The sequence below is a fragment of the Chaetodon auriga genome, chromosome 20 (genome assembly GCF_051107435.1).
Source record: "Chaetodon auriga isolate fChaAug3 chromosome 20, fChaAug3.hap1, whole genome shotgun sequence".
Classification (NCBI taxonomy): domain Eukaryota; kingdom Metazoa; phylum Chordata; class Actinopteri; order Chaetodontiformes; family Chaetodontidae; genus Chaetodon; species Chaetodon auriga.
The window spans coordinates 12,215,881-12,754,141 of NC_135093.1; the positions used below are offsets into that span (position 1 = coordinate 12,215,881).

The window sequence follows — 538,261 nt, forward strand, 5'->3', positions numbered from 1 at the left end:
TGATAATTGTGTTTTCATGCCGTCTTGATGAGTCCGCCACACTCACGTTGAAGAGGGAGCAAAGCACTGCTGCGCCTTGCACCGAGTTGCACTCATCCTCCTCATCATCAGCTAAATTTTTAAAACAGTTAGTTACACATGTTAGAGTTCCCATTGCCGAGAGGAAACAACAGCTCTGCACAGAGGATGGCTGTTTACGCTTACAAAGTCTTTCAGACTGCAGCTCATTTCCTCGTTTTCCTCGTGTCACAGTGTGATACTAAACAAATAGAGGTCTGGTCTGGTCAGTTTGAGGTTTGTGAACACAAGTATGGAGAGAGCGGGGATGTGTATCTTATGTGCTCTTATGATACGATGATATAATACATGAATGCATGAACCTCTTACGATAAATAAATACAGTTCACTATCTAATCACTGGTTTAGATCAAAGTCAGTCTGTTCATCTGTTCAAGTTTCATGGAAATCCATTTATATCTTCCTCGAGTGTCCTGCTGACAGGCAAACTGGACACATAATAAACCCTCGTTAGTTTAAGAAAGTATGAAAAACACAGTTTAGGACATGCACACATGCACACACACACACACACACACACACACACACACACACACACACACACACACACACACACGCACAAGGACATGGCATGTCCTCAAGCATTATTAGCAGTGGTCCTGGATATTTATCCTATTATGTGCACAGCCACGCTCTCTGTTGACGCTACCAGTGTGTTGTAGTCATTATCTGTGTAAAGAGGCTTGTTTTTCATTCACTCTGGTTGAGCTTTAAGTGATGCTGATGAAAACAGAGAACAGATTTAAATGTAATTCACCACAGATTGCTGCACTATGGAAATCACACCCCGCTGTCTCAAACAAACTTAGCAGGAGGTGTCACATGGAACTGATGATACCTTTTTCATTGCTGTAAATTCAACACGTGACATTTAAAGCCGCTATATTTCATGTTTTCATGGCAGCAGTGTGTCAAATGACAATGATATATGAATTATCAGCTGAATCTGCAGCTCCCCTCAGCTTTACTGTGCTTTAACATGGTTTAGCTCATTGTTAAGCGGTCTGACCCTCGTTACTGTTCAGGTTCGCTCTCAGTAATAGGACGCTCTGTGCAGCTATTTTCAGTGATAAAGGCCTAAAAATGCTGCTGTACATTACATGAATGGCACCAATAGGCAGACAGGATGCAGTGAGCAACCAGCTGGTGAACGTAGTGGAGCATTTAGCAGCTAAAGAGCCAGATGTTTCCCTCAGGAGTTGGTAGAGACCAAAAACTAAGCTAAAAAAGAGCGAACATTGGATGCCGCTGCCCACAAGTGGCCAAAAAACAGTTATCGCAGGTTAAAAAGGGGAGTAATTCTAAAATAAGAGCAGACAGTGGTCCATATTAAACAAAGAGCATATACATTTTCATACATTTCTACAAAGGGCAGGTGAGGCCCAAAGAAGTTTGCTATGCAGCTCCTGTAGTCCAGTTGTAATGATAACTCTGCAGATATATAAGTTTGTAGCCCTTATTTCAATACAGTGTTTTGGCAGTGTGCAAATAATCACTCTGGGGCAATGGTTAAATAATTTGTTGAGTTTATTTGGTCTTCTTCAAACTCCACTCAGGAGGGATTTGAAGATGAAAACAAGGGGGAGCTTTGAATCGGAGTGGATCCCCCTCCAGCCTCTTTCTAAAACATCACTTCAATTTGAAACACTTGCTTGGTGTAGTAAATTGGCATTCGCCTCGCTGTGGCATGCACAAACATTCATTCATCAATCTGTCCCCTCTCACATTCCCCCTCTTCATCTGTCTCTCTCAGTCACCTCCCTTTCCACTCCCATTTCCTTGTCTCCGCTTCTCCCCGCCTTCGTGCTCCCCTTTTGCCACTTCCCCCCCCCTCTGTCCGTTTCTCTCCGTGGCACTACACCACCTACTCCCATGAACACATCTGCGTCATTCTCCCCTTGCAATTACGTCAGACCTACTTAAGGATCCTTAGGGGGGAGAGTCGTTTTTGTAATGCGCCCTCATCTATAAAGACGAGTATGTGAAGTGTGGCGGGAAGAAAGGGGAATTGATTGGGCTAAAGTGATAGGAGAGAGAGGAAGTTATAGAGGGTGAAGATGGATGGCTTTGAGAGAGTGGGCACGAAGGAAATGTAAAGGAGAGAAAAAGTGGGAGAGGAGAAAAACGAGGTGCAGAGATGAGTGTTGGGAGGATGGCTGTACTTGAACATGCTGCATTATACCATATATTAGTGTACACTCTGTAGATATACAATAGTATATGATGTACATGCATCTGCTCCCTGACTGTGCATCTGGGCAAAAGTACAGTGCTGAAACGCATAGTTACTCCAGTGAAAATCAAGTTTTTAACCTTGTTACCTTGTCCATGGGTTGTTTGACACATGGACTTAAAGGCGCCCCTGTACAGTTCGCTCTTTTCGCTTTTCTATGAACACAGATGAGCTCTTAATGGTTTAATCAATGCCAGGAGAGGAGCGTTAACAGCGAGTATCTGCTCACTACCAAGTGCTGTCTGATATTTCTCATCCAACACTGTGTGATTCCAATTTATTTTGCAGAGCAAGGTGGGAAGTTTCTGACAGCTGGTGTGCTGAAAGCAAACAAACAAAGGATAAGGAATGAATCAGGCTTTACTGCATGTAGCCGATACCCACAATCAAGTATCTGGATCGAGCCTGGTGGACTCGTGGTTAAGATGCACAATATATGACCACAATATCCCTGGTTTTAGTCCAGTATTGCATATCAAGCTCCTCTCTCTCTTCTACTGCTTCCTGTTTGCCTGCATACTGTCAACTGTCATATACAGTCAAAACAGTATATCCTGGATGGGCCGCAATCCTGATTCAACCTGGGATATCCCTACTTAAAAGAGATTTTTAGGAAGGCCAACAATCTTTTTAGCTCGGCTTTGATGCAAGTTCAAAGTGGGAATGGAACGGCTCACAAGACGTGACATACTCGAAATCCTTTATTGAAGCCCAGAGGGGAAATTCAGATGCTGCAGCAGCACAAGTCCAGAAATAAGCACAGACGAAAAGAGAAAGTAAAGAAGTAAACAATCAGAAGCACATAAAACAAAAAACAGAAACTGGTACAGGTTTTAAAAACAAGACTAAAAACATTTTATTACAGAAAATGTAAAGTGGAGACATTTCTCTTTTAGTAGAAAAGGCACTCTTTGTATAATTAGAACTAATTAAATCAGTCACAGCTATACTTATAGCAATGGGAAATGTGTTGTTTGGATGGTTTAGGACAGAGTAGGAACACATGGAAGCAAGTTATATGCTTTCATTGCTATTTGCTATTAGTTTGCATTATGTCATTTTTTGGTTTTCTTCTTTTTTTTGTTTGCTTTGTGAATATTTGGACACGTGTGCCATGTGTGTCTATGCAGTTTATGGCTGTCGGTTGTTGACATTGTGCTCATTTGAAAATATAATGCTCCTTCGTGCACTCTCTACAACTTAATTTACCCCACCCTAATCCTCCTCATAAGCCTTTTGTGCTTTGATTCAACAGGCTGCCAAAACATTACGGAAATCCTGGAAGTTGATGACATGAGATGGACATCAAATAAGCAGCGTTTGGGGCAGTGGCAGAGGAGAAGCTCAACGCTGACACTGAAGGCTGCTCTGTTATTATTGCTCTGGGACTTATCCCTCATTAATCGCCTCTCGCTTATCTCCAAAAGACAATGAGCTTTCAGAAATGGAAGTGATGGAGAAAGCAGGGAAGCTGTGGCCTGGAGAAATGGCTAATACCAAAATCGTTTTAGAGGGGCTCGAAAAGTATTTTTGTGAAAGCCTGACACATACGTTTAGCATAAACTTAAATGCAGTGTTGTGGTCGCATCCAGGTCTCTGCAGAGATGTCAAACTGCCGGGTCCCTGGCAGTCGTATGCCGCTGAAGGTCTTACATCATCATCAGCGTCAGAGATGCCCAAGTCTGGAATGCTAAAGATGGATCACATCTAAACTGGCAGTTATTAAAAGAAGACCAAAAATACTCTGCCCTGCACACTTGCCAGGAAAGCTAAACAGGGAATCGGAAATTCAGTTAACCGCGGTTAAAAAAAGGGACTCAGTGAGGTGAATTTGTCAGTTCAGCGTGATCCGCTGCGCTTTAGATTTGTGACTCAAACGACTACGTAAACATTTCTCCTCGTCTGCTTTTCAGTGTTCCGTTGTTTGGCTGCATAAATTGAATATCTTGTCTTTATCTTGGAATAATATCCAGCCTTGTTCATGTCTCCCTCAGTCTGTGCTCTTTATGCTATGCTCTTTATTAAAAAGCTGTGGCTTACAGGGGAAGTGCCATCTGTCCTTGGCAGGCTTGATCTTGGCGCCGTTTCTGACGAGCTACTATAAATACAGCCAGGACATATGTGATGGAAACACGTACCTCTGTGGAGACTGACGTGATTGTGACATGTGTCATTTCAAATGTGGTCAATATTGACTGCACATGTTACGTTCCATATGAAAATGCAGCCTGTGGTGCTGAGAAATCGAACAGATGAATCTAATTGATTTTGTCAGTTTAAGTGACAAAAGATGATGGTGATTAAGAGATAATCCAGCAGATGAGCACGCAATAACAGACACCACTCTCTAAAATAGAGCTGTGTATGTACTTAACACGACATCCCCCTCCCAACACACACACACACACACACACACACACACACACACAGTCCCAGACACACTGCTCCTCCCTCAGGATCATCAGATCTTCATCTGCAGCTCAGTGTTATTCTTCTGGACGATTGATTTCCCTGATGCACTGAGCAGCCTCCTCCCTCAGCGCCGGAGTGTGTGTGTGTGTGTGTGTGTGTGTGTGTGTCTGTATCTGCATGTTGGAGCAGCAAGCTGAGGCCAGCTGTGCGTCCCTGGGTCTCTGTCCCTCTTCACTGTGCCTGTCTGACCCATTTTCCTCAGCTCACTGAGGCCGCTGGGACAGCAGACAGACCACATGTGAAGAGGAAACTGATGATCGTGAGAATGTAAATGGTTCAGGGGGAACAGCTGACTACGTCTGTATCAACCGTTGTAGGAGGTAGTAGTTTTGTTGCGATTGCACAGATGTTTATGCTGCAATCCATTGTACTTTGGACATTGTAACTTGGGAAAAAAATCCTTCGGTGCAGAAAAGTGCAATGGAAAGGTCATTCCAGCCGCTATTCCAAGTCAGAAACTCAGGTTAGAGTTTTTGCTCTCCACCCTCAGGGGGGCAGCGATGAGGCTATTACTTGGCGCAACTGAATGAGGCAAAGAAGTCACTGCACTTGCTCAGACATGTAACTGTCCAGTCCGTACAGGAAGCCAAGTTTTTTTCTATGCATATGTAAAAATGTGGTCCTAGGGTTTAATTGGTTGGAGTTTAGGGTTAGACCTGTCAGTCAGGCTTTAGGACCTCACCTGTGCACATGTGCAGTACTGATTGGGCAGGATGTTGAGGTCAGGTAGTGACAGAATAATTGCCAAAAATGGAGATTTACACTTCATCAGAAGTGTAATTCTTAGTTTTAGAAAAAGATTTCAAGGATGAGGACCAACTGGTTGGTTTGGCAGCTGCTTGTCTGGTTAAGACTGGTGCACAGCCGATTCACTAAGCTCTTCAAGAGGAAGCAAATAGGGCTTGGCTGGGATATGCTTCTCTGGGCTGAGCAGAGGTGAACTTGCACAGGCTGTTCACACGGGCTCGTGCAACTGTTTCTTCTATACTTGTATGGATTTTGAGAATGACATTTATGCGTGTTTTTTTCTTTTGTGTCACAAACTGGGTCAGCCAATCAGCTTTCTTAATTTCATATGACGTATTGCATTTGCAAGTTGTGCACTTTTGCTCCTCTGCAAGCCTCTGCAGCCAGGATAATGCAGGCCATCGCCAAGCCTGTACAAGGTCCAGGTCACGGCAAGACGCAGCAGAGCAGAAAACTAGACTCCTCATTGTTTACAGCACTGGAGTCTGAGACGAGGCTTATCTCTCTATTGTTTGTGATCAGCACAAAGGATATCAAGACACAGCTCAGGTCAGACAGTCTGTGATATCAGGTTAAAATCTCTTGTCTTTGCCAATGACAGTGCCGTTCTTTGAGCTCATGGTGGTGAAGAGAGAACTGAACCACAAAGCAGAGCTCTCAATTTCCAAATCTAGTCTTTTTTCACCGTCCTCTACGGACATAAGGTGGTCAGTGCATGTGGTAAGGATGGACCAGACTGTCCTTTGGGAGCAGTGGTGCAAACAGAAGGGAGGACACCTTGAACACGATGGGGGACTACATGCTCCACGCGGCCTGGGAGCATTCGGGAGCCCCCAGGAGGAGCTGAACAATGATGCTGGGGAAAAGGATGCCTGGGTGGCTCTGATCACCCAGTTGCCACGGCAACCCAGCACCGGATAAGAAATGGATGGATGGATGCGTGGATGGATGGATTAGTAGGAGTGTCCAAGAATTTTGCCCTGAGGGGAACAAAATTAGGGCTGAAAACTAAAACGGCAAAATGACAAGATAACGCTGCAGAATGCTGACTTTGATGAAGTCAGTGTAAGAAACATCCACATCAGTGTTGTCACTGGCATTGAAAAGTCCACATTCTTCAAAGAATAATACACATGTCCCTTCTTAAGACACCCACAGTCATGCACATAAGCACTTATGCAAACAGGCAATCATATACACAGCAAGCGGCCTGTGTTCCCCGAAGAACTTTGCCTTTTTAGCAAAGCCTTGAATAAATAAACAGCGGCGCCATGCAGCATGACGTGTCAGAATAGACTCGGAGAGGACGGGTTTGTTTAACAAAACATGAACAGCATGAAAGCAATTCAGCAAACTAATGTCGAGCACTTTGCTGAATATATTTTGAGAAATATAGGTTGGGAAAAAAAACGACTTATATGAGCAGAGTTAACGTTTACTGCAGGCAGGGATATAAACAAATGAAGTCGTGACGCGAGTTCATTTCTACGTCTCGAGATAAACGCCTGCGTAGAAACAACAGCACAGAAAATGGTCGTCGCAGCACTGAAAGGCCAGCGCACATTAAAATGAACAACAAACATGGCTAAAAGATCAGCATGACTAATACACAATTATCCAAAGCTTGTGTGTGCCCATGAGATTAACAATGACACACACACATCCCAGTGAGACCGCGGAGAACACACATGATAATCACCTTTTAAAATTGGGGGTGTACTTTTGTGCCTTCATTGATGAGGCTGGTGGACAGCGAAGAAATGAGACCCAGTCCGTCTCACACTCTAATGAGGACCTGGTGGCGAACTCAACAACCTTCTACATGATTAAATTTGTACAACTCATTAGGCAGCAGCGATTGAACACGTAGACGTGTAAACGGCGAGGCTCGTCTGTCTGTGACCTTGCAGGCTGGGAACACACCGGGCCTCCGTGCACAGAAAAGCACCCTTTAACACTCTTAAATCTGATCATTTTCAGCACAGCTGGCGGCAGCCGTTCCCAGCAGCAGCTGTGAACAATATTCCCAAGGTGGTGACCAATCAGGACTCCTGTCATCAGAGCGGCAGAGTTAGACTTAACAATCGATTCATTTCTGCTGACAGCCTGAAGCCTGGGGCGAGAGTCGCACTCAAGGAACAGCGGTCTAACCTTCAGCTTTCCAAGGAAAAGAAATACTTTGGTGTTCATGGATGATTTAAATGCTGAAAAATAGAATTACATCTTTGAGTCCATACGTGTTATGTCATACTTTGATCGTATGCAGCCTTTCACAGCATATCAATACAGTCTTTTCCAACAGCAAATCAATAAATAATTACATTATGACACAGAGTATTCTCCTCAGCACTGCCTTATTTCCATTCATGCCCTCACAAGTGTTTTAAAAGAGAGAGCTGTGCGACGGGATTGCATGTGTTGTTGCTGTGAAACAAAAGCTTCCTCTTAATGTTGTAACGATGGCAGAAGGCGAGAAGGATCCAGCAGGATTTATCCACAACAACAAATAGTGACGCACGAAAAAGGGAATTTTAAAAAAATACTCCCTCGGTGGCAGCTTATATGTGCATACAGTGTGTTTAAATGTCTGAGTATGTTTGTGTATTTATCTACAAAAAAAAAACTCCATGCATGCAAAGAAGCACTGGCAGCCATTGATATCTATTGATCACACTGTACTTTCAAGTGAGCTGGCATATCTACTCGACTGTCAAAACGTCTCTGGATGAAAACAATGACAACTGTGGGAAAAACAAAGTGACTAGGCATGGAGGAGAAGCCGCTAAATGAAAGGAGACGCGTCGATGTGATTAATCCCGCTGCCAAGTCAACCAGCTCGCCTTCAGCTCAGGGTAAAAACACAAAAGGCAAAGAACGTTGTCTTCATTTGTTTTGGAGGTTTTTTCTGTTCTGAGGTATTCATCACTAGCGAGGCAGTCAAAAATAGCTCGCTCATGTTGCAAATGGAGAGATGGAAGAGCGAAAAAAGGGCACTTCGGGGAGAGAGAAGGCTTTCCAGGCTAATTGTGTGAGCTTCTGACACACAGTGTATCACCACGCACGGCGCTGTGTCTGTAGACTTCGTGCCAGCAGAAAGTCTCCTGTTGGCAGCTGCGAGGGAATGAACTGTGTATAAAATGAAAATACCCTGGTATTTTTTTTAAAAGTGACATGGCAGATACCTCAGTGCACTTCTGTTATAAGGCGTATCTGTTAGGTTAGGTCAGTCCATACGTGTGGATTTGGAGCGACATCTCAAAGCGGACTCAGTAACAAAGTGGCACTCAATATTGTTTGTGCTGTGTGACTTACAAAGTGTGATGTATTATCTTACATAATTTCCCCCAATCCCATTCTGGAAAACCATTAAAAATTAATGAACCCTCAGAAACGGTTGCTCTCCAGACCATAAATTCCATTTTTAATTATTGTGACGCATTCAGGCAGGAAGATTCCCAGAACTGCGTGTGGCTGAACTGCACAAGATATGAAAGCAGTTCCAGGAGGAAGAGATAGCGGAGGTGATGGTGCGCAATTACAGCCAAAGGCCACAGCCATGCTCATTTATGGCTGCTCATGCTGTGGGGGAAAAAATGTGCCTTTGTTGTTTGAGAAATCAGATTTTTACGTGAGTCTGTTGTCCATGTCTTGTCCAAACAATGTCAGTTATTTGATATACGGACTGAATTCACTGGATAAATGACACAAATGAAGAGAAACAGTTCAATTATCATCCACTTACATCTCATTTTGGGCATCTTGTCTTGTCTTAGCCGTCAGTTACTCTAAACACAATGCAGACGTGTTTTTTCTTACAGCTGCTGTGCTTTGGACACATACTCAACAAGTACAATTTTTGAGGTACTTGTACTTGAGTATTAGTAGTGCATTGTTGAAATATTTTACTTTCTACTACACTCCATCTATTTTACAGCTTTATTTACTACTTTGCAGATTCGGATTAGTAATATAACACGGAAATCAAGTAACAAGTTACTCTCCAATCAGTGCAACGCGGTTTGTACAGAGACAGACGGTAGTTAGCTTTACATGATCATGCAAATGCTCCACAGACAGTCTTGTTTTCTCACAAATCTGTGACAAGACACAATCATCACATGGTTTTATTCTCCTGGCCTGATTCTCAGCATAACAGCTGCTAATAGATGTGGATCTCAGTCCTGTATTTTCATGCATTTTGTCCCAGGAGACACGCGCTGGGCTTGCTCTTTCCCTGTTTTTAATGATGAATAGGAATGAGAGGGTAAAGAGGTAAAAAAAAACTCAGAATGTTATCGTGCAAGACAGACTAATAAAGTATATTTTCAAGGAAGTGAGTCATACTTTGCATATTCTAGTCCTGATATGGCCTTTAGCCTTACACTGTAATGACCAGGCTTTCTTTTATAACACCTGGCATTATCGAATCCGTTCATTATTCATGAAGTTATATATCTGCTATTATGAATAATTTCAGAAGGTAAGAAGACACAGTATAACTGTTGCAGAAAAGTATAAAAAACAACAATGCTGCCATTGACGAGTGTATGTAAAGAAATCCTAGACTGTGCTGCAACTTTCTCGGGGGATTTAATTTACGATCGCCAACATTCAATTACAGTCTTTGATTCAAAATGAGATTAAATGAAAACAAACAGTATAATTATAATCATTATCAAACATATTTCACAGTTTTTAAAATAAGCGGTTTAAGAATAAATGCTTTTAATTCATTGTTGTTTTACATAGCCCCCTTCTCATCCAGGGGTACTAGTACCCCAGGGGCTACTTCTTCTGCCATTGCCAGGGGGTGACTTTGAAGATTTAATTACATGAAAAGGAATTAGCAAGCAAGCCAGTGGAGAAGTTTGAAGAGTTAGTTAGAAGAAATGAATAAATGGCTGAAACAGATAGAAGCAATGGATAAAGATAGAGTGAAAAATGTAATGGATGACCAGAAATAAGTCAAAGTCATAGAAAACGGTTCCAGCGTCTGCCACGAGGACAATGGCTGCAACTTCACGACACAATATGCTTGTGTATTGTTACATATAAAAGTGTTAAATTCCATCCAGTATAATTAAATTAACACCTTTTAAATGCTGAAGGGGTGAGTTCATGCAATAGAGGGACATCTGGAAAACAGGTTGGAGACCAGTGCTCTAAAATATCTACAGTTTTACATGAGCTGTTTTCTTGGTGATTTAGGAAACAAGTCCTCAGTCTTATGATAAGAAGCAATATATTAATCAGTATTGTCATTGCCATGGGAATGTTCACTTGGTGGCCCTGCTACAATTTTTTTTTAAAGAACTCGCCGGCTTTCAGCAAACACACTTATTCAGGTGCACCTCTATGCTACTTTTTTTTGGCCCACTTTCCTCCATTTTGTGGATATATTTGTCTGGGTGAAAAGTGGGCCAGAACCTTCCCATGAGCCTCCACATGTAGACAGGAATGAGATTTATTACCCAGAATGCCCCACAGGGGAGCACTGTCCCCTGCCCTGTCTAGGCAGAATCGATGAAACACGGAGGGGAGAGGAGAGGAGTGGAAAAGAGCAAGAGGAAGAGGAGAAGGAACAGCTATTTTGGATCGCAGCACACCCGGGAGATAGAGGGAACATTTCAAAAAGAAAAGAAAATGCAGAGAAAAGGAGGAAAGGGCCAAGCAAGAGGGCAGAAGGTCCTCAGGTTCTTTCACACTTATAGCTACATGAAGTAGAGAGAAGCCATACCTGTTGTTTTCACCGTTTTGAAAGTTTCAGCCCTGAGCATGAAGTCACACCTACTCATCCCCCCACTCACAAGGTGCACATGCAGAGCGGTGAGCAGCTCAGCCAAGGAAAGTTTCATTTTAAGTGGCTATAATCGATATGTATATATTAACAATGCATGAACACGTGTGTGTGGAAGGGGTCGATTGGTGTGATGAATCCACAGAGAATTACAGCCTGACTCTGCAGCTTCCCTCAGCTCCGTGGAATATTAAAGCATCTTCGTGCTTGTTGTTTTGGTTTTCTGGCCCATAGCTGTACTGCTTTGGTTCACTCTCAGTGCTTTCATAGCATTGTTTCGGGCTGCACCAGGCAGCTGTTTTCAGTGGTGAAGCTCTTAAAGCCCACTGTACACTACCGGCTGAGGCAGGAATTAGCAACTAGCTGGTGATTAATAACAAGATGTTTCCCTCAGGAGTTGGTAGAGACCAAAAACAGAGCTAGAAGGCAAGTAAATATTGAACTTACATTCATCAGGTGATAAGACACATGACTCCAAATGATTCACAACTTGTATCTACGGGCCTCAAGTGGCCCAAAAAAAACAGTTATTGCTGGTTTGAAGAAAAATCTGAGAGCAGAGAAAAAGACAGTTAATAGGACATTTGTTGCTTTAAGACTCGAGAGTGAGCAGCCAATCATTGGCCAGCAGAAGGCGCTGCTTCCTGAATTTTGCCTGACATGAATAAGACCAGCTAACCAACAACTTGGCGAGTAGCAAGCTCACAGAGAACTTTTAATTAAAGGGTTTCTACTGCGGGTTAGTGTTCATTAGTTTCAGCTTCAGCAAGTTATCTTCTGTTCTGTCATCACATTTATCAAGTAGAAGTGTAATTAGCCCGAGTGCTAAGATAATGTAACCTAAGTTGTGTCAGCCCATTCCCGTTTGGACTGAGGATGGCAGAAACACATATAACATTGTTCAACATATAATAGTATTACACAGTTCATAGATTGTTGTTCGATATTAATGTTGATGGAGACAGCATGTAAGTGAAACCTGTGCAGAAAGAATACAGTTCAAAGGAAGCTGCACTGAGGAGACTGACCAGTGACAAAAGTTGCAGAAGTACCAGTTATTTTTATTACCTGTACATATTAATATATGTAGGTCATCTGACCTTAGTGAGTAAATAAAGGAGCCTCTCATGGCACCAAGGCCTGGTGACTGGAGCCGCTCTCTGTAAAGGTTTGGACCAGACTCTCTGCAGTTTTCTGGCAGATCCAATCAGCACACAACACATTCACTATTTTCACAAAGCCGAAGAGCGATTCTGCGTGCTACGAGAAAGACGAGCAAAAATGATTCCATTCATCTTGTCCTCTGTTATTGAACCGCTGTGCCACACCGTGGCCTAGGTATGAATCTTCGCTTTTCAAGTCGCATGTTAAGTGTCACAACAACATATGGATCCTCAATAATTCTCAATCATCATGTCAGCTAGATCACACGTCGCTGTTTGGTCATAAATCCTGACACTCGAGCTTTTCTTAGGCTTCAGTTTAATGATCGTCCTCTCATCCATCAGTTATTGATAATCTATCTGCAGACTCCACTGTGCAATTTACTGTGGTGTCACAAAAGCAATTTACAGACAGGCATCAAACCACTGAACTCTTCAAGGGCCTCTTTTTTAACGATGTATATTTTTCTAGAAACTATTTGTGGCATTAAAAATCTACACGCACTGCCGTCTTTCCACAAATTATATGTCAACATACTTATAATAATACCCTGATAAGTTTACAGAACCTATTGTGAACGCACAAAGGCAGCTCGTCTCAATGTGACTTCCAGCCATTGTTGACACAACTCATTGACAGCTTCTCAGAGATGGTGAAAGCGGCTCCCGGCTCCTCTGTTTGTTCCTGTCATCTCTCATAGACTCATTCAACAACCACTCAGAGTCCTCACAAGCCGCTGTACCAAACAGCAGTGACAGATGGTTAGCACGTGTTTGTGTACATACAGCACATATGTAGGTCAGGTACACCGCGGTCGCCGGTTGCCATGGGAACTGGGTATCAAACATGACTGCAATCTCTCGGAGAAATCGACTTGTGGCTGAGCTCCTGCTCTCACACCTCTCATCCCCTCTCAGCGGTTAACCCTTTCGGATTATCCCGCAGATTATGTGGGGATGCTGAGCGGAGAAAGTTAGCGTCGTCAAAACATGCTGCTGATGAGAAGGGAGATGAGGCATCACTTTAGATCAATAATCCAACACACATCTGGTCCGCCAGAAGCACACTGCCGTTGCCTTTGCTGCCATTAACCTAAATGTACTGTAGAAAATCCTAATTCCACATCACGGCCTGGAATATCATCTCCACCTCACCTCACACTTGGTGCCTGATCGCGAGTGCCTGTACATGACCTTGGGGATTCACAGGGAACACAAAGGGATTCTCCCTGCCTGTCTGTGCCTGTCTCCCTTCATCACACACACACACACACATTATCCACACACACACACACACACACACACACACAATCATGCACTCTGTATGGTAAGTGCACGTGATTGGATGCAGTGAGCTGGTTATGCATGTTGCATGCTGATGAGGTTCTTTGGGCGCTTTCTTGAAAAAAAAGAAAAGAGAGAGAGAAGCGGTAGAAAGCTTCCTCTGTGCCTGCAAGACAGAGAGGAAGGAAAGGGGAGAGGGGGGGTGGGTGGGGGGGGGTGGAGAAAACAGACCTTCCCACATTATTCATCAAAGTCAAACCCTGCCCTCACCTCCTGGTTAGCCCGTGCACGTGCGCCCAATCAGGTATCGACACACATAGGTGCAAATATTTCTACACAGTCACACGTGGCTCTCTGTGATGCATTGCCGCCCTTTCTCGTCACTCAGTTCGCTGTCAGTACACCTTTGAGAACTGTAGTGTACCAACTCTCCTGTTAACATGGCCTCTCCCTCCACCGCATTGTCCCGTGCCTTCCCGCAGTGTGTATACGGAAACCAGCTTTGTCCTCACAGCGTCCCAGTTTTTATGTCTGTCCAGACTAATGAGGTGAAAAATTAGCTTGAGGCACACCAGGGAAGCTTTTAGGGTCAGCAGCATGCAAAGAGATTTTTTGGTGTGAGATAGCTGCAGATAGGGCACGGCGTATTTATACACAGGACGGACAAAAGATCACACAAAAGGCCATTGATGACGTCTGTAATGTCAGGCCAGATTGCCGAGGCCCAGGTCATCCAAGGAAGCAGGAAAACAGCCAAATATTCCATGTTTTTACTTATTGTCAACAAACCACATTAACAGAACAAAACCAACAATTAATTGATCCTACTAACGAGTATTTTCTGTCTAGCTGAAGCCTGATATTGCTTATTTCTTTGTCCCATAGACTTCAACTGTTGTCAATTCAAAACACATGAATTTGCCACACTGTTGCACTGGGTGACAGCTTCTTTAATAGCATTGAAATGGACACTGTAGTTTTATTTGAGGCAGTCCCACAAGTCTGCTGCTTCTGTTGCTGTAAGTTCTCACTAGTGCACCAAATTGTATTAATCCGCTGCTGCAAATAGGCCCCAGTTTGAGCTGCGTTTGCTAGAAACTGCAGTGCCCGGATGCTTCCTGAAGCAGTATTTGTTTTACTACTAAAGACATGTCTTTAGTACAAATAAATGGGCTTTGGGTGAGTGTCACAGAAATATCATCTTGTTTTGTTCTTCTTATGGGATTTGTTGACAATACAGAGAAGTAGAGTAAATGCTAACCTTATATTTTAATTCTGAGGCCTTCAGGAGAATGGATGCCAGCGGCGAGCTGAACTGTGTACATCTATAGCAGGCCCTGAGCTTTTTGCTGTCAGTTAGAAACCCCGCCCCTTTTAAATGTTACCTATTGACGAACTGGCTCGACATGTAAAATGACAAAGGTTTAAGAAAAACAACCTGAGACGAACCGCTGAAGGAAATGTGCTGTTGTTCAAATAAAAGCCACCAAAAATGAAGTGTCAAGCTCTTAGTGTGGCAGCAGCGGTTTCTATTCTGTATTTGTATTGAAAGTCCAAATTTTCCTGAGGTTAATCATTTTGCATCCGAGCAGAACTTCACGCCCCAGTGTGGGTGGAAATATTCTAATATTGCAATAGTGCAGTGTGATATGCTCAGATTTTGGGCTGCAGGTGGTCTTTCATGTGGAGTCTGGGCTAGGATGTGGTTTCATTTGACCGCGCCCGCTCCACTATTTGATCTGTCTAGAAGTTGGTCCCATATTCCCAGTGGGTGAAAATATCCTCCCAAGCCTGCCACTGCTGCTCCTGAAATTCATCTGATGATTGAGTCAGCGGCGATGCTGGCTGTCTTCACTTCCGACAAAATGACTCACATCACATCCAATCCCTGTCACACTCTGCGCTGCAATCAAACAGGTGACATGACGGCACATTTCGTCTGATGTGGAATGTGCATCCTGCTGTATTTTTGCACCGCTGGCATTTTGTATTCCTTTGAGTGGCGTCATAGGATAGGCTAAACTAAAGAAAACAGTGGGACAAGGGTCTGTTCAGCCAGAAACTGAACTGTCATTAACCCCTATCTGCATGAAGTGCTATCAGTTCATTTAATGTATTACACTGAATTGGTATAATAAAGCGATGTCGCTGATGATTAATAGTCTGTCAAATGAGATTAAATTCACCTTCTCCTCAGTTACTTATAAATATTAAATGAAACTCCAGTTGACTCACTAATGATTCCTGTGGACAGATGAGCCTGTATTAAACTTTCAAATTAATGTAGTTGTTCTCCTATGTTGTACTGAGTTTACCGTCTTTCCACACTATCTGCCGGGAAGAGTATTTTCCACCACATGCTGGGACGAGCGATGAATCAGATGCAACAACATCTAAGTGGTGAGTCATCAAAACAAACCAGCCAAATGAATTAGATGTACCTTGTCAATGGCTTGTTGACTCTTGAAGAGCGAGGAGCGTTTTGACAGGAATTCAATTGAGATGTTCAGATACCTGCTCGCACTGCAGAGCCAGCCTCGTGCACACGCCGTACACAAAATGTGTGCATCATTAACATTTCAGCTGACCTTTTTTCTGTGACAGAATGTACCCAGTCACGTCAAACAGCACCACACAAACACCGGCGAGCGCCACACATTCGCCAGAACATGAGAGAAAGAGCTTCTTGTACAGGCGGAAAAGCTTATCAACACGTCCACCTCAGGGAATCTCACTTATTGGAGGCATTTTTGTGTTATTTTCCCCAGCTGACAATTTAATGTTGTCCACAAGCCACAGATAAAACAGACCCCCATGCTTATAGGGCCATCTTGTGGTGTTACGAGGCACTGCAGTCAAAGTCAAGTCAATAGAGGCTGTGTTGCTTTGCATTGAAAAAACAGTAGTAGGCTGATAATGATGTAGCAAAACAACACATATGCCTGTCTTCAAAATGGGCTCAAGATGAAATCTCCATTTCATGAAGAACATGAGACTGCAGATTTGAAATGCAAGGCTGAAACCTGCAAGTTTAAAAGCTCTTTTACACACAACCACAAATTCAAAAGCAACAATAGTATGTTTGACATACAGTAAGAAAGGAAAAAGCATGTAAAAGCCATGTAGAAACATGATAAAAACTTGAAAACGGCAAAGCGCGACTCATTAAAGACGTCTGTAAATGTAAAACAATCCTACTGTAGTCAGATTAACTTCCTCAGGCAGGCGGTGATAAAACACTGCAGACATCAGGGTACCATCTGCTCAAAAGGTCACAGAAATATCTCACCGCTCGACCAATCCTGGCTTTCACAGCCATCAGAAAAACCTCAAAATCCTTTCAAACAGTCTGTATGAAGATGTCACAGGGAACACATGCCATCTTGTCTTTGATATTAGCAGTCTGTGCTATAAATAACCCCTGAAACGGAGTAGAAAGCTTTTTCATTCACATGAAGGTCCAAGTGAAACATTTTCAGTTCCTTTCACGAAGCAGCCCACATCCCCTCTTTTTAGTGACCGAGGAACTTTATCTGTCACAGCGTTTGAATACTGATCCTAATTCAGTTATCTGAATGAACAATCATCTGCAGAAAATATAATTCAATAAGCACATGAAATGAGTGAAAACCTCTCCTCACTCCCTTTTAATGCATCAGCACAGACTTCATAACCTGAGCCCACAATATAGTGCTGATACTGACTAAATCAGCTACTTTTTAAACCAAATATAAAGCTCTCAATAGTAGGACCATATTCTGGAGGATATTCAGAAGATATTCAGACACAATAGACTTTGAGAAAGAAAGAAAGAAAGAAAGAAAGAAAGAAAGAAAGAAAGAAAGAAAGAAAGAAAGAAAGAACATACAAGGAATCTGACTTTCTGCTCTTTCATCATATCGTAGAGTCCCCGTCCAGAGACGATTCATGTGGTTCCACTGGGAGCAGAAACGATACTGTGTACATACTGACTCTGCAATACAGTGCGACAATGTCCCTGACATCAGGTTCACCGTGGTCAGTTTTTCTCATTGTGTCTGAGATGAAGGCACTGGAAGCTCAACGGCAACACGTGACACGAATCCGAGCAGACGTCTGCAGGAGGAGCGAGGCTGAGAGAGCTTCACAGCAGCTTTGTCGCGGTGTTTGTTCAAGTGTTGGGAACATGCTGAAACTTTTGGTACATTCTTCTAATTCTCAAGAGAGGTATAAATCGACACGCTTAAGATATAGCTTAAGATATAAGATATCTTCCAGGAAATGTGTTAGAAGCCCTGAAAAAAGTCTCCAAACACTAAGTCAATAGATAAGCGCTAAGCCTCTGCTTTGCTTTCTGATATCCTACCACTTTTCTTGGTGAGTACAATGTTACTAGAACAGACAGAATGAATGGCCTGGGCTACAAAAATGAAACCCGAGTTGTGACGACATTCAGACACCTTTTTTCTATTTGCTAGAACGGAAAAAGAATTTCACAGTTTTTTTCACAGTCAGATGAGGTGTGCTTCGTACTCAGCGACAGTTATCTGTAACTTCAGATACTCGTTACTTTACAGATTCAGATCAATGCTACAAAACCAACCAATGAATTCTGGTGTGTTATTATGGATAAAGACTACTCAGCAGTTTATATACAATAAAAATAAAGCACACCTTTACCAGCTGCAACACTACAGTAATGCACATATTGATGCATCAATAATTGTGATTCAATAATATACATTTTTTTTTATTGTTTTTTAATTGGTGTAGTAAAATTTGCAAAATCATACTTGTACCCTGTGGTATTTCGACTTTTACTTGAGTAAAACATGAGTATGCAACTTCCACTGCTGCTATATTGTGCTGTATTAAACCAGTCGAAGCATATAAGACATATTCATATATATTTGTTTTTGTGGGTTACTTTTTTAAAGCGCACATGAACTTTACAAAATTCCATGTGCTTTGTATTTTGATGCATTTACAGACAAATATATATAATAGAATATAAGCGAAAGATAAGGGGTGAAAGAAAACTTTTTAAAAGAAAAATCACTCTGAAAACCCAAAATAAAGTGTGGTCAAAGCTAACCTGCTGTGGGCGGGACTTGGGCTGAACCCGCTCTCCCTTCATCCACAAAGCGGGGTCAGGGGCCCCCTTCAGGTCTACAGAGGGCTTTCTGGGATGAACTCAGGGCCATGGGATTATGGAGCTGTGCAGAAAAGCAGAAATTAGCAGTTTTACAGTATAATTAGGCACATTTAGTGCAGCGGGGGGTGACACTTTACCCACCTTTCTGTTGCTGGTGTAACTGGTTTTATCCTCAGCTGTGGATGTCTGAATGGTGGACTGAGCCGTGAAAAAAAAAGGGAGAGAGAGAGAGAGAGAGAGAGAGAGAGAGAGAGAGAGAGAGAGAGAGAGAGAGAGAGAGAGAGAGAGAGCGCTTCCCTGGCAGGCATCATCCCCCTCAGCCAGTCTGACCGCCCACAGTCCGGGGGGAGAAAGAAAGTGCTGCTTTGTGAATGAAGGGAGCGGCAGAGGGCAGAAAACAAACTTTAACAAAATCATTTCCGATTGTAAGACCCAGCCGAGAGGCTTCAGCGACGCAGACGAGCAGCGAGGAAACGCGGTGAGTCCCGAAGCCTTTCGGAGCGCGAGGCTCCGACAGAAAGCACACTGACAGCTTTTTTTTTTTTTTCTTTTCGACGGAAAGATGCATGCATAGCAGCTTAACCGTGACCGGAATAGCTGTCGTGAGATGGGAGGTGATTCCAGGGCAGAATTGAACTCCACAGACTCTTTGTCTTCTTCTAAAGTCCTAAAAACACTGTCTTGCAAAACTAACGCAGCGTCTTAAAGACTCATTTTCAGAGCTAACGTCGAAGATGGGACGCCTTGGGATGAACTGGGATTGATGAATTGCAGCGTGTTTTTTTTTTTTCATTTGGATCTTTAGAAATGTCCCAGCTGCACTTTATTTAACGCGATCTGCCCATTCAGTCGTCTGTTCATTTCACCGCTTCATGCAAACTTTCCATCTGCTTGCCAGTGTGTTTCGCAACATGACATGACTCATGCAGAAGACGTTCATTGCCAGTGTCACCATGAAAAAAAAAAAAAAATAGGCTCATAGAAGACTCATTCATGATATTATGGGGTTTCTCCTCCAAGGGAGTCTGGTCTGGAAGTAGTAAACATAAGGTTTGATCACAGCGCTGTGAGCAGCTTCTGATGCAGTAGCCCATTGCTGATGTTGGTGTTGTCCTATAAATAAAGTAAACCTCAGTGTTAACTCTCAGTCAGTTGTGTTATTTCACTGAGGAATGCAGCTGGTGGTGTTTTTTTTTTTCTTTGCAGAGTCCAGTTGGAAGCTGTGGATCATGGTGGTCAGTGTGGCCTGGCTCTGTCTGCTGGTGGTGGTCAGCGGTGACCCCTGCCTCATCATCAGCGAGATCAACGCCGACAACCCGAGACTGGACACCACTGAGTTTGTGGAGCTGTATCACACCAGCGGGCAGCGGGCTTCGCTGGATGGCTACACCCTTGTGTTCTACAATGGGAATGGAAACGTAGCCTATAAGGTGCTGGACCTGAAAGGCCACAGCACAGACGACAGAGGGTTCTTCCTGGTGGGCTCGGTGGACATGTTGCCCAAACCGGCCATCCTCCTGCCTCCCAACACGGTCCAGAACGGCCCAGACGCCATCGTCCTCTACCACACGTCTGCTGCTCGCTACAGCGAGAAGATGAACGTGTCGGCCCTCGGGCTGGTGGACGCCGTGGTGTACATGACTCGCCGCACTGGGGGCGCAGAGTTCCTCGCCGAAACTCTGACACCAGGGGAGCCGGCCTTCGTGGAGGATGAAACAGCCCTCGAGGGGGACGAGTCGATTGAGAGGTGCCTGCTGTCCGAAGACCGCTGGGGCTTCCAGGTGTCCTCGCCCTCTCCGGGTCAGAGGAACAACTGCACCCCTCCCGCCGCCCCAGCAACCATTCCTGTCATCACTGAGCTGAAGCTGGGGGGAGGCCAGGTGGACGGGTTTGTGGAGCTAACAGAGGCTCCAGCTGCGGGTCCTCTGGTGCTGGTTGTGCTGGATGGGAAAACGGACCGGGTCAGTGTGAGCGTGGACGTGAGCGTAACCAACTCCAGGAATGGTCTGATCTCCATGACCATAGAGAAGAGCTACATGAAAGGTGGGTGTGCTGCTGTGATGTTGCTCTAATTGGATGATGCAGTTTAGCCAAAAACTATGCATGGAAGCTGGATTCTTTCAGGATTTTCATTCATTCATTCACTTTCGTTTTGTTGTAAAGTCCTTGTTCCTGTTATGCTTTCTTCCCAGGAGACGAGTCCGGGGCTGTGGCTATTTACAGTGGCAGAGCCTCAGACTTCCCCGTGGGCAGTCCGCTGAGCCAGATACAGCCACTAGATGCATTTGTGTTTGCGGGACCTGGAAACAAGCCTAGCGCCAACCTCACAGAGACTCTCATCCCAGGCAGGCAGCCCTACCAACTCAGCAACAGGCAAGACACCATAAAAGACACAAGAGAGATTCCCACTGATTTCAAATGAGCAGAGCCCCCGCAGTTTCACTACAGCACGTACAGGAGGCGGAAAGAATCCACCGCAGTTTGACGAGGCTCGTGATTCATTTCGATGTGGCTGCCAGATGTGTTTGTAATGTTCAGCCATTATTTTCGAGGCTACAGTTGTTGTGAAACACGTTCTGTGAAACTTGGGGCCAGCTTGTGACCGCTGTTCCTCTTTGCTAATTTATTCTGTTTGCCGCGTGTCATCGCTGTACAAGAATAGTTACTCCTCGGCTCTCGCTCACTCACTCGCTGTGACTCAAAGACACTTCAGCAGATGTTTGTGTAACAGCAGTCGATTTGAGCAAGCACTTGGCGACAGCGGCGAGGAAGAACGTCCTTGTAACTTAAAGCCTAACTTAAGATAATGGTGTGGTGTCTGTGTTGTCACCTTTTCAGGTGACGGTAAAGATTTGTCACCTGCCCGCTCTTTGTTGGCATCAACCGACCGCATATTTTGCAGATCATCTTAATCTGTGCTTCACTGTCACTTTTGAGATATCCAAAACACTTCCATATGATTGTGTTGCCTTTTTTCGTCAACAGTGTCCTCAGCTTTGGAGGACGACATGAGTTCACTTTAAGCACTTCAGCATTGGCTGTGTAAAACAAACCGGGTGTGGGTTAAGAGCTGGCAGCGAAATATGAATGTGTCATCCACCACTAACCCATCGTAATATTACAACCCTTCAAAATAAAGGTAGATTTGTGAGGGTTGTTTCTTAATGACTTCATTATTTTGTCAGTTTGAGAGAGGGAGGCTTCTATCTGAGCCGCTGTGGTGTGGCCACCTGGGCCAGAGATCCTGGTGTCTTCTGGGAGGCCCCGCAAACTCCAGGACAGCCCAACCAGTGCCCCTGGCCAAAGATCTGCCCTCACAGCATTGGTGAGTGTTTGAATGGATGCGCTTCATGACTTGAATTTCTATGAGATGCTCAGCATTATCAAGATGTGTGTTTTTGATAGAGCTTATGAGATTCAGTCACCTCTGAGGAGAAGGGAAGGGCATTTCAGTCCACTTTTTGTGCATATTTTTGGTCTTGGGTAATATGTTAAACAGCAAAAACATGTTGCTGCTTTTTCTCTGCAGTTTAGTAAGGAAGGGAGTAGCTAACACACGTGTGACTGACAGGTAGTTGTAAGTCTTGCCTGTTGATTGGAGCTATTATTATCCAGCCAAATATTAAAACATATCCGTTTGTTAAAGCTGCCTGCTTATTGCTTAAAGTTTGTACCAACTCTTCAGTTTGCCTCAATGCTAAAAACAGCAGTAATTGACATTATTCTTGGTCTTCATTCAAAGAAATAAGCATGGCATTAGTTAGCGAGGCCATGTTGTACAGAGAAATCTTCGCTGTTTCTGGGTGAATTAATGTTAATGTGACTTATAAAAGGGAAGTTTAAAAGGGCAACGAGAATGCTGAGCTTTCAGGTTTCATCAGGAGTCACCAAAAACACCATCATGTTTAGGAAAGAAGTTAAAACACACACAAAAAACCAAGGGAACCATTTACTGTGTACTGTTGTCAGAATGTGAGCGCAGTCAGCTGATAGTTCAGCTCAGCTACCATCAGTAATCCATGCAAACACACATTATTAGAGTGTAAAGCATTAATCAAACCAATAACTAACCGCTTTCAACGAATATCAGACAACTTTTTTCGTATGGGAAATGAGAGGCAAACGGTTTAAAAAATTACGATTTTTTCACTAAATATGGGCTGGTTGGTGGATCAGATACACGCTGAATTAACCCTCAACTCATAACGTGTCGATCGAGAGTTTGCTGCATCCGTTCATGCATTTTAAGGCAGGGCGCATAGCTGGAACGCCACAGGAAACTGAATGTTACTGAATGCTGTGCAGATAAACGGCAAGTCAGACATCACAGCAGCTTGTAAACTCTATGTATGCTCATAGTTAGCTAACATTATGCTTGTAAGCTAAAAAACACATGTATTAATACTTACACCGTGCAGTATTTAGCTGCTTGTGCTTATCACCTCTATCCACAACTTTGGGCACAACCGCCAGTTAGCTGTGTGGTAAAAGTGGCGTTACAGCCACACCGCGGGGCACATATCGTCGTTTAACTAGAAGATGTGATTTCGAATATCACGCTTGACAAATTGATGCTGTCAGCGAGATGTGGAGATGTGAAGAGACCCTGTGAGGACAGAATATAATACATGGCTGTGACTTAATGATGTGTGAGAACAAGATCATTACATCAGGGCCGTGACTTTAAATGTGTGAGAGCAAGATAATGTGTGGCCGTGAGAGCATTAGGAGTCAGAGAGAGATTGGTAATTCAGCTTCTCTGAATGGATGAACATCTTAAATGCTGACAGCATGCTGACCTCAGGAAAGGTATTGATTTTATCATTAATCGGCGGACGAACTGGGAAACAAAGCAACACCACTAGAACAATTAATGCCAATTTAAGAGCTGGTGGGGGATTTTTCTTCCAAGAAGGAACCTCTATTAAGAGCAAAGAAAGGCGAAAGCAAGCCTCAAAGCAGCTACTTAATGCACGTTTGTGTCTCAGGATCCATATGTCACTGGGTTACACTCGGATAAGACAACCCTTCAAATTAGTCAAACGCACTTGGGAGAGAAAACAAAAGACTGTAGCAGCAGCACTTCAGTCAGAGACACGTCAAGAAAGTCAGATTTTGTGCGAAAGAATCAATAACACCAACGCGTCAGTCACAGAAGTGGGACATTGGCGGGAGGAGGTGGAGGGAGCTGCAGCAGGAAGCGGCGCTGGCATGAGGGAACCGGCAGAGTAATGGTGAGAACTGACAGCCTTATAAAGGCCCCTTAGTGCAATTGTATGAATGTGATTGGTCAGCTGGTCGCCGAAAAAAGGATGATGCATCAATGAGCCAGTGATAGTGGTGACACCGATCAGCTGATGTGAGCATTTCAGTGCTCTGCCTGAAAAAACACAAAGGCCCATTTAAGCCAGTTGTGCAGGGACACAGTTTTCCCAGGCAATGAGGTTTTTACCGACATTATGGGTGCGCTCGCTTTAGGTTTCACCTCCGAACGCAGGGGTTTAGATCCTCTGGCTGGTCATGTGACTGCTCGTTTCTTGCTCCTTTGGGCTTACAATTACATTAGTGAGTACAATGTTATAATGCGAAAATGTAAGAATAAGACCCAGCTGGGATTATGCATTGAGTTTCAGCACCTCTGTCAGGGGACAGCGCCCAAAAGCGTCTCCACATAAATGGCAGTAAAGAAGCCCATGCTGCTCTTCTAATTTTTATATGATACAGTCAAGTGAAGAGCTAAAAGTTTAGATCCCAGGTTTAAACATCCAGTGAGGTTTCACTGTCCCTATCCAGGGACGTCAGATGGCATTTGACCTGAGAATGGACGACAGGCCAGTGTCTGTAAAGTTCTTTAATTAACACTTAATTTGCTTTGTTAAATCCACACAAAAACCAAACTGAAGTAAAGTCAAACTACTCCTTTAACAGCAGCTGATTAATACCTTCCTTCTTGCTTTAGTGATTCCGGGAGGTACAGATTCACCTCCTCACCTCCCACCCTGGGGGAACAGTGACTTCCTGATCAATGAGCTGAACACAGACACACCTGGTGCAGCTGAGGACGGCGAGTACATCGAGCTTTGGCACCCATCGGGACGCCGTGTCTCCCTGCAGGGCATCTGGATACTACTGTTCAGTGCTCACAACAACAAACCCTACAGGGAGATCAGCCTAAGTGGACACTTCACCACCTCTAAGGGCTACTTTCTGCTGGGTAGTGACAGGCTGGTTCCAGCTCCATCGCTCCGTCTGCCCCCAAATACCATCCAGAACGGACCAGATGCTGTGGCGCTCTATCGCAGCCCTTTTGGCCCTCCATCGGCCACCCAGAGGGGGATCCCCACCAAAGGCCTGCTGGATGCCGTGGTGTACCGGCAGAGAGGATCAGATCAGGAGGCGCAGGAGCTGAGTAAAGCTCTGACCCCAGGACAGCTGCCTCTGCTGGAGGATCCAGAGGTTCTGCCTGGTGACGAGGCCCTCAGCCGCTGTCGAGGCCTTTATCCCTATGACCTGTCTGCTTTTTCAGTGAGTACAGAGAGTGAAGCTGAAAGGGAAGCTAGTCAGACCACTGTGAATCTCAAAAATGGCAGAAACATGATGCTGGTGATTGCCTGCAGTTGTGTATTTGCACAGCTAACCAAGTAAACTCTGTGCTTCCCAAAAGTTGAATGAGTCATTCAAATATTGATCTAGTTTTTATTGTTTTTAAGCAGATGCATAACAAAATATGATGCTTTCAGGCTGTTAAAATCCTAAATGTATGAAATGTATCACTACAGGTGGCTCCACCCACCCCTCTGAGAGAGAACAGCTGCCCCCGCCCCCCTCCAGCCCCTGAGGGTGTGGTCATCAGTGAGGTGGCTAGTGGCCATTGGACCAATCACAGCCAGCAGAGAGCATTTGTGGAGCTGCACGGGCCCCCCATGACAGACCTGAGGGGCCTGGTGCTCACTGTGTTTGACCAGGAGCGCAGTGGGACCGTCATTGCCCTCCCTCTGACCAGATCGATTGACCAGGATGGATTTTACATCATCGGAAATGTCACTGGAGCAGGTGAGGACAGTGGGAGACCTTGTTGTTCCAGGATAGATGATAGGCTCTCTCTGCATCCTTTTCCTTGTTTTCTACCTCTTCCCACCATCTGTCACTGTACTTCTTCACCTCCTCTCTCTCCTGCATAGATCAGACTTTCCCGGAGGGCTCCACAGTGCCGGTACGAGGAGCGGTGGTCCTGTGCTATGACCTGTTCAGTGTCTGTAGAGCTGGCACCGCTCTGACCAACTCCAGTCTCAGAGATGTGCTGGTCTTCAGTGAAAACCAGCAGCTGCTTTCCTCACTGTCCACCACTAGAGGGAGACAAGTGATTCCAGCTCTTAGGTAAACACAGAATCACTGAGGACTAAGGTCTGAAACCCAATTAAAGCTATAATCTGGCTGTTGGAAATGTTGTGCAAAGGCCTCTAGCTAATAATTTGAATTGGGTCAAGGCCACCGACCAACTAAGACATTGGTTAAAGCACCTGTTTTTCCTGTGTTATTATGACAGTTGGTTCTTTTTACCAGGGAGGATTACTAATGCAGGGTTTGCTGCACTGCTAGTAACACAGTTTTAGCTGAGAAGGCTGCAAGATCATAGTTATCGGCTCATAGCCTTTAGTTATTGCCAGTGGACCTCCATTAACATTATTATGCAAATGCCACATATTTATAACTCAGGACCTGTCAGACTCCGCTCAGCATATTGGCTCAGGCTTGTTTACTGCACATGTGCTTTACGTTAGTTCATTAAAGCAGTATGAAGCAGAGTCGGGGAAAAAAAACAAAAGAGTGTTATTCCAGGTGGGAATTGTTGGAGGTAAATGGTTCAATCAGCAACAATTTGCTTCTGACAGTCATCTACTAGGTGTCACCTATTGACGGCAGCACTCTTGCTGCAGTCTGCTGCACGGGAGAACTCATAGTGGCTTTGTCAGCATAGTCATATAGTCAGTGGAATCAGTAAGATGACGATCGCAAAATTTAAAAAAAGAGACATCTCTAAGTATAACCCCACACACTGACAGTCTGTTGTGTTTTATGTCATTCTAGAGAGAGTTGCTTTTATGACGTTTTCATTCTCATTGCTACTGTATGTATACTGTGTGTGTATTTTTCTTGCATGCATGTGCAGGTCAGTGGAAGACGGTCCTGTCTCGCTCAGCCGGTGTTCATGCTGTGAGGTGAGGAGCCCCTCCTCCTGGACGAGCTCCTCGCCCACACCTCACAGCACCAACCTCTGTCCGAGCTCCGCCTTCTCGAGTCACATTGACCTCTGCCTCGGGCCCTTGTCCAGTGACTGGCAGGAGCAGTCAGGAGGTGAGGCATTGTAACTGAACACTACTGAAGTGCATAAAAACTGAATGAAATATGGTCTAAAGATAGAGGATGTCATGTGTTGCACAATTTAAAGTAAATATGCCTTCAGAGAAGCTGACGTCCTCCTCCCTGTTCATGCCAGACTGCAGTGGTCTGATCCAGGGGAAGAGAGTGGCTGAGGTGGCCGACTACCTGGAGCAGAAGTGTCACTGCGGTATCTCTGCTTTGTATCTCCAAGGTGAGGCACTTTCACTCAGTTTCAGTTGAAAGCCTAACATCTGGCCGAGAAGTTGCATGCTCGCTGAAGGCATTTCAGTGAGAAATTACGAGAAGATTACGGACCGCTGACTCGGGGGAGCACTTCATTGCTAACAACACAGTGGTGTAGGTCACTGTGTGCATTAAAGCAGAGACCAGATGATTTGATTATGGTGCAGGAAGCTGAGTCTGGGTTTATTTTTAGTGAGAAGGTGCTTTTGACTTACGAAAGCAGCTCTAATGTAACACATATCTGAGTAATGAATCCACCATCGTTACGATGAAATTACTCAAGATCAGCAGCAATGCAAAGCAAGCCCCCTGGAAGTTTATCTTCAGAGGAGGAAATCATTTCATGATAAACAGGCTCAGGTGTGCCTATTTCCTTGTCATTATCAATCCTGCGTCCCTCATACGCACTTATTTTCATGATTTGTGCTCTATAAATGTAAACCACATCTCCTGTTTACAGAATGTATATATATCTACTAAGCTGCAGCACATCCTGAACACTTTCATTCATTGATAATGAAGCATTTCGCTGTGTGTTCACATTTAAGGAGCCAACTTTTCATGCGTGTCTGGGTGGCTGCGAGTGTGGGGCAACATCCAGGCGCTGTCGGACCATCAGAAGGCCCTCATCATCCAGACATCGCACATGAATCCTTCATCTGCTCAGGGAGACGTCTGCTCTGCTCCAACCACGGACCGTTATACAAACACAGGTTAGCAGCGCCTTGACTGCATTACAGTAGCTCCCCGGCACAATGAAGCGTCCGTGCTGCAGATGCTGGGTGTTGTCTACATGTAAAAATTAAAAAAAAAAAAAATCAGATACTAATCAGCTATATTAGTGACAGATTCTCATCAGCTAACAGACACTAATCAGCTAAATCAGTGAATTAATCGAGTGTAGGCTGCTGGAAAAATCCAGCCTCTTCAACCAGCTTAAAAGAATCCCCTCGTGTCTAAATGATCTCATATATTGTAGATTTGATATATAAGAAAGTCTGTGTGTAGACGTGTTGTCCTGGTTACAAGAGACCGCTCCATACTAGGCATGAAAGTGACACCTGGTCGCAGCACATACAGGGCTTAAGTCTAAACTGTGCTCAAGTCATAACCAGTCTGTGACCAGAACCTTAAGGTGGTTGTAACACTCAGTTCTGCGGCTGAAGTGTTAAACCTACGCCTGCACACTGCTGGCGCACCCTGGTGTTTACACGTGTTTGTGTTAGGGTTACCTAGTGCCATTTTCATTGAGTTATTTTCAGCCAATGGCAAAATAACTCTCCCCCTAAAAGCAAAGCAGGACAGAGCAGAAGCACTGGTCATTGGGGTGTGAATTGCCATGTTGTGTCTAAACATGTCAGCTTGTTCAGAGAGTGTGACTGATTTTTTTATCTGACCCTCTCCCAGCATCTACCCTGGGCCTACAGATAGGACTCATAGTAGCAGTGCTCCTGCTGCTGGGACTAGGAGCTGCCCTGTTCACATATTTCTACAGGAGGAGGTGAGGAGTCTTATTATTTGCATATTCTCCTTTTCTGTTGTGCCTTTTTCTTTTCGGGTTGCACACATCTAAATTCTTAGAGGAGGAAATGGAAACCTGCAGGATCCACCTTCAGGCCCTCACTGATTTGTACATCTGTTCTAGGTGGAAGCTGTAGTGTGATCGAGACGGATTGTGTGTGCGTGTTTGTAAATGTTGTCTCTGCTCACAGGCGTCCTCTGGACTATTACACCATGGAGCTGAGCGAACACGCAGAGGGCCTGTCAGACCTATAATCCAGGCTTTGAATCGCCGCGTTTGCTCGTGTGCGTTGGAGGACTTCAGCAGAGAGAGCGAGAGTCGGGGGTCATCGGAAGTCAATTTTACTTTTACTGATCGTGCGGTTGTTTTGAAACGAGTGCCGCCGCAAGTGTCCTTCTCTGTGTCTGTGGGAGATCACCGATGAAATGACTCGTCGTTGTCTGTTAAGAGTGCGTTTGCATGGCAGCGATGACACTTACGACATCAAATCAGGCAACCCATGAGTTGAATTTTAAAAAGCGTAAAGATAATAACATATTTTTGTAAAGGTCAGCGTGCAGCCTTTGCCTGTGAACAGTGCTGGTTACTACTTTTAAAGGAAAAGGAAGAGAAAAGGGAGGATTTTGCTTTTAAATACTTGAGTCCTAAATGGTCATTTTTGTTGACTTGTTCATGTTACTGTGGAAGAAGCCTTTCAATTCTGAAACGTAAACACCCATGCCTTCAACTTACGCAGGAAGCTCTGTCAGTTTAATGACCTTCATCACATTCTCAGCCGGTACTATGGTGTTTTAACTTTATAACCAAGATAATATTTGTCAAGCTCACATTTATGCTTCAACGTGGTCGACTTCCTGCTTTGTAACAGTCCATTTTAGACTCTTGTCACTCAAGGGCTTGATTGTCTTTTTAAATGTGAATGTCTTTAGCTAACTTGTGATGAGTGTCTGTAACCACTTCCGTGTGCTTACTGAAAGCAAACTGTTTACATTTTCTTGATCTGGAAATTAGAAGAAGGGACGTGATGTGGGAAACATTTATTGGATGAAGAGTTTTTGTTTTAGGAAATGAGAGACTGCTTGGTGTTAAGAAAATCCTTTTTTGTGGCTCAGAAACCTCTACTGTGCCTTTACTTGCGTGTTATTTGATCAGCTGATTCCTCGTTTATTTGAGGGAACGTACAGCCATCTCTGCTGCAGCCATAAGTGTAAATACTATGGATATGATGTTAGTATTCTCAGGGGGGGAGCAGTTATCGCAAATCTGAAATGATAACTTATTGTAGAAATGCAGAAACTCACAGGGGTCAGAGCAAAAACGTCATAGTTTGAGCTTAATTTGAAAAATGCCATGAAATACACGTCCAAGCTTGGATATGCTCCATTTTTAATATAGTTGATCTGCCGCTTACCTCGTAATGTTGCCTTACTCACCTGTTCATCAGGACTTCACTGTTTGTTTGCTTTAATGACCTTGGTAAGGAGATTTCCCTTCCTCAGCGCCAATTTCCTCAATATTGACAATTATTAATACACATCTGTCCAGCGAAATTAACCATATCAAGGCAGATTCGTTTTTTCTAAATTAAGGCCTTTTTTTTAGCTTTTAAAATGAGCCAAAATGATATTTTCCTCCCTTGAAATGATGTTATATAATGTTCAGAAAATGTATTTTATTGTGAAATTCTATATCAGCTGCCCAAGCAATGCATTGGCATGCAAATGTGAGATATTTTTGTCCTGAGGAAGCGAGACAATGCTGAAAATACAATTTAATGTAACTCTTCTGTTCACAGCACTTGTTCAACATTCATCCCTATATATACTGTATATCCAAGGCACTGACAACAATCACAAGAAGTGGACAAGGATTACAAATAGTCTAGTTGGACAAATAGTCTCAGTTGCTCACAGATCAGGCACAGCAGCATTTAAACCCAATACGACTGTAAGAGAAGCCAGACACGGTCAAATCTTTTCACGGAGACACTGAAAGTCTGCGTACATGCAGCAAATATTCATGGCGTACAGCAGAAGATGTCACAGAAAACACTGGAAAGAAAACTTTGAATCATCTGCATCCCAGGTCATAATCTAAAAGCTGTCTTTCCAGTGTCCACTGTTTTATTTTTCCTTCCAATGTCATGCACATGTAGCAGGTTTGAAATAAAAATACTTCCACAAATGTGCAATCAAGTTTCACCGTTGTTTTTCAGCCTGCTGTGTGTCTTGCTCTGTCACTGCTCTCACCACTTTCTGTCTCTCTCTCGGGTACATTCATATTCATATGCAATCATCTTTGTGCTGGGTCGTGCCTACCTACCATGTATAATAATAAAAGTAATATATATGAGATGAGAATCCGATCTTTTGTACTTTCTAATGAGAAACTCTTGATTAGTTCACGTGTCTCCTGTCTGCGGTAGTCTTTGCTGACGCGTTTGCAACCTGCAGCTCTTTGCATTTCCCTTTGACAAGCTGTAACCTCAGTAATCATGTCATTACCCTCTTTGCAGCTCTAATTTCTGCAGCAACTGCATAGTTGATTGGTAGCTCTAAATAGAAGCGACTGAAGTGGGGTTAAACATTCAGGCCTTGGACGATGTCACATTGTAAGCACAATGGCAAGTTTTTTCCCCCCTCCTTTTTGCTGTTCAACCTGCTAACCGCAACACAGGAAAGCAGATTAGACAGACAGGAAGGAGCCGCACCATGAAACTTCTCCGGCAGCAGTACCGAGTCGCAATGAAGCTGCTTTGTGTTTGTGGCTCATTTCATTTTGCTCGTCTTCAGCTAGATTTCACTCCTTAGAGATTCCTCCAATTCTCATTTGAAATTGTCCTGCACCCGCTTTCGTGAGAATTATGGGGTTTCCGTATAAAACATCAGCACGGACACCTTTTTACATCCTTTGATGCCGGGAGACAGCTTCCAGAGAGCCCCTGGTGAGTCACCTGAGTTGTGTGGACTGCTTAAACTTTTGAGAGTAACTGTAACTGTAGGCATAGACTTTAGCTTTCCATCATGGCCTTCAATCCATATCTGCTCCAGGCCAATGATAATGGAATAAAAAATAGATCTTAAACAGATTTTCACACACTTTGCCATAAACTACTGTATTTCTGGCGTACACTGGCACCTCATGATTAACATGTTTTATGTAACATACAACTATACTGACTATATTTCTTTGCACAGTGTGCTGCTTGCAAGCTTGCATCATGCAAATGACAGTGCCTTTTCTGTCTGTGCTTGTTGCCGATGATGATAATGTATAATTTTACAGTCTTGCGTTTGCCAGTTTAACACAGTGGCAGCTGTTTCACAATCTCCCCAGCACAATTTCTACAATGTAATCAGCATGTTATCAAGTGGTACTGGCCATTAAGAGTGGCAGTAAACTTAAGCTGTCTCAATCTGAGATCTGGGTTTTTGAATTGGCTTCCTTTGAGAGAAATTACGTGATCAGCAACAAACCGCACAGGAAGACACTTGTCATTTCCCGTTTGTCTCAGTGAAACTCAAACATCATTTACATTTATTTTGCAGCACTTTTGCTGATACGCTGTAATGTGAAATCATGAATCAAATAGCCTGCTTGTTTGTCTTTTAATGGCTAAAAAGAGCCTGTTCCAGAGTCTGGGTGTGTGAGCTAAATAAAGCATTACTGTAAGCTTCAGGAACCTGCAACAAGCTCCCGGACAGTGTGGGGAGGTCATGTCAAGGCTGTGAAATAGTTTAAGCACCTTAAAGGCCCTGCACACTCATGGTCACTCTCCCCAAGGTGTTTTCACTTATTTTACCTGAGCAAAAGCCCAGTGAGCCAAATTAATTGAAAACACGTTTGCAGCTGTGCATGACCCTTAAAGTTATAGTAAAACCAGTGCTGGCACCATCTTGGCAGTGCCTGACCCCGTCAAACTCCCAGCTTATCCAAAACTGGGCAAACAGGTAGAGCATGGGTGGAGCTGGAGGGGAGCTGCGCCCACAAAGGAGACAGGAAGTGCAGCTTAAAATGGGTCATGTTGTTCAAGAGCATCTTCAGTCTTTGCTTGCGTGATGTTACATCTATCCAAGTGAAACAATTTCATTAAAAGAGTGATTTAAATGAAATCCTTCAGCTGTGATTGGATCATTCCACAGTGGGTGTGGCTAAGTAAGTTCAACATGATGCAGAGCGAGTTATGGAGATGCAGATCAACGTCACCCACACTCCCTTCACTACTGTTGTTAGATCAGAGAAGACAGAACATTAAATGAATGATTATGTTTCTCCGGAACTGCTGGATGCTGCCAGAAAATCAGTTATTGCAGGTGTGATTGTAGCGAGTGGCAGAATGGACGTTTTTCTGGCATCCAGCTCTGTTTTTGGCAAGAAAGCCAGATTCTAATTTAGACATTTGACAAAAACTCAAGTAATGCTGGAGTAACTTTCTCAAAAACATCAAGGTCGTTGGCAGGTTGTTACTGCCATCAGTGATGCTTTTTAAAGGCTGTACTAAGGTTGATTTCTCTCTTTTTCGTTACATCTGTTGTTATCTCAGTTTAGAATCTAAAGTGTTTTTGAGTCAATAGGTGTAATTGCAACAAATATGCTGTGACGTTACGTCTCCATTACATTTAGCTCATGAGAAAAGAGAACTTTCAGACGGATGTCAAATGTCTTCCTGAACCTGATGGCTGTAACCACAATGCTGAGCTGAGTGTTGTGTAACATGCTGGTTAAAAGTAGTGGTCACATGTAATAAATGAATATCGGTTTGCAGTGCACATGCAGAAAGCTACACAATCATATGTTAATCAAACCTGCTTCACTTATCAGTGAAAACTTCTGACCAAATTATTCATATACTTTTCAACAGAAGTACTCAGTAATGCATGACTTGATACACAATAGAGTAAATTGATACTTGCATCAATAATCAGACAGTGTGAAGAGTCACAGCCTCTCGTGCTCAGTCTATGGAAGTTAATGATGCTGTTTTGTGTTGTGTAGACACAAATAGGGACGTCTGAGGGCAGAAATTAGCAAACTCTCTCATGGAGAGGAAGGCACATTACGATTCTATCCTGGACCGAAACCAACGCATCATGTGGCAGGACGACTGCTACGTGGATCTTCAATCTGCCCACTGCTCCGTCTCTTCACAAGCAGAAACAGAAGGTAAGTTTCCTTTAATGAATTCATTGTGTCTCTCATGCTGTCCACAACTCCTCTAGTCTTTTTTTGGCTGGGTTTTGAGCAGACAAGCATGTAGGAGCATACCCAGAGACAGCAATGTCTAGTGCTGACAGTTAGATGAAGACAATCAGTAGTCAATACCTCACTATGTATCTATCTATCTATCTATCTATCATTAAAGGGATTTTACATGAAGTAGCCAAAACATGATCCCCAGTTTTAGGTCAGCCTTCAGTTCTGATTAACCCTCAGCTAATGTGACATTATCATCCATGTTGTCCACATCGTATTGCCTCATATTCACATTCTTGCTGTTCTTATCACAAAACCACAGAGGTGAGATTTCAGCCTTATCAGTAAAGTAACAGGAGCTGTGATTAATTAAATGAGATCAAAGGACAGCCTATCCTTCGCAGCTTCAATCAAATGACAAGAACGTGTATTTGATGAGTGAAGGTATTGTTTGTGACTGTCGCCTAGTAACTATTAATCACAATATGACATACCACCCATCACATCCGCTTACAAGTTTCCTGGGGGAAACCCTGATACTGCTCAGTGACAGCTTAGAGGTGTTAGAAAAATTATTTTGATCTTTCTGAAGAATTAAGAAGCAGACAATGGCAGAGGTGCTTGTGAAGTTCTTTTGGAAACACTTACCTGGACGTTTACCAGACTGTGTGGTAAGGAGTGCTTTTTTGTTCTACTCAGAGACAATAGAGTTTATCTTTGTTATATATCCAGAGGAGATTTTGTGGCTGTTGATGTCGCCTTAGACAAAGCAAATGCTCCTGGCAGATTCTCATTTTTCAGGTTTTTATAGCTTTAAATTCAAGAGTCTGAATGCGTGTTTGATTTCAGTTGGATTGACTGTGAAAAAGTGCAGAGTGAAGTTAAGGCTGGGGAGAGATGCTGGCAATCTCTTTTTTCGGAGATGCCATCACCACAAACGCTGATGATAATTGTTGTTCGTGGTAATTGTTGCAGGGAGTTTAAAATAAGCTGGAATTGATCTGTCATTATTGTGATGGGGTGTTACATGTCCCAGACTGTGGGAAAATCTTGAACTTGTTTGTGTTAATATATCGAACGGTAAAATATGTCACCTAAATGTTTCCAGCAACGTTCAAACCCAGAGAAATCTGTAATTTTATTCCAGGTAACGGTTATTTTGTCGTCTGTGAGTGATGACACAGAAAACACAAGATGATCATGAACATCAGAGAGTGAGGAAGGAAGTCACTGAGCATGGCTAAATGTAACATACATTATTAGTCTGTGAATATTTCTGTCTGAGTCACATCAGATTTTTATCAGTAATGGTGGCTGTTAAACAATGAAAATAACAACTCTCTTGACAGACATTACATACTGTCTGTTGTGCAGTATGTCAAGTGTTTTGTCTTTCATATCTCAGTGTGGTTTAAGGCAAATGCACAAATGCAATTCATTATGCAACAAAAACAAGTCTCACTTTGTCCACGAAGCAGCATGGACCCTCAGGATATAACAGAATACATTTTATTGCAAAAATTATTGTCCTTTGGTGTACATAATGAAAATGACTGGCATCAGTCCCTGAATAAATTGCTATCAGTTTATAGTTTTCAATTTATCAGGGATCAACAAAGGATTTTTTTTCTGTACTCCGTAATAAAGTCTGACAAAAAGACAAAAACGAAGAGATGCAACCTGTTTTTCTCATATGGCAACATGTTTTCCTACTGTTGTAGGAAGGGTTATTCTAGCTCAAGAAACTGTCTTTATTAATTCATCTCATTAATCATTCCTTGCTTTTCATCTTGGTTTAGATCTTGGCTGGATCCAAAAGCATCAAGTCCAGCTGCAGCGTTTCAGTACATCCTCCTTCCTGGAGGTGATGTTAACGCACCTGAGAAAGGTGGATGTGCTGAGCTCAGCTGAGGAAACCAGCATCAAGGAAGGGGGCCGGCTGCAGGACCAGGTTAACATGCTCACAACTGTTGTCACTGGCAAGGGCACTCAAGGGTCTGATGTCCTGAGGGGCTTCATAGAGAGTTCAGATTTTCCAGTGGCCCAGCTCATCATAAACCATGGTAAGGGTAAGGTGCTTGAAATGGGATTTGCTCTTTGTGTTGGCCATTCTTTCAAAGAGTGCAGATCATCTAGCAATAGCTGGGACCGTTGTTGGAGCTTCTTGGTAATCATAAAATAACAAATTTTCATAGCACTGACAATAACCTGTGCCAATTTCCTTTTCTGCAGATTCCATGGTGAAGGAGCATAAGGAGGTGCTGTTACGGCGGTATGAGCAGTACAGAGAACGAGATTCCGTCAGCTGCCCCAAGCTGAACATCTCCTCTAGAACTTTACTTCTGGTCGAAGGACTTTCTGACCTCCAGCAAAAGGAGCATGACTTAATGCAGGTGGGGGTGACTCAAGGAAGGAAAAGAAGTCATCTCAGACAGCTGGCACTGGCCAAACTCTTTGAGCCCCTGACCCGGGTCAGTTTACCTCCCAGGGTGTCCCTCACGATCGGGGTGGCAGGTATTGGCAAGACGACCTGGGTCCGACACTTCATCAGACAGTGGAGCCAAGGGGCCATCTGTACAGACGTGAGCTTTGTCTTGCCTTTCACTTTTTGCGAGCTGAACTCAATGGAGAAACTCTCTGCAGAGAGGCTGGTGAAAATGGCTTTTCCTCATTTAACAGACCCCAGTCTGATCCTGAGCGGCTCCTGTCGTACACTGCTCATACTTGATGGTTTGGACGAATTCCGCTGCACTTTAAATTTTTCAGATGCAGCTCCTTGCAATGACCCAAAGAAAGAAGTGTCCATTGATGACCTAGTTACTAACATCATCCGGGGGAATCTGCTCCCTGATGTGGCAGTGTGGGTGACTTCCAGGCCAGGAGTGGCCTCACTCATCCCTGGGGGGTTGGTTGACAGGGTGACAGAGATCCCAGGATTCTGCCCGAAGGACATCCAGCTCTTCCTGAACCACCACTTCTCTGAGAGGGACTTTGCTAGTAAAATATTGGCACATTTGGAGTCTCATAAAATCTTAATGGTGATGTGCTACATACCATGCATTTGCTGGATAGTAGCTGATACTCTGGTGTACATCATGCAGAGTGGAACACAAGAGAGCCTTCCAAAGACTTGTACTGAGCTGTACGCTCACTTTTGCTCCATGAAGGCAGAAGTGGGTGAACCAAGAGGCAGGGAGCCTGTAAAAATGGAGCACCTTCAGGCGAGCAATCGAAAACTGCTGGGGAACCTTGGACGACTGGCATTTTATGGGCTCCTCAAACACAAGTACACCTTCAGTGAGCAGGACCTCAGGGCCTATGGGATAGATTTACTATTAACTCAGTGCAGTCTTGGTACTGGAGTTCTTGTTCGGGAGGAGTCAGCCATATACACAACATACCGCTTCACTCATTTGACTCTCCAGGAGTTTCTTGCAGCTACTTTCTACCATGTCTCCTCCAAGCGGGCCATCTTTGACTTATTCTCAGAGAGCACTATGTCTTGGCCCAAGATTGGTTTCCAGAACCACTTCAGAAGTGCCTTTCAGCACTCGCAACAAGCCGAAGACGGTCATTTGGATGTGTTTGTGCGCTTCCTAACGGGCCTGCTGTCCTCAGTGGCACTGAAACCTCTTGCTGGGCTTCTGGTCATTGGGAAGGATGATGGCAATCAGAAGGCATGGGCAGGAGGGTTCTTACAAGGCCTCCTGGACAGCGGAGGTGCTGTGGTGTCCCTACGTGCAGTCAACTTGGCATATTGTTTACAGGAGCTGCAACATACAGAGCTGTTGCGAAGTGTAGAGGAAGATTTACAGCTTGGTAGCCTAGCAAAGAAGTTAACACGGGCTCACTGTGTTGTGCTGGGCTACCTGCTGCATGTATCTCCAGAGTGCTGTGAACAGACCAACCTAACAGGCTCTCTGAACTACACAACAGTGAAATGTCTGCTCCCACAGCTGCTGTACTGCAGCCACCTCAGGTCAGCTACCTGAAGCACCATTTTCTAATCAACTAAAACTCAGGAGAAAGATTGATGGATGGCACTGATAACTTATCTATTCCACAGATTGGAGAATAATAACTTCAAAGACGATGTCATGGAATTGCTGGGAAGTCTCCTGAGTGCCAAAGACTGCCATATCCAAAAGATAAGGTGAGATCACACTTGAACAAAGAACATTTTACTATCTAATAGTTCTGAACCACTGTATCCAATGAACTTGCCTGATTGCTCACATAAATGATGACACTTTAATGTTTTTAATTTAAGTTAGTCTCAGTATTGTTGATTAGAATAGACACTTATCATTACCCCTTATCATGTGATTGTGGGATTGGTGCAGCGATGATGATGACTGTGATTATCATTAATATTTTGTACCATATGATTATAACCTCTTTCATTTATCCTCTCAGTTTGGCAGAGAATGCCATCAGCAACAAAGGCGCCAAAGCTCTGAGTCGAGCCCTCCTGGTGAACCGGACACTAATTTCTCTAAAGTGAGAACTCTCATTTGAATACTTTCTGGCTTGGTTTGCACTTACCTCCAAATCACTGAATTGCTGCAGTTGTTATATTACTGTATATCATCTAACGGCCTGTTTATTACTTAGTCTCCGGAACAACAACATCGGCTCTAAAGGTGCAAAGTTCCTGGCAGAGGCTCTGAAAATGAACCAAGTCCTGGTATCAATCAAGTGAGTATAATTGCCATAGATTCTGGTTTATGCAGACAATGATCCTACAGAATCTCAGTGCAGCACTCTGAGTTGGTGTAGCTGCTCATTTTCCCTCACCACTCATCAGCTTCCAGAACAATGCCATCGAGGAAGAAGGTGCTCAAGCGCTTGCAGAGGTACTGCAGTGCAACCGCAAACTGATGTCTCTCAAGTGAGTTTTGGCTGCCTTTTACTAGTGTTTTCTGCAGTCCTGTGTATAGTGTATGTGTCTGTTCATGCTCTATGATGTGGAGTGACCAGTTTCTCTTTTTTCATGTATGTAATGATTCAGCATACAGAAGAACACCATTGGAGCAGGAGGAGCCAAATGGATTGCAAATGCACTGAAAACAAACCGGACTCTCATGAAGCTGATGTAATCTTATTATTAATATCTTCATTCACCATACTAATCTTGAAATATTATCTTACTGCACTTTACATACTATGAAGCTGGTTTTAACATTTAGCACAGTGGATAAAGCAAAAATAATTCAGTTCAATTTCAATTCAATTCATTACTCCTTTATTAGTCCCGCGAGGGAAAATTCCAAATAACAAATAACTTTGTTTAGAGCCTGTAATAAGGACACATGCTGATGATCGAGAGTGATGATTTTACTCTTTCATAACATATCCAGTCTACTTTTGTTCTTGTCTGCAGTCTTTGCAGCAATCAGCTTGGGGACAAGGGAACAGTCGCTCTGGCGGAGGCTTTGACAGTCAACCACACGCTGCTCTCGCTTGAGTCAGTACCTCTGCACAGGAGTGCATTGTAGCCTCCTCATTCTCCATGACCTTCTATTCAAAAGTCTACTGCTAATGCATTTTGATATGACAGTAGCATTTAACCTTTGTTTTGCCAGACTCCAGAGCAACTCAATCAGCAACAGAGGGATGACAGCGTTAACCAAAGCACTTAGGCTGAATCGTGGCCTTGTCTCCTTGAAGTGAGTATTTAGCTTGATGCTTCTTCAGGTAGCTTTTTTTCTAACAAACCAAGGCTGATGTCATTCAGGACTTGATCCTACAACAACGCACCTGTAGTCAAACAGGTGGCGTTATACTTTGGGTAAGACACCATAGTAATACTGGGGCTCTACTCACTGCATGCTGCATTTAAGTAATTACTAGCCAAATACGATGAGCCATATATGGACATAAGACCTCCTTGGAATTGAGATTTTTGGTCCTGTCTTTTATGTTGTTTTTTTTAATCTGGTTAGTTTAAGGGAGAACTCAATCGGTGTGGAGGGAGCAAAGAACATGGCCCATGCCCTCCATGAGAACAACTCTCTGCAAGACCTCGAGTGAGTCACCTCATTAATATGAGTCATGTAATGCCCCACAGAGGTATGGAAATATCCAGCTGTTCGGAAAATGTCACCCCCTCTGACTATGGAATGCAGCTGACGGCTATTAAAATGTGGTGCCATTCAAATTTTACAATTCAAAGAAGAAGTAGTACTCTCTCTTTAGTCTGTGGGATTGTCTGCGAAATATTAACTGTGCATATGTGTGTGTCTTTGAATGTATGTATGTTCGTATTTCAGTCTCACAGCCAACCTGTTGCATGATGAAGGGGTTCAAGCTATAGCCGGCGCAATCAAGTTCAATCAAGGCCTCACTTCTTTGCAGTAAGTGAGGCTTGTAAAGCAAACGCAAGCACACAAATAGATCAGGCATCAACAGCTTCATTTGCTTTGAATAAAATGTTCCTGAGCGTCACGATAATGGTCCATGAATTGAATCAATCAAGCAGAGCGCTCTACTCTCCAAGCTCTCTTCAATGCAAACAAGTTATGCAATCACACCGTATTATCTGTAATGTTTCTTTACATTTATTCGTGCATGGGACATACAGAAAATGACATATGTCATTGTTGACCTTAATGTGCCTCTCTTTCTCTTTCTGCAGTCTCCAGTGGAATTTCATCAAGTCCTCTGCCACTAAAGCTCTGGCCCACGCACTCCTTTCCAATGCCACAATGCAGCTCTTGGAGTAAGGCCAATAGTTCAGACATCTACCATCGACCTCCTCACTTCACACACCTCTTATTCCACGTTCTCTTTTCTCTGTAATTAAATGAATCCCTCCAAAATTTCAACGCTGTATTCTGTCGAGGAAGTCTGGGCTGACATTACTGTAAGCAACCGATGAGACACAGGATTTTATTGACTGATCGTGGTCCTATTTGCTGCTCAACAATTTTGAGAAATTCCAGTCACAGGGTGTTTTTGTTATGTCTAATTGCCTCTGTGCCTATATGTGTTTGTGTTTTGTTGCAGTCTGCAGGAGAATGCCATTGGGAATGAAGGTGTCATTTTTCTTGCTGAAGCCCTGAAAACCAACGCGTCTCTGCGCACACTGTGGTTGGCATTAGAATTGTTGATCAAGTTGTGATTGGCCAAAATCTTTCTATGTTTGTCAGTTTGCTATTTCTGTTATTATAGAAATTATTATTACACGTGTTTACTGTTTTGTGTTCCTTCTCTTCAGTCTCCAGGGCGTCTCAGCGGGCACAAGTGGCGCCATTGCAATGGCTAAAGCTCTGATGACCAACCAAACCCTGCAAACATTAGAGTGAGTCTAAGCTCTAAATGTTCCCTTGTTAATTGGCATTCAGCCACTGTGTAATAATAGTATTTCAAACCAGCAGAACTCAATCTTCCTCCTCACAGGAGCTGATTGTGTTAACTGGCCATCATTTGGCTCAAATGATACCACTCAGGACTCTTGGGTTGATGAGATGATGAGCACTATTCCTCCTGGTGAAGCTCATTTCCATCTATTACTCTGTCTGAAAAACCACTCTTGTTTGTCTGCGTTACAGACTTTATTGGTCCCACGTTTTGGATTTGGAACTTGTCTATTTAAGCCTGACAATGCCAGCACCCAGTTGAACTGGTCTGACTGTGGTCTGGCACAGCTCACATCCTTTTGTGAGAGATTTTGTTTTATTACATAGTAGCTAACATCTCTGGTTGTATTAAACCACTGTGGGTAATGTTGGAAATCAATTTGCAGAGCTGTTTTCTGAATTTTGATATGATTCTTGAACCAGTGTGATGAAGTATAGTGGTTTTTCAGGTATTTAATTTCTTGGATTAACCAAAAATCTGCATTCTTGTGTGGTTATTTTATCTATAAACACCTTTATTGTTTATATATATTTCTCTGTATGTCTGTACTACGCTTTAAATCATCATCAAGAGTCATTCTCAGCCCAAAAAGATATTTTTGTTTATGGAAAGTTCAATTTAATAGAAATTAAAATGTGTTTCAGTCTGCAGATAATTTAGAATCAGGCAAAAAGGACTACAAATAATGCAACTTCTTTTGACAGAACAGCACAGTCGAAAAACAAACCAACCTAATAGCACAGCACTGAAGAGCAGGCTTGAAATATGGACAGAAAACTTTGCGTCATGTCTCAGATTTTCAAAAACGGCGACATCAATCAGAAAATGCATTGTGAGGTGACAGCTGACAGAACAGAGGATGAGGAGGGGTGAGACTTCAGCCCTTCATGAACCTCTCCATTTTGAGCACAAGGCAGCTCATTGTAAACTATCATTTTCCCAGACCCCGCTGAAGGAGCAATTTTAAGATTGCATCCTGTGTTGCACAACACTTAAAGGAAGTGACATAAAGCAAAAGAAATATCTGGTTCAGATGTCTTTTGTCCCTAAAGTCCACAAACTAAAATAGAAATAATCCAATAAAACATCTTGTACTTCTCTTTCATTGTTGCTGTCAGCATCACAACATGCTCTGCCATTTATGTACAACCAATGTTGTTGTGTTTTGCACATTTTCCACTGTTTCAGTCTACGTGGGAACACTGTAGGGATGGAGGGAGCCAAAGCTCTGGCCAACGCACTGAAAAGCAACAGAAGCCTCAAGTCGCTGAAGTAAGTCCTGCCGAGAGTTTATCATGATCCACATGAAGCAAAATTTTAGTATTTGTCCAGTTAGGAAGCATTAAGCCTGCCATTGCCATTGTCAGCCAGGACACCCCAATCACTGCTCTAGTTTGTTTCCTACAGTCTATTTCACCTACTTTGCCATGAAAAACATATTTTAAGACACTTTTTAAAAGCATTTTTGGGGGAATTCAGGTTGTAGTTTATTAGATTGTGCTAATGTCAATTGAAATGTATTTCTTTTGATTAAGATTAGATTATGTCTATATATCTAAATTCTTGGACATCTGACTCTGTGTGCACCATCAGTCTGCAGGAGAACTCTCTGGGTATGGATGGAGCCATATTCATTGCAACAGCCTTAAAGGGAAACCACCAGTTGACATACATCAAGTGAGTTTTCTTTTTCACACCTCTCTCTTCACTGTAATGTGTGTGAGGGCAGCATTTCACGGAGAACTACGTGCTGTCATTCTGCTCATATTTCAAACTGACATCTGTGGCTGCAGTTTGCAGGGAAATGGCATTGGACAGTCTGGAGCAAAGGTCATATCTGATGCTATACGAGCCAATGCGCCCAGCTGCATGGTCGACATCTGACAAGATAAAGGCAGCACCTGCTGAGGAAGGTTACATATGCAGCACAGAAATAACAGCAGGCAGTGTTATCAGAAGTACATGTTAATGATGTTATTTAACTAAACTCTAGCCGTATATTGATACTTGGATATCTCTATGTAAGCGTTATACTAGTTGCATTGTATTTTTAGACTGATATTTTCATATTTATTGTGACGTCATTATTGAGGTAAAAGATAAGCTGTCCTAATTGAGATGTCATTCTGTACGTTTGCTCTATTTGCACAAATGAATGCGGGTGTGTGGAAATAAAATGGATTCTGCCATTCACGCAGCAGTTTTATTCCACAGTCATTTACACTCCTGCTGTGCTGACGGTATAAGATTCATAGTGAAAACATTATTTCATGAGAACTCAATATCTTTGAGGTCATTCTTTGTGTTTATGTGTTATAAATGCGAACATATATTTTATTCTATCTTATGTAGCCGCAAAGAAGCTACAAACAGTTAAACATGGATGCGTCAGACGTACGCGTGACTGTGCCAGGATGTACAACCTGTAAACATAATGCTTCTGGTTACAGCTGCCTCACATGCATACAAAAAAAAACTATATATATATAATAAAACAAATTGCCTTAGAGTGACAGCACAGAACAGCAGAGTGAGTGGGTATAATAATTACTGTACTTTGCTATAAGTGCAAAACATCAGCAGTGGCAGAAACATACATGCAGACCATCACTGCAAGGCCTCTAATTAATATATGTTTTGCCCACTGTTAGCACGGGATGGACAAAATACAGCAATCAGTCATATCACATATCCAGGCTGCAACAATGTCTCACCCCTCTGTCAAATTTCAGCTGTCTAATAAATCTACAATAAATCAAAAATCCATTTCTGGTATTTTTCCTGCTGAGCTCTCAGGAAGGAGACGTCAATAAACTCACAGAGCACCTCCCTGAGGCAGCTTTTTGAAAATAGCCATGATGATGGTAATTCTAGCTTCTTTGCTTTTTGCTGTCAGTTGAAGAGATAATGTGTGACTTCATACAGCTGAATATCCTTTAACAAGCCCAGATTTGGAATGTAAAGCAGCATCAATAGACCCCATTATTCCATTATTTCTCACTCATTTTGCCAACCCTCTCATTTTTCCTGAGATTCCCTGTATCATGTCCTTCTTTCCCACTGTCCTTTGTGTTTGATAAATTCCCCTCAGGTACAACAGGTTGCAGTATGTAGAACATTAACCTTTACTAAAAAGGGTAAAAGTTTGTGCAAGTATTTCACTGAATATGAGGAGGGTAACCCATACCAAAGAGCAACATCAGTCAAAGTCATGCCTATCATAAAATATGCCTCATGGATTTAAGTGTATCACCAAGTGACCTATCTGTTAAATACAAGTATGCCCAAGATTTACACCGTCTCCCATCCATTTTCATCATCACTCTCTCCTTCCAATTGACTCTCTTGTCAGCAGCCTCTCAAAATCACAACACAAATAGAGGTTTTCTTTACAAATAAACATGTCTTGCCCTAAATCTACATCGGGAATTGTAATAACACTGAAATGCAATGCAGGTTTCAAATAACAATTTAATGTCCTTTCATTCTGTTTAAAAATCTATTCTGCTGCTGTCAAGCATCAATCCTGGCTCTCATCAGTCCTGCCACTTTGTTCTCAACTCTCTTCTCATTCAGCCAGCATCTGTTTTTTCCCACTCTTAGCCTCCAGGCTAGACTCATCAGATGCAACGTTATCCTCATGTTACCTAAAGTCTCCACATATTCTTCAACACCGAAAAATAGTCACTATTAATATGCAGAGAGGACGGCACAGCCTCTTTTCAGCTCTTTCCGGTTCTTAAAGACAATTAAAAAAAAAGTTCAACTGAGGTCGGGCTCTGAGAAATGAAATCACAGAAACAGACTGCAGGATGAACAGGTTGAAATATAAACTAGAATGAAGACATAAATGACAAAACATCTATTGAGGGGCTGTGCTCTGGCTTTCCTCAGCCCTATTACTCTTGTGGCAAAGGAGTGATTTCTTGAGGAGGACAGTAAACAAAGATAGAAGGGGAACCTATCCATGATTTTATTACCACTGCGATTCTTTCACATTTACTGCACAAAACACAAACATCTAAAAACCTGTCAATCAAAAGGACCTAACTATGAAGCTTGAAAAAAGGGAGAGGAAACTAGAGAGCAAGTGAGATCCGGTTGTGCTGTACCATTTCAGGAGCTCACTGAGGATATATGTAAATTTGAGTAAGCTCACCTCCTTTCAATAGCATTTGAAATTCTAACACTGAAGTCAAAGTTTGGCAAGGTTCTTCTCGGGAACCAAGCTGTTAAGGGGCTAAGCTAGTGAACCTAGGTGCAGACACAGTCACAGAGTCAGATAAGAGATTTAAGGTAATTTATTACATAAGGAATGAGATGTGAGCCAGGGCCAAGCCAAGCAGAGAGACCAAAGAGTGAATAGCAGAGACGAGCTGGTTCACAATGGAATCCAGGAAGCTTCTGGACTGAACAGGAGTCCGATGCATTGGAGCAGGGCAGACAAGACAAAGGAGCAGGAGACAGGGTCCAGAGCAGAGCAGACGGAACTGCAGGGAGGCCAGAGATAGGGTTAGTTGGGTTAATAGGCAATGACCAAATGCAAACTAGAAAAAGGGGCTTTAAGCACAGACTGAGAGCAGGAGCCTTTGGAAGTCTGTGAGTTTTGATTACAGGATAGGATGCAGCTGAAGAGGGAGCACCTGTCTCCACTCAGGCAATCACATACCATACAGACTCCCAGGGGAGAGAGATAGTCCAAGGGAGACAGGAGGTTTAACATCTAAATCCTTATTCATTTAACCATCCATTTGATTACTTTATTAGTTTGTATACTCAGTCTGACAAGTTTAAGAACAGTTTCTTAAGGGTGCAAGGTGACACTGCATGATGCTCTTGTCTCCTTGTACTTTAGTCCAGGTACGAGATGCTCGCATATGCATGTTGGCGCTTCTTGAACTGGTAACTTTGTGTGAGGGATTGTTTGCAAACGAGATCGCATTGTGCCTCATCCCAATCCAGCTCCTGCAGCTCCTGCAGCACAGTTATAACCATCTTGACATACATTTGGCATAAATGTGTTTGAATTACACCACGTGGATTGTATATAGTGATAACAAAGAGGGCATTACTCCTGGATGAATGGGGTGTTTTTCCCCCCTCTATAAATAATTCTACTTCAATTATAGATTATATAATGATTTCCATGCAGGAACTTGAATTCTTAAGATTCTTTGATTTACAGTAAAAGCCTGAGTCGAACATAAACCCACTTTTAAAAAAGGATTGAGGTTTGAATGACATATCCATTTATGAATTAAATGCGTCCTTTTGCTCATTTAAAGCGTGCATTTAGAGGCAGCCTTTTCCCACTTGTGCTTTAGAGGAAGAATGACACGTGACAAAATCTATAACCCTTTATCAATCGCTCATTTTATGGGATTCAAAGAGAGCGTGAACGCAGCACCTGATCATTTTAGAGGACACTAATAGCTAAAGCACGCTGTTTGTTGTGAGGAGATGCTTGTTATTAAATTTGGTCATCATACACACACTGTAATGACTATAATGAAAGGCATTTCGTGCTGGGCAGCGTCACAGCCACATAAAGCACTCTGCGCAGCTCCAGGTGCAGATGCGCTCAGGACGGAGCGTCTCCACACCGCAGCGCCGACAGCAGCTTTCTCCATTTCAAAGGACCGTGTATCTGTAAGTGGCATGCAAATATTTTGTTTTATGTGATTTCAGTAGTAACATACTAGAACTGTTTTAAGCGTAAAATGCCCCAAAATCAAGGGGGTCTTGCAAAAAAAAAAAAAAAAAAACATTTCAGCCAGCAGTTTAAGAGAAATATTAAACCTCAACATTCTGCAAGAAAGAAAGTGAAAGTTAACGATTAATGTTACGATGTGAGAGGGTTTTGTTTTTTTTTTTTTTTCGGTTAATGCATATACCTTGTGATGGCCAATAAAAATATTTTTCCGCTCATTTTCCCGATTTGACTCAAGCAATATGGATCAGAAAAAAACGTGCTTGTACATAACATAAAAGGTCATAGTCATTGACTTTATAGGCGACTTCTGGGCAGGAAGGGTTTTGAAGTGCTGCAAAACTGAGTCAGTTAAAAGCATGTAAGCTTGCTATGTGCGGATTTTCTATTGTGGCTTTCATACCTGATCAGACAACAAAGTTTCGACTGTTTTTGACCTTCGTTCACACTTGTGAGCTTGAGGTTGAGTTGTTTGGGATCTGAACTTTTGAGGATAAATCTGTTCTTGAGTGGAGTTTCGGAGGGATACCCCACCCTTGAAACTTTAGGTGTCAGATATAAAGGGGTGTGGAAAAGGAGGTTGTGTAAAGCCCTCAAATTGTTCATGACAAGCAGATTTAAAAAAATAAATAAATAAATAAGTGACATTATGCTCCCTGCCATCATGTCAAACAGAGCAGGGGAGAGCTCCACATGGGGCAGCTCCAGGATTTACAAGAAATTAAACCCAACATGCTCTCATTCCTTGAGCTGCCACAGGCACTGACTGTCAAATGCCACCAACCAGGAGAGAGAAAGCAAATCTGTGCTGGCGGGCTGTTGACACACAGACACAGGCTGTGCTGAGCCTGAGGTGCGGCTGCCACAGACGACCTGGACTTCTGAGCCCACTTTGCTAATAAACCACTTCCACTATAGCAGGACCTTATCTGGGGACACAGCACCACTATAGGCCACACTGCCAGCTGTAATATTTAAATGGGACAAACAGAAAAAAAAAAAATCCATGTCCTATGGGTAATTTACCCTCGCTCATGGTCAAAAACTACACTGCTCAAAAAAATAAGGGAACACTTAATCATCACAGTGTAACACCAAGTCAGCTAAACTTCAGTGAAATAAATCTGTCCTGTCAGGAAGCACAAGTGATTGAATGAAATGAAAGTGACAACAGGTGCAATGGAGAGGCAAAAGCAATACAACGCACAAAAAGGAAATGGTTTTGCTTGTGATGGCCGCAGCTCTGTCCTTCCTGACTGACTCTGAGTTTTGAGTTCTGTTCATGTCCTTGTCACTACTGACAGCATGAGGTGGTACCTTCAGCCCATTCTGGTTGCACAGGTAGTCCAGCTCCTCCAGGATGGCACATCCATATGTGCGGTCGCACAGTCTCAAGAGCATGGAGGAGAAACCAGGAGACCGGCTGTTACACAAGGAGAGCTGGAGAGGGCTGTAGAAGGGCCTCTGCTGGTCAGCAGGACCGGTATCTGCTCCTCTGTGCGAGGAGGAACAGGAGGAGCACTGCCAGGGCCCTAGAAAATGACCTCCAACAGGCTGCTAGTGTGCATGTTTCTGACCAAACTGTCAGAAACAGACTCCATGTCATAGTCAATGGTACCCTGACTGCAATCAGGTACTGGGATGAAATCCTCAGAGTGACTGTCAGACCTTACGCTGGTGCAGTGGGCTCAGGGTCCCTCCTGGTGCAGGACAATGCCCGGCCTCATGTGGCCAGAGTGAGTAGGCAGTTCCTGGATGACAAAGGCAATTGATGCCATTGACTGGCCTTCAAGTGGCCCTGACCTAAATCCAACTGAGTATCTATGGGACGTTATGTATCAGTGCATCAGACGCAGACTGCCACAGACTGTCCAGGAGCTCATATTTAGCATTTTCATAGTTTACAGATTCTCAAATAGGGAATTTAAATGATAATGATGAATAAATAAACTGATTCTCAGCTTAGTGCATGGCCCCATCAGCGATACAAGGTGTATGTGTGGTCATGAGATAGGAAAAAAGGAAAGGTCAGACAAAATTAGAACAGGCTTTTCATGTTTCATGCTATTAGAGAAGTTTCATGAAAGCCAGTGAAGTGGCCAGAAAATGTCAAGATGTAAGAGTTTGTGAAAGAAGCTTAGTGCTTTCGATAGGAAACCTAATTGAGAGTAGAAAATGGACGGTAATTCATAACTTCAGGACACGATAGATTGCTGGGCAGCAGGCACCAATTTAACTTATATTTGAAGTCTTTCTTCAAGATAGATATACAGGAAGCAGTACCACAATCTACAACAATTTAAGCTTTTATGGGTCCAAAGGCTCCAGTCCAATTTGAAATTCTTGCAACAACACGTGTTTTTGAAGTTTTATAGACAATGCTGATCAATTGATGGATGGATACACACTCCCAAAAATGTCTTTCAGCTACAGATGACAAAGGCTAGCACATGATTTACATACAGAATTGTTTTTGGGGTTTTTTTTCTCTTCTCAGCCATCCTGATCAGACAGAACAAGTCTACAGTCATGAACAGGACACACATAATGACTGTGATCTGCCTGCTCTTTCTCAAAATGCCTAAGGTTAGTTTTCAATGGCTTTTGAAGTAATTCAGCTTTAGAACTTTTTGTCTTCAGACATTTGTTTTCCCAGCCAAAGGAGGTTTTTCTGAAGTATTTTCTATGTCAACGTCCTTACAGATAGAGATGGCCAGTGGGAAAGTCCTAGAGACGACTTATCAAAAGTGGGTCCAGTATAAAGAAGAATGTGCCAGAATGATGGAAAATGAGCCGCCCCTTCAAGGTATGGAGAAGCTCCGTTCAAGTCATCATGCACAGGTGAATAGGACAAGATGTGGAAAATCTTTCCAGTGTGTCATTGTTTGCCTTTCTTGCAGGCTTGTTCTGTAACAGGACATTTGACAGATACGCCTGCTGGCCGGATACTCCTGCCAGCTCTGTGGTCAACATCTCATGCCCTTTCTACCTGCCCTGGTATGACAAAGGTAAATCACACTTTTAGTGAGTCTGACTTTGGCAGAACAACAAAGTGAAATCCGAATGTGCTCCTGGGCACTGTCTTCTGCCCAGTGTTTGTTGCTATTGGTTTCAACCCTATGTGACCTTAATTAAGAATGAGAAGGTAATGACCGTTTCTCCTGCAGTGTCCGTGGGTGTTGTGCGTCGGCGGTGTGGCTCTGATGGCCTCTGGGACAGAGAGGACAGCGGACAGGTGTGGAGGGACATGACCCAGTGTGAGGAGGAAAAAGAGGTCACATCTCAGGAGGTAAGGCGACCGAAATGTCTCCAGCTCGAGGGTTAATTTGCTGCAGCCGTGAGCGCTTCTCATTGTTCAAGCATTTGCATTGAGTGTATTCTCTATTGAGTGAGAGTTTGTTTTATTTAGCATTCATGGCACTGCTGGGTTGTTTCTTGCCAGGCACAGGCCATCATCAAACATCAGGTAACCAATACAGGAAGGAGAACATGGAGGAAATCTGACTACCTCCACCAATGTGTGTATTTGTCTTCACAGCTGTGGTTCAAGCAACTGATGGTGAGCTTCAGGATGTTGTACACTGTCGGCTACTCCGTGTCCCTCTTCACACTCGTAACAGCACTTATTATTCTCCTGAGCTTTAGGTAAGCTGTCAGATCTGATAAGACGGTGCAGCATCAGTTCGAAATACAAATGAGATAGCAGACAATTGCCAAAATCATCATTATCATGTATTGGGGGGAAAAAATAAGAAAAAAATCTGTGCATATTATGTGCTTTTGCAGGTCAGTTAAAAAAAGAAGGAACCCATTGAAATTAAGAAAAGAGTTTCATGGAAAAAAAACACATATTTAAAGTGTTGATATACAAAATTCAAATTTTTGGTACTTAAATGTCCCCTGACAGGAAACTACATTGCACCAGGAACTACATTCATGCCAACCTCTTCCTGTCCCTCATCTTGCGAGCTGTGTCCGTCATTGTTAAGGACACCATGCTGGAACGCCACTGGGGACGAGAGATCAGGAAACAGACCGACGTGAGAGAGATGCTCACTCACCAGGTAGATCTGAAATCTAGTAATGATGGTTTGGTTGTAGAGTACCACTGAAAGTGCAGATACATGGAAACACATTCAGATACTGCGGTGAGGCGAGTTTAAACATGAGCCTTATGTATTTTTTTTTTTATGTCCATTTCATCTATAGGCTGCTATTGGCTGCAGGGTAGCACAGGTACTGATGCAGTACTGTGTCCTGGCCAATCACTTTTGGTTCTTCGGAGAGGCAATTTATTTGTACTCTGTGCTTATTGCCTCAGTGTTCATCGACAACAACAAATACTTACCGTACATCTGTCTCGGCTGGGGTAAGTTCCATCTATCTTTCTGGGACTCATCCCCTTGAATTGTAGGAGACAACTCCCCTTTTCCATTCTTTAAAACTGAATTCCACTTTACACCAAAGAGCAACTAACTACAGAGATGCATAAGAGCTCACATTTAAAAAGCAGACACATTTCAACAGTGGAAGCTGTAACTGCAACCTCAGTGTAGTTTTCATAGATGGATGCAATGGAAGCAAAAGTTTCACTTCAATCTTTAATGTCCTTATCTTAGGAACTCCACTTCTGTTTGTGGTTCCCTGGGTAGTGATGAAGCTACTTAAAGAAAACAAAGAGTAAGTGTGTGTAGCATCCCCCCATGTGCCTGATCACTTCATGTGTAGACCCCCTGACCCCACTCATCAAGATTAGACAGTGGAGAAATGGTAACACATGCCTTGTCTTCTCAGGTGTTGGGCTGTGAATGAGAACATGAACTACTGGTGGATAATTCGTTTCCCGATTCTTTTTGCTTCACTAGTAAGGATCATTTGACATTTTAGTATGATATGTATGATATATATATATATATATATGATACAGCAGTTGGTATTTTTGATTTTCTGATCAACAGATCAACTTTCTGATTTTCATGAAGATCCTGAAGGTCATTCTGTCCAAATTACGAGCCAACAACCACAGTGGATACCCTGATTACAAACTGCGGCAAGTTGTCTTTTGCTAATTCCATGACTCTGGGTGTTGCAGAAAAGCAGCGATGGATTGTTCGTAGGACGGGGAAACAAAAATACGTAGCAAGAAAAATAAATGCTGATGTATGTATGGATGGATGGATGGTGTGATTTCACAAATTGCTCTGCTGTTTGATTTGTCCTCCTAGGCTTGCCAAGGCAACCCTTACTCTCATCCCTCTGTTTGGGATTCATGAGATCATATTCATTTTTGCTACAGATGAACAGACAACAGGTGTTCTGCGCTACATTAAAGTCTTCTTCACCCTTTTTCTCAATTCATTTCAGGTAAGCTCTGTTGGACCAGAGAGTGACTGCTTGCTATCGCTGATATGTCTGACTCTGTTAAAATAATGGAAGTGTTTAGACATTATCTAATGTGTTCCTGTACGGCAAATAAAGTACACAATGCTTCAACTAAAAAGGATATTTCTTGTGGCCTCTCTGCAGGGCTTTCTTGTGGCTGTACTCTACTGCTATGCCAATAAAGAGGTTTGTTTCATCTCATATTCTCATTTGTACCAGTCACAGTATCTGATAGACAACTCCAAGAAATTGGAAAATGATGGGTGAATGTGTATTCATCTTCCTAAGGAGCCCATGTTGGGTTGTCAGGTGGGGACTTGCACTTGGGCAGATCATCTAAGGATGCATCAGAATAAAATAAAAGGCAAAATTTAATATTTTAGCCAGTCATTTCTGACCAGGGGTCTGATTTCCCACATCTAAGTATGCTGTTACTTTGTTTGCTGGGTTTTTTTTTTTTTAGATTGGCTAATTGTTCTGATCGACAACACGGTGAATGACTTTTCAGTTTCAGTTCAGTTTTCAAGAATCAGACTGGAAAATGTCACACATTGGGTGCATGAAATGACACATGAACTGTGAAATGGCTCACCTCCACTCCACACTGCAGGTGAGAACAGAGCTGAAGAGGAAATTGCGCAGCTGGAGGATAGAGGCTGAGATTGCATGCTGTGGACAGTGACTAGCCGTCCTTGATTCTCGAGTAGACACTTTATCCATTGCCACAGTGCCGGAGCGCAATAAATCATCTGCCACAACAATGAGGGCAATGCCTGACGGTTCACCCACTCCTGAGAGTTCACTGATTTTTAGACCACAAGTTCAGCCAACTTCACCACAGCCTGATAATTCTTTGCTGCACTGTCCATCAGTAGTAGACAGAGACAACACTCTGCAGCAGGAGCATCAGAATGACACTGGACAATCCTCTGTAGCAATGCAGGTGTCTTTTGTAATTCATCTACAAGATCCTGTGGAGTTACTCCCTCATGCTATAGATTCAGACTGAATTCTTTCATTCGCTGTGCATATGAACAGTAGCCTACATGTGGTTTACTGTGAACATGTAAATTTGTGAATAAACAATTGTTATGTAAGTTGTAAAATTGTGTATGTAATACAAATGGACTATAAAAATTAAAAGATATTTCATTATATTGACTCTCTTAATGTGTGGTGTCTTGCAGAACTGGGAATGCATTGTCTAACAAAGTGGTGCGTGGGGTGATCACTAGCCTGATAATGAGAGATGGGCCGAATGACAGGATAGTCAACAGGAAGTCAAATCCTGGAAAAAGTTGTAAATTTCAAACTGTAAAGTTAATCTACACTAGAGCTATATGTAGTGTCTTTTTTACAACATGTATTTGGTGGTAATTTAAAACCTTTTTGGACTTATATTCCAAAATCGCACAGTTGGCACAGTGTCCGTTTTGCTACATGAACTTCATTACCCAGAAGCACCAAAGACAGCAACGCACAGACGTCACGAGCGTCGTGCTGTCGTTGACAACGGCGGAGGCTGGAGCGGGAAGGGTATAACTGCTAATTCCAAAATCATTGTTTACTTGGTATCCGGGAGAACTGGAGAAGCCCTCGCATTTTTTATGATATGAAGCGAAAAGTGTTATCGTTTGGACATCAGGGAAACGTAAAAAGGAGCTTCCCCAGTCATTTATAGCGGTCTGTTTGCAAGCAAACATCTCTAAATGTACACTAGCTGCTCGAGTTTTTACAAGTTGCAGCAAGACTGAGACATCAACAGGTGAATCAATGGCCTCCAAAGGTAAAACGAACTGAAGCTTTTCATTGCAGTTGCTTGGCACGTCAAATTATTCAACCATAACGTTACAGCCTGTGAGCTAGTAACTTAGCCATAACTTGATAGAACAGCTAATGCTGTTATAATGAACTTACCGTGAAGAGTTACTGAACAATGTTTTGACTTCTAAGGTTGGCAGCATCCTTATGTCAACATCTTCAAACATGTCCGACTTGAAGACTGGAAAAAGTCTGCAAAAGAGGGGGATGTGTCAACATATTCGGTAACTTTGCTTCACACGATAGTTGTGATATTTAAAGCTATCAATCCTGCTGCATAGTCCTCTTATGTGCCATTCATCAGTGTATGCTTAGTGTGTCCATACAGTTATATTTTGTCTGAATCCTAACCAACTTTCAAGCTTACACAGGGTGATTAATTTTGTCTGGAGTGTAACTTTTATCTAAGTATTCAGACCAGAGTTAGCTTACTTTATGTCCTGTTTTCATGTTACCTCCAGAACAAGATGCTTAAGTGTTCAGTGTTCCAGATCAGGGGTCCTGTTCCTGCCAACAGTTACATCCTGGTACCCAAAAACAGCAACCAGTCTCTGGGGCTGACAGGACGTTACTTCTACCTTCTCTTCAGGCCCACCCCTGGCAAATACTTTGTGGTCCACCTCGATGTCTGTGCTGAGGTATGGAACCAGAAATTATTGAATGATCCTGTTTCTTTTGAAAAACAGATCTGTTCAAAATAAAACTCCTGTCGCTTATGTGTTGTATGTGGCAAACAAAGGATGACATTTTCATTCCCTCTCTCTGTGTGCTGTGATGTAGGAGGACCAGGTGGTCCGTATCTCCTTTTCCAACATGCTCAAAGAGTTCAAGTCCACATCTACTTGGCTTCAGTTTCCTTTCCTGTGTGGAGCTGCAAAGGATTCAGTCTATGAAAGCACGTCAAAGTCCGCAAGGCATGGTAAAATGCATGCACACACATGCAACACAGTTACGTAGACATGAGCCATTGTTTGTATGCATTTCTTTGGATAGTTCATTGTAATTTTGTATAGAATGGAAATAATCTCTTGCTACAGTATTGTCTGGATTTATGTTTTTGTGCTCCAGGTTTGGTAGGCCCAGCTCCCACTTCTGTGCGTTGGACCTGTCTGATGCTGGATCTGCAGTACACACTCTCTTTCTACCTGAACCGCTGCTACAGTCACCTGAAGAGCGTCAAGCTTTGTGCCAACATGTCAGTGAAAAACATGTTTACCAGCGATCTGCTGCTAGATCCAGGTGAGACTCCGTTCACTAAGTTTAATTTCTCTCCAAAGCTAAAGCAGCCTTTTCTTTTCCTTTTGACGGCCCGACAGCCATTAACTGTTAGACTTAAATTTGTTATGCTTGAGCAGATTTTCCAATTAAAACAGTGTTTACCAGATAATGGAAACCCTGTTCGTGAGAACTGTCCAGCAGGCTGCTGTCAAAGCTGGCTTGACTGCCCTGCCTAGTTTGACTTTTAGCTCATCCTTCTGTTTTTTTTTTCTCTTTGTGCAATTTTCTTTCAACTGGATGGTCTAACTCTCAACAGGAGTTTCCTTCAGTGAAGCCAAACTGAAGGGTCTGGCCTCCTCTCAGGGGACAGGTCCTATGCCGAGAGACATGTCATTTCCTGTGCCCAAAGGAGGCTCCTGGCATGACCTCTATGATTACATTCGGTATGGTAACCTCTCCTAGGAACATGTACATCAATGGAATTTGTGCTTAAAGAAAAATGGTCAGATCAGCCTCTTATTCTCGCTGACTACTTTGTACCAACATTGTCATCTGTCACACAGGGAGAAATCCATGCGCAAAGTCACTGAAAAATCTAATAAATCATTGCATAGCTTTTGTAGAGTATCGGGTTCCTTTACTTAAAACATCAGTTGTGTAGAATAACATCTGCACTTTATATTATTGCTGATTTCAGAAAACTACTGCTACCTGCTTTATCACAGTGTACTGCTATGCAATCATCTTGTTCTGCTCCAACAGGTTTCCCTCAGAGGGAACAAAATTACCCTTTGACTCCATTCAAAAAGACAGCCCCAAGCCTGAAGCTGGTAAGTCATTATTCAACTTTTTATTGCCCTTGTATGTACATACTCTCTGGATCTGACTCATATTTCTTGATTTCCCTTAAAACATTTATATATGAATAGATGTATGTATGTATATATATGTGTTAATTATTTATTTATTCAAGTAAATTGGAGCCATTGGAGCTTTAAGGAATATCTGTATTATTGGACAAATGCATGGGATCAGGGCTATGTTTTTGCATTTTCTTTTAGCCTGTTCACTTCTATGTGTTCCTAAATGGAATGTATTGCAAATGACTGACTTTCATATCTGTTTCTTTCCCAGGATGTGTCTCTAACCAAAGAAGCCCTGTTAAAGAGGTGCCTAGCTGTGTCAGCAAACCAGTTCAGGACCGTGTGTCTCTCATCCAGCAGATCACCACACCAAAATCAGTAAGACTGATAACATTTAGTGCCTTTTAAATCAAGTCTCTGTGATTGTGGTGAAGCTTAGACCATATATTGCAAATCTAATTTTCTTGAAGGCTACTATTTTATCTGTTTTCTCTTTCTGTCTCCTCAGTTCCCAAGGAATCGAATCCCCTTGGTGACCAACATACCAGAGCTGGGTGTAGTGTCCACTCACCACAAGGATGACTGGCTTTGCCATAATGACGACCAGCATCTGCAGGAATCAGCGTGCTCCACTTCACACCGGCTCACATTCAGGCCCCCCTGCGGCACTGATGACAGGGGAGTTCACGTGTACATGCAACCCGAGCATGGCTTTTGCAAACTTGGGGAGGAGAATGAAGACGAGGTGAAGCATCACGTGGACTAGATTGTACCTTCAATCAGAGTTACAAGCATATTAAACCATTATATACTTCATCAACGTCTCTTTTTGTACAGTGTTCAGTACAATATATTGCTCATGATTCCTTGTGTACAGTGTTATGGCAGCATTGGAAACATTGTTGATCTCGTTATATTCTCAGGTTGTTTGTACTCCTGTTCCACATCCTGTCCATCTGTTATCATCTAAAGAGACTAGACAGCAGGTAAGAGAGGAATACTGTGGAGAGTGAAACAAAACCAGCTGAGACATCATTTCTATAAGAGCTCATTATACATCTTTGCCTTTGTTTTTTTTTTTTGTTTTTTTTATCCTTCTCTCCTTGTTTGCAGCTGCTTCCAGACCCCATTCTCAGGCTCAACCGAATCATCGGCTTTGGAGGAGCCACTACGAAATGTGTATGTATATGCTCATTTGGAGTGAAGCCCTTCTCAGACTGGCTTCTTACATACATTTTGATTTTGAAAGTCAGGAATAAAATGTGTCAGATCAACGACTGATAGAGGTCTAACTGTATTTTGTTACACTATAGGCCCTGTGGACCAAATCGGGTGATGCAGTGGTGTATCCATGTCACGCAATTATCGTCTCTTTGAAAATATCCTCTAGGCAGCAGAGATTCTTCATCGGCCACACTGATAAGGTAACTGAGCTGTGAAATGTTGTACTACCTCTACAGCTGAATCTCGTCCAATGTCCAGGATCGCACAGGTGATTGTGGTAGCACCCTACATAAGCCACTTTCAGCTAATTCCTGGAGTTCTAATACAGCTGCATTCAGTAAAGAGAGAATTTTTGTGACATCTATCCACTTGTTCTCTCTCTAGATATCTGCACTGGCTTTTAATGGCAACACAACACTGCTGGCCTCAGCACAAACTGGCAACCACAGTGTAGTGCGAGTATGGAACTATCACAAAGGACACTGCCTGGCCATGTTCAGGATTCATGCTCATTCACTGTCCTCTCTTAGGTAACTCACACACTTGCATTCACATATACACAGTGACTGTATCTTCCATGTACGGTGAGGTGCAAGCTTCTGTCGAACACTGCTCGCTAACACTAATTCTAGGTCTCTTTTGTTCTCTTTCCATGTCAAAGCTTCTCATATGGTGGTGGTATTCTTTGTGGAGTGGGTAAAGACAGCCACAGTAAAACGGTAAGTGCCACAAAGGCAGATTTTTCCCATATGAAAATTCAATGGCTTACTTTCTATTTTGTCTTTAAAGGCACTTACCACGAGCTGCACTCAGAATCTGAAGAGAGAGAGCCATTGGTATCATTAGATTCACGTTAAGAAATACTTAGTAACACTTTAGATCATGACTACTAATGTACTGGACTGCTAATTTTGAATGAAATGTTATAAATTGCTCTCCTTGAGTCTATGACTCTGTGGGCTGACTGTGATTCTCTCTTTCATAGATGGTGGTGGTGTGGAACACTCTGAATGTTAATAAAGGTGGAGAGGTGACCATCTTGGCCAAAGCACACACAGATGTGGACATCCACACCATGAAGGTTGCTCCCTTTGATGAGACAAGGTACCATTCCTTCACTATGTCAGTATTTTTGATTGTGTATTTGATTATCTTCTTTGACAGTTCTAGGTGCAGGAACAGGTTGAAGATCTAACACTCATGCCAGCTTCTTAGTAAATTAGAACTCCAAGATCACAGGTTAATCTGTGAGTGTGCTGGTTTCAGGATGGTGTCATGTGGTCGGGATAATATTCGACTTTGGCGAGTTCGGAATGGTACGCTGCGCTCCTGCCCAGTCAACCTGGGTGAGTACCACTCAATGGACTTCACCGATGTCTCCTTTGAGGAGGGGAACTCTTCCAACCCGTGTCTTGATGATCAAACGCTGTGAGTGAGCAAACCAGTCACTGTTTTTTACGCATCATACTGTTTCACTGAAAAGCCTTTTAGATAAATGTTCTGTTTTCCCTCTGTGGTTGTCCTCCCATAGATTTGCCAGCAGTCGGAGTGGCTATATCTTTGAGATTGACTACAGCAGGGTTGTTATCAGAAATGTCAGGAGGCTGTTGCCTGCACAGCAGCAGCATGCAAACCGCAGGGAGAAGTGGACTTTTAACACAGGTGAGTCAATCAGAGAGAGAAAGTTTTTATTGTTTTGTAGTTGAAAGCAGTTGTCCTGCAGAGGGTAGAAGACTTTGTAAAGAGCCTGTCAGGATATCAAGGTGTGTGTGTCTGTGTGTGTCTGTGTGTGTGTGTGTGTGTGTGTGTGTGTGTGTCTGTGTGTGCGTGCCCATCCTAGGTCCAGGCATTGCCATCAACAGCATCAGTGTGTGCTCATCATTCTGTGCCACGGGCTCTGAAGATGGCTTCCTGCGGCTCTGGCCCCTTGATTTTTCCGCTGTCTTCCTGGAGGCTGGTAGGCACAGGGGATCATGGCATAGCATTAAGCTGCAGCAAACTAACAGAAGCAGGCAGTTTCCACTGCACAGGCAGCAATATATTCTTTAGTTCATGTTGGTTTACATTTTCTAGTTTGTCAGGTTGACCTTGCCAATAAACGCAATTAAACTGGAAGTTAGGAGTTTCACACCATGTTGGAATATTTATTCATGTGTCACAGTGAATTAATCGCAGTCTTCAAAAGCTTGTGGAAATATGTATTTTAGCATGTTAAGCATAAACGTAATCAACATCATTTCATTTGTCATTCACCTCTGCAGAGGGCAGCAACGTAACAAGTCTTTAAACTGTAAACAGACTTGATTTTCAACTTTTAATGTTGCCTGAGAATAAAGCATCTTTCTCTGCTGGAGCACCAACATGAATTTTGCTACATTTTGGTAGTACAAGCCCGGTTGTTGTTGCTTGTTGTTTTAAAATAATAGAAAAGTAATGATAATGATCATGATTTCCAGAACATGAGGGACCTGTGAGCCTGGTGTCAGTCTCATCAGACAGCCTTCAGGTCGTGGCAGGCACCTCTACTGGTAACCTGGGTTTCCTTGATGTGAGCAGCCGTGGTTACAACACTCTGATGAGGTCACATACAGACACTGTCCTCGGCTTCAGTGTGGACGGCGTCCGTCGCCATCTCACGACAGCCTCTTCTGACGGCACAGTGCGCATTTGGAATATGGATTCCTTGCATCAGGTCAGTTGTCACATTTATCTTCAGTCAACAATAAAATACATTTTGAAGATGTTATTATTTTACAACCCCAACTCCCTGGTGGCAAACTAAACCACAAAGCAAATATTTCACTGTGTTCATTACAATTGGCTTATTTAGTGTTTAACTAAATGTCTGCTCTTGTCTCCTGTGCTTAGTTGTATGATTTTGTGTCAGAGGACAGCCCCTGCTCCGTGGCCTTCCATCCCAGTGAGCAGATCTTCTCTTGCGGCTTCAGCTCTGGCATCGTCAGGATCTTTGACATCTCCAGTGCCAAGATGCTGGCTGAACACAGGTATGTTTGAACCAGTCTGGCATGGTCGGACCTATCTCAGGGCTATGTTAGCTCTGGAGAAAGGTCTGGCTGCACCCATTGTCAGAATGCAGCAAAGGTGCCCTTGCAAAATACTGTCAGGTGTGCCAGGTAGTGATAACTGTAAACCTACTTTGGAGGGTAAAGACACACATTTGCAATTCTAATTCAATATGAATAACACATACAATTTTGACTGCACTTTCAAATGAAAATGTGGAAAGTTCTCATGTGGTTTGATGTGCTAAACCTCATATTACTTTTGCGGTGTGGGTTTTGGTGCATTTTAAAAAGCTTTTAGAGTGCATCCTCTGAAGAGAGAGTGATGACTGTTTTCATGTTCTCGTTTCTCTGTGTGTTTGTTTGTATTTACATATACATGTATATTATAGGCAGCACAGAGGGGAAGTGGTGGGTCTTGCCTTCTCTCCGGATGGGGAGTTCATGTACAGTGCCGACTCCCAGGGCTCTCTGGCACTTTACAACGCCTCTGATGAAGACCACAATGTGATCAGAGTTGTGTGTAGGTACACTCACACATAAACACACCTCAGGTTAATTTCAGCACAGCATATGGTACACTTATCACTCAGAAAGGTGAACTTAAATCAACGTAATCATAAAGTAAAACATTCATACAGACACAGTGTCAAGTTTTACGAGCCAGCTATTACACAGATTCTGTGAAATTAATAATAATAATGCATTCACTTACTTGTATATTGTTTATTAGCAATCAGTATAGTTGATTACTCAATAGTATACCATGCAGTCACATTCAGCATCAGTGCTGTTTCATTCATGCTGCACCGCCTGATTGGTTAGGTAATGTGGTGGCCCGAGGCACTGAGCGCGCTCCAGACGCCCTCACAGTGAGCAGTGACAGCCGCTGCCTGGCTTTTGTTGGTCCCTCGGAGTTCATTGTCACCGTCGCTGACTCACGGTCCCTGGATGAGGTATCTTGCACAACATCACCTTTCAGCACCATTTGTTCTATTGCTCAGATAAATTAAGATCAGATTTCACTTATAGGTTGTGAAGCAGTGGTGAGGCTGCATTGCTCTTTGGTTATGCGGGATTGTCTTTTTATTTTTGGAGTTTTCCAAAAATACAGAAGATGTTACCACAATAAGCCCATTCTGACCACAGATATATTCACTGTATCACCTGAGTGTCGGTGGTCATGTCGGTCAAGGTTCTTGTGTTTCTTTCTAGTTGCTCCATGTAGATGTGAGTATTTTGGACGTGGATAGCTCCCGTCTTGATTCTGCACTGAAGGTCTGCTTCTCTCCGGCTTCCACCGAGCACTTGTTGGTCGCCACGTCCGCTAACAAGATCCTCTGGGTCAGCACCAAGACGGGCCGTCTGCTCCGAGAGGTAACACCGCTGAACTTAAACACCTGAGATGACAATGTTAAGTACTAAGAATCAGGAAAAGACTTCCTGACACTCATTTCATTATAGTGTCCTATGACAGTCCTATATTTGGTTGACAATCGTGTTCTTGAAGTGGAGGAGTCAGGATTGTGGGTGTAGATACTTTGTAAATTAGGGAGAGCATGCATAGGCCATTCCAAAGGTCACATTCTATCTTATGACAGACTGTGGCTATAATTGCATTCAGAGGAAAAAGTAGTTGAATTTTTAGAGCAGTTAGATTCTTTTTTTCAACCATACGGTGGAGTGTTTGTTTCTGACTGGATTTCTGTCCCCCTGACAGCTGTCTAAGGCGCACAAACACCAGTGCTCGTCCCTGGCTGTGAGCGAGGACAGTCGATTCCTGCTGACGGCAGGACACAACGCCGTCAAAGTGTGGGATTATAACATGCAGCTCGATGTTAACTCACAGGTAGAATTCATATCTTTTAGAATGAGTACTTCAAACTGAGTACTTTAGTGAGAAGTAATAACAATAGGTGGTAAAACGTTGCATTCATCACGAGCATAGAAAGCATGTTGTTTTCATTAACTTAGCAGAGCTTAGTTTACGTGTCAGTCGTAATTGAAAATGTGTTTCTCTGTACCAGATGTTCATAGGCCACAGTCAACCCATCCGGCAGGTGAGCTTCACCCCTGATCAACTGGGCGTAGTCTCAGTGGGAGACGCCATATTCCTTTGGGACTTCCTGGCACATCCTGTTGACTCTTTGACTGACAGCCGGTAATAATCCCCATTGCATGCTTGAATCTTCTTATTTTTTTGTGTAACATTTTAACACAGTTTTGTTTGTAAATGTCCACTGTCTTCAATCACAGTTCACCTCTCAGATTAAGAGATTACATCTCAGATCCTAAATCAGGTAAATTTCCTAGTCATGCTACAATAATACAAGATGCACCTGATTCAAATGTTCTTACTTATTACAAATAAGTTGGTGGGCTTGTGTTTTCATCTGACAGTTCAACCAGACGCTGAATTAAGTGGAGCTCAGTTGTCCAGTGGGATGCCTCGACGGCCAGTGCCCCTCCCCTCCTCATCGCCACCACAACTGAAAGTCAGTGCTCTTGACCAAGTTGACCAGGAGAGTGAGTTCTCGCCTTCATTTTTAGCCTCAGACACCAAGGTTGTGAATGTATTTGCTGCTAATGGCCGTAACATGTTCAATGGACCCAGGGACCTGATGATGTAGGTTTATTGTAACTCCTTTTCACGTTTTCTCTCCTGCAGTTTTGGGCTCTTTGTCTATTTGTGATGACACTCCGACCATTCCAACTGTTCCAGTCCCAGCCACTGGTTCAGATCCTTCCTCTGACTCCAGACCTGCCGTCTCCTTCCTCAAAGTCACACAGCTGGACAGCAGCTCTCCAATGAATACCGCTCATATGGACATTGGTAAGTGCCCCACTGCATTGTTCAGTGTTAACAGAGAGCAGAGTTTCTTTGGTTTTGTTTTTTTTTTTTCTTCGTCATGGTATTTCTTATGTTGTTCTGTCATTAGTTGCGTTGAAGGGGAAGAAGCCAGTACGTCCTGATTGCTACAGGCACTTTATCCCACGATTCAAGACCTCCACTCTTGATCAGGTAAAGAGCACCGTGGTTGATGATAAACAAGTGACTGAGTGTATTAGTGTGTTTGCTGATGTTTTCTGTGATCCAGGCTGCTAAGGCTCCCCAACCAGGAGAAGGGTGCATAAAGCTGAAAGCAGTGATTGGCTACAATGGCAATGGCCGTGGCAACATGGTGTGGAGCCCTGACCAAGGTTAGCGTCATGTACTGAAGTGAAAGAAAAACAAAAACTTTGTGTAAATATTGTTTGGGAACACTGACAGTAGAAAGTGTTTGCTGTCAAAAACCAGTGAAGTATGTATGTATATATGTATTACAGAAAAATAGTGACTAAAGCTAGGCTGAATAGTTTTGCATTTGGTTTCTGTTGCAGGTTTGTTTGCATACTCGTGTGGCTGCGTGGTGGTGGTGGAGTACCTTCATACAGGAAGTCAGAGACACTTACAGGGCCACAGCGAGGAGATCTCTTGTCTTGCAGTCACAAATGATGCCCAGGTACTTCAGTTATATAGCTGTCTATGAGATGTGTCAGCATCTTTTTCAGCAGTGTGGATGGAGCTGGCGATGTTGCTGTACCAGCCGTGTTTAAGTTTACTCTCTTAAATTTACTAAATTTAGTCTTGCGTATCAACATTAATTCTGTCATGTGGTCAAACCACAAAAAGGAAGAGCAGCTGCCGTGTGCCATATGTTCTCAGAAAGCACATGTCTGTACACTCAGATTATTCCTCAGAGAACAACGCAAATTGAACGTGCTTTGAGAGAACAGGCATGCTGTGTTGAAGTTTCTAGAAGTGACAGATCATTGCTGCACTGGCAGGAAACTTTGTTGTCTCTGTAGCAATCACGGGTCTTTGCATGTGTCCAAAGCACCAGTGATTGCATTTCACAGCAAAGCTCCTTATGTGTTTCTGTGTAATTTCAAATTCCATGAAAACTCACATAGTACATATTATTGACATTGACGCCATGGAGGAGTGTCGCAGCAGGTGGTGAGCACAATTTGTCCGTGTCCAAGAGGCAATATTAAATCAAGACAGACTGAACTGGCTTCAGCGACTCAGCTCAGCGGGGGAAGAAGTCCAGTAGTTCAGCTGGTTGGTTAGTCACCGCAGGAAATTGCTACTGCAGAATGAAAATGAACTCAGTCCAGTCGTTTGACCAGCAAGAGCTATAGAAGGAATGTTCTAGTCTTGACAGTAGTCCATTCTCACAAGGTCCGTGTCGCTTGGTTACACACTTGATTGTAGTGCTTGGTTTGTCAGCGCTGTGTTAGCACTGCGCGTTCAGCTCTTGTCTTGGGAGGGTGTCAGCACTCAGTGTTTTCTTAGAATAGAAACTGGCTTTAAGTGAGGCTATGGAAACGCTTCTGAGGTTTCAAAGATCCATGAAAATCGACACAAATTATAAACGGCGTGAATGTCTTTGTGCAACACAGTCAATAAACACACATCTATTTTTTACTTAGCCGTTGGTTTGTTTATTAATCAAGCATCTAATTTATTTTCCTTCTATCCCTCTCTTATACTCCAACATCACTGTTTAAAATAGATAACACACCATCTGAACTCGCCGCCCTGTCCCTCGTGGCTGGAGCTGCATTCTCGTGGTTCTCTCTGGAACATGCGACATGGGGAAGGAAGGCTTTTGATTATCAATCCCTAACAAACTGACCCCCTTATAATTATTATTGTTGTTGTTGTTGTTGTTGTCTCTGATGAACTCATAAATTAAAATGAAGGTGCTGCTCTGTGTCTGTGTGTCCTTTTGTCCAGACTGTGGCATCAGCATCTGGTGGCAGTCATGGTAACAGGAGCCTCATCTGCATTTGGGATGTCCACAATGGGACTTGTCGTAATACCATCTCGCACCACAGGGGAGCAGTGCAGAGTCTGGCTTTCTCCAGGGACGATCGATTCCTTCTCTCTGCTGGTCAGTCAAATTTGAGTTGGATAGCATCCATCAGTCATGAGCATTTACTGGAAACTTGATGTTTTGCACAACTTGACATAATTAATTCAAATACAGAAAATCCTGCGACTCCAGCCAATGAGTGCTGACCGCTGATTCTTCCCAACACCCCATAGGAGACTTTTCTGACCCAGAGGTGGCTCTGTGGAGCAGTAAGACCTTCCAGCTGCTGTCCAGTGTGAGTGTGTCAGGACCGATCCATGATGCCGCCTTCAGCCCCTCAGCAGCCAGCCAGCTGGCCTGTGTGGGAAGCCAAGGAGTTTACTTCTGCCTCATCCACATGCATGGCTTGGACGTAGACCTCAAGGTAAAGTCCCACAGAAAACCACATATTTTTTTTTTAAAGGATGTAAAAACAAGACCCGCTATGCTGGTTTAAAACATGAGCAAAACTCTGCTGTGAGATATGCTTTGGTACACAAGGAGTAACCGCTCTAACGACCTTGTAGGTCCAGAGGGTGAGAGCACCAGCAGAGGTGGGTGATGTGGAGCTGACGGCGCTGTGCTACCACATGGACTCCTTTCTGTTCACCGCCACCAATCGAGGCCATGTTTGCGTTTGGGACGTTAACACACAGCACTGCTTCATGACCTGGGAAGCTGATGAGGGCGAGATCGGTACAAACGGACCCTTATTATATTCTAAACACCTAGTTTAGTGTTTTCTTTTGTTAAATGCTCTTAATGGTTCATATAGGAAAAAAACATTATTTACTTCTAGTTGTATCAAATTAAGGAGATGCTTTTTATTTCAGTTGGTAAAATTATCTAAATTATTTTGAGCCGTGTATTTTTTATTGTTTAAACATGTATTTTTTTCCATGGGTAATAATTGAGCTGATGTGGTTTCTTGGTGTAGGAGTGCTGCTGTGTCGAGGGAATCGTCTTTTGACAGGCAGCAACACCCGCTGGTTGCGACTGTGGGAGGTAGAAGCTGTGCAGGGTGTGAAGCCTCAGGAAAAGGCCTGCAATGTGGAAAACAGGTCTGTTGCTCAACCTCCTATTATTCTTCTGGTGCCTTGTCGAGGCAGTCTCCTCCTTCTCTGGATTTACTTTATGTGATGTGTACATACATGCCATCCTGAGTCCATTTGCCCAGAGGAACACAGTGGCACACCTGTGTATATGTATTTATGCTTTAGGTATTTCCTGTTTTCATCCTGCACTACATAATCATGGATAAATGAAGCTTTATGATGCTTTTTCACTCCTGCTAAGCTTGACTCAAAGCACATGAAGAATGAAAATAATGGTTCTCTCATCCTCAAGTTGCATTGTTTTTGGTTCCTCATGTCTGTCCTTCAGTGGGACCACGGTGTTGTTGGAGCAGGAGATGATGCTGGATGGGACAACGGTCAGTGCGGCATTTGATATCACAGTGGACATGGGCATCGTTGGCACCACAGCGGGAACCCTCTGGTACATCAACTGGTCAGACAACAGCAGCATTCGACTGGTCAGCGGCCACAAAACCAAGGTACCAATGTGAGCTCTGGGACATGAAAAGTCACCATCCTGTGTCTCCAAAAGGGGCTGGGACTAATGTTCATTCAAAGAAATGAATCAAGATTTTTTTTTTCTTAAGCCCAAGTTCCTACACTGCAGGAAACCCTGCTTCACAGGCATGCTTCAATGAAACATCATTGATTTCCTTTCTTTGATCAGGCTTTCATGAGAGTGTGAAAGACCAAATGCCCAGTGAGAAACTGTCTTAATGGCCTGTCATTCACACATCAGAAGCCATCTGCAGGGAAGAGGAGTATTTCATGTTAAATGTAGTTTGCAGCTCTTTAGGACGGAGTATTAGAACCAGGCAATTAAGACGATTACAGCAAAGTAAAGAAACAGCAGGGAAGCAATTAACCATTACTGATGACATTTCAGTGAACTGAAGGCAAAGCCGCCACCACAATTGCAAATTTGCTGTTTGACTTTCCACTTACACTATGTCAGCAAGATGAAAATATATATATATTCTTCAATACTATAAAGACGCTGGCTCTTGCCATTTAATTCACCGTCATAAGTCGAATAATTGTTTGGGGGGGGGGTTTTGCCATTAGAGCTCCTGGACTGTGAACCTCACTTGAGCAGTAAAGACTCACTAATTATTATGATTGTAATTCTAGAATCACTTTTGACATTATGTTTTTTCAGATTCGTATTTGCTATATATTATTTTCTATATCACTGGTTTAATATCCTCCTTAATTCATTGTCCTTCATTTTTTGCCCTTGTATTTGAAATATTTGTGTATTTTTTAAATTTCTTTTTGAAACTCTGTATGTAATTTTTTTATAGCCCAAGTTACTTGTAATGGCATTGACGAGTGAGGGATCACCATTAAACAATTTACATGTGTTTTTAATCTGATCTGAAACTCTTGGAGGCTTCATTCTCTGTGTCTGCTTCTCTCTCCTGTTCAGGTAATCGATGTGGTGTTTAGCTCTGATGAGAGACATTTTGCCACCTGCAGTGAGGACGGCAGCGTGAGGGTGTGGTCGACCCCCAGCAACGAGCTGGTGGTGCAATTCCAAGTGCTCAACCAGGTGAGGGCATGCACAAATATTTGAAACGAACAGGTCAGTCAGATTTTGTTTCTGGGGACACCTTGGTGGAACATCTTGGACGTCTGTAAATGAAGAAGAAGTCATAGTTTATCAGGGAATTTTACAAATTATGCAAACATAACAAAATAAATTTTACAACAATGAGAATATTTATTTTTAAATGAAAAAAAAACAGCAGCAAACATACAAGGAATAATGTTTTTTCATCAGGAGTGCGTTTCCTGTTCTATTTGCAGGCAAGTGGTGGGTGTTAAGGTGACGTAAGTGGGTATCACAGCCACTGTGCACCATGACCTGCACACACCCTGCTGATAATACCCCCTCCTGTTTTTTCTGTGTGTCAGGCCTGTGGCTGTGTATGCTGGAGCCCCTCTTCCAGGAAGGACAGTGCATATGTGGCTGCAGGATACAGCGACGGGACCCTGAGGATCTTCCAGCTCGCCTCCTCAGAGATGGAGATGAAGCTGCATCCCCATCACGTGGCTGTCACTGCCGTCCAGTACTCTGCTAACGGTGAGAGAGGACAGCAGTGCCAAAGACGTCTGTATTCACAATAACTGTGCTGCTTTCCCTGCATGGTGAACCATTTTGCCTGAGTCTTTCTTGTCTCTGTCTACTTGTTTGATCAAATAAGTTCTTATTGTCATGGTCAAAATGTAACAGAGCAGTGTATAAAGAGTCGAGTAATCAGGAGAACATCCATGATCAAGCGTATGTGCTGGCATTAGGGATGCTACGTATCATCCTGTTTGGCCCTCTAACTGTTTTCGCCCACCCACCCCCGCACCCCTGCAGGTCACGTGATCCTTTCAGCGGGAAAGAATGGTCTAGTAGCTGTCAGCAGCCCTGTGAATGGAGCGACTATCCGTGTCATCAGGGACCACAAAGGAGCGCCGATTACCACCATCCAGTGTGTGAATGAACAGGTCAGCTCCCTGAATCAGACTGAAGCTTTAACAGAGCTTAACACGGCAGCAGAAAACACAGAGGGAGGCTAGCACTGCCCCAATAAGGATCATTTACAGTGATTGGCTGCAAAATATGATCCTATTGCAATAGTAATCACTTATCAAGCAAACATTCTGGACAGTAATTTCTCCTGAAGTGTGAATGAATTGGTCTTTTGAATCTTTATTCCTGATTAGTCCAGTCCTTTTCAAATGCACTTCATTTACCTAACACGTCATCATTATATAATGTTGGTTGGGAACAAAGTGGCACTCTCAGTGCTGTTGACAGCTTTTCTTCCTGCCCCTCGTACAAAGAGTGGCCTGGCATTTCCTTTCATCTGCCCTTCGCGGCTACAGCATACAAGGGTATCGATCTTGTGTGATGCTGCTAAAGGAAGGGGGGGGGGAGTGCTCTCTGAATTTCTTCTCTTGGTTCTCGTGACATTTTATGACATTTTTTTTACATCAGTACATGTCTTAAGCTGTTTCATCATCTTATCCTCAGTGTAAGAAGTTCGGACTGGAAGGAAACGAGGTGTGGTTGGCCGCCAGTGCTGACAGACGTGTCAGTGTGTGGGCTGCCGATTGGTTGAAGGACACGTGTGATCTGCTGGACTGGCTGACATTTCCTGCTCCGGCCTATGTTGGGGTACCTTCTGCATTTTAAGTAACAGCACATGGCCGTGACTAGAAATGTCACTCCAAACGTTGAGTGCTGCTGTGTGCCACTTTGTTATTAAGGCTCATTGATACTCGATCTCCCTCTTCTGAAATGCATAGTATGTAATTTCTGCCGCTCTCTCAGTCAAAGTAATGAAAATAAAAGCCGTAGTTTGATGACATCGTGAAGTCATGTCATGATGTCATATTATAAAGACAAAGACATATTGGAAATGCATTCCACATAACTGTTGGCCCTCAAGGGTACACACATGCATATTAATGCATATTGCATATTAAGCTCAGTCCATATTTCACCATTACACATCTGATATTGTATTTTATTCTGTGCTATAGGATGACAGCCCACCTCCAAGCCTGGCTGCCTTCTGCCCTGCAGACCCCAGCTTGGTGGTCTACACCGGCTACGGAGTAGAGAGGGAGCTGTCCTTCTACAGCCTGGCTAAAAAACAGGTACCGCAGCGCCCCCTGCTTCACTCCTCTACCTCTGTGTTGTGGTTTTTCCTGCTGGCAGAATATCCACAAACCTGTGTGTATTCTGATACAATATGTCGCTTGTTGTTTCGACCACAGATCATAAAAAAGATTGCCCTTCCCCACTGGGCCACCTGCTTTAGCCTCTGCTGTAAGAGTCCCCTCATAGCTGTGGGATCAAAAGGTAAACTCTCATCTTATTTTTAATGTTTCTCCATGTGGTTCCAGTGAGGAAATTGAATTTCAATAGTGAAGTAAGTTCGGTGCATGTTTTTAATTAATTTCTTATTATGTTTCTAATCTCTTATCAGAGGGAGTGTTGAAGCTGATCAAGTCAACCAGCGGCAGGTTCCAGGACTTCATGCAGCACAGTGACTCATTGCAGACTTGCCATTTCTCTCCCTCTGGGACGCTTCTCTTCACTGTAGCTTATAATGAGATCCTGCTGTGGGAGGTGCAGGGCTTCTGAAGGCCTCCAGTCTGTTTATAACTTCAAACCTTGTGGGTTTGTCACCTTTCACAAGTGCCTAGTGTGTGTTGTTACTTTATGCAATTTTGTTGTTCCATATATGCGTTTTTATCAATCACATATTTGTAGAGTTTTATGTGAATAGTTTTAAGTACAGATATTTTTAATATGTTGAAGGGATTGTTTTGCATGTTCAGTCACTTGTAATGCTTTATTATTTTAGATTTTCTTACTCTGAGTTAGATTGTGTATGAATACCGATCCGTGATTAACTGTGACTGTCATGTCTACTGCTTTCCAGTGGGTGACAGAATTATGTTTTGCGGGCTGCTCTGGGATTGGGATGGGGTTTAAATAAAAAGCAGCATGTAAAATTACTCTCTGTCATGTGCAGTGAGTCCAAAATGCCAGCATGGTGCACACCTACATGCTTCTTACAGCTGCAAAGACATTTGTATTTATACTGTGTCTTTCCACCAGAATGATGGAGGTCAGATGCAGAATTCAGAACATTTGAAAATACTGCATGAATACTTTAGACAGGTCATGTGTATGCTTGTATTTGTCTGTTCACTCTTTTGACCTCCTCACACCACTCCACCACCAACGGTGTGCATATGGCTGCTCGAACCCCTTTTGAATTACACACAAATTATGCAAATGTTTCAAGAAGCATTCATCCTTATAGTGCTGTATCTTAAAGATACAGACAGAGGAACATAATTTGATCACTAAATAGTGTATTACTGTACATGTACATGATAATGCTAGCGTTATTAGAAGGCTCACCTCAATGTAATGAAGGAGGTTTATTAATAATTGCTGATGCATTAGATCTCTGTCTTTTCAAAATGCAATTTTTTAAACATAGAAACAGTTAATATAATTGTCTTGTTTTAAAAGCTGGTGTTGCAGTAAATTATTAACCAAGGGTGTTGCTGTTAATAGTTTATGACAATTTGGGGCAGAGGTAGAAAGCAGAATTCATGTACAATTTTGATTTCATCGTACTGCAAAGCTTGTTTTCAGTTCATGACACCTAATGCAGATATTTTTCAGGTTGAAATAGTGTTATTTGACGGGCGCTGTGGAACGTTGAGAACAGACAGCGAAGCATACGTGGGCAGCAGGATGTTCGTTCGGCCAGCAGAGGGCGCGTTTTCACCGTCTCCTCTGTGAACCGGAATGATATGGTTTCACCTTGGGTGCATGTCGCTGTGGAGAGGCACACAATTTATTTTAGCTAGAGTTTTCCCATTCAAATGAAAGATAAATGTCTCTGTAGTATTGCAGCGTGTTTGACTGTTCTTCAAACAGAGAGGAAACATGAAACAAGACGTCAGGATACTTTTACTGGGGGAGCGTAAGTCACTCGCACTGACAGCCGACCATAAGCTAAAAGACTAGCAAACATTAGCTGTTGTAGCTAACTTAACGTTACTAAGTTGCAGTTGAATTTGCCTCGGTTGCTCCTGGTGGCATGGTGCTGATAACAGTCTTAAAAGAAAAATGTATTTCTCTACACTAATTTTGTTATATCCGATAATGTGGTTTCTTTTCTACGAAGTGCACACTTTCTAAATGTTAATTTCCGCAATGCTAAGTTAGCTTAGAGTAACTTTGCGGACAAGTTGTGAACGTTTAGTAGGTTAGCTAGCTGCCATGGAGAAGTCAGTAAAGTTTCATTGGCTAAATGATCAGCTGTCGTCCACGGACAGCCACAGTACACATTACGCAGATGTATTTTTAATTATCAGTTATTTTATAAGCTCTCCGTTATTTAGAGAGCCGTTAATTAGCTCGCTGAATTGTTAACGCTGCTGCCAGGCAGTTGGTTCATGAACTACTGTTAGTTAACGTTAACGTTAGAGCAGTTAGCTAGCCTAATTAGCGTTAACGTTACCGAGTTTAAGTATGATTTAGAATGACTTTTCATGTCAACGTGCTTTATTGAAAGAGATTTTTTCCATTAGCGTAACGTAACTGTATGTAGAGGTTAACGGCTTAGTATAATGTCAGGCTTCCTGTGCATAATCTAGTTATATCAGTGACATTTAGGCTTAATACTGTCTGTTGAAATCAGGGGCTAAAATCTCCGCTGTGGATGAAAACATAAAGAATAGTCAGCTAACTTGCGAGTACTTTTTACAGTTGTAGTTTCAGCACAAAACCCACAATGGATCCTTGACGTTTACTCTAGCACGTCCTCTCATCCTCCTCATGTCCTCTTCTCCAACAGCCAAAGTGGGGAAGACATCACTCATCATGTCTTTGGTTGGTGAGGAGTTCCCAGAAGAGGTGAGTGTCAATACAGCCATTCATCACTGTTTTTGCTTAAAAGTCCTTCTGCTGCAGGAAGGCTGGAGGAAATCAAGAATCCTCCCATCTGCCTCTTACAGCCTCTGTTTGCCACTGTTGCTCTGCAGTTGTTACTTGGCAAACTGGTTCATTGCTGTTAATGGAAAGAAAACAAGTTGTTTAATGCTGTCTGTTCTTTGTGTGCAGGCTAATTAAGTGCCCATTTTCCTTCACAGTTTACTCTGTAATATGTACGGTATAACTCTTCCTACAGTTCTATTCATTTTAATGTGGTGTTAATGACAAATACATTTTGCACTAGTGAAAATTGCTCTAGCATTTCAGCTAACAGCTTACTTTTGTGTACTACAACCATAATTGTGTCCATGTTTGATAAAAAATAGAAAATGTGTGCTTGTGTTACGGGAAGCTGTAGCCAGATTAAGTGATGGTTGAGTTCATCTGTGATCTGCAATCTCTGACAGGTTCCCCCCAGAGCTGAAGAGATCACCATCCCTGCTGACGTGACTCCAGAGAAGGTCCCCACACACATAGTGGACTATTCAGGTAACATTACCTTAAAGCTAACATGCAGCACAACTGTTTTTCAGTCCACAATTTAATGTGTGCCTGTGTGCACTTTGTTGGGTCTGAATGGCATGACCTTGAGATTTGTTTATGTTTGTTTTTAACCCCAACAGAAAAGGAACAAAGTGATGAAGTCCTTAGAGATGAGATCATCAAGGCAAGTACACCACACAGCGCCGATGAAAATACTGAACAATTGTTGACTTTCTTTGCTTTTGTCATGTTTAGATTTTTAATGTTATATCCTGAAATTAAGTATTATCCCTCTAGGATTTTGTTGAAAGGCATACCAGGTTGATTGAGTTCTGTGGATTCTGTTTTTGGTGTCATGCCCTCATCTGTTTTTTCTCCAACCCACACAGGCTAACGTGGTGTGTGTAGTGTATGATGTCACCAACGAGGACACCATAGACAAGGTGGTTTACATTGTCTCATACTGTACAAGCATTCCACATGCTGTATATCACATTTACTTAATGCATTTAAAATACCAAACAAATGTATTTTTTCTTGTTTTTCAGATCAGAACGAAGTGGATACCTCTAGTTAATGGAGATGCAGAGAAAGGGAACAAGTATGTATCAGCTGTTTGCACTCCTCCCTCCTATTTGCACATAATGTGCAGACTTGATAATCTAGGAATTTGAGCCTGTTCTTCCGTTTCACCAAGTCCACATGAATTAGACATAAGAGCATCAGCAAATTCCCAGCATGTGGGAGTGTGAGTGCACGCAGTTCACACACTATTGAAAGTCAGCTGATTTTCATTATATCTTGCATTGCAGGATTGTGATGTCATTTTATACACAAACACATCTTGATAATGTTGAATTGAGAGTTGTCCTGTCTCCATAAATTACACTAGAGTTCCCATCATCCTTGTGGGAAACAAGTCTGATCTGCGCTGTGGGAGCTCAATGGAAACCATCCTTCCCATCATGAACCAGTTCTCTGAGATTGAGACATGTGTTGAGGTGAGGCTGAACTCCTAATCACTGCAGTCTGTGCACACCTGCCAACCTAACTGTTGAGACACACACACACACACACACACACACACACACACCCACACCCACACCCTTGCTGTGTTTCACACAAATATTTACACGTGCCTACTTTATCTGGCTTTTATATTGCTTGAATAATTGTATCTGAAATATTTTCTCTGCTGTTTGTGTCTTTCAAGTGTTCTGCAAAGAACCTCAAAAACATTTCAGAGCTGTTCTACTATGCACAGAAGGCAGTTCTTCACCCCACTGCACCCCTTTACGACCCTGAGGATAAACAGGTCAGCTGTTTTTGGAATTGGGATGGCAACTGTGCAGCCTATCCTTCTGTCCCAGTCCACTTATTTACACATGTACATACAAATGATTGGTTGAATAATGCTGCAATTTTTTTCCTTCCAATATTTTTCCCCAGCTAAAACCGTTGTGTGTCCGAGCCCTTACCAGAATATTCTACATTTCTGACCAGGACAACGACCGTATCCTCAGCGACGCTGAACTCAACTGCTTTCAGGTGCCACTTAAAATCACTTTATGTCCTTTTAGTTATTATTTGAAATGATGTGTTTTGCATGTAATAAAAAAAAATCTGTCCACCTTCATGTGCAGAAATCTTGTTTTGGGAATCCTCTGGCACCTCAAGCTTTAGAGGATGTGAAGACAGTAGTTTGGAAGAACACCAGCGATGGTGTCCAGGACAACGGCCTGACCCTAAATGGTAAAAATCAGTCATGAATGAGAACATGCAACTTTAAACTGTGGCCACGCTCTATTAATGACCAAGTATTCTTTCTCTTACTTTCAGGTTTCTTATTCCTTAATACATTATTTATCCAGAGGGGCCGACATGAGACCACGTGGACTATCCTCAGGAAATTTGGTTATGATGACAACCTTGAGCTGACCGATGATTACCTTTACCCTGAGTAAGTATCTGATAACTATAGTATTACAACAGGTTTTATTGCAGTAATATTGTGGAGTAAACATCCCTGTCCCTGTATTCTACATAGTCGTCTATCCCAGTCTTGCTGTATTTCTCCCATGTTTTTATTTGACTGTGTTATGTTTGTACACAGTAGTCAGGAATGCCCAGGTATCTCGACATCCAATCATTGCTTTTCTGTTGTCAGACTACGAGTTTCCGTTGGCTGCACCACAGAGCTCAATCATTTAGGTCACCAGTTCCTCCAGCAGCTGTTTGACAAGTACGATGAAGTGAGTAAGAATCCTAGCTGTGTCCCTCTGGACAGTAAATTTCCTGCAGTCGCTGGTTTTCTACATGACATTTTCAATACTATTTTCCTTGTTTTGAGGTGAACTGTTTTCCCTCTTAGGACAAAGACTCTGCACTGTCACCGACAGAGCTTAGGAACCTGTTTTGCGTCTGTCCGTACATGCCATGGGGTGCAGAGGTCTACATGACTGTCCCAACCACGGAGGACGGCTACATATCTAAACAAGGCTACCTTTGTCAGTGGACGTAAGTATTTCACTTGACTGTGAATGATTTTGTTGTTGTAAGCATGCACTGGTTTTACACTTTGTGCACTTTATGGTTGGCAGCGTGCACTCTGCACTATTCAAAGGTCACATGTATGTCAATCCCTTCACACGCAGGCTTTCCGCATATCTTGACATCCACCGTTGCCTGGAGCACCTAGGATACCTAGGCTACCCTATCCTCACTGAGCAGGAGTCACAGACCACCGCAATCACAGGTGTGTGTGCATGCTTGTGAGAGATTGACTGTAGACTGTCCCAACAAACTGCATGTAAATTAGCCATCTTCCTATGGAACATGGGAGACCACTATACTGTACATCCTGTTTGAAATCTTAATTCCGAGTCTCATACTTAAGCACTGTTCTGTAGGAGGATTACTTGACTTAATCCTGTCCACTGTAGCCTAATGGATTTATAGATTGAATAGTGACTTTGAATTGCATGTGTCGACACATTTCTGCTTCAAGTATAATTCACTGTCCGCATATGATACACATTTTGTTCTTGTGAGCATTAATGAAGATCATAATGATTACCGCTTTAAATTAGTGGCTGTACATGGTACCCAGATGTACTGTATGTAGCAGTCATTTGTCAGGAAAGCTTGGACAAGAGTGTGTGAAGTAATATGTTTGCTGTTAATCACACACATACAGTCTCTGCATGTCTTATGACTGTTAGTCTTGTTTTCTCTGACTTTAAAGCTGTGATGTCATGCTGCCTAACAAACAGGGTTACACATAACACAGGTGTTGTGTTCACCTGCATTATATTCTAAGCCTAGTTCTTATGCTTTATGGAAATCCTGTAACTGCCACTAGAGGTCATTTTATCTAAGGTTGAAGTTACTTAGTATGTAGACTAATTTAACTTCATGTAAAATCAGCGTAATGCAGTTAAGGATCCTTCATGTAAAATGTCTTTTATAGCTTTAATACATTTTAGGATTTTTTTTTTTTTACAAACTGGGTTAATTTTCATGTGTTTTGCCGTCAATCCTATCTTTATTCACAAGCTTTATTGATGAGATCTTAGATGCAGCAGCTACAAATTCTCAAGGATAAACAGGTCGCACATGCAATGTTTGTTCTGGGCTGGACTGTAGCCTGTATGTTCAGATGTGTGACCACGACAAACTAAATACTGATGCAACAGGAGAGAACAGATTCATTTGTTGCCCTGTAGAAGAACTGAGGCGACAGCTGCTGTGGCAGGTTGACTTTCTCAGCTTTGGCCTTTGTGATGACGATGTTGGCCAAATGATGAGACCACAAACGATGTCTGTTGTACTGAAAATCAAAGACTATTTAGATTTTTCCAATTGGTGATGTAGGCCAGGGGATTAGCTGTGTCCTTGTGGCTAAGCTAGTCAAACTCAAACTGATATATTGGTAGGCCTGTGTGTTTGTGCTTCTTGTTTATAATTTGTCTTTCTGCTTGATTGTGCGAGCAGTAACACGAGAGAAAGAGGTGGACCTGGAGAAGTGCCAGACACAGCGGTCAGTGTTTCTCTGCAAGGTGATCGGACCGCGGGGGACGGGCAAGACAGCCTTTCTCCAGGCCTTTGTGGGCCGCAACGTTGTGGTATGACACCATCTGCTAGTCTGGAGCTGAAAATATTGAAATTTGCATTATTCAACTGTGATGAATTTGTACTAGTCTGCAGCATCACCATTGATAATGCTAAGTAGTCGCTGTTTTCCTGTCGGTGCCCCCCTCTCCCCACCAGAATAAAGCAAATTCCAGCAGTGCCTTCTCGCCCTATGCCATAAACACTGTCCAAGTCAGCAACCAGGAGAAGTACCTTATTGTAAGTAGCTCCCATCCTGATCTTAACGCTGACCCTTAACCTCTGACCCTGACCAAAGCCTGAGCACCACACTCTTCTCCTTTCTTTCAGCTCAATGAGGTGGATGTGGAGGTGGAGTTCCTGAAGGCATCGGATGCCTCCTGCGATGTTGCGTGTCTCATGTACGACACCAGTGATCCACATTCCTTCGACTACTGCGCAAGTATATACAAGGTCAGTCACAGCAAAGGTTACAGGAGCATTTCAAGGATAACGCTGGTGTTCTTTTATTATGCTTTTTAGTTTGTTGCATTCACAAACATGCCCCATCCACTTAACCAAAGAGCTCCCCCCTTGGAAAGATACACCACTTGGATAAAGCCTTAAGTGTTTGAGGGTACTCATAAAGACGAAAAACAATAGAAGAGGGACAATGTTGTGGCTTTTCAAAATAGCTGTGCTTTTCCCAGAATTCAAGGATAATCTTCTGGAAATACAAAGTAATCAGGATTGTCTATACGCCTAAATTTATTTGTCAGAAGAATTATAAAGGCATTAAACCACCTCTTCCCAAAAAGAAATTAAATTGAGGTTTAAATGAACCCTGGCGTGTTTACCCGGTTAGTGCGGTTCGTTTGGGCTGCTGTGAAAGCTGTCAATCAAACCCTGCCGCAGACCAAACAATCGGACCGGGACTCTTTAGAGGAGGTGGTCTCGGCCCGATCCCAAACGAACTCTGAAGGGGTTCGTTTGTGGTGGGAACGTGATCTGATCCAACAAGTATGCGTACTCCGCAAGTTTGAGCAAAACAGCTCCGATGTGCTTTGCATAGTGGGCTGCAGATGAGCCATTTTAACAGTTGCTTGCAGCTAGCCAGAGAATGAAGAGGCCGGCCCCAGACTGCTGCAGTGTCGTGCTTGTGTTTGACCAGCTTCTCCCTGTGTTTACCTCCTTGCACATCTGACCAATGAGCCAAGTGAATGTTGTCATGTGGTCTGTAGTGCTGCATTGTGGCTCACTTGGATTTTTCTCTGTGTGAAAAGTAGAAACTCATGAGCTGATTGAGACCAGAGCAAACAAGCTATAGGTGTGAAAAGGCTCCATGTAAACAGCCACTGTTTTTACCTGCTTACTGTCAGACACTTAAGTTTTCACTCTTGATCCCATTTCTCACTTAGCAACACTACATGGAGAGCAACATCCCATGTGTGCTGGTTGCCTCCAAGGTGGACCTTCCTGAGGTCAAGCAGTTCCACGGGATGACTCCAGCAGAGTTCTGTTATAAACACCGACTGCCTCCACCGCTGCCCTTCTCCAGCCTGCTCCTCAACTCCACCAGCAAGGACATCTCCACCAGGCTCGCCTGGGCAGCAATGTACCCGTACGTTCTGTTTAGACTAACTCCAGCTCTTAAGTCAAATCAGATATCGCTGTAAAGCTGGAAAATATAAAGATCAGTTACAGGGGATGTTTGAAACATTGTGTGATTAAGAGGCATATTTGGAGATGTTAGAAAAGCTAGATGTTTGATTTGCTTGTGGCATTAGCTGTGTGCTGCTTTGTGTGATGGATCTTTAATGATTTTTTTCTTCCTCTGATCTCCAGACACCTGAATGGTTCAGACATGAGCAGCACATCATTCTGGCTGAGAGTGGCGTTGGGCTCGGCTGTGGTTGCAGTTCTGGGTTTTGCCATCTACAGAGCTGTTGCCAGACTGAAATGATCAGCAACCAGCTGAGCTTTTTTTTTTTTTTTTTTTTTTCCCCCCCGACACTTCCATCCATCCATAAAGACCAAACCTCCAAGACTAGATCCAGAACCACCGCAGTCTCAAGTTGACCGAGTCTGCAGTTTTTTAGTTTTCACCCCAAAACCTCCCAGGAAAGTCTTCCTGTCTGACCTTTCTCAGTGACTGACTTCTTCACTTTGTCCTCCCCTCGGAGTCAGTTGATCGCAATAGTCCAAAGGCAGTTGGAAGCTAGTGATCATATTATTCCCCATGCTGCGGTGCCCAGCTTTTTCTGCCTTATACTGTCCAAGCAGGCTGAGCAGGAGTTGTCAGCCTGTCAGCGCTCGGTGCGTTGAAATATGAAAAACAGTTCGTGTTCTAACAGGTGCTTTATCAAAGGGGAGGAAGTGCATCAAATCTATTGCTTTCACATCAATTATCTGTCAGGCGTTAATGGTGAGCTTGGAGAGTTTTTATGCACATGCAGTGTTTCTTAAGCGTTATACAGAAAAATGCCAAATTGACTAGACTGAAGAACCAAAGGGCAGCACATGAAGTATTTTTAAGTAGAGCCCGATTGGCTGCCACTGAATCTCTTGCTGGATCTCCTCAGTGAACACTTTCTTTTTGACCATGCCACCACAGAGACGACATGTTCATAATGGATTTGCCAAATAACTCCAGCAGCAGTAAGTTGTCGCAGCATGTTATTTGCCCCATAGGCATGATATTTAGCCTAAGAATGAAACATTTGAATGTCTTAGCAGTACAGCGTCACTGATCAGCTGCAGCAGGGAGCGATGTGCATGAAGAAAAATGGCGGTTTATGCCTTGGCAAATATTTTCTCCCATAAAAGAAGCCTGAGCAAACCTTAAAAATGGTAACAAAATATGAAAGAAAAATCTGGTCAAATCTGTCTCTGCTTCCACTCAGTTTCACTCTGTTCATATTGAAATTGAATTAATCTTAATTGAAGCTGAAATAGATGGGTAATCATGCTTTTTTTCTATTGACATACGCCTGACACTGCATACACTTTGACCTTGTTACAGACCTAATCTGCCATTGTAATGTTTTTCAACACGAGTCCGTCACGTTCATGTCTGTTTGGCTTCATCTGGCTGGGGACCTGCTGTTTTTTGCAGAATACACTTGTGTGACTTTTAAAATGTGGCTGTTTTCTTACTTGAAAGTGAACTGATTTAGATGCTTAATAAAAGACCAGACCAGACTCAGTGGGGACCTTTGCCCGAAAGACATTGTGACTGTTGGGATGAAAGATATGTTGCGAATGCATTATATTATAATTTTCTCTGTCTGTAATCTGTCGTATTTAAAGTGTGTATGACTCAACTGAAGCAGTGTTCCAGATGCCGTATCATCTCAATCCAAAATGTTTGTTGCTGAAAGTAATGGGTTGCAAAGGCAGCGGTCTGCTGTCCTGTCAGTGTTGATGTTGGACCACCAATTACTGACTACCCTTCTGCAAGTAGTGTCTCCAAATGCAAGAACAGTGCGAGTCTAGATGCTCTGCTTTGACCGTTCAGCCTGAAGCTGTGTAACAAGGTTAGTTTGATGATTTCACATCTGTCTTTAAAAGATTAGAATGAACAACATTGTGCAGAAGGCAAGTTGGGTGAAATCTTGATTTTCATCAGTTTCACTCCAGCTGTCTCAGTCCCGACTGAAGGGAAGAGGAGTCGCCTGTTCCTGCGAGACACCACAAGATGGCAGTGTTGCATGGCAGGTGAGAGGCAGGACAAGCGGGCACTGGGCGTGTCTGCAAAGTCGCCCCCTCACTGCTCGGTGGATACACTTGAGGAAAAGTGGATGTTGGGAATTTGAGTAGTAATATGCGTTAGGCTTGAACAATCGAGGGAGAAAAAAAAAAAAACTAAAGCTAAAATAACCTTTATGTGCTGCATTCAGGGGAGTTTTTAATTGCACACGGAGATGATTAGTCCAGCTTTGCTGAACACTAAATTATTTTTTTCCAAAAAAAAAACAAAACAAAACAAAACATCTCTTGGCCTTGTTTACCACCGTCCAGTGTATTTCTCGACACTTCCTGAATAGAATCTCTGGTATGCACTTCACATCACTCAGGTGTCCTCCCTTGTCTGCCCCCGTGACTGGGTGTCGAAGGAGTCCTAAGGTAATTCAGAGAGCACTACTGTAGTTATTCTTACTACCTGATGTTGATTCCACACGTTGCTTTTCATGTGACTCCTGTCGACTCCAACTTACATTAGAACCTGCAGTCCACCCAGGTCACTATTTTTTTTTTTTGTTACATGTATCTCACATGCATGTTGCTGCATCGGAATATCTTCCTTCTCATTGGAGCTTTCATGTGTGGGCTTTGTGTGCAACATCTTGGTGCACAATAGATGGAATTTCATGCCGCGGACTAAAGAGACTTATGTGTGTATGTGTATATATAGAGCCATATATATATTTTAAAATAGAGGAAGCAGTGTTATTGTTCTGTTTAATAAATTACATTATGCCTATTCGTCTTCAATATACAATAGAATTCCCCCCGGCCACTTTTATCCAAACCTTTTTGCGCACGCGTAAAATGCGCGCAATAAGTTGACAAGTACATTTGGTAGAAGATGACAAAGGTTTATTGGATTGCAGTAGAAACAGTCTTTTTAAAAGTGAATGAACGCGGTGAGATGTTTGTATACTGAGTCGTCTAAACGTGAGGAAATGTACAGAATGGGGCTTGAACGACAACTATAGAGCCTTTAGGAAAATCTTGCTGACGTCCACTGCCTCTGGTCTGTACATTGTGAAGGCTCGACAATGCCCACTGTGGACACATTTGTATTTTCAGTATGACCCCCGTGCAGTTAACAATAACTATTCAATAGTTCAACTGTATATACATTTTTTTTGTCTTCTTTTCAGCAAGACCCTAGACTAGCCTATTTGTATCCAAGGATCAGACAGAAATGAACAGAATTATTAATGGCAAATAAAAATGCTCACAAGTACTTCTACAGCATCTAGAGGCAATAGTGCAATGGAGAGAAAACTACTGGTAAAAACAGCATAAGTTTGCATGAGACCTTACAAAAATAATACATATACGAAAACATTTCCTTCAGTATTTACAGTGACTTTGTCTCTGATATTGTCCTTTCACTTCTTTCGGGCTGCTTTGGCTGCCTTCTTTGCTGGTTTTGCTTTGGGCTTGGTTGCCTTCTTTGCTGGTCTTGGCTTGGGCTTGGCTGCCTTGTTTTTCTTTACTACTGCCCTTTTGGTTTTCGTCGGGGTCGCCTTTTTCGCGGCCTTTTTCACTTTCTTTGCAGCAGTCTTCTTGGGCTTCTCCTGCGGTTTGGGCACCTTCCTGGGCTTGGCCGCCTTCTTGGGTTTGGTGGTCTTCACCGCCTTCTTTGGTTTGGGAGATGCCGCTGCCTTGCTTGGTTTTTTGGAGTCCTCTGGTTTGGTCAGCCTGAAGGATCCGGACGCGCCGATGCCTTTGATTTGGCGCAGAGTCCCGGCTGCCACCAGCCTCTTCAGGGCCAATTTAACCTGTACATCGACATTGTCGCCCACCTTGTAGTTCTTCTTCACGTACTTCTGGATGGACTGACGGGACGCTCCGCTCCGGCTGGCGTCGTTCACGATTGCCGCTTTAATCATGTCCGAGTATTTGGGATGAGAAGCTGGTTTCTTGGGCTTGGTGTTCTTTTTGGCTTTGGCTGGAGCTGCCGACGTCTCTGCCATGGTGACTTTTCTTGTGAGTTAGTTGACAAAAAAAAGTCCAGGAGGTGTAATTTCACCCGGCTCAGCTGGTCCACCGGAGCGTCAGAAACAGCGAAATATAAGCACGTCCAGATGTAAAGCTTTGCCCGACAAAGTCCGGGTCTGCGAACAATGCCACACTTCACTGTAGTAGTAAAAATGTTTTTCTTATTGTCCACGCAAAGTAGTGCGTCAGTACACCGTATCGCATAAGTGTCTTATTCCACAGGCGCTTCAGTGAGCTTATGAAGCCTTCCTGCGGACGTGATTGAGAACACCAACTGCCAGCAGCTGATCTAGCGGACTCCATGGAACTGGCGCCGTCCCGTTTGTGTTTCTTCATCCTCCAACTCCCGACAAATATAAAAGCTACGGCGGAGAACTGATCCACAAAACATTATGGGCTGGTAGCAGAGACATTGGGCTTCACGGGGACACACTTGTTTTCCTTCACCCGCGTCGGCGAGCAACTTTTATTCCAGGAAAACCGGCTGGAAGTAACGGGTGCTGTGAACAATTTTGCACAATTCGCGTTAAATTGACCCAAACAGACGGGACCTGGGGCAAAATCATCCAATGCATATGGAAATCGAATCTATGCTTAAACGGATGCACGCGGTTCGGTCGGCGTAGGACTCCATTTTTGCTTTTAATACATCGATACATTTTCCCAACTAACACAGTCCGGCCATTGACTTTGAGTGACGTGGTCGAGATTATTTAGTGTTAAACCTCCTATAAATTAAATGTCACAATATCTAAGTTACAGGTGACACTTGGGACGGTAATGTGGGTTTATATGGGTTGGAATAGGGCGGATGGCTTCGCTGTGTTTGCTGCTTTTTGGACAGAATTGCTTATAACTGTCACTATGGCAGTCGCCACTCGAGCTCCATTGTCAGGAAAGTTGCCAACACCTCCAAAGATCAGGGATTCTGATACCGCATCATAAAATCGATGACCACATATCGGGTAGGGGTCTAAGTGGCTGTTGTGTAACCAGGTGTGAGTCCAGCTGCAAGGGGGACTGCAGCCGACACCAAAGTCCTTCAGTATAAGGCGCAGTGATGGCTTTCTTTTGTTCAGGAACTGGCGCATCAGTCCACAGTCAATAACAGGTTTGACATTTGGCTCTCCTCATTTTTATGGGGGTCTGCGGTGCCGGTCCCAAGCCTCAATAAGCTCCCAAATAACAAACTTTGCTATAATTCTCCTCCATTATTTCTTATTTTAATATCAGGTCTAATGTCCCTCCCTGCAACGCCATTTTGATTCCTATATGAAAGTCACACACTGGAATAGTGTTTTTCTCCGACTTTTGTGGCATGCTCATCTGACTTATTAGACACTATTTTGTGGAGAAAAACCTAATTTCCGTCCTCATGCACATCACACTCCATCCACTGCCTGCGGTGCAAGACAACCAGGCAGCCTGTCAGAGAGGTGGTCCTCCACAGTGCAAACCACACTGGGATACTGACCGTTTTAAAGCCCCGAAGTGTCCACTGTTGTTCAAATAACATGAAGCCCAGTCACCTTAATATCTCACGTGTGTGCTTTGTATATTATAGCCGATAAATAACGTGAATAGTGGTAATTAAGTTGAATTTAGTGAGGGACAGATCAGCGCCTCTGTCCCTCTGCCTCCACCTGTGTCCTCACACTGAGTTGATGACTGTTTGGTGTTTTTTGGTGTGTTTTAACTAGAGGGTGGGTGGGTTAGTGGGGTGAGTGAGCAAGGAGGGATTGAATGGGTGAAAACGAGGTGGGAGGGGGAGAGAGTGAACGAGTGACTTTTTTTTTTCCACGTGGCTCAGCTGAACTAAAAGAGGGAGGGGGAAGATGAGAGGATGAGTTACATTACATAGCACAAGTGCATGAAAGAGGGAGGTGGGGGGGAGTAAATGGATGACAGGGTGAATCCAGCGGGGAAGGAGAGCTGGAATGACTGCGTGAATAAAAGATGTGTTTGGCGCAGCTGAGTGAGTGGGTGAAGGAGGGAGGTGCGCTGCTTACAGGAGTACTGTAGAAATTCACAGTAATGGCTCTGATAATGTGAACATGCCTATTGTTTGCCACTCCTGTTCGGGCCATGTGTAGCGGGGATAGCTTTCGGCATGTTTTGGGTTTTCTTTTTTCTAGGTGTTTGTTTGTTTTTTTGCGCGGGGCGGTGCAGGGGCACTGGTGCGTTGTTTTTTGTCACCCGATTGTCCGGACTGATGCGTTATTGTCTTGTGCCCCGTTTAGGAAGCGGTGCTGAAAAGCAGCAGCCAAACACAGGCTTCTCCCCCGGTTAGACCACTCCCTTCATCCACCGACAGAGGGACGTCCTCCGCACTCACTGGGCCTCCCGAGCCCGGCTCAACGCACCGTCTCAAAGTAATGAGCAGTATGATGAGATGTAACTTAATCACCAGGCCGTTTTATTAAGCTGCTCTGCTGTGCTTTCCTATTGCATAGGCGGCTCATAATTGGGCCTAATTTATAGTCATCCAATGACTGGGCTTGGATTGTGGCTGCCAGTATTAGAGCAGCTCTACTGTGTTTGTTTGTTTGTTTGTTTGTTTATTTAAGGATTGGTGTGTTTGTAGTGTGGACAGAGCTCAGAGGATTAGTTGATTTATCAATTAGTGTATGGACATAAAATTACTCGGGAGCTATTTTGTTGATTTATTAATCATCTAACAAGTTGTTAGAAATTAGAATGGGCATTTTCTACTATTTTCGGATGTTTAGACAAAGCGGTTAATCAAGAAAATGCGATTTATTGTTATTGTTATTATGATTTTGATCATTCAAAAGTACAGCAAATGCCTTAATGGAGTAGTATTGGTTCAAGTGTGATATTCCTTATGCCATTTTTGCTTCTATATACAGCCATTCACTTCTGTTGCCAACACACAGTTCTTAGTGCTTCCCAGTTTTATGTTTAGTCATGCCAATGTCTGAGGTGCAAATATATTCAGGTTACATAATGCTTAACCCAGTGCTGGTTTATTTGTCAGAAGAGAGTCGAGTGGGAGGCATATTACACATGAATTTACCAAAGACAGCTACACCATCGTGTCAGGAGTGTTTTAGCGTTGCGCCTCTAAATTTATCTGATGCCAGTTTGTAATTTTAGCTTCCTAAAACCCTCTCAAGTCTCGTCCTGCCTCTGACCCAAGGCATTCTGGGTAACATCACCCACCATTTCACGACTGAAGGCCTCAGTGTGCTCCATATCAGCCCTGTGGATCAGTTGTCAAAAGGTCCAACACTAACCAACACATGATCACATTGTGCTCTGTTAAAAGCATTCTTTCCGAGTAGCTTTGATTTGAAGACTGTGCAGTCGTTTACTTTGGCTTCAAAAGTCAGATAAGGTTAAATCAGATCAGATCTTTCTTTTTTTTTAATTCACTCAGGTAAGAAAGGAAGGTCTGGAGACAGGTTGTAGATCAGATCATTTCAATTTTTGCTATGAGTCCTCTGGGTTTCTGTACACTTTTACAGTCACATCTCACACTTGTATGGAATTCTTCATACTAACTAAAATCCCAGAAGCTAGAGCGCTCTTAAACGAAATGCACGAGTCAAAAGTCTTTCAACATTACTATGAATTAGTATGCATTAGTTTGCATTTTACTCCCACGCATGCTGTACGTTTTTGTGATGGCTCTGTGGTGAACTGTTGATGTATCCAAACAAGCAGATCAAGACGCAACACTGCTCTCTGACTGCAATTATACAACGATTTGATTTCATCTTTGGGCAGAGTTTGGGACTGTGAGCAGTGTCGTTGTTTCAAGGGTGTAGATTTGTTAGATCTATTGATTTGGTTGTGTGCTGTAAATAGCTGCTGTACTGTTTGAATGTAAGAGCAATGTTTTCTTTGTTTTTCCACAGTCACACTTTCAGAGGATTTTACTTCAGTTCTGGAAACACCTGATAACAGCGCCTCCCAAACTGCTTAAAAACTACACATTTTCTTAGTTTTAGCAACTTCTCCAACATTATTCCCATAGAATACACCAAATTTCATACAATACAGGAAATTTGTTTTTAAATATCAGTTGCATTTTCCATATTTGTACTTCAGTATCATCAGTTCATGCATGCGTAGTTTTAGAGAGCCACTTGAGCCCTTGAGCTGTACATCGTTTAGCTTAGCTGCCCATTACGCTTACGTCTTGTGATTAGACCTGCACTCAACTAACGCCGTGCCGCGTTGAGACAACACAAAGTGAGAACAAGACATTGACACACTTGCACTCTTAAGACACTCGTCCGCGGGCCCACTGGAGTGTGCTCTGTAGCGGCAGGGTTTGTGTGCGTCTGCGGTTTTGACAGTTGTGACAACACTTGGATGTGTGAGCAGGTGTCAGTGGCCAAGTGCTGCGCTGACTGCTGCACGCTCTTTGTCAATGTCTTAACTATTCCCTGCTCCTGAAAAAACCCTCCCTCATCTCAGTATGTAGTGCAGGTAATTATTTCCACAATGTCAGCTGCCAAAGCGCCTCTCACATGACAGGCTGGACGCAGTGTGTCAGAGCACCTGTGGGCTGTCAGTCAAACCAGCGGTGATGAGTCTAACAGAAGCCATTGTCCCTAATGCTACCAGATGACACAGCAGATAGAACAGATATGGGGTCGGGGGTTATACATAATAACATCAGTTATTCCATTTGTATTAATGTTAGAAATAAATGCACAGTTGTAAAACTCCCTTTCTGATGATGTAGCCTCTCTGTTACATACGTGACACATTGACCACAAGCTATCACACCTGATTTGACGCTGATTCGTCGCCGTTCAAGAATGCTACATTTAGCCCTAATCCTGACTTTAACCCTTGCCCCTTTAATACTTAGTGGCGTAGGTGGAGTACATGAGTAACACAAGCTGCTGCAGCAGGCTGACACTGAACCAGCCATTTATTATGTGTCGAAATCAGTATGATTCTGATATTTCTTTTTTAAAAAATGCAATTATTCAACTGTACTTGGTCTTCAGGAACCAGTGATAAATGTCATGAATAGGCTTTTCCTTCTTTTACTGTGTTCTGTCATGTCAAAACTACACTAAAAATACCAAACAATGATTGAAATGAAATGTTTACGTTCAATTTTTGCAAAATTTAAAGCGCAGGCTGAAGTATACTCATACTGTATAGGAGTGACCTCAGGTTGGAGCTGCTGTTACCAACAGAGGGCAGTAGCAGCTTATATGCAAGTATTTAATTGTGTTATTTGCATTAGATACAATCTTAGGCCTGGTTTAAACGCAATTAACGCTGCTGCACAAAGTGAGACTATAATTGGGTCAGACAGTCATGTGTGGACCATATTAGATAGTAATGAAATTGGAAATAATAGAATAAATGTAGGCAAATGGGAATGGTCCGTCAGCACTTTATGGATGTGGTTTCTTTACGTGGATGTCGGCCAACAGGGCTGCCCTCAGTTCAGGATGCAGCTGCAGCTTTAGACACCAGAGGTCTCTTTCCACACTTTTATCACAAGGAGCTGCTCAGAAAGTCTGTGCTCAACTGGAGGTAGAAGCGGCACTGTGGCATCAAAAATAGAGCTTGATGTTTGGGAGGCAGATCTGATCCCCCCCTCGTGTGTGAGATGTGACTAGAAATTGTGGCAGAAATTCAAATACAGCCCTCGTTCTCTTCCCTTTCTCCTTTTTAATTCTCTCCCCTTTTCAACCTCCTCCCACTAACTCTCTCCTTTCCCTTGCTCTCTTCTTCCCTTTTATGTCCCCAAGAGATGTTCTAAGTGGAGCAGTTTGGACTAAAAGTGTGTCATTCAGTGACCTGATTCATTTTTCTGCCGTTTTTCATCACGCGGGTGATTCCCTCTATTGCACAATCACTGCTGCTTGACATTCGGCTGCTCGAGTGTGAAGCTCCATCTATTTTAATTCAAACAATTAGTTGAGGCTAACAGGTTCCAGAAACCCCCCAGAACAACCTGTCTTCTTAATTTCTAAAAGGTTAGTGTTGGCATTAATTGTAATTTACACACTAGCACCGGTCTGTATGAACACTGTCATCCCTTAAACTCTCCATCCTGTGCTCAGGCTTTGCAGGTGGAGGTTCTTTCTCTCTTGTCTTTTCACTGTGTAAACTCACATTTGTTCATTTCCTGCTCCTGCTTATTGTTTTTTCAGGGCGGTAGATGGCAGGAGTATTGGACAGTGCTCCACCTCACTGGGATGTCCACACAGCACCATCCTGTTTGCCACTGGTCCACCTCCACAACCAGTTCAATTAAGAGTTCATGAGGTAATTTCTGGTTATTGCTTTCTGGAGCACAACTTCGATTTTTCTGCGACAGGAACAAATTCAGCAAGGTACACAAACACTTCACTTGTTTATTTTTTTTTTTAGTGTATAAAGTACATTTTCTGGTAATCAATTTAAACCTATTGTTATCTGTTATAATATAAAGTTAAATATAATGACAATATCTGCATTTAATAGTACAGTATCAGCATGTGAAAAGAATCAGTGAAAAAACAAACAGGGAACTGTACAAATAGAGATTTAGTAACTTGATTTTGACTTTAATTAAGTGGTAACAGGCTGTATTTTTGAAAGATTTACTGTGACGCAGACATGTGACAGCTACCAGTTTCACAACTCCCAGATGTTGTTATATTGCAGCCTTGTGCAGTCTTTTTTCAGTGCTGAAACTGACACTGTAATAACAAGCTAAATTGGATACACCACAGAGCCTTATTTTATTGACATCTAAAAGTCTTGACTGAGCAACAGGGCTGAATTTCATTTAGCAGGTCCAACCCATCTAGACTGTAAAGTTGGAGGAGCTCATTGTGCACATAAACAAATCCCTACAGTACACACATACAGATAGATAGATAGATAGATAGATAGATAGATAGATAGATAGATACTTGATTCATCCCCAAGGGAAATTCACAACAGCACGACTGCTTTACAAATCAGCATGCTTGCACCCCTCATGCTAAAATCCCGGCACAGCCTGTGTATAATTAAGACTCGCTGAATTCAGACCTTAAGACTTGCATTTACACAGTAGCTCCCTCTTACCATCAATTTCACTGACAGATAGATGACTGTCCACACACACCAATGAACAAACACCTGCCTCATGGACCTCGAGGTCATTAAGTTAGTGAAAGTGCAGACTGGTGGTCTAATTAATGCCCCTTTCCGCGTCCCTGAAAGGCCTTGTTATTCTCTCCCCTGCTCTCACACAGAGGCTAAACCAGAGTTTCGTCTGCTGCTCTCAGGCCTTGTTAAAGAGGGGCAGGCTGCCTGGGTCCGCCCTGCCGTCTGCATCCATCCACCAGCGGTGAATAGAACATGAAGGGTTTAGTCAGGTTCACGAGAGACCATTCATTTGGGGGCCGCTTCAGACACCGGAGACCGTATTGCACCGGAGGCTTATCTCGTGCTGTCAGTCATCTGGATAATGCCACTTGGGGGCAGCGTAATGGAAACAATGAGACTGGCATGACCCTTGGCAGGGCTGTGAGCTCAGTTGGCATCTTGTGCTTGTATTCGGGAACGCAGTTTACCGCCATTTTTGCTCCATCGAGGCCATTTCCATTTTACAGCGTGTGATTGAATGGGGCTATATTTACACTGACCTTCTTTATACCAGAGCCACAACTGTTGTTCTGATGTTCTCATTCATACAGTAACTCTCTCTTTCCTGCTTTATTTTCTTGCTGAACTGGATTTTAAAGTTCACGGTCCTCGTCTGTCATTGTTTGGGAGTCCTTTGAGGTTACCAAGGCAACAGCTGAATCCAGTTTCACTCTGGCTGTTCTTTCAGTCTGTCTCGCTAACTGCAGTTTGCGAATCCTCCAGCACTGACCTTATAATTAGATTTGTCTTATTCATGCGCACAACCACTGAGTATTGGAGACCAATTCATTCCGAGCATTGATTAGTAGTTGAACAAAGAACCCCGTGGAGTGACTTCAGCCCTTGCTCACACAGAAGGGAATCCTGTTGTTGCTATAGACTTGGACGGTCATTATTAAGGTTTTGTTGAAACAAGAGTGTCAGGTGGACATAATGGAAGGTGACAAAGGGAAAGTCTGGGAGCTCTGCCATGTTCAAGGTGGCCTCGGCCCAATCAATTAAATACAGCAGTTACCCGTGGCTTCATATAGTCAGCAGCCCCAGTCTGAGCCAATAAAGAAGACACATTGCTGTAATGAGTGGGTCCAGATATTTTTTAACATTTTTCTCACATTTAGAAGGATTTATAAGCCTTCCTGCCAGCAAGAAAGTCCAAACATCTGGTGCAATTATGGTACTTAAACAGGCAGAGGCACTGTTTGTCACCAAGCCAGAGGCTGAGTTACACTGTTGGTGGTAAATCTCACAGCGAACAGTGCAGGACAAGAAACACCCCAGCTTCAACCACGATGTGCGCTGAAGGCACCGCCCCCCCCCCCCCCCCCCCCAATCACCTCAGGGGCATTTAAGTCTGTTTCTCCTTTATTTACGAGTTAAGATTTATGTCTCCCTGTCGCTTCCTCCCCCTCGTCGCCATTGTCCTGAGGAGGAGGGGTCACTGCGGATTTGTGCGGAAAGAAAACACCTTTTTAACGAGGATTTCAATGAACTCAAGCGCAGCCTCTGCCTGCCGCCCACATGAGCAGTAACAAGTTCCTTTTCATCACTCGCATGTTCTGACCCTCTTGCTCTGCTCCCTGCATGCCCGTCTCGTTATTATGCACCAGATTAACATAAAAAGAGCCTTTGTGCTGGCATTACTTGTAATGAACTATTGTATTGAGGGTTCTGGTCTTGCGTTATTGTTGTGGTGGTATTCATTTGAGCTCACTGGAGGATCAGTGAGCCATCCAAACAGTTTAATTCAATTTTATGTTTGTACATGTGTGTCAGGGGTGTGGAGTGTGCTTGATTGTGCAGCAGTGCATACAACGCGCTGATGTGCCAGTGCTTATAATTAGCACAGAGATGTAAAGGGCTGCAGAGCAGTCTGGATTTTTCTTTCAGGTGCTATTGATATCCTGAGTAGTTTAATATTGTCTGACCTGCCGTTCGTTTCCATTGGGTTTTGCAACTCGAAAACTAACACAAGCATCACATGGTTGATTTCACCATACACTTGTGTATTAGTGGCTTTTGTCTTGTTTACAGTCTGTGTGTCTGTAAGTAATAGACAAGACATATGTGTGTGTGTGTGTGTGTGTGTGTGTGTGTGTGTGTGTGTGTGTTAGTAGTGGAGGGGGGTCTGTGCTAGTAGTAAGCGCAAAGCCGCAGTGGAGCCCATCCCCTGCTCCCTCCTTGAGACACCTTACTTGTAGTGAGGAGAGGAGCCGCAGCCCACGGCCACTCCTTCCCCTTCTCCGATTGGACAGCAGAGGCCACCTCCCTCCCCTGCCTCATTGGTATGCAGGCGGCGCAGTGTGTGTGTGTGTGTGTGTGTGTGTGTGTGTGTGTGTGTGTGTGTGTGTGTGTGTGTGTGTGAGGAGAGGGAAGGGGGAGAGAGAGAGAGAGAGAGAGGTTGCAGTCAGTGCAATGGGATAGAGGAGAGCGAGGAGGAGGAGGAGGAGAGTGAATGAGAGCTGCTGGATCTGCCTCGCCTGCGTGCCTGCCCGTCGTCTGCCGAAGCTGGGCTCACCGCCGCGCCACGCTGCACTGGCACAGAGCAGAGTCACGGCCCGTTTACGCCACCGTCCGCACTCACAGCACCAACACGGAGCCACACGGCGCTGGCGCTCACCCCAGCAACACCACCAGCCAGGAAAACCAGGGGCCGAGCTCACCGGGCTTTCTCCATCACCGGGGGGTGGGGGGGACGCAGCAGCTACGAAGGGGCCTGACGCTACAATTTAGGCACCAGCTGCTACCTCAACCACATCCCCCTCCACTTTATCCCATCCTTACCAACGCCACCACCACTCCTCTCTTGCTCCTCCCTATGCCCTTGTCCTCGGCGGCTCCTCTCACCTCCCTGGCCAGTATATGGATAGAAGCTCCCTGTTTCAGCTCATACAAGAGCAGGTAAGCGACAGAGGTTTCTATGGTTACGCGCTCGTGGCCACCTCGCCGTCTGTCCAGGGATTGAGACGTGGAGGCTGTGAGCTGGGAGCTGATGTTAGGATTGATAGCGAGGGGCTGTTTGCACGGGCGAAATGAGCGCGTGAGAAGACGCGACGGATGCAAGCATCATGGAGCCATGTGGGCCCCGAGAATGCGAGGTCAGATCATGAGCCACAGCCGGAGGGGGGGCATCATGTCATGGTTTATGGAGAGGAGGGAGGGAGGAGGGGGTGTGTGTGTGTGTGTGTGCAAATAGATGGATGGATGGATGGATATGCTGTATGAATGCATAGATGGATTGATTGATGCCTTCTCCGTTTGAAGAATGAAGATCGTCTGATTCCAGCTGCTGCATTAGCGTTTGCAGCATTCACGCTGTACGTGCGTGAATTTGTCTGTCCGTGAATGTGTGATTTTTTTTTTCACCCTTGTGATTTTACTCCTTTTTTTTTTTTTCCTCTGTTCGTCACATGTCCAACCTTATCATCTCAGGGTCACAAGGACCAAAGATTGCAAGATTATTCAGCTTTAAGGAGGCAGTTCCCGTGAAGTCCAGGTCACGGTTTTCTTGGAGAATAGAAGCTGTTATTTGGCTTTAAACTTTTGTCTTCTTATGCTGAAAACACAGTGTTAGTGGCGACATGTAGGCCAGTGAAAAATGCTTCTCTTGACATCTGGTTTCTTAGAGTCCTCTAACCAAACTGCTGTTTTTGCCGTCCAGTCTATGTTTGAGGAAAGCTTTGGTTTACCATCTCCAAAATTAACAAGCCAAAATGGATCTGAACGCAGATCCTACCCGGAAAGTATGTGTGTGTTCAGCTAGTGCTTCCTGAAGATGTGATCGTGTGTGTGTGTGTGTGTGTTTTTCCAGCTCTGTTTCAAGTCTTAACTCTCGGCTTTCTGATGTATGTTGTGTTTTCATTGATGAGCTGGTGTGTCAGGATTTGTCCTGATTGACAGATAGATTGGGCAATCATTCTGTCCAAGAGGGAGAAATTGATTATCTGCTGCAGGGTTTAGGGGTCACGAGTGGCCCATCAGCAACACATTGATCAACAGACTCTGGAGCCTTTGGGGAGAAGCGTGTGTGTGTGTGTGTGTGTGTGTGTGTGTGTGTGTGTGTGTGTGTGTGTGTGTGTTTGTGTGTCCACAATCAGTTGCATTTTTTATGAATGTGTGTGTGAATGCTTTTCTAACAAGTGGAGGAAGCCCATGTGGGTTGAGTGAGAAGATGCTCTGTGGACACATTGGTGAGTCATTTACTGTATAAGCACTTCAGTGATAACAACTACTTAGTGATAACTCAACAAAACATATTCCTTCACAGACACATTTTAATGCGGTATCAAAGAGGCTGACTCATCTGTGTCAACATCCATTGTCGATGTAGCAGGTCCTTGGGCTGGAGATGAAGCCGATATTTCCTCACTGTAAATGGCTGGTTGCTTTATTGATTGTGAGGTTTACTCCGCCTGTGCCAGTATGTTCATATAGACAGTGTGCAGACCGTGGTCCTATTAAGCTCAAGTCTGGAGCAAATCACTCACACGAGCTGACGACAGGCTTTTTCCACCTTTGGGAGTCCATATGGCGGCCTTTGGTTTGGAAAAGGTCTCTCTAATTAAACTACAATGAAGTGAAATCTGCCAGTGGCTTTTGGACTGTGAAGAGGCAAGCTTGTTTTTAACAAAACCCGCTGCCTGCCTAAATATTAGGCACTCCTTATCCTGGAGAATGTCTGTCTTTTTTTTCTTTTTATTTCCATCTCTCTAGATTTACATCGGCACATTCACACTGGAGGCTTCCCACAATGACCACAGTGTCCCACCAGCCTCTAAGCAAATCCACAAGAGCACACGGAGGTCAAGTGCTTTGCTGAAGGGCATTTCAGGTCTAGTCGTCTGTAAAGGGAATAAATTACTCAGTCACAGTCGCTGCTTAGTTTCTCCACAGTCTAGACTGTTAAACCTGCAACCTTACACCTTTTTTCTAAACATTTCGATTCGAGCTACCACCACTGCCCCAACATTTTGGAGTTTCTCGGAGTCTTGCTCCAGAAGAAAACTGTACATGCTTCAGTTTATATGAGCACTGCAGGTGTAAAGGAGAGGGGGTGTTGCAGCTCTGTCACACTGAACCACATGAAAATGCTGCAGGGGAAGAGAAGGAGAAAGCAACAGCGGCAACATGACTGAGTTTATTAGTCTTTGTCTGCAGGAGGTTGCAATGCTGAGCTCGGGCTATTTCTGGCCAATGCAGGCTCACACATATGCTCATGATCAGAGCACACACACACACGCACACACACAGATAGTCCTACTATTGCAGCACCACTGATAAGGCAACTTGATGGCTGGCAGCACTCAGCCACTGAAGTACGCTATCATTAGTTGGTGAATATGTCCCCATGTGTCATTCAGGTCTTATCTGGCTTATTTATATCTCTCCCATAAGGACTTGGGGTTCTGAATACTATTCTGACATATTTATGTCAAGCAGAGAGAATAAGGCTCTCGTACACTGTCGCCTTTTATCAGGCTGATGCTAATTTGCATTGAGCTGTATTTGAAAATGCCTCCGGCTGTTTGGACTGTATTTAAATGGCAGGAAATGTAGTTAGATGATTGTTTGCATCAAGAAAAAAAAATCTTTGGATGTCTCTCTTCAGTAGTCTCTACCGGAGGAGAGGGTGGTTTAGCTCTTAGCGCCGTCACATCGCAGTGCCACAGTGGTAAAGTTTGAGCATAATGATGCTAGCAGCAGGCCAGAATGTGCACTGTGATAATTACAGAGTCAGTGGCCCAGTTGTTGGTGAACACCAGTGAGTCCTGAGGGCAGCGGAGACAATTCAAAGGATTTTATCTGATGCCATGCAAATATGCTCTGCCCTGTAAATGCCACTGCCCTCTGCAGACACACAGCCCTGTTCAAGCTTGACAGCCTTGTTCACAGAGACCAAAGTGGTCTGTAGTATTGGCTCCGTGCCACCAGGTTAGCGCTGTGTGGCCAAGACCGGGAGCCATACCAGTGCTGCATTCCCTTCTCACACAAGTTCATTTGAAGCTCATTTGCACAAACCAGAATACTTAAATTTCTCTGTATCTGAGCAGGTGGTCATTAATGCAGAGGTGTGTACAAACATGGACGCTTCAAGTCAGCTGGAGCCCTGTGAAAACCGTTCAAAGTAAATCCTGATTTGAAGATTTAGGGCTACTACTGGTCCAAATTAATTGTTTAATCTGTGCAGTTTCAGAAAATAGTGAAAAATGCCCATCACAGTTTTGTGGAGCTCACGATGAGATCTTCAGATTGCTTATTTAATCCCACAGAAAATCTATTTACTATTACAGAAGACAGCAAAAACCGAAAAGCCTGTGAACGTTTGGCTTTTTTTCTTGAAAAACGACTGCAACTATTAATCAGTTATTTACATTGCTGCCAGTTCATTTTCTTTTGATTGACTAATTGATGAATAAACTAAGCTTCAGCTCTGATAAGATTATGTTTACCAGAGGAAAAGCAGGAAGAGTCTGATAAAACAGCTAAAGTTTTGTCATCTTGAGACGGTCACAGTGAATGCATGCAAAGTTTAACAATGGGAATCTTTATGATTTCCACTGTAGTAATTAGCTATAGCTCCTCTATAGAGCGGGCCGCGTCGTGTGTCAGTCTTGTGCAGGTACGACAGGTCTGGCTGCGTCTCACCCGCTGGCTGTGCTTCTGTCTTGGTCAGGTTTTGTGGTTTGCTCCTGGGTTGGAGGCTCTCACTCTTGAACCCCTGTGGAACAGACTGATAAGTCAGTCGTGGGCTGGGGTCAGTCGGAGGCGCTGCGCTGAAGGTAATAGAGGTCTCGGGGGTTAACACTGAGATCATTCCCCTGCAGTCAGCAGTCCACTCCTCCTTGCCCTCCTCCTCCTCCTCCTGGCACTCCTGTATACATTCTCATCCTGTGTCTTGTCCATCTCCTCCCACTTGCTCTTAAACCAGCCAAGTTCACTTGCTCTCTTTCTGCTGTAGCACCTGCACCTTCCATCTGTACCCCCCCCCCCCCCCACCGCCACCACCTCTCTATACATCTAAACGCCGCCTTCGTCTTATTACCACTTTATTCTTTCAGTCTATCTGCATTCTGCTCTTCCTTCCCTCCTTTTGTCGTCTCTTTCTCTCCCCCCTTTTGTGCCATTCCTTCGCCTCTCGAGCGCCAATATGTCGGGGAAAAAAGGGGGTAAAAATGCAAAAAAAAAAGGGATCACACACGGGCAACTAGTAACCATGGAAACGCATGCAGCTTGTCAAAGTGTCGCCCTCACCAGTGTTGGATCGCTTCAATAACTGCTTCCCTCTCAGCGCTTTTTCCCTCCTTCTTGCAACCGTTTTCTCTCTCTGCCTCTCCCCCCATATTCACGCACGTCACCAGCCTGCCCAAGAAAAAAAAAAAAAAAAACAGGCTCTTCTTGCCAGCACTCATTCATCTCAGTGTACCTCATCTCACTAATTGATAACCGTAATTGGATACAAGAACCAATCCCCCACCTCCTTGTATCCTCGGCAGACCGTCTCCCCTGTGTAACGTTCCTCCTGAATAAGGTCAGACTGCGAAGGGAACAGCGTAACAGCGTCGGTGCAGTGTGACAGCTCGGCGTCGGCGCTTGGTTTTTGCGTAAACGTGCACGGCCGTATACGGCATGCCTCTGCGTCTGTGCTGCTGCTGTATGTGCAGTGATGTGCTGACATATGGAGGCTGACAGTAATCAGACGTCCCCAGTGTGGCTCTCTGTTCCCCCTGTCAGCCCAGGCTGAGCCAGGAGCACATTAGAATCTGATCTATCTCCCCTCTGTGGCAAGTGAATTCAGAGCACTGGAGTGTGTCACAGCCCTCTTATAGGAAGGAGAAGAAGAGGACTCACTGCCAGACTGCTGGGTTAGGCAGATGCACAGAATAACAGACAGCAGCGAGGCATTTTTATTCTCCGTGCGTCTCCGTTTCATTTCTGCCTGGCTGTCTCTGTTCTCCTCGCCTCTCTTTTCATACCTTCTCCTCCTTCTACTGCTCCTTTAACTTCATTTTTCATTTCTTTCATTTCATCACCCAACACCGCCCACCTCCCTCTCCCATTTTCCACCTCTTCCTTCCCTGCTGTCTTTTTGTGCTCTCTCTCCCCCCCACCTGTACTCCCCACATGTACCTGGTGCCTTACACATCACAGACGTTGGCCGTATCTGCACCATTTTGCTCTGTGAGTCTCAGGGGGAGAACGGGGCCATGTTTTAACAAACGTCCATGGAAAACACAGTTAAGGGGATTATCTAAAAATAGACCCAGGCCCGTTTTCTTTCCCATGTTGTTTTTTTTTTTTTTCTCCCCAAATTTTCAGTTTCATGTGCTTCGCAGACTGCCTTGACAGGCTCAGGAGCTGAGTTTAGAAATTATGGTGACATGGGTGAGGGACAATGACCAAGAGGCGCAATAGTCAAGTATTGTATGGATTTTAAACAAGTACTATCAGTAAATACTCTCGAGACAATGATGGCTGTGTGTGTACACAATCTTGGTTAATACTGGTTAAAAGCTCTTTCTGCTGTTGAGTCAAAATCCCATCACTGCATCAACCAGCAGTGGGAAAACACTCATTCTGAGTCAAGCATCATCAAAACTAACCCAGTAGTTCCTGCTTCTACTGTGCTCTCTCAGGTGAATAAATACACAAGTTTTCAGGGTAGTGAAAAAAGCAGATTAAGTGGAATTAAATGGATGTTTGTGTTCAACTAAATGACTGTAAAAAAACAACAACCTGCAAACAGTACGAGGGGAGCACAAGCACAGGAAACATGTTCAGACGGAGATTCATACACACACACACACACACACACACACACACACACACTCTCACACCAATGGATTTCCTCTAAGATCTTGCTCCTTAGTTGAGCAGCGGAGCCTTAATCTATGAGCTTCCTGCAGCAGAGACTGACACAGTGCGGCGTAATTTAACGCCACTCTCCTCGTGTGGCCGACCAAACGCCTTTGTCTCATCATGTCAGAGCGGGCCGGGTCCAGACTTAGACGGCGTTCTTCTCATGGACTCATGACATGGGCAGCGATGATCCTGCACGACTGACTCCACTCTGACGCAACATCTGCAAGCTCACTCCTCCTCGGGGCAACGAGAGGCTGTTGGTTTACTATCTGAAACCTAATGAGGCTGTGTTAGCATTCAGGAAACAGTCAAATGTGAAGCAGCAAGGGCTCTTCCCATGTGGTCTCTTTGTACTGCTCCAGTTTGTCCTCGGGCACATTTTCACAAACAATCAGATGCACTAAGGAGATGTGGCGTGAGAAATTAATGCTCCATTGCAGAGCGATTGAATGCATTTAAGAGGAGAAGGTAAGGGAGGAAAATCAAGTAATGAGTAGGTGAAGCCGCTGCCCCCCCCCAAAAAAACCCACATTACATAAACCAAGCAGAGATACACACCCTATACTTTACAAGCCATTTTTAACCAGGCGCTATTTTAGACGACTACATTCAGCCATTTTTATGACGCTCTCCCGCTTAAATCAATTACGAGGAGCAGCTCTGGCACACAGACATCAGCAGTAATAACCCATGGGCCTGTGGATCTCTGTGAGTGAGTGGTGATTATAAAAGCCACACTGACTGCGAGCCGCAAATGTGACCAAGGACGGACTCACACACTCAAACGAAGCATCCAGTCAGAAACAAAGACTGAAAAGACAACCTCGTTTCATGCTGAGGGAAACTGCAGGTCACTATGATTACAACGCCGTGTTGTCTCCCACTGCTCCCAACATCAACAACAACAACAACAACCAACCTGCTCTTTGCATTGACAGACCTGCTCCTTTAATGAGGTTGAATGAGGCTCTTTCTAAGTCTAATTCTGTCAAAGGCATCATAGAGGCAACACAGCTTAATTAATACTGGTGTCACTGTCTGAGTTTATGCCTTCAGCCATGTAGCTCTCATTTGTCTTTGTGAGTATCTATTGTGTCTCTGTGTATACGTCTCAGTGGTCTATTCCTGTTGCGTTCTCCCTCAGGGCAAACTGACACTTCATCTCTGTGGCGCTGCTAATTAAAAAATCACAATGCATAACAGGAACATCTTCAGTACAGCTGTTATCAGCGATACTGTGTTTTATCCCAGCCGTCTGAGAACTTGCTGTTGTTTTTTTTTTTTTTTTCCCCTCAGCTGGACCCAGAGAACACAGGTTTCATCGCAGTGGAGAACTTCACCAGCTTGGTGGAGCACCATGAGCTGCAGCTGGACCCGTCCAAACTGGACATGCTGTTAGCCCTGGTCCAGAGCAATGAAGAGGGACAGGTGTGCTACCAGGAGCTCATCGAGCTGGTGAGTAGAAACCAGATGCACACACACACTCGTATACATATAGCGATGCAGATGAAGTTGCACAGGCCACTTTCAGACAGAGCCAGCGAGCTCTGCAGTGGCGAAAATTGACTCGAGCATTCAGGTCGTCGTCCTGCAAAGGGAGGATCAATCTTCCCAGTTAATGTGTCTGTAAATCCAGACACTTAACCTCGCAGGCCCCGCTACAGCAAGGAGCAGAAAACACCCTCACTAAGCCGAAGGAGCCACAGGGCAGCGAATTTTATTTGTCATAACGGATTCAAACACTATTATGCTCTGAAGAAATTGATACGCTCAATAACGTAACTGCAACAGGAGTGTGAGAACAGCGTGCGCTGTTACTTTCCCTTACCTGAGCGACAGCTGCGGACGTCTTGTTCTCGGGCACTTTTTGTCCTTTGCCTCTGCTTTGAATGTGAGGCCAGGCTCTTCTTTTTCTCCAATCCCCGCCTCTTCACCTATCTGTGTTTACAATTGTGCCTCTATTAGAAATTCATGTGGAGCTATGCATGTGAAAGGCTGATACTCTCAGAGCGTGTGCGTGAACACCTACCCTCAGCTCCCGGCACCTTTCAGGCATAAGCACCGAGATTAATTCACCGCAATGCAATTCCTGGCCAGCGTTCGCGTCCTTAAGCTCCCATCCCCTTCTCCTTCTTTCCCTTTTTATTTATCTGTCTCTTTCGCTCCCCTTGTGTGATGCTGCCCATGGTTTGTAATGAAAGCCACATGAGGCCACTCAGTTTGGAGCGGGTCCCGTTCCTGGAGTCTCTGCCGCTCCAAACCAGTGTAAAGGTGCTGCTCCCACGCTGCATCCCATTTCACCAGCCCTCTTTCTCTCTATCTTCCTCTGCCATTCTTTAAGTGTTGGTCTTTTTCTTTTTTTTTTTTATCCATCTCATTTCAGTGGATTCTCATCTTCAACCCTTCCCTCCTCAAGCCATATAATATTATCCCCCACCTCCCTCCCTCTTTTTGAACCTCCTCCTTGAACTCTCAGATCTCATTTCCTCCTCTTTCATTCTACACTTCTTGTGAGCATATGTTAGGTGGAAAAAAAAAAAAAACATGCCTCGCCTCCGACAGCATCAGGGAGACACTTTTAAAATTGCCCATCAGCCAAATGCAAATTGCCTTCGATTAGCCCAGCATCGGTTGTAGCAGGCAGTAATCTGAGGCAATTTGAGACCGCCCAGCCTCAGACATAAATCGACCCCCAGGTCTGATTTTAAAGATTTACCTGATGCACATATGTGATACCCACACCGTTCTGTTCGTGCACACAATTTGCATATATACAAACGCTTCCAAGCATTCTATCATTAATTAATGCAGCCACCCACTTCCTCTCAGTCTGCCTCATGACTCCCCTCTCCCTGACATACAAACTCAAACCCAGACAGACTCTCATTCATACGCATGAGCGCTGCCACTACAGATTTGCTGACTAATTTAGAGGATATTCCAATGTTAATGTGAGCCCGGCCTCCCGTCGCGCAGCACGTGACGCGCGAGCTCGGCAGGTCTCTGTTCGGTGGGGTGAGCTGCAGGACGCCGCTCGGCGAGTGCCATACATAGCATGACATTTTCAACCAGGTCATCGACCAAATACCTCCGGCCTTCTCTCGCTCCTCCGCCCCTTCCTCTCTGCTGCTCTTTGACTTTTAGAATTTTCACCTGCGTCTTTTCAGTTTCATTTCTTTCCTACTTCCGCTCTTCGCTCGCTGCTTGTTGTCCGACCCTTCTCTTCCTTCCTCTCTGTCTATCTCCATTCACATCTCTGTATCTCCAGCAGATTTATAAGTAGCACTCCACAGTGTGTGACAGATGACAGCCATGTTTTGATTTGCAAAGTTCAGTGCTGCCATTATACAGTATCATAGCCAGGGCCTGAAGTCTGGTGTCTTTAATGTGTGTGTGTGTGTGTGTGTGTGTGTGTGTGTGCGCGCGCGCGCGTTCATTCAATGCCTTTATGAGGCTTTCGGCCCACAAGCTGTTGTGATTTCTCTCAGTTGTGTCTCGGGTGTTTGCAACATCCTTCTGATTTGTTGTTCTACATTCGCTCCATGCAGCCATGAATCCACGGCACTTCTCCCGACCTCAGTGGGTGTAAATGTTTGAATCGCACCGTCAGGCAGCAGCTTCTCTGGGCCTCTGAGTGTGCATGTGTGAGCGCGTGCGTGTGTGCAAGTACAAGACCGTCACTGACATCGCTCATGTTCAACCCATCTTTCATGCAGGGCAGTCTTAGCCAGAGAGCTCCATCAGTTCAGCCAGAGGGGAGAATAAGTAACGCTCTGCTAAAATCTCTCTTGGGGAACCGTACACACACGCACACACACACATTTACTCACTCATACATGTGCACTGACAGAGAGTGTAGGTGTGTATTTGACTTACTAATTCACAAAATCCCACAAAGCAAGACAACCAGTGCACATTTTACACGCGGTGACACGTTTCCGCACAATTACTCACAGACATCTCGTCGATGCAGGAGGCTGAGAGACACCCGAGGTGTCAAAGCTCACACATGGTGGTGGTGGGGGTGGGCATATGTTTATGAATCAAGGGTAAAACCTGAAGTCGGAGATATTCCTATGTGTGTAATTGCACCTATTGATCTCTTTAAAGAGAGTGCTCTGATACTATCATGTACCAGCTGTGTAATTGAAGAAGTGTGTCATTGTTTTCCTTCGGGTGGTAATTTGGCTAATGTTCGATGGAGATCCAAAATGGCTGCCATGGTTAATTACACGGGTAGAGGGTGTATTTTGCAGATTATGGCGGGGGATTCTCTTTGTTCAGGTCGAAGGATTTTTAAGACTGTTGCTTTGTCCCTCATTTGTAGCCGTCTGCCCAAATGTTGCTCTCATATTTTCACTTCGCTCAGGAGGTAAAGTTAAGGAAACGCTTATGTAATATGTATTCAAATGTTCTGCTTTAAACTTGGTGAGTCTTTTGGCACATTTGAAGCAGTATTGGAAGAAAGAGAGCTCTTGCAGACTGCAGAAATTAACTTCAGTTACAGCATCAGCCAGGAGACGCTGTGCAGATAGTCGAAAAACAGTATTTTAAAGTTTTCAAGTCACATTAAGTGCCCACAGTGCATCTGTCTCCAGGGACACAGATGTTACCTATCAACATCACATCCCATAGAGAACTCCATTCAAGGCTTTCTGTTGTAGACGGGTTAGCAGCTAAAAGTGCTGCACTTTGCGTAAGTGTCCTGGAGTGAAGTTTTTCTCTTTTTTTTCTTTTTTTTTTTTTTTTCCCCAGCGTTTTAGCACCGCAATGATTAAAGCATGAAGGAAGGCTGTGGCCACAAACTGCTGAGGGGAAAAAAGGTGGACTCTGGTTTTGACAGGATTTGGGCAAGAAAGAACCTGAGTATCTGGGTCAGGGTAGAATCAGCAGGGGCTGAGATGCGCAGTGATTTAGATTCTGCTGCAAGAGTGCATGAGCGTATGTATGGGGGGGGGGGGGGGGGGGAGCAAGGGAGAGGCAGATTTTGGTCTCCTGAACGTCCTACAAATTACACAGTAAATGGGTATAGTGACACTCTTAGTCTGTTGGTAGTGAATCACAATGTGAACTTGGTTAATAGGTGCAGTTTTCTAATATTCTACTAATGATAAATGATTCATGTGTGTGTCAACGAATGTTACTAAAAGATGGTCACCGCCCTAAACTCCATGGACGTATACATGGATTTTTCCTGCATCTGCATTTCAGACACCTGAATGGTCTTTAAACCACATCTTTTAAAATGTTATTACTAATTAGTATTGAGCTGTGAGCTATTGACCATGTGGTGTGGCTAATTAATCCATCAAGGACAATTGACTAAAGCTGAGAGCAGCATGTACAGTAGGCAACATGCAGCTATCAAGAGGAGGAGGATGGACCCTTACTGTTTGACACACACACACACACACACACACACACACACACACACACACACACACACTGCTGTCAGTTTGGCCCATTCAGTTTTCCCTAAAGGGGAATACTATCTTTATCCTTGTGCTCTTAGCCTCAGCATCAATTAATCCCTGGCAGACGTTGCCTCGTCAGGGAACTTCCACTGTTACTGATTCACGAGTCAGAGGCCCCCCCCACCCCCACCCCCAACCCCCCCATTGTTTTATGTGATGACATGTGATTTTTGGCGCACCTTGCCCCCTCGCTCCCCTTGGCATGTTATCTCAGATTTTTTGGCTGCTCGACTGTGCTTCATTGTCTCCTTCGCCGTCTCGCTCCTGTCGTCGCTTCAAAAGGCTGCTAATGCTCACTTTAGAGGCGGCGGCCCCGCGTGTCGGGGAAGGCGAAGCGGAGTGACAGCTATGCTCAGCCGTGTCTGGTGGGAACAAATTCTCACAGAGGCGGTATGAATGGGAGAGAACACAGTGCAGCGTGGAGAGGTGGCAGGTGTTGTCACCAAGCCAAACACAGTTGAAATAAACTCAGACTTTATTTAGAGAACAAAACCAGCAGAGGAAGAAAACACAATTATATTTACATCCCCCAGCCTCACTCTATTGCACCTCTCTACTGCATATATACACACTCCCTCTTTTTCACTGGGAAGATATTTCAATGAAGACATTTAGGAACACGTCTCTCCTTCACTGTCCATTGGTGACCTCCGGAATCTGTGACTGGAGCTCACCCAGGCAGGCATCTCATCTTCCCTTAATTTCCCCTCTCTGCCTTCTAATGTCCCTCTACTCCTCTTCGTCTGCTTTCACTCCCTGCCTCAAGTATAGCATAATTGCATTTTCCCTGATTTCCATACTAAATATGCTTCCATCCCATCTGTGGGAGAGCCAGCAGCCCAAACTTGACATCGTTCTGGTTATCACAGTGTAACAGGCCTCTCACTCCACAACCACCAGTGTCATAATTACCCACAGTTAGGGTAGTTACCTTGTCCTGCTCTGCTAACTTCCAAAAGGGATTAGCATGTTTTTTTCTGTTTTTTTCTGATTGATTTCTGGTAAAAGGAAAAAAAAATGGTAGCTGCTCTGTTTGTGGAGTGATCTGCTCATTTATTTACAGTCTCTGTCTTTTAGTATATTTAGCTCAGTAACTTTTAGAGCTATTGACCCACAATTTCTTTCACTTTCTCCCCTGCTGTGTCCACATGTACAGTAATTAGTCTACAAGCAGCAGGACTTGGCTAATGAATTACAAATGGTGTACTTTAATGGGGGTTGTACTTCTACAGGCCCCCTTTGCGGTTTCAGTACACTTCATATGAAGCCGCCATATTGGCTGAGATTACCATTATGAGAAAGCTATACGTAAGGTCTGCTGTTGTAGATTCGTACCGGTAACAGCAGCAGCTGCTGCCCACGTGCCCTCTTTCTCTTCCTTCACTGCTTTTCCTGGAAACTAATTTTCATGAAGTGTCACATCACATCATAACACATGAATTCGAGATAATTGCTAGATCAGCCAGTTGTCCTCAAAGGAGCTGTATTGTTTTAGCTACACAGGAGACTCCGGGCATCTGGCATCGCCACTGAGTATTAATTAATCTTTACTTGTGAAGCATGCATGTAAGGAAATACAGATATTGACTCTAAAGGATGTGTGCTGTCGGTCGCTGGTCAGACAGTATTTTCAGTGGTAACTCCGGCGTAAAAAGGACCGTGTCTGTTGTTATCCTGATGGTTCTCTGCCTTGCATGTCAAAATAGTGGCATTAGGATAGTTTTCATCCTAAGCCTCTATTAGAGAACTTATCAAGAGTTGGTCCCGCTGGCCTGCAGGCTGCTGCAGAGCTCCTGCTCACTAAGCAAACCTGGAGCCTGTGATAACATGAACATGCACACACACACACGCACGCAAACATGTGCACACTTTCTCTCTTTCTGTGGAATAGCTCCTTTTAACCAAGATTTGCTTTTCAAGGGCAAAATCACTTCCACAGCCCATTTGTTATGATGTCTGCGCCGCATCGACCCTGCCAGCAGTCACGCTGACATTCTGTCTAAATCAAAACCCACTTATACATTATTTAAGTTCCTCATCAGCCATGAATATTCAGCTGCAGTCTTGTGGCAAAAAAAAAGTGATCACCAGTTGTTTATACATGTAACATGGCTTTGATATTAAATATTGAAGGTTTATTTCTAATGCCAGTTAAATAAAAACGCTCATTACAGATTTATTAAGCAGAAAGTGATGTTTTAACTCCTTGTTTCTGCATTAGTTAGAATTAAATCGGCCATATTTTAGCAAACATCTCCGTCGTGCTCTGTGCTAGCATCTGTCCTTTATCTCTCCGCCACACAGATGGGACTGAAAAGACTGTCAGTGCGTTGAACAAAAGAAGATTTGAGCAGTTTTCAAAATGCTGATTAATGGTTTTGTGTGAGAAACAGTCCTCAGCCATTTTAGCTCCGTTTTGTGATGACTAAGTGATTTCCATTCATCAACACGTGGAACAGAAAGGTTGGAAAACCTCAAAGTCACACATAAATTAAAAAGTTCAAAATAAAGTTAAAAGTACGTACCTACAGAATGCTACAAAGTGCAAAAGAGAAACTTCACTGTTTATTGAAGCTTGTGAAGGCCGTCAGAACAGGAGTGTCGCCACCCTTTCCCCTGACTATATGATGATAAAAGTAGAACTTTCTTAAACCGTCATGCTACCCCTGCTGAAATCAGTGCTTTATGAATGTTAGCTCCCCATCTAGGATGATTAGTCACACTGATGAGCTTCCCTCAGATTATATGAAAAGAAACTGTCTTCCTTTACTGATGTTTGATCCACTTAGCGTGACGAAAGTTACGGATTTAATTGCTAGAATGAAAAATTCAGCAGCAGGCGATGATGAGATCTGCTCAAGGTGTTCTTCAGCTGCTGACAGCGATGCTCATAAAACAACTTGAGACAAGTTTATTGCAAGAGAGACATTAAGTCATCAAGTCGCAAAGAACAAACAGCAAATGAATGCAACCCTGATTCCTTAAAGTCGCAATAAACTAGTCTGTCAGCTGAAAGAAATTGTCTCTCATCTATTCTTTAAGCAGTACTTTGACATTTTGGGAAATATGCTTATTTGCTCTCTTGCTGAGAGACAGATGAGATTAATACCGCTCTGCCAAGTGTCTATCAATCTGTCTGGTAAATATAAGACTCCAGCTTGCTTGGTTTAGCCTACTTAGCTTAGCATACAGACTGGAAACAGCGAGCTCGGCTCTCTCCAAAGGCTGTCCTCCTGAGAGTGCTACATCCATGTCTTTTGACCTTTTCTTCAGATGAGCAGTAAACGCTCCAGCAGTTTCAGACGGGCCATCGCCAATGGCCGCCGCACGCTGCAGAGGGAGATCCTGCTGGATGAGACGGGGCTGGGTCTGTACAAACGTTTTGTCCGCTATGTGGCCTACGAGATCCTGCCCTGCGAGACGGACCGGCGCTGGTACTTCCACCAGAACCGCCTGTGTCCCCCGCCTGTCTTCATCGCCATCGTCACCATCGTGCAGGTGAGATTTAGGAGGTGATGTCATTGACTTGTCGATACGGAACTGATATGGATTATTCTACTGATGCATCCCGCTGATTCAGATACGCCTGGAACATGTTTGGCCTGCTGTATTTCACTTGAGCATGTGCTACTAACCCACAGCGCGGACTTTAGGCTGTTCTGTTGGCTCAGTTGTTCGCTTCAGACCCACTGAAAAGATTTTCTGCCTTTGATCACACGCTTTTACTGTGAGCTCGATGTGAGCTGGTAACCCATTTGGGAGTCAGGGGCTTAGTGGGTGCATTTAATGCCATTCCTCCGATCTGAAACCCTCAGCCAGCCTGCATGCAGGGATTTTTTTTTTTTTTTCAGACTCTGATTTTGGAAATAGGAAACCAGGTCAGCGAACACCCTGGCCTCCACAGTGGCATTAAATGACCTGTTATGTTCATTTGGAGGGAAAAAAAAAAAAAGAAAGCCACGAACACAAACGCCCTCACGGATCACTGTTGAATGGTTGGGGATTAAGCGGCGAAAATAACCTACAGCTTCTTAACAAAACTTCAACCTTTTCCCTTAAATCATCATAATTCTGAAGAGAGAAAGCCAAGTGCTCTCTTAATGCCTCCAGATGGCACTGAATGGTCTGTAATAACAATGGGGACGTGATAATAACGGTTCACATTCGTTTTAATTCACAGAGACAATGAGTCATTATTCTATGAAAAGAAATTAATGGAATTGAACCAGATGTGCTGTTTTTTTGGGGGTTTTTTTTTTGTTTTGTTTTTTTCTGTGGGCAGTAATTGTCTCCACACGTCTAATAGGCATCAGCTGAGGGATACAGAAAGACGAGAAAACATCATGTGTTGTCCGTAAAGCACAATGGGTTTTGTTTTGCGGCACAATTTCCACCTTTGTACCAGCAGTCTGCAGAGCGAGCCTGTAATGGGTAAATCAGCGAGAACTGACAGTTTGGTGTCACTTCTGTGTCTGTTGCAGATTATCGTGTTCATGTGTTATGGCATCATGCTAAACAAGTGGGTGTTGCAGACCTATCAGCCTGACTTCATGAAGAGCCCCCTGGTCTACCATCCCGGCCACCGCGCACAAGTGTGGCGCTTCTTCAGCTACATGTTCATGCACGTTGGGTACGGACCTCTGCCCACCACTCGCTCATATCTGTCAGACTCGTTCAATTAAGATCCGGTTGGTTGTTGCGGATGTTGCATCCGTAGGAGGAACACATACTTGATGCTGTCATTTGAATCTTTTTCTCTTCCTGTGCTCTGTCCTCAGTTTGGAGCAGCTGGGCTTCAATGCTTTACTGCAGCTGATGATTGGCGTTCCTTTGGAGATGGTCCACGGCATCTTACGAATAAGTCTGCTTTACATGGCGGGAGTGCTGGCCGGTGAGTATGTTAGTGTTATTATGTGAACCAGTGCATCCTAAAGTGGAAGTCTCAAGACATTTTTTCATTTTCAGTTTTTTTAATGATGTTTCACCACAAAAAAAAAAAACAAAGGCGACACTTTATTAACCACATTTTAACATGTCAAATCTGAGGGAATAAGAAATAATAATGCTGCAGCTAAGACTGGTAACACGACAGCTCGACTTAACAAAAGAAATAAAAACAACATATTTTAGACAGTTTTAGATACTCTGCATTGCATTGCTTTCTGTTTTTAGAACATTGTCATGTATTTTTGCCAGTCCTCAGTGAATCTGTAGTCTGTTTTTACAGTCAGTTGCTCTGTGCAATTGGTTTTGTCGCTACCTTCATCATTACTTTCAGCATCAAATGTACCTCCAGTGAGACTGAATAAGTTAGCATCTTGTCCTCAAGCTGACACCCATGAGTAGGCCTGTTTGATGGTTGCAATAAATCCGACCCGGCTGGTGGTCCAGACCTTTGAAAAAAAATACGAGTCACCAAACCGAATGCGGCGGAGTGACTCACTGTGCCCAGGGGTCTGGCTGCTGCACTCAAGTCTTTGTTGACGAGAAACCTCATTAACTTTCATCCTCCTCCAGCCAGTTTGGAGATTGGAAATTTTAAATCCACACTGATTGCTGGATGTGGTTCCTCACTGCGGCTTTTTTTGCCGTTAATGCGTATTTTCAGAAGTCATATCAACACGGCTGCATAAACCTCTTTTCCCTTTCATCTTCACTGGGGAAAAATTCTGTCTTGGATCTCGTAAATCTCTTGCTAACCATTATTTGATTACTGTCAAGAGCAGTAGTCTAATTCATGATCAGTTACATTCATCCATTGTCAGTAACGGGATTTTTAGGCCTTCTTTTCTATGTGAGTGAGAATCCAGACTCTTTATTTTTCTTTTCCCTTCCCCTCTCTGCACATGCAGCAACAAAATGGAGTTAAAGCTGTTAATACTCCTCGTGCTCTGTAAAAGTCAGACCCTCGGTGCCCTATACATGCATGCATACACACTCTTAACACTCATGAATTATTGTAGCTTTGATTTATTTTAGCAATGATGACAGAGGGAGAGCGAGGGAGCGAGCGTGGGACTTAGAGGAGGAAAAGTGGGGGAGTAATGCAGGGCTTCTCTCTGGGGAATTAGCCTAAGTGCAGTTTGAGATGCTGTTTGGAGATTTAAGCTGCAGCCTGAATCAGAAAGGAGGAGAGAGCAGCGAGGAGATGGTGATATTAGTACCCCCAGAGCCTGGAATCGAACTGCATTCATCGCAGTGATCAAAAATTGAATCGGTGTAGTACAAGTTGAAGCTGTGTCTAACTGTCTGGAATGAAATTTGACTTTTACTGCATTTAACTTTCAACGCAGTATAACCGGTGTAAACTGAGTTTCAGCCCTTCAGTCTGACACATGTTCCTCCTGAACAGCGGAGAAGAGCTGAGCTGTCTCATGGTCACAGGCTGATGAACAGCTTTTCTATGTAATTTCACTGTCTGATCCTGGTTTGTGGAACTGAAATTGGAGCTGTGCTGGCACTGAAGTTGTGAAAGTAGCCCATAAGAAAGCAGGTGGTGCACTTGGACTCTTTGTGTGTGTTTTGGAGGAGTCTGTGGGGGTTAATGACACTTCCAGGGTTAATGACAAGCGGTAACCGCCTGTATTTGAGACAAACAGTAACTTTTGACATGCTAAACTAAGATGCCGAACATGATAAACATCATGCTTGCTAAATATCAGCTTGTTAGCATTAACCTTGTGAGCATGGTAGCATGCTGATGTTAGCATTTAGCTCACAGAGTCGCTAACATGGCTGGAGACTCTCAGTCGTGCTGGTTTATTTGGTTGCTGTGGTTGTTTTAACTGAAGCTACAATGTAAATATGCTGTAACTGAGATTTTTATGTTTGCACGTGTTGCGGATTGGTTTACAATGTAATTTCACAGACAGATGGATAGGTAGATATGTGAAATATAAGATCCATTTGTTAGTCAATATACCTCATACAAGCCATATATTTTTCTGTTTGTGTGTGTGGGAGTCCAGACTTTGGTTCCACATGTTGTTTCACTGCGTCACGCTTTCCATTTTGCCAGTTTTCTCCCTGCCTTTGTAAACTTACAATTGCTTGTGGATGTTAGAAATTGCACAACACATTAGACTATTCAGTGAAAATCTTGATTCTTTTTTTTTTTCCACTCGCCCCATTTTGCTGCCCATGGCTGTCTCATGTTTATATTCATGCAGTCTTATTCTAGCTCATGAGCTCAATCATGTCGGCTGTTGCTATCAGCTCTTGAACGCATGTTGCTTCTTATTTTTGTGCGGCAGCCGAGCTTTCAGGTTGTAGCTGCATGCCGTGTGTGCATTTCTGGAGCAACGCGCTGCAGGTATTGTGCCTTCATGTGTGTGCCTTAACACATTGCAAGAATTTCTGCTCCTTCGTGCTTGCTTTCAAAGCCAAAAGTAAGATTTTTTTTTGCTTTTTGATGATGCCTCAAATACTGTAAAAGCATAAAACTGTTCTCACAGATATACATATCTGACATGCATGAACACACACATCTCTGCAGTCATTATCTTGAAGATAACGAGTGTCGCAGTTTAAACGAGGAGACGAATTAGTTTCACAAAATACAAGGTTTGGATCTGGGTAGCTCACATGGGGTTACATACACATCTGTAAACCTTGGCTATGGCCTGATTTTGACTGCATTGTATTGGTCCTGCACTGTAGTGCCCCCTCTGAAAATTAAGTATGACATTGCACAGTCTGTCCTTGGATGTGTGCTGACAAAAGGAACAATTCTGTAATTATTTTCTGACAGTGCTGTTCAGACCCTGGTCCTTGTCCTTCCTCACTTTGCATCCACTCAGTAATCCTTCATGGCTCTGCTGCACGAACAGCAGCTGAAGAGCTCCCCTTGAATTTCATGTTTCCAAATATGAACAGAATTTGAGTCACCATTTGAGCCCAACTCCACGTCTTTTTACTTCTTTCTCTTCCGGCTCTCCTTCCCTCAGCGTCTTTGTGTGCTTCAGGACATCAACAGGTGCCAGAGCACCATGTTTTTCCTGTTCGCCCTGTGTGAGCCTCAGGGTGTCTACCTCCCCTAACACCTTACATTTGAGACAATCCAAATCTTCCGGCAGCCTCTCGTAACAGCAAGCCTGCTCTCTCACCATGTCCCACTCCGCTCAGATATCAGTGTGTTGATGAGGCTTTAGTGTTGACATACTATATTTCTTCTGCTGTTTGCTGCCTGTCAAAGTCGATTCTGCGATCTTCAGTGCAACAAAACAAAGATCTCGAGTGAAGCTTTCACTTTGAATCGTCTGATTTTTGCTGAAATATCAGCAAATTTCTTGTGAAAACAGAATCTGTTGACGGCTTCACTTTTGGTTGTAAAGATGAAGTCGTAGTCAGGCATGAAAGAAATGTGTTTAAGACCGTATTTAGAGAAAAAAGTGTCACGTCCTGCATTTTGGTTGGTGGTGTCATCCAACTCTCTTTTCTGTTTGCTGTCGCAGAAAAATAGTATTTTTCAAAAACATCGTCATTGGATTTTGTTTTGATTTATTTATTTATTTTTGGTTTATTTAATAGGGACACAGACATGCATTGAACATTCACTGAGCCGAATAATTCCACAAATCATGGCATTTAATTTGCTATGCCTCTCCCCAGATGGCCTTTTGTGAAAACAAATATATGCGTCGTGCAATAAGAATACAATAAAAATGCAATAAAAATACATATGCAAATATGCAAAACAGACAAGTAGAAGATGAGAATGATAATAAAAAGTTCCATAAAATAATACAAACTCCTGAGGATAGACACCTCGTCTCACCCCTGACTACGTGCCTTGATTATTCCCTCGCAACTGTTTCAACTTAGAAGTACATTTACTGTGTTTAAGTACAATTTTGAGAGACATTAACACTACTTTATACTTCTACTCCACTACATTTCAGAGGGAAATGTACCGTTTACTTCACTGTATTTATATATACAGCTGTAGTTACAGGGGCTATTATGTATACTGGGTACTTTTGATGCTTTAAGATCAATTTGGTGCTAACTGGGGCCGTGACTAGTGATTATTTTCATCATTGATTAATCTGTCCAAAAATAGTGAAAAAAACCCCTTCAGACCCTCTCATAGGCCAAGGAGACGTCTTCACAATGTGTTTTTCCGCTCAACCCAAACTCCAAAACCCAAACATCTTCAGTTTAAAGTGATATATTGTGAAGAACAAGCAGCAAATCATCTCATTTGACAAGCTGGAAGCAGAGAATATTTTCACAATCCTTCTTCCACCTCCGTCCCTGGATGAATAAAGGTCTAAGAAAAATCCTGTATATGCACCTGAGTCACTGAACTGGAAACCCTGAGAGGTTTCACTGTGTCGCTGAGCACCTTAAGAGCAGCTGGATTGGCTCTCCAACACACGAAGGGGCCGATGGTTGAGTTATGCAGGAGGATTTTCTCCCCGCGTTAGCTAACTGTAATTAACCGTCAGCCGGTGTTCGAGAGCACTGTGCTCACACTGCTTATTGGTGTCCTCAGTCAAGAGGAGGAGGAGACATGTGGCCTGATGGCGTTTGTGTCCTGTTGAGGAACTGTAATGGAAATATGATAAATGACTGCGTGTCAGCATAACCTCATAGTTGCGAGTCAGTTGATGTTGTCATTACATGTAATGTTTAAGCCTTCAGCGGTTGATTAATGTTGTTCTGATGTCAGGCAGCAAGGCGGCGGTGTCAACTTTGTGCTGCGGCCTTGATGCTCGCTGCATTGTTGGTGCTAATTTAGCTCGATGATTGTTTCTGCTTTCTCTCCCGCCAATAAAAGCCCATTCAAAGTCCAAATGACTGGAGGTCTTCAGGCTTATTTTTTGCCTGTGTTACGCTGCTGTTATCAGGTTGCTGTTATATAACTGATTGATGCTTCTTAAAAGTGCACTGCACATATTTAGGCAGAGTAAATATGATTATATATGCTGCCAGTGAATAGACGGCCTTGGTGCGTGGCCAAGAGTGACTTTGTCCATCATCCATTTTGCTGATGTTTGATGTTTGGTCGAGGCACACAAGCTGCAGGTTATTCCAACCTGAGGAATCCCCAAAAGCCCAGACATACAGCTTTGAGATTGAATGTGCAAGATTGAAATCAATAAATTCAAATGAGTGATTGGAAAGAAAAAAAAAAAAGACAATAGAGCTTTACTGCTTTGTTAGATTTCCAATTACAGAGCAGGGGATTATTGTAACAGATTGACATCCAACAATCCATTATCTATAACCATAAGCTTATCCTCTGCAGGCTCATGGGGGGCTGGAGCTGATCACACTGGGCGAGAGCCGCGGTACACCCTGAACAGGTCGGCAGTGACAGATTGACTTGTAGGTTTCATTCACTGTTCTCAGTTTATTTGGTTATTTGTTGTCTGTTAATTTGTGTTCCAGAAGCATGATACTATCGGAATTAGTTTTCTTTAATACACTTGATTGAAAATGCATCACGAGTGGAGTGAACTTTTATTTTTGGCCTTGGTGAGTGCACTTACCATCTTTTTCCAGAGATTTCAACTGCAATTCACTTTTTTTTTTCCTCTCAGCGGACGACTCTCTGCTCCTAAATTGAATTTCTGTTGAAAGCTCCATAATGCTCGGGAAAAACGTGGAAGTGAATGTAAAGTTAAGGTGGTTTGTTGTTGTATTATTAAGCGTGTTAACAGCAAAAACTCTCGACTTGAAAAGCTGATTCACAGTGGTGTTCGACAGTTTGCCTGCGAACAGACAGTTGTGGGGGGGGGGGGGGTAGGGAAAATGGGACTTTTTCTTGGCGCAAACTTGAGCCACATAAACCGATGCTGCCGCACCTTCAGACTGCATCAGCAGCCAAGCTCAGTTAATGAGGGAGAGAGGAAGATAAAAAAAAAAGAAAGACAAGAGGGGGCAGAACAGGAGAGAGGAGGCATCAGAGAACAGACGGCTGGATAAATAACTGTCAGTACCAGAGGGGTGTGACTCAGTCTCTGACTATCCCAATTTGGCTTTGACTCACATCAAGCGCTGGTATAGAGATGTTTAACAACGGGCTGATTTGATCGGCTCGAGGAGAATCTGGGAAGTTTTGTGGAGAGCAGGAGGCGTTTTTAGGACTGTGAGAGCTCTGGAGTCGTCTTTGTTTCGCCCTTGCCAGCCGAATAACAATTACTTCTTGCTCGCTCTTACTTTGGAGGCTCTTTGGTGGCCTGCGTGGCTGCGACCGCTCAACATTGTCAGTACACAAGGCCAGATTTCTGTCTTTTTAGCCCACTTCAGCTGCGGACGCCCGTGTGTACAAACCGTGGTGTTGCATATATCGCTGAAGAGTCTGGGCCTGTGTTTCTGATGTACTCTCCTGGTGCTCAGCTGAACTGAGGAGGCGGGGTGACCTTGGTGCGTTGCAGAGGCTGCCAGCGTGATTATGGTAATTCCCAACCCCCCCATCCCACCCCATAGTCAACTCTTCCGAGGTGACACCAAGCTCACTTCCTCTACTACCACCCCCTGCAGCCTTGCTGATAACAACACCGTGGATGATGAATATTTCTACTGTAATGCAGCCTAATTGAAGGTAGCCCATTTGTGTGGCGCGAGCCCACCGTGTTTATGGGTGTCCATTTGCGTCTGCTGTGTGAAGCCAGTCCAGAACAATAATATTTGTCAGGCACTGCGTTGGAATAAAAGAGGAGGCTTGTTCTGTGCTGAGTTCATATTGCACTTACATTTCAAGGTCCTCCGAAGAAGAAGCCCATCACCCTCGCTCTACCCATCACTGTGGCTTTATAACCTTGAGCACAGGAAGTGATTTCATGCTCTTTTTCATTGAAGAATTTCAGTAATTTCCATCCAAGGTCAGCTATTGTGCTGAAAAGCAGTCGTGAGTGATAACCGCTTCGGTCGTGACAAGAATTCTTTTTCTTTTCTTTTTTTTTTTTTGCGCGTTACAGCTCTTCTTACGGCGTAAACAACTTAACTGTATTTGGACGTAGACTCACTAATCTTTAAATTTCGTCTCTTTGCCTCTTCAGTTATGGGTGTGCTTATATGCCCACACACACACTCTCCCAGATCTGATATGATTATGCCTTTCCACCAACGGTTGGTGCTGTGCTGAGCGGTCTCCTCTCAGCAGCTCTGAGGATATGACTTGTGGAGAATATTGATTTTTCCTGATGCCCCCTGGACTCCGGGGGAGCATAAATATTATCATATTTTTCCCCATGTGGCAAATTTGGACGGGGCAGAAAAGTGTTAGAATAAACAGAATCAATCTCTAAGGAGAGTAAGGGTAAGGTGTGTTTACAGTGGCCATGTTGGCACACAGTGAAACTGATGAATTGAATCCAGGCCAGAGCTCGGCGTTGTTGGCGCTGGTGCTGTTTTTTTTCCTTCCTTTTGTTTTGTTTTGGACAAGAGAGGTCCTGATTTATGTTGTGTTTTGACTATGGATGAATGTCTCCCCCGTTGAAGTTGTTAGTCTAATGATCTGATTTGCCTGCAGCGCAGAGGCGCAGGTGAGTGGTGTTTTGGCGCTTTGAGGATGCTGACAGTTTGGATGCTCCTCCGCAGCTAGATGCCACAGATAAGCAAAACTTCACATCATCTGAGGGGCTTCTTTCCTCCCACCGACGCTCCACCAGGGCACGAGGAGATGGATGGTTGAGATGGATGTTAGATCAGATGAGGACTGATTGCGAGTCATGCTGCTTCACTTAAAGGAAAGCATCAGCCACGGAGATGGTATTTCCCTTATCTCTCCCTCTCATCTCCTTCCCAGGTGGAAAATATCTTTAATAGAGCTCCTCCAGTCTGACAGAACTATTATAGTTGAAATGAGGCTTTGAAACAGACGCCACTTTATTAAATGACATTTGAAGCTATGAGCTTTTCAAATAGACTGTAAAGTAGACAAAAGACCATGTGACAGATGGTCTGCCTCCAGCTGAGTCATCCTGACATTTACTTATTTTTACTTCGGTCACCTGCAAAACTGTCTGCTCATATATCAAAAGCAAAATAAGTTCCCCTCCGAAATCTAATAATATCCCCCCTTTATAGTGCATGAAGCAAGCACAAAAACAATGAATCGATGAGTCTGTTGCTACAGGAATAACTTTTTTGAAAATCAATACGCTATTTAACAAAAATATGAAACATTTGCTGTTTCTGTTTTGTCATTGGTGAAGATTTCCTGCTTTTGTCTCAGTTATATTAATATGGATCTTTGGGTTTAGGACAGACAAAAATGACAGACAGCTATCAAATATCAATATCTGCCTCAAAAATCCAGCATTGATCAGGACCTGAGTTGTCCTCTTGTAATTTAGCAGCACAATATTTAAAAAATGACAAACACACAGAGAATAAAACCCTGTAGTTGTGATCGCACGGTTGCACTCTGAGTGCGTCTGCTGTGTCGCCGTTCTTCATGCACTCACTCTCACACTCTTGCCATCGGTCTCTCTCACTTCTTATTTGTGCTTAGTAAATAAATCTGATCAGGCATTTCCCCAGTTTATTAGCCAACAGAGGCAGCCCTGTGACTACAGGAGTGCTGACTACAGCACATCTCTGTGCAGGGCCACAAGATTTAATGCATACAGGATAGATCTGTCTGAGGCAAGCGTGCACAAATAGAGCAACCCGACCCTAAAAGGCAACAATCCGGCAGTATCAACGGGGAAAGCTTTCCCTTACTGATGCTGTCCTGTGAGCTTTCTATTGAAAGATTTTACCTTTTTATGAAAATGGGCAGTTTCAGTCCTAAAACCTTTGTCTGACAAATTCCTGCATGTCTCATAATGAAGCATGGCAAAATAAATTTGTGTGGTCTGAGTGCTGCGTAGCTTATACCAATAGATGAATAAATGAATGAAAGCACAATGCTGGGTTTCCAGATTTGCTTGTACCCAATACTGACTAAATCACCTGAATAAATAAACACACATTATCCTTTAATTGTCCTCTCCTGAGTAATTTATCAGCTGACCAACAAAGAAATGCAGCTGAATATATATTAATGTTCTCAGACATCCTTTAGGTTCCCAGAAAACACTAATATTTTCATGTTAACAAAGGTCAGATGACCATGTGTAATGAGACGTGGGACGCTCACAGTGACAAACCTACAGAGAAATATCACCTGACTCTGCAGGTTCTCCCCATGTCATTGTTTCGGTTTTCCAACCTGCAATTTAACAGTTCTGGTTCAGTGTCACTCCTCTCATCAGTGTCATTTACAGACACAGCAGGTGAAAAAACTCCTACCTGCGCCTACCTACCTACGGCGCCAAACAACAGACAAAGTCTATAGTTTACTGGTGAACATAGTGGAGCATTTAGCAGCTAAAGCTTGAGATTTGTCCCTTGAGAACTGATGAAAACCAAACAGAGCTAAAAAGAGAGAGAATATTTGATTTACATTCGCCTGAAGCCCATCTCCAAATGAATAATGTTTTTCTGTGTCCGCTAGATGTGTAAATAGTCAACTGCTAGAACGTTCGCCGTATCAACTTTACAAGCTGGGTGAACAGTGAAGACATATTACATATTCAAAGGCACATTATGCCTTTGAATATGTAATATCTATGTAATATGTCTTCACTATGAATGCTTAGTTTGGATAGACAGCATGCGCTAAGCTGAACTAATGTATTCACTCTTATATCCTGTCCCGTGTGTTTAGATATTTTTAAACGTCTATTCGCCAACATTTGATGATGAAGAACCTGCATCAGCCACATATATACAGCATATAGTCAGCCAGTAATCACAGTCAGTACCTACCCACTCATACAAACTCTAGAAAGCAGACAGTGAAAAGTGTCTGGTTTGAAAGTGTTTGTGCAGAGGCATATTTTCCAGAGATTAGAGGATATTTTTTTTATTGCAACATTTACTGTGCTCTGGTGCAGCCTCCGCTGGAGTAGCTACAGAGAGGCACAGCCTCAGGCACTGTCAAACCCTGGCCTTGGATCAGCTTACCATCCCTTGTTTGCACCTTATTCTAGGGAGACTGAAAAATACAAAGTTGACCCATAGCTTAAGGGCAGCCTAGAGTAACACTGTGTAGCACTGGTGTAGCAAGTATGGTTTGACAGAGGCTCAGCTGCACTGGGGATTATACTGCGGTAGATGGAGTATAGTCCTGAGTGTGTAGTTGACTTTTACTCTACACAAAGTACATCATTTTTACTGTCTACACTGCAGTGCACTTGTGGATGTTGCAAGCTCACAGAAAGATTTGAGGATATTGATGATGACTTCGGGATGCTAACAATAAATAATCTGTCCGTGAGATGGAATGTGTCAAGTTAGCGCTGAAATAATCGTACACCTCACGTCTCAGCTGCTGCTGACTGCAAGAATCCTAAATCTTAAATCCCCCTAAGCAGGAGAGCCCACATGACAGGCCTGTTTAATATTCATACTGTATTTGGGAGCCTCTCGCCAAAGCGGAGCGAGCAGGAGGAGAGAGCGGTTTGTTTCCTCCCTGTGGAGCTTGACTCTTCCTCTGAGCCGCAGGTCTCAGGTTGTCTTCTCCTCTTCACCCACAGATGGTGGTGTCACATCCCTGACAAGTGACTCCTGCAAAGAGGTGGTTTTCAGAGATCAGTACCCTTAAAGCAGCTCAAATCAACATGTTTATATTAACAATGGATCAAGGTACTGTGTGTAATGTGAAGGGGGTCGCTGGCAGCGATGAACCCACAGAGGTTATCCCTCGAGCCTGCAGTCCTGTACTTTAACTTCACTCCCACTGCTCTCGTTGCTCACATTCAGCAGTTTTCAGCAACAAAGCTCTGAAAACTCACTCCATAAAGGAAGCCAAACAAATACAGCTGAAGTTAGCAACTAGCTACTGAAGATAGCGGAGCATTTAGCAGCTAAAGAGCCAGATATTTCCCTCAGGAGTTGGCAGAGAGGGAAACAGAGCTAAAAAGAGAGTGAATATTGGATTTAATTCACCAGGAGGCCAAAAACACAGCTCCATGATGAATGCTGATGTTGTTTCTTGTTTGCTGGATGTGTAAATGGGCAAAAAAGCAGAAGGAAAAAAACGTTCACATTGATATCGTTTTGCTAAAGCAGTGAAACAAGTTATTAAAATCATATCGCTTAATTGTATGGAATGTTTAGGAGCGTTAAAAGACAGAGTTTAACCAAAATCACAGCATTACCAAAGCTAAAACTCTAGTTGATATCTCTCATGTCATTCTATCAATATTTCATTAATATATCCCCCGGCTCCGCTGCACTGGAGCCGCAAATGAGCTGCAAAAAAACTTGTGAAGCTCCGGAAAAGACTAAAAGAGAAATTCAGATGTTGACGCTGCTGAAGTTGCTCCACTTCAATTTTTCCGTTACTTTGAAGAGATCAGAGACCACATGCTGTATGCTACAGTGTGTAATTGCAATTTTGTGGAACTACTAAAAATGGGGCACCGTGAATCTCCTCAAATCTTTAGCTGAAGCACCAACCTTCATATGCCCCATAAATCCACGTAAAATAGCCCATAGGTGTCGGAGCGAGGACAGATGAATGAGTCAGGAACGCGCTCTGATTACCATCTGTCTTTCCCTGATCGTCACTGGCACCACGGGCTGACAAGGCGTTCTTTAAGACTATGTTTACTCTGTGCAGTCCCACAGCGCGCACGCACACACACAGAATATGAATGTTACAACATGCATTATAGATCTGAGATCACAACTCCAGCAAACCCCAACTGTGATTAAAAAGAGGCTGTTTTGTTTTATCAGCCCTCTCTGCTTCTCTTATCAGCTCATTTGCATAATTAACAGTGTCTGACGCTGTCCTCGCAAGCGACTGCCACTGTGATTTCTCCTGCTTGGAATTCTGTCCTACTTCATCGTCACTGCAACCCTTAATGCAGCGGCAGGTGCGCTGTAAAGCATTCAGGATTATACCTTCATATACAGTTTGACATGGTTAAAAGCAGCCGCTGACTACTGCACACTACATTATTCCCTGCACTACAATGGAAGTCCAGTCAAATTAAAGCTCATCCTGCAGCTCCTCTCCTGTGCACCACGCTTCATTCACTGAATGTTTCCAGCAACGTTGCCTATTCTATTTCCAAAATACAAAGTGTATAACATTTCAAAATCTTTTCAAAATGCTCTGCTTTCAAAAGCAAATATCAATCTTTCATTTTAACCCCACCAGGGGTAAATAGGTTCAATTTTTCAAAACAAAGCAGCAAATTCTGTGTTTTATGAATTTAAAACACAATATTCTCAATCTCCTAATATGTATAAATAACCATGTGAGTCAGCTGCAGCTTTACCTTGAAATATACTTGTTTCTCAGCCTTTATTCAACCTTTTTATCCGTCGCTGTGTTAAGATGAAAGATGGGTTAAATACGTGACACGTCAACCGCTTTTGTTGTCAGTCCCTGAACCTCAAAGAGCAACAGCGTCGCTGACTTACCATTTTCCTCTGACATTCGATATTCACACCTCATAAAAAACCTGCCGTTCTCCACCAATAGACAAGAATAAAGGTTTGAAACGGCCTTCTTCAGATGCAGATGCTGTGATAGGTAGACGTCCTCATAATGCAAATGTTTTATAGATTCTGAGCTGTGACAGAAAAAGCTTCAAAAGCTGTTCGGTCTCAAGAGTCGAGAAGACGTTTTTGCAAATTTTTCAACAGCCATTTTTGTCAACTACCGCGGTGAAGCCTCAGTAGCTGTTTATGCAAGCTGAGTTGATGCAGCCACAAGGCATGCTGGGTATCAGGCAGACCTAGACTGTGCCACTGTGCAATATATATACGTGGTATAATACTTTGAAATGTTACTGCCAAGAAAACTTCACAAACAGACGTGGGAATGCTTTCCTAACATTTAATACTCACTTTTTGTTTTCCGGGATCTTTCTGACAGATTGATGGTTAAAGACCCTTTTCACAGCTATCGTCCACCCACGCAGGTGTTTTCACTTTACCTGATTAGACCTCTTCTCAAGACTGCGTGGGCGAGCGCAGACTGTGCCTGACTGACAGCTCTCTCATTCTCTCCTTATGGTTTTGCTGCACCTGTCAGGGCGGGACAGGTCGCAGAGTTATTGTGCTAATTATTCTGTAGAGTTTGGTGACATTGCATATTTTCAAACACAGCTCCGCCCAATTTCAGCCCGGCTAGAGGTCTCATTAGTCAGAGTAATTGAAAACGCCTGCGTGCAGCGCGTGCGAGCGCTCACACTGAAAAAGGGAAGTACAAGAGTTCACCAGACAACTGCTGAAAGCGGCTAACTGTTCATTTACAGTATCAGGAGTACATGTGAGGCAGGGATGAGGTTGTAAGTGTGCAGTCACTTTACGACGTCATGATGTTCATGCCTTCATCACCGTCACGGCCGCCGCTGCGCTTTTCATATCATAACTTTTTAAACAGCACTCTTGGCTTCTGTCCATATCTACATATCCCAGATTACATTTGGCTCATGAATATAACACGAAACATCTTCAGAGCACACAAATTGGAAATTATCCTCTTCAGCGGGGTCCGCCCGTGTTCTCCTGGCCTCACTTTGATCAGAGATCATTCTGAGATGGACTTCTTTTAATTGAAGGAAAATCCAATTAGGACATATTCCTTTTCCAGGTCTTTACCATTTTAATATAATTGTTCAGCTGCAAGTTTAGCTGACTGCTTCCATACAGGAAAAGCCGAAGCGATACTGTGCACAACATAGAACACGTGTGTGTGTGTGTGTGTGTGTGTGTGTGTGTGTGCATGTGTGTGTGTGTGTGTGTGTGTGTGTGTGTGTGTGTGTAGATGTAACATGAAAGGGCATGTGAAGGTCAGCTGATGTAGCACAGTCCCTGTGAACAAAGGGGGATTTTTACTCAGAGATATTTCAAAAATGCTCTGAGGAAGGTGACTTGTGCTGCTGTGTGATGAGTAATCTGACTCTCCCTTTGTTTTTCCCCTCTGCTCTAAAATGCTGTCTTTTGCTCTCTCTCTCTTCCTAACACACACACACACACACACACACACACACACACACACACGCACACACTCTTCTCCCTGCAATGCGTGCTCTCCCTCTCTAACGTCTACACTCCTAATCTCTCTCTCTCTCTCTCTCTGTGTCTCTGCAGGCTCGCTGACAGTGTCCATCACCGACATGCGCGCTCCAGTGGTGGGGGGCTCCGGGGGGGTCTACGCTCTGTGCTCAGCGCATCTGGCCAACGTCGTCATGGTAACTGCCGTCATCATCACCATCGCCTCCATTGTTACGTCTGAAAGCGGTTTTCAATAGACGAAATGTCAGCGCCGTCCACATGGCGTGAGACCCAGCCGCCACACACTCCCACCAGCACATGTTAGTTGGAGGTTTTGCCTGCTAGAGTAGGATGACAGCAGTGTGATAAATAGTTTTTATTGCCCAGCGGTTTTTGTTAAAGTGTCATTGAATATTCCCCCGTGAGCTCTTCGGAGAAGCTCTAGCTAATCGTTGCTGATGAGTAGCGTACCCCAAAGGCTTCCTGCAGCATCCCATCGGAACCAAAATCATTTTCTTTCACCGTTCTCGTCATTTGTGTCAATGAATCTGACGCGAACTGCCGTTTCAGACACTTACATCAATTATTCAGACCGTGTTTGTTTGTGTCCACTGAAAAACAAAAGAAAAAAAAGCAGTGAATTCCCTTGAGAGCTTTTTTTTTCCCCCCAGTGTTTATTTGTGCGGGTCTCTGTCACAAGGTTTACATGTGAGATGCCTTCAAGGTTCTCTTCAACTCTCGAGGCGGTGTTCCATCTGACGAATGGCTAATGTTGCTGTTCACTGTGGGCAGTGGAGATGCCTGCAGGGATAGAAATCAAAGCGCGCTGACGGGCCCGAAGCGAAGGCTCTGTAACTGTAACTGTGTGCTCCTGGAAGCTAACAGACAGTTTATTTGGTCTGTTACGCTCGATGCCTGTTTGTTGTTGGGAAATCCTTCAAGGCATGTCTTAGTTCTGCTCTGATGGGGGGTTTTTTTTCTACTTTGTGGCTTTGAAGGAAATCTCGAAACCTTGTCTGGTCTCGACCCACTAAATTCCTTGGCCATCTGCCATTAAGCATCATCATCTGTCTCGCTCAACAGACATTTTAAGGTTCAGTGAAGTTTCAAGCACGGCCGTGGACGTGACTCCCCGGAAGTCAAGCAGCTGTCAGAATACAGTCAGAGTACATTTTGCAACCATGTAGCACACAAATTCAACTTTTGACACTTTAAATCTTCTTTTTTTAAAATTCGTTATATTTCTAAAGAAGAAAGAGCTCTTGCTTTTTCTTTTTTTTTTTTTGAGTCTTCCGAACTGCAAGCGCTCTATCCTTAAGTCTCCGAATGATCCTCTGCGCCTGACATGCACGTCAGATTCCTTCAGCAATTCTCCATTTCACTGTCAGCAGTGTGATAAACAAGATCTGTAACAGACAGAATGGATTGGCTGTCCTTTGCTTAAAGATTGTGAGAGTGGAGGCTGGTCAAAACCTCCCCGTCAGAGAGCGGCAACACCACATCACACCCACCCGAGACCTCCTCCTCTGCACGTGACCCCCATCTTAATCATTTATTTGTCGAAATATCATGACATTACGAGCACCGCTACTCCAACCAATGGCCACAGCAAGTTCTATTTATACTTGCCCCCCCCCCACCCCCATCTTTAATTTTGCATGGCACTCACCATTTCTTTTTCTGCTGAGAAAAGAGGAGAAAACACTGGCCCTGGGTCAGTCATATTCCCACAGGCAGGAACTTAGGGAAGGATGCGATGGTGCAAAGAGTAAATGTGTTAGTCTAAGTCAGGATGCCATTGTTATTTTCCCCCCGAGAATCAAAATGGCCACTTATTGGCCCGTTTTCCCCTTCTGTTAAATTATCTCAGCCCTAATTAATAGAGTGCCACTGGGTTGGAACCAGTAAGTGAAGAGCAGCCAGGTGTATAATGGCGCCTGTGTGTGGTGTTACCGCTGCCTCCTCTCTCATAAGATATGGATTATCTTTCTTTCAGGTCCAAATGTGAGGATGGAAACTGAGGCGTTTCTTCCAGGACTGTTCACATACTTGTGTCTGTCGTGGTTGTGGGTGTCGTGATTGTTTGTGCTGACCAGACATTTTGGCTCTGTGTTGCAGAACTGGGCTGGGATGCGCTGTCCATACAAGCTGCTCCGCATGATACTGGCGCTGGTTTGCAGTAAGTTGTCCAGATTCACTCTCATAGCCCTGCACTTTTGTTCCCACTGTTGCTGCTTATGTTGAATTTATGGTTAAATCGTTAAATAGGGAGTGTTTACAGCCTCATCGTTTCCGGCATGTTTAATGTCCACACACCTTTATCATCAGATTCCTCTTAAAGCTGAGCAGCAGACTTGTTACTCAAGCCATATTTGTGAGCCGCTCAGAGTGAGAGGCTCCATGATTGGACATGTTGCTTTGTTTTCGAAGCTTTTGAGTCATACTACTTGTCCTTTTTCTCCACACGAGGGCCGATACACTGCGACTTTCATTAGTGAGCAATATGTTCCCTCCATCTGTCCCGAGCCTGCCGCCCCCAAACTGAGAGAGCTGCGCGTCTCTGCTGGGATGTGATATTTCTCCTCTGTGTTTTACAAACAGGGAGTATGGCATTTCAAAATAAAATGTGACACGTTGTTTGTGTGAGATACTGTGAAGACTGAATTAACATTTGCTCTGGTTTTATGGAGTATTTATTCAGCTCTGGAGGAGCAGCAACAAACAACGGCAAATAACATTTGGAAGCAATTTTTAGAATAAAGATCCATTTAAATCCTCCTGTGACCTTTCTTTGCCAGCAGAAGTAGACTTTGATAAAACACTTTACTACAATACACTGTATAGCTCATCTTTAGGCATTGGCATAAAGTCAACTGCAGTCCCGGGCCCTGTTTTTTATTCGTGGAAAAGTGAGTAAAACAAATGACTCCTTTTCTTACGAGGATTATGAGATGTGTTCGGATTACAAATGAGAACCTGTAAGTCATTGGAAAGCCAAATAAACTCAAGTAAAAGTTGTAGACCAGAGGAAGAGGAAGCATGGCGTGTTTATCTTTATGATGGGGATTTATCATTGGAACAGTCAAATGTATGAACTGGATATGAATCTTAAGTACACAATGTGTATAGACAGTCAACAAATGGAGACCTTACTCAGAGCACTGGATGTATAATTGACACCATAAAAACAGCTTTATGAACTTACATACTGTGCACACACCTTTAATGTTGTGGAGCACGATGTAGAACACAGGCAACATGAGTAAACATGCACCAGTAAAACTAGATTAGGAGCTCATGAGTCTGTTCCCTGAGTGCATGATGGGAGGCTTCCCTTAACACCTACCTCATTTATTTTCATCACATCATCAGTCAGCCAATCATATAAGTTCTCATCGTGGTTTCACTTCTCCTCATACTCTGCTCTTTTGCTTTCTGGCAGAGAGTAAGATGAGAAGGTTGATTACTCTTTGCATACCTGTATGTTAAATATAAGGCTACAGCCAGCAGACGGTTAGCTTAGCTTAGCTTAGCACAGAGAGTGTGATTTCCTCACAGCTCCAGTCACGAGCAGAGACTGAAGGGAACGTCTTCTGTCCTCCACAGTGAGTTCAGAGGTGGGTCGTGCAGTCTGGCTCCGCTTCTCGCCGCCGCTGCCCTCCTCGGGGCCCCAGCCCAGCTTCATGGCGCACCTGTCCGGGGCTGTGGTCGGTATCAGCATGGGGCTGCTGATCCTGCGCAGCTACGAGGAGAGTCTGCAGAAACAGTGCTCCTGGTGGGTCATTGTCTTCTCCTTCATCACCTTCCTCCTCTTCGCCATCTTCTGGAACATCTTTGCATATGAGCTGCTGGGGGTCCAGATACCACCTCCTCCCTGATGAAGGCCCCCCCCCCCCAGCCCCTCCCTCTCCAGGCCCTCCTCCACATACACACTGACTCCAACCCTGTTCCAAACAAAGGTTCCCCTTTGACCACAGTTAACTTCCCCAATTCCTCTCAAGTTAGACCCAAATGAAATGATATGAGATCATTCGAAACTAAAAATCGACCAAGAATCCTTTTTTACAGATACTTTGCAAATCAAAGAAAATATGTCTCTTTTATTAAAGAGGGATTACAGTAGCAACAAGTACAGGTGAAAGCTCCTCAGATCCATTTTGAGGAGCATCATATCTTTTTATATATATGTTGAAATGTCATCCACATTACCAGCACGAACCTTTCAGCGAGCATTTAGCCGCTGCGCTCTTTTTTTTCGAAGGCCTTTTGAAAGGCCGTTTCATCAGCCATTTCTTTTGAGAGCATCTTTCATACATGTAAAGGCCTCAAGTAAGATGAATCTTATTCATGATGCGTGCCTCCGGTGAAAGGGAATTAAAGGGAGGAAAACAGTGTAGCGTGCTGGCGACAATGCTGACAAAACGCTAAGCAAAACATTCTGTCTGTGGTAAAGTTCAGGATCAGCTGCAGCGGCACCCTTTCAACTAACAGGGTGTCAGTGTTTTTGCTTGAAGACACTTGAGCAGAGCAGACGCCTGACTCCGAGTCCTTTGTATCTGCAACAAATCAGAGCCGGAGGAGAAGATTTAAAGAGGAGTTTAGGGAAGAGCATGTTTATTTCTACGGGCAGCAATTAAAAAAACCAAACACAGAAGCATCAATGATTTTTTTTTTTTTATTTCACAGTCCTGCTGAATCTCACAGGGGTCACTGTGGCTTTTTGCAAAATTGCTGGCACGGTAACAGAAAAACAAAAAAAACCCCAACTTTTTCTTCAAATTGAGCTGCTAAGTAGATGATAAAACATCATTCAAAATGTTTTGCCCACGAGTGCAAATGGATACAAAGCCTAACCCAGAGCAGGTGCAGGAAGAACGGAGGAACACGTTTCAAATGGAGGCATCGCTGTCATCTTCACTTCACGGGGTCTTTAAGAGTAAGACACCAGTTTTTTTTTTTCTATATTATTTCCATGACATTATACCTACACTGTGGATACAGACACATAGTTCACACAACATGGACAAGGCGTGAAAGATGGGAAATGAGAGTGACGACGTGACAGCGGAGGAGAGAAAAAAAGACGAGAAAATGCTGAAGTTTCCTGGATGGTCATCCCCAAAGCGAGTGAACTTCTCCTGCTGCTGTGTCGAACGATAACCACCAACTTGCTAGGCGCACCGTGTAAAATATGCCATGTCATGCTCTGTGGCTCTCGGCGAGACAAGCACACGCACACACACACACACACACACACACATACACACACACACGCGCGCACACACTCACGCACACATTTCTCCTCTTTGTCTTTGAGAGCAGCTACTGCCTGATTCTGTAGGTCAACATGGACGAACCCGAAGAGAAGACAAACACACACACACGCACACACACACACGCACACACACGCACACTGGCCTCTGCCTGTTCTCGCTCTGACAGACTGAACTGGGGAGGGCGTGGATGTGTCATCACCTGACCTCTGACCTTCGTGTCCCAGAGGGCATTGGGGTCTCTCTGTCAGGCCCAGTCTATACCTCAGTTTCTCATTCTTAGGGACTGTATACTTTTGTAAAGGAATGTACCTATACAGAAAAAAAAGAGTGTTATTAAGTTGTCCCCGTTTTTCATTTGATAGTGGATGTGTATATTGTATGTTCATAACCAAGAGTATATTTATTTGTATTTTTTTTTTTCCCCATTTAAGGGGAAAAGAGAAAAGTTTCAAATGGTGCAAAATTAATGCTATGATTGTTGTTCTTCTGAAAACTCCTGTACGGCTTTGATCCTCTGAAAAATAGTCTATGAGGCAGAATCCCCTGGTTTGTTCGATGACCGCCGGCGACTCAAGCTCACTTGGTTTTATAAATCTTTAGTGCTTTACAAAATAAGCCATAGAAAGAACTAATCCGAGAGGGCAAAAGCAGAGACGTTGGCTGATTGGTAGCATCAGTGAAACTTTCTTTTGTTTTGGATTTTTTTGTGCGTGTGTTTCGGCTTTGTGAATATTCGACAGGTGAGGTGAAAGAAGACAAACTGTGCAAGTGACAAGCCTGTGAAACTCTGGACTGTTCGCTGTATTTTCCTGTAGCTGGACTCATTTCTTCAGCTTCCTTTTCGTGGATGCAGCTTCATTTTTGCAAGTGCCCACATCTCCAAACGGTCCCCCGCAGTGGGCAGACGCCTCGCTGCAGCTCCTCTTTCGCAAATAACAAATTATGGACGGGGCTTCTGTCATACATTATCTGCAGAGTGGTTCAAGCTTTTCGGAAAGCCGAGGCGAGGATAGCAATTACATTTACTCATGCTATGTTCCATTTTTCAGTCTTTCAATCAATAATTCATTTGAATGTCCACTGGCTGCCTGGGGAAAAAAAAAAAAATTATGCATTTGCCAATTTTGATAGTTGGTCATAAATACAGTCCTCAGCATTCGCTTCCGCATGAAACTGTCAGTGGTAACAGAAGACTCCATGTTAAATGAGGGAATCTGTATGAAATAGCCAGAATAAGCCATTTTCAGATAGATAAAAAAAAAAGATCAGCCAATACATGGTAGTAATGGATCCTTGATGGAAACTCGTGTGTATACTAGGAAATATTATTGCTTGGGATAGCAAAGATACATTGATGAATAATGCATACATACCCTGTTAGCCTATAATGAAGATAAAGAGGATGCCTGAGAGGAGGTTAATGTGCCTCTTTAACTTAAGATTCATAGGAACCCAGAAGGGTTGTAAAAAGGGCTAGTAAATGGCTATGTTTTTGTAGAACACATTAACTGTGAATATTACCCCTCCTGGAAGTACATGCAGGATTAAAATCGAAGGCTTGTGAATTCTTGTTCCCCGTGAAACTTCCAAAAAAAAAAAAAAAAGACAAAAAAAAAAAAAAGATACTCACTTGTTTTCTTCTCATGCAAAGTGAAATGTCCAGTGTTTAGTTATACAAGTATATAAGTCTCTTCTTCTGTTGGGGGGGCGAAGGGGTCTGCAAGCCAAATCTCCCTGATCCTGAGCCGGCACACCTCCTAAAAAGTCATCCCCCTGTCTGATGAAACGCCTCTCCTGCGCTCAGACAGCTGCTCATCTGAAAGGAGAAGCAGTGACAGAGGCCCTGGTTGGTTCGTTTGAGGGATGTGAGGGACGGCGGAAACAACAAACGGCGCCGGCGCAGCATTCGTGCTTTCCCATCCTGCCGTGCTCATGTCACAGCACCGGTGTCAGGATGATGCATGGCTGTTGTGAGGATACACCAGAGCCCAAAGCCAGGCTGCAAACAGGATATCTTCCTTTAATAAGTGGATCTGACAGGCTGCATGATGTTAATTTAATTGCCGTCTCGGAGTGACATATTTGTTTTCAGCAGTGTGAGGAAGGCGCGGGTGACGGATGACCTATAACATTCATAGTCAGCCGCCTCATTCATACACGGGCCCTTGTTGATGTGACTGCAACATAAGTGCTGTTGATTTCTGTGCTCGTCTGATTCAAAAAAAAAAAAAAAAAAGCAGCATACTTGACATTTCTGACTGCTCTTTCTTATTTCCTGCATTTTGTCATAAGTGGTCTTTTTTTTTTTGGCACTTATTATAATGTAGTTAACGGACATGTTGGCGTGTGCCATATTCTCTACTGCCATAACCATTCTGTGATGCTTTTTTACCTCCCTATGCCAATCCATTGTGCTGTTATGCCCAATGCCTTGTTATAGTATATAAACCCAAGACTGAGCACCAGGCAGAAAGGCTGCTTTGCTCTTAGCTGTATGGTATATTCTACACGATCAGGCACAGGATTAACGAGAGAAAGAAGCCGCAGTGCAAACAAGTGAAGTTGTTAATATATCCAGTAGCTGCTCTGCACTGTTGCTTGCCAACGAGCCGGCCAGGTTGCCTTTTTTTTTTTGTGTTTATTGCTACTTAGATATATCTATGGTCTCACTGCAGGACGGTGCAGGTAAAGCAGGCTACTGTAGCTCCAGAGATGGAACTCACAACAGTCATTGGATGCTCACCAGTGCTTACATTTAAACTGGTAGTGTTTTACTCAAGATGTTGGAACCTGAAATGCTGGTTTAGGAGTTCTAGGGCCCCAAAAGTACACATATTTGACTTGAGTTCCCAAATTATCCTGGATATTGATGTGTTAAACTGGCTAAAACAAGCAAGGTCTAAGGTTAATTAGGAAAACTGGCGGGGGCACAAAGCTACAGTTCAGGCTTAACATGCATCTGTGAATCCCAATGCTTGCAGGTTGTCATCGCTTATCAATTTATCCAGCTATCCATTGCGCTTAAAATTGAAAGTCTGCAGTATTAAACGTTAAATGAGGAATGCTCTGGTTTCCAAGTGGATTCGTGAACACTGGTTTTTGCCTACAAGAGCTATAAACAAGCATAAAGGAGTGTGTAACAGTATTCAGGGTTTCTCTCTGGAGATGAGGGTACGTTTTCTGGTGTGTAACAGAGAGCACTGCTAAAGGTTTCTCAGCTTCTAGCTTTGGTACAGAATCTTCTCGTGTTCACAAATCCTACCCGAGCCACTCAAGGTCATGCAAATATCACAGGTGGTTGAGAATAAAGAAAAAAAGTCGCATCTGTGCTGCTGTGGTAGTTTTTCCTGAGCTGCTTACTTGTATCGATTAAACGGTGCCAAGCTTACGAGGTTCAATCTCTCAGACCAGAAAAGAGGTTGTGCCAACACAGCGTTTACAAAAAGAAAAAGCAGAAGAAGCTATTTTTCTCTCGGTCATGAGGAAACTAAAGGAAAACTAAATTTACAAATGAATAATTTATATCAAAGTCCTCATTAATTATTTCACAATCTATTGTACTTTTTAAATGTTCTGAATGGAACCATTTTATATTGTATATATATGAATATATTTTGTTTTATTTTGTACTGTTCATTGTACTTTGCTTTAATTTAGAAACAATATAAATAAAGAACAATACTGTGGCAAAACGCTGTTTGTTTGTTTGTGTTTAAGCACAGAATCATCATCACTGAGCTGCAGTGATCCTTTGGTCAGTCACTGGTTTTTCATTGACGTCAGCTTCTCAAATGTAAATCAGGTTATTTTTAGTCCTCTGAATGCTGTTGGATTATTGATCAGATAAAAATCTTGGGTTCTGAGCACTGATTGCTGACGTTTTACAGGCCATGCGATTCTAATCAGATTGATTGATCATGAAAATGAATGTCAGTTGCAGGCCTGATCCTCATCGTCACTGTATTTGGAATCCAGGTGCAGAAAGCTGTATGACTGAAATACATCAACTGTAGCATTAGATCATACTTAGTTTCAGATATAATTAAAAATGTGGTTGAAGGCTTTTGCGCATTTGTACACCTCAACCCCGGACTTCTCTAGAAAAAAAAAATTTACTACACAAGTTCATATAAAGGCTTTATTATTTTAGAAAAACAAAAACACTTACCAACATTAACGCAATTTAATGAAAAAAAATTACTGTGCAACAGTCTATTTTTATCTTGTTTTGAGCTTCTTTGCTGGTCTCTGCTCAGCGTCGGCATCAGGCCGCTTCTCCGCCGCACCGCTGGCCTTCACATCAACATCCTTTAGAAGCGGGAGCTGCTGCTGTTCGGCTGTGGTCATCGCCCACAAACACAGCTCCAGCCTGTGGGGCGTCCAGTCCCGCTGGGGACCCGCTGAGGACGAGAGGGGAGGCCATTCTTCAGAATCAAAGCTGATTAATGTGTATGCGATGAAAAGAAAAAGACCTTCATAATGTCAAAGTGAAAATGGGTTTCTCCGAAGTGATCTAAATTAATTAGAAAATGTAAAATACATTAAAGGCTTCTTTATTACTGATGAGGGTCATAAAAGCCACATTCAATCCCTTTGAGTCAATGTTGTAAAACAATAAAATGTGAGATCTTAGAGTATATTGACGATGCAGAATACACATTTATCTACAGCGCTGTAATACCAACGTGGACCATCCTCGCACCCCCATCATTACCTCACCTTTGTTAAGTTTTTCAGCCTTCTCGACCATTTTGCCCAGGAAGAGGACGTAGTGCTTGGCTGTGTACTGGATGGGCTTTAGTCCTGGTACACTCTCCATGGCTTCATCAGACATGAATGCTGTCTGATCTGGAGCTCCTGCAGCCAACACAGCTGGAGCAAAACGGACAGTCAGCCCCAAGCCAAGCTGAAGGTAGCCATGAAGTGAATACTAAGTATTTAGACAGAGCAGGAGGTCCCAGCACCTCCGTCCACCAGTGCAAGGAAATCACTATGTGCTTTATAGGGATCACAGAGACGTTTTATCAGTATGAATTCTTAAGCTTTGATCTATTTGCCTATACGCCGGCGCGGCGCTAACCTGAGGCGGTGGCTGGGCCGACTCCTTTCAGGGAGCTGAGCTCTGCGATCGCTGCCTGCACATCAGGCAGGAGACTGAAGGCCTTTCTGGAACATTTCTCCACAGTGTCCGCACTGTTTGAAGCCACCAGCTGCTGCAGCCTCGGCCTGAACTTCCCTCTCTGCAGAAAAGCACACGGGGCCACTCAAGGACACAGCTGACGCACAGAGTCAGTGATTCTTCATAGCTATACCATAAGTAAAGACGTTTACTGGAGCAGTGTGACAGCATCTTTTGTATGGGCGTGTTAAAGGTCCTTGGGGCGATTAAGACATAGTGTGGAGATGCTACTCACAGTGAGCTTCCACTCCATCAGTTTCACCAGCTCGGACAGAGTGACATGTTTGTCAGGTCGACTTGAAATGAGTGTGGGCAGCTCCTCTTGGTACCTGACCACAAGCGGCTTAGGATCAGTTACCTTTAAGATGACACTCAAAGCCACCATGACTGAACTCAATTCACGTCACACATTTCATACAGTAGGTGTAACCATGTATCTACTTTTTCATATCTACATCTACAAGTGATTAAATCATACATCGACCAAGCTGCATTGTGAAGATGAAGAAACTCTATCCAATGATGAAGGCACTGTGATACAGTTGAAAGGCCCATCAAAAGCAAGTAAGAGGAGCTTGAGTTCGTGAAACTGACATTTTCAAGGTCAAGAATGAACTTTATTTAGAGGAAAATCTATTCTATCACATCCTGGAAGCCAGCAGATTAAATATATTCACTACACAGTGTTTGGACTCTCCCTTATCTGTGAAAGTGACTGTGATGTTGTAACTGTTACCACGAGGCAAAAGGATTTACCACTTGTCGAGGTTCAGCAGCTTTCCAGGTTTCTTGCCTTTGATCTTGCCTTCCACTGCATCCCAGTATTTCTCATACACACTCCTCCATGTGGCTGGATCCTCACAGGCAAACAGGCTACTCATGTCAGCAGAGAGCTCTCACTATCACCTAACAACACAGACCAAACGAAGCTTTTGTTTAACAGGAGCTGAATACCGCACTGTGCCATTAAACGTGTATTATTTTCACACTGCATCGCTTTGACACAACAAATACCGCGCTCACCTTCGACTTAAGGTCAGCTACAACCAGACAGATAGTGAATAAACTCCAATAAACTACTAGATCGTAGTCTTGTGACGATACTTCCGGTTGGACATGCGAAATTCCCGCGAGATGGTAGAGCTAAATACTACTTCCGGTACCGCAAGAAGTGAACAACAGTTTCTGAAGGTTTGTCCCCTGAAATACTTTCTTATTGACTTTTCGTTGACACTGTTACCCGTTAAGAAGCAATATTAAAATATTCCTGTAATTGTTTTACATACTTGTAAAACTTGTGTTGTGCACGTTTCGTCTTTGTAGAAGTGCTCGCTAGCTCGGTTAGCCAGCTAGCATTAGCATCACATTCCAGTCATGTTTATGGTACAGAGAGTGTAGCTTACTGTAGCCCACACAGCAGCAGACAGGTGAACTCCGTGAGGGAGCTAACAGATACACTTAGCTCCAATTTAACCCTGATTTGGAGTGAAACGAACCATCATGAAAGCACGAAATCAAGGTTGTAACTTTAATAAGGTAAGATAATGGATGGTGGGGTTGGTAGTCTATTTTAATAGTGTCACTTGGTGACAAGTCTCTGTCTTTCATCGCCTCAAAATATCTTCACGTGAACACAAGGAGCCATGAATCAATCATTAGCACGAGGTAGGAGGTGTTTAACAAAAGAAACAAGACTGAGGAGACAGAGGTAAACAAACAACGGACATCTCAAAGTATTTGAAACAAAATAATGTGCTGAAAAATGTAAGGCTGTCAGCCATCATATACTGTTGTGTGACTGCTCTGAAAACAAGAGGATGCTTCTCAAGGGGTTGATCCTGATGTAATAAATGTTACTATATGCAGTTAAATATTTCCTCCTGCGTGTTGTTGTAGTTAGATCTCTAGTTTTATTCAGTAAACACAGAGGTCAGTTTGGCACCTTTTTATATACTTTCATTTATACTGAAATGAATTCCTCAGATAATGTGTCTGCCAAAGTTTCAGCATTCATTTCAAGCCTGTGCTGTGTCAGACAGTCAGTGTCAGACAGTCAGTGTTAGATTCCAAGTCTGCGTGACAAAAGCTTACATGGCAGAATATTTCTCATTAAGTTTTTGACTTACTTTCTGATTGTCCTCATACATCTGTCCTAACTATAAACTAAGAGAGTATCGTGTCGTGTCTCGCTCACATGCCAGTCTCTCAACAGCAAGTTGGCTCTGATGGGAGCGCATGAAGAGGACTGTGTCCTGCTGCAGACGTTGACAAGGCCGGTTGTTCTTCACCAAGTAAGTGCTGCAGCCGATTCATTTTCTAAGTATTGAAATAGGTTATTTCTCTGTGCATTGATGTTGATATTTGTTACACCCTGGCACCTCTCCTGCCCCCTACTTCAAGTACTGTATAAATCTAACATCTTATTTTGCTTGAGTGCCACCTTCTGGTGGATTGATGAACTGCCTTAATATCATTTTACTTTGTGCTCTGTTGCCTTTTGTAGCTGTGTTGTAAAGGTGATGCATCTTCTCACTTTTATTGTTCATGAGCTGAAGTAAAATTGCTGTTTATCTGCACCAGGAACATGGAGAAGATGTCGCGGGTTACCACAGCCCTCAGCAGCAGTGCCGTCAGTGGCCGAACTATGTTCTGCCACTTGGACGCTCCGGCCAACGCCATCAGCGTGTGCCGTGATGCCACGCAGGTGGTGGTGGCTGGCCGCAACATCTTCAAGATCTACGCACTGGAGGAGGAGCAGTTTGTGGAGAAGCTGAATCTGCGCGTCGGCCGCAAACCCTCCCTCAACTTCAGCTGTGCGGATGTCATGTGGCACCAGATGGAGGAGAACCTGCTGGCCACGGCTGCCACCAATGGGGCGGTGGTCACCTGGAACCTGGGAAAACCGTCCCGTAATAAGCAGGACCAGCTGTTTACTGAGCACAAGCGCACTGTCAACAAGGTGTGCTTCCACCCCACAGAGGTTTACATGCTATTGAGTGGCTCGCAGGATGGATTCATGAAGTGTTTCGACCTGCGCAAGAAGGAGTCTGTCAGCACTTTCTCAGGTAGAACTTTATTTGATGAGCATAATTAATTTCCGACAAGTGAAAGTTCTGAGTGTTTTGCATCACTTAAACCGTTTCCATGCATGCTTTCACACCATGTGTTTTCACTGTCTTTGGGGATTTTATGTTGAGTCAACATAAAATCACTCATGTGTTGGAGCAGAAGTCTGTTTTTACTCTTAGAATTTAGGAAATAACTGTATCTGTGGTGTCTTCTAGGTCAGTCGGAGAGTGTAAGAGACGTCCAGTTCAGCATGAAGGATTATTTCACTTTTGCTGCGTCCTTTGAAAATGGCAACGTCCAGCTGTGGGACATCAGGCGACCGGACCGCTACGAGCGAATGTTCACGGCCCACACTGGGCCTGTGTTCTGCTGCGACTGGCATCCTGATGACAGGTAAAAGATGGGACTTTGTGACACAAAGCAACTGAGAAATTAAAGGTTTTCCTTTCTAAAGGTGTCTCGGGTCAAGCTGTCACAGACACTCGTTTTTAGTAGTGATTTTGAGTTTTTATTTTTTCATCTGCTAATAGCTTTCTCCTTTTATTTCTGTTTTAGGGGATGGCTGGCCACTGGCGGCAGGGACAAGATGGTGAAAGTGTGGGACATGACCACTAACCGGGCCAAGGAGATCTACTGTGTCCAGACGATCGCCTCGGTGGCACGCGTCAAGTGGCGGCCTGAGAGGAAGTTTCATTTAGCCACCTGTTCCATGATGGTGGATCACAACATCTACGTGTGGGATGTGCGCAGACCTTTTATTCCGTTCGCCACCTTTGAGGAACACAAGGATGTGACCACTGGTATTGTGTGGCGCCATCAGCATGACCCTCATTTCCTGCTCTCTGGCTCTAAGGACAGCACCCTCTACCAACACATGTTCAAGGACGCCACTCGACCCGTGGACAAGGCCAACCCCGAGGGTCTGTGCTTCGGACTGTTCGGTGACTTGGCCTTCGCGGCCAAGGAGAGCCTGATCAGCAGTGACAGGAATGACAGAAAGCCTTACCCTGGAGGCGACCGCCGCTACCCCATCTTTTTCTTCAAAAAGCCCGACCCGACAGAACAGTTTGCCCATGTGTCCAGCGCCCTTAGCGTCTTTGAGACAGACTTGGACAGCAGCCGCATGGACTGGTTTGTTAAGACAGCACAACTCTACCTCCTCAGCGGGAAGCCATTTGCTGAGCTTTGTGATCACAATGCCAAGGTGGCCCAGGAGCTCAAAAGACCTCAGGTCACTGTCAGACAGACCTCTACAAATCTCTACTCAGTGCTGTTTTTGTCTTTTCTTGTTTTTTCTTTCCTAAATAATCCAGCTACTTCTTTCTCCACCTTTATTTATTCATGGGAGTTTGACTGAGAGCAGTTCTCTCAGTTTCAGGAACAGCTAGATAACATTCACACCTGGGAGCTGCCCAGTACAACCACAGTCTGATCTCCCGGCGACTGAGCAGCTCCAATGGAGCCCCTCAGTGGTTTTAATGAGCGAGAGGCAAATGCTGCCTTTCACTCCCCCCACCCAGATTAATCGCACTGGTCCGGGGGATTGGACCGACGAATCAGTCACAAGCTCGCTTCTTCAGCCACCACCACCCACACTGTTGATGTTGGCGGTTTAAATGTGACCTTGACACACTCTGATAGACATATTACAGCACAGCAAGGACACGTACTTATTACTTTCTAGGAAATATAATTAACTGCCATGGGATGCAGTTACCATTTATTTACATGATCTTTACATGAAGCTACCAGTTACTTTCTTGATTAATAAGTCCAAAACCTTAAGATAATGAGCACTATCATACAGAAAATCAGAAAATATTCACATTTGAGGAGCTGGAACAAATGTGTTTCTGTCATTTTTTTGTTTGTTTGTTTCTAATCGATCGGTGATCAGTCGAATAATTGCTTCACCTCTCAAATCTGTTTTTTAAACTTTGAAACAGTAAAATATTGTAATTCATGACCGAGGCAAACTTAATTTTAAGACTTTATTACTACAATTATTTGATTATAAATAAGAAAAAGTAACACCCTGTAAGATCTGTTAACTATAATCTGATACTGAAATTGTAGCCGTGCTCTGCCTCAGGAAAAAGTAATGTGATTACAGTAATCCATCACTTCGTAGCATTACATTACTTCGTGTGTTGTGTGTGTAAAGTAATTGTGTTGGACTGTCTTCTTCTTTTAACACAAAGGTTTCCACAACATGGACCATGTTGAGAATCATGTTCTCTGACCCAGCAAACCTCACAACACCCGGTCCAAACCACAACCTCAGTAAACTGGGCACCTTGCCTTTAATGAACAGGTAAATGAGCTTTTTAGTGTGCCAGCACACACACCAGCAACGCCACCATAACAGCTAAAGCTGATGTACGGTATGCTTTCAGTTTCAACATGAAGGAAATGGGCTCGGGGATGGGCACAGAGAGCAGACTGGAGCGCAGTAAAGGTGAGAGCAGACAGGACAACATCCACCTGGAGCCTGGGAACTCGCACATCAGCAATAATAATGAAGGTGAGAGCGGCCATTAAAAGTCTCAGAAGTCAATTCGGTTGTCCGTATGTTCTTTCTATGATATTTAAGACTTGTATATAAAAAGGCCATTCGTCCAATTTCCCTGTAGAAAATGAGGAGACAGAAGGCAGCGACGGCCAGGCCGAGAACATGTTTGGAGATGCAGAGTTAGATGACGATGACCTCTACTCTGTGGAGCACGACAACCAAACAGGTCAGTCGCAGCCTCGTCTCCATGGGAATTAAAGACGTGCTCACCTCAGTAACTGCTATTTATAATTCAGCGCTCTTTTGTCTTACATTATCTCCTCTCCTGTTGTCATAACAGAAGAGCAGGAGTACACGCTGCCCCAGGAGGCTTTCCAGCTGCGCCACGAGATCATGGACAACCCGTCCGCACCCGAGCATCTTCAGCAGGACAAGGCCGACTCCCCGCACGTCAGCGGCAACGAGGCGGAAGTCACCTGTCTGACCCCCATCGAGTCCTTCTCGCTCATCTCCATTTCCCAGCCGCTGTTCAGCCCACGTCTTCCTGCCAGCTTCTTCTGTCCCATTGTGCGGGAGATGCTGAGCTACTACGCCGAGCAGGGCGACGTGCAGATGGCCGTGTCGGTGCTGATCGTGCTGGGGGACCGGATCCGTAAAGAGATCGACGACCTCACTCAGGTCAGACAGGAAGTAAAATCTAATAAAGTTCTAGCAAAGTTTAGGGATTCTTTTGGCCTTTTGTGTGACCGTAAGTGGTTATTAGCCTCTACTAAAACACCCGAGCCTTAAAAGTCAGTGAAGACATCACAATTTGAGCGGACCAGAAAGGAAACCCTGAACGAGCTGTGTGTTTCCGTTTCAGGAGCACTGGTACATGTCCTACATAGACCTGCTGCAGCGATTCGAGTTGTGGAACGTGTCCAATGAGGTCATCAAGTTGAGCACGTGCAGCGCCATCACCTGCCTGAACCAGGCGTCTACAACCCTGCACATCAACTGCAGCAACTGCAAGCGGCCAATGAGCAACAAGGGCTGGATTTGTGACAGGTACGAACACTGCGCCACCATTTCTCTTTAGAGAGCTGTGCACATGTTAACTTTATTTTTTAAAACTCCATCCAGTTTAACAAAAAACAAGCAAAAACATTATTTGGCAAGTTGTTGCACCGGACCGTACCTTGTTTGGGACCAGTAACTAACTGGTTTCTCCGCTGGCTCCCAGCTGTTGGCGTGTTGTTGTTTCAAGTGCCACCTCTTCACAGGACATGAATATTCATTTCATTGTGACATTAACCCACCTCTGCATCTCCCCTCTAGGTGCCACCAGTGTGCCAGTGTGTGTGCGGTGTGCCATCATGTGGTGAAGGGACTGTTTGTGTGGTGTCAAGGCTGCAGCCACGGTGGACATCTGGAGCACATTATGAACTGGCTCAAGAGCAGCGCCCACTGCCCCGCTGGCTGCGGTCACCTGTGTGAGTACACCTGAGCTCATCACCGCCACCGTTCACACAGCTGGTGCTCTGTGGGAGTGGGAATCGGTCGTCACGCCGGCCTGGATCACACTCACACTCACATACCGAAGACAAATGAGATATCAAAGTGAGATTAGTTGAAGGTCAGAGAGGTTTGTATGTGCTCTCCTGGACAGCCATTCAAGAGCAAACACAATCACGTGTACAGTCGTATTTGTATTTGAATTGGTGAATTTGTATATAAGCAGATGTCCTGATAGATACTCAGAGAATATAACAATATTTTTGTGAACTGACACTCGCTGCATTTTACATTGTTTTTAAACCCTCAGTACAATCCTGAAGGCTGTACAGGAACAATTGTCTGCTCACCTGCAGTGGATTGTTAATGTTTGTACATAATACTTATTTTGAAGGACTGTAGATAATGTTGAATTAATTTATATGAGAAACGGCTCTATTCAAGCAATACATAGTGACACTTGAAGTTGTTCTGGACCAGTGAAGTCTGTTTTGTCAACGACATTCAACAGAGAATAGCTTAACCTCCATTCAGTGTTACGCGGCGTTTCTGGTGAATCACAGTCAGCGGAGTCTGGATTCACTTGAACTTGCACTGAGCTTTATATTAATGTCACAATATCAGAATTGTAAACTTCAGTGCCAGCATTAAAAAAATCTGACTCGATACCTCTTTCGATATAAAAAGAAAAAAGTCCTTAGTGCACAGAACGTGTCATTCAGAACTTGTTTTAACGCGTGCACACAGTGCTGGTACAGACGAGCAGCTAGCTGGAGCTCGCTTCCTGAATGTGAGTGACAGGCCGCTCGCCCGCTGCTCTGACTCATGTGATGCTGCCTGCTTGTGCCTCTTGTGTGGTGGGTTTGTTTCATCTGTTCAGCCTCAGGTAGAAAATTTGATCGTAAACCTGCTCATTATTATTCTTATTTATAGCTCCTGTTCTTTTGATACCATCAAATGTGTAATTAACGGGGTTCGTGCTGTTTTAAATGTGGTCTCGACAACCTTTTGTCATCAACTGCATGTATTCAAACCTGGCAGCTGCCCAGCACGTCCAGCCCTCCACTGTCTGCTGAGCCGTTCCAGTGGAGCAGTCAGGACAAAGAGTTGCTTCAGGGCACTTTAGTGAGAGGAGAGAACACGGCTTACTCGTTTTTCTCCCAGCTGCACTTCACTCTCATGGGCCCAGAAATCCCAACTGGCAACCCGCCAACGTCTCTAGCCTCCAGTCAGAGTAACAGTTATTTGCTTATCGTGGTTTGCGTAGCTCACTGCTGGTGAGATGCACAACAGATAAGTGTAGAAGCCAACAGAGACAACTTCTGTCCAGATAAACCTCAACAGAGCAGCTCTGTCTTGGCGCAAATTTGACTGTTACTAAGAATCCCTGTTACATCGCAGCACTATGTCGCCTGACGGCAACTGGTTGGAGGATTTTACAGCCGAGTTGTCACTTCCTCTGGCAGACCGTCGTGACATGATTTAATTATCACCGAGAGGTGGAGAATATTTTGTCAGTCCAGTCTCTCAACACTGATTGTGTTTATTTGGGGACATTCTGTTTGCCATCCGGTGTGTAAATCAGCCGCAGAGGATCAGTGAGTGATCGTCGTCTGACCCTTGACCCACTCTGGCACACAAAACACGTCACTGGTGCAGTAATCGTCATCTCTGGTAGTTTTCCTGACAGTTCAATCACGAGGGGAGAGCTGTGATGTACGAGTGCGGAGTCTGTGCTCACTTAAAGAGCTGCAGGCGTGAAGCTGGTGTACGTGGATCAGCTGCTAAACCAACAACCATAATGCACCAAGGTTGTTACTGAGCAGCAACTGTCATCACATAGAGGACATCCCAACAATCGGGAGGAGGGGAATCTCTGACAACTGCCCTGCAGAGCAAGAAATAGAATATTGACGACATCGATACAGTCAGACTAATCAGAGCCACCTGATTAGATCAAACATCTGGACAGGCCCATTGATCCAGGAGTGAAGAGCACTCACCTGCTTAAGTCTAAAGAGCACCATACATCCTGTTAGTTTTATTTCAACAAAACTGAGTGTGAAATGTCAGTGATGCACAGGTCTACACTGTAGCCTGAACTTTGTACAAGGTTGTTGTTGTTGTTTTTTAATTTCTACTTTCTGCCTTCTGAATTCATCTCAACACCCCAAATTGGCACAAATAACTCAGATAGACCTCTTAGGTTTGACAACAGAATAAACCATAGACACCTTTTAGTGAAACACCTCCTTTTACTGTTATTTATTTTTATTTTATGTCTTTTTATTTTATTACATTTGTTTGTATGTTTGTTTTTGTCCCCATTTACTGTTTGCATGCTTTTCACCTCTCTGCTAATATAAATATTCAACTGTGGGACTTACAATAAATTTGCAGATATATTTTCGTCAAGCTGTCATGAAATTAGTGTTCTTGTCACATAATTATGTTCGTAAATATATGAAGCAAAATTATTATTAAGGCTAAAAAGCTACAGAGTGAATCCAATAACTAATCACTCCATTGATCCACCGAGTGAAATCTGAAACTGTTTGGTGTTTGTGCTTTAAAAAAGAAGAAAAAAAAAAACTTAATTCTGGATTTTTATCTCTTTATTCATAATTCTGCACCTACACGTGTAAATGTCTACAGCATTACAGTAAAATGGCTTGAAAAGATCTTCCCTGGTGATGATTAACTGACAGGTTTCACACACGTCTCTGGTCTTATAAAATGCATTCAGCTGGACATTTTCAAACACGTGACAGCGAACAAATACCAGAATTCATTCAGACAAAGCAGAACTACTTATTTTAACTTGGACTACTTGGATGAAACATACCTCTTCGGCTGGTGGCGTAATTTAAACCACATTTCATAAAGGAAGAGCGTACAGTCTGTAAGAAACGTTTCACAGTATCACAGCCTCTGATCCACCATCAGTCCCTCCTCCTCCTCCTCCTCCTCCTCCTCTCTGTGCATTCGTACAACCCAGCTACAGGAGTCCAGTCAACACCAGCACAAGCGTGTGAGGGTCAGGTACCCTTCCTGCCTGTTTGTCATTTCCCTGCAGTAGCTGCCGTTGCCCTTGGCCTTGTCCACATCTGGCGAGCTCTGGTCCATCAGCCAATCGCAGAGGAGCAGCAGGTCAGCTGCTTTGCTCCCCGAGCCGCTCTGGTCCGGTAGGGCCGGCCTCGTCTTTGGCCGTCTTTCATTTCGGTGAGATTGTTCAGGGTGGTTCAGTCACCCTCCGTCAAATGATGGTAAAAGCCTCCTCAAAGACAAACAGAAGTTATTGTCTCTTGTCGTTCCGTACGTAGAGCTCTTCAAGCACTTGTCGTGTCCCTCCAGTGTGAGTTGTTATAAATACTCACCTGTAAAGGTTAAGGTCGTTCCCAGCTATCTGAGACTTTTTCGGGGGCACTCAGTCGCCTCAGACTCTGAAGCATGGTTTGCAGGGTCCCCGCTGTGATGGTGAAACAAGCAGGCAGCAGCATTAGACTCCACTGATGACACAAAACCACTTTCATCACTGAGCACGACACCATCTTACCCAGTTGTTCTTCATGGGAATCCATCTTCTTTATTAGCTCTACAACACTGGAGCGTGTCAGGCCCTCGCCGGCTGCAAGCAGAGGTGAAATCATTTGTTTATAGTCACCACATTAAAAGGTGTTATCCAGCACAGGACACCTCAACTCACCATTAACACCAGCGTCGCCCTCCGTTTTGTCTTCCACACCAGCATGAGAGCTGCTGTTCCCATCGGTAGAGAAACAGGAGAGCAGTTCAGTGCAGCGGGCCCTGGACTCGGCCAGTGTGGAGCTCATTTCCTGAGCCATGCGGTGGTTCTCCACCAGCTCAGCGTGGACCCTCCTCCATGCCATCTTGTCCTCCATGAGACATCCCTCCATCACAGTGCGTAGCTCCTTCTCCTGAGACACCTGGCTCTGCAGGCTCTCCACCTCCTCGCAGCGCTGCATAGGGAGAGAGTCAGACGAATGTGTCAGTCAAGAAAAGTCAGAACTGTGGAATATTTTTAAGGAAGTGAGCTTTTCCTCTGTGGTTACCTTGTGTAGCTGAATGGCCATCTCCTGCATCTCAGCCTCAAGCTGGTCAGCGTAAGCCTGTTCCAGAGCATCGCTGGGCGGCCGCGCACTGCTGTGCCACCTCGCGATAGCCGAGGTCATCTTACGCTTGGGTCCAAACAACCTGGAGAGCAAGAACAGATTCAGCATTTCGTCCCATCGGAAAACAGACGCTGTGCGTATGCTGGGTGGAAAGAGGAGCCTGGAGTGTCTTACGTGATCCCTATTTCTTTGAGATCATTTTCAGTCAGCGTGAGAAATATCCGCAGGTCAATGTCTTGCTCCTCAAGTAAGGGGAGATACTTCGAGAAGCCGATCTGTTCCAAGAACTCTGCCAGATCCTACAGGAACAGAAGGTTTTAAGGCTGGTAAACAACCCGAGACAGTCCAGAGGAAACTGGCCATCAGTCTCACACACACACACACACACACACAGACATGCCTTTGGACCAGTGTAGGAGGGTGGAAGACCAACATGTGATCGCATCCCACAGTTCACAGTGCCGCTGGAGTGAGCTGCATCGTTGCTTCCATGGCGACTCTTTCCTTTTGAGTGATGGCCCTTGTTGACTCTGCGAGAGCTGCTCTTTTTGCACTGGTCCGAGTCCTGGTGGTGAGAGGAGAGAGACACGCTGCGTCACTGCAACATCTCAATCAAAGCTGCTGCCTGGCGCCAAAACAGTGGGACGTCTGTGCTCCTGCGTTCACCTCGTTACTCTCCACAGAACCTTCCCAGTTGAGGCCGATCACTTGAGGCAGGCCCTCGCTGCTGCTGCTGCTGCTCCTCATGGTGGGCATGTCATTGTCAAAGAATGGACTGTCATCTGTGGCGGTACCGTATGAAATGAATTGCTTTGGACGTTACTCGTCTTATAAATGATCATACCTGCTGCAGTATTTCCTGTGGTGCATTTCAAGTGTCACAAAACTCTGGTAATCGTGCGCTTCTCACCTCTGCTGCTGTTGCTCTGGCCGTCCAGCTCGTTGATGGGTGAGGTCACGTCACGGTAGCAGATGCTTTCGCTCTGCTCACCAGTATCACGGAATGTCATGTAGCCTGGTGGCACAGCAGGAGGCTCTGTGAGGAGAAAAGCAGTGTGAACAAACAGCCTTCTGTCTCCTGTGCATGACAGCAGTAATACAGACAGAATGAAGCTGTCATAACTGAAAATAAAATGGCCCATTTTGTGACCATTTGCGTGATAAAATCTTTGCTTTGTACACAGAGTAGTCGAGGTCTCAATCAACCTTTGTAATGTACAGACTGATTGTTCCCTTTTTTTGACACATCTGTGTAATTTGACTTAACTACGACCCTGATTCCAAAAAAGTTGGAAAACAAACAAAGAATATGATAATTCTCTAATCCTTTCTGACATAGACTAAATTAAAAACAGTGCAAAGACAATGTATCTAATGTTTTTCCTCATCAGCTTCATTGATTTCTGTAAATATTTGTTTATTCTGAATTTGATGCAGCTTCACATTTCAAACAAGTTGGGACAGGAGCAACTAAAGACTGAGAAAGATGTGGAATGCTCCAAAAACACCTGTTTGGATCATTCCACAGGTCAACAGGCTGATTGGTGACAGGTGATAGTATCATGATTGGGTATGAAAAGGTCAGCTTCCACAGCATCTGGACTTTTTGGAATCAGGGTTGTACACCCTCTACACTCTTAATGTGTGACCCGGTGTGGATACAGACTGGCCGCCTGCAAGTCTTATGTGATACTACCACACAGTTTGCTGCTGCCTCCTACTCGGAACTTGGCGATGGCCTGGGGCCCGTCGTGGATGCTTATGCCTTTAGCTCGGTTTCGACTCGGCCTTATCCTCGGCGGTGCGCTGTCCGAGTCCTCGGAGGAGCTCAGGTCTTCATAGTGTCCTGACGAGTTGGAACACACACACACACGGAATAAAAAAAAATCAGAAAAGGAAGACAAGAAAGAATAATGTACTTTGTAAAATACACAATGAGAAGTTAAGCACCTGGTTTGATCCTTGGGGAACGTGAGTCAATAAGGCTGACGATCTTGGTATAGCCGTACATCATGGCGAGGGCACGGGCGGTCTCTCCTTTAGTGTTGCGGTCATCGACTTTAACTTTCTGTACATGATTAAAACAAAACGTGTCAGGATCATAAGGCGTCACCCCCTCTGTGTAACCCATCCATTATTGATGTGCACATTTCCTGGTGTCTCTCTGTAGCAGAGAGCATATTTGTGGAAGTAACCTCACATGGTCAAGCAGGTTCTGAACAATGATTTCATGTCCAGAAGCAGCAGCTTCCATCAGGGGAGTGAAACCAGACCCTGGCTCCCTGCGGATGACAGGAAAAGTCATGAAAAGTGTTGTGGAGTGTTGCAGTAGTTTGGGGATGAATGAAGACGCTCACTTGACATTGGTGTCGGCGTTATTATCCAGCAGGAATTTGACCATCTGCTGGTGGCCTGTGCTCGTGCAGTGAAACAAAGCGGTCCAGCCTCGAGAATCCTTCAGCTCCAACTCAGCACCTTGCTTTTAGGGTTAAGAAAAACAATCCTTTCACACACCTTGTCAAGAAAATATCAATGCGTTTTCTGCTTTTTGGTACAGTCAAAGTCCACATCTGAGTGTTTGAGAGAAGCAAGCCAAACAGCAACCTTCTGCACTGAAAAGACATTTACGACATTGTTGTTTGCCGTCTGCTTGCCTTTTATGAATGCAATGCTTTCCTGCAACGAACATTAACTCTGCACGTCTTAACTTAGTCCACCTTGTCATTTGAAGTGTGACACTGCATCATCTGAACATGTTCTGCTTTAGCTGTTACTGTCTGACAAAGGCGTTTTGTACCTGAAGCAGGAAGTATGCAATACTTTCATTCCCACAGCTTGCCGCCAGCATCAAGGGGGTTAATCCTTTGGCAGTGGCAGCATTTACATCCACACCAGCCTCCAGCAGAAGATTTGCAATGTTATCGTGGCCGATGTAGGATGCGTACATCAGTGGGGTCCATCCTCCAATGTTCTTGCCATCCAGGTCCACCTCACGTCTGAAGACACAAGATCATAGTTATCAATCAACACAGTATGCCACAAACGCCGAACACTGGTGATGCTTTCATAGTTAGGATTGCAGCACCCACTTTTTGATGCACTCTGCCACCACGTCGTACTGGCCGATGGAGCAGGCGGTGTGGAGGTCCAGGGGGACATCCAGCTCTTCAGGTCGCACCAGAGTGTCACCCAGCCACAGGGAGAGGCTGGCACCCAGTTGCTCTGATTCACTGGCTTCGTCACTTAGCTCAGACATCTTTTGTAGTCGCCCCTCCACAGGCCTGGAAACAAAGGCGGCCCTGAGACTGAGCACAGAGATTAAAGATGGAGAGTTCAGGACTAGAAAGCGCTGCATTCACACTTTAAAGGCGCGTTAACCTGCCTGATTATCAGACAGCGACATTTGTTCTCAAAGTTATGGAGTTTAGCGAGTGATGAACATACAAATAACACCACATACTACTAGCTTCGGACTTGCGTTCACTTTAAGGCTGGTGATGATTTATATATTTATTAGCTTTAACTCGAAACGTTGCTTTTTTTAGCTAGCTCACAGTTAGCTTGGCTAGATAGCGTCATGCCAGTATGAACTTTTCCCCACCACAGACTTATCAAACAAAATATTTAAAAAATGAAGTCTTCAAACTGTCAACTGTCAAAAGAAAACCTGAACTGATATTTCATGATGTAGCCGAATGTCAGAAGTTAAAAGCTTACAGCTAACAGGTAGCGTGAGTTTGTTTTCCCAGCGGCTGAAACTTTTTTGTTTTGTGTGTCACACTCAATTGTGCTCGTGTTGAACCTTGCCCCGCCCTTTCCTGTTAGACTGGTACTGCTGTTTTTCAACAGGACACATATTAATATATTTAATAAAGTCTGGCCGCTGTTATCTTGAACTGTTGGAAAATAACTGCGTTTGTACGTATCAGGTTTTTCCTAGTTTTTGGCACTGTTTCCCATCCTGGGGTTTGGTCCCATCACAGGATACCCAAAAAAGCAGATCAGGAATAAGACATCTATTATGTTTCAGATTTGTGATTTGCTCACCACTCCTGTCCACACCAAGATCTATAAAGAAAGGTCACAAGTATTGACGTGACTTCATTTTGAGGGGTCACAAGCCAAAAAGTTTGGGAAACGATCAGCCGTAATTGTGGCAGTTTCCACTTAATCAGCTGGTTTGGTGTCCGAATGTCTTTCAGAGTGCAGAAGAGCAGCTGAACAGACAGCTGGACTGGTGCATCGAGCAGCTGGAATTGGGGATGAGGTCCCAGAAGGGTACACTGAAACAGAGTATGATGTTTTAGCTTAAACATCCCAAAATGATGCTTCACTGGAAGTTTCTAATTTACATATCAACAGTATGATGCAAAAAAAAATACAAAGTGCTTTATTTAGAAATATGGCACAAACAGTCAGCAATTAAAGAGTTTGAGTATTTGAATATTTTGAACATGAGAAATGTCTTTGTTTTTGGATCATCAGCTCCAATGCAGCCCCTTGTTTCGTGTGCTTTTTGTTGTTTCTATCACAAAGAACGTTCAGCACACAGCTCAGACCAGACTGTCCAGGCACAGTCCAGCATAACGTGTGATGAAATGTGTCCTCTGGGGTTCAAATCAGAGAAAATTGAAGTGAAACTGCTCCTTTGATGGAGTAAAAACAAAAGCTGGCGTCTCCTCCTGAGTCTGTGCTTTCAGGTCTGTATCCGGGGTTTTGGGCTGCTGCGGGTTCTCCTCTGTGGCTCCTGTCTGGGATCTGACGTCAGCTCTCCGGTGGAAAACACTCTTCTTCGGAGAATGTGACTTGACCTGAACTGATGTAGTTTCTGTTGGGAATGGAGAAATCTGTCAATTAACAGCCTTCCTGTGAGCAACTTGCATTGTTCAAATCAACGAAACACTCACCGCTCTGAATGAGTTTGTACTGCTTGCTCTTCTCCTCTTCCATTTTTTTCCTGTAGTCCCCGGTCATGGCTCTCATCACCTGCCTCTTCTTGGCCAGAGGAGCTTTGGAGCTTCGTAGAGTCTTCAGGGCACGAGAGGCCTCCTCCTCTGCAGGGAGAAAATATTCGGTTTTGTTCACACTGGGCTTCACATGTGGACCTCAGAACATGAAGTAATAATAATCATATCCCAAACATACTTTATATTCAAGTGTGTGTTCACAGCATTAAACCTCTGAACAGGTGCGTGTAAAGCATGTAAACAAATAATAATAATAAGGTTAACATCATACTCTGTTTCGGTGTACCCTTCTGGGACCTCATCCCCAATTCCAGCTGCTCGATGCACCAGTCCAGCTGTCTGTTCAGCTGCTCTTCTGCACTCTGAAAGACATTCGGACGTCAAATCAGCTAATTAAGTGGAAGCCGCCATGATTACTTTAAAGGAAAACATTTGACACTCACCAGTTCGGTGTCTTCATCTCTGTGACTCTCTTCAGCTGAACTTAGCTTCTGCTGTGGCTCGCTGCTATCTGTTTTTTTCTTTCCAGATTTCTTCTTCTTCTTGGTTTTTGACTGCACTGGTGGTTCAGGTGGAGAGTTAACCTCCTGCGACGGGGAAGGCTTTTCCTCTTGGATACCTGGAGAAGATGAGTCTGGGGTCGCCATCGTCTCCATGTTTTCCACAGGTGGAACAGGAGGAATTTGAAAGTTGAAGGCAAAAGTGGAGCCCTGTCCCGTAAAGGATATCTGTCCTGCTGCTGGTTCAGTCCTGTCTGATGATGGAGATGTTTCCTCCTGAGACACTGCAGGACTGTCAGGGAAGAAATTAAATCTGAAGGTGTTGTCACTGTGAGTCCTGAGGGGCTTCTCAGCTCTGACGTGGACAGGAGCTTTATCTGTTGAGTAAACATACAGGAAAAAAAAAAAAACCATCAGCATCACTGACGTACTGCATTCATTAATTCTAGCAGGTACAGACAAATGTATAACACAGCAGAACCCAGTTCATTTCAGATAAATCAAACTGGGGGAGATTTTTAGACAAACTGCCCGCTCAAACTTCAAATAGAAATCCACATTTTGTCCCCACATGCGGCTTAGAATAAACCAGGCAGACTTCAGACATGTAATGAAATCATAATGTACCGACAAACAGCGGCCGCTGCTCGGTCATGCCGATTCTTCCAGTGTTGCAGGTTTTCAGCTGAAAGGCGACACTCAGGCGGAACTATTTAACTCGACGCTTCAGTGATGTACACGTACTCAGTGGAACAAGTTTTAGTTTAGAATTTTTATTAGTACTGCTATTTTCCTTTCCATGAAACGGAGTTGCTTTCTAAACACACTTACCAACAGTGTCACTCGAGAATCGGTCCGTCTGCAATTGTTTCCCCAACCCTACGCGAGTTCCGCTTGAAGGCGTTCTCGTGACCCAGTTGGTTGAGTGAGTGGATTGATTCACAAAGGACTTACAAAAAATAAAAAATAAACTAAAACACACACACACACACACACACACACACACACACACACACACACACACCTATACGCAGAGCTGCAGACGGATCTGACATTTGTCCTAGATTAAAAAAAAGAAGAAGAAGAAAGAGGAAAATGGGTAAATAATGAAGGTCTCCATGGATTAACTTGCAAATAAAGTTGAAAATAATGTTTAATTTATAGCAAACTGAAAAACAAACAACACTGAGGTACAAGACAAAGGATACATTAGGAAAACCAAGAAAATTAGTTAAATATATATTTATAAACAGATGCAAGCAATATGAAACAACAGCTGCGAACAGGACAGACTAAATGAAGGCTGTAATCACTCACTGTATGATAATGAAGCTGGCTTGGGAGTAACAGGAAAGGGAAATTCCATAGACAATGAAACAAGCTGATTTTGTCACCAGGCTGTCTGTGGCAGGGTGCTCTCTGTGTCAGCTTCCAGCTGAGTCCTCCTCTTCTAACATAGACACAAGGCTGTTTGTGTTTCACGCTTGTTGCCTGATTCTTGAGCAGATCCCAGGACTGCCGGGGTTGTTTCCTAAACAGATGTACTGCTAAGAAAGCCATCAAAACACCATTGATGTATGATATTAACAGAATGATCCATCACAGTTCTGTCAGCGGGCCCATGATGCTGAAGTACAGAGATGTACATGCTGTGTTAGGGACACAATGTTTGTGCACATTATAGGTTTAATGTATGTGTTACGACAGGAACAGAGCTGTAGTTTATTTCTGCTCTTTGTTATTTTCAAGATTACAGCCAAATTTCGTGATATAATTTGTAAACTTGATTTTGCAAATCGTAAGAGTTTCAGGCCTGCATCAGGGTAGTCAAAGCTAGTTAAAGACTAAAGTGAAGAGATAAATTCACATAACATAAAATATCCTTTATTCAATAGGACAGCTCAGTTCCCTACTTTCCTTCTATTTAGTTAAAAGAAATGGTTATGGTCGGTGAGCACCGTATTGTAAGAGATCATTCGACATTTTTTAAGTATGTGGGACCAAAGATTAACACCATAACTGTTCGGACCAAAAAGAAGCAATTCCAATTTCATGACTGAATGTAAAAATATGTCGAGGGCACGTTTTGTCCCAATCTTTTTCAAATCCAGAGGCACTGATCCTCCTTTTTTCCTCCACTAATCACATTCTGTCAGGGACTTGACTCTGGACCAATCCTGTAAGCTCAGAGGCGGGACTTCAAGCGTCGCTCCTCTCAAACTATAAATACCACCTCCTGCGACCTCGGATAATATAGTCATACGACACTCAAGACGGAAACACAGTCTTCCCGGAAAAATAAACACAAAAGGTAACGTACGAGCGATTATTGTTAGTATTGTGTTTTTCTTTATTCGATGTTGATAGTCATTAGCGATATGGTCTACTTTGATTCCTAAGTCGTTAAAAACGTTAAAATACAGTTAGACCAGTGTCAATCGTCATCCAATTGACAACAAAACGGCGCGCGCGCTATAGCAAGTTGGCTAACTGTTAGCTCCCTTTGAGGTTCTCTATACAAACTTGGCTCACCAAGAAACCCGTGATATTGTTATTGAACATACAATCAAGGTTTGATTCTCTCACATGGCGGTGTATCAAATTGCTTATGTGGCAACTGTGTCTTAACGTAACGTTAAACCATTGTGGTGGCTAGCTGGCGCCATTTTGCAGCCGTCCATGCTAGCTTTAAATTTGCTTGCTAACGAGAGCAAAGAAACGTGTGTGTCCCCTGTAGCTTAATGGTGGCGGTGCTTTGTATAGGCTTGTTTATTAAATTACAACCGACGGTGTGTCGACAGAAGTACCTCGTCTGCATTTTAAGCAGCGTCCCACTGACAAATGGCCAATGCCGCTAATTTAACATTTGCTTTGTATGTGTTTGTGGATATATCGAAAGTTAAAATGTCAGAAAATGGTTTATATTCTTTAATGAGGACGGGGATCGTAACTGAGTGTCGGTGGTAAAGCTGCCACAGTGTATGCTTAACTAAAGCTGTAATTCTGTTTATTAAAGAGATTACCGAGATTCGCTTTTTATGAAATGGAAGTCGTTTGTCTCTATTGTTGTATTTTTTAAATTTATTTATTTAATTTATTTTTTTTTAGACCCGCAGGTAAAGTATGGCTCGTACCAAGCAGACCGCTCGTAAATCCACCGGAGGAAAGGCGCCGAGGAAGCAGCTGGCCACCAAAGCTGCCAGGAAAAGCGCGCCATCCACCGGCGGAGTGAAGAAGCCCCACAGATACAGGTGCAGACATACCTCCATTATCTCTGGCAAACTATTCTTTTTTTTTTTCTTTTTCCGGGGTCAAGCATGCCGGTTTATTACAGTGAATCTCAAATTCCAGCTCTGCCTTTTTTGGTGTGTTTTTCCCTTTCAGCTGTGATTTGAAATGCTCCAAAAAAAGGCTAAATGTGTGTGGTTTGTCATTGCCTTTGCAGGCCGGGTACTGTTGCTCTTCGTGAGATCCGTAGGTACCAGAAGTCCACCGAGCTGCTCATCAGGAAGCTGCCTTTCCAGCGTCTCGTCAGGGAAATTGCCCAGGATTTCAAGACGGATCTGCGTTTCCAGAGTGCGGCTATTGGCGCCCTGCAGGTGCGGCAGACAGTCTTTTCACACACGCAATAAGGGGGTTACTTGGTTTCACAAGTTATGTTTTTCCGTCTGGTTTGTTTAAAAAATTGTCTTTCTTCTCCCCGTGTAGGAAGCCAGTGAGGCATACTTGGTCGGATTGTTTGAGGACACCAACCTGTGCGCTATTCACGCAAAGAGGGTTACCATCATGCCCAAGGACATTCAGCTGGCCAGGCGAATTAGAGGAGAGCGCGCATAAATGATTTGGATTTTGTCTTTTTAGTGGGGGGTGGGTCGGGCTGACTGGGGTTTGTTTTGTAAATCTTGAACTGTTACCAGCATGTGTGCCACCTAATTTGTCATCTGTAGTTTCAGGCATGTTTTTATTTTGTACTTAATTTGTCATTTCACTCTTGACTTTCTCTCCAACTGTCCTGTTCATTGTAGAGTAGAGCTTCACATCTGTTCATCCTGAAAAACAAAATATTCCACTGCCTTTCTCAGGTTTGCAATCTGTTTTAGAATCTGTACCTTTTAATCCTGTGTGTGCATGTCATAGGATTTCTTGTTGTGCTGTAAATAAACTTTCCGCTACCTCAAATTCTTGGCCTAATGTTTTGTTGTTGTTTTTTTTCCCTACATAAATGTTTATCAAGATCTCAGTACACACCAATATTTTCAGTAAATGTGATACATATAAAGGTAGCAGAGGCTGAGATGTTCTGTAGCATGAAGTTAACATCCTCCTCCAGTGCAACCTCACAGAATCTGCCCCTGATAGAGGTGGCACAGACAGCATCAATTGTAATTTCCTCCACTTGCCAAAATTGCCCATGAGTACATGTTGTTAGACAAATACTTCTGAGAAATGTAAGGCAGTTTTATGCAAATTCCAACAGACCAAGTTCAGTGACTCAAATCAAGGCATTTTAATCCACATGTTCAAACACAGACTTGAGGCAGTGTATGGTTTCCATAATTTGCTTAAAAAAAAAAAATCCATGTTTCCATGAACTGGATGGCTTCGCTTCACCTTCAGTGAAATCAGAGCAATGAGTTGGTGACAGCCAACACTACTACAGACATTTCATAATAAATACAGCCTAAAATATATACATTGAGTCCCAGATTTGTCAACTTTATTTATTTTCCTCCTCCTCATCATCATCATCTGAAAGAAAGCCCGGTAAATGCTTCAACAGATGTTGATTCAACTGTGCATCGATGTCCGTCTCCTCTCTCAGCGCACACCACAGAAGAAGTCCGATGCCAAACAGGCTGATGGGGAGCACCTTCCACCAGGGCCGCTGATGCTGACTGCCCAAGGAGCGATCGACTTTCCAGACTTTGTGACTGGCTTTGCTGGCGGAGAATTTGATCGGCTCATCGTTCACCTCTTTATCGACATCTGTGGACTTAGCTGACCTCTGAGAGCTCAGTGGTAGTGACCGCACGCTGTTCAGTCTGCTCACAAAGAAGAAGAAAAATCAGTTGAGATTGACTGAATAACTGACTGGAAAGTAACTTTCCACATTTACTGAAATGCTGTTCTTACATATGTAATAATTATGTGCTTGTACTTGTGCTTGTAATGTTTGTATTTTGGGGACTTGACTTTCCACATTTAGATTTCACGTACGAAACGTAAGTTTATTCAAATTTGACAAATTACCTACTTGCTACTTCACAATGTAATAACTCAATAATAATCTAATTTAGAATTAACGGGCCATTTTTTGGAGTAGCAGATATATGGGCCTCAAATATTTTTTATACTATTTTTCACCTACATTTTAATTTCTGTCCTCTATAGTTGATCAGGATGTGGACAGGACGATTATTTAACATGATCGAAGTTCTAAATTTAAGTCTTGGAAGAAGTTACTCATGATGTAATTTATCTGAAGTCACTGTCAGTGCACCAACTCCACAATGTGTCATCTAGTGACACACTAACTTCCACGAAAAACTCTGGTAACACTCTGCAAATAGAACTTAATATAACCGGATTTCAAAATTTATGACTCTACTTGTGTCTACAGGGTCAGGATTGTACTACTGTGGAAACCACAGTTTTGCTAACACAGCTATTAAAAATATGTACAAGTATTCAGAGTGACATCAAAGGTTAAAATTAGTATTAGCTGACACAATCTGTGGGTTACAGATTTGGGTGTAACACATATTCCAGATAGAATCGTTGTCCTATCACACCACTCTTGTAGATTGAGCGTGGTTTCTGTTAGCTTACCACAGATTTACACACTCACCTCACGGTCGAAGGTGCGCTGTGAATAAATACCCCTCGACTGAAAGCAGCGCGTGTCAGACCCGTCAAAACTCGTCCTACTGTTGTGGTCATCTCGGACAACTGCTCATCTTAGGCTACACGACGTTCGGTCAAAGAAACACAAGTGTTTTTTCATTATCAAACGCACCTTGGCTAGGTCATGTAACACATCATTGTGCAACCTTGAATTCCTTCCGATGCCTGTTGAACGCTGGCTCGGACCGTTCCACTAAAACGTAGAGGAAAGTCTGAAATCACTTCCGCAGAATTCCGCAAAATAAATGTCTTTTATTTATTTTCCAGCATAGCTTACATGTTTTGACATAACAATCTTACCTAAAGGTCCATTAAAGGGCCGTTCTGAATCTTTCGATTATACGATCTTTATTAGTATATAATGGTAGAGTTTGTCCAGTTGTAACGAAAAAATGTAGATGTTGAAATTTCTATTTTTTCCAGGCTACTAAATGGACCTTGAAGTGAAATTGTTTTGTCAAATAATGTTACCAAGGTCAAAAACGAACTCAACAAAGTCCTCCATTAAATCCGCTGCCTACAATTGTGTCTTTTCATGCTTCGAGGGTCTTTGAAGGGGCCACACTAGTGGACCAATTACAAAACGACGAGCGATATCCGTCCAATCACGCTTCGCCCTGGCGACATCACTTCCTGGTTGCGTTCCCATGCTTGTTGTGTGTTTCCTGAAGAACGGCACGTTTTTTCGCAGTTCAGTTAAGTAAGTTAGTATTTAAGACCAGTGTGATAAAAGGAATGTTTAGTTCGTGATTAAGTTTTAGTCTTTACAGCATTTTTATATGGTGGTCGTAGAAAGCATAGTGCCCAGCGTAACATTTGTGTTCTGGACAGTGAAAAACTGTTCATTTATTCAGTGAAATCAAACATATTCCTCTATTTAATCATACCCCCAGGCAATAGTAGGATAAAGTTAGGGATTTTCATGAAATTGTACATTTATTATTATTGTATTCATATTCAGCTGTTAAGCAAATTACGTCAATATGTTCGTGTATTTCTCCATGTCAGTGTCATGAGATGTTTAATACAGCAGATGGGAAAAACAAGCATTCATCCTTCTCAGTCTCTGAGGCTTATAGTCTGTCTGTTTATTACAGCATACAGAATGTCTGTGTATGTTGTCTTTAATAAAGTGTCCATGTTTTTGTTTATAGGAGTAAATTACCTCATGGCCAAAGACAAATCTTTGAAACCAGATGCAAACCCACCCAAAAAGAAGAAGAGGACTTCACTAGCAAACAAGGATCATGTGGAAGAAATGATGGATGGTAAAGTCCAAAAGAAAAGGAAGAAGATGGAAGTGGAGGTGAGTAGCACAGTCTCTTGTACCCATGCCTGTTTTTTAGATGACACAACCTGAAAATGCAGAAAAAGAATGAATAATGAACATTTTATTTCATCCAGGAGCCTCCGGTACAGATTCCTCCTGTAATATTCACGGCAGGTGATAAAAAACAGAAAAAAGACAAGAAACACAAGAAGAAACAAATGACAGAGCAAACACAGATGACAAAGCAAACTGAGGTAAGGATGTTAGCTGTAAAAACTCAACATAGAAGTTTTCATAACAACTGGAGTGCTTGCTTTTACGTTGTCCATGAAAAAACTGTATTTACACTCACGGTACAGACATGTTATCTATGATCTGTGTGAGATATCAGCTGCAGTTGGTGTTTATCTGAGGGAAGTGTTACAGTTTTTGGAGCAATTTTAGAGCTCAAATGTGTGGACTGGCGTGGTCGGTCACATGTTGCATGGGTGCATGTGCTTGCAGCTGGTACGTAGACAGATTTTCCTGAGGCTGCCCTTTGTAACTTGGCACCTCTGCTTTTCTGCTGGAGAAGAAGCCTCACTTTATCCTGAAAGGTCTCCCCAAGGAAGCTGTAGATGAGTGGGTTGAGGCAGCTGTTCGAAAATGCCGCCAGCCTGACAGCGTGACCTGTCAGGGGGTAGTCCTGCCACAGTGTGCCGCCGTCCGCGTGGCCTCGTAGAAGGTGAACACTTACAAACACGTTCTCCGGGAGCCAGCAGAGGAAGAAGACTAACACAGCTGCCGAGATCATCCGCAGGGCTTTCTGCCTGCGAGGTCTCTGCCGTGGGCTGCCTTGCACCCTCTGACTCCGCTGCAGCACCTGTGCTATCCTCCAGTAGCACAGACCCAAGACGCAGAAAGGCAGCAAGAAACCCAGCATCACCTCCAGCCACTGAATCTGGGTCACGTTGGCGAAGCAGAAAGTGAGCTCTCCAGCGTGCTGCCTTTGAGCTATAGCGAAAGGCAGCACGGTGAACAAAGACGAGGACACCCAGATAAGGCAGCAGCTGAGGCGCGCCTGCAGCATGCTGCGCTCCATGAAGCCGGTCAGTGCGACAAACCGGTCGAAGCTCATCCAGGTTAAGAAGAAGACGCTGCTGTACATGTTGACCTGCTGGAAGAGGTTCATGAAGGTGCAGAGGCCAGCAATGTCGTAGTAGCCCTGCTTCAGGTTGAACACCTCGATCAGAGAGTCAGCCACGAGGACGAGGTCAGCCACAGCTAGGTTCACGAAGTAGAGGTCTGGGGCTGTTAAGCGGCCCCTGTGGTTCAGATTGACCACTAAGATGAGGATGTTCCCAATGAGGCCGAGAGGGAACAGGAATATAGCATAGAGGCTGGAGAGAAGGAGGCTAATGATATAACGCCGATAGCTCTCTGAAGCCTCCTGCAGAAAACCAGAGATGACTGCCATCTGTGAGGCATTTAGCTGAGCAGTCAGGTTACGCTCAGTGATGACTCTGTAGTCCGCATACATGGTCATGTCCGTATTCCACTCTTGTGTTGATCTTGTGTTAAGTTGCCATAGTTGTTAGTTTTCCATAGGTTTTTAGCCTCTGTGGTGTCTGTGGTGCCATCTGTTTCCTCTGTCTGCACTGAGGTCTTCTTAGATGTACGATGGAACTGATGGCCACTCTAGACAGAAAGGAGAAGTGCAGTAAGTCAGCAGCTTGTTTTCAGCTTCTCAAGACTTATCTTTAGTTTTAAAGAAGGAAAAAGAAGGCTATAAAGTGATGATGCGTCCTTCTTTTGAGTCGTCTAGTTCATCGCAAGGATGCAAAATTGTAATAGTGCAAGTGTCACTGGTTCAAGCCGAGCTGGGACCTTTGTTGCATGTTGAGCCTGTTTTCTCTCTCTGTCCCCTCGTGTCCTGATATCTCTCTGCTGTCCACGATCAAAGCCATAAAATGTACAAAAAAGTGAAAAGTAAAAGACACTGCAAGTCATTTAGCTCTGAAATGACGTCAGTTGTGACACATACTTGGACATTGATGTAAAATAGCTGAAACTCACCTTAAACTTCAGTTTCCTTGCACTGCATTGCGGTCCTCCTCACCCTCCACGCCCTTATGGTGCTGACTATGAAAGCAGGTGTCACAGTAAGTGTAGGGATGTGTTGTGGTGCCACCCACCACTTATAGCTTGACACACAAACGCACGATGGAGGCGTGTGAGCACACACACACAATTATCTTTTTAACATGAAACAGCCATAGCTTCACGTCACTTTATTAATAATATAGTAATATAGTATTGAACATCTACCATATGTTTTTATATGGAAGTTATTAATGTTATTGCATTAATAATTGGGTCAAGTTTTCAACACAGACACTGAAGAGTGAACGTGACTATCATTGTAGAATGTTACAATATATAAATACGGGAGTCAGGGGACTCTTTGCAAAGGCAGAATAACAGTATATTTACACAAAACAAGATGCAGGACAGGCGTGGATAGTCTCCCTTCATGTTTTCCAGTTTCAGATTCCTTAAAACACAAAAAGGCGGTTTATTTAGCTGCACTTTGGCTTTTGGTTTTGGTTTCCAGGCGCCTGTTTGACACTGTATGTTAATGGTGTAACGCATTGCATTCTGCATTCAGTGAACGTGCAATTTCACTTTAAGCAGAGACATATTAGATCCATTACTTTTAAGTACCGCTCCTATGATTTAACACAGTGTGAATGAGGTCTGGCTTTTCACATGACGCCAGCATCTTATGTAACTCGGCTCCTGTATTAATTTTCCTACTGGTCCCTGGTTTTGTGCCACTCTGTGTTGGCACCAATACAATACATGTAATCCATGCAGGTCAGTTATTCCTAGAACTGGTGCCCATCACTTTCTTGAAAGGAGTCGGAAAGTTCACAGAGTGTCACTTGTCTGGCTCGTGTTGGATCTTTAACAGCTTTAAAAGTAATGACGTGAAGAATATTGACACCGTTGGACTAAACTTAGAATCTCATTTTTATTTTCCTTGACTAAATGTTTCCCATGCGGCATTCTGGGAATTACAGAGGTTTTTCCAGGCATTTCGTCTAAACTAGCTTTTGTGCAAATCATGTTAACAACTGGAGTCTGTTTCCCAAGAAAAGAGGTGTGTCCAAAAGCAGGTTCAACATATATAAACTAGCACATACTACCAAGGGTTATTCCTTTTTTAACTGTCTTATTCATAGTTGTACAGTTATTATAGTAACAGTAAGGATTGCACCGACATGTTACACAATTCTCAGCAAAATATTTATTTTTTGTAAAAGTGCAAAAAAAAAATGAAATTTGAAAAATAGTTTTGCAAACTTTCAGTCACAGGAGACACTAAAAAGGAGAATGCATGAATGTAAAAACATTTTCATTGTCGCTTCAGAATAAAATAAACAGCAAAAGCATTGAGAGGATATGTCTCATATGTCAGATCTCCAGAGTCTTTAGTTTGGTGCATCGGAAGAGTTCTGTTCTTATAGAAGAGAGAGTTTTTGTCCTCTATGACTCGATGTCCTGCAGCGTGTCTGTGATCTCGATGTGGGGGGCTATGATGTTCCTGTTGGGCTGCGTGCGCCCAGGATTTCGACAGCAGTCCCTCAGCTGCCTGAACACTCTGTGGAGACTCTCTCGACAGGGCCTGTGCATGAACAGCACGAGCAGCAGGCTGGCGCTGCTCCCTGAGAAGAACACAAACTCGGCCACGCTCAGGAAGGCTCGCTCATGGTTCAACACCTCCCTCCCCAGCTGTGCTCCCCTCACCAGCACCACGCTGTAGAAGAGCTGGCAGAAAAACATAACCCCGGTGACTGTCAGGTACACAGGACCCTCTTCGGAGCCGGAGAGGAATCGTCCTTTAGATTTCCACTGCCGGACGCAGCCGCTTACCAAAAGTCCCAGCTGGAGGATGTAGGGAATCATAAAAATCAGGCACAATCGAGCAGCTGCATACGAAACACCGGCGCTGACTAGATCCATAAAACAATCGTTCTCTTCCTGCAGACCGTCATGGGGTCCACGAAGCCCAGCCAGCAGCAGAGAAATCAGGACAGAAGTCAGGACCACCAGGGCCACACAGACCCCGTGCCTCCTCAGCAGGGAGTGGGATGGAGGATCCAGAGTTAGGACATAGGCCATCAGCACTAAGACCAAGAGGCCGCACAGAGAGGTTGCGTTGATGGTGAAGGAGAGAGCGGCGCAGCCCAAACCTGTGCTACGCAGGTAGTGAGGTCTGTGGGCCACAGCATGCAGGGAGAGGAGCAGGAGCAGCAGCTGGATGCCACAAAAGGCCCAGAGCAGGCAGTCGAGCCAGGCCAGCCGCCTCTGGGCTCTGTAGGTCTGGATGAAGCTGTAGAGCAGGAAGCAGCCTGCAATGAAGCCCAGCCCAGCCAAGACAGCGTAGACATGGTTCGCTCTGGAGGTTATGTCATTGGCTGCAATTATATCCAACTGAATACTGGAGGAGATTGCTGAAGTGGAGGTGTCCATGACGGTGGAACTGGTAGAAAATGGAGGTGTGGTGTTCAGGCTTTGATTCGTCTGGAAATGAGAAGAGAAAACACCCTCTGATGAGATCAACAGCAACATCACTCTCCACTGTTCTGTCAAGCGTTTCCTCTCAGCGGGAGATGAACCGCGAGCTACTGAACTGTCAGAGTTTAGATAAGTATTCACCACCGGGTGTCTGTAAATCAGCTGCTCTGTTAGCACGCAAAAACGAGTGGAAATCGAGTGTAATAGATTGTTTGAGTCAATCAACTCAATTTTCTCAGCTGTTTTTAATGCACGTTAAAGTGATTATTGCTCAGCCTGTGAATCATTAAATGGGTTTTCCACAGGAACGAACTCTTACAACACAAGCTGCATTTCCTTCCTAAATGAACTCACAGTTGAGCTAAAATTTGAACTTACAGGGAAGTCATCGCTATAGATCTCTAAATATATAGACATCACTGACTGGATTTGATAGAAAAATGTTTTCTTTCCAAAATCTCGTCTGTAACCACACGTCCCTGTTGGCCAGCCTTTGTCTGTTCCTCTGTGAAGAACTGCCTGCTCAGTGAAAACACATGTTTCCACTTACCATCTTCTGCTTTTGTCAACCGCTCTTCTTCTGTTTTGGTTTTACCAGCTCGACTCAAAGCTCTCAAAATGATGCTCGTTGCATGGATCCCTCACTGTGAAGGACTTTTATATTTCTGTGGGCGATGTGCCGCCAGCATACTTTCAGAGTGACTTCGTGGCCATGTGATCAAAATCTCCCCTCCCTCCTTTTTTTTTTTCATCACCGTGCAGACCGAGGTCTGTTAAATCAGAGAGCATACTGAATCCCTTGTTTAACTTCCCCTGAGAGTGAAACGCAGTCTTTAAGTTGTGCCGTAGTTACTGGCTGCAGAAGTAAAATGGCTTTAATTTGGTTGGCTGTAGAGTAAGCTTGGGGAGAGAGATAGTGAATTTCACCCTGCTTTTTCTTTTTCTCTGTGGTTGCATTGGCTCCGAGTTTCCCCCTCCTGAAACCGAAATACACTTTTTATTTTGATTCAAAATTCACTCACATAACACCTGTTTTTTTGCGTCTCCTCTGTGTGATTTGACAAAAAACTTGAAAACTGAACAGGTAGTTATTTTTAAACAGTGCAACCTTGCATGAGTGCACTCCAATGCAATGCCGAGGGGATGTTGCACACCGCAGTAAACTTCACCACACAGTGAAAATGCCTATGATGCTGACCTCATAAGGCTGTAGATACAGGAAGCGTCACTCTGAGCTACAGCTGAACAGGAAGTGATCAAAACCCAAATAAGTGCATTTATCTTTCCTATGTCTTTATGCAGTAGAGCAGCAAAACATCAGACTTTATTTTCCAAGAAGGATCAGCTCTGCACTGACCCAGAAAACTGTAAAATACTAAAAAAATTGGCAGGAAATGGCCGTGAATGTACACAAATTGAAACAATTGTTGCAACATTTTTCTTATCTTTCGATCAGTCAGTGTGAGTTATTTAGGGAGAACGGTTTCACACCAACACAGAAAATGATAAGAGTCTACAAAGGAAGGTCTGTTGATCCAGATAACTCCCATTGTTTTGTTTTGGTGTGACAGATTTCAGATCCGCCCTGTCGCCCAGAGGGGTCACATAAGCTGGGAGGAGAGGAGGACTTGAGCCCTGAGGAGGTGCGGGTCCTGGAGAGGAAGATGAAGAAGATCCTGAAAAAGGAAGAGAAAAAGAGGCTTAAATCAGAGGGAGTGACGGAGAAAACGGAAGCATCTGAACCCACTGCTCCTCAGCAGGCCTTGGACTACCTCACCTGGTAAGAGCCACCCTTATTTAGTACTGCACATCCCTCCTGCTATGATGTCATCACCTCTCACGAAAGAAACCAAACGTCCAAAGTCTGGTCGCCCGTGTTTGTATCCACAGCACCAGGAATCAGGAGTTGACAGCTCAAAAACACTGCACATATGCAATATTTGCATTTACTTGTCAGATATTTAAGCTGTGATGTGGATTCAGGGGACAAAATGTTCCACTGGCCCCAGTCCACAAATCCCTGCGTCCATTCTCTGTACTCCCTGTCGTATCCATCTGTGATGAGGCGGATGGCTGCAGAGTCAGAGAGCTTTTGCACATAGCAGTTATCTGATTCGATTGCAAAGTCTGCAGTGTCGAGGCTGGAGAGGAAGGGAGCCAGGATTGTTACCTGCAGACCACCCTGTCGGGCTCACAGCCCTGTATCCTCACATTCTGTGCTCGGTTGGTGACCCTGTCCCTCTGCCTATAGTTTCTCTTTGTTTTGCTGTGTTGAGGACACTTCTGGACGTCAACCTTTGGGCAGTGGGTGAGCAGCCCCCCAGCCAATAACAGCGTGCAGTTTGTGAAGTCAGGACTCTATAAAAACAATGAAATTATATGTCTCTCCTTTAAAGAGCTGCAGGTCTGTTTGACTGAGGGTGTGGCAAAGCTACACACACACACACACACACACACACACAGCACAACGGCTGCATTCACACAAAGTCCAGTAATGTGGCTCCTTCCCGCAGACTTGTGTTTATCTGTGCTGTAGAACGTAACCACCATGAAGCAGTCAGTAAATAATGTTGTATATTTATTTCTGACTCGCTGCTTTGTTCTCGCTAGCGTTGCTCCTTCTCTTCATTCACTCTCGAGCTTGCTCGACCACTGCTGCGCTCTCTCGCTCACCAACTTTGAATGGTCTGTTTACAAAGAGCAACCGACAAATACGACATAGTGTGCCTTTAAGGGTGTTGCTGATGGCACTAAATATGATGAATTTCCCTTTCAGTTCACAGTAAAAATACACAGAAACATGTAAACGGGAACAGAAACACAAACTGAGCACAAATTGAACGATGCAATTCAATACAGCCTCCAAAACAAACGAGGTGGATCTTATAATGTTGTATTCTTTGTTGAAAATGTGTCAGAGGTGTCGGTTGGTTGTTGAAAGGGAAGTCCTACTGATGTGCACATGAAGTTGACTTTACGGTCATAAGGCCGGCCTGTCAAAACAGTCCTCTGTGGCTCTGCACAAGCTCCCCAAAGTCTGAGAATATAACCCTGATGATGTCATCAGAGTCACCTCAGCTCGGGTCAAAGCTGAAAGCCTCTGTAATAAACTCTGGCCCCTGAGTTTGAAAGATGTTTGTGTTCACCAGGCAGGTAGGGTCTCGTGAAAGATGCTGTCAAATGGCGCTATGGGAAAAAAATCTAACTTTATTTGTATAGCACCTTTCATGCGTAGCAATGTAACACAAAGTGCTTTACATAATAAGTATATATAATATGTATGTGGCAGGACAAAATACGTTGATCCCTATAAAGCAACCCAGCAAACGGTGGTATCAAAAATGCAGATCTTTCTTACAATTCCTCACAATTTCTTTTTAATTATTTATTCTCATCTCTCTCTCGGCTTTTTGTAGTAGTTAACATGTTATACCACAGCCCACACCTGCGGCTCACACTGGTTTTGTATTTGCAGCTGGGCTGAAAACCGCGCAGAATGGAAGTTCCAGAAGACCAGGCAGACATGGTTACTGCAGCACATGTTTCACTCTGAAAAGGTGACATTACACAACTTACGTGAGCTTTTGGTGATGTGGGGCTTTTTTGTTCTTCCTCAGCTGAGGTCTAGCGTGAGGAAGATGTTGACCTCAGACCTATGTCTTCCTGTTTGCTTAGTTTGTGAGTTACACCCACTCTCTAATCTCCATTCAGATAGAATAATGACACGTTCTCTGGGGCTGTGTTTATAGTGTGGTCGAGCTGTTACACTTTAGTGGAAGATGAATCTAAAGTTCACCACATTTTTGTGGGTCTTGCAGTGTCAATCTTTATGATCTGCCCTTAAACAGATTTACATATGCTCATTTTTTCCTCCCCTTTGCAATTACATTGTTTTAGAAGTACAGTAAAATATATATTTACTCCCAATAACTACCATTTATTTACTGAATTGCTCATTTATTAGACAATAATTATGTGTAAACCACTGGACAGACAAAAGTATTCAAGCAACATGATCTTTTAAAAAACTCATCAGATTCCAGATGAGAAGTTCTCCGTGCTGCTGCAGTACCTGGAGGGGCTTCGTGGAGGAGCCAGAGACACCACAGTGCAGAAGGCCATGGTCCTGGTGGAGGAGTCAGGACAAGCGCCTGAGGACAGCGCTGCCCAGCAGAGGGCGCACAGAGCCAGAGAAGTTATCCAGCTGCTCTCCTGAGCTCATCACCGACCATGGAGGAGAGACGTGAGGTCCAGCAGGAGAAGACTGGGACATGTTTGTTGATCAGTGGACTGGATTATTGCCCTGGTCTCAAGCGGGGACTGAAACAAGTTTTTTTGGAGGGGTCTTTTGTGGAAAGGACCACCATGATCAAATTGCCAGTATTGCTCACATTTGTTAATTTTAATGCATCTATGTTACTTTTTCTTCTCCATCTCTTTACATTACTGTTGTTGCCGGGTAGTAATCAGCCACCAACACCATTTTATAAAATTGAATCTTCCATGTTTTTTATTCCATGTCAGCGTACATTAGCATCTTACGCAACAGCAGCTGCTTTCACTACTTTTATTTTATTAGACCGGGAATGTAAAGAATTCAGAGGACAGACTGCAGTTTCACCTTTATGAACAGACGAGGAGATGTAAATCCCCAAAGATGATACAGAAAGCTGAGGGACTGCTGGAGTTAGACGTCTCAGGAATGTTTGTAGTCGAGACACGTTTGCACACGTCCAAGCTCATAATCTGTGAAGTCACTGATGAGAATAAATTTTCTCATCCGTTCAAGACATGAGCATGATGAGCATGTTTTGGTTTGACGACTAACTTGTCACAATAACTCCTTCCAGCTCAGTAGTTCATGTTCCATACCAGTGTGTTTGAGACCTGTGTTTATTCTGATCTCCTCTGAGCAAAAAACGATGTTGGTGCTGGTCCAGGCTGCAGGACCAGGGGAGAATGTAGGACCCCTGCACTACAAGAGCACATGCTTTCACCCTTAACTCAGTTTAACTTTTCAGGAAGGAAGCTGAGTCTCTACATGTAGGTGAGGGTTTTGACATCACTTCCTGGATTTAGAAAAATACCCCAAATACATTTTAAAAGTTACTCTCATTGTATCAAGCCACACAAATTACACAATAAGCTTATGTTGAAATAGTTTCCATCACTTTTGGTCTGAAAAACACCAGATATTTAATACAGCGCTTTATGTTCTGTCCATTTTATAAATCCAGTCATACTCTTTGTAAATATTTTCTGATAGCGGCTTCTGCCTGGCACGAGGCATCCACTTCAGGAAGTGGGAGGGGGAAAACCTGGTTTGAGGTTTGAGTCCTCACCTGTAACTGTTTATACTGACTCAATCTTCTCTTGTAAAAAGTCTGTAAACGTGCTGAAAACTCAGATTTTGGAACATGAACACATTAAACTTTTTCTACCCTCTCAAAACTTTCCACACTCTCTAAAAGCCATCTTTTAATTTCTCAATATGTTGCTTTTTGACATAATTTAATTCATTAACAAGACGATCCTTTCTGACCAATGTCCTGGAGAGTGTCGGAACTCCATCTTAAAAAAGGTCCACAAAAGTCTGGCAAGTTTGTCATCCACAAATGAGTCAGAATTAACCTTTGGTGCTGTCAGCAGTGATGGAAATACTGTCCAGCAAGAGTCTGAGTCCCTCACGTTGACTAATAAAATATTTAGACACACAAACGGTGAAGGCGAGTCTTGAAGATTTTCAATGCAGATCAAAAAGGCCGTTGTCTCCCCTCAGGTGTTGATCCTTAACTGTCACGCTCACTGTGCTTTTTGCTTCATCTACAACATAAAACAAATAAATTGTACATAAAAATCATGTTAAATTCAATATACAACTTAAACGAGCGAAGTGAGCCTAGTTGTGTTCACTTACTTTGCTTTGAATCAAAAGGAATATTGTGCTGTGTGAGGAGAGCTCGCAGTCTCTCAATCTCCTCCCTCTGTTTTTGGAAATCCTGTAAGAAAAAAAAAATATGAAGAGAATATAACAACTGTCCCACATTTTAAGCAGTATTCAAACATTTTTCTGGAGGCAATCATTTGGAAGAGCGCATACATACACACACCTCTGTACATTTCTGTAAAGAGTTGTGAGTTTCTGTATCAGCTGCGGCTTCTGGCGGCTTTATCTTCACTTTTTGGCTCTTCAGGAGACCCGCATCCTCAAAAATATCCCTCAAAAGATTGTTGTATCCCTGCAGCAGACATACACTGTGTGTTAGTGGATAAGAACATTAGATAAATAACTAATACTGTGATAAAAACAGTAAAAGACTAGCTTATAAACAGGACTGAGCTTTGAAATGTAAATTACTGTATAATTTTCAATGCAAGTGGAACAAAGGGCTATATGTTAAAATCACCCTGGGAACCCTGAGTATACCTGCTCAGTGATAAGACCTTCATAGCGAGCCTGCTCAGCTTCATCCCATTCGCTCTGCAGGTTCTCACTCAGAGTCGGGTACACTTAAAAAGAGCACACAAATTTTAAGAAATCACTGGTAATACGGACTTACACTGCTGTCTTGTGCTGTCAGATTTTGCCTTACCTAAAAGAGAATGTGGGTGGCAAACAAGCGGGGTCTCAAAGGTTAGTGAATACACACAAGTACTGGGCTCTGAGACTTGAGCGAGCTTGCTGCTTGCACTGCATGTAAGAATCACCTGCAGAAACATGACAAGAAACAAGTTACACGACACATTTTCTAGCAGCCATAGTGCCGACTTCACTGTGACGATGATTTGAGTTGACTGGATATGAACTGCTTGCTGTTTAAGTTTCATTCATTATCTTATAAAGCGTCTCCTACATTGGTCCAGTGTTTAAGAAGAGACTCAGACACTGACAGAAGCCAATGGGCTCTCCTACACGTTGTTAAATGACCACCAGGATGTGTTTAAACATTTAAAGCCCCTCTAACCTTTGTTTCCCTGTTTCTGGTTCCACAAGCATCCCCGTCTCTCATCCACATGCCCGTGAAAGTGTTGTTTGCTATTTCCCACTCCTGCCAGATCCTGTTAGAAACACACAAAAGGCTGCTCTTGAAACAAACCCCCACTTGGCTCATTGACAGTCATTCACATAGTGATGTTTGCAGTAAAGGTGACTGTGGGTAGTGTAAGGTAAATTCAATGTGTGTTACCCCAGTATCCCACTGTAGGCATTCCATCTAAAAGACTGCTCATGTTGGGTGATGTTGTGAAATGGACAGAATTCATATTTGTACCTGCAAAATGACCAGACACAAACAATCTGTTATGTTATTGTTTTCCAGATAATCTGATGTTACATGCATGAATCGAACAATTAGCATCCAAAACAAGTCATGTAGAGAGCCAGCAGTAATGGGGAATGAAAATACAAATGTGGTACCCTAAAATACTCACATTGACTCTGTTAAACTGAAGCATTTTCCAGCAAGCTGATGAAGATGTGCAGGGCCTTGCAGGAGACATTAGTGTTGATATGATGAGAGTTCAGTGATTGGTTGATCAACAACATATCCCTAGACCACATCTACCACTTAACTACCACTGTCCCTCACCACATTTTACACAATGTAAAAGATTAGATAAAATTAGGCTTTAAATTATGTCAAACTATTTTACCAGACACTGGAAACGGGGTCACTTTAGGTTGCAGTCTGCTTCCTTGAGCCAAAAAGGGATTGTTCATCCTGAACAGAGAAATACAATCTGAAAGGGGCTAATGTCGCCAAGGTGCAAACTGTGACAGATATGTTTTATCTTAACTTACCCAAATGTGTTTGGCTCCTCCACTATCTTCATTTTACCGGCGAATCCTTGGTTTACTGTGTGAAAAACGAGTCGACATATGGCTCAATTCACATTCACGACTACAACACAATGTGGCGTATCTGGTTTGGTATAAATGGTATAAAACAAAATGCACACAAATGCACATGAGCACTCACTGAAAAGAGACACACCGACCATCCACAGCCTTAATACATGGTGTATTTTACGGTTATAGAAGCAGTACATGACTGATTTTAGAGTGACTGAACTATGGCATTCCGCTATTTTCTACTTTCTGGTTACATTTCCGGCTTTTTTGGTCGTTCGTCAGGTGACAGCTCACGTGATCAAAACAAGATGTGCGCCTGCGCGTGTGGCTTGGGCTACGACGTGGTTTCCGCGATACAAACTAGCGAAAGCCAAGTGAACTGTATCTTAAACAATATAAAAAGCCGTGAAAACGTGTCAAGAGGGACTAATACTAATTGTATGTTAATAATTTAACTTTTGAATTGTGCTAGCGCAGATAAACGTTAGTTTTTTCGAGATAAATTCTTCAGACATGCTGGTGTCAGTGGGATAGCTAGTTGGCTAATGTCAAAGTAAAGAACGTAAACATATGCTGGTTTGTTTTAATGCAGGCTGTAATCTGGCAGTAGCTAACTAGCTCTCTACAGGTTGCATCATGGGACGAAAGAAAAGCGACAAGTTTGTTCGTCCTGGCAACAAGGGCAAAGAAAAACGGCATAGAATGAAGGGGAAATCCTTAGAGGCCTTTACAGAAGAAATGCACACTGCTTTTGAAGGTAAAATGCACTGAACATGTGTAATCCAAAAATGCCTTTCAGCTGTGAAACAGCCTCATATTTAGTCATCATGTGGCCCACAGGACCAAGCTCTAACAAAGAGCAGTGTTTCTGTTTAAAATGCTAAAATAAGTATTCTTGAAGTGTCATCTAAAGTCAAAGTACACGATTTAAATGACATTTCTGTTTATCAGTATGGGGCCACAACACCTTGGTGTACTAACCTCTTGAGGCTCTAAATTAATGGGTGAAATAATGTTGGCTGTTCATGTTCTTTCAGATGTTTCCAGTTGAATCTCCCCACCTCTGTTAACTTATGGCAAACATAAAAAATAAAAATAAAACCCCTAAAAGTGTAAGTAACTTGTACCTGAGCAAGATTGTTTACACTGACAACACTTTGTCCTCTGTCACCATGTTTTTCAGCAAGTCTTCACCTCGAGGAGGGAGCAGAGGCCCCTCAGGTGAAACTGCCTTGTCCACTTGCCATGTGGGAGTTGGGTCACTGTGATCCTAAGCGTTGTACTGGCAGAAAGCTGGTACGAAAGGGCTTTGTGCGCAACCTGCGCCTCAATCAGAGATTTAATGGACTCATACTTAGTCCAATGGGCACAAAGTATGTGACACCAGCAGACAGGTGTGTACAGTTGTTTCCTCCTTACAGAATACATCACTGGTAGCCTTCAAAGTATGCATTTTTATTATTATAACACATAATGATGATTCTTAAGTCAAACCATAAACTTTTGCCGACAGTTCACCCAGTCATTATTTCTAAGATTGGTCAGTTGATTATTTAATCTGTAATGGGTTTTTTTTTCCCTCTAATAGATTTCTTATTGTGATCAAATGATAATGAAAAATTTGTCATGAAACAACCTTTTGTGTGTACAGAGAGATTGTGGCTCAGAGTGGATTAGCAGTGATCGACTGTTCCTGGGCCAAGCTGGAGGAGACTCCCTTCAACAAGATGGTCGGAACTCATCCCAGGTTACTGCCGTACCTCGTAGCTGCAAACCCCGTCAACTACGGCAAGCCTTGCAAATTGTCTTGTGTTGAGGCTTTTGCGGCCACATTCTGTATTGTAGGTAAGGCTTTAGCTGTAGTTATTCAGGAATTCTGCACTGTATTATCTTCCTGACTGCTTTTTGTGTCCTTATACAATATGCGTATCTGATTTTGCAGGTTTTGAAGAACTGGCATTGCTGTTGTTGAAGAAATTCAAGTGGGGGACAGTGTTCCTGGATCTCAATAAAGATCTACTGAACCGCTATGCTGCTTGCCAGTCAGAGGAGGAACTGCTCTCTGTAGAAAAGGATTTTCTCATGTCTAAACCAGAGGAGGAGGAGTTTGGTAAAAATGGGGCAGAAATAAACTGGGGTCGTATCCAGTGTTTTCCCTCCATATTTGTGTAGCAGAGGTGGATGGGGTCGTTTGGGTTTTAGTCCCACATCTGTCCTTATTTTAGTCTCGGTTTGGCTTCATGTACAACTTGTAGCCCTAAAATAGGTCAGATTTATTAAACTTTATTATGGTGAAAGCTCTCCTTCAAAATGCCACAATCATGAGTAATTTTAGGGAAACTTGACTAAAATATAATCATTTCATTGTATTTCATAGTTGTTCCAATATACTGAGTTTTCTTTCTGTAGCGACTCGCCTTGTTAAACTGTTATGGGGGGAGACGCTAGTCTCATACTTATTTTCAGGATGTGAATATGAGGAATATGATTCATCAAAAAAAAAAAAAAAAAAGTCACTGAAAGTCGTGCTGTCTGACTCATAATTCCAGGCAGCTTTCTCCAGAACTTAAACATTAATGTGAACATTCTGTGCATTGTTTCCTGGACTGATTCATTTAATTCTATTTGAATCGCTGAACAAATCAGAGATGTGGGTAGTGGTTCAGAAGCCTGGAACCAGGCTAATTGTTTCCAGCATCTCTGGAAATTTGCCCTATACAGAGGAAAGGGTATGTTTTGTTGCTCAGTTATGACATCTATTGCTGAACTAATTTTATTAACAAAAGCTATTGTCTGTCTCATTCACAGATCCGTTTGATGTTAACTCAGGAGTAGAATGTAGGAATCTCAACAGACATCAGTGGTAAGAAATTTATAACTTCAGAGTGAGATAGTCCCTCAGACACACTGTTTGCAATTCTTGCAGTCATGCATATATCGAGAAATGAATTATCAGTGCTGTTCCAGTCATGTTATTGTTGACAGCTGGCCCATTTTTAGAATCAGTATTTTTCATATCTTATGTCGGCTTTTATATTTGCAACAGAAAGTGACCTGCCATCGGCTAAAATTCCAAAACCAATGAACCATTATCACTTGGAAAATACCAAATTTTCTTCAAACATATCTGTACACCCCCAGTTCGCTTTCCATGAGTATGTTTACTAATTTCATCCAACTGTCATTTCCGTGTTTAGTGCACCTGAAGATGATGATTCTAGTGAGGGTGCAGACACCTCAGAGGATGATGATGATGATGATGATGATGAAGCAGAAGATGAAAAAGCGGAGAGTGACACTGAGTCAAGAACTGATCATCATGAAGAGGAGGAGGCTGAATCAAATTCATTACAATAAAGTGTATTTCAACTATGGATTCTTTTACTACATGGACTGGCAAAACTTTTTCCACATGTATGACTAATACATAAACTGATGGCGTTTTTGGCGTTACCAAGTTTGTACAAGTATTCAGATAATAAATTTTTACAACAAATTGTATGTTGGTTTTTTTTTTTATGTAAACAGACTTAATACATGTATATTTTCGATCATCGTTTAATTTAAGTGTCTTTTGGGATACAGGGTTTTCTCGTTTTTACTTTGATCCACATGAGTTGGTGGATAAAGAAATGATCTGTAAATGCAGACTTGGCTGTGTGAATTCAGGCTGCTTTTACAGAAAAGTTTAGTTCAAAAACTGCAAAAGACCTGTAGATATAGCCCACTATAGAGCTCTATTAGTCGATCTAAAACAGACTGGCGCAAAGATAGCTTGAACGCCACGTTTCCTGCGGTATTTGAATATCAACAACTGCTGCCGTCTAACTCAATCCCTATCAACGAGATGAAGTTCAGTAGGTTGTAAATGTGGCGAGGGGGGCGGACACAGCGGGACTCTCCTCTGCTGTCCTGCGGTAACATTGTTGTGGAACGACGTCACAGCTCGAAAATGAAGGCGCAGAGGCAGCCATTACTGGAGCTTCTCTAATTATTTTATTCCAAATAAATACTCGCGGAAAACTCCCATGGCAAGAGCTACAAGTCAGCTGGTAAGTGTTGCAACTTTAACATGAATACCAGTTCGAAGCCGGTGCTCTAAATGGACAGTGTGGCGGCTGTTTGACAACAAATAGTTACGTCGGGCCTTCATTTGAAGAGCGGTGCTAGCCGCAAAAGATCGTTTAACATTACGACTCACTAGCAACGTTAGCTCGCTAATGTTGGCTAACAACATCATAATGTTTGGTACATTACTCGAGGTTGTCCAACGCCTCGTTTGATTCATGGTTCAAGGTGCGTCGAATTATTCGGTCCTGATTTAGCATTGACCAGTGTTTGCTATTAGTTTTATAGGATGTATGACCATTTCCCCTCGGCCAGTAGCGTTATCTGTTGGCTGACGTTAGCTAAACATGTTCGCGCTTTCGAGCGATGCTCCTGCTTGCTAACAAGCTAACATTAGCTTTATTGCGTTCCACCTTTGGTTAGAAGATAGCTCTTTAAGGTTAACGTTGTGTAGTTTGCTTGTCAACTCAATAACTTTGAGAATTCGATAGTAATGTCGGCACACTAACTTTAAACATTATTAAGTAACATTACACGAAAGTGGCATATGGTTTTGAAGTTACTTATCTGTTACCTGGCTTGCTAACGTTAACGTTAGCTAATTGGCTGGCTGTTAGCGTTAAGTTTATAACTCGCTGTCAGTGATGGCCGGCATTATTTGACAAGGCAGCAGGAGCTAACGTTAGCTTGCTAGCAGGCGTTAGTTAGCAAAGAAAGTTCGCACAGGCCTGTTGTTACCGGAGTACTCAGGGTTAGGTTAACGTTAGCTGACATTTTCTATCAACCATTACGTGGTTGACCAATGACAATGGGTCAGTAGATAGTTTTACGATCAGCTGGCAACCATACAGTCAAGTCCGGATAAGGCAGCTAAATGGCCACACCTTGGTTTTGAATGAGAAGAAGCTAGGCCAACTAAACTAGTTGACTAACGTTAACTGAGTTATGAGCTGAACATCAGTAGTGAAGGTTAAGTTGTTCAGTTAGTTAAAAATAACTAATTTTGGTACAAGTACAAAACAGTTTGTTGGAAAGCACAACCTTTCGCTGTATGTTTGGGCTTCCAGCAATCACTTTGTGGGTTTCTCGTTAGTGTGCGTTAGCTTCCATGTCAGTTTGATCATAGATACACAAATTTGATTAGTTCAGTACAGTTGTGGTAGTAAATGCAGCTGTCACATGAAAGCAGTAACTTTTACATAGTTTTTACTACTTTAACACTGGAGGGTGGGACCACCAGGCTCTAAAGCGGCTTCTTCAATAGCCATGTCTTTATCAATTTTAGACTTTGCTCCTCAAGTGGTCTCACTTGTAATTGTATATTTAAGTTATGATAAAAACCTACCAAACGTGTTGGCTGCAGTAAATTTAAGCCAGCAACTTTGGGAAGTGGGTCTACTCTAGATCATCAAGAGCCTCTAAGCCCTCAAGTGTTTTCCTCATATTTTCTGAAGTAGGTTGGGTAATTGCTCGTTTTGTTGTAAATTATATTGCTTTCATTATACAGTCTGCTGCACCAAAAAGTCCAACAAATTGTTTATATCAGTGTGGGCTAGGAAATATGTACATTTTTTTAGTTTCTTTCCTATGACCACTGTGTCATCTTAATGAAGGAAGTTTAAGAAAATGTGAATTTCGATGCACTAAAACCAAGCAATTGCTAACTGTTTTCTCACTGAATGACAGCACTGTACTGGACAGTGAAACATGACCTTTCACATTAACAGGTATTCTTTATACAAACTGATATTGGAAACTGTTCTCACTATAATATTCTAACATTCTAACAACATCCAGCATTCATATGGTTGTTAGATATGGTTGCCCTAAGATTGCCAACATACCATTAGTTAGCCACAATGAAAGGTGCATTTTCAGTGGTAGTTTTTGAGTGTATCAAAAGGTGCGTTGTGACCATTTGAGACAAGGATGCTAGGTCTCCTCTATTTCTAAAGTGAAGATACATTATTTAAACCATATGTGACTTTTTTAAAACAAGAACTACATCTGCATCATCCTGCTGACTGATATATTCTCAATGTTCCCTCTCCTGTTCCAGTATGATGTTGTGCCCATTCAGCCCAGCGTTGTCATCTGTTCCTGCTCGCATCCATCAATGGTAAGAAACCACCCTGACTCCTGCTCGCCACTTGCTATCCCAGGCGCAAGCAGTAGCCACTGTCCCAGCATGGAGGGCTCAGCCTCAGAGGCCCGTGCTGTAGGAGCGTCTGCCAGCAGCCAGGGCTCAGACCTCCGCACAACACCAGCTGTCCAAGCCCCCCAGCCACGCAAAAAGAAGCCAGAGGACTTCAGATTTGGCAAGATACTGGGAGAGGGCTCCTTCTCGACAGTATGTAACTTGCATTCCACTTTTGAATTATACCTGGGTAGATGTTACTACATGCTAGCATTCTTTTGACTAATGTACTTGGATGAGTCATCGTCAGTTCATTTTAGGTCAAGTGGCAAAACAGGCCCCAAGAGTTACTAGATTTTCTCTCGAGTCTGACAAGAAAGTAAAATACTGTGTTTATGTTCTTTTTTTCCTTTTCTTCCTCTTCTTTTATCCTAAGGTTGTCCTGGCAAGAGAGCAGGTAACAGGAAAAGAATATGCAAGTAAGTAATAATGCACCAGCTTTTGGTGAATTACACTTTATTATCAAGATGGAAAAAGTGTTGGGTGTATTTTTACTATAATCTCCTGAAATTTTCTTTTCTCTCCTCCAGTTAAGATTTTAGAGAAGCGCCATATTATGAAGGAGAACAAAGCCCAGTACGTGAAAAGAGAAAGGGATTTGATGTCAAATCTAGACCACCCATTCTTCGTCAAGCTCTACTTCACATTTCAAGATGATGAGAAGTTGTGTATCCTTTAACAGTTCCAATTTGTCAAGGCATGTTTACCACTGACCAGGTTTTTTTGTGTTAAGACAAAAATTGAAATTAGTAACCATTGATTTCTAGTCATCTCAGTGCTCCTTAACCAGCTCTTCTTAGATTTTGGTCTCAGCTACGCTAAGAATGGAGAGCTCCTGAAATACATTCGGAAAATTGGTTCATTTGATGAGACCTGTACTAGATTCTACTCAGCTGAAATAGTTTGTGCTCTAGAATACTTACACAATAAGGGGATAATACACAGGTAAGACTTTTTTCGTCCTTTTTTTCATCTATTTCAATCTGTTATTGCTGTTTTCTTTATAGAATTTTCAATAGTGTTTGATTTCCCCATATGTTACAACTTGTTTCTTTCATTTCAGAGATCTGAAACCAGAGAATATTCTTCTGAGTGAAGACATGCACATCCAGATAACAGATTTTGGGACAGCAAAACAGTTATCATCAGACAGTAAACAAGGTATAACTAGAATGATGATTTTACTTGTACCTCTCAGCATAAAGTATAACAAGGGTGTTCTTGCCATGAATGTAGCGTTTAATTTCTGTGAGCAGTATGTTATTCATGTCTTTTTACATTTTATTTGTATTGTTTGGCAGCGAGAGCAAACTCCTTTGTTGGAACAGCACAGTATGTGTCTCCAGAGCTGCTAACAGAGAAATCAGCCTGCAAGAGGTAATGAAGTTTGGTCACCATGCAACTGATACACTCACTAATTAGTGTTACATTTTGATGTTTGTCAGATAAGAGTGACATCACATCTATAAGTTTCTTTTCTTTTTTTAAGCTCTGATCTCTGGGCCTTGGGATGTATTATCTATCAGCTGGTGGCTGGTTTACCACCATTCAGAGCTGGGTAAGTACAGAAGGAATGTTGTTATCACTGTTCAGTTAATCCTCATTGATTAATGCTCCAATAATGACTGATCATATTGCATTCTTGTTTTCCCTTTAACGTTTAATGTTTAAGGTTATTTCAAGTGCAACTTATGCTAGGCATGAGAATCATCTTGGCCCAGTAATATTAATCTAGCAAACAACATTTCACATGTGGTACACTTTCATAAGAGTCTCTTCTTGTTCTTTTCCTCTTGTGTTTCATATGTTGTAGAAATGAGTATCTAATATTCCAGAAGATAATAAAGCTGGAGTATGAATTCCCAGAGAAATTCTTCCCCAAAGCCAAGGATCTTGTCAAACAGCTTTTGGTAGGTCATCAAGTAGCATGATGAGATACGATCAAATGTTATTGATATCTGTAACTGTTAACGTGGGGTATTGGAGTTGTCCATGCGTGTGTTGGTTATTTACAGGGCCGTGCTTTTTTACTGAATGTTGACACATGTGATAACTGTTTTTGCTTTTTGCCTTTTAGTCACTGGACCCTTCCAAACGGATTGGGTGTGAAGAGATGGGAGGGTACGACCCTTTGAAGCAGCATCCCTTCTTCGACACCATCTCCTGGAGTGACCTACACATACAAACACCCCCCAAGCTCACGCCCTACCTGCCAGCCATGTCTGAGGATGATGAGGACTGCTATGGAAATGTAAGAAATTTCATTGCAATCCAAGTCTCTCTTTTTTTCCATTGTTTGCTTATTCATGGGAAAATGTAGGCGTGATGCCTTACTGGAAGACTTAGATTCCCCCAAACCCTGAACAAACCACTTTAGCTCATTATCCCTTGTCTCATTTCCTATTGCAGTATGATGACCTCCTCAGCCAGTTCAGCAACATGCAGGTGGCCCAGTCCAGCTCATCACACTCCCTTTCGCCACATGAATCCACACCCCCGCAGAGGTCCAGCAGCAACATTGAGCAGTACATCCATGACCTGGACAATAACTCTTTTGAGCTGGACCTGCAGTTCACTGAAGAAGAGAAGCAGCTATTGCTGGACAAACAGACCACTGGAAACCCCTGGTAAACCCCCTCCAATACTTCACCCTTGTCAACCTGTTTGTGTGTGTATTAGAGTTTTGCTCAATGTTGTGTTTAAATCTGAATCATTCTAAGATCAAAGTCTTTGTGTCCTAATAATGTGGAACAAAGTTATAAATAATATTATTTATGTAACTAAGAATTTGTTTGGCTGTCAATACATATGTTTGTTGAGGGTAAAATGAATGTGTGAAATGAAGAGGGTATCAGTAATCTGTGGTTGCTTATTTACACAGGCACCAGTTTGTGGAGAATAACCTGATTCTGAAAATGGGACCAGTGGATAAGCGAAAGGTGCGTAAATTCCAGTCCATATATTTTGGATTTTTTTATATTGCATACATATGTTGTTGTGTATATATAATGTAGTGAATAATGTGTATGAATTGTAATAATTTTGAATTTAAACCTCCTTAGAGGTTAATAGTTTACTATGCAGTAGCTGTTTGGACTAATTTCAAAGTAAAATGTGAACAGGTTTTCTATTTAAAGCTGGTTCAGCATAAATGAAGTCACTTCCCATGGTTCGGCTTTGACTGCTAGCATATAGGAAGTGAAGGGGAATTCCCTGCTGTGGTGAGGAAAGTCTCGTTGGCCTCAGAGCTCCCTCTGTTGGTGAACTAATGTCTTGAGACGTGTGGCATTCCATTGCAGGGTCTGTTTGCTCGACGGAGACAGCTGCTTCTCACTGAAGGACCACACCTGTACTACGTGGATCCTGTCAACAAGGTCCTGAAAGGGGAGATTCCTTGGTCCCTAGAGCTACGCCCTGAGGCCAAGAACTTCAAAACCTTCTTTGTTCACACGGTACATGACTGTTTATTTCTGATGTCTGTCCAGCATATTTGCCGCCAGCAGCATGCTGATACTTGCCCACTGTTGAGAATCTCTTCTCCTTTTTTTAACATTCTATTTTTTTCATTTGCTGTGATGTTTGCAGCCTAACCGAACATACTATTTGATGGACCCCAGCGGAAATGCTGACAGATGGTGCAAGAAGATCCAGGAAGTGTGGAGAAAGATCTATCAAAGGCACCAAAACCCGGGCCTATAGGAGCACAGTTCCTCCCGTGGCCACTCCTCTTTAGCTCTGAGGCCAATCACTGAGCAGAGTAACACCCTCTTTAGTGCCCTTCATCACCGCAATGTAAACAAACTCTTAGAGACGCTGGCATCTAGACCTTGTTTGTTTTCCTGAGTAGAACCATGGGAAAAATACAACTTTGGATTCAGGGTTGCTTTGCTTGTTCTTTGTGCTCTCTGTGAGGCTTCTATTGCATTTTTCCATGTATGGATGATAAGACTGCCACCATGCACATCTGCTTTTTGTACATTCTGCAGGGGGTAAGAGAAGGGCAACCTTGTCCTGTAGAGTGACACGAGCTTGGGTACTGCTAGGACTATCTCAAATGCAAGGACTGGTTTCCTGCTTCAATGATACCATAACACAAAATCTAACTTTTATGAACCAGAGCCTATCCTGATATCTTAATTAAACCATATCCTAATCCTACATCGTACGTGCAAGCTGTAGTCAGGCCCCACTTCTCATGCATATTCTCCATAGATGTAACAGATACTGTAAGCTGATTCAGCCTCACGCGTTTACCAAACTCAATTCCTTTATATATTTTTGTCAGAGCCCAAATGTTCCCACAATATTTGAGTTGTTTTTTTAAGTCTCTTGGTACTTGCTTATTGCAGTCCAACTAAGGTTTCGATGTAACAAAGCAGAGTGCCGGTCTGCAGTGAGACATGGGTCTGAATCAGTCTCTGTTTAAGTGTGAGCCTTCCATTGCCGTTACTGAGGATGTATTGCTAACATGGGGTGGGTAAACATGCCACTAGCTTGTACTTCCTAATCATAACTTGCTTATCTTTCCTGCATGGCCAGTTTTGTAGCTCAGCCTTGTCTGCTTCTCTCTCCTAGGGCACTGGAGATATAGTTTATTCAAGTTTAAAGGTGGGTATTTTTGACTGCATTGGCAACCATAGCGAATATTATTGGATGATTTGGCTGTTCTGTACCATTCACTGGCTATTTCTTTGTGGTGTGAATTCTTCAATTTCCTTTTCGGTGGGATAGTCGGCTCATCTTCAGTACGTCCTATTGAAAACAAAATCTTATGTGCTGACCACCCCATGCTGAACAGAAAAACCTTCATCAACAGAGATACATACGCATACTATCATTCATGGAAGCAATCACAGTAAAGCTGTTGTCCCTGGACAAGAGGGCCGAACTGCCTCATCGGGGCTCATTGGCCCGTCTTTTTTTTGTTTCGTTTTCATTCTGACGTTTGGCCCAACAGAAATTAAAGCGATTGATTTAACTTGTGCTCTTGTTTTAGCAATATGTATTATCATAATGCTTTTAATTTTTGACATATTACCTTAAGGTCCTTTCCAAAGGTCCTCTTCCTTCAGCTGAGTCTGTGTGTGCAGTGTGTGACTGGAGTATAGGTGAATAGGACCCTCTGGCCCTGGGGCCCGGGCCTCAATGTGGTTGGATGTCAGTTAAAGGATATCTATCTGATCCAAATAACCGATGAAATTGCTGTATCTGTCTATAAAGTTGAGGAAACACTAGAGAAGTGTTTTCCTCTAGTTAGAAAAATTGTTTGAATCAAGTCGATGGCAGTCGGTTACATTGTGTATGGAATACTCTACCTGGCTTGTAACTGACTAGAACTGTGATGTACAGATGATGTATTATTAAAATCTGAAGCAAGTAATGCAATGATATTAGGATACAGTTTTTGTATTTTTATTCTTGTATAAGGTTATTTGATGGCTATTGTTTAGCCTCTAGTTCATTCTGTGTTATTTAAATTCTAATATATGAATCATATTTGGATTGAAGTCATGTTCAGGGGCCATGTTGTGTATGTATTGAGATGTAAAGCCTTTGAATGTGAATAATTATTGTAAACTATAATATTTTACAGCTTTTTTCTTACTATATCATACATTTTCTATTTGCTCAGTGATTTAATCATATTCTGATAATTTAATGAATCTGTTCATTCTCTCTCTGATTATTTGTGCGCTAGGTCAGTAGATGTTGAATGATGAATTTTCCACTTAATGCTTGGTAGTCCAGTAATTAAAGCATGTAGGGATTTAGGCATACAAATAAAGCCATGTGTCCTGTCTTCTGTTAACAACTACGGTCATGACACAGTGAAAGCAGCAGCATTCAGTGGCAATGGCATCTCACATTTTGCAGCATGTAAATAAAGTACCGGCCCATTACCAGTGTTTGGTGTCTGAAAATTACTTTAATACAAACATCACAGGTGAAAACCTAAAGTTGGTTGGTCTTGGGGTACTTTAAGAGCACATTTTCTATGTGAAAGTCACGAAATACTGTATACGAACCATTAGAATATGGTGTTTGTGTTCATAGCTCGTAAGATATCACACTTCCACACGCTATGACATTTCAGTATCAAGACATCATTGCTCCATATTGAAGCGTCGGTCGATCAAGCTGGGGAGGACCTCTTTTCTCTAGAATAATTTATGCAAGTGTCTGTCAGTGCTGGTTGAGTGGGCTAGTAGGAGTGGCTGAGGCGCTGGCAGCCTGCTTTGCATGAATCGTGGACTCTCAAGTTGGTGGCTGCAGCTTGGATATTTCCTGTCAGCCGCACAGACAGTCGAGCCGAGGGCGGAGGAGACGAGGAGAGGGATGGCAGAGAACAGCTCCGAGACAAGCAGCTCCGTTCACCGGAGATGTTTGGCCCATTCTCCGGCGGAGAGAAACATCTCAGCCGGTGTCGGGGCATCGAAATGGATTCGACTAAACGTCGGCGGGACGTATTTTTTGACAACGAGACAGACGCTGTGTCGAGATCCAAAATCATTTCTTTACAGACTGAGCCAAGCTGACCCCGAGCTCGACTCCGACAAGGTAACGTTAAATGCTATGCTAGTCCAGCTAGTTAGCGTTGTAGTTAGGAGCGCAGTTGGTTAACTCAATTGTATTTCCCACTAAATTAGCTTGTATTTACTGACTGCACTGTGAAGCAGTTGGGGTGGCTGGTGAGCGCGCTTGCCAGCTTGCTTAACCAGAGCCACAGTTTTGTGAAAGTCATCGTCTATTCATACTTAGTGCTAACTCGAATTTTTTTGTGGCTAGTTAGCATTAGCCCGCTAAGCTAGCTAGATTCCGACAGTCACCACATGACATACGATCTTGATGCTAGCCTGTGTCTCTAACTTAGCTGGCTCGTAATGGGTCTTTAACAAGATAAACTGTCAGGTCTTCCGGTTGCCTAAATGTATTGTACAGCTGAAAATAGCGCATGATTTGTAATTTTTTCTATAGGTTTTCTAGTCAATATATTAAGTCGCCTCAGCAGTTGGAAACTTTCCCCATCTGAGGCCATTGCATTGCGTTGTACCGATCGAGGTGTCAGATGTCAAATAGTGACATCCCAATCTTCCTCTTAACCTGGACAGTTTTGACAAAAAGTCCTGTTATATAGTCGTCTTTGAACCTCACTGTATAGTTGGTGTAGCCCAATTTTACTGTAATATTTATTCCATCTTAAGGTGGGTTATTTAACTTTAACTTCGCAGACAAATGAGTGCAAAAATTCTACACTATTGATATACTGTTCATCTGTAGTTTTTTTTCTGGTCCATCCAGTGATTGTAATGTCGCCAGCGTTGTTGCTATAATTAACTGGTTAAATGATCTCCACATATAGGACTTTATTGCCCGATCAATTTGTGTTTTTTCCCTCCCTCTCCAGAGGCTAGTCTGTTACTTGGCTGTGTTTGCTCTGCAGTAATCAGCCTCTGTGCTGGTGGTGAGGCTCCCCTAATGAGTGCATAAGTCATTGCCAAGTGGGGTGAGGTGCTGCTGACAACTGAAAGCTAGGGATGAAGTCACTCATCTCCCTGAATGGCCTCAGTGCTCCAGATGCAGCCTCCTCTCTGTTTGTCCATCTGCCAGTTTTAACAGTAGCGTGTGTGCTTGAAGGGCCCCAAGCTCTGTCAAACACAATGTATTAGTGTCTGTATACATAGTGTAATGTGCTCCGCTTTTCATCGTTCATTTTGCTGTCCCATTATTCATTGTTTTCATCTACTTGCACAGTTTAATCTTCACCTCTGTCCCCCTTTATGCTAAGCTGAGACCATGGCTCATCTCGTATTTTCATGCAAATATCTTAATCTCTGAATAATCAGCTTGCTTTTTTGTCAGCCTATCCTCCCATGAGCATCGGATCAGTCCATCTCAATCCCTTGTCTTAAGTGTGTATCAGACTCTCATGCCATTACTGTACCTGCAGACAGTCTGGTTTAAGATAGCACCCAGCACAGGACAGGTTATTATTAGATATTATTTCGCTCACTACTGTGTCTCAGCTGTATATGTTGACATGATTTCATCTAATTTGCAACTGAGCCAGCAAAGTTGTTGTGTTTTTTGCGTCACACAATCCTGCATGTGAATAGGAAGCCCAGCAGAGTAACGGATCAGTGAGGAGCTCTGTTTTTGGGCGAATGCAGTATTGTGTTTCCCAGCCAAGGAAATGAGTGGTTCAGCTCTCAGTCACGCAGGCTGACGTGCTTCAGCAGGACTCTTGAGGAGAACTGCATTATTCATGTTGTTGACTGGAGCCTGTTTTGCACATTGGGGTAGATCAGGGAGAAAGTGGAGGAAGTGCTATGAGGTGCACTGCCATAACAGCTGATGATCTCATATTTATAAGTATTCTGTTTAGATAGTTTATCCCATAACAGACATGCTTCTAATTGCTGTCATCTTAGAGTGATATTGTTGTTACGACGTTTGTTAGGTTTAAGTGACTAATTCATGCTGCAAGATCATAAGTGGGTACTGCTTTCAGAATTGTCAATTGTCTTGTCAACAAGCTGAGAGATGCACATCAATGGGCACCCATCCCTTTGGCAGAGTCCTGCTTTCAAACTACTCAGCTCAGGACTTCTCAAGTAGAGACCCAGCGTTCTAGCTTTGAGAGCTGCATCAATTTTTCAAACACCCCATCACAAAGGATTCTTGTTCCTTCAACGTCTTATTCTTTTCATATTCATATCCATTTGATGCCCGGAGAAGTTCTCTCTGCGGCATGTGTGAGAGAAATATGGCCGCATTTAATGCTAGATTCAGGTTGTATGTCATGCCTGAGCACACTGTGGGAGGCAACGTAAATATTTAACAGTGATATCTCGGTCTGCTCTTGTTTCTTCTCACACTAAGTGCTCAACAGAGCACTGCAGGGTTCTGTTGGCAAATCAGGTATGACTCAAGGCTGGTCCTATTGGCTTTATCAGTCGAAAGCAACTTTATTCACAATTGAGCATAGCCCCGTGTTGCACTAAATTTAAAATGGTGCTCACTAGAGTTTTGTCACGCACTAAACTCCGTCATCAGGGAGACCAACCATTTCACTTAGAGCCTCTTTTTCTATTGCAACACACATTTGCTGTTCTGCCTAGAGAAAACTCCAGGTTGCAGTGATTTCCTTGCTTTCCAGCTTAGCCGTGCAGCTACTTAACCGCCTCTCATCATGACAGCAAAGCTTTTAGGGGACTTTTAAAAAGAGCCGTTCATTTACTGCCTGAAGCACTCCTCCATCATAAATTGTTCTGCAAAGTGCACTGATGGTGTTGCCTTGCACAGCTGAAAATGGTAGAAAGGCGAGAAGTTCCTCCCAGCCCTGGTGAAAGGTCAAACTCACGTTCAAATGACAGTGTTAAATATCTTGAAATATGAGATAGTTTCACATAATACAGCCCTGATATGATGCGTGTATTATTGAAAAGATGAAGGCCTATTTTACTATGCCATTACTGCTTGTACTCCAGAGGGACTCCTGGCTCCTACTCTTCGAGGATCAGACTTCCACTTGGCTAAGTAACTCCAGTCATGTGACTCAGAAGATCCACTGCAACATCTTTAAGTACTGTTTCTGCAGTGGGCTTGTTCTCCAGCTCGGCTGCACTGAAGGCAGCATTTGATAATGCTTTCATTCTTTATATTCTTGGCCTGAGCAAGTTAGAATGGCTTTACGTGATCGTGTTTATTGTTTTCATCATCCTGCAGTCACTTTTTTTTTTCTTTGATTGTTACTGGCAACCATCTGGTTTATTGTTTGAAAGCCTATATGAAATTTAGCAGCGAGTATCCCCACACCTGCCTGCAAAGTTTTCATGTACACCCATTGTCGTACTGGGGAGCAAACATGCAGTGGCTTGTTAATTTTGTTGAATTAAGAATTGACTTTGAGTGTTGATGTGTCTGCAGAAAGCCTTATTGGACATAATGTGCCTGAAGGGTGGGTCACCATGGTGTTTCCTGTGGGAGGATATGTATTTTGTGTTGGAGAAGAATGATAAGGTTAATACTCTACACTTGCCTCTGCTGAGAGGCCCACCCTTCTAATTAGCTTTTGTTTACCTCAATTTTAAGTTGTCTTCAGTTTGGATTTGCTCCTTTTACTGTATGTACGGAAGGCTTTGCAGTTTCAATATTTTTGCAAGGCTTAATCACAGTGTAGCCACGTAGCGTGCCTGACCTACACTGAACTGACCTATTTCTGGTGGTTATTGTAGGCGGTGTTGACACTTACCAGTGTATCTGTTGATATCATCTGGTCTCAAGTTTAAGCAGTTGGTTCCATGCAGGTATATTGTTTGTATTTAATTAATCAACATCTTTGAGGTATGAATGAAGATTTTGTGTCTGTCAGGATAGTTTGTTGTTACTTTACCTGTTCTGTTTTTTCTTCACAACCTTAATATTCATACATGAAAAGGTGCTTTTGTTTATATAAATGTACTTTCTCTGCACTTCTTCCCTTCAATTTCGTCACTTTTCCTTCTCTTTTCCTGTCTGTCTACAGTACATCCCAGCAGCCTTCCTCCTATTCCCTCACTGTCCCCACCCTTCTGTTTGTTGCCCTGTGCTCCCCAGCCTGGGCCCCCAGAGACACAGCCTTTTGTTTTTAATTAAAAACAATGTCCCCTTTGTGTACATGGGGCCATATCCGAGCCCCCATAATCATCTTTCTCTGAACTGGGTCACCGTCACCCCAAATTCCCCACAGATGCATGTGCACCCAGAAGACCAGCAACAGGCTTGTCAGCACAACAGGTCAGGAAGCAGAAAGTTTCTAAGCAAAGTGTTTGATCAGTGGGTGTTTTTTAAGGTAGTATACAAAAGTTTATTTGTACGGTACAAATAAGCCTTATTTCACTGCAGACATTTTGATTTGTCATAGTAGGATGAGCCATGGTGTTGCTAATCACATCAGCAGTGGCTCTATTGTACAAGTGTCCCCATGTGACAGTGAGCCAATGTGCACCATACTTGGAATCCTGAAACCAAAGCACCAAACGGAATTCAGTCGTACTAATTTTTTTTTTACTCCCGAGCCCACATCAGGTTAACATTCAAAGCCAGCCCAAGTTCAGCATGTTCCTTCAGCAGGTTCTTTATTGGATAGGTGATAGTGAAGAACCAAAAGGGAATTGAGGAGAGAGCCTTAACCACCCAACACCATCTTGTTATCAAGGTCACTGGATGTCATAGAAAAACACGGCAGTTCTTGTTTTTGATAATGTTACTTAAACTGGCAATAGCTAGGCAATCTAGTGCATTGCAGCTCTATGTTAAAACCAACCTTGATCTGCAGCGTGGTTCGACTGTGGTCAGTTGTTCAGCTTTGGCCTTGTCTTGTTTCATCCACGCAGGCCCACCTGTGCTTGTGCTTAAACTTCAGCGACTATGGAAATGTAAGGAACTGACACAGGGCAGTGGGACCAGAATAGAGCTCCGTTGGGCTCCGGTGGGATATTTTTGCTTTGGAAAGGAGGTCAGCCAGCTAAGAGGGTTCAGAGATTCATTACAAAAGAAAATGCAGTGGGACCTTTTCTCATTATTGGAAAGATTAATGGGTTTTGAGTTGAATCCATGTCTGGACTCGTGAAGATAAGGTAACTATGAATGTGCACTTTGGCGTACACCTGCCTGGATGCATGAGTTTGGTCATGGCTTGGAGTGTATGACAGTATTGCTGAGCTGTGTTGTTGCACCGACCGGCACTGCTGCTAATTTGTCAAGTTTGCCTCTGAAGCCATATACTCGTCTGATGCAAACTAGTCAAACATCCTGCAGCATTTGAAGATTAGCACAAAATTTGCTTAAGGCTTTTCCTTCATGCTGAGTGTTTTACTAAATGTCATGCACATTTGACTCACTAAATGTCACATCGTATTAAGTAAACTGGTGTCAGCAGCAGTAGTTAAACAGCTGCTCAAACTGACTTTCATATTATGTGTTCGAACCAGACTAGGCTAATTGTCGGTTGTAAGCCAAGGTGCTTCCTCCTGGTCCCCCTGGTGGATCCAGCCTTCTGTTCCGAATCTTTTTCTGTTCTGCTCTAATTGTTTTAGCCTCCTTTTCCCCCATGAGACAAAGACGGTCTAATCGCAGTACTTACAGAAATAGGGGAATACCCAACGGTTGTGAAGGAATCAGGATCAAACCCAAGGCCTCTGGGAGTAGTGAAGTGATATCCCAATGCTGTTGTATGTGTGTGGCGCTCTGTGTGCACACGTCCTCTCAACCTCTGTAGAGATTATCAGCACAGGAGCTGACCTCGTAATTCTCATCCCTTGAGTTCTATCTACTGATGCACAGTGTTGCCAGCCCCCGAGAACAGATTATGTTTCGATTAAGATGTACGCCCGCTCATTGTCTCTTTTTAAAGGAAGGCTGACATTTTGGGAAAATACCATTTTCATTTTACCCAGAGTAGGATGAGAAGGTTTGAAATCTCTGTGCGTGCGTTCCCTTTACTGGATGCATACATCAGTAACCAGAAATAAGCATTTTTCCTAAATGTCGGATTGTTTCTTCGAATAGAACAGTGAATGCAGTGTTATTTATTCATCTCATCCTCCTTCTGTTCTGCTTTTCAGGATGAAACTGGTGCCTATCTCATAGACAGAGACCCCACATACTTTGGGCCAGTGCTTAACTACTTGAGGCATGGCAAACTGGTGCTCAACAGGGACCTGGCAGAGGAAGGTAACTGTGGAATATGAGATGACATGCTTTCCTTCATTCGCTTGATTTTGTTGTGGACTACAGCGTCCTTGCAAAACCCTAAAGTAGATGCTGTTATGTGTTTCTTATTCACTGTTTTAGGTGTTCTAGAAGAAGCTGAATTCTACAACATCACATCATTAATAAAGCTCATCAAAGACAAGATCAGGGAACGTGACTGTAAAACATCACAGGTATAACAAGTTCTGTTTAGATAGGTTTCTCCATGAATGCAACGATCCTGATTTGTTCATTTCATCAACTGTTATCTCTCCTTTTCCATCCCATTTCCCTCCCGTGCTCGTCCCTCCTCTCAGGTTCCGGTGAAGCATGTGTACCGGGTGCTGCAGTGCCAGGAGGAGGAGCTGACGCAGATGGTGTCTACCATGTCCGACGGCTGGAAGTTTGAACAGGTAAATCTCCTCCTGCAGGGTCACGGCAGCAATCCTCCTTTCATGTGCTTCACCCACCCCGCTATGCTCACATTGACCCAGAAAGTCCAATCCTCAATATTGGAAATGGCTAAAAAGCCGAAACAGCAAATCACATCTTTCTCAATGTCCGCATACGTGATCCGGGCATCCCGTCTGTGCTCTGATTGGTTGTTGCAGCTTGTCAGTATAGGTTACGGGCGGGCCCACCAGTCAGAGTTTCTGCTGATTGTGTCAAGGGAGGTGAAGGGAGAGGAGTCTGCTTTGCCAAACAACAGCGGAGAGGTGTGTCCCTCAAATTTCTGTCCACGGGCTGGTCACTGCATGGTCCCCATGTTGTCCATACACACCCCGTTGGCCATTGTTTGTCCCAAGTAGACACATAGCTGTTGGTCTTTTTTTTTTTTTTTTTTTCCTCAATGTTCATCTGTACTGCTTGCTCACCAGTGAGGCCAAGAGAACGTGACACCTTTTTTCTTGTCTGTGGTTTTATTTTATTACACTGTTCTTTTAATCATACTGCATTCACAGTTTGTAAGCTTGTCAAACAGCCTTCTGTGTTTTTGCTTTGATGTAGCCACTTGGCTGTTTTGGGGGGCTGTGATGTGATATAGTTGTGGTTGTTTAGAGGAGAAACTTTGAATAAAAATGTTGTTTTATCTTCCCTGCAGGTAATTGAAACGGAATCCAACATTAAGACAGAATAATCCAAGTTTATATGAGAGTTTGTGTTCAGCTGGAAATGCCGAAGGCAAATTTCTCTAGTGAGAAACCACATGTTTGGGTGTTGGGAGTGTGTATTTTGTGTGAATGAATCTCTCTGAGAGGAGGGATCACTGGATCTCCCATTAGAGCTGAAATCTCTAATCTCCTTACATGGGTCAGATGGGAAACTCCTAGAAACACTCCTTATGCAAGCCTAAAGCTCAGTCGTCAGCTCAGCCCAGGAGAGTCTTTCAGGGAGGTGAGCCTTAATGACGTGCTGCGTCTTAAAGACTCCCGTGAACATAGAGAATCTGTTAAAGTGTTTTTTGGTGCGTGTTGAATCTTAAGCAGTGTGACAAGTAAAATCCATGTTAGCTGGTTGAGATTATTTGGTGTTTTTTATTTTTTTCTGCTGTGATGCCTCATGTAAGAGAGAACACTTAACAACAACAAGTCTCCAGCAGCAGTGGCTAATGAGGCAATGCATGTCTGAACATGCACACCTGGGTACAAACGGTATACATGTATCCTGCAGTGTGCACACACTTAACATTCAGTTTTTAAGATGACTCCCCTGTATTTGTCCTATTGTGTCCTTTTGTGTCTTTTATTCAACTGACCTGACTGGGAATAGGAACATTAGAAAAGACCATTATGATTGTAAAAGTGCTTTCTAAAGATGTCATGCGTGGGATTTTCTCATAGCAAATTGTTTCCTGACCGACACATTCAGTGTTTGGAGGAAAAGGTCACTCGCTGTCACCAGCAGTAGCTTCACTGACTGGTTGAATTTGAGTTGTTTTGCACACAGTTCCCTCACAAATCTTAGGTAAACCCTTGTGGTAGACTGGTAAGCCATGCAGCCAAAGCAACATATAATGAGTCATAGAAAGCAGAGTATTGGATGCAGCTCATAGTTTCTGCAAGCCTGGTTCAAAAACAAAGTTTGGATGTTGGCTAAAATGTGAAGTGCAATGATTTTCAAATCCTTTTCCACCTGTATTCAGTTGAATACAAGACAAGATATAATATGTTATATAATGGTTTTTTTTTTTTTTTTTTTTGTGAATATACAGTCTTCCTGAATTTGAGGCCTGCAGCACTTTCCAAAAACGTTGGGACGGGGACATGTTTACCACTGTGTTACATCACCTTTTCTCTTCACAACACTCACTGAGTGTTTGGGAAATGAGGACATTAATTGTTGAGGGTTTCAAAGTGAAATTCTTTCCCATTCCTGCTTGATATATGACTTCAGTTGCTCAACAGTCTGGGGTCTGCATTGTTACATATTGCGCCTCATAATGCCGCACACATTTTCAATGGGAGACAGGTCCGGACTTCAGGCAGGCAAATCTAGTACCCACAGTGTTTTAGTATGAAACCACGCTGTTGTAACGTGCAGAATGTAGCTGGACATTGTTTTGCTGCAATAAGCAGAAGAAGATGTCATCCGGATGGCAGCCTCATATGTACCTTTCAGCATTAAGTTACTCATACCATGGGCACTATCAGACCCCCACACCAGCACAGATGCTGGCTTTTGAACTTAAAGGTGGTCACGGTCTGGATGGTCCTTTTCCTCTTTAGCCCAGAGGACATGACGTCCATGATTTCCAAGAACAATTGGAAATGTGGACTCGTCAGACCACGGCATTGTTGATATATGGCTTTGGCATCACAGGGTAGAGTGTTAAGTGTTCCTGAGCTCATGGACAAGCTCAATTCCTAAATTCCTGAGATGCTGTGTAAATGATAATTTGCTAATGCTTTTTGATACATAGAGCAACTAAAGACTGAGAAAGTTGTGGAATTCTCCAAAAACATCTGTTTGGATTATTCCACAGGTGATCAGGTTCATTGTTATTTGCTTGTGAATGACTGAGCCTTTCGAGGATGCCCCTTTAATCACCTGTTACCATTAGTGTTGTTAGCACTGATGGTGTTATCTTCATTAATATGGAAGTTGTATGGCTTGAGAAAATCCTGCAGACATCGTCCGTGTTGTCGTACTACTAGCATTCAAATCGGAGCCCTCAAAAATGGAACTGGTGTTAATGGATAGCAGTGAGCTGTCTTGGAGTTCGCTCCTCTGTTTTGGAGGGGGGTTGCAGGAGATGCAACGTTAAAGCAAGCTTGTCCCGATCAAGTCAAGTCCTTCACTCCCCATCAAATTTTTTTTTCAACCAGCATGTTTGCTTCATGTGGCCGAGTCCCTGCACTTGAATTCACTAACTGTCCGCTGATCATCTTTTTTTCTGTCTGTGTCATCTTTGTGCTATTTCTTTCATTGTCATTACCGTCTATTTGTGGACCACCAGTTATTTCATTTCTGTGTACTTATCTCGATAACTCTGCCCTTTTGATCTTCACAGACATTTTACTTTGGGTTTTCAATGCTAGCATGTCTGCGGGTCTTGAAAATCCAGTTTGCATTGCATTTTAGAAATGTATTGACTTAAAACTGACACATTTCAATGCAGCCTTAAAGTCTTGAGATTGGTCTTGAAGTCTCTAACTTCTGCCTTCTCTTGGTGTATTAGTTTACGTTCTTTAAGCGGGGTGCCCTGTTGGCCTAGTTGTCTCAGTGTACCATGTTATTGTGCAATCATGACATCTTTGGTTTAAATACGATTAAATGACCTTTATGTGTCTCCAATATTATACAGCGTTCTGCATTGCTGTCTATCTAATAAAGGCAGATAATTAATCCTAAATGGGAACTTCAAAGTGAGAGTTACAGACCCATATATACAAATTGGTCTGTATGAACTCTTTTGAGCTATGTCTAATTAGTGAAACCCTTCATATTATATTGAGAGGCCTTAAATTGAAGTTGCAGGAACCTGTAGACTCTCTGTTCTCTTTGATTGGTCGTCATCCTCTTTTACATTACGCGAACGTCTCCTTGCCTCTGTTTTCCTGCCACGAGTAACCCAGTTTTTGCCTGTACGACTTCATCAGTCTAAAGCTAATTCTTCCACTGTGCTCTGCTCCCATGTCTCTCTAGCTGGTCAGCATAGGCTCCTCTTACAACTATGGAAACGAAGACCAAGCCGAGTTCCTGTGCGTAGTCTCCAAGGAGCTGCACAATCAGTCATATGGGACAAACAGTGAGCCCAGTGAGAAGGCTAAGGTAAGTATGTGAGTGTGCATGGAGAGGGGCCGGTTGAAAATTCATCCATAGCAAACATCTGTGAGTGATGGCCTGTGCTGGATGTTTTAAATGCGCTGCATTTATGAACATGCCACCAGGGGACTGAAAGCACCTCTGGTTTATTGATGAGGAACCTCTATGAAGGAGAACATTGTGAATATTCAGGCCCTCAGTTGAAAAACAGCCTGCCTGTATAACCGTAAGCGATCTGAGAAAAAAGAAGATAAAATGTATAAAGTAAAGCAAAGCAGACGTTCATTTGGATGTTTCTGTAACCGAACCGACCCAGCGCTCAGACTTGTGTTAGATTTGACCTGAAATAAAAAAAATAAACAGTATCATCCGTGCCAGGGGTATTAAGAGAGCACAGGTCTGCAGATTAGTGCTGCTATTGGAAAGGTCTTTTCTCAAGGGCTTTGGGAGCGAAGCAGGAGGCACGCCCTGAGGAACTGAAGCTCCCATTAGCTTGTCTCTGCGGGAGCCCCGACTCCTTAAAGGCAACGGCATGAGAAGAAGCCCACAGTTAAACTTACTTTCATGCTGCTTTTTATTTTAATAGAACCATTAAACACCACCAGAGAGAGCAGAGACTTTGTGGTGAATGTTTCCAGGGGCACTATATCCAAACTGGGTCCTTGAGTATGACTGTTTCTATTCGAGGAATTGAGGTCTAAATTTAGCTCTTGTTTTTGTAGTAAGCAGCTGATTTATTTGTGATAAATGGCACAATTTGGAATCCGTTGTGACAGGAAATGAAGGGTGCTGGAAAGGTGCCCTTGGGTAACATTTGTACTTGTTTCCTTGAGTTTTTCATAGACACTAAATGTAGTTGTTAATGTGAATCCCCTCTGGACCCCTTGTTCTCCTTTCCAACGTTTCGCACCTCCATTCATTTCCATTATTTTACGCCATGCCTTTCTTGTCTTCTTCTGTGCTATCTGCATGCTGCATGTTGCTCAGAGCGAGGACGAGGAGACGGATTATGAAATGAATGACTCTGATTAGAGTTGAGCACTTATGACTCACTGGTGAGCGCTCAAGTGCTCGTAGTCCCTCCACCACACCTCCCGAGTTTGTCCCTCTCCTCCTTTTCCCGTGCCTCCTTGATGCACTTTCCATTACTGAAAACTTTGTTCCCATTTGCGTTCAAAGACCGCTTGAGCTGAAAATTGACTTAAACCAGAGTGAAGAGACTGAATCCAGGTTGAAAACCAGCCGTGGCCCTCTACAAGGCAATGATAGATCAAAAAGCTCCTGCTGAGACTGGTCGAACGTTTCTTTTGCAGGTGAAGCTCTCTTTGAAACCAGATGGGAAGTCGTGTTTCTGTAGTGTAAATAAGACCCTTGTAATTATTGTCATGCTCACAGCCTTGGTTGATGGAGGGCATGCTGAATCATCAGCTGCTGCAGTTTGACTCATTGTCCCTCATTCAGTGACATTTAAAGGGCCGGAAGGGTTACAGTGCTCCCTGTGTCCATTTCATGGTCAAAAAGCATTACCCTGCATCAGCATCTATTTCACTCTTAATAGGATCATAATTTGCTAAATGAGCATCAGGGTGTATTAAAGAAGACTTGAGACCATAAACTCATTTGGAAAATGTTTACTGAGGCAATCAGGCAAGTGAGAAGTAGGGTCATTGTCTCATAAGCTTACATACAATCAGCCTTCTTTTGCAACCAGACTAGTCGCCCCCTGCTGGACATTAGAAAGAATACAGGCTTGAGGCACTTCTTCAAGAGCCATGCATTGTTTCACGCTGATTGGAAGATTTTTTTTTTTTTGTGCGACCAATAGAATTTATGATCAAAATAATTTGTGCTGTTGCCTCAGTAAGGCTCTCGGGTTCATAAGCCCTGAGGGGGCTGTGGTTACTTTCAGCAGCATGTCTTTCCATTACCAAGGTTGATCCCACCTGACAAGCTTTTCTGCTTCATGAGCGCCCCCAGAATTGGCCCTACAACCCCATACTGCATATCTATTATTTTCCTCACTTGTGCAAGCTTTCCCTTTTTTCTCTGCACCCTGTTCAGTGTGTTTGATTCAGCCAGCACGTAGAGTAAACGTATGAGTGCCCCTGGCTGAGAGAGTTCGCTCTGTAGCAGGAATATGAGCTTCAGTAAAACATATGAAGTGACTGGGACTAATGAGATGCACAGGACTGCGCATCCGGGTACTACGTGACCTTTGTCTGTAATGCCTGGTGTTTTTGCTCTGTATTTATTCACTTTTGGTCTTTTGTCCCTGCAGATTCTTCAGGAAAGGGGTTCCCGGATGTGAAGAGGACTCAGTATTATGAGCTCCAGGTGTTATGATGCAAACATATCATCTTTGTGGAAGAACGTTTGGCACAATGGAGATTTAAAGGGGGTGTGCATTTATTTCGTGGTTTCCCTCCATTTTCGTTTTTATTTCTTGATGTAAATAAGTCTGTTTACTGACAATTTGTGCCTGCACATTTAAACTGGACCTTTTTTTTTAAAATTAGCGGCAAGTTTTTTTTTTTTCTGATTGAAAGTAAGGAATTGCAATCTACATGTTTTATGCTATTAAATATGGCCGTCATCATATAAGGCCAATGATTCACTCAGGGTCACCTATCGAGTTAATTCTTATATCCTTCAATTCAAGGGTTTGGTAAGGGATCAGTGTGGTCTTTAGAACTCAAAAGTATCAAACTCAAAATCATTGTTCTAGAGATGTTAAGAAGGGAATCATGCATTTATTTGGAGCATGTTGAAGAGTTAAGCTATTAAATGTGAAATCCACCCTCAAAACAAATAGATGAAACGTTTTTCCAAAGCTTTGAAACAGTTACACTGAGATTTGTGATCATGAGGATGTCAGCTACACAACACACATTCTCAGCCTGCGATGAAAACGATGTGAACAAAAAATGTCAGTGATTTGATACAGTAAGTAAAGGGGCATTAGGTAATTTAACACGTTAACAAGGCCTTTATCGCTGATGAGGAAGTGACCTGTAAAGAACAGACATGTGAAAGTCCATTGTTTCATGTAGGCTAAGGAAGCTAACTTTAGCGATACAGCAGAAATATCTTCCAATGTTGCGATGCAACAGACTTTATCTTTTGCTTTTTTTGGCTTGAGAAGTAAATGTGTTCATCGTGTAGCTGCTCGGGGCACCATGTGCTCTGTCCTGTAACCTTAGTAATGCATTAACCCACAGATGCGGCCTTTGTGTGCTCTGGGATTAAGTTATTATTATATTTTCAGGAAGTCCACGTACCTGTTTTAAAAGGACGAAACTTTCAAAGTATTGGACCCGCCTCGACCTGCACATTCAGACTGGCGTGTTTCAGAGTAGAGCTGCTCTGCTAACGTGGACTTTTGGTCATATCAACATGTAAAATCACTAAATGTTTAATCTGCCGGATATATTTCTCATCTTGAATTTAGTTTGAGGCCTCCTCATGTTCATAAGTCTAAAGATAACTGCCAAAATAGACAAAGGTGTTTCAAATGTGATTTCTGTTTTACTGCGATATTATTTTTTTGAAACGTCGGTGTCCTCCAGCGGTGCCCTGTTTGCTGTCAGGAAAAACGTCCTCGAGACAGTGCCGTCTTTATTTTTCCCCCCACTGAGTTTTCTGTAAAAGACAAGTGTGTAGGATGTAGTGGCATCTAGTGGTGAGGTTGTAGCAACCAACTGAACCCATCGCCCCCCCACCCTTTCCAAGCACGCAGGAGAACCTACAGTGGTCGCAAAAAATGCTAAAAGCACTCTCCAGAGCCAGTGTTTTGTTTAGTTTTTGTTCTTTTTGGTCCACTCTAGGCTACTGTCGGATGTAAAAAGCTCATTTTGAGGTAACAAAAACCCTTATTTTCAGCTGATTATACACAAATGAAAACATAGTTATTAAGATTATTCTCCATTTCTGCCAATAGATGCCCTTTAATCCTACACACTGGACCTTTAACTCGTTTAATTCGTGTGCTTGAGGGAACATCTTGTTTGAGTTGTTTGTTTTTTTGTTTTTTTTTTCGGGGGGTATTTGTTGTGTGAGAGGTTTGGGGACTAGACCTGTTTGAAGGCAGTGGTGAAGGACTTTCTGTTCATATCCAGAGGATTTTTGTTTTGATGTAAATAATCCAAATTCAATATTAATATTTAACTCTTAAAAAAAACTGCACGTTTTGTACACTGTATAGAAAACACAACTTCAGATGGGAGTTGTTTATACTGGATCTTTAAAAATGAGAAACTCTTGACAATGTTAAGTGGTGTTTTGCATTGTTTGTACAGGACTCTGGAGATTTCTGAGTTTGGATTGAAACAGCTGATGCTGAAAATGGTGTCTTTCACTGAGAACATGCCTGGAACATGTTTTGATAACCAACAACAAAGCTATACTTGGCTGGCTATGAAGTTGACTGTTACATTTCAAAACAAATGTATTTTTTCCTGCATTGTGATAGATTCTTCTAAGCATTTTGAATTGTGTAGATTTCGTACACAGCATTACAAGCACTACAGTGGAAAACAACACTGTGCACATTGCTTACAAGCCTGTAATGTTGTTAATGTAAATACTGCATTTTAGAACACTTTTTTTTATAGAAAGTTGTTTTCAGGTTTGATGTGTGGTTTTGATAGGTTGGATATTTCATTCACAAATAATCATTTTAGTGTTGCCTTTTTTTCCCAATGACCAAAATCCAATGTCTTATGTGTATTGTACACATTAATCTTAGTGTCAGGGATGAGTAAACTTTCTTAATGCTGGCACACTTTGTACATATAGACTTGTTAACGACACACAAACCTCCATTTACTCACATGTACACGTATACACACTTGACTAAAATAATTTTTATATTGTCGGAGAAACAAGTATGGATGCATGTTTTTTGATATAGATACACACACACACACACACACACACACACATATATATGTATAAACACAAACACACACAAGGGCTTTTAAAGTGCAAAATTTGACATCTGCAAAGAGGTTCAATCAAAGTAGACTGGATTTCCTGCCAGAGCAAGGCTGTGTTTACATTTGCTATAGTATTCTGAAGCCTTCCAATTCTGTACTGTCTTGCACTCCCTCGCACATGTTAACATTCGTCTGACTTGTGTGACTGCACCAGTGGCAACTAGCACTCCCCACTCCACACGAACTGATACTCACACGGACGTGCATAAGATACTCCATCCGTTTCTGACAGCCTATGCTTGAGCGTTGCAGACAATCTTGCTTTCCGCCCTCTCTGACGCCAGAGATGCTCACTTTTAGTATGAGGAAACTTAACCTGCTTCGGCTCAAAGCAAAGGTTTATTTGGGTCTTCTTTTGAGACTTTTTTTTTTTTTTTTTTTTCTTCCTGCGATGAGATTTAATGTGTTTTTGTGTTTGATTTGCTTGGTTCAGTTGTAACCTCATTTGATATACTCTGGTCTGAGGTGTTTAACTCCTCTACTTAAGCAGCTACATTACCTTTAATGCCCTTCACAAACAGGTTGTCTGGTTGACCATTTGGCATTGATAATCATTTCATGTGATGGACAAACTTATCAAATCTGTAGCCTAATACTTATAAGTGCCCAGTTTGTTTTGCATTCAAGTCATAAGCCACAGACCACTGTAATGCATGATTGAAGATGATCACACTTGTAATCAGAGGGAATGAATGTGTCATTTTTCCTCAATCTAGCAGTTACTTAAACGAATAAGGTTCTCATATCACTACATCGATCACTTCTATATGATCTTATGCAATGTTAAAAATATACAAACTAAGTATGAGGTTAAGGGGATAGATCTATATGGTCTTGCATAAGGTAAACTCAATAAAAATGTTGTCATTCATGTGTGTCCTTTTTTTTCCCCCCCTCTCAGAGATGTTTACCCTGTGGCTCTGCCATAGTGTAAATGGTTAACTGTTATTTTGATACACAATAGAAAATTTACGATTAGCCTTTTATAATTAGCAGTAATCATATCACATGTAAATCGGACAGAAGCGGGTTAGAGACCCTGTAGAGACGACCAAATAAATGAATAAATCATGACAACAAATCCTGATTTTTGATAAACAGCGACCTCTTGTGTCACTTGCTCAAAACAGGTTGTTGTGGCATAGCTGCCTTGAAAATGCCTGTCTAAATGTAGACGATACTTTTTATCATTATTATTATTCGTTGTTTTTACACGAGAGAATAAAAGCGTTCGTAAATATGTGTCTTACAACCAAGAAAATCTCAAGTTAGCTTGGTCTTTGGTAATTGTTCAGATGTTGTGTGATTTGTCAGTCGTTTGGGTTTACAGTCTTTGGTGTGGGCAAAGATCTTATATGAGAGAAGATAGAAATCCACCTGTGCCTGCTAGAATTGGATATCTAGCGCTTGGACATTAATAATATGTGAAAAAGAAAAAATACGTTTCATTTAATGTAGCTATAAATTGTTTACATAAACAGAAGGCACAAAACAGATAATAACAAAAACAATAAAAATGATGCGCCTTTCGTATATTTTAAAACTGAGATAGTAGCTTGCTTTATTTTCTGAACGGGTAACGTTGGACATCGAAACAGCGCATGAGCGACAAGCAGCGACCGCAAAGTAAAGATCTTCACCAACAACTTTGTGACCAGCAGAAGCTTTGCTACTCGAATGAATGGAAACTAATACACTAAAAAACATTTGAAACCCTTCTGCTGAATCATCGGAAGTTAAAAGACAGTCAACAACACATAGAGTTCGAAGACAAACGCGCAGCCTAAGCTTCCTAGGGGTATTTAAGCAAAGACGGAAGTGAAGGACAGATTATTGTTTCGCTTTGCTTTTTCTGTGTCTGGCTTGAGACGTATCGGTGGGTTTTTCAGGAGGGAAACTTTGCAAGGTTTAACGGGATTTGAGCCCGATTAATACATTTCCCTTATTTACCAGAGCAAGTGCAGCCATACTGAAAGGTAGGAGCCTTTCCTTAATTAAGGAACATGTTAATTTTGTCGTGTATTGTGACATTTTACCCGCTTCAGTTTGCGCCATTTTCGCTAGTTTGGTAAAGCAGAAATGTGCGCCTTTTAGCTCTGGCGTTCTTTGTCCCTATTCTTTAATGGATTATGATATGGGTTATTCCTGTTGAATAGTTTGCATCCCTGCTTGTCAAGCTAGATTAGATATTATTAAGCGTTAAAAGAGAGGTAGTGACCACTTTTCTGTCATCCAAAATTGTGTCCAAATCAAGTGCAATTGCGCATTTTTGTGCTGCATCAGGCCGTGTCAGACGCTAACAGCGCCAGCGCCTGTTAAGATATAGCACGATTCTGGCGCACATGAGTTAGCTTACCAAGCTAACCGGCTAGCTTGCTAATGAAATTGCTTTGATAGTTTGTGGACGTTTGCGTTGACAGCAAGCTTACAGTAAAGCTCAACGAACATGAAACAAATAAATCGTTAAGGGTTCAGTTTCCCCAGGCCCTCTGATTTAACACCAGGCACATACCGAAAGAGTAGGAGACGCGTTTTTTATAGACCTCTATCGCACACTGGCTAACGTTTACTTTGCTAGAACCGTTAGCTTGTCAGGCATGTCGGCTCAAACTATACTTTTAAGCACATTACTGTAAGCCTGATGAAAACAGGTTAACATTACGACCTAAGCTGGTCATAAAATCTAGTTAGAGTAAAACTCCGTTGCTCTGAAGTTAGTAAGCACTGCGTGGGCAGCTCCTAGTTATTGCGAGTATATTCTATTTTGTAGCTTTGCCTTGTTGATATTACCTCCAAAGCATCGTTGCTACAGAGATCACTAGACATTCCAATGGAGGGTCTTAATTAGAGTTTTTAATTAGCTTTGGGCTGTCGTCGCTGTGATCTTTGCTACATCTGCCAATAGTTAAACTAGTACAAGTGCAGACTTACAATCTTTCATGATGCGCCATGGATAGGTTGAGTAATGTTTAACCATAATTGTATCTACGCGATGTAATGCACTAATACACATCCATCTAGTGAAGAGAGATTTAATTTACTCTTGTATATTAAAATGTATGTAGGAAGTCCTCTGCTATGCACACAGGCAACTGTAGCTGATCATTGTATACTCTATTAGAAGTTTTCAACTTTTAGTATTGTAATATCACTATGTATTACTACACAGAAGATAGTGTAGTGTATTCACACTACTACGATCAAAGAATCAAGCCTTGTTTCTGGCAAACTCTCATCAGCTCAAATCTGTGGTAACTCAACCAAAGTCATGTTTCTCTGTAACAACATGAAGCCTGCTCTGTGTCATGTAGTAGCATCATTGCTTAGACCACTTAACATGATGCAGGAGGTTACATCGTATTGCGCTGAGAGTCACAGGAACTGCCAGGGCTGCCATTTAGTTATCAATTAATCAGAATGTTCTTCTCCATTATTATTATTATCTCTAATTTTGTTCACAGTGTGTCTGAAAATAGAGGAAAGAATACTCTATAGCCGAACATGCCATTTTTAAAATTGTTTGTCGGAGCAGTAGTCCGAAATCCAAAGATGTTTTGTTTAGAGTGATATAAAATAGACAAATAAAGGTACATCCTCCTTGGCTTTTTTGCTTTATGAATGACATAATTGACTAATCATTTCAGCTTTAAAAACAGTCCACACTGTCAAGTCAGACCTGATGGTGGGCATGGTTTCATGTAATTGACTTGACATTTTCTGTCTTTACAGGAGTCCGCTAATCATGTCAGGCATAGCATTGAGCCGGCTTGCCCAGGAGCGCAAGGCATGGCGGAAGGACCATCCTTTTGTAAGTACTGTCTTATGAGATGCATCTACTATGGATTCACTGTGAGGGTCTGTTTGAGCTTTCGCTATGCAGTTTTAAGTCCTCTAGTAAACACTGATCTTTTAACTGTTAACTTATCTTAACTGTTTGCTGTCCTATTCAATTTTTCAGGGATTTGTTGCTGTACCAACAAAAAATCCAGATGGAACCATGAATCTCATGAATTGGGAATGTGCTATTCCTGGCAAGAAAGGGGTAACGTGATGTTTCATAGTCTGTTTGCGTACAGTATATCTTATTGCTTTTACAGAGCAACCACTGCTAAACAGAGCACAGAGTTTGATAAGACAAACATTTCTGTAACAGATGCAAAATATGGTTTTGAAGAATTTATATTATGAATTAAAACCATAGATGTATGTCTTGCATGTCCTATGGGGCCAGCATACAGTAGGTAGTTTTTCAGGGACCAGAACAGTTGTGAAAACCTGAGAATTTGTTTTGACAGCTTTAACAGTGATGAGTGATAAAACCTGCCTTTTTAAAATTGGCATCAAGGTTTTGAGAGTCATTTTTGGTGGAAGCTTGTGTGAATATGACATGACTTTCTGTTAAAAACCTAATCTAACATCTCCTCGTGCATCTCCTCAGACTCCGTGGGAAGGAGGCCTCTTTAAACTGCGCATGTTGTTCAAGGATGACTATCCTTCTTCACCTCCAAAATGTGAGTTACTGCATGTGATCCATGTTCAGTATAAACACAACTGTTGTTGTTAGTACTACACACACTGTTGCTATGCTTGTAGAAATCTATCTGCATTATTCAGTCACTAGGATGGACTCTCAACGAACACTACACAGAAAAGCAGCTCATATGGAATATAAAGTCAGGTGCACACCACACGTCTTCCTTTTGAGCGCATTTTGCATTACCAGGCATAAGTTCTATCTTGACTCCGGCTGTAACGCTGTAATTGAAATGGTAACCTGTGTTCAAGCACTCTCACTAAAGCTGAGCACTGTCAGACCTGCTTGACACCTTGGTTCCAATTGTTAGGATAACCTGCGTTGGACCATCACAGCAGTAGCAAACACCGATTTCTCTCACATCATCCTTTTGTGTGTAAAGGCTTGTTAATGACTTCTAAACACTGCAAAGGTTGTTGAAGCTGAACTAAAAGCAACGGACCGTCTCTCAGCTGCATGCCACTCTGGGCCTTGACATTCATTGTAAGGAATTGTTTTAATTTAACCCTCTATTGCCATTCATACGATGTGAATTGGATGTTAATTGGTGGCCCCAACCAGTCACACTCACTCACTCACACACTCATTCACACACATCCTTGACTCTTTACAGCATTGTACAGCATTTGCCAGTAGTTATTTTAAGAGATGATGCAGCCATGGCACTAAACCGGTTGTGACAATTCAACTGCTTAAACATAACATTTTCCTTGGAGTACAATACCGGCCTATTGTGTGAACTAAAACATTACATTACTGCTGGGGGTCACTTACAGCGTCGGGCCACAGTGATGTACGGTGTTTGTAATATGCAGCAACAGGGGTGCTGTTGTCTGAATGTCACATTAAAATAACATTAAGCCATTGCTTGCGTGAACAACAGGAGCTGCTGCAAGTTCCATTAGTGGGACAGTTCAGTTGATGCTGTGAAAAAGCCCAGTGACATTTGGGGAATTTGTTCATTGTGTCTGACATTTGTAATGGATCTGAGACTCAAGTGCCCTTGTGTGTGTTTCAGGTAAATTTGAGCCTCCACTCTTTCATCCAAATGTGTATCCATCAGGCACAGTATGCCTATCTATTCTAGAGGAGGACAAGGACTGGAGACCAGCCATCACAATAAAGCAGGTTTGGATGGCTGAACGCACCTCATTTACATTTACAGGGCTTCTCCAAAAGCTTTTTTTTCTTCTTCTTTCTTTGGTTTCATTCTGTATGTGTAAATTTGTAAGTGGCCACAGAAATGTTGGAGTAATCTTGGTATAGTTTTTGAATTATACAGCTTGAAAGAAAAAAAACATTTTATTTTGAAATAAGTTAGCGAATGACTTCATTTTTATTGATTCTGCTGGGAATTAGGCACACAGATGAATTGCTGATCTTGAAATCCATCTCATTGGTTCATTCATCCTACAGATCTTATTAGGTATCCAGGAACTCCTAAATGAACCAAATATCCAGGATCCAGCCCAAGCAGAGGCTTACACAATCTACTGGTGAGTGACATTGGCTTCGGTCTTTCATCTTTTCAGACATGATGCTGAAATGCTCTATCACTAGAACTTTCTGAAAAAGGCAAAAGTATTGATATCTTAGAAACAGTTGCAAAACCTGGTTCAAGGTTGAAACTGATGAGTTGTACTTGCAGTAAAGTGCTATTGACATTTTCAAGCACAGTATGGATACAATGGAGGACAAGTGCAACAGCACTAAACGTTGAGGTAGAAACTTTATGCTTGAGGCCCATTCTCCTCTGGCCTTGAAAAAGCTGATGTCCACATGTTTCCAAACAGGTATTGATTAAGGTTTGGCCATATTTAAAAATTTTCAACCAGCCACCGTCAGCCCAACAACAAGTGATCGCTGAAATATTTGCGTTGTGTGTGCGCAGCGCAGGCGGCGAGTTTTGCTACATTTACTTCTTAATCTAATAAAAAAACAAAATGTCAAGAAAGGAAATGTGATACCTGTAAGCTATTTTGTTGAGGTGCCTGTTGGTGAAATGTTCTGAGCGAGTTTAACTTCCCACTGGTAAGCAGTTACACAGTGTGTCTGTCTAAAGCTTTTATTTTTAATTTGTGTACACTAGATAAAAATACAGAGCTTTTAGGGGACTCTGAGGATTCCTACCTTTCCTAATTTTGTCATATTGGTCAAAATATTATTTCATTTCTCTTACACAGTGTATCTGATTTGAATAGGTGGTCAGAGCACCGTGATAACTGCTATTTTTTCAACCCCTTTCCAGCCAAAACAGAGTAGAATATGAAAAAAGAGTTCGAGCACAAGCCAAAAAATTCTCCCCCTCGTAAGGGCGAAGACTCGCTCCGCTGTGGCAGAAGGAATGGGTTTAACAAGAATCACCTCCCCGCTCAGTCTCTCAATGAATGTGCTCCTCTCACATCAGGACTTGCTTAAAGACTTCTATTTAAACTCCACACATTCTGTGCCATCCGTTCTCCTTTGACCTATCAGTTTTCGTTCTTAACTGCCAGTTGGCGCATAATGCTGGGAGGGGATGGGTGCTTCAGCACCCCGGTCATTTCTTTTTAAACATTAATTGTCTTATGTGGTGCAAGGGACACAGCTCGGTACCAGTTTCATCAACTCCATGCAAGCTGGCTGTCATCACTGTTCAAGGAAGAAAATGTCTTTGTTTTATTTTGCTCTTTCACAGGGTCTATTCCTTTATGTTTTCCCCCTTTATTTTCCATAAATTTAATGTAAAATTAGCTTATTTCATTGTCAGTATTTCAACTGCTGTATAATGAATGGCACTTTTATACTGTTGTATCTCACTAGTGTCTCTAGATGGCTCTGTCTAATTCTCTTTCCCAGGTTTTCTATTCAGCATGCTGTAATATATGATAGAATCTGCTGCCTTGGCTGTCTTTTTGTTATTCAGAGTGTTTGCTATGGAATAAATAAAAGTGGCCATGATGACTGAGGCAGGTAGGCTTACTTCTGTATCAGACTTTAAGGTTATATGGTGCTTTGTTCATGTATGTGTTGGCGTAAATAAAACTTTCTACAAAAGGTTGGTATTTTCTTTATTAAATGAATAAAGTATAAACAAAGTTCAAACTCAGAAAAGCAAACTATTTAGTCATGAAAAATCAGACAAAATGAATTTCAAGTCGCCCTTACACGGAGAACTCCTTTAATGCAAGCCAATGGTTACGCAATTAATATTTTAGATAATCTACATTATGCATTCTGCTGTGGAACATTTAACAAATCGAAGTGGTCCCTAAATAGCAACATAAGAGCCAAAAACCTCTGTACTGTGACACAAAAGTGAGGAATTTGGTGCACTTATCTTTCGCTCGATGCAGTAGGAGAGTTGTTTATGAAGCATTACATTTCCCCGTGTATATGTGTGTCGCTGAACTTCAAGGCCCAACATTATTTGAAGTTCAGCAGTCATTGACGGCTTCCACTGTGATCATCCCTGTGGGGCAGGATTTTGTCGACTGGCCCCGGTGGTGCTCAGCTGTGAACGGACCAGTCTGCTGGAAGGTGCTCAGGGTGCAGTACTCGTTGCAGTAAAAGGGAGGGTCCTTCTCCAGAGACGTGTGGCTGCAGAGCCAACACCCCGAGTCTCCCTCAGCAGGGCTGCTGGCCTGTGAGCTGTGGGTCAGACTCTTGAGTGAGCTCCGTGGAGCCGACGGCGGAGCCATGGTGCTCACGGCGTACGGGATGCCCAGGAGAGAGGCATCATCGCAGCCCGGGTCAGCTATGTTTTTGTACGCGCTGCCCTCCGTTGACAGGTGGTGGAAGTGGGGCTGACACTCCGCCTCCTGGATATCTGCACACTTGGTCAGTATGTCGATGTGGAGTGTTTCCTCTGCCTTCAGCATGCCTGCGGTTTTTTCTTGTGTAACCACCCAGCTCTGTAATCACAGTCATGTTTAGGGACAGTCTCCTGTGATAATTGTCAGTATTTTAAGTTCACCTTACCTTGAAATCTCCCTGGCAGTCACTGTACAGGGTGTGGAAATAGGGTGCTGGAGTAGGGATGAAGGCACTTTGCCTCCACCTGTAAGCGTGGGGAATATAAAGATAGTATTTAGGTTTTAGGAAATGCCATTTGCTACACTGTGGTTTGGCATTTGCTGAGAGAAAAGCAGGAGTAGGACCTCACTTCTTAACTGGAGCGTAGCACAGAAGGAAGATGAGCGGCACCATCACACACAGGGGGATGAACACCTTGCCCAGTCCAGGCACAAATGTGTTCGATGTGATATCTGTGTGGACATACAGGAGGAGAAAGTGGATCAAAGGAACCCATTCTCAGCCGACCGTTTGGGGGAAACTTACCAATCACAGCTGAGTCTGTCTTCCAGTGGACTTCAGAGGACCAGTCGCTCCAGTGTCCCTTGTAAAAAGCCAGATTAGGACTGGACCGCACTCTGGCAGCGTACTCGGCGTCAGGCACAAGTTTTTCATCATCCACAGAAAAGTTCAAACTGTTGATGTTAATGTCGTGCGATGTCACCTGAAAGAAATAAACAGGATGGAATGAAACTAGAGGCTCAAAAGGAAAGAGGTGGGCTGCACTGAAGCCCATTGTTTATTACTGACTCTCACATTATGTTTGTCTCCTCTCTTGTAATAATGGAGCTGATACTTCAGGTTGTCCATCAGAGCGGTGAACGGACTGTACTCTTCATAAGTACTTTTCCAGGTGAAGTGGTGTTGATTAGAGTTGTGGCTGACCGTGAGGCAGCACGGTGCGTTTGGTTTGACTAATGAGAGGAGACAGTGAAGACAAACACACACCGAAGGGAGGTTTTCAAAGTCTGTCTGAACACATATGAACGGGTTCTGTGTGCTATGAGAACAGACCAGTGTGCTCCTTACTGTTTGCCACAGGATCATACTTTTCATCCAGCACCTCACAGGTTTCAGACGCACCATTTTGGTCGTGACACAGCGAGATCTCAAAGGAGTCTGTATCCGAAAAGGGCTCTGAATAGTCATCCTCATCAGGCGGCAGATCGGACTTTTTAACAGAACACAAGTAAACCCCGTTGGTGTTTGTCAGCATGCACATGAACTTCTCTCTGCACAATGAGAAGAGGAGGAAAGCACTGATGAAACGACCCGTCAATACGACATTTAGGGTCATCCGTGATGAATGCATGCCAGTGAAACAGGGCCTCACAGTTCATATGTTTCAGTGAAAGTGAGCCAGTAGGAGCTGCTGTTGTCTGAGCGGTTCTCCGGTGGTGCGATGCGCAGGGAGCAGTTGATGGTGAACAGGTAATCGTTCACACAGAGAAGATTGTGGTCCAGATCTAAAACAAATATTTACAACAAACTTTAAAAAATACTCTCGTCTATATGTAGATTGAGAGCATTATTGGTCACTGTAATTGTTTCTGTTCAAACTCCCTCTTAAAGCAGATTCAGTGGGAGGTGGAGATGTGGGAGAAATACACAAGAGCAGCAATGTGGGCACATTCCAAACTGAGAGTGTCTTAAGTATATCATAAGATTTGAATTTTGGCAAGTGCCCGCTTGATTTGTGTAAGTCATTTTTACACAGATGTCTGGTTATTTTGTGATCCATCTCTTCCATTAAAATCACTTTAAGGTTTATTGTAAACTGAAAAAACCTTAATGAACACATTGTTATAGGTTTTCTTCACCTTAAAATAAGCCATCAACTCTTCAGCTCTAGTTATTAGTATGAAAAACATTGATAAAAGGCTTTCCTATTTTTAATTAGAAAACTTTTTTCCAACAAGGTCAAAGGTTTGTCCCAAGAAAGAACATGAAGTACAATCCAAGCAACACTGATGAGCATTTTTATATACTTTTTCTGTGGATAGACGCGAGTTTTTAATCACATTTTTAAAAATCATAAGTACTGGCAGAGACATAACCTGTGGTGGGATGTCCGTGCAGACACACAGTGCTGGTGGACGTGAGCAGAAACAGCACCGTCAGCTTCAGCCCCAGCAGAGAGCACCGATCCATCACACCAGACAGCCCGGACATCACCTCAGTCCCGTGCAGCTTTGTGCTTCCTGTTCTCGTTTAAGTCACGCTGCCCCGAGTGCAGACTGAGAGAGGGAGGATTCAGTGAGTCTTTTCACACTGATCGCTATCACCCACATCACGGTGGGAGAGGATGTGCTTTTTTAAGAGAGCAGTTGTAAATTTAATTGTGTGAAAGGGGTAAGGCTTGAGCCTCAGGTCACACTTTGGCTGGTCTTTTCATTAGATTGTCTTTATTTGCTTCCCCTGACCAGACCTGTTAATCTCTCACCCTTCACAGTGAACTCAGGTGCATGTCCAGAAGTGAACAGGTTCACTGGTGACAGGCGATAGTGTGCCGAGTTGTTTACAAGCGAGGATGGAGCGAGGTTCACCGCTTTGTGAGCACATGATTGTGTGGAGGATATTACTGCATGGGCTCAGGAACGTTTCATAATGCTGCTGTTGTTAAAACAGTTTGCAAATGATTCACTTTTTTCACAGTGTCCCAACTTTTCTGCAGTCAGAAAACACAAATCCTGCTGTGCTGTGCGAACTGTATGGTGCACGCTCTTGGACACTCCCACCCTTGGATATAATATGCAATAGACTGGTAAACCATTAATATAATAGAATGGTATTTTTGACATTGACATTTGACATTTCCAACACAGTGGATGGAAGATGAGTTTTTGTTTTTAATGCATGGTCCTGAAATACTGTTAACGTTAATGTTAAGTCACGCGTTTGTTCACCATTACTCAAGCACATGATCTGTACCCTTATTCTAAAAGCATTACCACTGACAGACTGTAAACATTCTAACTTACAGGCAGGGTGTCTGTGTCTCACTGTGTTTGGTGGTACATACAGCGGTGCATGAAGTAATCTGTAACAGATCAAGAGGAAGTCATCGTCAGCGACACTCAGTTTCGTTCAACCGAAGTGGCACACACACTGCTTGTTTTCAGTCTGATTAGGATGTAACATGATTTATACTAAAACTAGAATAGTAATTTGTGCTCCAGCGGGGCGACACCTGTCAGCTTCATTGCTTGTTGTGCAGCAGCAAGTATGAGCAAAGCTTCAAATATAAGATGGCAATACACACTTGAACAGGGAGCAAGTAAACAGCATGTTAGCACACAGGTAGTTGTGTCCATGTGATGACAGAGGTTTCAGTTTTTGTTTTTTTTTTTTGGTTATCAAAAATATCTGTACACTTCTGATCAACACACTTTACCACAGAGTACATCAGAGCACTATTTTTATTTGTGGAGACCTCGTAGACTTTCTGTCCCCCCATGTGAAGCAGTGAGAACGTGCTTGAGATCAGCAATAAAACTTTATATCGTGCAACAGCAGGAACTTTTTGCATTTTCGTGACATCTGATACGAGTGTTTTTCTCACTTTTTTTAGTACTTTGATAAAAATGTTTCCTTCTGTGTGATAAAGCAGCCAGAGATACGACCTCTGGGGGGGGAAGCAGCTTGTAATCTGACTGCTGAAGATGTGAGGGCATGATTGCAGAAACATAAAGTGTCAGGTTGAGTTTTTGGAAAAATCTACTGAGATTAAGATAAGAAGTGAAGACGCTGAAGTGCGTGCAGCAGTGGCACCTTTCTGTTTCAAATAAAGAACCAGTCACAGACATGCGCACCTTGTATCATCATCATTTAATATTTCACCGGTCGTGTTTACACAGTTGCCTTCAATATTTTAATTGCATGAGTTCTTTACACATCTGGCAAATAGAAAAAGAGAGACCGTTGATTTAGCTTGTACTAACTTTGATTCCACCTCAATATAAAATCAGTGGTAAAATAATACTGGACCTATAAAACAAGTCTAAATCTGTGGCATTTTTTTCCCCCATATTTGGTGCATAGAATGCACCAGGTTACAAAACATGAAAAATGACCCTGTGGCAAATTCTGGGTATTATTTTAGCTTAAACTGTAAGTGTCAGGGATCTAATTAAGAACCTGAGGCACACCAGCATGGGTCACTCACAGGCCAGTTTGCCATCAAAGGAGGACAGGGTGATGGCAAAGGCTTGCAGGGCACACATGGGGAAACTGTAATCCATGGAGAAGACGTCCTCTGCCACACGGCCAAACTGCATCACTATGTAATCCTCTGCAAAAGACATCAGCGGGGGGTGGGGGGGGGTGGGGGTGGGGGGGGCAGAGAGGAAGAGAAGAGAGGTGATAGATGAGGTTGACCTGCTAAATAAAACTGAGCCGTTTTTGTGATGTTCAGTAATAGAAGGAGAGAGACACATCTTACCGTTGTCAGGGTGGATGATCTGGAAGTTCTTGACGGAGGCCTGGGTGACGCGTCCGTGGAAGTTAAGCACGTACGACTGGGTCTGCTCATTCCAGCTCGGGGATTTGTTCACCAGCGTCACCAGTTTGTCTGTGTTGCTGTTTGCATGACGCACCAGTAGAGTCTCAAGCTCCTATCATGAGGCAAAAAATGTCACTTCCTCTGGCATATTCCACACTTAACTGACATCCTTACAAGTTTTAGGAAGTGAGGATTATTCTTTAAATTTACGTTTTTGGGACGAATGGACACTCTCTCGTCGTTCTCCAGCATGCCGGGGATGATCACTGTCATTTTCCTGGGACCCTTGAATCCCAGCACATTGGTCTCCTGGAACATGAAAGCCAGTTGTATGAGAGGTTCTTATCTCTTGATATGCCGTGTTCAGTGGGTGCTGAGAGTACAGAGTAAGTTCAGACTCACGTAGCAAATTGCTGCCAGCTCTTGCCGCACGGACTCACACTCCTTGATGAAAGGCTTTTTCTCTGGGTTTTCACCTCCATCATAGACGGTGAACTTTGTACCCAGAACGTTGGACCTGAAACAAGTGAGTCAGGGATGTGATTTGAAATCTTCTGTGGGAAATGAAAATGTCAGGTTTGTCCCAATTACAAATGTAAGTTAAACCTGTGAATCCAGTGCTTTGATTTAAAATAGAAATCTAGAAAGCAATTTAATTATTTTAATTACAGCAACACTTTCATTCATAGAGCCTATTCACAGCAGACATTTTTACGTGGCGTGACAGGAGAAGCACAGGTGTGACTGATAACATTAACAATAGCTCTGTTCCATGTGGGCTCACCAGTTGCCTTTACCACAGCGCACTCAAACCCAGAGCCCTGAGACTGGGACAACTAAATGGAATGCAGCTTTTACTAAAGCCCAGGCTGCAGAGCCACTTGTTTGTCGTGAGGACAATGCATTTTGATTATTATCTAAGGAATTTTGAAAGTAGATAAAAGATAGAGAATTGACTAAAAATTGGAGCCTTAAAGTTCATTGTCACAAAACTGAATCAGACCAAAATGATTTGGCTTTGGCAGAAATAAACCAGACTCATACCTTAGTTTTCCTATGTAGCAGTTTGTGTCTCTGGACAGATTTGTGGGGTCAGTGGAGATGAGATAGTTGGATGTTTTGCACTTCTTCCGCTTTCTGCCCGCCATTAGAAACACCTTGGTGATGGCACAATGAAAAAACAACAGACAGTGAGGAGAACATAGAAAAAAAACTCAAAAAAACAGAAGCACATTATGAAGACTGGATCCGAATGTTGCAGAAGCACCAACCCTCTTGCCATCCTCCTTCTCCATGTGGAGGTAGTACGTCGGGTAAATGCCCTTCTCCATGCCTCTCCTGTCCCTGGTGACCCTACACTGGATGGTCACGTCTCTGGGGGCCGGACGCAGGGCAAACTTCTCCAGATCCTCCACCGACATTGGAGATGTTGACTGAAACGAGACAGAGCGACAAAGGTTTCACCACCGGTCATTCCTTCAATGCTGTCTGTGACGAATCAAAATAAGTCTGCTTTTTGTACACCAAACAGCTCGTGATGTCCCACTCTGTCATTCGAGTCACTGCCTGAGGATGAACCCTCCCTGTAGTTGGAGTTAAGGGAAGCCAGGCTCGGTGTAGTTTTCTCTGCTTTGTTTGTCTTTTTCTCCTTCTTCTCCTTTTCCTGGAGGTCCTCGTCTTTGCTCTCATCACTGATTTGGCACCTGGCTGTGGAGATGACACACGATATTATGCTTCGCAACAACCTTTCAGTATCGTTCATCACGACACCGACCAGATTATCGCTCACATGTGTCGAGCTGTTTTTTCCTCTTCGGTGACTGAGGCACGGGCTTCTTGGACCCGTCGTCCTCTTCATCTTCACTTTCATCCCGTTTGTTCCTCTTTGGACTTGCCTCCTCCACCACTGGCTCTGCCTCCTGGGTTGAAGCCTCTGGTAAGTGCTTCTCTGCAAAAGAGGAAACACTTACATGTAGTAAAGTTCTTAAATATAGAATTATATGCACAAACTGAAATGCTGGATTAATTTTAAATCTTGACGGTGAGTCGGTGAAAATGTTTTTTCCACTGACGGATGATGAACTGAATACTGATTTTACTTTTGCGCTCTTGTTTGGTCGTCTTGTTTGCTTTCTGTGGCTCCTCAGATTCTTTCACTTTGTCTTTCTTCTTAGTTTTTTTCTCCTTTTTCTCTTTGTCTTTTTCCTTCTCCGTCTCGTCATTCTGTTCCATCTCTGAAAAAGCAATCATTTATTAGAGCAAAGCCTTAATTAGCGTGCATGAGAACACAGAACATCCACAGTGACACATTCACGTTAGAATAAAATTCTCCGCATATTCTCACGTTTGGCTTTGTCTTTTTTCAGGTCTTTCTTCTTTGTCTTTTTTTCTTCCACCTGGAGGTCGTTCTCCACCTCTTCCTTCGCCTCAGGCTCTTTGTCAATCTCCAAGTTCATTTTCTTGGGAGTAGCAGGCTTCTCTGAAGACATCTCATCTAACGTCGTGCTCGCTGTCATGTCATATTCGCCCAGTGTGATCTCATCCAATGGGTTATCATGGGCATGTTCAACTTGATCTCCAGGAAAAACACACAAAAAGAACTTGTATTTAATAATATTTAGGAAACTGAACATAACTCCACCATACATTTTCTATAAAAACAGTCTTCAGTTCAGTTATTCTAGTACTAACCACTCAGGGAAGTGCTGCTCAGGGATTGGCTGATCAACAGTGGCGTTTCATCAGAGCGTGCAGCTTTGTGCTTCCTGTTCTTTTGGCGAGCATCCCGATTGGCTACCACCATTTGGGAATCAGCCCTCTTCTTTTGCTGCTTTTTCATCAAAAGGATTCGCTGTGGGAAAATTGAGTATTAGGCCGTAAAATTCAAACTGTTCACGTACATCGACACACAAAGTTCATACAATGAATACAACTACACAGAAATTAGTGCTTCTCATCTCTTTATAGTCATTTAAATATAACAAAAACTGGTGAAAAACTGTTCTTAATGGGAAATTTTCTTACTGTCAGTGCGTGATCTTTCCACTTTCAGTGCTTATATTACATTTGGACATTTCATCACATTTGAAGGTATTACTGCTTTTTAAATGCATATAATGCCAACTAAACTCAGTTGACCATAAGCTAAACACCATGGGTATTATGAGCCATCATTTTATTCTATTATTTAACAAAGAAAGGAACCAGATAATTGAGATATGTATCTGTAACAATTTATATTGGCTGTAGTATTTTATTAAGTTCTAGATAGTGATTGTCCTTTGTGGATTGAACTGTGTTTACTACTTCTACAACTATTAGTATTCATTTAGGATTTGTACTATTAGGTTTCCACAGCTGCTATTAGTATTAGTGCTTCTGCTACTGATTGGTGCAGATATTATTGCGCTGATCATGCTGGGTTAAGATATTTCTGTATTACTTCACCGGCAGCAGCTCACATCCTGTAAAGAGTAAACACCTCTGTGCCACAGATGAGCTGTGGCTTCACACAGCAGGTGGTTCTCACAGGTAGCCATGACCTCATGAGACTCAGGAAAGCTTTATTTCTTTCTCTGGCTCACTTTTAACCACTTGTTAACCAATGAATAGGCTGCCATCCATCCGCTGTCAGCACAGGCTGTGATCACCATCCTATATATATGCTTTGGTAGAGGAAAAGGGCCAAAATCCACTCTATCGGCTTGAAAGTGACATCTCATTTCAAGTCATCTGAAGTGCATTTCAATCAAATCACGCCAAAACATATCTGTGCTAATTCATACGTAAATTACGTCAAACGCTACCAATCCTTGTTTCTTTACCTGGTTGTCCAGCTTCTGTTGTCGTATATCGGGGTCGTCCATGTCTGAGAAGAAGACTCTGCTAATTACAAAGTAATCAGTAGATAATTAAGGATACTTAATAAACAACAGGTGAAATCCAGCATCAAGGTTCAGCATGAGATGGGTGTTTCCAAAATAAAAGCGCAAATAAATATGGGAGCGGGTGTTTGAGAGTGCCACCCTGCTCCATCTGACAGTCTGTCCACCTGCATGCAGCAGAAGGCAAAGTGGATTAAAGGGGGATAATGTTCTTAAACTGCACTGCACAGCTCAGTCAGTATGGACAAGCAGTCTCGGGGGCAAGGCGAGCTGCCCATGGCTGCTTTATGGAGATGCTAAGGCCTAATGTTGGCGCTGAAACGTGAGACAGGAGAGAGGAAGGTGATGCCCCGCTCCTGTCAATCCATTTACTTCAACTCAGCAGTCCGCATCACTTACCCAGGCGTGAACTGGCAAACACGGAAGTCGCAGCAGTCACCGCAAATTGCCCCAAAGCTTCAGAGTGAGGCCCAACCTGGCTCACAGGGCTGCACCGACACACAACAGCGCACTTAAAGATGCGCAAAACGGCCCAGAAAACGCAAAGGAGAGCGGACGATGGCTGCTGGCGGGACGGACGCTCAGGCAGGTTTATCCCGCTGCCATGGATACAGCCGCCATGCAGCTGCGATGGAGGAGAGCCGTGGCATTCAAATGAACCAGCAACTCTGTGTCCCCAGTGAAAACAGCAGTTCATATCTGTAATAGGGGTTTATCTGGGACGGAGAGCTTGTCTTTGTTTACGTTTGCACTGTTTTCATACCGTTTTAGTGCGCTCACGCTAGTTTACAGGACGGATTTTTTCCAAACTAATTATAGCCTGGCTGGTTATGTGTTTTTGTATAGTTGTTTTAGTATTGAGAGTTTTGTGACGCACTATAAATAAGTTCACTTTACTTACAGTACTTTTTGTCCTTTGGCCAGACTTAATACCCGAAGTTAAGTGAAGTACGGTTGCAGTTAATAGTTAATGTAGTCCAGGCTGATAATAGTAGTGAAACTGTTGCCAAGTTATAGTTGCTGGCAGTGGCTGGGACATTGTAATACTGACGTGTATTTCGACTCACAAATAAAACAAAATAGAAATAAATATCTATGAGTAAAGGTGACTTGCCATAAATAATCATTATTTCACATGATTTTTATTCCTTGCACAAAATTTCATTTAATCGGGGTTTATATATGTATATTATTACAGTTTTTGTCATTATTTACTTTTTAAATACATTTATATTTTATTGTTTCATTCTCAAATAAACTTTGTACAGGTATAATATTATGTTATTAGGGTGTTGTTGTGTACATCAGCGGTCCCCAACCACCGGGCCATTTGGTCCTGGGAGACGCACAGAGAGACTGATTTTTTTTTTTTTTTTTTTAATTTTATTTATTTTTTTTGATCATCAGAGTCTGAAAGAAGTTTTATTTTGAAAATCAGGTGCATCCGCCTGTGCCTATGTACACATTTCAAACACACACGCACACTAATAATAATAATAACAAGTTACAGGAAGTCAATGCAGAGCAGCAACAAGGGCCGGGATCCAGACACGGGATACACACACTCACTAATGATAATAATAATGGTAATAACAGCTGGGTCGAGTCAGCTTGAATTAAAGGCATGAATCAGTTTTTCTGCATCCGACCCGGTACCGATCCGGGAAAATCCCGGGAAAGTTCCGGGTCGGTCCCGGATCGGATCCGGGTAGTTACTGGGTCGGATCCCGGGACCGACCGACCCGACCCGAATAATAATAATAACCACCCGGCCGGGATCAGTTCCGGAATCTGTGAGTAATGAGTAAATAACAAACGTCTTCGGAGAGCTTCTTCGGAAAGGGGAAAAGGCCAAATGATAGGAGAGAAGAAGAAGAGCCACCAACTTCCAAGAAAAAGAAAGCTTCATTTAAGAGCAGCAGTGGTGCTTAAAATGCAGGTGTATCGCTTCAGGTGAATCTCACGCACCAAGCCCGCTCTGCGTAATATGTGGCTGTGGTTTGTTTTTATTCGTTTCTGTGCCGGTCCAGCAAATCAATATATTACGTGAAACCGGTCCGTGGCGCAAAAAGGGTCGGGGATCGCTGCTGCACACGATTCTGTAGCCCTCTCTAAACCGGAAAAAGAAAAAAAGAAAAAAGAGAAAAAAAAAGAAAAGAAAAAAAAAAAAAAGGGGGGGGGTATAACGTTGCTAGGATACAGCGAGGGAGGCAAACAGGAAGTGATGGAGCTTCATTGACGCTTGTTTTATTGAAGGTAAGGTTTCGACACACGCTCTTATGGCAAACATAAACTGATAACTTAAAACTTTAAAACTACAAAATCAGCATTTGACAGGTTGTGAAGTGTTTTCATGACGCACTTTTGTTTTTCAGTTTGCTCAATATATAATTCGGCTACAGAAAAAAATGGATGCGAAAATAAAGGTGTGCAAGTTTCGTTTGATTCACAACAGATGTTTGGTTCACTTTACTGCCTGCTCGATTGACTTCTTTCGATTTTTAATCATACAACTATTCTCTGCTGCTCTATAATGTTTTGCATTTAACATTGTTTTATTCTGCAGCTACCACAGCCTCTGAAAGCTAAAGTGATGCTATGGTGAGAGCTGTGCTTATAATCCAGATTATGTTCAGTTTGATTGCTTGTTGCTTAATTTACCGCTTGCATGACTGACCATCATGTCTAAACCTGAATCCATCCCCTGGGTGTTTTCAGGACAGATGTGAGTTACCATGACATGGAGGAGATCGACAGAATGCAGTCCGTTCGTGACCTGGAGAGGTTTCTGCCCCTGTTTATGACCAGAAATCTGTCTACTTATACGCAATCAGTCACACACTGACATAGTTCTGTGTCACACTTTCTCCTCTGTGACAGCGCTTTATGCAGTGTGTTTGCGCTTGACCTCCCTGAACCAAAAAGAGGAGTTGTGCTGGAGCTCTATGTGCAGACTGTGCTTTTCAGCAGAGAGCGCAGCTTCAGAAAGGAACAAACCTCTGCTCTCCTGTCCATTGTCAGGTCCGTCCATGAGGCAAACATAGGTAAGTTAAGTCACAATATTGTTGGTACTATTAGTGATATTACCAGTATCATTGCCATGTCAATATTTAGATAGTAACACAAAATAAAGTATCCTGTTAAATATTACAGATTCATTTGTTAAGATGATGCTTTCAAATGTTCCTTATTTGTGTGGAATGTGTTTGAAACTCCTTTCTTGCAGAGACTCCACTCAACAACATAGAACAGTGTTTCAAATACTGCAAGGAGCTACTTCTCTGTCACTCAGTCCGGGTCTGTAAAACAACTACAAGTCTCTTTTACTCATTTTAACACCCGTACATTTTCATTAATGTCTTGTTTGTCTGTGTCTGTGTGCCCACTGCAGCGACCTCCCTTTAGTATCAACCTCTTCAGCTCTGATGAGGTGACCTGTATCTTAAATTACATCTACAACAGTTATGTGAGACACTACAAACTCTACAAGTATATTTTCACTCCGCAGGTAAGAATTGGAAATGAGTTATTCTGCACAAATTGTTTCAAGCAAGTTCTGCTGTCATTAATTTTTGACTTTAGTCCTGTGGAAATGCATCTGGAGAGACAAATTAGGTATTATTTTTTTCACAGGTAAAACTTGATTTGTCTTTGACTTACTCTGGGATTCCAGACCAGGATGAACCTACTATGGAGGATTCTTATGCTCCAGGTAATAATTACAGGGTATCAGCAGTTTCCTAGGTAGCAAGAAGAGGGTTTAAAAGATTTTCAAAACTTCTGTCATGCTTCCTAAGGCTGAATAAGATCAGAAATGTAAGAAACAGGCTGATCAATATAGCATAGCATGTGGAAGAGTAAGAAAAAGCAAAGATGTTTAATGTTAAAAGACACTGAATTCATGACATCCTTGTAATGTAAGTGCCTCAAATCTAAGAACCCACGAACATAAAAATGACTTCAACCTCCTTACACTTAATATGTTCAATTCCAAATGGAGAACAAAACATTCTTGATATTTTAGAGGACCTTGGACCAGATTTATTCATACTTTCAAGTACTTTTCTTGCACCAGATGTTGAAAATGTGATGGAAAAAGAAGTGGAGGCAGTGCCAAAGACCGGCAGTTCTCCTCAAACACAGGAAGCGTCCATCGCAGAGCCAGAGGGACCCACACTCGGTAAGATAACACATCATAAAAGGACGGTGCAGAAATGAGTCAAATGCACCCACATGGTGTATTGTACCTGCTTCATTTCCTCACTTTCAGGTTCCAAATCTGAACTGAAGGCACTGATCGAGAGGGAGATCAGAGAGCAGATGACGCACATGTCTGGACAACTAGATCAGCGAATGAGAGACATGGCCAATCAGGACAGCAGAGCAGTAGAACCTCCACTGCTCAACCACAAGGCCAAAAAATAATGGATTCCAAATAAGCACTCACACAAAAGAAGTCAATTAAAACTGAAACATTACTTTTATTAGCAATAAAACCTTTTTTCTTCTCATACAGTACAATGTATACCTGCATTTGTACAATTACTGTACATTTCTCAGGCAGGCACTTTCAGGAAAAGTGCCACGTGTTAAACTGAAGAATGAACTGAGAGGGGAATGGTGTTGGTTAGTTTCGATAGGGAATACAGTCACAGATGTCTTCACAGTTATTGTACGTGAGTTTCCTACTGAGGAATGTCTGCATGCATGATACCTACAAGACTCTCTACCAAAATCCCTCTGGTACTGGTTTGTAACACCGGAATATCCGTCTTTACATACATAATTATCTATTAAATAATTAATCACAGTGGTTTGACGTTAACTTCAGCCATGAGGTGCTTCGAAATGCATTGTCTCCTATAACTGATTATCAACAAGTAAAATCCTAAACGTACATAACATACCGATTTGCGATGTGTTTTATCAAACGATTGTGCAACGTGTCCTCTACTGCGAAGTGGCACTGCAAACATGATGACCTGGCAAAACAAGTTTCAGACAGCCACAGACAAAGGGCAGATAAGGAACATTAAGTCGTGCATGCTTATCTTTGACTCGCAGAACCACGGTGCGCATTAAGGCATACAAACATCCCAGTCCCTGAATTCTCCATTCTCTTAAAATTAAACACAAAAAGACAAACGCTGACATGACGACACGCGCAAACGTTTAAATACAAAAAAATCACCGTGGTTCGGAATGAGGTTGACCTTTTATGTTTCAAAGTCCTCCAGGCCCAGCAGCATGATCTTAGCTGTGTTCTGAAAGAGGGCGGCTCGGTTCTGCTGCTCGCCTTTCTTCACCCAGTGCCCGTAGATGCGGAAGGCGCAGCCGTCGATGAGTTTGCGGACACCTCGAAGGGAGTAGGGATCTCTGGCCAGCACCTCCCGAGTCAGCGGCCGGGCCCTGCGGTAACGGCTGTACATCCTGATACAGGCCAGCACGCTGACGATCAACACCTGAGGGCGCAGGACAGGACAGCAGACCAGAGTTGAGATTTTTTTTTTTTTTTTTCAAGGCTTAAAATTTGAAATCAACTGCAGTAAAAGAAAACAAAAATCTAAATAAAATTTGACTCACCCTGAATGTCTTTCTGGGACTGAAGAGCCGCACGTCCTCCTTCTGGTACAGCCTGAAGAAGGGATGTGCTAAGGCTTGCTCAGCAGTGAGACGGACAGCTGGGTCCACCACCAGAAGCCTGGATATCTGAGGAGCACAACCATTGTAAAAAGCTTTAAGGTATTTTGCTACATAACAATACGAAACTGAACGTTCAGACAATCCGTCTTACCAGGTCTTTCACAGTGTCAGACCTGTCATCCCACTCCGGGGAGCTGAACTGATAGCGACCCTCCATGATCATCCTCAGCATTAGCATCTGTTTGCGATGCCAGAACGGCGGCGAGCCGGCCAGTAAAGTGAAAAGGATCACTCCACACGCCCAGCTTTCAAATATCAAAACAGCCAAGAATCAGAACTAAAACTCAGGACGTCAGCCAAGGTCGTGCAATGTAAATGTACGCTGATATAAATGTTAACAAAAGGAGCCTTACAGATCGACCTCTTTGCCATAGCCTGTGTGCGTTTCATCCATCGAACATTTCAGTATTTCAGGGGCCAAATAACCAGGTGTCCCACAAAGCTCTGATTAGAACAAAAGAGAAAATAGATCACTTTTAACCTCTGTCTATATATATGTAACACTTTCAGTTCATCATGTGTTTCATTTTATACTCAGTACCTCTAAGTTTCTCTCCAGGCTGTAGCTGCACTGAGAAACCAAAGTCAGACAGCTTGATGTGTCCCTGATCATCCAGGAGAATATTCTCAGGTTTTAAGTCCCGGTGGACGATGTTGAGGGAGTGGAGGTACTGCACGGCCTCCAGCAGAGCTCGCATCATACTCCTTGTAGTGCAATGAGTTTCACAAAATGCAGTCATTAGTTCATTTAGTTTCAAACCATGTGAGCTAAGTAATCCATCACAGCGGACATCACAGTGCCTTTGGCCTTTGTCAAAGTGTAGTTTTTTTGACATTTCTGGTTGTTTTGAAAAGTTTTCTAGGGTGGTGCATTCATGTACCTGATGTAATCTCTACACTGGCCATGCAGAGATGTTCAGCAGATAACTATGAAGTCAACATTTGTCTGTGTCGTGCTTGTTCAAAGACTGGAAAGTAACTCAGCTTATATATCATTGAACCAGAAAACCAGAGTATATTTGGGAAAAGGTCCTGCAGAAATGTAAATGATATACAATTTGGCATATGAGTGGTGACTGACTTAGCGTGTTGATGCTGGAGCTCACCTGGTTTCCTTCTCACTCAAAGTAACTTTTTCTGTGAGGTAGTCAAACAGCTCTCCTCGCCTCATGCTGTGAATGAAAACGAGATCGATACCAATGATTTCATGAATATTAACAATCACATTTTAAGGAGGAATTATAGGGACAATGGCATTGTAGCTATTTGGTGTAATACTCACAGATCAAACACCAAAAATATGAAGGTTGTGGACTCATAGGAATCAATGAGAGTAACTAAGGGGAAAAAAACACAACACGTTTCAACACTTGTGAATCTCCAAGAGCAGAAAATGAAAGTGTCTTGCGGTCCAAAAGAGGAGAAGTCCAACGTACTGATTGAGGAGTGTCCCTTCACCATGTTGAGGACTTGGATCTCCTTCAGCGTGGAGGTTTTCACCTCCTCCAGCTGCTGGGCGGTCATCTTCTCCGCTGTGATCTCAATAATCTTCACTGCCAGCTCCTGAGCCGTGTGTCTGTGCACACACCTGCGCACCACACTGCTCACCCCCCTGAGAAACCATTGATACGGAATACAGAATTTTTATTCCCATCATCCCAGTACACGACTGAGATTACATTTCAGGTTATTATACTGGACCCACCTGCCAATAACCTCCTTGGGGTCATATTTCTGGTAGAACTCCTTGGCCCCCACCCAGTCTGGTAATTCATCTCCAACAACTATGTCTTTGGTCATGGTGACAGCACATGAATCTATAACAAAAACAAACTGTAAGTCTCACTTTGTAATGGTGCTGATTGATTTGTAACAGGAACTACTGAGCTGCCTCCTAGCAAGGAAACGTTTTGAATTGCTTCAGATTCATTAAAGTTAGCAGACACTCTCGGGACTTGCTTGCTACATACAGGTCTCTTTTCTCTCTACTGTTATTTAGAAGTATGCCCTTGATCCATCATGACAGTTAGCTAGCTGCGTCCTCGTTTTGGCCTTGCTGCAGCAGCAGGTTCAGTGACCGTACAGGAAGCTACTCACCATGTATGCAATCAAACGACAAGAGGGAGACGTCGAATGAGGAATCACTATAATAAAGCCATCTCAGGGACGAGGAATCTATCTGAAAGCCATTACTGTGTGCGATTAAGCAGAGACAATATCAAAGTTATTTACAGATAATGTTAATATCCGCTGGCTAGCATCTGAGCACTGTTTACATTCTACTCACATTCCTCGAAACTGCCTGTACCCTGTTGTTACAGAGTGTGATACTACTGCCCCCGTGAGGCCGGAGTGAAAACTGCAGCGTGACTGGTTAAAAAAAAATATATACATGTTTTTTTTTGTTCAGGGTTCTTTTCGAAGCATTACAAATACGTCCAATTGACTACACTTTAAGACAAGTTATCCCAATAATTTTGTTTATCTGGTGTTTATTTTTATCATCTCATAGTTTTTGCACTATGAGGAAGTGCGTTGTCGTCATATCCTGTAGCTACATTTTCAGTCGCTCCTTGTGAAGGTTTGTAGTGTTAATGTTTGACAGAGAAGGAGTTATACGTGTATTTGCGTTTAGGGTTTCTTTGCAGAATATCGTATGCGTGTAGAGATGGTCAGTGGATAAAAATGACGACCACCAGTCATTTAGTACGCGAGATAAAGAGCGTCGCTCAGCTAATCAGGTCTCGCAGAAGTAACGCTAGCATTAGCATAGCTAGCGTTAGCAAGCGTGCTAATGTTAAACTTAGCAAAAATGGCAAATAAAAAAATAGTCGGTGGCTTTTCAGACAGTGACGTATACAGTAACAGTCGGCATAACCGTCTAGGAAGTCGTATTTTATATGAACACCACAAGAACAGTATTCTGAGCCATTTAAAAGTAGTAGCCCTGCGTTGTAATATTAAGCTAAGCTAGCTGACTTCAAATGAATGAGGTCTCCATTTCCAGACTCGTCTGTAACGTTAGTTTCTTAAAGCGGTGCCAACGCGAATATTTCATGTCATGTTTGATCTCTTGCAGGGAAAGGAAGGATGTCAGGTGCTGGGGGAGGAAAGCGGCCCTCAGGAGGGGACAGCCCCCCTGGCCCACCTGAGAAGAAAAGCAAGAAAGAGGAGAAGACCACCACCACTCTCATTGAGCCAATACGCATAGCTGGAGTCTCCTCTACGGTCAGTCATTTAGTGTTTACTCTCAGCATTTGTAACCCTTTGCTACCACCTCGTTCCATATGACTCCGTGCATCACTATGACACTGGAGCTCACCTCAAGTATTTCGCCAAACAACATTCAGAATCCCAGATGTCCCTCACCTCGGTGTCTGTATTTGTTCTGTGCAGGAGGAAATGGACATGAAGGTTCTTCAGTTCAAGAATAAGAAGCTGTGTGAGCGCTTGGAGCAGAGACAGGCGATGGAGGATGAGTTACGAGAGAAAATTGAGAAACTGGAGAAGAGACAAGCCACTGATGACACCACCCTGCTGATTGTTAACCGGTACTGGTCGCAGGTAATTGTGCACATTTGATAACATTGCTTAAAGCTAATTATACTCCACTTAAGTCCATGTAAACTCAAGATGATGAGGGTCTCATTCTGTCAAAGCCATGAAGCATTCAACAGCAACAGATACAACCCGTGTAAATGTTGTCCAGCTGTCTGTCTTAACCTGATAATCCACAGGAACATGTATTGTAATTAGTTTGTGTACTTTTTTGGAAACGGGGTTGTTTAAAAGAATATTACCATGGTAATGTTTTTTTTTATGAGTTAAACAGTTCTCTCAATCCTTCTCTTTCCTGATATGCAGTTGGAAGAAAGTGTACAGGTTTTACGCAAACGTATTGAGCCAGAAGCTCCGGTGACATCTACACCTGCCCCACCCTCAGCCCCTCTCCCTGACCCCACGCCAATGGAGGAAGATAGTGTCACTCTGGCCTCGCCAACATCTGTCGTGCCTCCACCTCCTCTCCCAGAGGCCCAGAATGAGGGGGAGCATGCAGAGCAGCAGCAGCAGCAGGAGGAGAGTCAGGAAGAGCCTCAGGAGGAGCAGCAGCCACAGCCCCCACCTCCTACTGGGTCAGAGGAGTTGTTGATGCCCACAGAACCACCACAGGACTCAACAACAGGTGAGCTGGATTTTTTCCTGTCAGGAACAATGTAACTGAATTAGAAAGTATCTTTAAAGACAATCAAAAGCATGTTAGAGTGAAGAGGGTTTTTTGAAATTCGTTTGGCAAAAAGCTTGTAGAATATAAGGTTATTATAAAGCACTGCTAACCTCCCTCTATGCATATTTGCCTCGTACGTCGCTGCATGTTTTAAATGTCACGAGAGCTTGCAAAATGCTCAGTATCTGCAAGCCTTAACTGTCAGTCAGTGGTTGTAACAATTCAAAATAATCTTGTATATGTTTTAATGAAGGCACACACTGTTTGCGCATTCTAGCCAAAATTCAGGTTGAAGGCTTTGATCATATTATTACCTGCTCTGCTAAACTGCATTTTGTTGTCTCTGTGTTGCACTCTGACGATGACAGTAAAATTGAATCTAATCTAATCTAATCTCATCTAATTTAACTTTCACCGACCTCATACATAACCACCTTCTATTATGTTCAGATGCATTGCCGCCCCCTCCTCCCCTGAGTGAGAATGCCAAGGGTTTCCTGGCTACATTGGAGCACAGCAGCGAGGAGGAGCTCACCCTGCACCTCCAAGACCGCATGAAGTTCAGCAAGGAAGCCATTGCTTGCCTCGTCTGTGTCTTTGACAGGCTGCACAGCCGCATCAACAACATGTGCGAGCAGGTCCAGGCTGCAGGTAACTGTGGAGGCATGCTTGTTACTGACACATTCATATATGGTAAAACGTTGACACACAAACATGAAAATAGGAAGAGAAACACCTGCAGCACATAATATGTCCTACATTAAAACTTATGACATGCTGCTAATCGGGGTTCATAATGTAACACAACTACCTCGATCTTCACCGGCAGCATGTGAAGACGATAGCCAGTCTGACATCATCAATATAAACCACACTCTGCTGGACGAGAACAGTCGATTGCGAGACCTGGCCACTCTCCTGCAGGGCCGACACCATAAGATGTCCATGGAGGTACAATGTCCTTAACGCTGTTTGTCGTTGTCAGCATATATGGTGGATATTGTGCTTGGTTGTGGGTATGAGGGTGTGTATCAGAAATAGTTGAATATGTGATGAAAAATTTGTGTTTTGTTTTTTTTGTTTTGTTCTTATTGCAGTACAATGAGTTAGTGGATAAGGTGACCAGCTCAGAGACCAAGGTGTCTGAGATGGAGACAACAGTGGAGGACCTGCAGTGGGACATTGAGAAACTCCGCAATAGGGAACAAAAGCTCAATAAACACCTTGCAGAGGCCATGGAGCAGGTACATTTGTGTGAAATTGTCTGTGAGCAACTTGTTTATATGTGCCTCTTTCTTCTGTGTGTGTGTGTATGTGTGCGCGCGTTCGTGCGTGCATACTTTTTATCTGTCCACGAGGTGTAGGCTCATGCTGCTATTTCTCTCACATGTTGACAGTGATAAGCCTCTAAGCATCAATGCGTGTCAAGCCACCTGCTCTTATTGATGCACATCTTGCTCTCTGTGCATGCATTGATGGAGTGCTATTATTTGCATCAGCTATCTGAACATGAAGAAAATGAGCGTTGTCTGAGTGACATCATGGGATGTGTGTAGGTGTGCTCTGTGCTTTCATGTTGTTCTCCTGTCATGTTCGTACTTTTTTTTTCTTTTTTGAAATCTATGTATTGGGTTTGCTGTCTGCAGCTAAAGTCTGGATACAGCAGCACCGGCAGCTCAGGTGGGCTACCCGGAGGCCAGATCACATTGAACATTCAGAAGGTGAGAATTCATAGAGGTGCCCCTTTTGCAATTAGTCTTGTGTGACACATGTGTTTTTAACTGACTTCATATCTCAGATGTTAGCTTATGATGCTACAACTGTGTCTTTATACCACACATATATTTCTCCAATCTATTTGTTTTTATTTTAGTTTGAGAGTCTCAATGCAGAGTTGGAGCACAACCAGGAGTTGGCCAATAGCCGCATGGCAGAGTTGGAGAAGCTGCAGTTGGAGCTCCAGGAGGCTGTAAGGGAGAGCGAGAAGCTCAAGGTAAAGATAACGTATCTGGTTGTTAGATTAGAAGCACTTGTTAACATTACATGTGGTGATCAAGAACCCTTTCATGTTCTCCATAAGTCATTCTTTACTGTCACTGTCATCTCCCTATTTTTCAGATGGACTTGAGGAATATTCCAGAAGAGGTTGTGAAAGAGACTCTAGAGTACAAATGTCTGCAGTCCCAATTCTCCCTGCTGTACAATGAGTCTCTCGGGGTAAAAACCCAGCTGGACGAGGCACGGGCCCTCCTGCTCACTGCCAAGAACGCCCACCTCCGACAGATTGAGCACATGGAGGTAAATTTCATAGAACAAAGCTGGTCTCATCGTCATTGACCGACTTCCACCCTAAGTGATAAACAAATGTTCAGTTTCTCATCACTTCAGCTGTACACAATGGGGGATTGAGGATTTCTTTTGTGTCTGTCTGATTATTATTACTCATACCACTGTTTGGCAATATGGTCAACAATACCTCACTGTTCTCAACTGTTCAGAGTGATGAGCTGTCCCTTCAGAAGAAGCTGCGGACTGAGGTCATCCAGCTGGAGGATACCCTGGCCCAGGTGCGCAAAGAGTACGAGATGCTGCGTATCGAGTTTGAGCAGAACCTGGCAGCCAACGAGCAAGCAGGTACCCTCACATCTCTCAAGAAGTCTTTGAAGAGGGAATGGAGGTGCATCGTGGGGCATTAGAATATGACGTCTTTGCAAATCTGTGTCTGTATGTACAGATAGATTACGCACCGCAAGGCTCAGATATTAGAACAGTGCAGACTCATTATTATAAATTACAGCAACTTTAAGTTAAAACCACAAACTGTTCAGCAGAGTAAGATGATGTTATCGTCTGTTCACACAGATACTGTCATTGTAGGAACAGTGCATAGTGTTTCTTTTCTGTGATGTCACTCCTGTGCACCGTGCACCTGAGCTCATCATTTACAGCAACAGACGATGTTAAATGACTGAAAACCAAACCACACATTGATGATGCTCTGAGTGTATCTGTCTTTCATCCGTCATCTCTGCTCTCACAGGACCAATCAACAGGGAGATGCGACACTTAATCAGCAGCCTTCAGAACCACAACTTGCAGTTGAAAGGTGACGTGCAGCGCTATAAGAGGAAGCTGCGGGAAACACAGATGGAGATCAACAAGGTAGACAAATGTCATTCATAGACAAGCGCTCGCTGAGTGAGAATCAATCAGCTGTTCTAAGAAAACTGACACATAAGTAGTAAAATGTTTCTTTCACTTGTTTCGCTTAATCAACAGTTGCGTTGTCAGAGCGGCGACACGGGGGTTCTGATCCTGGAGGAGACGACGAGCGACAGCATCGACGTGAAGAAAGAGGAGGATGAAGACCAGGAGGAGGAGGAAGAGAGGAGGAAGGAACTGGAGAGACAGCGGGCCCGGGAGAGAGAGAGGGAGAGGGAGGCCGAGCGAGAACGAGAGAGGGAGCGTGAGAGAGAGAGGCAGCGCAGCGACGAGCTGAAGAGGAAGGACTCGGACACGCTGAAGATGCTCAGAGTCGAACTCAAGTACATCCCCTTATACTCAAGTCCACCATCCTTTATAATAACAAAATGTTTGGCTGTAGGCCGTCATGTATGGGCTGTAAAAGCACTCAACTCTTTGTCTTCTTTAACCCACCAGGAAGGCCCAAGAGTCCCAGAAAGAGATGAAGCTCTTACTGGACATGTATAAATCGGCTCCAAAGGAGCAGAGGGACAAAGTGCAGCTCATGGCTGCTGAACGCAAATCTAAAGCTGAGGTTTGTTTTTTGGTGTGTTGTCCTTTCGTCATACTTATGCACATTTCTTTTTTGCTTGTAAAGAAAAAATCTCTTTGTTAGCCGCTAACAATGAAATATTTAAACGGAAGTGCAGGTTAAATACAATGTCCAACCCCTGTCTCAAACTGCCCAGGTGGACGAGTTGAGGATGCGGGTGCGAGAGCTGGAAGAGAGGGAGAGGAAGGAAAGCAAGAAGCTGGCCGATGAAGATGCCCTCAGGAAGATCCGAGTGGCAGAAGAGACCATCGAGCATCTGCAGAAAAAGCTGGCTGCCACCAAGCAGGTATGTACGTGTTTCATTGTCTCAGACATATCGGAGTGTGGGGTGGACTCAGGCAGGAGGCTGAGGAGGTCTGCTTAGTACACCCAGGGGAAGACCTCAGTCTCTCAGTATCTTTTCTTTATTTTTCAGCAGTGTGAAACCATCAAAAGATACTTTTTGTCGGCTTTAACCAACGATTTTTAAATGCCACCTACACACATATGCATACATTGTTTATAATTGGTCAGAGCTGCAAATTGACATACAAAAAGATGCTAAAATGTGAACCTCTTCCTCTTTTTAAACCTATTAAGAAGTCCAGCAAGAAACGAGACATGAATCATCAACCCTATTTGGAGAAATGTCAGATTTAAGCGTTGGGGACTGCACCAGATATGAATATAAACAAGCCAGCTGTGTTAAGAAGGAAAGTCGTGCGATGAGTCTCACATTTGCCTAAGAAAGAAGTTCTCCTAATCTTAGGCAACAAAAGAGGAATTGAAAGCTGACGCTGTGGTCTGGAATTTGAATCTGATCAGCTGGTTTATTTATTTATTTAAATGTTTTTTTTATTTAATTTCTTCCCACTCTAGTTTCTGTCTGAAACGTGAGTTATGAACCCTAAATCTCGCGGCGTTCGATAGCTGTCAGCAAAGCAGCAGTGTCGTTTAAAAGAATCCAGTCTGGTGTGTCCTTACGCAAAGATTTGTGAGACTGATTTTCTTTATAATGTAACAATCAATCACAATCACATTCTAGTTGTGTCAGTGTCCGTGTTTGTTTATTGGTGACATCATTGTGTGAACAGCGTATTTTAAAGGTGCAGTACAACAGTGGTGTAAAAGTGTGTTGCGCTTCGAAACTATCGAGGCACCAAGTCGCAAAACATACCGATTCTTGCGTAATTTTACTTTAACAACTGCTGTCTGAACCTGCTACAGGAGGGAAGGGGGGAGGTGCTATGAGACAATCATGATGACACTTAGGGAAAAAAAACATAACTTTTTGGGTGTGACAAATCTTTTTGGGTAAGCCACCCTGATAAATCGTAAATATGTAAAACATTCGCACATGAGTTCACATGCTTGGCTTTGCTGTTCTCGACGTTTTGAGAGGCTCCAGTGGAATTGCATTTAATACTTCAGAAAACAGAGAGTAAGAGAGCAGATTGTCCTTAGGTGGGAGATATAAGAACCGTTAACTGACCGGGGTCACGTGCTGGTTAAGCAATGTCACCGTAATCCTAACACTTGTGTTGCGTATTAAGTGGATACACCCACATTATATAATGTCATACTGTCACAATATTCATTCCACTGTTGACCTTGGTGCTCCAGCGAATATGATCAGTCTTTGGGGCTTATCAGTTAATATGAATCATATGTTCTTCACCCAAGTCACCTCATGAGTCTTTACAGCATTTACATTTTGAGTATGTGAACTCTGGTGCAGAGCAGCTAACCGCACCAAGACCACCTCAAGAATGCAGGTCTCTTTTCATTAGCACCGAGACTGTAATTAAATCAACAACAGGAAATTACATCGAAATGTTAAAGCGTCATGACCCTGTTTTAAGTTGGTTCGCTGTTGCTCCATACCATTTTATGAGCGTAAAGCAGACAGATGTTGAGATCTGGATGCCTGCAGCGCCTCGTGCTTGGGAGGTCTAGCAGAACATAATTAACAGAAGGCGAAACACCGTCTGGACTGACCCTGATTCATTGGACTCTTTACTTTTGCCCTCGTATCTGGTATAAAGTTAAAGTACTGCAGCTTAACTGTTTTGGACCCAGATGTGTTTGATTTGTTCCCCTGAGTTCCTGGCAGTCAGATTTTAACTGTGAAGGATGACAGATTGCCAAAACTATCCAATAAACAAGCTACTTCTGAGTTCATATGACTTTTGTTTATTGGCCCTAGTTGGCTTGTAAGTGGGCAGCATGAACCAAAATGAAGCAAACACAGCAAAGTAGAATTTGTAGCCACGTTTGTTGAACAGAAAACAAACCAGGTGCGATGGCACCTCCAGATGCAGAGTCATAAATAGGCCAGTGAAAGTGTAATGTAATTAATCACATCAGGTAATGATGACAATGATGACAGCACGCTCAAATTTAACAACTTTGCACATCTGCGATTTTTTTATATGAGAAGATACCAAAGAGGCTGATCTGGATCATTGATTCAGGCTGATAATGACGCTTGTTTTTATAAAAAAAACAAAAAAACAAAAAAAAAACCACAAGTACACTGGCGGGCCAAAAGATTAGATTTTCTCTGTGTGTGGTGAGGATGTGTGTTGTCTCACCGTATTTTTCTACAGAAGTAGTGAGGAATCAGGAAGAGCAGATGCTGGTGATTCCTCATATCTGTAAAAAAAGGAAGTAAATGGAAACATGCAGACATTTTTACTTCATACACATGGACTAATCGCAGTTATTTTCAGCTGTGACTACAGAAAGTTACCTAGAAAGAAGCATAGCACTATTGGGGAAATATGACTTAGAATGCCTTTGCCCTGTTCCCATCAAAGTATTTTTTTATTTAATTAATAATAATTTATTTATTATTATACTTTTTTTTTTTTTTTTAAAAGCTAATACATCGAATGGGAGATTGAGACACCTTTTCTGAACAAGTCCTGACAAAGCGAATGTTTAACGCACATGTCTGATTAGCTGCTTCAGCTCTGAGAGAAGAAGAAGAAGAAGCAGAAGCTGCTTTTTAACTGTCAAAGAATTCCTGAAGACCTCTCTTTCTTTCTCTTGTTGATGGTCAAAGCGCCTGGTTTTGTTTCTGATTCTGCTTCTTCTTCTTTTGCTTCTTATGCTACGTTTACAGAAATTACGTATATTATATAATATGTGATTTTGATGATTATCTCAGTGCCAGGAGAGGAACTTTAAACTTGTCCAGAAACAGTGTGATTGTTTTTGATCCCTGACCCCTGTGTCTCTCGAGGAGGAGGAAGCCCTGTTAAGTGAGATGGATGTAACCGGCCAGGCCTTCGAGGACATGCAGGAGCAGAACAGCCGTCTTCTGCAGCAGTTACGGGAGAAAGACGACGCCAATTTCAAGCTGATGAGCGAGCGAATCAAATCCAACCAGATATACAAGCTGCTGAAAGAGGAGAAGGAGGAGCTGGCTGACCAGGTTCTCACATTCAAAACACAGGTGACGTATAAGCTGGAAAACGCAGCGCTGATCGCTTTCCTCGTGTCAGCGCACTGAAGCATTAACTGTTGCTGTTGCTGTCACACTCCAGGTGGATGCCCAGCTGTTAGTTGTGCAGAAGCTTGAAGAAAAAGAGGGCGTCCTCCAGAGCACACTTGCCACTCTGGAAAAAGAGCTGTCCGTCCGGACGCAAGCACTAGAACTCAACAAGAGGAAGGTGAGAAGAGACAAGCCATCAATCATATTGTCAGTCAGATTTACTGATCCCTGGATGATTTGATTGCTGCCAGATGTTCCTAAATATAAACACTGAGCAGCATCATAAGAGGATCTGGACATTAGCACGTGCCAAAAGTCATACTTGTGCACGTCATCATTTTAGTGCTTCTGAAACGTTCTGACATTGTATCTGTGGTTCCATGAAGGCTGCAGTTGTGCAGACGAGTGCATCAGGGCCACTGCTAATGACGTCATCTTGTTCCTTACTTGGATACAATGCTTTAATTCTTTTTTTTCACATTTGATTTTAATTTCACAAATGGGAACAACCATAAATAATTGAATTAAAACATAACAGAAAGCACACAAAAGCGGCCACTTGCTCTAACTGAAAGCAGTGGTTGCCTGGGAGCCGCGAAGAGGATCGACAAACACGGTGTTTTCTGTGAAAGAGATTGAAAATAAGCACGATGTACAGATAAAACATGCAAAACCAATGATGCTTTCGATTAAGTTGGTTCACGCTTGAATCTCTAAAGCTAAAACACAAAGAATAGACTCAGAAAGTCAAGTTTTATCCAAGATTACTGCACCACCACATTACAGCGCAGGAATCTCATCATTAGGTTTTTTTTATTGAGTGCATCCGGTTCCTTCCCTGCTGCAGGCGGTGGAGGCTGCCCAGCTGGCAGAGGACCTGAAGGTGCAGCTGGAGCACACGCAGGCCAAGCTTAAAGAGATCCAGGTCTCTGTGGCTGAGAACCGCACCGCCCGGGAGAGGGAGAGCAGCAACCTGAAACGTGCACAGGTATGTTGTGTTTCAGATTTCTCTCCAAACTGTACGAACTCTTTCCAAACTCACACAAATTCTGATTTCTGACTGAAACAACCCTTTTCCCGGTGCTTTCTAGGAGGACCTGTCCAGGCTGAGACGGAAGCTGGAGAAACAGAAGAAGGTGGAGGTGTACTCCGACGCTGATGAGATCCTGCAGGAGGAGATCAACCAGTACAAGGTGAGAAAGAGAGAACACAGTTCTTGTGCAGAGAAATTTATGACTTTAATCAACGTCTGTTAGTGGTGAGGGACTTATAAAACACCAACAGCTTCCTGGCACAACTTGCACTCGACTGTTGTTGACAGAGCTGTAACAGTCTAATGAAAAAGTAATATGTTGTAATGCAGAATACTACACCTTTTGTAATTGGCCCGATTGGCTGGCAGTGGCAGTTTTTCATTCATGAGAGTGGGCCAGAAAGTGAGCTCAGGCCTCCACTCTGTGAATTGTAGATATCAAGAATCCCACAGGTTACACCCTCCAGTGTTAACTGTGGCACCGTAGGATGCATAGAGGTATTAACAGTGCTGGCGAGGCAGTGTTTGGCCCATATACAGTGTATTTATCTGTCTCCAGGCCAAGCTGCGCTGCCCCTGCTGCAACACACGGGACAAGGAGACGGTGCTCACCAAATGTTTCCACGTGTTCTGCTACGAATGTCTGAAGATGCGTTACGACACCCGACAGAGGAAGTGCCCCAAGTGCAACTGTGCCTTCGGAGCCAACGACTTTCACCGCATCTACATCACCTAATTCACAGGGAGACGGAGGAGTGAGGGTAGAAAACTGTAGACGGAACCAAAGGAGGGAGAAGAATAGAGAGCAGAAAAAGGAGCTGAAGATTCACTCAAAGAGGCAGACATTTTGGGGATGTCACAGGAGTGTGTCTCCCCGCTTTTTTTCTCTTTGGAAAGACTCGTTTCACCGCATCATTGCCAGTCATCCATTTCATTTGTTGACCAAACAGATAGTGACACATCTGACTGAGTGTTGTGCTGTAGTTAATAAACACAGTTGTTTATGCACACAGTGATATTCTTACGTGTCGAGCTGCTCTGCACCGTTTCCCTGTCCCTGTCATTTTTGCCATGTTTAAAATCCTTTCTTTCGACAAGCTGCGCCCAGTTCTTTTTTTTTTTTTTGTTAATGTATTTAAAAACTTGGACCCGCAGTGGTCGATCGCCTTGAAGCGTTTTCTTGGAATTCTTTTGTCCTGCTGGAAATCCTGTAAAATCGGTGAGGCTGAAATTGAAACTCCGAAATTAAACAAAGCCATCCCTTACAGACTCGGTGATTGCATCTGTAAAGCTAAATATGGTTCTGATATAGAAGGTACAGCAGGCAGAACTGTCTCAACTTCCTCGGCCGGGCTATAGTATTAACAATGCCTGAGAAACGTCAGCTAGTTTGGCACACAGTCAGCACATACAGGAGTGTTTGGATCACCTTGGGCAAGGTCCTCTGTGTGTGTTCATCCTGTTGCCATGGTTCCTATTGGAGAGTTTGACACAACATCTGCAGCTTATAGTGCCTCATTACTGATGAAATCACTGCAGTGGAAAGTCAGCTCATATGGGTGTCTTTAGTGGGCTGTGCAGCTCCAGGTCCTCTTAGAGCTCTTTCCTAAAGGTTAGCCGTGACAGTCGAGTACAAAAACATCTGTTTAACAACATGCTCCTAACCTAATTGAGCCAATGAAAGCCCTTCTCCTCTGCTCTGATGATGTGAACTATTTACTGGGAGGTTGGTCAGCGTCTGTTTGACGTTAGCTCTTGTGGGAAAGGCAGTTCACACCATGTAACGCACACATAAAAAGTTCCAGGCTGAAGAGAGAGAGAGAGAGAAAGTGAATCTGTGAAAAAAGGTTTATCAGGCGTTTGGGAACAGTTAAGCAAGACTGCTGGCAAAAATCGGAATAATTTGATTGGTAAAAGCACGCGGGCAGTGGTTGTTTACTCTTCTGAATGTACGTAACCTGTCGTAAATAAACGAGTAGTTTTCACTTGGTGCGCAAGCGGTCGTCTGCATGTCACTCAGCGCAGCTGGACGCGCTGATGGTCCTCGTTAATACATGAGACAATGCTGTGACACGGGGCCAGCCTGATAGCAGTCCAGGCATGCGTCCACTGGCTTTGTTATTGCATATTTGTGCTGCTGCAGCGGGCTACACCCAACCCTAGACGTTAATAACACCACCCTGCGTCAAGGACACTCGCTCCTCAAATGTCAGCCTCCGAAAAGCGCGACCACCGAGGTGGTTTTGCGTCTGCAGAGGGCACTCCAGTGGACCCGCGATGAAGCTGATCCAGTTTTTAACTTTAAGCACTTTCCCAAAGGCTCATAAAGCAGCTCTTTTTTTTTGCTCGAGAATGTCATCTGTTTTTGCCTCGGTTGCTGTTCCTCTCTCTCTCTGTGTACGGGACCCGCACTCGTGCCAGAGAGTTGTGTTTTTTGGCAGGGAGGAGAGAATGACGTCGACAGGCGTGGTAATAACAATGAGAACACTATTAAGTCCAGACTACACAGACTCGATTAAAAAAACGTGGAGAAAAAAGGGGGCTGCAGGGTGTGGCCCGTGAAATATGAAATACATGTATTGAAACTCTCGTACCTGAGGTGGTTTGATTGAAACTTTCACTTGAAGCACAGCACATGAAACCGCACTCGATGGTCGAGGAGTTTCCTGTGAGTCGGGGAGTGCGCACAAGAGAATCCGAGCAGTACAGTACATAGGAAATGACTCATAGGAGTTGAACTGTTAGCGTGGGTGTGTGCGCTATTAAAACAAGGCGCAGACTCCTCCGGGTGACTCACTCTGATGCTCGCTTTTCCATGCTGAAGCCCAGCACGGATTGTTAATCAGATGAACTTTCGGGAATTGTGTAGCCGACAGAGAGCAGCTTTTAACCCGCGGACATCATGGCTTCAGTCGCTCTCTGCGCGCTCTGCGGACTTATTATAGCGGCCGCGACCAATTTCTACGGCGTGAGCGCACAGAAAAGTAAGTAAAGAAGTTTTTTTTTCTCTCTTCTAACAACATGTTTTTTCTACAGGTGTGTTTATTTTTTTGACTTGACTAAGTGATTACAAAAGTTTTCCTTTAAATTTCTGAATTTGTTTTCTGGGAGATTGTTGGGCGCTCTCGTCCCTGCGAACATGGATCGCAGTCTGGTGGTCTGGTCTTTTCCCATAATGGAGTCAGATAGTGGGTCTGCTTACAAAGCCGCTTCCTTTACCAGCTGCATTTCTCACCGGTTCCGCATTCCGATCGCCTTATTTCACCCCATCCATCCGTGCCCCTGGGTGAAAAGGACAGGCCACATGGAGAGAGTGTCCGTTTTTGCGCAAAGATTTTTTGCTGCCTCACACATAGTCCAAAAGAAGAAGAAGAAAAACAGCTTTTGATTTTGTTTCCACAGGCGTCTGAAGTTTGGACTAAATCCCAGCGGAGAACACCAGACTCAGATTGCACTGAGAACACAAAATCTTGAATAATAACATGGGTTCAGACCGTTTCCTCAGGCATTCAAGTTACCAGTTGCATAAACTCAAATCATGCTCCATCTAGAGTCTCCCCCGTGTGAAACCATCTCTACATCTGGACATCAGCTGCTGGTCCACCCACCCCCCTTCCATTTTATGACAAAACACTGCACCCCCACACCCAAAAACACCCTTTGTCAGGCTAGGTGCTGAAATTTGCCAAGGTCTTCCAGTCAGGAAGTTGTTGCTTCTATTAAAATATAATACTGGTTGATTAGCCCGATAGTTAAGATCAAGCTCGGAAACATGGCTGAAATGTTTTAATCTTTTTAATCAGCGGTTTCAGGTTGTTGTCTGCTGCGAGAGACAAAAGTTCCACTTCTCAGATGTGGTGTGGTTTTGGTCAGAGGTCGACCGGGAGTCAAGATTCAGTTCCTTCCACTGACCTTTTGAACCCAGCTGGACTCGCTGGATGATGTAGAGCTGAAATCATCAGGAGAAATGCTTACAAGAACTGTGACACATTCTTACTGTGACCACGACTGTAAAATGAGTCAGTCCAGCGCTGTAGGCGGGCTGGCTGTGGAGGACGGGGAGTCTCTGGGGGCCTGAGCATGTGGCTGTAACATAACCAGAGAGTTAGAGGTCAGAAATGCCTCAAACATGACTTTTGGAGCAGGTGCTTTTCTGGCCTCTGCTGCTTTAATAATGGCCGGTGTCAAGTGAAAAGAAAAGAAGCATGCAGCACACCCTCCTATATGTTTGTGATCTGGATCTCATGCTGTTGGAAATTTCATTCTGGGTCTAAAGTTCACTTGTTTTTGGACGTATTTGGAGATTAAAGGGGCACTCCAGCCATTCAGCGATGCACTTCTAAAAAATTTCAGAACTCACAGGAGACAAGTTTTAAGACAGAAAAGTTAAAATCAAGCCAGCAGAGCCTGAGACATCATGACTTTTAGTGTCCAAAAACACTGCATCCTACGTTTCCCATAATGCATCTGAATTGCGTCTTTCATTAGACCCTCCTAAATGCCCACCTCTTTCAAACCTCATACCTCCAGCCCCTAACACAGGCTTTTTGATTACCCTGATGACATCACTATGGCATCATCAGGCTTACTCAGACTTCAGGGGACATTATTCACCAGCACCCCAAACACGTGAAACATGAACCGGCTTTAACGTCTCAGCTGTGGCGATTTTGTGCTGATAAACTCTTTCGATTCTGGTCTGTCTGGGACGCAGCGTCTAGATGGGACCCTTGTCACGTTGCAGATGTCTATGATTTGTTAGCCGCTCCGCCATTTCCCCTGGAGACGTTTCCCCCCTTAGACTTCTCAGATGGTTTCATTTAAACAACTATTTGAGGCTCAAAGAGACAAATGATCTAATATTTCACGGAGATTAGAGAAAAGTCTGAAAAAAACATGCAAATTTGCGTCGCAGAACATCTCTCCTACCCCATCAATCACCTTACGGCCCTACAGATTTATGTTGTGACCTTTTGGAGGGGGCCCAGACCCTAAGTTGGAAAACCACTTGGCTAAACTGCAGGACAGATAAGTGGTGTAGCTTCATGTGCTCAAAGCAGCTCTCAATATTTACACTGAACAAAGAATCATCGTTGCATCTCAGATATCTGCAGATGGTTTCCTCGTTTCAGTTATCTGTAACACCATCGTGTCTGCTATAGTGTTACTCATCTTGATAGCTCGTCTTTGCGTTGTGAAAAGCTGGTTCGTCAGCTTGATCCGACAATATTCATCAGCGGCTGTTGTTGTCACTGAAGCGGCCGCAGTTTCCTACACACACTCATTGCTTTTGGTTTTTTACGTCAAGCTCACCACTCTGAGAGTTTTGGTATTGCTTTCAGTGAATTTTAAAGCAGCCGGTCTGAACTTGAAAGTTACCACGAATTGATGACTCAGTTGGGGCTCAGGGTGGCTGCTTGTTCTGATGGACAAAAAAAAAAAAAAAAAAAAAAGAAGTTGTCCATGCAAATTCATGTGTGACACTGACAAGGAAGAAAGATTTGTATCATTTTGTCCACCAAATATCTGTAGACTATTTCCCTTTTGCACTCTCTGGAGCTTTGTCATGGCTGGTATTGTTTCATTCCCCTTATTAGGTTGGACTATTGTGTATCTACTGCATGCATGACCTTGGAGCATGAATGCCTCTTCTGAACCAAAGCCAGGATGTTAAACCTGCAGAGAAAACCACGAGCTATTAAAACACTAAAACAATCTCAACACTCAACTTGCTATCTATGTTAACTGTGTCACATCTTCAGGCTAATGCCTTCCTCATTATCTGGGAAGTGCACAGGCTTTAATTGTTCAGCTGCCCGGCTCCATTGTGCGCACAGAGGTAGACGCTTGCTCTCCGAGCTCAAACCGCCGTCTGCTTCTGTCTCGCAGACACGTTCATTAATTCTCTGGAAGTCGCACATGTACACAGAAGTGCAACAGTTCAACGGAAGCCCTGCGTGAAAACACATCCTGCTCCTCTCTCTCTCTCACACACACACACACCGCCTGCCCGTTAGCACACCAGAAGTTACCAAGTAATTCTGTCTCATGCAGTCGAGTTGCATCAGCACTCTGACCAAAAGGAATTTCCCAGTTTCATTTTATGAGAAGAGGAAAGCCGCAAAGTTCCTCACGTGTTCTCTTCCAAGTCACACCTACTGCAGCAGCTGAACCCAGCTGAGTTTCTCCTGCAGGTCACCTGGATCTGCCTCGTTTTATTTCCATTTTATTCCAGAGTTGGAATTCGGTTGGTTTCTAAAACAGTCTCTAAACATTACCTCCACATCGCAGTATTTAAGAGGTGCAAGTGTTAAATGAATCATGAAAAACGTCCTCTGAACCCTGCGCTGCCCAGCTTTGACTCATTGTTTCCCAGTGAATGGCTGAGGGGATAAACCCGACATAGCTAACAGATGATCCCTCGTGTTTTTCTGTGTGCAGGTCAGTGCGGCAGATCGGAGTTTTGGAACTCAGATTTGGATCTTTGTGTGCCGTGTGCCTCATGCAAGCAGTACCCGAAGACCCCGTCGTGCAACACGTGTAAGACAGTGAATCAGACTGTGAAAAGGTAAATGACTTCCTGCTGCGATTGAATGGCATCAGGTCAAGTTCTTTGTGTGCAACCAACAGGTAAATCTGTGGAGGAGACGCCCGATGTGTGGAAACTGGCGGCCATCACCAGTTTCTCGGTGCTGGCTGTCGTGCTGGTCGGCGCAGCGCTGATCATCGGGGTCATGGTGCATCGACGCAAGTCACACAAAAGGCCTCTTCGTGGTGAGATTCTTTCAGCGTGAGATCTTTTTACCAGAGCAGGAGACATATTTTTCATGTGAAAACGCACAGCTTCAGTTCCCAAACTGAGACCGTCATCCGTCTCTTTTCAGCAAAATAAATGAGGTGATAAATTAGATCTTAAAGGGATATATCATACAAAAAAATGATCTTTTTGTATTCGTTCCTCACACAGCACACTCTGGAATCACAGAAAAGAAAGTTCTCCCCAATGCCTTATTTTACGAGTGTTTTGATTGGCTCTTGGAGTAAAGGCCTTACGTTCAGGGATAATAGGGATGAGTTATTAGTGACAATTGGTGACTTTGGGGTTGAGTAATCCTTTAAAAAATCACGTCATGTCCCTGGTGCAAAGAGATTCTTGGTAAGTCTGAGCACGCTGTGTTCAGTTCACTTTTTTTGGTATGAAGACTCTGCAGCTGTGACATACAAACCAACAAAAAACGGCATAAAAAAGAACTATTATCTGTTCACTTATACTGCGAGAGAATAGGCCATTTTGGCTACAGGAGGAAAAGCACATGTGCAAACAGTTAAATGAATTCAGCTGCTTGTCTCACTGTCACACCTTCATGGCTTGCTGGGACACTTGTACATAACAGAGCCGCCGTTAATGTTACCCTCATTGTTTCTCCTAGTATGACAAATCAAAATGTCTGCGGTGAAAACAGGCCTATTGCAGACAATTTAGATAAACAACTGCTTTGCTGGAAGGGGGGGAAATGCTCATTTTTGCCTCTATTCATTACAGAACCCATTGAGGAAACTGCGGGGCCACTTTATCAAGCTTAAACATTTCAGTAAGTATCATTTCCATTCTGTCATAACGGGGGGGGGGGGGGGGGGGGACCATTATATATGATTTCATTCAGCCAGTTTGTGGGTAATGACACCTGCTAACCTGCAGTAAAGTGTTGGTCTACAAGTGTTTTAAAGGCTTGTTGGCAGTAATAACAGTTACTACAAAGCTCCAGTTCTTTAGACAACCAGATCCCAGCAGCCTCAATCCAGAAATATCAGAATCAGACCCCGCTGACAGCATGCTGCTTGTTGGAAGTTGCCCATGATTTTGACATGATGTGACCGTCACCTCCACAGCCTCATCCTCCTCTGGAGACAGATGTGACAGAACCAAGGAGCGACTGGTTCAGAGCCGGACGGAGGAACCTCTGGACCAGCTGCATACTCTGACCGCAGGGTATCTCTTGACCAGAATCGGACCCTTTTAATTTATTAGACTGTCGAGTGAAGAGATGCGCTCAGTTCTCACGCTCAGTGTAGGTCCAACAGTGACCGCAGGACTTCCAACGAGCAACTCTCACACCTCTGTAGGAATATTAACAGCATTTCATTAGTGGTATCATTTTATTTTTTTTTTACAGATCAGATTTTGTGTGCCTTTATATTCCACTTCAATGAGGTTTTGATCTGGATGTTTGATAAAAAGCAAGATACAACTGCAGTCCTTTCTCCACAGAGATGGATGCTTTCCAAATCCTGTATCATGCTGTCTTCCAGCAGGACTCCAATGAATGTAACACAGCTACTGCTGCCCGCTGGGCGGCAGTACGATCCCCTGCTGTTCAGCGGGGTTAGACGGGGTCCTCTTAAAGATAAATCACATGTGAGTAAGACATACTGTTAGGCACATTAAGGCCATTTGAATGTAGCTACTTTCACAGTAGGTAAAATGTGTATCTCGCCTTTGGCCCTGCCAGTACCTCCGTGTACCTGATCTTTTAGTAGCCTCATGCAGTGATAAAGCTGTTGATTAATGGAGCAAAACTGTATTCATTCACTTGTTACTGGGTCTCCTGAGAGCAACCCTGTATTGCAGGTCATTACAATATTGTCTTGTCTGTTTTAATGTTACTAGGTTTTAGGAGATATTAGCTGGATGTTTCTCTATCACCACCCCAGAATTCACACGTTACTGTCCTTGCACTGGTAGGACAGGATGTTTGACACACTAGACATGCAATCCCAGACTGCTAGCATGTGGGAATGTAGTAAGGAATGTACTGTCGTGGAGAAAGTGACACCTACGGTGTTTCAGGTGGAGCTACGCGGTCGCTACGCTTACTAACTCGTGACCTTCAGATCTGCAGCAAGGCGAGCAGAAATGTCTGCAAGTCTGTTTGGAATTTAGTAGGGATTTGAAAGCAGCAACATCAGTGGTTGTTGTTTTCCACTTTTTTTTTTTTTTTCATAGCTGGAGATGTTTTCTGTCTTCAAAACATCATGCAGTATGTGGTTACTGAGATATTTAATGTGACTGACAATGTTTCAGGTCATGTTTTCGATCTGTCTGCTTGTGGGTAAACTGCCTGCCCTCTGGCAGCTAAATCACTTAAAATACAGATACTTTTTTTTTCTTTTTTTTTTAGATTTTTATATTATTTATTTTTTGAGTATCTTGCAGTGTTGTTTTGCATCAACTGCGAGTGACAAGCACAGTTTTAAAGGGACTCCAGTGAAGATATGTGTTGAACTTTCACCAGGCCAGCCAACGACGTTACTGAGCAATAACTAACATTTCCTGCTTCTCTCTCTTGCTTTCTTTTTCTAATTGTATATACTGTACATGCACTGGCTTCTTTTACTTAATGCAATCTTATAAACTGCTTTGTGTACCAAATGTATTTTCACAATAAAACTGACAATTTCCAATAATAATAATGCAAATTATTGTTGTGAAAACCGCAAAAGAAATGTCCTTTTCTTCTTCTTTTTAAGCATCTGAATATTTAAACAGGTAGAAACCACATTCGCTATCATTCGGAAGAATACAGACGAGACACAAACACGTTCTATTTTCCAAGTCTTTTAATTTCAACTAGTTTTAGTTGCAATAATTTGCTTATATTCTAAACTAAGTTCTAACAAAGAAGTAAAAATCTACGTTTCAGAGTGACAAAATAGTTATATAAATATGAATTAAACAGTGAGCAGACATTTTTGAGCACTGAAAATCCAATAAATCAAAATGTGTGGTATATGCTTTTTTTTAATTACACAATAGCTAATCTAGCACTTTTCTCCTGCTGAAGAAACTCTTGCCGTGAGCGTACAGACATCCCACCGATATTTCCGTTCTAATATTTACAGAGAGAGCTCTGAGATTTAACACATGTCACAAAAAACCAGGCTGTGATTGTGATCAATGGCAGAGGAGTGAACGTGTCAAGCGCCACAGGAGATCAGATGGAGAACATTGATAAAAAGAAAAAAAAGAAAAAAGTCAGTTTGAACTGAAATGTGCACGTGTTGTTTAACATGTAGGCTACCATGGCGTCCGGGAATATGTTACAGTGAGATCATCTAAATCATTACAGTTAACACACATAAGATTTTAAACATATTAACGAAATGGCAAGTCGTGGTGGTGTTTCAAGGCTAGTGTCAGTCTACTGAATGTGATGCCACTGTGCTCCAGACAATGGTAAGACAACAGAAATGAGATGGACTCATAGTTCATGCACTGAAACAATACTTTCAGCATATTGCTTAAATATTACGACCCGCAAACTAGCTGAGGTGAACTATCCACCAGCCCACTTGTTGCCCGTCGACACTCTGACGAACAACAACGGGCCGGCTGCATTATTATAGACTTCCTGTCCTCCATAGGCTACAAGTGTCTCATCTACAAATGTGCAAATATAACTCTGAAAACAACAAACTGCAGAGAAAACGACCATGGAGAGAACAGCATCTGCAAACTACAAAGGAAAACCTTAAAACCGATGCTTCATCCATTCTATTTGTCTTACAATTGATAACTATCTGAGTTCTTTATGATTACAGTGTATTCTCTACAATTAAGCTGCATGAGGCATTAAGTAGTAGTTGCCAGGTAGGCAGGGCTTTCCATGAGGTATTTCATACTTCTGACCAGTGCCACACATACTCGTACATGAAATGTAATGGATAAGGCATAAAGAAACCCCAATTTTAGATAGTTAGAAAAACAAAGGCCGTGTGTTCACTTATGTAGATTTGTGAAAAAAATAAAAACCTCAGGAACAACAGGCACGTTAGACAACTTGGCAAAAAAAACAACAAAAAAACCCAACAACTGATAATTGCACATTTTTCACAAAACATAAGTGGTTCATGAACCCGACAGTGAAGGTGAATTTGGTTCGCCCTTGTTAATCCATAAAGCTCTGATGTGTTTGTAGTAATACTTGTGCTTGGCAGAAATGAGGCATTTTGGCCACACGTTTGTCTGAAAATACATATTCATTCTACTTGTTTCATATAAACACGTGTGAGGGAAGAAAAGCCATGAGACAGAGAGGAACCACGTTCACCTCACTGTGGCAATACTTGCGTTACGGACTGCTTTGAGACGCGGTTTGCGGCCGAAGAGCTTCACAATTCAGGAGACACGTGAGAGTTAGGACAGTACAAAAATCAACATTGTGGTTTACAGTACAACAAGTACAGTGAGAGGAGGTTTGTTCACATTAAACTGCTACAGTTGACTTACATTTTAGGCACTGGCACTTCAACATAACTGATGCTTCTCAAAGGTTTAAGAGCACGCTCTGCACGAGGAGCCGATCCTAAACGTCGGGAGTGACAGCTGTGACGCGAGCTGAATTACAGGAGTGCGCAACCGGCACGAGTGAAAAATAAATGCTATGATTGCCTACGATGTTTCACTACGTCGGGTACGTTCCTTTTGAAGGTTTACCCTGAGCGCTGCCCATAACGCCGACGATGCTCGGCTCATTCGTTCCTGCCTGTTGTAACCGAGAATGAAGAAGTAAATACAACTGGACCGATGATGTTCAGCAAAGGCTACATGAGTTTTAGAAGACAGTTTTTTTTTTTTGTTTTGTTTACAACATTCATAAAAAGTTTTTCTAATAAAATATGCAGATAAAATAACTGGAATAAATTAATAAATACATCCATTTTAGCATACAATGTCACTCAACGTGAATATTATTAGCAGTACGACTATTTACTTGATAATATGATTCGAGTAAATCACTTTGCCACTGACCTTTGGACACACCCAGAGGTATTTGTCTTAATAACAGGCTTGCCCTATGTGAAGTCCCAAAGGAAAGTGAGCACTCCTTCGACACTGACGGCAAAGCTAACAAAAAGGATTCAGAGATAAATATAGTTCGTATATTTTGTTTCCTAAGGAACTTACAGAGGCACTGAACACAATTATACATAGCAAGAGAGGAGAGATCACCGTGAGAACAGTACTGTCTTACAAAAGCATGTTATCAGAGTTTACGCTCTGACATGGACCTGGGCTGCTCTTTTCTGTTCACTTTGGTTGCTTGTTTAGTCATTGAGGAGTGAGCGGCGACTACGATCGTTGTCACCTGCCCTGTATATTCTGGGATGCTGTGTATTCATGGCAAAAACATTCAGGCCTTATGAAACGCTGACCGATGGAGACCGTTCAGCGGTGTCCCTATCTGCTGTGGAGGTAAGACTGGAAGTTCATAATGATATATGCATGTCTGCCAGGACCAAGGAACACTTTCTGAAAAAAAAAAAAAAAAAAAAAAAAATACTGTTACAATTATTGATAGAAGGATAAATAACAGATAAATAAGAGGACAACCTGGTTTCTTCTGTTGTACACGCTGGAGTCTTACTTCAAAGGAAAGACCCCATGTCCAAGTCCATGAACGTGTTATCGTCAATGCTAAAAGAGGAGTCATAGGTCTGGGTGTTCTGGTGCATCTTCTGATGGTGCCGCAGGTTGGACTTGCTGGAAAAGCTCTTGTCGCACAGCAGGCAGGCGAAGGGCTTCTCTTTGGTGTGGATTCGTCTGTGACATATGAGCTGAGTGGACACACGGAATGCCTTCCCACACTCCAGACACTGGTAGCGCTTGGGCTCCGTGTGGATGCGCCGGTGGTTCTTGAGAGCCATCAGGTTGGTGAACTCTTTCTGGCAGATGGAGCAGAAGAAGGAGCCCGTCTTGTGGCTGTTCTTGTGGTTGAGGAGGGAGCCGGCGTGGCGGTAAGTGCGGCCACAGTGCTCACAGACGTGGCTCTTCTCTTCTGTGCCAGCTGAATCGTTACTCTGCGAATTAGCGATGCTCTCTGGGACATGGGACAAAGGTGGTGGAACCTGCTTGTGCATCTCGTCCATACTCATGGTCTGATTTATTCCTGAGTCCCAGCAGAGGCTGCTGTCTACAGGTTCGTTCACGCCTTGTTCATAGAGGTCCGCGGCCCTGTGGTGCATGTCCTGATGCTGCTGGTAGCTGGCTGTGTTGGGAAAGCTCTGCTGGCAGAGGCTGCAGACCACAGACCGCTCCTTCGAGTGCACCTCCATGTGGCTTTGGAGGTGTGAGACCAGACAGAAGGTCTTGCCGCACTCAGGGCAGCAGTGACGCCTCATCTGGGAGTGTATCTGTAGAGTGAGAGGATCAGGAAATGTCTGGAGACACAAGGTACAGTGGTGGAGGTTTTCGGAGTGTGTCTTTTTATGGTTGAGGAGAGAGCCAGCGTGGCGGTAGGAGCGCCCACACAGGTCACACCTGCAGCAGGGACATGTTCATATTCAATACCTAATATTACACTTCAGCTCCAATCATTTTACCCAACAGTGAATTATTTATTAACCTGCAACCTTGAACTTGACTTTGGCCGTGCTGTCCTGCAATTTCTGTTAATGTATCAGCCAACACTCGCACCGATACACATATATCAGCAATAGGCCAATATTGTCCCACATGCAGTCAACTGTGTCAGCTGGGCCCAGACAGCTTTGTTAAAGAGAAAATATATACAAACTACCCAAATGATGATAAATAGACAAAACGAAACTTCACAGAAAGACAATAACTCACATGAAGCACTTGTCCCCCCTGTCTGACTGCTGGACTCCAGCTCTCACAGAGTTCTCCTGACCTCTGCGGCAGCGGTGCCTCTTCAGGCCGGACCTGCCCTGGAAGCTCTTTCCACACGCAGGGCAACTGAAGTGACCCGACACCCGGTTGTGGACCCTCTGGTGGTTGTGCAGGATACTGGCGAGGCGGAAGGCCTTCCCGCAGGTGAGACACACATATTTTTTTTTCTGTGTGTGGATGCGCGTGTGATTGCGTAAAGCCATGGGGTTGGTGAAGGGCTTAGAGCAGAAGGTGCAACTGAAGTGTCCTGTCTTATGGGTGTTTTTATGGTTCAGGAGTGAGCCTGCGTGGCGGTAGCTGCGATTACATATGTTGCATGTGAAAGGCCGCTCTTCTTTATTTGAACACATACTTGTTTGTGCGCCGCTGCTGCCTGAAGGTCCGTCACAGGTGTGGGCTGTCAGTTGGTCGACAGAGAGAAAGGCCTGCTTACACTCCTTACACTTATAGCTTCTAGATTTGAGGCCCCTCCTGCCTCCGGCCCTATCCTTTCTGACTTCTGCACAAACGTGGGCTAGAAGCTGCTTCTTTCCCCTAAAGCCTTTCCCACAGTTTTGGCAAGAGTGCTTTTTATATGCAAAGTGGGTGCGCAAGTGGTTCTTCATTGCTAGTTGATTGGAATATGTGTTGTTACAGACAGAGCAGTAATATTCACCTGTTTTATGGGAGTTTTTGTGGTTGACAAGACTTCCTGCGTGCCGATATGTGCGGCCACACTGGTCGCAGGCAAAAGGCCGTCGGTCACCTGCGTCCTCCAATTTGACTGAGGTCTCAGACTTTGTTTGTCCCGTCATCCCTTCAGGCAGTTGCCTGCAGCGTCGAGAAGAGGTTAAAGCCTGATTGGCATTTGAAGTTAAGGACTGCATTCCTCCATCTGACTTGGTCCCATTCATCTGCATGAGGGCCTGGATCTGGTTGTTGAGTTCTTGGATTTTGGCTTTGTTCTCTTTGTGCCTTCTCAGGTGATTCAATAGCTGCTTCTGAATTTTGAAGGCTTTCCCACACTCATTGCAAGTATGCCTGGGGGAGAAGACAAGGTGCACGGTTAATTTTGTGTTTGCGTAACAGTGAAAAGACATGAAACAAGGAATAGAGCCATGAGAACAAAACACATCTGCAACACAAAAAACTCTATAAGCAACTCTTAATATTTACATATAATGTCCAACAAGCATTCCAAGTTTGCAGCACAAGTGAAATGTTTACATATTTTACATATATTTATATATATTAACAATGAGCATTCTTGCTGGAACTAACCTCTTGATATCAAAGTGGGACCTCTGGTGGTTTTTAAGTGCCAACAGGTTGTAGAAGCGTTTCTGGCAGACGAGGCATCTGAATACACCTGTTTTGTGAGACTTTTTGTGGTTAAGGAGGGAGCCGGCGTGTCTGTATGACCGCCCACACTGATCACACTTGTACTGACGATGTTCGGATTCAACAGTTTCTTTGACGTGGCTCGTGTCTTCATTCTGGGCTACATCATTTGCTTTCATTTCCTCTTTACCATGCGTCGACTCATCTTTCCTCTCAGCTGAGCAGCCGTGCTTCTCAAGATGATGGTAGCTGGTGCAGAAGATGCCACAGCTACCACAGATGATACTCTGCGCTTCCTCCTTGACTCCAGACACATCACTGTTGTTCATCTCTAAATGATCAACATCATCTATCTGGTCCCTGTTGTGCAGAAGCTGATGAGTTATCAAGTCCTGCTTATTGGCAAAACTCTCCCCACATGTGCTACAGATCATCATCTCTCCAGGCTCATCATCTTTCACTTCTTCATGGGAGGACATGGACGAAGGCCCTGAGCTTGCAGGAGTACCATGGGACTGTGTGTGCCCTCGGAGATGGCTCCTCAGAGCCCTCATGCTGGTGTAACTGTTTCCACATATAGAGCACTGATAAAGATCTCCATCATCATCATCCTCATCAGCGTTGTTGACTTCTTCGCCACCATTCAGCTGATCACTGCTCATACTGTCATGGAAATTCTGTTCAAAGTAACTTTGTTCGTGGCTACCATTCAGACCATGGAAGTCAGCATTACTCCCTGTATTTCCAATGGCAGAGTGACCATTACTGTCCTGGAAATTAACATTACTGTCATAATTACTATTAGCAGTGTCACGTTGCTGCTGTAGCAGTGGGCAACTGTGAGACTTAATCCCTGCAATATCTGCAAATGTCTCACCGCAGTCTGCACACATGTGCCTCTGCATCAGGTGTTCATTGTGAGGTAGATGCACAGTCATATCCTGGGAAAAGTCCTGATTAAATTGCTCATGGTACAAAGCCCCATTGCTGTCAGTTCCATTCTCCTGATCCATACCAAGCATGGGGTGAGCGCCATCCTCCTCCTCATCTTGAGAGGAGAAGCAGACCTGTTGGTTATCCAGAGTCAGGGGCTCTGAGGAGAGCCAGTCTCCCTCAGCGATGAGGCTAAAAGACGAAGTCTGAGCTTTGTGCAGACGAAGATGACTTTTGAGGGCAGCCAGGTGAGGATAACTCTTTCTGCAGATGGAACACTGGTAAATCCCGACCTGGTGTGACCGCTTGTGGTTGATGAGGCTCCCAGAGTGCCGGTAGCTTTTACCGCAGATCTGACACTTGAAGGGACGCTCATCAGAATCTACAGTTGAAGTCTCTTCCATTTCGGTTGCATTGTCAGTGTTTTGTGTGTGTGGCAGGGCAGGATTGAGAATGCTTGTGTCCATGATTGGGGGTTCTCCCTGAGTACTATTGGAAGATGGTGTTTGATTACTGGAGCAGTCTGAGTACACATGACCGTTACTTCTAATGTGCTCCTGTGGCTGATCAAAGCCTCCATAATTATCTATGGACGATACTGAAGGAACATTATTTAACGGAGATGCATAAAAATTCGACTCAGGTGAGGCAATACTGTTGTCATATGATATATTGTGGTTATCTGACAAGGTATCTTGAAGTCCAAATGACAGAGATGAAGAATTATGCATTTGGATGTGTTCCTGGAACTCCTCATCACTGGGGAATCGAACCTGACACAAATGGCAAAAATTTAGTGGAGCATCCTGGCTCTGAGGTGAAAACTGGTCCAGCGGCGTGCCTGTATACGACCCACCTACTGAACTGAGGTCATTCCCGCCTCTTGCCTTGTGAGTTCTCTGGTGGCTGTAGAGTGCAGCCATGTTATTGAACAGTTTGAAACACACTGTGCATTCAAACATGCCCACCTGGTGGGTCTTTTTATGATTGGTCAGGCTTCGATGGTGTATGTATGATTTGTCACATAAATCACATCTGAAAGGTCGATTCGCTGCATCATCAGAGGTCTCAGATTGTGCATTATAAACAACCTCCATCTTGTCCTCAACTGGGCTGTTTTCTGAGGAAATCCCAACACTGGCTGACTGCTCACTGAGATGATGTGGGTGATCGTTTTCAATGTCGTGTGTCGGATAGTCCATGTCTAGCTTTCTATATGACTGCTCTTTTGCTCGCCTGGCAAGATGAACTTTTTCATGTGTAGCCAGCTGTGATGCCAGACGAAAAGCTTTCCCACATTCTGCACAGGTGTACTTTTTCTGTGAAGTGTGGCTCCGAAGATGACTCTTCAGGGCTAAAGCATTAGAATTTTCTTTACCACATATGTTACACTGAAAAGAGCCCACTTCATGAGTCTTTTTGTGGTTAGCTAGGCTACCAGCATGCCTATAGCCACGTCCACATTCATCACATTTAAATCTGCGTTCTTCCTCGTGTTGAAGGTGAGAATCCATGTGCTCGAGCAGACTGGGCATACTGGGACATACCAGGCCACATTGTTTGCAAGGAAAACCTGTTGTCCTGCCAGGGTCTTGCACTGCCATTGCAAGATGATTGAATTAAGTGCACCTGACACAGAGTGTATGAATATGCAGGAGGGAAATGCATTAGATGCCTTAACTGTCCGTATATAAAGAATAGAGGTCTTTGCAATAAGGTCCGAGGGGTGTCCTGGGAGGTAACGCAGCAGAAGATGTTGAATACCAGTTCCACACGATTAGGACAGTGTCTTGAGTTTAGGAGAAGCAGGCAAAGTGAGCTGTTAAGGACAGAAGAGATGCCAGTTAGAACTGAGGTGAATACATGAACAATGAATGTAACAGGATACTATTTCAAGCAATAAGTCATGTAAAAGTTATTGCTAGACACAGATGACCTTTTGTACATTTTTCCTAAATATATTAGTCTTTTCTTCACAACAATCATTCTACAATACAGATTGACAACTTAACCCCTGAAACACTGTAGCAACAATAAACATCTCAGAATTTTTATCCTTCACGTGTTTATCCCTGATTTCAGTCAAAGTCAATAAATCTTGGGGAAAATAACCGCCTCAGTACATTAAGTTTAAATTCGTCTCTGTCAGGTAACCGGCATCATGTAAATTGGATGCAGTTGGCGAACTTTATCCAACATGTTTTGCTACATATCTGCACCAGCAGGCTAAGCGAACTAGCTATGTCAATAAACCGGGAGACCAACGCCTCTCTCTACAGATTTATTGCCACTGCGGATACCCATATTTTCCGACATTATAAACAAAAACAGAGTGGACATACACCACTTCGTCAGGCTATAGGGAAAAGCGGAAAGGTTAATCGCGGTTACATTTGCCCAAGGGAACAGTGCGCTAACGTTAGCCCGATACCAGCTAGCATCATCATGGCTAGCTAAACAAACATTGCACCAAAAAGCCAAGAAGTCGTTTTCAACGCGGAATCACAACGTCAGCAAATGCGTCAAATTAAATACCTGCAGCCATAATGATTCAACGCAAGCCTCCGAATACATATTTTCATTCATTATTTTAAAAACGCGATTTTTATGTAAAGGGCAACCCCCTTTCTGCAATTGTCTTTTTTCTTCCATTCCAATTTCCACATTGCTTGTTGCTAGGAAACAGGAAATGTGCAGCAGGGAAATACTTCCCTCTCAAAACTACATAACCTGGGGTGGGGGAAAAAAAAGTTAAGTTAATACAAACTGTGGCGGGCTGAGCGTTGAAGTAATTACAAACAAACATTAAACGTAAATAAAAACCAAGGTTTTAATGTTCGTCTTACTATTCTGCTGTTTTTCGAAAAACTCCTAAAGCGTATCTGCTGCGAGCTAGGTTAGCATACGTAGCTACCTCTGCCACTTGCAAGCACTGTAAATTATGTTTGCTTCAGCTCGGTACGCATGTTACCATTACGACAAACTGGTTGTTTGCTTGACTGGGACTACCATGTTTTAATAGGTGATTTCTAATTCATTTATTATGTGTCTTATCTTGATAATTCGACCATTAAACGCATTAAAACGTTGCACACTTGGCTTGCCGAGAGCTTTCGTCATCATGGTCCTAAAGCCGTCCCCCATCCTGCAGCCAGTCAACAGCAAATCACCGTGTCTCACAGTAAATGCAGTCGTGCACCGAGACGTTTTTCCAGCCATTGTCGACCAACTATTAATGTCCTGATTCAGGTAGGAATCGCCTATGTTCTTCTGATGCACACAAAGACAGCTAATGTTAGCTAAATGCATCCCGTCACGGACATGATGATGATGACACTGTCGAGTGAATTGGTGCAGCCGGTCCTAAAGCCAGCCATTTTGAGTTAGTCAAATGTTTAGCAAGAAAGCCAGCGAAAATGAATACGTACATATCCTATCCGGTCGTTAACACCATCACATTCACTTGTGATCTTTGATCCTTGCCTCCGGTCGGGCACATGTCGGTCATTCATACACAGTGATCTCTGTCATTACATCGCCAACTTCCTCTGGCATCAAAGCGGTTAGCTTATTGTCCCTGAGGTCCTAATGCCAGCCATTTTGTGATTCAATACACACCCACATATTTCTGTTATTATCTTGTTATACACATTATTTTCATGTCCACCATCAGCCACTCTCCCTGACGATCTGCTCTCCTTATTCATATCAGTGACAGCTCTTTAGCCTGATGTCTGTGGAACAATCAGTCTCACATCCTTGTGCTGACAAAGAACTGTTTATTTACATGATTGTTACATGATATATATTATATGTCTTATGTCTCTTTGCAGACATAAAGATGGCCTCTCCTCAGCCTGGCAGCCCGCCTCTTGCAGAGCATTACACCCCTCCTGCACAGGATGAAGAGAGCCAACAAGAGGAAGAGATGATGAGGGATCAGCCAGCAAAAAAACGTGGCAGAGGAAGGCCTCCAAAAGCCAAACCTCCCTTCAAATGCTCTGCATGCACAGAGGCTTTCAGGAGCCTGTCAGCTCTGCGGAGCCACAAGCTTTCTGCACATGTAAAGGAGCGTCAGCAGCAACACTCGTGCTCTCAGTGTGCGAAAACATTCTCCAGCAAGGCTCAACTCTCAAAGCATGAGCGCACTCACTCAGCCCAGCGTCCTTTTCAGTGTCCCGACTGTCACAAGGCCTACAAGACGCCCACAGAGCTACGCAACCACAGCCGCTCTCACACTGGGGAGAAACCTTTCGTATGCACAGAGTGTGGGAAGGCCTTCATGCAAGCTATATGCCTGAGGATCCACATGACACAGCACAGTGGAGAGCGCCCTTACTCTTGCCGACAGTGCTCTAAGAGCTACCCCACCCTGTCTAAACTGAAGGTGCACATGCGCTCTCACACAGGAGAAAAGCCGTACTTCTGCGCTGAGTGCGGTAAGAGTTTTGCAGACCCCTCTGTGTTCCGAAAACACAGAAGGAACCACCAGGGCCACCGGCCGTACGCCTGCGACGAGTGCGGGAAGACGTACACAGAGTTGAAGGACCTGAAAAATCACGAGCGCTCCCATACTGGAGAAAAGCCGTTCCTGTGCTCCGACTGTGGCAAAGCCTTCTCTCGCTCCTCCTCCCTGGCCTGTCATCAGCGCATTCATTCACAGAATAAACCCTATCAGTGCGAGCAGTGTGGCAAGGGCTTCACCCAGCTGTCCTCCTACCAGTCTCACCTCCGCACTCACTCTGGCGAGAAGCCGTTCCTCTGCCCACAGTGCGGCAAGATGTTCTCTGACCCCTCCAGTTTCCGTCGCCACCAGCGAGCCCACCTGGGTTTCAAGCCCTACCCCTGCGATAAGTGCTCCAAGAGGTTCCGGCAGCCAGCTGATCTGGCCGTGCATGAACGCGTTCACTCTGGAGAGCGGCCTTACAAATGCCAGAGCTGCGACAAGGCCTTCGTAGCATCCTGGGATCTGCGGCGCCACATGCTTGTCCACACAGGCTTGAGGCCCTTTTCTTGCACTGAGTGCGACAAGTCATTTGCTGAGCGCTCCAGCCTCAACAAGCACCGCCGCGTGCACTCTGGAGAGAGGCCTTTCAAATGCGAGGAGTGTTTGAAGTCGTTCGTGGTGTCCTCAAGCCTGCGCAAACATGAGAGAACTCACCTAGCCGAGCACTCAGAGCAGCAGCAGCAGCAGCAGCAGCAGCAACAACAACAACAACAACAGGGACAGGAGACAGAGGCCGGGTCAGCCTCAGGATTCACTGCCCACACAACTCTACCTCAGTTCTCATGCACGCACTGTGATGCTACATTTGGAAGCTGGGATGAAGTTCAGACGCATGAAAATCTTCACTCCATCGACTCCGCTCCTCCGATTACCAAAATCGTGCCGCTGGGCTCACACGTCTGTGAAACCTGCCAGGCAGAGTTTGCACAGCTGGCAGACCTGCAGGAGCATGAGAAGCAGCATCCCAAGCCGAGGCCTCATGTCTGCAACAGCTGCGGCAAAGGCTTCCTCAACAAATCTGGGCTGCGTAAACACCAGAAGATCCACTCCACCAGCAAACCTCACAGCTGCCCCCACTGTGGCAAAGCGTTTCTGTTTGCCGCCTACCTTCGCAAGCACTTACGGACTCACGCGGACGCCGCCCCGGCCGCCCAACAGCTCACGGACATAAACATTATTCACACTGACCCGCTTCCCTCCCCTCCACCCCCCAGTGAGGTTTCCCCCTCCACCGTTGAACCCAGCACCATATCCCTGACAGTTCCAGTGACTGTTCCTGTGACTCCTTTCCATACGCTGCCAGAGTACTTAGTCAAAGAAGAGGGTCTTTAAGCTTTCTCTTTTTACTGTTTGGGAATTTTGATTCCACAAATATTTAGCCAGTGGCCTTAAATCTTTTTAGATGATAGGTCTGATTTTGACAAAGGGTTTCCTCCATGTACATTTTGAGGGCTTTGTCACATATTTGAAAGATGTTACATATGACATTCATGTTTTAAAATATATCCTGTACTATAAGTAGCCTACTATGAAACTGTCTGTTGTAACTTCTTCATGAAATATCTAAGCTGATCACTTAAAAATCTCGCTTGAACTGTGATTTCCAATGAACATGTTTTTATCATGTGTTTTTAATTACAGCTTGTCTTAAATTCTTTGCATACTTTGCATTTCGGTGGAACAAACCATTTGTAAGTGTTTTACTGTGTATTAGAATCATCAGATCATGATATAAAGTGTCGAGGAAAAAAGTGAGCGGTGTTCAGAGATATTCAGTCGGAGGAGTTGGATTTTTATACCAATAAAAGATGTGTCATGTGTGAAAAGCTTGTTTGTTTATGCAACCTGTTTTCTGTGCAGTATTTTCATTGTTAAAGGCTGAGATGCACGGTGCTTCTTAGGTGAAGTTAAGCAAAGTCAAGACACATGGTGAGAAGCAGTAACTCATACAGTATGTTGATAACGTGTTTTGCATCCATAAAACACTGAATGCAAAGTGACGGTGACAGTATTCCATTAGCAGTCTGCAACTTTTAAAGGTAAGCTCTCTCATCTGCTACACTTCACTCCCATTAATGTTGAAGTACATTAAGAACAACTTCATGTGCACCATCAGGCCAGTGTAAATTAGCTGTGACGCTTGTGAATGCCTAAATGAAGTTTCCATTAATGCTTCCTTAAAATTAAAGACTTGAGATGGTATCAGATGTGAGATGGCGGTACAGCTTTATTGTACAGTGCAGAGAAAATGATGAGGTGGGGTCAAAATCTTCAGTAGATTCTTGTATTCTGGTGCTGAAGAAACAGCAGTTGACAAAAAATTAAGATATGCAAGCACAGTTGAAAGTGAAATGATCAATCAGAAATACGTAATTACACTTTTAGCAGTAGTCTTTTACTTTTGTTCAACTTCCATGCTGTTACAGTTACCAGCCAGGAGGGCCGATGGTGGCCTTATCCTCATCTTGTGGATGCCACCACCACTTACAAGTCCTGTGGGTTGGCTTCCTGTGTGTCTGCCTGGTGACCCTCCTGCTGTGTGAGCTGCCCTTCAGTTTTAATAGACGCTTCCACAAACCTGTGATGGTGTCCTGGGACTTTGGTCGTCCTCCCTGTCCTGCTCGTGGAGCTGTTCGCCTCCCACCTGCGCTTCCTGGTCACTGATGTGGAGCTTGGGGCTCGGGGGAAGGAGGAAGCTCGAGCTGCCTCCGCAGCCCCCGAGGGGCAGGACGGTCATAGATCTCCACAGAGACAGATGTTCAGCAGACATCTGCTCAGAGTTAGATGTTTATGTTGTGGGGGCCGCCCCAGAGAAACACATGTCTGTTTATGCTTTGCCTTCCATCTCAGGGATGATTCTTGTTTGTTCAGTCTTATTTTGCAATGCTCACCAACTCTGTAACCGTTAAATATTGACACTTCTTCATCTTCACAATGTTCAGATTTAGTATACATGAATTAGATGACCGCTTGTATTTACTGTACTTGTACTGATGCATCTTCTGCTTCAGTGCCATTATGTTAAAACACAATTACATAATCATAATCAGGACTGCATCGTCTGTTGTGTTGGAGGTTTACATATGTTGTCATACAGTGTCAGCTACACACCCACTGTACACCATGCCGCAGTTTCAATATATTGCCTATTGCAATCATTTAAAGTCCTGCTCTGGCAAATGAGTTTCTCTATGATACAGACTGCCACGTTGATATGCTGTCATGCATTATTTACATTATGAAATATGCGATGGATATTTATTCAGCCCGATGATCGAAGTCAAATGGCAGCATTTATCCTTGTCATTCATGACTTGAGGTAAAAGGTGGAGGCTGAGCAGTTGGCTAGACTTTATGTTTGTTCTTCAGTGAGATTGACTTCCTGTTGCTGTGCTTCATGGTGTAGAGCAGCGCTGCACCAGCGTCTGTTAGGGACTGGTGGGGGAAGAAGACTACTTGTAAGTAGAAGTATTCTAATATAAAGCTGTATAATATCTAAAGACATGATGTGAGTTACCTGTGAGTCTGAAACAACGGACATCCTCTGGAAAAAAAAAAAAACACAGTTAAGTGTTTAATTGTGGTGATTCTAACAAATGTGAGGCACTGAAACTGGTAGGAATCCTTTAAAAACTCACCCTTGTGAAGTTATGGATGTTGTTGTATATTGGCTCCATGGTTTTAACCCATTTTTCGTATGTCTTTTTGTCCTCCACACTGCGATTATGCTCTCTGCAAACAGACACACTCACTTTTTACAGAACAGCATCTTCAGAAATACTCTATCTATTAAACAACAGCATGCACTCAGACATATGCTGTCATGTTACTGATAATATCAAGCTTTAGCCTTTGACAATCTTAAACTTAAATGGTAATTTTGTATGAACCAGAAAATCAAAAAACAAGTCTTGGGGTTGCTTGTGAATATTTAAACAAGAAGAGAAGAAGAAAACATTCAGCAGTTTGAGATAAAATCAGCAGTTAATCAGATTAATCAGATGTATTTGAACATTTTAATGCTGGCCAGTTCATCTGAGTTTCTTTCTCCTTTAAATCACATTCATGCCTTTTTAGCTGGTTGAGTTTTTCTCCATTTCTGTAATCTAATTCAGTTTTTTTGACACCTAAATTCATATTTTGGTTTATAGTATTTGACACAAAATGTTTTTTTTAACTCCTTTTTAGTATAACTTGCACATTTACTGGAGTTAATTTTTCCTGTCTTTTGTCTTTTCTGTAGGTGTTGAATGTGTACAGAAGCAGCCTTCATTAAATCCATTTGTCAGACTTTAACATAAAGCAGCTCTCATTCTACATGTTGCCCACACACTAACGTCAGAGATTTCTCCATCCCTCCTGCAACTCACATTGCTCTCTCGATCAGCTTCCTCTGCAGCTCGCCTTCTCTGCTGGCGTCGAGGAAGCGGCCCCTCACAGCCAGAGCGGCGCTGGCCTGCGACGAGTTGAGCTGAATGATGGCCAGAGACAGGGAGGACAGGGCCGCCGAGCTGAGGAGGAGGGTCACACTTTTAGCATAAGAGTGCTTTTCAACATTTACAGCCTCAGCCTTGCCATTGTACCGCTGTGCACAAACACGCGGCCGCCACTTTGTAGCCGCTCAAACGATGAATTGCATGACCTTCATTCAGAATATGAAGCAGGCAGACTGAGCTGAGAGGTTCATTTACTGGGTGACTGAATGTTAGAATGGAGGAGAAATGCGATTTACATGGTGCAATCATTTCTGCATGACGCGAAGGCCCCAGTATCTCAGCAACAGCCAGTCTCCATTGATTTTCAGAGCTGCTTTGCCTAAAGGTTCACAAAGACTGGTATAAAATAATACGTCTAATCAACTGTTGTCCTCAGGGTGAGAACACCTCATTGATTAAAGATGTCACAAGATAATTACTTATTTTAGCTTAGGCCATAAGCATACAAACAGCCCAGTGCAGCAGTGGTGTGTGTGTGTGTGTGTGTGTGTGTGTGTGTGTGTGTGTGTGTGTGTGTCTGTGTGTGTGTGTGTGTGCATCAGACAATCTCAAAACACTGTGATTATGGAAACATCATTATCACCTGTCATCGGTAACATCTCGCTCTGAAGTGATCACTCTGAGCACCGTCGGTCCGTTCCTCTTCTTGTACCTGATCTGCAGCTGGATGGACACACGGCTACCAGAGGCTGGTGCTGACACTGACAGGAAGCACAGAAACAACACAAATACGACTACAATCTACTTGGGTTTTTTTTTTTTTTTTTTTTTGGAGCACAGAGAAAGAACATAGTGATTTTTGACTGTAATAAATATGGTGTAACAGCCTGGTTTGGACATCCAGTACTGCGGCCTCAATGAGGACTCAGTGGTCAGACTGGCTCAGATGAATAACCTCTGATCCATCTGATGGCCTTCCAAAGTTCGGGTTGAACTGCTGCAGGATTCATTAGTCCAGATGTGCTGCATAAAAGCTAAGCTGTGTCTGCATGTGTTGAATTATGAATAAGAGTTGACAGCACTCAGAGTGGCTCTGTGAAGCTCTAACAAACATCCATGGGCTGCACTTGGGCACAGTGTTGCTTTTAGCTAAACGCTAATCTGCTCACAGCGACTACGCTAACATTCTGATGTTTATGATGCAATATTTACCAGGATTCTTCATCTTAGTTTAGCTTGTTAGCCGACTAATATTTGCTGATTTGCCCTGAACACAAAGTACATTTTGCATATTGCACAATTTAGTAATAATAATAAAATAATAAAGTGTTGGACAAATGAATTTTTCTGACCTGATGAGGGTGCAAGAGGACAAGATAAGGCATCACCAAAGGACTAAGAATTGAACCTCTAGGGACCTGGAGCAAATTTCATCCAGTTTTTAACAATTTTTCCACTAAAAACCAAAACTGTCAAGCTCATGGTGGCACTAGAGGAACAGTCAGGGAGTCACCAAAGTCATGACGATTCATCCTCTGGATACCATGATTGTTTGTACAACATGTCCTCGCATTCCATCTGATAGTTGTTTACTTGTTTAGCCTGGATGAAAGTGGTGGACGAACTGTCGAGCAGACAGGTTAATTCTATGTGAAGCTATTTCTAGCTGACAGACTAGTATTTGCAGAAGGTATTGCCTTTTCTCAAAAAGACTACAGATAGTTCTGTGACATGTGCATCCAGTTTGACAAATTCCTGCCTTTGCAGAAGTTGTGAGTCACAGACTTTGGTTGTTGCCTTACAGCTTTTGTGTTACTGGACCTGTTTTTGTGCTTTTCCTCAGTCCAGCTTTGTCAGGTCTTGTCTTCAGATCTAATGTCTCTTGGTTCACATTATGTGTTCCTGTCTTGCAGAGACCTCAGATTGAGACTTCATGTTTTCTTGTTTGGTAACAACAGAAATCACCATTTTGCAATGATCAGCAAGACCTGGCAGCACAGCAGCACCTGTGATATCCCCGAGGAAGGCAGCAGGACTGCTACTGAAACTGGCAAGGTAATAAAACAGAAAGACTATCTCTGGTGAGGCGAACATTTCATGTTAGCCTTCAGATGGTCACTCGGTACAGCTGATGACTAGGGAGAGATTAACCACATGTTATTACTCAGTCAGTCTATCAGTGGTGGCACACCAGTTTGTCTCACCTTCTGCATCCTGTTCACCAGCTCCAAACTGGAAGGTGATCTCTGTATCTCGGTCCACGTTCCCCACCTCTCTGGTCCCTTTGTGTCCTGCCTGTCTCTCTCCTTTCATGCGCCTGAACCAAGGGAGAGCATCAGTCAATGCTTCATTTAAGTAGAAATATCTGTATTTCAGGTAGACAAAGCACAGCTCTTACAGTGATTGGGGGAGCAGTAATGTGACAGTGCAATGTGTAGCTATGGTCCTGTTTTCGATGATCTGTTCAAACTCTTGGTGCAACCTTTTGGGACTTGCTATCACCACCTAGGGCACAACGCACACAGATAACAAGATCTGATGAGTGGTATACATAATAACCGTACTGGCACTTGGGATACAAATCTCACAGTCCTTGAAACATCACAATTTTAGATCATCTCTTACTTTCCCCCGTGTGCGATCGGCCAGTCTTCCCAGCTCGTCCAGCCTGCAGTCTGTTCCTTCTATGGACAGCACAGACACTGTCACACTAACAAAAGAAGGACATTTCAGTATGAGCTTCATCACAGCACAGCAAGCAACACCCACCTTCCTGACCCCTTATTAGTGCTAATATTAGATTTAGTCTCATAGTTATTTTTGTTGGTATGTAAATATCTGTTCAACAGTACAGTGATTGAATGCTTGTTCCATTCTTGACATTGATAAGGAGATGTAGACCAACCCCTGACTGGCAGCATATTCCCCGAGTTCTTGGTAGAAGATGGTGGATGAGAGGAGGGTGCGAGCACTATTATCCTCTTCCTCTAGATTCCCCAGCTCTGTGTTGGCCTTCCCATCTGTACAGATAATCACCTTCGAGATCAGCAGGGATAGCAGATCAGGATTGTATTGTTTTTAGAACACGGAAAAATGTAAATACGGGCAAATGATTGCTGTAGGACCACACTGAAGGGTTTCTTTCGCATGTTTGTGACCATTTATCACAAATCATACAAACTCTCCCAGCTCATCCAGTTAAATGTGCAGACTGGTAGTACATTTTAAATTCAGCCTTGCAGAAATGAATGGAAATGAATGCAGATAGATGCAGGGAAAATAAAATGAAATGCTGGTGAAGGTCAACACACAAAACCTCATATTCAAATAAAGGGAGTTCAAGTGACCATCGCTGTGTGGGATTCCTGGTTCCTTTTCAGCTGAACGCGCATGTGTAATTTCTGCAACTGGGAGTCTCTCATTCAAAACAGTGAAAACTAAAGATGTGGTTCGATGACCACGTCAATTGTGGATTGAAAATCTGTCAGATGTGATCCAGTGTGTGTGAACTGTAAATAGGCTGAAACATGCCTATATAATGGTATGAATTTGTGAATAAAACTTAAGACCAAACCTACTTTGGACCCTGGTTGTCTGGAGGCCATTGCAATTGCCAGAAGAGCAGCCGGGCCGAGAGCTGTGGTCCCACTTTCAGATAATCTTTTAACAAGAAGAAAATTAAAAAAAAATACATGTTTTAAATGAGGGCAATTTTGCTATCATGTCATAAAAGACAAAAACAATTGATTGCACACCAATTACTGCTTTTTCTCTGACCCCAGAAGTTGTCTTTGCAAGTAGTCTTTGGTCTGTGAGAGTGGTGGTGGACTGGGGAAAGCAGCTGCAACCTCTTTCAGATAGTCACTGTCGGTCAACTCCGCACCAGTCAAGAAACGCGACGCAAAGTTGTCATATCCATGCATTGTGACCTGGCCACACAACAGTAATTCGTAACAGTAATAACTAGCATTACATGCTCACATTTCTATGTGAGAGACTGGAGAGGAAGTCAAATATGAGTCAGACACAAACTTAAAAGACAGAAGGAGAAAAATGAGGAGAGTGAGGGATTTTAAATGTACACATTGTACAATCTTTTAGATGGTGTGTATACCTCGTAGTTGAAGGTGATGAGTCCAACTCGTAAGTCAGGTTGTTGTTCACTTAGTCTCTGAACACACTGCAGCACAGCTTCCTGGACAAACTGGTTTGAATACAATGATTTTTATCTCAACAGCGTCTTGATGGCATCTCTGGACAGCTGTTCCTGTTGTAATACTCTATGTTGTGCACGTACACAAACACCGAATTCTCCATTTTAAAGTGATCTTATAACGTTGTGTTACTTTGAGACATTGCCCTTTTATAAATGAACTCTAAGTTGACCCACAGCTTTGTTTGTTTGTTCATTTTCAGCCTTGCAATGTTCAGAGGACACTTGAAAAGACTCACTTGGAGACGGGATCTGTGGACAACATGCTCACCCTCTGACACCTTAAAACAACAGAGATTAATCGTTTTAAAAACACCACAGCTTGGGTTTGTGAATGCCAGCTGTCACATACAGTGAACAGATCGCCATCAGTCATGTGGTTTTCACCTGGGAGGTGATGCTCATGGAGCCGGAGATGTCGATGCAGAAGAGCAGCAGAGCGTCAGCAGCAACCGGGGGGGTTTTATGAGGACGGAGCAAAAAGAGGCCATCCTGGTAACCAGTAAGGGGACACTGTGGTAAACTGGGAGGGCTGGTGGACTGCCAGGGCTGACAGAAGTAACACGTTTGAACCTGTAGTTCAGCAGGAGGACAGAACACACATTTACACAAACAAGCCCACGTCAGGCAGCGATCCCAGTTATCCATTGTGTCATTAAGCTATGATCAATAACACTTATGCCTGGCTGCCACCAAGAGTTTGCCATGCTCTAGATTTAGTGATTACAAGGAGATTTATAGTTACTACTCTCATTTGAAATCAATGAATCGTAATCATCTTACTACTTATCCATTTCAGAATAAAGATTAAATTAAATACAGCATGTAAGTACCATATTGTCATAGGAGGAGTCCAGCACAGAGCCACACTGGGAGCAGGAGGTGGGTTCTCCTTGTATGGTCGGCACTGGGAATATGCAAACACGATGGTCATTGCAAGCCAATAAGACCGAAGATAAAACGAGATGGCTGATAATGAAAGTTTTACTGTGATGATAAAAATTTGCCAACCTCTTTCCTCTGAGAGTAATTTTCCTAAACTGACAAGAACCACATTAGGATTCCCTGGCAGAGACCCCGTATCTGCTGATCCTGAGTTGGGAACAACAGGAGCATTAAATTAAAGAGCATTCGGTGGCATAAAGCATGAATAATGAGTGTTGTTCTTTTGACAGCATGACAGACTGCTAGAATTACCTTTACTGGCTGGTGATGGGACAAGTGACGGGTCTGAAGGTGACTTCTGAGATGATGAGGGAGACGAGCGGCACGAGGGTAACAGAACCAGGTAATCTGGTATTGACTTCATGAACGAAGGTCTCGGAGGAAGGGGTGGAGCTGTGGTATGAGAGCAAAACAGAATCAATCTGTATGATCCGTCTGTTCCTTAAAGCTATTAGCACAAAGTGGCTACAAATCTGGAAAATACAGTGTGTTGTCTCAAAAACCAGAAAATCTGGAAACCAGAAACCAGAAAAAAAGTGGTCGGTTTACCCAACGTCTGGGCCGGCACTCTGCTAGCATCAGCTGGCAGCTTCACCTGGACCCCGGTGCCTTCTGGTGTAGTGTATGAGTAGTCTGGGTCCCAGGGTTGCAGGTTTAAATCTGGTTCATCTTTAGGGAGGTCGTAGGTAAATGTCTGAGTGTTGGTGTTGGGGGAAGGGAGTGGTTGGCTGTTTGCTGCAGGTCTCATGTGTGGTGGAAGAAGAGCTGAGGAAAGCAGAGAGAAGCAATTTGTTAAAGGAATAATTAACCCAAAGAAAAAAAATTGTCATCACAAAGGGTAAACATCAACCAAACACACAATGATTTACCACCTGAAACTCAACCAAACCCTGGGCTTCACTCAAATAACAACACAAAACAAAACAAAACAAAACAAAACAAAACAAAACAAAACAAAACAAAACAAAACAAAACAAAACAAAACATTTTCTCTCTCCTGGGATGCACATATCCAATAGGTTGACTCGGTATCTGTGCTGATATCAATGTAAATTCAATGTTTTTGAAATCAGTTGCATTGTTCAGCCGCAGTGTACCTGGATTTAGTGACATAGCGATCCCTGGCCTCATATTACCTTACAGATTTCATATTTCAGAAACAGAGAGCACTGGTATGGGATTCTATGTATCAGTGCCCAGAGCTAACCTGCCAGAATCAGTATTGGGAGAGCAAAAGTTAAAATGCTCTAGTGTTATCTAATCATCCAAATACTTTTAGCTTAATGTTTTCAGATTTTAAGATAACACGCGTCTGTGATTTCTGCCTTCAGCACCTGTGACATCTGAATCCATGGACAAATAAAACCAGAACTACCTGCATGCTTAAATACCACAAGTGGTAACACTTGTTACCATGTTTACCTTGTTTGCATAACAGCTTAACAGACATAACAGCTTAACAGACCCTTGCACATTTTTTATGTCATAAATAATTGTTATTCTTTCAATTATCCATTAACTTTGATAACTGAAAGTTAGCAGCAGCTAACATTTCTGTGTGTCAAGCAGCGCTTGTGGAGTGTGACTGAGAGGACACCAAAGGGTATTTGAGGTAAGAGTACAGAATCTTAGCCCGTGAAGTCATACATAATGTCGCCACATTCACATTACCTGTTTTTCGTGGCGGCGTTGTCTGCTGAGGAGTGACGCTGATGGAAGAGGCAACCTCTGATTTATTGTGAAATTCTGCATTTTCATAGAAGCAGGTGGACTTCACAACCTTCTTCGCCTCCCTGCCCTTTTCCAGCTGTTCAATAATCTTGGTGGGAGATGGGAGGGATTTCGACGATTTGGCCTCTGCAGGGTTTGTCGGAGGAGGAGGTGGAGGAGCGCGAGGACGGACCCAGTTAACAGGAGGGAGAAGAGCTAAAAAGCATACAGATATGCAGTACAGTGGCTGTGAATTTGGGAGCAGTTTCTTGCAAGAGAAATGTGAGCACAGACAAAACAGCTGGTACAGTGATGACCTTTGTGCTGAGAGGAAAATGTGACTCAGGTGGCAGATGGCTTTTACTGAGCAAAGAATCTGAAAGGAATATCTGCTCTAAGATAGACATGAGAGGCTGTCTGTGTCACTGATTACATAATAAATAATGGTACTTAACCAACCAGTCAGAAAGCTCTGAAAAAAGGATGAAAAACACCTGCATATGGTATCAATTTGGGTATTCAAAACAAACTAGCAGTTAAGTTGTGATTGAATATTCAGATGTACTTCTCTCATCTTTCTCTCAAAAATCATTTCCTACATTTCCCAGAAGGCCTTTTGATTTCCTCCAGAGAAAGGACCTGACAGCAGGGGCATGTGCAATCTGACAGCGGTGTGCACTCATGTTTTCCCTTGTTTTTTTGGGTGTTTTCATAGGTGTTACCCACTCAGCAGTAATGTCTATAAACCACACCTTATTAAAAGATTTAGTCAGGTTGTAGAGTCAACAAGGAAGCTATCTGTCGAAGTTTCAGATTGGAAACTCTTTCAGGTGTCAAAGTCCACTGAAGCGGCAGAAAAAAATGTCTGCCTAGCGGAGGAGAGGAAGAGGATCAGCCTTGTACGATTGAGAAAATTACAACTAACCAGCCAAGCGGACCAGGAATCTTTTTAAACGAGTATCAGCATCATAAATTGTGATTTCTCTGATATCGTGCCTGTGAGCGTTTGAAAGAAATCCCACCTGAGCGCTTAATGACATTGGCACTGGATCGTTGGCTGTCCTTGTGAGTCACTGATGGCGGCACATAAACAAACCCACAAGCAAATTCCATGGTGAGTCTACCTGCCAGTGAGAGACAGGACATGATTTAACAGGACGTGATGGCCAATAACACATTAAAGAGGATACACTGGCTTCTTTGACGCATAACACATGTAATTATCATCCAAATCAAAGTAACCAACCATTATTACAGTGTAATTTTCTCTGGGGAGCATGTGACATTCAGTTTCTACGACATTGACACACCTTCAAGAAACACTCCAATAAAAGAATCAATGCAGTCAACACAAATCTATTGTATCTGTAACATAAAATGAACATATCCTCTAAAAATAAGCTTATTTGAGACATACTTACACATGCAGAGTCCTTTGAACACAGAGCATACAGTACAACCAAAAACATGAAATCCACCCAGGTGTCAGAAATGTTTAAACTGCTACGTGACGTCTTGTCATTCACTATGTGTGTCTAGACATCTTGTCCAACAGGTTTCTTTTGTCTCAAGTCTATGACACCATAGTGTGGCGTGTGCACAAAGCTGCAAGATTGGGTGCTTAGAGACTTATTTATTAAGTCTGGTTAAACATTTCAGGAATGTAAATAAAAAGGGTGGACGGTTGGACAATGAATTGACAAACAGGGCAGTAAAATTACAAAGGTCAAGATAATTCATATGCACAAAGAATGATATCCTACACTGGCCTGGAAAACTCTTCCATGTGCACAGATCTTCCATGTAAAATATATGTTAGTATGCCAAGTATGCCATGCTATTATACTCCAACTCATCATCAGTCATTCGTGTGTGCACCCGGGAAGAAATGTGAGTCACACAAGACAATAGAGTCTGTAATGTTATATTATGTTATGTAAAATTGTGTGCTGGAGTACAGAAGAAATAAATACTCAACCTGACAAGCATGTTTTAAAACATAGGGACCAGCTGCTCTGTGAGGCTCCAGTACTGATTTGAGCAACAGCATATTAACATGTACACACCGACAATGCTCACAAGCTGATGTATAGCAGGTAAAATGTTTACCATATTCATCATTTTAGTTGAGCATGTTAGCATGCTAACATGCTAATTAGTGTAAAACTCAAAGTACAGCTGAGGCTGAAGGGAGTGTCGTTAGCCTGGTCATAAAACCAAGTGCTGGACAAATTATATATTTGACCTGCTGATGGCGGTAGATGAGAAGTTAAAGGACCCCCAGTGTTCATAATTCATCGTCTTGGGAACATAACGTGTACAAAGTTTCACAGTTGTCAGTCCGATATTTGATGAGACATTTAATGCAAAACCACAAACGTGAGGAGAGAGGATTTGAGGAGATGTTGAGATATTTCATTGAATAAGTGAAGACTGTGACCTGCTGGTGTTGAATCATTTAGGTTGATCCTGTCGGGACCATGAATGAACCAACAATCCATCTGATAGTTGTTGAGACATTTCAGTCTGGACCAAACACGACAAATTAGAGGCAAAACAATGACACTTTTATTTTGAAAATCCATTCACTCAGTCATAGTAACTTCTGTGTGCTTCTACATAATACTTATTAAGTAAACATTAACCTCATGTGCACACCCAATGTAAACCTGTGCTTGAGTGGAGCCATGTATCTGCATTACAGTGACCTAATGACTCGGACTTGATTGCAGTAAATAAATATCTTCACTTTTTCTCTTTTTTTTTTTTTCTCTTAACGTGCACACATGCACACACATACAGCTCTGGCACAAACAGTATATTCTAGTCTCTGATAAGTTAATTCATATTGCAAAAGTACTCAAACCAAGTAGGTTAGAATATTATGGCCTTGGCCAATTTTACAATTCAAAAGAGGCTGGAAACAGATTCTACGTGACGTGAACTCAGCATCAGCGTGACAACATAGAATACAATAATTATTATTTTTAGAACATCTGAAAACGAGCTCTTTGAGAGAAATAAGTTGAGGACATAGTATGCTGGACAGTGTGACATCACTCGGCAACTTCAACATAATTGGCGGGGTAGAAGCCCTCCTTCCCTCCACTCAGGACTCCTCGACACCAACCCTGGTCGTCCTCCTCCTCCACCTTCAGGAATACTTCACCTGGGGTTAAAAGGGATAAAATGATGATATTGAAAAAACACTGATATGTGGGGTTGTCATTTCTACAACCCTGAATCCAAAAAAGTTGGAACACTGTGTGAATAAAAACAGAACGCAATCATTTACACACCAACTGTGCTCACTGACAGCGGTTTTATGAAGTGTTCTCGAGCCCATGCGGTAATTAACTAATTAAATAACCTTTATACAATCACGTGTTCACAAAGTGGTGAACCATGATACTATCACCTGTTACCACTGAACCTGTTTACCTGTGGAATGTTACGAACAGGTGTTTTTGGATCGTTCCACAACTTTCCCGGATGATATAAAACATTAGATATATTGTCTGCGTACTGTTTTCAACTCAGTATAAAAGGGTCAAAAAGGATTAGGAAATGATTCTGTTTTATTTATGTTGTACACCCAAAATCACTTCTGAAATACAAAGCCTGTGAATGTGAATATGAACGACATTAGACATCAGTTGTACTGTCTGTACTGCAGACACATCTATTATCATACTTAGATAAAACTACAGCGTGTCATGAAAACACCTCTGATTCACGTGTCAGTCTCGACGATGAGGTGAAAAAAAAGCTGTTTTACACAATCTGTGATTTGAACTTCAATAATCAGAAATCATGTAACGTCAGTAAACTGCACACTTATGTTTACCAGCCTGCCTGTCATCATTCGGCAGGGATGAGATGCATTTTTCTGAGTAAATACATTTCTGTCCTCCCACTCAGATGTACACTGATACAGCGGTTGTAACTTTGAATAAAAATCTTGCCTATTGTAGCTGTAACACTGAGACTAACACTGCTGTCTAAACACATCTGAGCGTTGTCATCACATCACACTTGTCACCTGCTTTAAAGGACAGCTCATCACCCTCCTCTCCCACGTAGTCGTACAGAGCTCGCACCTTCACTCCCCCAATCATCACACTACCAGGAGAAGAAAGTACACGTTTAAACAGTCAAAAATATGACTTGGAATGAAATGTAAATTAAAATTAGTTACCATATATAAAGCAACACACTGGATAACTTACGGTCGGCTATCTTTTCTTTTCTGGTCTCTCTTTTTTCGTTTTAGCCTCTTTACTGGGGGGACCCATTCCTGATGGAGGAGATAAAAGTTCGGTTTCAAATCATCAACATTTTAATCGATGCTTTAATCAAGTAAAACATGCACTGCAAGATTGTGCAAATATTCACACAACTGAAGTGCAAGAGTGAAGTGCAAACCTTTTAAACCAGAGATCTGTAAATGTACTATGTGGTGAAAGCTCTCAGGCAACGTGTGAGATCATGTATTTCTTTAACTGAAGTAAGATTAAGAAAAACATTACAAGAAGCTACTTTTTTTTTTTATGTTTCTAATGTAAGACATGCTAAATGCTGTATTTACATATAATTCCAGAAACTATAACACACCTCAATCTTTGGCCAGTCGGTGGGCATGCCCGGACCGTGGTGGTTCCTCCACCATTTGATATCATCCTGCTCACTGATGGACATCAGAGTGTGGTGCAGCTCGCTGTACACTGCCTTCACGCTGACACAGGGACACACAGCTGGTTTGTCATGACACAATGAATGCATTAACCTCAGAGTCACACACACACACTACACTCACACCCAGTCCCCTGACAGCTGCTCACCTCTCGTTGTTGGTGATGTCAAGATGCCTGTGGATGGAGAGGAAGGCCTGCTTCAGGAAACTGATCCTCTTCCTCTCCTCCTCCTGCGACTGTTCAAAAATGGCCTCCATCTCCTCCATGTAGCGGGGTGTGTAGGACGTCACGTCCTCCAGCACTTTCTCATAATCCTCTCTCGCCTGCAGGCAGCTCACAAGAACAGTTTTATGATGAAAAGTCGGCACATAGTCCCACAGAAAAGAGCATCTACTGTGTTTCTTTAATGGCAGACAACCTAAAATGTTTAAATCATCTGGTGCTCTTTACTGTTCCCATGCTGGGTTCCATAAACACTGAGCAGTGTAACAATAACACATCTCCATACAAGGGAAAAGCCTGGAACAGACATTTAAGGCAGGGGCTCATGTTTAGATCTGATAATTCCTCAACTGAATAAATATCACCACATGCAGCAGGCCAACCCAACTTTCTTGGAATGCAGCATGTTAACTGTAGCATGTCATAAATCAAGAATTGGGAATTTAATTGTGTGGTGAGAGAAGGCCTTATTCAACATCCATGACTTACTAGGAGTGAAGCAGTGGAGTGTGTTAACATCCCTCCTCACCTTCTCTTTCGCCTCTGTGGCCTTCTCTCTGGCATCTGAGATTTTCTGCTTTTTCTCTGGACTCATCTCAGAGTTTTCGTTTGCTTGTTTCTCTTTGTCTTGGGCTGTCTGTTCCCTCTGACAGGACTTGTGATATGCAGCTTGGGCCTTCTCCAGCTGTTGAATACACATTCACACACATATTTACTTAAGGGAAAAGTTTGGCATTTTGGGAAATATGCTCATTAGCTTTCTTGCTGAGAAAAGATGAGAAGATCAATACCACTTGCATATTTTTGCTCTGCCAGCAGCTGGTTAGCTTAGCTTAGCACAAAGACTGGACATAGGGGGAAACAGCTTGCTTGGCTCTGTCCAAAGGTTACAAAAATCTCCCTGCCAACATCTCTAAAGCTCACTAACATGTCATATCATTGAATACATAACATAACATATTGTTGATTTCATACAAAAAACAAGCTTTTTTAGATTTTACATTCATTTTGATTCATGCAGTTATGCCATCCCTGAGTCTGTCTTTACAGCAGTGCTAGAAATAAATATACAAAAATGGATTCATAACTTAAAAGAATTGTTTGAGATTTGGGGAAATGCATTATTCACTTTCTTTAAAGAAAAGATTGACAGCACATGTATGCAGTCATAGTTCAGCTACAGCTAGCAGTCAGTTAGCTTAGCTTATGGGAGGATATGTGCTACACAATTTTTTGTACAGCCTAAAGTCAAGAAATAGTCTGGCACCAAACCTCTGTAAAAACACTATGAGTCGATTTCATATTTCTTTATGACCTAAACAAACACGATGCGTGTTAATTAGTCTAGAGGTGTTGGTTGGCAGAGCCTGACTAGCTGTTTACCTCTGTTTTCAGTCTTTTAGCTAAGCGTAGCTAACTGTCTCCTGACTGTAAGATTTGAGAATGGTATCATTCTTCAGACGCTCAGCGAGAAGAAAAATAAGTTACGCAATAAGCAATATGTCAAACATGTGCTTGATAACGTTAACGCTCTGCAGAGTTTGGATGCCCAACAAGCAGCTTTCACAAGACCACATGCTGACAGAGACAGTGTTCTGCAGGCAAATTTTGTGGTGAACGAGCTAATAGCTAAGAAGATGAAACCTCATTCAGAAGGAGAATTTGTGAAGGAGTGCCTTGTTGCGACTATCACCAGACAAAAATTGTGGAAAACTCCTTTAGGCATTTGGCGAGAGCTCTCACGACATGAAAAGTAAACGAAAGGAACTGAACATATTTGCTACGCCTTTTAATGTGGAACCAGCTGATGAGCCTGACAACCAACAACACAAAATCATTGAGGTGCAAAGCAACAAGTTCTTTTCAAAACAGACTCTTTCAAAGGCTCCACTCAAGACTGACCGACCAAAACCTGGAAAACCAGCTGCCAGCAGCATCATCGTCATCATTACAACCACCTGATGCCTCGCCACAGAGAAGCGGTTCCAGCCATTATGTTAGAGGTTAGTGTGATATGTGTGTTCAGTAATTTAGTAGACTGGATGTCAGAAAACTGAAATGGCCCTTGATGGGAAAAAGTTCCCCACCCCTGCTTTAAAACATGCTGAAAAACTACTGCTGTGTACTACAGTGACCTCTGAAATAGCACTTTGCAGTATTCATCAGCAGACGGTGTTACCAACTGATGGAACTGTCAGATGCAGCTGAATACTGGAGAATAAAAGCTAGTAAGTGGGCCTTAAGTAAAGATTTTGTGTCATACTACCATTACTACTTATGACCACCATGACAAGCATGTGGAGACAGACAGAAACCCACCCACCCACCCACCCGCACACACATACAGATTAATCTAAATAAGAATGTGTTGGACCTTCAGCAGCTTTTTGCACCAGGGTTTCTGCGCACGTGAAAAACTTGTGTTGTTGTCGTAGCTCTCCTTGAACCCACAGAAAAGTTTCTTTGGAAAGATCTCCTTCTGCCAGGTCTTCACCCGGTCCCCCTCCTCAGCGACCAGTGACTGAGAGATGGAGGAGTGGAGGGCAGACAAACGCTCAGTGGAGGCGAAGAAACATTGCCACGCCCTCATGAGGGAGCCATAAAGTGGCCCTGGGAAAGGAAGGAAACAAAAACAGATTGAGGAATGACATGACAGAGAGCACAGAGGTGAGTCATGGAGAAATAATGACCTCCATTTGTCTACTGGGGAGTTTTAAACAAGCACAGATGCAGCCATTTAGTAAGAATCTAATTTTTTCAGAGCTGACTTGATCAAAAAGGTTTGGGAATGCATGTTTTCTGTCTCCAGGCCGCTGAGGCTCCCCGGCATTCAGCTTCTCGTACTTACGAGAATCCACAATGGACTTCCACTTGCTGCTCCACTGGCTGAGCTGCTGGGCGTACTGTTTTTCTACCTTTGCTCTCTCCATGAAGCAGGCCACAATGTCGTTGCAGGCCTGGAAGGACCGATCAGTTCGGTGCACTGTACGCACATAATTCCCCGGCTGGGAGGAGGAAAGATGGCGATAATGTGTAAGAGTAACAGGACTGCATTTACACACACATATGAGTGCTGTTTTGGATTAAGCAGCTATTTCTTGGGTGGCTGTTTTCTTAGATTTGATCATAAGTGTAATCCTCACCATCCAGAAGCTCTCTTTCTTGGCATCCTCGGGCGGCTCTTTAGGAAGGCTCGCCATCTCTGGGAACGTTTCTGTCTCAGAAAAGAAAAGATAGCTGTTTGTTTCACACAAGAGAGTTGCTAGACTGGTTACAGTGCATAACAAGCAAAGCACTACAGCTTTCACTGGCAGACAGGTGACAAAGATGATTAGCATGCAACAGGTTGGACCTCTACACGGTGTCATGTGCAGATACAGCAGGCTGACTTCCTCATGAGCAGAAGCGTTCCACCTGTACACCAGACATGTCTGATAGGGAATAATTGGCAGCTGGAACCTTGCAGTGTGTGTGTGTGTTGCTCAGCTTATTGCCATAACAACTTAGACAATCCCGATGAGGTGTTATTTACAGTGTACAGTGCTTGGATACATCCAAACCCCCTGCGTGAGTAAGGGGAGTGTCGTTGCAGTGGCAGACTGGAATTCACAGGGGTGGGATCTGCCAGCAGGAACTGAACAGCTGCTCCAGCATTCTTCCTGTTGCCTTCCCAAAATAAACAGCGAGGGAAAGGTCATCTTTCCCTTTGCTCTGACTAACACAAGGCCTATTCCAACCAACTGTCTTCCACTCTAACTCCTCCTGCCATTTGATGCAGAGATCACGACTGAAAGAGTGCGAGAGGGGCAGATTCCTGATTTGGCAAACAGACGGGAATGCAGGATTTAAAAGGAAAAAAGTGTCCAGGTAGCCGAGATTGTTGACCAGCGCGCAGAGAAAAGCACAAGTGGTGGATACACTAGAGAGAGAAGGCGTATTGAACAAAAGAGCTGCATGCACAAACACGCAAAAAAACGCAGTCACATTAGGGCCTATTTATGTCTGGGTAACAAGTTGACACATTGCTGGCTGAGTAATATGAAAATGACTAACCGCACCTCATCACAAGACCGAGCATGACGGAGAGTCAGGCTCATCGAGAGCTCTCTTTCCCTCCGCTGCCTGGTCTTCATACTCTTATTACTGATTATTATCATTATTTTTATTTATTTATTTATTTTTCAGTTGCTATGAGCTCCTGCAAGTGGAAACATGGTGGGGTTAGATGTCACTTTTGGTCACTTTTTATCTGATTCTATTTCTGCATGCTGAAGAAAGGAAGAGGTTTGAAACAGGAGCTCATTTTCTCACACAGAAGCATTCATATCATATTCAATGCTAAAACAAACAAACAAACTAAAAAAAAACTCCATCCACAAGGCAGTAAAGAAGCAAAAAGTGGAGACAGAGCAGTCATGCCTGGGAGAAACCAGCACTTACATTTCTCTCTGAATCACCAGTGATTACTCAAGTGACCACTTGTTACTGTAGTTCAAGGGCTTGTTGAGGATTTCTCTCCATTTCTCTGTCCGTCTCCCCCTCTCCCAGTGTGCCTCTCCTCCTCTAACACATGCTTCTCTCCCTCTCTCCTCTCTCTCTCTCTCTCTCCCTCTCTCTCTCTCTGACCCAATTTTCCCTTGGCACTTAAAGTTATACACACACACAAACACACATATACACGCTGTTGATCTGAAAGTGGGCGTGAAACACCGAGACAATGCAAGCAAGCAGAAAGAAGAAAAAAAAAAATGAAACAAACCAGAGCATTTGCATGGTAATCAGTCTGCTGCTAATTGGCTTCAGGGCAAACAAAGAGGGAGGAAGAAACTCACCTTGCTTGTTCTCCTCCCCCGTCTGCTTTGATATTCTACTTCACAGTCAGACCAGGATGAACTCCTCTTCCTCTTTTTCTTCTCTTCTTTACTTTAACCCCATCCTTAGCTTTGCTTCCTCCCTATCAGGCTGTTTAGCTCTTCTTTGACTACCCCCTCTCACTTTCTCTCCACTCTGCTATTAAAACAGCTGGAAGAATCCCCCTCCTTCTCTCTCCTGGCCCACCCCTCCCCTCCCTCTGGCTCTCTCAATATGGTGCTAATGAGATGCTGAACCTTCATTTTGACCGTCGGCCGGTCACAGAATCGTGTCAGTGTGGCACGGAGTCATGTGAGCTTATTAGTGAGTGTATGTGACAGCAGAGGGGAGGCGGGGGCGTCCCATGGCTTGCCACATTAGCTCTGTGGCCCTTTGTGACCTGCCATTCTCTCTGTGGTCAGGCCTAGAAAGAGCATGTTTGACAACAGCCCACCCACAGTTTACTGATTCTGGGATTTACTATTCTGGATATTAGGCCAGAAGTTAAAAGAGAATGCTAGTGTCATCCCAGAGTTTCAGCTCACTTACCGCTGCCTTCATCTGGTTTGTATTTCTCAGTCTTTTTTGCGATAAATGCTGTGTATAATTAGACTTTTCAAACATCCACTAATTTTAACAGAGCATCCAGACCACGTTCACCACCCACCATGCAAGAGATAATGTTTCTCACTTGTGGTTGCACCGGCTTAATATCAACGTGGGTATGTGTTCCATTAGGTTTTATGATGCCAGACGTTGGAATAAGATTCATTTACATGTTAAAAAAAACCCCAAAAACACCACATTGTTGAAAAGAAGGCCAGAATGTGTCTTATGCGAACTTGAAAGTGTAAGTTTTTTTTATTGACTTCATTTTTTCAGCTAAGTTTTTAAGTTATTTATGATTTTACTGACAATGATTTAGGTATTGGTTTGTTTGAAGTGTTGTTTTTTTTTTTGTAGTATGATGTCACTTCAGACTCTACATGTTTTTACATCAAACACCACAATGGAAACACTTAAACGTTCAGTGAGTCAGTATCATTCAATGTCTCCCATTTCACAATGTGAAGTCAATAAATTAAGGGTTACAAACGTCCCCACAGATTTGCATTTCCTGTGGGGATGCCTGGTGACATTAAACGGTTGGTTCACCTAATTTACATGCATTTTTCTCACTTACCACACTCATGTGGATAGTCTCTGATTGCATGTCGCGGTTTGGAGAAACATGCCTTTGAGATCCCTGCCTCGACCCTAGTACAACAGAAATTAATGGAATTTTGTTTGTGGTGCTCAGGGGCATTGCAAAATGACATTTCAAGAGTAAGCTTCCAGAATCAGTGGCCCCCGTTTCCTCAGCCTCAATCGAAAATGCAGATGGGGAACAAATTAAAGGGAAAACTGGATTACATTTGTCAAAAACTCCAACAAATCCAGATGTCGGAACACCTACGGGAGATGGTTAGACAGTGCTCTCTCCCAGCATCATCAAAACATGAAACGAGGGAACATTGTTTTGTATATATATATCCCTGGAGTGTTTTTCTCTGTGGAAGTTTTTTTTCATACTGTGGGAAGAAAAGTGGCAGCTTGTGGCTTCATCCCCACAGAAAAAAACAAGACCTGACATCTGTAATTTTGGTAAATATGAGGAGACTCTAACTAGAAAAATACAAAGAAGGGGCAACCCTGACAACAAACTTAAAAAAAAAAACAAAAAAAAACAGCATTATGTTTATCATTTTCTACTATGAACCTTAACCTGGCCACCATGCTATTTGTCTAATTCCAAGTTGTTTTTCCTCCTTACAGACACGGTTTTCTGCATGAATGCAGCCACCGCTTGCTTTGAATTAAGCCATCTCATCTTCTCCCTCCCCGTGAGCTCTACTCTTTTGTCCTATTAGCTCACCGAGCCTGATGGGAAAATAATCCCGGACCTGAAAACAACGTTGTGTTCAACCACCGCAGGGCTGAGACGAGCTGCTGCCAAATGACTCAATTCAAACACAGCACTTTAAATTGGATCATTATGTGAAACTGTCAGACGAGGGAACCCAAGGAGAAATGAGAATCACAACAGGGCCATAGTTTATTTTAGCATTTATTTCAACACCTTAGTTGTACCTCTATCATAGTGTTTATCAGTATATACTGTATTTTATTTTTAAAGCAAAACTTTATATATATATTTATATATATATACCTTTTATCTCTGCATACTTATGCTCATACTGTATGTAGTCATATTCATTATGCATTTCACTAGACCTAAAATACTCTTTTAAATCATAGTATGTAATGCTTTCTACACTACTGCTCAGTCCTTTCACCTCTTAGAATAGTCCATCATGAGATAGCATCGAGGCAACTCAGCATGAGAATACAGAGTCAAAATTTGAAACTCACATAGAGAGGAAACACATTAACAAACGTGTGTCAGCTTCACTGGAGTCACCACAGGGCGAGCAGTAGAGAAAGCATTTACAGAAAATCCAAAATTAAACAGAAACAAAACAAAGCTTCAAAGAATTTGTCCACACTATTTGGAAGACAGAGATTCTTAAAAATGTTTACATACTTAATATTATTAACTTTATTATACTATATTTTTATATTATCATTGTCGTCGTCATCATTACATATAGATCTATAAATGATGTGTTTTTTGCCTTACAGTTGAATTCACTGCAGGGAATGGCTAAACTGGCATGTTTAAAAAAATCCAGGGCATTCATATTCTCTTCTATGTAACATATACAGTGTTTACTTGAAATTTATCACTCTGAAAAAACCTTTTCAAAAGTGGGTCGGAATATTTCTTTTCCAGGGTTGATGTGTGGAACAGAGAACCATTGGGATTGTCAACTAGTGAGAAAAAAGATGTTTTGTGAGCATTATAAATATGTTTTGGAAAAGGCATTAGAAATAGAAAGGTGTAGGTCAGGGAAAGCATTTGGCCACCAATGCAGGCTGATGCACACGCACAAAATCAGACACACAGACTCACAGAGGCTGAAGGTTGGGGAAGTCAGGCAGACAGAGAAGCAGTAAAAAGCCCTTTTTGATCACTGGACCTGCTGTGTGAGAGAGAAAAAATTATGGCATCAAAGAGGATGGATCCATCCCTTGACCTGTGCTATGGCCATAAACACCAATAAAGTCTAAGAGAAGATGATTTGCAGTTTCAAATGACACGCAAACCCTTTTCAATTCCCTCTGCTTTCTATAGAATAATCAGGAAAATAACAAAAGGTCATTTCACAACAATATTTTCTCAATATTTGTATGTCCTCATTAAGCACAACTTGAGTTCAATAGTTATAAATACCCTGACCAGTTTGAAATGAATGATTGCGATCAGCACTTGGTACAAAACAAATGGTTCTACTAATAGTGAATCCCGTTTAACATGTAAGATATATTTAGTGCTCGCAAAGTACATACATACAAAGCTTACTGGGGCATCCTTTGGGGGAATATGGCAAATACAGTATAGAAAAAGAATACTATTGTTGTCTACCGTTTTCCTCTATCATTTACAGACAAAACCCTTTCTGTCATATTCTGACTTTGGCGCCACTCTTCACAGCCATTTGATACTCTGATCTGCTTAAAGCTACAGAACTGATGTTAGGATGTGACCGTGGTGTGTTTGCATTCTGCAGAGTTTCTGGCTCACCCACATCCAGAAACATTTTATTGGGGTTTACCCTTTAAGCAGCAACTTTTCAACTTTCCTTTGAACTCAGACTGAAGTTTTCTCAGTGCTGCTAAGCAGCAGATGGTGTGAGAATCCATCTGTCAGTGTGTGTGAGAATACCAGTGTGTGTGTGTGTGTGTGTGTGTGTGTGTGTGTGTGTGGGTGTGTGTGTGTGTGTGTATGTTTGTCTTTTACAGCACAAATCGGTGTGTTAATTAAATGCCTGTCCATCAAAAGTTTTAGAGTAAATTTTCAGTTCAAGAGCATCATTTTCATGTGAAATTCTTATGTTCTTTGTACCCTTTCTTTCTTGATCAATAGTCACTGATTTCATAAACAGTATTCTCTACATGTATAGTAAATTTGCAAGAAAACACCAACCCACACACATCCAGCCCTTAGGCTTATGTCAACACAACCTGTTGATGTCCACTGTTCTTCTCTTGTACATCTTCTGTTATTGTTCATCTTTGCCAATTTGTTTCTGTCCCTTTCTTTCATCATTGAATCACCCCTTCACTCTCTCAGTCTGTGTCTCGGGGAGAAGTAGTGACATGCAAAGGAGAGGAGAGCCGCCTGGGGAGAGAAGGAGGGCAAATGAAAGAATAAGAATGGGCGGAAATGAAATAAAGACGGAGCAAACTAATAAAACAGGTTAATAAAGAAGAATAGAGAAAGGGATGGAGGGAAGATGAGATAACTTATCAAATGATTTGCATCTAATAAACAAAAAAGGGATGGTCCCGATAACTTGCATGGAAGGAATGAGACACTTTGGCTTTCCTTCACCATCCGGTGCTTCCTTTTTGACCTTTTGACCCCGTTGCTTCTACGTGTTCCAGAGTCTATTAGTCCTCCCTCACCTGTCAGTGAGTTTCTTCAGGGCCCTCTCGATGTTCATTCGGTGTCCCACACGTGTCACTCCGAGGTCCAAGAAGTCATCCTTGGTGAGCGAAGGCAGATGTGATCCATCTATCTCATTGTCTATAAAACGCTCTCGGTGTTCACCTAGGTTTAGGTAAGCCAGCCAGTCGGCCACATCGTACTTGGTCCAGAAGGGCAAGGGCTTGACAGCAAAGGGTTTGGCTGGCGGTGGAGGGGTGAGATGGGGATAGTTGAGGCAGGATGGGCTGGGGGGTAAGTGCATGGGGGAGGAGGCGCCAGAGAGAAAATGGGTGGGGGAGAGAGAGCGGGAGACAAGTAGGGGGTTTGGACTTGGTACACCAGATGGGGAAAACAGTGGAGGAGTTGAAGCCTTGTAGGTATCTAGAGGGAGACCAGGTGAAGGAGGAGTGAGGGGTCCGGGGAAGTCAAAGGGGTTGTTGTAGACAGGTGTACTGGGAAGGATGGGGAGCGAGGAAGGTCTAGGAGGGCTGGGGTTTGGCTGTTCTGTGTTATAGATAAGAGGGCTGGGAGCCCGGCGCCGGGAGACTGAAGAACGCATCTCCTTAGTGGGACTGCACTGAAAATCAAAAGTCTGCCTGCGCATCTTCCGATGCTTCGGCGAAGTTGGATATGGGCAGTAGGTTGGAGAATGGGGAGGGTGTGAATGAACTGGGGAGGAAGGCATCTGTGGAGATGGGGAGCGGGTCCAGTTGCGCTGAACTGGGACTTGGGGGGAAGGGGAGACAGAAGGGGTGGCTGACAGATTTGGTGTCAGAATCTGACGATGCTGTGGGGAGGAGGTGGGTAATGGCGAGGTGGAGCGGCCAGTCGGGGGGCTGTGAAATGCATCAGTGAAATCTGCTGAATACCTGAAAGACACATAAAATAAACCCATGAACTTTAAGTCTAACAACAAGCTTTAGATAAAGTACACAGATATGGAAACTTTCATTTAAATATCAAGGGCTGGTTGATGAAAACAAACGAACCTATGCATGGTGGCAGACTTTGGAGTGTGGCTCCAGTCATCCATGCTCTTCATGCTACTCATCTGTTGCAGCTTTGAACTTAGCTCATTGATGATGCTGGCCTTCACACCCGAAAGTGGTGAATGAAGTCTGCGGCTCTCCAAAACCATACCATCTCTCTGCATTCCACCTAGCTCATGGTCCCCGACCTCAACCCAGCCCACTGACCGAGTGTCCATTGGCCTCTCTAAGCAGGCAGCCAGAGCAGAGCTAAAGCCATCCTCCATTTTGGATCGACTCTGCTTGCGCTTCCTTTCATCTGCAAGAGCTCCATCTAACCTGGCATCTTCAGGGTTGCTCTGTCTCTGCAACTGCAAAGGAGCTGGGTTGGTGCTGTTCTGCCTGCGTAGTGCGACAGGCAGGACTCTCCCTCCCCCCTCCTTGTAATGAGTCATCTTTGGAAACACAGGGTTTGCCAGTTTGGTGCTGTGCACCTCAAATGTTTGCCCACCTGAGTAGGTTGTGCAAGGATCCTGATGCCCACCTCCTTTCTCTCCCTCTCCTCCTCTCCCATCTCCTCCGATCCCTCCCCTCTCTCCTCTCAGCCCACTCAGTCCCAGCATTTCTAAATGGTGGTCGCTACTGCTGTGACTGTCCAACTCCTCAATCCCAGAATCCACTACGGCATCTTGCCAGTCTCCGCTCTTGTGTGTACTAGTAGGGTGCTGAGTGTGGTCAGCAGCTTTGCCCCCTGTGCTGAGGCCAGCCCTGGGTCCAGCCATGGTCATGCTGTAGTCAGAAGATGATGGTGAGGTTGTAGTGGTGGATGCAGTGGCAGAGGTTATCATGGTAGTGGTAGCAAAGGTCATGGTGGCGTTGAGGGCAGCTGTACCTCTCTCCTGGGTGGCGGTGTGACCACCAACTGAGGAGTCATTAGAGCTGCTGTAATAGGGGTGAGAATGGGACATGGGCTGGGGTCTGTGTAGTGATGTGGCAGGCAAAGCCACAGAAGAAGTGGTGGCGGTGCTGGAGGAAGGGGGAAATATCTGTGGGGACGGATAAGATGGAGAAAGAGCTGACTGTGTAAGGTTGGCCACCTCACTGTCGTAGGAGGTAAGGCTGGAGGTGGCAGAGTCACCACCCTGTGGAGAAGGTTGGGTAGCATTTGAGGACTTGGTAGATGGAAGAGGGGGTGGAGGAGGTGGAGCAACATCAGCAGAGTGCTGACTTGGCTGTTGACGCTGCTGAGGAAACTCTTGGACTTGCTCGTTCTTACCATTAGCAAACTGCAAAGGAGGGGGCAAGGGATCTGCAAAGACAAACTCATCATCTGCATCTATTGAGGGAGCTGGTGGAGGGAGAACCATCAATCCTAGACCTCCACCCGTCCCTGCTCTTGCTTCTCCCATAGCTTCATGTGTCTGTGCTGGGGCTGTGGGGACAGTGTACTGAGGGATATAGCTGGTGTGAGGAGTGCTTTCCATCTGGAGAAAGGAAGGTCTGCGGGGTGCAGGTTGCGCCGGTGGTGGAGGAGGCTGTATGGGTGGAGCAGGTCTGCTGTCGTACACCTCCTTTTCTCTTTCTCTCTCCCTGGTGCCCTGTGGGTAATACTGGGTTGAATACTGATTTGTTCTGTCCTCTGAGAAGCGAACTCTAAGACCCTCCCTGGGTCCTCCCTCCTTTTCTCTCTCTATCCTCTCGCCACCTCCTCCTCCCAAACGTAATATTCTTGGTGACTGTGGCCTACTCAAAGATGCAGGTGAGGTGGTGGCAGTGGGGGAGCTTAGGTGGAGGGACACTGGGGAAGTGTACGCCGATTGTGTCGGGGTTGCGAAAAGGGAAGGAGTTGGGGTTTGAACAGGGGTAGGGAATGCTCCTACTGTGGACAGCTGTCGACCAAAGTGTCTCTCTTCCCTTCGTGTCCTGCGGTCATCCTTTAGGGCCCTCTCTCTTGCAGCTAGAGCCAGACCCAGTGGGGACGAGGGGTCCAGAACTTTCCCCGTAAGTGGGTGGATGAAAGTAGTTGTGGGCTGGGTGCCGTACATTGAGGGAGCTGACTTGGGCTGGCCATCCTGACTTAGGATAGGGGAAGAATATTCAGGCAGGCCAAAGGCTGGGGGCATACTGCTAGAATAGTTGACATAGCTGTCTCCAGAAAACATGCCCTCATCTATAGACTTGGAGGGCCGTAGACGAGGGGTGGGCACTTCCATTTGTGAGCCCTGTAAAGGCTGAATTCTTGCCCCTAGTAACCCTCCTCCCTCCCCTGCTCCTCCTCCTGCCTCTCCTTGAATGTCCTCCTCAGATGAGAGGAAGAAAGAAGCGCTCTTTCTTCTCATATCCCGAAAACGTTCCCTTTCCCTGCGTGCGCCTCCTCCCCCTCCTCCTCCGTCAAAGGCCGTACTGAATGTTGAGGTGTAATCAAAGTTTTCCAGGTTTTGCTGTGATGAAATGGATGGGACAATAGTGGATGAAGGCAAGGAAGTGGATGTAGGGGGCTGAGGTGGTGAGGGGGTGAGTGGTGAAGGTAGACTGGCACTGGGGCTGTCTGAGGTTGCATCTGCTGAGGTTTGGTCTTCTGCGTCGTGGGTGGGTTCAGCTTCCATGCTGCTACCCTGGCTGCTTCGGCCACTGCTGCTGGTGGAGGGGGCTTTGACAATGATGGTGGGGATGGGGATGGAGCTCTTCTCTTTGGCTGCACCTCCTTTTCCTCTGTGTTGTCTTAGCCCATCTTCCACTTTTGACTGCTTCATCAGAGCTCCTCGACCACCCCTCCTGGCCGCCCCTCTGGCAACCCCTCCACCCTGCTCCCGGTTGGGCATGTGGGGGTGATGTTGTGGCACTTGTTGGGCCTTAGGCTTAGCACTTGTCGGTGGTGTAGCGCTGCTGTAGCCTCTCCTTAACCCTCCCATCTTGCCACCACCTCTCCTGGGCGCCTCTGGCTCTCTGACACACAGTCCCTCCGATTGTCTACGGAGGGTGGGGACCATGACCTGCTGGTTCATCCCACTGGGACCTCCTCTCTCCCAGCCTGCTTGAGTGGGATGGCCTGGCTGGGAGTGGAGTTGGTAATGGGCTTGAGAAACTGGGGGTATGGGCATAGCAGGTCCTCTCACAGGATGAGGGCCTGCGGATAAAGGCGGATCTGGGGCTGATGTGTTAGGGGGAGGTGGAATTTCCTCTGGTCCCGGCACTGACAGACTGCGAGCCAGCTTCATAGCAGGCGGGTGAAGGTACTGCCTTTCCTCCTCTGTTACACCTGAGAACAAGGACACAGGTGGTTATGAACAGACACTTAAAAAGAAACTCATATATTGAACAGGCAGAAATCTTTCCATGACAATTGCTATTACCAATAGATTTTTGACGCATCATGACTGCATGCTGACTGTGGCCTGGTTGAAAATGAGCTTGGTTGTAGCCAAAACCTGGTCCATGCTGCACCATACTCACTGATGACTGTTGCTCATAGGGTTGCTTTAGGGGTCGAAACACATTTTGAAAAGGAAGGAAAAGAGGAAGGATGGAGGGAGTAAAAAGAGGAGACATTTGCTCAGATATGATCAAGTCAAACCGATGCTAGCTGTTATGCTGACATTTATTTGATATACAGTATAATGTAAAACGGAGGAACTAGTCAGTCTGAGTATTAGTCTATCAGGAAACAGAGCATTGATGAATGGACACAACCTGACTCACACTTAAACAAATGTTTTGGTGTGGGTGGTCCATTGTCAATCATTTTCTCTAAGTGCAGTGAGGGCAGGAGAACACACAGAGCTAAAAAAAAAAAAAGAAGCGAAAGACCAAGCTGCTTTATAGATACAAATCTTTTTTTTTTGCTCGCATTAGTCACTTCCGTGACTAAATATGTGATACATCCTCAAGCAGTGGAGAAGCTCTGTTTCATATGAGAATCTGGTATGGGGAGATAGGTCCATAACTGCTCAGTATTTCTCAATGTTTTGCACACATGGAAACTGAGTCTTAAAAGCCGCAGGATCCAACGTAACGACCAAAACTACGATCATTTCTTGTCAGTTCCAAACTGTACCTCATTGGAGACGTTGGGAACAATACTCTTGCTCCGGTCCCTCTTGCCTCCATGACCTCTCTGGCCCTGGTTGTCTGGTGTAATAGTGTGTTGGGCAGCAGCCAAGATTTCATCCAGTTTATCTAAAACAGAGAAAGAGCATGGGCAGAGCAGAAAAGAAATGTAGAGAGGTAGTGAGAGGGAGCATAAAATAAAGGCAGAAACATGAAAAGGAGGATTTCAGTGAGCCCCCTCCTGTCCCCTCAAGGTTTAAAAACACCCTTTTACAGTATGACAAGAGCCGTGAGAGTGATTTCTTACTTAGTGCCATCTGATAGACTGTCCTCTTCTTATCAGGACCCTGAGAGGAGTCATATTCTGAATAAGGAGGAGAAAAAAAGAGCATCAAACAGGCTGACTTTTAATTAAAGCTCGTGGGCTGATAGGGGTAATGATAAAGGTGGATATTCACCTGCTTTCTTTTTCCATGGAGAGGCAGCTGTAGCATGCATAATTTGGGAAACAGAAATTAAGTGTGACTAGAACAGCTATGTAGTCATGTGTATTAAGCAGATGAAAGGATGAAATACATACTCAGACGCATGTGATGGTGTGAATACTGATGTGATGTGAGGGATGGTGATGGGGACGGAAATGATAATGAGAGCACACAAATCCATGATTCTCCCACCTTTGTCCACTGTATGCAGCGCATTTGGTTCAGGAGAAAAAGAAACAAAGAGCTGCTTGTGACTGATGATGGCAGACAAGTATCATTTCACAACATGCAATTGCTTTTTTTTTTTAATCTTTCAACTGTTTAATTATCATCCTTTCTACTCCACAGGTAATGCCAAAAGTGTAAATGAATCAAAAAGCCCCTTCCCCATCAAAATATTGCTAATGAAAAAACATAAAATCACACCTACACTGAATGATTTTCTTGGCTCTCTGCATCAACTTGGTTAATATTTAATGCTGTGTTTCCCTAATAGTGCCATGGTGCTGTACCATCATCCTGCAGAGAAGCTGCTAACTCACCTCAAAAGCTATTTCTAATGTGACCCCTCCTGAAAAAAAAAACACTGGGGGATCAGATCTAATTTATTTTTTACTATTTTTTCCAGACCTCCCATCCCTTTTATTCTTTGCATTCAGTGTTCTGCCCCCTATATCATCTTACCCATGTCTTCCAGCTCTGATGTCATTGACTTGGAGCGCAGGGCAATGGCAGGAGGAGTCAGTCTTTTCGTCTGCTGCGGGGCTGCCAAGGGAAACCAGCCAAATGCAGACTTAATGTTTAGTATTCTCGTATAAACATGCAGTCACCAATGACAACCACATTGCAACGGGCTTTTAGGGTGAAGTAAACATGCAATCAGCTTTATTGTCACATCATAAACACAAGATGGAAGTGACATACAAGGAAAATTTGACTCTTACCTCTCTTCCGAACAGTGTCCTCCAGTTCAGGGTTTCGAGCAACCATGACAACTTTCACCATGAGACTGTTGCCGCCTTGTCGGATCATGTTGACCACCTGCCGATGGCCAACCTTCACCACATTCTGGCCGTTCACCTGACAGACATAGAGACTGAATGAGCTGATGTGTCGCATTAATATCAAGTTAAATGGGACAATTAACAAGCAAGCAATAATCCTCGTTACTTGGACTGGGTGTAAAAACTTTGCCATGTCTAACACATGTTGTTGCAGTTTCCTAAGATGCAGTACATGCTGTACATAATTTTGCAGTGTTTTGGACGAGTGCACCAGCAATTCAGTCAGGGACTACAGTAGATTGAAAAGGCTTAAGCAGCAACATAAGTGACTCATATTAGGTTGAATTCTAATTAGAAGTATGTGTCAGATGGAATAGAGGTCTGACAATCACCATTTTTAGAACTGAGTTTTCAAGGCAACATATGAGGAACACCAGTCACAAGCATAGCAACCTCTCACCAACTCTGACTGACACAACTGTGAAGCAGAAGCACCAGGCTGGAGTTGACGTTTGGATATGCATTTAAGGGAGCATTGTGCAAATAATAGCAGAAGACATGCTATTACCAAGAAATGTGCATTAAACATACACTTGTGTATAACTAAAACTGATTATGAGAAACAAAGATGAAGCAATATACAATATCTGATTGCTGTAACACAAACAAATAGTGGATGGATGTTAAGGGTTGTGTTCATCAAACTTGAATTTGAACTTCACTTAACTGTAAAATCACTCCAGGCTACAATCTTTTTTTGGGGGGGGGATCTTTCTTTTCATTTGGCTGCATGAACCTCAGCATTATTCTCCATCTCCTCATGAACATGTTCATTGCCTGCTAATGTATTAACAATTAGATAGATGCAAAAGATAATTTCACAAGTAAGAGTTTATCAAACAGTAACAAATCACTATGTTATCACGTCTTTTCTGTGCTGAGAGCTGTCATAGAAATCCCACCTCAGAGCTGCCCTGCACTGTGCCTTCACTTGCAGAGTGCACCTGGAGGTTCAGTACCAGGAGCAGTCCAGGAGCTGACTGCGTAATCAGCCGCTGTCTTAGTAAATCAGGCGCTGAATACACATAGATTGGTATTTACTGCAAGGCCACCGTATTGCAATGTGTTTGTGTAGATATCATCGACCTGTGATGTTCGCTTCAGTGGATCGTTGGAGTTACTTTGTAATGAAGTGTAGTTTTTCGGTGTACCCACTTCTCTGGTCTTCTTCACTTCCCACATTTCTCAGAATGAGTTGTGACACTCTCAGAGGAACATGCTTGCGCTTGTGCATTCAGTCACTAGTAAAATTATCCTAACTGTAAAACACTATTTGGCTAGTTGGAAAAAAGAATTATACACCATCCAACAACAACGTGGACTCAGAAAAGTACATCATTAATGGTCATTTTTATATGTTTCACCTGAATGTGGCTTCAGGATAAAGTGTATTCTTAAAACTCAGAGGTCAGATTATGTTCCATGCTGAGTTTAGTTTGTGCATTAGTCCAGAATCTTATCCATACCTCGATGAGGAAATCCCCCATTCTCAGGCCCGCCCTCCAGGCCACACCCCCCTCATCGACAGACTCCAGGTACTGCAACGCAGGAAACGCTGGCGTTGGAGTGAACTCCTCTATGGGAGTCTGAGCTGCAGAGGACAAGACAAAAAGGATGAGCATGAGTGGACACGGATAACAAGAACATGGGTTTGGAAATGAGGGAGGGGATGGAGAGATTAGAAAGAGAGAAAAGGAGCATATGAGACTTAGATAGAGAAAAATAAGACGCTCACCTTTGGCTCCCCTAAGCACAAAGCCAAAGCCCTCATTGTCTTTCTTCTGTAGGAGCACTGTCTTCTCCTTAATGATGTAGTCACTTAGAGAGAGTACAGAGGGACCAGAGGGGAAGGGGAAAGGGGGATGGAGAGATATGGGGAGAAAAAGAGGGAGAGAATTGGAGAGGAAGAGAGCTAAATGACTTCTATAGCAACAGAAAAGTCTTATTGTCATGCAAATAAAAGTGTTTTCTGAATGTGGAAAACAGCTATACTGCATCACATTATGAAATCATACTGCAGCAAAAGATAGGTTGGCTTGAGAATGTCATACAAAAAGCGCTGGTGCACAAAACGGTTGATGGCAGGGATACAGTGAGTGTCACAATGGGAGGAAGTGTGTATGAGATGACATTCCGTACTATGGACTAATCCAGCTCGAGTTGACAAGCACTGGGCCAGGGGGGACGGCATATTAGAAAAATGTGCACATACACTTCACTGAAAATGGAAACTTCCAAATGCACCTAAATCGCAGCATTAGCTTTCACCGCCTCTGGCAGCTTTTGCAAGGATACTGCTTTACCAACTCCAGGGCGCCACTGCTGGTCATAAATGACACTTCAAATCATGCACAAGAAGAATTCGGACAGGCCTCTAATCTCCCACCACAAACAGCTCAGAGACTACAGCAAAAGCAGCGATCACAGACATTGTTGATACAATCTTATTATGAGACTGTTGGAGTAGTGTAACAGCTGGCCCAGCAAGCTCCTTCATTATTCTATTACCATGTCTAGGACATTTGGCTTAGATGCTTTACAACCCTTTCTCTAATATAGGACTGGCTAAATGGACTGCACGCTGCCACACACAGCCACATCTCATGACTCATTTCTGGACTTGACTTTCTAACAATGTCAGTTCACCCTGGTTCTGTTAAAGAGCCTGAGGCTTGAGCAGAGCTGTATGATACGAGTGGAATTCCACATATTTCTTTCCAAGGAACCTCATTTCTGTGTTAGTTTGTGCTCCTCGACTTAACTCAAACTGGCACTTGACAAATCAAAGTATTTGATTTCCTAGAGGGGCTGAATTCTGTGTGAACAGGACAAGTAGCCTGTTCCAAGAATTGTCTTTATTTACAGCGATGGCTTGACTGCCAAAACAATGCAGTAAAAATGCTCTGGGTATACTCAAGGACATGATTTCAATCAGGAATAGTTTTTCGTCCCTCCCCTTCTAAATGGGAAGTTTGGGTGAATTGTGTATGTGTTCACATCGGGAACTTCACGAGAAGCAGCAAACGTCAACGTACATTTTTGGGCCCTGAGTTAAATATTAAAGGCTCTGCCTGCTCTCAGGCTCCATACAAATTCTGCCTCCTTTGCTTGAGTCAGCAAACCCAAAATCCAAAACCATGGCGTTAAATCTAACCTTAACTATCTGTGACCTAAACACAACCGTTTCATTAGCTGCCTGGCAAAAGGTTTGCATCTAGGCATTCATCAGGGTAACTTAGCCATGTAACCACTTAAAAGAAAAAAAAAAATCAACTTATCATTTAAAAATGGCAACATTTTGATTTACTTTTAGGTTTTAGACAGCAGATTTCAATTTTTTTTAATGTCTGGCAGAGGACCCCGTCACTCCGACTTCATTCTGCCTCCAGCACTTCTAAAACACCCATGTGTATACTGCCACTGAAACAACAGTGTAATATTATATTCCACACTGTCTCTTACAGTACAGACCCAGCAAGGTTTAGTTAATTTAATCCGGCAGAGCATGTAATAAAGTTTGGCTGTGGAATCACAGAGGTCCAGCAGAGTCATGAGCGTTGGCCTTAGGGCCTGAAGATCCAGACTTCGACACCAAGTTGTAACTTTAGCACTGAACAGACGATCGCCAGTTTCCCCTACTGAGGTCCATCCCTTGTGTGTTCTCCATCAATGTTACTGTTTCGCCAACGCACAGCCGCCTTCCAGCCATCTGCTCCTCACACCTCATTCCTTTTTCTCTCACCCTGTCCTCCATCAAGCTTTCCCTCTCTGAAGATCAAAGTAACACAGAGTGGGTGGACGGATCCATCGGGTTCCTCGTCCATCCACCTCTACAAAGGGGGAAACATGGACTGCGTTGGTCTTCCAGGTGCTTCTAAGTTGCAGTTGCTGCCTTGCAGTAACACACCTGATTTCCTTTACGTGCTTAAAGCTATTCAACTGGCCTGTCACCACACTGACCACCATTGCCTGGCCAATTAGGGCAAATGAAGACGCAAACAAACGTCCCTGGTTAATCTCTGTTGGCTAGTAGGACACACTCTCTCTGAACTGGCTGCAATGAAGCTGGAAGCCTACTAGAGACCAGAGTTATTATGTGCCCTCCTGAGTCATCCTCTCCTCTATCCACAATTACAGAGAAAAAAGGCAGCTTTTTAACCATTCATCTGCTGAATGAACATGCAGATAGCCTGGCTATGTGTGGACAATATCCACACATCACAGGAAAAGCACTTGATGGATGTTAGTGAAACACACACACACACTCTGTGGATGGATACGACGTGGACAGACGAACACACAGAAATCTATGTACAGGAGAGATACTCCCACAGCAATCAAGCACTATGACATGTAGACTCACATGTGAAAATCACATGTATTTTATCCAGAGTATACAGTCGCATGCAAGCACACACAAACACAAATGCATGCACACACACAGACATGCACAAAAAGGACCGGCATTTAGAATTAGAGCTCAAGAGGAACTGACAAACCGCACTCTTGCCACTTACTGACTTGATCACTTTCATCCAGTCAAAATACATCACATTTTTAATGATACATTGGGACACATAAAAATGGGATGTGACGATAGCCTTTTTAAAGGAACAGGAAAAAATAGGAAGTCCTGGTGAATGAAAAATATCTGCTTAAAGAAATCATGACTCAAAGAGAATGAAATACACCCACACTGTCTGACTGAAATGCATCAATATGTGCTCCCTTTCATGCACTAACACACACGCACACAGCGTTCAGAGACACACGGGAAGAAGACACAGAAATAAACATGCTGCAGAGTCTTCAGTCAATAGCCACTTCCGTCCCACAGATATTCACATGCATAGGAAAAATACAAATTTAAGACACGCGCACACTCAGAGACACACACGCGCGCACAGAATACATAGCTTATTAGTCTGTCTTTGAAAAGGCACGGCCTCTCAATAGCATCATCTACCTCTCCCCTCTCTCCATTGTCCTCTCCTCACATCCATAGCCAGCCAATGAATGAGGAAACAGCCGCTACCTGTAAATGAACCACACGCTCCTGTTTCTGGGGCCCAGTGACGGCCACGAAGAAGAGAGGGAGAGAGAGAAATCTCTCTCTCCGCATCCCCCCATTGCCATGTCCCCCCCTCCTCTCTCTCGCGCGCGCTCCACCACCTCCTCCTCCTCCCCTCCTCCCGCCTCCCTCCTCCTCCCGGTCTTCCAGCGAGAGCTCAGCCGGAGAGAGCCGCGAGAGTGCAGGAGAGAGAGCGAGAGAGGTGGGGAATGAGAGGGAGAGGGACAGCGAGCTGGTCTGCACCCCACATACTTCAGACGAGAGAAAGACAATGTGAAGGGAAGAGAGGGAGAAAGAGAATACCGGCGATTATCACAACAGGGGGACTGGTGTGTGTGTGTGTGTGTCTGTGCGTGTGTGTGCTGGTACATGACAGGAAGAGGGTTTGGTAGCAAAATAGGGGAGACGGAGAGCTGGATTGGCGGGGTGGGCATGCGGGGGATGGGTACAAATGTGAGGCGACACAGGGAGAGACAGTGCTTGCATTTGCACATCCACTGACTGGTGTATCACAGATATACTAACAGCTGATTCTCACCTTGGATTTACTCACACTCCCTCCTCTCCTCTACAGCAGAGTTGTCATCACCATGCAGGCTGACAAACGCTCTTGCTCTTTCTATCTCTCTCTGAAATAGTAATTGACATTCTCCCTGCAGTGAGGGAACAAGCTCCGGATCACCTTGTTCTTAATTGAGCACCACTTCAGCACGGTGCTGCATTTATGCTTAACCAACGTAGCACAGGTAATATACCCCCAGTGGCTGCGATTTGCATTTAGAGCACAAGTGCAGATGCATTAAAGTGAATGTCTTCTTTGAATGACAGTGAGAGCCGCTCAGCACAAGGGTAATGTCAGCTACAATGTGTAAGAGGCTGTAAAACCCCCCAGGTGGCGACTGGTAAGTCCTTCTCACAAGCCTGGGGACCTAAGCAACGCTTGGTGTTTCAGCCTCCTCATGACTCATCAGGATGATGTATGTACACGCAAAGACACACACAGCCAGATCCACATACACGCTAACTCTCAAACAAACATGTATAGCTTCATAATACACAGTTGCAGCTGCCCAGGGCTGAGCTGCAGCTTCAAACAGATGCCACGGAGGAAGAGAAGTAACCCCCTCTCTACCTTTCATTATGGCATTATTGTGTTCAGTGTAAACAAGCTACCGGAATGGAGAGACAGGCGTGTGGATGAGGTATCAAAGAGACAAGTGCATTTGTCTGGCGGAGCCAAAAAGGGGCAGAGCTGGCATGTTCACGTGGTGAAACAATAGAAAACAAGTGCTGTTCAGGATCAGCAGAAAACAGACACATACAGCACGAAGGGAGACATGAAAGCGGCATAGGTGGAAAAAGTGAGCACGCACACACACACACGAACCTCCTGTTCCCTGAAAAACAAGAGCCTGCCAACTATTTCAATCACCTTGACTGGCCTCACAGACAGAGAGCAGACAGTTCAGTTGCTGCCCACACTCATGTGACAATCCACAGCTAGAGCTAAATCAGAGGCTGCAGTTTAGTTTTAGTCGTCCATCTATTTTCTAAATTGGTATCCTGTTCAGGGTTGTGAAGGGGCAGGGGCCTGTCTCAGCATGCATTGTTGGGAGAGGTCAGGGGACAGTTTGACACCCACTCATCCTCACATTTACACTTTTTCAGTGATTTAGACTTTCGGAAGCTGAAAGATTAGTGCTTCTATCCCAGCTCTCTCATCGAGCGATCACGGGTCGTGAGGGTCGCTGCAACTTTTCCTACCTGGGGCCGTCGGTGCCGTCGTACGCTCCAACAGTGACGTTACGGAAAAGCTTCCTCTTGGCTTTCTCACTGCGCGTCTCTGCAAGGCACATGCAGGCAAAACATGTTCAATTTCAACTTTCAGCTTCCTGTCATGACACCTTCTCTGTCTTTCTGCAGAGGTGTTGTGTCTTCAGTGCGACAAACAAATGAATTAAACATGTTTACACCCTGTTTTTGTGTCTTCTACGTGGCATATGGTTTGCTTGCTGCGTGAGCAGTGCAGCTGTGAAAACAGGAGACAAGTGAATGTCTGTGTTGTATATGTGCCACTGTCTGCTGCACAAGGGCCTGCTGGTAAGCATGAGTGTGACATGTGCTGGATGCTACAGTGACTCCAAGGATAATTCCAGCCTGAAGGAGCACGTAACCCATTTTTGAGCATGGCCTTTCTCCAATCTATGGGCTCTTTATCTATCTCACTGTTAACATTATGAAAGCAATCTCGAAACTATCAACAACAAATGTATTTTAATTCATACACTCATGTTTTGAACTCATGTTGTATAAATATAACTTCCTCTAAAGTCCATCTCACAAGAGATTATCACAAAACTCAAATGGACTCTATAAAACAAGCTAAACAGAGCAATATTTCAAAACACAACCACTGGGGTTGTCTCACCTGATCGGTTGTCTTTGGTGAGAGCCGCCACCTCTTCCACACAGTCTGAAGGAAACCAGCCAGTGCGACCTTTCACGGTTCCCTCCCAGTATCCCCCCTCTCCGACACTTAACACTGAGACAGATAGGCAGACAGATAAATAGATGGACAAACAGACAGACATGGACATAGATGGATGGAATTTCATTTGGACAGTAAACCTGCTGTCAAGCCTTCCTTGCTTACTTTCAGCTGCCTGTTTTATAATAACATTGTACAATCCACTGAGAATGGAGAGGAACATGTATTACTTTGCAAGAACTGGATGCATCTGCTGGTGCTTCTCATTCCTCTTGTTTACAATCCTCTCTTCCCATAAACATCTCTTCCTTGTTGTTGATGTTTTAGATACAGTAGCTTACATTCTTTTCCACACTGGATTGCAGCTGCACTCAACATGATTCCAACACCTGCTTTCCAGGGCAGATTTTTCTCACATTTCATATTTGACGATTTGTAAACTTAGCCTCTATCTCACCTTTAACTTTGTCGCCTTTGCTAAGTGAGAGCTCTCTGTCTCCGCTAGCAGAGTGGGCACGAGTGGCCACATAAACCCGCCCCGGCACCGCACTGTACATACGCTTCATCTGACCTCCCCCACTGCCCGCTGAGGTTGCACTACAGAGGGAGAAAGAGAGAGATAAGACTGTGTGGCACTCTGTGGAAAAACAAGTGAGACAAAGTGAGACGACACACAGCTTGCAGGGCTACATCAGAGACAGTCAGTAGTTGAGTCATACAGATCAGTCATACCGACAGTAAGAACGCAAGCTAAAATCTTGCATTTAAGTGCATATTGTATGTCATGTACAATATAGAAAGGGCTAATAATTCTAACACAGGCAGTGTGCCTCAATTCTGTGCAACAATAACACCAAAAAGTACGCACTATTTTGGCAGTTATCAGACAAGAAGTTATTGTAGGGTAGAAATCAGTGTCATTTTGTGTACTGGAAATTGTAACGAGCTATGTACTAATGGCAAATAATGTAAAGCACGTGGAGGTGGATGTCAATCAAGCTGCAACTTCAGGATACAATCAAAACGTACCATACATTTTGTATCAACAGGGACTTTTTAGTTTACTTTTAGCAACACCCGCAGGCATGACTCGAGTGATGGAAACAACTGTTGTACAGACGTTGATAATTCTGAGATGATGACTCCTGCTGACTTGATCTAGTAAGTATGCTGCCATCATCATGTCAAAATTAAATGAATTTTAATTTGTCCAATCCTTTATGACCAAATATTTGCAAAACAAATGTAATTCCTATCAGCCTCAGTTTTAGTGTAAATTCTCAAATGTTCACATCCTAACATACGAAACTAAGATGGTGAACATGGTAAACATTACCATGCTAACAATGTCATTGCACTGTATGCATGTTAGCATCCTGATGTTAGCATTTAGGTCAAAGCACCACTGTGCAGCCTCACAGAGCTGCCAGCACGGCTGTGCACTCTTGTTAAGTCTCGGTTATTTCCAGTGCTGCCACAGCTACTGCTCTGCCGTCCACCACCGTCCTCCACCGTCCTCCACCTGACACTTTTTCAGGCCTTCTCCATTTCTGCTGCTTTGCAGGACAACAATATCCATCGGTATCACACTTAAAATATGTGACATTCTTGCAGTTGCAAATAGAACACAGTATGTAACTGAGACACAAATAGTAATTTTCCTACATAAAGCTGATGGTAACTGGAGATACGTGTGACTTCTTTTAGCAGATGGGAAGAAAGGACCTGATCAGAATACTTATAGTAGTATATCTTCCTGATATAATCTTCTCACCCCTGTCTGCCTCTTGGCTGCCGGTGCCTCTCCTCTGTGTCACTTTGTCCTCCTCTCCCTCTGGATGGGGAGCGAGTACGAGTTCTGGGGCTGCTGGAGCTTCTCATGCCTATGGAGGCCCTGCGCTGGGCCTGCAGAAAACACACCAAGTCCCATAGAGGCAAGAGCATCAAAGCTGATCCTGTCACTTGCTATAAGTCTGAGAAAGAAACGTATCATCGACAAAGCATATCTAATATCATAAAGATCAGCAGATGAACATCCACCTAATGGTCCTCAGTACCTGTCCCGGGTTGGGATTGGTTGCAGCCTTGTTGGGCGCAGCCAGAGGGTCGGACTGGGACATGGTGTTATCGCTGTTAGCGCGCAGTAGGGGGTGGGAATGAAGCGAGGGGAGAGGCAGAGTGTGGGCGCTCTCTTTTCGCTTGGGAACATACTTTGGCGATTCCAAAAAGGGCACTGAAGATGGGAGTGTGAGGTCCAGTGGTGAGGGTTCAGGGGGGATGAGTAAGAAGGAAGTGAGGAAGGACGGTGGATTTTGATGTGAAGGGATGGAATGGAGGGAGAAATTAGGTAGATTGTTAGGGGAAAAGAAGGGAGATTGTAAGGATTCAGGAAAGTACAAAGGAAAGCAGATGCTGGGAACTGATTGTAACACTTGATAGGCCCCTCAGAAGAGACAGTTGGGCATGAAAGCTTACCTATGTCAGAATCTTTGTGGTTTTTGATGATTTCCCCGAGTTCAAAGTGACCAGACATTATAGCTAGCTGCAAATAGAAAGAGCAGTTTGAAATGTCATTGTTCTAGCTATTGTAACTATTGCTATTTCTTGTTTTATTCGTGTTCTCTTGCAGCTTCTGTTCGTAACAGCTACTCTACAAATGCAATTTCACTTTGTAAACATGATAAAAATGCAAACCGTATTGACAGCTAAACAATTTACCTGAAAAGGGGTCTGACCATGTTTGTTCTTTGCCTCCTTATTTGCTCCCCTGTACAGAAGGACGCGGACACAGCTTTCCTGATCATTCAGAGAGGGAGAGCGATCTGTCAACACCTTTAGAAAAACTGGCATAATTACAGCCATAATTGTTTCATATAAGGGATTGTTTCCGTACTCGCCTTGTTGTACAGAGCAGAAATGTGAAGTGCAGTGTTCCCTGAGGCATTTTGAGAAGAGGTGTCTGCCCCATAAAACAGCAGATGCTCCAAGTGCTGGGCAAAGCCATTCTGACACGCCTTTCAATGTCAAGAGTATGATAGAAATATGCACAAATTGTCAGTATACCAACGTATAGAAAAAGACTACTTAAAGTGAAGAGGGCTGTTTCAGTACAATAGAGTCAGACAGAAAATGGTAGAGAATTAAAGATACTGCAAAGAAAGACAAAGAAAGGGAAATAATATATTTTACATCCATGGTTAGATCCATAATTACTCTTACAGAAAAAACAGGTCAGAGCCAATTACATTGCACCGTGGTGCAAAAGAAAGGAAACAAATAACATGAAAACAACAGAAATGAGCTTTCAGCAGCCTGTGAGGTTTCCTCATATTTTTCTGCAGGGACTAAAATATCACAAGATACGTACAAAGTAAAGAAAGGAAACACACACAGCACGGCAAAACCAAAATAAAATACCATGACAACCGGCTCACAGCACAAACTTAAATTTACCAGAATGTCACAGAGACACAATGTAGGCAATGCACCCATACTGTATAGTAAGAAAGAGGTAATATCCAATGCTCTTTCTGGACTGGACTCAGCTTGAGATGACCCAGATTTGAGCAGGTCTGAGGAACCTCTGTGGTCACTTCAGCTTTTCTACATCTTTAGCATATCACAATTCTCAGTGCCTTTGCCTCTGAATGGCCAGTGGGGGTGATGAGATGGGAGGATGAAGGGTACCTTATGTATTTCTTCCATTCCAAACTCCTCTTCATCCCTGAGCTATGGAGAGAGAGAAGGAGGAGGGGAAGGAGAGAGAATGGAGAGACGAGTGAGGAAGGCACAGACGAGAGGGGTGTGAGAAAATGCTGTGAGAGACTGAGGGTGACGGTACATGACATCCACCACAGAGATAAGACGGGGAAATGTCGGTGCATTGCTTACGCTCACAGACAAAGACCAGAGATGCTTAACGTGAAAATATGAAAGGAAACCATGGACAGATAGGTTTGCATTGAGTGAGTTCATCGCAAATGTAAAATATTAAACTGTCCATTGGTACCTGATGGGACTCGTCCCAGCCATTCTCATCCCTTGTCCCCAGCCTTGCCCTGTAGTACAGCAAGGTCTCACAGCAGGAAGTGTCGCCCCCTGTCAGTACACTGTGGTACAAAGGGGTCAGGCCACAGCGGTCTCTGTAGTTTGGAGATGCTCCGAGGGACAAGAGAACCTGGCAAGACGAAAGCAAGGCATTAGCTTTGAAATGTATGTAGGTGTGCAGATTCTGTCTGTATAGACCTGTAAAAGTGGCTTTGATATGTGGTCTTTGAAAGCAACATGAGTTACCAGAGCTCCACAAAGGCCCCAGTTCCACATTGACAGAACATTGTTTGAAGGTAAAAAACAGCAGTCACAAATTGAAACTGACTGTTATGTCTACATTATTTAAGGCACTGTGATATTCTTCTAGTCATCGTTAAATATCATGACCGCCCACATTTGATGCAGCATTTGCGATGGTGATTTATTCACTATAACAATCTTATAACAATTCGTCCTACAACCCTGATTCCAAAAGAATTCATAGATTTTTATTTGCTTTTTTGTTTTGCAAATGACTCTGTTTTCTGTTTTGTTTTTATTTACATTTTGGAAACAGGGTTATACTGGAAGAAGCTTGTGATCTGCATGCATGCGACTTTAATTCAAAGTCCTTACCAGCAGGCCAGCGTGATTGTGAGCCCTAACAGCTTTGTGCACCGCTGTCAAGCCATCTCTGTTTCTAAAATCCAAATGAGCACCGCCCTGAACCAGCACCCTGATGCCTTCCACCGGCAAGCCAGACTGCGCAGCCACAGAGAGCGGGGTCTCTAACCCACAGAAGGGGGCAGAGGTCAGGAAAGATAGCAGGCAGAAAGGTCAAAGTGACAGTGCACCCTCGGATGCTCACTCAGAATATGATATCATCACTCAACACCACTGCAAAGAATGATTCTATATGCCTCTTCAGAGATGTAATCTCCACATTGAGTGTCCTCACAGGGTTATTGGCAAACTCACCTCCAGTGTCAGCGTCATGGAAGTTTGGATCAAGACCTTTATCAAGGACTTTTGCCATTTTCTCCATTGTTCCAGTCTGAACATAATCCAGGAACTTCTTCAGACTGGCCTGCGAGGTGTAGGAGAGGAAGGAGATGGATGTCAGTGAGTGGGAATATATACTGTGCATCTGCAATGTTCAACAGACAAGAGGAGAAATACCTTTGTGCTGAGTTTGGCAAGAGCTTTTTCATCCAGATTCGTCTGTTTATAAACTCTGGTTTTGTACCTAAACTGAGGACCAGAAAAAGATATGTGTGTGAGAACCGTCATTCGTCATACTGTAACACAGCCCCGCTTATCAGCGGTCGTGTACATGGAGGAAAAAACAAAAAAATAAAAAAAAAGTTTAGCATTTGTGCTGTAAATCTGTACTTTAGAGGGTGTTTTATAAAATGAACAATGTTTTTCTTTAAAGCAGAGAAGCAAAGGTGGGAATCAAAATTGAATTAAAAATGGATTTTCTTTCGGTTGAACAGAATGCTGGTTTGTGCTTTCTTGAGCAAATAATTACATTTAGTTAATTTCAGCATTGCAGCTTTAAAGCACAAAAGCTCCATTACTCTTGTTAACTGCAGCTAAACTCTCTCACTGTTTCCAGAAATTCACTCTCCCACTCAAAGTCTTTTGATCAGCTCCATGATTTATCTTTTGAAAATAAGCTTGATTTGTGTTTTTTTTTTTTTTGAGGGGAAAATGTAAGGCTGAACTGGTTAAACCTGCCGCTAAAATGTCGATAGATTCAGTGCTTAAACTGGAATAAAATGAGGTACATGCAGGAGTATGTCGTCTTTTGTCTGGTTGTCGGTCCTGACTGACTAGAATACGTGTATTTATACTTGTTGATCATTTAAAGGAAGTACCTGAAAGTGTCAATTATCCAACATTTCCTTTTAAAATGCAAATTGTGCACAGAGTAAAAATAATGCATTGCGATTATTTATTCTAATGGCCATTGAATTTCTTCTTATAACCACAGCAAATCCTTCATGTCCATATAAGGCCATATACATCTGTATAGTCCTACATCACAAAATGTAATGTACTCATTGATAATATATCCTTTTCCAGGCTATTCTGACATTTATACCATGGTTTAATGGAGGTTCTTTCCTGACCAGAACTAAAAACTGTGTTTAAATATTAAAATTAGTAAATTATGTACAGGCAGCAGTATTTTGCAGTGTTCTTGCGTAGTGCTCTAACTGTTTCAGAGCCCTCTCAATTCTGCCAGGAATAAAAATCAGGTGGTGAAATAAAAAACACTGGACTAAACTACGGTCCAGACAATCAATCTTCCAAACCTCCACGGAGTCGTAAACAGAACATCCTTCAGAAGATGATTAAAGTGAGTTCAGGTGGGTTTGCCTTCCACTTCCTCTCTGAATGGGAGGCCCTGTCAATGAAAACCACCTGACTGGATGTGCTATCTCCACATCAGTGCTGCACTGTGATGGCAAACCATTTACAGGCAGAGGAGTGAGGAGGTGAGAGAAGGAGTGTAAGCTCCTATCTAGCAGCTGACAGCTGAGCTGAACCACATACTGCACCTCAGAAAGCCAGAGAGCAGCTGCATGTATCAAGCAGCAGAGGTGTGTTTGACCAGGATGAAAGAACAAATCTGACCAAACACTCCCAATAAAATAACCACAATGTGCCTTCAAGTCAGTGTTGGTACACAGAAAGGACTAAAAGTATCCCGAAATAACTTTATATGAGCAAATCCTGGTCCAAGTCGAGCACTGAAGTGATTCAAAATGGCATTACTCACATTATAAATATACGCACACACGGAGTTGTGAGATAAATTCAGACATGGAGTAGAATTTAGTTACAAGGTCTAATCAGCACACAGACATGTGCTCATCTGGAACCTGGTCAAGAATGTAAACACTCTGGTTTGAAGCCAAACACTGAGTGCAGGATACTCTTTCAGCCCCACCCAGCTCATCAACATGTACAGCAGCTGGACCACCAGAGGGCACTGTGAGATAATTGTATCACAGCGTGAGGACTTCATATTGATGTCATCTCCCAGCCCACGTCCCAAAAAGCGGAGAAATGTAATTTCATTTGTAGGTTACATAACCTACAGAATGCAATTAAATCCATGAGGTGGATATTACTTTTGTTGAGATTTGTTTACATGTCACGAACTGTGTTGAATGTGGGAATCCTGATTATAAAAAGCTTTGATAATTTATCTTGAGTTGTACAACATTCATTATGTTTTCTTAGTTATGAGCAATTAAGTTTTGGAAGAAGGAAAGAAAGCCTTCAGGCGATGCAAAAGAAAAAGAACAGCTCTAACACTGGCTGTTTAACTTTTTTTCTGATGTAATTTTGGTGACAACAACAGGGCTGTATTCCTCTTTAAGACATCGTCTAGAGAATGAATCACTAGCTACAAAAACAAACAAGATGACATAAATATCTGTGTACAGTAATAAAGAGCGTTCTCACTCAGGGCAGCAGCTACAACTGAGGTCATGTCCTCTGTACATATTTTATATATGTGTGTGCATGTGTATTTTATAGTCTAATTTGTAGTATCATGTAGACTCTCTATGTTTTAATGTGTCAACTTTTAGCACATTAAATAAATAGATCAATTATTTCTCTATCAGACTGTTATTCCTGGCAGTGTTGAGAAGTCTCTGAAACTGATTTTTGATTTTAATGTAGGGAAATAAATATTGAGAGACAATAAGCGAACAGTTATCGCACCAAGCGGTGTTGGTGCTTTGGGGATTCTCGGACACTGAGACGTCTTCATACCTCGAGGTAAGGCACCCCTTTCTCAAAAGACTGTGAGTAGTCTCTCATGGCCCGCTCCTCCTCCAGGAACTTGGCGTCCCGGCCGTCTCCAGCCGGCTGGAAGAGGCCATAGTTGTAGGCGTCCCACAGCGACTCGCTGAGGGAGCAGATGATCTGCTGCTTCGCGTTCCACACTGTGCAGTCCGGATCAAACTGGAGACACCTCTGACAGACACACAGAGAGAGCGCAGGGCGGCGTGGAGGTCAGAGGCCTCAGAGGTGGAGATGTGCTAAATGTTTCCCTCATCTACACCTGCTCTGGAGGCAGACATTAACATCATGTCACACTGTAGGAATATTACACTACAGGTAAAAGCCCTGCATTCAGATCTTACTTAGATAAAACATATGGAACTATTAGCAGAAAATTTTACTTAAAGCATCGAAAGTAAAAGCACTTATTCTGCAGAAAAAGGGTCCCTGTCCCTCGTCATATTCTTACATTTTTTTCTTTCTTTCCAGAAATAAGATCATATCTGCCTCTGACAGCTCTGTCTCCGAAAAAGTATACATCAATACAATACAATTGGTATTATTATGGTAGTACTTCTGCGTGTTGTGTTGTATGACTGATGTGTGTGTGTGTAAGCCTTGGCATGCACATAGTTTCAACTACATTTCATCACTTTGGTTAAATATCTGGCCAATTGCATTTTATTATCATGGATTAATAATGTAGCACGATGGTTTCAACATCAGTTGGTTAATGATGAATGCGTGAGAATGTGTGCAGAATATGAATGCATGACTTTTAAATAATTAATCATCTTACACATTCGTGGAAATAAGACGACTGTTGCTGTCCTTATTGTCTGTGGTATCAGTATATTCAGGCCGAGCTCATGTCTGTTTTCACACCACTTTTTCTCTCTGTCCCTACGAAAGCAGTAAAGATTCTATACTGGGATAAATATTTCCCGTTTGGGATTTTCTGCTTTGATCTCTGCATGCATAATGTCAGACGTGCACCACAATCCAGAAGAGAATGAACAAACTAGTTTGGAGAGTAAAGCTCCTTTGCCTCTTACCGCATGTCTGTGTGTGATACACCAGAGGCTCACAGAGCTCAGTGAAACACCTCGGATGTATTATATGTATGTGGTATGCCTAACTAGATTTCACAGTGATTTGTGCACTGCCCATTTCCTGATAATATTCCGTTTTCTTGCATTTCCACAGGAAGACCATCTTTTTTTTTTTTGTCCTTTTCTTATTAAAGTCTGCAGGCGGAGGACAGAGCTGACCAGGGGAAGGGCTTTAACAGCAGGACTAAGAGGTCTGAATGAGATGTATGCATCCATGCCATTGTTCCATTTCAGAGAACTGTAAGTAAAATTGCACAGCTCAGCACACTTCCACGTCCCCTTTGCCCCCCTGGAGCCCCCACCCCCCACAGCTCCCCTCCATTCCCCCCACTAGGTTGCACTATTACATAGTGTAGCCAACTCTATTGGCATGGCAACCAGTTCATTAGTGAAGGCAGGCACCCGTTGCCGTAGCAATGTCTTGGTGGTCCCTGGGAGGTAAACCACATGATGAGGATGTGTATGTGTGTGTGTGCGCGTGTGTGTGTATGTGAGAGAGAGAGAGAGTATGTGCGCACATATACTGTAAGTGAGTTGTAATGTGTGAGTGCGTTCTTATGGTAGTGTAATTGTGCAGAGTAGTGTGCAAGTTTCTATTGTGTGTGTGCGTGTGTTTGAGAGAGAGATCGAGTGGCTAATCCCTGGGAGAGAAGTCTAATGTAATGTATACAGTATATTACAGTGACACTTCTCTCCCCATCGTTCTGTTTTACACAGTCAAGGATTTTCCGAGCTCTTTCTGGCACTACTTGTCCCCCCTCAGGAGAGTTATTTAGACCTTCACTGTGCAGTATTGTGCTTTATGTAAATGCATATATCTTCTTCTTTGCTTATTCATTCCCCATCTCTCTTTCTCTCTCTCTCTCTCCCTCTCTCTCCTCACAGCATTCATTTCCACCTTCCCTGTCTTTAACTAGCTGCTAATATTCATCCCCTCTCCTCATTTCTCTTTAATTCAGCTCAATAACATTTCAGCCGTGAGGTTGGGGGGTGCGGAGTGTTTGTCAGCGGTGCGCAGAGCTGAATATGATGTCTGTGGCTGAGACCTAAGAGCAACACAGATGCCTTCCACATATTCCTTCATTTCCAGCGTCACTCACTTCCCCAGCTCTCCCCAAACTCATTAAAAACCTATTAGATAATTAGCAATTACTGTTATATTGAGGGCAGATTAGCTGACATGTAGAACAATTGGCATGTTCAGGGAGTTAAAAATGGAGAAAGGAAGATGGGAGGAGGGGTTACAGGGGGGCACCCATTCTCACCTGGATATGGTGTGTGTGGGCTGGCCAATTCTCACCTGCCGCTCCCACACAGCTGAGAGCTGCTGCAAGTGTGAATTGATACTAACTTCAGTTTTGTAAACTAATTATGACCATACCTGACCCAAGCCAGATGCTTACATGGTGTTGTTGAAGGAATATGTCTGCCCTCACAGGTTGCTCAACACAAGTTAAGCTCTGTTTTTTTTTTTTTCTTTTTTGGCTTCCTCCTTTTGGGACTTACCCCTGAGCTTGTGGGATGACTGGAATGAAAAATGCTTTGAAATAAGAAATGTGCTTGTACAGTTGTGCACACTATTTGGCTAATGTAAGAAATGTATGCATCAAGTACCCATGGGTTTTTCCCTGCAACTAAACTGAAACAGATGTAGGGTCAACACTGCGGCAAATTTACTGTTGTAGTTTAGGGATGCAAAACGGCTCAGTTCAAAAGAGAAAGTCAGGGTGGGAAAACAGGGGATGAACACAGCAACCAAGTGCTGGCCTGATGTGCTTGCTGAAGGGCCTCACTTGGGAAAAATGGGGACCAGAGCCCTGCTGTGGATGTGCTCTTAACAAATCTCATATGTACTGGGGTAACACGATTTTTGCAACACAGAGTACAAATGATGAAGACTGCCATTACAAAAAATGATCTTAACAAGTTTAGTTTTGTCTGTACTTGCACAAAGATCAGAATCAGTAAAGGTTACATAAGCCAAATGCATTACTGCCTTAACATTATAAAGTTGCCCAAAGCATTTTTTTTTTTTTTTTATTCTGTTTGTCCGATTAAAGCTATCTCTCTTCGAGGCAGTAATACCAGAGAGACTTGGCTTGAACTACTTCCTCATTTGGAAAGACCTCAAGTCAGTGCCCTGTTTGCAAGGGAAAGCTTTTCACATAGATGAGTAGACTTTTAAGTATTTGATTTTGACAGTTCATTCATTTTAAATTTGAGATATGAGGAACTACATATCAATTTGTCTGCCTTAACCTCACTGAAATGTCTTCTGCATATTCAAATCGGTTTCAGACTAGGGGTCAAGAAGAATCTGGCATTGTTTCACGTGCAGGTGTCTTTGTTTCATCATATGTTGGTATGCATGGTGTTTGGCCATCGTGTTTTTGATGAGAACATGCACCTACTGTTTGTTTGATATCAGGAATTCCAATGCGGAACACCATCATGGTCAGGAAAGTTTCCTCCAGTGGAGCCACTGTGGTCATGCTGCGTTCCATGAGAGCCCGTCTCTTCTGCAGCGCATTCAGGCCTGGGTGATGAGGCTGCTGATTGACTGCGATGAGATGATGCTGTTGCTTATTGGGCAGCTGATGATGCAGCGGGGCTTGGTTGGTCATGTATGTGACACCCCGGTTGGCCAGGTTACCCGGCCTCAGCGGTCGGTCTGCTCTCTGCCTACCGACCACAATGGCTGCTGGTTTCACCACCTCGCCAACTTTCCCTTCCCAGGATTGTCGTCCTCCCGTCATTTCCTTCTCTTCCAGACTCTCTAACCCTCCATTCTCCGTGTCACGTCCATCTTCCCCTTCTCTGTTTTCTCCTCCCTGCTCCTCTTCCTCCTCCTCATCCTCCCCATCTTTGTCATCCTGACCGGGATAAAAGTGCTCGTTATTTCCCAGCATCCTTTGCGGTGCAGGGGTCACTGCAGAGAGGGCTGAGTGACATAGCTGTCATGGAGACAAAACATGGCTATCCCATGAGACTGGCTTCATCCTTAGAAACATGCTGTGGGAAACAGGCAGAGAAGGGAGTAAACTTTGGTCATTTAATCCTTATCTTTTCATTGATAGAGTGAATATAGCATATAGAATTAGAATGTGTGTAATTCAGGTATGCAAAAAGACACGTGCAATAATAGAAAAACTAGCCACCGGCAATGCTAATAAGTCCACATGTGTGAATGAGCACAGAGCTGGTTCACATTTTCCATTTAGCCACTGGGAATGCATCTGGGAATAGCAGGCTGATGAAAGACATGCTATATATAAACTCTGTGAATTTGCATCACAGGTTCTGCAGAAGAGAGTGAGTTGGATATGCAATTTAGTTTCACACGAGGTCAAGATCATTGCTACTTTTGTGGCGATGGAGCCGACCTATGTCTGAGGCACAACCCAGGGCTAACAGCTAAATGTGAGCTCCTTAAAGGAAAATTCCACCCTCAGATACTTGCACACTGTTAGATATGACAGTCATCAGATGTTCATTGTGACCCAGGTATTATTTTTTTAATGAGGTGTCATGGTTGACCTCTTGATTGACCTATGATTGACCTCATGATTGACGTGATGTGATACCAACAACCTCCAGGAACAGGACAGAAATTGTTGTGCAAAGTTCAATTTATCTGGTTTGTTTACACAAGCGAGGTGGTGGATTTGCAACACAAGACGTGGGGTTTGTGCTTTGATTCTTGCTGCGTAGAAAGCTTATAGCCGAGTAAACTTGTCAATATTTCATACATGCTACATTGATTTTTTCTTTTGCTTCTCTCAAAAACACCCTCACCTGTGTTTGCTGGGAACGATTCGATCACACACAGTGTCTGTAAATAATTTTCTTTTTGTGTATTTTCAGTTTACTTCTCTTAGTTATAGTACAAACAGGTTTTCTCATTGTTTGAAGAACTTGCCAGTCCTGTGTGCTACATATATCCATGGTCTTTTTCTTCCACAACTCGTAAACATTTCCGGTGTGGACACCATTAAATGATACCTGGCTTTTGGGTTTTATCTAGAAAACACAGATAACCCCCATGAACCTGCTTCTAAGAAGTCTTTTGAGAATACTGGCATTCGCTCAGTGTGCAGTTGTTGATATAGCTTGGGGATTTGCCAAATTCAATTGAATCTGAAACGTGCTGCAAAAGTGCAGATTTTTTTCCAGCAGAGAAAAGTCATGCCCCTTAGTTAAGTGTTCACATGGAGCTCTGCTCAACTGAGGACTATTCGAGAGGAAAAAACTGCTTTATGTGCAACTGATTTCTTCCTGACTGACATCAAAATTATCGTTGATGATAAATGACTGTCTGTCTGACTGTGGATGATTAAGATATCTTGATTGGCATGATGTCAGCTCCTCTGCCTTTGGCCACTTATCTTCAGGGAGGAGAAAGTCCTATTAGATAATAAAATGGACCCACGAATACAATTTGTGTCACCAGCAGCTAGTCTTAGGGTCTCAGGGTGGATTTTTGCTTTAAGACTGTTTCATTGCTTCACTGTGTTTCAGATTTGGCATACTGGCGCCTCCATATGTTCTGTCCTGGTTTTTCTCTGGTGAAGTCTGGCTACAAGGGCTTTGCCATCATGCAGATCTGGACCATTGCCAACAGCCGCCTTAATGATGGTGAATGACGCAGGGAATATCCCACTGTCTCATTGGCAGTTTGGTGCTCTGAATATCATATGAGTTGGGAGTCTGAAATAGATGAGTATCAGAACACTCAGATGGACAGATGGAACTCAATAAAATATCACATGAGACTATGGAGACACAACTCAAATTGGGACACAGATCTTAACTCATTCAATCACAGATTACCAACATGCAGATAAAAAGTAAAATTGGTTATTAATAAACTATGTAGAAAACATGGTGTTAATGGGGATTAAAGGGGCATTAAGTGATCTATGACTTTTGACTTATCAACCTCTATCGGTGACCAAGGACATCGACAGGTGTCTGGCACAGCTTACAGTGGCCTGTAATTGACATAGATAATGATGTAGAGATGAAGGAGCTAGCCAACAGCCGGAGATCCAACAGAAACATCTGATGAAGTCATAGAGTTTATCCCAAAACACTGTAATGAGAGGACCGCTTTGTTCCTGCTGAAACACAGTTGAAAGTGTGTGTGTTAATGCGCTTCAGCGTGTGCGTTTGCATTCCTTTGTAGCTTGTAAGAAAAAGCACCCGAGTGTTGGAGGCTGGTTGGTTGTGATTACAGTTAGTTCTAGTATTAAATAAGGTCAGGCATCAGAATCAGATCAGGATTTTGGTGAGGGGTTAAGGCGACCCTTTTGGCCCCTTGTTATCGGTCCCTATGTGTCTACCAGTTGCAATCTGTTCACAATTTACAAAAAGGCAAAGACTGGAGAGATGCTTGAAAAATAAGCTTGACTTTGGGTTTGCTGAATTATGCTTTTTCTGCTTTCCTGTACTGTTCTTGCAGCCCCTCAGATTTATCTTGTGAACACCGGCTTGAGAACAACTGGGCTGGCTTTTAGTCTCTTGGTTTATGAAAAGGGATCAGTCATTTTTAGACCTTGTAAAAATATGAAGAGATAAAGAAAGACTGACCTAGAAATCTTAGAAATGGTCGGTATAACTACAAAACCTAGCCAAGTCCTGCAGCTCTGTACTCTTATGGTCATGCAATGGAACAATACAAATGACAAACTGCAACTTTCAAGACAACCATATTTTAAATGCCATAATTTTAGAGTCAACAGCATTAGAATGATTGACCGGATGTATGCAAAACAATCCAAGCCTGGTCTGCGCGTGTCTCACTGACCAAAAGCAAGTCTGCTAGTTGAGCATTTCTGGGCAAAAGAGGGATGCCACAGAGGGAAGAGGACTGACCGTATACGATTCCCCAAGATGCTCTGAGAGTGACAGGGTGGGCCACTTCAACACAAACACAATGTCTGTCAGAGCAAGTGAACCAGGGAAGACAGAAAGACGAGAAAAGTGAGGAATGGTTTAAGAAATAATGGTGACCACTTGAGAAAAAGTATCTAACATCCATCAATCCATTTTCTGACACTTAACTCAGTTTGCTGGGTCGTATAGTGTCGAACCACTTATGATGGGGAAAGTGATCTGATAAATAAATAAAGGGTTTTAGAGAAACTGTGTAGGTGGCTAACATATAGACAACTTTTCTCATTACTTTTTTCATTTTACTGCTAGATTTAAAGGTCTCAGTGCTTAATAATAACTATAGCTATAAACGCTATAAAGACAGTTATACCTATAAGAAAGCTCATCTGTTCAATTACCAATGGCTTGAAATTCATATCCAACATGCATTTTTACATATTAAATTACATTAAACCAGTATTTGTAGGGGACAGCGCACTACAGGACTCATCATTGGTCATTGTTGTAAATCTGATTTACATGCTCAAAATGTTTGTCATATGCATTTAGGCCAAAACCTCTGTGACAAAGAGCATAATGTTGATGACATGTTTTGGAGAAGAGCACTACCATTCAAGTACACCAGGAGAGAATAGAGAAGGTTGATATATGGACAAAGTCTCATCAAATATTGATCAACATTGAGCCTGCACTAGGCAAGATAAAGAACTAGAGGGACAGGCTGAGAGTAGACAGGAGCCTAATAACTGGGATGTAAAACCGAAAGGGGAATACACAAGAGAGAAAGATGAAGAGAGCTGCAGTTTGCATAAAGCAGAGTAATCAGATTGAGAGGAAAAAAGGGGGGTCGAGAGAACAACCGTGGCTGGAGGAGGGATGAGAGCGAGTGGGGAGCTAAGCTAAAGCAAACAGTAATGTACATATAAAAACAGGATGAAATGAGGTCTGTGTAAAAGGAAATGCTATTTGATGTCATGGTCTAACTATGGCAACTCCAGCAGCACCTCCTGAAACACTCTCCTCCGTCATCATGGATGGCGCAACTCATCTCGTCTTTGCCTTCCCCGTCCTGTCACTCAGCTCCTACGCTCTGCCACAACAATAGCTCAGACTTAGTTTCCTTTTGCCAGCTCTTTCGCTCTCCTGTCCCTGTGCTGGCCATCATCTCTCCAACTCGTCTCGACTTGTCTATCTGTCTGGAAAACGGTGGTGGGAGAGAGGAATGAATTTCAGTCTCTCGACAGAGCTGTCTCTCCGCATCGTCTCAGAGGCAGAAAACTCATTTTGCTCCGTCTTACACTGAATCTCTTCTTTTTTCAACCACTCACTTGCCTTTTTTCTTCAGTTTGACTTAATGTCTTATTCCATTATTGTCCTGAATGTTTCTCTTGTATTCTGAGGTCAGAAGAATATGGTCAGGGCACCCTGCACCCCATGATATGGTTGGGTGCAGGGATAGCTTGCAACAGGAGAAGGTTCTGATGACATCATGTGGTGAAGCCAGGAGTCCCTGGAGGCCTCAGGACTGACCACCTTTCTCTCAACCAGGAAACGATGATGGTTGTTTCATTGGAACATGGAACGTAATGGATCGCTCATGCAAATATGTGTCAAACACCACCAAGCTCCTAACTCAAAACTAAGAGTAGGGACATCTGAAGATTTCATAAGTCACTGAGTCAGTCTGCCCATGGGATGCCAATCCAGCACCTTGACTCCTCATGATTAGAAGCCATGCAGAGACTCAGATAGAGGATTTCAATAGATCTGGGCCTACATGGGTCCACAGGCAGCGAGGAAATGGAGTGAAATCAAGATGAAGAATCAGGAACTGATTAATCATGATAACGAGGACAGAGATGGATACCCTCCTTCAGCACCTGGGAAGCAAAGATGGATGGCTGGAGGCATTTGCGGGGAGAGGTCACTGATGCAGTCTTTGTCTTTTCTGTGCATCTTGCTTTTTGCAAACTGTAGCAAAGTTGCAGTAATGACTTTGGGGCTCATTTGTTTACTTTAGTCCTTGGGGTTCCTTGTAAACAAAACAGTGTGCATATGTTGGCTTAGGAGTCAAGTTTACTGCAATGCAAATTATGCACATCGCAAAATAATGTCGGATCTGTGGGATTTTAATGTCATTCCTATTTCAGTGTATTTTAAATCATAAATTATATTATGACTTACCTTCTGTTGAAATATCCTAACTGTCCCTCCATACATGATAGAAGTGTAGAGTGTGCTGTGCCTGTTGCCTGTGTGCTGCAGGGGTTTCTCCTCTTATTTTGGTCAGTCTTAAATGAATATTCATAAGTACAGTCCCAGCACAATGTAATATAGACCTAACGGACAGTCAGCTGAACTCATATTTCCTCTTTTTGTCAATCTCTCTCTCACTCACTCACTCTCTCCCTATGTAGGACAGAGCTTGTGTATAGATATATTTTCAGTGTATCGGTCCCCAGAAAGTAGAATTGGAGATCATCCAAGGAACAGATTGTCCCACTTTTACGTCCTGCGAAAGTGGAGCGGCCAAGTTCTGTCCTCTATATCCCTCTCTTTCACTGGGTCTCCACCCTTCAGCCTCTCACTAGTGACGAGGAACCATCAAGAACACTGTAAGCCTACTCCAACACGGGGTGGATGGGATGAATCACTTAACTGGGGGGAGAGGGCACTTATGAATGGTGCATGATTAGCCACTAGGTCTGGGGGTGGTGCTCTGACGTAGGAATTTAAGGGGGAAGGGCTAAGCTGGGGCATGAAGAGTGGGTACCTTACTGTATACATGAAGTTAACTTCAAAGGACAACACCATGGACAAATCCTTTGAGTTTCAATGCCTATGAGTTTGAGAAGAAGCATTGAAAATGTACTGATTTGGAGTCTTTCCTGTTACGTTGACAAGGCTTGGCATTTCCAAGCAGTAATTAAATCTGTGCTTGATAAAATCCGATGAAATACAAGGGCTTAATTGAATTCATTTCACAGGCAGATAACAACACCAGCAATAAATTCATCCTCTGTGCACCCAAAGATCCTCATATCCCCTCAGCAGGGGGGGGGAAATTCTCCTCTCCAACACAAACAGACGCCTTTTAGTCAATCTTGCATATCTGATGCTAATCAAACAAAAAACGATAACCCTGCTAATCAGTAATTAATTGGATGATTAAAATAATTACTCCCAGCTCTCCATTTCACAGTAAACATCCTGCCCCTTTGATCTGCGTTCCAGCTCCATCCTCCCAACCGCTACCTCGCCAAGGACGATCTGTTTTAGGAAAAAGGGGCCACCGCTCGCTTCACAGGTTACGCGCCGCTCGCCTGATGTTCCAAGCACGTGTGCATGCGCATACACACATGCTGTGCCATGGCGCACACACATTCCACAGTTTTACTCTTTAAGCAGCACTCGAACACATCTGTCCTGGAAAAATGTTTAGCAGAAAGCAGCATTAGGTGCAAGACCAGTCAGCCCGAGCTTGGCTGGCGGTCTCGTGTAGATCAAAGTGGGCTATCTTTCCCCTCAGACTGGATATAATTGGGTCAGGTGGAGCATGCGCTGAGGGCCTCGCTTGGGCTAAACTTGGCCGGATGGGCTGGGAGACCTCAATGCAGCACAGATTTAGGAGTGAACATCCCCTGCGCTATTTCTGAGACTTCCCCCCTTCTCGTAAACATTGTTTGAGCTTCTTTGTCCGACCGCACAACAGAAATCCCTAAATCAGGGTTTCTCAACTTTTACTTTTTCTGGCCTATGACACCATTTTCAGGTCCCCCAAATTTCCAAGCTCTAGATGGATGATATAGAAAATGAAAATACACCATGAAGGCTCTTCTATTCAAACATAACAGTCAAGTATTTCCAGTTAAGTTGAACAAACGTCCTGCGACCCCGTCTGCAAATCCTCCGGACAAAATAATGTTTCAAACTTTGCAAACACGATTTCATCTGCACCTTCAAATATAATATAATGTTAATTAAGCACACTTAATATCTTACAGCAACCTAATATTTCACATGCTTTATTTGAGGTTATAATTGCAGGTGAATGAGCGAATCCATGACGACCAATATGCGAGACACAGTGTTCTTTTTATTGTCTTGTTTACTAATAAAGGTGTTCCCGTCAGCAGTTACTTTAATGACACCAGATCCCAGGTCTATGTGTACACGTCTGCAGCACTGAAACCAAGCTTAAGTGCAGAAGACACAGACAGCACCCAGTATCTAATAACTTCATCTGAAATACGTCGAAATAGATGTCACAATACACACTCCCCTTTCACTCATAACACATGATATGACAGAAGGTGCGTTCAGATGTCATGAAAACAGACTTCAGAGGCAGCTGTGCAGCAGGTTGCCTTCTGTTTCGCAACAACAAAAGAAGGAAAGAAGCACAGATGCAGCGTCAAAACATTTCTAATAAAACAGACCATCTATAGAATTCCTGGTGTCAAGTAACTTTTTCTCGTCCATCTTTTACTTTTTATACTCGTCCCAGAGCTCCCAACTACAGAGACCTCAGGCCTCAAGTACAATGAAAGCAGGCCACAGACAAACTAGTCAGACACACGGAGATGAGTGCAGGTTTAAGGCTTGAGGGTGGATTTTATGGCAGATAAACAGCCACAAATAGACTGTCCTCTAGTGACACTTTCACTTACCTTGCACGTCCATTGACTTAAAGGTAACACTGAGAGACAAAAGTCAACAAGATACTAATAAACGCTGTTAGACATGGCTGACAAAGTGAGGACCATGTCGACGCCTGTCAGGTCCCATTAGAGTTCATCTATCTACCATGTAATGGGGTGTAATTGGTTCTGCAGACATGAAGACCCTTCATTCTTAACTTTGCACTTGATACTTACGACTGTTATCCCTCCATACAAAGGATTTTCTAATAAACCTTTGCCCTAAACCAGTAACATTTAGAAGCTAGGAAGGCAAGAGAGAGTGTGGAGAAACTTTCAACCACTTGTTTTGGGGGGGAGCATTTATAATAGTGACAGAGGTTGGATGTTAGACAGAAAAAGCAATGAAGGTATTAAATGTGTGCTTTCTCTCCAAGTTATTTTGTGGAAAGTGTGTTCTTTGCACCTGTCCCCGACTCTAATCAGATCATCACTGTCTTGTTATGACTCTAAACTGAGCGAAAGATTGCTGGCTAAAAGGCCGTGTGATCCCGCTGGCTTGAAATAGGCTGCTCTGCTGCCTAGAAGCTGGTTTATGCCAGCAAACAACAGCTGTGTTTCCATCTAACTGTCAAGCAAATTTGAAGCGAACTTTTGAAATGTCGCAAACATAGAGGAAACAAGAGAATATGCAAATTAGGCGTGTTGCCATCAACTGATTTGGAGCGAATAACAGGCCGTGCAAAGCGTAGTTTCGTCAGGTAGTGGTACAGGCTACATCACGCATGGCGAGTAGAAGAAGTGGAGGTTGCAAACTGAAAACAAAACCAATTGTGTGCCAACCGCCAAGTGCCGTATGCAAATATCCAGGAAGACACTGACAGCGGACGTAGTTTTTTGGGAGCAGAAACAGCTTCGAAATTTATAGAATAATATGTCGATTGAAACACAGCTAGCAAGTTTAATGAGTGATACCATTATAGTTCACCTATCAGTATATGACTTGTGCTGTAGCTCTGTCATCACGTGACATATTTCTCATGTCCTCATGTCAGAAGGTACATTGACATGCTTTAAAATTCAGCTGGTGTCCCGCTTTAGTCGCCAAGCACATACTGGTGTTATAGAGTCCCTTTAATCTGTGTATTTAAAACCCGGTTGTTGCTGTCTGAGCCATCTGTGCGAGAACAGCGTGTCTGTATTTTTCTGTCATTAATCTAAAGTTGCGTTCAGAAATCGTAAAGCAGGAGCTATTTGAGCTCTTCATAGTGGTGGATGTGTTGCAGTTTCTGTTTTCATGGCTTCCAGCAATCCTCCAGATCTTTCCCCTGGGGGAAATCTCCCCCCATGTAATAATGAAAAGCCTGCAGAGTCAGGGGAAACAGCTCTTCTCTCGCGTTCCATCTAATGAGCACAACAATGAGACTCTGTCAGGTCTGCAAATAACAATTAGAAGTTCATTAAAAATCATATTAGATGATGGTTTTTATTTACACATGGAATTACTCCTCAAGGTTATTTGTCAGACAGAAGATGGTCTGTGGCATTTCTTTGTTTTGTGGATAGAACTGCTGTAGCAGCATCACACTCACACGACTTTTGCACCGTTTGTCCTTGAATTAAGAGCTAATGAGTGTGTGAAGCACATGTGTGTTTTGCTTTTTTATAGCGCCTTACAGCTGTAGCCCAGTTTAATACCCCCGTGGGACTGATTGAAGGAACATTTTGTTGTGGGTTTTGCATTTCTGCCTCATAGATACAGTAGTAGCTTGCAGCTAATAGAGCCCAGCCATGCTCCTTCCCAGCAGGGCTGTCACTGGAAATATTCTCCCAGCATGTCCGTCTTTTGTCCTCCACTCTCTCCACACCAGACCCTGGAGAATTACTGGACCATATAGCATTGTCACATCTGCTACACTGACCAGCCTGTTTATCGACTCCTGCTCCTCCCAGCGAGATGAGACAGGACAGAACAGGACCAGGCAGGAAAGAGCAGCAGGATGGGATGGAGTGGAGTGGAAATAAGAAGGCAGTGGTGGTGGAAATTTCCTGAATCAGAGAGGCACTCATCTCCACTGACACATCAAGCTTTCTGGCCAATTCAGTGTATTTCATGTCTTTCATCATCCACTCAATTGTTTCATAATCACATTCTCTTTTGGCATTAGTCACACATTATGTATAATCACTCCAAGTCCCTCTCGATTGATAACGTCACCCAGCTTTCTTTGTTCCATTGTGATCAATTGTTCTGTGTTTGTTGGGAAGCCATTAATCTTAGTGTGCCCACTCTGCTCTAAATTGCCTGGTTTATTTGCTTCCTTTTCCCAAATGAATTCCCTTAGGTGCACTTCTCCGAGAGAGAAATATGCTTTTAAAGCCAGTGTTGGTTGTTGTTGTGCATTAGATGGGGCAGGTCTTGGGAGGCGGTGCAAAGTCAATTATGTTGTACTGTATCTATAGGATGAAAGTGCACAGAGCTGGAACACACCGTGGCATTTGGGTATGTGTGTGTGTGTGTGTGTGTGTGTCAGTTTTCTTGGGTCTTTAGAGGGTTTTCACCTTTCCACCAGCCGACACCACGAATACTGCGAGCAGGTAATGAATTTGACAAGTCGCAGCCACAGTACAGAAGTGTGTGAGATGTGGGTGTTGATGAGCTCTCCTTTGATTCTGTGAAATGTAATATAATGTCGTAAGTGTCTGAATAGCATTACAATAGGGTTATATAAATGTAGGTTTTACATAAGCACAAGTGTCAACATTTTTTCTCCTAATTCCCAGACTGATTTCTGGCTTATGTCACCAACATCAATTATTCCCCCATTAGTGTCTGTGCATGTCTCGCTGCCATACAACAGGTCATAACCTACTTTGTAACTGTGGGGGAGTGGTTGTAAAACACTGCAATGTACAATTATGACTCATAATGAACATGGAATAATCTACATGAAACAGGGTCTTAGCAAGTCACAGGGGATCCAATTATGGCCGCTGGATTCAACGTGAAATCCTCATTTGGAGAGATGAACTTTTCCACCAGCACTGCCCACTTTGTCCAGAAGAAAACGTCCGGCTGCGATCCTTAGACCGTCACCTTAATGTGTCTTCAAGTTAACCTCCACGGTTCGCAACAAGAAAAGAAATAACATCACAGCTGCTTCGTACCACAGCTAAAATAGCTCATATGCGCCAGACTGGAGCAGCTTGCTCTCACTAATCAGTGCTAAAGCTGCTCGGAGTGATATGTGCGATGACTGCAGAGTTTTCTTTGAAGGCTCTCTGATCTTTTTAATTGTATTTCTCTGTCCCACTTTACTCTTCCTCCCCACCTCCATAAAACATAGGAAGCAGCCCTCAGAGGACGTGTACCCTCCTCTCTCCTCAGCAGCACCCACTTCTTGTGACTTTCACCATCTCACATCTTGCTGCTGAAGATCCTTTGCTTCTCTCTGTGTGTGCCTGATACTTCTTATTGCACATCTTCTATATGTGTAGTTCACACACACACACACACACACACACACACACACACACACACACACACACACACACACACACCAGGTTTCCATCATCAGTCTTGCTGCTGCTTCTCGTATTCTGAACACTTCACATGACTTTGACTGTGAGATAGCAGTTGTTCCCATTCATTTGAATTCTTACCAAAACTCAGAGTACATAAATGAACAAACAAAAAGTAAATACCTCTTAGTGTGCAGTTCAGGCTGTGTTGCTCCTCGTTTTATCCGCAGTGACCTCCTTGAAAAACCACAAAGAGAGTAAAAAGGGACCGGGGCTGGAAAACGAGAGAAAGATCCAGTTGATAAAAATAGAAATGAGGAAAAAAATAAGAAAAAGTTATTTGCTTTTTCTCTTTCAAAATCACATTTTCATGCCTTCTAGTCTTTAAATGTGCATCGGTGTGAGCCAGCCTGAGCCCCTGTGCTGTGCAGCCTCTCTCTTTTTCATTCACTCACACACACTTTCACCTACTCTATGCCCTGGTTTAGCCATCTCTCTCTCTCTCTCTCTCTCTCTCTCTCTCTCTCTCTCTCTCTCTCTCTCTCTCTCTCTCTCCAGCGTGGCGTACTCTCCCTCTCTCTTACTTCAGCTGCTAGATTGATCTTTCTCCTTCGTTCTCCTTCATCTTTTGTACTTCCACTGTGTACTGACTCTTCACTCTCTATGTGTCAGTTTCTCTCCCTGCCTTTTTTTTGCACTCAAGTGCTCTTCTATTCAATTATTCCCAATTTTCTTCATTACCCCCTCTCGTTCTCCGTCTTTTCACCTCTCCTCCCTCTCTCACTCATTATTTCAGTCACTCCATCAATCAAACGCACTCACACTCGTCCCATGATATCACTCCCTCCCCTTTATCTTTCATACATACAGTGGATGGATTCAGGCCACCTCACTGCTCCCCTCATGTCTCTGACGCTGAGAGGTCGTCATAAAAATAAAGAAAAACTGTTTTTCCATTCATAAAATGTGGCTTTATTACCAAGTCAGTACAAATAAAAGATGATGGCAGATATTGTAGCTACATCTGCTAAGAAAGTCATCAACCATGACTGTGAACAAACTTGGAGTAATAATGGGCTGTATTCTGTCATTTAAAGGGTCAGTTCCCCTCAATGACACACGCAGTGTTAATTAACAAATACACTGATAGAACTGGGGATACCACAAATATGTGATATTCCTTAACCATTCAGCTATGACATGCCCATGCCAGCACTGCAACACACTGGGATAAACTGATATTTCCCATTTTAATAGCAAGTGTAAACGGGGTGCTGGTGATGCATGTGTTTGTGCTTAAGGAGTGACTGCATCATTATCTGTCCCACCGGGTGAACGTAAGGGACCTACACATGGCACATGGTGCTCCCTCATGGTAAACTGGTTATGACGCAAGCATCTGCTAGCTGAGAGCAGGAAGCCTATTTCATACTGCACTGCACGACCAAAAGAAGTGTAAAAAATGCAGAAGTAAAACCTACATAGAACATGGTACATTCAGTGCTGTGATGTTGGATCTGTGCGATGATACCAGGAAGTTTATATAATAATTCTGTTTCAGTGAACCGCCTGTACGCAGCTGGAGTGCTTGAGTGAAAAACTGTCCTTATGCTTACTTTATGCTTTTAGAGCCCATCAAAGAGAAGGGTGGAGGACAGAGGAAGGCGAGCTTGACTGAAATACATTAATGCACACAATGGTGCGCTCTGTTAAGTGGAGATGCAGATGAGTCCTGACAAATCCAGCCTCTCAAGGACGACATGTCACCTGCATTTTAACCCTTGATAAGAGCCCTACCGGATGCTCTGCTTTAATGGTGTACGAGCACTCCGTGGTGTATACTCACTTGTACTTTCATCCTGCCTCGGTGCTTCCACTGCCTTTGTTGCCCAATGTCCTTATTCTGAGAAACTAGCTTTCCTCCTGCTTTCTGTGTTAATGCCTCTCCTGCCAAAGGCAAGGAGAGAAAAGTGGGTCACGGGCAGATGGAGCATACAGTAGTAAGAATGTGTTGGCTAAGTTTTTATTTGTATTTTTTTTTTTTCTGTGTTTCAGTGAGTTCAGTTGCTTTGCTTTGGGTGAAGTGGGGTCAGACTGAAGAGGAAAGCAAAAGCAGAAGAAGAGACAGGAGAAAAGGGCCGAACGAGAGACGATTGATTTATGAAATGGAGGCTGTGACGCACAGAGAAAGTATTGCTTTAAAACACTATCTTCAAACATGAAATGCACATTTTCAATGTGAGTACTTTATAAAACTTTGTACTGAATTGTCAACCGAACAATACAACCTCATGTTGAGATGCATATTTGTGACTGTTGCACTCACAGACCAAAACTGTGTTGCAACTCCAATGTACTAAATATAGTTACATGTGCTTACTGTACAAACAGTTCAGTGAAATATGGGCTGAAACCAGCAGGCAGGCCTCATTCGTGCATTGTGTCCTCGAGGAAAACCAGTGCAGTGCTGGACTCTGGTGGCCGTTTCATGTAACTGAAACAGTTGTCCGAAATGTGAGTAATAAAATGTAATTCTCAGGAGACTTGTAACATTTCAGTGTTGAATGTATCAACATTTCCATTTGCCTTTTTAGACGTAAGTGCAGTTGCTCAAGAAATGTGTCTCAACATTCATACTGTGATCTGCCTTTCTCTTCCTCTTACAAAAGGTAAAGTCCCAGCTTGAATCACAGAAATAGAATCTGTTATTCAGGGAATAAAACTAAAAAAAATTACATTTCACATTAGAAAAAGGAAGAGCCTCATCTTTTGCATTTATTATATATCGGTACGTATGTATTGTTAATTATAGTCGGTCTACGATTTTGCACACAAGACAAAACGAAAGTGTCCCTTTGGTTGGATTCTGAGAAACAAGACAGAAACAGAAGCGCCACACTTTGTCACGTGTCTGACCAGAAGACTACAAGTGCCTTTTCAGCAGATCGGCTTTGAGCCAGATGCTGCGTTCCAGTTCCCACTTACTACTATTTCGTATACCAGAAAAAGATTTAATCTGTCCCAACACATAGTACGTCAAATGCAGTTTACCAGAAATACCAGGGTGTCCTACAGCGTCTGGCCACATTTTGCAGTATGCAAGCCAGCCTTCTTTTCTGGCTCTTCTGACCCACAATTCTCTGTGCAGCGGAGGGTGCATCACATCCACTGAGAGCGTGGGTCCGACACAGTCTTGGCAGCCATTCCAAATTGCATACTTTTTCTTTTTAATTCAAATTTTGCACTGAGTAAGAGGATCCAAGTCAAGGCCATTGTGAAGTACTATATCACAATTGTATGCATACTGCATGCAACAGTGTGTGCTTTGGAAGGGCAGCTGCCGTACACACTAAAAGAAAAAGTGTGCGATCTGGAATGCAGCCACTTTGCTCAATGTGGTACTTTTTAGGTGCAGGAAAGGAGTCCAAAAGTAGTGATTTCATCTGCTCAGAAATGTGTTGACAGCCAGTGTCTGACATGATTTCAGTTTGCTTTCAGCGTTTTTATCGTTGGTCTTTATCTGCAGGAATCAGCAGCATGTCATTTTGCACCTAAAACCCACAGTATCCTGAAATGATCTGCACATAAAACGACTGATTACAACCTCTGGTGTAAATGATGATGTCTCGTTAAGCTTTTGAATGTCACATCATTATTTTTAAACCTGATCTGTATGTGCGTGGGCAGCTTCACAAAATCATGTCATCTGTGTACTAATAAATAGTGATTGTCACATGTTGAATGATGACTGTCGCATCATTTCTAAAAAAATCCAGACTTAGTTTTGGTCCTTTAGCCTCAGAGTCTCTGTCTGTTTGATTCACACCCATCTTCCGCCCTGTCATGTCAGTGACCGACAACAAAAACAGTTTTGTAACAGCTTAACCATTTGATATGTGAAACAGACGCCACAGTTTCTCCTTTATTTCTCAGAAACTTCTTAATCAGAAAAAAAAAAAAAGCATAGGATCAGTTCCTTTGGTGTCATGAGAACACCATAAAACTTTCTCAGCTGCAATACTATTTTGTGAAACTGCGAAATACTGTTATAGGAAATACTGAAATACTAATACCTTTAACATAATACTGATAAGACTGAAAATCTAAAGTGCTGTACATCTTAATGAGGCTGCCCAAAGGCTTCTTCAAATACTCATGTACACTTAATCGCAGAATGAGAGCATATTCTTTTCACGCTTAGGTGGACCAGTGGGTCCATCACACGCTTTTGGAGTGCTATCTGGTTGCATATTACTTGCATTCAGTTGGGAATCCATCACATGAGCTATGAAAGCCAGGTATAAACTAACACCGACTAACATCAGCGTTTGTTTTGAGTGAGAAAAGGTACAACCAGCTTTCATTACAAATGGGCATTTATTGTCTTTCAGCTCCGATCAGCAGTGATGGAAACAAGACACCCGAGCAGACTAATGCTAATTTTTGCCCCTTTTCCAACATGATGCCATGAGGCGCATTGAAGTTCCACACTTGAACATCATTCAGTCTGCACTGAGTTCGAAAGGGAGATTGAAGTGAAAGCTGTAAGAAAACAGTAAGCAAGTTTGTGATGTTGAGCTTTCTACATCAGACAGGAAACGAAGAAACACAGAGGCAAACACGTCTGCGGGCAATGGGAAATGAGTGAATTATCTATTTTAAGTGTGTTTTTTACCCGCCTTTAACAACCTCGGCGTAACTTTGGTAGAATTTGTATATATATTGTCATTTATGCCGCCTCTCTGTAAAGTTGTTCATCTACCACTGAGGGGAAATATTACTACAGAGGGAAGTATTCTTTAAGCATGAAGAAAACCTCTATTACTGTTTTTTTTTTTATTTCTTGCAGTCCTTGCAACACGTGGTCTCTTTGCCCTCCCCATTTCAACTTCCTCAACATGACTGAATACTTGAAAGCCTGTTAGTGTGCTCACCTCTGCACTTAAGTCACAGTGCAGTTGCTCTTGTCCTTGCAGGACGATGATGGGGGTAAAGCATCTACTGCTCCTGGCAGGTAAGAAGGACCCGATGAAACATGAACAAGGACTGCTGATGGGATTAAAGGTGGTTTTGCCATTTCCAATTGCAAAGATATCAGAAAATGTTCTTACATTTAGCTGCATTGTCTGCGCCCTTCAGTAAGGCACTTAGCCCTCAGTGGTAAGGACTCTCTCACTGACCTGTGGTGATCAGTGTGAGAGCATCAGGGCGTTGGCTGAAAAGCCAATTTTCATCATCTATAGACAGGATGAATAAAAGTTAAAACAGAATGAGATTTAAATGTGAGATTCAGTAATATAAATACTTGTTGTTGTTCGGCACTCTATAATTTTGAATGCGATGAATTTGTACATGTTTTCATGTGCCGTGTGACTGTTCCAGTCAACTTTATGTCCTTCTACTCGCAGAAAGATCGAATTTTCTGACTTACAAACTTCAGCTCAAATTCTAATTGACTATATTGCTGAACAATTCAAAGCTGATTATGTGTGCACTTACACAGACACTGGCTTTTGCTGCGTTGGCATGTAGATTCATTCCCTGGAATGAATCCCTTCAGGTTACTCCTGTCAGGGTTCATTTAACATTTTATTAATCATCTGTAAAATGAATCACGCATTGCATCAGATTAGAAAAATGTTGAGAGCAAAAAGCTGAAAAAAACAACAATATTAGTATTCTTCTATTAAATGATGTTGAAAGAGGCTTTGCCAACATTTTGTTTAAATATGAACACAACAGTCATACACACAGGCACTCAAACACACAGGCGGAGCAGAAATTATACAAATTCATTTTACCCACAGATGTCGCAGATGTTTTCTGTGCTGCAGCATTAAGTAAATTATGAATATTTTTTATTATATGTAATATTATGTATATAATAAATATGTGAAAAATGTTCCTCAACATTTATCTATTTTTTTCTAAAATAAATGAATACATACCTTTTGTACATTTGCTAGTCATTTTGTGTAGAACATTAATTACAATAAAATGATTGATAAATGCTCAGAACCAGCTCAGATATTTGCATTTTATATAATTACAGCATTAAACCAAATGTCTTCTACAAGTTGTAGAAAACTTTTTGACTCTTTTTTCATGTTTGCTCATATTGATTAGAATACATTTACAGCTGCACACATCCAAAACAAACAAAAGTAATATGTGTAGAATGTATTCTGGATAAATAATTCTTTAATTGACCGTTTAAAATTTAAAAAGTCAAAAATATTTTGTGCCATCACGTTGATGGAGTGAGAGACAATGCATGGGACTAAAAACCTGTGCAAAAATTGGATGAGGTAGTCGTCAATTTAGCTTCTTAGCTCTTCATCTTTAGTTCACTTTCTCATTGCGTTACAACAGATACAAATATATATAAACTTAAACTTTTAACTGAAAATCCATGGAAAGAATCATCACAGCTGAGGGCACACTGAGTCACAAGTCAATTATTTGAAGATGCGAGTGACCAGTTTGAATTTTGACTCTGCTCCAAATGGCCGCGACTGATGTAAACTTTGTGTTATGAGTCATGAAAAATTAACCTTCTTTTTATTTTGTGACAGCGTCCGTGCTCCTGGCAAGATGTCAGCAAAAGCCACAAGGTAATCATCAGGGTTCACACGTGTGCAAAAGGTGTCAGCTTTAGTGGAGTGGAAGTATATATTTGCATTAAAATGGAAATACTCAAGTAAAGTTCAAATACCTCAATTTTACTGCTTCTCACCGGTGCCAGATGTCCATAGGTGGCAGCAACAGCCCTTTGTAGCTTCTTGAAACGACATGAAGTGCTGCAGGTGTCAGAATGCACAAGCGAAGACTAAACTGTACATCTTCTTTTCCTTTGTCTCCTGCCTCCCTAGTTTTTATGTCACCCAATTTAAAGCAAATCTTCTCTGGGGACTTATTTTATTTGAGCTGTGACACTGGCACAGGAGCGAACACAGTGACGTGGTACCTCAACAATGACCCGAAACCGCTAAAGGACAAAACCTGGAAGATAGCAGTTGCAGCCGCCAAGGACTCGGGCTCTTATAAATGTGAGAGCAATGGGCTGGAAAGTGACAGTTTCCCCATCGACGTCCAGGGTAAATGTACCACATGAAGTATTCGAGTTGAAATAAACTGCGAATACAAACAATGGCATCATCTATTACTTACCTTTCAGAATACATTCCCAGAGCCTCACTGATCATCAAGACAGGCCAACCAGTGATGCGGGTTGGAGGTTCAGTGATCCTGCAGCTTGAGAACGAAGGTGGTCTGCAGGGGTGGAAGTGCTGGGTCTACAGAGGACATCAGACCCGGAGGATTGTGCTGAGGCTGAAGAATGACAGCAAGAGTCTGGACTTTCAACCCAGAAGTCTGAATGTCCCAGAGACCATCTTCTGGTGTACTGATCGTCTTGAGCAAAGCAGAAGTAACCAAATCATAGTCAGGACCTCAGGTAGGCTTATTTTACTGCTGTTTTACTGGAACATTTCTGTGGCTAAAGACTGTTTACACGCTATTCCAAGAGATGATTTGAAACCTTTCTGTTCTACTCATTCAATTACTTACATGTATTGATATTATACTCTGTCATACATTACATTTATCTTAAATTTGCTTTCATGTTGACCATTATTCGAAGTTGCAAAGACGGATTTTTTTTGAAGCACAGCATCAACTTATTATCTTTTAAGTTGCTATGGCAAACTTGACAGCGCACAGTTGTATATTCATGCATCCAGCAGTCACCAAGTCATGATTTTTATATCTGTTTTGGGTCTCTACTGTGGTCTCTTTAGCTGCTCCAATATGTTCGCCAGCTTGTTTTTACTTTTAGTCATTTAAATGACATGGGTAAAACCAATCCTGTCTTCTTCTTTCAGAGAAGGATGTATCGCTGGAAATGTATCCTCTGCCTGCTGTAGCTGGGGAGAGTCTGACTCTGAGGTGCCTTGTCTGGGGCACAGATCAAATCACCCGCGCTGTTTTCTACAAAGACCATGTACTTATTGGAGACAGTAACAGTCCGATCTACAAAGTCCCTGACGTGACAGAAAATACAGAGGGAACATATAAGTGTAATGCCACCTTCACATACAAGGCCCGCACCGCAGGACAGCCATACCATGTGGACTCTGATCATCAACTTGTGTTTGTCCAAGGTGTGCATATCCAACCAGCACTGTTTGACAGCGACAGCCGCTGGTGTACAGAGTGAAGTCTCCCTCTTCAGTGTGACACTGTGTGCTTTACACATGCACTCTTTTCTCCGTTTAAAGTCCGTCTCCTCATTTGTCCCTTTTCAGCGGCTCCCATGAAGGCGGCTCTGTCCGAAAACATTGGCCTGTCATGTTCTTGTTCACGTTGTCCCAACATCACCTCCTTTCACTGGTACAAGAATGATGATGACGGTCAACCAGTAATGCTACCAGATAAACGCGAAGGTTTCATGATGCCGAAGGAGAGTGGTTCCTATGCGTGTAGAGCTGTGTGGGAAACCGGGATGTCTTTTCTCAGCAAGAGCCACGAGTGTAAGTTCCTGCTGATGGACTTTGACATTGAAAACTCATATTTCATCCTGACAGCCAGACCTATTTTATACAGACAAACACCCCTAATGGGAATTCAACTAATATGAGCTATAACAGGGTCACAGGGATTTCATACAGTCATATGTTCATGTTCTGTGTGTTTCAGATAATTCGTCGATCACACCCATGATTTTAGTAGTTTTAACCGTGCTGCTGATTCTTGGTCTAGCAGCTGTAGCTGCAGCTTATTTTCTATGGAAAAAGAAGAGAAATGTGACAGGTGAGTAACCTCTACTTCTTTCCACTTGTTGTAAGCACACTGAAGGCATCACATAGCACTTCTTTTTGGTTTTTCTAGGACCAATATATGAAGATGTGGGGATGGCGTTGCGAGAGAAAGGTGATGACAAATACGAGTCACTGCAGCAGTCACGTGGGGCCCAAAGGGAGGGCGAGTATGACACACTTCACCCAGAAGCACCAGAGGACAAGAAAGAGAATAAATATGAAGCGCTGAAGAAAGGGGAAATGAAAGAAGGGGTGTACCACACCATAGGAATGGAGGGGGCAGCAGGAGGAACGGGGGGATACGAAGCACTGAGGAAAGAGGGAGTGAAAGCAGAGGTGTATCACACCCTGGGAAAGGAGGGGACAGCAGGGGGAGCAGGAGGAGCAGGGGGATATGAAGCACTGAGGAAAGAGGGAGTGAAAGCAGAGGTGTATCACACCCTGGGAAAGGAGGGGACAGCAGGGGAAGCAGGAGGAGCAGGGGGATATGAAGCACTGAGGAAAGAGGGAGTGAAAGCAGAGGTGTATCACACCCTGGGAAAGGAGGGGACAGCAGGGGAAGCAGGAGGAGCAGGGGGATATGAAGCACTGAGGAAAGAGGGAGTGAAAGAGGGGGTATACCACACCCTGGGGATGGAGGGGGTAGGTGGAGGAGAGGGGTGATACCAAACAGGCAGTTGGCAAAGGCAGAGGAGCAAAAGACTCAGCCATGAAAAGATAGATAAGTCTCAGCAGCTTTTATAGTGATAAAAAAGTCCCATTTCCCACAAACCAGCAAAGTCAGCTCAAATGCTATGTTTCGACAAAAGTTATCAGTGCTATGTGGAAAATGTAAGTAACTTAACAAAATCAAGTTAAAACAGAGCAAGGCTGTCAAATAGCACAATAAATAAGATCCTGTATGCTGCATAATATTTATTTGTCAGTATTTAATTATGTGGAATATTCTGTAAAATGTAAATTGCCATCAGGTCTTACCAGAATAGAAACTTATTCATTTTGTCAAACAGTCAAAAACTATGTTGTCTCCAATGAAAGTAAGCAAAGCCTCACACGCAGTCAAGCTGTCAGGTGAATAAGTGGTACTATAAGTTAGTTGATCTTCAGTCATTTGACTGTCAACTAGTTTGTCCAACCCTGACACTCCATACAGAATGCTTCTACTAACAGCATTAGCCATTTATTCTTCTTATGTGTTTAGCAGCATGATGAAACATTTTAAAAATCAGCTTTCAGAGATGGGAAGAGGGTGAGCAAGTCCATGTTTTTCAAGCAAAAAATGTATTTTCCTTGTCAACACCTTTTATGTTTTATTGCTTGTACACGTAAGAAATGTCATAATATTGTATAGATTCCACTTTTGCATTAAAATGTAAAAGCACTTTATTTTCCAGTGTGTATGCTGACCAGGTATCAGCTTAATTTGCAGTAGTTTAAGAGAGAGCTTGATTCCTGTTGTATGTCCTGTTAATGTGCTGAAATAAGTACATTTTGATTACATTTTTTTGTTTTGTTTTATCAGTACGAGTGCTTCATCACAAAATGCATGTTTAGATGAAATTAACCTCCGTAAGCTTTTCTATGTTCAGCTAATTTATGCCAATGAAAGTTCAAGGATCAGAGGTCATTACAACACGGGGATAATCTTGCTAAATGATGACAATCGAGGTCAAACAAGTCGACAAAACTGGTCGACAGTCCTCAGAAAGGTAAGGTTAGGTCGGCCACTTCAAAACCAAGACCAGCAAACCCAGTTCAACTTGTGGGGAATATCGTTGGCCATGAGCAGAAACAATGGCAAAACATGGTTTACAGTTTTGAGAGCTGTGTATGGCACTGGCAATGTATACCCTTACTGCCTCCTACGACTTCCTTTGTACAAGTATTGGACAATATTTTTTCTAGAAATAAAGTTTTAAAAGGCTGTGGTGTTACATTTGAGGACTGTGTAATGTTGAATGGAGGAGACGAAGCGAGCCGGTTGTATTATGGGTTGTTTGTAGCCTTGTTTGCTTGCGAGCTTTTAGCCTTCGTCTGACATTCCTCGCCACACTGTCAGTGGTGAACTAAGTACATTTACTCAAATGCTGTACTCAAGTTGCACCGAGGGTACTTTCCTCGAGTATTCCCATTTTCTGCTCCTTCCTGTTTCTACTGACTACATTTCAGGGGCAAATATTGTTCTTTTAAAGTCCACTACATTTATTTATATTAACTTCAGTTATTTTAGAGGTTCAGATTAATAATATAAAATAGAATAAACAAATAAATTCTGATGTAATATTATGGATAAGGCAATGATTCACAGGCTGCCCAGCAGTAGTCTGTACACTGTAAAAAAAAAAATTAAAATTAAAAGCTCCACTGTTATCAGCTGCAGCATTAAAATAATATAGATATTTTGTTTTTTGGACTATTCATATTTTAAACGCAGGAGTTTACCTGATGGCTGATGCCGTTTTACGGCCACAGAGAGAAACTCCTTACAGGAGGAGAGCCTGAAAGGACTTTAACAACAAACACTGTCATGTACAGAAGGCTGAGGTATTTACCAGAGGGCAGAAGATCAGGCAAAGTTGGAGAAAACGAGAAGTCCATCCAACAGAAAACGCTGGAGAGTCTTGAGTGCTGTGAAGAACAATCTGGCACTGAGTGAGGGTGGGAGAGCAGCTTAAGTAGTGCACTGATTGCTATGAGCCTCAGGTGTGCGATCAGGTGAGCAGGCAGGTGGGTGTGGCTAAGTGTGGAAATGGACTGACAGCACAGGTGAGCAGATGAGAAGACATGGCAGATGATAGCTGTGTCCCAATTCAGGGGCTGCATCCTTCGGAGGATGGATTTGAAGGCCGCTTACGTCATAACGCTGCGCGAAGGCTGTCCCAATTCGTCCAAATTCGAAGGATCCTCCAAATGCAGCCGACAAATGCGTCCTCCTTTTCCCTGTATTTGGAGGATGCGTCGCTACTATCCTTCACGGCCTCCCATATCCCAAGATGCTTTGCGCACCGATTGTTTTTTTTAATAATGGCGACCTGTTGATATGAGGAGCTCAGTTAACAGTCAGCCTTATTAAAACTCTTCACTTACAAATGTTACAAGCTCGCATGTCCACTAATATCTTATTTTGGGTGAATACTCGATTGTGATTGGCTGCAGTAGTAAAAAGTGTTGTAGGACAACTATAAAAAAGTTCCGGTCAAATAGCCTGATTGTTCTAAATTATTGCGCTGGCTCAAACGCTAGTTGGTAACCGTGGCAACAGAAACTCAGAACATACGTTATTTCACAGTTTATTTATCACAGCGGCAAGACAGTAGACAACATGAGTGATTTTATAGTTTCCTTTAACCACATTTAATGATCAGAGTGAATGGTGGATAATATTTCTTGCAATAAAAACGATTTAGGAAGCTATCTGCGGACTTTGAGTCTTTGAAACAAAATTTGGCATCATCCTCTGGACACACACAAGCGGTAAGAGGTGCACTTGCCCTCTGAAACGATACTTTGTATCACGTAACATAACGTTAAGCAATCATGTCACTTCCCTCCTCTGATTAGGTCTAATATAACAGTTGCGCCGACCAAGCTGCAGGTTCTGTGGCCAGAGCCGGTTACCTTGGCAACGCGTCACAACGAGCGATATTAAATAGTCCACTCAGCCGCGTCTTGTGAAAAACTTACGATGTTAACGGTAAAAAAAAAAAACCCAACATTAACGTATTAATAATTGATTTAATAGTTATTTCTTTCTTAAGTGACCATGGTATATGCGGGATAATGCCCTTCGAGGTGTCCATTATCAGAAATGAATGGACGACGCGGAGGCGTGAACCGTCCGACGCGAAGCTGTGAAGATATTCACATCAGGTGAATTTGTAAGTTGTATAATAGGCTACATTTCGCGCCTCTTACAAGCGATAGGAGCTGTACGGGCGCATCTCTGCACCCCGTACGTGTGTTTTTCCCGGGTTAGGAGGGAAGAAGTTATGACGTCGTGACGCAATCAGGACACGCTCCGAAGGCTAGACCGTCCCATTTACCGATAGTTGATGCGGCCGACGGAGGATCCTCCGCAGGACCCAGCCTACAGAGACCGCGTAGGCTGGGTCCTCCGAAGGATGCAGCCCCTGAATTGGGACACACCTATCGTCACAGTACCTTATACTGTGACAAATATAATGTTTCCAACAGGGAAGCAAAACCCCCTGTGCTCACTGTGGGGAGTACTCACCTTTCTGTAGGGGCTTTTTGACCCAAGGTCCTCATGTCCTGAAACCCTGCAGAGGAGTGGGACCCACTGTCTCATAGCCCTTAGGAATCAAATTGTGAATCTAGTCATTGAGCCAGCAGAAGAGCCCTGAGCTTATGTGTCGGGGCAAACGAAGAGGCCGTCAGGCTTGCTGTGCATCTCACTCATGGGACACATGGTGTGCAGGCGCCTCTCCCCCTTGTTTTCGTGCGGTAAGAAGACCCTCAGGTGAATAACTATAGGCCTGAAGGTGCAAGCACTCCACCAGGATCATTAGTTTGTTTGCCCTCTTCAGGCCTCACATTCACTTGAGGTTACGGCCTTCCACATCCACTTTTGTCCGGTGGTATCTTCGCAGGTGTATCTGTAGCCCTGTAACCGCAGGCCGAGTTGGCCCCCGTTCTTTTCTCACTGCTGAGTTCAACAGGAAGATGAACAGTGGTGTGTGGGAGTCTACCGCCTGATTGGGTGGTGAGTCAAAGATCTCTCTCAGGGTGTCAAGGCAGAGCCTCGATGGAGTTAGCCAACCAAATTTGTTAGAATGACCCACATACTCATAGAACTGGATTTACATTCAAGTAACTACGTCTTTCACTGGCAGATGGATGCAGAATAATCCCATTGATTTTAGAGATCAGAGCAGGACAGTGAGGGTGAAGCCCTCAGTGCTTTTTGCTAGCTGAGGAGAACGGATGCGTTCCTTGCTCTGGCGCCATCAAAATCTATTTTTCTTCTCCTTAATTTCCATGCTCTTATACTTAAGCTCAGTGATCGATGCGCTGTCTCGAGAGGAGTACAGCATAATGGGTAACATGAAACCACTGTATCCCAAGGTTTACAGACTTACATTGTTAGTGCCTGAATGGAGCAAAGGAAAGTGGGCTCAAAAAGACAGAACAGGTGCTGTAATACAAAAAAAATAAAGACTGATTAAAAGGTAACACGCAGCTGTAATCACCTATTTTTTAACAAGACACTTTATGCACTGCCGAATACCAAACATTAAAACCTAAAACCTAAAAACAGGAGCAATGCAGAGGCATTCACTGCCAAGAATATCTGTAATTATTGTACAGGAATTAACACCTCTAGGTTTTATTATGCTATATGTTCCACATGTACATGACTTTTACATATACAGTTTTAGTTTCAAATCCAGAACAAAACTTTTTAACAAGAAATGAATGAAAAATGACAAAAACAGTAAAAACCCTAACATTTCATAACTGATCTATCAGTAACCCCACTCAGTGAAACAGTGTCAGCCAAAGTGACACCGTTCATGATCTAACACAGGGATATTTCTTCATCTTTAACCTTCATTCTGGGGCTAGCTAGATACATGACAACATCTACCAACGAAAACAAATAAAACAAACTGCTCATGTACAGTGAAATGACTTTGTTTTCTTGTCCGTTATCGGCCTTTTATTTTTCGATTGGTCTTTAGTTTACTGATCATTTAACTTACCTTCAGCTTGCTGTGCTCTAAAATAAAGCAAAGGGTAACGAAAGTCCATCTTTAAATGAGATTGGCTGCTTTTAACTATGACATATGCTACATACTAACTGGCACCGCACGGCAGCTTCGGCTCACTGGTTTTTGAGCTTTTGCCGCTGTGACAGAGCAGCAGCAGAGACCTGCATGTGTCGGGCTTCTTCGGTTATGTGGTGACAGCAAAGTGCTTTACCTGATGTTAACACTTATAGTATGAATCGCCTGAACACAACAGTGACATGATAGAGTAACATTAATGAAGCACAGGCTACCTGTAAAGAATATTTAACAAAATTCACATGTTGGAGTTTGAGGAAGAGATAAAAGTGGCTCGAAACTAAGAACCTAATATGATATAGGACTGTTATTACCCTGGATAATGTCTTTCCTTCATGTCCTATATGAGGCATTTTTATCCCTCAGTTTGTCAGCAGGCAGACAGGTTCGAGGCCTTGCACATAAAACATTCTTGCATGAGGAAATTAAAATGCTACAGCTGCAAATGTCAGTATGGGCTATTTAGACGTCACAGAGAGCTGTGCACAGTAATATTTGCAGGTGCTCAATTACTTTGTCAGTAGAGGAGTAAACCAATACTACAGAGCAAAAATATTTTGTTGTATTGGCACAAGTAACATGCTTTTTCTTAAAAGTGTGCACATTAAGGACAAAACTTAACATTGTTTTTAGGAAAAAAAGAAAAAAAAAAAAGCTTTGATAATGTGTGAAAACCTCGTAGCTCCATTTCAGTGATTTCCCGTTTTGACTTCAGTGGACGTGCAAATGCTACAACCATTCATGAATGAAACTTTTTTTAAAACCAATTAAACTCGACAGGTTTCCACCCAACAGCAGAAATGCGCTTGTGACCAATGTGCACCAAGAGATATGTAGTCTTGAATGATCAAATACAAGTGAGAGGCATACAAATGAAATCCCAATCCTGTCAGATAATATAGAAATTCCTACAGTTATTACAGTGAATAAACATCAAAGAAAGCCACGCCAGGCCTAAAACACAGCCCTCCTCCAAGAGCGATTGCAGGGAGGCCTAAAACACTCTGACTTAGATTGCCTGTCACACAAGGTACACAGCTGCAATCACACACAAACACACATTTTACATTTACTAATGCTGTCTTCCCCTTCACTGTTGTGTCTCTTGGAATTCAGTCCAGTTACAGTAACACAGTCAGGCTTGCTGAAAATGGTCCCCACCTGCATCACTTTTCCGATCCACACTTCCAAAGTTCTCCAGGCCATCATGTGAAACTCCACGCTGTTGATGTACTGTTTCTGCCTCACTGAAGGCTGCGGGGGACGCTGCTGGTTTTATGTGAACTCTCGGTCCCCCTCTCCTCCATAAAGGTAATTATTGGTTCCGGCTGGTTGGACATACTCCTCAGTTTTGTCCCAGTCTGAGACCCAGCCTCCTCCTCCCATGCCTCCGCCTCCGTTGGGATCCGCTCCCTGGTTCGTGGCTCCGTAGCCTGCTCCGCCACTTGTGCGATACAGCTCCTCCGTCTCGTTTGCAAGCTCATCCTCATCCAGGATGCCGCATTTCTCATCGCTCAGCTGCTCTGGCTCCGCCCAAGCTTGCTTCTCTCCTGATGCGAAGAGGCCTGCAGCGGAGACACAGACAAGATCAGAGTTTATTTTACACAGAGAAGGGGCGAACCCAAGCTGCAGAAGACTACACGAAGAGCAGTGCAGAGATTGTTGCATACTTAAACAGTGCAATTCTCAGGTTATGGAAGAATGAGTGGAGGCAGAAATTAAGAGGGGAATATACACACCATAGAATATAACACCTCCGTAATGAACGAGTGAGGCGATAAGGAACACACCCTGCCACTCCTCCCGTGTCTATCAAAGGATGATGAGAGGAAAAAAAGAGGAAGAGAGATTATAAGCAGGGAAAAAGTGGCTTTTTTTACTTTCCATGACCAGTTTCAGGTAGGAAGATATTCATGCATTAAAACAAACCAATCAAAGCGTGAACGCTCTGGAGACCTTTGCTGTGGTCAGTGATACTTGTGACTGGAACTGCGAAAGAGTCTGCATGTCTAGTGGCTACAGTACATGTGCTGAGTGCTGTTCTTGTCTGTTGAGCTACTCTCAAATTATCAGACGTGCAAAATGGCACTTTCTGAGGAAGTGATACCTCCGCTGTTATTTCACACGGATGAAACATTTTCCATGATCAAACTCAGTTGGCGGTGCACTGTTCATGCGTAAAATGAGGCAATCTGACATGCATGTGTGCTCAATAATCCATGGTTAAAAGAGAAAAGCCCTTCAGACAACAAAATAGGAACAGAAATGTGATTTAGAGTGCATTTTACGACATAATAAGTTCTCACCTTGTGCTTCGTCATGGCACCGACTATAAGTGGGCAAACCATACCGGACAAAGTGCCCACACCATTGGAAATACCCATGAGGATACTAGCATAGCGTGGTGCAATATCCAGATGGTTGACATTGAAACCTTATGAGGAAGGGTAAATACAATATTAGCACATAAATGATAGGAAATAGGAAATATCCACAAGCCCTACAAAGTCTACTGAATATTTGTGGCTAAAAGCTGATGTGGATTTTTGATACAGCTGGATTTTTGATACAGATTGGGGCAATGTTGATGCGTGTAACAAAATGTGTGCAGAACAGTTATTTTTAAAAGAAGAATAAAAACATTGTTTCACCGGAAATGGCAAAGCCAGAGAAACCCACAGCCAGGACCAGGAATGTAATGGCAACACCTTTTGTATGAGAGAAGCCCACCACCAGCAGCAGGGTTGCCTCCATCCCAAACCCTGATGTAGACAAGTGAAACAGCACAGACAAGAGCAAAGAATTATTTTCACGCGTTAATCGAAAACACGGTGGTGTCTCAATGCAACATGCTTATATAAGTCAACTGAAGGCCATTTTCTCAGTTTCACAGTTCCCTCTTTTCGTAGAATGCTGTTGACTGAGCAGTACCCCTGCAACCATCCCACAAAGTCATATGAACACTGTATGCTTCCTCATTTCACTTTGCTATTGATTTTTCTCTGTAGTTCAAAAATAGCCAACGGAAGCAGAGTGTCTGTTTTACACTGAGTCATCATTTCCCTAATGCGGCTAATGTTTTTTTCACACCAGCTTATTAAACACTGTAGTTAAACCCATAACTAGCCACTGTGCAGTTTCCCTGGTTCACAGGACTAAACCAGCCTTCTGACTAAGTGAGAGACTGCTCAGAAAAATGAGTAATCATATCCAGAGAAGGCTGTCATTTTAGATCAGACTTTGACCATGTGGCTACAGTTTTGACCTCTCGAGAGAAAAAGACCTGCTACATAGGCACAGCCAGTCAGCTATGTTGCTTGTATTGTACATCTCTGTGTTCCCCTTTCTGCAATTCTAATTTTGCCTTCCCTTCATTTTGGCCCTTTCTTACCTCCACAGTTCATAAGTTTCCTGACATTCGTGGTGGTCATGATATGGTTGGAGCGCAGATAATCAGCAATCTGGCCTCCGATGGGCACTATAATGGTCATGACGAGGTGGGGAAGTGCAGAAACTATGCCCACCTATATGAGAGGGAAAAAAATATTTTTAGGTAACGGATCTGAGAATCTCTAGACAGTCACCAGAACGAACCTGGAAAGCAGACTTTCCTTTGCAATATTATGTTATTGTACATAGAGGAACTGTTGCTCATAACCCAAGGTCCACATCAGTTTCTGTTACCTTGCTAATCTCGAACCCAAACACCTCCTCGAAGTACGCAGGCTGGCTGATGAGAAGCAAATAGAAGGTCCAGCTTCTGCAGAAGTTTGCCACAATGATGGCGTACACTGGCATGGACGTAAAGAAGGCCCTCCATGGTGTGTTGAATTTCTGTCCCAGAAAAATGTGTTTTACTCATACTTGCCTTTGTTTATTTATCTCTACACAAATAAAAAAAGCACCAATTCTTCACATTTGCTTGAAGTGACAGGGCATGACTCATGTGACTGTCAGCCAGTGTGTGAGTTTGAATCATATCGTTCTCGAGAAATCTTCTCCACGCACTGACCGTTATTGATTGTTGAGATGACTCGCCAATGCTGTCCTCGATGTATTTCCTCTCCTCCTCAGTGATGGTGGGATGGGCTGCTGGACTTTCGTAAGACACCAGGAACCAGAAGCAGTACCACATGACTCCAAAACTTCCTGTGGGGAGGGAGGAAGACAGGCAGGCAGGCAGGCAGGGAAGAGAGAAGGAATAATGTCAGCGTCAAAGCTGGAAAGATCAAAAAGAACAAGCTGCAAAGTCGACGTCTTGACTGTAGCCGCTGCCTGGTTACAGACTGGGATTTAACGTTGAATTCACACATAACGGGTGAGGTTTTTTTCTGCTCCTCGTATTCATGGTGCTGGCCCTTTGCAGCCCTCTTGTCTGTTCAGTTTCAGTGTGTCAGCATCGAGTGCGCCGTGTGACAGATGAGTTCACACAGTTACTGGAATCAGCGTTCTGATGTACTGTCTGTACTGCTCTCACACACCAACTGATGACTGTTCTCTGTTGTCATGTTTTTAACAATCACCTCCAGCCTTAAGGGTCAAGGGTCTCTTACCGTAGACATAGAAGACAGATGACCACCCTGAGTACTGGACTAGGATTCCAGCTAAGGGCATGGCAATCACAGCACCAGCATAAGAACCTAGAAAAACGAGAAACATTGTGTTTTCTCAGCAAATTGTACCAAACATGTGTCTTCAAATTATGTTTCAAAACCTAAACTTATTCTATTTCCTGTCATATATGATGAAGACAAGCAGCAACTCTTCACATTTGAGAAGCTGGAACTAACAATTGTTTGTCATTTTTGCTTGAAAAATAATGTTTAATCGCTCATCAAAATAAGTTGCTTATTTTTATTTTTTTTTAAATCAACTAATTACCCAGCAGCCGTGCAACCAATGTATCTTAAAGTGATAATGAGCATCCATTGTAGCTATAGTGAGCAGCAGGTACAGTGAGGATGGACTCACCGCAAAAGGCCGTCGTGGCCAGGCGACTTCTTTCAAGAGGCGGTGCCCATTTTGCCCAAATACCATGACAGGCCGGATATGAAACCCCCTGTTGGAATGAGAAGAAAGACTATGATAAATGTCCTGAATAAAACGGAAATAGAAATCTTCCTCTTTGCCCATATCCTGCGTTTAAGAGGAAGCTACAGAATTACGCACCTCCACAAGTCCTTGAAACACCCTCACAATGATAACACAGCCAAAATGCATCCGCGCTGCTGTAGGGATGAGCATATTCAGGCAAGATGTGGCCACTATGGCAAAGCCAAACACTCTGGAGGAGGAAAGGAAGACACCTTCAGTATGTATAAACGGATGTGCAGTTTTCCGTTGCATGCCATAATCAGAGGACTAACAGACCTGTTTGCTGCAAACTTTTGACAGATGAACCCTCCTGGGATTTGGGTCACTATGTATCCCCAGAAGAAGGAGCCGTGGATCATTCCCACTGTTTCTGGATCCCAGTCAAACTGAGCTTTCTGTTTGGACAAGCAAATGTGGAAAACATTTTCAATCGGTGCAAATACTTAATACAATAATGCACTGAGGTGAGGTTTTATCTGTTAGTGCCTAATACTAGTCATTAGGTTCATTGGTTAAAATGCTGCTTCTGGCTGTAACATTTAGAGACAAATTTTGTGAGGACCCAGCCCTTTGACCTTCCCATTTCCTTCCGTGGTGAGGCAGCTGCGTTCACAAGATCACGCAGGTCCAGAATCTATCTTGCCAAGCCGCAAATTACACACTTGTAGCCAAACCACAGTGGTTTGAACCTTTCAGCATCATATGAGGAACTTCTGGCAGCTACAGGCGGCCGTGGTTTAGGTGTAACCACAGCGCCACTATTTGTTGAAAAATGATCATGGCAGCTCCTCGGGAGGTTAGTGTCAATGCTGTTATAGCATCAGTTATATCAGAACTGGAGAGTATTTTTTCCTTGAAAGAAGACCAAAGACTGGCTTTGGCAAGTGTCCTACATTATATGGCTGGTTGATCTGATTGGTTGAAGTTTGCCAATGATGACAGACAGATGGTTCATCCAATCACCGGCCAAGTATTTTTTGAAAGTGCCTGCCCTTTAAGTTTTGACACTGAACAGAAAGAGCTTTTCCCAAACTCATGCAATAATAGAAGCAGACCATTAAAATTTGGTTATATATTGCAGCATCAAGATTTCCCTTAATTGGAATTAAGGAGCCTAGCTCAAATCATAAAAAACAGCCCCAGACAAAAAGTACAAAATTGTACACATACTTTTGGCCAATAGTGTGTGTTCAGTCAACACTTATCTCATACATAAATAATAATAATAATAAATAATAGAGACACAGTAATATTTGTTGTTGACCATTTCACTTAAAAAAGGGTAAAGGTACCACAAACTCAGACCCCTGTTCCCACCTCATCCGCCGCCACTCACCACTACGACCTCCTTGTTGTCTCTGAAGATGGTGTGGCTGTTGACCATGCTGACGATGGCCACACCCAAGTTACACCGGATCCCAAAGGAGATGCAGAAGCCAATGCCAGAGAGGATGGCGATGATGTAGCGCCTGGGCAGTCCGAAGCATGTGCAGTCCACTATGGGCATCTCTTTCTCCTCCACCAGCTCCGGCCGGCCCTCCGCCGACAGCTCGATGGTCTCGCCATTTTCCTGCTTCTTCTCAAGAGCTCTGCGAGGAAAGGAGCGAATGGAAAATGTAATATGGAAACAATTGTAGTTTAGACTCAAGTCACATGATCTGAAGTGGTTATCTGGGCTGCATCAGTTGAAACATCCCTTTGCTAAGTTGTGTAGCAACCCCTGCCCTTGCTCTGAAGGTCTCGGAGAATGACAGCTTGGCTTGATAAAAGTGCGGTGACGTGGATGTTCAGGCAATCTTCATCACTGTCAATTCGACTGGTAACTCCAGCATCTTAACAAGAGACAGTCAGAGCAGTTGTCTCGTCAGCCGACCACCACTGGAGCTCGCTGACATATGTTTGACTTATCCTGTCTTCTCAAGGTGTTAACACTGTATATTGGGTATTTTTGTATTGCAGACATTCATCTCCTGACAGAACTGGTCGGCAGTGAGGAGTACAGTGTGAGTAAAAGACAAACAGTGCTGACAGAAACTCCTCCTGGTGCTGCTCCCCTTTTGCCTTCCAAGTACTTAACTCCTCTTCCGCTCCTGCCTGTGAGCTGTGTTCTTATGGCTTGCTGAGAAACCCTAAGAAACCATGACCTCTGCCAGCCTCCAGTCTAACAGGCATCAAATATGCATCTAAACGCAGCAGAGCATCTATTAAACATGACATGTGCAATGCTGACTTCTCCGATCAGACTTAAGCCCTTCAGGTTCAGAGCACAGAGCCCTTTTTATATTACAGCTTAATTTATTATACATACTTATGTTTTCTAACCTATATGTAGAAGTTAAAAGCAAATGTCCCTATGGCCTTGGTACGGTAAATGTAATTTACAACCACTGTCAGAGTGCATACAATACACAAGGGTTGATCGTGCTTAAGCAAAATATGTCAACTCAGTTCTGCAGCTTTTAGCCAAAACAAACACCCCACAGTGCAGAGAATGAATAAAGCTTGGACAGGGTTATTTTATAGAGTATTTGACAGCTGGTTGTACAGGATAGAGAGTGATGCAGTTAGAAATGAAGTGGATTATGATCCTTAGAGGACTGAGCCACTAGGCTGCAGCGTTAAGAAGTGCTCACGCAGTGGCTATTGTGAACGTTCAACATGGTGAGGATGAAAATCTCTACCTAGACATCATATAAACATGGAATTTTACAAATATTTAGCAAATGAAATTAAATAGTATGCGCACCACATATGTGTTTAATGGTGAATTAAGCTTATGCACAGTGTAATGCCGTGCCGTTTGCCAATTTTGATGTAGTAGCCAAAGTTAAAATTGCAGGCCACCTGACAGCCCAGAAAGATCACATTACAACAAAATAACTGGCAAAATATCCGTAAAGCTATGAATAAAATGTGCTCAGTATAAACCATCAAGGCCGGTTCCATTTAAAAGCCTTTTATATGTAATTAATGTATATCGACCAGTCAGATCCAGCTATAAGTAATGAGACAAAAGACGTGGACGTAGGAAGCGATCAATAACTTTTTTGGTATATGTGCTGTCTGAGCAGCTTCTACTGGAATAAACGGGCCTCCATGTTTGAATCATCCACTGTTTTATACATCAGTGTGGTAAATGACTGAACAGCAAACAGAACGGGCCTGAAAAGTCTTAAATTGATCTGTAGCGTGGTTAGACGAGCCCCCTAAACTGGTAAACTCCCCTCCCCAGTATGTTGTATCGTTAAATAGTTGGAGGTGTAGAAGTAGTGCAGAGATTTAATCTGATGAAGACCATCAGGGTCGACACACACCCCAAAATCCCTTGTTCATACAAAGATTTGGTGTCAGTCTTACATGGTGCACAGCGGCACGAGCAAGGACATATCACTCTCCACACAAGCCTCTGTGTGGTTGAATGAACCTTGAGAACGAGAATCACAATTCTGAAATTCCAGGGAAAGGAAAGCACTGTCAGCTGATCGCGAAATGTCTTTTTACGGCCATTATCGCAGCTTCATCGGAGTCCATCCTGTGGAGACTGGATACTAATATGACAAAAATTCTTTGAATGTGCTTTTACCTTTTCAAAACACTCAGCTAAAATCTCCAGCAGTAAGCAGACTGGGAAAGAACAGCCACACAGTTATGAAACATACATGCTCTATTAGTTACTGTAAGCAGGGGTTCTAACAGTCTCCGACACTGATCAAGTATTAATGATTCTCACTCTTGAATTATTAATATCTCTGGCTCTTTTGGACTATTTTTGTCTGAGCGGGCCTCTCTCTCTCTTCATTCTTCCTGTCTCCTCTTCATCTTTAACACTGCCTTTTACCGTCAACTCCCCTGACTCACGCACAGTCTCACACAATTCACAACATTTCCTTCATCTTCAACACCAGTTTATTTCCCAGTATCCAGTGGATGTTCACGTGGAGATTTCTTCCTTTGCAACACAATGGCTGAAATGCACGTGCCTGTTTTTCACATTTTTTCCAACCATATAGCTCATCTGCGATCTGCTGCGGTGACTTTTCATGTCAGACCCTGAGTTAAAGAAAATCCGTTGTAATCCTCACAATCTAGCTGACCTTCTCTCTGCCGCGGTCATCACACCACGAGGAAAGGTTGCGGCGCGTCTGTAAACCAATTAAACTCTAAGAAAAATACTTGATTTTGAATCTTGATAACATGTAAGAAAGCTGGATTCACATGAGCCTTTGTGCCAAATGAGTATTCCTGGATCTCCCTTCCAAGTTAATCTCAAGGACAAATGTCAGGGCAGTTCAGCTGCTTGGTTCAGAGTTGAGCCAACAGCTTGGAATCATTGGACAGGAGAGAGTCAAATGACTGGTGTAGATTGAAAGATTGAAAATCGTATCCTCTGATACTGTGGATCATAAGTAATTTAACATGCACATATTTCAGTTTCATACAGTTAAACTGAAGGCAGTTCACTGGGGAAAAGGATTCAGGAATGAGACGCCTGAAGCACACAGAGGATCCAGGCACAGTGTTCATTTATAAATATCTATATATAGATTAGACCTGCAACATTCGCTTGTTTGAGGTTCTGAAATGTGAGATTTGGCAGTTTCTCCTTGTATTAACATTGTCGTGAGTTGAATATTTTTAGGCTTTGGTCAGATGAGACATTTCATGACATCGCCTTGGGATTTTAGGAAATCTTGATGGCCATTTTTAATTGTTCTCTGATGTTATGAGGACCAAATGATTAATTTATTATGAAAATGATTGCAGCTCTAATACACAGTAGATGGCTGCAGGACAGAATTGTGTACAGTGTAATAGTATAGAGTGCTGTTTAATAAGAGGAAAAAAGTCTGCTTTTCTCTCTGTGCTCCAGGTAAGCTCGTTGCGTGCAGAGAGCAGCACCGGGGACCGGGCCGGTGCGCCTTACGCACGGAAGCAAGGTACCGAGGGAGCACCTGAGAGCACGTGCGGAGCGCTCCACGGAAATGAAATCTTATAGGCCGCTGCGGGCTCTGCCGTAGGTCGAGTGGCCTAATCCTGGGCGGCTGTGAGGTGCCCTGAGGAGGACGGGGGGGAGGGGACACAATGACGAGCTACCGGGCTACTTGGAGGTGGAGAGAGGGAGGAGAGAGGTGGCCAAGGTGTACGGCCTGCAGGGATTTACGTGGGCCGACAGCTTGGACGAGCAGAGGCTATTTCTGGAGAGGATTTAAGTGTTTAGACGCTACATCAAATCCCGAGAGAGAGAGAGAGAGAGAGAGAGAGAGAGAGAAGTGGCTATCACCACCTTTTTGCGCTCAGATATCCGCCACTGATCAGACTCCTGACCACCTCACACACCCTTTCTCTGCGGGGATGTCAGGTCACGCAATTTGATTTATTTTTTTTCCCCATTTTTCCCATTACTGAGAATTGGACTGGTTGCAGAGCTGTGGACTTTTCCCAAAACAATTATTCCCTCAGGTGTCTTGTGGATCTAAAATGCCACAAAATAGGATATTTTGTGACATCATGTCCCCAGCCCTTCATCACAGGTTTTTCAAAAGCCTCACTAAGCTCACTGTCCCATAGTGACACAACAGGCCAAAGCCCCCCCCCCCCACCGTCAGAGGCCTGTTTTTACACCACATAGACACACTTTAGCAGATTAAATGGACAAACTTTGTCAAACTTTGTGGTAGAAACTGGAACACACTGATCGTTAAAACCTCTACATAAAACTGAGACAAGGCTTCTGCAATTGGACAATGTGACAGCAGGACAGAAAAAGCCTGCAATAAACGAATCCAGCCATCGATCCAGCGCTTCATCTTACACTTTCGGCCTGAAATGAAACTTAATTCCCTTTATTTGGTCCTCAGAAGCAAAATCATTGAACGTGAGACTTTGACAGGCTCGTGTCAGGTCTCAGAAATGCTTGCATGACTGCAGTCTCTTATAAAGGGATCCGTATGGCAGGGACAGATTCAGTAGCCTAAAGAGGGACAGATGTTGTGCCAGGTCACCCAAACCCGCACTAATCCAGGCCTCTGGACGTATTGATCTTCAAATGAACAGTTTGCTTCTCTTTTAAGACAAATTCTCATTTTAAAACCACGTTTCGGCACCTATAGACCGCCCTCCACAAGCTTAACTTCATCGTAAAAGTTCAACTTTCTGTTTAACACGTGAGGGCAGCCGCTTTCTATGCTTCGGCATTTTGTCCCAGAGAGATTTTACATACCCGTATATTTTCCCGAGAGTCTTGGCTGCCACGACCTTAAACCTGTCCGGCCGGATCTCCATCCTCACCGCTCCAGGATCCGACCAATGTGCAGAGTTGGGGCGCTCCTGGTCGAGCGCACAGCCTTCTCCTCTACCCCCTCCGCCCCGTGATTCTCACTCACACATTAAGAGAGAAAACCTTGATTTGACTTGAACAGCAGACTCCCGAACCCGCGGCTCCACAGATTTAATGAACTTCAACTGCCTCTGTGTAAAATCAACCGAGCAAACATTGTCAGCCACTTTGCCAGAGTCCTGAACGTCCAAAAGAACTTCTGGACATGCTTTGGTGGCCGTGAAGGTTTCGCAGCGCGCCGGAGGCAACTTTCGACAGGGTCCGTGGCCAAACGGCGTCTCTGGCCGTGGTCCTGAAACCAGATTACCGCTGCCTGCGCGCTAATCTCTCCAAGTGTGTGTAGTGAGTGGAAGGTAGCATGTCACTTCCTTCCTCGCAGCCCGGCGTTTTAAGCACCGACTGTTCAAGCAGCGGCTATTCTTGGAGCGCAAGCCTTGAATGGAGGGAGTTGGAGTAAACACCGTCCGATGGAGGCATATTAACAGAGTCCCCAGGTATCTGTAGCGCGGGAGGGGCAGGCTGCTCCCGGGACGCTGTGATGACCCTGGGCTGGACTGGATTCGCCTTTCTTTTAAAGAAAGAGCGGAGGGCTCAGTCTAAGAGGAGAAGGGAAAAAGGACAAGCCGAATTATAAAAAGTTAAAGGTTTTGTGGATTTTTCTTTGTGTCGTCTACAGGAACGATGGCAGAGCTGCCATAGCGCATCACTACTGCAACATCCTTCATATGGGTGTGACAGCTGCTCAATACGTTGAATCTATTGCAGTCATCAGGGACATCTGGATTTGGATAAATCCAGCTTTGCAGAATTTAGAATGAAGCAAATGGCATTATCTACTGTATTGTGATGATGTGTCATTTATTAAAAAGTTCAACAGAAAAATATTGAAATGCAGTTGTAAGTGTGTGCCCACTCCCCTGTCCATCTGCCAGTGTGCAGACAGACCGTGGAATGACTGGAAGTACTTTACCTGTCTTTTAAATCCTTGCATGTGATGTGGTGCACACGTTTTTTTATTCTAATACTTGGTAGCCTCGTGCACCTGAGTCTGGAATAAAGTCCAATAAAAGCATCAAGCAATAGGCCTTTTGTCACTGAAGACATCTTAATATATCACAGTAGGAGAGGCACGGGTGCACATGATGAAATGAATGAATACTATGAAACTATGACGAGTCAAAGTGTGTGCTGTGAAAAAGGATCCTGAGCTACTGAACTGCTGCTTTGAGGAAAATAACAAGACATTAGCTTAGTGACTGCACATCACATCCATTGGTCGTGTATAGCATGGGACTAAATATTGACTACAGAAAGCAGAAATGAGCAAGACAACATTTCTTTCATCTCTGGACAGTTTATTTCTTCTGATACTGGATCACTATAGAAAGGATGGGTGGTAGTAGATAAAGTGCAGGAAAGATCTACCTTATCATAGCTGTCCAAGCATACGCACACACGACTACGATTCAGACATACAGTGCGGTTGTGATGCACGGGAGAGGGTTTAGGGCAGATTTGATGGTGGTTCGAGGCAGCGAAAGGTCAAGTCAGGTGTTAACAATGGTAAGTGGCAGTTGCAGCGGGTGGATGAGATACTTCAGCTAGCACATTGCAGCAGACCCCTCTATATTCTATCACCTAATGTAGCTAAAATAGTTTCTTCTGCATTTTCTTATTGGTCAGAGCACCTCGTTTGAGTAGGGCTGCGTGTGCAAACCCACTCTTCAGGTTTGAAATCGATGCATTGTTTTTGTTTAAGCCAAATTTGCCTGCAAAAAATGAAAATGTGTGTGTGTGTGTGTAGGTGTGGAGAAGAACGTGCACATGCTGAAAACAACTACTGAGAGTGTCACACTGCTAACTCAGGATTTCAGTATCAGATACAGCTCTTCTCCAGATCCTTTGCTGATATAGTTCTCAGAGAGTGAGAGGAGAGGAAGAGGGGAGGGAAGGGCATGGCAGAGGGAGGAGGAGACAGGCTGGGTGGCACAGAGATGATGGATGGAGTGTCGGAGAGCGAGCCGTAACCGGCTCGTCGCACGTCAGCCGCGCTGGAGCTGGCAGAGGCGTGGAAAAACACAGGGGGAGGGTCCATGGGGTCTGTGGTTAAATCTGCAGACAGAGATGTAAGAAACTTCATTTGAAATCTGTATTATTTCCTGTAATAGACATTAGCTCACAGGACAGAGCAGAAAGCAGCATTAATTGCACTTAATGGTGTTTATATCTAACATCTACCGTCCATACACATTTGCTGTTGTATTTCTGGTATTAAAGTTGCACCATGTAAAATTTATTAGTGGCTCCAAATGGCAGCAAGCAGGAAGTGCTTCAAAGAAGTCACGTTGCCCATCCCTAAATACAACGCGGCACGCTCGTGTTTGATAACCCAGCCGGCCTGTGATGCTTTACGACAAATAGCACCCAAGAGACGAGAGAGGAAAAAGATCAGATGTTGATGAGTCCACTTTTCTCTGGGTGGAAGTCTCTCGCTTTGTGTCTGCTTACGACGAGACGGTTGCTATTTCAATCTTCAGCCTCATTTTGTCACTCTGTGAGAAGCTTCTATGCTTATAGTTGTCAGTCTGGTTTCAGTTGACAGTCGTCTTTGTTGTGGTGCCACTTTGTTGTGTTGGCAATGAGATATGCGTATTTTTACATGTTCAAACAGGCAAACAAAAGTCGTGCCCAGACAGGTCTGTGGTTCAGTCCCTGGAGGCAGTGCAGGCTCTAAATCAATACTCAGTCTAATAGTTTAATAAGAAATTATTATTCCACCTGAGTCATCGTTAAGTTCGGTGTGCAGGTACTGTTGTTTGGTGTAGAACTTGTTGTAGATGCAGTACACTGCAGCCATCAGAGCGCAGGTTCCCAGAGCGGCGGCGATGAACAGAGCCCCTTTGGCATTATCTTTGTCTGCGTGGGCATCTGTGGAGGCACAAACACATGACGAAGACCATCAGAGGGAGACGTTTCGCACACAAATCCTGCTCAGAATGAGTTATTATGAGTTATTTAGCCAAATGCTGACTTGAACAAGGTTGGATTTTTGCAGTTCAACTGAATAACATTTCTTTGAAGTACACTTACACGTTCGCTTTGCATTTAAATGAGTGGTTTCCTCTTTTCTGAGCAGGTCCCGTATGTGAGGAGGAGGAGGAGGAGGAGGAGGAGGAGGTGCTGCTGGGGCCTGATGGGCACCGACCTCCTGCCCAGACTGCAGGGTGCTCTGGGAGCTGCTCAGTGGAAACACCAGCAGCAGGCAGAGAGCTGCCAGGCTCGCCATGTGGGTCGTCCACTGGTACACCTACAGGTGAAGAGAGACTTGCAAAAACATCATCTGTGCAATTTCTGCTAAGGATGACTTATTTTCACAGTTTAGTACGTACGTGCTTTCTCCTGGATGCTAACAGGCTAGGGAGTTCTGTGGCTTCATATACGCAGCCATGTAGCTCAGTAACACTCACAACAATATCGCAGTTGTTTTTTATGCTGCAGCTTGTTGTTCATAATCACAGGCCTCTGAAAATATTCAACAAAGTCCCTCTTCTACACACAAACACAGTCAAGAGCAAAGGCATCATTTTAAATGGATCTTATCAATTGCGTTTACCTGAGGTCGAAGCGAGGACGTCGTGTCTCTCTCTGGCGGGTGTTGGTCCTGTCCTCTCTGCCTTTCTGGATGACTGAAGTGAGACTGCATCCAAGACAACTGGCCTCCCCAGACGCCTGATATATCCACGGGGACACCTGTGAGTACTCTTCCACACCGCCATGCACGTTTAGAAAACGCCTAAGTGCTACTTTGAGACAGATGAAACAGTCTTATCATACAAATAAACTGATAGAATACTTATGCCAAAGTTTTACTCTGGCACACATTTTATAAGCTTTGACCTTGAATTTGTAGTTTGAACAGATTTATTTATTTATTTTAAATCTGAAGGGCACCTTAGTCACCATCAGTCTGATATTTGGTCCCCTGAGCTGGCCGCTTTGAAACACTTTCCTTTAAGGCCAGTGTGTTTTCCGTTCCCATCGTCTGTACTTGGCACGGCCTTGCAAGTCCTCTCCATCTGCTCAAGGACTGACAGATATGAGAGAAGACCACAGAAATGTGCTCACTGTTCGCTGTGTCTAAGTCACAACAGTGTTTTGAAAGCTACAGTAGGTCAGCCTCAGCTATCATGTGTCAGCCCACCTGCACTTATTCTGCAGATACGCGCTGCCAGACTTCTACAAACTGAAATCTACCAAGTCAGTCAACCCTGGGAAGACTTAAAAACGTTTCCCCATCAGACAGATTGAGTTTCAGTAAGAAAAGCCAATCTTCATGTTGCCCTCGCATGCAGCGGTCCAGATGTTTATTCTGGCACAAGTCTTGATATGTCTCAACGTTTCCCAGGCTGATAACGGTCCAGATGAGCAGCGGCACGCAGCGAGTGTGTTTTAGTGGAGAACACGACTGCAGAACTACTCTTTATTCCGTTGAACGCTGCCAGCATCTCCACAGTTTTAAATTACATAATCTCTGAGTGCAAGAAATACCATGAAACTGTGAGCACTGTGCTTTCCAAAGTAGGTAATGGAAAGAAAACGTCACCATCTGAGGGAGTAGCTGTGTTAGCTCAACTAAATGACAAACTGAAGCTACAGTCACCTGCCAGCCATACTGTACATAAAGGTTACAGACATAACACATGCATTTAACACATTTTTTACGGATTCATTTGTATTAGCACAAAGTTTTAATCAAGTATTTCCTTTGTACAACTAATTTATACAAGCAAAACAAGATTGTATTCAGATTCAGAGCCCTTATTTTGAAAGGAAACAGACAAACATCCTCAAATTCACTTTCTATACATGTAAATGTAGAAAACCTTTTAACAAGTAAATACTTAAAATCGTGTCGGGTAAGAGTCCAAGCAACATTTAAACTGCCAGCTGAAGCTCCATTTCAAACATTATTTCAACATACTGTAGTGCAGAGAAGAGAGAGATAATAAAATAGCAAAAAATATATCACATTGTAATGGCATTATATTACATTTTCTCAAAAATTCATTTTATACACACATACATTACTGAAAAGAGAATCTGACAGAAGAATGGTCTTTGTAAAATATGTTGAAATGCTTTTGTTTCAATGCATTTTGTTCAATCAGCCTCATTAAAGGCACTTACTGTCTGTACAAACATCCAACGGTGTTTGAGGGTGGCTCATTTTGACATAATTCACTGAAAATCTAAAAACAAAAAACAAACAAACAAAAAGAAAAACCTACCTTTAGCTTCAGAAAAATGGCTACAAAAGCAAGACATGACCAAGCAATTAAGTCTAAAAAAAAAAAAAACTACTTTACAAAATAAACATCTTAATTTACATCCTCATACAATCTGAAGTAAATGAGTACCTGTGTGGCACTTTGTCCTGCCTGTTTAAACAAATGCAACTAGTTTTCTCCTAAACCCAAGCTTTAAAAAACACAAAACAACGTGTCGAGCCTTGTGCTATGTGTACATTTACATTACAAATTGGATGTTGTCACTTTACAAGTGGGTTCAGCAGAAATTAAACTGCTAACAGTCCTCGTTCCTGTGTGCTGCACAACACTGCATGGTTGATGGTTTTATCCCCTTTAATACACAGGTTTTGTTGCCTGTCTGACATCACGGAATTCAACATGACGGGATGATGGAAACCTACTTGTCTGATTCGGTTTTTTCTAACCAATAAAAAGAAAACAATAAAGTTAAAATCCCCATCAGACAAAGCCCAAAGCCATACGGTCAGATACTGTAGATCAGCTGATGGATTTAAGGTTGGTTTCAACAGAGAAGGTAAACATACATGTAGTATGAACTGTGTGGCTCCACAATACACCTGCAAACATACAGTATATGCACAGTATAAAAGCCAACTGAAGCGACTTTTCTGGGCTGTAAACACATGGTAGTTAGATGGCTTCTGTGTCGTGGATGGCATTAATACTGTACCAATAGTTGTACTGAGTTTCCTGATGTAACAGTCTCATAGTGTCATCAAAACCGATTTTAATTCAGACACAACTTGTTTGTTGTGACACAAATCATAACTTGCAATCTAAAGTCCAGCCTAAAACAATTGTCTCATTTACTGTAAATCAATCAGAAGAGACTTTGATCAGTGATGAGCTGGAATTCTGTCCTCAACAAAAAAAGAGGAGCCAAAGCTCGCTGGTTTTTAAAAACTGACAAACTTGTAGGACATTCATTGTCAAAATGGCATGTATGGGTTCTTCAAATGGAGAGGTGCGTCTCACACGACGACTGCAAAAGGGAAAAAAGCTGTAAAACGCAGGCTAAAAAACAAAGAGCAGGAACCTGATGTGATGGCTATGGCTTATACTGAAAACAAAAACATTTCACCTCATTCACCAAGTTTTTTTCTTAAAGGTCTGAAGAAAAGTCAGATTTAACGAAGAACAAATCCTTAATAAGAGAAAACTGGTGAATGTCTGCATAAGTGTGTATTCAGAGGAAATGTCCTCTGAAGAACAGTTGATGACTGAGGCCGATTGTTTCTGCAACTCTGTAACAACGGAAATTTGACCTCGTAGTTTCAACCCAGCAATAACTTATTTGTTCCATATGTTCCATGTCGCACATGTTTTAAATGCTTTACTAGTTGGACCAGTAGTATTTTTTTTAAAATACATTACATGTGGATATGTTTGGACTTAATTTAAGTAAAAACAATTGAAAAGGTTTTTAAATATTAAAATAAGGAATCTTTTGCTGGACACTGCTCTCTGTGCCACAGCAGCACGAACAGCTGTGAGATAGTTGAAGTAAAACCTTTACTGCATACTGTCAGTCAGTCCCCACTGTGTACCATCGCGTCCAGTGTTCAGGAAAATGAAGCGGTGGTCCCACTTCTTTGGTCCAGCTCTGACATGTCAGTCATCGGGGTGTCACACTTGTCGTCAGTGTTAACAATGCGGTACTGACCAATCTCTGTATCTCTGGATGTTTGCTTTGTTCGGTCCTTCAGGACAGCGTGGATCAAGGCGACTGGAACGGGCGTCATGGCAAATATGATCAGCAGGGCCAAAACGGCCAGAGCCCAGCCGGGGTACTCCAGGTACTCCTCAGACGCCTGAAAAAAGGGAATCAAATTCATCACTCAAGAACAACTGGAACTTGAAATCCAGAAATCCACCATCTGAAATCGCTGTTTTTCTAGCATTAACATGTTAAAGGTGTATTTTTCCTCTTAATATAATTCTACGTACCTTCTCATGGTTCCATGCCATATAAGTGGGGTGTTTGATGAACATGCGGATGACAGTGGCTCCCAGCAGACCCAGCATAGCGAGCAGGCAGATGTATTTCCACAGGTACTTGTAAATGACACTGGGACGCCAGCCCAGCATTGCCTCGATGTCATCCAGGAATCTTCAGACACACAGAGCGGTGAACTTTCAGAAGTGACACGTTGTTGCATATGAAAGAGAAGAGTTGACATTGGCATGGGATTTAAGATTTAAGACCTCACCTATCAGCTCCATATAGCCACGACACACTGAAGGTCTCAAAAACCACCACGATGATGAGGGGCAAGGTGGCAGAGTAATCATCAAACATCGTCACAAAGTAGTTCCCACAACGCTGGGTGAAGAGCAGGCCAATCAGAAAGCCAACGACACAGCTGAAAACTGCAGCAACATGAAAACAGAACAGATGTGTTAGGATGAAACATAGCTGCTTTAAAGAGATAAATGTACTAATTTCGCTCCCTCTGTGAATGAAATCAGCTGATGGACTGTTGGGCTGGCAGTGCTGGGGAAGTCATGTAAGACTTTATTTTGAAATAACACTTAGAGGCAAACAGGCGTTTACTTGTGAATTTGGTCTTGTTGTTGGCCAGAGTTTTGAAGCGGTCAGTGAGTGGAGCGAGGATGCCCTCCATGGTGCCAAACATGGTGCTGAGTCCTAAGTTGAGCAGCATGAGGAAGAACAGCGCTGACCAGAAGGGACTGCCGGGCAGGAGCGACATGGCCTCTGTGAAGGCTATAAAAGCGAGGCCTGTGCCCTCCACACCCTGAACACAAACAAGACCGCTTCAGATTTCATGTTCAGCACACAAGATACAAAAAAAAACAATGACGGCAAACGACAAATCTTTACCTTCTGCATCTCTTTCTCCAGGTCACACTCTGTTAAATTGCCAGGGACAATGTTTCCATACTGTTTAAACCAACCGCTGTAGTCCTCTATGGACACAGAACTGGGATTAGAATAGTCGAAGCCTGGAATCAGGTTTTTGTCCACATCACCATCGCGAAGCTGGACTGATAACTTCTTCATATTACTGAAGAAAAGACAAAAGAAAATGTCATCTTAAACATACAGCTAATGCAACAAGGCATACCACAGTCTGAACTCATCAGGGACAAAAACATATTTATATACTAGTGATTTTAAGTCATAATGCAGTGCGAGGCTTCTGATGCTTAACTTGATGTTTATCCTGTAATCAAACATACCTGATGATACATTCCATGACCTTCTCTTTGGCCCGGAAGCCGAGCACAGCAAACACCACCAGAGTGGCCAGCACAGATGTGAGGAAGTTTATAGTAGAGACAGTGAAGGCATCACGGTGGCAGTTGTTGTTCTTGGGGTTGTAAGAGGAGTAGGCGATAATGGACCCGAAGCCGAGGCCTAAGGCAAAGAAGACCTGTGTTGCTGCCTGCCGCCACACCTGTACATCTGCCCAAATTTCCACCTACAAATGCGTGGAGTGAACGACAGGTGTGTCAGGTAAATATTCCTATGTGCATCTCTTCTCTATACTCAACCGGACATGTCATCTGCAGATACCTTGGGGTAGAACATGTAGGTGATTCCCTCGAAGGCCCCATCCAGCAGGAGGCCTCGGACGAGGAAGCAGAACAGCACCACATAGGGGAAGATGGAGGAGAAATACATCACCTAGGAAATGAGAAACAATGACCGCATTAACAAGCTGGCAGTCACTCAGTTATTTGTCTGTGTGTACAGGCACTTTGGCTTAAACGGCACAGCTCAACTCCTCGCTCTTCGCTCCGTCTCTTTTTGCAAATTATTTACAGCAATAAATGCACTACAGATTTCCATTTTTCTTGTTAGTAGGCTGCACTCAATTGCTTAGTTACATTCAATATGCAGTGTTTCACACATCAATTTATTTGTGGCGGCCATCCTCAATATGAACACTGACTGCCGCATATTGATCCTATTTCATTCTTTTTTCTTTTTTTTTTTTTGCTATTTAAAATGGTTAAAATTGTATTTCACCGTAGAGCTTCGCACAGCACATCGATTCGTTCAGCCCTTCTTACCCGCTCACACACTTGCTAACACACAGACCTCTCTAGAGTGTTTTCCAACACGCAGACTTTTCTACAGGCAACGTCATTAAAAACAAGGCTCCTCTACATGTGGCTCACATGCTGTTGAGAAAACAGAAAACTTGAGAACAAAATTGAAAACTCACGCTGTGTTTTTTGGGCGACTTAATAAAACATACTGCTGATGAAGAAAGTCAAGAGAGCAGACACATGCAGGGAGAGAGATAACAGACAGAGGCAGGGCAAGCCGGTGTGTGTAAACCATACAATAAAACAGAAAGTTATCATTTACTAATCCTTTCTGACGTAATCTCAAATGAAAATTGTACAAAAACAATATATATTTAATGTTTTGCCTCATTGGTTTCATTGATTTTTGTAAATATATGAAATATTCTGAATTTGATGGCAGCAGCATGTTTCAAACAAGTTGGGACAGGAGCAACTAAAGACTCAGAAAGAAGTGGAATGCTCCAAAAACACCTGTTTGGATCATTCCACAGGTAAACAGGTTCATTGGTGACAGGTGAAAGTATCAGGATGGGGTATCAAAGGGTCATCCTCAAGAGCTTTGTCCACAAATGACTGCATTCTGTTTTTATTTACCTCTTACACAGCATCCCAACTAAGTAGAGTAAATTCAGTAGTATTAAAATGGTGAGCTAAGACATAACCTATTGTAAATAAGGTCATGCAGGGCTCGAGACTGCGTCCAAAATGGTCGCATATGCGACCTTTTTTTCAGAGTTTGCGAATAAGAATTTCATCTGGTCGCGTTCGTGCGAGCGCATCAGTTTTATTGCTAGTGTTTCGCTATTCTCAAAAATGAAGCGGTCTATTGCTGATTTTTCCCAAAAACTAAATAAGGAGAGAGAGGAGGAGACTGGTGGTTAGGTAGAGCCAGCAAAAGGTGCCAAATCAGACGGTAGGCCTACTGTTGATGAGGAGGACAGGGAGAGACCGGCCGAGCACCAGGTGAAAAAAAAAAGTACTGTTTTCAACCACAATGGTTGACACAGTAGCCGTGGTTGCGGTATGAAGGGGGAACTATGTTGTGTGTCTGGTGTCGACAGTGTGGCCCGTCTGTTGCAGGCAACACTAAATTTGTTACGGGGTCGACACAGTTTAAGCTGGAAACTGTGAAGTTGCACAACGACAGCAGAAACACAAAACCTGTCGGGACCAATGCATCACCCGAAACACTGAGCCCCTCCCGACTTTTTTTCAGCGGATGGATGAGAGTAATCGCTCAACAGAAGAGAACGAAATGGCCATTAAGTTTAACACTGCCTATAACATAGCGAAAGAGGAACTCCCGTTCACACAATTCAAATCCCAGATCGCACTGATGAAAAAAAACGGGCTGAATGTGAACCCAACCTATGCCAATGACAAGGCATGTGCCCAGTTCATAGGAAAATCATTTTCTGGTGCGACCAACTGAGAAAGTTGGTCACACCAGTGCTACCAGTGGAAAAGTTAGTGTAGAGCCCTGTCATGTATTATTTCAAATATTTCAAGAGACAACACTTACACTGTCTTTCTTTGGGAATCACTGATGTGCTTCAGTAAACTGTCTTTTAGTTAGTCCCCTCCTCAATCCACATTCCCCACAGAGACAACTGAGGTTTCATCTAATCTCAAGTGTTAAGCCTGTTGCTTCTTATACACTGAACATATGGCCTCTGTAATCGAGATGCCAGGTGCTTAAGGCAGTGACTGCCCAACACCCCTGATGTCAGCCTGAGTGTGATAAACCCTCCACTCTGATGTTAGATTTAATGTAAATACAGTAAATAATCATTTTCACACCTGACACTCAGCATGTTTGTAGAACTTAAGGAAAACTGGCAGAAAAGCTTTGTTGTACATTAAAATTGGCTGATATGTGTGAAGGAAAACACACAGCATTAAAAATAAATTAAATTTACAAAACGTTCCCCAATACTTAAACACAACATCTGGATGTTGCCATTCGAAGTGGAAAGGCTTCACTTCCTCAAACACCAGGGCCAGACATTCCAGAGACGCCATCACGCACAGCAAACCCTGAACACTAAGCCCAACACATGACTGGGATTTGACCAGACTGGGAATGTCCAAACAGTGTAGCACAAGATCTTGCCCTTCAGTCCGTGTTTTTCAATAAGAAAAGGCTTCTCTACACATTTTTGTCATGTAATGCTCAGTCTTCTGCTCAGCAGGTCCCAAACAAAACACTGTAATGTAATCAAAAAGTGATTATTGCCGATGTGTGTGTTTTTTTTTCATGTCACACTAACCTTTCCCAGCATTATTTCAAAAGCATCTGCAAATATGAAGCATCCTACATGCATATTGCAACACAAACAAACAAACCAGTCATTTTAAACTGTCATGTCTGAAGCTCCTGATTATCACAACTGCACTGAGACACTGACAGCTGCTAAATGTAAACAAAAAAAATGCCACTTTTTTTTAAATAACACAGCATCCTTGACAGCAAAATCAACACTTTAAAAGCCACAACAGATCACACAGTTACCTTGACAGAGGTCTTGATACCCTTAAACATTCCCAGGCACACAATGGTCCAGGCAGCCAGCAGACAGCAGACAATGTAAGGGTTGAAAGAGCCCGTGTCGTCAATGGAGTCTGTGGTATCCAAAGCTTTGCGGTACCAGAAATACGATGTGGGGGAGCTCATTTCACACTCTCTTACTGATGTAAAGAGAAAAAATGATAAGTTATGAGTTACACAGCTGATGCTTTTACAGTTTGTGAAGTGCTCATGTCTCAGTTGGAGCCTTAATGCTGTGTGCTTACCTGTTACATTCCCCTCTTTTGGACACTGTTCCCAAGGTAAAGGGTACTGGAATGAGTTCCCAAGATAGAAAAGACTCCATGCAAGGATCACGTTGTAGTAGAGAGCCACAAAGAAACACACCTGAGGACGTTTGAGAACCGGATAATCAGGCTATTAAGAAAATTGGATGTTTTCAAGGGTAATTTAACATGTCATTTAACATATTCATCTTAACTCTCTGTCCAAACACTCAAATTAATTGGATAATAGACCATTACAGAAAATTACTGACTGAAGCAGAAACATACAAGACAAAATAACACCTGCTGAAATGCATGCAACACCATATACTGAGCGCTAATACAAATCAGAAGGTTTGTAGAGCATTAACCAATCAGTTTCTTACCACACAGCTGGAGTAGCCAATCCCTGCGAGCCTGGGGGAGATGTACTTCCACACTCCAATGCTCCCCTGTCGGATGGCCTGACCGGCTGCCAGCTCCAGGAAGAACAGGGGAATTCCCACAACCAGCATCAGCAGCACGTACAGGAAGAGAAAAGCTCCTGAGGAGACGAGGCGACCAGCACTCGGTTAGTAAATGGGCACCATAATCTGATAGTGTGAAACAGACGTATGTGTGATTAGTGCCACCTCCAACACTATGTTCTTAAAAAAATGTCTTATCCATCCTTCAGGGTAAATAAGATATATTAAGCTTTTTTAGTCTACGAAAATGCAAAGACAGCACCTCAACTGTTCCATAAACAGCCGTTATGGTCTGCATTTTTCCATAAAGTTTATGTTGTTTCCCTGGCAACAGACAGCAGCCAGATGGTCATCATCAGACCTCAGAGCAGCAGTGTTCAGTTTAGTTTGTCTACAGATCGTTTATACATCTATAAACAATATTTTAAATAGTGTGCTGCTCACATTTAAAGGCATACACAACATTTGTGTTTGGTCTGGTGGTTCCCACAGGACCCAAACCTTTGATGTTAATAAGCACTCACCTCCCCCGTTTTGATGGCACAAATATGGAAAACGCCAGACGTTGCCGAGCCCGACGCTGAATCCCACTTGAGCCAAAAAATACTCCAATTTGCTGTTCCATCCCGCCCGAGCGGCAGGCTCAGATGAGTCCGGCTGGCTCTCCTCAGCAGCGTAGCCTTCAATCTCTGATTCTGCGGCTCCTGTCTTGTCATCATCATTTGGCAAAGGCTGCTTCTCCATCTAAGACACAAGAAAAAAAAGAATCAAAATGTGAAACAGTACACAGTCACTGCACCGATGAAGTTAGACTGATTATCCCTGATGGCCAACACAGCCATGATGTTGGATTTATGAGGACTTTTCTGAACAGTTGTTTCAGGGATGCTGCACATCCTGTCATTTGTGGTCTTTACTTGTGGGGTACCACAAACAGACTTATTACTCTGACACCTGCAAACAATTACAGCATTTCACTGGATTACCCTAGTGGTGTGTGTGTGTGTGTGTGTGTGTGTGTATACACAGTAGCCAATTTATTAGGTACACCTAGTTAAAACTGATGCTGTCTAGTACAACAGCCCTGCAATATACCACCTTCACATAAGAAAGTCTTCATATTTCGTGTTAACTGAATTGTTTTGGAGCGCTGTTCATTCACCTTTATGCTCATTTTACATCAATGGCGGCAGGACTTGTTGAGATAAAATCATCCCGGTATCGAGGTGGTGAATGACACTTTAACCAGGAAATAATGCCTGATTAGACTAGATGGGTCCAATAAACACCTCTCCTCATATACTCAGCATTACTGACAGCACTAAGGTCCTTACAAATATTTATACCATCTTCACATTTAAGGAATAACGTTAACGCTAGCTTAGTTGTCGCGCCAACTGAAGTTGAACAACCCGCGTCAGCTTCAGTGTTGAAGTAAATCTGTCTTTGTCTGGGCTGTGAAGACATATACACACTCCCGATAAACAAAACTAACCTGGTCACCAGCTTATGTCGTCGACGAAGAAGTAGAAGAGAAGCTGGAGAAGGTCAAAACCGGAGAATGTCGACGGTTTTAGTTCGTTCTTCGGTCGGTTAATAGCAAACGAGCACGTGGGGCAGCTGCGTTTGCACCCTCACTGTCAACCACGGCACGAGCTCAGTTTTCTCCTCTTTTTACCTCTCAAAATAAACTGAACATACGAGATACTTTAATGCCGACATTTAACTCTACAAATGCACATAAAAACAAATACTACGCGGTGGTTAATATGGTACATCTGCTGCCATACTGCTTCCAAACCGCTTCCTCATGGTTAATCGGCAGGACTGAAAGCTTGTTCCTTCTGAGTGATGCAACACAACGAACCCCGCCTCAGCTACTACAATGGTGCATTCCAAGCCTGTCGGAAATCTGTTCACCATTGTCACATATGACGCACGGGAGAAGGGTCTAATTGCAGTCCCGCCACTACACGGCAGACCCACTTCAGTACTGACACACCCACCGAGATCTTTTCCTAAACATAACCAAGCAGATTTCATGCTAAACTTAATCGTTTCAAAGGTATATCATAGAGATGGCGTGTAGCTGCCAAAATCGGCTATCAGCTCATCACAGTAGTGCGTATGGCCAGTCACTGCAGCTCACGTTGAAACTCCAATAAGCTCTGTTTTGACTATTGTGAATGCAATAAACCTAAATGAGATTTACTCTTGGTTATGAAATGTTATCAGAAAAAATGTACTTAAAGTGTTAGAAAGTAATTAAAAGTACTCATTATCGCATCATGATTTATATACTGCTGGGTAATTCTATGCAAAGCAATAAAAAAGTCAAATAAGACCATTGTCCGTTTGTATAAAACACCTAGATTGTATTGAAAGTAACAAACTAGTAATTGTATCTCTCAAATATACATAGTTAAACATACATTTGTATGTATATGTGTGTATTTGTGTGTGTGTGCATTTCTCTGTTTTTCCTGCTACATTGATTTTAGAATTTTATTTTTAGAAATAAGGCCCCATTCAACATCTGTTTGCAACGTTCAGCTCCACTTGAATGGTCTACACGGTTGAGTCCCCATGGCTCTCACACACGCATAGGAGCCTTGAACGCAGCACAAGCCTCAGCGTCGATCCTCTTAAGTTTATCTTCCAGCACGCGTGGCTGTATGATGCCAGGTTAAACACACAGTTTACAAGCGGGAGTGGAGACCCCTAACAGTGCTTGTCTGCTACTGACAAGACATAATTTTAAATAATAAGGCTGACAAATTTGGTGGAATAAATTTAAATCATTTGATCTTCTTTGATCCACGATTACTAAATTATCAGACACATTAACACGTGGCACATTTCACTTTCCGACCTCACCCGAGGCACCTTTTGTTTCTTATTAACAGACAGCCCCTCTCTGTTTTAGTTATTTTTAGTTTATGGGGGGGAAAAAGAAAAAAGGATAAGCTGATGCAACAGCTTTGGTTTTAGTTTTCGATGAGACTGGGATCATTTCGTGTCCTTTGACCAGAGGAAATAACGACATGAATGTTCAGATTCTGGAAAATTTCAGACTGTTCATGAGTCCCACAGGATTCACTGCACTTCTCATAAGTCAGGCTGACCTGTGCGGTGACATTACTGTGGACCGCACTGCATTGTCACACACACACACACACACACACACACACACACACACACACACGCTGCATGCCACGTATGCCTGTTTTGGAGGCAAATAAAACACACAAGTCTACTGCGATCACAAACTGATTGACAACAGGAAACTCTGCGCCTAGAAACAACGCCACGTACTTGTTAGTAACTGATAAATACCTTGTGGTATCAAACAGCTGAGATCCTTGAAAAGAAATTATCCCATATGTCCTCAAACCAAAGTCAAGTGGTAGCCTCGCTTGCTGCCACTTCACCTGACTCCTCCTATCTCCTCTATTGGTGGATAAAATGGTGACTTGTCCACCTCCAACTCGGGACTGTTATGAAATGTGACACTACACTTTCCCGTTTTTCCAACTCCACGTCTTCATGGACGCCCCTACGTCGCCCCCAAACCTAATGTGTGTGTTTCCTTTGGTGTGTAAGGTGTTTTATTTCCAAGGTTGCAACTGTCAGCTGGAATCCTCATGCGTGTCTGCAGACACAACAGCTGTTGCAATTATATTTTCTTTAGGTTTGATTTTCCAACATTAAATGCTGAATAGGTATTTTGTTTGCTTAAAAGTCGTCAAATTTAAACATATTAGGTTAAGACTAAAAATATTGGTAGCAGCCTATTAATTATCCCCCATGGATACGTCTTTAAATTTAGGGTGAAAACTCCCCCAAGCTGCTAAAAATCCCAACTTCCAAGTCTACAGAAGACATGACCTCCGTTGTGCCAATAGCTGCAGCCTTACACAATTTCCCCCCTTGTGTCCCAACAGGTGAGAAACTGAGTAAATATTTTTATCTCTAAGGTGGGGTGGTAGACTGGGCGGGGCTGCGCACAAATCTGCTCTTTAAAAGCTTTCGGTACCAAAGAGAGCAGAGTGAGATACCTGCAGGTACGCTGGGACACAGGACAGGTTTGACTGTCAGTGCAAACACACCTACACAGCTGTTAACACACGGAGTAAAGCACTGGAAGCCGACCAAGCCTGGTAAGTCGACCAAACATCCATTTCCAATCATCAGTAGTTGTCAGAGCTTGTAACATTTAACATGTACAGTGACCACGAATCAGAAACTGTCCTGAAGGACATGTTGTCACAGCTTGTTTGATCTTTTTTAGGCCACAGGTGAAGTGTAGTAATATGTCAAGCTACTTGAAAAACAGCCACCGTTTATTCAGTATTTTTTTGTCCATTTGATACATTTGAAACCTCTAATGTGAATTTAATGGAATCAAAATTTTTCTGTACACTTAAATGAATCATGGGTCATGCTGCTATTGCAACACAGGATTGGTATTTGGCAAAATTACGCCCAATACATGACTCTTTCCTTCTCAAAATGTATTAAATGCAGATATGGCAGATATGAAGTACATACAGTCCATTATAACATAGTGCTCCAGATGGCTGATAAGTGTTTTGTAAGTTATCAGCAGTATGCTGAGGTTGATTTCTCACTGAAGTTTTTTATCGTACACATTGATTCTCAGTCGAGCTTTCATTCAACATCTATAATATATTTTCACTTCAGAATAGTGTACACAAACTTCACTGCTCTGAGACTTTTATTTTGAAATGCTGTGTCATATACAAGTACAACACCAGTGTGGGACTGACTGTATGAACCAGTGAGATGAAAACAAATGATTTTCAGTGAGGTGTGAAGGAGCGTGATACTGGACATTGGCTCCATTGATACCAGTGGTCCCAGTACTGATGGTCACTGAGGAGCAGAGTGATTGAATGGTGAGATACACTGTACTGTCGTCAGACTGGTTGGGCCGCTCACTCGCTCACACACACACACACACACACACACACACACACACACATACAGAGTGTAATCCCAGGTTACTGAAGCAGAGAGACGCACAGGTTGACGTAAACTCAAACAGAGGAAAGGAAAACTTAAATGGAGGCGTTGCTTTCACAGGTGCAGGTGAAGACTTTTTAGTTTAGAGAAAAAACACGATTAATTAAACTGCTGTCTGCCTGTAACACAACACCAGCAGCACCAGAACTGTCAGACATCTGTGAGTGGAGCAAAGGTCCCTTTGACTACACCCTTTGAAGCCCCACCTAAAAAAGTCTGATCCCCTCTCTCCAGCGGGATTTCCATAGAAAGCCGCTCTAACTTAAATGTTGTCTCACTCCAGAGCAGCTGACTCAGCGGCCGAAGGATGACAAACATCTCAAGATATGTTGTTAACGTAAGTCCTCTCCGCTACACGTCTCGCCTTAACTCAACCCTTTTCCTCAAGCGATCATTTAAGATGCATTTGCCCTCACTTCCTCATCCTTTTGCTTGCAGCACCTGCTGACCTTCTCACTCCAGGATGGAGACGTGCAGAGCGTGGAGGAAGCCCAGTCACGTCTCTCCTTCTTGGCGCAGAGCAAAAAGCTCTGGAGTCAGCAGATGTACCTGGATGTCGGAGGGCAGGCCATTCATCTCCGAGACATACAGAGCCAGGTGAGAACAGACACCTGCTGGTCAGCAGGGCCTGATGAAGCTCAGATTTACTGCCATTCATCCATATTTGCAGACATCATGACCTTTGATCTGCTCATGCAGGACGAGCTGGAGGTTTACAGTTTCAAATCCATCTACCGCTGCGACGCCATCAACACAGAAAAACACTTCCCATCCCTCCTCCTGCTGGTCTGCCAAAGCGCAGATCAGAAGAAGCCGGACATCCACTTTTTTAACTGCGAGACCGTGAAGGTGAGTAATCAGACTGGAGCGAGCTTCCCAGCCTGTCTGTGTGACTCAGTGCGTCAGCTTTGAATCGTCTGCCCAGTTCTGGTTTTACAAGTGATGCCACTTCCAGACTCTTATTCTTTCAGGCAGAGCAAATCTGTGACGACATCGCACACGCGGTTTCAGGTTCTGCCAGCAGTAGGAGTAAGAAGCTCGCTGACGCCCTCAGGTACAGTGAATGTCATGGTCACAAGCATATAAAACGCACCAGAATGACTTTCTTGAAGGCTTTCAAAACAAAGCATTAACTTGATGTTAGTTCCTTATGAAATTGTAGCTTTTTTATGCTCAATTTCCATGTCTCAATGGAAGAAAATGTGTTTCTGTGTGCGTGTGTGTGTGTTTGCATTCCCATTATATGAGAGGAGGTTGATGGACGGCCAAATAATAGCAGCCGAACAAAAAGATAGACATGGATAATTCAGACCAATTTCCCATTTAATTGTTTGTTTTACTGCCATTATGTTTTATTTTCCACTGAACCAAAGTAGCCCCCATCCACCTGTCTGAGAGAAAGAGAGAGAGGGCGAGGGACAGAGAGGACAGTGTAAACAGCTGAGAGAGAGAGAGAGAGAGAGAGAGAGAGGGAGAGAGGGAGACTTGTTTTACTGGTTTCCACATAACTTAAGAAGGTGTGACAGAGAAAACAAGGCCATTGTGACAGAGAGCAGAGAGGGAGCAGAGGAGGGACGACGCCGGTGTGCAGGTTTGGCGCCTGAACGGATTACCTGCTCTGGAAAAAGGTTCTATTTAAAAGGACGAGTGAAGGACAGACGCATGTGGTGAGGCTGGGTTTAGGTGCTGATTCAATAAAAGTCTGAATCAGCACTCTGAGGTATTTGCATAGAGCAGGCAAACATGCAAAAGTTTTCACCTACAGTGATCCGCGGCCTTGCCTTTTGCATTTAAAACTGTTTTGTTGCTGGTTGATTTGTTGTAAAGGAGAATTTGGACTGAAGCGCAGCGTTGTGTGTAATGCACTGTAGGCTGTAGCCATGAGAAAGCACAGTCAGACTGTTTATGGATGCTTTCATGGTGGAATGAGGGCTGCAGGATTGAATTTCAGAGGCATCACATTATGTCTGTTGATAGAGGACCGTGTTGTCTGACTGGGTCCACTGATCAAAGATGTCCCCAAGGCTTTGTCCAGAATGAGGATGAGCCCGTCTGCACGCAAATATGTTGCCTTTGAATTGGTGTTTGACGTCTTCAAGAGGCTGAAGGGTGTTTCCTGTGGCGCTGCCACCATCAGCATTACCTGTGGAGAGAGTGTCACAGCAACGAACGTCTCCTCTTGTCCTTTAGGCTTCCTCAGAGTGGAGAGATGATCGACCCTTACGAAATCCCGAGCCCCCCCATCCCACATGCTCCGAACCCCCCACCCGCCAACCCTCCACCTTACCCAGGACTCAGAGGTAAGACAAAGAGCTTTGCTTTCATGTGAATGCTGCAAAAGTATTTGACATGTTGAGAAGGTAAGACGAAGGGAAAGAGAGAAGCGAGAGGTATGTAGGTGCACAGAGATTGCTTTGTGTGTGTAAGGGGGGTGGGTTTCAAGGGTAAATGGGGGGCAGGAAAGGCAGCAAAGGCTGGGGCCATGAAGGAAAATGGATCGACTGAATCCTCTCTTCTCTTCTGCGACAGCAAACGGCGTGAACGGCGGGCCCGACATCACTTTCCTGCGAGCGGAGAGAGAAGTGGTACGCCTCCTCATCACCTTTTTTTGGAGCCTGTTCAGTCACCTCGGGCTGTCATTCCTATCCGAACTGCATAACAAACTGCGTTCTCCCTCCCTCAGGGGATCCTCAATCACTGTTTCGACGACATCGAGAGCTTCATGGCCAAGCTGCAGCAGACCGCAGAGGCTGCGACGGTGCTGAACCAGAGGAAGAAGAAAAAGAAGAAAAGTAAAAAGCAAAGTGCTGAAGGTAAAAAGAGAAACTTTTGCACAAGAACGTGCCTTCAAGTTGAAATAGTGCAGCTATGGGGACTGATAACGCCACGGGTGACCTATTTTTCTTGTATTTTCCATGTCACCATTTCCGAACAACAGAAGATTTACTCACCCTGAAGGCCCGTCCTCCACCAGAGGAGGAGTTCGTCGACATCTTCCAGAAATTCAAATACAGCTTCAGTCTGCTGGTGTGCATTCAACCAGATCCCGTTTCAGTTCTTATGGTTGCTTTCTGTGCTGCGTTGTAAATCCCCCCTATCTGTTTCTTTACAGGCCCGTCTGAAATCAACCATCTCCAATCCCTCATCAGAGGAGCTCGTGCACCACATATTCAAACCTCTGGACATGGTGAGTGAGAGTTAGAACTTCTCAGTCTCCACCAGCCTGGCTCATGGAGGAAACACCTGTTGCTGCTATTCCTGTAAACACGAAGCCTCGTCTTTTACAGCAGGGGTCGGACATGACCAGCACCTTAAAATAAATCTAGTTTGTGTCTCCTGATGTCAGATCATTTACTATTTGGGGGAAGATGAACAGAGGATAAACATGTAGAGACCGCCATAGTAATTAAGTTACGTAATGGATGCTTTTTAAATTATTTATCTGAGGTTAATAGGCTCTATGTTTGTCCCTGAGCTGAGCTCGGAGTGTGTCATGTCAAAATAATGGAAAGTCGTCAGTGTAGCTGAATAATGCAGACAGAAACTACAAGTTCCGCTGAGTATTGACACAAGGCAGCTCCCTGCGTGTTGGCCTGATTAAACACTTGATAAATGCGGCATTTGTTTGATCTGAGTTTGAATGCTAGCAGGAGTTCTAGGTCAAAGCATTAGGTTTGGACGTGAGCTGGATGGTCCCTTGACTGCTGGTGTATTCCAGCTGTCAAAGACGGTTCCTCAGTGACTTTCCATAAAAAAAAGTGCCATCAGATTTAGAAAATATGGCAAAATATTAGTTCTAATAGCGTTTATCTACTTTACTTCATGGCTCAGGGAGCTTCCACGTCCACAGGCCACAACAATAATGCAACAGTTCAAATTCAGATAACATGTGGAGCATCAAACGTGGAGTTTCAGGCGTGTCTCTGTCGATGTTCGGCGCCCGGCCTCTTCTATTCAAATAAGAATCCGACCTCATCAAGAGAATCAAAGGGTGGAACCGGTGTGTTTGATCTGTGTTGAAGGCACACATGAATGGTAACACCCAACCTCGTATCTCTGGGACTGTGTATGGCACTTCTTCATGTGGGTGTGTGTGTGTGTGGATGTATCTGTTAGGCTCTGTGCGTGTGTGTGCTTTGAGTGTTGGTGCTGTAACAGAAGAAAAACAGTTGTGTTTAGCTTAATCATTAATGATGAAATATGTGCAAACTTGCAATCAACAAAAATATAGTCAACTTCACTTCACTGTGTGTGTGTGTGTGTGTGTGTGTGTGTGTGTGTGTGTGTGCAGATGGTGAAAACAACAGGGGGACCAGCAATGGCAGCCTCGGTGTCCAGCCCCGCCATGACCAACTCTGCCATCGCTCTGCTACAAGGCAGCCTGAACGAGGAGGAGAGGCAGCTGTGGACGTCTCTGGGTCCCAACTGGACACTCCCACGGTCAGTGCCAGCAACCACAGGATCAGACAGAGTAGCTGTTTTTTTTTTTTTTTAAGTAGCATGAAATACATCTTTTCAGATATAATTATGCAATTGGCCGCTCATTCAGCTCTAATATGATAGAGATTCTTCACAGCTCTGCAACTGTATGGAAACCTAAAAAGTGAACATTTATGTGATTTATTGTTTTTTAAAGATCTGCTCAATGCCTTAAAATTTTATTGGGGACTTTTTGTTTAATAAATCTTTTCCACCCAGCCAATAACATAATTACAGTGGCCACATTCAACGCATATTTCAGAGGGATTTCTCAGGCATGAAAAGTGTGAAGATATTCAGCATTGCTGCAAAATTGGGGCTACTGGTTTAAAACCAGAATTTCAGCTTTGGTATAAGTTTCCAAAGACCGGATGGAACTCTGTTCAACTGCAATCATAGTTCATAGTTTTGGTCACACTGTGAAGTAAAAGCCAAGTGCAGCGGAGGCCAATGCGATGACTCTGTGTGCTCCCTCAGCTCTCAGCTCAGAGGGCCTGTAGCTCCGTACACCCCCGTCTTCCTGGATGGTTGGAAGCCGGATGCCTTGAGGGCAGATGGGCAGGTTTGGGAGGATCCAGTTGAGTCACAGCACAAACATGAGGACACCCGAGTAAAACAAGAGGTATGGAATACCTGCATGTGATGTACGTTATTTCCATTCCATCGTGCGTCAGAAGAGACGAGAGGAGCAGTCAAAATATGTGTGTAAAAGTGCAACACAGGAGGAGGAGCAGGAAACACAATAATGCATAAATATCATGTGAACGTGCTAAAAACTATGAAATGGAGGATATGTATCGACTCTCTCAGCTAGTTGCCTAATTTTTCTTCTGAAATCTTACTCATAAAAGAGGAAACTGCCTAAACTCAAGCTTTTGAGTCTTTTATTTTAGCAACCTCCCCCATCCCTTCTGTTTTTCTGCCCGTGTGTGCTGCATATTCATGACTGTCCACCTGGTTTTCACCCACAGCAGCACCAACCACCTCAGCCGGTCGGACCCCCAGACAGCGCCATCACCAGTGAAACGTAGGTCATCTTTAACAGGCAAAACACTTCGCTGCTACTATTTACTCCAGACTGTGCGAGTAAGAGTCTGTCTCCTTTTCCTCTCAGAGATGGCAGCACGCTCCCACCAGAGTCTGAGAGAGTCTACAGCTGCTCCTACGACTTCATAGCCAGGAACAGCAGTGAGCTTTCAGTGCAGCAGGGGGAGACACTCGAGGTAATGAAATCAAGCAGTTTGTGTAAAAACACACAGTAGGAGTGCTCATGGTGCATTCAGGAACCCATCATCCAGTCAGGGTTTAACAGCTTATCAGTAAGGATGTCTCCTCTGTCTGACAGGTGATTGAATCATCCAAGCGCTGGTGGAAGTGTCGCAACCGCTTCAACCAGGTCGGATTCGTCCCCTTCAACATCCTGGAGCCCATGGCTCACATCGACAGCCCCGTCGCCAGCAAGCCCCCCAGTGTAAGCCCCAAAAACACGTGCACATGCATGCACACATGAACCACCTCAGCACAGAGGTGTGCTCTCACCTGTGCTCTCTTGGAGTGAATTCCAGTCTTGTTTTCTCTCCACTTGACATTCCTCCAGGCTCCTGCTCCACCGCCTCTTGCCAGGACTTTCTCTACAGTCCAACCCAGCCCTCCCGCTCCACCCAATGCCCCGCCTCGTTCCCCGCAGCGCCCACATAGCTTACCAGCATACAGCCAACATATAGGAGCTTCAGAGGACACAGATAACAAAGGTACTATATGTGTTGTGTAGGAGGTGCGCATTGAGTCACATGTAGGTTTGGCAAAAAATAAAAAAACACATTATTTTCTGCTGTTTGAAGTCCAGCTGTTGTGTGATCCACTGAGTCGTGAAGCTTCGTTATCATTTGCTCATGAAAGGCTTAAATATCACCATTCTTTGTGCATCTTTGAATCTTTTCAGTCATGTTGGTGAATGACGAGCTGCTCCAGAGGCTGACCAATGGAAAGACGGGCCTGAACAAACCTCTGGTCATCCCTCGCTCCTCAGACACCTCTGTTCCTCTCGACTACCACTCTCCTCAGGAGGAAGTAGCCGAGTGGCTCCGAGGGAAGGGCTTCAGCGAACCGTGAGTGACGTTACATCAGCTGACTACAGAGCAGTTTACACACTGGGAGTGCTGCCAGTACAATGTCATTTATTTGCTAAAAGGTCAACATGCTCTGAGCGCCTTGCTTTAACACTGATACATCATGATTTCCTGTTTTAAAGCACATTTTTCTGGTTACGGTTGGGAGGGAAAAAGTTTCAGTGTAGCAGCTGCAGGAGGGTTTCAAATGTCCAGATTCTGACTTTGGAGTCATCTGTCTGTTTTTGTGCCTCAGGACGGTGACGTGTTTGGGAGTGCTGACAGGCGCTCAGCTCTTCTCCCTCAACAAAGAGGAGCTCCGCGCTGTGATTCCAGATGAGGGCGCCAGAGTGTACAGCCAGCTGACTGTGCAGAAAGCACTGCTGGAGGTAAATTAAAGCAAAATGATGGCTTCTTTAAAGCTGGCCGTCTTTCACGCAGGGGCAGCCAGATGGTGCTACTGAAAATGTTGGCGTTGTACACCAACAAACAGAAGCCATGACTGAATTTCAGCCATTGAAAGCGCCATTATTTCCCTTTTTATTGAAGTTTATCAATGACAAAATTTGAGTACTATGGTTACTTTCTTGGATCTTTGTATTACCACACAGTATTCTCATTCATGTCCTAATGTTCATGCTACAGGACGCCCGAAGAGCCACAGAGTTGGAGGCAGTCATGGAGAAACAGAAAATGAAGGTTGATCTGAAACTGGAGAGCAGCACATTATGAGCAGCGGGCGTCCACATCAGGAAGAGACTCAGATGAAGGATTGTGTTCTTCTGGTGGGGTCGTCACTTAAGAGCAAACTCCTGAATTACTGATTATATTCACCAGAGAACAAAACATGACGGTGACTTGACCCTCCTACGCTGTCTGTGGGGCCATTCTGTCGTTATTACTTTACAATAAAACCAAAGGATTTGGCAGCGAATCAGAAATTTCTGCTTTAAATTCAAGCAGGCGCTGCTCAAATGAAGTATGTTAACACTGAAGTTCACCATTTGTAATGTATGTTGTTGATTTTCCTGTGAATAGTTTTCTTCTGTCTAATATCTGCCTAGTAGGTGACGACTAACTTAAATGAAATGTATTTATCTTTGCAAAATACACGTGTAATAATTCAACCGTGATTGACAAACTGTGACAATAAGACCTCGGCAAGAAAGGCCAGCAGACAATAAAGATTAAAATGGTGGAACTTTTTTTTTAATTGAGACTTTAAAGAAAGATTTCCAGCAGAACATAAACTGATATGACTTCACACATAAGGTTAAAGCGATGCATCCTTTAAAATCTGTTTGCAATTATAGATCTATTCACAAAGGAATTTTGTCTGAAGTGGGCCAAAATGTCAGCTCTCTGACTCGACTAATAAACGGTATGTACAGTTATAGCATTTCATTTCCAATGTATCATTTCTGAACCTACTGCATCACATGCCGACGACAGCCTTAAAGTTACCATTTATTTTCAACATTTTAAATAAAAGAAATCCAGATAGAAACAAACTATGAAACAAGAGACTTCAAAACAAGCATGTACTCATACTGGCCAAGCTCTCAATCAAAAAGGATTCCCTTCACTACCAACAATAGAAAACTCGATTACTTTAAAGGGGGGAAAAAGGGGGAGAAACGAGGCTGATACGAATACTCGCAACTTTAAAACCTTTTGGTTTTGAATTGGGCTCCTAAAACTTTAACTGGGCTTGAGTCAACTAAGTACATGTGGACATTCGACAGCTGCATCCAGCTGTGTGACAACAAACGTCGTTTACCAGGAAAAAAATCTTCAGAGAGAAATCATACTAAGAAAAAAAAAAAAAGAAGCTCAATAGGACGAGGCTTCTCAAAACATGACAATCAATAGGCCCAAAACATATTTACAGACAGATTCTGTATCAAACTACCATCAGGTAATAATAAAAGAATATGGATGAGTTTACATTTTACGCTTCAGTCCCGCAGACCATCAGTGTAGGTTTATTTATTCTGTTGGAGCCATCTGAGGGTAGTTGATAACGAAGATATGACATGTATAGGATAAAGACAGCCATCAAATTACAGATGTGGGTATAACAATACAATCCACTACTGATCAATAACTAATCACCCCCATCCAGTGCAATCTTCCATATACCTGGATGCTAGAAAATTGAGCCCATACAATATTTCAGGTACACTCTGGGTCGGCTGCATTAACTGTTAAAGCAAAGAAAGGAGGCAGGCGGGAGAACAAAGGGGTCAAGGCAAGGACTGTGTCACATTAGGTTATCATAAATGGACAGGCTGGTGAGAGAGACAGGAGGAGGTTGTGTGTCATGATGGAGGGGGGAGTTTGGTCTTCAGAAGTCCCCCATGTCCCTGTCGTCTGCCCGGCGGGCGTCCGACCTGCCGTTCATGCCGTCCCGCCTGTCTCGGTCCCGTGACCTGTCTCTGGACGAGCGCTCTCGGTCCCTGGACGACCTGGGTGATGAGACAGTGCGAGACATTGAGAGAAGGCACACAAGTGCATACGCATCAGAAGAGAAAAGTAGAAAACAAGTGTCTTTTTGTAAAGAGCCAAACTAGAAGCTCTGACAGTCTGAAGGACTGCAGCCACGAAAAACAAAACGTGCCCCCTGTTCCGCTCTGTGCGGGCTTGAACCGTGTTAACTGTGCTGTGTGCTTACTTGTGTTTGGAGCTCTGCTCGTGGCTGTGGCGGTGTCCTCGGCTGCGAGAGCGGGATCGGCTGCGATGCCTCCTCCTCCTCTCCCTGGAGCGTGAGCGCGAACGGCGCTTGTCTCGTGATGAGGAGCGTGAGCGTCTCCTTCTGCGGTCACGAGAACGGGACCTGATAAAAACAGAAGACAGCACATGAGTTGGGGGGGGGGGGACTTCAATGACTGGACGGGCAAATAAGAGCCCTTTGTCGAGCAGCTGATAAATGTCATGATGTAAGTGGATAAATAAGAGCACCGTGTCTGTGTAATATGTTACAATGATCCATTTTTATTTCAGAACTGATTGATTCAGACAGATGGAGCAACTTTCTTACCTTCTATGCTCTCTGCTCCGTGATCTGGTCCTGTGGTGTAAGCAGATACCAAAACCATAAGTTTGAGCAGAAAACATGCAATTTATTCAACAACGAAGTTCCATAAACGTCAGCAGGATTTTCCATGTCTGCACTCACCTCTTCCTCATCCTTTCCTCTTTCTCCCTCTCCTCTCGTCTCTTTAAGCGCTCCTGGTTCCTTTTCTCCTGCTTGTCGACCACGGTTTTCTGATCAAAGTAAAAACACAGTACTCGATTAGAGGGGAAGCCATCTTTATCCAAACCTCAAGACACTTCATGACCCATTTTTTCCGTTTCTCTATGTTTTCCAAAAATCAGCCCCATTACACTTGTAATTCAGTTCAGCTTGCTGTAGTAACGGCTTTATAGTGTACATGGTGTGACAAGCTGGGACATACCTTTAGCTGGTCCAGTTTCTCTCTGATCTGGATGAAGCCCAGGTGAAGCTTCCCACCAAAATGGTCGGCCAAACGACGGTCATTGTCATGGAGACCCAGGTAAGCAGAGCACACCTCGCACACCCGAAGCTTCTGCTGCTGGAAGCTGGAGGCCGGCATGGAGTTTCTGTACTCTTCCTGAGGAGAGACAAAAGAAAAAGCCCTCAAAGGATCAGATGATGAAATTATTAATCCAAGGAAGAGCACCACATCTCCTTAAGGTGGAAGTACATCATAACTACTCCTTCCTCACCTCTGCATCTTTCTTCCGAGTGCGGACCTTCTCCACTTCCTGCAGGACCTTCTGGGCCTCGTCCACATTACCCTCGGCTCCCAGCTGCTCGGCCTTGGCCAGGAGCTTCCCGATTTCCTCATTCAGCTCATGAACCTTCTCTGCCTGCAAGACAGCACAAATAACACAATTTACACCTGACATGTCCACTCCAAAACACGCTGTTATAACAAAGAGTTTAAGGCTCTTGAGTCAAAAGTGTGAAAGTAATACATGTGTATCACAATGTCTGATGAAAAATCTTTTGTGTCTCACCTTTGCTGCCACCTCGGCACTGATCTCTTCTTGGGTCTCAGCCAGGCGTTTCTTGGCGAGCTCTGTCCTCCGGTCACAGTCAGCAATGAATGACTCCAGGTGATCCACCGCCTTTAGAAAATTTGTTAAGAAAAGAAACAGCTCTACATTACATTTATAGAAATAGGCACACTGGGAACTTTCGTAGGGCGGTGCTGATTTCTCAATAATCATCTAACAGAGTGACAGACATCAACTACTCCCAAAACAAGTCATTGGGGTCCCTGAGGCGCTGTTCTAGTCAGCTCTTCTTTCACATCGTCTAGATCTGCAGATGCAAGTCATACTGAGCAAAGACACTGTTGTAACAGGGCACACGTTGTCTAAAACACGAAAAACTGAGGTTGTTTTGTAACTGCTGGTCAGGAGTGCTGGTGAAAAGCACCATTGTTGCACTTAGCTGCACTGCTATTAAGGGGGATGAATAAACAACAAGCTAGTTCTCCACAAAAGCAGCAGAAACTGTTAAAAATAGTCAAATTAACAAACAGAAGTATTTGTGTTTGGATCTGCAAACAATGCAGTTATTGTGGTAAACACCATAAACTCAATTTCCTCTTACTTGCTATTTACCATTAACTTGAATTCTGAAAGCAACATAAAGTATATGGCTGTTTCTTGCAAAGTCAGCCGCCCCCTTACAACACACCAAGAGCTAATCTGTGTTTTATTATTGTAGTGACTACACACTTATCACACACGGATCATGTATAGTAGGACATCACTTACATCAAGCTCAAAGAACAGATCTCTCTCCTTGGAGGCAATTTCATAATCTGCCCGCAGCGCCAGGTCGTGGATCTTCGTGCACTCCCCCAGGTCCATACGCTATGACCAAAATACAAGCACACATGAGTCAAAAGGCACAAACTCAGATATGAGCATATACATGATTTAGCTTTTTTCCTCTCCTGCATTTCACTGAAATAGATAATGGAATCATTTTTTGGTGGTTATGGGCTACTTACAGTTCCGGACAGGATGTCATGTGGACAGCAGTTTAGAAGATGGCTTTTGCAGACTCGCTCGTCAGTGAACTTGACCCTCTGTCGCGTCTCATCCCCTGAAACAGTCCAAAACACAACCAGTGAGAAAGACCTCACATATTTGTTAGCAAGGGCGAGGTATCCAGTGCTTTAATATACAGTACTGTAAATGCACAACATTCACTGGGCAGATATGTGTCACTATAACTGCATTCAAGCATTCTGTGCCCACCTACGTGAGTGAAAACCAATTCTTAAGGTTCTGACTGTCAGAGTCTTGCATCTAATTCATCAGTCTAACATTATACTGACCGGTAATAGAGTAACTGTGCCTTTACTAGACTATTTTTATTGTCTATATATGTGTCAGGAATGAAGAAGTAAAAGTCACATGTGTGGGCATGTATACGGTACTTCCTGATTATTGTTCCTTACCTTACCCAATTCTCAATAAAATAATGTCAACGCTAGAGCCTCAACTCAGATTAACATGTGGCAAGGCTCAATGTCCAATCTGTAAATGTGGAGCATTGTGAGATAAGGCTAAGGCACAATACTGGCAAATAACTAGAACTTGTGGTTTCACTCAACTAGTGTGAAAAGTGCTCATTACATTTCGGTACATTTGACTATGCAGGAAAGACTGCAATGTGGTATGACATGTAAACATATCAGACAAATGTTCCAGCCAAGCCTTTTACAAATATGAAACATTGAAAAGAAAGTCAAAACAAAAATACAAAACAAATCCAAGGAAAAAAATTTAGTTTATACACACTGCGATCTGCACCACATACTGTACCCTTCTGCATCTTCAAGACCTCAGCAGCAGAATTTTAAACCCGCTGTAGAAAAGTATAAATGGGAACAGTTTTCTTGCCCATACCTGTAGTAAGAAGTTGGGAGTCATACACAAGTCAGATTGTAAATGATGTGTGCAAAGGTTTTGTTTCGATGACTGCTAAAATTGCCTTCTGAAAACAGACGTCTAATGGAAAGCTGCTCGTTTGGATTCAGCGCGACCAGACGTCTTAGCTCAAACTGCATAACACTACTCCAAATTGTAATTCCATTGCCATTGAGAGATACCCATTTGTGTGATTACAGAAAGTCTACAATAACTTCCGGAAGGCAAACAAATTGTTTGGATATTCATCATAACAGCTTTAAAAATTATGTGTGACTCACGGCTCGATGAACATGAGGCTTTTCTGCAACTCCTTTGCAGATTGATGTAGGCTGGCAAAGATACACTGAACCTTAATGAATAAAATAAAGGGGCCACAATTGTTCAGTTTGTATGCAACAAATGTATGGGAAGAATTTGATATCAATCTCATCACACATACACCAACAAACTCACAACATAAATTTACTCTAATTTCACAGTTGGAATGATCAACTTGGTAAAAGAAAATCCACAGGGCTGTAGATCTATTCAATCAACTGTAAGGATGAACATCTGATTTAATAAAATGTCAGGGCAGCAATGAGTCATTTTCTGCTCATGACAATCAGACTTAACGGCTGATTTACCTTTTAATGTCTGTATCCAAATAGCTGGAAGCAAGCATTAAAACTGTATTTCGGCACGCCAAAGCATCCATACACCAGTAGTTATATCATCATGTTTGCTCTAGACTCAGGAAATACCAGTTAAAGCAAAACTGTGATCTATAATTACATCAGTATTTCAAGTTTGTGTATTTTTATGTTAAATGTATATTTAAATTTTATGCTACTTCATACTTACACTAAATTTCAATGGCAAATACTGTACTTTTTACTCTTTACATTTACCTTAGCTGGTAACTTGACTGACGAAGATTTTAAATACAGAACAAAAGATCAACATAAAACATGACATAAATAACTCACTGCTCAACTATCCAACAGTATGCAAATTATTTCAGACGAGGCCCACCTTAAACCAGTTAAGACGTTACAATAATGTTTGCCATTATTGCATTGGTAATAATTCAAAACACATAATATAACACTGACAGGGGCCATTCTGCTGCATAGTAAGTGTTTTACTCTTGATAATTCAAACGCATTTTGCTGATCGGAGTTTTACTTAAGCAAGACGATGAATACAAAACTTTTAATTGGGCTTATTTTCTCTCTTAAGGATCTGAGCATCTTCTTATGCATTTACCAAAGGTACTTCTCACATCATGACGGTAGGAATAAATTGGGTAATCAGTCAAATAAACTGGTCCAGTGAGCCAAATGTTAATTCAGCTACAACTAGGAAGCCTAATGTGACGGCTGGCCTGCGTGTTCTATAAAACTATATCCCTCATGAGCAATTTACTATGAATATGACTCTGTAGCTCTGATATTATCCATTGAGCTAGTTATAATAATATCAATGGGAGGGGTTGATAAATTGTTGAATATGGTTCAAAGCTAGGTAGCATGGCGCCTGACGGTTCCGTAACTTCACAATAAACTGTAGCGTTAGCTAACTTAGCTACGAGCGAGGAATTCAGATAAAGCTAAATGTGGCAAAGCCGAAACTAAAAAAAAAGTGGCATCTCTTTCAATTAAAATGAGCCAAAATGGATACAAACATTAAGACCTAACGTTAAACCGTAAAGGCTAACGTTACTTGACTCTAACGTAACTGTATTTTACACAGCCCTCTGCAGTACATCCATTCATGCAGGTCTGTCCACCACACACCAACACAAGCCAGCCTCAGCAGTGGCTCCATCTTGGCTAGCTAGCTAGCTCAGCTAGCATGCTACGGCAACTCACCATCCCTCGCTGTTCCCATTAGCTGGTCGAGCAAAGCTCTCATTTGAGCTTGGGCAGACATTGTTGTGGATCTCCAGTCGACAGCGCTATAAAAAATTAAGCAACTGAAAACAGTTCCTTAGTATTTCTGTTAGGTTATTTGATTATTTATTCGTCCAAGCATCACCCCTCGCAGCTTTTCTCAATTTCGTGGACGAGCCAGTTTCCGTTTTACATTAGGGAAATGACGACAGGCCTGTCGTTGGAAAGATCCGTTTAGCTAACGCTAATGGGAGGGCTATTGGTGTGAAATTGACCAATCGCAGAGTTTTAGAACCAGTAGGTTAACCAATAAGAGCGGCTTGAACCCAATACTATTGGTTTAGCCGATTCAGACGCCCCGAACTTCCCCTTCCAGGCAGCAGCACTCTGCAGTCGTCCACTAGTAGCTCCCTCAACTAAAACTTATTATCAAATGTAGGTTACGTAACGTCAGTGTTTAGGTTAGTGTCATATTTGGGGGTTTGACATCGTTTACCTCTATAAACCTTCAGCGTCAGCAGAGAAGCGCTAACCGAGTGACAAACTTAAGGCAATGAAACGTCACCTCAGTAGTGGGCTTGCCTGTGATTTGTTTACGTAGCCGAGGTTGTCAGGCAGCTCCGCTAGTGTGTGCCAGGCCTACTACAGCACCAGTGACCACCAAAGACGACAGCGGACCGTAAAGTAAGAAACTTTTCTCCAGTCATTGTGCTTTTTTCACTGAACTTGAAGCGACGGGACTCTCCTGATATCGTAACCTCGCGCTCCTGCTTTCGTGGGACCTTTACTTCGTTCAACAAGTGCGCAGCTCAACCAGGTGTTAACTTTCCAAAGCAAAGCTGGCTAACGACGATAGCTACCCGACAATGAACCACGGACCAAGCGTTCATAAAGTGCTAATTGGCTAACATCGTACGGCGAATTCGCTGATTTTAAGTCATTTGGACAAGAGCTGTGCTTACTAACTTACTCATATACCTTTAAGAGTAATAGGGCTTTGGCCAGGGAACAAATAACAGGATGTACTAGCTTGGGTGGTGATGGTTTGTCATTGTGGTTCTGTGTTTTTTTGTGCGGAGAAGCCGCTGGAGTCGGTGCTGGCACGTCTGAATAGGCTCAGGTCCACAAAGGTTGATGCAGCAGAAATAGCTGGACCGATGGACACTGCTGCCTCCAGTATTTTTTCATCCACTATATCAGTGCATGCCAGCCAGTTTCGGCTGTTGTTGCTGCTGGTTACTTTGCCTCATGCAGGTTTGTAGTTGATTCCACACTGGGGCGGATTTAGAAGCAAATTGTATGCTATGATGGGAGTGTTCACTGTGAAGTAAACAAACAGGGCTTTGTCACTGAGATGTTTATTTATTTAAACCCAGTATTATATTTAAGTGAGGTTTGACTGTAAGCTCTTTCCCCTGTGGAGCAGATCTGTGAGCTGGTAATGCATTGAGGCGACAATGGAGACCACAGGCAGCGCCACAGAGGGCGACCCCCTGAAGAGGGGAGAGGACGGAGCAGAGACAGGAACGGCACCATCAGCGGCAGAGCTGAAGAAGAAGAGTTGTAAGGAGGTCTTGGGTTTTGCCAAACTGACCCACTGGCGAACCGCAGTCTTCTTCCTCTCCCTGTTCCTGTGCCTCACCATAGTATTTGCCTTCTCCTTCATCATCCCCTGTCCCGTCAGACCACAGTATCTCCTCTCCTGGAACAGGACGTTCTCTGAAGCAGGTGTGTACAAGTGTGCACTTTTCACTGCTTGGTAGTGTTTGAAATGAACAACTAACTACGACTCTCTCCTTCTCCGCCACAGCGACGTATGACTTCTTAGCTATTGAAGATACGAGCAAGGACAAGGTGATGGATGTCCTGTTTGTGGTCAAAAACACGGAAGGCAGTCAGAACAATACCTGTGCTGGTGCAGGTATGAAGTGTTCTTCTGTTTTAATGACAGTTTCATGAAGAAGCAGGAGTTTGAGGCTCTTTATTATTTGTTTGGTGTAATTCAGACACACTCTGTTGTTTCCAGGTCTGCCCTCGCCATGTGTGTTTGCGTTAGCGGTGGATGGGACAGATGGAGCGACCCTGTGGGAGCTTCCGCTGGATCCTGACTTCCACTGGGCCCAGTGTGGTCTGGACAAAGACTCAAGCCGAACCTGGGACTGTCTTCTGTCCCATTCGGACCAGCTCACAGCCGTTGACAAATACACTGGTTAGTGACTCATCACTCTGTCTCTGTTTCACATATACTACAGTGACATCACGTTCTCATCATAAGTTTTGCCATTCAGCCGTTACAAATCTGTGTTAAAATCTATTTTAAAAACAACACAGAACACCTGAGCTGTTTTGTCACTTTTAATTTTTTAATTTGTTTGTTTTTCTGCAGACAGACATAGAAAAGTTTAAGCTCCTGTATGTAGAATATAGACCTTTCAAATTGTGCTCATGTTGCATGTTTTTGTGAAAATTGCTGTAGTTTATGTATTGCTTCCGTATATCACAGTGTGATGTGTGTGTGTGTGTGTGTGTGTGTGTGTGTGTGTGTGTGTGTGTGTGCAGGTGACATCAAGTGGCAGCAGTTTCATCCCTCTGGTCTGCACAGCACTCTGCCTGTTCTCAGTGTTCCAGATCTGGATGGGGACAAGGTCAGCGATGTGGCTCTGGTGGCATCTGACAACACACAGGTAAACATCAGTGAGGTTATTTATTACTGCTGCATTTATTTCTGTGCTTTGCTCACTGGTTCACTCATTCCTTACAGTGTAAGGATTGAGTCTCATTGTATTTTTGCAAATTTTCCTCCATGATAATCTGCCGTATAATCGCCTAATTTCAACGCCTCTCGTCTTTTCTGCAGACTCAGCTGGTATTCATCTCAGGGAAGACGGGGATCCAGATTGGTTCTACGGTGGTTCTTGATTTTCCAGAGGTGACCAATCATCTTCTCCATTGCACTACAAAAGGTTCCCACTATGTGCTGCTTCAAAAAGGTTTGTATCTGAAATCAGCTACGATAGTCACAACAGGTTACTGCCCATCTGCAGTCAGACCAGCTCAGCCTTTCCCAGAGGAGGAGCGCTGTATCAGAAGTGTTGGAAATTAGAAGCAGGTCGTCTGCTCTGTAGAGCAAAAGAGAAAATAACCCAAAGTTATGAGAGAGGTAAAAAGTCGTTATTATGTATGGGGACACCGATGGGATTTGACTTAAAGCAGTCCTCAGGGTGTGTTCTTTTTTTTTGTCAGGAATTGTTCTAATTTAGAAAATGGTGGCACTTAATCAGAGAGTAGAGAGGGTGTCAGGTGGGAATGGTCTAATTATGTAGCTTATTAATCAGTAAAAGTATTCTTATGTAATACATTCACAAAGTTCCATTTTTATTGGAATGTCTTTAAACGCCTCATCTTAGTTTTATTCTATGAAAACACAAAAGTTAAAGTACGCTGTCGTACAAAGATGTATACACGGTGTACTCTCCACCTGATGGCAGACATGAGTAACCTTGTGCTCATTCTCAGACACTGGCTTGTATGGACTGGCACTGTGGAGGATTGCTGCCAAGGCTAAAGCAGGGTTGGAGATGGGCCTCAAGAAGGACACACAGTGGGAGAAGAACGCCAACCCAACATCTGGACTCATACCCGTCTACGAGTAAGAGGCAGCCTACGTTAACCTGTCGACTATCACCTCAGCGACACACACCTGCTCGTCTGGAGGCTTTTGCTAATGTTCATTTTTTACGTTGTAGGTCTGACTCCATGAAACAAGTGCTCAGAGCAGGGGAAACGGAAGATACACCCAACCTGCTGCTTGTCACCGGGAGGGAGGTGGCAGAAGTCGATGGAAAAAATTTGCAGCTGCTGTGGAGATTCAATACCAGCTCAGTCCTCAGGTGACCCTTCTGCATGCAATGCAAATCATTTAGAGATGAAACGAGTTGATTGATCAGTGAACCGTTTTGATGAACGATTGATCGGTCAACTTCGTCTGCCGCTACTGTTGAGTAGTTTTAAACTTTTTTTAGACTGTCATTACAACCAAGCTGGTTGAGTCTCATAAATCTTCTCCTCTGTGTTCTCCTTCATTCAGTAAGCCCTCCTTTGGTCACTTCAACAAAGACGATATACTGGATGTTGTGGTCGAGGAGGATATTGGCAACTACACAAAGAGGGTAAATTGGGTCTTACCTGTCCAGCCTGTGTCCAGCGTCTCTCATACGGCGATCAGTTTGAAGCATTCATTCACTGCACCACTGTCTGTCCTATTTGCAGGTTATAATTCTTGACGGGAAGTCTGGTGGTGTGCTGTGGGAAGTGAAGCTCTTGGCTACTCCTAACTCGCCGAGACCCGCCTCAGTCCACACCACCAACTCCTTCTCGATCTTTGTGTTCTGGGGCATGATGCTGTCAGGGACCAACTCATCTGTGAGTACAGCGCCTTTATTAAAAGATGCATGTGAGCTGATTTTTCACAAAATGCTCATCAGACTCAAATGTTTCCTTCCAGGTCCCATCCACGAGTGACAGACGTTCCTACATGCTCCATCCTCTCTATTCGAAAGTTCTCCTGGAGTCACCCAGCTCCATGGACCACATCGTAACGTTCAGAGGTGCTTTTTGCTCTTGAATGTCGTAAGTTCTGACAGAAATCAACATGTGAATGCGGCCTCGGCTCTTGGTGTGACAGTGTTTGTGTGTTTATCTTAGCCACGCTGTTGGAGCGTGGACGCCATGCCGCGTACATCCTGCTGACAGGCCCTGGGACGGAGGGAGCTGAAGGCACCGTCGTCCTCAGCAAGCGAAAGCTGAAGCAGGACGTCCCTGACAGCAATGTGCTCCGTATCGGCAACGACGGGGGTTCAGAGACCAACGAGGACATCAAAGAGGCCTTCAACCGTCTCCGCTTCAGCGATTGGTGAAAGGACCGACTGTTACATGCACCGTCAATCCTGTGTTAAAACCGTTCTGGCACAACTTAACTCCAGGAACCAAAGTGTGTACACTAGCTATGACTTTCCAAATGCTGACAGCCAAAAAAAAAAAAAAGAAAAATCCTTTGTGTTTAGAGACTTGTGGTGACTTGGTTTGACAGGGTTCTTTCGTTAATCTCCGGTGGACAAACTGGGCACTGTCTTCAGACGTAGTATCACGAGTCTGATCTTAACCTCGTGTCCACAGAGCTACTGTTCCCCGACAATCACGTAGCACAGATTGCTATTCTCCTGCTGATGAATCCGTAAAGAGGACCTGCCTGGCTGTATTGTTTCCAGCACTTTGATTTATCAATGCAAAGCCCCTGTTTTTAAATTGCAGAGGCTGGATTATTCTTTGGATCTATGCAACTTTATGTCAAACTGGGCTTTAAATGTAGCCGGTAGCAGCCTTAAAGGAAGGGTTACACAATCACAGATACATCTTCTCAAACTCAACAGTGAGACAAACTTGAAATACGACAGAAAGCCCGCCAACCTTAAAGTATACTTTCAGTGTTTCCTTTTTCTTGTTCATTCTATTTGCGATATTGGTTAGACAGACTTGTATTCACTGGTACTGTGTTTGATAATCATATGTGTCCCTTACTGACTCAATCCAAGATGCTGTAACTAGTTGATGCTCACTGACTAAATCTTTGAGGTGCTCCTTGCTGAGTCTCAAAGGTTCTTCTCTATTAATATTGAGTTCTTGCTGTGGGTTGAGGGCTCCTTTATAATGCTGTTTTTAATAAGTGATTCATATTAGTTCAATAAGTGACAATGAGGTTCTTGTTTTTGCTGTACATTGATATGTTGAACCTGTGGAACGTGCCTTTGTTGGAGCTGGCTTTTCATTCTGACCTGATTTTTGAATTTGAGCAACATTAAACCATTTTAAAATACTTGCTTTTGCTTAATCTCTTATTAATGGAGGAACTACAGTGAAAGCAGAAAGTACAGGGGGCCAAATCTCATCAAGTGTGTGTTGATCACTAACATCAGGCAAACCTTTGCTGACCTCTTCGGTTGTACTGTACACATTGTTAATGCATTGCAACAGGACACAGCGGCCACGCACAGTGGAGCGCAGGCAGCGCCACATGTCTGGCACGCTGTCCATGGATGTATTGAAGTCCGTCACGTATCACAGGGGCCGTACTGTACACTTTGCTCCATAAATAATCACTGCACGTTTTTTAGTCACCGTGACGCACAACCGCTGACGCCCCTCTGCCCTCCTCAATTACTTAGGGGAATGGGAAGTCACTCCCTGAAAGGAAATAACGGCATCATGACACACAAAGCCTACGTACCTGACTTTTTTTTGGGGGGGGGGGGGGGGGGCATGAGCTGCAGGAAATGGCGCGGAGACGCTGCTGGGGGGCGGGCTCCGATGTGAGGGGGAAAGACGCACAAACTGCACGCTGCAGAGTCATGATAAGGATACTGGATGGAAGCCCACCATCCCATCAGGAACGTGGGGTTAATTTGGAGCAATGCTGCCCACCTTCTACCGACCTCAGATCAGGCATTTTTAAGTCAGTGCTCTTGAAGTTAGATGAAAACTACGTTAAAAAAAAAAAGACCCGGCAGCTGTAATTCCCGAACAGAATTCCTGCCGCTCACATCGCTTCAACCGAGTAAAGATATTTGGAGCACACAAACAAAACACACTAAAACTCCAATTAAACCACCGGAGCTCCCTTAAATACCGGGTGCAGACCTCCATCAATGATTAACGGAATACACTGAATGGCACTATACTTCCGCCTGTGAGGAAAAGTTCCCAGTTGCGTTGGAAACACGACTTTAACAGTGTAAAACACCGCCACGCTGCTCCGGGTTGGGGTCTCACTCGTCCCACCTGTCCTCAATACCCCGCACATCACCTGTACGAGCGCTTAACAGCGTGCTTGCGTGTGCGTGCGTATCTTTTTCAATGTGACCTACGGCCGCCATATCACTGTAAGCGGACTGCACGAGCGCAACATCTCCAGAGCGAAGCGCGCGCACAGCGCTTATCAGTTGAGCGGCGCACGTTCACCGTCCGGAGGAAAAGTCACCTGAAGCTCGAGCCAGTACAACCGTCACAGCAACGTTTGGTAGGTGACGTTCACATTTCTTTACATTTTCATTTAACTGTGTCTCTTGAGACAAACACCGCATGTATTTAAAGGATATGTATGAATTATGAGAAAATAGTCGTTAAAAAAAACGGGCTCAGCTGCCGCGTCTGACAATGATAACACTAATTTGAGTTGCGTTGGTAGAATTTTTTTTTAATACATTATCATGTATATGTATTTTAACAGCAATTAATCACCTTGGTTAAATTAAATGACAAGCGTAGGTATGAAAAAGAAACAGAAACTAGGTTTATCTTAGGAGGAAGCGCTGTGCAGGCCTGCTGAATAAGGCTATCGATAAGCTGTCTGTCAATAACGTTTAACACGTATAAGGTTTTCGCACTTCGGGCTGAGATTCCTGTGATTAGGCGCTTGTTTCATAGCTGATCGCTCATATAATCATGTGTTGTACTGCAGAGTTTCAATGTGAAAGGAGTATTTGATGAAAGCGCCACATTTCTAGAAACATCCTTGAGGTGCCGCATGCAGCACCCCCTAAATCTTCCCAAAATAGTCCTCTGCTGAGCCTGTAGCCGGTGTGCACGTCCAGAAACTGCGCTTCCATATGAAGTCAGTCCATGCAGTGTGCAGGTTGTGTGCACACCTGGACCACAGCCGTGCCTCGGTCATTTTGACACGTACCGGAACGATATTTGAATCGAGCTTTGGCTTGATGACCCAGAAAAGCTTCCCCTTTTGCATTCCGCACTGCCCATTAATCATATTGTCTCGACAGAGGTGAACATGGCTGAGGACATTCAGACAAAGCTTGAGAGCTATCGCACTGCCCCCTTTGATGCCAGATTCCCCAACCAGAACCAGACCAGGAACTGCTGGTCCAACTACCTGGGTGAGACTGCATGCCAAGGTCAAAGCAGTCAGCTGTGCTTCCAGACATGTCTCACTTTTCTGAACGAAGATAAATGTAACAACCACTTACAACCATTAAGACCTGCTGTGCCATCTAGAAGTTAAGATATAAGAAAATGTTGTATCATAGCATCCAAGTCAGGTAAAATGCCCCTCTCAAAACTTGTTGACCCCTCACCTCTGGGCTGGAGGTGACTTCTTTTGGGCGGTGCTTTTTAAAATATTTGTTGTTTCTCTATTAATAGACTATTACCGCTGCCAGAAAGCTCTGGACGCTAAAGGAGTGGACACTGCCCCATGTGACTGGTACAAAAGGGTCTACACATCCCTCTGCCCCTTATCCTGGGTAAAGCACTTTCACTTTTTTTAATGAGACAAACCACTGTCCTAAGAGACGCAGACAAGCTGAACTGTATCCTGACAGAACATAAATGGTGCTCTGCCATATGTGGACTGAGTTTGTTTAGCAGGGGTCAAACAACTTTATCGTTCCTCGCATTCCTGCGAGTCTCAGTCCTGAAAAGCAAAACAACATGAAGAGCTTCAAGCCAAAATTAGACGCTGGCGATTCTCAGACTTCAATCTGATGTTGTCCCTTTAGGTCCAGAAATGGGATGAGCAGAGAGACGAGGGGACCTTTCCAGGAAAAGTCTAACCGTGCCATCTTCGAAGCCGCTGGACTGCAGAGATGTAATCTTCCCAGCTAAATGTTTGTCAAAGTGGTGGGAGACCACGTGGCTCCATCACCACCTTTCTACTGCTGATGCTCCGTCTCAGGAGCAGCCTGTAACCGAATGGTCATTCCTTACAAATATTGTGAAATGTATAGCAGATTCTGCATTAAAGTATCTCAGGATATATTTAAGTAGCTCGGTTGTCCCTTATGTTTTTTTCTCCTGATAGTGTTCATCTCACCAGAGGTTATTAACAGATGCGTTGGGTGTTGCCTAAAGTTAAAATCAGGTAATTCTCCCACATTTAAGGAGCTTTTATCCATTGAGCAGCTGTTTGTGGTCTGGTTAAGCTTCACACTGACAGTCTACAAAAGAAAAGACCTACAAATGTAAACAATTTTTTTTACATTTTATTCATTCAAATAAACCTACGTCAAATATACATATTTAATCAAGATTAGAAAAATAATTAAATATTTCAAAACACTAAATGTCTCACGTACAATAATAGCCACCACCCTACAGAGCAGGACAGATATACAGAGTAATGACTATTGTTGCTGTTGGATACACTGACATTAAATACATAAAACTGCATTTCATATACAATTCCTCCTGAGTAAGGAGTGTGAAATAGAATATACCGGGGCTCAATGAAGCAGTAGAAACTCCTCCAGACAAAAGTATCTAACATTTAAGGATGATTACAGCAGCTAATGCTGAAGAGATTTTCCCATGCAACAAGTTTAGTACAGTAAATATTGAATGAAGAGTACAACACCAACTATCGAGTATTATAGTGAAGGTAGAATCAGATAAGTCCCTTTTAAACATCATTCTTCTCAATTTGAGGTAAGGTTATAGTATTTGCATATTAGAAGTTGCTTGTTACTGAATGTTCTCAACATCTAAACTGGCAAATGTTGATTTTTTTTTCCCTTTATCCAACCAAATTACTAAAACTGCTCCACCGGCTTAAGAAATGTTTGCTTCCAAAACGATCTACCTCATATAGCAACTTCAATAAAAGGTCACTTGGATTGCAAACAAGTTGATTTTTCCTACCTGATGCTAAGCAGACAGAATATATGAATTTCGTGAAGCCAAATATATGAAGACTAGAGTGTCATTTCATTTCATTCGAGCTGAAATGTACAAAAGTCGAACCGCTGTACTGTTTTTCACTGTTTTCCACTTCAGCCATCAATACAAATCTTCCGAAGGTGCAAACCTCTCTGGAGGCTCCATTAGGCTCTGAAAGATATTCGCCAACAGATATAAATCATTAAGAGATATAAATTAGTGTCTGCATAGCATTGCGATTGGTTGGCGCACTGGCGGGAGTGTCAGTCAGCTCTAATAGCCGTTAGGCAAAGAGCTGATGGTCGAGGCTCATCAGTGGATAAAAGTCATTAATAAACGTAGCACTGCACATCCTGATGTGTGAGGCTATTCATGTGGCTTTGGAGCTTTTTTTTTTTTTCGTTCTTACTATTTACAAGCCACAAGCAGCATTTAAATATGCAGCACAAAAGTCACACATAGCAGCCACAGATATAGTGTGTAGTACTAGGCACAATAATGGGGCTGGTACAAACGCAGCCTCACAGGTTTATCCTGGCACTGTGGGAGGGACGACCGGGGCAACCATACAGTACATGTTCAGGATAACGTGTGTGTGGGGTGGGCGTGTTTTCACAGCAAGGGGAGTAATCCAACCATAAAGTGGAATTGTGTGTGTGTGTGCATGTGTGTGCAGAACCATTGTTTTCTGTGCAGGTTCTGTCCTCTTCAGTCTGGACCACGGCTGGCTCTGCTTTGGGTCTTAATCTGAGGGGAAGTTTTTCAAAAGTTACCCACCAAATGGTCTTAAAAAGTCAGCCAGAGTTCCTTCCTTTCAGTTCTGCTCTCTTTGCATGAGCCCTGCCTCCACGTCTGTCACCACCTGTCCGTCAGTACCTCCGCTTTCCGTGCTTCCCTCCATCAGTCATGCAGGTTTTCGGCCGAAGAGCTGCATCGAGGCGGAGCAAATACGCTTCGGTTAAGAATTAGTGCATTAAAAGCCGAGTCAGCTGTTACTTTACTGACAGACACACTGTGTCAGTGTTCTCCCCACTCACCCGGATCTGCCGTCTGCTTCTTCTTGTTGTGATAGACGATCTGATTCTCATTCGTCATCTTCACATCCTGATCCTCCACGTAATTACTGCAACACGGCAAGAAAATAGAGACACAGCAGAAACAGTCAAGTGAATTTGTCGAGCCTGTGGAAAACTGGGAACAGGGAACGACACAAAATGGAGGGCTGATTGATAACAAAGCTTGAAGCCGGCAGGTCCAGGCCTTGAGACCAAAGATGGGCTAACGAAGGAGAGAGAAAAGGGGAGGGAGAGGGGACGGGGGCATCACAAGTCGAGCGTGTGGTGAGGAGGATGTGGGATGGCTGGGGGACATTTGAGGGCACTGGAGGAATCTTCAATACAGGGATTGACCACAGGGAGGTGCTGACACGGGGCTTTCAGGAGCTCTGTTACTCACTGTTGGTGGTGTCTTCTGCCACGGGGGCTGAGGTGGAGAAGAGCACATCTCTGTTCAAAACAACTCATCACTTTGGGTCAACGGGGTTGAATCTAACCTTCTCTGTCAATCCAGTTTCTATGTTTTAGACTCTGAATTGTACATCAAACAGCCTTGAATTAAGACATAGCAGTCAAACACATCTACAGTACACATCCAGAGTACCTGATGACAGTATTCCTCTCGCGGTGGGTGATGTAGGCGTTGTCCGTGAACAGGATGGTGTGGTAGGGCACCACCGGATCGCAGGTGGGCAGAATGCCTCGTGCCGCATGGCTAACGCTGTCCAAGATGCCGTTATACACCAGGAGGTCGTCCACCAGCAGCTGTGCACACAGACACACATACAGATCGCTGCTCGGGGTCTAAATGTGTTGGCCAGCTCACAGCGGACAGAGAAGCTTACCCCAAACTCCTTCACTCCCCTCTGTGGCGTCTTTGAGTAGTTCCACAGTTTGATCATGGACACCGTCACCGGCTGATCGAAGATGACGTACACACGGTTCACCTGGATGGAAACCATCAACACACTGAGACGAATGTCCTCGGAAACTCTCTTCTGAGTGTGTTAACTAAAGTGCACTCACCAGTCCAGGGAGCACCGGGGCCAACCACATATGTCTTCCATCGTGGGTACTGTTGACTCCGTCTATTAATTTATCCGGAGTCCTCACGTCGCCGCTCACATTGTCCAGTACATTGACGCTGTCTGGAAAAGCAGCGATGTCTGGTTCATGATGTTGAGGAACAAACACAAATTTGTGCCCATTAGTCCTCCTACAACAGCTGTTACTAATTCAACTCCATCTCCATTTGTGTGATGCTAAAACACCTCAATCCCTCATGGTAACAGGGTGGGTTTCAATATTCAAACCCCCACATAGCAGACAAGAGGAGACTGCTTTAGACTAGAGCTGAAAATCTAAGCTCAAGACCGATGCATGAACAAAGGATACTGTTGTCACTGAGGCTGATCTTCTCATGGTGTTGGTCGTAGAATTCAAGGCCGTTGAGGCCGATGTAGTACGGGTCTCCCCAGGTTGTTAACAGCTGCAGCTGAAAGATGACTGACAGGTGAAGGTCAAGGAATATAAGAAATGCATGTCACACATCAGACCTGGCCTGAGTCCCATGTCGCTCTTCATCTTCTATATACAGTAGCGCATTAATGCTCCCTTCAAGGGGAACTTGTGAGCTCGTGGTTATGACGTGGGAAATGTACACGATATGCTCGACTCTCCAGTGGTTAAGCTGTGACAACACTGCTGCTAGGCAACAGTAACATGGATGCCTAAAGACTCACTCTCTTGTCATTCTTTGCCTCCAAAGACATACTATACATTAAGAAACACTCTGTAAGACTAAACTACAATATATTAACTTACCATCCATGGAAAAATGAACTTCAATGGTCTCCGCTTTTTTTCTAAAACATCAGCAAACACATGTCTCGTGAACTCTGAGCTGTCAGGTTGTGAGTACCACGACAGAGAGACATTTGGACTCGTGAACACTGTAAACGCAAGCTTATCTGAGGGCAGCCCTGTAATTTATAACTACAAAGTTATTGTGCTCACTGTTCATTACTGAGTGCCTATCAGACTGGGAGCAGTGAATAACTGAATGAAGAACTGATTTCTGACACAGCTGTTGTCTTTTCATTAGAACAGATCTGCTATTCTGCATGAATTTATAATGACGTGTATTCAGGCTATTCAAAGTTTGGCATAACAGAAAAATCATGATGATGAAAAAATAATTTAAAATAGATCTAAAAGCATTTCTGGAGAGGTTTGCTGCCCTTTCTGTCACTTGACACACTCCACAGAACAGTGTTACACACAGAGCACCTCTGGGCTGTTCGCCAGCTGTGACTGTTCCACAGAACATGGCTCATAAACAGTACGGAAATATCCACATCTGTTAGTGATGTGAGCTGTTTTGAACAGTTGGTCATTTGAAGGTGTAAACGTGGGCTCTGAGATATTAATGTTGATAATGAAAACTATATGTGGATTGATTAACACTGCCTGAACATACATATCCAATGTGATTCAAGTGACAGTGCACACAGGCAATAAACACGTCCATGTCAGAAGGATACATCCACAAGGCATGATGGGAGCTTCGTAGTCCATGCTGGCCTGTTCTTGTTTCTTGGAGCTTCCTCTGAATTACAGACAATGACATTGTAAATTAGGAAATGCAGTTTTCAACGTTCATCATGAAATAACAGCTTGTGCTGATTAAATTTCAAGCCCATACTTGTGGTAGTCCTCTGCACGCTTGATGTCGGTGGGCGTCTGGAGGAAGTCTATGAAGAGGATCTCCTGGGCAAAGTCAAAGTGACAGTTGCCTGGTCCTTTCCTGATCAGGAACCCCTCCGATGGGGAGATGGCGACATCATCCATGAACACATGAATCACCTTCACCTGGAGCAAGCAAGTAGATATTTGTGTGTTTTTTTATAGACTCCTGCACAGAAGCTTTATTATTAAATGTAAAAACATGATATTTAGTAGTTTCACGCCTTATTTTGTACAGTTTTCTAATGTTTCATACGTACGGTTTACTACCATTATTTAAAGGTAACTTGCATTGGTGTCTTGTTACAACTTCACCTTCATGGCAAACACTGTCTGAGCCTGAGAGAAAAGCATCTCACCCCTCTGTAAGAGTCCTCCGGTGACTTGTTGTAGTTCCAGATACGGAGTCCGGCGATGGTCTGGGCCTTGTTGAACGTCATGCACAAGGTGTGTGGTTCTCCATAGGAGAAAGGGATCAGCCACATGTGCTGGTCATCAGTGGTAATGTTGTTGCCATCTATAAGCCTGGGTAATGAAAACAGTGAAATATGATGTAGAAGTGTATGTGAAGAGACATGAGGTCAAAACATGGGGTTATTCTACTCTTTCTACATTTAATGAAAAAAAGGCTCAGACATACTTATCAAGTGTGCGAAGGTCGTGTCCGTACTCAGGCAGGTCATTGAGGTCTCGGGGTGAAGCAGCCATCGAACTGAGGTCTAAAGGTAAACTCTCTCCATCCTTCCCCACTACCTCCAGTCCCGTCAGGCCCATGTAGTGGGAGTCACCCCAAGTCAACACCAGCTCTAGTCTAAGGCCTGAGGTGGAGGGAGACAGTTATTGTAATTATCTGAACAAAACGAATAGGAGAACTGAATGTGTGAGGATAGGATGCTGATTATCTACTCACACTTTCCAGTGTACATCCCAGGAATATGTTCCATGTTCTCCTCAGACTGGCTCACAGTGGGGTTGAGGTGGAGTTTTAACTAAGGCAACAGGTGAACACATTAAAACCACAATTGTTTTACACTGTCCTGTTTACGGTGTGACGGCTAATAACATGCTTTGCTGAACAGATGGTTTGAATGTCCTGGGTCTTCACTTGGTTATCACTGTCACAGTTGGTGAAAAGGTGCCTAAATTTACAGGCATTTGACTTTTAATACTAATGAAGATGATAATCAACACTGTATTTAAACACCTATGAAAAGTTGTAGCTACTGCTGATAAGGCCTGTACTCACTCTGAGGTCTTCCTCTCGGAAACCGGCCTGGGTGAAGGGTCTCTCCTCTCCTTCTCCATCAGCAGTGCGTGGTCTCTGCAGCTCCTCCTCATGAACCAGGCCCTCTGGACCCTCACTTTCACCAAGGAAAGTTTCATCGTAACGAGACATAGCCTCCAGTATCTCATCATCGGTGGTGAACAGGATGGTGTCACCAAACTGGTCCAGCCCTGAAGTGACAGCAGAGTGAGGAAAAAGGAAAAGTTGATCAAAAGAAACACACAAAAGGAGCGTGAGAGCTTCAGCTGTTCTGCTCTGTTACCTCCGGACAGAGTCCCTGAGGCCTTGGCAATCTCGCCCCTGAAGATGCACCTTCCATCCAGCAGCATCTCCACCTCCTTCACCCCTCGGAAGGAGTGAATGCGTGACTTGTTGTAGTTCCACACCCGGATCATGGCCACCTGGTAGGGGGCTCCAAAGTCCATGAAGATGGTGTGGCTACGACCAGGAGTGAACGGTGCTAGCCAAAGATGCATGTCATCCTGGGTACGATTGGCACCGTCGATCAAGTTAGTGACCACGCGTGGATCCTTGCCATACGCAGGGAGAATGTTGATGTCTGGAGGGTCAGCATGGATGTGAGCAGGCTGTAGGGGCTCTCCGCTGGAACTGAACACCTCAAGGCCATTGAGGCCCACATAGTGGCGATCGCCCCAGGTGGACAAGATATTGATGACCAGCCGTTGGCCCTGGGGCAGCACCGGGATCTCAAACTCATCCTCCCGCTCCATGGATGGATCATCATCGGGGCATTCACACAGCGTCCCCTGAGTGCTCATGGATGAAAGTGGGCTCCTGGGTGCTGTGGAGGGGTTGACTGGGACTGTGGGTGGACCACGGCCCTGCCGCTGGAGGAACTCATCAAAGATGTCACCTTCGAAGCTCATGTTGGAAATGCGTCCACGTTGGCATTGGTTGAACTTAGTGAGCGAGTCCCAGGACTCCATGAGGGTGTCATCTTGCTGGCTGTGCAGCTGAGCCAGAGAGGTGCACTGCCTCCTGCTCGTGCTCACCAATGACAACGGCTCCTCTGGAGAATACACAAAGGTGAGCTATTAATTACCAACGAGCCACAGAAAGTAAACTGCTTGTATCATGAATCATAGGATGCAAGAAAAACACATTTGTGCAGCCATTCACTAAACGTCAACAAATTTACTAGAACTATAAAATGTGTTCACAGGCAACAGGGAGATATAAAACACACATGTACAGTATGTCTGAGATTTAAATTGGAGTTTAAGTTTATATAGTTGTAGTCTGGGAGATTGAGGGATTATGATGGAATAGGCATACAGTTTTGTTACACCACAATCTCCTTCCTTCCACAATCTAATTTAAGTTCAGACAGACATCTGAAGAGCTGACAGCTTCCTTCAAATTTCAAAGGGAACATTTTTGGCCTCACTGTTAAAAAATCACAAGATGATGAAAGTTAATCAGCAGCCAGAAGAATGACAATAATTACACAGCACACAGGCTGGAACAATGAGCCAGGCTGCTCAAGAAGGTGTAGTGTGAGGACTGCAGTAAACTACATTATATGAGGAGTAGTCATTTCATTGTTCAACCTGTACAATGACAGGCATCACATAATACTGCACCCTCACTGAATAAAGGTAAGCTCTGTGTGATTGCTGTCTAAAAACAAACAGATTAAGACATTAATGATCATATATAAAGGTATCCCTCTGTGTTTAGGTATCATAACTTTTAACAGGTAGGCTTTCCCACCTGTGTTTGACAGTGCAGCAGCTCTGAGGTGCTGCTCCTCCGTCTGCCTGCCAGTGACTGCAGTGTTTCGGAACGAGCTCCTGCGTCCGCTGATGGGTCGTTCTGCCTTTGGATCCCCAAGCTCCTCCAGCAGGTCGCAGCTCAGGTCCAGAGAGTTGGCCTTCCATTGACCCCCGTTCGCTGTCCTCTCCATCCCCCGGCACACTCGGCCTGGGTTGCACGGCAGCTCTGGGAGCATTGAAGAGGACGAGGCTGATGGAGATTTGGGCTCCGCGGAGTGCTGCGGCACTAGCCACCGGGGCCTCTCCCTGCTGGCCTCGCAGCCCTCTGGAGCTCCTCTGTTCAGGGGCTGCAGCCATTGAGGGGCCACCCGTGAGGAGGACGGCTGGGTGGTGACTGTCTGCTCCATGGGTGCAGGCTGCTCCACCTGCTGCCTGAGAGAGAGGGGCTCCTCTGAGGCAGACAGGTCAAAAGAGTTTCTTTGTGTGGAGGAGCGACGAGTGGAGGGTGAAACCCCCAATGGTGAGGGAGTGATGGGTGGTAGCAGCGTGTGTGATTTCTCCTGCATGTCTATCATAGCCTGGCCTGCTGCATCTGATGGCTGCGAATTTGAAGTGTGCTGTCTCTGGGTGCTGCTGCCCTCCAAACCCTTCCTGTCCTCATGACGCTGGGGGCTGGCACCCCGCAGATTGTGCCCTGAAGACACGGGGCTGGAAAACAAGGAGTCTGGCACCTGGAAATCCTGGAGCTCAATTGCGGTGCTGTAGTCAAAGACCTGGTTGCCGCAGCCCTTCTCCAGCTCACCTTCAAACACCAGTGTGCTGTTAAGGTACAGCTTTATGTGCCGTGCACCAATGTCAAGATCCTAAAAAAGAAACACAGTTTCAGTTTACCTGAATATACAGACATGTTCAGCGGTTTACATTTGACTTTTGGAACTCAGTTGTGTGACAAAATGCATTTTACAAGCACACATGATATACAACACCCATTGCAATTAGTCGTAAGTCAAATAGTTCTAAGAAAATATATGTAAAATACAGCATACTGTATATATTTATACATGCTTGTAAGATGCATTATGGGTATTTAAGATGGCGACTGTATTTACCAGAAGACTGAGAAAGAGCCTTGTGCTCAAAACGTCACAGAGCATTAAAATCCTTCCAACAGGAGCTACTTGGTGTGCAGATCTGACTGCTGGATGTTTCTTTCATCCATCCTATCAGGCACTGGGATGTGCATGTCATTTTTAGCGTGTTTGATCTTTTATTCTTATGCTACATAATGCCCAACTATTAAGATTTTAATATCTCATACTTACACAAAAGTATTTCTACACATTGAAGTAAAGACATAAGATGAAAATGGACCAAACACAAAGGATTTGGGGTTACATGGTATCACAAGAAAATATTTAGCATTATGTCTGAATGTATACTGAACAATTCTTTGAGTACATAACGGTACGTTATCAAAGCAACGCAAGCTGCAAACCCATGCATGAAGTCCAAAAAAGTATGCTAGCTGGGAAATTTCATATTTTGATTACTGATCAATTTATCTATTTCTTACATGCAGAGTAAGAGCTCTCCAAGATAGTTGTAATTAGCAGCCTCACAGAGTCATGGCTGCCATTAAGAAATGGCTAAAGCCCAACTTAAATCTGCTCGATCCTCCAGACAGTAAACCACTACAAACCCAGGTTAACCTTGAGCCTATCTCCCACCAACAGATCCTTACCTTCCCGGTTCAAGACATCAAGTGATTCTAGATCGCTGCAGTAACATAGAAAGAGATACGATGGGGTCTTTGTACCCCTCTATTAGCAGCAGAGAGGTTGTGAGGCAGAAGCCCACGTTTCCCCTAACACTAATCCTCCAGGGCTAATCTCTCGCTGTTCCACATTTGGACAGTCTGACTGGCAGCTCAGCCAGCCACTGCTAAAAGAGAACCACACCCCTGACGTAAACACCCCAACACAGTCATCCCGTATTACAGTGACAATACACAAGCATGTTGGATTTATGAGCTTTAGAGCTACGGGCTGCTAAAGGAATTATCTCTGAACTTTAGACAGATAAATCAAGCAATGTGTGGAACAGATTACAAAACATGTTATCCAACAATTCAACTTCTTATAAAACTGCGATGGCACATGAATGGAAAATAAAAAGCACATACACTGAGGCTTCTGTTGTAGTTCCATATTTTGATGCGAGATATTCCAAAGTCTGATGAGCGCTCTGTGTTTCTGATGATGAAGTAGAGCTGGACAGGAGGGTGGAAGGGACACGTCCACATGTGACGCTCTTTGGTGGTCTGTCAACCCACAAGAATAGACCAGACTATTATTATCAAGATCATTTTCAATGCATAATTTCAGATTTAATTGGTGTAGCAGATATCAATCAAGTAGTAGACTGAGGCAGGTGGCAGTGACTCACCTTCACCTTTCCGTTGACAAGCGCTCCCAGGTTCCCGGGGTAGTCGGCGTTCCTGATGTCTAGGTCATGAGGTGACACATACAGCTTCTTGTTTCTGAGGCAGAAGAACTGCAGCTCAGTCAGCCCGACCTGCAGAGCGTTCCCCCAGTTCGACAAGATCTCCATGGTAACATACAATGCAGGGGTGACCTCCGCAGAGGACTGCCGTCTCTGCAATGACAACACAAAACACTGACAAGTGCTTCTGTACACTTGTGTATGCCTCACACCCGGCAGTATTGGGATTATTCATTCTGAGCCGCGAGACGGCGTCACTGACTCACCGGCTGCTTGCTATAGTCTGTTTTGACACTCTGAGCAATGCTGTAGCTGGGGCCTGCTTCAAGTTTCTCCAGGGCTTGCAGCAGTTTCTGTTGTTGCCTGAACAGAAGGACAACACCCTCAGCTCTGCCGCTTTGTCTATTGTCCCTTACCTTCATATCAGTGGGGAGCAATGGCTGAGCACAGCGACACTGATAAATAATTCTTCAAGGTCAGAGGGTGGATACACCATAAATCTCTGCTGGTATTAGCTTCTATAAAACACGATTATGTTGTTGTTTCTGACACTGCAGGGCGTAGAGGACTTCCAGGTGTTCTATCCCTCAGAAGCCAGAATGTAAAGACAATATCAGTGTTTGGGAGCCATAATCTGTCAGCATACCTGGGGCCCATGAGCGTGATTCTCTGCATGGCCAAAGTGACATTGTTCTCATCCTTGTCGTGGCTGTTGTGGTGCACTAAGCCATTCATCATCTGGTGTGCCCTGCCCTGGATAAAAACAGCAAAATACAAGAGTCAGAGACACAGTACATAAGCTCCAGCGGCAGAGTTCACATGTAGGCCAAATCTATAACCCTATCAAGAGAGCACATACAGGACAGACAGACGTTATGTGATGATATTAAAAGAGATACCAAGTTGTGATAGATCAGCATAAAAACAACTGTTAACAATACAGATTTTTTTTTAATAAACAGTGGTTTAAGTTGAGGACAGGGTGTGGGCCAGGCAGACCATGTTGCGGCTGAAGAGCTCAGGACTCTGCACAGAGTCGTTTTCTCTCTGGATGGCCTGGCGCACCCTGCATGCCATCTCCTCTGGGTCCCGCTCCTCAACAGACGCCTTTCTGGCAGCTGACAGGGGCCTCTCCACCCGACTCCTTGGCCCTTGAGCAAGAACCAGATGTCAGATAAACAACAATCATGCACCGTGCTATCCAACAGATCGACCTACAGAAAGACTTGTATGAAGAGTTTTATTCCAACGTGGAAAATATGCCATTTGTGGACCATATACTTTAAATTTTAGAGCTTGTTAATCATGGATCTCAGCACTGACTTAATTGTAAAAAGATAAAAGACTCACTCTGACAATCCCAGCTGTCCTTGGAAGGTGGTCTATCTAATGTTTTGCTCTTCACCAACATAGGCTTGGTGGGTATAAAGCTGTCAATGCTTTCTTTCCTTTTTGCAGACAGAGAGCGTTCAATTTTACGACCTGGAAGAAGGAAGATGTTTTTCAGATGAGGAGCATAACGTGATATTGTGAGTATGTACGTAGAAAAGGGTCAAAGTCCTTCTGCATCCCATGGCCTGGCTAACATAACACTCGAACTGTGCCCAGACTGCCAATGTACTTGCCTATTCTCGAAGTGCACAGGTCAGTGCTGATGAAGCAGATAAGAGGCAGATGGAACTACTCTGGACAATCATGGCTCAACCTAAAAATCAATAAGAAATTTCCATATGAAAGAGGATGCTGAAGCCTACCTTTAAATGAGGGTCCAAAGTCCAGTACAATGAGGTTTGCTGAGTCCAGATGGCTGCGGGAGCCGCTGGCCCGAGGGGTGGAGGAGGACTTGGAGGACGACAGAGGCAGCCCCAGTTCGTCCAGACTCTCAGTGCTCTCCTCCCTCTCAATCTGCTCCTCCACCCACTCTTCGTCTGACTCCTCCCCCGCTGAGCCGCGGTTGTTCCGCCGCATGCTAACCTCCAGGCTCCGGCGCAGGACCTAGTTTAGAAAGGTCAGCGTTTATGTCCGCATCCATGCACACAGTCATCAGCGTAAGCACTCGCAGGCGCAAACATGCACACGTGCACGCTGACAGTTTAAGCATTCCCTTGATTTGTGTGACTACCACTGAAAACCCGCCATAAATTAACACCCAGGAGCATAAAACAAATTTAGATGATTCACTACATCTGATGCCAGCGTGATGAGATGAAATAAAACAGCTTACATGTTTCTTCTTCCACTCACCTTCACTTCCTCAAGGTTGAGAAGCACCTTCTCACTGTGCTCCTGACTTGCTTGGCCCCCTTGGCTCTCAGGCCTGGAGCTGAAGGAGCGTGACACCTTGGAGGTGTCCCTCGGGGAGCAGGGACTACGAGGCGAGCGCGGACTGGAGCTCTGTATGAAACAAAGTGATTGGATAAAGGGGAAATGGCAGAGATGGAGAGATGCTAAGTAGTACAGACAGCTGCATCTGACACACAGCCCCTCCCCCTAGAAAAAACACCCACACACAGGCTTAGTAGGCATTTTTAGTAGGCATCTTCACTCTACCTCCATGTCTACACTCTCATAGGGCTCAAAATCCTCCGAGTAGCGCTTTTCTGGGGAGATCAGTAAACTTGGTCCTTCCTCTGTTCGAATTCTGACAGAATCCTGTAACCATTGCAAAAGAAGAACATTTTAATATGTTTGCTTCCATAGAAATTTAATTCTGATGCACCACAATCAAGGCTTACAATATTAAGTAACCAAAAGCATCTACCTGCACCCATTCTTTCCTCTGGACCTTTCCTGGGGCAGTGTGGCTCCTCTTCCTATGGCCCTGCTCCAGATTACGGCTATCTTCAGTTAGCTGGTGGGCGCTCCTACAGACATCTGCAGATGAGTAACAGTACAGACAGGAACATGAGCAGCTTGCAGCAGACGATTGCCTCCGAGGAGAAGGAACGCACAGTCACATACGCAGATGGTCCACAGCACATTGAGGAAGACTGAAAAACTGGCTGCCAGCTACAACTGTCACTATCATTTATTCACTGGGACTGGGCGTGCGAACATGCCATGCAAACTACAAGCTGAGGAGTGGTGGCTATTAGCTGGTGTTCCATATGGTCTGAAGATGACAGAGCAACAAGAATAGAGAATGAAGTGGTGCCTTCAATGTCAGTGTAAAAATGGCTGAATACTCAAGAAAGATATTTCCCCCTAGACAATACAGAAGTAAAAATAATGGGATCTTATATAAGAGTTTTTACTTTTGAGTGTCTGCAGGTTTATTTTGGTCCTGCAGCAGCATACCTGCTGTACGTGCAGACCTCCAAGCAGGTGGGGAGGCGACAGACTTGTGGCTGGAGCTCTTGGGCGGCTTCCTACTGGCTTCAGCATTGGCTCCGTTAAGGTAAATGGAAAAACCTTGCTCAAGCTGCTCCAACTCAATCTCCCTTGGAGCTTTGATTTTAAGGCGCTTTAGGACCCTGAGAAGTAAAGAAAACCAGTGATTACCACGAAAATTATGAATAAAAATCTGACAAACAGTGCATTGCAGGTTTGAGGCGGCCAAGATCAAGATTCAGCACATTTTCAAGCTTTTCTAACCACCTACTCTCCTACATTTCACTAAATCCATGTATCTCAAAGCAAGAAACCAATCAGTGCTCCTATTAGGCAGCACTAAAAGTCATGGAGGAGTTGTGCATCTCCACTGTGAAATCCAATCTGTCTCTCCCCAGCAGCCTGTGCTCACACTTTACCTGTTTTTGTGCTGGAGGGCGATTAAATATTCATCCAGAGTGTCATCCACAGCAGAGGCAAGCTTCTCTCCTTGGCACGTCTTGCTCTCCTTCAAGTACACCGACATGAGTACACATACATGCACGCACACACACATGCACAGGCACACACACACGATGCAGAGTCAGAACAGCATACATCAGCTGTTTGAGGAAAACGGACGGCCACGATACACCTCATTGTCGCACAGGTATTCACAACCACGGACAACAATCAATATCCACTTTATTCTGTACATCACAAAATGTATGCAAATAACTTGCTCCTCCAGTCTTTAACAAATAAAGCATCAATACAGCACATGCAATGTGAAAAATATATTCAGTCAGTGTCAGTCCTGTGGTTAACACTGTGACGTGAAAATTGGGAACACGTTCAGGTTTTCATGATAAGAACTGATCAAAAATAGTTGAAAATCTTAAAAGCAGGTGCATCCATCTGTGAACAGTCTAATAATACAGCATATCGTGGCAATGTTTAGTTAACCCTGATGGCCTGCAGACTTTCAATTTTGAGATGAGGCGGCAGAATTGTGATCACAGCAAAAAGCACCGCTGAAAAGTATGCATTAACTGAGTAAAACTACTGACTCAGCACGGGCCATGATCCCTGTGGAATAATTCCAACACTTTTATGAATCCACGCCTTGTCAAACTCAGGCTCTTCGTTAAAAGGTGACCTGTATTCATTAGGTGTGAATTACAGACTGGAACAAGAGCCATTACATCCTGTAATAATGTGTCCTTGCATAATACATAAAGCCAAGCCCTTTCAAAGACATGAGCAATGACAACACATGTCTCAAATCTGTGATGTGTGAACCCTCACTTGAAATGTCATGTAAGTAGAGAGTGATGAACTGATCATTTGTGTTTAAGGGCCACACTTGACCAGATTTTCTATTGTTACAATACATCTGTCATATCAGACAAAATCCCAAAGTGAGGGTCCAACAGAGGAGTCGACAATCCTCTCAATATGAATTTTGTTCAGTCATAGCTGGACTCATTCATCCCCATTAAAACATCAGATGTCTGCCTGTCTGTCTCTAAAATATTGGCCTTGACTCTCAGCCAATGGTACATTAGACAGATTAGTGTGTCTCAGAAGCAGCATCAACTGTTCGCACAACACAGCCATCTACAGCTCATGCCATTCAGGTTTCATAAATAGTCATGCAAGACGAGCAAAGAAATCACAAAGCCCTTACTTAGTTCTACAAGTCAACTAGGCTACAGCATCTGTCAATGTCAGAAGAGAAGCAAAGAAATATGAAGGAGGGAACAGAGAGTTCTTGTTAGTGAGAGCACAGAGAAACAAAGAGGCAGCTGAGCGCTGCTGTAAAATACGGCATGCTGAGATTAATGCATGGAAATTCACAAAGCCTCTTCATCATCTCATGTCAAGTAAGGTGACATGTGAACTTCAAACTACTGACAGAGCAGATGAGGTAAAACAAAACGATGCCTGCTTACCTCGTTATCCATTGTGAGGCTGCAGATGATGCTGTTCACGTGAGCCTCTGCCGAATTTTGGAGAGGGCCGATGGGTGTTCAGATATATCATTGGGATCTGTGTTGTGTTTGATTACCACTGCAGAGGGAGCACAGATGACAGCCCCACTGACATGACACCGAAATTTCCTTTAAATGCAGTTCGTTTAAAATGTCGCCCTACCCGCTGGATGGTTTCAGCAGAGCAGATGCATAATATCCGCTATTTCCGAGCAAAACGTCACCTTATCTTATTTTAAGCAGCTTTTCGTCAAACTCGTTTGAAACAGCTTAACATCTCGTTAACCTGAGTATCCGTGCGGGGAGCTGACAGATGTGCGGTAACGTCTGCTACATTCACTTGTATGGCATCAACAGCTAACGCACTGAACATTGTCCACAATGTCAACGTTACGTGGCTAGCTAAAGCCTTTTTTGCCAATTTCGTGCTCCATTTCGGGTTAAATATTTATCTCACAAATTAACTCCTGGGGTTACGGGCAGAGGTTAGCAGCCTCAGTTAGCACTGACGCTAATAACAAACTGAAAGGCTAACTAGTTAGCGTTAGCATGTGTCGAGTCAACATTAAATAGCACAGAAACTGCATTTTACTCACAAATTCTCGTACGCCTTTTACCCCGGTTCTACCAAATATTAGGAAAAACACTTACTATTCCTGTGAAACAGTACTTTCTTAAAAATTACCTTAGAAACGAACGAGTTTTTCTGTTTTCTCATGTGCACAGTGTTGGTTGGTAACCAGGATAGCTTTCCACCAATGATGTTAGCCGCATCAGTGTCAGACACGCCCCCAGCCTGTCCGCCCTCTGCCAGCTGCTCCAACATCCAACAAGCCTCCACAGGAGCCTGAGCAGCAAAGCCACACTTCTGCAGCTCTGGACACACTATGATGCAAGTTTATCATATTTAGCACGGCTTAGCAAAAGGTTGCAAACAAGGAGATCTTGTAAGTAATCACACACTGATTTCCATGGCCAACAGTCAAAAGTTCAACACTGTTTTTATTTATTATAAATCAATACATTTTATATAAAAAAGGACAAAGGGGGTCTGAAATAAAACCATTGCAGATGTAAACCAAACAGGTTATGGCCATCCTCTTACCACACTGGACCCATATGACAGACTCTTGATTAGCCAGAGTGTCTAGTTAACACTAATTCACTCATCCCAAAACACCAGGCAATACTTAAGCTCAATCTATAGTTTGGAAAAGGTTTAAAATGGAAATGTGGTGGTTGACATCAATCTTGCTGCAAAGCGTTGCAAGCATAGCAACTAAGCATGCCATTGAGTTTTGTGCAATCCATTACAACCATCACCAGCAGCAGTCAACGTTATTTGTGAAGTGCGCACACACTTGTTTTATATAGCAGTTCAAGGATGTGAAGACTCTTAAACTCCTGCAGGTAAACAATATAAGCTTTAGTGTGGCGCCCAGTGTAATGGTCCTGAATGTAATGCAGGTTTAGGCATCTTCTGTCGAGAAATGACCAAGACCTAGCTTTAGCCGATTTGTTATGTTACAGACTTCCTAAAAGGAGATTAATGAGGAATCTGAGAAAAGCCAGCATCATTGTGTTGTATACACTTAACTGCTTCTTGAAAACAGGTGGACATCAAAATGGTACATGCTAGAGGTCAAAAGGGAGCACAGCCAGTTGCTTAACTCCCTGCACTATTAGCACTCAAAAAACACTCAACGCAGAAGAGAGGGTGGAACTGTTAGCATGGAAACCAACCTGGATTTTAAATGGAAAATACAACTTTGCATCATTTTTTTTAAAATAAAATGCCCCTGTGACAGATTTGTAATCCACTACTGTTAGCCACGCAGTTGCAGGTTAACAGCTGTGAAGGCAATAGAAGTGCAACCGATTCATCCTCACAGCACTGCAAGATAAAAGCATACAATCTAACTAGATTAGTCCAATAAAGATGACCCTCGTGGTAAATCTCATGTTTTGGTAGTAAGAAATTATTTGTCCACAGGATTGCCCAAATTTCCCTTTTTTTCATTATTAACTATTTCCTTGTACAAAACATATCAGCAATGTTACCAGGCCAAAATGGATTATCTATATGATCATTGTGGGGAAATGTTATGGCTTTCTGTTGCCTGCTTTTAAAACCAAGCCTTTACTGAGCTATATCTGCTGGGTTATGGTAGGTAGGTGTAGGTTAAAATGGACCACGTGTCCAATTACTAAAAAACACTCATGGAAGGAGAGTAAAGTAAAACAATAACTTAAATAGAAGTGCTTAAAACATAACAGTTCTTAGAGCCCTTTCAGAAACCAAAAAATAAGGTTGCAAAGCAGGAATCCCACCCCAACAGAAAAGGAGAGCGAAATGAACAGCTGTCATTGTAATACTAATATTCATCCAATGATTCACAGATGTACAGTTCACACGCAGGTCATATCCTTCCCTTCCTTACAAATATTTCTCGTTTCCTGGTCAGTGGCCCCCCCACGTCTGTGAGCCGCGGCTTCCCTCTGTTTCAAGTCTATCTGTGGTGGGAGAACACTCTGTCTCAGTACACCTCCCCTCTTCCTCTTTTGCCATCAGTGCTTGTTCCTCCTCTTTTTTCCTGCGCTCCAACTCCCACTCCACGAAGGTGTCGAAGAGGCTGGGCCAGGCCTCGTCCTCGCTGTAGTTGCTCAGGTCAGGCCCGATAGCCTGGGTGAAGTTGAGGAACATGTTCCATGTGTCCCTTGAGATGCCCCGAATACCTGAGGGGTTCTCCCCCAGGAAGTCCAGCCAGTGCTCCAGGATTGAAGGTGTGTCCTGGGTGAAAACCAAGCGCCATAGGGCGATGGCGATTTCGCGCTGCAGTGACCGTTGGCCCTCCTCAGCGTCCAGGCCGAACTGGAAGGTGAAGCGGTACAAGTCCTTGAAGTTCTCCTCGCCCTGGGCGTCCAAGAGCATGCAGGGGAAACGTGAGCAGATACCCTCAAGGCTGTCGGCCTGGATGGCCTTGCAGCCCTCAACAAACTCCTTCCTGATGATAAAAAGTAAACAGAACCAGACATCAGAACAATACTGGGCCATTTCACTAAGGATGATGAGGCCCAGAGGCAAAGAGCATACTACTCAACAAAGCTAAATTAACAGGCCCAGAGATAAGAAGGAGGCCCAGCCCCTTGCAGCTTAAGGAACATTTAAAAATTGTGCTGAAAGCTGCTCATTTCTATAATGTAACACTGGCAAAGAAGATTTCACTTCAGCGTCATGGGCCTCAACACAGGCAGACATACGGCATAATAGGCTTTCACAGACAAATGTAATATAAACAGCTTCAGTAAGCATCAGTTGACAATGAACCATGTTGGTAACCAGAGAGTGGTGTTGTCCAAAGCCTCTGGATAGAAAAGTGCTGAGCTAAAAATCAGAGAGGGAGAGCCGTGACAAGTGACCCAGCCAGCGGGCAACCCTATTCATCTCACTAACTGCAGAGTGGGAGTGCACAGCAGGATCCATTTCCTGTGTGCCTCCTACCTGACAGTGGGCAACTGTGTATGTGTGCATTTGTGTGTGTGTGTGTTTCATTGAGCTGCTGAACGCTGAGCGTGTCAGGCGGGATGGATGGGCCACTGCACTGTGAAAGACGCAAGGCTAGAAGGTCAAAAAGTACAGAGAGGGGAAGCTGTTTCTCGGTCCAGGGGTGAAGTTATCAGGATAGTTATTAGCTGTCATTTGTCTGTTATTTCAAGTGCCTACGTGCACGCCAGCTTTAGTATACTTTCTCTTAAAATGTAATGATTACTGGCCAATTTTTAAGTTTTTTTTTTTTTCTGCATTTCTAAAAACTTTTCACATTGACTCAGAAGTTTCTAGGGATGTCCTGATGTTTCATTGTTTCATTGTTCATCGGCACCGGCAGCCTGGAGCAAACGCCTGCTCAGGAATAGAGGTGACATTATCACCGACTTGCAGCTGGACATAGCGCTGGTCATGTGGAGACGTGCCAGTAGTCCGTCCTTATAACAAGCAGGGGGTTTCCCTGACATTTCCTCCATCAGACAAGCAAAGCCAGTCTACTGGAGAAATGTGGTTCTGGCTAATACCTTCACTTCTGTACTCATTGTTATTTAGTGTCGGTGTGCAACTTTGTGCGGGAAGATTTGGACTGCCTCTTTTAATCCCCAGTATGAACAAGATACTCAAGTCCAACTGTTGTTCTCAGCCAAAAGCAACACTTTAGAGGCGTGGTAAGCCTGTAAAATGTCACTGAAATGAGACATAGCATGACTTATCCAGTGCAGGTTTTGCAGCTGGTGTGCACGATGGAGTGGATGGTGTCACAATAAACAAAGGGTGTGACATGGATCGGGCAGTATGTAATCAACAATCAAAATGCCTTTATTCGCCCCGATGCCACAGATTTGCTCGCGGAGCTGATAGCATGTCACTGTAGGAGAAAGGACCAATTTCATGAAGCAGGTTTGGGAGACGTGTAGGAGATGCAACAAACAAATCCAACCAAGGAAGTTACAGTTAAACGGTTGTATCTTTTAACACTATACCACCATGACACACCGAGAAATGGACAATACACCACCAAAATAAAGCGACATGTTTTATATGTGTGGCTTAAAACAGTCTGTGCTCCATGAGTGTTTTGGCAGGCACTAATGAAACTATGTTTATTAGTCATCTCAGATATCTTGCAATAGTGGATGACTGTGCTTTAGTTATGCTGTTTTATCCTGATGAACAAATACCAGTGACAACAACCCGTCCCATCCCGTAGAACTCCACCTCACCTTGTAAACTTGCACATGGTAGCTGCTTGAAACTTCCATGCAAGAACAAGCACACGAAACTCTGCTGGGTCCACACACAGGTCATTGCAAAACCTCTCCATGCCTTCCTCCAAGATGGCGTCTTCGTGTTCATCCTTGTAGCAGCAGAACAGCTCATCAATGCGCAGCATTGACAGCCCGTCTCCATCCAGACACTCGTCCTTCCGTGGTTCCCCCATCACTGCAGGGATGACCGGTGTCTCCACTGTAACCTCCAAAGCCTTGGTGCCATTCGACAGCTCGCTGGTGGCTTTGCTACATGGGGCGCTGGGCTCTTCTTTGTGGCCCCCACCACCAGCACCGCCTCCTTTCTTGTGGTGGGACTTGGAGCCGCTCTCCTTGTCTCCACTCTTACTGCCGAGTGAGGATGTTGGATTCTTACACTTGGTGACACACTGGCCCATGTCTTCCTCCCTGGTCCCGTCTGTCTGTCCTCCTCACCCTCAATCCCCGTCCGAACCACCTAGACGCCTCTGCTCTGGCCTGGCGAGACGTCTCAACATACCCTCAGGCCTGAGGTGAAGAACAATTTAAAAATGTAAATTGCCAGAGAGTGCAGCTCTAAACTGAGTCAGAGTTGCTCACTATTGAAAGATCCACATTTCTGTGGCTATCTCAAATCAAACTATTGGGATTTTTGAACTCTGAAGGTCAGGAAGTTAAGCTACCTGTGCCAAATGTGCCACGATCCAGGTCTTGTTCTGCCAAACTTAAAAAACCTAAAAAGTGAGGACCAGAGAAAACAACACGTTGTATGTATACATGCAAAGCACATTAACATAGAAATTAAAGAAAAACTTAACTGGTGACAGCACAAACCTCCTGAGGAAGAACTGTCTCTGTGCGACACAGAACCACGACATAACTTTAATACTGTACGCCCCCTTTTTAGCTTTATTGTGTTCCATTATATTTCATGAAAATCCTATGAACTGTATCCACATAAACAGCCTGTGTACAACTGTGTGTTCATCATTGCTTGGGATCAGGATTGAAAACACAGTGTCAGACATATGACCGAGGTTCTACAACAGGCAGTAAATACAGTGCTGCTGCCTTACGACATCCCTGCAGTAATGGTAGGAGATGGAAAAAAATGCTATCACAGAAACGATCAACAAGGTACAAACATGGACCGAGACTGTGGAGCTGTTATAGCTGCTATATTGTTTTCTGGGACACTTTGTAGCAATCATGTTCACATGGACTTTAATGTGACTATGACCAACCTTTAGCATCAAAAATTCAATGTAAAGCGCTTTCCTCTCTGCTGTTAAGAAAAGAAACACGATTACTTGATTATTTGTGCCCCCCCCTTTTTTTTTAAAGTGCACATAGACGCATGACAAAAATAAGGGAATACCGTCACGCTTAAAAGTAACATCGCTGGAGGGACTGACATCTTTTCCAAATCTTCCCAATAATCAACACCACTGTGGTGACTAAGGCTGTGGCAGAGAAGGAAACATTTGAGTAGAAAAAAATAATCTGCAAAACATGCAAAAGGCAAGTAATGACATTAACTACTTTTATGGACATATCTCTTCTACCTACCCAATTAATTTCAAAGTAGTCTGATTTCATTTGTAACTGTTAATACAATTCATCTTTCTGCTGCACATCTAAACACATTATACGGAAAATTCATTACATAAAATTGATCAAGTGTTTTTTGACTTCACAAGAAGCTTTTCTGAGAATTACTTACAGAGAGTCCCTCAGAAGACATTGGCCACAGATCAAAATGTGCTTCTATTCTGCTCCATCATTGTGACCTTGACATCCGCAATGCTGAAAAGACACATTATCTTGTCATCATAAGCAGAAATTGATAGCTCTTCATACCCAAATCTGCAGGACTATTTTTGTCAACAAGCTATGAATATGTCATTTGAGCAGAATAAAACGGTTGGCCTTATTGCTGGATGATTTAACTGCTGAGTTATAACTACAAAGAACATTTTGTACTGAAAATACATTGGACAAAGTGGACAGGGCTTTTGCATCTCTGGTTCCGGGGTTGAAAATGTCCAACTTTCGGTGTCCAGTGACAGACCTCTCACGGAGCACAGTCACGCTTTGTTCGGATTACACCTCATGAGCTCTGTGGTAAAAAGCCCAACTTCATGTTAACTCCTGAACGCAACTTTTGCTTCGTGCTGTGATCATTAATCTTTTCAAACCACGATTCTTGGTCTAACATGACTAAAGAACATGTACATTCAGCATCGGAGCTAATCGACGGTGCTGATCATTACACTGGGCATGTTGAGGCAAATGTCTCACTGGCCCATTCAGGCCAACTTCACCTTACGATCATCTGATGGACATCTGAAGGACTTCTCATTAATGGGACTTTTTAGTTAGCATCCTCAACGATATAGCATGCTAGGTTAGCCAACACGTCAGTATTCAGCTATTAATTTAACTAAGATCCTCAGTCCTTAAACTGCCAGATAACAAAGTTGAGCTCGAAGACAAATGTGTTACAGCTGCATCACTGTTATCAAAGCACAGCCTCAGTTTCGTTACATAGCTGACCTTAACTAACGTTAGCTGCCATTAACGACATTTTAAACAAGTTATGTTAATTGGGAAGTCGTGAGCGCAAACAGGATCAAGTAAGCTTAACAGCAAATACAGACCACTCAAAAATGCCATGTAAACAGGCTTTGGATAACCATTTACACATGACAATTTTACCCATTCATTAATTCAGATGGTACTTGTTATGAAGCTGTTATCGATTCACAAGACATCACCGCCACCGGGCCATTTACATCAAAACTGCCTGGCCCTGACGACGTCGCCATAGCTAGCTAGCATCAGCTCGGTTAACTAAAAGTTAGCTATCGGCTAAGCTAGGGCTTTCGATTAAGACACCGAGAAAAACCACAATTATCCGCGTCAAGAAACTTACCTTTTTGGAAAATTCTATTGTGTGGAATTGGATGTGCATCACTTCAGGAATGCCAGTACAAATCAAGTAGTTGGTAAGTTGGTTAAGGTAGCGTACAAGACCAGAAGCGAACTGAGGCAAACTCGTCGCGTTAACTCAGATTGCTAGCTAACTAGTTAGCTGGCAGCTGACAAAAACTTCCACATCAATATCGAATGATACTCCGCCTATTGAAAAAATAAGAAGTCGAAATGTAGCAACCAGTGTGTGCTTTTTAGTCCAATTCCAATTGTGTTCGCTCTTTGGAGTGAGTTAAAAGACCATCTCGGACTAAAGCAGCCAATTTCTTTGTGCTTCCCCCTTTTAGTCATTGAGAGTAGCTACATTGTGGGCATTTTCCTGCATCACTTCCTCTCTGCCTACAAGCAACCAACAGCTGATCTTCATCTCAGCGATCGCAACGATACGATGTGTTGTAATTTTACCAAAGTAATGTGCTTGTATATACTACATAACACATCGATGGATAAGTTTCTATAAGATAAATTAAATTCTGTGTTTTTTATGACATTTTACAGAGACCTTGAGAGAATAATATTGAGCGCTGGAAAATCTATGAAAACCTTGTATAACTCATCTGAATTTGCTTAAGCTGGGTTCATAAATAGTTTTAGAAATATTGCCAGTACTTTAAAAAGGCAAAACATCTCCAATTTCACACACGATGAAAAGTACTCGTTTATTTATTTATTTATTGCAACCTGCCCGTTTAGAAACCAGTTTGAGGTAAACGTCATCAGCGTGCGACAGACGTGTCTGCTGCCCGAGTAAGTTCCTTCCAGGCTAGCCTCTTCACACACAGTCGGTAGGTCAAGTTTTGTAATTTTACTGAAATTTACTACATAATGAGCGACAACTGTACTGCAAGTCGTTAATGTGAGTTACGCTTATCTCGACAGTAATGTCATGTCCGCTCTTTAACAGCAGACGCTTTATTAGTGCTGTGATCAGGAGAATGCTCGATCAATGATGGTTAGCTTCATGTTGACAAGTGATCAAGTATTGCCTCATGTTTTCTGTTCGGGAAGCAAGAATGAGTCAAAGCAAGCATTAAGAGCATCAGATGTCCTTTTACCCCAACACATATCAGGAATAGGATTTATACCTTACAGTCAGTCATGTAACAGTTATTGAAGGTTGTGTTTGGAAAACAGCCCTGTGTTGGTTTTAGTGACATCTAGTGTTGGATGATGGGGACGTTCAGGGCGAGACGACAAACTCGTCAAAGCAGGTCCAAGTTCACTGCTTGTCAACTGGACTTGTATTTTCATTAATTGCCTTATTGATTGTTGTAGATTTATTTTCTCTGTTGATCGATTGATGTTTGGTCTACAAAATGTCAGAAAATGTTGAAAAATGTCCATCAGTGTTTCCCAAAGCCCAAGATGACGTGCTCAAATGTCTTGTAGCTGCAGTTTTGAAGCCCCGATGACAGCCTCCACTCGCAGGACAGTGTTGTCACTGTACATGAGGGTGTTTCGCATCGCCCGCACCTGGCAGGCACAGAGCGGGGTTACGAGCGACACAGAGACTGAGAGGAAATACATACTTCAGGAGGCCCGGACTCTGTTCAGACAGAACCAGAAGGTTTGAACAACCGCACGCTGCTCACAGACATGAAAGAGCTTTCCAGCAGTTTTTCTGACTAATCTCTTCTTCTCAGCTCACAGATCAAGAATCGGTGAAGAGATGTATAGAAGAATGTGAGGCAAGGATAGAAATAGGTAAGAGTGCCAGGGCGCCACATGTTTCTAAGCCTCATCCGACTCAGGTGAGGACCACTGTAACTAATGGGACTGTCAGCCAGTGTGATGGATACAATATTACTGCAGTATTTGTCACAGTGAGTGAGCAAGTTCAGCTGAACGTCTTGAGTGTTTCAGCATGACTAAGCAGAAGAGTAAACAGTGACAGAATGTTTTGAATGATTTTGACAAAAACCAGAACCATCAGCATGAGCACAGTTTATATTGTCACCAGTTAAGTGAAATAGAAACTGGCTGAAACAACTGACACACTTAAGATCAGGAAAGTAGAACTCATTCATGTACTGAGAGAATCAGATGCTCTGTGCTGGACCATGCAGGACTGCAGGAAATCACTCTTTCTGGCTTGAAAAGAGTGATGGTTTGTAGCCATTGCTTTTGTAGTTTTTCACTATCATTTCTTTCACAGGTCTACATTACAGGAACCCATATCCAAGGGCTGTAAGTAATAACCTTATTTCATCACCTAGATTTCAAAAAAGTGTGTGTAAAACATAAATAAAAACAGAATGCAGTGATTTGCAAATCCTTTTCAACCTATATCCTATAACTGAGTACAATACAAAGACAAGATCTCAATCTGACATGTGGACCACAGCACACTTTTCCGCTTTGCGTCAGTCCATCTCAAGTTTTACACAGCATCCCAACTTGTTTGGAATCAGGGTTGTAGACAGATTAGATCATTTTTCCATCTCTGTGAGCTACTGTGTTGTTGACAAATTTTATATATCCCCACAGACCTATCTACCACCACTGGGACTGGCAACTCAGAAAGGCAGGAAGCTGCGAGCGCAGCAGCGCCTGAGGAAGCAGGCCAAGCCAATTTACTTACAGTCACAAGACGAGACCTGATGCTCGATATCCTCGCTCCTCGCCAAGAGTTCAAGTTACCAAGGACAGGAAACCAGAGCGCAGCCACAAACTGATCTCGTAGGTTGAGTTGTTGCAAGCCCCTTAACGATGCCAGAACACTGTCATTCAGGAAAAAGCCATTTTTCATCATCACTTGTTTTGTAAAGTGTAAACATGAGTTCTAACTGTTTGTGGAGAGTGAGCTTGTGTCCAGCTCAGGGAGCCTGTCAGTGTGGAGTGACCTGTAAAGTATGATCAATTTGTATTTTTTTTATTTATTTTTCTGTGTAAAAAGTGTTATAATAAATACTTCACACATTCTATCTACATTCAATAGAATCATATATACATAAAAGTACACCTTCATTTCAACAATATTGGCCAGTAATTCACCTGCTAATGAACAAATAAAGTTGTCTGAAATGTAATGTCTTGTATTCTTGCAATAAAACTGTGAAGTTCTCTCTTTTCCAGCTTGCATCTTTTTAGGAATCCCTCCTTAATAATGGCCCCATTCTGCAGCTTTTCCATAGAGGTACGCTGGTTTTTCAGGTAGAAAATTTGTGTGTGCGTTACTTTGAGTTCCACCATGAACTCAGAGCAGACAGAAGCTTTTCTCTCATGAACCTTTGATTCAGTCATTCATACAGTGGCGGTGACCTGCAGATGGGGTTGAAGATTCATTTTCAGTCTGACTCGTGCTTGATATGAGACAATTAGGTTCAACCAGCTAGCATGAATGACAGGCCTCCACTTGAATAATGTGGTTCATTTTGGTAAGTCGGCTACAGCCCAAATGTACTTGAAAAGCCCTCTTTAGCTGTAGTATTCTGTGGGGACTAAAGTATATTTTATGTTCTGCTCCACTTTCCAGGAGAGAGTGGAAAATCAAAAATGTGGATCAGCAAACACGACTTGTGATAATCTCAGAGGAGCACACATTTACAGTTCAGTTTTGTTGATACAGTGCTGTATATCGCAGAGCCGTAACACCTCCAGAGCTCATAATGTAGACTTTATCAGATTGTTCTCCTCTCACACTCTGGGTGGAGTCACCTTGACAAGCACAGGCTCCCCTCTTTTGGGGCTTTTTGAGGTCATTTTCTTTGTCCTCCAGCGCTGCTTTGTCCTGCATGCGGCCACATGATGGAGCACAATGGACACACAGTGAAGCAAAACATGCATGTTTTACTGGGTGAGTCAGTCTGGTGACTCGCACACCGGACAGCCTCAGGCGTCCAGGTCACAGTGTCTTCAGAAGTGGACACTGTCCTGGTAGATGGCTTTGGTTTTAACATGGAATTAACATGTCCTATATAAAGGGTACTATGTCCTTGCACTGCTGGGTTCAGATCCTACACAGCGCTGCAGGACCTAATGAGTGACGCACACTGAAAATAAGGTTTGTAAAGGAATACTCAAGGGAGACTGTAAAGTAATCTCCTGAATGACAAGGGGTCAAATGAGGAGACAGAGTGGGAGCCCGCAGCGACATCAGAACAAGCTAAACTAGGTTGTCCTCAAAAAGTAGACCTTTAACACAGAACGAAGACAGACTGTCATGATTAATTCTGGACATCAGCTGTAGATTCTGCCTGACAGACTGCCTGATTGATGGACTGACATCATGACTTGTTCTTACCACAGCAGCGTGGGTTTCATTCCAATCTGGGGCCCTTTGCTGCATCTCATCCCCTCTTTCTTCCCCGCTTCTTGGCCTATAAAGAAATAAATAAAACTGAACTCTCTAGTTTGTGTGTGTTTCTGAGGAATATCAACATCTGATGTTCATTCATACTTACAGCTCAATTGACTAAACATCTTAAGAAGATTAAATACAGAAATGAGGTGCAGAAAATTAACTTCAGGAAAGGATGCAATAACAGGAATCTCCCTTTATGGGTCAGGTGTACTGTGAGCTAGTGGGCTTAGATTTAAGAGAACCTTACACCCTTTAGCCACCAGGGGTCACACCACACTAACGACTGAGGGCCTGTGTAGTTCATCGAGTTCGCCTCTTCACAACCATGGCTGAACTTTGCCCGTGTGGAATGCGGGGTTTGCTGTGCATTTGACATACCTGTGTCAAAACCTTTCAAGTGCCATTAAATATGACTTATGCTCCGTATGAAAAAAGATGCCTCTCGATCAGGAGGCAAAACAAGCAGCTAATGAGTTACCAAAGCAACTCAGAAAACAGCCATCTGAGACCTCACACTCATTGCGGCTCCAGACTTAAATAATTGTTTGACGCACGGTAAATACACTCGGTTAAAGTGTGGGCTTGTTGCTGCTCTCTCTGTCCTCTTTCTGGAGACTACATTACCTCAGTGATAAATGACTGTCCTCACTATAATTGACCGCTGATGGGAGAGCAGCAGCAGCAGGCTGTTTTAACATTAATTGCCAGTAGTGACTCACTATGCGTTCATATATAGCATTGCTATTGAACAATGCCTGTTCTTTTTTCCACAGTCATTCTTGCTGGCATGGTCTTTCATTCATTTAAACAGCTCGGTGCTGGGTTGTTAGATGACTAAAATGATTACAGTGCGTATCTCACTTCTCTCAGTAAACTATATAATATGAGCAAAGCTCCCTTGCACATCTCTTCTTTAAAGACAAACAGGAGCTCTGGGTTGGTATGTTGAAGACAATATGGAGAAAGGTCATTTACGTTTTCCCAAGCCACTGGATGTCATATAGCACTTCCTATGCACCATGTAGGCTCTAAACCTCACAATGTTAGTGCTGTCATTGTGAGCATGTTAGCATGTTAGCATTTACCTGAAGTGTCACAGAGCTGCTAGTGTCTTATTAATATATTTCATGAAATATAGCCATATTTATTTTCAAGTGCCACACTCTACGAATCACAGGGCGTTGAAGTGACACGAGCAGAAATCTGCTACTTTCCACTCACTGTCACCTACTTCAGGGGGTGAAAGGATGATTTCACCCCAGCAAAGATGGCAGAGTTATTGTTGAACATGGTGAGGACGCCTGCTGGATGTGAAATGTGCCAACTTGTGAACTGCAATACATGAAAAACAGTGCACTCACTCACACACAGCGGCAGAGTGTGGAGTGTCTCCCATCATGGTAAACGTTGAACATTGCACTACACAGGTGGTGTATAACACATTATGTATGTTGATCTGCAGATACATGTATTACTCCTATAGATCTGCATGTGTTGCCCATATGGTGGTAACCACCATAATGTAGTGACCCCTCATTTAAACTCACGGCATTTGTCTGCTTCTTTTTGGCGGAATCACATGTTTTAAAAATACTTTCAGATGAAATTTACGATCAGGCTTCCTGAACCGTATAATCTTCAGCGTTTGTTGTGTTCTTATATAGTTTGTTCCTTACTGCTGCAATGAGCTCTTTTCCCCAAGGGGATCATTAAAGATTCATTTGATCTTACAGGTAGACTTTATGTAGACATACTGTTTGTTTGTTTCAGGCATTATTCATGTTGGTGAGAAGTTTCCTCTCAGGGGCATTTTCTCTTCTTTCCCAGGCCAAAAAGTTATTAAATCAATCAATAAACTTTCTCCTAAAAATAAATCTAAAAATAAATTGAAATATGCATCTTTAAGCTTGTTGTAACATGTAGAGCACGAACACGTTTCTTAAAGTAAGAGCTGTTTTCTAATCTTGATCATAAAGCCAGTGAATGAAAATTGGCATCGTTTAAAAACTAAAAAGCAGCTTTAAGTGCAGGTTTGAGATGGTGATGTTTTTCGGAGAGAGACCATTCATTAAAGACATTCTCCCTCTTATTCAAGCTTTACCACATTTGTATTATAACAAATTACAAACTGAATTTCTGCACAAATTTGAGCTGAAAAGCAAGACTTAGATAAACACTACAACTGGCAATCTGTTGATTTAAATACACATTCAAAATAAAAGTATCAAAGCAGGCATGTGACCCATTTTTGCCGTGACTTCACGTGCTAAAAACTGGATCATGGAGGAAAAAAAGTGATTCTTTTTTAAGGTTGTCTTTAAAAAACTATTTAGAGATTCACCTGAGAGCAGTGTCATTATGGAAATGATAAATAAGCCTCTGTATAAGAAGAATACAACAGCTCCAGAAAGAGGAAAGTGATCCATCATACAGCCCCTTTAAGCCCTTCACTCGGTGTGCATTATTTAGGGGGTTCAGAGAGACCCTGGGGGAAATATGGTGGAAGAAACAGTGGGAGCAGGAAAAAGGGAAAAGGATAGGGTAAAGAATAATGCAGGAGTTAGACATCTAATGTTGTACTCACGGCGCTACGATAAGGTAATTAGATGCCTGTAAATGGGGAAATCCATCTCCTCATCTTACCTGGTCAACTTGCTTTAAATGCCTTGACGCAGATCACATTATTGTCTGTCCTGACAACAGTTGTACCATCATTAAATAAATATCAAGCTTGTTTTCACTTAATAATGCGGTCAAAACACACAAGATAAGGCAAACAATGGTGCTACTGTAATGGCAAGTCATCTCAAATGAGGATTAAAACTCTACCGACCTTCACATACTATCGTACTAAAAGCTATTCGTTTCCATTCTATTCTGGTACACTGAATTACTTTTAACAATGCCACAGCCTTAATGTTTCAGCAGCTGTTGCTGCACTGCAGCTATGACCTTTCCAGCCTTTCAAGCTTTCTAATGTAAGAAGCACAACTGCAGTTCTCTGTTGCACATTTGAATTAAATGATTGTTAGTTCCTGATTGGATTGGTGCTCCAGTGATTCAATTATGAGGGATCATCCTCATCAGAGTCATGGTACACTGTATATTAATTTCAAAGGCAATCAAGCATTTTCTGAAGCCTCTGAGATTTGAAAACATCCGGTGGGCTTGTGGGATTTTTTTCCTGTGATTGAACAATTTCTATCAAATCTTTTTCTGTCTTAACTGCACAGACGAAACACTTCAAAACGTAATTACATCTCAATCAATGGCAATACTTTTCAGCACACATGTGATCTGTCATTTGGTTGACCTTGGAAGAGGGTAGCAGCTTACAAAATGTTTCCTGTAGCTGTTGAGCTACATTGTTTCAAAGGAGACGATGTTTGTCACGGGGCGACAATCAATGACAAATGACAAAACACCAGAAAAGACGATGATTAGATATTTTGTTTTAAGGGTTATATTTGGAGTGACACAATAAAGGCAATAAAAGGATGAGATGTTCTCATGACTAAGTGCTTAATTGCCCTTTTGCAGATATTTGTCTCATGTCCAGCTCTCCCGCTCACTCCCGTCCCACTCGCTCTTTGTCTTTCTCTCGGCTTTTGTTTGGACTATACGTTTCACATTGTCTCAGCTCACAGAGAAGCTACTCTGAGATTGCAGGAGGAGGACAACTGATGTGAGTGTGGGCTGACTCGAGTAGCGTGGCGAGTATTGCCGAACGGCTGCAGTAGGGAGAGCGCAGACAAGTGCTGATGAACACTTGGTTAAACTCTGTCCACTGGGAGGCTACGCAGAAAGCGTGTGAAGTGTATGCAAGTGTGCAATAGAGTCAAAGTGAGTTCAGGGGCGATGGTGAGACGAATGAGCTTTTTCTACAGCTGCAAAGAGACTTTGATCATAATCGTGTCTCCACCTTTGTCCTCTGGGTTCGTCCAGTTTCTACTATGGCAGAGCTTCTGTTGCTGAGTGAGTTGATACAGCACATTGAGAACCACTAGTTGCTGAGAGTCATTATTGCGTCCAACACAGAGGGGAGATAGCCTGAGAGTGCTTTAAAGTATCTGCCAATCGGAGTCATGTGCCCACAAATGTGAGCCAGTGCCCTGTAGAGGTGTTTAACAATGACTGCATGTGCCGAGGTCCAACTCCAGTGTTAGGTCACAGGGTGACTGTTCCTGGGTAACTTGAAGAAGCCATCAAATATTTAGCTGGCCTCCTTTTCATGATCATGGTATGTAAACAAACATATTATCTGTGTGATTGACACACAATCTTTTGGCCTGGCACGACGGTGAAAGCCTAGACAGCTCTTTAGTGTAAAAGGAAAAGAGGGTCACAGAGGAGGATTAATTATCAAATTAATTTGAGCAATATCTGACCATCGGGAATGTTGCACCTCTGCAGGAACACTTCAAGGAACATTGTTTGGTGTTTGTGGAAACTGGAAAAATACAATTTGCTTCAAGAGATAAATGAATGTGAAAGACAAGTCTGTTTCAGTGCTACACCTTGTACTCTGTTGTTTTTAGGGCACCTTATCTGCTGATAAATGCACCCTCATGTTCCATTTTCTGCTCCATTATTTAGCTCCCCCTCACTCATTTTGCTACTTTACACACAGGGAAGCATTGAATTCAGGTTAGATGCATTTGCATGGTGTAATGTCAATGAAATTAAAGTGATCAAACACAATAATTGTTTCTTAATTGTGATAGATGCATGAAGGTGAATGGAAAACTCATTAAAGGGGGCAGATGAATAATGGAGGAGGGTGTGTTGGTGTTGTGCTAGCTTAGTTTACATCTTCGGTGGATGGAGCGCTGTTGTTGCTCCTCGGGGGGGAGGAGGTGGGGTTGGGGCAGGTGGGGCAGTCAGAGACAAAGCAAAGCGGCAGCAGCAGGAGGAGGAGGAGGCTGGCGGGGCAGAGAGCCAGAGTGTCTCAGCACTGCGCAGTGAAAGTGAGGAGACGGCTTCGCTGAAAGGCCCGGCCAGCGCCAGCCTCATCAGGCAAAAATGGAAAAAGGTTAGGCAGTGGCAGCCATGACAGGAAACACAACCTTCCTCATTGTGGCTGGTGGAAAAAAAAAACTGTGGGTGAGAATCGCTTCGTGCAATGCGATAGGCTGCCTGCATGTTTAATGCACATTTTGATTTATGAATGTTATGTACACTCTAATTCAGCTACATGTAAGCTTTTTTCCTTTGAACTGAGGAAAGTGCATTTTTCCTCATTTGCAAAGACGATAGCAGCCACCGATAAGTCAGCATGGGGCTCAGGAAGGCTAACTGTGCTTCACACCTTCAGACAGAAGACATATAATAATGCCTAGCATGAATCTACACGCGCAGTCATGTGGTGAAAGTGACAACTGGAGCTGGACTGGTTGTAGGTGGCTGTAGGTGCTGGGTTTCAGGTGACCAGTGTTGCATGGTCAGCGTGGTAACCAGAGCTGGAATCTCCTTTAGAGAATAAAGAGCACAGGCTCCATCAGCATCAGTCTGATGTGTCCTGCATGCAGAATGGGAAATGAAAAGACGCAAGATGTGCATGAATGCAAAGATTGTTGCGCAAATTGGTACATGAACAAACATAGCAGTGCATGCATGTATTCATATTCATTCATACACACAAACATGCACACGCACACACCAAATTATGTCAGCCACGCTCAGCGCTACGGTTCCTGCTCAGCAGCCATGCATCCATCCAGGTGTCAGGGAGCATCTGGAAGTGAAAATTAATTATCACGGGTCTCAAAGTGTGATCTTCTGCACGCTTTTACATGTTCCTTGTTACGAGGGACAAGGAAGTGATGTGCTCTTCTAATTTTAGAACAAAACTAAATAGCGGTTGGTAAATCATTTGTCACATTAGCATTTCTACAGAGGAGAAACAGACGGAAGACTTTAGGGGGGTTGGGTGGATGACACATGATAATGATAATTTGTGGCTCAAAACATACAATGTTAGGGGAATGGGGAGAAATGGAGAAATGTTTAAGAGTGTCCATTTGTCATATATGCTTAAAGACTTTTCATTACCTCATCAACAGCACTTTCAGCTGTAAGTGTGGAGGAAGCATGACATATTCATTAGTCATTCTCCTCAACAGAGGCATGCTCACTTCCAAAGCTTATTTCTCTTTTTGTGTTTTGGGGTGTTACATATACAAAAGCCTTTCACTCTGTCATCGCTGTGTTTTTTTTTTTGTCTGTTCAGAAAGATACAGGAGTCTCGTTTGTTGTTCTTCAGCTGCAGAGTGATCCATTTTAAACAGAGAGGGGCAACTCAGAGAATGACAGGGGTTCAGCTGGAGTTTTAGCTTGGTACAGAACCGGTGCCTGTGCGGCAGGTAACTTGGTCAGAAACAATGCGCTCCGAGTGGCAGATGATTCATTTTGAGTGTGATTGCACAGCACTGAGAGAGCAGACAAAGAGAGCGTGGTTGAGAAAACACTCACCATGAGTAGGAAGACTAACAACTCACAGCTCGGCATTTAAACCAGAATCTGATTCTTTTTCATTGTACTGCGGAGGTTAATGTGCTGAACAGCCAAATAATGTATTTTTGATGCTTTCATAACATATTGTTGAGGTCATATAGTTTAAATAACGAAGAAGCCTCTGTGTCTGCAAGTTGGAAAAAAAAATCCCACTGTCGATGTTGCTTGCAGTGTGAAAACTAAGTGAGGGTTTTACAGTAGCTATGGAAGTTACAAACACATGGAACAAAAATAGGGCTTCCCACACAGTGCAAAGACACAGATTAAGACTTATTATGGACAGGAGAATAAATATAGCACTCAACATAGATTCTTTCATATTCAGTGTTAAAAAGCACTATGTATTCAAGCCATGTGTCATTAAGAAGAGTTTCAGCTGTCGAGGAAAGAGAAGTGAATGACCACTAATGTAATGGGTTGTGCTTAATATAAAAAGGCACATAAAAAATAAAGAGCATGGAAATCACTTGCTCGCAGCAGAGAAGAAATTTGTGCCCATCATCAAATATATTTGAAACGAGGTGACAACAAGGCAGTGAAGTCCACTAATACTTGCGTCATTCACCTGTAAAACTGTACAGTATCTTAAAGGTGCCATACAGGATGTAAGAACCAGCCACCTGTCGCGTTCATACTCCAGACAAATTGGAGGCAGCTTATCACCAAAAAGTTCAGGTGTCCACAACTGACTTAGCAGACATATTAACAATGTCAGTAACGTTACGGGCCTCCATTTAGCTACCTTTGTAAGCTATCACTATATAGCCAAGGTTAGCATTAGAAGGTGTATACGTAAAAGTCTAGAGGACATGCTGCAAGTTCAGCATCAAATGTCATGCCTTTACTCAAAGAAATGCCAACATTAACTCTCTTTTTTCTTCTGCTGCTTTGTCCTCTCATGCTCAGCCTGGACACTACAGCAACTCACCATCGCCTCTTGAGGTACAAAGTGGTATTACAAGACAGGGTAGGCCGAGGCTAGCTGTTTAGCACACTGCCGTCAGTCAATATCTCTGTAGCAACGTACATGGATGTCTTTGACATAACGTCAAAACTGTTATTTGTTCAAATTCTGTTGATAATTTTAGCGATTTTTTTCTTGTTTCAAACTAAAATTCTTACTTATAGCACCTTTAAACAGTAACAACAAAAAAGTAATCTTTTTATTGTATTTTATTGTGACTTTGATAGACTAGTAGAATTTGTCAGAGGGAAGTTTTGGACTGGATGTTTGCCTGTGTGGGCAGGTCAGTGGTGATCCTTCCTGTCACTTCACATCACTCTTAGGACTGCCTTTTAGCTGTCTCAAAAGGCTCGTCCTCTTCAAGGTTACTGCTTTGTTCAAAATGCCAGTAAAAACATTGCTTATTACAAATGTATGATGCAAATTCTTTAAAAATCTTTAATATGGACTTTTTAATTTTTTAAAATTTTGGAAACGTGTTTTTCACTGCATCTGTCAAAAGATTATCAGCCAGTGCTGAATGTTTTTTTGGAAATGCTTTCATGAACTGATTATAGATTGAATCACTGATGAGATGTATTAATCACCAACAGACAGGAACAAAGCCTTTATATTAAAATTTCTATTATTACTTTGTGTTAGTGTTAACAGCACAAATCCAGCCAGTCCACACAGGTCACAGGGATGCCAGGCTGACCTAGATACTAAAAATACCACCGGCTGCAGTTAATTAGTGAAGTAATAAGATTAGATAGTTTGACTGGAAAGAAATGGACAAGAGCTGGAGTAGAGGAGGACTAATCCTGTTCAGCAGCTGTCAGCCTAATCACAGATCCATACAGTGCATTAATGGAGTTTTGACTCATTCAGCAGGAAAAAGGTTGACTGTATGACATAAGTGTTTTAATAAACTACTACAACATGAGATGAGTATTTCAACAATGAACTGTTGAACTGTAACTATATGAGCACAAAGCAGCTGTAGCAGCCATCGCGAATCTGGGTTTTTTGATCAGATCTGTAGGTGAAATTGAACTGAACTGCCCTCTTTATGAGACAGAAACACATCATCAGTGTTATAGCAGCAGCATCCAGATTTACATGCATTTTGATGAGATGTCTGCTTGAAACAGCATTTAGCCGTTGGCTGAGGTAACTGGGATCCATAAAAAGACAACAGGCGTCAAGGAAGCAGATGGCAAATGTGGGCAATCGGCAATCAAAAACAGAACAGGACAGACCTGGGAATGTTCACCTGTGCTTTTGAGGTTTTGTCTGCTTAATTTCTTATTCTATTCCACCACTCTATGATTCCCTGTTTTAGCTATAGATTCTAATCTTACAGGACGTTAAAGGTTCAAATAAAGCCTTCCTGGCTGGTTACACTTGAGCGCTAGGTGGCGCCAATTCTCCAGTCAGGAGTGTAGGCTTCAGTGGACGTCTAAGTAACATGCTTCATGTGCGTCATGATTTATTCGCAAAGTCTGTTTCCGTTGCACTTTGTCGCATTTTGCTTTTATCGATACACCAACTTTTCCGCTTCAACCGAGTGTAAAAACCTGTCTTGCGATATTTTGATTTGACGTTTTCACTCACATTGAAAATTCACATATAAATGGGTGAATGGAAACACACCTAGTGATTCAGAGATGATAGCATTTGACCTAGTTTTGATTTATTGGCAAGAAAAAAAAGGCACTCCACAGTGACCCTGCAAAATACTGAAAGTCCTGTTGTACTCTGGGACTCTCACTTCGTTGACAGTGCAGTAGTTACTTTGCTCGACAGCCGCACACTCAGCAGTGCTGAGGTCTATTAAGGCACAGAGCACTTTATCATTCCTCGGGGAGAATGCATGAACAAACACAAAGTGACGCACCATTTTGGATTTTTTCAAAGAAAGGAAGGAGCCTGGGAGGAAATGACATCTGTCTGACACGGTCAAGTGAGACTGGTCGATTGGCCAACAGATACACAGCTTGGTGAGAGTGCTAAATGAAAAGCTCTGCAAAGACTTTGTTTAACCAGCGACAGATGACAGGCTGTTCAAGCCACTCTCACTGGTTTCCATCACCGACACGCTGGCAAAGAAACAGAAACAGACCAGATAATATGAAAGATAATATCTGAATTTTGTTCTCCACTAACAAACTGCATGAAACATCCACTTAACATATACAGTTTGTTTTATGTTGAGTATACTTTGGTTATATTTATGCTACAGGGGCAATCCATAGAACACTGGCCTGTCAACAATTCGACCTGTAAACAGAACAGAAAGCTCCACTTTGGGCAATGATAAACCTACTACATCAAGCACAAGACCACAAAGTTCAGATAATTATGCATTCTCTTAAAGGTTATAAGGTAAAAAAGTGCGAAAATGTACAGGATCTTATTAGAGCTCCCAACTCCCTGTGGACATGCCGTTTTCCGTTGTAACCAAAGGTACCAATGTTGAAGTAATAATTGCTCTTGCCAGAGTGCTACAGTTCACATTGTGTGTGTGTGATTAGAGCCGACGTCCCACTCCTGCAGATCATCTTAACACAGCTCCAATTACACAGGAGTTGATTAGATGTTCCCCGTAGAAAAGGCCGGTAGAGAATACAGAGGACCCAGACAGACAAATGAACCACAAAAATTGGGCTCTGATTATTATGAGAACAAATAGTGTTACTGGGTGAAAGGTCTTTTTTTTTTTTTTTTTTTTTGAATCCTCGGATAGACAGGTGCCAGGAAAATACACTGTTTATAATAAATTCAGACATTATCAGTAATAATGCTATTTTAGTGTCACCAAACTGTGATAAAACAGACCTCAACATTCTCTCAAAAGAGTTAGAGCACTCAAAGAGCTAATGTTTCACCCTCTCTCAGAGCACTTCAGTCAGCAGCCATGCTAGCAGCTCTGTGAAGCTGTACTTGGGCATGAGGTGAGCTAAATGCTCAGCATGCAAACATGCTCACAATGACAATGCTAACACTCTAATATCAGGCAGGTATCATGTTTATCTTGTTCAGGCACCAGATGAAAAGTCAGGGAATCCAAAGTTGGTGAGATTCATTCTCTGGGGACCATGAATGTCTGTATTAAATCTTATGACATCCAATACATCCAATAGCTATTAAGAAATTTCAGTCTGGACGAAAGTGCTTGACCAGCAGATTGGCTTACATTGCCTTCCCAAGAGCCTCGGTACTGGCATGGCTGATAGAAATAGCCATGGATCATTCATATTTTTGCTTCACTAGCCAAACAAAAACACCATGACATCATGTCAGTTATCAGACACTGTTTCATCCACACAAACATCGACTATAAAGGTCAATCCCTCAGAACGGATGAGCAAGAGCTGCTGTCTAGAGCAGCATCTTTTTTCTGAATTCAACACCCATGCAGAGGGAAATCCATCACAGAGGTGTTAAAGCTAGCAAACATCTACAAAAAGAGACCTCATGAGACCATGATGCAATGCAAGCAAAAGACATTTTGTGTTCAATAAGGGGTGCAACTGTCAGCTTTTCTCAGCTGAAAAATGTATCACTTCAGTACACTGAACTCTCCCCGTGCTGTGTACATGTAAGCCTTAGCTAAATGCAGAGCTCGCACCCAGTAGCCATGTTTCCATCTACGGATTTTTACTGAAATTTTGAAGTATTGCATTTGAAAAGGTTGATGGAAACACCGCCTTTAAAAAAAAAAAAGATTCCTCAATCTTGCAAAAAAAGTTTTTGGCTTTTTTTGGAAAACAGTTAATGCACTTAATGGGAGCTGGAAAGACAAGAAGAATGTCACAATGGCTAAATTTGTTGTAATACACATGGCACTGTATTTGACTGCCTTGTACACAGTTTGAAGCCGATGTGTAAAAAAAGATTTATAATAAGATGCAAGTGACTACTCCTGAGACGGCCAGTGCAGACAGCAGTCCAGGGTGACTGCTGGGAAAAGGTCACATGTCCTGGGAGTGTCACCGCTCCACTGGTGCCCTGCCTTGCAGACTCACTGTGAGTCCAGCCCAGCATGGCCGGTACAGGCCCTGACACTAAGCCAGGCTGACAGCACCATATACTGTCGGCTCTCCTTCGCACTCCTCCTACCTCAGTTACTTCTTGTTGTCTTGTTTAAAGAACAAATCTTTTAGGTTCAAAGGGAGTTTTGAGTGAAGCTGTGTGTTTTCAGCTTGGTGTCTTTGTCTTCTGTTTGCTGGTGGCAGGAGGAAAGAGTTGGTACATGGTGATGAAATACACCTGATAGGAACAGGTGTTCCTTTTCTCTCATACCTCATAAAGCCCCTTCCTGTATTGATCTGTGTACATTACAATAGTACCATAAGACTGCAAGGTGACATTATTTTGTATTGATTTAGTAACTGATTAATGGGTTGCATTTTGGTATGTTCCACTTCCAAATCCCACTGTGCATGGACAAAATCAATCATCAATGAGATTTAGCTGCTCTTTACCTCCAGCTTCAAAATAATTGAGGAGCTCAGCCTAAAGGTCAAAATGTAGCCATTCTTTAATTGGTACAACATTGGACTGAATGAAGTTTCTCCTAAAAATACTATGTTCAATATTTTATCACTCCACATTAGTATTAGACCAGTGCTTCAGGAATAAAGCTTATAATGAACACCGCAGGTCTTCCGCTCATACAGAAATACAGAAACCCTCCCCATGGGGTTTTTGGGGAGGGGAGGGGGGGTACAAACTGATGAAACACAATCCAGGAGGATAGAGTGGTTGGAGGTGACGCTCAGAGGAGGACAGTGAGAGGCCAGTGATCAGGGTGCCACCGTGGCTTTGCCATGCCACCACACCCGCTTCCTCAACAGCCAATTACAGTAATTAGAGGATCGTTTCCAGTGGCTGAAAGATGAAACGCTTAATTTCCTGGCTGCTAAGATAGCTCTTTCTGGACATGTTTAAGTATCAGCATGGGAAGTGAAACTGTTATGAAACAGTGTGCAATAAGCTATGAGAATCTGTTTTGCACTAGAATTCCCAGAGATCACTGGGAACAAACAGTGTGCAGATGTTGAGCTGAGAAAGTGTGTCTTTCTGTTTCCTGCACTTTTTTATTTGCCCATCCAGTCACAGTAACTATGCTAACAAGCTACTTTTAGTTCTGGGCATTACAAAAACGTTCTTGTTGCTGCTGGAAAAACAATGCTTCAGTTCCTGTGAAGTGAGCAAATACGTTAATGAACTAGCTGAAGGCTGAGTCACTATTGTGTCAACAGAATAGAAAAATACTTGGATACATTGAAGATAATCAGTCTAAGGCCTGATTCCTTCCATCTACCAAATCAGCATAATTGATCATGATCTATTTTGTGAACCAAAATGACACACACCTCATGGCAGAACGAGCTCTATCTGTGATGCACTGAGGTTACTGTACAGTGCTATTGGCACAGCCACTTGAGCTCTTGTGTGTGGTGAATGAGCCAAAAATAAAAGAAGTCATCCAAACTGAGAGCATGAAGCATCACTGCTTGGGATCTTCCTCTCCTCTGCTGCTATTGCCTTGCGAAGCTCTGATGCAACACAGTGAATAATCCTGCAGCCTTGTGCCGCGGTCAGCGTGTGCTGCAGTTAAGAAGCGCACTGACACCAAAATGAAATTCACAAACTGAAGGATGGAGATATTCATTTCTAAAATCTGAGGTTTGGGGAAAAAAAAGAAGCTGCATTTTTTCAGGGCTGTGGAGCTCATTGACATAACTACTGTCTAATAACACTTTAGGGCTTAAAAATCACAATAAACCAAAAAACGAGGTAACTTTGGCAATTGTTTGACACTTGTGGGTACTAATACCATATAATTAGCAGACAATCATCACCTCAGGGTTAAAACAATACTTTATTATGATTATATGTGCTGCAGAATGTTGAATCATGGTGATTACAAAACATGGCTGATTTGAATGAGAAATAAAATAAGCATGACCATGACCTTGACCATTTTTCAAATTCCATTTACAAAGAAAGATTACATATCCTACAGCACCGTTAAAGAAAAGTAAAACTAACAAATGTACAGGGGCAATTTCTTGACACGAAAAAGTTACATGATATAACAGCTATCGGTTAGACTGACAAAATGAATGTAGAGATCCATATATATGTACTATAAGCAGAGAAATAACACTGAACTAAACCCAGCTATTCATAAAAAAACAGATCATGAACAAATCATATCAATTTGTCAGATACGCGATAGGATGAGAGGATTTAGAAGGGGTGAGATGGAGTTACAGGTGAGACAAAACCTCAGAGGGTGTTCTCTGTCCCTAGTCTTACTGACGTGCGTATTGTTGGGCTAATAAGAGCCTCTCCCCATCGGTGTAATAGAGAAGAGTGGTGACTGTCAGTTTGCACCTCTTCTTTCATGGTGCTGCGGCTCTGAACCTAATGGTGACACGAGGGCTCACTCAGGAGGTCCATTGCTGTAATGAGAGTGCCCCATCCCAGTGTCTCCAGAGTTGGATAATGTTATGAGCGTGCCGCTTTAGGCTTTAATGCCAGAGGATTAGATGCACTGAAGCTAAATGTTACATAAGTTTGGGTCCTCCATCGCTGAAGCCTCTGTAATGAAACCATCATCAAGATAGTTTCCCTACAAAGTCTCAAAAGACACAAAGCTAGGTTTGTATTATATCATATTCTGATATAACATTAATTAAACATTATTTCATCATTTGAATGTAAAGACTTGGCTTCTTTGAAATACTTTGTAATCCTGTAGTAATATAGAAAAAGCTTTGCTGTGTGGTTATATGGTCAGAAACTCGATAAGAGAGCTAAAAGCATAGAGTTACCTGGTGCTCAAAGGGAATACATTTTTTGAATTAACACGAAGCCATAGATCTAGATCTGTTTTTAAGGGCTACTACAATATGATCAGCAAGAGCACTTAGCAGTTCTTCAAAGCACCTATTTATATAGGCTTAATTCAAAGGGCTAATGCCAATAGCCAAGCGTCACATGGACTATCAAGTCAGGAAAAGGCTGCAAAGCCATGAATTAAACAAATGCCAGAGAAGTCACATTGTAGACATGCAATCAGCGAATTACAGGTACTATTCTGACTTCTATAGTACCATAGTTTGTACTCTCTCTCCCAACACTATGTGATGCCCGCGACTAAAAGGAGGGCTGACTTTTAATACTTTCACACAGCCTCTGTCTATTTCTCACTTCTCATCCACACGCCCACAGTGAGAGCTGTTAAAGAGGGACAGCAACTCAAAAAGCTTAATCTCACACAGAGCCAGAGCGGATCCCATTGGTTACCTTGGGTCAGTGGCACCCAAACACACACATACATGTAGGTATATGCACTCTGCTATCAGAATTTCACTGACTTGTCAAAAACGTCTGGTGAACTTCACCCTTGTATACAGTAGCAGTCCTAAAAAAAAAAAAAAAGTTGCTGAACATCATCCCCTTCCCCTGCCACCCCTTTAAATCCGGCCTCTCTCAAGGGAACAATGGGAGAAATGTTTGGCCTTTGGAGCCGGTGAGCGGGGCCATTGAGCGCCTTGCTGCGGGATCGGATGCAGTGAATTAGAGTAAAGCCTCAGCGGAGAATAAAGCTGACGCAACGGCACTGCTATGGCCTTGCTATCAGCTCCTGCCACGCAACACTGGGCCCAACCTGGAAAACTCCAGTGTTGGGAACAACTGATGCTACCACGCCCTCACTGACGGGTGTATTGTCATACAGAATGTTCTGACATGGATGTGCATGTAAAGTTTGAGTTGAAGTTGAAGGATAAGGGATGGGAAAGTCAGTCTTGATCAAGAAGTTGTGCCTGGAGACAATCGCAATTTGCAAAAATATACTACTTTGGTGGTACGTGTTAGTCCATTAACTACAAATCAGATGTGCAATTTTGAAGGCGCATTCAAAATCTCATTCAGAAGCTTCATTCAGAAGCTCCAACATCAAAGGGACCGCTAGCAATGCCATAATGTCAGATAATGAAACCCAGAATACAAACAATTACCAAACATAAATGGTGTGAAAGGAAAAAAGTGGTGGTTTCTGACATCTGAAGGGTTGCTGATTGCAACCCAAATCTGAATCTGAATGTCCCTCGCTTCAAACTGCATAACACAACAAAAATGTAACTGTAACAATAAAATTACACTGATGGACTATTCACAGATAGATTATTGATCTCAAGGAAGCTGCATGTCTCTCCAAGTTTGATATTCATATTATTAATACACTGCACAATGCTGCCTAAAATAAAGTGCCAGCAGTAAAGTATGCCATTTCCACATAACGGAATAACCACGAGCATGGTCCTGAAAATAAATACATGGTCCTGGCATGTCCTCTTTACTCCAGCCCAGTCTTATGAATGGCATCTTGTAACACTCTTCAGAAAGGCCTCAAGCTAAAGGGGCAAGTGGCATCCCACCATATGCCTGCACAAAACCACCATATGCCCCACTGGTTAATTCATTTTTCCAAGGCCACAGGGCTATTTTCCAGCATCTCGACATACCAGTGATGCCACAACACACTTTTGAACCTTTGTTCAACCTCCAGTACTGCATGGCATTTCAATCATGAGACGACATGTCCGACTCCTAAAATCTCTTTGCCATTTAGTGATAAATCTGCTGTTTCTGTCTCATGTCTATTCTGGTGACATTACAGGCGAGTGTGTGTAGGCGTGACAGTGACTGCGCCTGAGTGTGTGAGAGCATACGGAGAGTAAAGATAGGTCTTAGTGAGTGTGTATGTCGGCGAGGAAGAGGGAGAGAGTAAGGCAGACAGTGCGAGTGAGAAAGCAAAGAGAAGGTAGAGAGTGCTGCCTGAAATAATGGGGTCCACGGTGCCGCTGAGAAAAAGGGTCAGCTGCTGGTAAATTTTGGGTAAAATCAGGGCTCGGCTGTGTGGAATCGACAGATGGAGGATGGGTTCCCAGGGAGCCAGACCTGCTACAAATAGCTCTGCGTGCACACACTCTCCTGTACATGCTAACATGAAAGACGCTCGAACAAGGAGACAAGTACTGACACAGATGAACACGCACCCACATTTCTGAAAACAAGTCCATGGAATATTCTACGCTGATGCTTTCAGACATGTAGGCTTTAATTAACCTTATGCAGTGGACAATGAGACACACATAGAAAGAGAGAGTGGTACAAGCCTGTCATCTTGGTTGCCACCTCTCTGTACTACATAACAAGATGTGATCTGGTTTCTGGCCTGGTTTCACTTGGTTTTTGTCTAACATCCTGAGCACAACCCTGTGGCTAATCCTCTTCTTCTGAGGGATCCACGGAAACTGTCCAATCACACTGCAGTTCAGCCATCAAGGTTAGAGGAACAGAGAAACGAGGGAGCGTGTACAGATGATGTTGCGATGTGCCTGCTGACTCTGAACTGCTCTCCCTGTCCTCGTTCCGCCATTTAAAATGAGCTAATTTGCAAGAAATGCAGGGGATTTTACAACTTTGAAGAATATAAAGCAGTTTAATGGGAACTGTGTGTCCCCATTGTATGTCCATTCACTCATTTTCTTTGTTCTAAAGATGATCCAGGCTGTATTCATAATGATCCTTTACTGGGTGAGTGACAAGCAGTCCTACATGCAGGTGGTCGTGCCTGCAGGAAATCAACCCGGTGTTTTTTTTTTTTTTGTACTGTGTGAAACCAGCTCTAAAAATATCAGCTATAGAAACAGAGAGGTAGTCCGAGAGCGAGTGAAGACATAATCTGTTCAGGAGAGAGGTTTAATTTGTGTCACGAGTGTCAACATCTGTTATAATGAACTCGGCAACACACAGTGTCACACGGGAAAGGAACGTCAGGTGAGCAGTCATCTCGTCGCCCAAACATTACCTCATTTGGTAGTAATGTTGTGTTGGCCACACAAACAATGACCCTCATTTTCCCAGCAGACAATAAGTGTTTCATGTGGCTAAATTAAAAGCACCCGAATGGTTCAACTCTGAAAATGAATCGATGAGGAAACAATCTTGCTTTGCACTTAACGGGTTTAAACAATACAAAGAGATGATTACAGTGCTCGACATCATGTGTCATGTTTGTTTGGACGATGGCAGGTATTATTTAAGAATCTTATTAAATAAACACACAGTTGGCAGTTCCATGACCAATAGCTTCATTCACAAATTAAAAAAACTGGATTTCCTGCCTGTGACGGACGGCAGAAAATGGAAATTCACCAGAATAATACTAGCAAATCACAACTGTACAAAAGTACTTGAGTAAATGTACATCCACAGATGCTGAGGGGAGGACGAGAGGGTTTGATCACCACGGGGATGGTCAGAGGCAGAGGTCAGGTTCAGTATGCGGAGAGGTGGCTGCGAGGACACTGGATCCTGAGCCGATTAATTTTCTCACCCCCAGGGTATCGACGGAAAGGCAGACAGGAGCTTTTCTCAGCGTGCTGTCAAGGTGAGGACATGGTGAACCATAGACACCCATCTGCCACCCCCAGCGTCGCACTGCACAGCACATTAGGTAATGAAGCTCTCGTGAAAAGCTAGGATGGAAAGCGTGTATGGAAATCTTTTTCTACCTGACATTCATCTGGTGATATAAAAACCTGAATGATTCTGCTGTGAGGAAGTAGCCCACAACCAGGAGAGGTCTAAATAAGAGTATTCTTTCAATATGGAAGATATCATGGTGAAGAACAAAAAAAATAGAAAAACACAATATTCTTAAAGAGTTGGTGTTTATATGTGCTAACAGCAAAAGCTTTAGCGTGGCGCTGAGTGGCAACATAAGTGGAAAATTGCATTTGTTCAGTTCTTAGTTGGTCCAGAAGGTCCAAAGTCAAACTATAGACTCTTGAAAAAAGTTTGAGTGTGCTTATGCTGCTGTCACACGCACCCTTTTGTGATCCCAGCCTTGTTAAAAATGTTTAGCTCACCTGATGGCAAAAACGTCAATGATCTAAACAGGTAGTTATCGTATAATGAGGCCTTAAAAAGGTTATGTAACAGTGGCTATAAACAGGTCGTGTTTGTGCCTCAGTGAATGCTTAATTATTACAATCCGCATGCCAACACTTAAGGACTAAATGACCAACTTTTACTTTTAATTGACCGCTCAAAACCCTTACAGATTAGCATTAGGATTAAGAAACAACAAAGCAGATATTAGCTAAGTGGCTGTGACTGCACATTATGGCACATGTAAACTATGATTTCAGGATGGCTCTTATGCTAAAGAAGTAAGTTTACACAGGTAAATACATGAACCGAATGTGGAAATGAAGACGTGTGATAATCATGCTTTTGATGGTGTATAAAATGACCTAATCTGGGAGATTACAGATAGCATTGCAGTTCCTTTTAGGATGTCAGCCAGTGACTTTAAAAAGACAAGAAAGAATATTTAAGTACATTAGGTAATAATTATTTTTAAGAATTAAAACCATGACAGCTGGTGATCACATCTCAACATACAAACCTGCCAACTTTGCAGTCAGTACAAATACTTTTTGCCTCATCATGATAAAACACCCACATGGATTTCCATGATCATTCCAGAATACAGATACAAATTAAAGCAAAAGCACAATGGAGCTTTTAATAAACAGCTGTTGTGCCCATGTGCACCTAAAAATAACCCATATCAGTAAAGAAATAGCAGAATAAGTAGTGCATTATCACACTTACACATGCCCACTTACCAAAGAAAAAAAGCGAAACATCAATGGTTCTTGCAGTTTACAATAATTTGAGCACTAATGAACTGTTGTATATTTGACGTGTCCTGATATACAAATTAAATGAATATCTGCAAGCCAGTCAGAGACACTTCCTGCTATTCCTGGGTTACCTCATTAACTAATTCAATGCAGATATGAGGTTACATCGCATGAGTGAAGATAAGATGACATAAGATGGTTAATGACGTTATTAAGCGCATTTAGAATGGTCATCAGATCGAACCTCCGCCATTGTCCATCTCTGGACAGCACCCATCACCCAGAGTGAGGCGAAGAGCAAGAGGGAGGTTAAGTGCAGCTGTAGGAGTCATTATGTAAAAGCATTAACAGTCTCTGTCCTCACATGCAGTCACGGCTGCTGTGACTGTGATGGTGGAGTAGGTGTTGTGGAACGTTCTACTACGGTGCTGTTTTCTAGAACAAATCGTATGCAATACTTTTCTTTTAATACAACAACAATGCCTGTTGCATCTTGGTGATAAACGGTTAGCAGAACATGCAGTGGTTTTGCACTGACCGTCATGTCTGGCAACAGTGTCCATGGCAGGGCTGGGTTTAACATTTAAATTTAAACAACATTTAAAGGTGTTTAAAGGTGCAGGTGTATCGTAGACAAAAGGAGACTGAAAAACACAAGTGGCATTGGTGGCCTAAAGGTTAGAGAAGAGAGCTCAATCCCCAGGTTCAATCCCCTGGACTGGAAAGATACATCTGAATGGGGAAAGTGAAAAGGCAGCACTTGTTCCTCTCTTATTACCATCGCTGAGGTGCCCTTGAGCAAGGTCCTTAACCCCAACCACTCCGGTGGAGCTGCTCAGCGGCCAGCAGATGAGACTCTGGCTGTACTGGGCAGCTTCCAAGTGTGAATGTGTGTAACTGTGTGAATGTAGTCAGGATGTTCCTGAAAGAAGAGAGGTTTCCTCTCAGTGAAGAGAAAGAAAGAAGGCTAACCATCTAAACATATTTATGTATTATCTTGTGAACATGTACATGTGTAATATGTTGAAAAATATATCTAGGAAAGTTGTTTTTTTTTGTTTTTTGTTTCAGCCCCACAATCTCCTTCCCATCCCCTTTCAGACTGATGCAGACTGATATCCCACACATGTGGTTTGTCTGAATCCAGCTACACAGGTTATCAGTCCTCATTTTAGGATCATGCTTAGCAGTGAAGTGTATGAAACTACAATAGCAGACCATCAAGTGCACATCAATAGGCTTGTATATGACCATAAACACTACTGTATGCGTACATGATTTTTTCTGATAAACACACCATTTTCCTCTGTTAAACATAGAATCTGCTATGCACATCATGGTTATACCCTAGGCAATTCTGAAGTTTGTGTAAGATGTTATTTTCCACACTGTCCCCCATGCACACTCTGCTGCCGCCACACTAAACAACAACCAGCTGGGCCCAAGAACAAGAAGGCCTTTTCACAACTATTTCAGCCAGTGTGAGTACAGTAATATCACATTCCTAATCCCTGCTGACAAGAAATGAAGTTGCAAAAATGAAATGAACAGGAATGGCTCCAAAGCCTGAAATAGCCGCATCAGACAGGAGTCTCAGAGAATAATGTAATTGGGGTGCTTAGTGACAAGCCGAGCAGGGTGAGAGGGAGGGGGAAAGTTCAGAGCTCTTCCGGGCTTCCACACAATATAATAAGACATGTTAGTGTGAGACAAAATGATTTGTCAAGATGAGAGGTAAAGAGCCAGAGGAAGGTTCAGTGGCAATATGTAGCTGTGCTTTTGAAGTATCACAATGACTGAGGGTAGTTTTCACTTATTAAATACTTCAATATGAATACATTTAACCGTCTTAAATAAGGTGTAATGAATGAGTGTGACATGTAGTATGGCTTTTGTACAGTCACATCCTTTCTATTAGGCAAATCTATCAGTTTCAGAGGCTCTCTGTATGGATCTTATTGTTAGCATTACCCATTACTAACACAGCACATATTTCATATTTATTTCCCTTTGTGTGTCAAAAGCCTTTAGATGATATTTCTTGATTATGATGGAGAGAGATTGAGCTGTCAGCAGCAATAAGCCAGCAGAGCTCCTGGGCAGTGTCTGACTTAGGTGAGTGTCATTATAAAAAAGATGAAATGCCAAAATCACTATCACCAGAAAGATTGTGAAAAGTTTATTCTGAGGGACCTTCTGATTAATGCAAATTACACCTTACTGCCTAAAACTGGCGGGAGCTGAGGGATCTCACTATCTCCAACTCTCCCTTTTCTTCACTTTTTCCTATCAGCTGCTGTTTTAATACCTCAGTGTGCCACTTCTTTCTTCCATTTTCGCATTAAATCTGTATTTCAAACGTCACCTATAAGCCTGTTTTTGTGATTTTCTTTCAGTTACGCTGTGGCAAAGGGTTGCATGATTTCATTCGTTGTGTTTTTTGCAAATCAATATTTGTTTTTGAGTTTTTCATTTATTCCATTACTTTCCAGACATGAAGGCATTTCAGTTCAAACGCTGTACAATGGTCAGATTAGAAGGATTTTCTTAAAGGTTTAGTGAGTGGAGTCAATCAAGTCCAGCTCCTTTTGTGGTGCATTGACTGTGAGGAGTTAGTTTAAAACGATAAAATTTGGATTTGAAGATTAAAGACTGAATTTCTATACTACCTCTTTAACTGTCTACGATGCTCATTTTTCATTTTCCCAACACACTCCTTCTTTGATGAGTCATGTTTACAATGGCCTCAATATCGCCAAAGCCTTCAGTTGACCAACCTCCTCTCCTTCTTTCTCCCTCTCTCTGTGTCTCTCTCTTTGCTTCATTTCTACCAATTCTTACTGGTCCGAGAATAGCAAAAATGTGTTATACCTGTAGCCATGGAAGCGGTGGTGGATCCCACTTAGCCATCTCCCAGGGAGGCAAAACCCTCTCATTTAGACACACACATGCAAAGGATATATGAGCTGCCACCTGTGATTATGGTGCAGTTACATAACGAGGTTTACTGTCTAGATGTGTGAACCTTGTGATCTACTGTTCTCCTGGCTTGCAGCGCCCCGGTGTCGAAGCCTTACATTATGCAGGAGCCGGTATAGTACCTGTTGCCGACACAGACCGAGAGGCACTTTAAAGGACGCTTTGTGCTCCATTAGTTGACGTCCTCGGCCAAACACAATAGCCTGGTGATGATCACACACAGGCTATTGCAAATCACCCTCAGAAGTCTGAAATCAGAGGCTGTGAGGGGGAGCGAATAGGAGCACAGAGAGAGAGAGAGAGAGAGAGAGAGAGAGAGAGAGAGAGAGAGAGAGAGAGAGAGAGAGGGTTCCTGCACTGATGAATCATTAGTGATAAAGCTGGGGCTGAGCCAGTACGGCTGTATTTAGAAACTTCTCACTCTTTCAACCCCCTCCCTTACTAATTGTCATCTCTTTTAGCATTTGACTGATGACTGGCTCTCTGAAAAGACGTGAGAAAAGGGGAGCAGGCACTCAGCTCTGAGGATAATGTCACACTTTGAAGCTGTCAAGGATAACGTACTCAACAGCGGAGAAAAAGCTTCAGCTCGCTTCCCAAAAACAACTGAAGGCAAAAAACCAGGAACGCTGAAGATTAGTCAGAGATACAGGCGTAGTGACACATTGAGACAATAGCCCAGCACAAACCATGAAAACAGCTCTTCGTTGGAAGATACCATGCCTTCCTAAAAGGTTTTATACCTTGAACAGTTACAGAATATGGTGAAACAAGAGAGCTGACTAATAGAGTGATTGGCACACTTCAATTTCAATCCCTCTGACCCAGGAGTCCTGGTGTGGCGAGACAAACACACACAAGCACACACATGCATCCTCAGGTCAAATGCAGTTGATTAGTTGTTGGTGACAAGTGTGAAAGGCATCACTCTGCACTCAGACACAGCACCCGGCAGCATGATATATCGATATACACACCGCACTACGCAGCATGCATCGAGGCTTCATTACAGAAAGACTATCGCAGGCCGAAAGGATGCGTGAAGATTAGCCCTGGTCATGTCATGGCTGTGCGGCAGTCAGTCTTCTCACCTGACGCTGCAAAGGCCAGGTCTAAATAAATCACCTCTCATAAATCAGCTCTTTTCTACGAAGGTAAATGATGGGATAAGAGGACTTATTTTGCAGAGAAAGCAAAGCAGATGGGCTCAAAAAGGCAGCAAACTCTGAGCTGTTAATTTCATGTGGGAAGCCTTTGTGAAAGCCTTTCATGTTCATGATGTTGCTTCCATTTACTTTTGATTAGCATCTGATCAAATACAATGGTAGATTGTCTGCTGGAGTTTTCTGAATGATACGTCTGTGCATCAAGTTGCTGTCAACTGGTAGTGCCATGATGTGGGAGGGAGGGAGGGAGGGAGGGAGAGAGACAACAGGGGGGAGAGAGAGAGAGAGGAGGGGAGGAGAAAAGAGAGAGGAGGAGGGAGGGAGGGAGGCTGCAAATGGCAGTTTTCTGTGACACCATGGGAGGGAGGGAGGCTGAGAGGGAGGGAGAGACAGGGAGGAGAGAGGGAGGGAGGGAGACAGTGAAGAAATAGTCAGAGGGGGAGAGAGAGAGAGAGAGAGAGAGAGAGAGAGAGAGAGAGAGAGAGAGCAGCAGTCCAACTAGATCAGATTGCAAAAGATTGATAGAGAGAGCTGTTCAGTTAATAAGCAGTGAGAGAGTATTGTGCAGTTTTATGGGAAATGTGAGGGACAGACTTCATGTCAGTAAAGATGAGCAGAAGACCAGCTGAAGAAATAGCCTCAGAAGATGGAAATACAAAAAGCTGAATTTTCACTGGGATAATTCTTGTTTCAAACCTGTCCGGCACTGACTGACTGACTGACTGACTTGGCCCAAGGTTTCTGGTGTGATTCAGCCTGGTCGGAGCTGCGTTTTATCTCCGCTCACAACAGCACCTGGAAAAAAAAAAGAGAGAGAGACAAGAGATGAAGCAAGGATGAAGAAATTCAAAGGGGGTCTGTGCCTTGTGCTGAAGATGATGGAGTGGTTTTCTCCAGTATTAGAGTAACACACAAAGAAGGAGCAGCTGCAGCGGCAGATGCAGAGAATGCCACAGTTTGGTTAACAGGGACACTGGGAGAGAAGACACCACCTTTTACTTCTGCAGCCTGTGGGGAGGACAGGTACAAATAAAGGTAAGAGGAGGACAGGAAGCTTCAAACTTGCAGCCTGAATGTCACGTCACTATTTGTCAGATGTCACTGGTCTGTAGAGTTAGAAAAGTGGCACTGGATGGCAATGTCTACTCTTAAGCATTCTGTTTGGAGCAGCAACAGTCGTCCTGCTGAAACTCATTCAGACATATAAAGCTATTAATTCCTAATTAAAAAAAAAACCCCATAAGAATCATTTTGAATTACAGTAAACTAGTCATTGATTACAAAGGATGTACAAATACAATTAAATACAATAAACTTTATTTAATGTAATCTTTTTGTCCAAGCACATGTTATACCCGTTATGCAAAAAAATGCATAAAAACTGCTAAAATTCTGTGACTGTTCACCTGATGCAAATGTAAACACCACAAATTAAAGCTGAAAGTCAATCCTGTAGTCTCGTGGTTTCATTTCCAATCCACTGTGCTGTAGTACAGAGCCAAAACATTATCATTATTATTATTATTATTATTTTTATCATTATTTAATGCACAGTATCTTTCTTTACGACTGCAGAAAAGCTTCTTCTATAGATTTTTCCACCCTAAAGATTTCATGCCGGGTTTATCACCTTAAGCCTTTAGCTTGGATTTTGGAGTGGCCGAGAAGGCCCTGCCTGTCGATATCAGTATCAGTAATATCGACAGGGTCCCAGCTCCCAAAGGGTTAAAACGACGACGACAACAACAACAACAACAACAAAACCCTGAAATGTAGCTAGAAGGCAGAGAAAGACAAACCTTAAAAGTAACGAGTTAAAATAAAAATGAAATGCTGGAGTCTACAATGATGTGAGATTCATCTCTACATTGTCTCGATCCATATCACAGTTTGTTCAGACAGGAGAGGGAGGGCAGGTGAGAGGAAAAAAATACATTATACTGAGTGATGATAGTACCGCTGAAATGATCAAATAATCGATCATTCATTCAACAGAAAATGAACTGGTGACAATGAACCTACAATTAATGATAGCTCAAAGTCAGTTTTTAAGTGAAAAGGCCAAAAAATTAATTCTGGGTAGCTGCTGCTTTTCTCTGTTTCTTAACATTTTAAACTGAAAAGCTTGTGGTTTTAAGCAATTTTAAGATGCCACTTTTTTACATTTGATTACAGAAATCGAGCACATTTGTTTGTTTAAAAGCAATCGATCAACAGACTATAAAAGTCACTGGTTTTAGGCTGTAACCAGCAGAATCACAAATACACTCATTTCTGCATTTCATCTTCCCAATTTAACTTCAACAAATAGCTTGATAACAAATCCACCGGTTTCCACTTTTAAATTTCCAGGAAGTATTATATCAGACAACTGACTGTCGCATCTATTTTAGCAAACAATAGTGCAGGACAGGCACGGGCAGGTATTAATGGATAAATGTGTTGCTTAAGGTAATGCACTTTTCTATCAGTGTATAAAGAAACCACTGATGTGATAGCACAAAAGAGACAGAGGATGAAGAGAATGAAGATTATGCAGCGTTGCCTGACAGTTCAATGACCTCATCCTCCTTTTCATCTCAGCTTAGCTCAGTTTGATTCACTTTTATTATTCAAAAGGGATATTTAACATGCAGTAGGACACACTGAAAACATAAAATACAACACATCAACACAAAAGGCACCGACTACATCTCATCTCATGTACTGTATGACAGCGATGTATTAAAAGTAATCTATCTATAAGCTTGTGTGCTGTAACCAACAGGTGTCACTTAAAATTGGAAATTACAGAGTTCAGGTTTAATATGGGTGATTCAGCCTTTGTGAATGGGCACAAGTAATTAAAAAACTGCACAAATAAAGATCAAAAAAGCCCAGTGAGAAGCTCACATGTGGGAATGATCAATCGATGGGAACCAGGTGTTTGAACGGTGGAAAAGATACAGGTGCAGCCAGCAAAAAACTACAGATTTTGTTCTACTTGCATAAATTAAACCAGCTGTTATAACAATGTGAGAAGGTGACGCAGTGCTTTATGAACACTTCATTCTACCACTTCTCTCTACTACCACCTGAGATGGCATCTCGACACAGGGGATGGCCTACATACCGAGTCAAACAGCCTCCAGGGCTAAATACTGTCTGGTTCTAACTTATACTCTTTAGGTCTATTTATCTAAAAGTTACAGCCTTTGAAATGTCACCAATTATTGCATTACATTACATTACAAAACAACAAAAAAACAAGCTGTGAACTATAGTTTGTACAGCATGCTGTCAATCAGGTAACATCTCTGCATGGTGAAGCGGTGTTACTTTCTATAGGAAAATACCTGTAGGTCACTTGAGATGAGATGAGTTCCGCGTGGGGAGCTATAGGAAAATACAATGACACCTGAGCCTCGCCTTTTCCTTCACAATGGCCTTGGGAGGTGGGCCATGATCGTAGTGCTTGAGCTCAGTTTCCTGCATGCATGCCTTGAGATGAAGTACCCTCTCCTGCTCCACCTCACTGTTCCTCCCAATCCCTTCCATTATTTTGCACATCCAATTATTCATTCTATTCATCCTAATCAGCTGCAAGCTTATCATCTCCCCTAGTCACTTCTCTCAACTCCCCAAGAACACACACAGCTGGACTAGGTCACAAAAGGTTACCCATGAAATTATAGGCTGTGGTGCAAATCACTTTCCATGTCCTGCCTTATGAATCAAAGATGCAGTAATGGCCTCCCTCTGAGCTGTCATCTCACGCTGCTTGTAGTACACGATTTGCATGGTAGTGCTCTAGGAATTAACGACCGGTATTAGAGGCACAATCTGTGTAATAGATATATAAGCAAAAAGGTTGACGTACCGCCGGAATTCAAAACACAGGATTAGAACCTGCTATCATTTCTACACTGATAGACGTGTCTCTCAATACAACTACACACTTTCAACAGCAGCAGTGAGCTCATATTTAGTGTCTTTTGTTTGTTCCTGAGTTAAATTAAACAACCAATTTATCTGAATTAGTGCAATTAGGATTTGAAGCTATTCAGCTGCCACTAGCAGTTGTTTAATCTAACATCAAACTTTTTGGCATGCTAAAAATCACTGTCAAATCCATGTCAAAGGGCTGGTGACAAAGATTAATCTTTAAGTACCACATGCACAAGCTCTCAGAGGGACAATCTGATTTAAAGAGTGAGCTATGGCAAAGGCTTTCTGCACGGGACTCTGGGACATTTATCTAATGACTCCTAGTACACAGGGAGGGTTTTTACTTTCATCTGACCAATTCACAGGACACTTGACACAGTATGATATGGAGACTGCGCACCGTGCAGGGCTGCTCAGGTCATGTGTGTAGTGTGTAGACTGACAAAGATGTATTGTGTGAAATGCAGAGGCTCATTGAGATTCATCTCAATTATGTAACACAGTCAGTGTGGTTACTATGCCATGCAGTCAAGCCCACCTGGCACTACATGGATGCACAACATACATAACTAAATTGTGTGCGTAAAAATCAAGCAGTAGAGACAGTTAGATAGTATGAGATAATCAGCTCTGTTTGACAGATTTACATATGTGAGAGTAGTGATAGGGTTACTATTTTTAGCATTAACAGCTGTGTTCTTTTGGGAATGTCGTGTGATATTGTCAGAAGGCAAAAAAAAAAGCCTTCGGAAGAATAAGAATAGGATAGAACATTTAGCTACAGTATGTTTTCTGGATACATATATGTGCTTGACACCTGAGGGACAATTTTAAGATTGTGCATGATGTAATTTGGCTCCAGATCGGGAGCACTTCCACCTGAAAGAGTGTGAGTGAGGGCGGCATTAGTGTGAGTGCGTGGCAGACGGCAGGGCACCCGGGATTTGGGAACGCACATGACTGAACTGTCAAGTCTTCAGGGTCCAAATCAGGCGGGCAGACACAGAGCGGATGTGGCCAGGCGCTAAAAGCTGTCTGCACCCAGAGGGGCCTCAGTCTGGCCCCCAGGGTAAAAACCCCTTGACCCTGAGGCTCAACATCCAGCGCAGGGGCCAGGTTATCTGATGCCTGACTGAGAAACTCATTTGACAGCCATAGTGACATATTGCAGATTAATTTCATACCAGATTAACATTTTGACACATAAAGTATGAGTATCTGCTTCATGTTATTATGTGTGTTGAGTCCACTCTTGAGATATTCTAAGTTCCAATATGTAATTACAATGAATAGGTAATACAGGACATTGCATGGGGGAGAAATCTACTCCCTACTTGTATGAAGCACCATGGGAAGGTGGTGTAAATTTACCGCATCCTCACAACATGATTAATAATACTGCAAATTGTACAGAATGGGGTCAAATACACAGAGTCCTTCTCTCGCATCTCTGCACACAGCATCTGGAATTGCATGTCCATGGAATCAGTGGCACACATATAAATCCCAAAGGAGTATGTTTAAATACACACACCCCTCTACTGCCCTCACCAAAGTATTGTACTGAAAGGACAATGGCAAAGTTAGAACAGACAGAAGAGAACACTTTGCCTGTTGTGATGACTGCATGGCATGCTGCTGATAAACTATAGATACAACCAAGACATGCTGATAACTAATATGTGATAGCCTTCCCAATCCCTGGTAGGCCTGTAACATAACTGCCCTGAAGAAACGAGTTGTGACACACGATGGTCAATTTTTTCATGACATAATAATAAACATCTGGTAGGCGATGACTTAGTGTGCCAACCTTATTTATAATGTGAGAAATAAAAAGCATCGGAAATGCCATGTGATGAAGTGGATCTGCTGTGAGGCCAGCTCTTCACTTACCCAGCCGACATCAAAAGACGTGAGGACCCTTCAGTGAGGGCCAAGTGGATTTTGAGTCGTGATGTTTAAAGAGAGCAAGATGGTGAGGAGAAGGAGTGTGAAGCAACCCGTATAATGAATACTAATACTACAAACTTTGTATTGGGAGGTGTGATGGGAAAAAAGTGTCTGAAACCATAACAATGCTGGAAATACTCTAAAACTTTAATGTAAAAGATTTGCCAGACAATTTTAACAGAGGTGAGCCTTTAACACGAATATTAGTTAATGGGAAACCTTATAATAAACAAAAGGTATTGAAAGAAACACATGATAACATCAGTCATAATCAAAAATCAACTCAAGTTCATCTGAGTTGTATATCTGCCCCCCCCCAAAAAACTATTCTCATTCAAATGTGAGGGAATTATCATTTGCTCTCGAACGCACAGACACTTAATTCAGTGTAATGGTAAATTAATATCAGTGGCCTTCTTTTAGGGCCAGGAGCAAAATTATTTTATGAGTGTTATATAACAATGTTTTGAAATTCAGTCACTAAAAGTTTTTATGGTTCAGTCTTTAGTGATGCTTCGAATACAGGTGTGGTGTGATTTTACCATCACATGGAAGATGCTCATATTGCTCTCCTCTCCTTTCACTCTCTACAGGGACTGGATTAAGGCACAAGGCTCCCACCCAGCTCCCTGTCTATGACTCACTAAAATGGAGATTTAGCCAGTGATCAAGCTGTGAGGGGCCTCGATTGCACACTGGGACTCCAGGCCTGCCCTTCTGCTCTGACCTTCCAGCTGAGGGCGCCGCCAGGAGCATGAGTGTGGGAAGGATCAACCGCTACAGCATTGTGTCATCTGAGGAAGAGGGTCTCCGCCTCACTACCATGCATGGCATGAACGGTTTTGGCAATGGCAAGATCCACACACGCCGCAAGTGCCGCAACCGCTTCGTCAAAAAGAATGGCCAGTGCAATGTGCAGTTTGCCAACATGGACGACAAGTCGCAGCGCTACATGGCCGACATCTTCACCACATGTGTTGATATTCGTTGGCGATGGATGCTGGTAGTCTTCACTCTTGTGTTTGTTGTGTCCTGGCTAGCCTTCGGCTTAGCCTTTTGGGTCATTGCTTTGCTGCACGGAGATCTGGATAACCCAGCCGGGGATGACAACTTCACTCCATGTGTCCTACAGGTCAATGGATTTGTGGCTGCCTTTCTATTCTCCATTGAAACACAGTCTACCATAGGTTATGGCTACCGCTGTGTGACTGAGGAGTGTCCAGTGGCTGTCTTCATGGTGGTCTTCCAGTCCATAGTGGGCTGTATCATTGACTGCTTTATGATTGGCGCCATCATGGCCAAGATGGCGAGGCCTAAGAAGCGAGCACAAACTCTGTTGTTTAGCCACAACGCTGTCATTGCCATGCGGGATGGAAAGCTGTGCCTCATGTGGAGAGTAGGGAACCTTCGCAAGAGCCACATTGTAGAAGCCCATGTCAGGGCACAGCTCATCAAACCTCGAATCACTGATGAGGGGGAATATATTCCTCTAGACCAGATAGACATTAATGTGGGCTTTGATAAAGGCCTGGACAGGATTTTCTTGGTTTCACCCATCACTATTCTCCATGAGATAGATGAGGAGAGCCCCCTTTTTGGGATCAGCAAACAGGACCTGGAGACTGCAGACTTTGAGATTGTCGTCATCTTAGAGGGGATGGTTGAAGCAACTGCCATGACTACGCAGGCTCGCAGTTCCTACTTGGCCTCTGAGATCCTTTGGGGTCACCGTTTCGAGCCAGTCTTGTTTGAGGAGAAGAACCTGTACAAGGTGGATTACTCTCACTTTCACAAAACCTACGAGGTGCCGTCCACCCCCCGCTGCAGTGCCAAGGAGATGGTGGAGAACAAGTTCCTAGTCCCCAGCTCTAACTCCTTCTGCTATGAAAATGAACTGGCCTTCCTCAGCCGCGATGATGAGGAGGAGGATGTAGGTGGTGGGAGCAGGGCACTGGCAAACCTCAGTCCAGACCGAAACAGCCGACACGAGTTTGAACGCTTACAGGCCACCAGGGCACTGGATCAAAGGTCATATCGTAGAGAGTCGGAAATATGACCTCTACCCAGGGTCGACGTTCAATAACTTTATCCAAGGGTAAAAATGCAGAACAATGCAAAGTGCCATAGGAAAAGCTGACTGTTTTGAAAGATTGGAAAAGAAATAGGACAACAGTAAAAGGGACTTAACTGGAAGGAATGGGGAAAAGCGTACACAGCTTAGAAAATTGTGGTAAGGAATGTCTACAATCAAGGAAAAGGCTAGAGAAAGACCTTCTTCCTTAATGGAAACTTGAATCTTTTTTCACATGGTCATTTTGAGTTAGGAGTGTTCAATGATAGTGCATAAAAAACTATTATGGCAGAACCTTATAATCAAATCTTAGGTGTAAATACATTGCTTAGGTAAGTTATGTTTTGTGTGCAGTATCAGTTTCCAAAAACACCTCTACTGAATAGAAGTTGCTCTTTCAACTTGTTCTTGGGCACAAATAATAGTGTTACGAGGCTTCTCTTAAGCTCTCCTCGCATTGCTGTAATTTGTTGGACCTGCGTTCAGTGACACATTGAAAATTCGTGCACTGCAGCAGTCAGATGCAATGAGCCATGATAAAACATCTGACCCATGAGCCACTGAGAACAACATAATTCAACACTTTCATTTTAGTATTTGTGTGATCCCAAAATCTACCAATGTAGGGAGAGTTGGCAAATTAAATTGCACTATGAAGAACATAAAGTAATATGCTGATAAGAAATTAAATTGTACAGAGAAACGTTCTCTTTATAATCTCTTAACATCTTACAAACCACCAACATCCTGACTTGGCTGCACTGGCCTACACATATCATGTCATGTACAAACATTGCTAAGTAGTCAGGTAAAACAAAACTAAAGCACAAATGGTGGACAACCGGCATTTTGTATTTTCACAAAATTTCTTTTCTGCAATACACAGGTTGCAATATCCAGGTTTGTATTCTTCAGATTAATAACTGAATAGCAGAAATTTGTAACCCCACAAAAAAATGCACCTTAAAGTGTACCTTTACCTTCACAACTTCAGATATTATCTAATAAACGAAGTTCAACTAAAACCTGCATGTTGGTAGTCATTAACAAGTTTTCTTCCATTCCATATGGAAATTAAGACTGTAAACAAACTGGCATAAACTGATCCCCCTTAATGTGCTTTTGTCTAAAGACTAATCTATGCATATTATCAACAGTATCAGGGGACAGACACCCTACTGAACTCTGAGTGAGATGAAATTATGGAATGATGTCCCTTTAAAGGTCCTGTGTGTATGATTTAGGGGCATCTAGTTGTGAGGTTGCAGATTGCAACCAACTAAATACCCAACCCCTCCTTTCCAAGAGTGTAGGAGAACCTAAGGTGGCTGTGAAACTCACAAAAAACATTCTCTTGAGCCAGTGTTTGGTTTGTCCATTCTGGCCTACTGTAGAAACATGGCAGACTCCGTGGAAGGGGACCAGCTCCCTTTGAAGATATAGGGAGTTCAATCTAAGGTAATGAAAACAGACCAATTCTTATTTTCAGCCAATAGATCCTCCTAAATCTTACACACTAGTCCTTTAATCAATACCTAATGCTTAGAAAAACAGCCTGGAATTAAAAAAAAATGCATAAACTCAATTTGTAAGAGTAGCTGTTTGATTTATCAGGAGTTAATCACAAGTGAAATTTAAATTTCGCATATCGCCAAAACTTTTAAAATGTACACAGGAATAATGCAAGACTTAGAGGTATTCCTGATGTATTTCTTTGGTCAGCTGAATTTGAAATGTACAGTTTGGGTGTTTCTAACCACGTAACAAGCATCCATTCCAATTGCTAAAACGAACAAGCAATCATAAGGGCAAATGTGTCTACAACACTTTGCATTATGCTAAGAAGGTTAGAATAGTCCAAACGTATCAGCCAGCTTACAGTATCTGGCCCTACATTTCTATTCAACATCAACAGTGGGTAAATTTAACTGCTCTTTCTAACAGAGTTAATCTCTGTTTCCAACACTACCTATTACAAACTAATGCCAGGACAAAATATTATTTAATTATTATACGGCAGATGCATCCTTTAAAGAATAAAAAGAGCGTGTGCGAGACTGTTTGGCTAAAAACCTGTTATCCCTTTCAATGCTGTCCAAACAGATAGCAACAATAAAACAAAGAAAAATAACCTTCTCCTTTTTCAGTCCTCATAGTAATCCCTCTAGCATTTTCAAACATCGCATACTGTAGACAGCTACATGCATTTTAGCAATATGCTAATACAATGAGTTGAGACACTGGGCCGAGGTCTGGAAGGAAGCAATAAACACTGAAATGCACCTCTCTGTATCCGTTTTAGAAGGCATATTCTCAATGATTCTTTTTAACACACTGAACATGCATATCTATAATTCTTGATTCACAGATAACAAGCGAAAGGAATGGTGTAGCCTGCATCCTTTTGTTTTTATTGTACTTGTATGCATATGATTTCACAGATTTGATACCAAAGTAATGGTGTGTAGCTCAGACTTCAGCTTTGAAGTGACTGTTCCCAAGGTAATCCTCCAAAAGTAGTTTATAATGATCATATTCTAAAAAGGTGTTTCAGTTTCCAGTTTGCAAAACGTCTCTTCTTCAGTGATTGATTTAAAAGTCTTTATGAATTTTAAATAATTCCTAAAAATATGCCATTAATCAAAGCAAACCCCTATTCAACCAAATGTTAACACCAAATCAGCTAAACATTTAAGTCATAGTTATAGACTCAATCATTTGACGTCACTATCTACAGTAGTTTAAGAGACATAATTATGATGCATGACAATGTTTTTTCTTTGGCATGAACAATAGCATTCAAAGATTATCCCTGACCTATTCTAGATACCTATCCAGAATCTATCATTCAAACCTCAACATGTTTATGTTTTTGTATCAAGTCCAGTTTATCTATTACCTCACTAAAACTTTTTACTTTTCACTAAAACTAACTTTCACACATTAAAGATAATATATATAGATATATATATGTACAGAAATAAACAAATGGGATATGGTGAAAAACTACAACATGAAAACAAAGAGGAGAACCATGAAATGGTTGTTATTTTGGTCACAATGACTAATATTTTCCAAATAGTCACTTAACTCTAGCAGTATGTTTGACTCGATGATCTTGGTTATATGTTGCTTTTTTAGAAAATTAAAGGATTTAGTATATAAAATATAAAGAACATTTTTTGGCTAATAAACGAAGCGTTCTTTACCCAACCCTAAATAATTTATTATGCTCGTTGCCTTCTGGGAAGGTTGTATACACTGATGTGTGAAGCCTCTGTACCAACTCACAAATTTTCAGTGGTAAAAAACAAAACGTGAAGCATCAACAGCTTCTGAGCTGCATCACTGAAATGCATAGTTTAATCATTTCTACTAAATAATTTTTTCAGAGATTGTTTGCTTTGATGTTGCCCACCTGAGCCCTTCAAAAAGAAACAAATATTTAACTAAATATAAAGGTTTGTAGTGTGAAAACATAGCAACGTTCTAAAAATGATAATAGGGAGCAGCCAGGCGGAACAAACCTGCTTATTTTTATACAAAGTTCTTTTTGATAGAATACAGCAATCAATATTTATCTGTTTTTATCAGAATACTACAATGAAATCACTATTGAGAGGCAAAAATATGATTCTTGTCTCAGTTTTCAATGATTTAATTTCTTTTGTTTCATTTCTGCACAGATGCTCATGATTAAACAGGTATTTCTCTTAAAGGGATGATTGGAAAAACCTTTGACCTCTGTAGAAGTCTTCCTATGTCCAGCATAACGTCTACTGGGCTTTTGATTTTAACTCAAAGTCATTTAAATTATTCAATTAAAAACTAACTGTGGAAAAAAAATTTGTTTTATCTCGTTTTTTGAACATGGTCCACCAGTCTGAAATGTAAAATCCAATACAAACCCCAGACATCCTCCAGCCTAATGAATGGATGAAGTGGTAGCTGAGGTAATGCATCACCATCAGCGCTGGTTTAAGATGAGAAATCAAGATTCATGTCACCAAAGTCAGATGACTTCCTGGCCTTGGGCCAATTATTCAAGAAGGCTCATCAATTACTCACTGTGACACACAAACAACAAGCGGGGCCAGGGGCCTTTTGGCCCCGCTGAACTGGGCAAGAGCCCTGCAGCTGAGTTTGTCAGATCAATGCAGTAACAACACATGAGAGATCATTATCACTCAACCACCTCAGAACTGAGGAAACCTTCATGTTTTTAAGCATTAAACTTCACTATGGAGCTTTTTCATTACGACATTATGTTGATAGGAATATCACAGGTGTAGATCATAAAATTCATGGTGGCTGACTTCCATTTGGCTGCTTCAGTTTCAGGGTCCTGGTACAGTGCATGCTGGCTCACTGTAACACTATAACAGTTCACGGGGACGCCTGAATAGAATGGAGCCATCGTTAGTTTAATAAGTAACATCTGCATTTTTTGTAAAACATACCATATGTCTGCTGTGGAAAAGGCCTGTAGCACAGTAACTGCACCGATAGGTCTTCTTCTAAATTTTACACTTTGTATACTGTTCAGTAGAGCCTTTTTACAGTAAAGAGTTGAAACAGTTGTGCAAGTTGCCAGCTTGCTAGTACAATGCCATGTCATCAGCGCCACTGAACAAATTTTTAACTGGTGATGAATAATTCTGATGTCTTTGCATGAGATCTGTGGCCATCGGTTCTTTCTAAATAATTTAGGTTGGGGTGATTAAGTCACCCACAGTGAGTGACAGATGTAGGATTAACATGCTGGCCGCTGGTTGTGCTGAGCTCAGGCGCTGGGTCTCAGCACTAACTGTCACTGGGATCACAGAGGCCATGCTGGAAGCGTTTGCCAAGTTTGATTATGTAATATGGCCTGGGCAGTGTATGTTAGGCTTTGTGTGGCTTGGTGTCACACACATAGAGTAGAAGTGAAGCTTTCAGGATTAGTGGCGGACAGTGTTAAAGAGGGACTAATGCATGAAAGCATTATAGATTTTTCATCAGTGTGACACGGGTTGTGGAACTCAGAATTTGACTTTACTCTGAAAGTGAGCCGTCTTTTGATAGCTGTAATATCCAGCTAGTGTACTGCAATAGTAGGATTAGACACCGAGAGGTCCTGGATAATTAAGGACATGTCAGGATAAACTGCCTTGCAAGTGAGATGGTTGCTATGTAATCCCAAACACATGCTATACAGATGGGATGGGTAGCCTATTGGAATGGGCAGACTATGACTTCATTTACTTAAATAATTCTCAGCAGGTAGTATCCCAGGGTATTCTTGTGTATTGTTGGCCATCTATGTATCCATGTCCACTGTAAATCACAGTTTAACATTGCCAACTGGGGCCAGGGCTCCAAGATCCAAAGCTGCTCTCTATGCTTTTTGTTGCTAGGTTTGGCCAAAAAAAAAACTATAAAGCAGAAATGTCTGAAACTTACCTTTTTAATTCTTTATGTTGGTTATTTCTACCATTTCCTCAAGTAGAAAATGCTGCATTTACCGTCTGTTAGCAGTTGTCTGCATCCCAGAGCTAAGAGTGCCACTGGTGCACAAGCCTCTCCGTTCACACTCACTCACTCCTGCAAATAAAACCTATTAATTACCATATGGAGGCTGTTGCCACGTAACCCGCTGGCCAGAAAAAAAAAAAGCGTGAAGCTGGGGAACAAACCAGACACAACCTCACAGACAGACAGACAGACAGACAGACAGACAGATAGATAGATAGATAGATAGATAGATAGATAGATAGATAGATAGATAGAAGGTTGAGAAGATTTTTTCCTGCGTCATCATGATATTTTGTTTAAATTACGCAACAGCACGTTGACACCCAGGATCCCTTGAGAATGTCCCTTCTGTGATTCCCAGGGAACAGTTGATTAAGCCAGCTGGGGCCTGGACTCACACAGTTGCTTACATGATGTAAAACAAAAAGCCGTTACACCTACTAAAGACTGGAGCCAGTTAAAGGACGTGAAAGGATGCAAGGAAGTGGCCTCGCCAGGCTCCCTGCCAGCCAGCCCATATAGACTAGTTATAATTAATGCTGGAACAAACTCCCTGTAGCATGGACTCTTGATGACAGTAAAATGAGGGGAAATCGTGTTGAAGGGGCTATATAAAGCTCTTCAGTGTCAAGCTGCATGTGGCTCTGTGGCCAACACTTTCACCGCTAAAAGTACTCCCTGTTAGTTCCTGTGATAGTATCACTCAATCACAGATAGTGGAGGTCTGAGGTTAATGTTATTATGCCTTTTCTGCCTTGAGTTTATCATTTGCTACACACAAATATAGCATCAGCTCATCGCATGGCGCTACAAATACAGCACTGATTCAATTTTAATTCTGTAATCTTGTAATCTTACACACTGTGAGAGCAAAGTGAGATATTTTTCATAGGTCACTAGATGTAGATAATGTCAGATGACTGTTATAAAATGTTTATTACTACTTGCAAACACTAAGCGAATCCAGAATGAATGTATGAGGTGAGTAATATATCTCACTGTATTAGGAGAAGTATAAATGAAATTATTCCATAAAGAGACACAGACTTGTTCTGTGCAGATGTGTTTTTCGAAACAGACTAGTTGCCAACACAGCGGCCTGAGTTAGAAAACGGAAAATGAAACCAAATGAAAACACTGCTGAGTTGACAGAGAGTACAAACTGATCCTTCTGGGGTCCTCAAGTGTAATGGGAATGTGTCCAATGACTGAGACATGTTTTGTAGTCTGCTGCCCAAATGGAAGAGACACAACAAACCCTGTCCAGCTACCTACGCTCGCCGTCTTACATAATAAGCCAAGAGCCCACTGGTGTTGTCCATTAGCTCTCAACAGTGCCCAAGTACACATCAAAAGAGCACAAATGTGCACAGGATTTTAAAAGACAGAGGGGTATCATGGATTGATGACATCATGCTATTGATCGTTTAGGTACAGGCCTTTTTTAAAGAAGACAGGAGGAAAAGTATAATTAATAAATGAATGAAGGCTGCATTCCATGTAGCTGCCTCAGTTTCACGGCCCTTGTATTGTGCATGCTGGTTCATTGTCGCACTGTCGTGGCTTACTGGGACACTTCGGTACTAGTAACACATGCTTTTCTGACTATGACAAGCCAAAATGTCTGCTGAGAAAAGGGCCTGTTGCTCTTGCCTATCTAAAACTGCTACTGACTAACTGTCTCAGCCTGCTGATGAGAGTCAGTAAATTACAAATGACACAGCTAAAACCACATCCAAAGTGCTGATGACTCAATTTTGAGAGATGTTCTGGTGAGCTAATGTTTGCCTAAGTACGAGCTAAGTAGGCTGCTAGGTTATCTAAAAAAAAATACTGGATTCAAACAATTAAAGGCCCAACACAACCAGCATGCGTTCAAGTGGCTGAGTCGTGACAACACTGCTGCAAGGCAAAAACAACATGGATGTTACTGTCACTGCCTAGAAGCCACAGAGGCAAACAATTTAGCAAGCTAGCAAGCGGGTGATATAATGCAGGAAAAGCACAGACATAATACATAATGAAGAAAAGCTCTATACAACTAAAATTACAATACTTTAACTCAACACCCACCGAAAAATGAACTTCCATGGCCTCCACCATTTCTGAAAATGTCAGCAAAAACGTCACAACTCATGAACTCTGAGCTTTCTTGTGAATACCACAAGAGGGGGGCCTTCCTATGGACTCCTCTCATGAACACGGTAAACACAAACCCCATTTGAAGGCAGCAAAAGTTGCTCACTTCAGCTTTAACGTTCGATTTCCCGACCAGCTGTTCATCTATATCTTCCTAATCATCAGCTGCTCCATCAGTGACAACGACCTCGCTGATGCTCTGACCTGAGAAAGGGTCCATGTGCAGCATTAAAAATGGCGACACATTATGTGCCTTATCTTCTCTCGGTTACAGTAGGTGCCTCTAGTCTATCCTGATTCATGGAGCAACCTGAATGGACAACCTGAGGGGATATGAAGGGGGCACTCTCATTTCCTGGCTCTCAACCCTTGGTAATTACCTATGTGTGCCCAAAGGCCCTTGGTGTGTTTTACAGGAATAGAGAAAGAAAGAGCAATTTATGTACTGTACAAAGAGTAGAATAGACCTATTGTAACAGATGTGCAGCTCTACAACAGCTAAGAGGCACAAGCCATGAAATATTAGTTCTATTTACTTTTATTATTTCATAAAGATTATCCTCTTCTGCCTGTCTGCGCAAACCATACATGGGTTCAAGATCAATTTCCCCTAATGGATTTGATACATAATTTGCGCAAAAACACAATAAATATAATCCACATAGTTTCGGTGTTGTTTGCTGGAGCCCAGAGGTATTTCGTGGTGCACAAAGCACCTATAAAATTACATTTGAGACACTGATAAACATCTCTGTCAAAATACTACTCATAAAGATCAACAGAGCATGTTGTGAAAAGTGTCTTCCTTCTGTAAAACAAGTCCTATATGGAAGTATTCATAGTAAGATGATTTTAGAGGGCTTCGAGGACCACAACTTAAATGTCAGTGAGCTCCATTGTGTTGGGATAAGCTGCAGCCAATAGCTTCAAACTTAAGCAAATCACACTGAACTGAAGAGGATAAAAAGAGTCAGCAAAACTGGGTCTGTCCCAGCAGTGAAGTCATGAGAACAGACACAGAGCTGCAACTACAGTCTCTCCAGTCTCCCCAGGGGTAGACTCAAATCTGTCAGCACCCTTCATGAATGTAGCACTCAGGGGAAAGCAACAAGGAGAGGATACTTCTCCCCAAATACCCCTCCGCACACACACACACCTCACACCCTCATCACCCCTCAGTCCCTAGCCTACCTGGACTATGCCAGAATGCATGGATCATCTCCTGCTGGCTGGCATCGCTCTGTCCCAAGACACAGACATCACTATAGCCAGGACAACGTCTCCAGTGTCAGGCAGAATGAGGGCCTTTGTTAGCGCAGACTCAATGCAGGACCTTCACTCGCAGAGGTAGTTGGGTGGTTTTTGATATGGAGAACAGTATCCCTTTTCACGTGATGAAGAACTGAGTGTAAAAGTAGAAAGGAGGCAGGTAGAAAAACTTAGTACTTATTTAGAAAAAAGTACTGCTTTAAACCAAATGTGCTTTGTGGAGGTTCTGTTGTGAAAAATGAGTTGTTTTTACAGTAATTATGTTTTTAACCTCTCAATAAAAGATACCAATCCCAAACTTTGCACTGGACTTGCTCTCATGCATTCAATTCTAACCGACTGTCTGGTATGGCTGGGATTTTGGATGTTTTAACAACAAATATTCTTTTCTTTCCATTTCTAAGGTGTGACATAATAGACAAAAAAAAACCCTGATGAAAAGAATTGAACTGACACACAAAAAAGATGAAACCGTAGTGAAGCAGTGAATCACACAACTGAATGGTGTGGTTACATAAGCCAACAAAGCATTACACTGTATGCTGTGGAAAAGATAATCAGTCAAAATGAAAAAGAAACCATTTTATTTGAATTTTGAAATAACTCATCATTATTAATCTGACAGTAAGACTTGATATAAGACTTAGTGATTACTGTTCTTGAATTTCTTTTCAGATTTGTGGATTTCTGACTTTCTGACTCTGACAATAATGCAGACAACTACTACCTTGTGTAATTTACATAATGCCTTCTAGTGTGGATCTGTATGTGATCATAATGCTGCTTTATTGGCCAGTACTGGAATTTTGGTCAGTTTTGGAAAGACATGTCACAAAGTCATACATTAGTTATCTTCAAGGCAAAATTCACTGATCAAGATGCTTTGACCACCGTGACCGCAGGATGTCGCTGTTCCACGAAAATATGTCAAATCAAAGAGCCAATTAGTGGAACAAGAGCGCTATTGTCTCGTCTTATACTTTCACAGTGTATCACAGGATTGCTCCCTAAAAAGCACATCAGTGAGGAGGAGAAACCGGTGAGGTCTGTTACAAGCAGAGCTCGGAGGAAACGCTTTTTAGGCTATGTGCACTCGGTCTCTCTTACGCCCATAACAAGCTAATGTCCATCTTTCATCACTGATGAACATGGTTATAATGTCGGATTAACGGCACTTTTCCCACAGCTTATTACGAAACAAGATAACAGATAACAACAATTACTTTTTTTTACTTGTTTATCAGTTTACCAATTTCAAGACTACAAAATACACAGACATTTCCCTTTTTAGCCTACAAAAACCGAAATGTTTTCCGAATTGAATGAACGAATGATACACGGGCTTGGAGAAGTGTTTGGCTCACAATAAGTAATTTATAAGTATTTCTCAAGTTGGTAAATTTGGTGTCTTGTTTTCAGTCACTGGTTTTAATGCAGGGTTGCTTACCGTTTCCCCGACTGTGTCAGGCAGTAGTGAGCAGTCATTCTTAAAGTTGAGAAGTGCGACATCTTGTGACGTCGGTAAGTATGTGGCCGTTGAGCGTTGAGCAGGTCCCCGCTTTAACCAATCCGCGGAAAGAATACTGAGATGTCACCAGAGTGACCAATGAACGCTCATGTCTTTAACAGCAAAAATGGTGTCCATTGTATTATGAAGCGGAGGAGCTACAAACAAATATCTTTTAGGTTTTGAAAACCTGAAAAAGACAGGTAAGCATCACATTCAGTTGTAAGGTAGTGTGGCTCGGGTTTGCTCCATTTATTGTGATATTCCTGTGCTTTTGCACCCAGCAAGACAACTTTATCTTAATTAATTAGATAATGAATGGTATCTGCAGCTAACGGCTAACGTCAGCTAGGCAAATGATGTATTCATCATGCTTGCTGAAGTAAGCCAGACTGAGTGGTATCCTACGACGAAATAGCGTTGCTTTAATGGCTGTGTCTTGAAAATCGCTATTACTTTGACAACTGTGCGATCGTTGCTACCAGGATGAAAGTGGTCAATCTGAAGCAAGCCATTCTACAGGCATGGAAGGAACGCTGGAGTGACTACCAGTGGGCCATTAACATCAAGAAAAACTTTCCAAAGGGAGCGACGTGGGACTACCTTAACCTTGCAGGTTAGAGCAAAGATAGTAAAGATCCCCAGCCATCCTGCTAATTATTTCATTTTACACTAGTGATTTTATTGTTATTTCTGTTGTGGCATTAATTGCTGTTTGTGTGTTCCAGAGGCCCTGATGGAGCAGGCGATGATTGGCCCCTCTCCTAACCCACTTATTTTGTCTTACCTGAAATATGCTATAAGCTCCCAGGTGAGAGAAAAAGCGGTGCTGATGAAAAATGAGCAGTGTATTAATTTGCAAGTTGTGAATGTTATCATCTCTCTCCATAGATGGTGTCTTATTCCAGTGTGCTTACAGCCATCAGCAAGGTAATTAATGCTTGATGGAAATTATGGTGTCGTGCATTTTACTATAAAATCTAAGGAATTTTCATGATAATGTCTCTTTTTTTTGATAGTTTGATGATTTTTCCCGGGAGCTGTGTGTCAAATCACTGTTGGAGATAATGGACATGTTTTGCCATCGCCTCAGGTATGCAAAATTAAGCATGACAGTATTGTCCTTCTCCACCAGCAGTATATATTTTTCCACCCTAACAAGTCTCACACATAATGACATCGATGATAATCTTAGTTTTATATGCCTTGTGTGAATTAAGGATAAAGGATATTTGTCTGTGATTTAATGACTCTTAACAAACAGTTCAGGGTCTTTGAGCATCTTTTTTATGTTTTACTTTTTTTACTGCTTGCCTACACTTTTCACCTCTAAATAAAATGTGAATTTGGTTTTGGAAAATATTTGTTTCCTCTCATTTAAAATACGTCTGACTCGCTGCTTCTCATCTCTGACTCTAAAGCTGTCACGGGAAAGCAGAAGAATGCATTGGGCTGTGCCGGGCTCTGCTGGGAGTGGTAGTGTGGCTGCTGCAGGGCTGTGCCTGGTACTGTGAGAGGCTAAGAGAACTGGGTCCATCAACCAGCACAGAGGCCAGTCTGAGAGCTTGCCAGGAGAGGCTTCACACTCTGATGAACAGCACCAAGAACAGAGCCCTGGTCCACATCGCTCGGCTGGAGGAACAAGGTGTTTCAACGTTCTGTGTGCATGTGTTTACATAAGATTATGCATAATACAGAGGAGCGCAAACATTATTTTTTGCTTTTAATATGATGGTGGTTCTGCCCTTCCAAAGCTACATGAAAGCAACCTGTAAACCTAAATGACAATTGACAGTGACAGTGATGACAATTATCAGTGGTTGTCTGAAAAAAAAAAAAAAAATCGGTTTCAGTAAAATCTTATTGTGCATGATTGTAATGAGCCAAACATCTTATAGTGTTTCTGCTGCTATTCCTCCTCAGGCTCCTGGAGCAATGTGGAGCAGTCAATGCTGAAAGTGACAGATGGCCTCGGCAGTGTACCGAACCAGGCGCTGAGAACTAAGTTAGAGGAGAGCTTGTCACTGGTGAAAGGGTGAAGATTCCCACCTCATTCTTAAATGTTGAATACACAGAGCTGTTTAACTTTGGCATGACGCTGCTTAGCCTAGACATGGCAATGTACTGATTCAAAGATCATCACAATCAGTCTTCCTCGTGCTAACTCTTCGCTCTTTTCTCAGTATCCCCCTGATGCTGTCTGTGCAGTGTGACCCTCTGCTCCATGCCTCCTTCCCGTCAGTCCACGCCTTCATTATGCTGGAAGGGACCATGAATCTGACAGGAGAGACACAGCCACTGGTGGAGCAGCTGATGATGATCAAGAGAATGCAGGTGAGCATTTCATTGCAGAGAAATGTAATGTTAAATCTGCCTTAAACTACGATGCCTGGTGGCAGATAAAAATTCTGTATTAGTGTTGAATAAAGTTTCACATTTATTTTGTTGAACTTGCAAATGTTTCCCCGTCACAATGGCCAGACATAACTGATAAATTACACCGGGCGTGGCTGCAACGTGGTTGTTGGAGCTGATCACGGCCATTCCAGACAATGCCTGTGATTCTACCAGAGGCACCGCAGCAATGGTCAGACACATCCCAGAACCCACTCTCTGCTCTGAGGCCTCATCTGTTTTTGACAGAAGCTGCTTCAAGCTGCACAGAGCAGATTATGCCAGGGAGGAAGTCAGACACAGGAGCAGCATAGAGAACCCAGTCAGTTTTCACAATAAAACACCCTGTGCAGATTTCCAATCATTTATCAATAATAAACATAAAACAGACAAAAAAGACACTGAACTACATTGCCTACTTACCCATTGTAGAAACACAAACATCAAGGAAAAATGACCAAATCAACAAAGTGTGAGCAAGTCAACAAACTCGGGCAGGCAAAATGCTTTGCTGCTGAAACCCTCCCGGTGGAGTATGGAGCCGTGCAGAGGACGGAACAAAACCCAATAAAACGCAGCCATGACCGGTGGAATTGAACTGTAACAAACTGGAATTGCTGCTATGTGAATTTTTTTTTTTTTTTTTTTTTTTTTTTTTTTTTTAGCAGCAGCAGTCTTCTCAAATTGTTTGTCCTCCACAGCGGATCCCGGCTCCTCTTTTTGTCCTGGAGATCTGGAAGGCCTGCTTCACTGGCCTCATTGAGTCACCAGAGGGCACAGAGGAGCTCAAATGGACCGCCTTCACCTTCCTCAAAGTAAGATCCATTTCAGAGACGACGTTTCTTTATCTGTCCTTTTTTCTTGCCTCAAGTGTTTGTTGTCCTTTTCTTTTTAAATTAGTGTCAAAAGTTAGTGATGGTGTTGAGTGAATTTTGAACATGATTAGTTTATTTTCTCTTTTAAGTTTGAATTGTCAGTATTATTTCCACTTTACAGGCTTAAGTCGACTCTCATTGTGCCTATAGACTATCCATAGTCTGACTTCCCTTATATCCCACAGCAGGGCTTACATATCTTTTTCAATATTTCATTTTTAGGTTGTTTATCTGTGCTTATTTCTGTCACAGATTCGGGACAACAACTGATTGTCCCTCCTGGGGCTCAATAAAGGCATATTTCATTGTACCCGTTGATTTACTTTTGTCTGTTTTTGCGTGCAGAAATCAATTTAGTTTATCTTTTGAAATCAGGTTAAATGATTTACATTGGATTCTCTGTGAGCTACAGCCACCAGTGACCGAATGCATAAGCACTGTCACATCTATGCAACATGCAACTCAACCACACTTAAAGAATTTGTTTCTTCATGCTAGATCCCTCAAGTTCTGCTCCGACTAAAGAAGTATCCTCTGGGTGACAAAGGACAGGTAAAACAATCGACCCACTCATGTTTTTCTACCAAATGAACACATTTAATCATGAGCATTCACTGCTGTAAAGCAGCCATGATCTTGAAAAGCAACCAGCGTTTAATGTGATGGACCTTTGCTGTCATTTTTAAACATGGCAAACGTATTTTCCAGGACTTCATGGAGGACGTGAATGTTGCATTTCAGTACTTACTCAAGCTCACGCCGCTACTGGACAAAGCAGATCAAAGATGCAAGTAAGTGCTCTGAAATCTTTCTCCAACCATCTTCACGGCCTGAAAGCTCATTTCAGGACATTCTACATAAGAAATCCAGCCAAATGCTTGGTAAGCCAACACCGTGATGCTAATCGTTTCTCCTGTGCGTCTTCACACAGTTGTGACTGCCTGGGCATGCTCTTACAGGAGTGTAATAAGCTCGGCCTGCTGTCAGACTCGAACACAACCTGCCTCACTTCAAAACGGTACGGGCTCCTATCTCACATTGAACACATGATTTTCTGTCTTCTATATTTTCTGAACTCTTAAAATGATCACGGATGGAATTTTGTTCGCCGTATTCACACAGTACACCGTATCCCCCAACCCCCTCCGCCCCGTCTCTTGCCTCTCCTCTGCCCCGTCCTTCCCATCCCTCTCCTCCTGCAAATTTGATTCAGGACTGAGGACAGGGAGTTCGCCCCAAGGCTAAAGACAGCTGAAAATGCTAACATCCAGCCTAACCCAGGCCTCATCCTGAGAGCAGAGCCCACTGTCACCAATATTCTCAAGGTAGAGCACTATAGCCTGATCTAAGCTGGACAGGACATTCTCAGTGTATGACAGTGTTGATGTGCTAAGTAGAATACACTTTCTCATTCATTAGACAGTAGATGCAGACCACTCCAAGTCCCCTGAGGGACTTTTGGGGGTCCTGGGACACATGTTGTCTGGAAAGAGCCTTGATCTGCTCTTGGCGGCAGCAGCAGCCACTGGGAAACTCAAATCCTTTGCCCGGAAGTTCATTAAGTGAGTAAATGCGAAATACAATTGCAAGTTAAGACAAATGGTCCCCTCATTCACCAGGATCATGACTCATGGAATGACTTGCATGTTAGTTTACAAGCATGTTTTAAAGGGTGGCAGGCTGTTCATGTTGCTGTGTTTACCCAGTTGGAAAGTCCAGTCAGTCTAGGAAGTGAATTTTGAACAACATGTTTCATATCTTGTGATGTGCTTTTCTTTTTTTCTTCTAGGCTCAATGAGTTTCCCAAGCACATAAGCGGCGAAGGATGTGAGTTCAAATACAAGAGTGGCATGTTCCAATGTGGGAATTTCTGTCTGCACTGACATGGTATTTACTAGATGAGATATTAACGTTGAGGCTTTTTCCCTCCTGTTCCTCAGCCAAGTCTGCGTCAGTACGGGCCCTGCTCTTCGACATCTCCTTCCTCATGCTCTGCCACGTGGTGCAGACATATGGTTCTGAGGTTAGTTCACGGCAATTCAAGCTCGTCAGAGAAATGTATAATGGCGTTTAAGGGTTGAGTGTCCTGTGTGGATATTACAGCAAATCAGCCTGCTCTTTCAGCGTAAGGCCACAAGATGTCCAGAGAGTGCTGTGCAGTAGAGGCCCAGCATTCTCTGCAGCATTTCTGCTTGTAGGTCGATTCGATCTGTCTACATGGCTGCCCCTGTCTCCTTTCCAGGTGATCTTGTCAGACCCCAGCCCCTCAGGGGAGACACCCTTCTTTGAAACATGGCTGCAGACATGTATGCCTGAGGAGGGCAAGACTCTGAACCCAGACCACCCGTGCTTCAGACCAGAACCCGGCAAAGTGGAGAGCCTGGTCACCCTGCTGAACAACTCCTCCGAGATGAAATTAGTGTAAGTCTCAGACTAATCACCAATTAAAGAACTGTTTTGAAACTTTAAACGTTGCCAGCTGAGATTCTGGACAGAATCATCTACTACAGAAATGACTTGCAGATTCAATGTTTCATTTTTATTTTCGTTTCAGTTACTCTGATGTAAAGATAATTTCTTAGTAATGCCCAGCAATGCTTTAAAAATGGAAGTTCCTCTGACGCTTTTCTGTTGTGACAGTCAGGTGAAATGGCATGAAATCTGCCTCAGCACTCCAGCAGCCATCCTGGAAGTTCTGAACGCGTGGGAGAATGGTGTTCTTTCTGTGGAGGCGGTGCAGGTCTGTCCAACTTTAATGTTCTTACTTTTTATTTATCTTTCTTTTTAGTTGCTCATATGATACTCAGGCAACCTCCCTAACCATTGCATGTCAAGAATTCTCTCTTTCCTGCATTTCTCAAGTGAGCATGACGTGTTCTGTGGAAGCTGACGAATAGCAGTGTGTTAAGAACTTGCAACAGCAGTGACGTCCCAAATTCTAGAGATCTAGCCGACTTCTCATTTTCTTCTCCTTTTCCATTCAACTGTTGGCATTGCGCACTGTGAAAGAACGTAGTTTTAACCAGAATCCATCTTCCTTCCTCTTTTCGCGATGCTGTCATCCTTGTGTGAGTGTAGAAGATCACTGACAACATCAAGGGAAAGGTGTGCAGTATGGCAATCTGTGCTGTGGCCTGGCTGGTGGCCCACGTCAGGATGCTGGGGAGAGACGAGAGGGAGAAGCCCCAGACTATGATCCGGCAGCTTGTAACCCCGCTGTATGGGGAGAACACTCTGCAGTTTTACAATGAACGGTACACACGAGTGAAACACACACCGACTTGCACTCACAGCTGCCCATGATCAGTTCGGTTCATCTGTCCCATCTCTTCATGACGTCCTCTCTCTTCCACACTCTCACCAGCGTCATCATCATGAGTTCCATCATGGAGCACATGTGCGCTGATGTCTTCCAACAAACGGCCGCCACCCTGCGCCCCCCGGTGGAGGGCCAGGAGCCGATCCCCTACCGCAACCTGCTGCCAGCCAAAGACCCCATACACATGGCCCTCAGCAAGCAGTTCCAGGCGGTGCTGCGCAAAGGCTGGGTGGACAGCCGGGCGCTGCATCTCTTTGAGAGTCTACTCAACATGGGAGGGGTCTTCTGGTTCACCAACAATTTGGTGAAGGTAGGAGGACCAAGAAAAGGTGCCGATAGCTTGAAGATCAGTTATATTCTTGATTATTCGTAATTTCAAAAAAAAAAAAAAAGCTGAAAAATGCCCATCACAGTTTAATCCAGTCTCAGGTGACATCTTCAAATGTCTTGCTTTGTCCAGTTAACCATCAAAAACCCAGAGATATTCAGTTTATTATAATAAGGAAATAGTTAGCAAATAAGTGTCTGTTTATTGACAAATCAGTTAATCAACTATTCATTGTCGCTCCATTTACAACAAGCATTTATGGACTTTTCCATTTCTGACCAATTGTGAGTCAACACAGTGATTATGGTAGATTAGATTATGCTACATTTTTGGGACCATATTTAGATTTTTTGATTCCTCTGGTTTACACCCATACTACAGAGGTCACTGTGGGATTTACCATCTGTCATGTCATATGTGGGATGATCTGGAATTTATTTTTACTGTATTAGAAGCAGCCTGCTGCTCAGAGGATGAGGCTAGTTGTGGCTTCATCTTTTTTATATTTTGTCTGAGTGGAATCTGGTATATGTGGGCAAAACACCATGAACAGACAGACTCTTTACAGGGTTATTTAAAGGTACCCTGTGCAGTTCTGTTGTTAACAAACCTGGTTCAGGTCACATGCTCTGTTTTCCACCAAAAAACTTTAGTTCTTTGGACTTATAAAATGCATTGAATGCAAAATTTGTAAAGCCGATTTGTTTTTTGAATGTAGTTTAAATCCATATTTGCTAGCCAGCTAACAGTTTCCTTTCTCCATGCCTTTACGCTGGATTTTTTTGCACATCAACGCCACCAACATTCAATCAGAGGAATAGCATGAAGCCATCTGCGAGAATGTATCAGGTTGCTTGCATGATTGTGCACATATTTGTGCATCCAAAACAAGAACATTGCTCCATCACACCACTAGTGGTCAAAACTCGAAAAAGGTGCATGCAAAGAGATTTTAACTGTCAGTCAAGTTACTCATGTAATCGTAGCACGGGGTCTTTTTCCAGGAGCTGCTGAAGGAGACTCGACAGGAGTGGGCCAATCGGGTGGTGGAGTTACTCTACAGCATCTTCTGCCTGGACACTCAGCAGATCACCCTCACCCTGCTGGGCACCATCCTGCCCGACCTGCTCACGGACTCCGCCCACTGGCACAGCCTTGCTGACCCACCTGGAAGAGCGCTGGCCAAGTAAGAGAAGCCCGATACTCTGATGTTGAGCGTTTTAGACATTTTGGGATCTGGTATAAACTTAACTCTCCCGATGACTCCTCAGGCTGTGTGTGTGGTGTGCGCTCAGCTCTTACTCCTCTCACCACAAAGGCCCCTTCTCCGCCCGTCAGCGCAAAAGGCAGCGAGAGGATATTGAGGTAAAGTGTCATAAGGATTGTGTGTTGCGTGACTCATGAAAATGATATTGTCAGTGTGAGAAACTAACATGTGGAAGTGTGTGAGTAATGTGATCTCATTTCTTGTAATTGGTAGTGACAATAGCAATAACTATTGTTTGAAGGATTCCCAATACAATTGAGTCTAACATATGTATTAATGGCTGCAGGACTACAACAGCCTCTTTCCCTTGGATGACACTCAACCCTCTAAACTCATGCGTCTGCTCAGCTCCAACGAGGATGAGCCTGTAGCACTCTCCAGTCCAGGTCGGTCTGTTAACGTCTGCTTTTTAATACACGGTTGAATTATGAAGCCTGTGGCCTTTCTGTCATTCGTCTGTCAGTCTGATGGGGATTATGCAAATACCAGACGGGGTTCAAAAGCAAATGGACTTTCTAAGACCCTGTCACCAGCAAGTTGCTTCTTGCAAGTGCTTTAAACTGAATCAGAGAAGCATAAGCAAACTTGCTGTCGTAAACCAGATCCATCTCAACCTTAATTATGTGTCGAGCATCTTACCCGTAAACAGGTTCTGACTTGAACGCTGCAGTTTAGTGCAAGGTTTTTGCTTCCAACAATTCAGTGCTATACAACAGGAAGGAGACTGATTTTGAGGACAGTTGAGGTGATCTGTTGCGGATCCAAATTGCTCTTTTAACCCTGCTTTCAACCTGACTGACGTGGTGAGCATTCAGACTAACCACTTCGGAAATTTTCACTTTTGGCTACAGCTACATCAAAAAAATCCCCGGAAAGGCCACCAAAGATCAGCTTGTTGCATGACCAAGTTATTTTGCGTGGTGTCGTTAGACTGAAACTAAGAAGGTTTTTTCTTTTTAACCCAAAGTCAAGTGAACGTCACTTATTCCACTGAAAAGACGAGTCATTCAGAAACTGAGCATCCCGTTCACGAAATGTCACTGACAGTTAAATCTGCGTGTCTGTTTTAATCTATTTATACCTGTAGCTATAAATAACTGACGTGGCTGCAATACAGTCAGTTTAAAATCATTTTGAAGGAAATTGCCCTTACTTTTGGTGTACTGGGAAATAGACTTTGGATTTAAATATATGGATAATAAAATCAGCCATTCAGCTTTTAGAAGAAATTGAAATGTGTCTTCCAAGTTATTTTAGGAGCAGAAGATTATGTAAGACCGCAGTGGAAGGAAGCCCTTTCGGCTTGCGCAAACCTTCAGTCAAGATCGCATTTTGTCAGCCACTGACCGATAACTTCCCTGTTCAGATTCTGTTTGTCTGTGTTTTTTTTTTTTTTTCTCCAGTGGCAAAAAATCAAATCAAAACAAAGCAAAAGCTCCGTTTCTCACATCACGTGTTTTCTGACAGGGGACCGATCGATGAGCAGTTCCCTCTCGGCCTCACAGCTCCACACTGTCAACATGAGGGACCCTCTCAACAGAGTCCTGGGTGAGAGTCTTTCTGCCTGCATGCTGCACAGAGAAACCAACCAACATCTGTTTAATCTGTATGCCTCCATTACAACCTCCTTTATGAACAAGAGCTGAGTGACTAATGATAGAGCCCGCTGTTGGTGGGCCAACACGGTACTAAGACACTTTATTTCGGTCTTTCCCTCGAATTGTTGCCCAACATGGAAATGGTGTATAATTGCATTTAATCTCCATAAACAGATACAGAATGTGAGCCAGTAGACAAGATTTTGGTATCGGCAGTGTTCTGGTTTCTGTTTGTGCTCCAAGTAGTACTGACCAATCACATTGGAGAGGGTTTTGGTTGCGTACAGGTACCAGCCTGTGTGCAGCACAAAAAAGCAAGTTGCTAATCAGACTGTAAACAATGAACAGCACACAGACGGGGAAGTCGTGGTCTGGGTATTCTTTAGCCAGATATCCGCTGGCTACCCCAGAAACCCTGAAACACTGTTAACCCCCAGAGGCTAAATCGTAACTAGACAATAGCTGGTTCTGAGATTAAATTCACATTTTTAACCACCTTTTTAATGTGCTGAAGTCACTGTTTACTGGCAGTTTTGTTTGCCAGTTCTGCTCTGACAAAACAAGTGTTGGATAACATTTGATTAAAATAAGTATTTCTTTGAAGAGGTTAAGATTGTCATTATAATCCCCCACAATAACTGCCGATTACCTCAGGAGAAATTCCATAAACATATGAACGTGGGAATACTTCAACCATGACAATTCAGACCGCCTGTTCTCATCTCCTCAGCCAACCTGTTCCTCCTCATTTCCTCCATCGTGGGCTCCAAGATGGCGGGACCTCACACCCAGTTTGTGCAGAGTTTCATCGAGGAGTGTGTTGAGTGCCTGGAGCAGGGAAGTCGTGGAAGCATCCTGCAGTTCATGCCCTTCACCATGGTGAGTTATGAGCTGGGAGGGGAGGCCAGACAGGTGGAGATAAGGAGGGAGATGAGTAGCTGTTGCATCAGACGTTATTGGGAAGGGTTTGGAATTTCTTCTTAAATGTAGAGTTTAAGGAGTGACTGCTTTGTTGAAGAGTGATAAGACAATCAAGGGTCAAGGGGGTTTGTAGTTAAGTCACTGTGGTGGTGCTTTGCCCGTACAAAAGGACCGACATGCCCTAAAAACCAGAGCAAAGGTCAAAACTTTCCCTCCAAATAATCATGCCCAGACTTCTCTGTGCCTTGAGCAACACCATGCCTGTTCAACTGTTCCCTAGGATGCACTAAAGCTGTAAAATGATGGTCGTTTTGTCTTTTTGTGCCTGCAGGTTTCTGAGCTTGTGAAGCTGCCTGCTCTGGCAAAACCTCGAGTTGTCCTGGCCATCACTGACCTGACTCTGCCGCTGGGGAGGAGAGTGGCTGCCAAAGCTATCTCTGCCCTGTAAGCTTTGGGTTCAAATGTAACCTTGGTACCAGACCGACCCCCTGCTGGCCCAGTGTCTCAGTGGGTGAAGTACAGCTAAAGAAGCACAGCTTAATGTTTGATCATCTGTTGAGAGCAGCTCTGAACCTGCCTGAATTGCCAATTTAAAGGATTGTCTTTGCTGGGAAATAAACAACCATGTCTCTGTTAACACTGCTTTTCTATTGTTTTTCACTCAAAGAAATGTGTAAATAAGTTTTAAAATAAAAACCCCCATAATGAAGATCTTCTGTTTCCACTGTGTGTGTTTCCTGTATTATATGATTCAGATCATGTAACGGTTACATTTGACCACATTTTAGAAGTTACAGTAACATGAGATCAGAAAGCTGTGACCTCAAACCATGAGTCAGTTGAATGGTCACATGCTGGCGAGGTTGCCACATGACCCTACGTACAATGGAAGGCGGGCCATCCTATGAGTGACACAAGCTCGTGATCATCAGGCTGTCACTCAGCACTTGGAACACTTCCTCAAGGAAATCTGTCTGGCAGTGTGGCAGAAATACTGAAGCCTCTATTTCACTTTTAGTTGCACTTCTCTATCGCCATATTAGCTTCACTGGAATTTTAGAAGTAATTTCATTAATGAGGCGTCAGAGTGAGTGCGGTCATTGACAAAAAGGAACTCCTCTCTTTTCAGAAAAGTTTATTGGAAGAACAGAAAATGAAAACATACATTTTTTTAATCACACAGACAGATTCATACAAAAATAATAGTTTCATTTAAACATCCTGCAGATCATGTTAATCATTGATTAGTCCTAAATGATGCCCCCAGTCCCCTAAAATGAGTGTTAATAAAGTTCTCAAAACTTCTTGCTTGGCTACACATTTCTTTTTTTTTTTTTAGATTTAACTCTGCTATAGAGAGAGTTATTAGTGCATGTCTTGAACAACTAAAATGTAAATATACATGTTTGTTTAGTCAGACTGGAGGATGGTTTTATTTTCCATTATTGCTGTGTAATGTAGACTTAATGCAGCACTTTGAGAAGAGCTCAGCAGACCTGGTGCCTCAGCTGTCAGCAAAAAGAGGACTAATGAGAGATATTAAGACTTGCTATCAAAAATAAACTCCCTAAATAAATATTTGATGCTCCAATTAAATAAATACATATAATAAAAATAGATACAAATAATAAATAATTTTCAACAGATAGATAAATAAATAAATGCCATAATAAAAAATGGCCGGTCAAGGTACGTTTTGGACATGAGCCAAAAGCAGTCAGGGTGCGGCGTCTATCGGTCAGCTCTCTGTCTCCTCACTGCTGCGGTCCAGACTCCTGAGGCAGCGGACCATGTCCTGCCCGAAGGACTGGAGCTGCACCAGAGTCAGGTGTGCTGCCACCTGAACCTCGTAGGTCCCCGGTAGACGCAAGGCGACAGGGGTTGGTGTGGGCTGCACCGCGGCCTCTCCTTGGACCATTTTCAGAATCTGTCAGGAACACAAAACAACATCGTGAAAAGGTGCATCAAAGTAGAAATGATCTGTCACGAAAAGACAAATTTGGAAGTATTCTCCCACCTTATTGATCTGAATGCCGAGGTCTTTGATGTCGGCCAGCAGCTCAGTCACTTTGTCTTTGCTTTCCAGGTGAGGGGAGACGGAGGTCAGCAAGGTGCGGTGCAGCTGAAGACCCTCAGACATGCGTCTCAAACAGGTCTCCTGATAGGACAGAACAGCAGCGCACTGGTCATGTTCTCTGTTTTTTTTTTTCAAACCCTTCTGTTGTTCACAGGATGATCCCCCTTGGAGATGCTTACCAAAGTGAAGTTTTCTGACACGACTCTGAGCACAGGGGCAGAGGGGATGCCGATGGTGGAGGCCATCAGCGTAAGCTTTGCATTTTCAGAGGAGTTGAGCTTTAGGGCCTGAGGTGGAGAGAGAGAGAGAGAGAGAGCGAGAGAGAGAGAGAGAGAGAGAGAGAGAGAGAGAGAGAGAGTTCTGTTATGGACAGATAGCAGCTTGGCATGCCACAGGAAGCACACATGTCGTCCCTCTGTGCTCTTGTTGTGGTTGCAGAATTACTCAGTAAAAGCAGTAATAGCGCAATGTCAAGATACTCCATTACAAGTAAAAGTCATGGATGAAGAATCTACTGCAAAATGTACTTTAAGTGTCCAAAGTACACACAGTGAAGACATGTCTGTGTTATGTTTTATGATGGGTTATTAACATTGAGCTGCTAATCCGACCTGTTTCACTTAGTTTCATCTGGGTGATGCATCATATATTATAAGATCATTGTGGGCTTTCTACTGTCTAACCTGCAGTGTTCAAAGAATGTAATGCAACGCATAAAGTAGCATATGGAAACACTCAAGGACACAAAATTGCACGTCCACCGAGAAAAAGCCATGAATGCATGTCCGGGTTTGGCAGACTTGGGACACTGATGCCGGGCCCTTTTTTTTTAGCAGTTTCATTATGATGCTTGCTCCTTTTTTATTTATTTATTTATTTATTTTTAGCAGTTTTATTACTGCTTAAACTCAGCTAGTGATACTGATCCCACCCCGGCAACAAGTAGTACTTACAATGTTAATACTACCTAATACCAACCCATCTCAGTTATATATTGTACAAATCCCGATTGCGATGTATCTAATGATTCAGCAAGTCACTATTCAGCGTGTCAGACCCGTAACAGCGTCACTGCCAGGCTTAGTCATGCAAAAGTCCCTATATTGGCGCTCATGAGGCAGAATTACCGCAGCAGCCTCACAGCTGTTTTAAAACACATTAGATCCAAACGGAACAACGCGCCACCACCTACTGCCTCTCACCTCGGAGCGAATGCAGGATTTGTGCGCGTCGGGAATGGCGAGCAGGATCTTTTCCGTTAAGCCGCGGCTCCTCTGCACCATCTCCTGAGATTGCGGATCCTCAACAAGTGCGCTCCTCTCCGGCAGAGGTGCGCTGCGGGCGAACGTGGCCATGTAGCAGGGAATGGCGAGGACTGCAAGAGGAGGAAATCAAAATGTCACCGCAGAGGCATGAAGACGATCCCCTTTGTGCATCCAATACAGAATGTGTGTGCGTGAGTGAGGAAGAGGAGGAGGACAACGGGGAGAACAAAGCTTGGCTCTCTCCTCAGCAGCTCCTCTGTGCTGCAGCACCGGGCATGTCTCCCCTCAGGCTCAATGACTGCATGAGTTGAGAATAGTCGCTGTAATGTGAAACCCTGAGCCAAAAGTAACTACAGCGTTTAAACACAGCCAAAATGACAGTCTGAGCGGATATAAACTCTTAATAAATATAGTATGCACTCCTTAAAACTGCTCCAAATGCTTTAAAATGAACTTTGCTGTAATACCAGTTAATTAATAGTCCAAAGGTTCGTGCAGAATGGGTCCTTGTGGCTCTTCCTCTGAGTCTCTGCAGTGTCTGGACATGATCAGCAGAGAAGAGAAAGCAGCATTTCACAAGCATTACCTCACTACTACTCACCAATCAGGATGTTCATGGCCTCTGTTGAGGAGTGTCTTTAAGTATTGACCTCAAATGAGCACTATCCATGATTTAAAGTACACTTATTGTCATATATATACAGGTCCAGCTCCATGAAGAGGGACTTCCTGTCATTTGTTCATCTGAAGGAGTCTCATTATGAGTGAGAGGAGATTTCCATGAAATGTACACACTTAGATTCAGAACCCCGTCATTTTTTTGAGAAGCCTAACTTACTTGGATTTCAATTGTAGAATTGATAGTGACATTATTGACAATGTAATGATTACAATATTGGATTTTCTTTTAAATACATTTCACAAAATAATTGTACCTCTTCATACATTTTGTCAAACAAAATCCACCACAAATTACATAACATTACAACAAATAAAACTAAATAGTGACACAAAGACAAACTATTAAAATTCAAGGAAAATAAAGGGATGAAGCAGGTGAATATATATATATACCAAAAGAATGAAAATAATAAAAGAAAAAGAAAAGAGGGAAAGTGGTAGTCTGTTAGGCACTTCACTTTTCAGCGTAAAAACCTCCAAAGTAACACAATTTAAGAGTTTTATTTTGGGAACTGGAATTCATCACTGATTTTTTATACTGATGCAACAGTTTGTAGTTCAAGAATGAGTCTGACCAGTTGCACAAAATTCAGTCATACATAAAGAGACCTGGAGGAAACAGGTATTTCCTGACAGAAGTACAAGAGGGAAATGGAAACTGAAAGTTGTTTTCTTATGACGTCTGTGGTCATCCGGTGTGTTTTTGGGGGCCATCGTGATACTTGTATGGACAACTGCTTATGGCTTTGTGGCCTACTGATGAAACTCAATAAGATTATTATGATATTTAGGGTGATTTTTAAACTGTGGCCCCTGTTTGTTTTGTCTTACCTGAAGCTTCCTTCATCCATACAGGTGCCCACTGATTTCAGGGTAGTGAGTTCACCAGAGTTTATTGGTGCACATGTATAGTAGGGACACGAGAGAAAACAGCAAGGCTTGACAAATACCAGAGTGCCATCTGGTGGAATCATGTGTTTTACAAAATACACTTCAGCTGTGTGGTTACACTCTGCAAAAAGTGTTTGCATTTCATTCACAAATCCCTCAAAGTTCAGAAACAGCTGTCACCAAGGTAACACAAATTCTCTCACTCAATAACTAAATCAATAAGTCTATAAATAAACACTTTTACTTGCTTTCTTGCTGAGAGTAAGATGAGCAAACCGATGCCACTCTGATGTCTGTGCATTTAGACAAAGCAAGGCTTCCCCTGCTTCAAGCCTTGATGCTAAGCTATGCTAACCCGCTGCTGGCTCCAGCCACATATTCACCACACAGACACGCGAGTGGCACCGAGCGTCACACTTGACTCTTTGCAATAAAGTCAATAGAATAACATGTTATTTTTCTACCTCCAGTCAGCTACTTAATCCTCAAAATTGTTAAGTCTAGACAAATATACCATTGTGGTGGGAGTTATGTAATCACATGGTAGGTCCATTCTGTGCCTCCATTGTAGAAGATCAGTTTGCTTCATGCTCTGACAGGAGGGCCCCTTGATCAGTCCGTGTAGCTGTGTTACGTCTGGCATGCTTGATAGGCTGTGAAGTGAGGCCGTCAAATCTGATCCCTGAAATCCACACTGGTCTGATCTCCAATCAATCCTGCACATGAAAGGAGGGCATTATTCACTGCTGAGGCCTCGCTCTGTAGCCCCGTCACTGACCCATTTGGAAACACTATTTGGTTGTAGGAGTGGAACAATGTCCTAGATTGCCGTTGGCTGAGCAGAGAAAGTCTGCACAAGAATGTCCTGCCTTTTCACCTTTACAGACATGCACTCTGATGCTTCATTTCATCCATAACACAGTGTCACCTTTATGTTTGCTAGTTAACAACACTGTCAACGAGTGCAAAGATATCTGGCGCGTGATGTCCATTCGATTTAGTATGCCATGTTTGTAGTCTGTGAAAGCTTTGCAGTATAGATAGGGATTTAAAATAAGATTCTGCAGGGATGATCAATGCTTGTTTCTTCAACAGGCATTCAAAACATGGACCCACGCGTCAGTCTGGAGGGACTGAAGGCAGGACCTGGATGCAAAGTGCCCAAAGATGGCCATAAAGGGATTCAGTGCTTAGCATGTTAAGTAAAGGAAAGATGTTTAATACAGCATGTCCATATCAAATCTTTTCTGCTTCTGAAAGATAGATATTGTTAATCTGCAATGAGTATTAGTTGACCAGTGAATGCCTCCTAACATTTTGCACATCTGGCCTAAAGGGCCTGGCATTAACTCATCTTAACATTAAAACAAGCATTCATGCAAAACATCAATCCTGTGAACAGAGACTGAACTGAAAAAGCATCTTGTGAAGGAAATGTCCTTCTCCTTTTCACTTTTCTGCTTTAGTCACAAGCACACAAAGGCCCCAAGGTCACAGGTCATATAGGCCTTTGACAATGACTCCGTTTTAGTGTCTTCTCTACTCTGTGATATCCAAGAAGTCACTCCCTGGATCTGTTACCAAGCAACCCAGGTCTATAGAAAACATAGGTGCGTGTAGAGAGGACCATTGAAGGAAGACTGCACAAATCATAACGATTTCATGAAAGGATTAGTGGCGTGACTACTTATGTAGATAAGACATAAGCTAATGTTTTGACATAATGCAACAGTATCATCTCATATACCAGTGATAGGTATTGAATGGATGTATTTGGGAATGGTATGAGATATAGGTGATTTTTCTCCACAAAATGTATCAGAAACTGCTTGTAAGGATGCAAAAATCTGCATCTGTTGTTCAAGTTGCTGTGGTTACATGATAAGACAGATTCCAGGATGTCCAAGCCTGATCTCATTCAAAGAAGGTTTTTATTACTGGTCGTGTCATGTCATTTCACGTGTAAAGCTGAGCTTTCTCTCTGGAAATGAAAGATGCGTTTTACATGGAAAATTAGGCCCCAGTTGGGAGGATATGTGTTGAATGTGAGAGGAAGGAGGTTTTGACCAGAGTGGATGTAGCTCAGGAAGTGATTTTACAGGAAACGTGGCATGACTTTTCAGAAAAAGTCTGACTCAGATACAAGACATCTTCATCAGCTGAATTTGACACTTCAGTACACCTCTCACGTGTTATCTTCTGATGGTGACTTACGCAGTTCAAAGCATTTAATGAGAACTCATCCGTGTATTCTTTATGTTCCTTCACAAAAGATTATCGGTTCTTGAGAATCTTGACCTACATTACATTTACGTCATACTTGATAGTAGGTCACATCTCTGAATCTTGATTTCGATTTATTGTCTACAGGGAAATTTTAAACATACATTAAATATTTACGTCCTGTGCAATAGTTCCACATACACTTGTAGTCAATAATGCTAATTCAACCTGTCAATAATCACATTTCAGCCATTTCACATCCTGTGCTTTAACAAGTCTAATATCCATTTACTGTGTAATAGCTGTATGAGTTACCACTTGTACATTGGTGTATGACATCTTACCATAGCATTTTGACATTACATTATACTATGATGCATACCGTAAAGTAATACCAATATATGGAGATTTATAACGAGATCCAACATTTCTTTGTTAACACTCACTGAAAATACTGTTACATGGATTAGTATACTCAAACAAGGATGGATTACCAATCCAGCAAAGTACTTCCCTGAGTAAAGGCAAAGTAAAGTGATTGTAAATTACTTTGTTGGTAATTCGATTTTTGCAATCTTGTATTTTCACCTAATCTTGAGGCGCTGCTTCATAGACACAGACTTCGTGTCAATTCTAGTTTAATATCTTAATATTTCAGTGATAATATGCTTAATATGCTGTAACTGCTGTGTGGACATAAAGGCCTTTATTTTCCCCACACTTCCACACTTTCACCGACAGGGGGAGCTGTGTCACACAAAACGAAGCTGGGACCTTCACGCATTGCTTTCTCCTTAGACAGATCATCACAAAATATTGACACTCACTTAAGGGATGTCCTTGTCACTCTCCTCAGGCGCATCATCTTAGGTGTCACTTACCTGTTTTGGCTAAAAGAGTTAATTGGGTGCCCACACAGGCCCTGACTGCGAGGCCCTATGTGATCTTGGAGCCTGGAAACATTTTCACCTGCAACCCAACCCCAAACAGGGCTGCGCTCTGTGGGATTGGATGCGTCACCTTATCCTCCACTTTGTGTCCCATTACCCAGCAGTTGTAATGCTCACACCAGTGTAACGTGTCTAAGGTAGCAATTGGGGCAAGCTGAGCTGGCCTGAAATTTAAATTAACCTCAGCGACATTTATGTGTGCCGGGGAACAGAGGTGTTACATTACCAGTACCCTCACTGCCGCCATGCACACACACCTGTCGTACATACAGGTGAACAAAAGAATGTGCGCACTCACATGCATTAGCTGTAAGAAATACAGTCACACATGTCTGTGTCTAGTTTTATGTTCATCTCCTCTAGTGGCCTTCCTTTAACAGTGGCTGGTTTCAAAGCCGCCGTGAGAGTCTGTTATCAGAGGATAGGGGAAGTATGTGTGTAATGTGTGTGTATGTGGCAGGAAATGTCAGAGAGGGAGGCTTACCATCTATTTTTCAGTACTGTTGAACCTCCCGCTCGTCACGGGGAGCTGTACCTGGGCTTCCTTAAGATTAACTCTGCCAAGATCAATATCATTGTTTTCTGTAATACAAACTCAGCCTGTTATAGAAACTGAGGAGCATGGACACTGTTAAGCATGTAGGGATAACAAGAAAGAGCATGTTGAGCACAAGCTTGTGAATTTGTTCTTTTAGTTAGAGGAAAACAGGGGAAATGGATCAATAAATGGTTTAGCTAAAGTGGTTTTCTGAAAAAGAAATCTTTCAGTCTTTTTGGACATTTCCAGAATATCAATACCACTCTCTTGTCTGTGCACTTCATAAGAAGTTACAGCTAGCAGGTGCTTAGCTTAGCTTAGCATACATACTGAAAATGAGGGAATAGCTAGCCTAGCTCTATGGAATAGCTGAATCTGCCTACCAGCATGTCTAAAGCTAATTAATGAGCATGTCATATCTTGGGACCACTAACTTCTTGGAGTCTGACTTTTACACTTTTGTTTTTGTATGAATTTAACAAACATTTTAATTAGTGAGCTTTAGAGGAGCTGGTGAGCAGGTTTTGTTAGCTATGAAAAGAGCCAGGTAAGCTCTTTATTCTTGTTTCCAATCTTTATGCTAAGCTAGCTAACCTAGCAAGTGACAAGTGATTTTCCTGAGATGTCAAACTATTCCTTTAAAGACCAAAGTCTGCCTTTCGAGAGAGGCAGTTTGAGGATGAGGTGGGACTGACTTTAGCTGCCACCAAGGGCGCTCTGGACCTTCACCAAGCAGCCCAAGGGCATTTGGAAAGTGCTTTACCTAAGCAAGGGTAAGTCAGACAGCCGAGGGGGCAGCTGATCCCCTGTGGCATTCTCCCTTAATTTCTCCTCAAGAAGTGGGTCACACAAGATGATGGGTACATTCCCAGACTCTCTGCTCAAGTGTTTTTATGGCCACCATAAATCATTTACTGGTCTTGTTCTGCTCTAGAGGCATTTGTGTGTCTGACACAGGGAAATCCTTGTTGACAAACCGCTTCAACATAAAGTTTGCTTATTCAAAATAGCACTGATTTATTCTTGCCTTGGTCTGTGGAGAAGACAAGAGCATGTCTTAGAGCACAGGCAGATGAGGATTAAATTACATCTCCACTCAAATACATTTACCTTTCTGTGGTTTGTATTGACAATTTAATTAGAAGAGACACAAATGCATCTTTCCTCTTTGCCACAGTCTGGTGAAATTGGAGATTCACATCCCGAGCATCCCTTTCAAATGGATCAGCTGGTCATGGCCCCATAAATGTTATCTGTAAAAACCATGAGAGTGACCGCATCAGACAATATGGCTTCCAGGGGCACCACGGCTGCTTATTAAAGGCATGGGAGAATGAAAAACAGCACAGTGGAAGAGGCTCTCTCTAGATAACCAGGTATGACCATGAGGGACTAGCCTGTGTGTCCTGAATTCATCTGGGTGAAGAGGTGAGAGTGATGAGTGATCATTAATGGGCTTTTCTTTTCCTAGCAGAAAATGAAAAACCTGTCCCTGCTCAGATTTGAAGTCTCTCTCCCTCTCTCCTTCTAATGACTGCTGAACTGCAGTAACCTCTAATTCTCTGCTTCTCAAATCAACCTTTTCTGACAATTAGATGATATTGCACACAAGGTTATTGGCCTTGTGACTGGAGATTGGCATGTAAACATTAGCATATTATACTGAGGAGTAATTCCAGAGCTGCAGTGTGTTTCTGATACCAGGTAGGCATTAAATGCTATGCCTTTGTAAAGTCTGCTTCTATCAGATATGTCACACGACTATATCAAATCCTTTGTCACCTCTGGGTGACAAGTTTTGGTTTGTTCCCTGGGCTGACCAACACATCAGGAGAACAGCAAATTAAACGAAGACAATGAGTCTTTGTATGTGCAGTGTAGAGTACTGCTGTGCTGTATAGATCATTTAGGGATCCCACTGGTTATGGGGTGAGCTAGCAGGGGCTTCCTGTCATATACTCCTAACATATAGAGGCAGCCTGGAGGTTTGTGTTCTCATCAATATGGAGCTGGGGCGCAGTAGCTTCTATAAACATCGCAGAATAACTGATGAGGCCTTCATCACATGGGAATCTGATTCATCAGCACAGTGAGCTGAATATGCATCTACTTAAGAGTGATTCAGATTCTAAATACTGTATGTATTTCTTCATCTTTTGCAAGACAATGGAGTTTAGTCAGAGAAACACCAAAAACAATTTAAATGGAAAACATAATTTTACATAGCAGTGAATACCATAAGGGTTTTATTGGAAAACAGTTGTACATGGAAATCCTCATTCTAGAGTTGCCCTTTCCCACTGCTCATATCGCTGTCTGAATAGCTCTCTGGAATTGTCTCTGTGTGAGCGAGGTGCATCAAGGTGCATGCACCACTGGATAAATCCCATTTCTATCCCATATTTGGAGTTCGCCAAAAACATGCTGCTGCTTTTTCTCCCTCAACGCACAGACTAGACCATCAACTCAGCCAACAAAAACTCCTAATGGGTCGCTAAAAGATGAATTATTCATCTGGGCTAGGTTGTATCTGCCTGGTGTTCTCGTGCAGGCGCATGTCTTGTTGCCCACCTAGGCTCTGACTGATGATCGTGTAGCTGCAGGTTGTAGCTCCAACGTGTTTGGTGTTGGTTACCACTTCAGGTCCCATGTCAACCCTATACCACAGTACTAATGGTGGAAGACTCCTCTGACTTGCCCTGTCTGCTGGGCAATGACTTGAGATACTCCAGGTGTCTGCGGGCATCCTCCTGATTAGCCCTGACATAGTAGACCAGGTAGGAGATGACCATGGTGAACCAGCCGAACATGACAACCAACATGGCCACATCTGTAGTCCTCTTCATCACCACACATAGATCTATGTCTGGTGCCAACAGGAAGGCAAGTCCTTCAACTCCTATTTCCTCAGGATCCGAAGTGTGGCACACAATGCCCGTCAGCGATGCAGGCTCCAGGTCAACACGGGGCAAGGCCATCTGCAAGTTGCAGTCACAATGCCATGGATTGTTTGTTAGGTTGGCGCGAGCCCGCAGGCCCTCGAAGGCCTCAGGGTTAAAGTTTACTAACTTGTTTGAAGAAAGGTCAAGGAACTGTAATGAGGAGCCCAAGCCTCTGAACGCCCCTGGTTCTAACTGGCTTAATTCATTATGCGATAGATCCAGTTCAACCAGGTGGGGCAAACCAGCAAACGCATTTGCTGGGATTGTAGTGAAGAGGTTGAAGTCCAGGTAGATGCGCCGTGTGTCATTGGGGATATCCTGGGGGATCTCTGTGAGCAGCAGATTGCTGCAGCGGACCGTTTTGCCGCCGCTCTCACTCTCGGAGCAGTAGCAGCTCTTAGAACAACTGGTGGCAGCATGGTGGAAGCAGAAGGTCATTAGCACCAGGCTGTGCAGCAGCAAACACATGACCACTGAGCGGCGCAGCAGTCTGTCTGCAGGTAGGGACATCATGGGATATGGGCATGCTCCAGGAAGGGTTACCTGGGTGCAGGACCTGAAGTCTACATCAACCTCCCCAGTAGCTGTTGAACCTATGATATAAAAATAAGAGCAAGTCACATTAGCAGTGGTTAGAAGACTCCCCCTTGAAAAAAGAGAAGTTCAGGTTGCACTGTGAAATGTTTTCCTCATGTAAAACGTGGGTGTTTAATGATGTTCTTTTGAGTCCATAGTGTTATTTAAGGCAGAAATGGGGGGCAGACTATCTTGTCTAATTGCAGTGAGAAGGCAGCGGGAATGCTGCAGGCTCATTTCAGCGCGTTGTTGGCCAGAAACAATCGCACTTCTGTTGCATTTCCAGGAAAGTCGAAGGATCAAACATTCCCTTCATACCAGCGCAATAAACAAGCTCCGAAAATCCTTTGGTGTCACTGTGCCTCCTTTATAATTGACATCCCTGCGATGCCGGGCTATTTCAGTACACAGAGAGTGGCATTAACATAGTGATGTGACACCACGAGGAACAAAATGTTCAGCACAACACGCAAGTCCAACTAGATTTTTCATGGAGTACATATATCATGTGTCCAGTTCTTTCTAAAACTATTGCTGCAATTCTCATGCAATAATTTTAGTAAAAGTGGCCATTTAAACTTTTCCTTGCATGGTGTCTGTCAAGCTATGCAGACACTAGTCCATAAGGTTATTTAGTCAGAAGTGCAAGTAACACAGAGGTAAAAGCTTGTCTGTGTGTCCTGTAAATTACACTTTATATTTTGTATGTAAGCCTTTGAAAATAGCAGGTCTACCCACCCTAACACACTTCATTAATAGATGATCAGGGCTACCTCCTATCCTGTTACTAATCCTCTTAAGGAAAAACTCCTTAAGTCAGTGTAGCATCAGTGTTGGCCACCCAATCCTTTTGTTGGGGTAAATGCTAATGCTATAAACAGCAACCCGGCCAACAAAACAGACAATGTGATGGCCTTTCTTCCCTGAGACAAAAAGAAACCACAGAGTTCAACCAGACTTCTTGATTTCTTCAAAATGGCTGGAGACTGGGCAAGATCCACTTACCAAGATTAAAAAATGAAATCGATCTCTAAGTACCTCTAAGTATCACATGACGTTGGGGGTAGAGGACAGAGTGTAGTGGCAATTGGGGTGTGTATGTGCTTGTGCGAGGGGGGGCAGATGATTTGTTTACGGGACACAGCTAATAACATTCAGTGTTACACTGGTTTAAGAAATGCCTGTCGGACATCCCCAATAACGAGCCATTGGGGGAGAGGGAGGCCGATGCATGGGAGCAATGCACATGATGAAGCCTCTGCTACTAAGGAGCTGGAGTTTCCCTCTCTCAGATATGAGATGCTCATCCAGACATCAGCTTCCAAAGGATTTCCCTCTGCACTTAGTGTCAGCAGGGTGTATGAGAAAGTAAAAAAGCATGACAGATGCAGCTGAACACCCAAGGAAACAAAAAGTCTCGCCTCAACTAAATGGGTAACATTATGCTGCTGTAAAGGCTATACTTTCCCCATCACGTAACATGCCAGCCTGGTATTTTGCAGAGAGATAATGGGGGAACAGAAGTCGAAGGCTGGTGACGGAGGAGGAGAAAGCATGTGGGCAAGGAAGGAAATTGGACGCACCAGCACAGGGCTGTGAAAGAAAGACTGATATCGAGAGGATTTCAAGAGAGGGATAACATTACAATAACAACACAGAGATCAGTGCGTGACACTAATGAGATATTGAGGAAGGAGGGACAGGGAAAATGTTAGTGAGTCAAAGGGACAGCTGATGAAGGCAGCTGGCAGTGAGAGAATAAAGGCGAGAGGAAGTGTCGCCTGTGGATGAGATAAACAAGAGAGGGTGTAAACCTAATGAATCGCAGGGTGGGGCACCAGTATAAAAGGATTTTCAAAGACAGCTTTCCATGCAAAATATCCTTCTCAAAGACACTGTTGGCCAAAAAAAAAAAAGAAGTCATTTTACAAATGGTCTGCACCCTTATAACAAATATAACCCATCTCTCAGCCATATACTGTCAATGCAATAAATCAGTTGGCCTCTAAATCAGGTGAGGACTTCGTCAATGTTCCTAAAGTCACTGCCTACTTCAGCAATAAATAACTCTCCTGCTTTTAATTTACACAATAAATGCGCCGCTCTTGCAGCCAAAGGTCAGCCTCTCACTTCATAAATTCACTGCTGTCAGTGCTGAGCTAACAAGTCTCTGGCACCAATTATTTGAGGGGCAGTAATTTGGACTCAAACCACAAACATGAGAGGCATTAAAGCGCAACCCAAATTTGTTATGTTAATGTGTTTTCTGACGTAGTGTTATGAATGTGACCTCCTCGCGGCACCACATCACAGCTGTAAGCAATGCATGAATGGCAAATAAGATGCATGTCTCTAGTTATCACTGGGGGGGGTGAGGGGTGGAGGGGAGTGACAGAGAGGGAAACAGGAAAATAAAGCATCCCTGACATCTTTAACTTGAAATGCAGACTTTTAATGCAACTATAATCATATTTGAATGCTTTTAGCTCTATCCACTCCCGATCCCTTACTCAATGCCAATCTCGATTACTAGAGATGCTCTTTCTGTTCTTCAGAGCACAACACTGCACTTGGCAGATTTCCACTGTGCCTGAACACCTCATTTTCCCCCATTGAATAATCTTGTTAACCCACAGAGCAATATGCATAAGCACATTGTTACAGAGGGGCACTTAGCTCTTTTTATAGTCTTATGCCATTTAATGTACAGAGAGATTAGGGTTTGATCTCACACTCAGTGTAATCAGTTGAAATATGTCTTCCAGATCAATGTCAGTATTAATCCCCTCAACACAAACTTCAATACTGAAGCAACACTGATCTAATTACTTTAATCTAAATTAATCACAACATAGGCTAAAGACATTTGAGATGTAAAATTAAAGCGCAACAGTGGGTTAAGTATCACCTCGTGCTCAAATTTAAATTCTGCTCATAAGCAACAAGCATGCGGTGGCAAATGAACTCAAAGGACAGGAGATAAAGGCGATGCCTCGTGGGAACTGATACCCCCAAGTTAGTCTTTCATCCTGTTTCAGTGAGCACCATCCAGGGCTTGTTTTCCAGCATCAGTCATATTTAGAAACCTGAATTAAAACAGTTCCGGAAACAGTTCCAAAACATCTTTTCTGGATTAAAAATGTGCACACGCGTTCAATATCACAAAGAAAACATACGCGTTTTGATGAGTAACACACACACACACACACACACACACACACACACACACTCACGTCTTTGCCGCTTTTCCTCTCCTTTTCATGATGTGCTTCCCAGCAAGTGTCCGACAAAAAGATCGTCCAGCTGATCAGAGCGCTCTCACGGACGCAGTTCGGTCAGTGTTTTGGTTCGCCTCCATCGGGTCCTCTTGCGGCTCGTTAAACTTGTGCTGAGAGCCGCTCCGGCAGCCGCCAAGCGTCAGTGGAAAGGCTCCCGCAGTTCAGTGCAGCCTTTTAGTTTCCACGCAACCAGAAAACCAGGCAACATCGCCGGAGCCAGCGCGAACTGACAAGGGCACAGCGCGGGGGCAAGACCGTCACTGATGTATCCCACCGACTCCGATCCGCATATCACAGAAATAATAATAACAATACTGCAAAGTTTAAAATGGCAGACACGGGGCGCGCAATGCATTTACGCACGGACGGCAAGCCTTAATGGCTGGAAATGGTCGGTCACATGCCGAGGCTGAGTCTGGCCGATTACATTCATTCACATGCATCTGTTGATTGCAGTGAGTGAAGTGGATTTGATGTGCATGCATCAGGTGCCTGTAAAGTGGTACCCCTCCCTCACATGTACACACACCCACTCTCTCTCTCAGACACACATACACACACAGGGGTGATCTCATACAGCGTGCAGGGCTCATACATGGAGCACTTGGGTTGGCAGCCCACACTAATCATTTTTGATCTGAAGCTTGTTGTTTCAAACATGCAGCCTGGCTGCCAGGGCGGTGGATCTTTGGCCGTCTCCAGGCCCATTTCCTGCCTGCTGCCAGCCGATAAGGAAGCCCAATCAAATCCAACATGGAAACAGACGTGCATGGGCACTGGCCTGCAGAGTCTGCCAAGCAGCCAGTCATAATGTATTAATGGAATTAAAATCAATAAAGTGGGACACTCCACCCAAACTCCCTCTGTGGTACTCTGGAATGATTAACCACAGCTTGAGTCTTTCTTTCTTCCTTTCTATCTTTCTTTCTTTCTGTCCTACTCCTCTCTATCATGTTTTTTTATGCCACTATGCTCCTTAAAGGGATGATCTTGGACAGTGGGAAAGTTGGCTCTGCCCGCGCTGGATTACCAACGGGGCAGGGCCAACAACAGCCCCAGGGCCCCAGACAATCAGGGGCCCAAAGACCTCTGTTTGCTGGTGTGGCAATTGTTGTTCCTGCATTCTAGTTTTAATAATTTTAGGCTTACCCACATTTTCACAAACTAACTTACAGCAAACATGGGGCATGGTAGTATTCCGGTTCAGGAATACTGGTTGGTGTCTTGTGCTCCAGGCAAAATTTGTTGGGGGAGAGGTGTGGGTTGGGGGGGCTCAGTAAAGACCCAGAGCTCATTTTTGCCTTGGGGCCGATTAGTGTTCACTGCATGAATTGTAAATAATCTGTTTTTATCGATTGGGGTGTTCACAGAGAAAGGAGAGCAGGAAAGTAAACTATGTTTAATATATATTTAACTTGCAACTCTAATATTTCAACGCTCTTTGGTTGTATCCAATAATATACGGTGAGATCAGTCAGAGTTAAATATTGCTGTTCTCTAACATATCTTTGCCACGTCCCTGTCTGGATCATTCATCCATATGGTAGCCAAAGATTGGATTTCATGGGCACACTGCAAGACGCAGTTTTGGAGCAGTGATGGAGCCAAATAGATCCAAGTCTCAAAGTCTTATCACATAGAAAAACATTTGATCTGTCCCTTTGGGCCATACATCACTCATTTTTCTGTTAGACTTCTCAGTCGTGCTTCTCAAGCCAAGTCTCATGTTCAACCTGTAAACTGACAGCGTGGAGCGCCCAGATTAACCTGTAGGAGATGTACAATACAAAACGCTGATTAGTTTGGCCAAAATCAGAGCCAAAACAAAATCTTTTGTTTTTTTTATGCAGGTTTTGCCTTGGTATGACATGGCAGGGTTGACTGATTGATTGATAAATTCATCATGATGAATTTGTGCATCTCAGTCCCCATGAGAAACACACATACTGTAACTTAATGTTCATTGTTGCTACATTCACCCCTTTCACAGCCCTGAGATTACAAGACTGTTCTTGTCAATTAGACGAAGATCAGATAAGTGGAATAGCATATGACAGTGAAACAGCAGAAAATAGGATTACTGTCCTCATCGAGAGAGGAGAGTGCACTGGCAGTCAGTCTTCCCCAGATTCATCAGATTACTTCAAATGCTCATCTGAGGTTGTCAGCTCGACGGGTGCTGGATGCATTATCAAACAAGTATTATGTCCTGATAGACTATACTTTCAAGGGGATCAAAGTGTCCTCTTTTTTTTTTCCCTCCTTACGTTTTTCTCTCCAGCCTGTCAAGCATCTCAAAGCAGGCTCGGGCAGCATCCTCTCTGCCACCCTGACACCTGTGCAGGCATGCCTGCAAGCCTGCATTGGTCCCTGAAGTCCAAGAGCTGAGTGGGAATTTGGCTGGGAAAATACTTGAACCAGAGTTTCCACAATGTCACCTTATCAGGGTGAGAATGTTTTGCCATTAGTGTTTTCTCTGTGCAGCGGAACAAAAGGACTCATATTAATGAGATCTCCCCCTTACATTCTCATTTCCTATCCTACTTTTTCTTGCCTGTTCACACATACACATGTATATGCTTAAGCGCACACACGCTCTCTGTCTTTGGCTTCCAGCTTCCTCCTCGTCCCTGAACAAGATCAAAGTCCTGTCTTGTCTTTGTGAATACAACATTACTCTGCTTTATTTATTTATTTCCTTACCAGTCTTGAACCTTTTAATCAAAAACAGTGGGAAAGGTGCACTAAAAGGATTTCCCTGCTACTGCCAGAAACAGGGGGGTCACCTCACCTCATCTTCCCTGTGAAGAGCCTTGTCTTTTGAAGTCTGATATTATTGACATTAAGGAAAAATGGGCTAGCAATATGAAAGTGTTAGATATTCACTGATGCTTGTTGAATTCCCCAGCGGTGGAGCTTTGGCTGACTGAGCCTTGTCAAAAGCCTCAAACCACAAGTGCTGGAGTGTTGAATCTTCAGCAAAAACAGATCATGGGTGGATTTTACTTTTCTGGCGTGTTCCAAGTGGGTGATGTTGTTTGTAGTTCATAATACCTTGAAGGTGTTTCCAAAAAATAGAATACATTTTAGATATACAGTTATGGCTGATGGGAATTTCATTAGTTTTCCACGCATTTGTTTATAAAACAAAGTGGAGGGAAAATCCAGATTTTGACCTGATGATGACAACAAAGTCAGCAGTTTATTATAATTCATCTTGTGGGGATCGTGAATGTTTGTACATACAATTCTTTATGGCAATCCACCCAAAGGTTGGGGAGATATTTCACTCAGAACCAAACACGTCAACCTCATGGTGGTATTGAAGGGAAGATCAGGGGAGCAACCCATTCTATAGATATAGATATTTCAGTCCAGACTCATGTGGTCGACCAACCAACAGACAGAGCAACAGACCGTCACTGCTGTCCACAGAGCTGAGTTAGCGTGGCTGAAAATCACTGTAAGTCAGTGGAGTGTGCGAAATGAAAAACACCAGGTTGAACAGCTCAGAGGACACACGCTCTGTCGCGGGGCCTCACAAGTACACCCTGCTTGATATCACAAGCAGAAAAGGTTTGGAACTGTTTCAGGGCTGACCAGGTTAATAGGAAACCTAATGGTGCCTAACGCTGACTGATGCATGCACAGGAGTGATCTACACATACATCGACCCCCAGCTCATCAATACCGTTGAGGTCACAGTCGACTGTATTTCACTCTGCCAGCTAATGAAGCCAGTTAATCCAATCTGCTTCCTTTGTGGAATCCATATTAAGTGTGGCTTTGTTTTTAAAAAGAGAAAACACAGTGTGCTTATACTTACATCTGCGTAATGTCAATGTAAAGCGTTCCATTTGCTTCTCATTTATGGGAGATGTGTGTGAAGCGTCTCATGTTAACATTTCTTACAGCAGGCATGAGCAATCAACAGAGTGGCGACACTGATTGTGATGTATGCCGTCTTAAATGTTAAGTTGTTACAGTTGCCTGCCAACACAGGATAGAGGTTGTTGAAGCTGTTTTCCACTGCCCTTTTAAAGTAATTAATAATTCTTAGTCCTTCATTGTGTTTCTCAGACGTATTCACAATGACAGCCAGGGAGGGGTGTTCACCTTAAAGGTCACGTTATAGACCTCCAAGGACACTGCTGGGAATGTGATGCTCAAAAATAAAAACCGTGTGTCAATGCTGTGAATGTTAAAGGTTTGTTGTGGACGTTATTTACTTCCTCTAACGCTGCAAAGGTTATGTTGTGTTCAGGTTTAAGTACTCACGAGTAAAATCCACTGCTTCATATTTGTCATGTAGGTTTCTCTTCTTATATATACAGATTTCCTCGGAGCATCTGCACAAATTCAGAATAGCTTGAGCTAACAAGTCATTCTAGTCTTTTCATCTGTCACAAACCTGGAAGTTACCAGGGCTAAATACAGTGAACATTTGACTTTTTAAAGATTTTTCTTTTTCATCATTATTTCATTGTAGCTGAGTGTTTTCATTTCAGTTCACACATTACGCTCCACTCGCTCTTCCTCCTGTCGATCAGCTAAAACCCACAGGACGAAATGAGACTAGTCTTTGCTTGGAAATAATTACTCAGAAACACTGAGGTGCAGCGAATTCACTTTCACTCATAGTGGAGTTCTCCAGGGGAGAGCACACGTCTCCAAATCTAACACAGTGACGTTACTCACAGAACAACCTTTACAGACATTTTGGGTTAAATGTTTCAAGGGACGGTTTCAAGTCAACATTCAACCAATAAATCAGGGGCAGAGGTGTTATTTGACTCATGTTTGCACCTTGCCGAACAATATCTTTTAAAGAAGTAGTTCTCTATTTTGGGAAATACACCTACTGGCAGTCTTGCTGAGAGTTACATGAGAAGATCAACACCACTGTCATGTCTGTACACTAAATATGGAGTTACAGCTAGGAGAAGGTGATCTTGACTTAGCATAAAGACTGGAAGCAGGTGATAGAGTTTAGTTCTGTCCAGAGGTAAAACAATTAGCCTACCAGCACATGAAAAGCTCACAAATTAAGACATTTATTTTGCTTAATATGAATAAAATCAGAAATTTAAACTTCCATTTATGATTTTACAAGACCTCTGGACAAATATGAATGTCAATATTCTCATGTAACTCTCGGCAAAGAAGCGGATAAGTGTATTTCCTAAAATGTCAAACTACTCCTATAAGATCAAGCAGTGGCAATTCACTGAGAGTACCAAACTTAGGTACAACCCTGTTTCCAAAAAAGTTGGGACGCTGTTTAAAACATGACTAGAAACAGAATCTGATGATTTACAAAGCATTCAATATTTAATTGAAAATAGCACAAAGACAACATATGAAATGCTGAAACTGAGAAATCAAATTGTTTGGTTTTTTTTTTGAAAATTATATCCTCATTTGGAATTTAATGCCAGCCGCATGTTTCAGACAAGTTGTGACAGGGGAAACAAAGGACTGGGAAAGTTGTGAAATGCTAAAGGAAAACACCTGGTGGAACAGCTCACAGTTAATTAGGTTAACTGGCAACAGGTGAGTCACATGGTAGGGTATAAAAAGAGCATCCAGAGAGGCTGAACCTTTCTGAAGTAAAGCTGTGGAGAGGTTCACTTCTCTGTGACAGACCATGCTGGCAAATAGTGCAACAATTTAAGAATAATGTTTGTCAATGTAACATGGGGTGAACGTGGGGATTTCACTGTCTGCAGCACATAATGTCATGAAAAGATTCAGATATTTTGTAGATGTCAAGCAAGACTGGGAAAACATTCCACTGTCAGACTTACAGCAGTTGGTCTCCTCAGTTCCCCAACGCTTCCACAGTGTTCTTAAAAGAAGAGGTGATGCAACAGAGTGACATACATGACCCAGTCCCAACTTTTTGGAAATGTGTTGCAGCCAACGAATTCTAAATGAGGATAGAATTTTCAAAAACAATGAAATTTCTCTGTTTCACCATTTGATTTTTGTGCTTTGTGCTATTTAGAATTAGACTGTCAACTGATATACAGTGTCATGTACACGACCTGTATTCTCTTGTGCTCTGACATACCTGTCCAGTGCTCATTTGTAAGCGGCGGCTGTTTACCTGTCACCCTGATACTGCATCTGTAAAGCAGCATGACACAGGACATCAAGCTGCACCAAACAGCCCCTTTTAGATAGATCAGATCTATGACACACCAAGTTTTTTTCTCCCCCACTTCCCCAACAGTCAGGCTGTATCAGGCCTCAGAAAACACAGAACCATCAATAAATAAACAGGAAAGCAGGTGGTACTGAGAGCGGGTGTCCATCTACTTTGCTAACGTCTCTCAACAACTTCAGCTGGGTGACTATTTTTGGATGCTAAGTACTTAGTATTCCCTGTTTCAGCCTGCCCACTAGCACTAGAAAAGAGGAAGTCTGTGTGTGAGTGCATTACAGGGTTAGAATAGCAATGGAATAGTTGCAAACAAGAAAAAATATGTAAATACAGTCTCTTAAATGACTGCCTGAAAATAATGTACTCTGACGATACATTTAAAAACTTAGCACAGGTTGTCTTGAATGCACCATGTTGCCATTAAAAGGAATTGTTCAAAGTTCGAGGACATTTTTGAGAATTTGATTTCTTAAAGGGAGCTCAACAAAGGTAGACAGCACTCTCCTGTCCCTCTGTTAAATATTGAGCAACAGGCAGGTGACAGCTTAGCATACAGACTGGAAGCTGGAAGGAGCAGCAAGCCCGGCTCTGTCCAAAGAGTGTCACTCATACACTGAAGCTCACAAATTAACATGTTTAATCTCATTTGTTTAATCCATGCAGCACTAGTTCTTTACTGGGTACAGTGACTTCTTGGAACTCTGTCGTCATCGTGAGACAGCCAAGTAGTCAGCATAAAAATCTTTGTTAAACCACAAATAGTCGTTTTTATACTTCAGAATTTGCATGGGTTTAGCAAATGAGGTACAATGTGTTAACTTGTGTGAATTACGGGTGCACAAAGGCTCATTTTATATCCTTTGGACGGAGCCAGGCTGGCTGTTTCCCCTGCCTTGAATACCTTGAATACTGAGTTCAGGTGATCCTTTTGATTATGCTGCTGATTATGGCTTTGATAAGGTGAATTTTATCTCTCAAATAACTCTCAAAGCAGCTCCCATTCACAATTCTTCTCTATTAGGTTCAGAAAAGTACCACATTTTGAGCCTGAATTGTCTCTTTGTCAGGTACAGAGGACTCAAACATGTTCTATTTTGAAGGTAGCATAATCCAGTCCACTTCTGTTGTACGGACGAGGGCAGCTGGCACATTCTTTTATATTCCTTTAAATAGATCGGTCTTTCTTTCTGGTGAAGAAGTGCAGAATCAAACTTTAATGTGTGTTTGCACCTTTGTTCATGCGTGCAGGTGTGGGTGTATTTGTGTACATACACTCCACTACATCTGCTGGACCACAGCTCAAGCTCCTCAGCCCTATTATTATCATGCCAAGGTCAGATGAGTGGGCACCCTCGCAGAGGAAGACAGATAAGAATGGTAGAACGGTTAGATAAATCAGGTTAGTGCATTTCCATTGACTGATAGCCACCAGACCAGAGATGTAAAAGCCTGTGTTAGCTGTACTAAATAAAATCATCTGTCTTTCTCTGTTGTGCTTTCTTAAATAATGCACTTCTGAACATCAGCTGAACAGAGCTGTAAGACATGAAGGAAAGCGCTGCACAATGACACATAGCTGCTAAAACACATCAGCTGAGGGCTATCACAACGGCATACTTCTGGGGAGATAAACCCATTAACCACTAAATAGCTTTTAGGCAGCCATCATGTACAGTGTGTGAGCGTGTGTGACAGAGAAATTGGAGGAAATGAGGGGGAGAGACAAAGAGACGGGGGGAGAGAATATTAGAAAATGAAGTAAAATTGAAATTGAGCACTTTGGGAAACACACTCCCAGAAAACATCGCAGAACATTTTCTTGCAAGTCATTTTGATGTACATTTGTATATTCAGAAAGACAGTAATGGTTTGTAGCCCAAGCGACCAAAAGGTACACAAACAAAGGCATTATCATTAGGCAATACTGAGAGAATGGGTGTGCTCCTTTCCCTTTTTCCTCTCAGTTTGGAACGGTTTGTTCTTCTCTTTGTCTGGGGAGTGTGTGGAGGCAAAGACACAATATCGACACACCAAGCAGGACACAATGCCTCACCAGCTTTGATGGGGCTGCGAGCCAACTGAACCTGGATCTCAGCAGTGTTAAGCTTGCTGTCTTGAGTGCTTGTTTGTCTGACCCATCTAAGTGACCCAGTCAGCCATTGTATTTGTGAAACTGATTTTAAAATGAACCTTTAGTTCTGACTTAACTAGCATGAATGTACTGTACATCTTGAGCTGTTGGCTGTCTGGTGAATCAAAAGGTCATGCACTCGGAGCCAACTATTCCCTTGTACAATGTGCATCTTCAGACAAGCAGCTGCCACCTGCTGTACTTCAGCTGATGGCAGTACCTTCGCTGTTGATGCACACTTGACTTTTGGGAAAGGTGTTAAATTATTTGCTGATGTTGCAGGTGTAGCTTCAAGACAATATGTAAATAAGATGGAGTGTGCACAGATGTTGAATACTGCAGTGTGTCTTAGCTCTGTGAATACTGAATGGTATTACGCAGCTGTGAATGTCACAGTTTCTCTGATCTTTGTAAATTCCGCAGGATTATGCAGCTGGCATAAAAGGCTTCAAAGAACATGGTAAAGCTTTAAAAAGTGCCATAGCTTGCATGATATGCCGACTACAAAGACAGGCCTTTGAGTGAGAAGTGAGTTAGACATGAATAATTTTAATATGGAACAGAAGGAAATTGTATGGGCACACTTGAGGACAGACAATAAACTGTAGATATTTAGTCTAAGCCCAAGCACGTATGCTTACATAAACCACCAGTGCTCTCTCTGAGCTGTACTGTATGTTAGTCTTGACAAAAAAGAAAAGGATTGCTTTGTGCACCACATCCCTCTCTCTCTCTCTTTCTCTTTCTCATTTGCCATAAAAACCAGCAAGTGCGATAAAATGAAAGAAAGACTGTTTATGGTGAATTTGAAGGATATAAATTTATACTCATTTGGTCTTAATGTCTTTTTAGTTATTACATGAGGCACAGTCTACTCAATGATTTGATGAGGCATAGAAGCTCTTTAATGAAACTGTGCATTTAATAATATCCACTTAAACCTTCTGGAAGAAAAATGTTGTTTAGGCACATAATTTACATTTTTAAGCAATCGGGCTTCAGACTGTGTATGTGCAGTACATACAATGCAGCAAATGAAACAATGCATGTGGGGTTCAAGGGTGTTTACATCAGTATCCAGTGTACTAAGTGGAAAGTATAGCCTTTTTACACATAGCCTCAGGAATAAATGGGCTACAGTGTATTTGTTATGAAGAAGAAGAAGAAGAAGAAGAAGAAGAAGAAGAAGAAGAAAATTCCTTTTCCTGGACCCATTTACGAGCACGAAGTGTTCAGTTGAATCGCTTCTGTCTTGGCAAGCTGATTGGCCATGAGACACAACTTGGGCGGGCTTATGACTCTGAAACAATCGGTGATTGGTTGTTTTCTGAAAGAAGGCGGTTTTAGGTTTCTCGTTGGAGAAAAACGTCAAACAACCCTTCGTTTGATTGGTCAATACAGCTGGCGCGAATGGTTTTCTTCCAAGTTTTGAATTTTCAAACTGGGTCTTGATTTACCGAGCGACTTCACGTTTTCGTGCAGCCAAGTTGTAGTTATTATTAGGAGATAGCTGGGAGGCGGTTGGCTAGCGTTAGTCATAAAAGTAGTCTCTAAGTTTCTGGAAGCAGGTTTTAGTTATAAATATAAGAAGAATGGCTGACCCACTGAAGGTAACTTTACTGTCACTTACTGTTTGTGGATATCGTTACTGCTACTGTTAGCTACAGTGAAACTTAGCAACGGATTAAGTTAGCTAGCTAACGTCGTTTAGAACAATATTGACGTTAACACAGTCATCGTTAACGGCGTATCATAACACTGTAATGGCGTGTGATGTTAAAACGTAAAAAAAAAACATTATTCAAAATGCACTGGTGAAGAAAACAGCGGTTGATGTGCCCCTGTCAGTAACGTGATAACTCCCCTTCGAGACGCATGGCACAGCGTCAAATGTGATGTGGGCCCATAACACTTTTAGAAATCATGTTAATGTTACGGTCCATAACCATTTGGCTAGTTAGCTAGCTGTAACACGAATTTTCCGCGTAAGAAATGACGTTTCCTGTCTAGTAACACCATGGCGCTGCAAACGCGATTATAATGATACAGAATCATCGTTAACACTTAAGCTAATGCTGTAACGTTAGTTAACTGGTGTGGATGACCTCGAGGAACTTATATCAAAATGTGACATGATTATACATTATGTTTATTTACAGTTAAATCTAAAGTTTGTACGCACACAGCCATACCGTGTTTACATTTCAAAGGTACATAGATGGTGTGGACTAACGTGTGTCATGTTGGAAATAAAAGTGGCTGCAACCAGTAAACCCTGTTTCAAACACATGTCCTCCTGAAATGAAGGGTGAAATCAGATCAGAGGAATTTGAATGGGAATTTATCTGTGACGTAAATATTAAGGTTTTTCAGTGACATTAGACGTGAGGTTTTGTTTTGTCAGCAATAAAAAACCTCAGTACAACGATGTGAAACTGAACTGAACAAGTGACATAGCAGATGTTTTGGTCATTGTGTGGAGTTCAAGAAAATTCACATGAAAGATAACCCTGTGTCGTTTGCGGCAGACCTTCTTTGAAAACAAGCCTTTGGAAAAGACGAAGAAAGATCCTAAGCGTCTGTCAGTGGAGAGGATCTATCAGAAGAAGACGCAGTTGGAGCACATTTTGCTCAGACCAGACTCCTACATAGGCTCTGTAGAGCCTGTCACCCAGGTAAGAACTCACACGGCAATGTCTTTTTGAAATTTATGGCGTCTCTAATGAACCTTCATTGGTTTTAAGTGCTCTGTGAGGGCGGACTGTTTCGATATTTTTGGAAGAATTTTGCTCTCACTGCAGAGTTGCAGGATGTTGATTGGGAGAACAAAGCATTAATGGTTCATATTATACAAATTTATGCATGATCTTTGTAGCCACTAATTGACAACTTTCTTTAGCAAATGTGGGTGTATGATGAGGATGTTGGACTGAACTGCAGAGATGTGACGTTTGTGCCCGGGCTTTACAAGATTTTTGATGAGATCCTTGGTGAGTAAATAGCTCGTAGTTTTAGATGGTGTATGATGTAAATCAGAATAAGGTTGGCCATCCCATGGTGGCCCTGGTATACTCAAGCAATTGTTTTTTATTCTCTCCACAGTAAATGCAGCTGACAATAAACAGAGGGATAAGAACATGTCCTGCATCAAAGTTGGCATTGATGTGTGAGTACTGTTTAATATTGCACGACCAATTAAGGTCTCAAAATATCATATAAGCCTCCCACAGTGTCCCTTTACTTGTACAGTGTCAAAAAGCCCCAGCTCATATCCAACACAGCTGCTTTCCTCGGTATCACAGGAGCACATAGTAAAATGTTGTGTATGTTTTCTTTTTAGTGAAAACAACACCATCAGCGTATGGAATAATGGGAAGGGTATTCCTGTGGTGGAGCACAAGGTGGAGAAGGTCTATGTGCCTGCTCTCATCTTTGGACAACTCCTCACCTCAAGTAACTATGATGACGACGAGAAGAAAGTCACTGGTGAGTTGAATAATTGCATAAACTCTGTTATAAGAGCAGAGTTTACACATCCCTCCATCGAAAAAAGAAATAAAAATAAGGGAGGATTGGCAAACTACGAACATAAGGTTGGACCCAGGTTGAACAGAAACATAATTTAAAGCCACACGTAGGGGATTGTATAAACAAGCCAGTCATTTTTGGTGTTTAATCAGTACTGTTATTTTTCTAGTATCCTAACCCACATCTTCATACCAACAATTGCTCTTTAGGTGGACGAAATGGATATGGTGCTAAGCTTTGCAACATCTTTAGCACAAGGTTCACTGTCGAGACTGCCTGTAAGGAGTCAAAGAAGACCTTCAAGCAGGTAGGAGAGAAACTGAACCACATTTGCTCTTGTGTAATCATTGCAGCTTGAAAAGGAAACCTGTCATTTTACAGTATGTCTATGCTTTCCACAGACTTGGCATGACAACATGGGCAGAGCAGGGGATGCTAGCATCAAACCCTTTGATGGAGAGGAATACACTTGCATCACATTCAGGCCAGATTTGCCCAAGTTTAAAATGAGCATTCTGGACAAAGACACGGTGGCTCTTATGACCAGGAGGGCCTACGACATTGCTGGCGCCTCCAAGGGCCTCCGTGTGTTCTTTAATGGCAAGAGGCTGCCAGTAAGTCACCATGCCATTTCACTTTTCTGTCTCCCACGTTCCGTCTGGTGCCTTCTGCCAACCACCTACCTTTCAGCCATCTCTGACTAAATTAGAAATGAATTTTATTTACCCTTTCAAATATCATTTAATTACATTCAAAATTAACTTCAAATGTTGTCAAAAAATGTAAAGAACTTGCACAAACTTTGAATTCTTTTAACTCTGCAAGGATCAATCTTGTGATTAAGACTAAGACAACCTTGCTCTTGTACTCCAGGTGACTGGTTTCCGTAGCTACGTGGACATGTATGTGAAGGACAAAGTGGACGAGACTGGCAATCCTCTGACTGTGCTCCATGAGAGTGTCAATGACCGCTGGGAGGTCTGTCTCGCCATGAGCGAGAAAGGTTTCCAGCAAGTCAGCTTTGTCAACAGTATTGCTACAACAAAGGTAATATCACAGTATATTATATCTTCTTAGTTGCATTTGTGTGTATAAATGAGTGTGTGTGTGTGTGTGTGTGTGTGTGTGTGTGTGTGTGTGTGTGTGTGTGTGTGTTTGTGTGTGTGTGTGTGGGGCTTGTGACCTCTATGCCAAACCAATTATTTAATTTTTGGAAGCTGTCTGTTGGAATACTGAGTGCCAATTTTAATTTTAATCTTACCTTGTCAGCCGTGTTTAAATTTTCATCTTAGAGCAACTATGAAACATTTGAAGTCAGACTGAACCTGTAGGCCAGGTTCCTTTGGCAGCTAAGTACAAGTTTGGCTGCTCTCCCAGCCACTTTGTGTCACTACAATCAAGACTTATGACATTCATTCTGTAAATGGCATCTTGTGTTTGTCCTCTGGACCTCAGGGCGGGAGGCACATTGACTACGTAGCTGACCAGGTGGTTAGCAAGCTCATCGAAGTGGTGAAGAAGAAGAATAAAGCTGGGGTGGCTGTCAAACCTTTCCAGGTACAGTCATCTTATTGTAACCTCTCATCTGAAATTGTCTGTTTGTGTCATAATTGCTGGAGCAATCAAGAGTAGCTGAATGGAAAATATTCCAAATATTCACTCTTGGCAAAACTCATGAGTATCCTCCACTTACTCTCTATCCAGGTGAAGAACCACATGTGGCTGTTTGTCAATTGCCTGATTGAGAACCCCACCTTTGACTCTCAGACCAAAGAGAACATGACACTGCAGCAGAAGAGCTTTGGGTCCACTTGTCCTCTCAGTGACAAGTTCTTTAAACAGGTGCTAATGAAAATCCACAGGCCCTCTTGCCCTCAGATGTGTTATCATTGGGTTTTCATTAATTGCTCTTCATTTTCTGTTCTCCATAGGCCACGTCCTGTGGGATTGTCGAAAGTATCATGAACTGGGTGAAGTTCAAGGCTCAGTCCCAGCTCAACAAGAAGTGCTCAGCTGTTAAACACACAAAAATCAAAGGGGTGCCAAAACTGGACGATGCCAATGATGCAGGTAATTGTACACAAAGGTTCTTTTTCTCTTTTGTTTTAATACAGTCTTGCCTTGTGAAAAAGCAAATGAGCTGTCATCATCCTGCAGTAACCATGTTCCCTGGCAGGTGGAAAGAACTCCATTGGCTGCACGCTGATCCTTACTGAGGGAGACTCAGCCAAGACACTTGCTGTGTCTGGACTGGGAGTGGTTGGCAGGGACCGCTATGGCGTCTTCCCTCTCAGAGGAAAAATGCTTAACGTCCGGGAGGCCTCACTCAAACAGGTTTGGCCCAGCAGCATTGTCGTCATGTCTCTGTGGGGATGCCAGCAGAGTCATAGATATAGATTTGTATTGTATTTACTGTATCTTGTATGGACACATACGTATGAACAGCACCAACATGATAATGGATTCATTCATAGAAAGCCATATTTAACATCATCTCTCTGTAATGTAGTTTGGCAAACAGCCTAGAGTGACAATTGTTTGGTCTCCCTCATCAGATTATGGAGAACGCTGAAATCAACAACATCATTAAGATCCTCGGCCTTCAGTACAAGAAGAACTACAGCGACCCAGAATCCCTCAAGAGTCTGCGTTACGGCAAGATCATGATCATGACAGATCAGGTGCAGCAGATCAGCAGTTTCATCTTAGTCATCTGTTTCACTTTGCTTTTTAGTGAATTAGAATTCAGCATTTTATACTTTTTACGAGTGTTTCGAGCTGTTGGAGTCATCGACTTCATTATGTTCGTTAAGTTCAAGTGGTATTAATCTTTAGCTTTATGGATTACTTTTCTTTAATATGAGTGGATTCTACTGTATCCCTGTGACTGTGACAGGATCAAGATGGCTCCCACATTAAGGGCCTGCTGATCAACTTTATCCACCATAACTGGCCGTCGCTGCTGCGCCACAACTTCCTGGAAGAGTTCATCACCCCCATCATCAAGGTATGTAGTCTCAACAAACTGGCTGGCTAATAAACTGTTTTTCTTGGAGCAACTCAGAAGGAATATTGCTCCGTCTTGTTCTGTTCCAATCCATTTAGTTTCCTGAAAATTTAGGACAGTATTTAAATCAGTTGGGGCTTTAGCAAATGATGTGAACGAGAAGGTGATTTCTAGCCCTGATAGAGCTCCAAACAGAGAAGTCTGCTTAAAACTAGAACAACACTGCCATCTAGTGTCAAATCCCAGAACATGCAGATCTGAATTTAGTTTTAGTTGTGAAGGAGAGATGCTGTTGGTTGCTTATTGTTAACAATCCTACCCTTATATAAAAATCAAGCTTTTCATGTGTTCTCTTTGATGATCATACTCTGTCCTTATTTTACTATTTCTCCAAATATGTTAACCATATAAATGACAAAGTAAGACGACAGGAAGTGATTGTGCTCTCATTTTCTTTCCCTCTCTTTAGGTTTCTAACAAGAAAACTCAGCTGTCTTTCTACAGTATCCCTGAATTCAATGCATGGAAGGAGAGTCAGGCCAACCACAAATCTTGGAAAATCAAATACTACAAAGGTTTGTCATAAACCCCTGTGTGGTAGTAAAAATGACAAAGTAAGCAACCCTTCACACCTGGACGATGTCATGATCGTAGTCTTGCATATCACTATAATGCTATATCTATCTGTGGTCTTTGTCCATCAGGTTTGGGAACCAGCACATCGCAGGAAGCTAAGGAGTACTTCTCTGACATGCAGAAACACCGTATCCCGTTCAAGTACTCTGGACCTGAAGACGATGAGGCTATCACCCTCGTAAGATGTTTCTCATCAGCTCATTCCTCAGCTAGTGTGATTTGGGGAAGATCACGTCAAATTTGATTTAAACTCTTTAAAGCTTGTGCTAATGGAATTTCCCCTCGCGGGACAAATAAAGGAATACTGAATTGAATTGAATTGAATTGAATTGAATTGAATAATATCTGGGTCTTGCATGATATTTGCTCAGGCCTTTAGCAAGAAGAAAGTGGAAGAGCGGAAAGAGTGGCTGACCAACTTCATGGTCAACAGACGCCAGCGCAGAGAGCACAACCTGCCTGAGGTAACATCCCAACAATCAGCAAACTTCATGTGCTTTATTGCTGGTTTCTGCTCAGTCTCACTGCATCTTTGGTCTCTTTACAGGACTATCTGTATGGTCAGGCCACAACGTCCCTTTCTTACAACGACTTTGTCAACAAGGAGCTGGTACTCTTCTCCAACTCTGACAATGAGAGGTCAATCCCCTGCCTGGTGGACGGTGTGTGAAATGATTACGATCGCCAAGAACACGCTTGTGACTCTTAGGAAACACTGCTTGTTCGGTGCGAGAGTGGTCTAATGTGCAACTGCATTTGTGTGCATTTCAGGTCTGAAACCAGGCCAGAGGAAAGTGCTGTTCTGTTGCTTCAAGAGGAATGACAAGCGGGAGGTGAAGGTGGCCCAGTTGGCTGGCTCGGTGGCTGAAATGTCAGCCTACCACCATGGAGAGGTGAGACATTACATTTGGATGAGCTGATTTCCCAAATATGTTTACAGTGCTGAGGATTTTTTTCTTTCTTCTTCTTCATAGCACATACATAGTGCTCCTGGTGAGCAGTGCTAGCTATATTTAGCAGTTTTGATAATACTGTTGACTAATCTCCTCACCTCTTTATTTTTCAGGTCTCACTGATGATGACCATTGTTGGTTTGGCCCAGAACTTTGTGGGAAGCAACAACTTGAACCTGCTGCAGCCTCTGGGTCAGTTTGGAACCAGGTTGCATGGTGGCAAGGACTCTGCCAGCCCTCGATACATCTTCACCATGCTCAGGTCAGTAGCCTCCTTACAAACTACAGATAATCAGAAGCTACAGGGCTCCAGCACACGTTTGTTAAATTGGAGTTGATTTCATTGGTTTACTTGGTTAGAGATTAATTCCAGAGCTTTCCCCACTTTCTGTCCTTCCAGCCCTCTTGCCCGCCTTCTTTTCCCATCTGTGGATGACAACCTGCTCAAGTACAACTATGATGACAACCAGCGCGTGGAGCCGGAGTGGTACATGCCCATCATCCCCACTGTGCTGGTGAACGGTGCCGAGGGTATTGGCACAGGCTGGGCCAGCAAGATCCCCAACTTTGATGTACGAGAGATCATCAGCAACATCCACCGCATGCTCAATGGCGAAGAGCCTCTGCCCATGGTGAGGACAGGAAATGGTTGTTGCTGCTTTCTGAGATTACTTTCTTGTCTCCTCTGATTTACAAATCATTTGATGAGGGTGCCTTTATTTCTTCTTTCCTATAGTTTCCAAGCTACAAAGGCTTTAGAGGCACAATTGAGCAGGTGATGGACAACCAGTACATGAACAGTGGAGAGGTGGCCATCATTGATTCTACTACCATTGAGATCTCTGAGTTGCCTGTCAAATCCTGGACACAGGTTAGTCTCTGAAGCTTTGTTCCTCCTGTTCAACACGTTCCATCATGTACATTAAGGCTGTCTGTAACATGGACTCAAAAGAAATTAATTCATATTCATTTTAAGTACTTTTGAGACCATTTTAATTACCTCTAGATGTTATTCTCTGTGGTCTAGACCTACAAGGAGAACGTGCTGGAGCCAATGTTGAACGGCACAGAAAAGGTCCCTTCTCTGATCACGGACTTCAAGGAATACCACACCGACACCACTGTGCGCTTTGTGGTCAAGATGACGGCGGAGAAGCTGCAGGAGGCGGAGGCTGCTGGCCTCCACAAAGTCTTCAAACTTCAGAGCCCCCTCACCTGCAACTCTATGGTAATGGCTGACACATAGGCACACATGTAGTGTGCTGGTGATAGGATGAATCAAGTCTTCTTGTACCTTACTGTTTTTCTCTTTTTTTCCCCCCTCCATGTTTTAGGTTCTGTTTGACCACGTGGGCAGCTTGAAGAAGTACGAGTCGGTGCAGGATATCCTCAAGGACTTCTTTGACTTGAGGATGAAGTACTATGTGCTGAGGAAGGACTGGCTGGCCGGCATGCTGGGAGCGGAGAGCGCTAAACTCTCCAACCAGGCCCGCTTCATCCTGGAGAAAATCCAGGGCACCTTGGTCATTGGTTAGTAGCTTGTTATAGTTTTTGTTTTCATTTGAAAGACATAAAAGGTTTTAATGTTTTTTGAATTACTGCCCTCTAAAAGCAAGTAATCATATAGGCCAAGTTTTAGTCATAATGATGCAAACCTGGAATGTGTTTCTATATTCCTTGATCAACAGTATTAATACTGTCCATCTGCTTGTAGAGAACAAGCCAAAGAAGGAACTGATTCGCATGCTGCAGCAGATGGGCTACGACTCAGACCCAGTCAAGGCTTGGAAACAGGCTCAAGAGAAGGTAGGAAACATTGATGAGGCATGGCAAATAATCAGCCCCCACCTGAGCAAATGACATTATGCATTTGTGTTAATGCTCCTAGAATGAGGAGATGGAGGATGAAGAGGAGGATGAAGGAGCAGAAAAGGAGGACACCAGTGGACCAGACTACAACTACCTGCTGAGCATGCCCATGTGGTTCTTGACCAAAGAGAAGAAAGAAGAGCTGTGCAAACAGAGGGATGCTAAGGTCTGATGTTCAGCTATGCTTTCAAATCAACTGCAATTGATCCTGTCTGGTGCAAACTTTGACCTTCTCTGACCTAACTGTGGTTCTATAGCTGACCGAGCTGAACACCCTGAAGAGGAAGGCTCCAGCAGACCTGTGGAAGGAAGACCTTGCTGTTTTCTCTGAGGAACTGGAGGTATTGGCTCTTGGCTCGTAGCTTTATAAATATGCTCAACCAGAAGCTTGACTCGTGAGCGTGCGTGCTCAAGCACTGATCCAGGCCTCTGGTTACATTCAGAGTTGTTGCTGTCAAACTTTTTGCCACTGGGTAATCTTCTGATCTTGTTCCCAGACCTTGGAGGCAAAAGAAAAGGAAAATGCCACCATGCCTGTTAAAAAGGCGACTGGGAAAGGCAAAGCGGTGAAGGTGAAGCAGGAGACTCTGCCCACGCCGCAGGGCCGCCGTGTTGTCCCACGTGTTACCAGCACCATGAAAGCTGAGGCTAACAGAAAGGCTGATATTAAGAAAGGAGAAGGCAAGAGAGGCAGGAAAGTCAAGGTAATGTCTGTCAGAAACCAAAAAAATGATTTGTGTCATACGTCTTACATCTTGAGCTGAACTGATGGTGACATTTTCTTGACTCTCTGTCTGTAATTATAGACTGAAGATGTAGTGATCAAGATGGAGTTTGGAGAGGACGCAGAGCATGCCGAGCCAAGTGAGGAGATTGGCTTGGCTGCACGGCTGAGCAAGAAAACTAAAACCCAGGCAAAGGAAAAAGGTAAGAATGGCTGCTGCAGTCAGATGAAAATGTTAGTGACAGATTTTGACTTTTATTACTATTTTTATTTGTCTACATGATAAATATATTGTTTTGCCACCTGTTATGAAACCTAATTAAACTAAGAAACACACTTGTCTGCAGCAGCGTCAAAGACCGGCAAGCAGAGCACTCTTCAGTTCAAACCTGTTACCAAGAAGCCCAAGAAAAACCCGTGGTCAGATGATGAGTCTGATGATCTGTCCGCTAACAGTGAAATGGAGGCAGAGGAAGCGGTCGCCCCCAGGGAGCGGGTTGAACGCAAAACCAAAGGTGAATCAGCGAGATGACCCTCACCCCTACATCACAGTGACAAGTGTATCTTTCATTATATTTCTCATCCAATGGTCTCCTCTGAAAGACCTGATTTTACATGCCCAGACTTTCTGGCAAGATGTAATCACTTCAAAAGTGTTTTGACTTTTAAATTAAAGCGCTGATACACAATGCATTTCCTGAGGCTAATTGGCTCTCTTATCTCCATTCAGCCCTAACCAATCAACAGCTGAGTGATTAAGAACTCTAACAAAACAAACCTCTCCTAAATTTTGTTTAAAAAAAAAAAAAAAAACTCAGTAATGCATGACAGCATGACTGAATCAAATCTTTCTGTTACCTGTTTTTTTAAGCTGCGGTGAAGTACAGTATGTCCGACAGCGAAAATGAATTTGATGACTGGGCGAAGAAGGATGCTCCAAAACGGAAAGCTGTTATCAGTGATGATGACACCAGCTTTGCCCCAGAGCCCAGCGCCATGGCTGACAGCGATGTGGACTCTCCAGCCCCACCTGCCAAAGCTCCAGAACCCATGTCAGTATGAAAATGATGCTGTATAAAGTTTCTCTCGCATCAAGGCCTTTTAAAATTTACCTTAAATCAAATTTCATCATTTCTACACAGGAAGAAAGTGACAAAGAGCAAATCAACAGTAAAACGAGCTGAAGGCAAGTCGAGCTGTAAGTATCTTCATGCAACTTCCTGTGGTGAGCTTGACAAATGTCGGACCTCGAGTCTGAGGCGTAATTATTTACTCTCTGCGGTGCTTTGCAGCTCACTCGGATGATCAGGTGCCTGCATCCAAGGCTCCAGTTCAACGTAAAACCAAAGCGGCCGTGCCCAAGAAAGCTCCTGCTGCCAAGAAACCCACTGCATCCAAGAAGACAGCTGCAGGTATTTAGCTCGCCGTTGTTTATATGTCAAGCCTGAAGAACAGATGCATGGTTAAAGTTTCAAAGTTTTGATGTTGCTGTTTGTGTTTGTTTGGGCATCATGGTTAAAGAAAAATCTGCAGAGTTAGGAGGCTTTGTTTTACCTGTTCATGTCTTAGATGTGATGCAGCCGTCCATCCTGGAAGTTTTTTCAAAGCCCAAACCTTCATCCAACACGGCCGCTAAGAGGGTCCCTTCATTTGACTCCAGCGACTCTGAGGGTGAAGTTAAAGCTCCGGCTAAGAAGGCGAAGCCCGTGGTGAAACGGAAACAGGCCGTCAGCGACGACTCCGACGGCAGCTCAGACAACCTCATGTCACGTCTCAAGGCCAAAACAACTGCCGGCAGCAAGGTCAGTTTTTACACTGAACTCTGATTTCAGGGACGTCTTTAGGGGTTAATGGACCACAAAGCCTCACTTTTATTTATTTATTAATTTATTTATTTGAAGCCACTGTGAACACCTTGGCACACCTTAATGTTTTCTCTGTTGTTGTAGAAAACCAAGAAGTTGGTCGATGACAGCTTCCAGGTGTCAGACCAGGAAGGAGTGTCTCCCATTGTGATGGCACCGCGGGATAAGCCCTCACGTGCCCGGAAACCTGTTACCTACAACCTTGACTCAGACTCAGATGAGGACTTTTAAATGTTAGTATCGAAATCATCATCCACATGACCTTTTAGGTTGTTTGTTTTATAGATTTTGTATGAAGAACAGGTTCTTACATAAGTTATAGTCTGTGCCTTGTATCACTTGAATTGCTGTTGAATTTATACTTGTCGCTTGAAATGGACCTTAGATCTGCAGTTATTAAAAATCTGATTGTAGGAAGAAAAAGTTTTTCATCCTGTTAAAGAGAAGACTGAAAAAACAAAAAACATTCATACTGGTCAGGTGCTTTGACCCCCACTTTCCCTGTAAGTCTAGTTTTAATCTGAAAATTGCGTCCTTTTCGATTTCTTGAAATGTCTTTTGTGATCTATTTGTTTGTGTTTTGTCTCGTCCTGTAAATATTTCACTGGCTTTTGGTTTTATATCTCGAAAAATAAAGTTGTTTATATATGACAATGTGTGTGTTTTAAATGATGACTGGCATGACGGGATTGCTTAAGGGCTAACGTCTAGTGAAATGTGTCATTGATTTGTCTGTACAAGTCAGGCTCTCAGGTATTCAAGTGTTAAGGGAGGGAGAAGCATTGGCCTCACATGTGGCAGATAGACTGTGGTGTGTTGGGGGAACAGGTGCTTGGGAAATTTGGATGGGTAAGTAACATTTATTGTCATATCAGGTGGTAGAAAAGTGAGCTCCTTAAGACTGGTTTTTATTTGAGTTGAGATATTGGAACAGAAAGAGAAAGCATTTCCAACACAATGATCAACCATGAAGCTCAATAGGTGACGTGTGATGTATTTTATTGCTAACTGAAAGAAGCATAGTCCATGTACAATTCATGAGAGGCTGCTTTAAACAAGTTGCCCTCCTGTGATCAGGGAACTTGACGGTGGAGTTTTTAACAGATCCTTCCTGCCATTTAGGAAGCTTTTTGAAAAACTCATCAAGAGTTTGCCTTTCTTGAGTAAACATCACTTCTGGGACTTGATGACTGCAGATTAGGACGTAGCAGGAATTTCCTCCACTGTTGCCGCCCTCTCAATATTATAAGCACGGGCAGCCCTCAATCCCTTGACATTTGGAGAAAGGAATCTAAGTTGGTATGGACTCGACCATAACGCTTTGACTGGACACAATTTCCACTTGTCTGAATCTTCCTTTGGTTTATCCGAAGACATACAAGAAGGACTAAGTCTTGTCACAGAGGTTTGTTTTTGCACGTCTTCACATCAGTTAAGTGAAATGCCTCAAGGCTGAACCTGTTCCGTCATCTCGCTGCCATTGGCTTGTCTGAAATGCTTCATATGAGTAGTGTTTCGGACCGGCAAGTTGCCCAACCAGTCAGTGTACTTCCACAAGTAGCAGCCTGATCAAGGCTGCATTCATGACTGTTGTGCATGGCGTCACAATGAAGTTGAAATGTGTGGTGAATAGCCGCTTGTATGATACTTTCTTGTGTGACATGCTTAAAATGCTGTTAGTGCAGGTGGTATAATCATGTTTTATATTTCATTTCAGGATAGTGGAATGTGAATCCTTATCACCACATCAGGCACAATCTCTGCACCCAACCTTTGATCTGCAGAGTGGCCTCATAATAAGCCAATTGGAGATAGTAAAACTCGTTTTTGTTTCTCTTTTCAAGCACACACAGCATTTTCTCTGAGACAGGCAGACGGATAGATCTCCAGACTTTCAAGAAGCTGTTCCCAATACCCAAGTGCTGCAATCATGGGGGAATGGGGCTTCCTGGGTGGACTCTTTGACAGCCTCCAGGCCCACTCGCCGCTGCTTGGCCGTTTCTGGCTCCTACTCATGCTTGTCTTTAGGATATTGATCTTGGGAACCGTAGCGAGTGACCTGTTTGAGGATGAACAAGAGGAGTTTGCGTGCAACACCCTCCAACCGGGCTGCAAACAAGTGTGCTACGACATGGCATTCCCCATCTCCCAGTACCGATTCTGGGTATTTCACATCGTCCTCATCGCCACACCTTCTTTGATTTTCCTCATGTATGCCATGCATCACCATAACAAAAGGAACACGCGCTCCAGGTTAAGGCAAATTTGCAGCCAGGCCTACAGAGAAGATATCCATTTAAGGAGGCTCTACATTGTCAACGTGGCCTTCCGCATGGTGGCAGAAGTTGGCTTTCTAGTGGGCCAGTGGCAGCTGTACGGCTTCAAGGTGGATGCCCAGTTCCCCTGCAGCCGCTTTCCTTGCCCCTACACAGTGGACTGCTTCACCTCCCGCCCTGCAGAGAAAACAGTCTTCCTCATCTTCTACTTCATTGTGGGGGTGATCTCAGCCCTTTGCAGCTGTGCTGAGCTTCTCTATGGCTCCATTAAGTGGTTCTGCTCAGACCAGTATCCCCTCGACCTGGAGCGCTCCTGTGTCTGCGAGAACCTGCACAACCTCAAGCAAGAGGAAGAGGAGGAAGAGGAGGAAAAGAAGAAACCAGAGAGAAAGGCTGTGTCAGAAAGTGTGACAAACAGCGTGAGGCTGAAGGGAGGCTCACTGAGGAGCAGCGGAAATAGGAAGGTCTCCAGGTTGGGCAACAAGAACAGAAACAGCAAATATGTGAGCAGCAAGGCACTCATGGTGTGAGAGGGCCATGGTTCAAACATCTCAGTCCCTCATTTTCATCTGAAGGGTATAGCGATGTTATTAACTCCTGTATGCCTCTGGAGTTTCTATCATGGGAAACTAGGAAATTTTGGGGAGACTGTCTCAAGAACAGGAAATGAGTGAGGACAAAGACCGATGAGGCAGATGCATTGTTGGCTTGTTTGGTCTGGTGAATTATTACAGACCAAAAATAGTTCAAGAGGAAAAGAGCCTTTGGATTACACTTGACAGACTGATTGGTTTTTTGTTTCAAGGACAACTGATTGTACATCCCTGTGCTAAACTCTTCTTACTTTGAGTTTGAGACCACTTTCACGTCTGTATGGCTAATATAAAGCTACTTCCAGCAGTCAATTAGCTTAGCGCAAAGACTGGAAATAGGGGGAAGCTGCTAGCCTGGCATTATGCAAAGGTAACAAAATCCTCCTACCAGCACCACATTATTTCTTTTCTTTTCTTTTTTAATCCAGTCAAAAACAAACATAAAAAAGTATAAAAACAGTACATTGTGGTTTTACAACTATTTGGCAGGAGTAGTAACTTTTTGGAGCTAGCTGTTTTCCCCTGTTTCCAGTCTTTGTGCTAAGCTAAGCTAAGCTAAGCTTCATATTTACCAAACTGATATGAGAGTCTTCTCATGTAACTGTTAGCAAGAAAGCAAGTGTATTTCACAAAATGTCAGATGCTTTCTTTTCTTTTCGACAGTCATAAAGACAGTTTTTTTCTCTGTTGAGGCACTGAAAGTTAATATTTGTCCACTGATTTCCAAAGGTCCTCAGTGTATCTGATAGTGAGATCTACATTTACCAGGACTGTAAAGCTGTCATTGCTTAGGATTTCCAGCACCACTTGTTGATGAGAAACTATTTACAGTGGGTTCTGAAGTTATAACCAAAATAATAAAGTTAATAAAATAATAATAATAATAATAATAAATAATGAAGTTATGATAAAATAAAATAATAAAGTTATAGCTTTATCAATGGTGAAGAAATTATTTGCCAGATCTTTACAGGACATTACGCCAGATTGTAAAAAAAAAAATCCATTTGGCTGATTTGACTGTAAACTGTGTTTACAACTGACACATAAAGCATAAGTCAATTAAATCTTATTTCCCATAATATAGTCATTAATTATAAGTAACAAACCTTTTCTAAAGATGCTTTATTAAAACGCGGTACCAGATCTTTCTGAAGGACAGCCCTACAACCATACAACAGATGTTACTTTACTCTATATCCTATTATGAAGAATGGCTATTGAATAACATTCCCTACATTTTGACCATGACCAGGTAGAGCTACGGGCTGATTTTTAATTTTTGTTTTGTTAATAAATTATAACTTTAGTGTGAATGTAACTGAGTGAACAGAGATTGTTTTTCACTGGTGTGCACCAAGAGCCGCTGGCAGGTTTTTCTTTTCCCACATGACTTTCACTTTCACAAACGACATACTTCTCAACCTTCTGCAAGATCAGTCACGTTTCATCCTGATGTTTCACTTTTTACCAAATATTAGAATGCTGAATTTTTTTATTGCCTCTTGTGTAATTAATATTTCTTCCGGGCTTTTCTTTTGAAAGTGCCCTGTGAATGGGCGGTTGAGTGCAATGTTCAGCGACATTTCAGAGAATGTTGTAAAATGTAATCTGTGAAACAGCGTGTCAGAAACAAGCTGAGAGGCATTTCTCAAATTCACTGGAGTGTAACCTGTTGAACATGAATCTACTTGTAGCTTTATTTGTCCTTCTTTGTAGGAAATTCCGTTTTGTTTTTCTTTATTTTAGTACAGAATATTATGAAGTGATACCACTAAGTTGCATCAGAAAATATCATCACTCTTCAATCAGCAGAACATGAATATTAAAGTTCCCCTCCACTGCCAAAATGTGTTTTCACATTCATCTGCTGAAGTCGGGAATTTTCTCTGTGATCATCTTAAATCTCAGTTTAAAACATATGAGCAGGATTTGTTACATAACAGCTATTAGAAGCCAAGTGTTGCCTGATTCACCTTCATGTTGACATTTCTTTTGGGTGTGTGTGTGTGTGTGTGTATATATATATATTCACAAATTCTGGATTTTCCAATGACAAGGAGTAGATGTGCTTTTAAGAATTTCTGATTGGTTAATGAACTTTTTTAGGGGGAAGGAATTCATATTATTATTTAAAGCGTAACATTTTTCTGTCTTTAAACATGTCTAGAGCAGATCTTTAAGACTGAACGCTCTACTAATTTTCTTGATCACCTCTATGAGGAAACCATTATAATGCCTGCAATCAAATCATGAACATACAGCATGAAACCATTTGAGAATCCAATTTCCAAATTCATCTACGGGTGACACAAATGTTCTGTAAGCATATTTGAATAAAAAGGATGGAAGCAGCGTCTCCCCTGCCTTCTTCTTTTCAGTGCACTGTATCAACAGTAGGTGGCAGCAGTGGAACAGTCAACCAGGGATTATGAAGCTCTCATCTCCAGTCAGATGACTTTATTTGTTGCTGCATTATTTCAATGACAGCATCTGCACTTCCAAGTCACCAGGGCCTGATTTCTTCGTGAGACGGCCGTTGTTAATTCCTCAGTTCAGGCTGAAACATTAGAACGTCTCCCTCATCCATTCCACCTTGAGAAAGCTTATGGCTCCATGTCAATTGAATCAGCCAGTTCTTTGTTTTGTCATGATTACCGCCGTGTTTGCAGCGAGCGCTCTCTCAGATGAAGAAAATGTGATTGTCGTTTGAAGACTTAAGCGTTCGCAGATGCAAGTGGCTCATCTAAACACAAAGTCATCTAAATACAGTCCAAAGAAGATTATTTTCGACTCAAAGATTCTTCCCGGAGACACACACATCCACACGCACAGAGACACACACACCCCGATCCTGCTGTTCCCTGGACGCATCATATATGCAGATTGCAAAGCGGTGCAGGCTCTTTGATGTGCATAGAACAGAATTCTAGATGTGTTTTATATAACCACTCGAGAGGGAAGGAAGGCAGAGTCGAAGAGGATTACCGTCAAAACTTTGCCTGTTTCCTTTTGTCTGCCTGCGTCTCTACCTTTTCATGTCTGCCTTGTCAAACTGGAAGTGTGCCTGTTTCTGTCTTTCTATACCTCCTCTCTCTCTCTCTCTCTCTCTCTCTCTCTCTCTCTCTCTCTCTCTCTCTTTTCTCTTTCTGTGCCTTTCCAGACTTCACTCTGTCTTTTCTGAATCTGGGGAGGCCTCGCTGCTGGAGTCTGTCTCAAAGAAAATGTAGGTCATCTGTTTTCAGTGACTCCCTTCACACCAACACAGAGGAGGAGATGGAAGTGATAACATCTTTCTCTGCGTTCCCCCCCCCCACCACCACCCTCCTCTTCCTCCACTCTCCCTCCACCTTGAATGAGACACTTAAGGGGCTCCCTGCGCCCCCATGGAGGCTCTCTCAGCACACACCTGGCTGACTGACAGCTCCACGTAGAGTGTCTCTGAGTCTCTTACTTTCTGCTAAGTCATGTAGGGATGACACTTAGCGGGGAGATGTCTTTTTCAAGGGGAGATTCAAGAATCGTCACTTCTCCTGTTTGCTTTCTCTGCTGCAAACACAGCATTAACAACTCACTCTGTTGGATTACTCTTTGATTTGGTTTATTTACGGCACAGTGCCCAGTTCTAAGCAAATCAAGCTGCTTGTTTATTGGCCAGAGCTTTGCTAACTTGTCCCACGGTGATGTTGATTCCAGGCCCTCTAAGTTCGGACAAACATGGCTGGCTTGCTGTTGTTAAGAACATATGAAAAAAATAAAATAAAAATCACACACACATACGTTATAACACTTCATTGTTACTTGTGCTGTCATTTCTTAGTAATCTGCGACGAGGTTTCCTGGAAATAGCTTTTTAATTTGTGACTAATGGTTGAAAAAAAAAAGGTACCCACTCACTTCTGTGAGTTTCAGGAAATGATACACTGTTGTTGATTTCCAGACAATTTTCTTTGAAAGAACTCCTAAAATGTTAATGGCTGGAAAATCTGGCTCAAGTAAATATTCATTTTATGCTGGAAATATTATTCTCCATGTTTCTTAAATTGTGTGCTTGGCGGTAATTTAGAACCACACAGAATCTTCCATTTATGCATCGGCAGACCTGCTGCTGTGTTATTATGGTGCTGAAACCTGTTAACTAATTTTGATTTTTTTTATCTTATTTTGTAAAATATGGTTATGATATCAGTTATTTGGAAGTGTAACAACTGAGCGCTGCTTCTGTTTTCCATGTAATCAGGACCACATTACATCATCTTTTACAGACAGCTTCCTCAGAAATGACAGTATCAGTTCATAGAGATGACTAGGAAACTACTGGGCTGATCTGATATCAGATATCAGCATCTGCCTCCTTATACCTACAAACCCCTTATGTTTCAGGGTTTTGGTGTTTTTATGTGGAGTTTGGACCAGATTAAACCACTAGGAGACCCAGGAGCTGAGCTGTGATCACCTGTTGACCTCCTTTATCCTCTCTGTCTTTTAGCATTGTGTATGTATCCTTTTACCTTTAAGAGCCCATTACATGCACCAATCAGACAGCACGTGGCAGCTCTATTATATTTAGCCCAAAGACCTAGAAACCATCAAAGAATGTTATTCTGGAGTACTTTCCAGCCCTCCCTTTGCTGTGTGTGTGTGTGTGTGTGTGTGTGTGTGTGTGTGTGTGTGTGTGTGTAACAATGTGGCACACAGCTCCAAAACTAGAAAATTCTCTAAGAGGTTGTTCATCAGGTGGCCACAGACACAACTCTAGATGAATGCTAATGTGGCTTCATAACTGCTGGATGTGTAAATTAAAAAAAAAACAAAACTCTTCTTTGCTACAAAGTTTGCCATGTCAGTGTTCAGTGTTTAACATTATGGTAAATTTGCATATTCATTTTTTCTTGTCAGTTAGATGAGAAGGTCAATACCACTCTAATGTCTGTACATATGAAGTTACAGCCAGCTACCAGCTACCTTAGCTTTGCAGAGACTGGAAACTGGGTGAAATACCTAGTCTGGCTAAAAAAACACTTTGTGATCTTTAGAGGTATTGGTAGGCAGATTGTGTTAGCTGTGGGCAGAGCTAGGCTAGCTGTTTCCACCTGTTTCCAGCCTATATGCTAAGATAAGGTAACCAGCTGCTGGCCTGCTGGCCCCATCTTTAGTGTATAGACATGAGAGAGGTAGCAATTATCTCATCTTAGAAAGTGAATATGCGCCTTTAAGCTCTGGTGGAAGGACATCACACCACAAACATCTTGTTGCCACAGAACAGAAAGTGTGATTGGCCCTGTGAATGTGACCTTATAGTGTGAATGTGACCTTATAGTGTGAATGTGACCTTATAGTGTGAATGTGTCCTTATAGTGATAATATACATCAAACGCTGTATGAATGTATCTAAGCGAATGTCTTGCATGTGACCAGATGTGTGCTGCTGTGCTGGATATTCAGCTTATGTAAGTGTGACCTGTATGACCCTCAGCAGTGCTGACGATGCCCTGTGCGTTTCTGTGTGTCCTTGCTGACCTCTGGCCTGCACACAGCCAGCCACAGAGCCGGTGGCCAAGGACAGCTTATATCCCTCTCCTCGCTCAGAGCCTCTCAAGCGTGCCTCCAAGTTTGTGGCGTCACCATAGAGCTCGGGTCACCGCACATCACACCTCGCCACTTCTATCTCCTCCTCCATCCGTCTGTACCCTCCCTCTCTCCTTCCCTCCCGCAGGGTGCACTGCGTGAACGCTGCATTTACAGTGAAATATTCTTGCTGCCTCTTTTCCTTTCTCTCATCTCTCCCTCCATCTGCTTTCTTCCTGTTTTCCCTGCCCGAGGGGGGTCGCAATGTGAATGGTGCACCGTCATCTGAACCCCCCCCACCCCCCCGCTTCCTTCTCTCAGCCTCTCAAGGAAAATATTGTGTAAAAGCCTCTGGGCTCGGGCCGCTAAGCCATGTTGCATATAGTGACCAGAGAGTGAATGAGCTGACTGCTTCGCCCCCGCTGACACAATAGCTTTGTTTGATGACGATGATGCTTCTTGGCTGCTCTCTTCGCCCAGTGCGGCAATGTGTTTGACGGCGGTAAAGTAAATTGTTATGGTTCATTTGTAGCTTTGTGCTGGCTGCACATGTGGGTTTGAGCAACTTCTTTCCAAAACAAGATATTGCCTGTGTTACTGAAATGCAGAGCCAAGAACATCAGGTTGCAATATTTTCCAAACATGAATACACAGTCTTTTGAGAGACTTCATTTGGTTCTGATTTATCTTTTTCCAATCATTTTTTCCATCCAGTGTGCACATTTTTGTGAGAAAAGGAAATGAATATTCCTTTGTGATGATTGTACCCACAAATGGCGGATGGGATGGACGGAGTGCTGTAATGACGGATAAATGGATGGATGGATGGACGTGAAGTTGGGAGGGTGAGCACTCTTCCCTGGTTTCTGTCAAATCTCCATCGGCACTCACTTGTTTTTGGATGTCCTTGTGGTCCTCGTGGGAGATAACTGCGTGCATGTGTGTGTGTGCATTCAAGTGTAGGTACTGTGTGTCCTTGTGAATTTAAACCTGCGTGTGTGCGTGTGTGTGTGGATCGCCCCATGTGCACAGAGCTGTCCAGAGTGGTGCGCTCAGCAGTCGTGCTCGGCTGCACACTAACGCGATGTGACAGGGTAGAAATACCAGTACCGGCCACGCTCTCGCCCACCCACCATCACACACACCAACTCCACCCGCCACAGCCATCACCCCCTCCTCACTCCCTCATCCCCCTCTCACTTCCCACTCCGCCACGCCGCGCCCACACCCCATTGGCTGTCTACTTCCGTCACTCCACGTCTTCTGCTCGGAGACAGAACCATAAGCCCTCCATGTTCTCTCTCTCTCTCCCCCGCCTCACCCCAAAAGTCCTTCCCCCGGTTTCTCCTGCTTACCAGCAGCATTACGTGGGTTCCCAACATGCATCAGTGAGTGACACGGTTTCAAATGGGACATATTATGCAATATCCCATTATGCAACGCCACATTTTCATATGTTCATCCGCCCAGCCTCGCGAGACAAGTTCTTCCCCTCTGCTTTTGCTTTCTTTCTCTCTTTTTCTTTCAATATCTTCCTGCTGGTTGGTTGGCTTCCTAAACGATGAACCAAGGTGACAGTCACAGTAGGGGACGAGTCATTTGACATTTTAAGGCTGTCTCAGTTGAACCCTGACCTCTGTTCCTTCACAGCTGGCGAGCTCAAGCTGATAGGACAAGGAGAAATTTAAATACCACACGGTGTTCTCATCTTAACATCCTGATGTGGAGGAACAAGAAGACGCCTCTCTTTAACCTTCAGCTACAGTATCTGGAGAAAGTGGATGTATCATGTAACACCTTACTCCATATTTATACCATTACGCATTTTCACGCCTGGATGCTGCTGGATAAAAGCCCACTGGGCTCACAGCTCTCAGTGCCTTGCTCAAGGACATTTCTGCTTTTTTTAGTACTTGACTTGTCATGCTTCTTCCACCACTTCAGATTACATTTCAGGTTTTTGGCTGCTGTCAAACTTGTACGATCACACTGTGGTCATGATGATGATTAAGTACAGTCATTATTCAGAAGTTGGACAGTTGGGAAACAAGAAATACTTGTATATATTAATTAGAATATTGTATATATACCATATACTTGTATAATTCACATTGTAGAGATGCCAGCAGCTTCATCTGCTATAAAATCCTTAGAGTAGAATGTATTTAGTATGCACCACTCGATCCATATTTCTGGAGAAAACTTTATTGCTTCCTTAAGTAAAAGTGCCCAAACTGCAATGTAAAAATACTCCATTACAAGAAAAGTCAGGACATCAAGCTTCACTTATTATCATTTTACAGAGACAGTGCATACAATGAAAAGTAAGATGTAGCCCGTTCATGTTACCCACACATAGAACATATGCACAGTACAAACACTTTAATTAAACAATATATACAGTTTTTTTTATATACATAGACATGTATACACACTGAGAAGTATGTGCAGAATGTGCAACATCAGCATAGGTAGAAATACCCATAATTCAGAAAGATAGCACCATTGGCCTGGATTACTATTAATGATTTTTATATAGATAGTTTAATTTATAACAGTGCATCATGTTTTATAAGTTCATCATGTGTTTTCTATGTAAGGTCTTATATATAAAGAGATTAGTGACTAACACTGCATACGAAATGAAGAAGAGTAAAAAGTACAATATTTATCTGAACTGTAGTGAAGCAGCGGTATAAAGTAAAATGGCACAGTACTGGAGTGAGAGTACTTAGTTACATTCCACCACAAGTGTAATCCAGGACTAGGATGTATTTGCTTCTCAGACTTATAATCGAGTATTTTCACATTGTCGAACCTTTATGTAAGCGAAGATCTGAGCACTTCTTCTGTCACTGCTCATGAGTGTAAACATGTGAGGCTGAGAGAGATGAAAAGAGGAAATTAAGGCCAGAGAGGGCACAGCTCTACTCCCACCCCTCGCCACTTTGACCTTTTATACAGAACATTCTATATTAAGACTGAACGTCACGTCTATATTTTCTTTCTGCATCACTCTCCATCTCACCTGTCCTCCTTTCTGTGGGCTTACGTGCTGATTCTCCCCCTCCTCCTCCATCTCTCCTCCCCTCTCCATGCTGCGTATTTTCTCTATCCTCAGGGAGCCGGCTGCATGCAGAAGCATTGTGGATCACAGAGCTTCAAGAGACTCTCTAAAAATTGCACCATTTTTCCACAGAGCGTTTTTCCAAAGGGCCGAGAGGGACAGGAGGCTTGATATGATGCTGCAGATCCTGTCTTCGAATTTGTTCTGCGAGCTGATGGATGAAGTTTTGAAGCATTATTGATCTAATGTGATTTCTTTGTCTTTGTCACCCATTATTAAGTCACATTTGGGTTTTGAAGTCATTTAAAGGTGCTAGTTTTGGGTCTTAAAATCATGCAACGTGAATTTGTCCAAGCCTCAATCATTTTCAACATATAAAATGTGAGAACTGATGGATGCAAAGCTCCTCTATCAGATTTAATCTGCAATAGTGTAAATTTCACAGCATTACAGCCCCAGAGGCATCCATCTTGGATCTTCTCCAGTTCGGCAGAGCTGTGGGGGGACGCCTGGTGGACACTACATTTTGGCTCCCTTCCAGTCCAACGGGCATGAAGCAGGCCTCAGAGGCTCCTGGGATTTCCCTTTACACCAAACCCCTCTGCCCTCCATTAACCAATTAGAGGAGAGAATTGCTTAACTGGACATATAAAAGACTGCGTGCGGCTCTGTGGGAACAGGAATAAATCAGTAATGAGAGTCAGCAAGAAGTACCATGACAAAGTAGATGACAGAGATAAGGGACAGAGAGAAAGTGTGTGTGAAAACTGTGGAGTGCTGATATAAAACACAGAAAATATCATAACATCACCCCCTTCTGCTCCATTGCATCTGATTCATCTGCCGTGCATTCCGCACTCAAACGCGTGTCGCCGAACACACAGGCCTGTGATAGATGTTCATGAGCTAATGTCAATTTTCTTCTGTGAATTTACTGTCAGTGGATGATGAATGCACTCAATATCACTGGTTATTCATCTCATATATTCCCTGCAACAGAGCAGAACAGCGTCTCATATTCACCAATAGGTGTCGTCATTGCCCAGCTTGTTCTCTGAGGGCGCAGAGGCGCTCAGGCTGGAAGGGACAGGTCCCCCTTCAAAGCTGCTCGGGCACGATGTGGTGAAACGCTGCATTGTTGCCATACTTCTGTCAAAGTGGCTGTCACAAAGGCGAGGAATCCTTTATGTGTGTTTATGTGTATGTAAGGGTGTTTTACAAGCAAAGATTTAGGAATAAACAAATGTTTTATATGCAGACACTGAAGCTGCGGTTCACAGAGTGCATGACCACACTGCAGATGAAAGCAGGTGACAAGTGAAGGACAGCCAGTGTACACAGTGTCAACTCACCCTCTTGTTTCACCTTTGCATATGTGTGTGTGTGTGTGTGTGTGTGTGTGTGTGTGTGTGTGTCCTTGTCCTGGCCATGCTCCTGTAAGTGACCCACATCAATTCATAAGGCCTCTGCCCTTTTCCTGGGGCTGCCTGGGAAATGTGATGTGACATGTGGGATGGGCAAGACGGAGCGAGGGGTGAGGTTAGAGGGGGAGGAGGAAGAGCGGGAGGTGAGGTTGTTGTTGGTAGATACTAGAGGACACTTTAATACACAAGTCTGAGGGATGCACAAAGTCAGGCTGTCAAACAGAGTCACAGGCAGGCTGCATTCAGACTGTAGATGCTCTGTAAAGGTAGATATCCAGTATGTACAGAGAGATAAGCTCTGACATTGACAAGACACTGCAGAGAATCCATATGCACAACAGACAGACTGCACAAAAACAACACAGCATTGATATTTGTCCAGTAACATATTTAATCTTGCAACAACATATCAGTGATAAAATAGTACAACAATTCTGATACATTAGAATATTTAGCATCAACTAAAAAGTCCTCTGAAGAATGACAGACTCGCCATTTCGTTAAAGATTGTAATCCTTTGCAGTGGATTGGCTAAAAGGGTTAGTTCTCAAGAGCTACATTTTCTCCCATCCTACAATTATTAATGCATCAATTATCCCTTAACTTATCATCTAGTGCCATCATCAGGTCAAAGTTTTTGTCCAGTTGTTTTCTTAATGACCAAATAGTTGCAAATCTTTGTGTCTAGTACTAATTAAATGTTAGCATAGTAACATTTGCTAACAATTAGCAAATGTCAGCATGCTAACATTTGCACTACCATTGCGCTACCATTGAGTATGTTAGCATTTTAGCTCAGAGTACTGCAGTGCAGCCTCACACACCTGCTAGCATGGCTGGAAAATGGTTCTTGTTTTATGTCACATTAACTGACCACAATGAAATGATGCTGTTTTTTCTTCATCAGCGTTTCAAAATCTCTGCACGCACAGTAACTGTAGGTCTACTAACGCCCTCCTTTTCTACCAGGCAGCAGCCCTTAAGAGATGAGCTTAATTTTGGAAAAGTGAAAAAATCCAAGCAGAAATGTTTGGTGCTGGAATGAATATAAAAAGCAACAGATATTTAATTTGCTCAGAACGTTCAGCCACAGTAGCTTGTGGTGAACAGACACCCGTGCCCGTAATGGGCAGCAGATGAGAAAGAGGGCGAGAGAGGGAATGACAGCAAGAGAGAAAATGAGACAAGGTGAAATCTATTAGCGTGACAGGCCTCCTATAAAGCTGGAGACCTCTGGGGACACACTCCAAGTGCTTAGTGCAAAAACAAAAGAGCGAAGGAGACTGGGTAGGAGACATAGAAGATGAGACAAGAGACTGAAATAAAGGGAGCAAAAGAAAAAAAAAAAACACGGAAAGAAAGTGGTCCATATGTGCAGAAGTACAGAAACCACTAAAACTGACCCTGATGAAGGAATTCATGGCCTGCAGCCTGGATGACAAAGGGAATTCACCGTGTGTGTGGTATATGTATGTATGTGTATGTGCATGCATTGATAGGGCAGCGTGCATATGCGTGTGCATCTATGGATTGGTGTGTGCATGTTCTCCCCTCCCCCACTCTTTTGAGCGCTACCAGGATGAGTGTGTTCCATATGTATGTCAGCTCCGATCACTCAGTGAAAGGGGGGGGGGGGGGTGCAGAGACTCCCATTCACGTCGACATCAGTCTATGGGTGACTGAGCATCTCAGACCTGAGGTGAGAGAGAAAGAGTTACACTGTTTTTGGGAGGAGGTGATAGATGACAGTTGAGAGCGGTGGTCTTTGGGGAGGGAGGGATGGATGGAAATAATATTCTTTTAGTGGTTCCAGCTTCTCAGGAGAATTATTGGTTTACTGCTAACATTAATTCCTCCCTGCCTTACTTTCTTTGTTTCTCTTTTCTTTTTCCCCCTCCTCTCCATATTTCTGCCTCACTTCTTTCCTCTCTCTCTCTCTCTCTGTCTGTCTGCTGTCAGTCTCCGTCCTTCTCCCTCTACACTGCCCCACCCATGTGTACTTTGACACCCAACTCCTGCTCCGGCACGGCAGAGGGCTGGCCCCAGCCTTCAGCGTCCTAGACCTCAGTCATGTGACGCTGACCTGCTATGTTTTACAAGGCTGCAGTGCAGCGAGGGGGCCTCTGAGGAAAAGGGCTGCGTTCACCAGCGGCAGGAAACAAAGCACAGCTTGGAGGGGAGAAGTGGTGTGTGTGTGTGTGTGTGTGTGTGAAGGGTGAGGGCAGTGGGTGGGGGGGCCAGGAAGCAGTATTTCAAGGGATGGAACTCCACTATAAAAAGTTTGAAATCAAGAAGCATGGGGTTTTCAAGCGAGGCTGCGTTCAAACGTGCTGCGTTGTTGTCTGCCTGAGATGGAAAGTCTTTGATCAGCGCAAGTTGGATTTTTTCCACCTGGCTGACGTTAGATTTTTCAACTCTTATTGACATGCTTAGATGAGCTCTGGCCTTAATCTCCTTTCCCTCTCTCTCCCTCTCTCTCTTCATCTCCCTTCCTCGCTCCCTGCATTAAATCTCACGCATCTGAGCCTCCTCTCCCTCTCTCCCCTTCTCTCCAACTCCAGTTTTTATTCCCACATGAGTTGACCTTCGCTATCTCGCAGCTACGTTGCTGGCTCTGCAGCCGTAATCTATGGCTGTAGACGCAGACGTATCCTGTTGCCATCCCAGCCTCCCACGCACAAATACACACATGCACCAGCATGCACACAAAAGAGACTTCACACAGCAAAGTACATGAAAGATGACCACAGATACTTATAGGCAAGTGTGGACATACACACACACACACACACACACACACACACACACACACACACACACACACACACACACACACGCACACACTCATGCACACACACACATCTGTGTCATTCCTGGGAGATTTTAGCCCATTAAATGAGAGCAGCCCGGTCCAGTCTCTCAGATCGCTGCCGTTCCCCCCTCTTTGTTCCCCAAATCAGGAACAGCTGTGCTCCTCCACAGTTGTAAGTCACTCACTCAGTGGAAATTTAAAAGCCATTAACCGAGCCCCTCATTGCTACCCCACCCCTTTGTGTGCATGTGAGTGTGTGTGTGCGTCTGTCTCGCTTATCTGCGTCTGCACACGAAAACACAGACACATTTATATGCACACTTGTGTGTACATGTTGAAAGTCAAAATACCCCCTCGGCCCTGCGCAGTACATTTGAGACGGCGTCTCTTAAAGCGGCCTCTCTTGTTGAATCACAGCGTTTCCAAGTGAAACATTTTTCAGACTCATCTGCGTTTGGTGGTGATCTGCCTCCCACACCTTGAACACTTTGCTGTATTCCAGCCACGTTGAGCTTGGGGGAGAGGGGGGGGGGGGGGGGGTCACGTGAGGTCATGTTGTCTTTGAGCGTGGAACAACAAAAACAAGGCCCCGCTGAAATAGCTTGCTGCTTGTCCACTTTCTTGGCTTAGCCAGCGAATTACTATGCCAGGAAAAAACAACAAGCCCGGAGCCTTTCATAAGGCGAGACCTTCAAGCTTCACTATATAGACACAGGCACAGCTGCATGCACGAACACACACAGCCGGCAGATGTTCACGGAGACAGAGACAGAAAGACAGGGAGACGAGGAAAGGGGGAGATACAGGGGAAGGGAGCGGGACCATGAGATGGAGAGTGGACATTCGGATGCCAAAAGTCAAATCTATGGTTCTTTCCGCTGTTTTTCTTTTGTCTCCTCCTCCACCTCCCCTCCCTCCTCTATCTCCTGTGGAGATCTCTCATTTCCTGCAGGCCCAATGTTGATTTCATACTGGAGCTCGGGGCTTAGAGTGGGAGTCTGTGAGATGGGTATGGGGAGGTGAAGTGTGGGGGTATTTGAGTTCAGGCCAAAAACAACCTCCACCTCCACTTCTCTCAACTAAAAACATAAAAATGTGAGCATGCTAGCAGAGGTGGGTTTTTTTTTTTTTACTCGCCCTGCCATCACACACACCTCAGCACCTGGGAGAGGCCACAGTACAACTCCAGTCTTATATCAGTCAAAGACATGCTCCTCTGGGGCAGCTGGTCCAGTATCTTGTTCAAGAGCGCTTTCATTCACTCCCCCTGTGGAGACTTTAACAGGCAGTAAGCTTGTTGAAAGAATTACATCGCCTGCTATTGGCCTATACATTTATTCATTTGTGGTTGCATTTCCTGACTTCTGAAGCAGGATTGTCATGGTTGATGTCAAAATGCAGAAGGCTAAAGTGTTTCATTCAGTAGTTTATTAAATTTTGTACTTATTGTAGAATGTTTTGTTCTAAATACATGGATGCTCTCCAGGGATTGTGAAGTTTTATTAACCTATCAACTGACTGGTAGTCTGTGTGAGTCGTTACTAAAAGTAGTTCATGAAGTTTGAAAATAGTGGGAATAAGTGGTAGCATTTAGGTTAATTATCTTCCACTTTCCATGTGGTTAACCTAGCTTGCAAGAGCTTCTACTTTATGAGAGAAATACAATCTTAACAGTGTGATAGTCCTCCTAAATGTTTGTAAAGCTCGTAAAACAGGCCAGCTAGTGCAAATCAGTGCAATCATTAGCAAACTATGTTAATTGTTTCCTCTTCTTTGTGGACGGTGGTTATCAAGCTGGTGATGAACCTAGCTTGCTATAGCTTCCACTTTCCAGGTGAAATACGAACAACATGACAGGCCCTCTGTTGAATGTTGTAAAGGGACGGTTGTTTGAAATCGCCAGCAGTACATAACCAACACTGCGTTTAAAGAACAAATCGACTAGCAGATATAAACTAGAATAAAAAATAACATTCATTGAGTCAGTATGAAGAAAATCCAAAGGCCCTCACATAAACAGTAACTTCCACTCATCGTGACCTTATAAAATCCAAGACGTACAAGGGAACAGATGACACATATCCTGATGGAGGAAATAGCCTAGGTGAGGTTTCGGAGTGCCAGTTTCTATGCGGTGTCACTTTGACCTTTTCTTGTTGAGGAAAGTCAGTTCGTCAGCATATGAAACCACTTCACTTTTAGTAAAACGCATTAAAAAAATCCGATTTCTACACTTAATTTGTACTCTTCAGCATGTCTTTATTATGTGTATATCCCCAGCAGTAACCAAGGAAGAGGAAAAGGGCTGAAAAACGGAAGTTTGACTGTTGTGTCTTGCTGGTATAGACGCCAACAATACGCACAGTTAGACTCACATGCATGGCAGATTGTAACGCTCAGATTACTGTGGCACACGGCCAATTTCTGCTCTTCACTTCCTTTCTCTTATTGTTAGCATGGATGAGGCCTTCTAGACATGAACAGCTGCGGCCCTCAGCTTTCACTTCCCCTTTTATGAAGCCGCACATGTATCTGTTACCACAACAAGTTCCCCAAATGTGGCCTCTCATGCCCTCTGTACCTCCCCCATGCCAGCACATGCACACGTGTTCCTGCAGGCATGCCCTCATACATATCGAAAACTGCTGCCACCGACCTTCATTCGAGGCAGTCCAGTGTATTAGTTTGTTAGTGGGGATCTCCCTTGAGCCCATTGTTGAAAACTAATGATATTTCCAGACCTGAGAGCGGACAAGCAGCGCTGAGAGATTTTAAGAATAGATTTTTTTTTTTTTAAAGGTGCAAATTTGTTTTTCAGCATGGAAGGGCGGTGTCAGGAACTATAGCTTCCTGTGTGCTACGTCAGACTGTCACCTTTGTGTATGCAGAGATGCACTCACTAGCTAACCACAACATACCAAATTTGGCATAGTATTGGTGCCATGGAACCCAGAGCACACACATATACACACACACACACACACACACACACACACACACACACACACACCCAGACACTGTGACCCAAACAAGACAGCATTGCGTGACTGAGGCTTCTCACCTCTCTTTCTCTCTTTCACTCAACGAAAGCATGAAAAAATCCCTCACCCACAGTAATGTGAGAAGAGTGTGTGTGTGTGTGTGTGTGTGTGTGTGTGAGCGACAGTGTGTGTCTGGGCCACAGACTGACTATGCCCTTGTTTGGCCTCAGTCTTTGTAATTTACACACTGTATATGCATGCACATGCAGAAATAGATAAACCCTTTCACACGCTGGCTCCAGGTTTGTTAGCGTGGGCTTGTGATGTTTCTTCTTCACAGCTCTGTTTATGTGCAGTCCAGAAACACATTCAGACTGCAGCCTGCAAACTCTCTCTTAGTAAATTGTGAATGAACTCCCTGACACAATAGCCCAGCCTCCTCATTGTCTCTCACTGGGATTGCAATGTGAAGGTGTGGGTGAACAATAGCTCTTGGATGATCTCATTCCCTCTACCAGCACTCCTGTCATGGAGACAGTTTATGGATGATCTGGAAAAAAAAACAATATCCAGTGCTAAGGAAGGTGTTCCCTTAAGCCTGTGTGTGCAGATGGCTGCCAAAATACTCCCATCCTCTTGATCCATTGCACCTCTGCCCACGGGCTGAAAAGCTCAGTCTTGTGATGGGGAGGCAGTGGCCAGGTGGCTAATTGAGCTGTTCCCAGGGCAGCCTGTGACAGCGTGCCACCCTGTGCCAAGGTGTTGGGGTTTCCCAGGGCTCAGTAATAGATGATTTTAGTCCCCGTAAAGTGTGTCCAATCGCCCTGCCCCGCTGGCACAGAGCAGGCACACAGGACAGGGCGCCCAGGACAGACCGGTCACACTTATCCCAGTGGAAAGATGTTGGGTCGAGTGAGCCTTTTGATAATGTACTGGATGTGCATTCAAACACCTGACCATCAGTGTTTGTATTCGAGAATGCTGTGTTTGGTTTAATCTAATGGGATGACAAAAGATGCATTTCTTTAATCTTAAAATACACAAAAACACATTATGTGGCTGTAGAGACAACACTGCTCCAGTGCAGCCTTTTCTAAACCTGTTCTACTCTGCACCATTGTTTGTGCTTGCTACAGGGCAAGTAAAGGTATGAACTCTCTGCATGATATGTATGTATGACAGCTGTTTGCATGCTAAACTAGCATAGATCAAGGAGATGTATGTCTGCTGCACTTCCTGCAGAAAAGGAAGAGACTGTCAGATTGTAAATACTGGGCAACACAAGCTACAGTGTTTGCTGAACCAACCATTCAACCGTAAACATATACATAACGTGCAGCATTGTCACACTTTGTCATCATCATGAAATTTGGTACAGCTGCATGTTCCCATCACAGTGAGTTGATTTTGTTAGCATTGAGCTCGAAGCGCAGCTGCACTGACCCGCTGGCATACCGGTAGATTCTTTGTCCTCACACAAGCATGGCCTAGTTTCTGACTTCCTGTTTGATCACTTATTTAATTTAAGATTTGATATATATATTTTCTTTCATTAATATAACTCTGTTATCCAACAAGCTGCATTAAAAACCTTCATCAACTAACTATTCTATAGTCATTGAGTTGTCTGACAGCATGTTAATGAGAACATTGGAGCCGTGTGGTCGGCTGAACTGAAACATGCAATGAGGAAATGAAGAGAAAGTAGCAGGTGACGGTAAATTGACTTCATAGCTGATACACAGAAATATTTCACCATCTTGGAGGGTTGATCATCTTGCACCAAGCTTTTAAAGTATGCTTCCTTTTGTGGTGGTGAAACTTGAGGCCCCAAACAGAGAGAAAAAGATGGCTTTTTATTTACTTTCATGGATTTGTGGCTACATAGTCTTAATACCACTCGTGCTTCCCCTGAATTCTTCCAGCATTTCATTAAAGAGTGGAACAAGCTCACATAATCACTGAAAGCCACATCTCAAATGACATGTGCACAAACAGACATTTGAAACATTCATATATCAAAACACTCATTTCCTGCACAGCTTCTGTGAGTTTTTTTTATTTTATTTAAGTTTTTTTTTTTTTTTGGGGGGGGGGGGGGGCGCGAGATGAGGTGGGGGTTAAGGCTGCAGGGAGATTCGCCGGCTGTGAGGGATCAGTTTCAGGGTTGTTAACATGGCGGGGTCCCCCCTCCCCTCCACTCCCCAACTCCAAGAGTGCCTCTTTTGAAATGGTTGAGCTTATGGGTGTGCCCCCCCCACCCCCCCACCCCAAACATCCCAGCCCCTCAACCCTCTCCACCCCCACCTCCCCCCTTTCCTCTTCGTGTTTCCTGTTGAGCTGGCTAGACTCCTTTGACAGATTTACAACTCTGGGGTCAAAGTTTTCCGACGGCAGCAGATAAATCTTACACCGGCCCCCTCCCCGCTTCTCCTTCACCTGATAAAAAGACACACACTCTGAACAGCCGCCCTGCGCTGCCCCCACCACCCGCGCACCCCCACATCCTTTCATGTGTAATGTGCCCTTTTTTTTTTAAAAGAAAAAGTCTGTGCACCTCTGCGCGTGAACATGTGTATGAGGATGTCTGCATTTATGTGGTCTGCAAAGAGGTGTGTGCAAATGCCGTTGTGCATGAGCGTGTGTGTGTGTGTGTGTGTGTGTGTGTGTGTGTGTGTGTGTGTGTGTGTGTGTGTGTGTGTGCGCGCACAGAAGGGTGAGTGCCTTACAGTTTTGTGGCAAAGAAGAAGAATGCAGGACATTGTTCTTAAACCATAAAGGCAGACTCTTCATGTTCCAGTCGTCCCTCTTCTTCTTCTTCTTCTTTTCCCTCCATCTGATTTTTATGTTTTGGTCCCAGCGTGATACTCACTCTGCTTTCGTCTCCTCTCCTCCCCCAGATAGATAAGAGGAGCAAGAGTATGCTTCATTCCACCAGCATGTGATCATTTGTATTTTCTTCCCTCTCTCTCTCTCACACACACTCTATCCCTCGCTCTCCCATTCCGCCCACTGCAGCATTCATTTCTCTTCATTCGCCTGTCTTTTATCGCCATGTCTGTGTCAAACATCTTCAGCTCTACCTGGGCAGACTGTGGAGAAACGAGTATTGAGGGAGAGTCTCAAAACACACTCAGGTCTTGGGGCCATGTCTCGCCCACTCTTTTTGCTCTCTCCTTCCTCTTTATCTGCTCAGATCTCTGTTCCAGGGTGGGAGGCAAAATGAACAGTATTCCCAATCTCCACCCAAAGCACATAAAACTTTTTGTTTTAGTTATTTGAATGAAACCCTCACATTACTTTTTCTTGTGTTTTTCCCATTTGGCATGTTGGGACGTCTAACCCCTCCTCTCTCATTCACCGCCTCTTCTGAGAAAGAGCACAAATGATCTGGAATGGAGACAGATACATAGAGGGGCCATGCTTGAGTTACTATTATTCTTAATAATGAAGTGGTCTTGTATTAAACAGTAAGCTGAATGGAGCAGGGTTTTTATGCCTGCGTTCCTCAACCATTGCAACCCTGTAAATCAGCATTGATTTCCCTCTAATTTTAACACAGTAATATCATATTCTTTATAGCCTGCAACAACAAACATACCCCAATACGTGCACACATTCTTCCCATGGTGCTGGATCAATGGACGTGATTGATTTGGTGGTGAGCTGGCAGCCAGTCCTGATCAATGTTAGCTTGGCTGATGGCCACAGACCGTACATCACTGTCACTCACAATGTGCGTCGAAATGAGTGTGAGTGAGTCTTCTATCCCTTCCATCACGTTTGATGGATAGTAGTTTCTTTTTCATTGCATCATATCACATCTGGCTTCCGATTTGTTCGGCAAATTGTTAAAGTTCAGGCTACAGCAGAGCAAGCGGAGCAGGTTGAAATTTATTTTGTTGCAGTCTATTTTTAGAGGTCGCTATGTTTTAACTCCATTTTTAAAGATTATTTGTTGGGGCACTTTTGCCTTAATTTGATTGCAGACAGCATGGAGACAGTCAGGAAAAGAGGAGAGAGAGAGAGGAGGGTATGACATGCAGCAAAGGTCCCCAGCTGGAATTGAACCAGGGACATCGAGATTATGTCTCATGCACCAGCTATCAGGACACCCCGTGCTCCGCTTCAGTTAAAGGATCAGTATCTCCTCTGTGGTTGAGAAACACCCTCTAATCTTTAAATTTATGAAACTTGTTCAAAAATTATGCAGCTGTCAAGCTGAAAACAGTTTCCTTCCTGCAAAGTTATCATTTCAGAGATACAAGCTTTTCACCAGACAACAGATATATGTGACAAGATGCCCATTTAACAAACTACAGCTCAGTCTTAAGAAAGGCTGATGATGTGAGAACAGAACATTTAAGAGAGTGTTCACACTCCTATTACCAGGACACACCCTGTCCACAGGTCATCCTGTTTTGCAACTTTCACACACACGCACACACATGCACAAGCACACACTATCAGATTTGCAGGGAAGCGCATCAAATATTACAAAACATCCCATGCCTTGTGAAACACTCCACGCGCTGCAGCGCACACTTTGTCAAGCGGTGACCTTGAATGCTTAAGAGGCCCCGTGCTGGAGGTTTCTCCCCGAGCGCTCTTCACACATCAGTGCCGTGGGAATGAGTGATATGATGGCAGGAGAGGAAGAGACGAGAAAGACCCACCGAGTGACAGAGAGAGGAAGGTTAAAACAGAAAAAGGAGAGGGAAGGAGGAAAAGAGAGGCGGGGGTGGAGTGGTACCATCTGACTCTCTCCAGGGAAATCTTATCACGGTGTAGCGCGGGGAGGCGCTTTTCCACTGGAGCGAAAGATTGGGATGAACACATTGGAGGTAGGGGGGCTTCAGGGGATTAACAAATGAACAAACCTGTTGTCTTCTCTTCCACTCTCTCTCTTGCCCTTCTCTCTCCCATCATGCTCCTCTGCCAACTGGACATGCTCTATATACTGTATCTGTAAGTCCCCACATAACCTCTCTAGAGTTTTTATGGTCAGCATGTCTTTTCACAAGACCTGTTATTGGATTACGCCTCGCTCCAAAGACTCTCTTTCCTTCTCTCATGTTCTGTCCTTCCTCTCTCTATTACCGGCTGTGCTGCTCATTTCTCTTTCCCTCTAAATTGTTCTTCCATACTTCCTTTTTTCTCCCTTTTGTTCTAAACATCTCTGTTTTTGTTTTAGTCCTGCAGGGATGAGGTAAGGATGCATGACGAAGCAACATAGACAGAGAGAAAGTGAGCTGATGCAGTCGTCTGATCTGTTTTAGTTGTTTTTTTGTTTTTTGTTTTTTTGGCTCCGCACACCTTGTGTCACTCCACCGGTCCTATGTTGGCAATAATATCAAGCGACAGGCCGGCTTTCCACTCCAACAAGCCCATGTCCTTAAAACAGGGGACTGGAGAGGAAGGGAGAAGCAGGGAGAGAGACAGAGAGGGAGGGAAATAGAGGGATGGGAAGAGAAGGGGAAATCAAAAAATAATGAGATGCCTAGATGGAGGGATGGTAGGTCAGGGGATGACGGAAGATAGGAAGAAATATCACAAAAAGTAATGACATTCAGCCTCCAAAAGCGCTGTCGTCATGGGCTCACCTCCTCCCTCTGGCAGCACAGAGGTCAGCTGTTCTGTGAGAGATCCAGTGACCTTTGAGAGCTGATCTTTGATGTTAACTTTGCATGATTTGTTTGGCTGCTCCACTGCGGTGGTGAAGAAAGAGACAGAATCGACAGAGAGAGAGAGAGAGAGAGAGAGAGAGAGAGAGAGAGAGAGAGAGAGAGAGAGAGCGAGCATGGACTGTATTCCTGAAACTAGGCCAGTCACTGTCTAGAAATGTGGACTCATGTTCCCGTTTCCAGCCATTCCCCGGAGGAGCTAGCCTGCCTGCTGCCTGCCTGCCGGCTCGGCCAGTTCACTGTCCGCGTCTCTTGTCTGTTTCCTGCTCCTCTGACATATGATATTATGTAGTGCAGAAACAATGATTTCACTGACTATTGATCAGCAAAAATGTAGATAATCAACTAGTCCTTTAAAAACTGTTCCTTCCTCACCAAAAACATACACACTGTCATTAATTCAGATCCAATCCCACAGACTGCACGCTGTCCAGCTGCTGTAAATACTTACTAGCGCACCAGATGTGTATTAATCCATGGCTACCCAACAAGTGCACTATTTTCTCCTGTTTGACTCACAAGATGTAAGACTATGGTGCCCAGCTGTAATTACTGAGCTTTTGAAACAAAAACACACTTGTTACCCATTTGTAAAGGGAGACAGAACAACATAATGGTGGTTTTGGCCTTCTCATTGGTATTTGCTGTCAGTAAAAGGAACATAACACAATGCCAGCCTCACTCTTTAAGTAATTTATCAAACAAAAATAGTTGATGGTTCCAGCTTTTGAAACAGGTTTCTCATTTTTCGAATCATTCAAAACTGAGTATGTTTGAATTTTTGGACTGACAATACAAGCAATTTGAAGTCACCTTGGGCTCTGGGAGCTTGTGATGGACACACTTAACTGTTTTAGCATTTTATAGACTTGGAAAAAAATGCAGACTGCAGACTACGTAATAAGATAAGGACAAACATGGCACAGTAACTCAGGTGTGATCCTGGTAAACAACAACAGGGAAAGCACTGCGTTGCATCGCAATGGCTCGTATTGCATTTTGTCGAGCTGCGTGTTTCACTGTGTTACATTCTGCTCTCTTATTTTCGCTGTTTTTCCTCTGTACTCTGGGGTCAGCTGCAACAAGCTTACAAAAACTGTATATCCACGCTCGACTCCAGCTTCAGTGCCTTTACCTTCCTGCCTCTAGAGGGTGTAGACACAATAACAGGTAACATCTGTCCAGTATAATAAAAGGTAATCCAATACATCACCACAACAAACTATCTCACAGACTGAATCAGTACCTCCTTAACACAGTTTGAACAACAACTGAGCATAATAAACTTCACAAAAGTCTTGTTGATTGCAGAGCTATTGCATTGGATTGTGTTAGATTGTGCACACCTTTTATAGTACCCAGCAGGTAAGGTTACCCTAATGTTCTCTTTCCTTGTCTGACAATGAACATTTATTTTTGTGCGTCAGGTGAGGCAGAGTAAAAAGTCTGTGTGCTGGAGAATGAGAAAAAATATATGCATATATACAGAGGGAAGGACAAAACTCTGCACACTATTAGATCAAAAGGTTGGATTTCAGGTGGTGTGGCCTGTTTCATAACCCCAGCTGCTGCTACCAAACCCTTTATGTCATTGCTCATCTGTTTGGGCAGAGTAAAGCTGGCTTGCAGAGGGACCAGGGAGCCGTGTGGAGGGAGGGGCCGGGCACAAACATAAAAGCCTCGTGTCGACATCTGCCAGCCTACCTATGCCTTCACTCTGCCTGGCACTGCCAGTCCATTAGCATCATGTAGCGTCTGGCGCTAATCCAACCAGGACAGTGCGACCTTAATCTCTGGGCCTGTCACTGAGCTCCAAACACATCTGGCCATCTCCAGATGCAACAATCGCGTCTGCTCCTGTGTGCCCTGCGGTGGGCGTGATAATCCCTGACTGTTTTTACAGCCTCTTCCCAACATCACTATAGGTTAGCCCTTATTAAACTGCACTCCCTAATCAGCTCTGGCATATTGAGTGGCTCAGACTTGTTGTGGATTAGCATGGGCACTCGGCACTGTTCCAACCTGATGATACTTTCTTCCTTGCCCATCCCTAACTTGAGAATTGTAGTTGTAAAAAGGTGGGACTCTGCAGAGCCTATGCACAAGGACCTGCAAACAGCACAGTGGACAGCGGACTGTCTGAGGGGCAGGGGCAGAAAAAATAAGACGGCACCAGCTTGCACAAAGTTGTGAGGCATTTATGGTGAAAGAGCTTCAAACTATTTTCTGGTATTTAGGGCAGCACTGGAGTACATTTTCTCCACTAAGGCACCTTTTCTGAAGCCTCAGGGTACCCGAGCGGGCACCTGATCACGTTTTCTCCACCATAGACAGCACACATATCGTCACACGTTCTTGCACATTTGGCCACCATAGAATAAATTCCTATCACTTGCTTCATTCCAGTGCCACTACCCTTGTTGGGTAGGCGAGTACTGTTATCATAGCAGTCAATCTATTAGGAAATTAACTGTCCAACAAGGGAAGCTTTCATTTAGAGGCTAATTTAGAATATTTTACAGGCACGGTGGTGTCCCGCCAGTTTTCTGGACTTCATACAGATAAGTTTGTGTGACAAATCTGTGCTGACCTTGTGTATTTATGTAACATAAGTGTGTCTTTTCTTTGGAGAAATTTGCTATAAAATTAAAAAAAAGTAGCTGCAGACAAGAAACTACACTTCCTCTTCCTCTTTCATCACTCCCCATAGACGGGCAGACAAACCGCACTGTCAGTGGCAGAGGCAACAGGAAAAAGCTGGTGAATTAACTGAGGGCATTAGTAGTAGCATTGCCCTTGAGCGTGATGTAAAAATAACTCCCAAAAAGGGCAGACTTTTATCGTATGCTGAGCGAAAAAACACGTGTTTTATGTTTGCTGTTATTTTGAAGAGAAACCACAGAATGATGGGAGTTTACATATGATGCCCACTTCTACAGAGATTTCCCATTTTTTGCCATTGAAAAAGGAAATCTGTACTGTCGCTCATCCCTACTTTGTTAAAACCTCTGTCCTTTGACCCAGAGGCATGGCTGTGCGAGATTACTATCAAACTGCTGTCCGTCTGTTATTTGTTTTTCCTTGCAGCGAGATCAAGGGACAAAGTTTCCCTTCTCCGCCTCATTTGGATCAGATCAGCAGCAGGTTCCTCGTGGATCACGGGCGGACATTTGAGGATTATGGTCACTCCTCTCTGCCTGTTTCTGTCAGTCTCTGTGCGGCCGCTTGTAACCCTGGGAAAAGCAGCAGAAGTCACAGATGAGCAACATCTGATCCTGACTGATCATTATATCTGGGTATCATTTCCCATTTGCGTGCCTGTGTGCGATGAGTCATTGAGACAGTGAGTCAGTGTGCCAATATAGAGACTGAAACTAGTGACTGAACCGGCTACGCTTGTGTATTAATATAATTTTCTAAATATGTGAGTCACTTCATAACCTCACCATTATATCTTCATCATCTATCAGTAATGTAGTAGTGTCAATTTAGAAGAAGTACTCCCTTGATTTACGGTGTTGAAAGTAATTGATCTGATAAAATCCTCTCAAAAACTCCTTTGATCTCAAAAGCACGAATCTACAAAGTTCCCATGATCGAAACAGAATTATTAGATTCCGCTCGTGAATCGTTTGATGTATTCATTCAGCGAATATCTCCCGGTGCTTTTGTACTTGCTCATAAAGGTAACCTGACCTCTGTGTTTTCTTTAAACTGTGTGCAACTGCTCATGCAAAGAGCTGTCACGGGCACACTGGCGTAGTGGTGACTTACACAGGAAACCCAAAAAGAGATAGAACAGAGGATTCAGGTGGTGATAAATGCCTAAACCGCAAACTTCCGTCGCCAAGCTCATGTTGTTTTTCTCTTTCACAAAGAAAGAAAGCGTCTAGATTGGCAGCTGAGGACAAGTCTACTTATCTGAGTAGCCCTCTTCTTTTTCATTATTATAGATTTTGCAATAAAGCCGACAATAATCCAAAAATGGTGGCTCTTGCTTTTAAAACTTGATCTCTTTCTGTGAGCCAGTGCAGGGCTTGTTTTTAAAAGTCCCCTTTATTTACTCTCCAGCAGAGTTTACTTTATGCTCGCCCCCCCTCCGAGACAGTCTCCTGCTCAGCCATGCATTACACCCCTCAGTTCTCATCACTTCCAGGTTTTCCTCCATTGTTTCCCCTGTTTTTTGTCACAGCATGACGTAGCAATCAATAAGCAATTAAAAAAGGCAACATAGCACAGGGCATTGCTTACTTAGTTCCAGTGTATGCTTAGCCTTTGCAGGGATATGGTGCAGGGATGAGACCACTGGGGCGTGTTTGGGGCTTTACAGTCACATTGTCTGACACACACCCATCATGAAAAATAAAAACAGAGCTCACAGATTTCTTAAACTGCTTTCAGCTTGTTTGCGCTCACAGGTATGATCTGTGAGCATTTTTTATTGCCATTAGTGTGCTACTCGCCATTTTCCTGACATTTGAAGAAGTTGACTGTGCACGTTCCACGAATAACACTTAAATCTGCGGCTTGTCATCGGTCTTAAAGGAGAGGAAGACGAGCCAGCTCAAGGTCAGACGATACTCAGCAGTAATCTTAACCAGGAAGAGATGTCGAAGCCACCCATCCTGTGCGAAGGAAGAGCTGCTGATGGTTTACAAGGAATTCACACGCAGCGGCAGCACCAGTCACACTGTTTTCCAGCCTCTGATATTCCGCTGTCACTCTGCTTCACAGCGACTGGAGGCCTTTACAACATTATCTAACAGAGTTGCGCTGCATCGCATGACATGACCACTCATCCCCAATTACAGCCATGCTCACTGTAATATACACACGGGCCTGATGAGCATATCAAATGTGTCACTTGACAGTTTGCCGCTGTGCTGTCTGCTGGGTGGTGGGAGTAAGATGTGTTTACAGAGTGGGTTCCTTCTCTCCCTGCACCTTGTATGTTTTTGTGTGTGTGCGTGTGTGTGTGTGGGCTGTTTTATCGTAATGCTGACACCTCGTTCTATACTCTTTGACCCTGACAGACAGGCAGCCGGGGCAGATGTCTCCCATCAGCCGTGTCCAGTCCACCCCCAACGCCTCTGATATGACAGACCTGCCTGCCTGTCGTCCTGCATGGCTGTTGGGAGAGGCTTCAGAGGGTGTAGGTGTGTGTGAAGTGTGTGTGTGTGTGTGTGTTTCTGAGTGTGGGAGGACGGCAGAAAGAACAAGAGAAAGTGTATGTGTGTGACATTCAGTGTTTCCTGGTAATGCATGATAATATTTTATGCTTTTTATGAGAGTTATTCTACATAAAAACAGAGTATGTGTGCGCTCCCTTGCGTTAAATTGAGTAGCTCACCATGTCTTCATTTTTTGCACGTTTTTTTATGCAAGCCAGGAAAAAGTATAAGCATGGTATGTTTTGCATTAATGCGAAGGATGAAAAAAGAGAAAGAAAAAAAATCTGTTCAAGTCCAGAAATTTCCCCTTCTCTACCTCTCTTCCTCCTCTCCTCCTTTCTCTAACACTCTTCGTATTTTACAGGCTGCCATTTCCACTAAATTAGTGCCCAGGGTTTTAATTGCAGTTTATGAAGCTCATTTATTGGCGCGAGAGTCTGTGTTTGTGTGATCTGGCATCCAGCGAGGCAGGCCGGTCCTCTCCAAGCCTCCCTGCGGTTTTGCATTTCTTTTTTTTCCGCTCTCTGTTGTTTTTTTCCTCCCCCCTTCCTTTCTTTTTAACACCAGAATGTTGCTGGGCTTAACCGTACATGCTGCTGTTTTTATAGAGAATTAGCACTTCTCTACCCAGCGCTGGCTGTGTGGCTCCACACTGGAAGTGTTGCCTTTAAATCAGCCCTCCCCTTTAAAACCGCCTAGGCACGTGCCAAGAGCCACACATTTAGCACACAGAAGCAAGCATTTCTTATGACTTTAATCAAAGCAGCGAGAGCATTAAGTGATGTTATGATCTCCATGCATGATACTCAATAAATGTAGTACGTCTTTGTTATACATGAGGCAGGTTAAAGGGCGGACATTGTTTTCATCACCCATGACGATCTCACTTTCTCTAAATTTCTCTTTCACTTCCCCTCTCTCTTTCTCTCTCCCTCCACATCATCCCCTCCATGGCATTCCAGTGACACCCTGGAGGCTAATTAAGCCTTAATTACATTTGTTGGAATTGATTTGTGATTTAGTCTTTCCTCTGTTGTTCCAGCTCATTGGCCCCCATAGAAATGTCATTAATGCACCATTATTTTCACGGGCGGTCTAATTAAAGGGACATACTCTCTGGGTTTCCTCTGATGAGATGCTGGGAAGGGGAGCATGTTGGCGACTGGCACCCTGATGATCCAAAATGGAAGACGCGGTGGGAGGGAGGGGGTGTAACGTAACCTTATGTGCGGGTATAACGGCGCTGTGCAGTTGGAGGCTGCCAGGTGTTTCATTTGGAAAGGATGTTTCATTCATGTTGTGTGACATGATATTATCACAAGATGTGAAGGTGGGAGATTACATTTATACAGCTCTGCCAGCTTTTGATTAATAGTTCAGTAGTTTAAAAAATGTGCAGATACTGAGAACACCACTCTTATGTCTGTACTATAAATATGAAACTACAGACAGGACAAGGTTAGCTTAGTTTAGCATAAAAACAGGAGGCAACGGAAGGAAAACAGCTAGCCTCGCTCACTGCAAAGTCCAGAAATCTGCTTACCAGAGCCTCTAAGGCTCAGTTATTAGCATGTGTTACTTGTTTAAACTGAAGTTACTGAACCCGCTGACTGTCTGGTAACCTCACAATAACAACAATGGTGCAGATTATGTGCGGATTAAACGAGCACAGAAAAATCTGTTAATTAATGACATTTCCAAAAATGTCGAACTATGCCTTGAAAGTAACTCCTGACCTTAAAGCCAAAGTGGTTGTGGTCTTTGTTTTTGATATCTAGGACTCGGTGTCAAATGTGCATATTCCTTTCTCCTCCACCAGGAATGATAACAAAAGCGGATATTTGATGGGAAGAGGTGGAAATGAAACATACACAAATATGGCCCTATCGCACATTTACGCTAATCCCTTCTGGATCCCACGCCTGAAAACTTGTTCTTTACGGGTGACCTGCGTAACAGAGCATCGGCCTGCTTGCAACACAGCACGTCTAAGGAAGCAAAAGCACGCTTGATTCCCCTTCAGAAATAAAAAGCAGAATTTGGAGTTGGCAGTTGTTTGTGCTTCTTTTAAAACACTGGTCTTTCCTTAGGGAGGCTTGTGGGAGGGAGGCAGAAAAAGGGAGAGGGGGTTTTGCGGTGCATTCACATGTGGAAGCTCAAAGCAGTAACAATCTTTCCCAGCCTGCTCTGGCCTCATATGGCCTATGGTATCCTGCTAAGAGCCTCATAGCACAAGACTATTCCCTCTATCTCCCTTTCTCTGGCTGCTCCTCTATCTTCCTTAGCTTGCTCACCAGCTCGCTGCCAGAATGACTGCCTGCCACTCTCCTCTGCCCTCAATTTTAGTGCAATTCTATCAGTTGTCTGCATGTACCCTTTCTGTCTGTTATGATTGTGTATAATGGGAGTCAGTCCAACATGCTGGCTGGCAGTCTGACGGGCATGTTGGACAACTGCTTCACAGTTGGCTAGGCTGGTGAGAGAGAGGGAAGTATAGAGGGAAGGAGAGAGAGGGAAAGAAAGAGAGAAAAGGGCGGAGGGGAGGCGACGGCAGAGCTGAAGATAGAGAGGGAGAACAGGGAATGGGGTCACTTGAGTTTATTGCTCATAGGATATCAAGCGGCTCACTCTCTCCACCCCGTTTAGTAGTTTGGCTCTTCTGTTACCTCCCTCCCTATCTCATCAAAACCGCCATCTTTGGGAGTGTTACTACAACAACAATGTCCTTCATAAAACGAACTCCGTTTTGAGCCCTGGCTTAATCATACCATGTAAACAATGACGATGAAGTTCAAGCGAAGCATTAAGTAAGCTTAAGTCTTGCGTTTCTTTTAAATGGCACTGGCAAAGCTCAGCAGACTATATTAAATGCCCTGAGAGATGTTGCTTTAGAGCTGATACACGAGAAATGTTCTCATTTGTTACATGTTGCTTCGCAGGGAAGGGAAAAAAAGGCCAAGAAAACAGTCTGTTGAGCAATGCGGAGAGAAGTTAACCATGTTGGGAGTATGAATTGTCCCTAATAAAGGTGTTTTCCTTAACTTTGCCAGGTCCCTGCAATTGCTGAGTCATCTGGAAAAAGCAGCGCTCTCGCATTCTTTATTCTTGGGTAATGCAGCATAAGAGGACTTCCATTTTTAGCTTTACGGCAAATTACATTAAGCCACAGTTCAGTGAGCCCTAATGCTTTGAAAGTAACAAAAATCGACGGAGAGGGATAAAAGCGTTTTTGATATTGCTCAGACTCTCTGCCGGCGAGGCCTTCTTCATACCTCCTCCCTGCCGCTGAGCGGGAAAAGAATGGGTTAAACCTGTCTGCGGCCCACATCTGGGAATCATTTGAAACATTCCACAAGGCTTACCACATGTTTTCAGATGGACTAAATCCTGCAAAAGGCTCGGCTGTCAGAGGTTTGAAAAATCATCTTTTTTTTCGCCAGGAGGGGAAAAAATGAGAAAGAGAAAATTAAACTGTATAATGGCTTTTCTCTCTTGCAGGTGAGATTAGGTAGGGATGTGGGTGGGTGTGTAGGGCCGTCCCCGTGTGTGGCAGCAGCACTGGTGGTGGTGTGTGTGTGTGTGTGGAAGTGTGTGTTTCTGTGACGTCTTGCGTGTTGGTGGCATGTTATTTGAATGTGTGCTGAGTGAAAGCTGGTTCTTAACAGCCACTTGCAGTTCAAAGGAGGCTTTGGGTCTCGGCTAACTGTTTCCATGCGGCTGATACGATCTCATCTGCGCTCTCTTTCTTCCCCCTCGCTCATTTCTTCTTTATACTTCACAAGCTAGCGCCATAAAGTGAACCAATGTGAGAGCTATGCAGCTTTTCAGCACGCCTGTCCAGACACACTTGAAGACACGGGTGCCACATTCAGCTACTGGCGGGGTAGCTGCTTTCGAGAATGCAAATGGTGTGATGTCTTTAACTTACTGTGATATATCCAGAGAGGCTCTTTTATTCAGAACGATCATGCAGCCTTCAGCCTTGCCACGACACGCTTTCTATGGTTGCTGAATGACGGATTCAACATTGGACCCTACCATGGATGACAAGCTAATAAAGGGGAGTCGCAGAGTGATGAATGGTTGGCTTCTGAGAGTTTCAAGTAAATATGTGGTTTTAAGAAGGCAGCAGCAGGCTGGACGAATTAAAAGTCAAGGGACTCAGTGGATGGTGATTGACCACCAAGCCTTGGCACCAGGTCTCAGATCCTCTCCAAATGTATACCCAAGAAAGGCTGGTAGGCTGCCGGCCGTTCTGACGCCAGGCTCTCATGTTGCCCCGTTGCGTTAGACGGCGCACTGTAATTGTCCACTGACATTTGGGGGACTGGAAATGTTTCCCTTGGGTGTGGGTGACACCGTATGCAGAGGAGGGGCCCCCTGCCTCTCTGTCACCCTCCCTTTTTTTTTTTTTCTGTGAACCAGACCGTGACATGTGGTATGTGACCCCATGGCGGGGGTGAAAGCATTGATCAGACTGGCTAATGTTACCACACTTTGGAAATAGCTCTGGACTTTCACACTGGGCAGTAAATAGGCACCCGATGTTTAGAGGCGGAAACTGAGCACCTGCTATGGGGCTCACCTGGTGCCTTGTAAAGAGAAACATCACGGTCCAGACACTCCACTACAGTCCTGTAACAATGACCATATACAGGGACTATTTTATGTCATAGTTTTAATAGGAGGGGATCACAGGATTAAGCTCTGTGAGGCCACTGAGAATTAAGTAATGCGGTGGTTGCCAATCATTTTGGTTCTGCTGACAAACAAATAATAATGTGCTCATTAGTTAATCAATTAGTTAGCTTTAGTGGTACTGGCAGGTGGATTTTGTTCCCATTGCAGTGAGCCAGACTTGCTGTTTCCACCTGTTTCCAATCTTTATGCTAAGCTTAGATAATCAGCTCCCAGCTCAAGCTTCATACTTAACACAGACATGAGAGTGGTGTCAGTTTTTTCATCTAACCCTCAGCAAGAGATCAAATTTCTCATTTGAAACAAAGCAAAGTCTGCTTGTGACTCATCATCACGGGTTACATATGGTTACAGGCTATGGCATCAAAAGAGTGATATTATCCCCTTACCCTATCCAATTAATTTAGAGGTCTAAATTGACAAAATTATTCAAGCATCCATAACAAAAAAGCTAATATTAGAGGACATTCTAGAAAAATAACCTTTTTTTTTTTTTTTTTTTTTTCATGTTGTCTGTATCATTTTCCCCCATCCTGTTAATCACCTTGGGACCCCTAAAAAATGTTGTCATGGAAGATTCTGACCTGCAGCTTAGAAATCATTGGATGTATCAACGAAAGTATCAATCAATGGATATAGCTACTGTACCAATTTGAAAAGAAACATCGCTAGCCAGTGGTAAATGTTCTGCTGACCAAAAGCATTGGCAGCCATTCTGTATGCACACTGTATGTAATCCTCCACGCCCATGTCAGGCCTGTCTGTCACTTATAGTCGCTCCTTTGAAGCCTTGAAAATGGAGAATTCAGCATTAGAAATCTTGGATCTTCAAAGCATGCCCAAACACTGATTTCTGTCTCTGTACAGTAGCCAGAAACCAAGCTAATGCACGTGTCTTACAAGTCACTGTATCTGCATAGAGGAGGGCCATGTAACGCATTAAATGGAACATGGGTCACAAGGCTTTTCACTATGCTTGACATGTCAGTACATACACTGTACAGTACATTCTGAAATGCAGCCCATATCTGCATCCCAGAGCAGAGGGGAGCTATACTAGACTGGAAAGCCATTAAGATTCAACTCCAGTAACTTCCAGTGTAAACCTGGCTACAAGTGGAGGATGCAGCTGGGCTAAGGAGACCCCAGAGGCCTTACTATCCAACCTAGAGATATGTAGAGGAAACACAACACAACATAATACAAATCCCCACACTGCAGCTGAGTGAACGAAGGCGTGCCCATCAAGTTCACATGAGCACATGCTAAATACATGCATGCTGGGCCCCAGGTCCACCTGTCAGAAGGCAATGTCATGTCTTCAACCATTCTGCTATGACAACAACTTCGTCCACAAGTGCATACTTTTAGCATTTCACGACTCCCTCCGTCCACAGTTCCTCGCATGCCTGTGTGTCCCATGTCACAATTAACCCACCCCCCCCAGGATTGCATTCCTCACTTGTGTGGTGATGCGTGACAACTGACACAGCTTAGTGCCACTCACAGCTTTTGTATGAGAAAGCCTTAAAGGCAGCAGGGGAAACAAGGAGGATACTGTCGGTGGCACTCTCTCTGTAGCAGTGTCAATGCTCCCAGGAACAAAAAAAAGATGAAAAGCAACTGAGAAGGTACCGTGAAGGCAAAGTATGTCACTAGCTGTCTTGTGGCCTTTTGTCCAATCATATGGGACAAGAGGTTTCACATCTACCACCTGTCACAAAACTTTGCTTTCTGGGGCGGAAAACTATTGAGTGTTGCAGTCATACTTGAGAGACAGAAGCGAAGCAGTGCTCTTCCATCCTACTCCTTTGCATGCTAACATCCTCACAGATGCACACACTTCTTCGCACCTACTGCATGAGCACCTGTGTGTGCACACACATGCGCACGCTTACATGGGAACATCTAAACATGATATCTAAAATCATCCACGGCCATTAATCATTGTTTTATTGGTGGTGAAAAATCTACAGGTTTTTCCATTTATATTATACATAAAAGTGAGATTTCATCATGTTTTTGAAGCTGTAAATGATTATCAAAATTTCCCCGAATTAATCTACAGTTGATCGACAAGTAAATATGCTGGTCCATGTGTATGCGTCCACACAGAAACCTGACACCCTTATTGCTAGTATTGTCTTAAATAATTGCTTACATATTATACAAACAATTTGGTTATTGAGCTATCTTCGTTCCTTTTATTATTATTTTTTAATGAGCCATTTACAGTATCATATAAATCGCCTCAGCTGTTAAAACAGCCAAGGTGAGAGTTTATTTTCACATGCAGTCTCTTCGCAGGCACAGTTAAAAACACCCAGTTATGACATCCATCACAAAGAAGATGAATAACATAAAGCCATACACAACTGTCCATCACATACAACATATTCAGACATAGATTAAGAAACAGCTTATGTGTGCAGTATAAAAGTATAATGCAGAGTCAGTGAACACCCAGTTGGGCTGCTTTTAGACAAATGTATAATTTGGCTTTAGATATAAAAAGAGCAGCAGCTCTTTATGTGATCTGGCAGAGAGTTGGTCTGAGCAGTGGATTTAACAGAAGAAGCTGACTGCCCAAATGCAGTGTGACAAAAGGGTACAATACAATCTGTGAAGGAAGATATTTTAGAGCCTTTAATGGTGTTCTCAGCAGGAAGGGGAGGCATAGTCACGCAATGGAGGACAGGGCTGACTGTTTAAAGTTTTATACAAATGATACATATTTAAATAAAATCACAACATTCTCCGGTTTCTCTTGTGTCCCATCGTGATGATATGAAGTTGGCTTTTTATCCAGAGCTTTAGAAAAAAAGGGGAAATGACTGTAAAATTAGATTTTTTATGGGATGTTCCTATCATGCATGATTATAATTAGTAGCATGATAACAACAGTCTGAGATGTGTAGAATTTGAAGTTATGTATCTTGAGTACTTATTCCAGTGGTTGTATAATGAATGCATAATTGTTGTGTTGGTGTTCTTGCATTCAGAATGCAGCATTCTTTATTTTCCTTGCAAAAGTAAAAGCACGTTTCATCTGCTTTGCCAAGATTCCACACATTTTGAGGCTTGTGTAAAATCAGTATTACATTTTGCTGTGCTTTCCTCTGGCTTGTTACGCTCTCTGTTGCAAACTCGTGTGTGGTTGCATTACTTTTAAAATATCACAGGTTACATAAGCAGACATTCACTGGAGACACCATTGACTCTAACCTCACATTAAAGGTTAAGTACAAAGTTAGTTCTTTTGCAACTCAAGAAACTGTGTCTTCGGCTGCCAGACTGAGAATAGA

The 538,261-nt window shown here is 43.3% G+C and overlaps 48 protein-coding genes and 1 pseudogene across 81 annotated transcripts; 27 read left to right on the plus strand and 22 right to left on the minus strand.

Moving 5' to 3' along the window:
- Nucleotides 1–19,253: 19,253 nt before the first annotated feature.
- LOC143339535 (uncharacterized) lies at nt 19,254–31,412 on the plus strand. Its single transcript, XM_076760829.1, has 12 exons — nt 19,254–19,386; nt 20,115–20,951; nt 21,101–21,281; nt 22,094–22,233; nt 24,868–25,433; nt 25,688–25,961; nt 26,090–26,285; nt 27,079–27,263; nt 27,406–27,501; nt 28,082–28,246; nt 28,941–29,034; nt 29,246–31,412. Exons 2-12 carry the CDS (start codon nt 20,138–20,140, stop codon nt 29,307–29,309), a joined length of 2,775 nt encoding a protein of 924 aa, XP_076616944.1. The 5' UTR covers nt 19,254–19,386; nt 20,115–20,137; the 3' UTR covers nt 29,310–31,412.
- A 366-nt stretch (nt 31,413–31,778) lies between these two features.
- nlrc3 (NLR family, CARD domain containing 3) lies at nt 31,779–43,802 on the plus strand. Its single transcript, XM_076760112.1, has 19 exons — nt 31,779–31,999; nt 34,051–34,218; nt 36,048–36,311; nt 36,481–38,227; nt 38,315–38,401; nt 38,665–38,748; nt 38,863–38,946; nt 39,056–39,139; nt 39,260–39,343; nt 39,632–39,715; nt 39,834–39,917; nt 40,194–40,277; nt 40,521–40,604; nt 40,886–40,969; nt 41,257–41,340; nt 41,468–41,551; nt 42,799–42,882; nt 43,204–43,287; nt 43,404–43,802. The coding sequence occupies exons 2-19, from the start codon at nt 34,095–34,097 to the stop codon at nt 43,492–43,494; spliced, it is 3,405 nt and encodes a 1,134-aa protein (XP_076616227.1). The 5' UTR covers nt 31,779–31,999; nt 34,051–34,094; the 3' UTR covers nt 43,495–43,802.
- A 6,251-nt stretch (nt 43,803–50,053) lies between these two features.
- Nucleotides 50,054–53,459, plus strand: LOC143339379 (glucagon receptor-like). The gene is made up of 12 exons (XM_076760563.1): nt 50,054–50,126; nt 50,221–50,328; nt 50,488–50,609; nt 50,859–50,965; nt 51,228–51,384; nt 51,530–51,689; nt 51,940–52,000; nt 52,115–52,184; nt 52,279–52,370; nt 52,546–52,684; nt 52,847–52,888; nt 53,313–53,459. Exons 1-12 carry the CDS (start codon nt 50,099–50,101, stop codon nt 53,382–53,384), a joined length of 1,158 nt encoding a protein of 385 aa, XP_076616678.1. The 5' UTR covers nt 50,054–50,098; the 3' UTR covers nt 53,385–53,459.
- A 751-nt stretch (nt 53,460–54,210) lies between these two features.
- wdr90 (WD repeat domain 90) lies at nt 54,211–71,345 on the plus strand. The gene is made up of 43 exons (XM_076759928.1): nt 54,211–54,488; nt 54,656–54,747; nt 54,985–55,161; nt 55,304–55,442; nt 55,592–55,762; nt 56,058–56,184; nt 56,504–56,571; nt 56,876–56,982; nt 57,113–57,349; nt 57,528–57,590; nt 57,718–57,783; nt 57,918–58,028; nt 58,213–58,358; nt 58,490–58,547; nt 58,814–58,932; nt 59,095–59,256; nt 59,360–59,490; nt 59,669–59,785; nt 60,285–60,520; nt 60,697–60,833; nt 61,244–61,374; nt 61,677–61,807; nt 62,067–62,228; nt 62,572–62,700; nt 62,879–63,012; nt 63,108–63,151; nt 63,252–63,377; nt 63,520–63,684; nt 63,791–63,873; nt 63,950–64,052; nt 64,233–64,354; nt 65,635–65,791; nt 65,947–66,137; nt 66,280–66,448; nt 66,690–66,813; nt 67,136–67,307; nt 68,258–68,380; nt 68,746–68,914; nt 69,197–69,327; nt 69,857–70,000; nt 70,369–70,485; nt 70,606–70,690; nt 70,818–71,345. Exons 1-43 carry the CDS (start codon nt 54,476–54,478, stop codon nt 70,973–70,975), a joined length of 5,547 nt encoding a protein of 1,848 aa, XP_076616043.1. The 5' UTR covers nt 54,211–54,475; the 3' UTR covers nt 70,976–71,345.
- A 755-nt stretch (nt 71,346–72,100) lies between these two features.
- Nucleotides 72,101–81,128, plus strand: rhot2 (ras homolog family member T2). The gene is made up of 19 exons (XM_076760591.1): nt 72,101–72,338; nt 73,215–73,273; nt 73,759–73,840; nt 73,975–74,018; nt 74,224–74,277; nt 74,383–74,435; nt 74,727–74,835; nt 75,048–75,149; nt 75,284–75,382; nt 75,478–75,586; nt 75,674–75,794; nt 76,002–76,086; nt 76,206–76,351; nt 76,489–76,589; nt 77,828–77,958; nt 78,104–78,184; nt 78,275–78,397; nt 79,342–79,544; nt 79,769–81,128. The coding sequence occupies exons 1-19, from the start codon at nt 72,302–72,304 to the stop codon at nt 79,884–79,886; spliced, it is 1,857 nt and encodes a 618-aa protein (XP_076616706.1). The 5' UTR covers nt 72,101–72,301; the 3' UTR covers nt 79,887–81,128.
- Nucleotides 81,129–82,500: 1,372 nt separating this feature from the next.
- On the minus strand, nt 82,501–83,870 carry h1-0 (H1.0 linker histone). Its single transcript, XM_076760753.1, has one exon. It carries the CDS (start codon nt 83,629–83,631, stop codon nt 83,044–83,046), a length of 588 nt encoding a protein of 195 aa, XP_076616868.1. The 5' UTR covers nt 83,632–83,870; the 3' UTR covers nt 82,501–83,043.
- Nucleotides 83,871–93,117: 9,247 nt separating this feature from the next.
- rhbdl1 (rhomboid, veinlet-like 1 (Drosophila)) lies at nt 93,118–130,986 on the plus strand. Its single transcript, XM_076759705.1, has 8 exons — nt 93,118–93,673; nt 100,928–101,086; nt 108,379–108,603; nt 109,587–109,735; nt 109,884–109,996; nt 124,219–124,319; nt 126,241–126,301; nt 127,729–130,986. The coding sequence occupies exons 1-8, from the start codon at nt 93,635–93,637 to the stop codon at nt 127,998–128,000; spliced, it is 1,119 nt and encodes a 372-aa protein (XP_076615820.1). The 5' UTR covers nt 93,118–93,634; the 3' UTR covers nt 128,001–130,986.
- Nucleotides 130,987–133,581: 2,595 nt separating this feature from the next.
- LOC143339067 (uncharacterized) lies at nt 133,582–135,663 on the minus strand. 2 transcript variants are annotated; one of them, XM_076760069.1, is made up of 6 exons: nt 135,601–135,663; nt 135,334–135,483; nt 134,813–134,906; nt 134,479–134,638; nt 134,118–134,270; nt 133,582–133,798 (listed from the first exon to the last, which is right to left on the minus strand). In XM_076760069.1, the coding sequence occupies exons 2-6, from the start codon at nt 135,456–135,458 to the stop codon at nt 133,617–133,619; spliced, it is 714 nt and encodes a 237-aa protein (XP_076616184.1). In that variant the 5' UTR covers nt 135,459–135,483; nt 135,601–135,663; the 3' UTR covers nt 133,582–133,616. The 2 variants fall into 2 exon arrangements, with proteins under 2 accessions (XP_076616184.1, XP_076616185.1); XM_076760070.1 differs by having other exon boundaries at nt 135,334–135,470; nt 135,592–135,625.
- A 53-nt stretch (nt 135,664–135,716) lies between these two features.
- Nucleotides 135,717–144,327, plus strand: wdr24 (WD repeat domain 24). 2 transcript variants are annotated; one of them, XM_076760073.1, is made up of 11 exons: nt 135,717–135,768; nt 136,779–136,868; nt 137,158–137,642; nt 137,862–138,039; nt 138,202–138,877; nt 139,848–139,960; nt 140,043–140,170; nt 140,280–140,384; nt 140,499–140,836; nt 141,021–141,205; nt 141,476–144,327. In XM_076760073.1, exons 3-11 carry the CDS (start codon nt 137,162–137,164, stop codon nt 141,642–141,644), a joined length of 2,373 nt encoding a protein of 790 aa, XP_076616188.1. In that variant the 5' UTR covers nt 135,717–135,768; nt 136,779–136,868; nt 137,158–137,161; the 3' UTR covers nt 141,645–144,327. The 2 variants fall into 2 exon arrangements, with proteins under 2 accessions (XP_076616188.1, XP_076616187.1); XM_076760072.1 differs by having other exon boundaries at nt 136,790–136,868; nt 141,476–144,223.
- Nucleotides 144,254–149,561, minus strand: anks3 (ankyrin repeat and sterile alpha motif domain containing 3). 3 transcript variants are annotated; one of them, XM_076760076.1, is made up of 16 exons: nt 149,503–149,561; nt 148,875–149,090; nt 148,583–148,781; nt 148,143–148,264; nt 147,986–148,067; nt 147,736–147,853; nt 147,482–147,631; nt 146,696–146,821; nt 146,452–146,567; nt 146,186–146,350; nt 145,960–146,084; nt 145,726–145,867; nt 145,359–145,632; nt 145,209–145,280; nt 145,030–145,121; nt 144,254–144,926 (listed from the first exon to the last, which is right to left on the minus strand). In XM_076760076.1, exons 2-15 carry the CDS (start codon nt 149,039–149,041, stop codon nt 145,039–145,041), a joined length of 1,941 nt encoding a protein of 646 aa, XP_076616191.1. In that variant the 5' UTR covers nt 149,042–149,090; nt 149,503–149,561; the 3' UTR covers nt 144,254–144,926; nt 145,030–145,038. The 3 variants fall into 3 exon arrangements, with proteins under 3 accessions (XP_076616191.1, XP_076616189.1, XP_076616190.1); XM_076760074.1 differs by lacking the exon at nt 149,503–149,561 and having other exon boundaries at nt 144,792–144,926; nt 148,875–149,152; XM_076760075.1 differs by lacking the exon at nt 149,503–149,561 and having other exon boundaries at nt 144,794–144,929; nt 148,875–149,154.
- Nucleotides 149,562–150,159: 598 nt separating this feature from the next.
- Nucleotides 150,160–152,119, minus strand: c20h8orf33 (chromosome 20 C8orf33 homolog). Its single transcript, XM_076760270.1, has 5 exons — nt 151,880–152,119; nt 151,196–151,629; nt 151,024–151,114; nt 150,693–150,839; nt 150,160–150,613 (listed from the first exon to the last, which is right to left on the minus strand). The coding sequence occupies exons 1-5, from the start codon at nt 151,905–151,907 to the stop codon at nt 150,405–150,407; spliced, it is 909 nt and encodes a 302-aa protein (XP_076616385.1). The 5' UTR covers nt 151,908–152,119; the 3' UTR covers nt 150,160–150,404.
- A 1,369-nt stretch (nt 152,120–153,488) lies between these two features.
- On the plus strand, nt 153,489–155,431 carry h3f3d (H3 histone, family 3D). Its single transcript, XM_076759037.1, has 4 exons — nt 153,489–153,563; nt 154,361–154,503; nt 154,698–154,851; nt 154,961–155,431. The coding sequence occupies exons 2-4, from the start codon at nt 154,376–154,378 to the stop codon at nt 155,087–155,089; spliced, it is 411 nt and encodes a 136-aa protein (XP_076615152.1). The 5' UTR covers nt 153,489–153,563; nt 154,361–154,375; the 3' UTR covers nt 155,090–155,431.
- A 313-nt stretch (nt 155,432–155,744) lies between these two features.
- uqcc4 (ubiquinol-cytochrome c reductase complex assembly factor 4) lies at nt 155,745–157,308 on the minus strand. The gene is made up of 2 exons (XM_076760222.1): nt 157,101–157,308; nt 155,745–156,294 (listed from the first exon to the last, which is right to left on the minus strand). The coding sequence occupies exons 1-2, from the start codon at nt 157,190–157,192 to the stop codon at nt 155,970–155,972; spliced, it is 417 nt and encodes a 138-aa protein (XP_076616337.1). The 5' UTR covers nt 157,193–157,308; the 3' UTR covers nt 155,745–155,969.
- Nucleotides 157,309–157,784: 476 nt separating this feature from the next.
- On the plus strand, nt 157,785–167,378 carry chlsn (cholesin). Its single transcript, XM_076759820.1, has 6 exons — nt 157,785–157,856; nt 158,311–158,462; nt 158,561–158,680; nt 164,558–164,766; nt 166,462–166,543; nt 167,023–167,378. The coding sequence occupies exons 2-6, from the start codon at nt 158,325–158,327 to the stop codon at nt 167,200–167,202; spliced, it is 729 nt and encodes a 242-aa protein (XP_076615935.1). The 5' UTR covers nt 157,785–157,856; nt 158,311–158,324; the 3' UTR covers nt 167,203–167,378.
- Nucleotides 158,791–159,951, minus strand: LOC143338925 (G-protein coupled estrogen receptor 1 pseudogene; annotated as a pseudogene).
- A 1,063-nt stretch (nt 167,379–168,441) lies between the features above and the next one.
- gnptg (N-acetylglucosamine-1-phosphate transferase subunit gamma) lies at nt 168,442–171,121 on the minus strand. The gene is made up of 11 exons (XM_076759819.1): nt 170,966–171,121; nt 170,788–170,842; nt 170,640–170,707; nt 170,418–170,472; nt 170,174–170,257; nt 169,952–170,045; nt 169,580–169,694; nt 169,414–169,496; nt 169,097–169,225; nt 168,904–168,985; nt 168,442–168,809 (listed from the first exon to the last, which is right to left on the minus strand). Exons 1-11 carry the CDS (start codon nt 171,033–171,035, stop codon nt 168,730–168,732), a joined length of 915 nt encoding a protein of 304 aa, XP_076615934.1. The 5' UTR covers nt 171,036–171,121; the 3' UTR covers nt 168,442–168,729.
- Nucleotides 171,122–171,138: 17 nt separating this feature from the next.
- Nucleotides 171,139–174,328, plus strand: tsr3 (TSR3 ribosome maturation factor). The gene is made up of 6 exons (XM_076759821.1): nt 171,139–171,595; nt 172,022–172,232; nt 172,490–172,683; nt 172,781–172,948; nt 173,647–173,701; nt 174,036–174,328. Exons 1-6 carry the CDS (start codon nt 171,475–171,477, stop codon nt 174,193–174,195), a joined length of 909 nt encoding a protein of 302 aa, XP_076615936.1. The 5' UTR covers nt 171,139–171,474; the 3' UTR covers nt 174,196–174,328.
- Nucleotides 174,329–174,763: 435 nt separating this feature from the next.
- On the plus strand, nt 174,764–183,003 carry pdpk1b (3-phosphoinositide dependent protein kinase 1b). Of its 2 annotated transcripts, XR_013079282.1 has the most exons (15): nt 174,764–174,890; nt 176,966–177,256; nt 177,480–177,522; nt 177,634–177,771; nt 177,904–178,048; nt 178,167–178,264; nt 178,405–178,480; nt 178,593–178,661; nt 178,917–179,013; nt 179,181–179,354; nt 179,513–179,730; nt 179,985–180,042; nt 180,403–180,555; nt 180,689–181,711; nt 181,835–183,003. XR_013079282.1 is itself a non-coding variant. In XM_076759899.1 (14 exons), the coding sequence occupies exons 1-14, from the start codon at nt 174,867–174,869 to the stop codon at nt 180,800–180,802; spliced, it is 1,698 nt and encodes a 565-aa protein (XP_076616014.1). In that variant the 5' UTR covers nt 174,764–174,866; the 3' UTR covers nt 180,803–183,003. The 2 variants fall into 2 exon arrangements, 1 of the variants encoding a protein (XP_076616014.1); XM_076759899.1 differs by having other exon boundaries at nt 180,689–183,003.
- Nucleotides 183,004–183,339: 336 nt separating this feature from the next.
- Nucleotides 183,340–199,966, plus strand: kctd5b (potassium channel tetramerization domain containing 5b). Of its 5 annotated transcripts, XM_076759970.1 has the most exons (8): nt 183,340–183,661; nt 189,709–189,817; nt 189,938–190,029; nt 190,153–190,248; nt 190,447–190,551; nt 193,982–194,107; nt 195,089–195,156; nt 196,380–196,489. In XM_076759970.1, the coding sequence occupies exons 1-7, from the start codon at nt 183,344–183,346 to the stop codon at nt 195,131–195,133; spliced, it is 891 nt and encodes a 296-aa protein (XP_076616085.1). In that variant the 5' UTR covers nt 183,340–183,343; the 3' UTR covers nt 195,134–195,156; nt 196,380–196,489. The 5 variants fall into 5 exon arrangements, with proteins under 5 accessions (XP_076616085.1, XP_076616087.1, XP_076616086.1 ...); XM_076759972.1 differs by lacking the exon at nt 190,447–190,551 and having other exon boundaries at nt 183,342–183,661; XM_076759971.1 differs by lacking the exon at nt 195,089–195,156 and having other exon boundaries at nt 183,343–183,661; nt 196,380–199,966.
- Nucleotides 199,967–200,922: 956 nt separating this feature from the next.
- On the plus strand, nt 200,923–206,667 carry ube2ib (ubiquitin-conjugating enzyme E2Ib). Its single transcript, XM_076760597.1, has 7 exons — nt 200,923–201,071; nt 202,825–202,903; nt 203,054–203,137; nt 203,534–203,606; nt 204,648–204,757; nt 205,046–205,125; nt 205,878–206,667. Exons 2-7 carry the CDS (start codon nt 202,838–202,840, stop codon nt 205,939–205,941), a joined length of 477 nt encoding a protein of 158 aa, XP_076616712.1. The 5' UTR covers nt 200,923–201,071; nt 202,825–202,837; the 3' UTR covers nt 205,942–206,667.
- Nucleotides 206,668–206,675: 8 nt separating this feature from the next.
- LOC143339397 (interleukin-21 receptor) lies at nt 206,676–209,680 on the minus strand. Its single transcript, XM_076760595.1, has 8 exons — nt 209,521–209,680; nt 208,797–208,929; nt 208,493–208,695; nt 208,220–208,377; nt 207,950–208,127; nt 207,774–207,876; nt 207,590–207,668; nt 206,676–207,522 (listed from the first exon to the last, which is right to left on the minus strand). Exons 1-8 carry the CDS (start codon nt 209,633–209,635, stop codon nt 207,046–207,048), a joined length of 1,446 nt encoding a protein of 481 aa, XP_076616710.1. The 5' UTR covers nt 209,636–209,680; the 3' UTR covers nt 206,676–207,045.
- A 1,592-nt stretch (nt 209,681–211,272) lies between these two features.
- On the minus strand, nt 211,273–216,004 carry LOC143339061 (tubby protein homolog). Of its 2 annotated transcripts, none has more exons than XM_076760061.1 (12): nt 215,789–216,004; nt 214,656–214,815; nt 214,309–214,539; nt 214,064–214,198; nt 213,754–213,912; nt 213,511–213,671; nt 213,236–213,397; nt 213,009–213,121; nt 212,367–212,481; nt 212,175–212,273; nt 211,905–212,076; nt 211,273–211,754 (listed from the first exon to the last, which is right to left on the minus strand). In XM_076760061.1, the coding sequence occupies exons 1-12, from the start codon at nt 215,828–215,830 to the stop codon at nt 211,621–211,623; spliced, it is 1,683 nt and encodes a 560-aa protein (XP_076616176.1). In that variant the 5' UTR covers nt 215,831–216,004; the 3' UTR covers nt 211,273–211,620. The 2 variants fall into 2 exon arrangements, with proteins under 2 accessions (XP_076616176.1, XP_076616175.1); XM_076760060.1 differs by having other exon boundaries at nt 213,487–213,671.
- A 2,071-nt stretch (nt 216,005–218,075) lies between these two features.
- cfap119 (cilia and flagella associated protein 119) lies at nt 218,076–220,348 on the plus strand. The gene is made up of 10 exons (XM_076760719.1): nt 218,076–218,104; nt 218,224–218,274; nt 218,415–218,449; nt 218,567–218,632; nt 218,729–218,892; nt 219,075–219,145; nt 219,240–219,356; nt 219,482–219,560; nt 219,924–220,028; nt 220,119–220,348. Exons 2-10 carry the CDS (start codon nt 218,257–218,259, stop codon nt 220,271–220,273), a joined length of 810 nt encoding a protein of 269 aa, XP_076616834.1. The 5' UTR covers nt 218,076–218,104; nt 218,224–218,256; the 3' UTR covers nt 220,274–220,348.
- On the minus strand, nt 220,306–223,866 carry phkg2 (phosphorylase kinase, gamma 2 (testis)). Of its 2 annotated transcripts, XM_076760717.1 has the most exons (11): nt 223,839–223,866; nt 223,649–223,743; nt 223,257–223,368; nt 222,988–223,163; nt 222,834–222,888; nt 222,658–222,723; nt 222,093–222,256; nt 221,905–221,995; nt 221,643–221,796; nt 221,432–221,557; nt 220,306–221,310 (listed from the first exon to the last, which is right to left on the minus strand). In XM_076760717.1, exons 3-11 carry the CDS (start codon nt 223,349–223,351, stop codon nt 221,065–221,067), a joined length of 1,173 nt encoding a protein of 390 aa, XP_076616832.1. In that variant the 5' UTR covers nt 223,352–223,368; nt 223,649–223,743; nt 223,839–223,866; the 3' UTR covers nt 220,306–221,064. The 2 variants fall into 2 exon arrangements, with proteins under 2 accessions (XP_076616832.1, XP_076616831.1); XM_076760716.1 differs by lacking the exon at nt 223,839–223,866 and having other exon boundaries at nt 223,649–223,832.
- Nucleotides 223,867–224,094: 228 nt separating this feature from the next.
- rnf40 (ring finger protein 40) lies at nt 224,095–235,350 on the plus strand. Of its 4 annotated transcripts, none has more exons than XM_076759941.1 (20): nt 224,095–224,132; nt 224,631–224,779; nt 224,948–225,115; nt 225,416–225,734; nt 226,227–226,427; nt 226,606–226,727; nt 226,874–227,020; nt 227,423–227,497; nt 227,650–227,769; nt 227,895–228,074; nt 228,275–228,410; nt 228,817–228,938; nt 229,056–229,321; nt 229,437–229,554; nt 229,709–229,858; nt 232,799–233,011; nt 233,103–233,228; nt 233,898–234,038; nt 234,142–234,243; nt 234,643–235,350. In XM_076759941.1, the coding sequence occupies exons 2-20, from the start codon at nt 224,642–224,644 to the stop codon at nt 234,817–234,819; spliced, it is 3,021 nt and encodes a 1,006-aa protein (XP_076616056.1). In that variant the 5' UTR covers nt 224,095–224,132; nt 224,631–224,641; the 3' UTR covers nt 234,820–235,350. The 4 variants fall into 4 exon arrangements, with proteins under 4 accessions (XP_076616056.1, XP_076616057.1, XP_076616053.1 ...); XM_076759942.1 differs by having other exon boundaries at nt 224,098–224,132; nt 232,802–233,011; XM_076759938.1 differs by having other exon boundaries at nt 224,100–224,132; nt 229,437–229,566.
- Nucleotides 235,351–236,873: 1,523 nt separating this feature from the next.
- Nucleotides 236,874–243,579, plus strand: LOC143338701 (tumor necrosis factor receptor superfamily member 12A). The gene is made up of 5 exons (XM_076759282.1): nt 236,874–237,067; nt 240,525–240,623; nt 240,714–240,857; nt 241,627–241,675; nt 241,974–243,579. The coding sequence occupies exons 1-4, from the start codon at nt 236,986–236,988 to the stop codon at nt 241,665–241,667; spliced, it is 366 nt and encodes a 121-aa protein (XP_076615397.1). The 5' UTR covers nt 236,874–236,985; the 3' UTR covers nt 241,668–241,675; nt 241,974–243,579.
- Nucleotides 243,580–243,683: 104 nt separating this feature from the next.
- Nucleotides 243,684–253,576, minus strand: znf646 (zinc finger protein 646). 5 transcript variants are annotated; one of them, XM_076759836.1, is made up of 5 exons: nt 252,562–252,703; nt 249,034–251,845; nt 247,714–248,793; nt 246,509–247,401; nt 243,684–246,393 (listed from the first exon to the last, which is right to left on the minus strand). In XM_076759836.1, exons 2-4 carry the CDS (start codon nt 251,628–251,630, stop codon nt 246,510–246,512), a joined length of 4,569 nt encoding a protein of 1,522 aa, XP_076615951.1. In that variant the 5' UTR covers nt 251,631–251,845; nt 252,562–252,703; the 3' UTR covers nt 243,684–246,393; nt 246,509. The 5 variants fall into 5 exon arrangements, with proteins under 5 accessions (XP_076615951.1, XP_076615949.1, XP_076615950.1 ...); XM_076759834.1 differs by lacking the exon at nt 252,562–252,703 and adding an exon at nt 253,455–253,576 and having other exon boundaries at nt 243,684–247,401; XM_076759835.1 differs by lacking the exon at nt 252,562–252,703 and adding an exon at nt 253,122–253,141 and having other exon boundaries at nt 243,684–247,401.
- Nucleotides 253,138–256,355, plus strand: znf668 (zinc finger protein 668). The gene is made up of 2 exons (XM_076759839.1): nt 253,138–253,275; nt 253,860–256,355. The coding sequence occupies exon 2, from the start codon at nt 253,868–253,870 to the stop codon at nt 255,863–255,865; it is 1,998 nt and encodes a 665-aa protein (XP_076615954.1). The 5' UTR covers nt 253,138–253,275; nt 253,860–253,867; the 3' UTR covers nt 255,866–256,355.
- A 400-nt stretch (nt 256,356–256,755) lies between these two features.
- Nucleotides 256,756–257,452, plus strand: gjz1 (gap junction protein zeta 1). Its single transcript, XM_076760269.1, is given in 3 exon segments — nt 256,756–257,133; nt 257,135–257,243; nt 257,245–257,452. Coding segments are annotated over 3 exon segments (462 nt in total). The 5' UTR covers nt 256,756–256,978; the 3' UTR covers nt 257,443–257,452.
- Nucleotides 257,453–257,617: 165 nt separating this feature from the next.
- Nucleotides 257,618–267,320, minus strand: LOC143339177 (circularly permutated Ras protein 1-like). Of its 3 annotated transcripts, none has more exons than XM_076760266.1 (21): nt 267,259–267,320; nt 266,860–266,957; nt 265,799–266,053; nt 264,677–264,892; nt 264,380–264,520; nt 264,194–264,274; nt 264,016–264,089; nt 263,570–263,755; nt 263,422–263,463; nt 263,084–263,173; nt 262,747–262,898; nt 262,548–262,629; nt 261,875–262,005; nt 261,595–261,679; nt 261,368–261,474; nt 261,174–261,286; nt 259,613–259,730; nt 258,904–259,044; nt 258,172–258,265; nt 258,051–258,077; nt 257,618–257,968 (listed from the first exon to the last, which is right to left on the minus strand). In XM_076760266.1, exons 1-21 carry the CDS (start codon nt 267,285–267,287, stop codon nt 257,879–257,881), a joined length of 2,352 nt encoding a protein of 783 aa, XP_076616381.1. In that variant the 5' UTR covers nt 267,288–267,320; the 3' UTR covers nt 257,618–257,878. The 3 variants fall into 3 exon arrangements, with proteins under 3 accessions (XP_076616381.1, XP_076616383.1, XP_076616382.1); XM_076760268.1 differs by having other exon boundaries at nt 266,860–266,910; nt 267,259–267,308; XM_076760267.1 differs by having other exon boundaries at nt 266,860–266,961; nt 267,259–267,308.
- A 1,064-nt stretch (nt 267,321–268,384) lies between these two features.
- On the minus strand, nt 268,385–275,720 carry LOC143339146 (protein kinase C and casein kinase substrate in neurons protein 3-like). Of its 4 annotated transcripts, none has more exons than XM_076760213.1 (10): nt 275,586–275,720; nt 273,897–273,967; nt 273,602–273,758; nt 273,128–273,363; nt 271,283–271,438; nt 270,679–270,854; nt 270,452–270,572; nt 270,067–270,134; nt 269,880–269,959; nt 268,385–269,006 (listed from the first exon to the last, which is right to left on the minus strand). In XM_076760213.1, the coding sequence occupies exons 2-10, from the start codon at nt 273,951–273,953 to the stop codon at nt 268,894–268,896; spliced, it is 1,164 nt and encodes a 387-aa protein (XP_076616328.1). In that variant the 5' UTR covers nt 273,954–273,967; nt 275,586–275,720; the 3' UTR covers nt 268,385–268,893. The 4 variants fall into 4 exon arrangements, with proteins under 4 accessions (XP_076616328.1, XP_076616327.1, XP_076616329.1 ...); XM_076760212.1 differs by lacking the exon at nt 275,586–275,720 and adding an exon at nt 275,194–275,307; XM_076760214.1 differs by lacking the exon at nt 275,586–275,720 and adding an exon at nt 275,194–275,288 and having other exon boundaries at nt 273,897–273,971.
- A 1,973-nt stretch (nt 275,721–277,693) lies between these two features.
- Nucleotides 277,694–317,755, minus strand: LOC143338906 (SH3 and multiple ankyrin repeat domains protein 1-like). The gene is made up of 28 exons (XM_076759782.1): nt 317,507–317,755; nt 305,678–306,278; nt 302,143–302,346; nt 299,527–299,598; nt 299,326–299,434; nt 298,984–299,135; nt 298,328–298,495; nt 298,006–298,047; nt 297,216–297,332; nt 297,037–297,114; nt 296,794–296,860; nt 296,376–296,551; nt 296,093–296,223; nt 294,776–294,915; nt 294,259–294,372; nt 293,595–293,673; nt 288,495–288,577; nt 288,226–288,350; nt 286,640–286,775; nt 286,380–286,460; nt 285,888–285,896; nt 285,669–285,695; nt 285,518–285,574; nt 285,218–285,339; nt 284,517–284,640; nt 281,185–284,422; nt 280,174–281,064; nt 277,694–279,886 (listed from the first exon to the last, which is right to left on the minus strand). Exons 2-28 carry the CDS (start codon nt 306,173–306,175, stop codon nt 279,835–279,837), a joined length of 7,092 nt encoding a protein of 2,363 aa, XP_076615897.1. The 5' UTR covers nt 306,176–306,278; nt 317,507–317,755; the 3' UTR covers nt 277,694–279,834.
- A 4,497-nt stretch (nt 317,756–322,252) lies between these two features.
- Nucleotides 322,253–326,911, plus strand: LOC143338710 (sialoadhesin). The gene is made up of 8 exons (XM_076759291.1): nt 322,253–322,337; nt 323,899–323,937; nt 324,196–324,420; nt 324,501–324,779; nt 325,207–325,485; nt 325,630–325,854; nt 326,021–326,134; nt 326,213–326,911. Exons 1-8 carry the CDS (start codon nt 322,304–322,306, stop codon nt 326,803–326,805), a joined length of 1,788 nt encoding a protein of 595 aa, XP_076615406.1. The 5' UTR covers nt 322,253–322,303; the 3' UTR covers nt 326,806–326,911.
- Nucleotides 326,912–331,370: 4,459 nt separating this feature from the next.
- On the minus strand, nt 331,371–343,750 carry LOC143339445 (vesicular glutamate transporter 1-like). Its single transcript, XM_076760677.1, has 13 exons — nt 343,264–343,750; nt 338,380–338,632; nt 337,320–337,438; nt 337,119–337,233; nt 336,921–337,008; nt 336,503–336,589; nt 335,962–336,098; nt 335,634–335,783; nt 335,341–335,473; nt 334,601–334,711; nt 334,256–334,383; nt 333,689–333,758; nt 331,371–333,514 (listed from the first exon to the last, which is right to left on the minus strand). The coding sequence occupies exons 1-13, from the start codon at nt 343,323–343,325 to the stop codon at nt 333,225–333,227; spliced, it is 1,743 nt and encodes a 580-aa protein (XP_076616792.1). The 5' UTR covers nt 343,326–343,750; the 3' UTR covers nt 331,371–333,224.
- Nucleotides 343,751–344,748: 998 nt separating this feature from the next.
- LOC143339368 (uncharacterized) lies at nt 344,749–346,666 on the minus strand. Its single transcript, XM_076760551.1, has 3 exons — nt 346,471–346,666; nt 346,159–346,308; nt 344,749–345,492 (listed from the first exon to the last, which is right to left on the minus strand). The coding sequence occupies exons 1-3, from the start codon at nt 346,664–346,666 to the stop codon at nt 345,257–345,259; spliced, it is 582 nt and encodes a 193-aa protein (XP_076616666.1). The 3' UTR covers nt 344,749–345,256.
- A 1,439-nt stretch (nt 346,667–348,105) lies between these two features.
- On the minus strand, nt 348,106–357,879 carry LOC143339367 (sodium-dependent neutral amino acid transporter B(0)AT2-like). The gene is made up of 12 exons (XM_076760550.1): nt 357,525–357,879; nt 356,554–356,773; nt 355,949–356,106; nt 355,563–355,683; nt 355,282–355,457; nt 352,249–352,359; nt 351,912–352,153; nt 351,553–351,736; nt 351,265–351,466; nt 350,921–351,080; nt 350,658–350,820; nt 348,106–350,521 (listed from the first exon to the last, which is right to left on the minus strand). The coding sequence occupies exons 2-12, from the start codon at nt 356,771–356,773 to the stop codon at nt 350,273–350,275; spliced, it is 1,986 nt and encodes a 661-aa protein (XP_076616665.1). The 5' UTR covers nt 357,525–357,879; the 3' UTR covers nt 348,106–350,272.
- Nucleotides 357,880–360,110: 2,231 nt separating this feature from the next.
- Nucleotides 360,111–369,493, plus strand: eps8l1b (EPS8 signaling adaptor L1b). The gene is made up of 19 exons (XM_076759586.1): nt 360,111–360,189; nt 361,359–361,412; nt 361,514–361,672; nt 361,775–361,924; nt 362,047–362,129; nt 363,266–363,375; nt 363,605–363,660; nt 363,759–363,888; nt 364,014–364,102; nt 364,188–364,262; nt 365,367–365,515; nt 366,032–366,176; nt 366,526–366,581; nt 366,669–366,777; nt 366,900–367,025; nt 367,152–367,305; nt 367,497–367,662; nt 367,919–368,051; nt 368,308–369,493. Exons 2-19 carry the CDS (start codon nt 361,383–361,385, stop codon nt 368,392–368,394), a joined length of 2,007 nt encoding a protein of 668 aa, XP_076615701.1. The 5' UTR covers nt 360,111–360,189; nt 361,359–361,382; the 3' UTR covers nt 368,395–369,493.
- luc7l (LUC7-like (S. cerevisiae)) lies at nt 368,850–375,718 on the minus strand. Of its 4 annotated transcripts, none has more exons than XM_076759589.1 (11): nt 375,495–375,718; nt 373,920–373,990; nt 372,714–373,576; nt 372,475–372,573; nt 371,707–371,817; nt 371,413–371,556; nt 371,121–371,297; nt 370,841–370,929; nt 370,703–370,732; nt 370,337–370,498; nt 368,850–370,130 (listed from the first exon to the last, which is right to left on the minus strand). In XM_076759589.1, the coding sequence occupies exons 4-11, from the start codon at nt 372,568–372,570 to the stop codon at nt 370,010–370,012; spliced, it is 930 nt and encodes a 309-aa protein (XP_076615704.1). In that variant the 5' UTR covers nt 372,571–372,573; nt 372,714–373,576; nt 373,920–373,990; nt 375,495–375,718; the 3' UTR covers nt 368,850–370,009. The 4 variants fall into 4 exon arrangements, with proteins under 4 accessions (XP_076615704.1, XP_076615705.1, XP_076615703.1 ...); XM_076759590.1 differs by having other exon boundaries at nt 372,714–372,808; nt 375,495–375,708; XM_076759588.1 differs by having other exon boundaries at nt 372,714–373,617; nt 375,495–375,706.
- A 148-nt stretch (nt 375,719–375,866) lies between these two features.
- fam234a (family with sequence similarity 234 member A) lies at nt 375,867–381,387 on the plus strand. Its single transcript, XM_076760643.1, has 12 exons — nt 375,867–376,199; nt 376,942–377,243; nt 377,326–377,436; nt 377,542–377,724; nt 378,075–378,199; nt 378,373–378,505; nt 379,032–379,164; nt 379,262–379,405; nt 379,603–379,684; nt 379,785–379,937; nt 380,020–380,122; nt 380,220–381,387. The coding sequence occupies exons 2-12, from the start codon at nt 376,973–376,975 to the stop codon at nt 380,429–380,431; spliced, it is 1,650 nt and encodes a 549-aa protein (XP_076616758.1). The 5' UTR covers nt 375,867–376,199; nt 376,942–376,972; the 3' UTR covers nt 380,432–381,387.
- Nucleotides 381,388–382,332: 945 nt separating this feature from the next.
- On the plus strand, nt 382,333–384,349 carry cox6b1 (cytochrome c oxidase subunit 6B1). The gene is made up of 4 exons (XM_076759695.1): nt 382,333–382,587; nt 383,348–383,461; nt 383,727–383,827; nt 384,083–384,349. Exons 2-4 carry the CDS (start codon nt 383,356–383,358, stop codon nt 384,134–384,136), a joined length of 261 nt encoding a protein of 86 aa, XP_076615810.1. The 5' UTR covers nt 382,333–382,587; nt 383,348–383,355; the 3' UTR covers nt 384,137–384,349.
- Nucleotides 384,350–384,549: 200 nt separating this feature from the next.
- On the minus strand, nt 384,550–400,624 carry katnip (katanin interacting protein). Of its 4 annotated transcripts, XM_076759693.1 has the most exons (30): nt 400,550–400,624; nt 399,826–399,943; nt 399,561–399,591; nt 398,311–398,399; nt 397,859–398,034; nt 397,323–397,435; nt 397,112–397,213; nt 396,806–396,955; nt 396,316–396,556; nt 395,912–396,043; nt 395,561–395,712; nt 395,208–395,314; nt 394,828–394,924; nt 394,505–394,714; nt 394,242–394,379; nt 392,058–392,922; nt 390,586–391,353; nt 390,285–390,493; nt 389,949–390,027; nt 389,679–389,856; nt 389,398–389,563; nt 388,998–389,164; nt 388,837–388,901; nt 387,689–387,799; nt 387,320–387,459; nt 387,139–387,240; nt 386,898–387,058; nt 386,694–386,720; nt 386,276–386,361; nt 384,550–386,166 (listed from the first exon to the last, which is right to left on the minus strand). In XM_076759693.1, exons 7-30 carry the CDS (start codon nt 397,115–397,117, stop codon nt 386,108–386,110), a joined length of 4,416 nt encoding a protein of 1,471 aa, XP_076615808.1. In that variant the 5' UTR covers nt 397,118–397,213; nt 397,323–397,435; nt 397,859–398,034; nt 398,311–398,399; nt 399,561–399,591; nt 399,826–399,943; nt 400,550–400,624; the 3' UTR covers nt 384,550–386,107. The 4 variants fall into 4 exon arrangements, with proteins under 4 accessions (XP_076615808.1, XP_076615809.1, XP_076615806.1 ...); XM_076759694.1 differs by lacking the exon at nt 386,694–386,720; XM_076759691.1 differs by lacking the exon at nt 399,561–399,591 and having other exon boundaries at nt 400,550–400,617.
- Nucleotides 400,625–400,833: 209 nt separating this feature from the next.
- Nucleotides 400,834–407,981, minus strand: dcun1d3 (defective in cullin neddylation 1 domain containing 3). 2 transcript variants are annotated; one of them, XM_076760679.1, is made up of 5 exons: nt 407,594–407,981; nt 406,382–406,464; nt 405,342–405,392; nt 404,635–405,186; nt 400,834–402,869 (listed from the first exon to the last, which is right to left on the minus strand). In XM_076760679.1, exons 4-5 carry the CDS (start codon nt 405,075–405,077, stop codon nt 402,326–402,328), a joined length of 987 nt encoding a protein of 328 aa, XP_076616794.1. In that variant the 5' UTR covers nt 405,078–405,186; nt 405,342–405,392; nt 406,382–406,464; nt 407,594–407,981; the 3' UTR covers nt 400,834–402,325. The 2 variants fall into 2 exon arrangements, with proteins under 2 accessions (XP_076616794.1, XP_076616796.1); XM_076760681.1 differs by lacking the exons at nt 406,382–406,464; nt 407,594–407,981 and having other exon boundaries at nt 400,840–402,869; nt 405,342–405,481.
- A 385-nt stretch (nt 407,982–408,366) lies between these two features.
- lyrm1 (LYR motif containing 1) lies at nt 408,367–410,721 on the plus strand. The gene is made up of 5 exons (XM_076760144.1): nt 408,367–408,437; nt 409,042–409,219; nt 409,296–409,356; nt 409,808–409,839; nt 410,140–410,721. The coding sequence occupies exons 2-5, from the start codon at nt 409,061–409,063 to the stop codon at nt 410,251–410,253; spliced, it is 366 nt and encodes a 121-aa protein (XP_076616259.1). The 5' UTR covers nt 408,367–408,437; nt 409,042–409,060; the 3' UTR covers nt 410,254–410,721.
- Nucleotides 410,722–435,805: 25,084 nt separating this feature from the next.
- Nucleotides 435,806–447,089, plus strand: kcnj12a (potassium inwardly rectifying channel subfamily J member 12a). The gene is made up of 2 exons (XM_076760710.1): nt 435,806–436,335; nt 441,774–447,089. Exon 2 carries the CDS (start codon nt 441,935–441,937, stop codon nt 443,234–443,236), a length of 1,302 nt encoding a protein of 433 aa, XP_076616825.1. The 5' UTR covers nt 435,806–436,335; nt 441,774–441,934; the 3' UTR covers nt 443,237–447,089.
- Nucleotides 447,090–453,766: 6,677 nt separating this feature from the next.
- med24 (mediator complex subunit 24) lies at nt 453,767–465,093 on the plus strand. 2 transcript variants are annotated; one of them, XM_076760555.1, is made up of 26 exons: nt 453,767–453,883; nt 454,166–454,296; nt 454,409–454,491; nt 454,572–454,610; nt 454,700–454,773; nt 455,102–455,325; nt 455,604–455,715; nt 455,864–456,014; nt 456,776–456,889; nt 457,448–457,501; nt 457,658–457,740; nt 457,881–457,967; nt 458,175–458,274; nt 458,369–458,511; nt 458,739–458,776; nt 458,890–458,972; nt 459,192–459,370; nt 459,590–459,689; nt 460,028–460,203; nt 460,314–460,578; nt 461,601–461,782; nt 461,868–461,961; nt 462,150–462,249; nt 463,331–463,411; nt 464,192–464,340; nt 464,714–465,093. In XM_076760555.1, the coding sequence occupies exons 2-26, from the start codon at nt 454,167–454,169 to the stop codon at nt 464,828–464,830; spliced, it is 2,958 nt and encodes a 985-aa protein (XP_076616670.1). In that variant the 5' UTR covers nt 453,767–453,883; nt 454,166; the 3' UTR covers nt 464,831–465,093. The 2 variants fall into 2 exon arrangements, with proteins under 2 accessions (XP_076616670.1, XP_076616669.1); XM_076760554.1 differs by having other exon boundaries at nt 453,790–453,883; nt 458,163–458,274.
- Nucleotides 465,094–465,508: 415 nt separating this feature from the next.
- On the minus strand, nt 465,509–468,384 carry csf3a (colony stimulating factor 3 (granulocyte) a). Of its 2 annotated transcripts, none has more exons than XM_076760235.1 (5): nt 468,326–468,384; nt 467,662–467,834; nt 466,639–466,746; nt 466,400–466,540; nt 465,509–466,309 (listed from the first exon to the last, which is right to left on the minus strand). In XM_076760235.1, the coding sequence occupies exons 1-5, from the start codon at nt 468,339–468,341 to the stop codon at nt 466,121–466,123; spliced, it is 627 nt and encodes a 208-aa protein (XP_076616350.1). In that variant the 5' UTR covers nt 468,342–468,384; the 3' UTR covers nt 465,509–466,120. The 2 variants fall into 2 exon arrangements, with proteins under 2 accessions (XP_076616350.1, XP_076616351.1); XM_076760236.1 differs by lacking the exon at nt 468,326–468,384 and adding an exon at nt 468,192–468,265.
- Nucleotides 468,385–475,227: 6,843 nt separating this feature from the next.
- lrrc3ca (leucine rich repeat containing 3Ca) lies at nt 475,228–480,275 on the minus strand. Its single transcript, XM_076760257.1, has 2 exons — nt 479,759–480,275; nt 475,228–476,542 (listed from the first exon to the last, which is right to left on the minus strand). The coding sequence occupies exon 2, from the start codon at nt 476,460–476,462 to the stop codon at nt 475,665–475,667; it is 798 nt and encodes a 265-aa protein (XP_076616372.1). The 5' UTR covers nt 476,463–476,542; nt 479,759–480,275; the 3' UTR covers nt 475,228–475,664.
- Nucleotides 480,276–489,543: 9,268 nt separating this feature from the next.
- On the plus strand, nt 489,544–501,332 carry top2a (DNA topoisomerase II alpha). 2 transcript variants are annotated; one of them, XM_076759038.1, is made up of 35 exons: nt 489,544–489,710; nt 490,629–490,775; nt 491,000–491,090; nt 491,203–491,266; nt 491,441–491,586; nt 491,838–491,935; nt 492,030–492,242; nt 492,502–492,675; nt 493,084–493,185; nt 493,333–493,470; nt 493,560–493,698; nt 493,805–493,962; nt 494,184–494,309; nt 494,525–494,635; nt 495,105–495,210; nt 495,340–495,449; nt 495,643–495,735; nt 495,819–495,933; nt 496,043–496,164; nt 496,338–496,486; nt 496,625–496,856; nt 496,961–497,095; nt 497,252–497,452; nt 497,559–497,754; nt 497,939–498,030; nt 498,113–498,259; nt 498,351–498,434; nt 498,591–498,797; nt 498,900–499,020; nt 499,165–499,332; nt 499,689–499,869; nt 499,960–500,015; nt 500,110–500,229; nt 500,387–500,619; nt 500,767–501,332. In XM_076759038.1, the coding sequence occupies exons 1-35, from the start codon at nt 489,693–489,695 to the stop codon at nt 500,911–500,913; spliced, it is 4,740 nt and encodes a 1,579-aa protein (XP_076615153.1). In that variant the 5' UTR covers nt 489,544–489,692; the 3' UTR covers nt 500,914–501,332. The 2 variants fall into 2 exon arrangements, with proteins under 2 accessions (XP_076615153.1, XP_076615154.1); XM_076759039.1 differs by having other exon boundaries at nt 489,589–489,710; nt 499,168–499,332; nt 500,767–501,050.
- A 131-nt stretch (nt 501,333–501,463) lies between these two features.
- LOC143339317 (gap junction delta-3 protein-like) lies at nt 501,464–503,930 on the plus strand. Its single transcript, XM_076760487.1, has 2 exons — nt 501,464–501,531; nt 502,400–503,930. The coding sequence occupies exon 2, from the start codon at nt 502,613–502,615 to the stop codon at nt 503,486–503,488; it is 876 nt and encodes a 291-aa protein (XP_076616602.1). The 5' UTR covers nt 501,464–501,531; nt 502,400–502,612; the 3' UTR covers nt 503,489–503,930.
- The last annotated feature ends 34,331 nt before the right edge of the window (nt 503,931–538,261 follow it).

Bases quoted from the DNA above. Each gene is read 5' to 3' on its own strand.
- LOC143339535 (XM_076760829.1), top strand. From the start codon at position 20,138: ATGGTGGTCAGTGTGGCCTGGCTCTGTCTGCTGGTGGTGGTCAGCGGT. The intron at 27,502-28,081 runs GTGAGGCACTTT...TTCACATTTAAG, and splicing joins CTCTGCTTTGTATCTCCAAG to GAGCCAACTTTTCATGCGTG. The intron at 28,247-28,940 runs GTTAGCAGCGCC...ACCCTCTCCCAG, and splicing joins GGACCGTTATACAAACACAG to CATCTACCCTGGGCCTACAG.
- nlrc3 (XM_076760112.1), top strand. From the start codon at position 34,095: ATGGAGAGGAAGGCACATTACGATTCTATCCTGGACCGAAACCAACGC. The intron at 38,947-39,055 runs GTGAGTATAATT...ACCACTCATCAG, and splicing joins CAAGTCCTGGTATCAATCAA to CTTCCAGAACAATGCCATCG. The intron at 42,883-43,203 runs GTAAGTCCTGCC...GTGCACCATCAG, and splicing joins AGAAGCCTCAAGTCGCTGAA to TCTGCAGGAGAACTCTCTGG.
- LOC143339379 (XM_076760563.1), top strand. From the start codon at position 50,099: ATGATGGAAAATGAGCCGCCCCTTCAAG. The intron at 52,371-52,545 runs GCAAGTTGTCTT...TTGTCCTCCTAG, and splicing joins TACCCTGATTACAAACTGCG to GCTTGCCAAGGCAACCCTTA. The intron at 52,685-52,846 runs GTAAGCTCTGTT...GCCTCTCTGCAG, and splicing joins TTTTTCTCAATTCATTTCAG to GGCTTTCTTGTGGCTGTACT.
- wdr90 (XM_076759928.1), top strand. The intron at 58,548-58,813 runs GTAAGTGCCACA...TCTCTTTCATAG, and splicing joins AAGACAGCCACAGTAAAACG to ATGGTGGTGGTGTGGAACAC. The intron at 60,834-61,243 runs GTATGTTTGAAC...TGTATATTATAG, and splicing joins AAGATGCTGGCTGAACACAG to GCAGCACAGAGGGGAAGTGG.
- rhot2 (XM_076760591.1), top strand. From the start codon at position 72,302: ATGAAACAAGACGTCAGGATACTTTTACTGGGGGAGC. The intron at 78,398-79,341 runs GTCAGTCACAGC...TTTCTCACTTAG, and splicing joins ACTGCGCAAGTATATACAAG to CAACACTACATGGAGAGCAA. The intron at 79,545-79,768 runs GTACGTTCTGTT...TCTGATCTCCAG, and splicing joins GCCTGGGCAGCAATGTACCC to ACACCTGAATGGTTCAGACA.
- h1-0 (XM_076760753.1), bottom strand. From the start codon at position 83,631: ATGGCAGAGACGTCGGCAGCTCCAGCCAAAGCCAAAAAGAACACCAAG.
- rhbdl1 (XM_076759705.1), top strand. From the start codon at position 93,635: ATGGATAGAAGCTCCCTGTTTCAGCTCATACAAGAGCAG. The intron at 101,087-108,378 runs GTGAGTAGAAAC...CCTTTTCTTCAG, and splicing joins ACCAGGAGCTCATCGAGCTG to ATGAGCAGTAAACGCTCCAG. The intron at 109,997-124,218 runs GTGAGTATGTTA...GTGTCTCTGCAG, and splicing joins CATGGCGGGAGTGCTGGCCG to GCTCGCTGACAGTGTCCATC.
- LOC143339067 (XM_076760069.1), bottom strand. From the start codon at position 135,458: ATGAGTAGCCTGTTTGCCTGTGAGGATCCAGCCACATGGAGGAGTGTG. The intron at 134,639-134,812 runs GTGAGTAGCATC...GCTTTTCTGCAG, and splicing joins TGATGGAGTGGAAGCTCACT to AGAGGGAAGTTCAGGCCGAG. The intron at 133,799-134,117 runs GTGAGGTAATGA...TCTCGTCCTCAG, and splicing joins GGCTGAAAAACTTAACAAAG to CGGGTCCCCAGCGGGACTGG.
- wdr24 (XM_076760073.1), top strand. From the start codon at position 137,162: ATGGAGAAGATGTCGCGGGTTACCACAGCCCTCAGCAGCAGTGCCGTC. The intron at 138,878-139,847 runs GTCACTGTCAGA...TTTAACACAAAG, and splicing joins AGGAGCTCAAAAGACCTCAG to GTTTCCACAACATGGACCAT. The intron at 139,961-140,042 runs GTAAATGAGCTT...GTATGCTTTCAG, and splicing joins ACCTTGCCTTTAATGAACAG to TTTCAACATGAAGGAAATGG.
- anks3 (XM_076760074.1), bottom strand. From the start codon at position 149,140: ATGCAGCGCTTTCTAGTCCTGAACTCTCCATCTTTAATCTCTGTGCTC. The intron at 148,265-148,582 runs GTACAAAACGCC...TAACCCTAAAAG, and splicing joins TTGCATACTTCCTGCTTCAG to CAAGGTGCTGAGTTGGAGCT. The intron at 147,632-147,735 runs GTGCTTAACTTC...CCAACTCGTCAG, and splicing joins TTCCCCAAGGATCAAACCAG to GACACTATGAAGACCTGAGC.
- c20h8orf33 (XM_076760270.1), bottom strand. From the start codon at position 151,907: ATGACCGAGCAGCGGCCGCTGTTTGTCG. The intron at 151,630-151,879 runs GTACATTATGAT...TTTACTCAACAG, and splicing joins GCAGCGGCCGCTGTTTGTCG to ATAAAGCTCCTGTCCACGTC. The intron at 151,115-151,195 runs GTGAGTGTCAAA...AATGTCTTTCAG, and splicing joins GAGATGAAGACACCGAACTG to AGTGCAGAAGAGCAGCTGAA.
- h3f3d (XM_076759037.1), top strand. From the start codon at position 154,376: ATGGCTCGTACCAAGCAGACCGCTCGTAAATCCACCGGAGGAAAGGCG. The intron at 154,504-154,697 runs GTGCAGACATAC...TTGCCTTTGCAG, and splicing joins AAGAAGCCCCACAGATACAG to GCCGGGTACTGTTGCTCTTC. The intron at 154,852-154,960 runs GTGCGGCAGACA...CTCCCCGTGTAG, and splicing joins CGGCTATTGGCGCCCTGCAG to GAAGCCAGTGAGGCATACTT.
- uqcc4 (XM_076760222.1), bottom strand. From the start codon at position 157,192: ATGACCACAACAGTAGGACGAGTTTTGACGGGTCTGACACGCGCTGCT. The intron at 156,295-157,100 runs GTGAGTGTGTAA...CTTTGTGAGCAG, and splicing joins AGCGCACCTTCGACCGTGAG to ACTGAACAGCGTGCGGTCAC.
- chlsn (XM_076759820.1), top strand. From the start codon at position 158,325: ATGGCCAAAGACAAATCTTTGAAACCAGATGCAAACCCACCCAAAAAG. The intron at 164,767-166,461 runs GTAAGAGCCACC...TTGTATTTGCAG, and splicing joins GCCTTGGACTACCTCACCTG to CTGGGCTGAAAACCGCGCAG. The intron at 166,544-167,022 runs GTGACATTACAC...AAAACTCATCAG, and splicing joins ACATGTTTCACTCTGAAAAG to ATTCCAGATGAGAAGTTCTC.
- gnptg (XM_076759819.1), bottom strand. From the start codon at position 171,035: ATGTACTGCTTCTATAACCGTAAAATACACCATGTATTAAGGCTGTGG. The intron at 168,986-169,096 runs GTGTGTGTATGT...TTTTTCTTACAG, and splicing joins CTTTACAGAAATGTACAGAG to GATTTCCAAAAACAGAGGGA. The intron at 168,810-168,903 runs GTAAGTGAACAC...TTTATGTTGTAG, and splicing joins TCCTTTTGATTCAAAGCAAA to ATGAAGCAAAAAGCACAGTG.
- tsr3 (XM_076759821.1), top strand. From the start codon at position 171,475: ATGGGACGAAAGAAAAGCGACAAGTTTGTTCGTCCTGGCAACAAGGGC. The intron at 172,684-172,780 runs GTAAGGCTTTAG...CTGATTTTGCAG, and splicing joins GGCCACATTCTGTATTGTAG to GTTTTGAAGAACTGGCATTG. The intron at 172,949-173,646 runs GTAAAAATGGGG...TCTCATTCACAG, and splicing joins ACCAGAGGAGGAGGAGTTTG to ATCCGTTTGATGTTAACTCA.
- pdpk1b (XM_076759899.1), top strand. From the start codon at position 174,867: ATGGCAAGAGCTACAAGTCAGCTG. The intron at 177,257-177,479 runs GTATGTAACTTG...TTTTATCCTAAG, and splicing joins GAGAGGGCTCCTTCTCGACA to GTTGTCCTGGCAAGAGAGCA. The intron at 180,043-180,402 runs GTGCGTAAATTC...ATTCCATTGCAG, and splicing joins GACCAGTGGATAAGCGAAAG to GGTCTGTTTGCTCGACGGAG.
- kctd5b (XM_076759970.1), top strand. From the start codon at position 183,344: ATGAATCGTGGACTCTCAAGTTGGTGGCTGCAGCTTGGATATTTCCTG. The intron at 190,552-193,981 runs GTGTGTCCCTCA...ATGTCTCTCTAG, and splicing joins TGCCAAACAACAGCGGAGAG to CTGGTCAGCATAGGCTCCTC. The intron at 194,108-195,088 runs GTAAGTATGTGA...CATGTTGCTCAG, and splicing joins AGCCCAGTGAGAAGGCTAAG to AGCGAGGACGAGGAGACGGA.
- ube2ib (XM_076760597.1), top strand. From the start codon at position 202,838: ATGTCAGGCATAGCATTGAGCCGGCTTGCCCAGGAGCGCAAGGCATGG. The intron at 203,607-204,647 runs GTGAGTTACTGC...TGTGTGTTTCAG, and splicing joins TCCTTCTTCACCTCCAAAAT to GTAAATTTGAGCCTCCACTC. The intron at 205,126-205,877 runs GTGAGTGACATT...ACCCCTTTCCAG, and splicing joins GAGGCTTACACAATCTACTG to CCAAAACAGAGTAGAATATG.
- LOC143339397 (XM_076760595.1), bottom strand. From the start codon at position 209,635: ATGTCCGGGCTGTCTGGTGTGATGGATCGGTGCTCTCTGCTGGGGCTG. The intron at 208,930-209,520 runs GTTATGTCTCTG...TATTTGTTTTAG, and splicing joins GCACGGACATCCCACCACAG to ATCTGGACCACAATCTTCTC. The intron at 207,669-207,773 runs GTGAGGTCCTAC...CCACGCTTACAG, and splicing joins TGCTACGCTCCAGTTAAGAA to GTGGAGGCAAAGTGCCTTCA.
- LOC143339061 (XM_076760060.1), bottom strand. From the start codon at position 215,830: ATGGACGACCCCGATATACGACAACAGAAGCTGGACAACCAG. The intron at 212,274-212,366 runs GTGAGTCTGAAC...TTCATGTTCCAG, and splicing joins AGCTGGCAGCAATTTGCTAC to GAGACCAATGTGCTGGGATT. The intron at 211,755-211,904 runs GTAAGATGTGTC...TGTCTTTTGCAG, and splicing joins GATCATCCACCCTGACAACG to AGGATTACATAGTGATGCAG.
- cfap119 (XM_076760719.1), top strand. The intron at 218,450-218,566 runs GTGAGAGCTGTG...GGGTGTTTTCAG, and splicing joins AAAGCTAAAGTGATGCTATG to GACAGATGTGAGTTACCATG. The intron at 220,029-220,118 runs GTAAGATAACAC...CCTCACTTTCAG, and splicing joins GCCAGAGGGACCCACACTCG to GTTCCAAATCTGAACTGAAG.
- phkg2 (XM_076760717.1), bottom strand. From the start codon at position 223,351: ATGACCAAAGACATAGTTGTTGGAGATGAATTACCAGACTGGGTGGGG. The intron at 222,889-222,987 runs GTACGTTGGACT...TTTTCCCCTTAG, and splicing joins GAAGGGACACTCCTCAATCA to TTACTCTCATTGATTCCTAT. The intron at 221,311-221,431 runs GTGAGTCAAATT...CTGCGCCCTCAG, and splicing joins GTCCCAGAAAGACATTCAGG to GTGTTGATCGTCAGCGTGCT.
- rnf40 (XM_076759938.1), top strand. From the start codon at position 224,642: ATGTCAGGTGCTGGGGGAGGAAAGCGGCCCTCAGGAGGGGACAGCCCC. The intron at 226,428-226,605 runs GTAACTGTGGAG...CTTCACCGGCAG, and splicing joins CGAGCAGGTCCAGGCTGCAG to CATGTGAAGACGATAGCCAG. The intron at 233,012-233,102 runs GTGACGTATAAG...GTCACACTCCAG, and splicing joins TTCTCACATTCAAAACACAG to GTGGATGCCCAGCTGTTAGT.
- LOC143338701 (XM_076759282.1), top strand. From the start codon at position 236,986: ATGGCTTCAGTCGCTCTCTGCGCGCTCTGCGGACTTATTATAGCGGCC. The intron at 237,068-240,524 runs GTAAGTAAAGAA...TTCTGTGTGCAG, and splicing joins CGGCGTGAGCGCACAGAAAA to GTCAGTGCGGCAGATCGGAG. The intron at 240,624-240,713 runs GTAAGACAGTGA...TGCAACCAACAG, and splicing joins GACCCCGTCGTGCAACACGT to GTAAATCTGTGGAGGAGACG.
- znf646 (XM_076759834.1), bottom strand. From the start codon at position 251,630: ATGGCAGTGCAAGACCCTGGCAGGACAACAGGTTTTCCTTGCAAACAA. The intron at 248,794-249,033 runs GTTAGTTCCAGC...CTTCTCCCCCAG, and splicing joins TCCCACTTTGATATCAAGAG to GCATACTTGCAATGAGTGTG. The intron at 247,402-247,713 runs GTGAGTTATTGT...TCCCTGCTGCAG, and splicing joins AGGGGGGACAAGTGCTTCAT to GTGTGACCTGTGTGGGCGCT.
- znf668 (XM_076759839.1), top strand. From the start codon at position 253,868: ATGGCCTCTCCTCAGCCTGGCAGCCCGCCTCTTGCAGAGCATTACACC.
- LOC143339177 (XM_076760266.1), bottom strand. From the start codon at position 267,287: ATGCTCTGTGTTCAAAGGACTCTGCATGT. The intron at 258,266-258,903 runs GTGAGTTGCAGG...GTCTGTTTGCAG, and splicing joins AAGCTGATCGAGAGAGCAAT to AGAGCATAATCGCAGTGTGG. The intron at 257,969-258,050 runs GTAACTCACATC...TTCCCCCACCAG, and splicing joins CCGTTGTTTCAGACTCACAG to TCCCTAACAGACGCTGGTGC.
- LOC143339146 (XM_076760211.1), bottom strand. The intron at 271,439-273,127 runs GTCCAACACATT...TGTATTCAACAG, and splicing joins GGTGCAAAAAGCTGCTGAAG to CTGGAGAAGGCCCAAGCTGC. The intron at 270,135-270,451 runs GTGTGTTATAGT...CTCCTCCATCAG, and splicing joins CCGACTGGCCAAAGATTGAG to GAATGGGTCCCCCCAGTAAA.
- LOC143338906 (XM_076759782.1), bottom strand. From the start codon at position 306,175: ATGCTGGGAAATAACGAGCACTTTTATCCCGGTCAGGATGACAAAGAT. The intron at 285,575-285,668 runs GTGAATATCCAC...CTCCTTATTCAG, and splicing joins TCCATGGAAAAAGAAAGCAG to AATATGACTCCTCTCAGGGT. The intron at 279,887-280,173 runs GTGAGGGAGGAC...TTCTCTCCCCAG, and splicing joins CTGAAGAAACTCACTGACAG to GCGGCTCTCCTCTCCTTTGC.
- LOC143338710 (XM_076759291.1), top strand. From the start codon at position 322,304: ATGATGGGGGTAAAGCATCTACTGCTCCTGGCAG. The intron at 323,938-324,195 runs GTAATCATCAGG...CTGCCTCCCTAG, and splicing joins ATGTCAGCAAAAGCCACAAG to TTTTTATGTCACCCAATTTA. The intron at 325,855-326,020 runs GTAAGTTCCTGC...TGTGTGTTTCAG, and splicing joins TCTCAGCAAGAGCCACGAGT to ATAATTCGTCGATCACACCC.
- LOC143339445 (XM_076760677.1), bottom strand. From the start codon at position 343,325: ATGGAGATCCGGCCGGACAGGTTTAAGGTCGTGGCAGCCAAGACTCTC. The intron at 335,474-335,633 runs GTAACAGAAACT...CCTCTCATATAG, and splicing joins TTGGGTTCGAGATTAGCAAG to GTGGGCATAGTTTCTGCACT. The intron at 333,759-334,255 runs GTGAGAACTTAT...ATCCTTTGATAG, and splicing joins GTGCCATGACGAAGCACAAG to ACACGGGAGGAGTGGCAGGG.
- LOC143339368 (XM_076760551.1), bottom strand. From the start codon at position 346,666: ATGGCGAGCCTGGCAGCTCTCTGCCTGCTGCTGGTGTTTCCACTGAGC. The intron at 346,309-346,470 runs GTAAGTGTACTT...GTGCCTCCACAG, and splicing joins TTTAAATGCAAAGCGAACGT to ATGCCCACGCAGACAAAGAT. The intron at 345,493-346,158 runs GTGGAATAATAA...CTCTGTCTGCAG, and splicing joins CGAACTTAACGATGACTCAG to ATTTAACCACAGACCCCATG.
- LOC143339367 (XM_076760550.1), bottom strand. From the start codon at position 356,773: ATGGAGAAGCAGCCTTTGCCAAATGATGATGACAAGACAGGAGCCGCA. The intron at 355,458-355,562 runs GTAAGCACACAG...TCTTTACATCAG, and splicing joins AAAAGAGGGGAATGTAACAG to TAAGAGAGTGTGAAATGAGC. The intron at 352,360-355,281 runs GTAACTGTGTGA...CTCATTTCCTAG, and splicing joins GTATCAAGACCTCTGTCAAG to GTGATGTATTTCTCCTCCAT.
- eps8l1b (XM_076759586.1), top strand. From the start codon at position 361,383: ATGACAAACATCTCAAGATATGTTGTTAAC. The intron at 366,582-366,668 runs GTAGGTCATCTT...TTTTCCTCTCAG, and splicing joins AGCGCCATCACCAGTGAAAC to AGATGGCAGCACGCTCCCAC. The intron at 368,052-368,307 runs GTAAATTAAAGC...TTCATGCTACAG, and splicing joins TGCAGAAAGCACTGCTGGAG to GACGCCCGAAGAGCCACAGA.
- luc7l (XM_076759587.1), bottom strand. From the start codon at position 375,555: ATGTCTGCCCAAGCTCAAATGAGAGCTTTGCTCGACCAGCTAATGGGA. The intron at 371,818-372,474 runs GTAAGTGATGTC...AATTTTCTAAAG, and splicing joins ATCTGTTCTTTGAGCTTGAT to GCGGTGGATCACCTGGAGTC. The intron at 371,298-371,412 runs GTGAGGAAGGAG...GTCTCTCCTCAG, and splicing joins CTCGGAAGAAAGATGCAGAG to GAAGAGTACAGAAACTCCAT.
- fam234a (XM_076760643.1), top strand. From the start codon at position 376,973: ATGGAGACCACAGGCAGCGCCACAGAGGGCGACCCCCTGAAGAGGGGA. The intron at 378,200-378,372 runs GTAAACATCAGT...TCTTTTCTGCAG, and splicing joins TGGCATCTGACAACACACAG to ACTCAGCTGGTATTCATCTC. The intron at 379,685-379,784 runs GTAAATTGGGTC...TCCTATTTGCAG, and splicing joins TTGGCAACTACACAAAGAGG to GTTATAATTCTTGACGGGAA.
- cox6b1 (XM_076759695.1), top strand. From the start codon at position 383,356: ATGGCTGAGGACATTCAGACAAAGCTTGAGAGCTATCGCACTGCCCCC. The intron at 383,462-383,726 runs GTGAGACTGCAT...CTCTATTAATAG, and splicing joins CTGCTGGTCCAACTACCTGG to ACTATTACCGCTGCCAGAAA. The intron at 383,828-384,082 runs GTAAAGCACTTT...TTGTCCCTTTAG, and splicing joins CCCTCTGCCCCTTATCCTGG to GTCCAGAAATGGGATGAGCA.
- katnip (XM_076759691.1), bottom strand. The intron at 396,557-396,805 runs GTGAGTGGAAGA...TTTCTAAACTAG, and splicing joins TCAACCTTGAGGAAGTGAAG to GTCCTGCGCCGGAGCCTGGA. The intron at 389,857-389,948 runs GTGAGTAGATAA...CCTCCACCTCAG, and splicing joins TGGGATGTACACTGGAAAGT to GCCTTAGACTAGAGCTGGTG.
- dcun1d3 (XM_076760679.1), bottom strand. From the start codon at position 405,077: ATGGGCCAGTGTGTCACCAAGTGTAAGAATCCAACATCCTCACTCGGC. The intron at 402,870-404,634 runs GTGAGGTGGAGT...TTTTATCATCAG, and splicing joins ACCATGTGCAAGTTTACAAG to GAAGGAGTTTGTTGAGGGCT.
- lyrm1 (XM_076760144.1), top strand. From the start codon at position 409,061: ATGACAGCCTCCACTCGCAGGACAGTGTTGTCACTGTACATGAGGGTG. The intron at 409,357-409,807 runs GTAAGAGTGCCA...TTTCTTTCACAG, and splicing joins TGAGGCAAGGATAGAAATAG to GTCTACATTACAGGAACCCA. The intron at 409,840-410,139 runs GTAAGTAATAAC...ATATCCCCACAG, and splicing joins GGAACCCATATCCAAGGGCT to ACCTATCTACCACCACTGGG.
- kcnj12a (XM_076760710.1), top strand. From the start codon at position 441,935: ATGAGTGTGGGAAGGATCAACCGCTACAGCATTGTGTCATCTGAGGAA.
- med24 (XM_076760554.1), top strand. From the start codon at position 454,167: ATGAAAGTGGTCAATCTGAAGCAAGCCATTCTACAGGCATGGAAGGAA. The intron at 454,297-454,408 runs GTTAGAGCAAAG...TGTGTGTTCCAG, and splicing joins GGACTACCTTAACCTTGCAG to AGGCCCTGATGGAGCAGGCG. The intron at 459,690-460,027 runs GTCTGTCCAACT...GTGTGAGTGTAG, and splicing joins TTTCTGTGGAGGCGGTGCAG to AAGATCACTGACAACATCAA.
- csf3a (XM_076760235.1), bottom strand. The intron at 466,747-467,661 runs GTGAGAGGCAGT...TCTCCACCTCAG, and splicing joins AATCCTGCATTCGCTCCGAG to GCCCTAAAGCTCAACTCCTC. The intron at 466,541-466,638 runs GTAAGCATCTCC...CTGTCCTATCAG, and splicing joins TGTCAGAAAACTTCACTTTG to GAGACCTGTTTGAGACGCAT.
- lrrc3ca (XM_076760257.1), bottom strand. From the start codon at position 476,462: ATGATGTCCCTACCTGCAGACAGACTGCTGCGCCGCTCAGTGGTCATG.
- top2a (XM_076759038.1), top strand. The intron at 498,435-498,590 runs GTATTGGCTCTT...TCTTGTTCCCAG, and splicing joins TTTTCTCTGAGGAACTGGAG to ACCTTGGAGGCAAAAGAAAA. The intron at 500,016-500,109 runs GTAAGTATCTTC...GGTGCTTTGCAG, and splicing joins AGCTGAAGGCAAGTCGAGCT to CTCACTCGGATGATCAGGTG.
- LOC143339317 (XM_076760487.1), top strand. From the start codon at position 502,613: ATGGGGGAATGGGGCTTCCTGGGTGGACTCTTTGACAGCCTCCAGGCC.